Consider the following 541,406-nt stretch of genomic DNA (forward strand, 5'->3'; position numbering starts at 1 on the left):
CACAAAAGGGTTTTCCTCTCTAAGGTGAGGTTTAATGCAATCTTGCAACACAGAAATAAAATATATTCTTGATACTCTATGCTTTTGGAAAATATGCTGTAGATTGTCAAGACAAAAGTGAAAACTACTGAAATATATATTACATCTGGGATAAAACGGATAAAATATATTAGTACAAAAATCCCAACAGCTAAACACAGAGGTGGTAGTCTGATGGTTTACTGTTCCACCGTATTTGAAATGCCTTAAAATTGAATTGAGTTTCTTTTATTTCCTTAAAAGAATTTTTAATCTTTTCCTTGCTGCTAGATATAGGTAACTTTGTTTCTCATATGTTATTCAATTGCCATATTTTAATTGTATGTCATGCTGGTTAGTTGGATGTTCTGGGTCATTTAAGTGCAACAACAATGCAAGAGAAGAAGCATGTGCTAATTTTTTCACCACTTTGTACATATAAGCAAGAAGACAAAATATTTGATCTCATAAAATCTTGTTAATGTCATCACAAATTGTGCAATGCCAGACATTAAAAAGGGGAATTATTAACCGCTCACGATCATTTGGTGCTGTCCCGTCACATGAGATGTGGTGCTTCTCTAGGAAACAACTTTCATGTCAGACTTGCACAAGAGTGATCAATGAGCGAAAAGGTTTCCACAGCAGAGGCTTGAATTCTTTGGGTTTATATAGTGAGAAAGAACAAAGTGTCCATTTACCAAGTGTTTTATCTGCAGGACCATAGAGGATAATTATGGTCTCTACAGGGAACCTGTAGAGTTCCCTGTAGAGAAGGGAACTCTACAAGATGGAAACCAAAAGAGAAAAAAACAAAAAAAACAATGGAAAGCAGAAATTCCAGATCACTTCTCTGATCTGGGTTGATTATTGGAAAGATAACGACCTTTTTATTAGATATTGTAGGATTAGTGGATGGGTAAATAGTCCAGTTAGGAAGAAGAGATCCAGAATGCGCAAGGCAGCAATCAACGTCTTTGTACAAGCGCACAGCAAAAAGCAGAGTAACTCACAGAACAGCTAGGGAACTGGCAGTAGTCAGGAGACAGAAAACAGGCCAGGTGCACATCAGGAATTCACACATGGATCATGCAAAGGCTTCGTCAAAGAGGAAGATAGATAATCTGCATAGCAGGACTTTGTATAGACCGCAGCACAGGTAAGAGCCATTAGCAATAAACAGTGAGCAGGAGTAGCAAAAGAAATGAGCTAATCAGCAGGGACAAGAGGAGCAGCATGACTCATGACAGGAAACATGGGAAACAGAAAAATCCTGACAGGGTGCACAGGAATCATGGAAGCAAGGGCCAAAACTGAATGGATCATTTACCTTTTTGATCCCCAGAGGCTCAAGCCCCTGTGAAATTGTTGTAGAGCTCTTACAGAAAGAGCTGAGGTTGTTGAAGCATTCTGCATCTCTGGAAGTTCTCCTTACACCCTTCCAGCTCCAGCATTAAGCACAATCACTCACAGATAGAGTGAACTTTAGCTAGGCTGCAGATCTAACAGCACTCTGGCTTCCCTGGAGAGGGGAATTAAAAAGCCTCAAGACATTCTGGACATCATTACTGAAAAGTCAAGTTCATTGGGTCGGATGGCGCTGGCAGGTGAAACGTTTTCCACTGAGTTGAATCCAGCTAGCTGAGTTTTGTCACTGAAGTGATTTTAACGGTCGACCAGTTAATAAACAGAGAACAAAGAGGCCATGTGGCAGTCAGAAACCACAAAAAGGAAAAAAAAGAAAAACTTCAGGGGAAACAAGTTACACTCTGTCTTCATCTTTCCATTAGAGCATTTCACATTATTGCCCTTTTTGCCTTCAAGTGATATTAACAGGAGCTGAAAACATTTTGTTTCTCTCACAGTGGAAACTGTGCTGCACAGGTTTACTTAGTAGAACTGGACTCTGTGTAACAGAACATCATGAAGGCTTCTGCGCAGCCTAACAAACAAGCTCTTTATGGTGATGTTTGCACTTTTCCTCAGTGTCATATAATACCAGCTGCTGGGTTACTGGTTTCATTAGTCAACTGAATGAGTATTAAGAGACTCCACATGAGAAAATGTATCAAAGAAAATAAGATATTCTGCCAAATCTAAAGATTTACAGATAGACGGAAAGTTCCAAATATATTCCATGCTGCTTGAAGATGATGTCAAGTCACCTCTAATTCCTTTTTGATCTGATGTTTACTGAGTCACACCATAGGAGAAGGTAAAATCATTGGATCCTTAAGAAATATACCATCAGAAATCAATAGAATGATTTTATTTTGAATTTATAAACCCAAACCCTTTGGAGCAGCTTTTTGCTTTGCATTTTGCAGATCCTTTCTACATTCCCTCAGATAAATGTTTTCTTTTTAAAGAATCTCACTCTTCAGGCTCATTCGGAAAGCTCTCTCACACGTAGACGTGTGAGAGAGCCACAGTTTTATTTCTATTTTTAGGTTTTGGAATGAAGACAAACAATTAATCGTACAAAAACAGAATAAATGTATTTTCTTGTATTTTATTTTCACGGAGAACAAATTTTAAAAGTTAGATACATTGTAACGTAGTAGAAAAAGAATTTGGGGAATAAAAATCATTTTAAGCAAGTCACTAGTTTAATTCTATTGTGGGAAATATATGCAGAAAAACTAATCAAGACTTTTAAGTTTTATATTAAAACACTCCTCAGCTGTTTATAATCTCAAGCCAAAGAGCTACAGGTTGTAAACCCCTGAGCCAGACTAGCAAACAATATTTGCCAAAGTCACTGAGATACTTGCCTTTACACATGAGCTGTAATAACATCCCATTCCTCACACAAGGGCTATGAAAGGATGTTGTACATTGATGTTCAACAGGATGCTGGTCCAAAGAGTCCTCTCGAATCAATCCCAAAGGTTTTTTCTTCTGGTTGACCCATGCCTTCAAATACTTTGGATTTTCACTGGTGTAGTCATGTTGAAACAGGAACAGATCATCAAGAAACTGTTCCCTCAATATTGGAAGCATGAAATTGTCCAAAATGGCTTTGTATCCTTTCCTTTACTGAAACTAAGGAGCCACACCCAACCTTGGATATTCATAAAGCTGTCTTTGCTCCGTTCTTGAGCTAACCTGACAGCCACAGGAAGTCTGGGCGTCTACAGCTGTTGACTCCACTGAAAGATGCCCCCAAGCTTCCTCTGAACCCACTCTGACTTTATGTGACCCACTGCATAAAATGTTCCCAGACTCCTTCCTCTGACAGCTGACTGTGGAATAAGTAGGAGGAAAGAGAGTTTACAACCTGAGTCATTGCACAGGTGGCATCCTATCGCAGCTGGAGTTTACTGAGGTGACCCTATACTTTGGAAAGGTGGTGTATCTGTAACAGTCATTCACCAGTACAAAAATACCTCTGAAAAGCAATCCTTTATAAATGAAATAGAAACATATTTAGCTAATATCAGCAGTCAGGTACTGATAATTTTCAGTTGTAAGAGGTCAGGGTAAGCAAGCTCCATACATTGTTTACACGATCTGCAAAAATGCCACTCAATTACTAACAGTTTAAGTCATAATGGCCAATGTATCTATTGAATAGAAATGAATAGAATAGAAATCTACACCAACATTTGCAACGCAACAGAATAAATATTTAGCCACACAAAGGCACCAAACTAAACTGAGTCTTTTAGAACCCTTTTGCAGCCTCCAAAATCACTGCACATTTAATCAGAAACAGCTCACTGGTCTCCTTCTTCTGTCTTTTGCCAAATCAATGAGCTGGAAACTCAGTAGATGGTCAGCAAAGAGTGTCATGCTCACTGAAAACAGAGGTGAAGCAGTCATTTTGTCATACACTCACTCTAAAAAAGATTTTTTTAAAATTCTGGGCTGCTCCTCAGTCCAGTGGGAACCTTTACTGTACTCAATCAAGACACCACTAAGTGGAAGCTTGTCAACAAATACAAAAGTCAACTCTTATTTTCAAATAGAAGTCCCTGAAGGCTCTCGCAGATAAACCTTATTGGAGCACTTTCATTACAGACGTCTCTGAACAGCGATGTACACAAAAACCACGGTGACCTTTAGTTGGACTGAGCCTGGTGGTGAGCAGTACTGTCACAATAGCTGCAGAGGGAAAAAGCTGACTGATGTTGCTTCAGAAACAAAAGCTCGTGGCACGCAGTGGCTCCTCTTTGAGCCATTCAGCTGCACGAATAACGAAGCTACCAGAGAGTTTTCCCAGGTCAGATGCACCGATAGCTGCAGGTTTTTGGCCAGCTGCTGTGCATGACAAATGGAAGGCTCTGATATTTGTGTGTGCATGTTTGATTGTTGTGAGGTGGAAGGAAAAGCCGATGGAGAGACAGCAAAAAGGCTGAGCTGTTGCTTTTCAGTGGCTGAGCTTGGCAGCAAATTTCTTTCACGGGATTGCATTTTTCATTTCAGTGGCCTGACATTGTTCATTTTTATCAAACTGGTGGACATCAAATATGTACTGCACTTACACACTCAACAGAGACTCTGCTGTGATGGAGAATGTGACAAAAATGACCGATCCTATCAGCTTTGCTTATTGTGGAACTAAAAGACAACCTGAAATCTATGGTGGTGGCATCTTCTTATTTCTTGAGGCAGAAATAGGTTCTTGATGCATTTTAATGGCCATAAATGCGCTTGTGTAAAAACTCTTAAAATAAAACCTATTCTTCATTGCTGAAGTATAATCTGACTCTGAAAATTCAATAAAATCCACCTCAAAGTATTTTGGGGGGATTTTATGTGACTCACCGACACAAAATAGTGCAAAAGTAGATGGGAAAAAAATTGATAGTTTTATAAGTATTCTAGTTGTTACAGCTTTAGTCACTTGATGTGCACAGATGGTGAAAGCATACATCAAAAGACTTGCATCTGTAGTTGAAACAAACCATTGCCAACATTTTCATAAAACGGGATGGATAGATGGACGGACGGACGGACGGACAGACGGTATCCTTCCCTTACTCTTCACAGTTATGTATTTTTTTTGCTTCAGTTCAAAATATTTTCTCGTTGTCATCACAAGAAAAAAATGAAGTCTGTACAGACGTTGGAGGATCCGTGATACTGTAAATAGGGCATTTACTTTAAATGTTAAATATATAAACACTAAACATAACATTTATTTTAGATCAAGAGGGCAGCCAAATAATGCTTTAACCTGAGACTTCTGTAGGAATGACTTAAACTTCTTACAAAAGTTCCATTATATTTTTTAGTCTGGTGACATTATTTTATTTTTGGGTTGTTTTAATGTTATACTTGATCAAAAAATACATTTACAATGACATAAAGAGCTAACATTTCAAAGATTATCTTCACAATTTTCCCAAAAGTTCATATCTATACAACATGCATACGTTTTTTCTCGCTATTATTCAGATTACCGATGTGTTTTAACATCATGGAAACATGCCAAAAACCCATCCATCAAGTTTTATCGATTTTATTCTTCTGCGCTTCTGTTGCCAGCACCATTAGTGTCACGGGGGTAATTGTACATTGGGTTGGAAAAGGACAGCTTGGCATCTTTCCAGTTTGAACCCTGCTGCAGATAAATGCACAAGAAGAGACGAGGATCACATTACAGACATGTATACACACAATCAGAGGTCAAAAGCCGAGGCGGAGACATCTCACCTCCACCTCTCTTCTCCAGGGGTAGACGCTGATAGGAAGCCCAAGACCATCACTTGTTTTGGGGTTAATGGATGGACCGCTGTCTGGACTTTTGTCCTCTGATAGATTCTGAGAACAACAAAAAAGATTAGATGAGCCCTAATGTGCGAGAGCACTTGGACAAGGGAAGTCACCGGACTGACCTGTTATGCAGCCGGGCGTTTATAATTACATCCCTAACCTCAATGAAACATTTCATCATCTACTATCTTCCAGTGCTCTGCAAAACAAGTGCTGAAGTGGCAGAGATATGAGTTCAGACTCACACTCTCTAATAATAGCTGCATCCTCAGTAGTAGGATGGCAGCAGAGGGACGATGTCAGTATTAATGTACAAAACAGAACTGCTTTATAATGTATTTGTGTCTGTGCTGAATCAAATTGCTGAACAATGAGCTGTACATTTGTTATTAAGCAACACATTTTTATATATATTTTCATGTATATGTGTATTTTTGACATATTTCTCCAAATGTATTTTAAAATGCTACAAAAAAACTGAAAGATGGATGGATAGACAGAGCAACCCTCTCTACACTGGAGAGTTATTAGTTCTTTTATGGATGTTTGTTTTACGTAAAAGGTTTTATGAGACACATCAGGAAAAAGACGCAGCACAGTTTATTCTATAATAACCATATTAAATTTAATTACAGTTGAGGCGCTCCAAATCCCTTCTACTGTTCTTATTTGACTTGGTAACCAGATAAAAATTACTTTCTACGTGTTTGAACACATAATACACTCATTTTCTTCTCCTGATCCGCTCATATGAATCCCCAAAGTCACACATCAGCCATTACAGCGACGGAGCAGCTGTGATTGTATCGTCTCCTGTGTGTGTGGTGCTTCTCATGATAGCAGGAATGACTATTGAGATTTAAACTGCAGGGAACAAGGCGTGCAGTCGGAGAACAATAGTAGTAACATCTGTGTGAGAATAAAACCTTTTTTGTTCGAGCAAACACTGCTACCCAAAAGGCTTTGTATCTTTTGGTTTGGCAGCTGATCACACTGGCTGTTTATGGTTCTACATGTGTTACAGAGTGTGTATTGAGCAGCCCTAAACACTGCAGAGGCACTCATAAGAGGCTAAATCAATAATCCTAAATCAAAAACCTAATCAGGCAAAAAGGCTTGGGGATCACCTTCTGACCTCCTCTCATGTTGGCTCCTCTTATTGAATAAGTGTGGGACCAAATGGTGGAAAAATGAATTTTGTGCAGCTAAGAAACCCAAAATGACTTCACCGCTGATTGATTGGACATTTCTGTGCACTGACCTCTGCTCTCCACTCAAAGCTTGGATTATCCATCATGCCATATTTCATTGGGTCAGCTTTTCTGTGGATCCAGTAAAACGTGCTCATGACTTTATTTAACAGAACTGAGATCTTGTACATAGAAACATAAAAACTAGGACTCACATAAAGCCACATTTCTTCTTGCACAGGGCAAGAAAGCACACGGCGAATCCAGCTAAGAGCAGCCCCAAGCCTATACCGATGCCAGCGTAGACAGAATCTAGACAAGAGGCACACGTTCAATTCTGTCGTTAACTGTGGAGTTATTAACTGCAAGGATGCAGATGTAGATGAGACGGTTTAATGCAGGAGGTTTTGAGAGTTGTGCTTCTTTATTACCGAGCTGCGTGGCTTCAACAGTTGGTGATGAGGTGGTTAGGGATGGTTTCTCCTTCACATGGCAGCGATTGCCCGACCATCCCGGCTCACACCTGCAGTCAAACACAAAGGGGTGACCATATGTGTGTTTAAAGGGATGCTGGATTCACATGCTTTATTTTGGCATGCAAAAAAAACCAATAAACTAGAATGTTCCAATAAAGTAAAGGTACATAAATACAAAATATTTTGTACCAGTTGAAGAGAAAAATGTTTCCTTTGAAATTAAAAACACAAAAGAACAAAACTTTTTTTCAATTTGTTTCTTTTACACAAATCCTTCTATTATTGTTCAGATAAATTTGTTGAATTTCGCATAGATTTTGTCTTAATGTCTTAAAGCATGGGGAAAATTTCATCCACTACTTTTGGAAAAATACTGGCACCAGTGACCACCAGAGCTTTGCTGTAAAACTGAATTGGCATCTGTAAATTTTACAGCAGTTTGCTGTAATCTGTTTGTATGGTAATACAACTACAAACAAGCGATATCCAAATAAAACCCCAAATGTTAAAGGTCCAGATCGAGGAATTAAAAAAATCTCATTTTTAATGGTTAGAAAAGGTTCACCCTGTGCCTCAGAAACACGGAAATAAGGGCTAAGAAAGATAGAAAAGATTGCAATAGGATTGCTTGTTTATGTAATATTCTAATACAGTACAGTACATGAAGCATCTGACTGCATATTGTCTGTCGAGCCATTTCCATTTCTAAAAGTGGTGTGAGAAATATCTGTTGGACATCCAGCTCGGAAACTCTGGAAATATTTGGCTGGCCTGGCAATGTGCATGTCTGAGAAACCGAGTGAGCTCTTCCTCTCCCAAACAGAGACTCAACTCCAAGTCAGCATCTGTTCAGTATCATCTTGATATTTGACCCTGTAATGGGAAACACACAGCTTCCAGTGAAGACAGACAGTAGCATTATCATTCAGAGGGAGTCAGCATTCAGATTGTGTGACAGTGGGCTGTTCCTGGCCCGGTTCCCTGGAGAAACCTGATGCCAACAGTGAGCCTGAGGTGTCCTCCCAGTGCTGGGCTTGGGATCTACTGCACTGCCGTCTTGCACGCGGGAACAGCTCCATGGGCTCCACACCACACTGAGCAATGAATGACGGCAGTAACTTCCTCTTACAAATTCATGGAAGGCAGTGGGAAATGTGGGACAGAAAAAAAAGATGAAACAGAAACCTTTAATAAGAAAGAAGCTTTGGTGATCAACACTTGAGAAGTTCTTTTTCTTAACACGTAGTGGGGAGTTGGTTGGAAAGCAAAATGGCTGCAGACCAAAATTCAGGGTGGTCTGAACAAGACAATCCACAGTTAATTCAGTTTAAAATGTAAGCTCCTCTATCTTTGAGGTATAAAACACCTTATTATAAAGGCCTTTTTTATTGCCATAGATTAATTTAACACTTTAAACTGGAGAAAAAAAATTATGGAATAATGGCCCCACATTAGGAAATAATTATGTGTGGGAATTGTCAGGGTTACCTATAACCTGGCAATTCATATAAAAGAAACATATCTTTTGTAGTACATAAAAGGGGTTTTTTATTATTAATTTGTAAGTGTCGTGGAAAAAATACTATTTCCAAGCACTGATCAGGTGAAATCACTCAATCAGGGTCTCATCCAGACCTGCTTCATTACTGATTGTCCTACAAGCTCTCTGTATTGTGCACAATACATGAATAAACCTGATGGAGTGATTTCACCTGAACGGTGCTTGGAAATAGTATTTTTTCTATGACATAAACCTGCAATTTGAATAAAAATTTGTTGTTGCTGGGTGATTCAGGGTAATAATCTAAAACAAATCAGATCAAAACAGAAATAGTTCAGACTCAAAATAAATCTGTTCTTAAGAGTAAATTATATTTTCTCACTGTTTGATTATGATGCTAAAATTAAATACTTTTTACATATCTTTACCAGGAAACCCATAGGTATGCCAATATGGGTCCAATGTAGCGAAAAAACAAAGATGAAAATGTGTGAACTATACAGAAAATAAATGAAGAACATACAAACAAAATTTCTCCTATTAAACAGAAAAGCAGAAAATTTCTGACAAAAATTATTTTTTAAATTTTGTCCATTGATTTCTATAAGTAAAAGCAAGAAATAATCTTTCAAGAAACGCTGTCAAGTTTGCTGGTTCAGGTCCATTTCTGTGCATTTTTTAGGACCTGCTACAGAACTCATCTTTTGTTTTTGCAGAAATGACATAAAAAATGAGAAATGTGAACATCTCAGAGAGAATTCGCTTATGCATAATGTTGTTAGCAGATTCTGCAGAGAGTCCCATAACAGCATTCCTACCTTTATAGTGAAATCGCTCAGCACTGACATTCTGAGCTGCTGATGCAGAGAAACTCCATTCATGAGCTTAATTATAATGAAAAAAAGGAAACTTCAACAAAGAGAATGGCGCATCATTCAAGCAAAGGTGCTTTTTGGAAGGTAAAAGCTGAAATGGAAGGATATTATTCTAATGCACAGCTTTTTTTGTGGTTTGTATTACTAGTAGAAGTGATTCCCAGGAAACTTTATGGAGAAGCTCTATGTTTAATCTAGAGGGATAAGCCTATTCCCACATGCTTCACAGAGCATGTCTTTTTTTTAAAGAAAAGCTTGATAGGATTTTCATTTTTGAAACAAAAAAGATAAAGGGTTGTGGAGACAGGGAAAAGAACAAAAACATTGTATGTCTGTAGACTTTTAAATGTTTTTGTGCATTAGAATGCATCTTACAAGCACAGAGGTCCGTATTCCTCAAGATGGCATGAACCGCGATCCTGGCAGTATGTTGGAGGGCACTCTGCAAAACAAAACAAATTTACATTTGCAAGTATAAACAAGCAAAATATCTTGCGATTGTTGAATCTGTCCTGAGTAACTTTTTTTTTTTTTAACCCCTCCAGGGGGTCTTTTTGTGAGCTCTAGAGTCCCTTTTTCATGAAGTAGGCTGACAGGAAAGGGAAGACATGCGGCAAACGTCGGCAGGTCCGGGAGTCGAACCCGCGACAGCCGCATGAAGGACTTGAGGCCTCCAAATGTGGCTCTCGCTAACCCCTACGCCACCACGGCACGCCCTGTCCTGGGTAACTTTACTAGTTATTCATATATATATATATATATATATATATATATATATATATATATATATATATATATATATATATATATATATATATATATATATATGGAAATGAATGGTTGTAATGTGACAAATTGCAGCTGATAAAAAAAGGTCCAAGTAGCATAAATATTTTTTCGTTCAGATGTTATAACAGTCTGTTGTTGAGGAACATGTGCTGACAAAAACTGGTTTATCACTTAAATTTTGCTTTTATTGATTACTGATTTATTTGCCAGTGTTATGAGGCTTAACCAGCACTCTGAAATAACTCAGGTACAGCACTGCAAACACAAAGCTAAATAAAAACTCTTCATAAGTCTGTAGGAGCATAATGTAGGTCCATTTTAAAAGACTAAATTCAACTCTAGCAACTTAAAATAAGAAATATAAAGGAATAAGGGATGACCCTGGACATTTGCCAAGTACTGCACGCTTTAAGAGTGCATGTTTCTTCTTGGTATATTTGTCTCAGACGGTTGAAAGTGGTTAGTTTTCAGTCGAAAATGTCCACATGTAATATCTCTTTGATATGTGATCAAAGAGCTACTGTAGCTAGACTTTAGATTAGATTAGATTAGATTAGACTAGTCTAGATTAATACATTTAGATTGCTAACATTACAAGTTTTGGTGAATTCTCAAATAAACTGTGACATTGAGTGCATGCTACACATTAAAGTCTTTGCAAAGCTGCAGGTTTGAAGTAAGCAGGCATGAATAAAGTTTTAGCAGCATTTAAATTGAAAGTGATGGATGCCCCATGAGTGTATGGGCACAAACAGAACATAGGTGTGTGATCTGCCTCAACTAAGATGATGAAATGTTTTAAGAAAATGTGTAAAGACTGACATCAAAGCCCGAAAAGAAGTTAATGAAAAAAAAAAAAAAAATTAAAACCACTTATATAATTGCAGACTTCAGAAACGATTGCCAAGAAATGCATGTCTAATGCAGTCATCTCCACCTTGAGTGTGTACAGGCAGAAGTGAGGTCATTATAATTTCACAGTCGATGCAACCTGTGACATGGCAGGACATCGTAGAGGCAATTAACAGCTAAAAGAAAGCACGTTACCATGGCAGCTGGACTCATCTGAGTGGAACGGCTGACAGTCGGAGGAGCGGTCGCAGCGCATGTGAAGCGGGACGCAACCAGGCCAACTCTCACACACAAGCTCTCCCGGCTCACACTCCAGCAACGCTAGTGAAAAGATGATGACACATGAGAAGAACGAACTGAACAGAAAGAAAGAAACTAGGGCAGTAAAAGTTAATGTTTCTAATCACTGGATCCAATCTGCTGGCTGTTCTTTGTTTACTTCTGTATTTTGTTCTGCAGTTGAGACTGATAGCATTGTGAAAAGCCTTCAGAAGACCAAAAACGCTGCAGTGACAGTTTTTATAAAAATCTAAAGGAGAGTTCATATTTCTCCACTTCTAACTTCTCTCCCTGCTGACTTCTGAGTGGAATTTTGAATTCTTCTTTTTACATTTAGCGGTCTGAATCACCGAGCTCCACCTTGCGCAGGAGATTTATGGACTCACTTTTTGTTTCTCCCAGACTGCGGGTTTGGTGGTCCTAGAGTTTTTAAAAGCAGAGAGGGAGTCACACCATTCACTTCTTAGGTTTCTCCAGATTGGGCTGAAAGCTTTATTTCTTTTTCAGATAGAATAGCTTAAACTAAGCTGCTGGGGAACATACTGGCCATTTTTCCTGACCCTGCAGTTTCCTCCTGCTACTCTCCAATATGCATTATTTACAATTATTGATGTCATAACTTTTTGTTCTATAGAGTTTGTGTTTCTTTCCATGACAAAGTAATAAAGTAGGTCAAACTAATCATAATCGTCTAATAACTGTTCTTCATTCATCCATACACAGTTTAACATAGTGGGATCTGATGCAGCATATGGATGTATCTCAGTTTTTCTGAGTTTTCTTTCATCTCTTATCATGCATAGTGGGTATACAATTATTATTCTGAAAACATATAAACATTTCATTTTTTTAATATAAAAAGGGAATTATTTATAGTTACAGCCAAAGGTTTGGTCTGTGCAATGGTTTTTATTTCATGTTTTCATTTGTGCAAAATAAATAATTGGACAGTTTTATGTTTCCCAGAAAGCCTTTTTTCAGAGGCAGAACTCTATAGCAGGTATTAAATTCTCACAGTATAACCTGGAACAAAAATACCACAGATTCATAGTACTTACAGAAATTGTAAATACAGATGTTGAACATAGACTAATAACTTCTGATCAAAAAAAAAAATTAAACAATAACGGACTTTAATTCTGATGCATAAACTGAAGCTGAAACATGAAATTAACATTTGCGGAATTTAATATTAGTTTTCATAAAGGTCCAAAAAGTGTGGCACTCTTCATTCAGCCAGCTGACCAGCAGTCCACAGCAGCAGTTTGAAAGAGAAATCACCAGCTTACTCTATCATGTGAACAGACTGGTTACTCTGGCACTTTCTCAGTAATCTCATTAAAAGGATTTTTAACCAAAACAACAACAAGGCAAATAATTTCAGCACATTTACAACCGTTGCTGTTCAAAATCCTGAAATAGGTAAACCGCCCATGTCTACTAGATATTGGAATACAGTTTGACATGAATGCTTCCAGTGTAATGTAGATTAAGAAGAAGTTTTAAATATGCAACTCTTATTGTGAAAAACTGACAATGACTTTTCATGAAAATATTGAATTTGTTAGAACTACCCCTTTGTAGAAAAGAATTTCAAGAGATCATTGAATCATTTGCAAATAAACGGATCTCTTTTCATATTTATTCCCCCATGTAAACATTAATTATTACAAAATGTCTTAAAGAACTGCAATAGATGTTTCCAAATAACAACGTGACCATAAACTTACGGCAGCCGTGTTCGTCCTCTCCATTGGGGCAGTCGTAAACCCCGTCACAGCGCAGTAAGGCAGGGAGACACTGAAGGTCTGAACACTGGAAACTCTCGTCAGGACAGTCGCCCTGAGGAGGAACGGTTCCAGGCAGGGCAGTTGGGCAGCGCTCTTCATCAGATTGATCCGCGCAGTCCGGAGAGCCATCACACCACCAGCTCTTTGAGATACACTGGAACGAGTGCGTACACTGGAACTGTTCAGTGTCACAGGTCAAAGGCTGAGGAGTTACTGGTCCTGGGTTGGAGATATAGGTAAATGTAAAACTTAATCTTCTTTATAGATTTATAGATTGTTTTTGTTTATGCAAATTAAACATCCTTCCCTGGGAAAACTCTGATGGCCGCTTGAAATAAAACAGTCTAAAGTCTTTGAGGTTTTTTTTGGAAACCTAAAAGACTTTAGGTTTTCAAAGTCAGTTGTGAGAGGTGAAGAGTGAGCAGAGAGGTGAGGCTGAGGAAACAACACAATATAAGTGTAATTGCTTTTCCTCCAGTTGTGCCAGCTCTCAGCATTGACCTGATCACCAGAGTGAATTTATACGGAACTACGGGGCAACGGGCTGCATTAACTCTCTCCCCATCTCCCTGAGGGTTCGCCTTGTTTATGAGGAAACCCAGAAATGGAGGGTCAGAGCACAAAGGAAAAGGGAGAATCTGGAGAAGGTGAAAACTGGAGGAAATGAAAAAGGAGGGTAGTAGCAGAAGCGGAAGAAACCAAGAGAGAGGCAAAATGAGAGAGCAAAAAGGCCAAATAAGACTTTAATATCTTTTACCTCCGACCACACACTCTGCTGTGTACGAGATGTCGTCCAGGGCGATGTCCGTCCACATATCTCCACCGACCTTTGCCTGAAAGGTCACTCTGAAATCTTTTGTGTTAGACAGGATGACGTTGGCATATGTCCATTGGTTTCCATGGTTTCCAGTAGTGGCCCACATAAGCAAAGGTGTCCCATTAGGTCCAACAGTATATACCTAACATATTGGGGGACATGAAGTTAAAAATGTATTGTACTACTTTGGTAATACATTTTATCAAACAAAACCCAATATGATGAAGAACCTAAGATTAGTTGGTGGAGGAATCTTGCTGCTTTTAATAATATAAAGCAATAATAATATAACAAATCAGACTTTGTGTTTGTTGTGTCTTAGGATTTTAATGCTATTAGTCTCCAAAATGTTTCTGATTCAACACCTATCTACAGATATAGCAGTTACTCTTTATATCTCTAACATCCTTTTACTTTTCAAATCGTCACACCTTATGTCATGACAGATTCTTTCTTTCAAAATTTTCTTGGCTTTCAAAAGGTCTAATAAGACATGTTTTTCAGCTATTTGTTTTTTGAAGATAATCTGATAAACAAATGTGTCCAGAAAAAGCCAAATATGACAAATTAAGTTTGTAAGTTGAGCTGCTTGGAGCCTTTATTTGTCTTTTTTTTTTTTTTGGTGAGTATGCACTATTTGGCTTGGGTCAACAAAAACATACATTTTTGATAAATTAAAGATTTTTTTTAGTAATTTCTGGTGACAGGATCACCTTCAGAGTTCCCATTCTGGTAGAGCCGTACATGAAGAACCAAAAGCGCAGGTGACATAGACCGATGCTGGCAGGAAATGGGTTCATCGTCGTCACCTTGGCAACGTCCCCCTCCCTTTGAGTGCCTGAATGTATGTACAGAAAGTTCCCACCACCATCTATGGAGATAGATGCAATAGATGTAACATTCAGTAAGATAGGACTTAAAGATTTCACAAAAGCCATCCAGTTTCAGCTCAACTGACAACAAAACACAGTATGTTTGGACAGGAGAGGATTGCTGTGAAATGGTGATGCCTGCAGCCAAATACTGCAGAAAGCTTCTTCAGCTCGACTACACTCAGAGATGACACAGCCTCTGTGCAAAGCCAGAACAAAGTGGGAGTTTTCCACATGAGTTAGGAGGAATTTAAAGTCATCACAACCCACAGCGGACAGCAAACCCTTCTCCCGCCCACAACACTTGATCCTCCTGTGGCTCAAAAACAAAACAAAAAAAAAAACACCCAAAGACTGTTGTCACAGATCAACTCTGCACACGTGTTGATCCAGCTTACAATGTGACTACAGGAAGACCACACAATCGCTGTCCTTGTTTTCAACTTTACTGATGTGCCACAATGAAGGGAGCAAGCAATGAATGAACACATTCATCTTTACAATCAATAAAAACAGCTGGCCTGCAGAAGGGTGATTAAAGTGTTAGAGTTGCAACTGGAAACAGATTTAGCCCCAGGTTTGTTGTCCAGGAGGTAAAACAAGCAGGATGTGATATAATGAGTAAACAGTATCTGTGCAATCAAGAATGATTTTACCTTTCTGTACAAGAACCACAATAAAGAAGCCTCACATTTCCCTCTAAATCATGAGAAGCGTAGCATGCAAGCCAAGGAGCTTCCTCCCACGCCTGGTGGTGGCTGATGGAAGTGGAGTAAACAACTTTCTAGAAACAACAGCAAAGAGTACTGTATTCTTTCATCACCAGAGGTGCCTGCAGATGTCAGCTAAAGTACTGAGATGAGAAAAAAGCAAATGATGTGGCAGATAATGAATCTCTGTTTGTTGAGTACAAGTTAGCGTTAGCACTAAGAAACTTAACAGCAGCTTCTTACACAAACAGCAGCAAAGAACAATTCAAAAGCATTAAAGAATGAAGACAGAAATAAACAAATGATCAGAAACCAAGTTTATATGTTTACATGTAAGCCTGCATCAGTGCTATGGTATAGCTAGTCTCAATAGGAAGTTGCACGATTTCTCTTCCTCATGAGCTTCAAAGTTGAAGCATTATTTCTGAGTCATTATTGACATTTGCCATGTGGCAACCATTTAATTAGATTATTGCTGTTTTAGTATTGTTCCTATTTGTTTTAATTAGGATAGTATGCTGAATAATTGTCTGCTGACGAAGATCCTTAGTCCCAAATTCACTGAAACCATGGTGAGTTTTTTTCTATGTATGTTTGAAAAAAATATTTCTTAATATACCATGTAATTTACCATGAGAAGAAAAGAACTCCCCTAAATGTGCTCATTCTTTTTTGATATAAATAATTTTTTTATGCTGCTTATTTTACCATCATCTCTGCAGAAGATAAACAAGGAACAAACTAGAAAATACTGAAACTCAGAGGAAAAAACATCTGAGTACAGTTACATTTTCTTTTATAGACCAAACTAATTTGACCTTTTTATTAGAACAAAAATATGTAGAAAGCATATACAAGGCCGGGTTCTGTTTAACTCTGACTGGTTTTCTTCTGGATGTTTCTGTTAAAAACTTCAGAGGAGCCTGTGAAGGCAGGGTTGTTTCCCAGCTGCCAAGTTGCAAGTACAAAGACACTGCAGAGCGCTGCCAGAAAGCTGCAAACATTGAGGGTGTCAGGAAAAACAGATGTTGTTTTTGTCATTTTGACAGCATTAATAATATTTCAGAACAAAGCAAAAACAATAATGTCTGGTCTGGTACTGGAACAATGTCTGAGTAGATGTTTGAAAAATTAGAGAGCAGATTTTGGTGCAGCCCAAATCTGAGTGAGGTTTCATTACATTCAGGTAGAGTAATGAAACAAATCTATTACCACAAATCTTCTTTCAGTGGTACAAAAAGGTATTTACAACCCTACAGACATGTTCTGCATTTACCATGGTTTGAAGGAGAATGAGGCTTTGACCTAAGAATTTAGCTTAAAATGTTATTGACTAATGATACAACGTCAAACATTGCAGAGTCTAGAAAGTCATTCTCAGCCTTTTTGGATGGCTCTAATATCCAGAAAAGTAGAAGCAAAACTCCAACCAAGCAGATAAACAACAACCTAGCAACATTATTCAGAGCTTTAACTACTAAGCTACTGCTAGATGGTTTTGATCCATTTTTTACATTAAAAAAAAAAAAAGAAAACGTGACTAATAAAACATGCATTTCAGTACATATGCAGACCTGGACTGTGGTCAGACTGAGGTCCAACTCCTGTCTCTGTCTTGTGACCAATCATCCAGTCAAAGTCATCATCAGGGTCCTGAGAGAGCTGGCAGATCTGCTCCCACCTGCCATCCTCCATGTTGAAGTTACAAGCACCCGGTAAGCCAAATATATAGTCTAGAAGTAAAGAAAGATAACAGAAAAGTGGGAAACAAGTAATGAAAACAGTCATTTTTGTTTGCTCTGATGAACTCATTCTCACCACCAAATAAAATAATTTTCTCTTTTCACTTACCACAGTCCTTCTCATCTGATTCATCAGCACAGTCGGCCTTGTTATCACACACCAGGTGGGACTCTATGCAATGGCCGCTCTCACACACAAAGTCTGTGACTGCAGGACAACTACCTGGCTCCATAGCACCTGAAACATGAATATTAATCAATGAAGGAAGAAAGAAACGAAGGGAGAAAGGAAAGACAGAAAGAAAAAAATGAAAGAAATGAACAAAGGAAGGAAGGAAGGAAAAGAACAATGGAAGAAAAGAACAAGATTTCCACACTATTTTGTTTTTTCCCTGATATCCAGACTCGCAAAACACTGGAATGACATTTTGTACTTTTCAAAACTGCATGCGGACATTTGGTGAAGGAAAAAAGTCAAATCTGCACTATACTCATCAGTCTGAAGGTTTGTGAGCTGTTCAACTTCAAACATAGACCATTTAATGAAAACCATGATGGGGGGGGGGAAGTTAAACTTCCTGAAGGTCAGCAGGGATAAACCCATCACAGAGTAAACTGAAAAACCATTTCGGCTTCCATTTGAAGTTGATGGAGACTTGTGTGTTTGAGTAATTTGGTTTTGGACAGACAGATTGTCTGCTTGTCAGTCTTTGCATACACTCCCCTCTGCGTGTTTTGATGTATGTCTCAACTGAACCAGAGGTCAGTATTTATTCCTCCCCCCTAAGTGTGTTTGTGCCTGTGCACTTCAGAGAGAAACGGCCTTGATAGAGCAGGATATTGTCCAGCCTCATGTCAGGTCCAGTTTAATGTGGAGCATCTGTCTCCACACAAACATATACACATCTACTGTAGCCTGACAGCAAACGTCAGCACTGAAAAATGCTTCCCTTCAATACTCACCAGCTCTCCAGTTACCCCAGAATACACTTCATTCCAAAAACTGTCAGCAGGAACAGTCATTAAATATCTTCACTTACAAACATTAGGAAATGTACTTTTAAATTAAAAGGGAGAGAAAATTATATAACTCATTCTTAATATATTTTTTTTATTTTAAAATTTCTACGTCATTTGTCCTACTTTTTCAGGCAGTTCGGCCTTTTCTCATTCCTTACTGATAGAAAACTCAGTTCACTGTGGATAATATTGCAGTTTATAATGGCAGATGCTAAAGTTCTGTGGTTCTTGGGTTTTTCCTTAACATTCTCAGAAATTTAATTTAATCTTATGTGGGCAGTTTGGATCTTCTTTCAGACATATGCGTATTTGTTTGAAATGATGAGCTTGAAATCTGCCATTCCAAAAATATTTGCCAACATGGCCGGTTCAATTGTTCATTTTCTCAATCCAATGAGAGAGAAACTACCAGCTACAGTCAAATCGCGTTTAATGATGGGAAATTAAAGGGGCTTCACCTTGAAATAAAAGATGATGTAGAACCACTTTCTGAAATTGTTGGTATATGCGTAAACAATTGAAACCTGACACTTAAAAGGTTTAAACAAAAAGACAGCCAGTTCTTTCTTACTGTCTGACATTAAAGTGGACTTAATGTTTTAGGTTGTGGACGTTGGCTAAATTCCAGATGATGAAAGAGAAAACTTCTTAAAATTACGTACTTCAAATTTGATATACACTCAGATTACTATGACCTGTAGCAATTTTGGTAAGTGTGGAGAACCAAAATAAGAAGAAATCTGTGGACCTCCACCAGTAGTTCTTATGTGCAATTTCCAAGTGGATAAAAACAAACAATTACACAGAAACAGTATCACATAACACTCACTGTAATCTCCAGCCTTTAACGGGCAAAGTTTGTCTGATTTAATACGGGATAAAAGATAATGAGTCTTTTTTTCCATGTACATATATGGTTTCAACTGTATTTGAGTTTATATATCTAATTTCCACCCTGTGTGAATTAGATGAAATCCACCACTAGTCTAAACTTGTTCACCCATATGTTGTTCTTAAAATGTTCATTGCTCTCAGATAAATGATTAAAAGCCGCAAATTATGATGCAGTTTATATTTCAGATGAGTGTATGGACTTTTCTGACTTTTCACTGTGTGTAAGAAATAACAATGAATCAAACTTTTCCACACATTCAAAAGTTAAGTACTTCCCCATGTGTTAAAATCATCTCGAAGTTATGCTTTTAGCAGACATAACCACATTTCTTGAGGTGCTGAAAAATAGTCTCCCTGATCACTTTGTCAGGTGCCCACAAAAAAATCTCTTGTCCATTTTCCAGTTCAAATGGCAAAAGTTAAAACATTTTCTATATGTTACGCTCACTACCAGAAAGCTTAAAAAACACCATTGTTTTTTAAACTTTCTATTGTTATCTTTACATAATTTATCTTTGAAAAACTGGATAAAAAAGGTCATCATCCTAGAAGATCTCAGCAGATGCAATATTTGGGGTTGTCTGAGATATTTTACAAACAGTTGGCGTTCATCACTTACTCGGAGCACAGTCGATGTACTCCAGGTCATCCAGGGCAGCTCCTCCGCTCACATCACTGGATCGAATCCCCTCAAAAATCACTTCAAAGTTCCTGAGGTTCCTCAGGGGCACCACTGCTTGGTTCCACTGGTTTCCCTGATGTCCCGTTTTATTCCACATCTCAATTAAGCTGTTCTCCGTCTGCAGAGGAGAAATGACAAAGGATACACCATGTGGTAGCGTTTCACATTCTGCTCTGGTTTTAACATGAGGTTTCAAAGCTGCTTCTGTCAGTGATTACTGACAGAACTTCATCCTTCAAAACTCAGAGTTACAGGTCCATAGGGGACATTACTGAGGAAAAATGAGCTAAAATACGTTCTGGACTGACGGCTGCTGGGAAACAGTGAACTTCATCCAAGAGGAGTTATTAAAGTCTCATTAACATAACATGGCTGTAATAAGTTCAATGCCTCAAGAGCAACTTTTGGGACTAAAAAAATGCTCCAAGTTATGTTGATGAATTTGCTTCATACCACATATGGAACATATTAAATATAAATTAGAGTTTATTCTTCTGAAAGTCCACTCAGATTTTTCCCATGATGCTACAGGTCAGGCACTAAATCATAGTTAATGCAGCTTTGAAACTGCTAATGTGACTTTGAAACAGGTTATATGAATGCAGTTCTCTATAAGGATAAACAGTATCAGTAACACTTACGAACACGTGTTTTATTATAGACTGTTCTGACCAATGGACTTACTAAACTGAGAGTCAATAAAGAGGCAATAAAAGGCTTTTATGCTATATTAAATTTGTATATAACATTGTGAGTTATAGAGCTTAATTAGTTTGCAAATAGTCATTTTTATTGGCTTCTTAATGCACATGAAAATAAAACTGATTAGCGTAATCAGTCTGTATACAGGCCAAAAGACACTTGTTGCTGATCCTTTTATTGTTTGCCATTACTTACTAATTTCTAGGAAGTGCCCAGAAAATTTACATTTTTTAAATTATTTATATATGGCTTTAGTTGTGCCACTAGGCTTCATTTTTTCTACTTGGGAAATGATTGTATATAAGGTAAGAACTTTAGGTTGCCTCTGAATGGCAAAACCAGACATCCCATTCCACACGATCAATAAGTATTGGATAATAAAATCTATTAAAAGTCAATGACAGTTAACAGAGCTAAAATAAAAATAGAATCACAATCCAAATAAAAAAGAACATCATCAGTAACATTGATGGGGTAGAGTATAAATCTCTGTACTGTGGGGTTTTTTTTATATCACTGATAACTACAGAAACATTTTTTAAACATGCTTTAGAATAGAGAATCAGTTTCAGCAGTGCAAAATATTTAACTACTGCAGACAGAAACACTCTAAGATTTTACAAAAATAAAACATGACTTTACACTTACAAGCTGCAAGAGATGACCAGAGGCTCAACTGCAGTGAGATGAGTTCTGATAAAAAAAACAACAACGAAAACCCCACAGAGGACAAGCAAAGTCACACTCTACTCTGCAGCTTGAAAGCATATTAAAATGCACCCTTGGGTGAGGCTTGTCCCCTCTGCTCTGAAGCCCTGACTTGAAATAATCTTGTTACGGCGAGAGTAGAGCACAGATTAATAGGTAGAGTTACAGCAGAACTTATTGAGATTTATGTCAGGGAGTAACAGCTCAATCTATAAAAATAGCCCTAGAATATACCATGATAGCTCTCACTTAATGCGTGTTTGGCATATCAGTCGAGGCATTCATTTGATTGCCTTGAATCTTTACCTCCTGAGCTTTCAGTTAGGGCAGTGCAATCACAAATTTGGTTTAGAGTCTAAATATGTTGCAATATGTGAACTTATTCTGATGGATGAACCAGAAACAGAACAAAGACACAAAGTTGCCATTCTATAAAAATGCTTCTTTCATTGAAATTTAAATGTGGTAACCATTGAGCTAAAATCCAATTTATATTCATGGCCTCTTTCATTTTTCTGAATGAATATTTTGCTTCTTGACCAAATGAAACAATAACAAAACAAGGAGGAGATGCTACCTTGCTTTTTTCCTCTTAGGGTAAGGATAGGGTTTTGTTTCAGGTCAGAACATGTTTAATTGATCAGTGTTGTCTTGTAACATACATGGTGGGGAGAGAATACTCTCTTGGCATTGACTAATAGATGTTTGGCTCTTTGTAATGTCAGCCCACAAAAACCATCTAAAACGATGTAAATATGCAAACGAAATATACCATTGCTGTACAACATTTCATTGAATTGTAAATTCTTTGAAGATTAAAATTAGATTTTCAGATGAAGGACAAGATATGAGATTGTAAGTTGATACAGTGCCTAGTTAAACTATTCATACTCAATAATGTTTTGTACTTTGTCACATTAGAACCACAACATACTGTAAAGACAAGCAAAAAGCTGAACTCATTTTTTTTCTGGCCATCATGTAGGTAAGCAGCAAAAAAACAGCAGAGGTATTATCTTCATTTTGCTTAATTGGAGATTTTGTTAGCTGACGTATTTAAACCATGCTAAAATAATTTTCACACCAGTTCATGTTAAGGGTGAGTTGGCACAACACTGTCCGATCACATGGTCTTCAACATATTGCATCAACAACAGGTTACTCTTTTTGCATACTTCTTTTTTTAGTTTATTTATTTATCCCCGAGTGAATGCCAAAAGTATGAATTTAATTGTTTGTATCTCATTACTTTTGTGTAACAGAACAAAATATAAAAGACAGTGCAAAAATAAAAGGCACAAAGTGCTAAAAAAAATCTAAATGCTGAAAGGCAGAATCTGAATTATAGCACCATTAAATAAAGTAATTTCCCAGTGATCGGAATTTACAAAAAACAATAGTCTTTTATCTGCAGACTCTCCCTCCCTTTTTCTTTATATCCAGCCGATATTTCCATTTCACTCTATGACATCGGCTTTGGTACTTAATGACGAATGACTATTAAGAGCAAACCAGAGGTCTGGTGTAACAAACTGAGCTCTTAGCAAATTTCACAGGGGACCCACCTGCAATACTTACATGTAGGCTTTATTGCTATAAAAAGTGGGTGTGTGTAAGTTTGTATTCATGCTGCAGTTACAAGCCAGTGAATTATAAATGCTATAAATGTGCAGTAATGTTATACATGAAAGCACAATGCAATATTCTGGAAGTGTTAATGGCTTTGAACCTGCAAGGTCACACATTCACCTAATGCCAACTATAAGAGCTTAAAGTTACACTGAAAATCTGATCCCCCCCACCTACACACACAACAGCTTGACTAATTAATGCTGATTTCCTTCACCCACACGATTTACTGGCTCGTTTTAATAGCCACAGGAAAAGGCTAAATCTACCTTTTTCCATCCATATGCAAGAAAGGATCAGATGTAAAATGGTTCACAGACCTTCATCATCTCCTGCTTCTCATGGAGTCACATAATCAATAATGAGAGCCACAAGACCTGATGCAATAAGCATTAAATCCCATCATTTAAATTTCTAATATCCTACCACATTATGCTTTAAGGAAAAATCAATCGCATAAAGTGTTTAAAACAGCTGCATTTTAAAAGAAAACGCATAAATAAATATAATGACTGTATAAAATAGATATAGCTTTTAAAAAACAGGAATCATTTTTTTAAACTTATGGTTTTCAGTCAAACTCAGACTTATATTTTTACGAATTTCATTAGCCAAAGTTGAAAAATATGTAAAAAACAAAAAATGAATAAAATCATGAAAGAAAAAAAGAAAGCCAGTCAGTAACCAAAAGTTGGCACTGACTGATAACATGATAAAAATCGAAATATCAATGTTCAAAACAATAGCCACCCAAGAAGAAATTAGAACAAAGTCAGTAGTAGTTTGGAGATCTAACAAACTGTAACCCTGCAATTCAAAACAATATATATTTCTGATAGCATCCAGGCAGACATTACAGATGTAGATCCAGTTCAGACCACCACTCCCACAATTGACAACACCCCCATTTCAACAACATCAACAATTTCATCATAAATGAGCATTAAATAGTAAAAAAATAAATAAATAGCAAGAGTGAATAGAAGCATCTGAAAGTATTTTTAATAAACCTTCATTGTCTGTTTTACTCATGAGGGTTTAACTACACTGCCCTGCTGTAGCGCCCAAAATATTATTTTTGATGTCTACTTTAACTGCCTATCATGGTAGTTTAGTTCTAAAACCTTTTCTACATTCAGTTTTCTTGCACATCAAGTCGTTTAGATCTGGAAACTCCATTAAGGATAATGCTATGCATGGTCTGGATAGGAGGGAAGGAAGTCCAAATACACCAGATACCAGATAGGTATTTTCATTCAAGCTGGCTGCTGCAGCTAATAATGTTAGGAAAACATTTAGGATAACAATTTCAAAGGAGAGGTTATTGATTTTTTATGCTGACAGAGAAGATACAAAAATAACTTTAAAAAACAGAGTAAAACAATAGACTTTCTTGCCAGAGAAACCTTTTGCTCAAAAACAATGCTAGTAGTAAAACAGCAGAGTCTACTGTATGTTATTACACTTTGACATGAATCAACAAGCTTTAAACCTTGAGAATGAGCAGAAATTAACTTTTTTCAAATGTTGGGTTTGGGTTTGTTATGGGCATAGGAGAGGATCTTCAACTTCATGCATTCCTCTCCAACATCCATTGATCAAACACTGGTGAAAAGATGATGCACCATCCTCCCAGCACTTTACCAATTTACTTTGAACACAGGGTGAATATTTAAATGATTAAAAATAGACTTCACTGGCTGAGTGTAACCATGGTAATCATGACTGGCAGTGGGTGAAATTAATTAATTTCTTCCTTCTTGTCTCAATCAAAACTCGCTGTACCTTGATCAGCAGCCGAATGGTCCCTGTGGCCTTATGGGAAAGGTAGTACCAGAAGGACAGCTTGCAGACAGCGCTTGACTCTTTCCAAATAGAACTCCTTATATGGGCTTTGTCACCTTTCAGTCCCAATGGGGTGGCCTCCAGATAGACAAAATGGCCTGGAAGGTAAGAGAAGACAAGACAAGATGAAGGAGAAAAGTAACAAGATGAGATTTTTTAGAATCTATTACAGCCACTGCAAAACTGTAGCAAGGTCAAGGAGACTGAAAGGGTGGGGGGATTGAGGGCTAAGGGTCACTGTGCAATCATGAACACATCTTTTAATGTGCCACTGGCTTTTGAAAAAGGGTAGCTCAAGGTTATTTTGTTAAGGGAAATCCATAGAGAGAGAAGAACCGTTTTAACACAGCTGAATTCAAATGAAAAGAAAGCATCTGGGAGTAACATCTTTTTGTCTGAAGAAACATCTGTGCACTGCTTCAAATTACACAGTTTCATCTGTGCCTTGAATGATTTAAAGGGCATTTTTCTGCTTTATTGCTTTACAAGAGCAAAAGTGATCGTCACTTTCTTTTATTTGATTGTGCTAATCTTTCACTTTCAGACATTTACAATTACACCCAGGACTACGTTAACAATGATTTCACAAATTACCTAGCTGTCAGTAGCTTCAAGTCTGAATTTTTCTTCTCCAAAACACAACCACTTTCCTTTTCTAAAGAGACAGGAATTAACAGATGCTGCTGTAACAACTGTCATACTTTTCTGGGATTCTCCACTTCTGGGATAAAGGATAATTTTATAAAGCAGGTGTTATAAAATTGCAGATGGGATGAATCTCAATTGAGGTTTACAAATTGCAAACTGAGATTCACTCCAGTTTGAATCAACTGATTGGTTTTGCAGAAAACAGAAAGCAAATGCAGGTTCTGCTGGGAGAGCATGCAAAATCTAGCAGAAAATCATTTTTAAAATTACGTTTTGAGATTAGACAAGACTAATTTGGAAAAAATACAAGAAATGCAAGCATCTGCTGTATGCTACTTTTGAACTACAAAGAGCCAGATAGTAAGCTTTACTGTTCATTTGGGTTATTACAACGCACCTTTTTAATAAGATTTCAGCTCTAAATCAATAATCCAAGTTTCCATTTTCAGAAAATTCACATACTGTGAAAAAGCTCATTGACTGACTTTGTGATTTGAATCAAACTGTAAAGATACATCACCAGAGGTCAGCAGATTTATTCTTGTAAATCTAAAACAATATTCTAGCTCTAACAAATGGAACTACGTACCGTTTTCATCCATCAGCGTGTGATCATACGGCGGCCGTATCCTTTGAACAGATCCAGTACCGAGAGCCCAGTCAAAGTTATCAGCCAGCGAACTCTTCCAGCCACAGCGACCGTTCTCAAACAAGCAGGAGGTGCCACAGTCCTTCTCGTCCGTACCGTCGCTGCAATCGTAGGTGAAGTCACACATCTGCTCTGGAGTGTAACAGCTGCCTTTTCCACAAACGGAAGCCCCTGGAGGACAGAACCCTGGAAAAGAAGACAAGACAATTCAACAGTCTCATGTGTTCATATTTTTGCAACCAAAATTAGTTTTCTGTGAAGGTCATTCTCTGGTCTAACTAAAGACATTTTGTTTCAGTATTAGATGTGAGGAGCAAGATACTCTATTTCTGCCTGTATGCAAGATATTTAAGTTACTATCAGCTCAAAACATCAGAAAATACTAGCAATATCCAAGATGCAGCCATGCATGATGAGAGATACTATTAATAAAGTTTGTTTTCAAGTGCAGAGTGGTGAAAAATGTAGCAAAATCCACATAGCGGTCGGTGAATGAAACTCACCCAGCTGAAGTTTATATTCAGTACAATAATGAGTTTCACATCAACAACCTTGAGAACAACAAAACTGAATATATTTTATGTGATTTAATGTCACCCCTGACTTCAAAGGTCATAAAATAATGTAACACAAGAGAAGCTCTTTCCTTTTATCTATTTGTCATTTCGAAACGGTCTTGCAACAGACAGCAATTTCTGTAACTGTAGTTAAAATCTCCATTGCTTAAACTGTCAAACTTCACATCTAAGAGTTTGGAAAATAAATAGAGAAATCTGGACTCTAAAGAACCAACTTTGTGCATTTCACAAAATTAAACAGCATCCCAGCAGTGCAGTAAACCCTTAAGGGCACCCCTCTGCACACAGAGCTGTAGTTTCCTTAAGAAGCTTAGAAAGGACACAGGAGCATGGGGCTTTAAGCTCAAATCACTGTATCATTGATGGCGATACTTGGAAGGGGATGGTGGTGGGGGATCTGCTTCTTTTGGAGCCAAACATTCCAGCAGGGTCAGCGCTTAGCCTTAGGGTGGGGGAAGTGTTAGAAAGGAAGAAGGGTGGTCTCTGTAATTAAAGGAGAAAAAGGGGTATAAGTCCTTCCTAATCCTTTGTTCGTCTTGAGGTGCACAGAACCAGAAGCAATGTGACCCAACAAAAGAAACACAGGAAGCCAGGAAGAGACAGCTCCTGACTCCTGACTGTCCCCTGCATACAGAGGAATTAAATTAGAGAAAAATCATATTTGTCCAGGGAGTTCGCTCAGACATCTTCTACATCAGTCACCACTACCCTATATTTGGTGCTCTTTTAATGTAACCCATGCAAAAAAATGGTATTGGAACCATATTTCTATATGAATAACTTCAGGGTCATGATTACATCAGACATCCTGGGTGACAATCTCTCCCCTGGTGAATGGATTTTAATTGAGCTCTACATTTTAAACAAAAAAAGTAACCGAATCATAGAAAATAAGCTGATTACCCAAAGGATTTTCAAGTATGCCAGAGAAAAAAAGACAGTAGGAGAGACAGTTTTGTTGGCACACACCACCGCACCTTCTCCTGATGGTCTTCTTCTAATTATCAGCAAATATTATAAAATTCTACCAGCAGTTTCATCAGACAGAGACCACTGCAGTTTGTTTTAGCGAGCTGGTAACGGCTTAAAGAAAGAATTTATAAAACATTTGGTGCTATATTGCTTGCTTCAGATTTTCTCTTACAGTGTCACATTAACAATATGCACACTGACATCCTCCAGTGTATGCATACATGACTACATTTAAAGGAAAACAAATTTGCATGTTAATCATGAAAGTCATATAACATTTTTATCATCCATAAAGTGCCTATATTATTATGAGCACAAACACAGAAACAGTGGGGTGCAGTCGACCTCAGCACTGAATCATGTGATGGTATATAAATTGAAGCTGTGGCAGAAAAAGCCCCTGAGGAGTGATAGTCTGTAATTACAGTTCCTGCTGCCTCTTGTCTCATCAGTATTACTGTACATCCTGCCAACACACAGACAGAAAGAGCTGGATTCAGCCACAACTCTACTCCCTGCTGGCTACTCAATTACTGAGAGGACCATGGATTCTAGCTCCAGTTCAGTCTTTAAGTGATGTTTTCTTTATTACTCTCTTTGTATTTCTTTTCCTTATCTAGTATATCCTCTAATTTTATTGAAAAAAAATGTATAAAAAGTGATCAAATACTGTAGATTCACTTTTCATCTTAGCATAACCTCATTGTACAAAGTCAAGAAAAATCCAGACATGTTTATTACATGTAAAAAAAAACAACTGTTTTGTATTGTCACAAATGAGAGTGATTGGCGATGCTATGATCTTCCTTCTGGCTCTGATTGGTTGTTTTTGACTGGGAGTGAAACATTTCTGCAGATGGCAGTATGACCACAGGGAGAAGTTGGAGGAGCACAGATTTTTTGCCTCATAATTGTTTTTAGTGATAAAATATTGTGATATTATACTGTCACAATATAGTGACAATTCTAACAAATATGTAAAAAAAAAACATTTTTGTTATATATAAGAGTTACCTAATGCTCCATTAACTCTTTATGTAGCCAGTGATGTTGTGGCCATTCTGAAGACAGAGAAAACCCCATTGCTAAAGACATCCAGCTGATTAGAGAGTGAGGCAATAAACATTGGGTCTGACACTTTTGTAACTAACCAAATTAACATAAAGTTGTCAATACTGTTCTAGGTATAAATGAGAGCACTACTGAAAAACAAGAAAATGACCAAAAAACACTGACAGCATTAACGTTTCAATCTTTACTATTTATAAACCCTCCTAATTATTTTCACTCATATTGAAAAAGCTGGGAAACATTTAATAATCCCTTTGTAACTAACAGAGGCAATAAATCTGCTGGTGTTGTTGTAAACGTTCCTTCATAAAACATGCGAGTAATGTTGGAGAACTTACATAGGACTGAGACACAGAGTGTGAAAAGATTAATTTACACTGCTTGGAAGATATTTCCCTACAAAACTTAACAAATTGCTTCATAACGATTGCATAAACCAGATTGTTACTGTGGGAATTTCCCAGCAGTTATAATTCTCCGACTGCCAAAATTTCCCTGGCAAAGCTGATTAAAATCGCTCACATCTACAGAGAATTGAGACCATTCCTAAAACCAGAAAAAAAGTTTTAATTTGGCTCTTGTGGTATCTTTATCACGTTAGCAGTAATTTTTACAATGTGTGATTAGATTGAATATCTGTCCTTAAGGAAACTAAATGTGCAGCTATTAAATGAAAATGTGAACAGTACCAAAGTCAAGGCATGCAAACAGCTAAGAAGTTCAGAAGAAGACAGAGCAACAATAGTAAATGTTTTATTGTAATGCTTTTAGGGGACGGATGGTGCACTGTTGACTCAATCTATCAAAACTAACGTGCCACCTGTAAGAACTGCACTTTTCCGTTGTTAAGAAGCGGTCAAAGGTCACAGCTGTTGCCTGGAGACATCACACACACCCAGTGTCTCACCGGATTTTATAGAGCTTAATAAAACTCCCCTTACAGCAGAAGTTTTTACTTGACACTTATCAGAGAGCACATGCAGCATTAGGGTTTCAGTGAGTGTTCCCACAGTAACTCTTCTATATATCAAGTAATTTCTCTAAGGGCAGCCAGCAACCTCAAAAAATATTTCTGACTATTTTAACAAGTATAAGGTTGATTAAAGCATGTCTGCCATATCACTCAGTGTGTAGCACAACATTGTCTAACAACTAAACCTTTTTAGTCTCCATGTATTTAACAGAGTTAAACACATGGGTCATGCTATCCCTACCATAACCTTTAGTAGTGGCAGAGTCATGATTCTGCCACAACATTGTTTTTAGTTCAAACAATCAGAGTTGATTGTTTGAGCTACATAGGGGGCTATCCGATAAAAAAAGTCTGTTAAAAGCTTCAAAAAACTTGAGACTGAGACAGAGGATCAGCTCTGGAAAGACCTGACGTTTTGTGTTAACAGATGCCCTCCAAGATAGTGAAAATATTCAGAATATCAATGTGCAAAACCCAAATACTTGAAGGTTGTTCTACAAACTTTTATTTTATATAAAGAGATATATCTAAACCATGTATTTTCTTTTTAATCATGCATTACTTTGTGCTGATCATTTACATTAAATCGCCCAAAATGTATTCATATCTGTGGTTTCAATGAATAATAAAAAGTTGCAAAGTTTTATGCATAAGAATACTTTTGCAATCCACTGCATGTTGCCACGGTTTAAACGAGCTGCTGCACTCTGGACAGTTTGCGATGCCGAAATGACTGATTTAGACTGACACTCCTAGCAATTGTGTAGTTGAGACAGCGTCACCCTGGCAACTCAAAAATGGGAAAAGATAATCTGCTGATCCAATTCAAAAGAACTGTCAGGAATCATACCTGAGAGAAACTCTGAAGACCGAAATCATTAATTTCACTGATCATGAGATAAGATTTCCCAATCTAAATCCCCATCTGTGTCGTTTTTTAAAATGTAGTTTCAAAAAGGAAAAGGCTGCATGTTCATTTTAATGTATTCTAAAGTGAACTTTACCTGTTGGAGGAGCAGGAGGAGGAGTGCTGTCTATTACCAACACTGACGGGGAGAGGAGGCATCCTGGAGAGAAGGTGATATCGTCCAGACAGATGTCTCCCTTTTCGCTGCGCCCCACCTTCCCTTCAAACACAACCTGGTAGTCTGCAGAGGAGCTCAGCTGGAGTTCCTTCATTTGCCAGTAGTTGCCCTGATCTCCAGTCAGGTTCAGCAGGAGGTGAAGACTTGCCTCAGTTTTAGTGAAAACACTGAGGGTTCCAATACCGTCTCCAGACATGTGATAGTAGAAACGCATCTACCCAGAAAAACAGTAAATCTGTCAAGAACTGAATGCATCCTTATCATATTTATGTAATTTAAACAGGTTTTATGTTGCTGTCCATTTGTGTCTATTATGCCGACACTTAGTTTTAGATTTCATCACAAATATTTAGATTTTCTTAACATTTTTTACTGCATCTGACTCATAAATGATTTTTATTAAACAATTTAAATAAAACGTGACTTTCCTTCCACTGACAGCAACAAATACAGATCTGTCTATATATGTATTTATAGCTAATATATACAATTTCTTTCTTCATACGACATTTTTCTGTATTTCAAAAAAGGAAAGGGGTAAATCTAAATGTCCATTCTTTGTCATTATTTCTCAATCAAATTTAATTATAAAAGAAATGGCAAATAAGAAGAAAAACAGAACTGTGTATACTTGTCATTTATTTCAGATTTTATTAAGAAATATTTTATAGTTATTTCTGCGTTTACAATGCTGCTTTTGAATTTTAGTGTCTTAGATTTTTTATTTTTTTCTCTTTCTTAACTGCATGACAGCATTTTTTCATAATTCTTTATGTTTGGTTTCAATTAATTTCTTGTAAAGTAATGTTTTAGTCTAACTAATCTGGCTAATTTCTTTAAAAATGCATATATTTTAACTAATTACTCATTTAATTTAAGTCTTTCAGGGTTAGCAAAGGTAACGGATTGTTTTTATATCGACTCAGTCAATTTAAAGTCTAGTTGCTCTTTTTCCAGCTTACTTCTTTAATGACACAAAAAATAATGTATTTCTCCAAGATTCAGATTTGAAACACTGATGCTTTATGGGCATTCACTGAAAATGGAGGCATTTTCAACTGGTCTTTCTGCTGTCTACTTCATAGGAAAACAAGCCTCTTTCTCTCCTCTGGTCTTCACTTCCCTGCTCCATCTTTCCTTCATTTTCATTCCTGCCTTCTCGCTGAGTTTATGATGGATTGACAGGTCAGGAGGGTGATAAGGTGCACTCGACACAGAGCCAGCAGGGCAGTCAATCAAGAAATCAGTCCTGATGGAGGCCGACATATGCTGGCACAGAGTTTTGAATAAGTGCATCAGCAAATTTTTTATTGTCATTTTTATGCTATTTTATCCCAAAAATCTCACATGAGATTGTAGGTGCTTTATAACTACACATCAATCTATGATTTAACATTTTTGAGCAAAGTTTGGGAGAATGTGTTTTCAAAATTTTATCAATCCAAGTCAAAGCTATAGAAGAAGCTTTGACTTGGAAACAGTAGAGAAACAGCTCTACTACAGATTATCAATGGCAAAGTATACTGATATTATTGGATCTAAGTATTAAGTAATACGTAGTAGTAGAACATTTACTACAGACAAATATATATGTTATATTTACCACCAATGACAAAAAAATATTTTCACTTTTCTGCAAAATTTATCAACTGCACACTTTTTGTTAAGTAGTAAGTGTAAGAAGTAGTATTTCAGAAGAGCAGAAGAAATCTTATGTTTTTTTGAACAATAACAATATTTATTGTTAATCTGTTGCTTAAAGATGAGCGTGTTTTTGGGTAACCAAGTGCCACGAAGTAAACATCTGATTTTTACTTTTGCAAAAATAAAAATCAGTGGGCAACGCATTAACATTACCACAAATATTCACAGTGCACTGCCTGCATTAGGAGTAGCTACTGTCACATTAGCAGTAGCCTTTTCCCTAAAATAAGCTTTTAACTATTTTGTTTATTTGTTAGCCATGTTTAGTAGACTGAATGGACAAATGCTAGTTATACCCCACATGCCACCATCAGCATTTAGGCTAACATTAGTGTCTTGGCTTATTTTAGCTTATACACTAATTTTGACATACTGAATAGAGTACATCCATGTTACTCAACATGCTTGTGACTCTCCACATGCTATTGAGTACATTGTAGCTTACTTTAGCATTGATGTTAATTTTTAGCTTCAGAACCCTGGCTTCCAACCGACGGGCACACTTTGACAAGCACCGTTTAAATTTCCTCAGATATTTTCTATATCTGAGGATATAGAAACCGCTGCCACTCGAAATTTATGCAGATGACATCCAGCTTTTCTTAATTGATGTCAGGAGACATCAATTGGTCCCCAAGCCAATTGATGTTCCTTTCAAATTTGTTTTAGATTAAGTCATGGTTGGCAGCTCAAACAGGACAAAACTGGAGTTTAAAAAATTTGTAATGGCTCATTAAAACACAGAACAAAAATCAAACCCTTTAGATCAATAACAAATCTTGTCATCAGGCTTGATTTTAGTTTAGTTCCTTATCTCTTCTCTCCATTTCTTATCACTTTTGGTCCAATGTAGACACTTAATAAATCATTTTATAATTGGCAGTGTTGGAGCCTATTAAGAATTGGATTAATTTAAGGTTACAGATCTACATTTATATAAATAATATATCTATTGTAACTTGTTTATTTATTTGTTTTGTTTAGACCCTCCTCCTTATCAGGTGGCCTCCTGCTGTGATTAGGCAGCGGAAGCAGCTGCTACAGGGCATCTGATTGTTTGGTTAAGGAGCGAGGGGTGAAATAGTTTTTCCACCGCACCAAATAAAGTTTAATTTTACATTTTTTGGAAAGTCAACTCGGAGAGTGTTTCTGTTATTTTTGTACATTGAGAAAGTCACCGTTTGCCACCAGAAAACTTTCCGCGAGTGCTTTGTTTTGGATGAGTCGGAAAACCCTCCTCCTAGAAACTACTCTGGCACCTTTTGATTTTTGATTTTTGTTAAAATCCAAGAGTAGCCGTAACAGGCAGAATAGATTTTTGCACTGCTCTGATCTACTAGTACTTTCTTAAACAGAAAAGATCACCCTCTAAAATATGGAGAGCTCATATTACACAAATTTTACTCTATGAATGAGTTTTCTTTCCATGTTAGCAATGGTTTAAAGCTGCTTTTTGTGACTTTTCTTTAAAAAACATGTTTGTATAGTTAGGTTATGACCATCTGATTTCAAAATTAATTTGAGAATCTGTACTACAAATGTGGACTCACCTTGCACTGTGAACTCCTTCTGCTCAGTAAGGGTCCAATCACACGAGCGGCGTCACCCACCGCCTGAGGGAATGAGCTCTCCAGGTAGAGGTAGTGTCCAGCAGGATTTCTCAAGGTGTGGTCACTGGACGGGCCCGTTCCAACAGTTGGGGTGCTGCCTGCTTTGACCAGCCAATCAAAGTCGTCTTCTTGGCATTGGCGCCAAGAGCAGAGGTCAAACTCAAAATTGCAGCGTCCACTAAAGCCCTCTGAAACACAAGAAGAAAAGAGATATCAACATAGGTTTTCAAATGATTTGGGAATGAATCTTTCCTCACAGATAACAAACGTAAGGTCTCACTGCAGATGAAAGGGTCCTCATCTGAATTATCCCTGCAGTGGTTGATGAAGTCACACAAATTGTCCTGGGGGATGCAGTGGCTGTTTGCGCAGGCAAACTGCTCTGAAGTGCACGGCTGGCCGGATGGAAGAATGGGGGAGCAATCCTGGAAGCTGACATCATCTATCACTATATCCCCCATGTAGCTGATCCCTCGTTTCGCCCTGAACACCACCTGATGGGGAATAATTCAAGGTTATGTCATTTTCAGGAATGTTGAATAAAGAGACACGGGGTAGTAGAGACCTGTTACTCCTAATTTCTAGTGGGTTCCTTGAGAAATAATTTATTCATTAATAATCTTATTGCTAAATATTAACTGTCTTTAGATAATATTTCCTAATAGAAATACCAGCTCCTATGGTGCATGACACGATTATCTGTTTAGAAGATGACAACTGGCAGAAATCCGTTTTGGGGACATTTTTAACACCAGTGTAAAAAAAATGACTGATAACTTAACATTCAAGATGAATCATGATCTGTTCAGATGTTTTCAATGTAGAAGAAGATAATTGAGCATTTCAAAATATATCAGAATTCTTTGTAGTTGTCAGTAAGTAATGCTTACTTATCATGCAACTGTTGACTTGCAGGACATATATGTACTTGCTTAGAATTTGAGTATGTCACACATTACAAGATCTTGGGCGCAAAACTAATCAGCAGACCTGAAAGTCATTTAATAAACCCAAAAACACTTCAGCTCGTTTCCATCTGTTGCCTTGGTTACCAGTCTGAGACCAAACCACATGGGTGACGTTTTTGTGTCTGAGCAGCACCTGTAGAAGAGATAAAAATCTCTAACATGGTTCTGATGGGACATTCATTTCAACTCAAAGTTTCACTGGGGTATTTACTTGCAGGGTTCCCATGGTGAATCCACTCATGTGGTACCAGAATATGAGGGTACACTGAGGAGCAGTGGAGGAGATGACTGGTGTTTGGAGGTCAGAGAACTGACCATAGCCGCCATTTGAGCTGTCTGCATACATATACCAACCCTTAGGGCTGTTACTACAGAAGGAACAACACAGAATAGCAATAATTATGTTATTGAAAATCAATTGAATTAACATTTACAGAGCTTTTGCCATTTATTCCCCAAAATTGCTTTGCACATTTCTAAATTCTTTTGCAACAATCTGTAAAACAACCACTCCTTTTGACAATTTTCTATAATTAATCATTTGTTACAAATATTCCTAGTAACATCAATCAGTGGCTGCAAAGTGGGGCAGTTGGAAGCAACTGTTGACTTGCAGCAAAAATGCCATGATTTTTACATGGGGTCTTTCTGCCAAAAAATCAAAAATTGTTGTTAATCATAGTTCATTTATGATTTAAAAAGAAAAGCATCACTACATTCTTACAACGGCAGTGACACACCTTCTTGTTTGACAAATTTGTTTTCTCAATCAACTAATGTGTTTTAAACAGATAGGAATATTTATCTCTGGCTCTCACAGAGTGTGGTCATTAGTTGGACGGTGGTTCTGCTCTCCGTCATGACTGCTTTCCCCCTGGTCGGCTGCCCAGCGAAACACATGGTTCACACTGGAAGAAGGACTAACAACAGTCCAGCCACAAGAAACACCACCTTCGAAATCGCATCTTTCCTTCACTGAAAGAGAGAAAGGCATGCAACTAGGAAAAAAGCAGGTCAGGGAAGAATAATAGGTAGTAAGAACTACAACCATTTACCGCAGTTTGTTTCATCTGATCCATCAGAGCAGTCCTGCTTGAAGTCGCACACTTGGCTCAGTAAAACACACTCCCCATGTGTTCCACACACAAACTGCCCCTTGGAGCAATTGTTGGGTATGACCGTAGGGGCCGGCGTGGTCAGTGGTGGGGTGATCAGAGAAGGTAGCTCTCCTGCAATATAAGATGGGGTGGGGAGTGTGGTAAATAAAACATTGAAGAGCTGCTGCCCTGGGTTTATCTGATGTGTTGAAGATTTACCATGAAACAGCTGACAGTCCAGGAAGGAAAGGTCATCGATTGCAATGTCTCCTTCAAAATCATCTCCAACTGTGCCTTCAATTAAAATCTAAAAACGGGAAAAATTACTGAAACATAATAGGCAATAATATCAATTATTATTAGTTCTTGCTAATTGTTTGTTTTATGGATAGATCATAAAAATGCATCTCAACTGTTATTAAAATCCCTGCAGTTATTATACAACTATTCTTCAAAAATATCACAACATTGTTACAGGTTACACAATTATGAGCTATTGTTTCTTTTTTTTGTCATCATAATGACTTTGAATACTCATGAATATATTTCCAATCTAGGAGCTCAAGTTTAGCTTCTGTTTTTGTCCTTAAATGTTGTTCTCTTCTTTTCACTGTGCATACAGGCAGATCCCTCTCAGCCAGAATTAAATTAATCAGTGTCAATATTTTAAACGTTTCCCTGTCTGCACTCAATTAAATTAACAAATGGAGCTCCTGTTCCAGTGACACGGCCCAGGAAAAGTCTTTAACTGCCTGTCAAGTTGAAATCACTCATGAGTGATGACAACAGAACATCCATCTCCAGTGATCGATGCTGAGCACTAAAGCAATTAAATGGATCTTCATCATGCAGTGCTGGAATGCATTTGTAAATATGGACTCTTTGTTTCACTAGAGATTTGCTGCTATGTGCTACGGATCTGTGTTTACCCTGAACTCAGGTTTGTCTGGGCCTGCAAGGTGACTCCAAATGATTCACAGTCAGATGTGACTGAAGTTGTTAAGCGAGACAGTGAACAAAATGTCTCAAGAACTTTAAATGTATTTTTGTCTATTGTACTTTTAGACATCTACAGTGGTGAACTGTAATTTTACAACATATAATTCACTTCTCACCTTTAAGTAGGACATATTTATTCTTACATGACTTTTGCAACCCTTTTGTTCAAGACTCTACTTCTAAAATAGGTGTTCAATATGCATTCTTGTATATGTATTTGGTTAGTCGTAATCTTTGACAAGGTGAATGGCTTAAAACATTTAAGTCCACAAACGTTTAGAGGCAATGTGCATACTGTAACTGGTGGCAATAAATAAAAAAAATGTCAAGGTGTAGCCCCTGCTGCCCAGAAGCTGCAGTAAAACAGTTTGTTTTGGTATATAATGAAAAGCAGTGAACTGTAATTTTTAAATTACAGTTGAGGTACATTTGTTCAATTACAGACATACAGACATGTCCAGTCTTAGCAGGACATGGTGGAGATAAGTACTTGTGGAACTGTTTCGTCGCCCTATAGTCAGATGAAGTTTAACTTGGCTTTAGCTGGTTTATGCACTCAAAGGGAGACTGCATAACATATTCAAAGTATAGTAACGTTAGTGTTGCAGTGCCATGAAGTACCTATAGTTTATATCTAAGCTGCCAACAGAATTCCCACAATGCATCATGGGGTTGGGGCTGGAGTTGGTAGCACTGTTGCTTTTCAACAAGAAGGTCCTAGGTTTGAATCTCTTGGTGGACTAACCAGCTAGAAAACCAAAGAGAAACTTAAAAAGTCCAAAATATTGATCACTTACCTGGAAAGGTTGCATATTGTTTAGGTACATGGTCTTCCTGTGCCATAGGTTTCCTTGGTTTCCATATTTTGCCCAGAGGAGCATGCCACGGTCTGTCGTGGTTGTCCTCATGTACACCGCGAGGCTGAACACGTGCGATCCAAACATGCAATAATGGAAGCGAAAAGCACAGCGGCGGTGGGGGGACCAAGCAGGGTCCTTGCCAGGCTGGTCGGTAGGTTCAAATACTGGGCTCAGCAGCACAGCTGTGTCCTTGAACTCCTGGGGGAGGGAAGACTCAATGTAGAGGTAATGACCGGAGGTGTTCCCCAGAGTGTGGTCCTTCCAGGGGCCTGTGTTTTGGGTTGGAGTTGGGCCCTGGATGCGTGTCCAGTTAAACACATCTCCTCCACTCGTTTCCTGCTTCCAGTTGCACAGTCCATCTTCAAAGTCACACTGAATTTCTGGAGCTGTGAAAACCAATAAGACTGAGAAGATCTGAAATTGCAAACTTTAACAATTTAAATATGCCCTATGTTCCCTGACGAGTTAAGGAAAGCATTCGATTTTTGATAGTTTGCTTATGATACTACATTCAAACTTTCGAGACATTGCTGAAAATGTAATCAAAAGGGAAAAAATTCTAATGCAATCCATTGCTGTGAAATGTTTCAAATCATTAAACTCAGACAAAGATGATTTCAGCACATAGAACTATTTTGGTCATACACTTTTGGACTTTGGTCTTGTGTTTTGCTTTATTTTTGTCAGTCTTTTCACATTCAGTTCATTCCTTAGGTTTAAGATTCCTAGTTGACTGTTGCGGTAGTTGATATGCATTGTGAGCTGCAGTCCTTTTTACTTAATCTTAGATCCTGATTTCTTGATTCTTTATTAGCTCTTGTGTCTTTGCTATTTACTTATGTTAGTGTCTTAGTTTCCAGAACCACACCACATGTGACAGAATGCATTTGTCCTAAAAATGTCCACTTTTGTATCATTAAACGCAGTATTTTCCAAAAACATACTAGAGGTCATCAGAATGTTTTAAGGAAATGCACAGTGGTCTTTGTTTTCTTTTTGGTTATTTAAGCAAATACCTTCTCATGTATATGGTCAGATTGGTTGGGATGGCTTTTTCCATTTCTAAATGAAAATGTGATTTTAAAATTGCATTTTGTATTTGCTCAGGCATTTGTGTCTGATATTAAGATTTGTTTGTTGATCTGAAACATTTAAGATTGACAAAATAAGCAAAGTCACAAGGTATCATATTCTCGTGCACTTACAGACCCAATTGTTCTTATTTCAAGAAGTTGAGACACTCACAACATCCTTCTTCATCCGATCCATCCCCACAGTCATCCACAAGGTCACAGAGCTGCAGGTGCTCCACACATGCTTTGGTGTGCAAGCAGTGGAAATGCGTGTGCTTGGGGCACACAGCCACTGCCGGCGGCATCGAACAGTTCTTGAAGGAGACATCATCAAACGCGGAGACTCCATCGAACACGCCAAGGCTAATTTTAGCCAGAGCAATTTGGAAGGGCTGAGTGATGCGCCCCAGCTGAATGGTGACCCGGTTCCACAGTCTCCCTTGATCGTACAGGGTCGTCCATATGACAGTTTTGTTTTGAACTCCTTTGAATCGGAGGTATATGTCAGCAGCCCCCACAGATATACCTGAGTTATAATGCCTGAGGGGATAAGAAGTAGACTGAATCTGAAACTCAGCTGATAAATTTATCCTGACATGCTAAGGAGCACATTGTAAGATAATATATCTATAAAATTATATACTTGTATGAGATACTCTAAATTACAAATTCATCCTATGATAATGCACCCTCCATGATCCCCAGTCATGATACGTGACTAGTGAACAAACGTGAGCTGTGCAGGTTTTCATTTTCCAGAATTCCTATGACCATTAGGCAGAAAAACATAATCAGTCACTTAATATGAGCTTTTGGGACCATAAAAATGCCTGAACATGATTTATTAACATTCATATCTTATCCCGGCCTTGGTCAGTAAGGTGAAAGAAACATTAAACGGAGAGAGGAGGTTATTTTGAAACAGGCTTTACCTGGGAGAGTAGCTATCTGATTCAAAAGTAAGAGTGCAAAAAGCAGAAACGGTTCAGTGAATTCAATAAACAATATCCCCCACCAAAATAGGTAGTTATTATAAATTATTCAAGAGTTTTTATTAGTAATATTAATTGTTATGGCTTCACTGTTGCCTTGAAGCAAAAAGATCCAGGGTCCAAATCTCAGTCTGATGTCTTTCTGCATCGAGTTTGCATGGGTTCTCCGTGAGTACTCCAGAGTCAGAAAAACATGACTGTGGTCTAACTAAATTTTTATGAATTGCAGTTTGTGATACAGACACAGCTGAAGTCTATGCTTAGCAGTACAACACAATGAAAAAGTGTGACTACTAAAATGACTGTTTTTGATTTTTTAAAAAAGTTCACATTGCAAAGACAAATGATCCTTTTAGTTCCATCATCTCAGAGTTTCACATACATGCCAGTGCATCAACTTTAGTCCCTGCTTCGTCCTCTTTGAAGATATACCGAGTGAGTAAACATTTTGAACACATCTATGTTCTACTATGTTAGTAAGATGTGATTTGGAATTAGTCAAACAATGACCAGTCTAAGTTCAGAAAATTATCTCTCCTACTCTGCAGGTCAGACATTAAGTACTCTTAATGTTTCCACAGTACCCTGCCTTTAAAAAAATCTGAGCTACAGCTAAAAGACAGCAGCACTTTGAAAAGAGAAACAAAGGTGGAGGAATGGTGTAAACCTGAAAACACTGACTCCTGGATACAGTAAGACCTATGAGTGTGAATGATCTCTGCTTGTATGGTGATGTTGTACAATGTTGAACGTTGTAAAATTACAAGAAAGAAAACCAGTCCATAGAGGGGAAAAGATGTGACATGTTTCTCACCAAAAGGTCATGGTGCATCCTGAGGCTGATTGCTGGAACCAGGGTCCAATGAGAACAGCATTTGGATGCAGACTACTGCTGTTTTTCAGTATAAACATGAAATGACCTGCAGTCATAAAAAAATCTTGGTCAACATCCTTCTAAATCCTGTATTTTCTTGAAAGTGATATGTTTGACAGCACAGTCACATTTCACCTACGTAGTTTGTTTACAGATAAGTTTGTCTACACTTTAAATATTCCCACTTGGCCACTTCAGCCAGACAAATCAATTTTATCTACTTCTCCCTTCGGCGTCATGTAGAAGTTGCCATGGTAACCTGCATCATTGAAAACCTTAGTTTCTTCATAGAAAATCTTTGTTTAACTCCACTTTCCCTATTTTTAATTAGAAAGAACAAAGCAGATGTTAGGATGTAGTGCCATCAGCTGGTGATGGTGTAGGAATCACTGCACACGACTGTCAACAACAACATCCTTGAATCAGAACAGCACTATGATTTTGTGTTGATGATGCATATTTTGCCTCCAAAGATATCATAAATGCATGACAGTCATCTCGAGAGAAATTTTATCATGTTAGCAATTAATGGTTATTGGTTAATACTAAAGCATCCTTCTCGGCAGTGGCAATATTGAATGCTGTTAAACACTATATAGGAGCTATAGCCTTTCTACAGAACAATTAGTACTAATTGGTTGTCAAAACATAACAGAATTTAGCAGCATATTCTAAAAAGGTTTCAAATTATATATATATTTCAATGTTCAATACTGTGTTCTGTAAGGTGTTTCTGCAGGCTCCAATTCTAAACCTAATAGATGTCTTTTTCAGACCATTTCACTCGATAATCATAACAAAAACAACAGATGGTGCTTGTTTGGAGTCAGCCAGCAACAAAGTTACAGCTGCGACTTGAACAATTCTGTTCAGGAAAGAAAATGGAAGATGTAATGAGGCATGATAAACAGTAACATATTGTGGTAAATGAGCAAAATACTGTAGGTTCTCATGTTAACTGTTATTCAGATGGCTGAGAAGGTACATCTCCACATTTGGAGCATATTGAACTACAATTTTTTTCAACAAAATATTAGTTTGAGATGTAGATGATCTTCCAGTATTTATCCAGTATTTTTGGAAGGGCTCAGTACAGTTCTTTTCAACTTTAACACGTCACTCTTCTTTGTTTTTCATATTTGTTTCCTCTACCTTTAGTGCTGTTGGTAGTGTGGTCCGGTAGGGGTGGGTGATCATAGTAGTCCGGCGGTACCTTGTCAGATGAGCCCCTGATCCAGTCAAACCCATCTCCAGGAGTGAGCTCATACCAGCCGCATGAACCGTCCTCAAAGTCACACTCAGAAGCTAAAACAGAAAAAGGAAACACTGTAGGGATGCTGCCCTCCTGGGTAATCAGTCCAGCAAGGCAACTGTATGTGATTAGGCTTAATTGAACCAATTTACAAACTCTGTAAATACTTTAGTTGTTTATTGATGCACTATAATTTAAATCAGCTGCACCTAATTGCTTAAGGATCGATATTTTATGTGCTGATGGTTTAGTACTACAGTGTTCAAAACATGTTATGATCAAAAGCTTTAAGTGGACCTGTAAACAGATGAATTTAGCAGCTATGCAACTAATAAAGTAGTGGTTGTCAGGAAGCGGTGTGGTGAAGGGTGGTGAGGCAGATGCAGCGGACCCAGGTATGATGAATAATGATGATTTAATTATGAAAACCAGTCAAAACAACGAACAGCAGGCACAAGGAACCACTGACAACGAACTGACTAGACATAGACGAGGACCAGACGACGAACAAAGAACACAGGTGGAGTTAAATACATGGGAGGGTAATCATAGAAACGAGACACACCTGGGAACAATCAAGGGGAGGACAGGACAACGAAGAGACTTAAGGACACAGAAAACTCTAAATAAACACAGAAAAACACAGATCATGACAGTACCCCCCCCCCGCAAGGGCGGCTACCAGACGCCCAAGAAAAAAAAAAAAAAAAAAAAAAAAAAACCCAACAAGAGTGGGTGGAGGGGTGCCGGACGGCGGGCCAGAGTCCAAACTAACAAAAAACAACCCACCATCGTGGGCGGAAAAACAAGGGCCAAGAGTCCATAAACAACAAAAAACAACCCACAGGGTGGGCGGAGGCAAAGGAGGCGGGAACCACGGAGGTGGTCTGGCGGTCGTCCGCGGCGGCGGGAACCACGGAAGTGGTCCGGCGGTCGTCCGCGGCGCTGGAGGTGGGAACCGCAGAGGCGGTCCGGCGGCCGTCGTGGCGCTGGAGGCGGGAACCGCAGAGGCGGTCCGGCGGCCGTCCGCGGCGCTGGAGGCGGGAACCAGGGAGGCGGTCCGGCGGCCGTCCGCGGCCCTGGAGGTGGCGATGATGAGCCCCGGGAGTCGCCCACAGACGGCGACGACGAGCCCCCCGAGGCAGGGTCTCTGGTGGAGAAGATGGGGTCTCGGTCGGAGCACAGGGGGTCTCGGTCTCGGGTGGAACGCAGAGGGTCAGGGTAGGAACGCAGGGAGTCTGAGTCGGAACGCAGGGAGTCTCGGTAGGAACGCAGGGAGTCTCGGTCGGAACACTGGGGGTCTCGGGAGTCGGGGTCTCGGAGGGAACGTAGAGGGTCTCGGGAGTCGGGGTCTCGGGAGGAATGCAGGGAGTCTCTGGAGGAACACAGGGAGTCGGGGTCTCAGGAGTCGGGGTCTCAGGAGGAACGCAGAGGGTCAGGGTCTCAGGAGGAACGCAGAGGGTCTCGGGAGTCAGGGTCTCGGGAGGAACGCAGAGGGTCTCGGGCGTCGGGGTCTCGGAGGGAACGTAGAGGGTCTCGGGCGTCGGGGTCTCGAACGGAACGTAGCGAGTCGGGGTCTCGGAAGGAACGTAGAGGTTCTCGGGAGTCGGGGTCTCGGAAGGTGCGCAGGGGGTCAAGGTCTCGGTAGGAACGCAGGGAGTCTGGGTAGGAACACGGGGAGTCTCTGGAGGAACACAGGGGCGGAGCCTCGGGGCCGGCTGAGGGGGCGGGCCGGAGCGAAGCCTGGGAACCGGCTGCGGAGGTGAGCCGGGACGAAGCCTGGGAACCGGCTGCGGGGGTGGGCCGGAGCGAAGCCTGGGAACCGGCTGCGGAGGTGAGCCGGAGCGAAGCCTGGGAACCGGCTGCGGAGGTGAGCCGGAGCGAAGCCTGGGAACCGGCTGCGGCGGTGAACCGGGACGAAGCCTGGGAACCGGCTGCGGAGGCGAGCCGGGACGAAGCCTGGGAACCGGCCGCGGCGGCGCGCCGGAGCGAAGCCTGGGAACCGGCCGCGGGCTGGAGCGAAGCCTGGGAACCGGCCGCGGGCCGGAGCGAAGCCTGGGAACCGGCTGCGGGGGCGAGCCGCAGCGAAGCCTGGGAACCGGCTGCGGGGGCGAGCCGCAGCGAAGCCTTGGAACCGGCTGCGGGGGCGAGCCGCAGCGAAGCCTTGGAACCGGCTGCGGGGGCGAGCCGCAGCGAAGCCTTGGAACCGGCTGCGGGGGCGAGCCGCAGCGAAGCCTTGGAACTGGCTGCGGGGGCGAGCCGCAGCGAAGCCTGGGAACCGGCTGCGGGGGCGAGCCGCAGCGAAGCCTGGGAACCGGCTGCGGAGGTGAGCCGGAGCGAAGCCTGGGAACCGGCTGCGGCTCCGGAAGGCGACGAGGGGCCGGGTGCACCGGCGGCTCACGTCGCTGTCTCCACGCTGACAGCGGAGGTGGCGGCTCCGGAAAGCGACGAGGGGCCGGATCTGCCGGCGGCTCACGTCGCCGTCTGTGAGCTGGTCGCGGAGGTGGCGGTTCAGGAAAGCGACGAGGGGCCGGATCTGCCGGCGGCTCACGTCGCCGTCTGTGAGCTGGTCGCGGAGGTGGCGGTTCAGGAAAGCGACGAGGGGCCGGATCTGCTGGCGGCTCACGTCGCTGACCTCCCGGACGGAGAAATCGACGGGGGCCGTATCCGGGGGGTGCCAACACCAGTCTCGTCCCCCGGAAAAGCTCCTGCTGCAAGTCGGCGAGAGCCTCCGCCAGCTCCCTGTCCTCCCTGCCGGACCTCCGCCACGGGCCGCTCTGCCCTTTAGGCGGTAACCTCACTCCAGCTGGGTCCATCATAGCAGCCTCACCTTTCGGTCTGGTCGGGTCCTTCTGTCAGGAAGCGGTGTGGTGAAGGGTGGTGAGGCAGATGCAGCGGACCCAGGTATGATGAATAATGATGATTTAATTATGAAAACCAGTCAAAACAACGAACAGCAGGCACAAGGAACCACTGACAACGAACTGACTAGACATAGACGAGGACCCGACGACGAACAAAGAACACAGGTGGAGTTAAATACATGGGAGGGTAATCATAGAAACGAGACACACCTGGGAACAATCAAGGGGAGGACAGGACAACGAAGAGACTTAAGGACACAGAAAACTCTAAATAAACACAGAAAAACACAGATCATGACAGTGGTACAGTCTTTTTGAATTTGACTGGCACACACAAGACAAGATAAGATAAGATAAGATAAGATAAGATAAGATAAGGTACAAACATCACTTAGCACTTCTCAGGAGAATAAAATGTTTGTTTTTGTTTGTAATTTTGTTCTTTTAATCACTGTAAGAGTCTAAATATTAACTTTGTATACCTGCAGCAGGTAACAGACTGATGAACCATTACTGTCCAATGCAAACACATATCAAAACAACAGAGCTACAATGCATTTTAACAGTCTGATGGCAACAGAGGGTGTCAGATAAATCCTGAAAACATCTGTCAGGGGGACTGAAATGTGATTATTTCAAAGTGTTGCTTAGTAAAGGGGTTCTTACGGCATCTGGCTTCATCTTCTCCGTTGGGACAATATGGTGTGAAGTCACACACTTTGCTCTCCTCAATACACCTCCCTCTAGCGCAGGTGAACCATGAAGGAGGGCAGTGAAGTGAAGTGAGGACTCTGCCCTCTGCCAAGTACAAAATAAAAATAAGAATTTAGTACAATTAATGGAGCCCCATTATCTGCACATTATCAAATTTGTTTGAGTCACTGTTATAATTAAAATATTTTATTGAGAGAACGTGCTCAATTAGCATAAATGAGCTTGGTGGCTCCCAAAATGAAATAAATGCATTTGATTAAATTGCAGTAATGGTTCAGATTTTGATCAATAGTACAGCAAAGACTCCATTGCGTAAATTAACTCAATGGCACTATATGAGGAGCACGGGAAATATATCAAAACCATAGCCCAGTTTTTTTTATCACTATTAGCTGGCCTCAGAAATTAATCTTTAAATGTTGCCATTTTCAGAATATATTCTCAATGACCTTTAAAATGACTCATTTTAAACTCTAAGATGGCAACTGCATTACAAGGACAAAAAGAGATTAAAACGGTAAAATGGCAACTGCATTAAAAAGCATATAATATCTAATAATTTAATGAATTTAATGATCCTTTTTAAAAAGGATTTAATAGGTACAGCTTGGGTTTGTTCAACCTGTCTTGCCTATTCTTTGCAAACCAAAAATTCCAAATGTCAGATGCAAGCGTGTGTGGCTCAAAGGAAGCAAAATGCCACTCTGATTATCTTTTCTTGTTAATGTTCCAATGATGACAATCTCTATTCTTTACAGTCAAAAGTCATTCAAGAGCATGAACCAATTTAGATAGTACAAACACATCAGTTAGCTGGTCCTTCTCTAGACAATGGTATAACAACAGTACAACATCAATAAACGTCCAGAAGGTGACTATGAGAGATGACCGCCATTACACAAAGAGAGACTAAACTTGACTTCTAAATATTTGCAATAAGGGTCTTGGGGAGATTTTCTGGAGTGCTTAAACCGGACAGCGTGCTCACCACACATGTAATGGAGCCTGCATGAAGAGTGGTAGCTCATTATAATTATGCAAGCATGCGCCCTGTGTGCACCCTGCATTGTTTGGTCATTAGGTAATTTTAGCTGTGGCCAAACAGGCCTTGTGTTAAAACTGCAACAGGATCACACCAGCATAATGCTGTCAACATTCCAAGAAGACTCATTTAGTGTAATGTTTGGCTCTGCTCCTGCAAAGAGAATAGGGTCTTTTTATTGTTCTGGAAGAAACAAAAAGAATCTTCTCAAGTACCAAAAATGCACCATGCAAAGTGTGATTAGTGTTGGTTTCTCTTTGCTTATTAAAGCCTAGAGTATTGAGACAATTCAATTTGGTCTGGTGATAGTCTAAAAGACTTTCACATAGATTTTTCACAGTCTGCAGTTTGTCTTTTACATTAAGTGTGATAATTCTGGTTCTTATGGTCCTTTGAAACACATGGCTTAGATTTTTTTCATGCCTGGCAGCTTCTGATTAGCTTCAATTGAATGCTGATGAAGTAATTAACGCAGATGTGCTGATGCAGGTCCGCATCTAAAACATAAAGCAGTGGGTCCGGGGGAACCGAGCCTGGAAATGACTGGTTTAGTAAATACCTTTTCTGCACTTGAAAAAAAATGAGTCAAAGGTCAGAATTTACAACTGAAAACCAGGGGTGTAAGAAAGGGGATGGATGTATGATCTGTTTTCTTTTTCGTTACTTTTTCAGATTACATTGAACTCTGCATATTAGATGAAAATGCTACAGAATGATCTTCCAGTTGTACATCAGTAGAGAACGCTGTTAAAAATTGTGTCTGAAATGTCACATAAAGCACGAATTATGGAATCAACTCCTCCACTATTGTATAACATCTATGCTCTCTTCCAGAAAAAAGTACAGCAAGCACAATTTTAATGACTCAGTTATCCTGGTATAAATCCAGTCATGGGTGTCTTAATGTCCTCCCTCTCATTCATCAGTATTCAAAACAAGCTTCTAGTGCTCTGTTTATGTGTGAGGATATTTCAAAATGTCAAGTTTCATGCGGTGTGTGTGTTCTAAGGTGTTAGAAGTGTTAGAAAGGTATAGCTAATACCAGGCAGAATGACACATCCAGGACTGAAAGACAAATCATCAATGGCTAAGATCTCCGATGCTTCACTGCTGGCTGAAAGTTCCCCTCGAATTACCACCTGGAAGATAAAACAGTGAAACAATGTCACACACATCAGGGACAGTTTTTATTATTATTATTATTATTAGTTTATTATAATTTAATTAAGTTGAAACTACAGATGAATATTGGTTAAAAAAATCAGTACAGAGTATTGAGTTGGTTGATGCTCAGAAAATGTTAGGTTCAAATGGAAAAATTAAAGAAATGCATAAAAAGCAGCAGGGTTCACAATATGAAGAAATAGAAAAATAACAGCAGTTAGATAAAATTAAAACAAATCAAGACAAATAGACAAGGAAAGTTAACTACACCTGCCATGCAAATGTATCTATCTTAATTATCTAAACTGGTGGTCATTTCAGTCAAATGTAGGTTACATATTTTTAAATATTTTCCAATGAAAGCGGAGAAAGAGCTTATAAATGTAGTGTAGTCAGTACCAATAATATTAATGGTATGAATACTGTATGGTAATATGCAGTTCACTGCAAAAGTAAACAAACCTTATGAAGTTTTTACATGTTGCCATGTTACAGCCACAAACTTTAATGCATAGTATTCACATTTAGTGATACACCAATACAAAGAAGGGTGTAATATAAGAGTGTGATACTTTAAAGCAGAAGTGTCAGAGATCCACAGCTCAGGAGAGAGTCAGCCAAAAGGGCTATTAGTTATCCATCAAAGCGATTAATGAAAGAAATCTATAAGAAGTCTTTCTTAAAGATTTCCACAAGCCATTTAGGGGAAAATGTTTACAAGTGATACTCTAGTTTGGTGAGACCAAGATTAACCTTATCAGTCTACCTTTAAAATTTAAAAAGGTTTACAAGATATAGATACATTTACAAGATATTGTAGAATTTCATGGCATTTCATTTGCTCAACCTTCAAATATTTTTAATGACAAAATTCCTGAGTGAATGATTCCAATTTCCATTTTCAAATTTAGGCAAATATGTAGATTTCCCATCCTAAAAACACCATAAATAATAATAATAATAAAGACCAATCCTCCATCAGCAACTCTTTAGGCCTCACAGTGAAATCAAGCTCCTAAACATGCTGACCAATACCACTGAAACAGGAAGTGAATTAATGGAGCAGAAGGTGAATGTCAGCAGATGTGACCTCTCTTTATTACCTGCAGACATCCAGATGGTAAAGAGGCAGAGAAGAGGACTGGGTGACACTGACATACTCTGAAGATATTGAAAGGACACTAACAGCAAACTCACATCCAGATGGTCTCTGAGGAGTCCAAATGGGTCAGTATACTTCCCCGGTACACTTTGCTATCGCTCGGGTCATTTGAGCTGCGATTTCAATTTTAATGTCAAACAACTATATGAACTCACTGTGTAATTATGACAGACCTGAAAGCGCTGATTGCTGGAGAAGTGAACCACTGCCCGCAGCCATGTTCCCTTCTCTAGTTGAATGGAGTGTTTCCAGAGTTCAGAGCTCTGAGCCACCAAATGAGGCTGAAGTAGGATCTGAAGCTCTCCATGTCCTGTCCCAGCATAGTGGTAGAAACGTATCTGATGAAAACAAAGAACATGTTGGCCCTACTTATTTTGAATCTACAAAATCCCTCGTTTCCAAGTGTTGTGTGTTTTGAGACTTTTCAAGACTCGAATTCTTAAATATCCTAATGGATTTTTATTAGGACATCTTTGACATGCAAGTCCAAAGATTTATTGTGACCTAGTTTATTTTTCAGTGTTTAAAGTTTAGCATCAGCATCTTCCCTGCCAGGTGACAGACTGGAATTGCTGAGGTTAGGTAACGACGCAGTGATGGTAGAATAGGACTTAACAATCGGGAGGTTTTTGAAACAGCTCATTTTTCAGACTACAGCTGGGTGTTTCTTTTTATTTTTATAGGACCACTTTAAGAGCTCCAAAATTGCGCACACAACCACTTTAAAAATCCAACATGTCGTCCTAAGAAATATATTTTTATGACATTAACTACACAAGTTGTGTATCTTGTTACTTCAAGATAACGGGGTACACATCCTAGCTCTGCAGGTTGGAGTTAACATAATGTTATATTAAGAAAAAATAGCACTACTTATTTAGTAGTGATAATTGTTAACATTATATGAATTTATTATTAGAGCATCAGGTTTTAGTGTACTGGAAAATGGAACATGGGGAGGAGTTGTCAAATGAATCCATCCATTCATGGATGAACTTTGCAAGGGGTCGCAAAGTTGCACCCGTTTTGACTTTGTGGAGTCGCAAGGGGTGCAGGTGCCTATCTCCAGCGGTCAACAGGCAAGAGGCAGGGCATACCCTGGACAGATTGCCAGTCCATTGCAGTAAAGTAAATCCTACTATGGTATTATTTTTCTATAAATATTTTTCCAGTCTTGAAAAATGCTCAAACTATTTCCTAAACTTTTAAAGACACTGCTTGTCTTCTGCGACATAGTTACCTGGCAGCCATGAGTAGGCAGGAAGACAGGACTCCTCAGTTCAGCAGTGATCTTTTTTCCTCCAATGGGTGAAAGCGACAGAAAATGTGCTGAGGGTCAAAAACAAAATGCAGACAGTTAAAGACAAAGATGTGTGATTAATACAATGCTATTGTAGGAATATCAGCTTCCCCAACCTGAGGTATTTCTGTGGTCCTGTTTTAGCCCTGGGGCCTCAGCTGTTCTGGTCCATCTGTAGAGGGACTCCGAGTTTTGGATCAAATCACAGAAACTCTCCTCGAAATCACATCTTGTATACGTGGAACCTGTAATATCAAATGTTCACTTAAGCTAAATATTTTCTTTCAAAAAAAAAATTTGCGGTTTTCTCTAGAACGTATTAAACAATACCCCTCTCTACCGAAATGATAGTTATAATTTAAAATCAAGACTTCAAAGCTGAAGTGACTGAGACAAGAGATATCTGAAGACACATTTTTCAAAGATTTTATGGATGAAATGAGAGAGCCTCTTGACAGACCAGATGGATGGGCCTGTGGGTGGATCAGTAACGGGCATGAAGCTTCACGTCAAGTCAGACACCAACAAGGTGGAGGTGGGGTACTGTTATGGGTTGGTATTATTAAAGATGAGCTGGTTGGACATTTTCAAGTTGAAGATGGGCTCAAAATCAACTCCTAAACCTACAGACAATAATTTCTTCAAGCAGTAATGAAGGAAGAAGTCTGCATCGTTCAAAAACTCAGTGGTTATTATGCAGTACAGCTCTCCATCACGAGCATCCAAGCACTTCTCTGCATGGTTAGCCAGCAAAGACGTTAAAGATGAAAAACTAATGACATGGCTACCCTTCCTCGCCTGACCTGAACTGAATTGAAAACTTGTGGGCAGTTCGTCAGATAAGATAATATCAATCTTTTACTTTGTGGTCAACATACATGGTGGTGGCAGCATTACATTGTGTGGACGTCTTCATTCAGCAGATGCAGAAAAGCTGATCGGAGCTGTTGGATGGACCTAATGAGATCCTGCAAGCAAACTGGCCAGTTTTGAAGATTTGGGCTTGTTTGGAAGCCACAAGAAATGGGTGATCCAGCCATAACTTTCTGTTTGTACCCAATTGTTGTTGAAGCCTGGAGTTTGGCTGAAAATGGTGGATTAATTAGACAATGATCACAAATCCAACTCTACAAAAGACAATTTAATTAAGGTGTTGCAATGGCCCAAAGTCCATACCTCAACCCAACTGATTTCCTGAGGAGGTAGTGCAAGGTATACACTACCTCCTCAGGCTTTTGGAGACTTTTGCTTAAACAAAAGTCTCCAAAGGGCAATGAACTGAAGCAGCAACAGGTCTATAGGTTATGTATTGACTACTACCAGTTATTGCTGCTAAATTTAGTTCTACAAGCCAATAAACCATGAGGCGCATTTAGTTTTTCTCGCTTCTAGATTGATAGTCATCACTTCAGGTCCGGCTCTTTTAAATTGTGGTCTGGTACAAGATAGTAAACTTACAGTTTTCTTCATCGCTGCCATCTCCACAGTCGTCGGTGAAGTCACACACGGAGTCCAATGCCACACAAAATCCCTGACGGCAGGTAAACTCCTGATGTGAACAAGCACTGACAAACACCGAGCTAATTAGCAAATTAAGGGCCAAAAGCAGCCACACTGTGCCAAGAAGTAACGCCATCCGCTGGTTATCCAAGTTATTTTATCCAAAACACATTATTAACGATTCCAATTTTAGCATTTTGCTTCAATGACTTAAGGAAGATGTGTAGTTGCGTTTCCCTTTCTGTGCGCAGTTCTGAGAGATATGGCTGACCCTGTTTGCCTGTCTGTGGGTTGTTAGCATGTTGTAAAGGGCAATAAATGTTTTTTTTTTTTTTTTATTTTTTTTATGGCTGTTACTCTAAAAGGTTACTTTGTGAGTTTATCTGTTACAGCAGAATAGAAGAATATAGAGTAGAACAGAATAGAATAGAACATTTCTAAAGCAGCTCAGACTTTACATTAGATTAAAAATGCAGAAAAAAGAGCAAAAACAAGTTTGAGGTTTTTTTAATATTCCATCAAATATATTAATAACTTTAAATATGAAACCATTCGCTTGTGTGTGGTGAATATTGGATTTTCATTCACCGATACTGATTTTGTTCTAGCTGAGATGTCTTGGGTGTAATTTGAAGTGGACTGTACACGAAGACAGACATTATCTTTTAGCGCCATCTGGTGATAATATTCTTTCAATAACATTCCACCCGTTTGCTTACGTTCTTCAAGTCCAGTCCTTTTTGATTTTGAGAAAAATTGTGTATATTTTATACTTTTCTAGAATCTTCCACTTTTTTATATTTGACCAAGTATGCTTTTCAGATGACCTACACTGATTCTTCTGTGCACGGCCAGTTTTATCTACCCTGAGTCCTTTCCTGAAACCCTAGACAGAGTCTGTCCTTTCTATTACAGTACAGTAGCATACGTGCACTCCATTAGGTTGGCAAGGCAACATATTATTTACAAGGAGTACAATGGCTCAAATGAGACAACAGAGGTATTATTTACTGGTATGACATAGATCCACTGCTTGATGAAAAATAAATGCCATTGAGGTCAGAGGGCAGCCTGGCAGCTTATCTGTGACCCTTCATTAGTGCAAGGCTCGTTTTCCACAGGCACAGATGTGTCAAAACAAGATGAGAGCCATTTGAACCTTCAATTATTATTTTATAAGCCTTCTTTTGAAGATATTGTATGCAGATATTGAGAGAGCTGTTAAAACAAATCCTTCTTGGTGCTTAAAATTATGAAAATATTATCTCCATGAGACTCTGGAGCCACAGGTTGCAGAAGACCACTGATCTACTCTCTTCTTTCTGCGCCCAACTCTCAGGATATCACAAAGACATTTTAGGTGTTCTAAACCTCCAACCATCAGACGGAAATCACATTATTATTGGGAACTAGAATACAGTGCTTTGTAAAACTGTTCATAGTCCTGTACACATTTCATGTTTTGTGGCGTTAATTTTGGTAAATATTGCAAAGGTGAAATCAGTTGTGATCTTAGCCTATTTTCATGTTTTCTATCCATCTCATTTCTGCTTCCTACTCTCTGATCTTAAGCATTTTGGGCAAAATCATTGGCATCCTGTCTGAGCATTTGCTCATTTGCAAACTTCATTTGCTAATGTGAGACTAGACATTACATTGGCACGTAAAACTTAATTCAACACTTGGAATATATTAGCCAATAACTACTGCATTCCAAACACACTTTGCAACATAAACATTACACACAATGATATGGTATATTTCAGTCATGCAGCATCATTTAGCTTATAACTGAAAACGAAAATTTCATAAATATTTACAAATAAAATGTAACAGAGGTCACATATTCAGATTTTAATTTGTTAAACATTTATAAGCAATGTATAATCTTCCTTTCACTTCACCAATATGCTACTTAGTGCTGATCCATTGCATTAAATCCCAATAAAATACAGTTAGGGTTATGGTTGTAATGTGGCAAAACGTTTAAGGGATGTAAATACTTTCAGTTGCACTATAACTGATCTAAACTGGTTAAATTAACCTTAAATATTCCATTTTATGTTGTTTTGGCAGCACCAGGCAGAGTGGAACGGATCAACAGTGGATCCCATCCGCGTTGTCATGGTTCCGTGTGCTTCGTTTGAGTAAAATCTGCCACGCCCTGACTATGAAAATAATTTGTGACTTTCAGTATACAAATCAGTTCTAGAAAAATAAAACTGGCTTCATTTCAGTCTTCAAGACAGAATAAAAATGGAAGCAAAAGAGAACGTATTATCAAATTTATTAAGACAAACTAGTAATAAAAGTTTTGTTTTCAAACACAAGAAACTTAATGTCATATTACATGCTGCTAGATTCTCATATGAACAGCAATTTAAGACTGATTTGTTGTAAATTGATCCTGAGATTTAAGAAAAATATATTGGTAGATGAATGTCAAAGCATAAAATTGTGCATTTTATATGCTACAGATAGACTTTAACTGTGTAGTCAAATCCTGAAAGCGTCACATACCATTTGTATGGATTTAGTTCTTGCTACACACATTTTGTTTTTCAACTCAGAAGAAAATAAAATGCGGTTAACCAGGATTGTCTTATGAAACAGACTCAGAAAGGGAAAATACGTATGAAAAATTACAACGTGCTTTTTCACGAGGTTTAACGTGACTGTCAGGTTTTCTTTCGCTGGTTTGATAAAATAATTAAAACCTCCTTGCCCCTTCTCTAGTCCACCATGTCTTTATCAAAATTAAGCAGGTCACAGGTCAAGAGAAGGTCAGAGCGTCCGCTGTCCATCAACACCTTGCTGAGCTTGTTGCTGGTTGTGTTATTGTCTATGGATTCATCCAGAGGCCACTCCAACAGCTGGGTGCTAGAAGGCAGCTCGGGCAGCCCTGGCTGGTAATCCTCCAGAGGGTTTGGATAGAGCAACAGTCGCAGGCAGGGCATTCTTGCTGCTGTCTGCATCAAATCACAGAGACCCGCTCTGGACAAGGGGTTCAGGGCTAAAGCCAGGCTCTTTAGGGCCCAGCAGCCGCCCAGTGAGGACAGCAGCATGCCCAGCAGGCCATTGGTCAGACCACAGCCGCTCAGAGAGAGGTGCTGCAGGCTGCTGGAGGCCTGGCAGAGGAGGCGGCGGATTGAGGGCACCGTGGTTTCATCCAGACAGTTCTCACTGAGATCCAGCTGCAGCAGAGAGGAAACATGATGACTGCAGGACAGATAGGCGAGGTCGGCTGGACTCAGGCTTAAATAGGGAAGCTCCAGGACCTCCAAGGGCTGAGGCAACGAGCTGTGGGAGAAGAAAAAGTTAAAATCTTTAATATTATGTTCTGTTTCTGCTTCTCATTTTAAAGATAGTCTATATTTTACGGCATTTTAGTGCTACAAAATGCTGTTTCACGCAGAAAAGATTTTTTTTAACAAAATGAATCTGAAAAGTGTGGTGTGCATGTGTATTCAACCCAACAGAGACTATTTTGCAGAATGACTTTTCACTGCAATGACACCTGCAAGTTTCTACCAGCTTGGTGGATGTAGTTAATGAGATTTTGCTTTTTTTTCCTTTGCCAACTACTCAGCTTAAAAGTCTTTCCACAGTTTCTCATCCAAAATAAAATCGAGAATTTGCTTTGCTCATTTTAACACACAATTACATGTTTTTCATGCAAACCAACCATAAAAAAGCAACAAAAAAACACATATGAGGAGATCAAAATACCTGAGCAACACCCGCAGCTGTCCTGGCAGCCGCAGGGCAGTGAGGCTGAGCTGTCGCAGTTCTTGTAGGTTTGAAAGCCCCCGTGAAAGGTCCCTCAGGACCCCCTCCTGACCGAGGTTGTCTCTACGAATGTCCAGGTTGCAGTAATGCAGCCGCAGAGAGTTCAGCTGGGGGAAGGCGGAGAGAAGAGGCAACAGTTCAGCTAACCCGGCCACACCGAGGCTGCTGTAACGAATGTCGATGCCTAAGAGCGCCCTGCGAGGCAGAAGGTTTAGCAGAGTCCTGATGCTCGTTACTGAAATCTCTTCCACTCGCAGGTATCTGCACTGCAGCTTCAAGGGTCCTGACGTGCTCAGAGCCAAGCGAACACGCTCCCAAGAACGGGCGTTCACAAAAATATCCCCCCTAACCTGTACCAACACGCCCCAGTCTGCCTCTTTTTCTTCTGTTTCAATTTTACTGCCTTCTGAGCCCGTCACTACAACCCCTCTTTTTCTTTCCATCTCCATCCTCCTTCTGATCCCTTTTATAAGCTCTTCATCACTGACAGGACTCTTGGATCTTGTCTTCTCTCTGCAAGTCTCACCGTCCTTTAACTCCTTCACTCCCATCCTCTGCCCTCTTTCTCTTTTTAAATCCCTTTCCCTCTCGAGAGCTGAGAATCGTTTCCTCTCTCGGTCTCCTTCTTTCCTCTGAGTCCTGTGTGCTCCAGCTTTGGCCTGTACGACCATGGTGCAAAGGGCCACAGTAAGCGACCAGCCTCCCATTGGGTCCCCCAATCCTCCCTCGTCTCCCTGCAGACCACAGACGTCCAGTACCTGCAGGGCTGACCTGGAGAAATACAGTACACAGATCGAGATCTTAGTTCCAGTGCTTCACGGACATATTCATGCAACTTCAAGCATTTTCAATGCCACAACCATAAATGTCACTGCATTTTACAAGAATTTTGTGTAATAAGGCAACACAAAAAAGTGAATAATTGCAGATTGAGATTATCAGATTGGGTGAGGTTTGTGAAGTTTGTGGTTATAATGTGACAAAAGGTAAAAAAAAGTTCAAGGGATAGGGTTTTAGAGATTAGGGGTGGGCAATGTGGACTTAGAATTTTATTGCAATATTTTGTGAACAATAATGCTGACAATACAAAAAACTATAATGTTTTTTGTATTGTCATACAGTGGCATATAGTTGGGCAACTGTATGCCACAGCATTCATAGCGTCACAAACACAAATATTTGTATCTTGGTAACACAATTAATCACATAAAAGTTTAAGAAAACTGCATTTTTGAAACTGACATAATGCGTCAGGGAAACTTTTTCCTGACAATGCCAAACTTTAAGAAATACAAAAAAAAATAAATAAATGAATAAATAAGAAAAGAAAAACAGTCAATTCTCACCTTTGGTCCGCCAGTCCTCTGACCACAGCCAGTAATAGAGACTGGATGCAGAGCCGACTGGGCGCAGTCTGCCCAGTTTTCCTCCGTCCTCCGACGCGCAGAGTCCGCTCAGGCCACCGCTGCACCAGCTCGCCCACCGCCAGCGGTCTGCAGCAGGCGAAGGCGGCCTCCAGCAGCGCCCCGTAAAGCTCCCTGGGAACCCAGCGAAGCCAGGTGGGTGACGAACTGTGGTCACTGACCACCTCCCTGGCACAAAGTCTCACCAACGAATGCACCATGTTAAACAAAAGCAGGAACAATGATCTGTGACACGGTCTGTTAATACATCTGCCAGGAAGCTAGCTGAGCTAATATAGCTCGAACAAGGCTAAGTTCATGGCAGCAACTAGATACGGTCTAGTGAAAAAAAGATTTCATGACTTCATCTGACAGCTATAGTAATAGAGAGCAAAAATAACTTATACAGGCTTAGTTAAACATTCCTCACGGTGGAAAGCGGACAGATCATGTTTGCTAACTCTGAGGCCCACCGGCTGCTACTGGAGAAGGTGTTTACATTACTCAGACGTCAGACAGTGACGTAACACGCACAGGCTTTCCCAATGTGAAAAATAAATAAGTAAAATAAAATAAAATAAAATAGTAATGACTTTACTTGCGCTCCTGTTTACAAATTAAAAATAGAAATAAACTATGACCAAAATATGATTGGAAAAAAAACCTGCTTATTCAAAAGGCAAAGGTTAAAAATTGCAATTCGAGATTATTTCTAACGCAGCCTCGTTTAAACAGCGTTCAGGAAAGAGCTTAAAGAATAATACAATTAGTCAAGCAAAAGTTTAAGATCTCTACAAATATCTGTTGTTTCCAATTTGATAATTTGATTAAATTGTCTGGACTGTTTTGTATTACTATGTCCAGTATATTAATGAAAACGCCTAATTACTGCTAAAGAATGTTTATATATAAGCAAATCACGTTCATTAATCCATTTCAGGTGGTGGGAGACAGAAAAAATCTGGCTAAAATAATATCACTGTTGGACAATATTTTATTATTTTTTTATTAACCTTTATTTAATCAAGTAAAAAGTGAAGTCCATTAATCAGGTCAGCAAAATGCTGCAGGAGAGTAAACACTCCCAACCTTGAAAGATGACTTCATACTTTCATTCTAAAAGTATAAAATTACTTGAACTTATAGCAACTATTACTTTGTATTAATTGTTGAATAAGTTCAGATTTAGGTCAGGAGTTGGTGGTGGAGCAGCGGGGTGGTGGGATGGTGCTGGTGAGGTTATTACAGCCCTGTTTTTGAATTTTCGCCTGTAGTACTCCGCTGTAGACTGCTGAGGGATGAAGTAGGTTCGGGTAGGGAGCCTCACCAAGCGCTCATACGAGTTTGTGTGAAACGGACGCAGGCTGACACGAGACAGAGGCAGATGGATCCAATTGGGAAAGTTAGGCTCAAAAACACCTGCAATTACACAAGTCAAATTTGAAGTTGACTTTCTTTTTAAGGTATTAAATAATAAGTGTTTGCTGACAGTGCTGACAGTGTCTTGTCTTTTTCCATTTTCTGGCCATGGTGTATGTCTCTCCCAGGCGTAAAATTGGTTTGAAAGTCCTGCAAAAATACAAAACGTAACAGTAATCAGGATACTATTGAACTATTCAGTGCTCTATTTACTTCAGCTTAAAATCAAAAACTGACCACAGCAATACAGTTGAATAGTGAAGTATGAAGTATTTCCAGTGTAGAAATTCATAAAGTGCATTTTTAAATGTAATATTTATCTAACTTATCCACCCGACTATATTCCACAACAACAACAGTTCATATTTATGTCTAAATGTTTCATTGCACTTTAGAAACACCTTAGAATTAGAAATTAGATTAAAATGATGCAACAAAATAAAACTACTTTAAACTCTAGATGGAAAAATGTATCTGGAGTTAGTTCGACTGAATCTTATGAAAAAATGTCTGCAATCTACAGAGGAAAACAACTATTTTAAATGTACATTCACATACCACTTCTGCTGAGGCACGAGCACTTTGTATTTTTGGGCAGCAGGAATAAAGCAGGCCCTTCTGATCTCTTCTTTTTTAATCAAACAGAAAAATTTCAGGACATCCAATCCGTTGAAGGTGGACTGTTTCCACTGCGATGAAGTTTCAATGTTCAGAAAGCGGTTGTAATCCTGTGTTGCATAGAATGGAAGCAAACGATGCAAATAATCATTCATGGTATGTTTTCTGTAGTTTTGTTCCCCTTGTATATTGTATATTTATCTATTTGCATGCAAATGTGTGGTTCACCCATCCATTCAACAGTATGAACTTAACATAAAGCCCCCATTTCCACATCCATTCCAGAAATTTATTTATGCAAATAATGTTCTTTTTTTGTTTTGTTTTTCATTAAATGCAAATATTCTCACTTTATACAATTACAATACTTATATTTTAACTTCCCTGCACAAAGATTCATACCAGCAGGGTGAAAAATGACCTGTCCTTTCTTTACCTTTCACTCAAAGTTAATTTAATGAATGTTAATATTGAACAAAATATACATTTTGACATTGTTGGAGGAACAAAATAAGAACAAAATGGAAAGAGGAACTAACTTTGAATTTTGCGGTCCAATGCTCCATCCAGCAGTCTGCTTTTTCGTTAATTATCTTCATCTTGTTAGGGTTGCCCTCCAGTCCCTGACTCCAGTTTTGAAATTCGCGTTCCAGGAAATGCTGTGCCTGACGCACACCCAAACCCTCAAGGAGGCGTAATATTGGTCTCCTATTGACAAAGAAACAGGATTTTCTTCCATCTCTTAATAAAACAAACAAACCAAAAACACCACTTATCTTCCAAATTAATACTGTTAGAAACTCACTGGAGATTCAGTTCCTTATTTGCCAGAAGAGTTATAAGGTTTTTTGTAACATCGACAGTGATTTCCGATTTCAAATCCACCAGCAAATTTAACATCTCAACAACCACATCGCGTGCTTGATTTGACTGAAACATGCAAAAAAGCAAAACAATAATATATTAGCAAAGCTGTCAGTTGTAACTCAATCTGTAGCTTCAATACTGGTTTCACCTTACCATTGATGGCTGTATGAATTTTTCCCAAGTGTCGGTGAGGTTTGCGTATTGTTTATCTGTGACATCAAAGACGTTCTGGCTTTGCAGAGTTTGCGCTGCACGAACTGCTCCAAGGACCTTGGAGTTTACTTTGCCGTCAGAGTTTTGCACGTATCTTAGTAGCTGCTGGAAGACGTCCTCAGGAGAAATGCCGCTTGTGATACTCTGCAAACATTCAAACATCTAAACCTGAGCTGCATTCATCATCAAGGATGAATGTATTTTCATATTTCTTTTTATTACCTTTTTGTCAGGATACAGATCAGAAAACCATTCCATACTTGAAAACTGACTGAGGAATGATGGAGTATGCTGGGAGAGTTTCTGGAGGTGAGCTGGTATTGGGATAGGAAGAAGAGATTGGGATCTCGGTTGACTCCACCAGTCCAACTGGGCTGACTCCACTGAACCGGAGAGCTTTCTACCCTGCAAGAAAACATCTGATAAAGTGCCACTGCCTGCTCCAGTCCCAAAATGTCTGAATATGTCTTGGTTTTACCTTTTCCATTTTGACTTGTTTTGAAAGTAGAGCTTTCAACACTGGAGCCTTTTTGGTCACCTTTGTCTTCACAATCTGGATATTTTTTGGTTTTATGTTATACAGTGCTTAAGAAAAGTTATTAAACAAATTTGATGACAAATAGGGCGGAAAATCTACCCAAAACAGCATTGCTAAATGTGAAAATTAACTACCCCCTAAACCTAATAATTAAGAGTGGTTATTATTATTATTATTATTCTTTTTATTATTCCTTTATTTAATCAGGTAAACCCCGTTGAGATCTAGATCTCATTTTCAAGAGGGACCTGAGCAAAAATTTGCAATACATAGCAACCTGGTTACAAGATAAAAACAATTAATATTGTTGTCCCCCTCTTGGTAGGAACAACTGCTATGAAGCACTTATAACTGGCAATAACTCTTTAACATCACTGTGGAGGAATACTCTTTAGATTATTGCTGCATAACCCAATTGTGCTTGATGTCAAGATCACAAACTGGTGGATTTCTCCTTCATAATTTCTACTGGAGAGGAAAATTTATGGTAATTTATGTGAGTTTTCTTTTGTGTGCATTACATAAACAAAGTAAGTGAGACCTTCACAATACAACTCCCACGACTGTAGACATCATGTTCTTTTTCTTAAAAGATGTTAAAGCTATTGATGTTGTTGAGCAAATGTACAATGAGCCTTAATGTTCTTTGTCATCAGCACCATGGAAGTCATTTGTCCAAATGCTCCTGGAAGATTCACTACTGTTCCAAAGTTTCTGCATTTCCTGTTATCGGCCACCTTTTCCAGACTGTTACTGTAGCTAGGCAACCTTTTTATCTACTCTTGAATTTCTTTAGCTTGGAGCACAATGTTTTGGTTTTTGGCACCTTTAAGCCCGCTTCATGTTTTTAGACAAGTTCTCAAGTTATTTGTTGGTCCTACAGATCTGGCAATAATCAAACCTGTATCTAGCTTGTGAAATTGAACTCGGCTTTCCTACAGTAAAATGCAATCAATTACAGATAACGTATCTTTTAACAAGGGCCGCATATTTTCACATAGAGCAACATTGGTCAATAAAGCCTTTCCCATCTAATAAATGTAAAACATCAGTTCAAAATTGCTGTTTGCATTTACTATTTGTTCTATTTCTCTGATATTGACACTGGTTCAATGATCTGAAACATTAAAGAAGCAAAGCTAAAACAAACTTAAAAATGAGGAAACTGCTGTGACTACAAACGGAAAAAAGAGAATGATACAAGTGTCATAGATTTTCTCCTAAAGCTGTCACTTTGCTGTCTATTACAGGAAAATTAAATCAGCATTAATAGATAAAAAAATATTGACGTTGTGAAGGTTTATACCTGTTTTTCTGCAGGCACTTCAGTGGCCACAGGACTGAGAGATTGTTTTGGCTTTGGAACGTAAATGGTTCGCATTATACGTGCTTTGGACTTCATTATAATATCATCAAAATCTTCTTCTTCTACACCAATCTGAAAAGCAGAGTGTTTAACAGCCAATAACACAAATTAGTATGATTTTTGCAAATGTGCTCAACATAAAAAATAAAGTAGCAAAAAAAAGAAAGAAAAAAATCTTTTGCATGTAAATAACAAACAGGATGTCCAGTGTGTAAACAACCCTGGTGTACAATTATACACGTGGGGGTGGGTGGGTAATTGTTTATTTTTGTGGATTTATATTTATTGATCTGTACAGCACTTTGAGCTGCTTTTAGTATGAAAGGTGCTTTATAAATAAAATTGATTAATTAATTGATTGATAAATGATTTCTCTAAATTTTCCACCTTAAATTTGACATGCACTCTGTTGCCAATAAACCTTGCCTTTTTTTACATGTTATGATGCAAATCAGAAAATGTCAGAAAAAAAAACTATTGAGAGAGTACATCTTAATTTCAGGTTGATCTCATTATGGAAAGTTTACTGTAAACAAATCAAATCTACTTCAACAATAGGGAATTTAAGGGCTTGCCCACTTCTTCCTTCTATGCAGGGTGTTTCATCTCTAAAAAATAAATGTATATTTCACTCCTAAAGGATCTGTCATATATGTCACATTCATCCGGTCTTATGACATTACAAAACCTGGCCATTTTACCGGGATGTGCATTAATGTATTTATTTGACCTTTGTTTAAACAGTCTGTCTCAATGAGATGCAAGATTTACTTTTCAAGAGAGACCTGCTTGCATACTTTTGAGAATCACTGAAAACTAGTTCAGTATATTAGAGATTTATATACTGGACTGTTTGACAGTTTCATTTATTTTCAAGTACTTGAGAAAATCAGGTGAAAAAAGTTTTTGCTGAAATATACCTGCTCACAAGGTGACAATCCATATAACTCATGCATGTAATGGTCAAAGGCCTCTTTCTTGGTTTGTTTAGTACTGTGAGTTTTCTTTTGTGTGCAAATTACGTCTCCCTTTATTAGAGCCTTCAGGTCCATGTCTATGATCACTGAAGCCCTCTGACACAGATGGGAAAAAATGTATTTATGAGCCAGGTATTTTAATTATTACTGTGTTCAGCAGATCTTAAAATGTACCTTTTTATATACTCACCTTTTCCTGCTGCAGGTATATGTTCATTACCTCATTGCTGCTGATAGCTTCCTTTAATCTTTCTGCCTCACTAATTGACATGCTAGAATACAAAAGTGCTCAGAACTTATTCAGATAATTGCATTATTATTGTAACCTGAAAGTGGAACCTGTCTTACTCTGCTTTGTCGCGTGTTTTTTCAACCTCAGAAGTAGGCAGCTCAGAAAGGACATTTTCAAAATAGTAGCAGCGAAGCTGGAAAAAAAAAATCAGGCACAGTGATAATGAAACTTTCCTGTGTGCAATTTTTAAATTCAGGTAAATAATAAGCAGCCAATAGTTGCACCATTCGTTGGTATTTCTTTGGTAGAAACTGTGCAAACTCTAGCCTGTACAGGTCCCCATTCATGCCCAGAAATAGCTCCCCGTTTCCACTGTATTCCATACACTGAGGTGCTGCCACAAGCTGTTGCACCCTGAAAACAAAATATATGGTGTTTGAATATTTATTCTAAAATATGCAATGTCTTGCAAAAGTGTTTATGTCCCTTGAACTTGTTCCTATTTTGTTGTACACCAACACAAAGAAGGTTAGGGGGATGCAATGTGAACTTTACCTCTTTAAACAACATTTTGCATAATGATTAAATATTTTACTTTTGGACTCTTTTGGTATAAATTTAGCATCTTTCCCTTCACAGAGTTGAACATTGAAGTCTATGATTGCAATGTGACAAAATTGGAAAAAGTTCAAGTAGTGTGGATAATTTTATAACCCTAACCCAAAACACATAAACATTCTGGTAAATAAAATAAAGCAGGGTTAAAAAGAAGATATGAAGTAAGTCCAACCAGATGAGCTTATTCTTCTCATTCCAGATGCGAACTGTCTTATCCAGACTGCAGGAAGCAAATGCCTTTATTTCAGGAATTGCACACACTCCTGCAAAACAAAAACAAACCATAAAAATGAGTTACTCGGGTAAAAATCCCCTTTGCAGTTTCCCATGTAGAGGTTATACCAAGCCGTGACCTGTGAGGGAATCTATATGTGCATTTTTTTGCTGACATTCTGCTCGTTTCAGGTTTTCCACATGGTAGAGTTGTAGGCTGTAGGACTTGCTGTTAGGCTCTTGAAACGCCAGGGCCACCTGCAGCTCCAGGGCCGCCAGGTAGACCTGAGGCTCATAACATATCACCGTCTGCCAATGGCTGAGACACGTTGCAGCATCGGGGTGAATTCTCCACACCACCACCGTGAAGTCCTCACCTTGATGATTAGATTTAAAGTAATCAAAACTTCTTTGAAAAAGACGTGTGAGGATATATAAATGTTTGATTTAAATTTACCCGAGGAGAGGAGGTAGTTGTTCTTCGAGTAGGCCTTCACTGCTGTGACATCCTTGCCCTTGTGTGCGGGGGTTCTGTACAGGAGCGTCCCATCATCCATTGCGAGGACACTCACACAGCCACCACTTTGGCCAATGATAACCCAAAATCTGATTCAAACACAAAATGTATAAAGAATTACACACAATAGAACAACTTCTAGTAGTTCAAATGCACTACCGTATAATACCATAGGTATTCACTCATCTGCCTTCACACACATTCCTGAGTGACATCCCATTTTTAATCTGTGGGGTTTAATATAATGTCTGCTTCTCCTCCATTAGCACGGCTTCCTCTGCCATTAGCACATTGAGCAGCACGAACACAAGCATGACTGACAGTTTTTTCACAGAATATCACAACTCTATTAAATATGTAAACAACATACTATTTACAAAACTTGCATGCTGCACCTTTAATACCACTAAGAGCTGACTGTAAAATATTCAGCAGGGAGGACATTTAACGACTGGACTTGTGCACGAGGCATCCTATTATGACACTACATTGAAATTTCACTGAGTTCCTGAGGGCAATTCATTTGAAGATGCAATTTGCATGCTGAAGTGCTGGATTTTATACACCTGTGGCCATGGAAGCAACTGAGACACCTGGATTTAATGATCTGGATCTGTGAGCAAATACATCTGGCAATATACTACTTTTATGTAAAGAGAAGCTGCTTACTTATTCTTGAAATGATCAATATGTTTGCTGTCCCTCTGACTGCTGCCTCTTCCATTTTTTAAACTTTTCCACTTCTCTAAAGCCTTCTTAGGGTCTCCCAAGTAGCTGTAAGTCACCATGCAACAGGCAGGGCCAGGCTCCGGCAGATTTTGGACATCCTTTTTACTTAGAGTGTCTGATATTGGCCAGGGACCCCGGCCTCTGCCTTCCCATTCTTGTATCAAAGTGGCTGGATTAGCGAGTGAGTTGACTTGCAATAAGGTACCACCCTGAGTCAAGACAAACAAAAGCTCTTTTTGAAGGCAGTAGGCAGCACATAATACCGTCTTTCCTGCCTTAAAGGAAGTCAGCATTTCTTCTGTTCCAGCAGAAACCAGATAGATATGATCATCTTCACTGACACAAGTCACTCGGGTTGGGTAGCAAGGAGGCAAATGTGAGACTACGATTTGTTTCAATGTGATGTCTTCATCCCCTTTGATCTTTGTGTGGAGGGTGTACCAAGCTGTTACAAACCAAAGATCCACACCTTTGTCAGAAAAAGAGAAAAATGGGTGTTCGTTCTTTTTGCCAACCAAACACAGTGGAGGGTTGTTCTGGTCTGTGTGGAAACAATCGATTGCCAAGTTCTTTTTTACATCCCAGCTACGGATGGTGCAGTCTGCAGAGCATGAGACTAGCAGGTTTGTTTTGGAGCAATAGTACAGCGAATTCACCACACCTAAGTAGAACAAACAAATAGAAGTTAGACAAAATGAAGTCAATTGGTTATATAAATAAATATTGAACCTGAAGCAGTTTAATCTTAAAGTTACCATCGTGTCCAAAAAAAGTCACACGTGGAACCCAGTCAAGACCCCAGACTGTGATGGCATAATCTTGGAAACCGGTGATCAAACAGTCAAGTTGGGTGCAGAACAACATTGCGGTGATTTCACTGTGAGAGAAAAAGTCTTTTAAAACAGTTCTCAGCAAAACACTTCTATATCTTTTTTAAATAACTTACCAGCTTATTATATAAGGATCCATTTTTCAAATTAATACATATAAAACAATGATGGCTGGTTATATATAAAAAAATAAATAAATAAAAGAAAAAAACTAAGTCATGCCATAAATCATACAGATAGGATTTCCATAAAAAATACGTTAAGTACTGCTGATTACACCAACATTTATGTCAGAAATAGATTATTAACATCAAGTGTCATGCAAAATTTATTTAAAGTCCTTTAATTTTTCACACTTTGTCATACTAAAATCACAATGCTAGACAAACACAAAATAGCACATAATTGAACGGGGAGGACGAGGTTCATCACTAAACATACAACCCAATAAAATGATTCATGAAAAAATCATATTGTCCTGGAATGTTCCAGTCGAAGTCCAACTGAGAAATTTCAGCCTAGATGTGTAAAGCCAGTAGCCATACAGGCTCCAATCAAAGTAAAAGGTGGCTTAACAACAGCAAGGTCGAACTCAGTTCGAGACAGTGGCAGCAGCCAGAAGCTGCCACAGCTTAGTAGTGGCAACTTTCAGCAGCTGACACAAGGATACCAGGGCTTCCACCACTGCTGCCGCTATTTTGGTGAATGCTGACAACAATTTTCTCAAAATGTGCTAGTGATATTGTGTTTGTAAATAATTATTTTTGAAATGATAATGTTATTGGTTATTAAATCATGTAAGATCTATTTTGACTACTATTTTGACTGCACTTACTTGATGTAAAGTGGCAGTTCTGGTGTCAGCTGCCATTGCTTGTCACTACTTCGATTCGGTAGCAGTGGAACTTAGTGGGATAAATAATATTCTTGTTTTGTTTTATTTATTTATTTGAAACAAATATATTCATATTTATGTTCAATCAGTGCCAGCTGCCACAGTTTCCGTGGCACCTACAGGCAGCTGACACTGGAACTGCCATTACCACCAATTGAGCTTGCTGTTTCTCTTTAACAAAGCATTGACTCTGGTGGGCAAAATACAACTGCAGTTATTTGTAAAACATTGTTGAAATGCACTATTTTGTAGGACACGTAAAACGTATATGATGTGGTTGTAATTTAAGACAATGAAAAAAGTAAAGCAAGTACATTTACATTTTACAGCTCTTCATACTGAGGAAAATTTAGTCATTTATATGCTTTCATGCTCCAGCTACTAAGGTGGTGCATGAGATTGTAAACCAAAGAATGAGCTCAACAAAGGTAAAACTGCATAGATACCACAAAACCAATAATTGTGCATAACATCATCATGATCCTGCAGACCTTGGACAGAGTTCCTCCTGGTGATCCAGAACCACCCCATCATCGAGGTTGATCACAGTAACCTCCATTCCACATGCAACAAAGGCACGGTGAGGCCTCTTCTTCTGTGGAGGAGCCAATGCCATGTGAGTGAAAGCTCTCTGCTGCAGCCCTTCCTGTATCTTCACTCTGCACCTCATGAGCAACACCGACCACACACACACGTTCCCAAAGCCTACAGTAACCAGCTCCCAGGAATGCTCTGCCGCCTCACACAGTCGAATATCAAGAGCGTTGTCCGCAGTATCCAAATGCCGCAATTCATTGTCCAGGAGAGTGAAGATGGGCCCGGGGCCCCAGCCTATTATCCATCCCAGGACCTTTGTAGGAGTCAGGCCCAAAAAGGGCATTCTTCTCCAGATGGTCTCCCTATAGCATTTAGGTCTGAAAAGGCTTACTTTGTTGTCTGCGTGGAGGCTGATAAAGGCATGAATTGCAGGGGAGTGTATCATGAAACGTACTGGGCTGTCACAGGGGAAATGCTTGAAGTGATAGAACCCATGAACAAGGAAGTGCTCATCCTCTTCATAGGCAAAAACCTGCAGACACAAATAGAATGCTTTACTGATAGTTACAGCAATAACTTCCTGGTAACCACCTTCAAGCTGATCTACCTTGTTTCCAGTCTGCCTTTTATCGTAAATGTGAAATTTCTGAGATTGATGTCTTGTTGGTTCTGTCATCTTAGAGAGCTAAGATAACACCCTCTATGCTGAACCTTGGATGATTTGCTCTCCTGTCCTGGAGTCACTACCTCAAAATGACTCGGTCTTCAGGGGGTGGTGTTCTTCAAGTCTGAGATGTGATTCTGCTCTAAATCTTTCTGCTTGTAAAGCTCTGCAGAAATCTGAGAATAAATAAGTGTACTCATCCTGAGGAAAATGTAAGAAAACGTTTCCCATGCCTGCATTACAAAGAAGCTAATGCAAGGCACTCTGGGAAGTGAAAACAATCTAGTCAATTGAATTATAAATGAATCCACATTGTAAACTTTAAAAGTGTCATGTAAGTGTATTGAAATTTTTCATATCAAAGTTAAAATCATTTCTCAATAATCTCAAACCCTTCATACTTCATTTGTGCAACTGATACTACTACTACTACTACTAATAATAATAATAATAATAGTGCAATACAATACCAAGTTATGCATAGGCATCCAACATCCAATGGGTGTAAATCTCTGATGTTGTAATCTTTTGTTGGTAATTTGTAAAATATTAAAGAAAGTACTGTTTGAGTCTATGAAAAATAAACAATAAAATCCAAAAAGTTTAACCTCTTTGAGCTGCAAGAATGCAAATCACTACTCTCATTTTGTATTTCTTTAAATTGTTTCCCTTGTTCTTCACTTGTTTCTAGGCAACCATAGTTACTTGGCTGCAAAAACTCTTGCTTTATTTCAAAAATATTTTAAAGATAATTCAATTCCATTCCAAAATAGTTTATTAGTCCCAAATGGAAGATAAATGTTGTTGTAACTCATATCCCCCAAGGTTCTTCAAAGGGTTGATGCTAATAGCTGTTTATAAGGTCTTCTGTAGCAGTCTGTATTACAGCAAATCTAAGTCTCCACCTGAAGACACTCTGTTGTTGTCCAGTGCTATGTATTTAAGTTTTTCTGTTACCTTTTATGATTTTGTTTGATGTACTGAAGTACTGTTTGTAATTTTCCCTGAATCCTGCAAAGTGTGAGTTTTTAGAAAAGTACTATATAAATAACATGTATTATTATTATTATTATTATTATTATACTCCTCAACCATCTCCACTTCTTCTCCCATGATGCAGTTAGTGTCTAACCTAATTCTGTTTCTGTGGGGTTAAAAGTCAAATTGAGTAATTTTACACATGACATTACTTTATGGTGTGATATGTATATGAAAGGAAAAATAAAACCCAACATTGTATATACAGATTTACTACATTTATTTAAAATAACTCACACTTTGTAATAAAAATATTTTATAGCCAGAAAGTATAAATATTTTCATATATCCACAAACGTGTACAATATTCTTTTTAAAGTAAGGACAATCGACGAATTAACAACATTCCCCTCATGGCCATGTTCACCCCATGTTTGTTCAATTTCGCATTAAACTACAAAATAAAGAAACAGCAAAGTATATAGGATGATGTCTATAGAAGTTGTATTAGTTGAACTTGCTCCTTCTGTGTTTTCAAATGAATTGAACCTTTAAAGTAACACTAAAGTGAGTCGGTATCAGTATAAAGTCAAGATGGAGGGTTTCAAAAGGCTTCAGTCATTAAGCTCTCCAACTTTCCCTCCTCTGCAGGGTTGGGCAACGTCAAAGGTTGAGTGAAATATTGCAGCTCTATGTTTCCTGACTCGTGTGCCAGCGCAATTCCTGAGTATGTGTTTTGTTGTCCTGAGTCTCCAAACACAGCCATAGCTGTTACCCTAAAAACACAAAGCACACACCTGATATAAACACAGAATGGCATAAAAGTTTTGTTATATATGTCACTCATTTAGTTGGTGTTACCTATCAGCACAAAATGTCTCTGTCTTAACAGGCTGTCCATCATCTTTCAACATGTCCCATATGTGAAGGTTAGACGCTGCGTCGAGGACACAAAACACAGCAGGCCTGGTCTGGGTCCACTGCAGCGAGATCACCGCTTCTCCACTGGTGCTGTTCATCCATTCTGCCACAGGCTGATCGTGGCTGACTGCATGCACCCTGATGCTGCCATCTGCACAGCCCACCTACAAAAAGGGAAGAAAAAACTCACAGTAAGGTACTAAAGTACACCCTTGCACCAAAATATGAATCAAGTACCTGGAATTCATCATTTCAGAGTAACATGAGAAGAATCTTCTTTGGAGGAGGGAACAGAATAAGGGAAATATTATTTGTGTAACTTGGTCTGCTTATTAATTTTAAGCTATTTAATTATTGTCTTGACTTAGAGAAATCTTTCCCAAGCTAAGAATCTTGAAGGGTACCAATGTTTTCAGGAGTAAGAATTTTGTTAAAAACAGTTATTTCACAATATGCAATTTGCTTTCAATCTGAACAATTGTCCCTAAATAAAAGTAAACATTTTCTAAAATTTTTCAGTGTGAAAGTATGATACTGTAATCAAAGATTAACATAAGAGTTTCATATATCAACAAGCAGCATTAGTATGTGTGCAGAAGGCTGTATGTCTTAAAACTGATTCAGTTTGAAAAGGAACACTTCCTACCAGGAAGAGATTTGGTCTGAAAGGAGAAAAGTGGATTGAGTTGATGTCAACAGTTCTTTCTTCCACCTCCTGGGACTTGTAAAACTGTGGAGGAGCCTTCAAACCGTGACTTGTTCCATGTCTGACTAGACCCTGGAAAGAAACAGGAAGTCAAAACATTTCCCAAAAGGAACTAGGGATCACTAGTTTGAATTCGGATACATTTTGCTCACCAGGTTGGTGCCAATAAAGAAATGATTGGAGTCTGTTGGATGGTATTTTAAAAGCAGCGTCTGAAATGGCCTTGTTTTTGCTGCCTCTTTTAGTGACGGCCTTGGAGATGAAGAGAGCACAACATTAGATCTCACAAACTCTCCCGTCACATCATGTCCCCACAGCCTGTACAGTACATGACCTTCAGAGACATGTCGAGGGGACAAACACTGGCTCATGTGACCACTGTAGAACAGCTGCGTCCCACTGGGTCAAGCCACTGTGAGGTATTTTTAAGGCCAGCGAGCGGCTGACAAGTGCTCGTCATGAGCTATTTATCAATCTAACCTCGGAACAGTGAGGAGGGAGGAACTGTGAAGCAGCTTCACTCTTCCCCCAGGACGGAGACCTGCAGGGTGGGAAACACAAGACAGAATTAAGGCCAAAACATGTGTGGGAGAAATATGAGTATGTTTACTGGATAGAACAGGGCGGTCTATAAAATGTGACTCAATTACCTAAATCTGTTGGCGAGCCTGCCTCGTTGCCTTTAGGGAGCTCCACCACCACCTATAGGATGCAAAGAGAAAAACACATAAAAGTGTCAGTATCTGGGGGGAAAAGTAGCCTGATGAATAATAATGATGCCACACAAAACTACACTTTGGTGGATTTATACGTTCACATATACATTTCCAAACAAATTTTTAGATGTTCCACTCAATATTCAGGGAATCTTTTTTATATTTTATGCAGATCTGTACATAGGCACAACAGCTAACCAGGAGTGAATGGGGTGACAGTGGCTCAGGAGGCAGGAGTTCATCCCATGACCTCCAGAGACATGTCTCAAAAGGTGGTAGAGAACATTAATAAACAAACACGATCAGAAACAAAGCAGACAAGTCAGGGAGAAAGTTTATTTCCCTTATATGTCATAATTACACACTACTTTGTGATGCTCTTTCACATAAAATCCTGATAAAATATGAAGAAAATTCTAAACTGTTGCAAAGAATTTCAGATTTAAGCAAATTCCTTATCTGCTTGAATCAGATAAGGAATCAACTAATGCATGTTTACTGCCTTTTCGTGTTTTGTCTTTACTTTATACAAAGTTTTTCTCTTTTGGGATGGGTAAGTTGAGGATTTTATTTGTATACTATATTCCAGAAATTTGTGTTGAAGTTTTTAAGAGAAAACTAATTTGAGGATAACAAATTAATAAAATAACCAAACGCTACGATGTTGCACCTCTCTGGATCATTTCATCAAACTTATTTCTCTTTGTTGCCTAACCTACCCAGAAATTTAAAATCCCGCTTTCATCCAAGGAGGCAAGTTGGAACGACAATCCTGATGATTCTGAGCGATAAAAATATAATTTCAGTTGATTGACTTTGATTGGGTTGATAAAACAAAGTAATGACACACTAATATTCAGTCACTGTGCAAAGAAAGTCACACCTTCCTCAGAGGCTAAAAGTGGGACCTCTGGTCTCGGTCCTCCAGCAACAAAGGAGGGAACGACCTCTATGGAGGTGATAGGCGAAACATGGCCTGAGCCGGACATCACTGCGTCTGTGTTGACAGAACAACAAAAGACAAGATGTCAGAACTCACCGTGTTTGTTCTGTTTATGTAGATAAACAGCTTCTGCACTGGAGGGATGCTGTAAGGGATAATCAACAAAATCAACAAAAATAAAACCCTGGATTTAATCCAGACAGTTTATGAGTTTTATGTTTTGAAATACTGAAACAAATGTGGTTATCTAATTTCTTAAAGCGCCCCTGCATTTGGCACAAGTTTGCAAGAACAAAAACATTTCTAAAATATTTAACATGAAAATGAATATTAAGGAAAAAGTTTAAGTGAATGAAACTTTTCCTCACATACCGGTGGAAAAGGTGGGATGTCTGAAGGTCCACTCATAATCACCCATCTTTAATCTGTAATGGTTGCTGGCATACTCCCTCAGGTCCCACAGCACCACAGAGCCAACCAGTGTTCCTGCAAACACCAGAGTGGACTTTCCTGGGCTGAAGCAGCAACACTGGACCTGCAAGGAGCAAAAACGTTACAAGCGTTCACTGTTATTGGTGTTAAAAGTGGCTTTTCTGGGATTTTTTGTTAGTCTTATTAGCTTGGTTGTTCTCGTCTCAATTATTTTAGCCAAACTTCGATCAACTGCCGCAGAACAATGTCTCTGTAAGGCAAGTATTATTCTAAAGTCAAGCAGGCTTTGCTGAAGCTGAAATTAGATTGTGTAAATGTGAACCTCTGATTCATAGATGAGTATCTTCTGAGGTCTGGATGGCTCCCAGATGTTCCACACACAGATGACGGTGCAGCTGTCGAGGCCGACAGTGCTGGCTTTGGATGTGGGCATGTGGACAGACAACATGATGTGCTTCTGAACCTCAGAGAACTGCACCAAACTAATCTGTCGACCTGTGATTGAAAAGTTAATCCCAGCTTTGTTATTTTCTGAATGATGTACAGCATTCTGATAATATTAGGAATTTGTATTAAAAAACAAAATACCGCAAGTAGAACAAGGGAATAAAAACAATGTTAAACCAATGTGTGATCACCTTGACTGCATTACTAAAGATTGTCTTTTGAATACGTTTGCATGGTACTGTACCTAAAAGAAAAGGGAACTTAGTGTTGAGTTGCAAACTTCCATCGCTGAAAGAAAGCGAATCTGTTTGAGTCTTCAGCTTTCTCAGGGATTTCTTCTCTGCCTGATCTTCCTCTAGTAGCACCACCATGACCTGCGTTTGGTCAAAAAGAACAACAAGTCACTGCTTACAACTCAAAGAAAAAGCTTGAAATAACACTTTTTAAAACTTTACAAACAATGACACATTGAAGAAATAATAATAATAAAAACAGTTATAAAATATGTAAAACCTGTGAGGCTGAGCTCAGAAACGACATCAGACATTGTGAATCGAGAAGGATGTCAATCCTGCTTTTGTCTTGTGCGTCCTGAGAGAAGTTTGGATCTGCAAAATAAAAAGGTGCAACATCACTGCCTATAATCAATCCACTTCTTCACTTTTTGTCCTATGTGTCAAAGTGATTCATCGGGATTTTATGTGATAAACCAACACAATGTTGCAAATTATTAAGTGGAAAGGAAATGATTCATGGTTTTCAAACAGTTTCACAAATAAAAAAAAAACAAAAAAAAAAACGACACATGCATTTTTATTCACTTCCTTGGCCTAACAACTCTTAAAAAAAATCCAACTTTCCGTGAAGGTCTCACAAGAGACAGCATCATGGAGCCCAAGAAGCTCAGCAAAAAAAGATGAAGGGAAAAGTTTTAGAAAGGTTTAAAACAGGGTTATGTGATAAAACAATCTCTCAATCCCTGAGAATCTCCCTTAGCAGTGTCCAATCCATCATTTTCAAATGGAAAGCGTATGGCACGCTACAAACCGATCGGGACTTAAACATTCCCCCTAATCTAAATGGCTGAACAAGAGCAGCCAGAGTTACAATTGAATTGCTGCAGAGATCCATAACACAATAACACAGACAAAGCATTAGTCATGCACTCCACATATTGGACTTTTATTGGAAAACAGCAAAAAAAACAAAGAAGAAGACAAAGGGGATCCCATGTTTGGCCTAACACTGCACTTCACCTTCCAGCAGGATAGTAATCCTAAACACTCAGGCAGAACTACATTGGAATAGTTAAAATCATAGGATGTTTGTGTTTGTGTAACTGCAGCTAAACTTGAAAACTTCTGCAGTCAGTAAGACTTACTGTTGTTGGGTGGAAACTGACAAAATGTGAAAAACCTTAAGACTCTTTCTTACCTCCACAAGCTCCATTGTATTCAGGGGGATGCTGAGTCCACTTTTCACATATTTCTACTTCCTCTGTCTGGACGTATCGGTCTGTGTTATCCTCATTACACTGAACGTAAGCCTGGGAGGAAGACAGTCCCACTTCTCACTCAAATGTGCTGTTTCCTTTTTATACTTGTATCTCAGGTGTTTCGTCACAGACTCAAAAAACAGAAAATGAACCTGACCTGCTTGGTGTTGGCATTTCCAAAGCTCTTTATATACATTTCATATTCACTGACAGGAGGGATGTCCAGGAGGGAGAACGTCATGGAAAAGTCCAGATCGATTAAACGAAGCAGCTCTGTACTTCGCTTCCTGTTGTCAGAGAACATTTACCGGCTCATAAAACATTATGTCAAACAGCTTGAGGAATAATATTTTAGTTTTAAATTAACGTACTTCTGCTTTGTGGCAACTTTCTTGCTGATTTCACGTTGCTTTGCAGCCACAAAGTTGATAAATTTGCCATGCCGAGAAGTTTTACTCTCATTCCTTTCAGAGCCTTTAAACAATTGATTATGATTAATTACATTGACCACAATGTCGCATAAAACTTTGTTGAATTATATAAGTTGTGTGTATGGTATTGAACATAAAGAGAGCACCTTTGGACCATTTGGGTCTGTTCTGCTCCTCCTCTCTGGCCGTACTACTCCTGGACTGAGCCGTTCCGACTCTCTCGTTCTCCTCAGCCATGGCTCTCCGGATCGCCTCGATCTCTTTACTTTGTTCTGTAGTCTGCTCCGCTTCTCCATCATCATCCTCACCTTCATCAGCACTCTCATCCACGTCTTCAAAATCCTCTTCATAATCCTTTGAGGAAATAAAGCATTGTTTACACAAGCAACACAGTGTAGCAAATAAAACATCCAGCGCTGATTTCTTACCAGTCTCTTAGAACGTAAATCGATAAAAGCGTGCAAAAGTAAACAATTAAATGTTAAAAAATGAGGATGTTGACAAAATAAAAGATGGACGAGAACAGAATTAAATATTTCTGCTCCTCCTTTACCTCAAAATCCTCTTCATATGCTTGCTCTGCCAAGTCTGCATTTTCTATCTGCAGATGAAAATAAATAAACCATAGGGAGAAAGGCAGAACAAAAGAACCGTGTGCAGTGATACATGCTGCATAGAAAGCACAAGATGTGAATAAATGACCCATTGAAGGAAAAACAAACACAGCTAGATCTATGAAGGGACATTTTTGATACATAGGTTCAGGAATTGTGTCAAATCAGTAAACCTTTTGGTCATGTTGAATCTCTGTGATCTCATATATTTTTTTTTCCTAGTTTCTTTCCTTTACAATCACCAGGCCACTTTTCTGCAACACTTTACGTCCTCCTCAGTTTTGTGGTCAAACTTACATGGTCCTCTCCTTGTTGTCCGTCTGCTGTCTGCTGCCGCTCTTTCTCATCCTAGTTATTTGGAAGTAACACGAAGAAGGAAAATGGCACGATATCATCAGAAAATAATTTTAAAATGAACAAAAACAGGTTTTAAAGAGAATTTAGGGAACAACTAACCTTTTTCTCTTCCTTCCTTTTGTCCGATGAGGATTTCTTGGAACTGTTTTTTTCTACGTCCTCTTCCTCTGCCTCCCTGTGTCGTCTGTCTTTATGCCTTCCATCTGCACTGTCCTTCTCTTTTTTATGTCTTTCTTTGTGCTTGTCCCGTAACATTTTATCCCTGTCACCATGGGAGCTCCACATATCACTGTCAGATTTTTTCAAGTTTTGACGTTCCTTGGATTCACTTTTGTGTTTCCGTTTCTCCTCCTGTATAGCATCAGAGCGACAATATAGCCACATTACTGAAGCGAATGTGACCAAAAAATCAAAAACAGAAGAAAGGAGGAAATTATTATCCTTGTCCTACATGATGTCTTCTCTCCTTGTGTCTTCTTTCTCCTTCCTCTTTGCGTCGTCTGTGGTCTTCTTTACGCGCTAAGGTAAAAAAGCTTTTCAAGCAAATGGACAACCCAAACATAGGAAAATCGAGTTTAAGGAAGCCTACCTCCATCTTCTGTCCGCTCTGAACGCCTTCTTTCTTCTTGAACATCTTTGTCTCTCCGTTTGTCTTCATATTCGCCTCTGTCCCTCAGCTCTCTGTGCAGTTTTTCTGTCTGATCTCTACCTACTTCACCCCTTTCATCATGCCGCCTTCTCTCTCTCCTGTGCTCCCTTTCCAGTTCTTCTCTTCTTCTTTCCTTTCCTCTTTCTTCTCTCCTTTTGTCCCTGACCTCCTCCCTTACTTTTAGTTCCTCTTTCTCCTTATGTTTGTGTCTGTCCCTGATATCTCTACCATCAACTACCTGTTTTCTCCTGTTGTCGTCATCTCGTCTCTCCCTGTCTTTGTCACCTCTCCTGTCACGAGATCCGTCCTTCCTTCGCTCGGCATGTCTGTCTCTACTGTCTCCACGTCGTCTCTCTCTTTCCTTGAGCTCGTCTCTATCTCGTCTGGACTCCTCTGGATCTCTGTGCTGTCTCTCTACGGACTCTGCACCACGATGCTTTCTCTCATTGTCTTCTCTCCGTCTTGAATAGCCGTCACCATAGTCTTTTTCCTTACAAACACATAAATGAAAGGCTATTGATTTTGATCCCTTTTGTAAAAAAAATAGGCCAGAAGTTTAAATCTGCTCATCACGGGCAGGAATGTAATTTCAAGTTTTGGTTTTCAACAATTCTTTTGATACACAAGTTACAACTTATTGTGCATTTTATTTGATCTACACAGAGTATAAATGATCAGGCTCAACTATACACATATATTCCAATATTTCCACATTTAATATTTCCATAAATGTTCTTTGGCAAGTTGCACCACGGAAGGTCAAGCCAAAAGTTTAATAATTTTACTTTAACCATCCTAAAATCAGCTGTGATGTCTCTTTATCTCTCTTATTCACCTACTTGTTTGGCAATCAACTAATATTGTTTAGCAGTTTGTGTTGATTGGTTTGATTAGTTATTTTTAACCTCTAGTATGCGCTTTCTTGCATTTGATTGCATGAAAAGTGTTCTATAAATAAAAACTGATTCAAAGGGCAGTTTTTATTGTACTCCTCTTTGATATTGATATCGAAGAGAAAAATTGTACTTCTCTTCTTGATATCAAAGAGGAGTACAATTTAGCAAAGACATAAATTGACTGGATGTGTTCTCTAAAAGATAATCTAATCAGGGGCATAGAGAAACAATGGACTTTACTTAATGATGATCCCTAAGGAGGAGTTAATAAGCCCTAATCTTGTCAAATTAAAATACACTTAACATCACATGCTACAAAGTTTGGGTGAATGTATGAAAAAAGCTAAATAAATTTTTGTGTGGACACAATGTACACAAACATGAGCACCAAACGTTCGTTTTTTAAAAATTATTTCAGCTTAATGTTGTATGTGACGTTGTGTGATTATTCTATATTGGATAAATATAAATAACTAATGAAATGATCACTACAACCTCCCAAATAATCTGATTATTTAAGAACCTTTGACTTACCCTGAGGTGTCTTCTCAGCTCAGCATGTCTCCATGTGTCTTCCTTAGTTAATTTCTAGGAAAATATATTATCTGTGTTTACTTTGTAATAACACTGAGATTCACTTAGACCGGCATAAACATAGTTCAAATAAGAAAACGTCAAATTTACTCAACAAGACTACGTCCAGAGTCTGAGACAAGGCATATAACAAATCTCTGGCTTTTATTTGCCATCAGTAATGATAAACGTCAACCACTTACCTTATCACTGTGCATGTTTTCCTCGTTGTTTGGAGATTTCAAGCTCTTAATACTCTAAAAACAACATTACACGTTTGTATACGCGACGCCATAGCGATAACTGTCTAGACCGCATGCGCAGTGAGTTGAAACCATGGTGAACGCGTCACTTCGGCTTGACAACAGACCTCACTAATCAGTGTAGGAGCAATCGATGCTCCAAAGTCAGTTTCCATGGCAGCGGTCCAGGCGTTATAGTCAAACTTGATTTCTTTTTTATATATAAAACAATTGACGTTTTTGCTAGTGCTGAACAAATGACAATGATGTCTTTTTGTTAGTTTCCTCAACATCTTAGTCGCTTTTTTCTTGACTGTGGGACTTTTTAAGCTTTTGCTTATTTTGTCTGGAGTGTTACCACTCTGTCGTTTGTAGCTGTTGTGTTATTTTCGTTTCTAATATGTCTCAGTTTGGTTTCTATTTTATCCTAAATAGGTAATGCCATCTAGACAGACATAAATAAATTAACTGCGACTACCCACAAATTTAAAAGTCACGTCCAGGTCAGATTACTGCCAGATCTACAGAATTAAACTTAAATGGGACCTGTCTAACTAAATGTAGTCTAAGATCTCAAACAGTGTCACATCATGCCCTGACAATGGCATGATGTAAGAAAACAAATCAGTCTTCAGTCTGGAATGGGTGACAATTCAATTTTCAGTCTTTGGAACAAACTCCAGTGAGATTAAAAAAAAGAAGAAAAGATGTAAGGGGAGTGAACTTTTAAAATGACTCTAAGGGCGTATCAATGGCTCCTTCAGTAGGCATCCAAACCAAAGACGAGGAGAAAACATCTAAAGCACTGCAGGCCTCACTTGCCTCAGATAAAATAGTTTGATGGAAATATTCTATGAAATGACAGGAGAAAATTTTGACTTTTGGGACATGGGGTGCTTTCTTTAAATCTATAATTTTATTATTTAAATTGAGTGACAAAACATAATTTTCTAAGACGCTGAGACTTTATATATATATAGTTTTTCTCATATGGATATGGAGAGCCATTCCAGACAGAAATAGTAAATCTGGGAATAAATAAATGTATAAATGAATAAATAAAAATTGAAATAAAGATGTCAATTATTCATTTATTTATTTTACCCATTTATTTGATTTTGGCTCAAGTTTGGCTCCACAGTCTTGACCTACTTTCAAGAAAAATAAAATAAAATTGCGTCAGTTGTCAGCATTGAACACCAGATGGCGGTGTTTCTTGGTTTTAAGTTTTCAGAATCCTTGCGCGTTCTTGGAAATGTTTATTCCAACCTCCCAGTGCCACCCCTGTGTAGGCAGGGTGAGCAGAACAGTGGACAGTACAGACATGCATCTGGCTCTCATTGAAAACTAATAAAGCAGATGTCAGCGCAGCCTCGCAGGACCATGGGAGGTTGCGCAGGTGAGCCGACGTGAAACGCAACGCTTCGCACATGGAACTGTATTGTTCGATCTAACCCGCACTGTGACAGTTTGAGGACAAGAGACATGTCAGGAGACACAATGACAGCAGTCCGCGGAGCCCACTCAAACAATGCGAGCCCTGCGACTCCAAAGGAGAACGGACACAGCGTCCAGCATGCATCCAACTTTCCCCATACCTCTCCGGGGAGCGCACTAGACGACACCCCGGTGTATTCCAGCAGCGAGCTCACCTACACATGGGTCCACTTCGTAAAGACTTTTGTCATAATTTTCCCAATTTACGCCCTGGGGTATTTTGAATTCAGTTTCAGCTGGCTGCTGATTGGACTTTTTATCTTTTTCTGCTGGAGGAGAAACGCAGGAGGGAAGCTCAGCCGGCTGAGCCGAGCTCTTGCTTTCTTTGACCAAGAGGAGCGATGTGCCAAACATAGCCTAACCAGCTCTGATTTACCACCATGGGTAAGATATGTTGCTTGTACATTACCGAGCCGCCTTTCTCAGAAGCATTTGTGCGGTTCTTGTGAACAATATGTTTTGAGCTTCCAGGAAAATAAACCATCACCTGACCAGATCAGGCGTTACAGGTTTGAGCTGTAAAGCCGCGATGAAACAGCTGTTCACCCCCCTAGACTGTGACATGAGACCCCAGCCCCATTCTAAATACAGAATGGTACAATGGTACACCAGACACCACGCTGGGAGGGAAACATGCCCACTAAGTCTCTGTTATTTTAGGATCCATGCAGATTTACTATATCTCTTTCAGAAATTCATCCTATTTCTGCCCTATCTGTGTTAGAAGGGCTTGAATTAATAATCAATGGAAACCCATTAGTGTTTTAAAAATAACTAGAACTCTATTGATAAAATATAGAATAATAAAAATCTGGTATATAACATGATAATAGGTTATGAATGTTTTTGTTTACTGGTATCAAAATGTACTAAGATTTTTAAGGATTTCAAAATCAGGTTGAAGTATTTCTGTTGCAAAGCTGAACATTAAATATTCTTCAGTTACTATTGAATGTGGAGTTCCACAGGGATCTGTTCATGGATCTATTGTATTTGTGCTCAGTTGGCTCCCTTTTGTAATAATTTAATAAGAGCATTCTGGGACATCCCCTTATTTTGTGGAAGATTAGTACAAATCCTTGGTCAATATCAATTGAGTCGTACTACAAAATAACTATTTGTACAACACATATAAACATCATACATAATAGCACAGAGGCAAAGTCATTGCACGTTTTAAAAGTTAAACTTTCAAAATTGTTTTTAAAAAATTTTGATATAATATTCAACTTCAGATAATTGCCAGTTATGCTTATACATGAAGTTCCACAAGTTCCTGTTCATGACCCTATTTTGTTGGTCTTCTTATTTTCTTCCTTATGCTTTGTCTTAAGATCTTTCAGTGATATCTCCTGTTGACCACAGGTCAATTTGTCCCTTCGTCAATTTGTACCCTTACCTCTTATCTAAGCAATGCATTACCTTTTCTACGTTCTTCCATTTTGTAGCCACGAGTAAATCAACTAAGACCTAAAGTTTGATCAATTTGCATATAAACATTTTTATGTTATGGAGATGAATTGCCATCCTATTCACATTCATTTGGGTTGTTATTCCTGTTTCAGCCAGTTAACTCTTCCTGCTTCCTGCTGGTATATATATATTAGTAATTAGAGTCATCTTACCACATTTTCATACTGTGCACTAGGAAAATATGAAAACTGTTTTTAAAGGTCAGTTGTCAACACTGGTGGGAAGTATCCCCCTTTCAAGTATGAAGTGATGCATCACTTTCAGTTTTAAAGAAATTAAATTAGATCAACTTACACATTTTTGTCATAAATATCTATGTAATTATGAAAAAAAAGGTTTTATTGTTCAATTCCTTTAATGAAATGAAGAGAGTCTCTCCTTGCCCGTCAAAAATGTAAATTCTGCATGACATTTCATAGAACTGGTAACGAACCATTTAGTAGAAGACTTTTAATTTTGCTTTTCATATTCTGAAAATACAAGTGCAAAACAGGCCATTTATTAATTATTACCTTTTTAAGAACATCATAAAGCGGGCGTTCAACATTTTTGCATGGTTTGGATTTAATCAAATAAAATCAGCATCTTGTCATTTAATTGTTCACATGAGTCAGTATAATATTGTCATAGTTTGATAACCTTTACTATAAACACCACTCCTTTACTATAAATACCACTGTTAAATTGTCTCAAAGCCATTAACAAAACTTGCAGTGAAAATGTAGATCATTATCTAATTCCTTTTATTCAAAAAAGAGAACAATTATTTACAGTGTCACTAAGATTATAAAATCTAATGTTCTCTACCTTGTGTATTTCGATTTTCATAGATGTAAGCAAAGTAAAGAACAAATATCTGTTAACTTTAGTAACTTATAAGTGCTTATCGTGGGGAATAATATAGACTTTTGGCTTTTTATACAAGTATGAATGTATAAAATGTTCAATGTTTTGATAATAAATGTGATCAACACACTTTCCCAACTCTATTCTTTCTCAGCAGCTTTCATCACTCTCTGTGACCTTTAGCATGTTATGTACTGTCATCTGTGTCAGGAATGATCCACTAAAATTATCCTTGAGTGTTACTGACACACAATGTATAGATTTACACTATCAGGAGTAAAATTAGCTGCAATTTCAGGAATATCCAACAGCTCTTTGTGAACAAACAAATCATTTGGCCTATGGAGCTGCCAGGTAGTAGGGAAAGACAAGGATGAGAAAACCAAGAATCAGTACAGGACAATTTGCAGAGGATTGTTGTGACTGAGGACGAATTTAGGGGGAGGGTAAGAGGGAGGCAGATAACCTGAAAAAGAATTGTTGTAGTACGTAGATCTATTTGACATTTTTAAAGTCATTTCAGTGGCTCACCATTCAGGGTGCCATTCCCTTAGGGGGCGACATGAATGTTTAAACAAGGGAGAAGTTATGTCATTTACACCCACAGCAAGTTTTCCATTGCTTCTTGGCTAAAACTCATCTGAATAGAGGTTATCATTCTTGACGCAGGTATGTTAAAGGTATGTTAAAGTTATGTTAAAGCCTCTCTGACACTGAAGATGGTATCTTAGTTTAGATTCCTATTAGCTGCTACGCTAAAAAGCCATTTCACAACAGAAATTTTTGACTCAATATGATTTTCTTCAGAGTAAAGCCTAGAATTATTAGACTGTTTAAACCCGAACCTCATATTTTTAGATTGAACATAGAATTTTTATAAACATAGCTTAAGAATCATAAACCCGTCATCTTGTGCGTGTGTGTATTAAAAAGATGGTAATAATGTTATTTTTTTTGATAAATTTTACACTTTTAGAGTAGTTTTGTAGTGTGCCATACTCTTTCCATTTGAAGATAAAGGCCCTAGCAGCGCCCGCTCCTCTGCAATCACTTCCAGGTGTCATTTAGAGATTACAGCATAAAAAAGGGCTGAAAATAATTTCACCAGCCACACTCATTAGTGTTTGATTTGTAAAAAAGTTTAAAATTTTGATTCCATTTCAAAAGCACCACTTGGAGTGATCTATTTATTAAAATCCCATCCACAATCATGGTTTTAAACAGGCGTCTCTCAGTCTTCTCTGTTATCATGCTTTCTATAATCTGGGTATAACCTCATTTTCTGTGAACTTTGTCTTTGTGTTTTGAATATAAAAGTAGAATTATGTCAGAAAAATGTCAAATCCTTTTAGCTGTAACTCTTTGTCTCCAACAGAAGGCTGCAGAAGAAATGAAACCAGTGTGTTAAACATAGTTTAAAGATCTCAAAGTCTTTTAAGTTTAGCACCACCTCCACATTGATGTCATGGACTGAATAATCAATATTCTCACGCCTGTGCGGCTCTACTTGACAACTTTATTAAACTATAAACCTGATTTTTAAATATTAGCTGAAACTTTATGCTCCCCATAGCCCTGCTCTTGTCACTTTCCTGTCCACATTTTGACAGGAATGCTGAGTCTTGAGAAATAGTGCTGTCTCTTGAAGCTGTTGCATCACATGTCAAATCTTATCTGAAAGCCACTCACATCAGTTCAACCGTTTTATGATAGGTTTAAAACCCCCAAAATCTCAAACACATCTATCAGAATTATATAGTTCTTTTCAGGACATTCAAAGATCCTTTACAGTGAAATAAGTTAGTCCCATTCATGCCCATCATCATGTTAGCAAGCTACTGGATTGTAGCACCAGCTGACAGTTCAGGCACCTATTTCGTGCCATCAGTCCTTCTGACCACCACCAGCAGGCAAGGTGGGTGAAGTGTTTTACCCAAGGGCATTACACGGACGCTCAAATCAGCGACCCACTGATTGCAGGATGAACTCCTACCTCTGTTGCCTCCATAACTTAAATTATTTTAACAGAAAACCACTGACTCTCAGTCCACAATGCTCCACAAAATGCCGTTATTATTAGTTGTGCTTTCTTTTTATTAGCTTCCTTCATCTTGTTATGAGTTTGTGACAATACTGTCGGCTCCCATTGCTGAGTAAACTTCAAAATTGATCCATAAACAGTTCCATCCATTACTTGTTTCTGTAAACAGTGGGCTGCTGTGCGACGACAATGTTCTTCTGTGCATGCGGGTTTCTTTGGGGTTATAAATCATTGACACTGAAGTCGTGATTGTGGTTGCATATAACTAATAGTATGAATGACCTTGCAAAAACAAGTAAAAAATCAAACTTCAGCAAAACATCGGAATTGACCTGCTGTGTGAACTTAGCCTTATTCTCTTAAAAAAAGAAAACATGAGCAAAAACATACAGATGCACTAACAGATGGAGCAAGAATGTACTTACCTGCCAACAAGCAGAGCTGCAAAACTTATGATTCTGTAAATGAGAATTTTATGTATTCTTTAAATGAACATGTCCTCTGTTCTTCACTGCAGGTCCATTTCCCAGATGTAGAGCGGGTGGAGTGGTTAAACAAGGTAAATAAATTGAACATCTGCCTCTTTTGCTTTGTTTACTTCAGTGAATCTTTATTTTCCCTTTTTTTTATTGATGTTTCCTAGACTGAAAGTCTATTACCCTGCTACCCTTTCCTCTTCACACTCTGTCTGTCAAACTGCAGCAAATTTAACTTAAATATGCAGCCTTGTGTCTGCACCAGTGTGAGAAGCATGCTGTGCCTGCTGTGAATCCCCATGGCAACAACCAGGATGTGCATTATAAGTCACGCACGAGCATATATTAAAATAGTTGTGGCATTCTGAGTAGGGGGGGTGAATAAAAATTGCATGCTCTGACGTCCCAGTTGATGGGAACAATTCTGACCCCGCTTTCCTAAAATAGAAGTACATTTTCAATATTTTAAACCAATATGTCATTCACAGAGTGACACTAGCAGCAACACATCTGAAAGATTTTACTTAAGTCGTCCTTAAAAAGTGACATATGCCTTTATTTTCCTGCAGACTGTCATGCAGATGTGGCCGTACATCTGTCAGTTTGTGGAAAAACTGTTCCGCGAGATGATCGAGCCGGCGGTGAAGGAGTGCCACGTCCATCTCAGCACCTTCTGCTTCAGTAAGATCGACATAGGAAACAAAGTGAGTGTTGCAGAAAATGCCGATGTGTTGCTCTAGTAGTTACAAAACAGGCCGCTGTCAGCAGGTGCTGTCTGGCAGCTGGGGGAGGTTCTAGCTCAACCATGAAAATACACGACAGAGAGGTCAGTGTCACAAATACTTTCCATGGATGGGTGGGTGGGGAGTTGGAAAACAGGTCGACCTTGTGCCAAGCATGTGAGAGTTGAGGGGGTGTTGTTATAGTGTTAATCAGCTGGAGTGGTGTTGTTGCCATAATGGTTACTTTTGTTATTTTCTAGCCGCTCAGGATCAATGGAGTCAAGGTTTATACAGAAAATGTGGATCGGAGGCAGATCATCATGGACCTGCAGATCAGGTGAGTCAATAATATTTGCCATTTTGATTCTTTAAGATATTACTCCTGGCCAGAATAATTCCACATTTAGCGCTGACAGCAAACTCTCAGTGAACCTTGTTTCAGAAAGTCAAATTTTGCTAAGACCAGACTTCTCCATCATCTATTTAATTGCTTCTTGCTTTTCACATCTCCTCCAACTTTTGTGACCCTTAACTTGGCAGTTACAGAGAAATTGAGAAATAATCAAAAGCATCCATGTTGGCACTGATTTTTGGCTTGCAAACTGCCCAGAAAGATCTCTGAGGGAATATAAAATCACTAAAGTATGTATTATTTATAAAATGCCTATAGTTCCCTCCATAGTAATTGGCAGTAATTGTAAAAATGCTGAAGTATTTTTTGCTGTGGCATTCTCTCACACTAGAAAAATTAGAAAAAATCATATTTTTGTTTTTTGTACATCTATTCAGTGAGGAAATAAATCCAATGTTAATAAATAAAGCTTGTAGAAGGAGGATTTTTTCTTGTTATATAATGTAAAGTAATGTAACGTAAAAGCTCCAATGGCCTTTGATTGGAAACGCAAAGTCATTGGCCCACAGCATCACAAAATTTTCACCATACTTAAAATTGGGCATGGGAGACTTTTCTATTTATTCATCTCCTGTTTAACACAAGAGCAACCTGCACTGCCTATTGCTGTAAAGCTGAATCTTAGGATCATCTGATCAAAACACACATTTTGATCAGGTGATCATGTATTTTTGAATACATGATCACCTGATCATGTATTTTTGATGAAAATGTATTTTTGATGGTTTTACAGAAAATATATTTTTTGTGTCAGACTTATCAAACAAAGAGTTTGATAAGCCTCCAAAATAACCAGAAAATGTTATTTTGGAGACTTGGTGACCCCCAAGGTGCAACTCTGTGCTGCAGTTCTTATCTATAGATGCTGACTTTACTTTAAGGCTTTTTATACATCTACTGAGGAGAGAATAAGCTTGGAGGATGTATAAGCATGGAAGCTAACTTTGAAATCTATTTAAATATAATCATTCAAAAATAACAGAGTTTGTTTTTTAAGTAATTTGAATTTAGAAAAGTCTGTTTTCTCATTAGCAGTCATGCAAAATGTGCCATTTTTTTTGCCTGGAATCAAGAGAGTTACACAGAAAATGTTTTGTCAAGAAACATCCCTCACTGAGCACTCTACTACTATAATACAGTATTGAATTGTGTAGTCTACACTATAAACTATTGACTCATAAGTAGGTGTCATGGCAATGACTCTAAATAATAAAATTGAGTGTAACAACAGTTTTATTTTTCTTAAACTAACATAAAAATAACAGGATAATCAGCTTTTGTTCCTGTGAAAATCACTCAAAAGTTATTAGCAGCAGTTTCACCTGTTCTCAGTTTCCATGTATATTTTTTAAGAGCATTTGATTTTTTTGAGCATTGTAACATGAAATCCTAAAGGAAATAAATCAAGAGCTGAAAATTGTTATAAAAAGTGATGGAAACCTGATAAGATTTTGTCCCTGCCTCCCAGCTTCGTTGGGAACACTGAGATTGATGTGGACATCAAACGCTACTACTGCAAAGCTGGGATTAAGAGCATTCAGGTGAGGAAAATCCCTTTGGTTTGATTCATTTCTCTCTTTTTGCTGAGGTACTTCCTCTTTCTCTTGAGTTTTGGTCTCAGCAAAAACCATCAAACAAAAGTCATACAGCAGCAGATAGAGAGGGATACAGAGATGGGAGGCAGAGGTCTGTCCTGCCGTTTCTTATTTACAAGACTATTCTGTAAAGCATATAAAGAAAGAGTTATTTTAGGGAAACATATAGAGTCATAACAACATGATCAAGGCACTAAGGGAGTAGATTTATTCTTACAAACATTTTTACTTGGCACATAAATTATTATTAGATCATGTGTTCCAGTGCGTTGTATATGGCTTCCTTGTCGATTATCATTAAGTGTAAAGACAATTGTAATATTGCTTAACTGTAAAAATTGTTGTCAATATGTTCCCATATTGATGTCTAAACCTATCATTACTTATTTCTATCTCCCCGGCTCTGTCTGTGTTGCTGTTGACGATCATTAGGCGGTAGGAGAAATCTGCATTATTCCTCAGAGTGCTTTTATATCGTCTCCTGAGGAAACATTTGTTGCACCCTGCTCCCGTTGTGCAACTCATGGAGACCTGCAAAGAGCATCTCTTTTACAGTCATTATGAACAGCAGTAATACAAGTTGTTTTTTGCTTCAGGAGCACTTGGATTAAATCCTATTGGTCATTGATCATACAGTATATAATTAGCTTTTTGTGGGGTCAGACGTCAGTTTATCTTCTTATAAACCAGAAGCTGTATTGAGTTTAAGTCATTTTTAAATTTCTTTTGTTCCCTGCTGGTGTTCTCAGCAGCATTTTGTTTACCACACAGCACAACTAAACCTTTTCAGATTCTATAATCCCAGCAATTTCCATAAAACAGTATGGAAAAGGTGGAGGATGAAGCTGGCAGGTGCAAAGCCTGACAGCGATCGAGTTTCCAGCCTATCATGTGTGTGTGTGCCAGCCCCGGCCGCTCCACCGCTCAGGAATGTCGAGCTCCAACTCTCTTAAGCTTCCTTCTCTCATGTCCACATGCATTACTCTTGTTATCTCCTGTGTTTCCATAGATCCACGGTGTAATGAGAGTGGTGATGGAACCCTTGCTGGGGGACGTGCCTCTAGTTGGAGGACTGTCCCTGTTTTTCCTCAAGAAGCCAGTAAGTGCAAATCAAACTAGGCTTGGGAATTATCCAATTTAACATGCTAAACAGAGAGCAATTATCAGAACAGATAACTTAAATGTGGAAATACAGGACCAGATATCTTCTGGATCTATTCCAGAACCTGTGTTGTAAAAATCATTCAGTATTATATTTGCATTTGTAATGCATGCATTAAAGGAGATAAAAGCTGCCACCGCCATTCGGTTTGCCCAGCTTGTTGACCTAATTACTTACACCAATTCTACCATGAAAGGTATTTTATATAGTATTTCCAGAAAGTGGAAGAATTTTACATATGAGAATCTGAAAGTGCCTAAATAAAGTCCAGTGGTAACAGTTGTCTTAGATACATGCAATTTATCTAAGATAAAGACCTCAGAGAATGTTCTTAAGCAAACAGCATCATGAAAACCAAGGAATACAGCAAACAGCACAGGGATAAATTTGCGGAGAAGTTTAAAGTTATGCTATAAAACAAGGAATACAGCAAACAGCACAGGGATAAATTTGCGGAGAAGTTTAAAGTTATGCTATAAAACAATGTGTGAGCTTTATAGGAAAGCAGTAAAATGTCTGCCTTCACTTTACTGCCTTGAGAGCCTTAGTTTACAGAGGCATCTCCTCTAAACTAAGTGGTTGGGATGAGAGAGCAGTATAGAAATGTCAACAAGAAAAAATTCTGAGTTTCTCAGTTCAAGTTGGAAAATCTATTGATGGTCCAACTATTTGCCATGCATTACGGAAACATGTACTGTAGGTCTCCATACAATCTGATGGAGCTTGAGCTAATTTTACAAGAAGAATTAACAAAATATACTCCATAACCTGAAAGAGCTGCAGTTGTATTTTCAGAAAGAAATTGTTTTGGCCCAAGGTGGTTGAATACAAACATAAGGCACAATTTCAGATTGTAGTTGTAAAAAAGATTTTAGAACAATATATCATTTTGTATCTATGTCACAAAAACACATTAAAGTACTACTTTGTGTTTGTCCATCATCCGAAGTCATGCACAGTGAAGTGTGTGATTGAATTTCAGTAAAAGGAGGGAAAAGTACTTTTGCCATGGACTGTATGTTACATCTTATAAGCCAGTTGTTGCTTTTCTTCTAACTATTCGTAAAAAATCCCCCCTTAATCACTTCATAAGGTGCCTGGATTATATTTTACTGCTTCAATTTCCTGATAGATGTTAGTTATTTTTTCCCTTTGCTTGAAATGCAATCAAGCACTGTCTGATAAAGTCATCTGGCATGATTTGCCTCCACATTGTTGGTATTTTCCAGTACACGCGCTCTATCGATCTCACAATTCAACACCTCTGTTGAGCCGCTGCTGCAATGCTTAAAATTGTTTGACCGATTTATAGCAAATGCTTGGACTCAGTGGAGCTTTACTGGCGCTTTAAATAGCTGCAGATCAAGCCAGACCTACTTTGGCAGATTTCTTTACCCCAGGCACCGAGCTAAAGTTGAGCTATTACTCCTCTACAGGAGGCAGATGGAAGAAGCTGCTTCAGGCCATAAATTATGATGTAATCCCACATGTAAACAAATGGCAGTATAACAGCATTAGTTTAGAGTAGTAAAGAAGAAATGACATGCTAAATCAGCAAACCTATGATAGAAAAAAAATAAAGTCACAAGAATTTGTGTGGACCAGACTTTAAATAATATATTCTCCTCTCCTACGAGGCTGGTCGCTGAATAATAAATGAGACATTTCCAGATCCTGTGAGGTCTTAGCCATGTCTGGACTGTGTGTGATCACAATAGATGTGACTCTGTGCGGTGTAAATAGAAGATGCAACACATTCTGCAGTGAGATTTTATTGCTGCAGCTCTGATGAACAAACACTTTGTTTAATGACTGCTGACGCCGAGGACTGCAGTCGAGAATCTGTGGAGGATGCTTGTCCTGCAAACATGATTATTTCATTGTTAGTTTCAGTGTGCGTTTTTGGATTGAATTAATTAATCACACATTGAAGAGCTTTCACACAGTTGTGTTCACACAGTTTGTTCACTGAAGATGTTGCTCAGCATTATGGGAAATTGCTGGCATTTCCTCATTAAAAAAATGTTTTAAGCTAACTTCCTGATTCTCTTAAGTTGTAATAGAATAAACATCATCATTTAAGCTAAACATCATTTAGCTTTAATCGTCAGTTAGAGGACACTCTCAATCCTCAAAAAAGTGTGAGCCATAAAATATAAGATTTAAGTTTATTGTGAAATGCCTTTAATTGTTGGTAAGGCTGCTTAGGTCATTTGAGTGTCTCTAATTATAATGATTTTGGAGCCACCAGGTTAGACCAGTCTTCTGTATTTTGGCTCTTGGCTTTTAACATTTTAAACTTTGTAACTAAACATTGCAGAGAATCTATGTCATGAAAATACATTTGATTAAGATTGGACTATATTAAATTTGATTAATGTGAAACATTATTTTGATCATAAACAATTGTTCTACCTACAGTGGAGAATTAGGACCCTTGTAAATCAAAGAAAAAAATTACCAATGGAAAAGTAAATTTCCACCAAACACCTAGATTAATTTGACATATTTACAAGACAAAAAACTTGGATAATCTATGATTAAGAAAGGTATTAGTATTCCTAGATCAGCTGTTAAGTGCTGAGTGTATGCTAAGTGTAAAAGTGATTGGAAACAGCCGCAACTCAGCCACAAAGTGGTAGGCCACTATAAAATCAGAGTGGGATCTGCAGAGGCTGGGATGCATAATGTGCAGAGGTCACCAAATGCCTGAAGAGTCAGCAACTAAGTAGCTCTAAACTTCATGTGGTCCTCAGATTATGTCAGTATCAGTACATAGAGAGCTTTCTGGTATGGATCACCATGGCTTAATAGCTGCATACAAGCCTTTGTTTCCAATTGCATTGCAAAGCATCAGATGCAGTAGTGTAAAGCAGCAGAGACGTGTTCTCTGAAGGGGCAAATTATGCTTCTTTGTCTGGCAATCCAATGAATAGGTCTGGGTTTGACAGTTGCCAGGCGAACAATACTTTTCTGATTGCACTGTGTCAAGTGTAAAGTTTGGTGAAAGGACCTTTTGCACCAAATCTTCACGGGTCACTGACAGATACTTGCAGTTAGATGAAGAATATGTCAATTAAACACAGACTGCAGCATCTCTGATTCAGAGTTATTGTTTTAAATGAAATGAGTGAAAATGTGTATAATCCTCATCACCAAAATTATCCTATTTAGAGACTAGGAATATGGCACACATCCCTCATAAATTGTATCACCCACCAGAAACTTGGAATACAATCACCAGAAATACAATCCTGGTTGTATTTATTATTTCTTCAAATATCTGCTCCCACATAGCTAGCTATAATATGAAGAGTGTATTCAAGTCTTTCAGCAAAAAAAGACTATCTGGTTTGGTGTACAGTATCTCTTTGACCAAATGTAGGCAAAACAGGACCCAGTGTACAGTAGATATTGACTCTGCTCTCTGGTATTCAGATATTGGTATTCTACACTGGAAGCTCAAAAATATTGACTGTGGTCCCCAGAGATGTTCTCCTTAAAATATACCCGATGGGCTGCAGATTGAGTGCTCACAGAGTGTTATTGATTAAAATCTCTGCAAGGCAGCAGTGCAAACATGTCTGTGTGGAGGTCAAGGTGTTTCTTAAATTTGCTCTTATTAAAAAAAAATGTGTTTAAGAACAAAAAAAGTAGCAGTTGTGTGCAGGAGAGGAAGTCAATGATTAACCTTCAAAATTGCAATGTTCCCTGTTTTATCCATCACATCAGCCAAGCCATCTCCAAAAGCTTCATTGTAAAATATTTTCTCAGCACACTTGTTTTGTCAATGAGCTGGAGTCTTGTATCTACATCACAAATCCCCCTGAGAATCCCCACCCGATCATTCACAGTCCCGCAGTCCTCCCCCTCCACCTTGCAGCGTTTGGTGTTGTATGCTGTAGTCTGCTGCAGAAGAAGCAGGGGAGCCTGAGAACAAGAGTGAGAAAGGCTCATTAAGAAAACACTGCTTTTAGAGCTGTGAGGCAGAAGCAGATCAAAGCCCTTTGAGAGGCTGATTCTGCTTGCATCCCTGCACTGACTTCTTTCTGTTCAATCATCTCTTTGATTTGTTTTTATCACAAACCTTCCCCCATCTTTTCCTTATTGGAACTGGTAGGTTTTATGTGATCACAAATAACATTGATAGTAGCTTTTCCATGCAGCAAGAGTACAATGTTCCTCACCTCATTATTCTGAAAACTAATGAGACCCCAGACGGCCTCCGTGGCTTTTGTGAATATATTATTAAGCAGGTGTTTTGTGTTCATTTCTGTTCAGGGATATGTGCTTTTAATGCTGTTTCTTAAAACTGTAAACTGTGTCTAATGTTGCATGCAGCGTTTGTTTTAATCCTTAAGAACATATTCTTTCCTGTAGTTACTGTAAATGTCCAACACTTTCATTTAGCTCTTTTTCTGCAGTTCTATACAGAGAAATATCCAAGCTTACTCTAACTCTGTTTATATTGATATCCATGGTGATCAGGGTATGCTTTTGGTGTCAGTTTTGTAACACAAGGTTACAAATTGTTGTTCTATTGGGACTTTCACACATGTCATCTTAAAACTTTGCAAACAAAGTTTCCTAGCAGGTAGCATATCCAGAGGCCAAAGGATAACAGGTAGACTGGTTTAATTAACATGAGTGGAAGGCAAAAATAGCTCAATAGCAAAAATAGCTTGTTAAATACAAGGTGCATTGAATACTGTAGTATATTTTAAAATGCAACATTTCACCACTTCAATGAGATGGGCTGTAGCAGTAGGATACCATGCAGGGGTGCAGCTACCATCAGTTACTGTACGAAGAAAAAATGTGGCTGCATGTCACATTTTGACAATAGGAGATTTTATGACCATACTGTACTAATCTCCTAACAACTACTTTAAGCAGGGTAGTGTACCATGATGGAGAATTTGTCTTCCAACCACCCAATTAGCAATCTAACCAGACCATCTTTGAAATGTAGTGAAACAAGAAATTCACATAATGGATGTACAGCACACAGATCTACAGAAACCACTTGATGTAATCATGTCTTTACAGAACAAAAGCTTTAACGAATATTTGTGATCCTTTTTGAATTTCTACGACTGATTAAGGCAGTTTTGAAGAGAAAATATTGTTCAAATATATACTACCAAGCTGAACCTAGTAAAGGCAAGTGTGGTTTAAAAAAAAAGTGTTTGTCTGGTGAAAATTGTGAAGTGGTATCTTCTTTTAGATACCACTTCACAATGGTAGCTAGCTAGTATGTCACTTGATGCCCAAGCAACAGAAGGACTTGCCTGCTGTCTGTGGACTGTCTGTCCACCAGCTTTTCTAACATTTTATTCCCTCGATATGTTTGTTGCATTGAGTATTTTACATACAGTAGTGTTTCACAGACATTATGGAGCCAAGTATCCTCTGGTTGGCCCTCAAGGTAGAAAAGACATTAAACTAACAAATGCTGTTTTGTTAGAATGAGATAAAAATGCAGAATGTTTTTTTTTATTCTGAGCTGGTTGATAATAGTCACCAGGACCCTACAGATGCTTTTTTTTTTTTGCTACAGTTATATCATCAAATGGAGAGAAGAGTTTCTACATTCCACTTTAGGAATGTAGAGTTCTTATTAGATAGTCATCTGACACCAGCTAGACTAACTGAAAGGGGTAACTGGTGGACTACCCCTAAAAACAGGTCTTTTGAATTCTTCCATTTTGACAAATTAGCTCTGGAATATTTTCCACTTACATAACCAGGTCTGGCTGCAGCATTTCATGACTTTTATGGGTTGTGGATTTGGTTGACAAATATTTGAAGTTTCCACACAGCATTTTCTAGTGATGACGATGAGTGTCCTGTTGTTAAGCTGTCTCCTCCAAAAAAATTCCTTGTTTCTTCTCTCATTTCATTGTCTAATGGAGGGTAGTCCCACATTTTCATAAAATATTCTAGTTTTTAGCTTGGTTTTCAATTTGTGATCTCTAAAACAGAGATTAATACTGAAATGTTTGCTTTGCTACATATGAATTTATGTTCTTTAAAAACTTATTTCTAAAAAAAATATTTAAGACGTTTCTTACAAATTCTCATATTATGTAGGGGTCATTGCATATATTACAGCATGGAAAGGATAGGTGATGGTTTTAAAACTTCTGCACAAAACTGAAGATATTTATCAACATTGTCATAAATTTAAAATTCTATTAATTTAAATTAAAGTATGAAGATTAAATTCTTAGTTGATGAAAAGTTTGATATTACATAGTAATCAGTCAGGCCTGACTCCAAAATAGTTTTCTTTCTCACTGTGTGCCGTTTACTATTTAAACCTGTGAGAAAAAGAAGTTAATCCATTTTAAGATGAGTCAGAAAACTCTGAGGTCAAGGGAATTAAAGAGGTTGACAATGTTTTATAGGGGCTGCTGGGTGATCTGGGTGAGGCTAAGATAATAAATATGACAGAATTATGAGGTAAGAAAAGTTTGTTGGAATAAAACAAGAGCAACTTTTCCAAGAAAACTTTTGATATATAAGTTTGCTTGAGATAAGTTTTCTGTGTGTGCTGTAATCAGTCAGCCAGTTTATTGGCCAGAAAACATGAAGCCAAGCGGTAAATGGAGGTTGGTGGCAGAAAACAATAACGTTAAGTGTTTGAATCCAGTTGAAGTCATTCATACTCTTTGTTCCTGCAGTCTTACCCATGGGTATATGTGTATGTTCTCATTGTTTTTTTGTTTATTTGTTTTTTTCCCTATGGTTTAGCTTCTAGACATAAACTGGACTGGCCTCTCAAATATCCTGGACATTCCTGGGCTCAAGTAAGTCAGTGCAAACTTGATTTTCTTGTTTTTCCACAAAAAAGCAGCTACTTTAAGACATGATTGAAGTTTTCAGTGCTACATCTTAGGGACCTTAGATGCATTTTTGTTTTGCTTTTTTATAGACGTGTACCTTCATTATTTAAGTCATTATAGACAAAGACAATCAGTCACATATTACTAGGTAACACCTTGATATCCATGCGTATATTTAAAGCAAATTATCTAACTGAGCACAAGAAGGCTAGAATTTTTTTTATTTTGTAAACTCTTTCCTCGTTATTGCTCTTTATTCTTTAACTTTTCCCCCATGGTTATTAACTAGGCTGGATAGAGAGCAAATGGGAGCTAATTAAGAGCCATTCAGACACAATTATTCGCTTCCATCTTGAGTGGTTTCCTATATTATTTAAACTGCTGTGAAAGTGACAGAGTCATTAATACTGCATGTAATTTTCTGGGATTTCAACTGCTTGTCACGTACAGTGGTGGGGAAGAAAGACTTGACAGAAGCAGAGCCCAGTGGACCCTATCTTTCATCCCTTTGTTTCTTTGCTCTGCGGGGGTGAAATGAATCTGTTCACCTTGGGGTTTGTTGGTTGATGCGGTAGTGGGGAGCACTTGCAGTAAAGGAGGAAGAAGCTTCTGTTGTACAGGCAGATAGTAAAAGCAAAATGTCTTATTAGATGCATAAGGTTTACTGTGCAGTAAATGTTTATTACATTCTGTAGATTCTAATTGCATAGAAATGTTTTAAAAACTGAGCAAGTGTTTGTGATTATAATTGTAAACATTCTCATGTGATCATAAGGGTGACTGTTGTCGTTTTGCAGAATAACAATTAACAGACAAGTGGAAAATTATAATTATACACTTATTAATATTGTACTTAAATCTACTGTTTATTGTTGCTAACTTTGGTTAATTTGAATTCACAATCCATTTTGGTGCCTGTGCTTGTTTTGCCGTTATTCATTGTCCTCGGTGCAGGAGCTCAGAGGCTCCCCCAGCCCACATCGGGCTGAAAGATACAGCAGTGTAACTGGAGAACAACTTTCCCATCAGAATACACAGTATCAGCTTGGATCATTGTATATTTTAAAAGGCTAATATGTTGTCAAAATGTATCTGTTGCATTTTTCTAAAGGAAAATGGTTTTGGCTTCATTTGTGCATTGGATTCACAAGAGTTGTACTCTTCTGCCACAAACACATCAGATTTAGATGCTATCTATTATTTTAATCAATAGATGTGCCCTGGTACTGCCCTGCTATTTAGATATTATATGAATATGAAAGTGTACAGACAAAGTCTTACAAGGTTGATGTTAAAAATCCCTAAGGATAACCTAAAAAGAGAGCTGGATTCAACTGCATGTAACTATCTAACAGATTATATTTCTTCCTTTAAAAAAAAAAATCTAATTTCTTAGTCCTTTCTTGGCATCCATTCAGGATGAACCAAGATTTGATCTTGGTTATAAAACAACACAATGAGGATAAACACTAAAACTACATCTTTATGTAGGCACAGGTTAGTTTGCATACATTTTAACTCACTGTAAATGAAATTATCATAATAAAACTGCCTTTTGGAAATACTGAAATTATCTTTGTCTGATATTGAAGTTTGTTTGAAAATCTTAGACATGCAAATTTCACAAAAACAGAATTAACCTACAAAGGAGCCAGTACTTGATCACAATGCTGCACATTTAAACCTCTGCCATTGGAGAATGCATTAAAAGATTTCTTGGGAGAGTTGTGAATATCTGTTACACCCTAATGTAGGTGCCAATGAGTTCTGCTGATGAGGGAACATTTTACTGTGTAACTGAAAACATTTATATCTTCACTGTGCAAGAGGGCACATTCAGGGACTATTAATGCCAACAGCATTTATCGTCTGTGGACGATGAATGTTTGTTCTATAACATATAGATTTTATGGCAGGCTGGTAGCTGCTACAGCAAAAATGATAAAGTGACTGGCACAGCAATTAGTACAAATCATACACAAGCACAGCGAAGGCATTGAAATTTGTATGACTCAATGGTATGTAAAAACCATAACCATCATGTTGTAAATTGCCAGTAAAGTGCATATACAGTATGTATGCAGTCCGTAGAAGTATACTAACATAAATAACTCACACACACAGATATGTGGGTGTTCTGGTGTTTATGCCAGGAGAGCAGAAAAATGCCACTACAAGCACTAATGCAGCAGGAATCCCTTTAACTCTTTTTTCCAGTAATGTTTCAGCTTTGTCATCATATAACCGTTTCCCTCAATGATAAACTGATGATGGATAAATTGAGAATTTCCTCTTGGTAACAGACCAACAGAAAGTCTCCATTGAGAAGTAAATTTGCCTTATGTTTCACTTTCTGATTTTTTTAATGAACCAGATAATGTTTCTGAAAAAAACTACTGTGGTATTGTATTGTCTCACTTATTTGTAAGTATTTATTATGGCTATGCATTATTAATCAGTTGTTGTTTATTTGTAATGAAGGGTTATATTTTACCTGTTTAATTAGTTGGGGTTGACCTTGTTGGTCTTATAATGTTACAATGCATAAAACTGAAAAAAAATAGGGAGGGGCCCTTAGTTCTTAGCAAATATGAAAGAAGTGGAGAAAGTTTATGATAAAGTTAATTATCACAAACTTTAAAAACAACTGCAAATCTGTATTAGTTTTTAAGCATTTGAATGAAAGTTACTGTTAATTTATCAGTTTAAAAAATGTGTTATTCTGTCATGTTAAAAACAGTAAGTGTTTTAATAATTGCAACTAAAATCGCTCAGAGGATCCTGTTTGTAAAATTTGGAAGTAATTCTTACTATTCTTACCTTTAAGTCGTGCCAAATAAAACATATTTACTTGACTTTTATTACACCAAAAATAAAAATAATGAAACAATAAGGGCAGCGCAATGTAAAAGGATCCACAACCCTGGAACCTTTTCATATTTTTGCAGTTTTACTAGATTACCTCAAGCTCAGTCTGATTAGACAGAGAACATATTTGAAAAGCAATTTTTGCACATTGCCACAGATTTTTAATTAGAAGTGACTTTGACTGGGCCATTCTAGCCAGAACGTTGATCTCAACCCTTTCATAGCTCTGGGTATAATGTGGTCTGCTGAAATCTGAAGCTAAGCCACAGCCTCAAGTCTTTTGCAGCCTCAAACAGGTTTTCTTCCAGGATAACACGATATTAACCTCAATCAATTCTTAAAGTGTTGCCTTGATTCTTTCTTTTATGTCTGAGGAATCCTTTAATCTCCCATAGCAACCATTCAGCTGTCCACAAAGCCTGGCTGGACCTAGCACCGCCGTCAAGTTTTGTTTGAAACATGTAAAAACGTCACAGTTATACAGTAAATTCTATTGGTGAAACACTCTTAAAATTTGAAAGAATACAAAGAGCAGGAATACTTTTGCAAGCCACTGTAAATCAAATGAAACTAAATGTCAGTTCCCATACAACTAGTACATTTGTATTTTATTTTAATTTACATTTTGAAATGAATGTGAAACTCTTTGCTGACATTAGATTTATGTTGATGATTGAGTATTTACTAGACCTGCAGGTTTTCTAAACTAGCATGACTCTAAAAATAGTTGCAATGCAAATAGGTAAAAGGTTTTTCCTCTCACAATGCAAACTAGCAGTGTCAACTAACCAATATATAATGTTATATTATTTTCTAAATTGATGTAAAAATAAAATTCAGAGAGATCATTTAGTTGATAGAAAGCATGTTGCATTGTGCTCACTGTCTAGAGACATAAATCATGCTAAAGGCTGCAGAATTAAAAGCATCAGGATGACGCTGCTCTTCTGTAACCCAATCTGTCAGCACTCAAGCGTTTGTGTTGCACAGTATTTTATCTTGTTGTTTTGTCATAGTAGTCTTGGATTGCCTAAAGCTAACTAATCTCTAAGCTGAGCATGGAAGTCCTCTGTTCATTTCTTAATGCAGACATAAAATTAACTCGATACTTCTTATCCTACCAAATAACTTGTGAACTCTGGATATGGAACAGAAAACTAGATCTCATTCTCTTTATTCTGTTAAACCTCCATAAACAGGTCTTTCAATTAAATCCATCGGAGGTTTATTAATTAATTATTTTTATGATTACACTTGGATTTTTGGTATTTAGTCTATCAGCTTGTGGGTGTGATTCAAAAGTGCAAGGAATGAAACAGTGTATCCCAGGTCCTGAAGTTGTTGGTTCATGATGCAATGATTTCATGTTCTGTAAAGATCTTGTGAATGCCCACCAAGTGTTTGATTGGGCTTTGCTTCATGATTTTCTTAATACTTTTTCCTTCCACTTAATTTTCCATTATTATTCACATATAAACAGCCAGCTTCTTTAGCAATGATCTTTGGATTCACATATAAACAGCCAACTTCTTTAGCAATGATCTTTGGTGGCTAAGCCTTCTTCCACAGAGTTTCAGGTGCAGCCATTTTGGATTAAAAATCCTTCTTATTGGTCTAGTGTAATATTATTTTTTTAAGGAAATGAAGTTTTGGTTTTTATTAACTGTAAGCCCAAATCTCCATAATTTACAGAAATACTTGGAATCATAGAAAAGTTACACACCAGTTTTCTGCTGTATTTATATTGTTCCTTGGGCAAAACTCTTGCAATGAATTTTCTCTTTGCCTGCATCTATTAAATTTGTTATTAATTTGTTTTGTTTTATTATTTGATCAGACTAGCTTTGAAGCTGTTTGTATGAACACTGTTTGTATGTACAGTATATATTTCCAATAAGATCAGTCGCCTATGAAGCAGAGTCACCAGTGTTTTAAGTGATTTTTTGTGGTTTAGACATAAAGAATTCAACAAGACAGAATAGATATGGCTTTCTCCAAATTTTGGACACAAATTACATGCAGACTGAAACCAAGCTGCGGTACATTTTTATATGACTGAATGAGTCGGAGTCACTGGGAATTAACTCATTAAGTTCTGTGTGACAAGATGTTATTTGTTTTTGCAGCCTGATCATGTTTCCTGCAGCCAATGATGCATTTTCCCTCTTTGGCTGATTAATGCTGAGAAATCACTCCCAAGACCTTTTCAGGATTGCATCTAATTCGTATCTGAAGCAATAATTTTCATCAGAATAGACACGTCATGTTACTTGGGCACTTCCTTGGTAATAACAACCATCTATCTTAGAGGAGAATCCTGACCAGTTGATGAAAATTCATTCTAATTACAGTTCTCAGTGATTATAATTATCCAGTTTTGCCTCTGAAGTTAGCTTAATAAAAGAGTACCACTGTGCAATTTTGTTTTGCCACTTCACCATTGTTGTCATGCATCTCTGAAATATTAGAATCATCTAGAAGAAGCATAAACCAGCTCAAGCAATGTTCCTATATACCACAAAAGAATTAGACAGTAAGAGGATATTTATAGCCACAGAGTATTCTTCCTGTCTTTGTTGTAAAACTAAATACTTCAGCCTGTTTATCTTCCTTTTCCTCCATCTCTGTCCTTCCTGTCCCTACAGCGGCTTCTCTAACAATCTGATTCAAGACATAATCTACAGTTATTTGGTTTTACCCAACCGAATCACTATCCCTCTGGTTGGTGTGGAGGACCTGGCCAAGCTACGATTTCCAATGCCTAAGGTACTGAAGCAAGTCATACTTCTAAAATCTGTGCTCGACCTTGCACTGCCCTAGCTGTCTTTAGTGCCACATTTAATTCAATGAAATATACTTACTTTTGTCAGAAAATGAAAGAGCTCTAGGCTATTCAGAAGATATATAGTGTTTTTCTGAGAAAAGTCAAAGCTTTTCCACTCAAACTTTTATCAATGGCAGCAAGTTTGGAAATTTGCAGGTTTTATCTGATAGTTTCTGGTGCAAATAACACACATTTGCATTTTTGTAAGAGCTATTACAGATAAGATTTTGATGTGAGATCAGTAATACATTTTATTATAAATAAAAGATTAGGTTAATCTTTTATTTGTACAAACAAAACGATATCCTATGATCTCTTATGAAATAAGATAAGATGATTTGAAAGTGTAATAAAGAAAGTGTAATTCTTTACCCCTAATCCTAATTACAAAAACAACATATGAAATTGAACAAAAGAGACATGAAATGTTATGTATACCAGTAGGATTCTGTTCTTTTATACATTTTATGTAAAGATGTTTTAAAACATTTGAGAAAGTAGCACCATGATCAATGTTTTGCATTATTAATGTGTGAACAGGCTTAAGTCTTGGCTGGGTCTGATTAAAGACCCGTGCCTGTCAGGACCTCATAAAGACCAACAATTGTTTAATAGAAAGTTAAACAATTGTATATTTATTAAAATAATGTGTTGGACTAGTAAGGAGCACACATATTGTGTGTGGACAATTTAAATGAACTTTTTTCTGTTACCAGTTATGATGAATTTTTATCTTAGCTACACTGTTTCTTTCAAACTTTTCCCAAAGTTAGTCTCTCCAGGTGAGACATTCAAAAGCTAATAACAACAAGTAACTCCTGGAACTTCACTTAACAGTAAAACAATGTATCCCTCTGCTCTGCATTTCTCCACAGGGAGTGCTAAGAATTCACTTCCTCGAGGCTCAAGATCTGGAAGGCAAGGATCAATTTCTCGGAGGACTCATCAAGGGAAAGTCGGACCCTTATGGCATCCTGCATGTCAGCAACCAAATGTTTCAGAGCAAGACGATTAAGGAGAGCCTCCATCCCAAGTGGAATGAGGTTTATGAGGTGATGAAGTTGCAATGCTTCTCCAGACAAAGGGCTTTTCTTAATCTTATAATCTCAGGAAGAACACTGATTGATTTTGTTCCCCTTGTTAGTTTCCTCTTATGGAAGTGAACTAAGCTCTGTTTTAATTTCCAAATATTAGGATTGTCTTCTCCCAGTTTGCTTTAATTCAAAATCTATCTGCTGATTAGTAGTTTAAGCAAGCCTCCCTCTGCATGTTTATGTGTCTATCAGGCTCTTGTGTACGAACCTTCTGGTCAGCATCTGGAGATTGAGCTGTTTGATGAAGATCCGGACAAAGATGATTTCCTTGGAAGGTTTGCTGCCCTTGTTTCCTACCCTGCTGTGTTTTTATCACACATCTTATAAAATGAAACGGGATTTGTTGCACCTCATCTGTTCAGCTGATGGATAAACAAAACTCCTTGTAATGCAGCTATTTATTAACATTCTTTTCATGTAGAGCTTATTCGTAATGAGCCGGTGATTATCCCACAGTTATTGTCCCACCAGTAAATTGTATAGATTAATTTGTGGTAAAGCTATAACTCTGCACTCAGTGCTATAACACTGAGCAGCAAATCAATATCTGCCTGCCTCTAATGGAATTAATTGGCCTCATTTTATGCTTACTGTTTTCTGCCTTGAATTTTCACTGATTATTAGTCATTATTTGCAGCCTCCTGATTGACTTGACCAAGGTGTACAATGAACAGAAGGTTGATGAGGTAAGATTGTTTTATAATGTTTATTTTTAACATGTGGCCTGTAAAAAACACATTTCAAAATATTATGGTGTTCTTGCAGGGGAAAGAAAAAATAAATAAATTTAGTCCTGCTTGGGATATAGCTTCGGACCAAACTGAAAACAAGAGAAATCAGCTACCCTTAATCTGTCAGAAATGATTCATTTCAACCACTGATGAACACATTTGGCCTATGTCCACAGCTGGTTTTTCTCTGTTAGGTCAAATAGAAAGCAGTGCTAAAAGCATTAGTTTACACTTTTTACTCCAAGAACCCACTTCTTTCTCTTAGTGTGACCTCTCTCTTACTGCCCAACTAAAAATAAATAGTAAGACAGGATTTACTGATCTTTTGAATGACAAAGTAGGAAAACTAAAATTCACTCTGGCTGTATTTTGCTACTCATCAATTATTTTAAGAGAGGAATCGCCTACTGTCTTTGTGTTCTTGTATCTGTTTTTGTATGCAACTTCAAACAGTTAACCGGACCTATTCAGTTTATATAGTCTTGTGGAGGTAAAATATATAAATAATAATAAAAAAATATATATTTTTATTGTGTTCATATTTAAATTCTGTGATTTTTTTTCAGTGTCATTCATTTGTGCTAGCTGGTCAGGCTAACTATTGTTAGCTTCTAAGCTCCCTTGTGTTAGCCTGTCTTCTCAGACTTGTAGCTATGGTGTGTTCTGTTAGCACTTGAAAGTTAATATTAATAAACTCCAGAATGAAAAAAAAATGACTAATGCTTTCTGAGCTTGGCATTAAAGTGTAAAGTAAATAAATAAGTCTTACCTAAGGTGAAACACTGAGTCAATCAATAACAAATCAAAATGCATTTTTATTATTATTTTATTAAGAAATTAAGCAAAGAATATGGACAATGATTCCCCTGGCTAGTCCAGGGAAGTGAAGAAAAGATGAAAGTACATTGCGCTTATTATCCACCAGCCCTTTTACAAGGAGGGGAGGAAAAGGGAGTATCTCACCAGTTTCAGTTTACTTCACAACTCTGGTATTTGCACCTGCAGACTGTGACCCTGGACGGTTCAAACCCAGTTCAGAAATACCCTTTATTTCGTGTTTCCAGCAAGCTGCCTTCAACATGCCGGGTGCTTTATAGATAAAACTGATTGATTGCTTGATTGAAATAAAACAAAGTTTTGTCATAACAAAAGCCAATCTTAAAATCAGGTATGGCAGCCATGTGAAAAACAGAAAACACAGTGATACATACCATAATAAACTGCATAGTTTCACTTTTGGAGTTTTGTATCCTTTTAGCTTAATCAATCACATAACAGGATACTGTACAATATCTACATTTAGACATGTCCCTTTGATGTTTGAATGCACATGTGCTGAGAAATATGTTTTTTTTTTTTACTTGTAATCCTTACAGTAGGTAGAGTAACCTCTGGGCATAATGACAAAAGAATACTCCTGGTTTTTCTACAACTGCAAAATTATGATTCCCTGGTCTATTTTCTCCTATGAACACACCATTTACTATGTCATTAAAGTGCAGATATATGTGTAGCTAATTTTAACGAAAGTAGACATAAACATTTGTTCAAACTATGTGTTTGTTTAGCTACAAACAAAAAACCTGTGAGTTTTCGGTTTTGTTTCATTTACTGAAAAGGAAAATAAAAGCAGCTCAGAAAATATTTAACCTGTTATTCTGGGAAGAGGGCCAGACATAATAAAATTAACGTTTTGCTTTGTGTGTCACAAAAAAAGACCAAAATATTCATTCTAATTATTCTTTTTGGTTATTGTTTAGTGGTTTGAACTGGAAGAAACACCTACAGGGAAACTACACTTAAAATTGGAATGGCTGTCTCTATTCTCCACCCCAGAGAAGCTGGACCAGGTAACACTAAGTATTGTTATTTTTTTACTGAATGTAATTATGGCATGTTGATGCATATTCCTGTATCCACAGGTTTTAAGATGTGTGCGCGCAGATAGAAGCCCAGCAAAAGATGGACTCTCGTCAGCACTGTTAGTGGTCTTTCTGGACTCGGCGAAGAATTTGCCAGTAAGTCACTAAAATCTCCTTATTTATATGCTGGTGAATAAACAGCTCTAGATGAATAGTTTGGGCTATTGCTTTCCTGTTTAGCAGGCTTCATATTTTCCATCTGAAGCATATACGCTTCATTTACCGACACTGAATCAAAATTTGCATAAATGCGGTGTAACGCTTGTTAAAATATGAATTACTGATTTGTTTGCTAATGTTACACAATGACACCCTTGTTTTGTCAAAATACTTATTTACTGTGACTTCATCTGTTTGTTTGTTGAGTTATTAAAAATTAGATTCACACTCTGACATTTGCACATTCTGATTTAGGGGTGAAACTTAAGAACCTAATCACAGTTTTTACACCAATCATGGATTATAGGTTAAGTAAAGCTTGAAATGTAAGGTTACCATAATTTCTCAACATTAGATTGTGTTATTGCATAGAACTTCATTATTTTACCCATCAGCTTTTATACAACAAAGTAGATCTAAGTCATGTCAGAGCCCATGACAAGTTCACCTACTAGTCTATAACTGTGCTTTTAGATGAAATAACGTCAGACCTACAAATAACTATTATCATTGTGTCGGTTTAAATCTGAAAAAAACATAAGGTGCAAATATACTGTTAATCTGAATGCAGCAGAAATGCAGGTTATTTTTAATTACCATTTCTATGTTTTGACAGTGACCGATTTTTATTGTAGTTTGCTGTCAAAGACGTTTTGATACAGTAAAATCTGTGCTGTAGATACTCCAGGCATTTCTATGTACAGTTTTCTTGCAATAGTATTCACCCTTTGTGAATGTTTTCACATTTGATTATATTACATCCTCAAATTAAATGTTGTCATTTGGATTCTATGCATAGGATCAACTGAAATGTCACAATATAAGCGTGATGTAGAGGGAAATTATGGTTTTCAAAATTCTGCTACTTTACTAATGAATTTTTGAATTTGTAGTGCATGGGGCCCAAAAGCAATGCACTGTACTGCACACCTTTCAGATTTGTATTTGTGAAAAATGTGAAACCATGAAGTATTTTCCTTACTGACAATAATGTCACTTTTTATTCACTTATCTTATACAATTTAATTAAAAATAAGTTAAAGTTTGAGACTGACAAAATGTGAAAAGACATTCAAGAAGTGTGAATAGTTTTGCAAGGCATTGCAAACACAATTTGGGTGTAGAAATGTCTGTATTTAGTGCTTGCCGCTCAAGGACTCGATCTAATAAAAACATTTGCGGTCGCTATTGTTAAAGGAGAGCCTTGGATGAATAAACTTTTAGTTTTCAAAATCTCTCTTGAGATTTTCTTCAGCAAATGAACAGCACACCCCACAATTAGTCCTTCATTTTCTTAGCCAAATGATTTTACATAAATGTGTATACAGAAATACAGAATCGATTTGAACTATCTTTCTGTTTCCTCTTTATTCTCCTGCGTCTCCACCCAAGGGTGTCTTCACAGGCAGCTTAGGCTGTGGAAACTTGAGTGAGAGGAGAGCTTCTGGCTTAATCTTTTGTGAGAGCGATACTTCTGAGTGTAGTGCAAATTTTGTGAGTCCACCGATGCTTCTGCATCTTTGTAATCTTAGCATTAGCACCGTGTGATGACATGGATTGAACCATAACGAGCTCGTTCGAGGTTTTCTGTTAGAGCATGTGTTAGCTGCATGCTTTTTTGTGTAAAAAAATCCAATAACCATTAACATGAAAAAGACTTTTTGAAACCACAGGAGTGAGCCATCCATACAGCCCCTAGTTGCTTCTTTGTTACAATATGGTATTATTGTGCCACATAGTGTTCAGTTCAAGGCTGGAGTGAGGTAACTTCAGCACTAACACTGCTGCCAGAGTTTCTAATTATCTGTCAGTGCTCATGTGGAGATTCATGCTCAGGTACAGAAAACCTGCAGCGTGTGATGTAGTCATACAGGGTCTTAAATTAGTTCCACCTGGTCTTTTCTGTGGGTAATGCTTTTATTACGATGTTATTGTCAGATTGTCAGCAATGTCATAAAGACCAGCCCCATACATCCTGGTCTCTATTGCTAAACTGTATTATGCATGCATATCACGTGCAATTTTAACACAAAGATGCATCTCAATTAATCTGTATTTTCAAAAAGTACATTTTCATTTATTCAGTTCAGTGAGAAAAACTTGTATTTTACATACATTGAGTGCACACAATTGAGTGGGATATTTTCTAAAGTGCTTTTTTCTGTTAATTTGAATGATTATGGCTTACATCTAATGGAAATTATTTCTCACATACTTAGAGCAGTAGATAGGAATAATGAAAATGATTTCTAATGCAACTGAAAAGTATACTCATGTACTGTGTAGGTGTAGTTCTGGTTATGTTCATGCGGTGGATTTCAAAGCACTGAAGAGAGTCGGCTGCTTTATATCTGAGCCAAACTCAGATGAAGAGTATAGATGACGGTCATCTGGACAATCTGTCTTCCCCAGTAGTCAGGCTTTGTAATTATCCCCCAAACTCATGAGTGGTCTTTGCTTCACAGTCCTTTGAAGACATTTTCCTTCCATTCAACTTTCCATTAATATGCTTGGAAACAACACTCTATAAAAAGCCAAGCTTTTTTAGCATTGATCTGTTGTGGTTTATATCAATGTCTGTGAATTACATTCTCCAAACTCCACCAAACTATTGTTTTACAGTTGTTTCAAGGCTGGAGTTTTTTCTTCCACTAAGCTTCCATCCATCCGTCCATCTTTTAACACCTTTGTCCCAAGTGAGGTCGGGACGGGTGCTGGTGCCTATCTCCAGTGAAGATTCCACTAAACTTTCCATGGAAAATTGAGTGGAAGGAACAAGTGCTTGGATGCAACTTTGTCAATAGCTAGGGTGTTGAGTACTGCTCTTTTGTCGCATATCCGTCGTGGATGATGACAATTATTTGTGTTTGTAAAATCCTTTTCTTATTGATCTAATGTATTTTTTTTTTTAATTTTCAAAACTTTCATTAGTTGTAAACCATAATCATCAAAATAAGACATAGATACACTTGAAATATATAATTCTGTTTGTAAAACATTTATGCAATGCATTGATATTCTAATTTATTCAGATCCACCTGTAATTTTTGGGGGTCTTTTTGTTCCCCATGACCATGCTGACTCATTCCAACTAACCACGAGTGTGATTTTTCTCCCTCAAATCTCCTTGTGGCTTAAAGAGCAACCTGTCAGATATCACCCATGACGGGTTGAAGCAAGTCTCGGTCTTTAAGGCCCTGAAGGTAATGTGGGAGGAATGGTCTGCATGTCAAGATCACACCCCTACACTGCAATGCTGGGCCACAGCTGTGTCACCCTCTGTTGAGTGATTGTGATGGTTATCGAGGTGTCAAAGTGAAACTGTGCATGACAATGACATGAATGTTGAATAAGGGTTTTCATTTCCTAACCCCCAGCTTGCATGCAGATGGTTTATATGACACAAAAACTCACTAATGTGATTATTAATTCTCTGCTTGTCTGAGTATCTCTCTTGCTTTGCCGTTGACTTGAACTATGACTTTCATTTTACAAAAAAAACAAACCCTGCAGAACCAGCCAGCTTCAGAGCAACATACGGGCATTATTTGCTAATCAGGAACATGATAATGTTGGAATTTGTGGTTCAGGATCCAGGACAAGGTTGTCATGCCTGTTGGATGGCTTTTTGTAGTTTTCCAATGTAGTGATTCCAACTTCCTTTGAAATGTGTACCATCTAAATTCTGACAGGGCAGGTAAAAAGAAAAAAGGTTTGACAGCTGTAGTTGGATTTAGTTGTAGTTGGATTGTTGACCTGCTCACACAGCTATGATTGTCATGCTCTGCGCTTCCAGAAGCAACTAGACTGTAACAAAACGTTATGCATTTCCCTTACTTAGAAGTCAACTGTCGCACATTTCCAGTTAGTGTTTCACTGTTTCTTCTTAGAAATTTCATACAGCATGCAATTGTTCCTCATACAGTGGCACTCCCTTGACCTTTCTTTCTTTGGTAGTTCAGTAGGTAAAAAAAACCTTGCACCCATATTCTGGCTTGACATTAACATTTCTCCAGAGTTTGTCAGCTTTAAGAATGAGTGTTCAGATCTTCCAATAAAACTATGGCTGACTACTTTGTGTAACAAATACCCTGAAACTCATTTTGAAATTAAGAAAAAACAAGAAAACATATAACATATGGAATCCTGACCCTGGGTCAAATATGGACTAATACTGTTCTATGTTCATGAGGGGAATAAGAGTTAATTTTTCAGCTCTAAAACTGGGTAAAAGTACCTAATTCGGGGTGTTTAACATGCAGCCTGGGGGCCATTTGAATGATTTTGTGCATCTCTTGATCTAAGAATAGCAGAAACCTGGTGCAAATACATAAAAACCCTGTTGGGGTGAAATGTTCACTGCTTTGAAGCCTTCCAAAATAGATACAGACAAATAAAACATACTTAAAATGAACAATGTAAATATACTATTAATCATTTGTTTGCATTTTCTTGCATTATAATTTGTACGTTTTGTTTTACAGCCCTACATCCTGCAAACACAATGATTCAAATAAATCAGTGCATGCTCACTGTTCAAATGAAGTTTTTGCCCTTGATAAAGCCTCTGACTGGAGCTGTGCACACTGTGCCTTCCATAATTATTGGCTTCCCAGCTACAAAATGTGCAAAAAGCCTATAAATAAAGAGATACCAGTCTTCAAAGATGTCTGTGTTTGTACACAGACATCTATACATAACTGCAGCCCCACTTTAGGTTGTTATATTATTTGTTTTTTTATATATTAATAAACAAAATCTTAACTAATTTAGGCAGGAAAATAAGTCACACTTTAATGGTGGGAAAAACCTGAGATATTTAATCTTTTGTCTTTTAGAGAAAGTACAGTAACAGATCTTGCATTAGGTCTGCTGTTTTTCTTTTGTATATTTTGTATAACCCTGCGTAGTAAATGGTTGTGTTAATGAGCATGCAACAAGAGGCCTAATCATATGCTGGTGAGAATTGGAAGACCTTTTCTCTCTTTTCAAATCATCTGGGTCTTTAATAATAGGGGCACAATCCTTCCTTGAGGAATACTGATTAATTCCCAGTTATTTAAACTCATCATGCTAAATTTAACCTGTAGACAAGACAAAGCCCTGCAGCCTCTCGGCATCCTGTCTGCCTGCAGCCTTACCAGTCTAATAATCTTTTCTCCTCTCCATGGTGTGTGGTGTGCTGATCGTGTCCTCTAACATGTAGTGTGATTGTGCTGTCTGTCACTGAATTGTGCTTCACACTGTTGGTGGTTACCTAACACCTCTCTCTTTCTCTGATTGTCCAATAGTCGGCCAAGAAGAACAGCAGTGAACCCAGCCCTTATGTCCACTTCACAGTTGGGCACAAAACCCTTGAGAGTAAGGTGGGTATGAGAAATACTTGCTTGAATTTCTCCATCTTTTATTTTTTTCCTTTCAGTTCTTTGTTTACTTTCAGTCTCACATCTTCATTTGAACTGATGACTGATTTATTGGCAACTCACTCTGGCAAATGTTACTTGTTTGGCTTAGAGGAAGAAGATCATTTGTCACCCTTCCTGCTCTGTGCTATATTTCTGTGTTATACATCATTTATTCAATATAAATGTCAGCCAGAAGAATTCAAGAGCTGAAACACTCACAGCTCCTCAATAATTGAATTAAAGCCTTTCCCAAATTAAAGTTCATTAGCTACCTGAGCAAGAATAATGAAGGCATTAAACACTTAAAGGGCTGGTTGAATAAGAGAAAAAGCTTCATATTATGACACAGTTAAAGGTGTTACAGTAATGACATTAATACTTTTGTGATGTTTGGTATTTCAATGAAACCTCCAGATTACATAATATGTTGCTTGCAGTTTTCAATGTGTTTGGAGTATTGTCAAAATGTTAATTCATTTCAGCAGCTCTATTAATGAAATATAGCTCATGAACTAAGAAAAAGACTCAGTACAGTTATATATTCAATTTTCCTACAAAATGTATTACATCAGACCAGATATCAGTGCTGCTGACGCACAATTTTTGCCACAGGTTTTCCTTTCACTCAACTTTCTGCTAATATGCTTGGTTAGATTATTCTGTTAATCCCAAAAGATTGCAAATTGGACTTACAGATGGGGAAGAGTGCTGAGTTGATTATTTTTAAAGAGCCACTGCCACAAATAGGCATTGCAAAGGAAACCTGCTCACAGAGTGCTATTTGACAACATATAAAGATAAAGTTGAATGGAAGGAAAAAAAGGTGCACACAGAACAGAGTTCACTGGTATAATGTTTCAATGTCCTTTATGTCCAGGTTTTTTTTTCAGGAGGGGCCTAACCACAGGAATGAGTCTATGTTGGCTCTCAAGATTGTTGTTGGTCTTTTGTGATTTTCTAATTTTCTAAGAAGATACATTTTGGGTTTGCATGAAGTTGCATGTCATAATCTTCAGTATAAATAGAAGTCAACTATTTAAATAAATCAGTGTGTATACTGAATCTATGAGTTTCATTTTTAGAAGTCAGTTACTAAAAAAAATAACTTTTTGATATTCCAGTTCATTGACATGCACCTTATGTTTTTCCATCAAGGTCCGTTACAAGACCAGGGAGCCTCTGTGGGAGGATTCCTTCTCTTTCCTTGTTCACAATCCGACAAGGCAGGAGCTTGAAGTGGAGGTAAAACCACACCAAAAAAAAAAAAAATAGAGAAAATATACTCCATGAAAAGAAGGTTATAAGTTTTTTTTTAATTGCAGATAAAGGATGATAAGCATAAATGCACACTGGGTATCTTACGGGTGCCTTTGAGTGACCTGCTGTCGGAGGAAGACATGACGCTGGCTCAGTGCTTTCCTCTGAAGAACTCTGGACCCAGCTCCACCATTAAACTAAAGATGGCTTTAAGGGTAAGAACAGACTTTACTCGGGTTATGTCTGTGTGTCTGAGTCATTTAAAGTTGATGTCACCCACAACGGATGTTTAGAAAAGCCAATCAGCAAACAAATTATGTGAGATTATTTGTATTGATGATGCAAAATGTTTTATCTAAATAACTTTCTGCTCTCAGCTAGTTTGTTTCTAACCTTTCACCTTCTTCTTCTTTGTTTCATCAAACTTTTTCAGACACCGGAATAATACACAACTATTTTAAGACTTGTCATGAATGATCTGTTTTGCCTTTGTAAAAATCAATGCAGCTGTTTGTAGTGACATTTACTTATATTTATATTTGTGTGAGTGTTCTAGTAGACCTTGACTCATTATTGTGATAAATGCAGGTCTGGTGATGTACCACACTCTTAACTTCCATGCAGTGTTTAACATGTGGTAGAAAAACATTCATCACCCTTTACTGATTTTGATTATACATAAATGTTAAAGGCCATCACACATTTTAACTAGCTGGCAAGGACTAGCTGAGTAGAAAGTGTTTTTTAATTATTTCCTTCATTAAGCTTTCTTAATCAGTTCCTTTGTGCCAAAGCAATTCCTTCCTGACATAAAGTTATAAATCTTTCTCAATATGTTAGACTTTGAGTTTAGTTGAATTTTTTCCATTATATTGTTCCCTCTGATGTTTCATTTTATTTCTGTGTTCCTGATTACTAGTGTTACTTTTAGCTCAGTTCTTCAGTGTCCTGCTCTTTTGCACCTATTTTCTATCTGCTCATTTACTTACTTCTGTTGCATCCAATAATGAAGACCTCAGTATATATACTCCTCAAGCTGATTTTATGTCTGTTCAGTTTATTAAAAATAACGCTTTTATCCTGTCTATCCTCTGCATTTGGGTTCTCCATAGCTTATTACACGACAGAATTATTTGTAGTAACAATTTTTTAAGTAGAACTTGTCTGACACTAGGAAGTAGACTAAGAGATCTCAAAAGACTACACAACATGCCCCGGTCCAAAGAATTTCAAGAACATTTGCCAGTGTATCAATGATTCATACAGGAGGTCACAAAAATACCCATAAGGCACTGCAGCCTCTCTTACTTCGGTTAATGTCAGTGCTCATGACTCAACAATAAGGAAGAAACTGGGCAAAAATGGCATCCAAAGGAGCGTTTCAAAGAATTCAAATGTCCTCCTTTGCCAAAAATATATTTGGGATTCTCAAGACTTTTGACAATAGTGGAACATTTTTATAGTGTGTGTTCTTCTCTACCAAAAAAATCCTGATTGAGAATGTCTTTCTCTATGTTTCAGACCATAACCTTGGATTAATACGTTAGTGCAGATAGCTCAAATGAAAAAACAAAATACAAGGAAGGTGTGAATGTCTTCTAGGTGCTGTGGTATGATCTAAAGCATGCAATTAGTGATTGAAAAGTGTCCTTTGGTAAATTAAAACTTTTATGCAAATAAAAGTGGATAAAAATGCCTTCACAGTGAAGTAAAAGACCCATTGTTGTTACCCCAACATCGCTTAATTGTAAGATAAGTTGTTTAAGATAAGATAATGCTTTGACATTTTCCAACTAAATAAAATCCTAACTCAAAAGCTGAATTTTCAATTCACTCAGGTTATCTTTGACTGATATTAGAATCTTGTTTGACAGTCTAAACATTTAAAGAGTGATAACAAAAAGCAAAAACAGAAGAAAATCTCTCTGGAAGTAAACAGTTATTCACATCCATTACTGATCCAAGTATTTCAGTTAGTAATCAGTTACTGCCTTGGATCACTGGGCATTAAATTGAATTGTCCTTCCTTTGATTGAAACTTAAGTTCATTAACTTGTTCTGAGCCACCACTAATCAGATTAAAAAGAAAAAGGCATCCACATTAACGGATGTACTTTAAATTAGACTTTTTCAATCGAAGCCCAAGTAGTGTAGAAGAAATCAAGAATAAAGTTGTTATTGTAAGTACAGATTTTAGTTTTAAACTACCTCATTTTAGACTGAAACACAATACTTTTCTCTGATCCTGGTTTCCTCAAACTTTCACTTACTCTATTGAAATTGCACTAAATCTTTTACGGTACTTTAAGCCTGCTATTGATTTTCTGTCTCCTCAGATACTTTCACTGGAGAAGCAGTTCTCTTCAGACCTGCCCTCTGCGGTCCAGGTCAGGAAGTCCAGTGTTCCCCACACAGCCCCGGCCCCCTCATTGAGTCAGTCCGCTTCAGAGTCCCAGCTGCTTTCTGCCACACCTTCAAAGCCAGTACGCGCCTCCACTCTCACCCTCCAGGATCCCGACGGCGAGCCGTACTCCGCCAGCCCTCGCCGCAGCACACCCAACCTGAGCACCAGTATGTCTAGTTCCCAGAAGTACCTGCCTCACAAGGAGTCCACCCCCAGCCTGGCGTCGGACATCTCTCTGCCCATCGCCACCCTGGAGCTTCAGCAAAGACTTCATCAGCTGCAGAAGTAAGACACAAGGACCAATGGATTTTCCTAACTCTACGTGTTCTGTGACCCTTCTGTCCTTATTTTATGGACACATTCTATGTCTGAACGTGATCCTGACTGACTATGGTGTGTTTATAGTGGCTCGGCCTCCAGTCAGTACCCGCTGGGTAAGATCCAGCTCACTGTTCGGCACAGCTCCCAGAGGAACAAACTTGTTGTGGTGGTGCACTCTTGCCAGTGAGTTTTAAACCTGTTCTTGTAGCCAAGCATGGCTTAAGTTATTATTTAGCATACTTAATAGCTTATTATTTAGATTACTTTATGAATAAATGAAGCCCCAAAGCCAAGCAGCATGAGCATGACATAGTTTTGTTCAATGTTTCCGCAGAAACCTGATAGCCTTCACCAAAGATGGCTCAGATCCCTTCATAAGGCTGTACTTGCTGCCTGACAAGAGCCGGTCGGGAAGGCGGAAGACGAGCACGATGAAGAAGTCTCTTAACCCGGTTTATGATCAAACGTAGGTTTAGCACTCTCCTGTCAACTTTTCTGCCACACAGCTATTAAATCTAATTAAAACAATGACCCACCTATATTTTCCACACCCAGACCTTTAGTTTATTTTCTTTATATAAATCATTTTCGTAACTCTGGTCCAGATACAGCTTTGTGTCTGAAGTGATGCACCACAAGAGAAACCATGAGGCAAACAGATACAGGAGAATGAGATCTTACAGGTGAAAACTTAGTGGCAATAATATGTTTTTGCAGGAAATCCATGTGTCTCCACAGAAAATTGATGCCCTTAGTGCAATATTGATACATTTGAAGTTGTTTTAGAAGTTAAAGTTTCAGATGAAGTAAATCGGATATAATCACTTCTTCCTCATTGCTTGTAGCATTCATATTCATAGAAAAATATGGACTTTTAGTTTACGACCTTCTTCAAACAATCTCAAATGTAATGTAAATTTAGTGTACAGTAATCTACCAGTTTAGATTACAGGTTCGCTTTTCAGGTGGACTTCAGATGTTGCTAAATGATCTACAGATTTTGATTTGAGTCTTTATAATGTTGATATTAAATGTATGAACTTGTGTCTGTAGGTTTGAGTTCAATGTTTCCACGGTGGAGCTGCACAGGAGAACTCTGGATGTAGCGGTAAAGAATGGAAGGAGCATCCTGTCCAAACACAAAGGCCTTTTGGGAAAGGTAACAGTAACACTGACAGGTGTTTTTAAGTACAGTACAGTATGTCTATGTCTGTGAAGGTTGTCTAAGCATCACATATGTTGGATTATAGAAATACACAAAACGAAGACAAAACACAATTGTTATTGGTTGCTTTTTTAGGCTCTTTTAAGTGTCAGAATAATTTTAAATTAAAATTATTTTAAGATTTAAGACAGATTAAATTACTTTGAAGTCTTTCTTTTTGTCCAAACTTAACAAAAACAAAACTAAGATTGTAACAGCATAACCCAGGATAAATTTGGGACACTACTAGTCCATAAATGACGAAAGAACTTTAACATCGGGAAATATTAAAATAATACTTTTGAGAAACTGAGTAAATTACAAAAGAAAGTCAATTTAGTCATGCAAGGCATTCAAAGAACTCATTTATTTGTGCAATTTGTTTGTATATGAAATTTTGCAATTGTTGTCCTTGGTTCCTTTTCTATGAACCAGTTGTTTTTATTACATTTGTGATAATATTAATAAATAAAGACGTTTTCAGATTAAGAAAAACATACATTTCTTTATTTTTTTTCTTTTGTGCCCAAATGTAGTGAACAATGCAAACAATGCAAAAAACTGGGACTACAACAACAAAAACAAACACCAAATCGACCAGTATCAGAAGAACATCGAAATAAAAAACACATGATTTAATCTCTCAATATATTTAAAAAAAAATCTGAAATAAGAACAAGATCTACATTTAAAAACATTACTAGACAGCTGAGAAAACATTTTTAAGGCAAGTTATTTCTGTAAAAGACGAAATGACATAAGAAGTATAGAAATATGATGGAAAGACATTATCTCAAAAGACAGATCAAATGTTATTAATTAATTCATATATTGATTTACTTACTCATTCAATGTTTATTTCTATACCTACATGTTTTTTGTTATATTATGAATACAATAAATTTCTTGTCCAAATTTGCAGGTGCTGGTAGATTTAAGTGGAGACGATATATCAAAAGGATTCACTCAGTGGTAATCAAACCTTTTAATCTGAATTCTTATGCTTTACTTTTATTCACTGATTTAAAGAAAATCTTATCATTTTAGCCCTTCAATATTTTGTTCTGCAGGTATAATTTAACGGAAGATGGTTCATCATCTCAAGAATTGAGAAGAAGTCAGGAATCCCTCATCACACAGTGAAACCTTTCTGTACTCTAAAACAGTTATTTTGTTTTTCAGACTATTTATTATGTTTTTCATGAAATTTAAAAGAATTTGGGCATTTAAGAGATTTTCTTTTTTGAGAAAAACGGCTAAAGACATACTATAAAGTAGTAAAAAATGCAAACTGTCTTGTTTTTGTTTGCCGAGTTTTATGTAAATATCAAGATTGTGCATATTTATATAATAAAAATAATAATTTGCAGACTTTTTCATGGAATTATGTTTCCTTAATGGACGTTTTGTCGAAATATGTCCAAATTCCTAGAAATTTATGTGACATTTATGCAAAAATGAGACAAAATCTGTTTTGCTGTTTGTGAAAATGAACCAAAGGAACAGAAACAATCCCACGCATTGGCCTCATAAGTAGCACTCCTTTTTTGTTATTTATTTTAGTTTTGTTTTCATTTTTTGTCATGCAGTGTTATTGATTGTTTATGTCCTATTGTTCTTTATGCCTGTTAAAAAAATACATGTGATGCATGTATGCAAATTGTATTTATTTTTGGAGATTTGTACAATATTTGTCATTTTGAATTTTATCTGAGATGCTGAAGAAAGTGGCATTTAGGGCTATGAACAAGTGCTGCAAACTACATAGATATATAAAAGAGGAAACTTGAATAAGGGTTTGAAGAGTTTCAAACCAAATGTGAGTAATGTAAACAAAGGAAGATAACTTTTTCTGATCAGGTTGCTGCAACATGTTGAGATGATGCATCTTTGGCTATGTGCTTGTAAATGTTTTGCCTTGCAATTTTAACTGTTTGTTGCAACTTTTCAACACATTTCTTCTGATCTATCTTGTGCCTTAAAAACCTGCGATGTGAGTCTTTTTCTTCTAAAATATTAACATTTTCAAATTACCTGATGCCTAGTGGCTTTGAATAAATAAATATGTTCTTTTGGAAAAGTCTGTTTACTTTTTTATCATTGTAATAAATACTATATTACTTGTATTAACACAACAGCAATGTTTTTGTTTGATTGGGTTTGCACAACCTCTTTAGATCAGTTTAACAGGTTTTATGCTCTTTTTTCTTCAGCTCACCTTGCAGGTTTTATATAGGATTGCAGTCTGAGTGAGCTGTGAAAGAAGGTTCATTTTGCCCCCAGTGAACCATTTTTGTGTTGATTTTGCCTTGTTTTAAATGACTGTCCTGCTGAAAACCTTTCTAACAACAGTCCAATAAAAATGTTTAAAAACATGAGTCACAGATCTAAATGTTTTGAAACTTTGAAGACAAGATTTAGATTTTTCAAGATCTTAAACATTTTACCCAATTCTGCCAAATTGCCATAATGTATTGTGATGGATAAACCTTATAAGTGTTTCTGTGTTATGAGGAAAATTCATTTTTACAACTCCATTATTAAATTCAACTTCTGGGATTTGGTCTTTCTGAACACAATTAGGTTCTTCTGTCTATATGTTACAGTCAGACCTCCTTATTGGTTTTACGGACGTTAATATTTTTATTTTATTTTAAAGCATCTGTGTAGAAAAGTATCTCAAAGTTGAGTTGCTGTGGAGAAAATATTTATGTGGTAGTTTGTCGCCCTCAAGTGGTTGAGAAATGTAACAACTCCTACGTCAAAAACAAACGCTTGACGTCAGGACGTAAACAGTCTATCCAAATTTGCGCGGGTTAAGTGCAATTATTGTCGGCTGTCATTTTCTTCCCGGTTCCAGATTACAATAACATAAACAAAAAGGTAACAAACTACTGAGCTAACTTTACCTCAGATTAATTATTCATTAGCTAGCTCGGAACTATCTGGTAACCAGAGAGGAGTTAAATTTAACCAACGTAGTGTTAAATGTGGTCGACTAACAGTCGGCCATAGTTGTTTTGGTTTGGCAATTACTCTGCCTACTTATGAAGAAGTCAGTGTTCTCACTTCTTTCAAATATTCAGGTAACTTCGTATCGCTTGGATAACCCGGAATAATGTCCAAGCGAGAGGTGTTTTTAGAGGCTACCTCTAAGGAAAAGGTGGAGGACTTTCTTCGCTTTATTCAGCTTCATGTAAGTGGCAAACTCTGTTTTCTGTATTTTATTCCGGCGAACTATAGACGTAGACATCAGTATCTTAATTTTCGGGTTATGCATTGTCTTAACACACGCCGTATATCAAAACCCTCAAGGGATTTGATATACGGGTTTCAACATGTTTTTATTTACTCTAGATGCTATAGACGTGTCCCTTCTCCAGTAGGATTGATCCAAATGCTTGAATTATTTCCCCAAAATGTTACCATCATTTTATTTAGGTGTGTCAAAACTGTGAAAGATCTGAAACATGTAGATAACATCACAAGTCTTTAGTAATAAATTTTGAATGAGATGAGCATAAGTTGACAACATGAATAAAAGGGTTTCTTTTAGAGAAAAATGTAGGGACCTGAGTATGTCAGCAATGCTTTTCGAATGTGGGAGTCTTTGAAAACATGAAAGTATTGCATAAAAACATTATTTGAGTCATCATGAAAATAATAATGTTGCTAATAATGCTTGGGTGCAAAAGTAACTGCTGCTGTTTTAAATATAAGTAGTTATGTTAAACAATGTCACTATCATTCCACAGGCCTGTAAAAAGGCATAACCCAGTCCAGTTAAGGACTTTTTACATTACATAGGTATAGTTAATTTTTAATTATTGAATGAAAATAACAAAGGCTAATGCTTACCCTTCAGGTTTTGATATATTTACCTCTGATTTCATTCAGTTTCAGTGCCAGAGATGCAAACAAATCTTTAACAAAATTGCAGCAAAAGTTAATGACATGCAAATGATAAAAACATGGTGACCCAGCCTGCATCCTGGGTTTGTTTCAGGAAATGTAAAACCCTGAATCTTCTTTATTTATTTTTTTCTGAGTAGAAGGACAAAACTGAGCCCTTCGATGTTGAAGAGGTGGTGCAGGAGATGCCCAGAGAGCAGAGGGAGGCTCTCTGGAGTCAGCTGGACTCCCTCCTCCAGGAGATTCTGATGGATTTACCTCCAGATTGCTGGGAGGAGGACGCGATGCAGCAGGAGTCGGCTCCGGATCCTGTGAGTTTATCAGTCACTTCCTGTTCAGCTGGACGACATTAATCAAGTGCTACTCAAAGTACCTTCAATGTCTTGTTTTCTGATGGTTTTGAAATCTATATTGCATGATTTCTTCTCTTGATGATCCTATAAAAACCTCTCTTTTTCAGAAGCATATCATGGCGGTGGTGGACGGTGTGACCCTGGTGGCTGCTGTGTCTCTAAAGGTTTTACAGGATGGAGACACGTACAGTGCACTTTTAGATATCGCCCACAGACTTCATGGTGAGAATTATGTTGTTCTGTGATTTGACAGATTTAATGGTAATTGTACTGGGCTCCACAGTGCCGCAGTTGGTAGAGCTGTTGCCTTGCAGCAAGAAGGTCCTGGGTTTGATTCCAGGCCCAGGGTCTTTCTGTATGGAGTTTGCATGTTCTCCTGTACATGCGTGGGTTCTCTCCAGGTACTCCGGCTTCCTCCCACAGTCCAAAAACATGACTGTTAGGTTAATTGGTCTCTCTAAATTCTCCCTAGGTGTGAGTGTGCGTGTGCATGGTTGTTTGTCCTCTCTGTCTCTGTGTTGTCCTGCAACAGACTGGCGACTTGTCCAGGGTGTGCTCTCTCTGTGATTGTAGCTGTTTTTTTTTTTTCTTTTCTCCATCAGATGTTTTGGTGTCCCTCCCCGTGTCCGAGGTGCAGCTGCAGCTCCACATACAGACGCTGTTTGAAACCTGGTGGAAGAAGGAACTACTGGAGAGGGAAAAGTTTGGGCGCACCGCTTTCCTCATCTCCCTCCAGAAGAGCTTCATCTTAAAGAAACCGGTCAGTGTATTCTCCCAGGATGTCCAGTATTTTTAGAAACAGGAGAGACGTTTTTTGGCTGAGAGTAAGATCATTCTGACAGGCAGGAGGAGAGAGAGCCGCAAGCACAACCTCTGAAAAATTCAGGACTGAAGACCTAATATTCTCATCTCTGATCTCTTTGTCAGGCTGCTGAGATCCAAAGAGTGTGGAGTCTTCACAACGTTCTTAAGAGTCTGGAGTACACATCAGAAAACAACAAGCAGATAATCGACTTGCTGCTTCAGTGCTTTCACCATCCTACTCACATTAGAAACGATGATGTGAGTGGAGGCAGTCGTTATCGCAGTTGTGACTTTGTCCTTGAGCTGTCAGCCTGACGGTGTGTTTACTGTCGCAGGGAAAGCGATTCCTGGTGTTCCTTTTCAGCTGGAACGTTGATTTTATCTGGCTTATCCACGGCACCATTAAAAACCAGCTGGAGTTTTATCACAAGTAAGAAGTGCTCTTTATACTCAGTGACTCCAGTCAGAATATATAAGAGAGTTTAATTAATAGTTTTGCTTTATTCTCAGGAACCTAGCTACTCATATCGCGGAGATCTACTTCAGAGCCTGGAAGAAGGCTAGCGGCGACTTCCTGGAGACGATTGAGAGTACATGCATTCAGGATTTCATGCAGAATGCCATTTTGCTTCAAAGAACAGCACCGGTTCACAGCAAAGTTAGACAGGTCTGCCTCATTACAGCTTGTTCACATTTTGCATTATCACAACAGTAGAGTTAGGATTTACAAATAAGTACAAAAAATCAGAAAAATTACGAGGATTTCTGCTTAGACCCCTTTAATATGATACTAAAATCCCTTGGCTTACAGAAGACAAATAATTAGTGAGGCCTTTTTGCAAAAACACTGCTTGTAATGGAAAACTACACTCTAAACATAACATACCCATTGTGAAACATGTGGGGGGAGGGACATCTTGCTGTGGGGATGCTTTTCAAATTATGCTTTAATTATCTTTTACCTCCTACTTCCCAATCATGTCCTATTTTTAAAGGTTTACAACCTTTAAAGTGAAGTAACCTTCCAAGTGAAATGTGAAAAGTTTGAAGTTTTCTTGTGGTAAAATGAAGAGTAGTGTCCTGTTTTGTTTTCAGCGTGTGCTGACAGTTCCTTTTTCCTTATTTAATGTAGATCGTGAGCTATATTCACTCGAGGAAAGGATGCCCCAGTGTGGACAAGATGCTATACAACCTCTACAAGCCGATTCTCTGGAAGTCTCTCAGTGTAGGCAACACACACACACTTAGTTTCTGGGATCATTCACACTGTGCTTACATGCTGTTCTAGAGTTAATGTTTGCTTGACGCCTTCAGGTTCCTAACTTCGAGGTGCGAGCAAACGCCACTTTGCTTTTCACCGAGGCCTTCCCAGTCCATGACCCGGATCTAAGCAACGAAAATGTGGACATGAACATTCAAAAGCAGCTGGACTCGGCAATGGTGGGGATTATTTTAAGAAATCAGGATGGAGTTCAGTTTTTATGCCCTAATCAGTTCTTTCATCCTTCATTTTTTTTGCATTACTTTTTATGATTTTTACAAATCTCATATATGAAGCCTGACAAATGCAGAAATATTTTCTTGAGGAAAACAACAAAACTCTTTATTCTTTTAAGGATGATTTAAAATGCCAGAGAACTGTGAACACTGGTGTTGAGAGAAGAAAAGTATGACATCCACATATGAAGAACGAGGGAACGCTGAGATTTCCAGCCTTGTTTTATTGCTTCAGCGGAAAACGATCACTCCAGGGGGCGAGCAAATTTTCACACAAATCTAAATATATGTCTTCCTCAGGTGCTCCTACATGACCCTCACCCCACTGTGCGCTCCAGTGCCACGCTGGGGGTATGTAAGATCCTGGCAAAATGCTGGGAGCTCCTTCCTCCAACGATCATCACAGATTTCCTGAAGAAGCTGGTAATGGAGCTGGCCACTGACAGCAGCTCTCCTGATGTCCGCTGCTCAGTCTTTAAGGTAGAAGGCATGGCCTTAGTTCATCTTAAGTCAATCTACAGTATAACAGAAAAATCCTGGAAATTACATTTTGAGGACTCTTTTTTTTCCAAATACATACAGGTATTCATGGCGTTCAGGGTCTCACAAGCCTAAATTAGAAAATCAATGTCTTTGCTTATGTGACTGATATTTTATTTGTTAACTAGATTTTCTTTTACTTTAATCTTTTTTTGTTTGTTTTATTAAAATAATCTACAACCTCAATTTCATTTGACGTATCCCAAAATATCCCATATCAGTGAAAAACCTTTATTTACCAACATTTTAGATATTAGACAAAAAGCACAAAAACCCAATTTGTATCAGTATTTCAGAAAAAATGGGGGATTTATTTGTAATTCATATTTTTAACTTATAAAAACAAATAGAAAAGTGAAAAATATTTTTTTCACCTCTTTACAATTGGTCAAAGTGACATCTTACCCACAGTCAGCTAGGCACAGGTCAACAACCACAATCTTTAATGAATGTAATGAAAAGTAATTTTTGTTTATGATGCTTATGGATTTTTGTGTTTCCTTTTTTTCCCGCAGTGCCTGAATATTGTCCTGGATAACCCACAGAGCCATCCACTGATGGAAAAGCTGCTGCCCACTGTCAAGTACAGTCTCCACGACAACTCTGAGAAAGTTCGCACGTCGTTTCTCGACCTGCTCATCAAGGTTAAAGCAGTTCGTGCAGCCAAGGTGCGGTTTGTTTGGAGAAAAAAATATAGTTGCATCTTCATTCTGGTATTCAGGTCTGGAAGACTCGACAAAAAGTGCTCAAAAGTTGCAGTGATGTGAGGCTGAATCTAATAATTAGTCAGCAATGATTTGATTCAGTGTTTCTTGTGGTCAAAAGTGGTATTACAAAAACAAACAGTGAAGAATAAAACTGATTTAAAAAAAGCAAACATGAATTAACACTAACCTTCAGGCTGGCTAAAAAAAATACTTAAAAATATTTTAAAAACTTCAGATTTCTTTTGTGTTATTGGCTTCTTATGGTAGACCCCCAAAAGCTGCTTACATAAATAAAAAAATATTTTTATATTTTAAAATAAATATTGATAAATCCCAAAGTTATGACTTTTTTTTTAATGCAGATTTAGAAACTGATTCCCTTCAGGGCTTTTGTAGGAAAGAAAGTAATGGTAGTCAATCCATTACTATTATTTCTGAAATACATCTTCTATCACAAAGTCATTTCTAATTTAATCAAGCTCCACTGATTAAGCAAGTGGAGGCTTTTCTCCTCACCCTCTCCTCTTTCTGTCTCCTTCCAGTTCTGGGATGTCTGCAGCATGGACCACCTGCTGGCCCGCCTCGCCATCGACTCGCTTTCTGTCTCCAAGCGAATCGTGGACCTGCTCTTCAAGTCCTTCTTCCCCGTCAACGAGCCGGAGAAGGAGTGGTGCTGCAGGTGCATCACCCTCATCCAGATGAATCCCATGGCTGCCAGGAAGTTCTACCAGTTTGCTCACAAACACACAGCTGCCACTAACATCAGTGAGGAACAAAAGTTTGTTTTCATGAGATCACATGACGGGCTGTAGTACTGAATAATTTAGTTGCTGTTTTTTTTTTGTTTGTTTGTTTTTTAATATTCCAGTAAAACTGATTCTGGTTATTCGTCGCACTCTGAACAACTGCATCGAGGTCGACTTTGACTTGACGGAGATTAACGACAACAACAAGGAGAACAGTACAGTAAGACTGAAACATTTATAGACTCTATTGAACTAATAAGAAGTGCATACGTGAGAAGAACATGTTACATAGCATTCATCCCCATTCATTCTGATATCCTTGAATTAAATTTGGTGTAATAACCTGTCTACAGCTCAGGAGGGAGAATCCATAGACTGTGTAATTATGAGTATTGGACTAAAATGCATTGAAGTTTGTGGCTGTAATGGGATAAAATGTGAAAAAGTGGTTATGAAGACTCTTGCAGTCGATGCAGAACCAATTTAAACTTGATGTCCTGTTGCCAGCAAGATCTAAAGTAACACTGAACTCTGTGTCAATAAACGTGTGTTTGTTGCTCTCAGCAGGGCGGACCGCTGGTGTTGGGACAGGATTTGTCCGTTGTGTCCAGTTTGCTGGAAGTCGTGGTCATCCTGTGGAGAAGTGTTGAGAAAGCGCTGAAGCAAAACGAAGAGGCGCACAAGTACACAGTTGCCAAGTTTGGAAATGTCATGGCCAAGTATTTCCAGGCTTTTAAGGTAAAATAGCTGCAGTCTGTTATTATTTTAACATTTCTCTAAACAACAGCGTAAATGGGTTTTTATTACTGTTTTTTTTAGGATGAGAGCTGCACTGTACCTCTAATCCAGCTGGCCTCTTTTATGCCTCCAGCTGCAGCTCCAACGTTTAGGTGGGCTATAATGCTGATTGCACTTGATTTTATCTTGATGTAAAACAGTTTAACTTGACTGTCTTGTATTGAAATGTCCCAGCTGTGGCGTGCTGTCCAGACTGAAGAGGATGGAGTCAGGATCTGCTCCAGCTCAGTTTAGCCAGCTGCTGGACTGCATCTGCCGATGGGGTCAGGTGGCCGACGTCCTTGAACTGGTCTCTGATTGGCTGGGCGAGGCCGTTCCCAAGCAAGGGGTCAGTGGTCAAGGCTGCATTCTCTATGCCGTCTGAAAAAGTGTAGACAAAAAGTTTGAAGACTGCCTTAAAAGTACTGAATTTTGCCAGAAGAAATGTGTAAAATGTTGCCTGCTCCCAACTCTAGGACAAGGTCACTAAAAGCAGAAAGGTGCGAATCCAGGAGACAGTGGAGACCAAACCAGACCTGGCTCTGGCGTTTCTGGAATACCTTTTCAGCCACACTTCCACACGGGAGAAAGTCCTAGCTCTGGGTGAGGGGCCCCTGAAGGAGCTGCACATGCTTTTAGGGAACTGGAAGGTATTTTATTAAACAGAAAGGTTGAAACACATAACAGTGAATCCATTACAGCCTTCCTCTAACAAGTAACATGTTTCTCTGTATTGTCTTGGCAGTCGGTTCTCTACACTCACCTCAGATCCTCCACAGAAGACCCAAAAAGACCCCAAGTGGAGACGGCGCTGAAAGCCTTCATTTATCACGGTCGCCTCGGAGCTCATCTCCAACATCACGCAAGTCTCTCTCTTGATTAGCATCTGTTGTCCGCCTGCTCATATGTTTTGTTGACATGAATGCTCCTTTTTATAGCTAGTTGTAGTTTGCTGAAGCAAAGTGGAGGAAACTTTTCTCTGTTTCATGGATTTCATGAATGCATAAAAATAAACCTGTAAATGTTAAAATTTGTTCTTCTGGAAAAGAAACAGCAGTTTATGTGTACATACATCTCCACAGCATGATGCTGCCACCAACATGCTTGACATTGATTACATTGTTTTTCTTCTTTGTTTTGGAAGCTTCACTCTGACAAATGCAAACATGCTTCTTCGTTATTGTTTTCAGTCTGCTAAATGGCCAATCATTTTCCTCCTGGGGGAATTTGGCCTCTTTAGTTTTCCAACAGTTTCCAGTTGAAAGCAGGCTCAATGTTTGATTCTTCCCGGGTTGTACCTCAACATCCCTAACAGTTTCCTATCATCTGATTGTGGCTGTTTGTGTCTTCCAGGCCTCAGCAAAGTGATGACACATCTGAGTAAATCACATTTATGTGCATTTGTTTGAAACAATGATTTCTGGAGTCATGGTTATGTAGAAATTGCCCCAGAATACTTCTTCACACCTGCATTTCTTCTTAGATTTATTTTTTCTTCCTTAAGAAGTATTTTGTTTTCAGCTCCCTGAAAATATTCATAATATTCTAAATGAAGATGAAAGTCGTGCTCGTTATGTCTTTAAACATCAACACCGTAGATAATTTCCTCTCCTGAGCTATTACCCTGAACAGCTTCCAGACATCTCTCCAGATGACAGATTTTTATTTATTTATTTATTTTAAGCCAATTTATTGCTGGCGATGAGCCTGCTCCTTCTGTCTTCAGCTTGACGAGAAGCTAAAATAAAAACAGGAAGTGTTTTTGTCTGCCAGTCGACAGCAGGTCGGGACTACCTGGTCTCCATGGAGCGTGTGGCGGCGTGGGTCGCGGAGAGGGTCCTGCCCTTCCTCACCAGGAGCGAGGACGGCGAGGTCTCGGAGAAGTCGCGGAAGCTCGCCACACAGATAACCGAGGTGAACTTCACTGTTATCTCTTCTTGAAACACACAGCTCCAGAACTTCAGCTTATTTGCTGTGTGAGATTTGGTTTCATTAGGACTCTGTAGTTATTAAACCTCAGCTGACCTTAATAATTATAGAATGGAGAATGATTCTCATTAGGCACATATTAAAATTAACCCAAGAAGTAATGCAATCTTCTTCCATTTTCATTTTAAAACTGAATTTGTATTTGCATGATTGATGACTAAATAATCTTGTATTCTCAGACAGACGGAGCTGTTATCTTTAAAGTAATGCCTTTTCGTTCCTGGTATTTGACATTTTGAAGAACTCTGATGTTTATTTCCCCCTACATCGAACATGATACAGATTTTCTATTTTCTCTTGGAGGAGCTAAATGCGACGTGAATGTGCGTCAAGCTGGAATCTGGAGTCTATTTATATGATCACTAAAGCATTTTAGAAGTCAAATCTGACATTATGCGGGGTTTAATATGCAGTATGAAAAAGAATGAGAGGGAAAATAGTGTGGAACAAAATGTGTTTTGAGATTTATTCATGTATGTATGGGTGCAAAACCCATATGGCGATCGGTTTGATCATTAATTGGTTTGTCCATCCGTTTCAAAGTCTATCAGTTTCTCCTTCGATTTGTGTCAATTTGTTTGTTTTTCTTTAATTCATTCATTCATCCTGTTCTCCATCCAAACGTTGATCCATCCATCTTTTCTACTTTTAAACTGGGTCAAAAATAGGCTGAGAAGTCTGGAAAAGACTAGAAATTGGACATAAAAATGAGTTGAATTCCCTGACTTCAGCTCCTCCTTCCAAATTTATTTCGCTTATATCCACTCCGGCTCATAACCCGGATCAAAAGGAAGCCTGCTGTTACTTTGTTATCCTGGATGTTTGGTTCCGTTTAGCTTGTGTTCCTCCTCCATCTGGGACTCGGAGCGCTGCTCAGTAAATTTAGAATCCTCATTGATTTTTCTGCTCCAGTCCACACACACTGTTGTATGCATCCTTCCTTCTGCTCTCACTACTGAAACGGGTTGTTTTCCCATTTCTCCTATCAATCCCACTGTTTCGTCAGATCTTTAAAGTAACAGCAGATGTTTTTTGATCAGAGTTTCCTGAAGGTGTGCCGTGACATTTTCCTCGTCGGTTTGGGGGACAAGATGTTCAAAGGCCAAATCCTCCACCTGTGCTCACTCATCCTCCTCTCAGGTGAGAATATCATGATATGTGAAGGAGATGTTGCAATTTGCTAAAACAGACAAGAAGGAGGATGTTTCCCTGAGGTTTAGCTCATTTACTCTTGAACATCTTACAGGGAAGTAACGGCAGCGTTTATGTTTTCAGAGGCAGGCTACACGTGTATCCCAGCAGTGCTGCCGATTCTAAAGGAGGTGGCAAACAGCGTTGTACCTGATGATAACAACCAGGATCAGGAGTCCAACTTGGTCATTTTGGGTGTGGTGGCCAACATTTTCCAAAAGATCATAGAGTTGTTGGCACGTTGCTTGAGGAAAGAACCGGAAGAGGGACAACTTGTAAGGAATGTTTTTTTTGTTGTTTTTTTTAAAATTGTCATTCAAATAATTCTGTTTTCTGTTTCAGTGGATTGCAAAAGTATTTACACAAAATATGAAGTAGTGCAAAAATGTATCCGTTTCAAATAGAAATCTGATAAGTTTGGGTTGGTTTTTACCAATGGTCTCCATTTAGAGACTGAATTTTATCCTGCTACACTCCCTCCCAGTGTTTTCAGGGCTATATAAAGTGTTTGTTTTTTGCAACACGCTGTATTATGGATGTAGGTTAATAATAAAAAATTGTTGATCTCATCTGACCAAAGCTGTGTTCCCAACAAACTCTAAACTGTGCTTCTAATTGGTTTGTTTCTACATTGATGTTCTTCTTGTTACTTTCCACAAAGCCCTGATTTGTGGAGTGCACAACAGTTTTCCTGTCAACAATTTTTCCATCTTAGCAGAAGATCTCTGTAGCTCCCTCAGAGTCACCTTTAGCCTCTTGCCTGCTTCTCTGATGAATCCTCAGTTTACCTGGACTGTCAGTTCATTTTAGATAACTGATTAAACCGTGGTTTGAGATGTCGAAAGCTTTGGCTATCGTTTCATAACCTAACTCTGCATTAAATTTCCTCCCAGACTATTCTGATGATCTTCATGATCCTGTTTGTTCGCTGATGTTCTCCAACAAACCTGTGAGGTCTTCATAGAACAGCAAGATTTATACTGAAGTTAAATTACACACACTTAGACTCTTTTTCTAGCTAAAGGACTTAATACAATTAGTTTCCCTGGATTTCATTTAGAGGCTTCAAAGTACAGAGGTCTGACTATATATTTGATATATTTGAATGTTAATATGTGTAAAAAAAAACAAACCTTGTGACATATTGTCACATAAGAGCCATTTAAGTTGGGCATTATAACGTTATAAAATGGATCACCAGGTATAAATACCTTTACATTAAGTAGCAGGACAAGCAATCTGCAATACGTTCCTGACCGCGGTTCTGGTTTTTAACATCATGAAACTCTCTGGTCCATTTCAGCTGTGTCAGTCAGCCGTTCCTGGCCTGACGGACTTCCTCCAGGTGGCACAGACGTGGGACGCGGCGCTTCTTAGCGGGGTGCAGTCCACCGTGTTTGCGGCCATCATTGTGGAGAAGAAGCATTTGCTTCAGAAGGTAAAAAATGGCACAGAACAGAGCCAGTCAAAAGGATGGAAGTTACCTGCTTTCATCAACTTTAGTTGATGGAACCCTAACCTTAGTGAAAGACGTATTAATTGGTTTGTGTTTGTTTATTTGAAGCTTACCCATCCTGAAGAGGTTGTCATCCCACAGTCTGTTGATGAAATGCCTCCTTTGTCCAGCTTACTGCTATCTGTCATCCTCAAATCCCCCTCTATCACAAGGTATACACACTGAATGCTGCTGATTTAGTCAAATTTGAAAGATTTTTTATAGATTTTTTTTTTCTTTATAAATCCCTTCTTTAGGTCATTTTTGGCAGAGGTCTCATCATCTTTGGAGTCGGACGCCCTTGACAGTCTCTCTGAGCTGGCAGCAGTGCTGCACGTCTTGGCGGTCATTAAAGACAGTAAGTTTTCAGGCCTCAAACGTTCATATTAGCATTTGATGTTACTGTTTATTGAAAATTAATCTGCTTTGTTGCTCATTAGCGGGGCACTCCAAAGGCGGCATAAAGAGAGCTGCTGTGTCGGTCCAGCAGCATCTTCATAAACATGCAGGCTGTTCTGTAGACAGCAGAGAAACCCAGAGGTGAGGGTTTTTTTTCTATTTAATCAGGGTTTCTGTGAAGGACTAGAAAAATGGTTTAAAAGTAATTGTTAATATTTGACTTTTTATGGAGCCTAACAGTTTTTCTTTTTTTTCCCCAAAGGGTTATGTATGACTCTTCAGTGAAGACCTTGAACGCTCTTCTGCATTTCTAATCTTCCACAAATTAAAAATGATGAAATTGTGTGGCGTGTTTTCTTACATCTTGTCATGTTCTTCAGATTTTAACTGCATCAACACGTGAAGAATTTATATGAAAAACTCTCCGGTTTTTACATTTATAATATTCAGCCTAACAGTTTAGAGATTTCTTGTTTTCTTATACACTTTTCAAAGCTCTCGTTCGTGTCTTCATATTTAAAACATATTTTTGATGTGTCTGTATTTGTCTTTATATCTGTTGGGTTGTCAGCCCAATTTTTCATCTGAAATAAACAGCTTGATGAACTTATACAAGGTGATTATTATTTATGCACTTTGCATGATGTTCATACCTACTAATCTTACTATATCTGCAAGCCAAATTTTTTGGATAATGAACAATAGAATATATTTTCTTTTATGTTAAATTATGATCTTCCATATTAATCTAAAGATTGTGAAGATGTTTTTGTCAGTTTTCCTTTTTTTCACAGTTTAATATATTGTACTTCAATGACTTTTTGTTCTGCAACTACACTTTGTCAGAAATGAAACTAATTTAAAGCAGAAAAAATGCAAAAAAAGTTTGCGTTTTTAATTATTTATTATACTTTGAGTTCAGGCCACCTTAACATTTATATTTTTATACATCCTTTAATTTCTTTATTATATTCAGAGGGTAAGAATATTGGTGTTATTTATTTATTTTTTTTACTAAATAACATACTTCAGCCATAAGAAATATGTAACTTACAATATCCTTCAGATTTTCTTAATGATAAAATCTAAAATACTCACAAAAATTAGATTTAAAAACAAATATGATTAAGGGCATTAAAATAAAATCAACAAACAAAAATATATTTAACTTTTTAATGGGATGTACTCAAACATAAATGTATAAACAATAAGAAAATTGGTAAATTTGTAACCCTTTGGGGTTCCCTTATGTTGTGCTCCACCTTTTGAAAACTGACATTTAAATATCAGCACAGTCTTCATACTACCATTGTTAATTTCCTTTCTTGCAATTCACAACGCTTACTGTTTATTTTTGTTGCTTATGCGTTTTGAAAGAACAAAAATAAAGGCTGATTAATTTTCTTTCCTCTGCGTGTAACATCTAGTTTCTTAAAGGTAGTAATAAATGATAGTGAGAAAGTCAGCAATTCTCTGCCACATTCATCTAAAGACGAAATTTTGTTTTTTTCTGCATAGTTCTTATAAATCCGAAAGTTTTTTTTTTTATTCCTTATATGCAAATTGGTATATTTGCAGTGCATCAGAAAATATCTTCATCTAATGGAATTCAGTAAAACTTTTGAATTAATGTTCAAATCAAATTAAACCCCCCAAGAAGGGTTGTATATTTTCTTTGTATGTTAGTAAATAGCATCTAAACATACTAGATTACCACAGGTATTAGGTCATCTCTCCAAATCAGTAAATTTAGATCCAGTCATGAAATATTCTCTCCACTAAATATGTCACAGTCAACTGGTGTTGATTCATGGGGTCATGTATGAGTTTGGTCCTAATATAACACATTATTTGAGGCTTTACAGAAGTGAATGCAAGTTGACCTTTTCTCTTCCAACATCAGTGTCTGACCTTAGAAATGCACTTCTGGAATAATGGTCAAAACTCCCTCCAAAGCCTTTTGTGATGACACAATAATGTGTGTGAAGGCAGGCGAGTGAATATTGTTTACTTATATATGGTTCACAAATCAACGTGTTTTGAGTACTTTGCAACAGAATCAGATGTATATGCCTTCACGCCGTTTCAGTGTTTCTTTTATAGTTCCTCCTGCCATCAGTCTCCTCTCCCCTCCATGTGTGCTGCTTGACGTCAGGACCCTAGGAGGGGCTCCTCCGTCAAGCTGGTCGCTGTTCGTGGTGCTGAAACAACGCCTGGCTTCGGTTGTGCCTGAGCGAATCGTTCCGCCTCTCCCTGCTGTTCCGTCTCCCATCACTTTTAATCTCCTGTCCTGTGCAGCCGACGTCCCCCTGACGCCGAGGCTGGAAACATGCAGTTTTAGCGAAGGTGTGCGGAATGGATTAGTGCTGAAGGCAGGAGCGGTATGGATTCCCCGCGGTGTCCCGTCCTCGTCGCTGCGCTGGTCGTCTGCCTCTGGTCCTCACCAGCCGTCTCTGACAGGAAATTCGGTAAGAATCCGCTTTTTATTTATTTCGGAACGGTCGTTCCCAAATTATACTTTTACCCGAGTGGGATCGTCTCTGCTTTGTTCCGTCGTCAGACTGTGGAGCTAAATCTCCAGATGCATAAACAAAAAAAATAACAAAAGCAAAAAAAAAAACATTTAGTCTCTCTTTGCAAAACTTCAGGGGAAATCTCGGCGTGCAAACGCAATTCTCTCGCAGAGTTTGCACATTGATGGAGGAGGTTGGATGAAGTCCGAAGATCCATCATTAGGAAAAGTTACGTAATCTCGCAGGCCTAATGGACGAGATGTTTCCTGTGGGACTTCTCTACTTTCTACCCTATGTGTTTTCTGTCTGAACTGCACATCTGTGGCCCTCATTGTATATCTAAAAGTATTCCAAAGTGATTTATTTACATGATTTATTTAAAATGTGCTTAACATGATGGGAAATGTGTCAAATAGAGTGAAGTTTGGTTTGATGGACGTTTTTGGTGATGAGACAATGATAGTCATACAAGTGCTTCACGGTTGATTTATTTCAGTAACTTAATTCAATAATCAACATCTATTTCATTATGTGCAGATTGATTGCACGGTACAGAAACAACGAAAAAGAAAGATCACAGAGTGATGCATTACAGGCACCAAGCGGTTTCTAAAAGTAAATTTTGCCAGTTTTGGCCACTGAAGTCACTTGCTGTATCCCCGTGGGTAACTGGAAAATATGAAAAATTTGATGGAAGGAAAAAAGTTGGTGAAAATAGATATATAACTGCTATGCTGAGTGATAGAAACTTCTGACATAAATTCACTGGTCCAAATCTATCAAGTGAGGTAAACGGGCTGTATGCTTTCAGAACAAGGTGAAGTTTGCTATTAAAGAATGATCTCCTTCATGCCACATTAATGCAGCTATTTAAATCGAATAGAATAGAATAGAATAATAAAGGAGCAATGGCAACATATTGTGTGCATACTTGGGCATCTCCCTGTATTAATAATGCATCTATGTCGGTCTTAAACATTGGGTTTAATCAGCTGTACATCATAATCATTACACTTGACAAATAAATGTTTCATTTTTTGAATTGAAATACTGAAATGAATGATCTGTTAGGCGTTGTTCTGATTTGTTTAGATGCACTCGTAGCAACTGCTGAAAATGTGCTAAAATTAATGTCATGAATAATATAAGAAATATGCAAAAGATAATTAAAAACAATACAAATAGTCAAACAACTGGTAAACATCCACTATCATCTGTAACACAAAATTAGTAAGTAATTTTGTTATTTATAAATAAATATTATTTAAAAACTATCTGAAGCTAAATTAAAAATGTGATAAAACTACAGTTACAGTTGGATTGAAAATCAAGTTAAATGAAATATAAATTATTAGCAAAAGAGTGAAAAGTCTTACATTTGTTTTTAAAAACATGGATGGTCTCTGCTGGCCTCAGGTTTTCACAGGAAGGCTTTTCCAGAGGCCAGAGCTGAAATTCATGCCTCACACTGTGTTTTTTTCTCTCACTTGAGGAATAATGAGGGGAGATCTTCTTATAAGCTCCGGAGATCTGTATAGCATACATGATCAGTGCAAATCTTATTTTAAAAAACTCAAAAATTCTAAACCATACAGAAAACATTTGCGAAAACCTTTACATAATTTTTATGCAAGCTTTGTTTCTGGTCCTCACAAACATTTTTGCTGGTGATTTTTCAGTCTGAGGGCAGTGGGAATACAAAACCAAACAGAGCTTCATTAAATGCAACACCAGGAAGCACATACAAGATCCATGAGCAGTCTGGAAAAGTTTGGAATTTGATTTTAGGGGTCTTCAGCAAAGGAACTGAAAATTGGACCAAGGAAAATATTCATATTTTCTTTTTACCTTCTTCCTGTAAGTAATTTATTCTTTGTGCTATTTGTGTCTTTTTTTCTTTCCTTCTTTCTACCCCATGTCCTTCCTCCCTCTCTCACATCATTCCATCTTTCCTATCTTACTTCTGGGCTTGTTTTTCATCTCTTTTTTTCTTGCCTTCTTCAATCTTGCCATCTTTGTGTCCAAACTCCATTCAATTTCTTAAGTTGCTTCTCTTCTGTGAATTTCTCTCCTTTTCTGTGTCCATCTTTCCTTCCTTTCTTCCATTTCTTTCATCTTACCTCTTTTATTTTAGCTTCATTCCTTCCTGTCCCTCAGTTCATCCTGCCACTCCTTCTTGTGTTGTTCATTTGGTATATCCTTCATATGTTCCTTTCTTCCTTCTCTCCTTTCTTCCTTATGTTCTTCCTTTCTTCCTAAAAAAATAAGGTTGAATATTTTGTGTAATTATTATCCTTATGTGTTCTTCACAGAAGGCCTCAGACATAAGTAAACAGCTTGATGAGATATATATATAGTTCATATATATATTCTACAGCGTATAGTAGAAAATCTGTTGTGATAACTGAATTTCCCCAGTTTTTCCCACTTCTTATCACACCTACTGCTTCATTCTTTGCTGCCAGAACACATGACACATGATGAGCACAAACTGGATCATGAACAGGAGGCAAATATAGGTTTCCGGTCGGCATCTGAGATCTGCGATGATTCATACAGACACCGAACGAACTGCATCATAGTCAGTATATTTAGAGCAGGGGTGTGTCATTTTCCCCTTTTATTTAAATCAGCATTCGAGCCTCTTCTTCTGTCTTCCGTCTAATCTCATACTGTTTTCATGTTTTATTTTTTCCATGATGTGTGTGAGGTTATGGATAAGGATATTTGGTAATGATCCCGTGCTTATTCCCCATGTGAGTTATTTAAAAAGAATTTTCACGCTGCAGTTCTGAAACACTAAGCTCTTGATTGCAAGTGTCGCGGAAAGCTGGAGATCCTCTCTTTCTTTTTTTTTCATTAAATAAGGCCCCTTGCGATTTACAGCATGTAGAGCTCTGATTCAAAGTAAGCTGGTGTGATTAGTATGTGACGGTATAAATAGTTCTACGGATACATATTTATGCAGTCTGTGTGGGAGAGAGACAAAAAGGGTGTGTGGTGCGTGGGAGTCCGGAATGTCTGAGAGCAAATGAAAGCCACATTAGGAGTTTTAGTCTGCAGCTTAATGTTTCAATAATGCAAATATTCAAATACCCTTCATATATCTAATTTATACACAGAGTATGCCTGTGTTTAAGTTAATCTCAACACAAACCCAGCTGTTCTGTGGACACTTCAGATGAAGACCAAGAAAGCAGGCAGATTAGGGAGAGACTTGAAAACAAGAGTAAAACCTATCATCTGACAATGGAAAGAGGGATGAAACCTGAAATCTATCAAGTTATGGTTGTTCACTGGGCAAAGGGAAAATTAATCAGCCAAGCAGCCAAGAGATTAATGGTAACTCCAGAGTAGGGGAGTTACTCAAGAACTACTGCCCTGCAACTTTCAGCAGGTCATTCAGTTCTGCATAGACCTGGTAATGAGATGTTAATTCAGGTGTGTTGAAGCAGGAATGGATCTAAAGGCTGCAGCATGGTACTCTGGCCCTGCTCTACCTGGACGACCTGCAGAGACGTTCAGATACTGTTGGGAAATCTGTTATCAGTTGTCTTCTCAGCATACAGGCTTTTATCTGAAGACCCGTACACCTGGAGGGCACAAGAATTTGTTCTTATATTTGAGGTGGCTAAAACGATAATCTTTTTAGCGTTTTATTAATTTTTTCTGGCCAGAAAATGTCTTAAACTCAAGTACAGAACTTTTGGAAAGTCCCAATAGCTCCCTTCCACTATAGGATTTTAAGAGCGGCACAATTAGAAAAAGGAATATGGAAACATATGGAGGAAGGTGCTCAGGTTAGATGAGAATAATACTGAAACTTTAAGCCTGTATTCAATATGCTATGTGTGGCTCAAAACTAACACTTAGTAATGTTAAATGCTAATTGCACTTACTCTGGTTACTGAGTAAAACAATTAGCAAATCCCACTGTTTTTCTGATTTGATACCAGAACACGGTCAACTATGGTGTGATGTTATGTTCAGATCGAAGTTGCAACCTCTGAGGAAATGGAGCTCAGCTGAACCACATCATCCCCATGAAACATGATGGTGGCAGCATCATGCTGTGGGGATACTTTTCTTAAGCAGATACAGGGAAACTTGAGGTCAGAGTTGAAGATTCACTTTCCAGCAGTATGGTGACCCTAAACTTATAGTCACATCTTAAATGAAATGGCCTACATTAAAGCATACTTGTGGGATAGAACGGTCTAGTCAAAGTCCAGATCTAAGTCCAGTAGAAAATCCCTGGCAAGGCTTTAAAATTGCTGTTCACAATTTCTGTCCATCCTGACTGACTAAGTTTGAGCTGTTTTGCAAAAATAAATAAATAAATTAATTAATTAATTAATTAATTAAATTATGAGCAACAAACGTCTAAATTTGACCAAACTGATAGAGACATTCTCCCCAAACCTTGCAACTCACTCAATAAAGTATTGATGAGGGCCAAACCTAACTGCACTGAATAAGCTTTCTATTTTTGTTTGCAAACGTAAAACAAAACAACCCCCCCACCCCCCAAATGTGTTGTCTTCATTGCATGTCACATTTCCACATTTATGTTATTCTGTCACATAAAATCCAGATAAAACAAGTTTGTTCAGGGGGTGTCAATACTTTTGCAAGGGTCAATTTTACCAGGCAGTTGATAAATTTGCAATTTGCTGCATCTATAAACCGTTAACATGTATAATATTCACATTGGAGAGCGGTGGTTTGAAATACCTGAGATAATGCACTGTTTGTTCACCTTGAGCCAAATGATGTCAGAGCTGCTTCTTTTCGGCGTTCACTCAATGAAACGAGACCATAAAAGGGTTAAAGTGTTAACTTCCTGCCCAGATGACTCACCAGCCATTCTCCAGTCTGACGCCTGCAAGTGCCATTCAAAACCAGGCTTGTGAATTAATCGAAAACTAAGGTATTTTCTAATTACAGCACTATTACTCATACGAAACATAATTATTTAGATCACAGCATGCTGTTATAAAAGAAAAAGGAATAATGCTTGACAATGACTGATACAACCTACGTTTGAGGGGTGATAGAAACGTATTCAGAGAAAGTTATTAAAAAGCCTCCTTTCAATAATGACTGTGTTGTCACCTGAGCAGTCTTTACCCAATGGAAAATGTGCAGAAATTGATTTTGGTGTGCAGCAACACTCCACTGCTTTGCCTTTCAGATTTGCTATCAGGAATGTCGTTAAGATTCCATGCGGCATCTCCATTCTGTTTGCAAGGGGTACGGCAGTGCTCAGAATCCCAATAACAGCTATGGAAAATCCCAACAGATTTCTTCTCAAAAAGACAGTCGTTCTCCAGCTGCGAGGTCACGCTTTGAGTCATTAGGCCGTGGAACATGAAAGTACAGATCCATTAAGACGTGTCATGGGTTTGGCAAAATGAAACATGTCAGTGTAAGTCTTATGGAAGTAGCTCCTTGTACACAAATGGCGAACAGAGCATTTATTGCCAAGACTGAGACTTTCACTGCTGTGTGTTGATTAAGGTGATAACTACAGGCTTTTAAGGATTTCAAAACTCTGTTTACAGAAACAGCTCTCTTATACTCTCAATTTAAGATGCAGTACAAGTGTTATCTCAAGTACATACATAAGTATGTAGTATTCTAAGCTTCTGCTGCAGCAGCTTTTTATTGCGCGTGGCTATCAGCAACCATCTTCAAATGCACACAGACAAGTTAGAGTTGATTCATCGGCTATCTGTTTTGCCACAGGCCTCCTTCAGGTGATAGATCTCAGAACTGAGTGGTGGCATCAAATTCTTATAAAGGTGCTAAATCATCACAGGGGGATGAAATATGCTGTGATGTAAAGGTTCATACTTCACTACAGGCTTGGTCAAGTGGGCCTCGCTTTACTGGATTTCCACCATTGTGTTCCATCATGCAAAGTAATAGCAGGAGAATTCACATCAAAAACAGGTGTAACTTCAACTGCAGTGTTTGTGAGGGAAAACAATCAAAATGGAGATGTGTAGCAGGATCTACAAAGCCAGATACACCAAACTTAATTATAGTCTCAATGTTTATTGGTGTCCTTGCTAAGATGTGCAAAATCTTTGATTTAATCAGATGATACTACAATTATACTCCAGGTGGGTTTGGAACAGAATAAAGGATTGATATTTGGAACAGCACTTATGGCCACGTTTAAACTTTAGAGTTGCACCTCTCATGGTGGCAGTATTTTGGAGTTTCTCTGTTACATTTTTTCTGATTTGCTCTTTTTCTAAACTTTTGTTTATATTTTTTTGGTTGAGGTGTTGCATGTTTGGACAATTGTTTCTTCTGGTTTTGTATGTTGTGCATCTGGAAGGATTTCTGCTCTTACTTTCTTACTTTCGTACAGTTGCTGTGATGCATAACTATGGCAACAATTTATTGTTTTTACCACCGGGAGCAGCTGATTAGCATTTCAAAAGCTCAAATAATACCTGAACTACAACTCCAAAACCCAGAAGACTTAAAATGGAGGCTTCATGGATGCAGAACAAGTCCAAAGAGCAGAGAGAGAAAGAGGAAGTTCAAACAATTTCCTTCATCCATCATGATAGACAAGAATCATATCCCCAACTCCAACATCTCTGCTCAACTTTTTAACTGTACAGCCAGACAGAGATTTAAAGAGGAGCAGCAAAAGCAAATAAGGTGGATTTGCAGTGCTTCCCAACCACTGATGATGTAATCCAGTATAATGTTGCTGTGAAATATCAGCTCTGTCAAAGTTGAGCTGTTTGCATGTCATGACAGCCATGAGAATGTCACACAGGTCTTTTCTGCCCAAACCATCACCATCCACAACTCATTGAAGATACTTGGATGATATGAGTTGTGCCATAACTCAACTTTTGACACATTAAAACCACAAACTTAAACTGAATTCAATATGATTGGAGAGAAAGGAAAATGCTACACGATTTTAACAATATATATATATAAATAAAAAAGTAAGAACCAGAATGTGTAGTATTATTATGTAAGTTATTGAAAATTCTCCACATTACTTTTTGCAAAATACCTCAATGTCAATCTGATTGGTTGGAGGTAATCTTTAAACAACAATTTTCAACTTATTTGACAAGTTTTGAATTAGATTTAGGTCTAGTCTTTGAGCCATTCTAACACACGCAAATGCATTGATCCGATCTAATAATAATAATAATCTTTATTGACAGTATAAAAAACATGCATTAAAATACAAGGGTTTTTTAATTTGGTGCCTCAGGTATAATGCTAGCTGGCATTTAATGACTAATTAAATGAAGGCTACTGGGTATAAATGGTTCTTCAGTCTATTTGTTCTCACTTTGATACTCCTATCTGCTGTGTCCAAGGTGTGAGGAGTCTTCTGAAATGTTCCTGGCTTTCTTAAGTCAGCGGGACCTGTGGACTTCCACGAGAGAAGCAGAGAGCAGTCGATAGACTTCAGGGTAGATTTTATGATTCTCTGGAGAGTCTTCCTGTGTGCTGCAGTGCAGCTGGAGAACCACACACAGAGGGGATAGCAGATGATGCTTTCAACAGAGCATCAATTGAAGGACATCAATAGTTTTTGAGAGAGGCTCTTCCTGAAGATTCTCAGAAAATAAAGTCCCTGTTGTGTTTACATCCCAGGCCAGGTTATGCAGGTTATTCTTAGGTGTTGCCAAGAAATGGAAGATTGACAGTCTCTCCACCCTGTATCCACGGATTTATAGTGGTTGAACGTTTACCTTATTTCTAAAATCCATACTTCTAAAATGTCATTTTGTGGTGCTGATGTCTTCACAAACTGGCAAACTGCAGTTTTGAGCTTCTATGACTTATTTCCACATTGACAACTGTTCCTCTTGTGTAAAGACCAGTTTTGTGGTATTTATGACTAATGTCCCATTTTAGCTGCAGTTCCTCCAGTTACCATTGGCCTCTCAGTGGATTCTTTACTTCAGTGTTTCCCAACCCTGGTCCTCAAGGCACACTGCCCTGCATGTTTTAGATGTTTCCTTGCTTGATCCCTTCCTGATTTGGCTGATTCAGTTCCCTGTTTGCTCATGTTTTTGCCAGTTAATGATATTGGAATGTTTAGACTTGATGATTGTAATCATAGTTAATAATCTGGTTAAACAAAACAACTTTTTGAGGTTCCTATGGTTTTCTGACCAAGGTTTTCAGGCTGTACCATGTATGAAGCTATTATCTTTTTTAAATTACTTTAGTTAATAAATAACTGAATGTAGTAATTTTTCTCATGTAGTTTTTGGATCATTTTTTGTAAGACACTTTGTGATTTCATGTTTCAAAAGGTGCCATGTAGGTTTTACTTACTCCTTTTACTCACGTTTCCATGTAATGAAACCTAATTTTTCACAGCTCTGATGGAAGTGAAAACATAGATCCAAAGAGAGGAGCTAATAGTACTGCAAAACTAATATAACCCCTCTCTCATGCTCTCAATAAAGGTTGTGGGGCAATTTTTGCCTGCCTTGGGATTTCTTAGTCATCTGTCAGACCTGTTAGAGGATCACAGTGAAGCACAGTGTGTTCAGTTGAGACTTTATTGACACTTTGAAAGCGAAACCTCTCTGGAATTCTCTAACAGAGTTAGCTCAATAATAACCTTTTGGTTGGAGCTTTATTTTACATCTCTTTGTGTGCAGGATGGTTAAATGAGCATCCCGCGTGTTATTTGCAAAACCCATTTGCCAAAATAAATGAGCTCCACAGCTGCTGCAGTCAGTGTGAAAGCCATTGATCAACATTAGGATTTTCTGGTATCATCTGCTGTTGGGCATTATATATGCCTAGTCTTAATAGTAAACAGCTTACAGCGTACAAAAGAAAAAAAAAGAAAGAAAGAACATTTACTTAGATAAAAACTTTCATTTTTAGGCAAATTGTCTTTTGGATAGTACCAATCATGCACTTGGTGATTAATTCAGCTAAGTTATTAAAAACAAAAGAAGAGAGGTAAAGAATTAGAATAAGGTTTAAGCATCACAGAGATGAACTGCTAAAATAAGTGGAATTCTGGTCTCAAACTTTGTGTTTTGGAGAACAAAAGTTCTAATTTCAACATTAAGCTATGAAATGCTAACATATTGACTCATTAATATTATGTACACACTGACTTAGTGACTGTAATAGATCGTGATCATGTTGTTCCACAGAAATACACCTTGTTCCAAATGATTATGCAAGTGATATTTTCTCAGATTTTCTTAAATGGTCAATGCAAATGATGGTCAGTATAATTTTCAAGTCATGAACTATTACAGTATAAATCACGTTTTACTGAACAAAGCTCCTCATGAGAACAGTATTTTTCCCCAAAATGAAAAACTCAAAATGCACTGTTCCAAATTATTATGCACAGCAGGTTTTCTCAACATTTGAATGATAAAGAACTGCAAACAGTCATTCTTTGAATGTGCAGCATTAAATGGTCACATGTGCTAAAATCAAAAGCTATTTCAATCAAAAACATCTTAACAGACTGAGTTACATGTTAACATAGGACCCCTTCTTTGATATCACCTGCACAATTCTTGCATCCATTGAATTTGAGAATTTGTAGATCAATTCTGCTTGAATTTCTTTACAGAATATCAGAATACCTTCCCAGAGCTGCTGTTTCGATATGAACTGCATTCCACCCTCAGATCTTCTGCTTGAGGAAACTCCAAATGTTCTCAATAGGGTTGAGGTCAGAGGAGGATGGTGACCACACCATGAGTTTCTTCCCTTTTATGCCCATAGCAGCCAGTGACACAGTGGTATTCCTTGCAGCATGAGATGGTGCATTGTCACGCATGAAGATGAGCTCAGCTGTAGAGGACAGTGACGCTTTTGTGAAGATTCAGAAAGATCTTCATGCTTAGCGTAAAGTAATCAATACTGTTTCAGCTGTGATTAAAGCAGTAATCAGGCCTGTTTTGTCCCCTGCAGATGTTGATAATTACTTTACACAATTTAGCAGTGCAGAGAAGAGGTACTTTTCTCTTAGCGACTAATTTATTTTCCTGCTCTCTGTTTCTTGTTTTATATTAGTTGTGTTCCTCCTATATTCCGCTAAGATCCATTCCAATTTGCAGCACTTTACAAAAGTATTACTACCCTGAAAAAACTGGGTCTGAAGACTGGATGGAGTTCTGTTTTCATCAGGTGCTTTTTTGCTAGATTTGACTAAAGTTCATTGACATGCATTTAATTTGTTCCATTGACCAAGTGCTTTGTCCTGCTTTGGGTTGGGACATCAGGATGAAAATACTAGCAGCACTAGCTGTGATGCTAATTCAGAAACTCTAAAGGAACATGTAATGATAATCTACATTAATACAGCTGAAATGGGAACTGAAGATTCTTTTGCAAAGAAAGATGTTTTCCCTTGGTGGCATTTGGTGTTATTAAGTCACCAGCTCCATGTTGAACCAGAACCTTGACATTTTTCATTTCCCCTGCATTTGCATGTTGGTTGGTTTCACATGTGCAGAAAATTGGATCCCAGGATCACTGCAACGCTGAAATGACCTGCAGTTTATTTTAGGTTCAGGTGGCAGTAAACCTTTCCCCTCATCTGGAGAATTTGATATTTCCCTCCTGGCCTGGTTGATTCACTCGGAGCTCCTTGGAGCATGACAGGGAGGATGCTTAAGTGTTTGACTTGCTCCGGTTCTGCACTTCAACACTCAATCACGTCTCAGATGAGGGGAAGAAAATCAAACGTCTGAATCACTCAGAGCAGGTCGGGGAAAAGGTCAAGCTAGCCTATTTCTGGGTCCTCGGTTGCCATGGTGATGCCATCTTTAATTCATGGCGGTCGTCGGGAACTGTCGCCTCAAGCTGGCAACTGAATGACTGAGAGTGACCTGCTTGAGTGGGAATTCGGACAGAATTGTTTTTGGTTACGCTCCTCCAGATGTCAGGTGGTCTCAGGTGGTGTCAGGTCCTCTCTGTAGTCAAAGCGACCTCAATTTCTGAGCCTCAAGCATTGGCTAATTACTCTCTGAGGCTTTTCATCTGTATTTTTGTGCTGCAGCAGAAGTTCTGCTCTCTGGAAACAAATTTGTGACTTGTGTCAAAACTTTAAACAAAATTAATTTCAATAACCAGTTAAGTTAAACAGAGCAAACTATTTAACCAGTTTTCCTTTGTATTTGCTCTGATTGAGAATTATTTGTATTTCTTTTGAACTTGACTACAGAATGGAATCATGTTTTTGTCCAGAACATGATCTCCCAGACATTGCTTTCTGCACATGTTACGGACATGGACTCATGATGCTGTGGGCTTGTCAACCTCACTCATATAATTTACTTTCTTCATTTTACTAACACATCTACTTCCAGGACAAAATGTTACCCTGCTTTCCACTTTATTCCACTCACCAATTGATCCTACTACACAGATTTTATTTTGAATTTTTACTTAGCTGTTATTTTTTTATTTGGAGCTAATAAAATAATTATATTCCCGCTTCACCCTTATTAAATTATATTCCCTATATACACCTTTAATCCGCTGTAGCTGTCATGTCAAACCACTATGTGGCGCTGTGATTTTAGAAAGTCGTCGAAACGCGCATGCGCTTTTGACACTTAGCGCCTCATTTAGAAAACTGCAACCCGTCTCTGACGAAGAAACTGCGCATGTAACACTTTTATTGTCATATCAGAAGTTGCGTTAACCTGAACAGGTAAAGTAGCACAACACAGCATAATGCTATCCGCCATTGTTTTTGTTGTTTGTGTTGTTATTTGTTATTTGTTGTGCATTCGTAGAAGAAACCCTGCAGCTACGTGTTCTGCGCTTTCGCCGCTTTTACACCTGATTAGTAGGGCGCACCTCAGTGGGGGCTGTTCCCGAAAAGTTCGGAGATGAGACTTTGTTTCAGAAAGACTCTTGAAACAAAGATCAGTTTCCATCGCGGCTGGATCGCAACAAAAATGTCAGGGTTTCACTAAAGAGCGGCTTTGTATAAATGGGGTAATTGACTGAGCATCCATGATTTCCAAAACATTTTTCTCAAAGAATGAAAAATGTTTTCCTCAAAAAAATGCAAAATGTCTTTTGGTTGCATATGCAGACAGAACAAAATTACTTATCTTACTGTTTTTTTTTTTTTTAGTTAAGATGCCTCTGACAGAGGCTCAAATCCAATTTCTGGTTTTCTTCTAAGTCTAACCTTCTGCTTTTGATTCTGGCACACTCTGGCTCATTTTTATAATAAAAGTACTCTTCCTAAAACAAAACATCATCAGAGCATAATTTCTCTTTTAAGCAAGATGACTTGATTTGACTTACGTAATGCCGAGCCTACTGGAGCTACATTAATTTTAGAAAGGGAAAGCCATGATGACTCAAGCTGTTTCGATGTAGACATGGTGTCAAGCGTGTGGTGATTTGCTTGCAGGTGATGTTCTCTACTGTCCCTGCTGCAGCCGTGCTCTCCCTACTCTGCTCCCTTGTGCTTTTATTGCAGTTGTCACCCACTGCGGCGTTCCAAAATGGCTTTTTTGGCAGGCAGCACATGCGAGTGTGTGCGTTTGATTAGGAATGAGTCAGGTGTCCTTGCTGGTAGCTTATATTTATTGTAAAGGATCCCAGAGAGTGGATGAAATATGTCTCTTAGCTGCAGCAGGCTCTAGGAGTGGCTGTCCTCGCTGCCAGGCTCCCAGCATCCTTCCTTGCCCCCCTCTGATATCGCAGATGGTAGCCCAGCACTGGCCAACCACCTGTGAGGGGAACTATCACAGACTTCTTATTCAGGATTTGATTTTGCCTCTTGGGAACATTTTTAATGTTCCAGGCAAGGTCAGCCAATCACAGCCAGATTAGTCAAATCTACAGTTTAACTGATGGATTAATAGGTTTGAAATATGTACTTTTACTGTTTTCATTGCGAGATTTTTTCTTAAGGTGACATTCAGAATGCTTTTCCCTCCTCTTTGTTTTCACGAATCTTAGGTTGGACACCCACGCTCTTTGTCCCTGACACACAGGGAGATTTCAGCTAAAGATTAATAGTTTCTGAGAGAGTCTCTACTCAGACGTATGTGTCGCCCTCGGGTATAAAACCAAGATACAGGTCATAGGGTCCAAGCTGTACATTAATCTTGGAAAGTTTTTAATTTTAAACAGCACAAAGTAAACAGTTTTATTAAAATATATAGTGCTGTCATTTTGTTTTTATTGTACCAAATTTTAGCAACCTTCTGCTAAAAAAAAAACTGCATCACTAACTCACTTCAACTGCTGACCTGATCCTCGCGGATTCTCCCTGCATGCTGTGTTTGTAAATCAGGTCACATAGCGTCTATTTCTGGAGGGGGAAGCTTCTGCACATTTAGAACACCTGCCGCTAGCTCACAACAAGAGCTGCCACTTGAGTAAAACAAAAATCCAAAAAAAAAACCACAACAACCTAAGTTGCTTGTTTCCATGACCAAATATCAAATTGTCATTTTACAGTGTTGAATGAATTGACATTGTTGAATTGTGGTTGCAGAACAGTACTGCTTTAAATATGTGATGTTTTACTGAGGTTGTGTTAAAAACCATGGCACTAAAAGAAAAGGCTGTCACAGATGGAAAACGTTAAAAACACTGATATGAGAGTTATCTTTTTGTGGTCACTGTGCACTGACTACTTCCACTCAAGTCCCTTCATTCATCTTAATTTATTGATGAGCTGTTTAATTATCATAATGGTAACCAGATAAAAAAATATATTGTTTTTCAAAAGAAACATCATATTTGTTAAATTACCTTGTAAACTTGTTGTAGAATTAAATTAGATGATCCAGCTTGGCTTTGCCAGGATGTCTCATTAAGATTTACATTCTCGTTTTTTCTCCCAACAAACATTTTTTCCCAGCCTCAGGTAATCGGCAGCATCCACTGATTGCATTTTAATTAAAAAGCACATTTTAATCATCCCTGCACTGACATGTCGCGGAGGGTGGATGTCCCATTTTCAATGCTGTGTCCCTGCCTTTCACAGAAACACACACACACACACATTATATCTGAATGACTGTGCCTGGCTGGGTGCGTCATTAGTTTAAAGTCGTAATTAATATTGAGAGCTGACAACGCCTCCCTGAGAAGCCGTTGAATTATGCAGGGAAGTGATGAGGAGGTAAAGTTGAACTGACTGACACTAATTGCAGAACACAGAGATGCACGGTCAAGAGGGACAGTGTGAGTCCTTCAGCACTAAATGAGGTTTTCACACAACTTGGGTCTTGTGTTTGTGGTCTCACCACAGAGTTGTGTGACTTTTATTTTGAAACGGGGCATACAGAGCTTATGTCCAAGCACATTTCCAATTTGCGTGGAATGGGGAAACCTTGAAGAAACACCAGACTCGTCTCCTGATGCCCTGATTTCAATATGCTCAAGTAAATATGCAATTTTCTCTTTTAAACATGCCAAATTTGGTCAAAGGCTTTGTCATTGACATCAGCTGCCCTTTCGGTGACAACGTTGAAATTTACATGGACACATGAACCATTCTGGGTTTAAATTCAAACATTAAGCATAAAGGTGGTTTTTTAAACTGTTTTGAACTGCAGAGAGGTTTATGTGGACAGAATTCACAAAGGGGTAAAGCTGGTCCTTTATTTTATTCTAATAGCGTTTACTTGACTAAGTTCCTTGTTTTTCATTTAGCAATTCTAACCTTCATCACACTTGTTCTGGTCTTCTGATTGCAAAGTACTGCTTTTTGTCTGTCCATTAGTATGACGAATACACGGTGTATGGAACAAAATCATATTCAGTAGCTTCTTCTGAGTTCAGGACATTCTGCTTCTTGTTACCGAGAGCTTAGTGACCCTGCAGCACAGCGATGATGCCTCCCTCTGCATCATTAAAGAGCCATTTTGCTGACATATCAAGGCCATTACCTCTGAAAGGAACAATTTCATGAAAAGCACCCTCTGCTCCTAAGTAAAATAGCTTCTCAGCATCTGTATAATTATATTCCCACACATGTGTGGCCAGAAAAAATTAAACGGAACAGATTAATGATGTTGATGCCAAATCCATAAGTGGGGAAACTTGAACAAACTTTGGTAACTTTCTTTCTCGTCCACACCTGTCCTCATTATCTGTCCTTTCTGTGTCAATCGATTAACGGGCCTGCTGCACCGGTCTCTTCTCATTATTAAAGAAGTCTGACAGAGACGTTTCCTCCTTCTCAGCCTGTTCTCCGCTCACGGTCATGGGCTTCTCATTGCCGTCCATCGAGGCCATCGGGCTAAGAGTGTGCATCCAATTCTGTCACTCAGCCTGATGAGCACAGGAGGGAAATAACAAAGATAAAAGACTAGCTGAGAGGCAGCCGAGGCTTGGCTCAGTTGTTTGTATTTCTCATCTTTGTTGCCAAACTGCAAACTCCACGAACTCTGATGTGTGTCTGTCCTTTTCTCAGTTTTTGTGAGAGGTTTAGAAACTCATTTAGAATTGGGTTTTCTCTAGGATTCAGGACTAGACTTTGACTGGACCTAGTCTAAAGACTTGCTTCTACTACATGCACCGTTTCCAGGAATTAAGGTAGATTTCTGATGCATTTAACAGGATTAAAAAACAAGTTAGCAGGGTAGAAAGTGTCCGCCTAAGAAAGGATGTTAGCTGGGGGTTAAACCTCCACCCCAATCCTGGCATGAGTCACCAATATTGCCAATAATTAGGTTACTATTGAAAGCAATTAGCTGGACTGTTTTTTTTTTTTGTTTGTTTGTTTTTTAACTAATGGGTACGAAAGTGAAACACACTTGTGGGTCTATGGTTCAATCCATTGAAGCGTGTGGTTGTAACATGATATTGTGCAAAATTCTTAAAGACCTTCAATCACATGACGGCTAAACTGAAATACAGTACAGACCAAAAGTTTGGACACAACTTTCTAATTCAATGGGTTTTCTTTATTTTCATGACTATTTATAAGGCAAGAAATCCCACTTATTAACCTGACAGGGCACACCTATGAAGTGAAAACCATTTCAGGTGACTACCTCTTGAAGCTCATCAAGAAAATGCAGAGTGTGTGCAAAGCAGTAATCACAGCAAAAGGTTGCTACTTTGAAGAAACTAGAATGTAAGGGGTATTTTCAGTTGTTTTACACTTTTTTGTTTAGTGCATATTTCCACATGTGTTGTTCATAGTTTTGATGCCTTCAGTGTGAATCTACAATGTCAATAGTCATGAAAATAAAGGAAACTCATTGAATTAAAAGGTGTGTCCAAACCTTTGGTCTGTACTGTACATATCCACATTCAGCAGGTCCCGTTTGGTTCTTAAAAAATGTAAAATGTGCAAGATCACCTTTGCTGATCAGCAAGCAGAACAATGAACCCTCTTTTATTTGCTGCCTATCCCCAGAGAGAGATGTGAATGCAGACAAGAGCTTCTCATAATGCTGCCGCCATCTGTTCTTTTATTAGTCTGGAACATCGGTTCTCCATCTGAGCGTTAAAGTTCATTAATATTCATACGACATTCATATAGTGAAACGTTGCCAATGGAGTTCTGGTATTAGTTTCAGAGTCAGGATAGGACAAGTCACACTAATTGATGACTGAACCATTGGCATCGAGGCTCTCTGTCCAAGTCAGTGTACCACTTTAACTAATTTTATGGCTTCTTCTGAACAAACAATTTGACATTCTTGAGACATTTTGAAATGTGTTTTAATTATTGGCTCTTCTCTCTGTTTCACTGCCCTTAAGGTTGCCTGTTTGAAGATGAGCTCTGTGCACCGTATGAGTTCTGCGTCAACGGTAAGTACAATTGTAATGTACATTACTTCTCCGTGTCCTGGTTCCCTCTACTTTTTAATGGTGTGAAAACAAATAGAATACACCTTTTTCAGTTTTACATTTTTGTAGTAGCATCAACCATTACAGTTACACACAGTTGCCCAAAGCATAGGTATGATTTTTTCTGTAAAGCTGGTAGATAAAGGTTGCATACTGTAAACTGTGACTAAAGGGCTAGATCTTGACACACACACTCTGTTTTTGCTCAGTTCAGATGGAGTCAGATGGGAAAAACTCTAAAATAGGAACACATCTACATCAGCAAAGCATCACAGTAACTGCAGCATTGATTGATATTGTAACTGGTTTCCCTTCACATGATGAGGTTTTCCCTGCACACCGCGAATCTCTTATACAAACCATTTTGTTCTGGAAGATGGATGTGTCTGTCCCTGTGGTTGCCATGACAATGTGTCGCCTGATGAATGCATGAATGAAGGGGCTAAATGTCAGGTCTCCCAGATGAATCACACAGCACAGATTGTAATTTTGAAGGGAATTGATAGAAGGTGGATATTGAAGATTGTCTTCATGTCAGAACCAAGGGGACTGCAAATGTATTCCCCTATGCTGGAAGATTTTTATGTATGGAATAATCTTTTTATGCTGCTTCTTCCCCTGCAAACATTTTCACCAAATGTCTTGTCGCTGAGGTGGTTTTGTAGTTCGCTTCATTTACTGTCTGCAAAGTCTAGCCTAACTGCACCTCTTACACATCAAGACGAAGCAAGCCAGGGCACGACTTGTACTTGATAGAGAATAGGCCTGCTGGAGAACATAATGCTAAAAAAGATAGGACAGGTATAATTTGTTAATTTAAAATAAAAGTAAGATTTTTCTAATATAACAATTTACATTTATTGTATTATTTTGATGCAGGTTGTGTTTGTATGCCATGCTAATCTAATAATAATACATTATTACAGAATGCTATGGATAAAAAATGGTTTGATTGGGTTTCAGAGCAGCTTTTTTGATGCATATTTAGATTCAGTTAAGCTTCCTGAATTATCCATAACTCATAAAACCTTAAATACTAATAAGTAAGATAGCTTAATTTCAAAGGAAATTACTCTTTTTGTCAAAGACAACTCCAGTGATAAAACAAAGTTGCGCAAGTTCACTGTTCAAAATGAAATGATTCCAGATTACTTCAAGAAGATTAAAATTCAAATATTTATTGTTTTAATTCCTCATCTATGCATTCTGAGCTATGTTCATCACCTTGAACATGAACTGGTTCAAATTAATTTCAAAATTCTGTCAAAATAAATAAATACATTGAGCTTACTCCTTGTTTTCTTGGTGTTCTGTAGAGGTATTTTTCATGTCTAGAATGAGTTGCATTTGCTAATGTTCATTTATCTCTTTTCTGATATAAAATCATAAAAACTGATCACTATTATGATATATGGTTTTAGTTCTGTATTTTTAAAATTATTTACTCCCGTTATATAATTTCATTAGAATAATCTATAATTTATTATCATGTAGTTCAATGCTGAGTGTTCACTATGTCCAACGACCACTGAAGACCCTTTATAGACAAGGAGGCATAACAATGGATGGATAGATCGAAGAAACATAAAGCAACACAGTGTATCAAAGCTCCATTAATTTTACCTTTATGTCACCAGATTGTCAAGATCTAAACTCTTGTCAAGCTTGACAGGTATTTAAATCCATCCTGAAGAAAATATGAAATGTTATGATTTCTGTTTTTATTTATTTATTCTTTAACTACAGTTTCCTGATATGATACAAAAATAATACTGTTTATATTGGATGTTTAGCATGAAAAAAAAAAGCTAGGGGGCTTATAAAATACCTGAACCATACTCAGTTGATCTATTGTGTTTGGATGTGCGCTGTATTGGAACAGCAAATGTGGAGCCCTGCTCACTTATTTCCATATTAACCCAGTTTCAGGGGAACTGGGTAGGGAGGCAGGGCCGAGGAGAAGCCACTTTAATTACAGATCCTGCATTTGTTCAGAGGGGAGACTAATCGAGGGAAACTGCTGACAGCTTAATAACAAAATATCTACTGGCAGAAAGAAGGTTCTTCCTTAGTGTAGGTGCATTAGCATATAATTCATGTTAATGATGTGTATTCACACCACTGTCTCTCTATCCGACTTAAATGGAATGTCAGCAATAAGCTGCGGATTTGTGCTGTAAAAGCACCATAAAGTGAAAGACTTAAAGAGTGCGTGTGTTTTCTACACAGTATGTAAATTAGCAGATATTAATGAGTTGTGTCACAACCCTCTGTGGCTGCAGTGTGTCTGGCCTCTTTCACTCGCCACTGGACTCTCAGTGAGCGGCAGCCACAGCACAGACAGATGATGAGTGGGAGTAACTAGGTCTGCCACTTTCACTCTCTCAAAGTCCCTGATGGAGTAACCTGGTTTATTCTGGGCTGGGCCAAACGCTTTCTTCTTCACCCGAGCTGTTGCCATGCAGGGTGGTTAAGAGGGGGGTGGGGGGGTATTGAAAAAGAGGTTCATTATGACCAGATATTCTAGCGGTTATGAGCTAAAGTGTAAATATCTTGCAGGTAATTAGGTCCCTTGGAACTTTTTCACATTTTATACTGCTACAACCATTAATTTTAGTGTGTTTTATTTGGATTTTATTTCCTAATACAAAATAGTGCAAAATGAAACAACAGCATCTCTGTGTGTAAGCAGAGAAAGGTCTAACACTGGCAGGACCCTTGAGGATTAGAGCTGGACACACCTGTCTTACATGCTGTAGAAAGCACTGAGTCATCTCAGTTTAGAGAATCAGGAAGTAGATGTCATTAAAACATGAGATAATTCATTTTTGGATATCTTAGATATTTTTTACAGTGGGCCTCTGACTATTTGTGTATTGTATTATATTTGTTGATTTTTTTGTGGAACATGACTCCAAATTATTCACGGAAATTTTTCCTGTACAGCATATGTAAATATTTGAAAGAAAATTCAGCTCGGGAATCTAAAATCCCTCAGCACATGCTTCTTGGCACATCATTGGTTGGCATTTACAAAGCTGCCAGTCCAGGAACGCCATTCATTTCCCTTGGCTCTGATTGGCTGAGGCCCCAAAAGTGGAGATAAGGAACACTTAGTTTCTGCAGTAGTGCTAAGACTGTGTGTGCTAATACCTATTAAAATATATTTTTTGTTTGAGCTATAATAGCAGTGTTTTTAGAGCAGGGTCTCAAGTATTAATGGAGCATGTAAAATCATGACTGCTGATAACTGCTCAGTATAACCCTGATAAGCATAATAGTCCTTATCAGGACTAATAGTTAAAAGTAAATTTAGAAGAAGTGTCGTTAGTATTTAACAAAATTACTATCATTGATTTAATAAATAATTACTATTCATCATTAAATCTCCAACTGTCAACTCACTCTCTTCAAAATCTTCAGAATAGTGCTGCTCTATATGTTTTTCTTAAAAGATAAGTGATCACCTGGAAAGGCATTTTAATTTGCTACTCTCCAGAGTGTTTGACTTACTAGTTGAATAGGCTCAAACCAGAGTGCAGTGGATAAGTGCTGGATGTTTCCCTCGGGGCGTCGGTTGGCTCCTATTAAACACTCAAACCAACAGTGCTGCATCGATCTGCGGTTATCCCGCCTCCTCTCGGGCCAATACTGTCTGAAACGTCTGCTCTGTATTTTAAACTTAAGTGATTTAGGTGATGCTTCTATTGATCAACGAGTTGAACTGCAGAGTAAACATAAAAGATGCAAATATCAAAGTCTGTACGAACTGAACAGAGGAGGTTGAAGTTCTGTATTTAAAGATGAAGAGACTGTTAGAAGAATAGAAATGCAATAATTAAGCTTATTTATGCAGCAAAACAGAATCCAGTTGGCAGGATGTTTTTGTTTCAGCATGGAGAGTGTCAAGAAAATCCGAGCTCATCCCACTTCCCCATGCTGGAGATTTTAGTTTAACAGTAATAATAAATAAAGTTATCTTTAAAATGAATCACTCAAGTGACATCAAGGCCCAACATTAGACTTAAGTGTCAATAAAATAAATCTAGTTGTGTGTGTTGTTTTTGTCTCATGCAAACTTTGCTTTAATTCTACTTTTTTCTATCTAATCATAAGAAATCATAGTCAGTCAGAGAGATTCATGAAACAGGAAAAGCAGGTTTCCTGGAAAAAGAGGAAGTTTCCAGCCTGCAGATTTATAAAAATAGCTGAGACTATTTCTTAGTTTAAAGCATGAAAGTTTTAAAGAATGAAATCTAAACATTATTAGTAATTGGATAAGATTCAAAGTAAAATACTTATATTAATATTGGTTTAATTGTAATAATACTTACACTTACATTTGTGAGAACACTTACAAGAAAAACAAGTAACTGTAACTTTAGTAGTAAATAATTAGAATCATGTATTATTCTTGGTTTCTTTTCAGAAAAACATCTGTAATAACTCACATTAAGAATATAATTAATAAGTTATAGTTATAAAATTATAAATGAATGCTAAATCAGAGAAGCTAAAGAAAATAAATGTGATATAAATGTGATTTTGACATTGAACTTGAAATGGTGTAAAAGGTTGTAAAACTGCAATTAAACATCACTGATATGTTGGAGGTAGAGAGTAGGTGAAAGGTTGTGCAGGCAAGGGACACAGGAGGTTGAGCAACCCTGAGACATTAGCACAGACATCAGGAAATGTCTGTAAGACAGTGATGGATATGAGATCATCTGTCTAAGCAGACAGCAGGCGCACCAGGGGGGTGGATAAACCCTATAAAAGGTGGGTGCAAAAGAGGAACCTTTTGTTGGATCCTCCGGGCAGCTTCGAGCCAAGATCGAGATGGACAAAGAACTCTGCAGCTGAAGAAGAGCCGGGGCCACGGAGCCGGAGACTGTCCTGCACATGGGGACCAACCCGTCTGGCCCACAATCTGTGGCTTCGAATCGCACTTCTCTCATCGGCTGGGTTCTGACCCCAAAGACAAAGATGAAGACAAAGACAAGGAAGAAGAACTGGTGCCTTTTTTCCTGCCAGCACCAAGTCCTGTGTGACCTCAGCATCCATGCGGAGAGGAAGCTCATCAGACCTGCGGAGATCCTGGCCTTCGCCGATCAACATCTTCCTCCTGCTGCCACACCTTCTTCATCATCAAGCCAGGTCTGGGGTTCGAAACGCCAAACTCCGTCCGTCTCTCTCAAAGGTTCCCTTTTTTAGTTCTCAGTATCAGCAGTAGGGAAAGATAGACTAGATGATTGATTTTACTTATTTGATTATTTCTGCTACTGAATTAAGCTGTACTGACCCTTGCAAAAATGCCTTACTAATAAAATATTTAGCATAAAGAAAATCTAAAAGATGTTGTGGACATTCAGTTAATGAGTCACCTTAAAGTTCTTTGATGGTTGTAAAATAGCTGTGATGTTTGATTCTGGAGAGGAAGAAGTGGAAAATGTTTTTAGGTTGCTGGTAGCCCATATTTAAAACCTCATCCTTGGGACTCGACCGAGTCACTAAAACCTACCTGGTTCAATAACAAATGCAAGTTGCAAAATAGAGAACGAGCGACCGTTAACAGGTGAGCTCTGTGAAACTAGTTGGCTGTAGGCTGCTCAGTCTGGCTAATTCACAGGGGGAAGAAGGGTGGGACACCTGGATGTAGGCCGTCAGATAACCAGGCGAATCGTTTCTCGAAACCAGCTTAAACAGAGTTTACTTCGGTTCTGGACAGGGTAAATCCCAGCAGATTTAGGAAACTCAACGGACCCGTTAGACGGAGAGCTGGTAGCACATCTCCCCTCTCAGAAGAGGAAGTACGAGAGTGAGAGAGTAGAGACAGAAAGGAGGGGGGGGGTGTTGCGCAACAACAAGAGTGTTTATTTATTCCTCCATTTAAATGTGCATAAATACAATTATCATTTCAAAGCTACAACTGTCATAGCTAAAAGGCCAAAATAGCCCATAAATACTCCATTAATCATAGCCTGATCACTTTAGCTTTTGTTCCTGAACCTTTTCTTCATTAGCCGACCGCATCTGGTCCAGTCTCGGGGCATTGATTTAAGCCCATTCATTTTCATGACAAGAGCTACGCAGCTAATACACCTGTTCCACTACGTCTTAATTTGTCTCCCGGGTCCGTTCGACTCTCCACCTGACGTACAGTCTTTTAAAGACGCTGTGCTGACTGTCAGCTTTAGTACCAGCTCCTGTTATCCTCCAGCATTAGCTTTCACAGTTTAAATAGCTTTAGAGTCAGAATGGTGTCGCTGTCTGTCACAATGCGAAGAGAGACAGCGTCTGGATATAAAGCTCCTTTTTTTTTCTAGCAGGAAATCTTCTTTATTCTTGTCAACACACTGCTTATTTACATGAAGATGCTCTACTGTGAAAGGGCTGCTATTGGATAGTGTTCTATACATATAAAGGGTTTCGTTGATCAAGGTGTTTTTTTTTATATTGCTCATTCCATTATAAAAAGGCATACTGTAAAAATATTTTTTGTCAAATTTTAATATCAGACAACAACTAAATTAGGGGAATAGACTATCCAAAAGAACTTGGACCTAAGAAAAAAAAAAGCAAATGCCTCACATGTTAATTTAGTTGTTAGGTATTAATCTAATAAACCTTTTGTATATATTCTTTCAAGCTACACCCTGATTTGATAACTACCCCAACTGTAGAATCAAGAAATCACATTAGTTGGACCTCTCTTGACATCTTGACACAGACTAAGATATCTCAAACAGCAATGATGTCCTGATCTAAAGAAATTCAGCAGATGAGAAACAAAGTCAATAAAATTTATGAGTCTTTAAAAGGTTACTACAGGCAATTTCTAAGACTTTGGGATTAAACAACCCACAGCAGAGTCACTACCTACAAAAAGTTAAAAAGTGGTGAACCTTTCCTGGAGAGGTTGATCTCCCAAAATTACTCAAGAGTACAATAATGACCCCTCCAGGAGATCACAAAACCCCAGAGCAACTCTGTGCTGCAGGCCTCAGCTTCCTCAGTCTAGGTCACTGTTCATGATTTCTTTTTAAAAGAGAGACCAGGAAAAAGTTGCTTACCGATAATAACTCAAAGGACACCTCAGAGTTGCTAAAAAACATGATTATCCACAAGACTTTTGGAGAAGTACTATGCGTGCTGATGAAATAAAAGTGAACATTTGTGGATGGTTAGCATCTCTTTATACCTGGTGCAAAACTAAAACAGCATTTCTGAAAAAGAACATCATTGTTGCATCATTGCTTCAGAATCTTAACAACAGGCCAAATTTCCAACCATTGGTTTAGCCCAAGGATAAGTGGGTTATGTAGGAGGACAATGATCCGAAGTCCAACAGCAAGTACTCCTGGGAATGAGAACCAAAAAAAGGTAAATGTGACTCTAGAAGCATCTAAGTGACCATTTGTGAATGAAAACCCTCCGAGGTGACTGAACAAAAACAATTGCTAAAATCCTCATTGAAAAACCGTTTTGTATTTGTCTTTGATATTAAAGTTGGTTATGTGATCTCATACCAATTTAAGTGTAACAAAAAATAGAGGAGAAAGATGTCAGGGTGCAAATACTTTTTATGCACTACTGCATATATTGGATTTTTATATATAGTGTATGTTGTTGATCAAGGCCTTTAATTATTACTCAAAGACAAGCCAAAAAAATTCATCCTCACGCTAAATATTTCCACACAAATGTTGACACATTTTAAAAAGAACTCCCTGCTATTTGATTTGCCCAGCCTCTCTGTGCGTTATTTTCAGCTTCTGACAAGCCTCTATGGATGCAACACATGCTGCGCTCCTCCAGGCCTGAAATTAAAATGTTGCTTTTCGCTGTCAAAAATAGCGTGGGGGAAAAACGGGTTTGTTTTTCGTTGTTTTTTTTCTCCGAGCTGTCAACTGCAATGAGCCTTGTTCTGATCCCTCTGGTGTCAGGAAAGCGAGCAGAAAAGTGACAGAACAAATCTCTGTGTTTGGCGCCACCTCGATAATTCAATCACTTGTTAACGTTCGCCAAACAAGGATTTCTTTGTTGCAAAGCACCTTGAGCCTCTATATTTAAGGCTCCGAATCCCTGAACATCTCTTTGCTAACAAGAATATCCCTGAAAATGGACATGCGACATCTGCCATCAGCAAGAAAACTGGAGGCTTTAGGACATCAGACGTTGAGCGATTATCACTTTCAGAATGTTTTTCTATTTGTGACAGGACAAATTGGGGATTCATTTTGTGAGTTATGTCATCAGGGATGGTTAGAATAGATTTCTGGCAAACAAAGTGAGCGAACAAAAGGCAGTTGGTGTGCTTTGATGCACAAAATTCTGTGGGTGGAAAGTTTTCCTCTGCTCAAAATATCCGCTGAATATTATACTCTCTTGAGTGATGTTTCTCTGGCTCCTCCAAGCTTTGTCTGTTCAGAGTTGCCATTTGAGAAGGAGACATCTAGAAAACACCCACTCCTCCTCTAGGATATGATTACTATTGCCAACTGTCAGATTTCATAATTTATGTAATAATTTCTCGCTGAATTTTACTCTAAGCACAAAGCAAAGGAAATATATGACACTTTCAAATGGAAATCTCTTTGGAATTACCTGATTTATGGGAGAAATTATTTTTTGGAAAGCTAAACTTAACTGGGCTGCTCTTTGTTTTTCTGAGGATCTTGAACTTATGTATTTTTGTGGTGACTCAAAATTACACTTTATCCCACAGTCGGCCAAATTTAATCTTCTTTTTAGACAGTCGTGGTCAGGTTGGTGTGTGCACATATCTTTTGCACATGTGTCTTTCCTCTGACATTTCTGACTTGTTTGTGAAACTTTGGCTGAAATGGTTACATTCGAGTCCAAATATCTGACATTTTTCTGATTTCTGTCACCTGTAGCAATAGAAAAAAAGAAAAGGGGGGAAATGGAAATAGGTTGGCAAGAATCAGATTCCAGATGTTATCGATCATGCTTCTTATTTGAGATCGAATGACATGGAAAAAAACCCCAGATGTCTCTCTCCCCAAACAGCATGCTCCAACTCAATTGTGGCTCAAGAGAATAATCCAAGCTAGAAGATCTATCATATAATCCCTTTCAGATACAGATGCATCTAAAAAATTTGAATGTCAGGAAAAAGTGACATGATTTTTGTTCCTTATTTCAGAAAATTAAACTCATAATTTATAGATTCACTACACAGAGTGAAATACTTCAAGACTTTATTTCTAGTAATTTTGTTAATTACGACTTGGAGATAATAAAAACAAAGAATCCGTGTCTAAAAAGTTAATATATATGATCATTCTTTGTGGATACGTATTAGATTGCAAGAGCAAAAGCACTGCATTTCAGTTTCAATTCATCTTACTTCATTGTAAGGCACATGGTGGCATGTACGCTCGCCACCTCCTGTGTGAAAGCTGCTAGAAATTAAATGAAGATCTGTGTAGGAGTCAGGTGACGAGGTCATGTGATCGAGGTATTTCCTTTTGAGGTCTGTCAGGGACAGACTCCAGGGGACACACACACCAGGCTGGAGAGACCACGCGTCCCCTCTTGTTCGGAAACGCTTTGGCATCCATCAGAGGTAGCTGTATAGTGTCGCTGGACCTGTTAGACCTGCAATCCAATGCCAGATAATCAGAAGTCAATGAATTGATAAAAATCTTTGAGCTTTGAAATCATATGTTATCCTGCTAAAGTGTACAAACTGAATTAGAAGTGAAAAGAAAAAACCACAGCATGTAATGAGCATTAACTCTTGTTTGTTTTGTGGTTCCCGGCATGTAGCCGAGCATCCGTCTTATTGATGTCTGCTGTCACTCCTCAATGTCTGGAGGCTAATTAATGAGAGGCTGTGGTGTATGACCAAGTGCTGAAGCACATCATTAGTCCCCATCTAATCATGGCACCATACTTTACACAGGCTCAGACGACTGCATTGCTGACGGCTCTCCTATGTGCACACAGAGGAGACGGCTCTGACTTGATCTCCTGAGGCCGCCTCTCCGCTGAACTTCGCATTCTGCAAGCTTTCGCCAAGGAGGTGCAGGAATTCATCCTCCTGTCGGAGAAAACATGGCGACTCAGTTCATTTAAATTCCAGGCCTTGTGTACTCTCACTGCTGCCTGACCCCCACATGCCTCCCTAAGCCTCTGCATCCTTCAGCGGTCCAGACCAGCCATTGAATTATGTGTTGATAGTCCGTCTGTGGCGTTGGTTGCCTGGCAACCCAAGCGGGAGGCCTGCTGATAGGAAGATTACCAAGGACTCAGATAAAGTCCCTTCTGCCACAAATGTCTGCTTATCGTGGTGCTGTCTGAGGAAGAAATGTCAGCTATTACCCCCCCCTTCACAAAAAAAAAAAAACAACACAGGAAATCAGATGTACAAAACACTGCAGGAGCCTCACAGCGAAAGCTTTTCATCTGAGCCAGCAGATGTTTTTTGGCATCAACAGAACAGCAGAAAGAGTGCTGAAAAAACGTGTACCGTGTTCTTCTCACTTTGAGGTGCAACACAACACCTCATGAACCTGTTTTCACCGTTTCCCCTCTGTCTCCTTCCGTTGTAGATGGAGTGTTTGGAAGGTGCCAGGAGTTGGCCGGGGCAGACCTGTACACGTACGATATCTCATCCTCCGCTCTCCAGCGCCTCAGGATCCTCCTACAGAAGCTGGCTCACAGAGGTACAAACTTTGTCTGAGAGTCTATCTTTGCATTCGTCATCTATCGGTGGGTCACACAGAGAATGGCTTTTTGCGTGAGGCAAGCCAAGTCAGCCAAGCTGTCTCTTTGGCAGGCACAACACACTGCCACAGAGCTAGAACGGGTCATTTGACTCATATCGGCCCATTGTTTGGCCGTCCACGCTTAACACCAATAGCCAGTCTTGTTGGCTCTCGTACTAGTTGGACATTTAGAGCTAATTTTGTGGATGAGTAACTGTGAGGTGTGCAGGATAATCACATCAGTCTCTCCCACCCAGTCAGTGGCTGATGATGAGCTTTAAAGCAGCTCACAGCTTCAGGCAGTTTATAGGCATCTATCTGATGAACATGCAGTGCCTTGCAAACCCCATGAATCTTTCAATATGTTGTTGCGTAGCACTCAACAAACTTAAGTGTGTTTTATGAGTGAGATCAATATAAATGAGTGCAAAATTGCAAGGTGTTAATTTTTTAAAATGTTTTTGAGATCTGAACAGTATGACATGAAGCTGTATTCACTGCTCCAGGTCAGTATTTCTTTTCAGAGCTGCAACTCTTGGGTTTGTCATTTTACCATCTTTGTCCATTTTTCTTCAACAGCTTAGTCAGATTGGATGGAGAAAGTCAGGAAACACCAATCTTGAGGTCTTTCTACAGATTCTCAGTTTGGATTTTGATATTTACACATAAATAAAGTAGGGATGATGTGTTAGACATGATGTGCAGTATTAGTTGTTTTTACTTCCCATTTAGCTCAAAAGTTGAATTTTGTTCTCATCTGATCAGAGCACCTTCTGGAATTTATAATTTGCAGAAGAAAATTATAAATTCAGGTATTTTTTTTCTTTCACTTCACGAATAATCTCTGCTTTCTTTCAGAAAGAAATTTCTGATTAAATACATCACATTTGTGATTGTTTCATCATAAAATAGGAAACTATCATTAGCCTATTATTATCTAATGTCTATATAACAAATGCAATTCTATATTTACATAAAGAGAAAAGTTGGAGGGATTTTTTTTCCTTAACTCAGTTAAAGTGAGCTTAACTAAGTTAAGAACAATGTATTTTTGCTCTCATGTTTGAAGAGTGACATCAGTTCTGCAATTTAAATTATGCCTAATTTGATATTCATTCATTGTGGTGGAGCTCTAATTTTCTTTCTGACAGTGGAAATGACTGAATCCTCCTGGGAGTCCACAACACAAATCCAGAAAAAAAAAATCAAATAAACTGAAATCTGGTGAAAGTAAATGTATGAAAATGTGAGAGATGTCATTTAATTGAGTTTTTATTTATTGATCATTTCAAAATATGCTGCCTTGAGTAAAACATATTTAATGACAAACAGTGTTCAAGCTATGTAATTATACGTAATTAATTACTTGACTGTGCACTGGTTATCATGTCAGCTGCAAAAAAATAGAACCAACAAAAATCTTGACTGCATGTAGATTATATGGAGATATGTACTGTGACTAAAAGTTTAAAAAAGCGATACATATAGTATCTCTTATGGCTTCATGCTCCTGCACCAACAGTTATGCCCCACCAGGGAGCAGTAGAAACCTTTAACAAGACCATAACCACAGATGTCCTCCATCCAAATTGTCTTTGCAGGTCACTCTGAACCTGATTCTCTTAAGCAGGCGTGGACAAATGTTGAAATTTATTAGAAGTGTGGGTAAAGTGGGAAGAAAAGAAGCATGAAATAAAGGATAATTATTCAAAACAAGCCTGCATATTTGTAATAATTCATAATTGGAAATAAATGCATGAAAATGAGGAGGATGAAGCCAGATATGTAGTTTTTTTTTAGATCCAATTTTTTACATGATTTTCCCTTTTATTCTTTGACCTTGTGCTTTAAGACAGCCTTTTACAGACATGACATCATCACTTTGAAACATTTCTCCCCTTCACCGTCTGTAAGACTCCCGTCCACAGATGGGCGTTATCTGGCGTTGAGTCCACAATGCGCAGTTAATTCTCTGTGGCATGTTATTCTTATCAGCTCAGCAGCTATTGAAGTGTCATCTTTGAGGTGTGTAGGTTTGGGGGTGGGGTCCTTTTTGAGCTTAGACAGGTTTGTAGAGACCATTGTACTGTTAGCTAAATTGAAGAGATGAAGGAGAGGGAAAAAAAAAACAGGACGAGCATCAATGGAATCGATTTACAATCCTCTTTATCTTGCATCAGAGCAGGTAGAAATCACACAATCTCTGCTCACTGCACAACACGAATGTCAGTCAGATCAATAGAAACTGACCCTTGAACAAAGGGGCTCAGGTTGTCTGGATGCGTCCCCATTGGCACGGCACGTTGTCTAGTATTAAATTTTCATCACAATACCTGCGAATGCAAGGCACACTCATCCATCCGCAAATTACTTTCATATTTTACAGGCAGCACCCAAAGCAAAGCAACTTTAATATTCACTGTGTGCATTCACAGTCTGTCCACACGGTTTATTGGCACGCACGCCGCTGTCATACTGCTTAGGACTCATTAAAGCTCCACTAAATATTTGTGTTTGCCTAGCCTCGTACAGAGAATAACTTTGGTTGCTGCGGTTAATTGAATTTGATATACAGTCTTTTAAAATTAAATATTTGCTTTGCATCTTCCTAAACGTCTAGCCTGAACAGACATTGTTCAGTTAACAACAATCACTGAGCAAGCAGTCTGCCGGCGCTCTCCTGGCTGAGGCAATAATCTGGAGGTTGGAATAAGAAAAGCATTTTGTTTCTCACACTTTCCAAGACTAACAAACATGTGCTCATAGTCATTTCTTCAGTTTTGTTTTTTTATTTGTTTATTTTTTTTATCACACTTAAATGTTTTGTATTATTAGCATAATTTCATTATAAGAGAAAGATCATTTAAGATACAAAATAGCAAATGATAATTTATTAAGGGGAGGAAAAAAGCAATCCTGTATTTCCATTGACAATAACCAGGCAACATAGAGACAACAACTATGCAACTCACACCTCATGACAACTGAGAGAGCCCAACCAAACAAACAGTCATGTTTTTGGACTGTAGGAGGAAGCTGGAGTACCTGGAGAGAACCCACACATGAACAATGAGATCCTCAGCTTGGATTCAAACAGAGGATCTTCTTGCTTCAAAGCGACAGTCCTACCAACTGTGCCTTTGTGCATCCTGTTATGAGTAGCAAAACTATCCAAACAAACTTATTTATTGCCCCTGAAAATTCATCTTTTGCATCTCAGTAAGGGAATTTTGGCCCACTCGTGCAGAATTGTTTTAATTCAGCAACACTGGAGCTATTTTGTGCACCAAACTAATAATCATGCTAGAACTTCCCAGTCAGATTTAAACTATGCCTTGCTGATGTTGAAATTGGACTTCAGAGGGATTTTTAAAAGTAGGCGCTTCTCTAATATGGAGGGGTAGGTTACTCCATAGTTGAGGAGCATCAACAGAGAAGGGCCTGGTCTCTCCGAGCTTCCCCTAGACCTTGTTCTGTACAGGGACCAAGAAGGTAAGTAGAGATGAAGAGGCTCAGAGAGGTTTGATGAGAAAAGATCTTAAGACATTTACAAGAAGAAAATAAGGAGTTCAAACTTAACTCTGAATAGCACAGGCAACTAATGGAGTGAGGGCAAACAGGGGTGATGTGTTGTGTTCTTTGAGTATCAGTTAAAAGACATGCAGCAGTGTTTTGGAACAGAGGGCAAGGACTGACATAAAGTCCGTTTCAGTAATCTAAGTGGGATTAAATAAAAGCATGGATCACACTTTCAAAGAGTTTCCTGGACAGAAAAGATTAGACTATTGCCATCTGCCTTAAATGATTAAAGCAGGACTTTACAGCTGCTCTGCCAATGTCAAATCACTTTAATATAATGTGTTGCAATGTTTACCTGAAAACCCTAATCTTTATTTCGGAAAATAAAAGGATGAAAACTCGGCTTTCTGCTTCAGCTAACACACAGTTGTTATGGACAGAGTTTAATAGCAGCAAAAACTACAGAGCAGACAGGACTCAGCAGAATGCACTACAGCATGAGTCCTTTCAGAAAGTAATTGTGATTTAGTTGATGGACCATGTTAAACTACAGTGGCCTGCAGTCGATTGTCCTCTCGACCTGCGTGGTACTCATTGCAGAGACAAGTAAAGATGATGCGTTGTGACATTTGTATTAGCTTTATTGACAGGAACTGTCTATCAAGGAGAGTCATTGACCATAAACAGAAACTGTCCTATTTTAACTTTATTGCAATAATAAAAAAACAAGATTTCCGAAGAGCAAGAAATCAACTGTTCCTTCTCAACCTTGCTAGACAGAGTAGAAGATTTTAAACAGTGATTAGCACGAATGGTAGAAACTCCTGCAACTAAGAAAAAGAAGGTATGGGACTGCAGGAGCAAAGCTGCTTCTTCCCTTTCTTACAGAAAGGCACAAACCCAGAAGGAATTGGCAAATGACAAGATTTTTACTAAGTTAAATAAAGTTGGATAGAAATTGTAATCTAACTACACAATTTAATTCTATTCAGGTATTATACAATATGGTCATATTCAGTAGATCATGATCTAGAATGTTATCTTAGTATCAATGCAGCTTCCCTTCCTGAGCAATCCTGGGGCAGCAGTGGAGAGGAAAGACAGGAGAAAAAACCAATCAGAAACAGGCTAAAATTGAGCTATCACCACTGGCTGATTGATGGGATAAGAAAGATGGACAAAGATTAAGCACTGATGCACTTGGCCATGACCAGACATTAATTAGTGGCAGAAAACATGACAAATAATGAATAAATGGTAATGTCAGCCAGTAGCGTCATGACTATAGAGTTTAGGGAACCCCGGCCCCTGTAACTTTTAGCTTTGTCGAAATTTCGAACCTCAGTGAAGTCAGTGTCTGGTTCTCAAAGAAGACTGGGAGCTTGTTTCACAGAAGAGCCTGATGACTAAAAGATCTGCCCCCCACTCTTCCTGTAGACCATCTAGGAACCCGTAGAACCTCTGCACAACCTGCCAGATTTCAGGTAAATATGAAGTCTGACTCTACAAGGTGGAGGATGAAGGTTTATTTATGAGATAATAGTTTTAGATTCCTTTGTGGATTTAAATCTGAGCCAATGAAAAAACTCGACATGAAGAATTAAGACCTGCTTATATGTCTTGTATTTATTGTTGCAGCATTTGTTTTGTTTCGTTCAGCCCAGAAGTAACAAATGCACAGACTAGTTTTTCTGCATCACTCATAAAAAGATGTTCCTAACGTTGGCGATATAGTGCAGGGGAAAGTAAGGGTGATTACAACATGCTTTTTGTAGAATTTTTGGACAAAAATACCACAGCTGTAGTCTTGATTTATTATCCACTCAAGGCAGAGTAAAAAAAAACAACAAAAAAAACATTGATGCATTTTTATTTATCATTAATATTATATATATATTTTTAAAAGTAAGCTGAGCACCATATTTAACTATTTCTTGATCCTTTTCATTTATTTATTTTAGTAACACATCGCCAAACCACATTATGCATGCACTGAATCTCCATTTAGTAAAGCGTCCGGCTGATAAATTGACCAAGCAGAAGCAAGCTCAACATGGTAATAGTATCATTTTCAAAACTACAGCGATCGATCTCTTTAGTTTCTAAATGCTTACAGACAGCTTTTAAGAAATGATGCAACATGGTGGTAAATATCAAAATGTCAGAAAATGTGTGTTGCATGCATTCAAAGTGAAGTACGGTATTAGACAGAGATGTGTTTAACTATTGTGACTATTTTACATTCCATATTTACTGTAATTCATGAAAAATTTTTAACTTTTGTTTTACTGATGACTTAGAGCTTCTTAAAATTTTGTTATTATTAATTCAAAGTTCAAATTTATGTAATAAAAGTAAAATATATATTTTTTTATAAAATATAATTGTGAAATGGTTTATAAAATAAAATGGTCTTCTATATTCAAAACACCAAAATATGACGTGAAAGTGTTGTATTTTGCTGCTTGACTTCTCAATGTGGTGTTTGTTTCATTCGTGTGTCCAACTCGGAGTAACACATTTCATTTTGCCTAATTAGACCCAACTTGCTGCTAAATTATTCACAGTCTTTTCAATTAATGCCGTTAAAATCAGTCGGTGGACAGAAGTAAAGGAAAGGGGAAAATCTGCATTTCAAAAACACCAGATGAAGCAAGAAGACTTGTAGACAGGATATCATCTAATAGGCTTTGAATATGTAGGATACCCCCCTCTCTGCCTCTCTGTCTCACAGAAAACAGACAGGAGGCCAACTGAAATATCATGCTTGTTTGAAAGCTGTTGTGCTAATGGCAAAGCGTTAATTAACGGAGGTGTTTGCCTGAGCTGGGATGCTATCGTTAACAGGCAGAAAGTGGCAGCACTTGACGACGAAGTCTGCTCTGACTCCGGAGTTATCGAGTATATTGCATGACATTTGACTCTTCACTTCCAGATTAATCCACCTACAGATCCATTGAGAGAAATCCAACCGTAAAAGCCACATCAGCACTCTCGTTGGCTTTATTTCTGTACAAAATAGCTCGTTTTGGCTCTGTAATTTGTGTCGACATACCTTTTCCCCTCAAGTGTGCCCATCAGAGGCTCAGAAAGGCTGGTTCGTATGGAAATGAGTGCATCCCCCAGGAGATTGAGGGGATAGAGGTGACACAGCCAATGAAGCTAGTTTCACCCCGTTTACGGTGCAATAACACATTTACTCTGGAAGCGTTTAACCAGCTGCAGTAAACTGCAGGTAGCATATGGAACGCCAGCCCCGAGTTCCCCACTGACGCTGATAATAGCGTAAACGATCATCACTGTGGCAACGTATAGTCAGCAGGCCCCACATTGGGTAAGCCATGGGTAGTTAACTGTCATTGTTGTGCGGATGGATGGCAAGGCTGCGTTCCAGAACAGTGACAACATACGCTGCTTTGTGCTCCGTTCAGCGCTGCCAAGATTGACTGGAGGCATCGGCAGCTCCTCTGCATCGCTCAGATCCTCATCTGTGCTCATGGATGCCTTTGAAAATATCTTGTGTGGGTGGGAAGCCAGGCTAATGAAGGCATTCTGCAGCGTTAATACCTTCATGTTTCATATCTCTACAGTGACTTGTTAGTTCATTGATGTTAAGCATGTCCATGTCATTAAAGGCGGCATTATTCTTTTATGAGTCCTGTAAATAAATCTTAATCTCTACTGCTGTGGATTTAGTTGTTCCTCATTAAAAAATGCTTATGTGCTGCAACCGAAGTGCCATCAGTGGGTATCTTGGCTCCGATGGAACGTAGACCATCTAAGGTATGTCGATCTGCTTTGCTGATGGAATTCTGCGCCTCTCGGCATGTTGGGAAAAGAGCCATACTTTGGGTGTCTGCTTTGCTTGGGTAGCTCCATCTGGTCCTGGCACCGCTGTGCTTCGCCCCTGCCCAGGAGTTCTGCATCATAGCTATGTGTTGGCAATTAGCAGAGATGTTGGCAAGGCATCAGGCCACTGAGCGGCATTCTCCCCGGGTCTGTTGAATGACTGTTCTATGCATCTTTTCTTTCTTTACTGTCATTCTACAGCTTTATGTAAAGCTCTGTGTATGTTAAGAACCAGTCAAAGCAAACTCCAAACTTAAGCTAATAGACTTTAGGAGCTGATGGGAAGGCAAGTTCCAAAAACATAAAGACATAAAGAGAATGAACATAACCAATGAAACCGAGTAGAATACATAATAAAGGAAGTAATGACTGAAATTTCTGGTGCAGGTAATGTGCATTTTTTGCAATTTAACGTTCTAGTGACATGAACACCTAAAATCCAAAGATTGAACAGTTTTCATGTTGACCCTTTTCCAGGTTTGACGTGGCGGGACGACATTACTCAGCAGGTTATCTCCAGAGAGCTCTCCAAACTGAGGAACATCCCTGTACACCAGCAGAGCCCCTCTCCGAGCCAGCTGACGGCGTACAGCAGCTCCAGAAACAGGAAGCTGAGGCCGACTCAGGCAGAGCTGAGCAGAAACCTTCAGCAGTATTTGACAGGGTTGGGCTTTATGGCAGATCCTGACACAAAGCAACAAGAAAATCAACCAGTCATTCAGGTGAGATTCCAGTGCTGTAAAAGAAATTAATACCAGTGACAAACAAGAAAAATTAAAAAGCTAGTTAAGAATGAGGACAAGAGATTTGGTATGAAAATTTGACAGGTGTGCCATCAGGTCTTTACATCAATGTATTTTTGATCAATTTATTGAAAACTCAATGTTTTCAATGAACATTGAGTTCTCAATGTTTATTGTATATGTCAAAACTTTTGAAATGTTTTGACATGTAAAGTAAATTGAGTTTTCAATTCAGTTCAAAAATATTTTATTAATCCCAGAGAAAAATTAACTAGGCATAATTTCCTTCTGTTTTACAAATAAATGCCAGTGCTTTTCTATCCCAAAAACTACCTATAAAATGGATTAATTTTTAACTGTAACGCGATGAAATGTGGTTCTTTATTAAATGTGACATATAAAGACTTTTGCAAAAGACTTTACATCTCCATTCTCAAAGCAACATGTAAATAAATATCATTTGGTGGTATAGTGAGAAAGAATATCTTCCTATCATATCCCTGGCGCAGAAGAGTCATTTATTGTCTTTTGCATTTGTCCTCTTGTCCCTGCTTTGCTTTTGTTTCTCTCTCTCCCACTGAGCGGGGACCATTTTTACACAAAGGTCCTCCATCACCTCTTTACATTATTCAAGTATAATATTTAGGGTGGACGTCCCGCTTTGTGCAAGATATGACTGGAATCTCTTATATGTGGACTGCTTCCTGCTGCTGTGTCACTGCATCCATAATGCAAAGTTGAAGAGTTCACGACCTTTCTTAGAGATGGAACGGCGTCCTTTGTGGTGTGGCGTGATGGAAAGAGGCAAACATGGTTAGCATGAATGGCAGAGCACCTCCGTCTTGCTGTGCTAATGCCATTATGGGTCTCTCTGTATGCTGACAGTGGAAAGACTGACATTTTCTCTGTATACATTTGAAAGACAGAAAATGGCACCAGGGGAGAGAGCTAGTATTAGTGTTGCGGTGACATGGATAATAATGCTTTTCAGTGCATCAGATGTACTGTGTGCTGTGTGCGTGGGCTCGTCTGACTCAGATGGAAAGAATGATTCGCCATTCTCACAGGACAGAATCAAAAAAAGAAAAAAAGGACAAAATCACTCTCTTTGGTGCCAGTATCAACTCCATCTTCATTGCCAAATGGTTAAAAAAACCTCTAAATGTCTGTATACGTAGCAGCGCATTGTAATGCAAATACATGTTTCATCATGTGTGAAATATAAACTCATAGGGGTAACTTTGAAATCATTTTTTTCCCCATTTAGATAAGGGATTACCGCTACTTCTCAGACTGGGAGGATATGCTTTTAAAGTTTGTGGTGTGTTGTGGAAATGCATGAAATTACTCTTTGAGTGACACTATCTCATCTGGGATTTCCATAATGCAATTTCCAAGGGCAGTTGTCTTTGATCTAGAATCCCTATTCATATCCTGTCCTGTCTGGTGGCGTGCAGGTTGCTTCTCTTCTTATTCTGAAGCTTGTCACATCAGCTCTGACCCCTGCTGCAGCTCATTTGATGTTCTTGTTGAGCCAAATAGTCATTGAAGAACCCAGGCCAGGTTGAAAATGCATCCTGTGAATTTTCCCACAGAATCCCTTCTATAAAAATGCAAAAGAAAGCGATAGGTTTGCAGTCTTTGTTGATAACATACAGATGTTTTCAAAGTTAACATTTTAGCTAAGGTGGTATCTATACTGTTTTACGCATTAGTTATAATAAAAATCTTACTTCATTGTTGTGACATGCTATCTCTATCATTTCACACATTTTGTTTCTTAGCTTAATGTTGTAATATGCTGTCTACAATATTCCACAAATCAGAATGTGATGCTTTCAGCGTTGTAACATGCTAGCGTATTATTTTATCCACTGCTGTTTGATGCTACACTTCAAAATCTTGTCTTATTATGACAAGTATGTACATTACTTAAACATTTAACATCTGATGCTAAAAGACACAACCTTATGCACAGTGAATTATGATGATACAATGATATTGTGTTGCAGAATGAAGATATCACACCCGAGGCTCTGAGAAAGCCCAGCCAGCCAAAACCAAAGCAGACCTGGAAGGAGACCACCATCTACAGCCTCCAGAAAGGAGCTGGCCAACCTCCAGTTACCAAAGTCATTACCAAGAGTGGCGATGGCAGACACCCCAAACTCAGTACAACCTACTCGAGCCATGAACCTGACAGGAGCAAGCTCCTTTCCAACCACCTGCAGCAGCTTCTTCCTGGGGCATCAAGCACTCAGCAGGGCATTACTGGTGGAGAGCCCATATGGCCAAAGGGGAAACTCCACTACCTCAGCTACCTGCAGCCTACTCAGAGCAATCATGCAGACCCACAGATTGCTTTTGGCTCCAATACGGCAAAGCCTAATCTTGACAGACTGCTCTTCAAAGCTGGCCCAAGTCGGCTTCCTTCAAAAGACCCTCATAGCCTCATGGATGGTAGGTGCAGTTGTTTTGTAGCTTTTGTTTACAGATTTTACACTCCAATATTTAGAACTTGGTGACAGGAAACCCAGTATTTGAAATACTGCCAGGAGCTTTTTAATGAGGTGGTTGAGACGCAGCATGCTAAGAGACATTTAACTGAATATCACGGAGGACGTATGTATACATTTGAGCCTGTATGTCTTAATTTTGACCATTTGTCAATGAGAAAAAAAATCTTAAGAAAATTCATTTGAGTTTCTTGTAGTATATGAAACGCAACTGCAAAGTAAAATTGTGAATAATCTGTTCTCTGTTCCTCTTTTTCCAGATCATCTCATCCTTAATGCGGTGAATCAGCTGGGGAGGCACAGCCTTAACATGGAGGCTTTGATGGGCAAAGATCTGGACCATCTTGCTGAGGTCATCACAGGAGCTCTGCAGGAGGCGGATGAGGAGCGGCTTACTGATGGGGTCGAGCGAGTACCCGGCGCTGGTGACCCCAGGGGGGAGATTAGGGTTAACCAGGAGAAGCCGGCAGGAATTCTTCTGAATCAAGACCAGAATCTGAAATCAGATGAAGGACTGAAACCAAAACCAAAGGAAACTCTGACATTAAAACAAGGTTAGTGTTTATGTATGATATTATGTATAATCATGTACAAGTACAAGGCATTGTTGGCTTTGTGAAATACTCATACAAAATGCTGCTAAATGCATTTCTCTCTCTTTCAGATTTCTGTCATAATTTGTTTTTCTCTGCTAAACAAAGGAGGGACCTTGTTTCTGTACAATGTACTCACATACATTGTGTTTGTTTCCAGGCCAACGAATAGACGTTGCAGAAAAAGAGTCCACTGACAAGGTGAATTATAAATTACTCTGCTACAAAACAAATAGTGTTTTTTTTCTTTGAATGAGACGTGACCCAGACACTTTTATTTACTTGTTCCTGTTGCTTTAAAAGAGGATTTGAATAGGTGTATAGTTTGAATTTGAAAGACAACAAAACCCTAAACAATCTCAGATTTGTCTTCAGCATTTTCATCAACAAACAAGAGAAACTAATTAACGTGACCTTTATTATTTGTAAGGAAAAAGATATTCTTCCTTGAATCCAAACTCTCAGAAACTGAAAGATGTATCATAAATGTATCCTTTTTAATAACTAGTTCTGTTCGATTTATTCATAAAAAAAAATGTCCTCTTGTTGTCTAAAGTAAAATTGTTCTTACTCAAATAGCATGGGGCCATATTTTCCAAGCTTCTTGACTACCTCAACAAGGAGCCCTTCGGTGGTACGCCGGGGGTCAAGAGCAGGCCGCCAGCTCCTCTCCAGAAAATGGTTGGACTGGAGAGAGTCCACAGCATAACGAAGCAGGGTCAAGTTCCTGCCCCCTACCGCTCAGAGGAGAAGATCGTGACCATCCCCGCGAAGGAAGGGTCCACCCTGCGGCTGAGTGGTGGAGCAGAGGGGCCTGATGGGAGGGTGGACTCTCAGATCCAGAGGTGGATGCAGGCGGACCAGGCCCCCGAGGGGGCTGCGCAGCCAGAGGAGGCGCAGAAGAAGGACGTGAAGATTAAAACCGAGCTGGTCCACGTGGGAGTGAAGGAGTTTTCCAGCAGAGGGAAGGACAGACACTTTGGCTACATCATCACCAACTCAGAGTGAGTTTTTGATGATACAATTCAGAATGTTGCTTTTAGGCTATGCATCCTACTATTTTAAGATTACTAATTTATTAAATTTGTACTGAACTGGATTATAACTGAGTAGTTTTGTTTGCACTGATGGGTACATTCAAAAATGTGAAGTCGTCACTAATTTCTTTGCTTCCAACAAGTCAGATTTTCTTGCATTGTTGTAAAATGAGGTCTTGATCTGTAGTTTTGCATGCTTCCTAGAGGTCATTTACAGATTTTTTTGGCTTGATTTGTTTTCACTCATTTTCTGTCTGTTCTTGTACCTGACCATGACGTCTTGTTATGCAGTATGGCTTATAAAATAAAGCAAAGAGCTTACTCAAGGTTTTGGTGATGCATCATCCTTCATCTGATTCATCTGATTAATTAGATTCATCTGCAGTATGTTTTTCAGTGTTTTAGTTAACCATTGATGCCAAACTTCTGGTACATAAGGATCGTCTTTAAAATTTATTCTTTGTTAGATTGAATTACTGACACATCCGTGGTTCATCTCCTGTATTCAGGAGCTTTTTTATATCTAAATGGTTCATAGGTTTGAATAAAGAGACTTGCCTAAGAAAATTCATCATAAAAGGGCAAGGTAACATGAAAAAGCAGCTAAAATAATAATAATAATAAACTTTAAAAACTCTTAGAATGTTAGTATACAATCAAGACAACTTAAATGATTACAAGAAAGTCTGATGCAGGTTGACTTGACTTTAGCACATCACTTCATTGCAGATCCATAATTTTGCATTTATCACATCATGATATGCTTATACTAGCAAAGAACCTCTGCTAATTAAGAGTTGCTAATGAAGAGTTTACCAAGAGGAACTGGTTGAAACAGGTTGTCACTTTGACCTCCATTTACACTTGATTGAGACCACCATGCAGTCTCCAAGATATTTGCAACCATTTAAGTATGCCTGGATCATAGAAAAGGTGAAAAGTCATATTTCTGCATAAAGAAAATAATGATGCTACAATTTTATTAGTCCAGTCTATTTGTGTTTGGAAGTAAGGGGTTTTAGTCCATCTGCAATATAGTCAATATTCAACACTATCACCTACTTAGAAGAGTTTTTTGCTATTCTCATCTCTAAACTTCTCAAAACTTAAACTTTTCTCCAGCCTTATTCCAGTGGGGGCATCAGTACTGATTTCTAGCGGAAAAGATCTCAGTGTTGTGGAATGTTCATTGGTATGTGGAGCATAGACTGATCAGTGCAACCGCATGATAAGATTTTCTTTAGCTAGGAGTCATAGTAGTGATGGTTCACGTTGTGCATTGCAGGTGAGAGTGTTAAAATACCTTACTTCGAGGACTGACAGTCCTTGTGGACTTGATGAGTTTGAAGCCTTGACACGAAGACACAATGGCCTGTCCACCTTTAAATCCTACCTGCAGCTCTTGATAAGCTGCCACCCTGGTCTCTCTGTGAAAATGTTGTGCATTTTTAAACTGAGAAGAACTTCTACACTACAAAATGAGCTCACTGCCGTTTGATGCACCCAGAGGATCTCTCTCTAACCCTGGAAAAGCTTTCAATATTCTGTTTCATTTGTAACATTGTAGTGCTGTACAAATCTGGGGTAAAGTTGTCTTTATCCTTTTAAACATTTTAGAAACCTTACTGTTTTGGCCAATTATGTACACGTTGCTTCTGCATTTGGATATAGTTCTGGTAAATTTACCAATATTGTGAAGTAACATCATGCTTGTCTAATGCTTTATTTACTAAAAATGCCAAATTTGGATTGATGAAAGCATAGATTTAAAGAAACAATCACTCTTTACCTAGTGTTAACTGTAACACTTTGCAGTTAGTGCTACAGTTAATTTTGGATGTGAAAATGTTATAATAAACATGGACGTTTTTCACAAAAATGACAGCTGTCCTTGAGATGGCAGAATAACTTGGGCATTGGTTTGTGACCACATTTGCTGCACATTTTGTCTTGATGTATTTCATACACATTAAATCAGATTTTGTACAAAAGCATATAGGCAGCACCATTAGATGTAAATGTCCTTTTACTTTTAATGCTACCCGACTTGACACCGTAGTCCAAGACTTCTTTGTAAGGTAGTGTTTTGCTTCTGACATACTAATGGATTTGTTTCAAGTACACTCATTTTTGCACCAAGCATATGTCTGCTTTTTTCGCTTACTGACGCAGCCTTTAAAAGCTCAGTTTCTGTCAAAGCCACCTACATATTCCCATCTTCATGGAAAAGGGACTCTGTGGTTTAGACTCTTTTGTGTGTGCTGTACCTGATTACAATAGCGGAGATGATAAATCCCTCAGTGTGAGAGCATTACTGTGCAGCATTACAGCCTTAATGATGATACTTTGTGGGGAAGAAGAGCCAAGTTTCTGCCTCCCTTTCTCTCTTACCTCTGGCTCAGCTCCGTCTCAACAGAGATAAGTTTCTATCGACTCTGTCTTTGCCCCTGGCACTCTCTCAAATCTCTTTATGGTGTTATCAAGTCTGGTGTCAGGGGGTCGTCCTTCACCTGATCAACAAACGCAGCCTCGTAAAGGTCCAATATGGGTCCGGTCGTTGTTGCCGTGCAAATAGAAGTAGCAGATTACATACGGTATATATTAGGAAAGAAACGGGTCACCTTCCTTCTTTCTTTGCTGTCCACTCAGCGGACACCCACAGTAGACCTATGAAGGTGTCTCTGCATTTGCTCCAGATGTCATGGCTGCACAGTTGTTATCCCCTTCTTCACATGCCGTGAGGCCACACAGAGCTGCTTATCCAACAGCATCTGACATTGCTCTGGTTGTAGAGAAGTGGTTAGGGGTGAGATGTAGGAGAAGGAGGAGGAGGTGGCGGCTTTGGGGTGGTATGTGTGGATGCTTTGGGGAGGTGAGATGGGGGTGGGAAAGGTATGGATTCAGGAGAATGAGAAAGAAAACCCCAAGGGGGAAAAGTGCTAGCATCAACAACCAAGTCACTCCTGAAGCTCTCCAGTTGTTCGAATTACCGCAGAGGAATGGGGACGTGTTTGGAATTGCTTTGGTGGAGCTTTAACTTCTAAAACTCCACAAAAATTGCAGAAGAAAGAACTTTGCACGAACTTAAGTGCACAGAAAACCAGCCACTTAGGCACAGCACACTCTTACATCTGTTAGAAAATGTGGCTGAGGTGCAAATGCAGACCAAGCACAAATGTATGAGAATAATCTGACTTAGATAAAGATGTACCACACACAATTCTTTGTAAAAGTATTCAGACACCTGAACCATTTTCATATTTGTTTCCTATTAAATCAATATCTTTTTATATTTTATATGTTAAACCAAGACAAAGTAGCACATAACTGTGAAGTGGGAGACATTTTTTTGCTAATAAATCATCCTGAATATATCATCCTGACACATGGTGATGACAATATCATAGACTTTTCTCGATCAGGAACAGAAAAGCTAGTGGGAGTTAACGGGAAGGTGGATGGCCCTAACTTCAGGGGAATTCTGAAACAGAACTTCACAGAGGCTGCAAAGGACTTGAGTGTAGGTTGAAGGTTCACCTTGCAGCATGATGATAAAACATACAGCCAGAGCTCCAATTGAATGGTTAGGAACAAGGCAAATGTATGTGTAGGTATGGTCCAGTCAAAGCGGGTTCGATTCCCGGACCCGGCGATATTTGTCGCATGTCTTCCCCCCTCTCCTTCCCCTTTTCCTGTCAGCCTACTTTCATATAAGGGACACTAGAGCCCACAAAAGACATCCTGGAGGAAAAAAAACCCCCAGACTGATTAAAGAGCTGCAGCAAGACTTGTGCTCTCTGTCCAGTCTGACTGAGTTTCAGCCATTAAGCAAAAATAAAAAAATATTATACAAACCTTCTGGCTCCAGCTGGTAAGAAAATACCCTAAAAGTTGTGCTGCTATAACTGGAGCAAACATTGATGCTAAAAAGTATTGATACAGGGAGCTAAACACAAAATGCATACCATGCTACTTTATGTTGATCTTTCTTCTGAAATCCCAATAAAATACTTTGAGGTTTGTGGTTGTGGTGTGAAAAAGTTCAATGGTCTGTACAGATTTTTGAAAGGAACTGTATGCAGTAAATGATCTTGCACTCAATGCCCAGGCCTCCATGAAATTGTTTCCCTGCTTATTTCACATTTCTCCATTATATGGAATGGAGACAAAATTTAAAGATTGTCTCATCGCGATCCATGACCTCTTTCTGCATGTCACCTTGCAGACACCTGGCAGCAATTCCAAGTGATTCCTGGTTAAGCCATCAGGAAAAAAAGTAGCTTTTCTGGTAGCGCTTGTGAGGATGCACCTCTCATCTCCCGCATACGAAGCTCAGAGTCCGGCAGATTGCCTTTGTTTGGTCTATTTCCTCCCTGAGTGAAAAAGCAGCCATGGACTGAGCTGAGATGAGGCATGGCTTTATCAGACCACCATTACACTTCACCTCAATTTCATTTGCACCTTATTATTCTCATCTCAACGTGAAGGCGCGTGCGTGGCCCCAGTGTGTTTGCGCTGTGTGTTTTATTTTTCGAGCGCACGGCACATGCAGGATTGGCGAAAATGTCAATGCAGAAGGAAGGAGAAAGATGAGAGAAGGAAAAGAGAGAGAAAGGAGTGTCTGTATGATGCAGCCATTACACCTCATGCAGGTTCCATTTGCACCTTATTGTTTGTTTCATTGCTGGAAAAAAGCAGGTGATTTAGCAAGCCCGGAGAGGCAGCTGATCCCTTTTCCCTCGACACAGTGCTTTGTGTGTGTTTTTATTTGTGATTGTCTGCAATGTTCTCTCTCTTTTTTTGCACTACATCCACTCAGACAAGCATGCATTTTACTTGTGTTCAATGACCCGTTGGCGGGAATGAAATGTGAAAGCATTTTCTTGGAAAACCAGCATTTTAACACCTTAATATTTGGGTGTCTCTTCCAGCTCCCTGACCAATGACCTGGCCTCGGACCTGATGGATCGGCTGACCCAGAGGCTGAACCTCCACACCGCAGATCTCACGCAGCTCTCGTATGTACAAACGCTGGTTTATTATGCAGTAGAATTATAAATTATATTTAAAGCATTTGAAACATTTCGCATAGGAGTTTTTGAGTTTAGGTGAACAGAACAATCCATTCCCTGAAAGGATTGTTTATGCAAAAACAGAAAAGTGCAGGAGTCTGTTGACGTTTGCTGTTTTTCTGACCTTTTGGGGTGTTTGACTTCATGCAGCGAGAGAAATCAGGCCTAATTACCTCTAGGCCCACACTGATGTCTCTGCTGTATTCAAAACAGCTCTGTGACACTGCCACAGCACCTCTTGTCAAAAAATAGCAGTGCAGCCGTCAAACAATTTTTTTTAGTTAAAGGCAAAAGGAGAAAACGGGAAGTAGCAGTGGATACAGAGAAAAGGACTCCATGAGGAGGCGGTTAATGTATTAATGAGCGTGCAAACTGTCCTTGAACCTGGACTGATTTGTGTTTTTAACATGGTTTTTCTGCCCGCTCGGTGTCAGATTGCGTAGGAGGCAGAGGAGACATGTTCGTCTGAGATCTGACGAGCCTTTTGAAACACTCCGGCAGGGAGAAGTGAAGTCTGCGTGGCTCAATAACACCTGCAGCATGAGAACAACAAAGCCAGACGACTGCAGTGTTCATGCCAAACACTCCAACACAAGATGAAGCTTGCATAACGCTTCCTAAATAAAAACACAGTGACCTTAGCATCAACGCCAGCTGCAGAGGCATTCAGATTTTCAATTCAACCTCCACATTTGGTGCTGCTGAGCCAAAACACTGGGACGTGTAATATTGCTGGCAGCGATTTTGTTAATTTTTGTTAATACACCTGTCATTTCACATCACATGGAATCAACTCTTGACGCACGACATGATTAATGCCTTCTTTCTTGATGCTAATGAAAGGTCTGAGGCATTATTGAACCGAACTCTTATTCAGAGAGCGCAGTGGTGAACTTCTCACATGTAAATGAGAGAAAACCACTTAATCAAAGATACAGTTCCTGCATTAAAAGTAATTTATGCCAAAGTTCTGTTAAACGTCTGAAAACTAACAGCTATTTTTCTTACTGTTAAGGCATTACTTCTAGAGACTGTAAAAAGACAACTGTCCGACATTAAATCAGGCAAGCACAATGCCAAGACAACACAACAACCATTTACACAAACACTTACACAAGAAGACAGTTTATTATCTTTAGCTGCTGAAAGATACTGGAGAAGCTGAGGAAAAAAGCCATAAATCTGCAGGAGAACATGCAAATTTAACAGAAAAGGTCCCCCGGCTATTTTAACATGTAAAAAAAAAAACATACCTTGTAAAGAACATGTGGAATAAGATAGATAAAATTGACATACTAATCCATTTTCTTTTAAAGATTGGAGAGACGACCCGAACTCTGATCATGTACTTTATTATGGTGTCAAATTCCTGACCAAAACCTGAGGACTGCATTAAGCAATCACCATAGCACATTTACTAACTGAGAGAATGGATAGCTCTGAATGATTTATACTGAATTATTTATAGTAGTCACTCAATACTTTGGCAGTATAGAGTGTCAAAATAAGTCCTAATCAGAATGAATATTGTAGCGTTTCATATGGAAATGGTTCCTTAATAACAGAACAGTCATTCTAGTTATAAAATAACCAAATGAATAATGTTACATCCCGTACATCCACTATTGAAAGGAATATGTTACTTTTTAGTACAGAATTTCTAAAGGAACTTTTGCTGCATTATGTTGCTGTTTTGCAGTTAAATCGGTGTAAAAGCCGGCCTCAAATAAAGATTCTGCTGTGTCTTTGCACCTCAAATTTACTCTTTTCTGTTCCAAAGGCAAATAGAGAAAATGTTCCCTTTTGTTTGGCTTGTTTACCGCCCTTCTTTTTCATTTTTACGAATCAATGAAAGCACATTCATTTAGAAATAGCCAAGGCGAAGGACATGACGCGAGCTTTTTTGTGCACTTTGTGGAGTGCGTGCGACAGGTGAGTGTTTGAAAGCTTATGCCTGAATATGTGCCGGCTGGGAGAAAGAGAGCCTGGTCAGAGCACGGTGCTCTGCTTTGTTTGGAGGGTGGAAGTTCTCACTTTCAGAAGCTCTGATAAGTCCTGACAAATGAAAAGAAACACTCAAATATGACCAAAGGGACAGGATTTTTAGAGCAGAGAGTTGAAATGTGTGAGGTTTTCTTTTAGATTTTAAATTTCGGGCACTCTTAAGTTCACAGTTCCTGCATGTTTTTCATGTAAAAAACTTGACACTTTTCCAGATTTAAATTTCCAGGGTAAGAACATTTGTCCTTTATTGCAATCTTAGAATCCTAAACGAATTAAATAAGGATCCTGCCAATACCACAGACTGGAAAGAACAACACAAGGATTGAAGGGAGAGGAGGGACTAAAGAGAGAAAGAAAAGAAAGAAAATAGAAAGGAGGGAAGAAAAGATGAAGCGAGGAAGGGTCAACTTTTAGGCAAGGAAGGGAGTAAATAAAGTTTGAAATATTCCACTTCCATACTTTTCCAAATTGTGTTAGATCACCGTATAGAGGTGAGAATCACCACAGTTATCAGTATGAAACATTTCCTCTAAACTCAAGTTCTTGATGTTGATGGATCTTTTTCAGATGACGTAAGTGTTTTACTACTCAACAACACTAGGGGGAGTTGGACACACACTCACAAATCTGTGCTCACACAGTCTGTGACAGACAACCCCCCCACCCCCGACAAGACAAACCGTCATGCACACAGACACTCATCATGTCCCACCAGTAGAGCTAAAATGAAGTCCAGGCTCACACTTTCAATAACAAAAGGGGCAGGGTAAATTCCTCCAGATAAGTTATCTATCTCAGCTTCATCTCCCAACTATAGCAGTGTTTTCCCCCTTGGTATATTCAAATAATATTGGTGTGGTGTGCCTTGAGAGAAATAAAAAAATGTCAATTCAATTTGAGATGCATTGCGATCTCAGTCAGGGCACCCTTGGCCAGGAGAATTGAGGCAGGGGTAAAGATTGTGGAAACATTGACATTTACAAGAGCAAACTGAAGCCCAGGTGAAGGTGCTGTTGGGGGAAGGGCATATTTATTTTCAGAGCAGTGTGTTTTCCCTTCTGCCTGTGCCCGAGCATGTGTATAATCATGTTCATAAATGCATTGTTGCATGGTCGGGTCCATCTGTTGAGACGTATTGGCTCATATATCGCTCCTGGCTGGACCAGTGGAGCTGCGTCTCTAGCAGGCTGACTGATGGCGAGTGGGTCTGGGTCACAGCTCTCTGGCAGTCTGATGAATCTCCATTTATGCCGCACAGGTTGACAGTGAAGTATACTAAAAACGTATGAGCACTTTTCAGGACATTACATAGCTGATACGACGGCATACTGAAGGACTGAGGCGGGTAGAAAAATGAAACACACATCGATCGGTCACAACTTCTTTACAACCAAAGGGCAACAATGCTGTCAGTTAAATATAGTTTTATATGTGCAGCATTATCTGGTTTGAATAGTGAGCGATGCATTGGTAGGCCTTCAATAAACTTTATGAAAGTAGACATCTGTGTCCTGTTTGAGTCAGTCTAGATTAGTACATTTAATATTTATCTTTTTTATAAGTTGTTATGGTCAAGTTTGAGCGGGGTACTGCAGAGCTGCTATCAGAAGGCAGTATGTTAACTGCCTTCTAGCAGGGGTAGGTCTACCTTGGGAAGATTTATGATGTCTGAGCAGGAAGAGTTTCCAGATTTATTTTACATTTCATTTATATTCAAATGAATTTAGTGAGAATTGTTGCTTTAAAATGAGTCATTCAACTACTACAACCACAGAGCACTGTTAAACACTAACTTATTTCTCCTTTGTTCTTATCTTTAGATAAACTCTTATCAGGTAACTATAGGGCAAACAGAGACTATTAATAATTAGACGTATCAAAGAAAAATGTTAATCAGTTGGCAGATATCGTAAATTAATATCTTGCTTATCTTTTCCATCAACAAGTATCAATGCAAAGCAAATCTAAAACATTATGAGGAGAGAGTGGAATAAAACATGGCAGAAAAAGAAGATGATGGTTAGGATCGATGGGAACTGTCAGAAAACTGCTTCTAACTCTGGCCTCTCTTTCTGCAGAACTGTTTGAGTTGGCAGTTAATAGACTAAATGATGTAAGAGGTTACACTCCACTAAATGTGGTTTACATGAACAACCAGTCTTTAGAAAAATATGGATTTTTCCATATAAAGAACATCCAAACTTCACTAATTTACTAAGGAGTACTATTAAAATTGACTCACTCTAAATTTTAATGCTAAAAAGATCTGACAAAAAAACTGGCTCAGAGGGAGTGTTTCACAGTGCAGTTAATAAAAATGCCTAAAATGCCGTGATGAACACTGAGGTTTCATGACAGGTGAGGCACTGACTGAGTCTGATGTGCAAACATTTGAAACCCAAAATTTAAGCTTATATTTCAAATTTGCTAATAATTGTTGCATTTGTTTGTCTTTAAAATTTTTATTTATGCTTTAACCCTTTAACTGTCACGATGACACCAGTATGGTATGAAACAGATAGTCTGTGAACAAAAAAAGTCAAGCTTCTCTGCTATCTTGTATTGCTCCCAGTGATGACTGCAGAATTACACCACTTGGTCAGAAGCAACCAATCAGAGCCAAAAGGACAGTATTAGCGCTGTCAATCATTCCTGTGCATGTGCCGCTCAGGTCCTCCCCGTGCTTTTTGCTGTGCTGCAGTTTCTTTCCAATAGCAAAGTCTGCCACAAATGATCAGGCTAGTTAGCATAGCCACCTTTGACAGCGGATAAATAGTTTTCCTGTTGCTGTAAGTTGTATATCCACCATCAACACATTGGGCAGAGCATACATGAGGGTGACTGACAGCACTAAGACACTTCTCTTGGCCTTGATTAGTTTTTTTGACTGGGAGCAATTCATTTCTGTAGATGACATTAAAAACATGAACATAAAAAAAAAGACAAAACATTTTTTATACATGTTACATACATACTGCAGTGTTAATATGAAGCCAAATTAGATTACTTTTATTAATTTTTTTCTTTTGGCTGATCTCACTTTTGTTAAAATTGAAAATAGTGTTTGATCTGTTATTTCTAGCCCATGTGCCTCTATTCTTGTTCTTGTTTGCCTTCAATTGTAAAAGCCTTAGTGCTGGAGTTGATCATCAAGGGAAAGAGTCATCTTACAATGGTTCAATTACAACTGTATTTTTAGGGTTTTTTTCCAATATTTTCAGTGTTTTCAATGGATAGAAGAAGAACACCTGTTGCCCATTATACCTATGGAGCTCAGCACTTCCACAATACTTTTTGCCTCACCGTCTCCATCCATATGGCTAATTATGCCACACACACATCTATGTATTTGAATATGTAATTGTATATACTTTTCTCTAACAAATGCCAACTGTGTCCCAGTTGGAAGTTTATGTATTGCGCTTTGTTTTTTATTGTTTTTGGCTTGTATTTGAAACAAGTGGGGTTGTTGTCTTATATTACCATTTGGGTTTTTAAGATACTCAAAGCACTTGTTAACAAGCTGAATCATCAGCTCTTGCAATATAAAAATTTGCCTCACTATTAAGGGGCAATGCATTTGGCTTGTACAGCAATATTTTTTGCACATGCATTGTTTGGTCCTTAGTGTCTCAAGTTAGAGCCAATTATCTCAGTGTTTCATTGTGAAAAAACTTTATTTGTTGTTGATATTTCCTTTGAGTTTTCATCATTTATGGGGAATAAAATGTTTCATTAGTTTGCTGATCGTTGTTATGAAGCAGAGACACAATAAAGGTTTCTTTAGCAAAAAATAGTCTGTTTTAGTTTATGCTTTTTGATTTATAAAACATATTTTCGTTTGTGATATAAGAAGGTCATGAGTGGGGTATTTCTTTACACATTGCTAGGCTGTTATTTTTCTCCCTTGTGACTATCTCCAGGGATCGTACCAGAGTGTGTAGAAGTTGTTAGATTTTATTCCATGACCAACCTCGGGGACCTTCAGCAATTATTTTGCTCCAGGGAGAGAAGTCTGTAGCTGACTCAAGGCCAGACAGAAGAGAATGGGTGCAAAGAGTACAAGTTTCAGTGTTATAGTAAAGGGGTGCAGGGGTGCTCACCCAATGACTGTAATTTGCTCTTTGGACATACTCAAACTGAAATGGAGCACAAAACCTATAGTGACTCACATCATCTTCAGAAAAATTCAGGTACTAAATTCACATATTGAGACTTTATTTTTGCTCCAGTTGGTATGGTATACATAAAAATTGGGGTCTGAAAATTTTAATGTATGGTCCTTTACAAAGCTCTCTTTGAATCACTAGATAGAATTTGCTACTGCCTTGTACTCTCAGCTACTTCAGAATAACTATTAGGACACTGCAGCAGTCATCCATGTTCATGCTGAAAGTGGGTTAAATCCACATTGAAGATTCACATTGGCATTAATTTGACCAATATATGCAGCAAATGATATTAATAGGTGGAAACAGGTCCTTTTATATTCATTTGATTTTTTTTTTCTTCTTTCCTTGTCGTCTGCAGAGTTCTGGGTCCTGCAATGACATTCAGGGTCGGCCCAAATCCTAAAAACGTGACCACTGCAGACCTGGTTCAAGCTGCAGGTAAGACCAACGTACATGTTTCCATTTATCACCCTCTCAGAATGATCCCATTGATGACATTCATTCCAATTCACCTCACCTTCACAAGGCAGTTCACTTTGTCACAGTCTTTGCTTCAGAATACAGTTCAGGTCTGTGGGTTTTCATCATCTCCAGTCCTTAAGAGGATTGTCAACACTGAGCATCAGCAACAGAAATGATGATCCCACCATCCTTCTTCTGCCATGCTTGCACACAATGCGCAAGACAGTTTGTTTGGTTTGTTAGGTCCAGCAGACTGACAGCTTGGAAACAGGTTTGTGTTGGCCAGTCTGAGTTTGTATGTGTGCAGTGTGCACTGGATTGATGTAGACTGATGGGGATCTGTCACCCAGCGACAGGTCGCTGTCAGTACGCTCCTCTGCTTATTGTCAGTGCTCCGGTCAGTCAGCCGAGTGTGTTTGTTCAAAGTGTGTCCTTATTTCAGCCGGAAATGACTTCGAGCAGAACAGCGAGGTTTCAGTATGATCCAATATTCCCCTCGTGGAATCAAAATGGCGTTATTGGCAGAGTTGTGTTGCTGCTCCTAGTCTCTCTTTTTTGTGTTGTTTGAAGCAACAAACATTTGTTGACACTTTCCTGTTGGAGAAAGTCTGGACAATGGGTGATGGGTTTAGATTGGCAGGTTCTAGGTTGTTCATCTTTTTTTATTTTTTTATTTTCTTGTCCTCTTTTGCTTCTCCTACCACATGTGACTGATTGTGATGAGGTTTCGTGTGGTGAGAGCTAATGACAGCCATGAGCTAGGCTGAAATGTCAGACCAAATGTTATGTCAACATGATCATGAGCCTGGTCCACAGTGATGAATTATGAGCACAGCCAGCTTGAATAGTAATTTGTTAAAGTGGAGGGAAGGGCTTTTCATAATTAAAAAAAAAATCACTTTCATCCCAAATAAACATTAGATGTGGTTCTGAAATGCATTAAAATGGCACCAACAGATCATACAGGGGATAGATTAAGAGTCCTGGCACAAGCTTTATTCCCTGTACTCCCAAAACAGTGTGAAGTGGACAGGAGTTCCCACCCTCCTCCCGATGTTCAAAGCAATCTGAAATAAAAGCGTTCATCTTCACTTTCCAGCGACACAAAGCAATCACTGACATTGACTTCAACACGATGTGGCAAAGGCACAATGATTTTCAAGCCATTCCTGGGTTGCAGAGGAGCCGCATGGTTTGGGCGCGATCTGAAAATCAAAGTGACGCCCACATACAGTGGCCACCTGGGTAATCCTGGCTGACCTTTGCCTTATGTGTGACTGTGCATAAGTGACGCGGCCTCCTAATGAACTCATCAAAAAACCCCGCTGCGTCCAGAACCCAGTCTGCTGTGAGAAGCTTTGTATTAGTTAAGCAATAAATAAATAAAAAATCCAGAAAATTCAGCAATTTTTATGGAGACATTTTTTTAAAACCAGCTGCAAATGAAGATGTTTTGTCTTGTTTTGTTTTTCTTTCTCATTCATTACCTCTGAAAGAAGACGTGTTTTGCATTACATAAAAACAAAATGCTTCATTTGTTTTTTGGGTTTTTTGCTTGCAGTCTATCTGTTAGCCCATTGATGGTTATTTTCAATAAAAAAGATAAAATGTTTGTCCTAACATTTGGCAAACACTTTTTGTCCCGATTTCCCCATTCCGACATCTTGAAGATGTCCATATTATTTTAGATGGCGCTAAATCTTAAGAGATATTCCTGCTATGTGGTGTGTTGAGAGTTACCTCGTATGCCCAGAAGGACGTTGGGACCGCTCTGATCTAAAATTGGGGAAAAACGTTGAGTTGCATTGCTTTCTCTGTATTAAATATAATCCACAAACTACCCCATTGCTTCTTCCCAGTCAGCCATGTTTGTTTACGCTGAACTCATGAGAGGTTTTGTGAGATTTCCCGTCTGACATCTGAATGTTGGTGAGTGAAATCGATTTGTGTGTGGTGTGTTGCTCCTGTCCTGTTATTTCTAAGATATTTTTTATCATCCTATGTGGTCTCCCAGGGTCTATCTCTACTTAGTCATTGTTTATTAAGAATTTAACTAGAAAAAACTGCAGATTGTCACAAGCATTTTAAGTGTTTATTGTTTTTGAAACAATAAACACAACTTCTTATCAGGAGTTACTGTGTATCCTACATTTACTATTTAAACTCCAGCTATTGACTATTTTAAAAATCAATTATGTTTCTTACAATGTTTTTTGTCTTTAAAGGTCAGAAAATTGGAGGAGTGTCTGTTTCAGTTACTTAGTCTATATTATAGCATAAATTAAACCTCCATGGTTGATAAAGTTCACTGTACCCTGTGGTATCTAAACAAGATTAATATGGCTCTGCTACATTCTGCTGTCCATCTATCTGCCCATCAGTTCCATTCGATGCGTTCAATGCCCCATTGAAATGAAAAGACAAAAAGACTTGGCTGAAAGGCACGGACAGTATAGAGGAGATTTGATAACTCGTTGAAAAGCATCTTTTTTCTGCAGCAGGTTCTTAGCGGCTGTGCGGTGAAAGGCCTGCTGGGAGGTCTGACTGTATTAGTAGAGGTAGAGTTCTCTTGTGTGCTGCTCAACTGGAAAACTGCAGGACAAAGCCCGGCACTGCCTAATCCCTGCTCGGCTACGAAACAAAAGAGAAAGCTGCTGCTTTATCAAAACTACAAGGCATTCTGTGTGTCCGTGTTTGTTCGTGCATGTGTGTGGATGTGTGCAACTCTATTTTTTTTTATTTTTTTTGCAGCTGTGTTCATACTGCGCCAAGAAAACGATTTATTCAATATTTGATGAAGTGGCAGCCAAGCTGCTAAAAAGCGACACTGGAATGAGTTGTTTAGAACTCCACTTTTTCTTGCTTCCTCGCAGTGATTTCTAAACATGTAAATCACCTTCGGTGGAGGGATAATAGATCTGCCAGAGCTGCTTTTGCTCACCGCGGAGTGACGTTTTATCGCCGATGATGGATTTGATCCACTTACACGTTTGTGCTCTTCGCAAGTATGTAGGCGGTTTTATATGTAGGATGAGTGCTTTGGCTTCATAAAGTGTTATTGTACAATTATATCCTGGCGGGATTGTTTCTTTTGATTTGTGATATATGCCGCTTTTATAGCTGTGATTATAAGTACTCCTAATGAATTTGAGTGTTTTGCATAGAAAAATTGAAGCATGATGACTCAGATGGGATCAGGATGTCCAGACCAAACACCAGTATTTGTGATGGGATATGTATGTGTTAACCATGGCTGATAGGTGGAGGGTGGGGAGCTGGGTGAGGACACTCCTATTGTCTTGGCTGTCATGGCTGGGCGACCCCGGAGCCCCATAGAGGCCTCAAAGGCCCCAGAGGCCAAGCCATAGCAATGAGCCGGCAGGCCCCCAGGCCGTGAGAACCCCGGCCTTGGTCAATGAACGCTGGGATCATAAGGACCCTGGGAGCAACTTGCTGGGCCATCTGGAAAAGAGAGCAGGGACCTGACACATGGCTGTCACCCTGAGGGAGACACACAGAGATGTGGACGCAGACAATGTCGGCCCCCGTGTTTCCTGCCTCAGCTTCTGTCTTTTTTGTCTTCCACACACACAGAGTCACACGTAAGTGAAAACCAAGGAGGTGATGAGTGAGACGGAAAACTTTCAAAGTAAATCAAGTGGAAAAAGAGCTGAATTCAGGACTTATTTATATCATTAAACACTGCATTAAAAGCTACCGCTACATTAAAAGCTGCAGCAAACATATTGAATAAGATCTTGTTGTTGCATGTTTCTGAAACCGTTGAAACGAAGAGTGGAAAACCACAATCAGAAGGTCAAAATGCACCAGAGAAGCCACTGCAGCAGATCATCAATTGGGGAAGGGTTACAAGGGTAAGAGATGGTGCAATGTCCAGAGAAATTGCAACAAATATTAACAGATACTGCCATGTACTCTCCAAAGACAATTGGAGAGTACAAGTGTGGAAGTGTGGCATGGCTTTGCAACATTGCATCTGAATAAACAACAAACTTCAAAAAGAGAAAAGAAAAGAGAAGTATAGATGTTTAGTCATAATGTACAGCTTCATGTCTGGTTAAAATCAAACACAGCATATCAATGAAACATCTAGTGGCAGTTATAAATCAAGGAGGTGGTATGGTGGTGGTTTGGGTTTGTCTCCTACAGTCAAATGCGATGCCATTTATTATTGATAAAGATGCTCTGCAGGAATGTATCTAGTTTTAGCTTTCAGATTTTTTTCTTCCTTCTTTAATAAATAGTGACATATAGAAACCAGCAGTGTGCCTTTATGCCCTCTAGGTTAGATTTATATCATTTAATAACTTGGAAAAGACATTTTAGGAATGACCTTGATACATAGAACTATAGAAACTGCCAAAAGGGTGTACTTTTTTTTTTAGCATACCTTAGACATTCAGTACATAATGCATCTTTTAAATCCTTACTGGGGTCATTTTTGGAAATAAAACATTTTCAGTCACATCAGTATAGACCACCACCATGTGTGGTGAGGATATCTGCCCTGATAATTAAAAAAGACTGATACCTGTCCAGACCAATCGATTCCGTTTCACCTTTTCTATTTTCCTTTTTTATGGTTTGTGTACAAATAATTCTGGAAAAAAGCTGTAGAATAAATAGGAAATAATTTAAATGACACAAAAGCATAAACTAGAGGTGCGGAGTGTTAAATATGACTGGTTGCTTTGTACTAAAGACATGTGACAGGCAGCCTATGTATGACTTGAATCCTTTTACCTGTCACTCCAGTTGTCTGTCTGTGTGCCCGGTTCTGGCTGTCTTTTCTGTCTCCTCTTTGGAGGCCATGTAAGATGTGCTCAGAGGCCCACGCACTTGCGCTCGCCCTCTTTCAAACGCACACAAGAACCCTTGCAGACAACTCTAAAATGGAAACACTGTGACTGCGTGATGGAGCCAGCTACCATTTGAGTGGTGAGTGGTAGTCTTTTCCAGCTGAGCAGATTAGCATAGATCTCCCACGCAGACAGAGTTGACCTTCACTCTGGCAAACACTTGTCAAAATGCCAGCGATAATTACCTGTTCTCTTCGCAAACAGCACCATGGTTTATCCACCTGCATCTCAGGAGAGGAGGATGAATCTGTAGCTCCATTGGCTCCCCATCTTACAATGAATACTGCTGTTATTTTCATGTGCCTTTAATTTTTCCTCATTTTGTCAAACTGCAATCTCAAATCCTTACGAATGTTAAGGGACATGTGTGAAGTGGTATGAAAACAATTTACCAGTCAACAAAAATATTTACCAAATATTTGTATTAAGCCTTTTTTACTCTGACACCCCTAAATAAAATCCAGTTCAACATATTACCTTTAAAAGTCACATGATTAGTAAATAGTACTCTCCTGTGTGTATTTGAGCCATTGCATTAATACAATGGACCCCCACCTATTTGCAGTTTGGTATTTAAAGATTCACCTATTTGCCGATTTTTCTGTGGAAAATAATCCAAATTATTTGTGCAAAATCTATTTGCAGATTCTTTTGTAGAGCTTATCTAAAATATTCAAAAGAATTGCATCTTGGGAAGCTGACATTTTTAGACGCAATTCTATTTGACGTGCTATTGCCTGGCGTTTGCAAAGCAGCCAATAGAGGAGTGCCATGTATTTTTCTTTGCATGGATTGTCTCTAAACCTAAGAGCATAAATGAGGAAATCAAGAAGTATTGCCTTGTGAGTTTGTGCCATACTGTTGAAATATGTCAGTTGTAAGTGTTTCTAGAGGAATCCTGAAGCAGGTCTCAGCTATTCAGTGACAGTTGTGGTCTCTAATTTCCATGAATGTCAGAGTCCACTGCTTTGTAAAAGTCTTGGAGGTCATTAGAGGTCCAACGGCTTCCTTCTTTCTAATAACCTGAAAGGTTAGTAACTTGTTCTAAAAATTAATCATAAGAAGACCCATAATCACAGTACTAAAATTTCAGTATTTCAATGCAATACTGAGAAAAATATAGAGAACATATCCATTTGAAACAGTTTTAGTATTGAATATATGTTCAAATAGCAAGAACATGGCCATTTGAAACAGTTTTAGTATTGAATATATGTTCAAATAGAAATTATTTTGACAACATTAGCCGCGACTCCAATAGGGGACACAACAGTTACTAGGAAAAAGGTGCCCTGGTCCCAGTCAAAGTTCAGATCTATTTTCAAGGAAGTAGCTGTGGCAAGAGTCAAAACTTGCTGTTCAGAGAAGCTCTCCATCTACAATGACTGAGCTTGAGAAGAAAAGGAATGGGCTAATTACACATATATACAACACTTTTCATACATTTGTTTGCAAAGATATGAAGATTTCCATGTCACAATTACTTACTGCTTTATGTTGGTCTATCACACACGCCTAATTTTGTGCATCTAGGTGTGAATACTTTTGGATGGCACTATGATCTGTAGGGATTCCTGTGTGACACACCTGTGTCTCTGCTTGGTGTTGCAGTGTATTAACCCTTCAGAAGTCAGCAAGCCACCAGCAACTGAAGAAATAAGTGTGAAACAAATCTTGGGAATGCTACTGCTTCTATTCGGGGCGCTCATGTCCAGGCACATAGGGGCTGAAATGAAATTACTTTTGTCATCCAGGGTTTGGCTCCATCACAAATCATGTCAGGAAAAACATTGCTGGTTTTTGAGCATGGCTGGATTCGTGCTGGATGCCTGATCACCTGTACTTGTTCATACCTTAACATCTGTATCAATGAGTGCAGAGGTCAGAAAACAACAGAATTCCTTTCTCCTCATCTCCCCCCTCTCCCTCCTCTTTTCTTCCTCCCTGGGCACTCTCCTCCTCATCACTGGCTGCACTCTCTGGTTGAGTGCTTGAATGTGCTCAGTTCGGTGATCAAAGTCTTCCTCAGTCTCTTCTCCTCCATTGCCCCCGGCACTGTGAGTGAGTGAGTGAGTGAGTGTGTGGAAAAAAACCTGTGTGTATGTGTCATTCGGCTACAAGCATACTTCTCAGTCGTCACTCCTGCTATGTTCTCTCAGTCTCTCTGGTACTTTTTTGGCTTCTGTGCACCATCCACCCGCCTGCTAGAGGGCAAACCCACCTGTGTATACATATATACAGTATCTACATGCACACATGAATATATAAACCTGAAGTGATGCTTATCCGATATGACACATCCTACTTTCCTGTCTTATGCATTGTTGATCACAGAAATCTTTACTCACTGTTACCGTAGGTAATTTATGCACTGCACACACACATATGCATCTGTATGTGTGTGTGTATGTATGCATGCTGCAGGGCGCCTGATAACCAGAGCTGCATGACTCACAGTAAACTGTTAAATATTGTGTGTTTGTTTCAGCAGAAACACAGCGTTAAACATCTTTTTAATTCCAAGGTCACATTCATTTTTTATTTGTTTCATCCTCATGCGCCTCCAGGAACAGAAAATACTTGAAATTGTCAAAGACGAGTGTTTTTAAAAAAAACAACATTCCAGTAACTGTAAATCAGTCTTAAACGTCTTGTTTTTGTGCTCACATCTAACCCCGGAGAGCGAGGATTCGTCACCACTGACTCTTTTCGTTCGTCACAGTGAAAGGAGGTGTCATGTGCAGGAAATTTCCGATCTGAGACTGTTCCAGAAGATGAATCTGGGCCTTGTCTCACACTTTCCCTTCATCCTGTTTATCCTTGTCACTCATCTTCTTCCAGTTCTTGCTCTGTTCCTCTCTGTTTTGCCTCAGTATTATTCCTGCACCTTTAGTTTGGGGTCAAAGAGGCAGCTCTTTAAACGTGTTTACTGTGTCTACGCTGCTGTTGCGAGTCAGCCAAAGACAGTAACAGGTGCCTGTCAACAGCCGGCCTGATCTCCAGTGCATTAAAAGGATCTGTGCAATAGACGAGGATTAGTGTCGCCTGGCATTGTTTATTTGCTAATTCCGTCTCCAAGGTATTTGTGGAAAATGGGCGTGAATAATTGAAAGCAATTTCTAGTGGACACAACGAAGCTATCAGCGAACTGTGGGAGATTAATGAGTAGGGGGTGAAACACGGTGCTCCAAACCTTTCCCAAACACCCACCGAGACCACGAGCTCGTAAACAAAAACTGAATATGCATTGTTCAGAGGTGGATAAAAGCTTTGAAACGGAAAGCGGGCATGGATCAGGAAGGAAACAGAGCAGTCAGCTTAAACACAGAATGTGTCATAACATGATGCTAAAGCATTAAGGTGCCTTTTACTTATCAGCAATTAGCATTTCTAAATTGAACCAGTACATTCCAAATTCTTAAACTGTGCTTGTGTCTAAACTCTTGATTTGAGAGCAGAAGGAATACCTTGCAAATTTAAATTCATTGTTCTTGAAGAAAAAGCTTTAATTGATTAACTTTAGGTCTAAAAAAAAATTTCACAGATTTATTTTAATATCAGTCTGCATAGTGGCACTGTCTTAAGCTGAGCTATTTTGCAACAAGAATGTTTTGATTTTAAATTGTGATTGAGGTCTTATAGTTTCCATGTACTCCCTGTGCATACATGAGTTTTCTCTGCAAACTCTGGTCTCCTCCCACAGTCCATAAACATGACTGTTGGGTTAATTGCTGATTCAAATATTGCCCTTAGCTGTGAGTAGGTGGTTTCATGGTTGTTTTGTCCTTTTTGTCTTTCTTTTTCCCTCTGATGGACACTTTACTGTGAAATTCATTACTTTGTATCTCTTATGCCACATGACGATGGTGTTGCGCTGTCCCACATCAAGCGAAGTACAAGTGGAGCACAGTGAGAAACTCAGTAACCATTGTTGAACACTTATCATGGAACACTGCAGTGAATAGTTGCGAAGCGAATAGACACAAGATTTCTCTCAAACTGCGCCAGAAATTAGTCGGTCAATGGCAAAAAAAAAACAACACTTTTTTTGCAACTCTACATTGCTCTTTGGATGATACTTTATCTTCTATTGCAATCATGAAGGTGTAGACTATCCAACATGATTGAAAGAATTTTTTCTGTCCCCCACAAGTTCCTTGGCCATGTTGTCTTTGTTCCAAACCTGTACTTGTGACAATTAGAGCCTCTGTGGCATCTTTCAGATCAGCTTTTTACAGCCACTGATGGGAGTTCTCAGTATCTCAGCCACTTTTTGAGTCTGCCAATGGCTCATGCTGTGCAGGGACTTACTCTTTCAAGGAGTTTGCTTGTCTTTCTCTTTTTCCACCATGAGTTTCTGCTGCCTGAGGCATTTGGTTTGCAGTTTGTTGCTGGGGGCCATTTTCCTGATCTAGTCCTGGATCTTTGAGCTTTTGTTCTGCATAGTGGCGTTGAGATTCTCTACCCACTGCCTCAATCCATGTGCTTTGTCTCTGCCTGTGGCATGTCATCAGCAAGGTAACATATAAGAAGTCTCCAGACTAACTGCTTGGACTGATACTTTTTTTCTGATTTCTGACATTTAGGTGAGACTAACCTGGTATAAAAGCACATCCTAACAACATCCCACTGGTACGAATAATTCTGATATTCTGGTAGCAAGGTAAAAAGACAACTCTGTGGAATGCATACATCCAGCCAGAACTTAGTTGAGATATTACTAGCCACAAGAAGAGATGAGAGGTGGAGTTGGAGGACTTAACTTACTGTTCTGCTTTCTGCATTTTCTACACACACAAAATGTGTGTGGAAACATTTGTAAATTTGCACAAGAAAATGTTTCTCCTACTTGATTTCTCATCCCTCTAATCTTCAAATGGTAGCACAATAAAATTTTCAATGTAAAAATAATTATTGTTTGCATTGAACCAGGAGTCTTGTAGTAAAAAAGGTCCTAACTTTTCTTGAGAGGAAGTCCAGCACATCCGAGCCCTATATAAGGCAGATACTTTAAAAGGTTGGTCTCACAGCAATACTGCTGGTATTTTATCTGTTGGTCAGATGAGACTAAGAATAAGTGTGTTTAACAACTGACATGTCAGGTGAATGCAAAACCAGGGATGATATGTGGAGCAATACCTCAGCCTACAGGAGTTTCTGTGTTGTGGGCCTGTTTCTCCTTCAAAAACCCAGGAACCTTGTTACCATTAACAGAATTATGGGTTCTTAAAGATAAATTGACATTTTAACAAAAAAAAGAGCAAAAAGAGTGGCCTCTGCCAGAAAACTGATAAGTATTTTACATTAAACATATGCCAAAATCAATACAGAAATAAGTCACAGGACACAAAATGTATTTTTTATGGCCATTTCACCTCAGACAAAAATCAATCAATGAGAATACACATATTTTCAACGGTACAGCCTTTTATGTTGATCCTATTTCCAAATACATCTCTTCACATAGAGCTGATAAACACGTTGTTGGCACTCGGGTAAAAAGAACTCCAGTTAGCAGAGACTTGTTATTATGCGACACCAAATTTTATAATGAATTCCAGCTGGGTTTGAGCCAAAGAGTGGATGATGCCATTTTTATCTGACCGAGGAATTTGCCATAATTTAATTTTCCAGCTAAGCCCTGCGCTGGCACTAGAACATTTCTCACACATGGTGGCAAAGTTAATGACAAAACGGCTCACTAGCTTCATGTTCTGTGAACTGACAAAACAACACGTTTTCCCTCAAAGCTGTAATGATGATTAACTGAATATGATCTGCAGAACTGACCTGATATCTTTTGCATTGGGAAAAGGCTACATAAGCTTCTCTAAAATCAGCAGTGAAAAGGTTTTGTTCTCTGCAGTTCATAGGGATGAAGGCATACAACTCTCTGTGTCTGTTTGCAGAATATCCACCCTCCACTTCAGTCCTGTCGACAGTGATGATCTCTCACTCTCTCTTTGCTTCATCTTGACCCGTTCAACCCCCATCCCTCTATATATTCCCCTGTCCCTTCATCTCCCATGCCCATGCCCTTAGTGATAGCTACTCAGATTGAGAGACCATGTGCCGATGGTCCTTATGTCAAGAACAGCGGGTACTCATAGCATGTTTCCTCTGTGCGCAGTGGTTTGTGTACTCAAATGGATGCTACTTTATGAAACAGCCGATACAAACAGCTATGCAAATGAAATTCTTCTCACTCCTGATACAAGTCATATTTAACAACAGCAAATCTGAGAATATTAATCATCATGCTGTGTTATACTGAGCATTTCTAAGGGAAAAGCAGACTTCGCTAAGTCCCCTGTTTTCATTCCAAATGCCAGAATAAGCACTGATGTTTTATTGATTTAAAGCTTTTCACACTGTACCATTCTCAGCTAGGGTGAAGATAGGCACGCTTTGGTTACACAGGGGTGAAAATTATTTGCTTCTGTACTCAGGTAGACCAGTACACCCTGTTACTGTGTCTCCAAGGTTTGACTTCTGCAGCGATACCTTCCTCTATTCTCTGATTGCAATAAGTAGTTATGTAAGTTACTATTACATTTATTTGTCCCTAAATCAGCCTGGCCATTGTTCTCTAAGAAGACACTCACTGGATGCTACCGTCTAATTTGGGCAATCAGTCCTTATTAGGATGGTTGAAAATCCAAGAGATCAGCTGAAAAACTCCCGACCAGCTGGTGGGCACAAATGACCGAGCCACATTTAAAGTCACTTGGATCACATTTACTCCCTGCACTGAAGCCTGCTCTCAGCTCCACTGCATTTTCTTGATCATGTCTGAAGGCCTAATTGCACTGAATTACCGCCAAGTGACTGGCTGATTAGATGTTTGCTTTAAAGAGGATCAGAAATGTTGCAGTCAGGGAAGTTCCCATTAACTATTAGTGAAGCCAAACTTGCACATAGTACTTTTTGTATGGAATGCAAATGCCATAATTCTGCCTCATGATGGCAGAAAATACAAAGAGATTCCAAAATTTATTATTTCACAAAAAATAATGTTGCACTGTTACTTATGTTATCTAAAATAACGTTTTACATAAGTCTAAATGAAAGGTGTGAGTTGGGATGAAAACTGGGGAAGAATTTATAATTTATTGCTAGAGAAGACAGAGTAAGTTACTTTGATAGTTGTTGATATAGGCTATACGGACATTTACTCAGTGCACCATTAGAATTAGGGGATGCACACAAACCTATAAAAACATACATGATCAGTGATTAATACCTTAATATTTTATTGGCCCAGAAAAGAGGTGATTTTCTGCATTTTGATTGGTTGGGTAGAGACAGAAGTAGAAAGGCAAGGGCACAGAGCAAACAAGAACCTTTACTGTTTGTACATAAAACCACCAAGACTTTAAACAAAATGAATCTCATCTATGTTCTTTCACATTCTGGATTCCTATGTATTCAGATTATGTTGACAACAAATAAAGTCAGATAGAATTATACAATGAATGTAGTAGTCAAAGTAATTATTTTATCTCGACCAGTGTAATAGCTGTTGTTTTTCGGGTTTAAGTAAAGGTAATTAGATCATGTTAATCACTTTGTTTCTTGGTTTTACACTTGTGTTTTTAATTGAGTGAGAATCTTATTGCATGCCTATGCACAATGTATGTTGTGCTTTTAAGTTGTGCTGCTCAAACAAATGAATTTTTGGACTGAATGTGTAGCAGACTGGGTTGGCTGATTTTTCATTCTTTTTTGTTTTTGTCTAATGTGTTTTTTATATTAATCTTACTGAATGATCACAAATAAATGGTCAATAAAAACACTGCTTCATCTCGAAGATTAGAATATATCCTGAGGATAAACAAACTTTTTTGGAAGATGTTCCCGTTAATGGACCAACAGACCTATATCAGTCTATTAAGGAGGCATCAGATGACACTTCAGTTGCTGAAAACACAAAGGCTTGGAACAAATCAAAGGGAGACAGCCGTACATCTGCTCAATGAACCCAGGTGTGTGTGTACGTCTTCATCTGTCCTTGTATTTCTGCAGTAGATTACTGTCTAAGCTTGTGTGTTTGGGTGAGTGTTGTGCATTTTTTGTTCTTCTTAATGGTACATCCATGCTAAATTGGCCCCTCAATGCAGTGCTCTGTGTCTGTGGTTTTGTGAGCTACAAGTGTAGAGAAACAAAGCGAGCCAGGGAGCTTCAAAGCAGTTGGGTGACATTTTGGGCTTTCAATCTTCAAAGCTCTATTTGCTTTTGTAGTTCCTCTTTGACTATAATTATATATTTTTTTCTCTAAAGGTTTACAGCTGTCTGAAAACGTGGAGTAGAAGTTGAGGGCCATTTCATAAGAACATCATTCAAGGTTTAACAATGAGCTGTCTTTGTTTTTTAATATATTAACACCTGCAATATGGGTAGTTCTGAATGCATTTCAACCTTAAAGCAACATATAGAAAGCAATATCACAGTGATACTCTTTATTGGTATTATTGGTACTATTGACTTCGAATTGATCATGACCCCCCCACCCTTTTCCTCACCTGTGAGGGGTATATATGGGGTATATGTGGAACCTATCCCATCCCCTTATTTCCATTCACCTCTCCTCTTCTTCTCTTCCTTCCAAGTGCCTCTCTATAATTCATGTCCAGGTGCAGCAGCAGCTTTCTTTGGCAGGGGGGCTTGAAAAGGAAAAAGGGGACAGATGTTCAATTTTCACTTCCTTTGTGCCGCTCTCCATACGTGTCCATATGTGGGCGCACCTCTTGTTGCCCACGATGCAGATTGCCGTGTCTCCGTACTTCACATTAAGCAGTAATTAAATCGAGTCACGGCCATGACTAACTGCTGGACAATGCTTCATGTGGATCCATGGATGTGACCTGGTTTGCATGTTGTAAAAGTATAAATAATGAACCAGGATTATTGTTTTTTGTTTTCTAAGAATGTTGGTTGCAACTGATTTTTCGATCCTGCAGTCATCATGAGAGGCTTTATGCAAAGACATGCACATGGTGCAGCTGTATTTACATGTAGCTTTTGTGGAGCTTGCACCCCCCTACTGATTGTTTGACTGACTGAACACTGCTTCTGGGTACTTCTACCGCAAACTAACAAGTACTGTTCAGTTCAGAGTGGAGTGTGCAATTTAAGGCATTTACTTATAGTTGCAGTTGTAAAAGCTGAATGTGTTTTTCCTCTCACTACTGAATTTAGTGCACCTGAAATGTCTTTTAGAACAGCGATCTTTACTCATACAGAGAGACTGTGAAGGTTTATAGAAGAAAAGTGACTAGCTTTTACAGCCTGACGAACCCACCCACAGAAATTGTCCGATTAAGGCATTATTGTTGTGTTTAGAACTCATGAAGTTTAAAATTAACATTAAAAATGATTATAAAATGATTATGGAAAATGAATGTATTTAGGAGTTGCTCTTGGTCTGTAATGTCTGTCCACCACATTGTTTAAGAATCTCCCTAATACTGGGTAGTCTCTTTGGATTTTTAACTCATATGTCCACCAAAGCATCAGGATATAGTTTTCCCAGCAGCTCCAACACATTGTTTTCTGGGCAGAAGACACTTTGAGACAACCTTTGATAGTGTCCACTTGAACTCAGAAATGTTGAAACCGAGTTAGTCAAAAACAAAAACACAGCAATTTCTTACGTTTTATCCTTGTTAACCAGGAATTGAACATCAGAAAAAAAAGTTGTTTTATGCAGGTCAGCTCTAACCTGTGCTTGACTAACAGCTCTGCTGCCCTGCCTTTACACACTGAAAACAGTTTGTCCTCACTCGGTCATAGGGGAAAACTGCCTGCTTTCTCTGCAGTTATTCAAGCTGTCTTTTATTGTTCATACATCATTGAATGGTTTTGTAAGCACCAACAAAACTCTTGCATGGTAGCACATGGAGCCAAAAAAAACAACCAAAAAATACTTTTCCTCGGACAAGAGTGGCTGCTGCAAGCATCCTCATGGAGTACCTCTCACAAAACAGAAAATAGAAAAATTCCTGCACTGATTGGAGACATTAAAATACAGAATTCTTTATTTTCCGTTTTTGTCCCAGAATAATTAGAAATTGAGGTTAAATTTATTTCAAAAATATTAGACATTCCTTCAAACTTATATATTATATGACTGATTATGTAACTTCACACATATAACTATGATTTTACCTATGTTCAGTGACAAGAGACAGTTTTTGTTCTCAACAGATGAATACACCATAGTGCATGGAATATTCTTGCTAATTAATTAAATGGTTATGTTTTGTTCCTTTTGTTCCTCCATGATTTTTTAAAGGCCTTTAAAGCTCGTTTTAAAGATGATGTTGGTAGTAAATTTACAAAACTGATATTAAGCATCTGTAGAGTGTTTCTATCTGTTGTATTTGTTTTTAAATAAATCTCTGATTGTGCTATTTTGCATTAAAGTCAGTCAGAATAATAAAAGACTTCATAAATGCATATGTGAATGGGAATGGAAAAGTGGCAAATTCCCTTGACATGCCTTTTCAAGTCTAGTTTCATTTATACAAGCACAATGCTGTGCTTTTTTTCATCGGCATGTCCGTGTTTTTATCTCCTACATTATGAGCATTAAAAGTAGCAATTATGGACTAACCTTGTTGTGTGAAACACAATAGTAATTTCACCATAGTAACATCATAATGTCTCTTTCTGGAACTTATATCTATTTTTCCTTTATAGCTAATTTGGCTGTACAATCCTGGATGTGTCTGTCGCTGTGTGAGCGAGGCATTTTAAAATAGGTTGGCACTAGTCCCCTTTAAAATGTCATATAGCTTTCTGAAAGCGAAAGGAAATGTAGGAGGAAGTATAAAGGAAAAGGAAATGAATTATGGATGAGTTTTAAAAAGGATGTTACTCCCTGCCCTTCTCATTGTTTTCCCATTCTTCCTTCTTTCTCTTCATCCCCTGATACTCTCCTTTTTCTATGTCCTGTGTGTCCTCTGCCTCGTCCTAAATCGATATGGGCTGGCTGTCATGGGTCAGTGGCCTGTATGTTTTGGAATGGACTGCTACAGGGGGTTATTGTGGCTCCCAGGGTCCTTTCAGGGGGTGGCTACTTGTTTCTCAAATGCAAACCTGTTCCCAGTTTAACTACTATGCCCGCTTTAGGCTTATGTTGGTGATTTATATTCTCAGCCACATAGATAGGCATGTTTATTCTAAAGGCAAATTCAATATAAATATTCTACACCACAACTTTTTGCTTAAAATGCTTGTCATGTGTTTTTTAATAACATATTGTTACTATCTTGGGTCTTTGCAGTCTTGCTATCCAGTCATTCCTCCAGGATTGCCTTCATTACTTATCTATGACAAGTTGTACTTATAAGACATTCTTGACATCAATCATCATTTTAGTCCATACGATCAGCTTTATGCAGCATTAGTAAAACAACGCCTCTTACTAGTAATACATTTTGCAAACTAGTCACTCTTTTATCTTACCACATTCACCATCGGTTAGATCATGAACAGTCTCACAACCTTTGAAGCAATGGGTGAAGCTTTAAACTGCTACGTTTCTAAACGTTTGTATCCGCTAGCTGTGCTACAGCTAACACTATTTTGGTCAGCTCAAACCATCTTTGCCTTTGTTTGTTTGGTTTAGATAGGATTTTAAAGAAGCTACATCTTAATTTGTTCTTGGTCTGCGCTTCTTCATATCTTAACATCTTTTATGTAAACATCTTAGAAATCAATGTTTAATATGACTCAATAAAACTGCCCACCGTAAGCAAAACCCAAGGAATGACTATGTGTTTATTATGAGCACGTTTAAAATAAGACTGCTTTGTATGTCTTTTGCAATGCTAGCGAGTATTTAGCCACAGGCATCCTCACACTCCAAGTCCAATTACCTGTGTTAAGGCCACATCTCAGACAGGGGGATTACAACATATTATTCTTGCACAAACAACAGTCTTTCTGCCCACCAGCCTGCAGGCAGCCACTGACAAGCAACCAGGGAAGGTGTGAGAGGTGTTACATTAGCACCTGGATGTGCGAACAGCAGCCTGCTGACCTTTTATCTGTGGCTGATACACTAGCTAGAAAGTTGTTCAACCCCCTGTAGATTTTATATATTGCCCTCAATTTTTCAGTCTCTTCTCCCCATGCCTCTTACTTTGTTTGTCCTTTCTTGTCTCTATCTTTATTTTCTTTTTTTTTTGCTGTGATTTTGTTCCTTTATTTTCTGACAATTGGCATTTTTACTGGTAAATGTTTGTCAAAGTGTCTCATCTTTCATTCTTGACTGGTTGTCACCACTTTGAATTACCTTTTAATATGTTTGTGGTGCAAAACAATCTATTTAGTTGCTATTCAAGTTGCTTCCTGTCCCCTCACAAAGACTCAGCTGTCACAAGGATTCTTAATCCACAAGTTTTTACTTTTACTGTTTTGTCATTTTCCTTGGCTATGTAGCCTGTACAAATTGCAGTGCCTGAATATCCTCGAGGCACACAACTTCCTTCAAGTCACCTGCCAGGGGCTCTAATTAGACTGATAAGCAGTGCAACTGGAATCAGCTCTTCCTGGTAATCAGCCCCACGGAGCCTCGACAGAAGGCTAAATGAGGAGGAGATGAGCCATGCAGCCCAACAGGTGTCCTTAAAAAGACAGACAACTATTCCTATAGAGTCTTGTCTTTTTCCTTTCCCTCCAAACTACTTGATAGTTCTGTTCAGTAGGGTTTGAAACATGGAGAGATTTTGTGGATATTTAGGAAATTAATTCTGGAAAACAAAAAACAGTATGGTGCCCTTCTGTGGTGTATAGATTTAATCATCATGCTGTGACTTTGAATCGCTCTCTCGCCTCACTTTTAAAAGGAATTGTTTTAGAAACTCTGCTGTAAAATGATTGATTAGGTGTGGAGCGAATTTTAACAAACACACTCGTCAAAGTGTGTAGTTTGATTTCTGAATCGCTTCCCGTCCTGAATACATGTTTTCTTGCTCCTTTTCTCTTTGCAGTCGCAGCTGCTCTGCTTTAGACATATAATAATGATTATCACATTTTGTCCTAAAGCAAAGTAGTAATGCCAGGCGGGCTGAATACAAAATGATTTGTGAACTAATAAAGTCTCAGAAAGGAAATGTCATATTTCACGTTTTGACACCTGCATGAGGCTGTTGTGTGACACTTTCATTTTGCGCCCACCACTCCCAGCTGTACAAAGAAAGGCAACGTGGTGGGATTAACGCGGGAGCTGCCAGGACGCCTCATGGAGACTGAGATAGGCGAGCTCATAGGACGCAGCTCTCAGATGCTTTATCCACTCTGTGAGAAGACGTGCACTAACATCTGTAGACAGTCACCAAAAGGCCGTGTGTCCAATAGCCTCTACCAGATGGGGAAACATATTGGCCTCTTCTGAAAAATTGCCAAAGTTGAACAAAAACTGCTTTAACTCCAAACTAGTTTTTAAAAATTATTTGTAAAGAGCCAAAGCACAAAGTTTCATATTCTTGAACAATTTCTGGAACCTGTTTTCTTCTTTTATGAATGCAGGTCACGCCATGAGGTTGTAAAGTGTTCACACAGGAGTCTGATTATTGCCGAGTTTAATTAGTAGTATGAGTGACAGCACAAAAAAATAAAGAAAAAAATGCAATTGGGAATCAAGATCTGCTGTGTGAACTTACCGTAAAACATCTGTAAGCTCTCTGCTTAAAAAAAGTACAGCATAGTACTTTACAATTAATAATACTTGTATGAATGTTACTTGCAAAATCCTATATGTGGCAGAATAGTAAGCCAGCATATAACTCTCAAAACATCAACATGTTGCTGGCAGCTTTTAATCACCAAGGAAATGGTAGCTGGCCAGATTTAATGAAAAAATGGACGGAACTCAATTTAATTTCATTTATTTTTATTTGCCAAAGAAAGAAACTGTTTATTGATGGAGATTTTGATTAGCATAAATGTAAATGTAACCAAGTTTACCCAAGACAGATTTTTGCCACTATTGTCAGATTCACACCTATACCTTATTTTGTGTTGGTGTTTAATAACATCGATAAAACCTATAAAATCTGTTATGTGATAAAATGTGTTACATTTCACAGCGCACCAATTATTTGCCAAAGTTTTCTTCATCAGAAGAGTGCAACGATCTCCAAACTAAACAACCAGATCTGATTTCTGAATTTATCTTGCCGTGTATCAAATTAGTCATAGATGTGATTTTAGTTGGGTATTATTGCTGACACAAATATTGTTTTGGCTTTAAACTATAAGCTACAGCATGTGTTGCAGTCATGGATGGTTGACGATACGTCTTATTCTTCAGATCAAACGTGCTTGATTACAATTAGAGCCCAGCAGCACCCTTCTGCTCACCCCTGCATACTCCACTTCATCCTCTCCCTCGTTCTCGTGACTTGAGTGATGGCGTTTGTGATTCCTAATGACAGTCGGAACAAATCTACGGTAATGAGGTCACGTTGGCATCTTTTCTCTGAAATCACCCTTCACACTTCTGTACAGTCAACCTGTCTCTGAAAGCCAGACGTGGCTCTGCCTTTGAGCTCCAGTGAACCAACGTGAATCTGCTCAGCTGTTTCCTCCAGGAAACTTCTCTTGCAGTCAAAATGGATACGCTGTCCTACCTGTGATTTTTTTTTTCTCTCTGTGCTCAGAATTGCACGTTGAGTCACTGAGGCTCATATCCTACCATTTAATTAGTGCTTCTTCTCATTTACAGGCCTGCCGTGTGATGTCTTTTACATTTATTCAGGCTCTCCCGTGTGGGTGTTTAAAGATGACAAGTTTTTTTTTAAAATAAATTTACCTGCATGAAGACAGAAGAAGAATGTGTACATGCTTGCACAAGCACCCACCTTCCACTTATTACTGTGTGTTTTCTCCTGCCGCGAGCAGGATGTCTGCACCAACACACTGCTGCGATTCGCTCGAGCCATTAGCTTGTGGAGAGGGAATTGTGGATGAAAAGCACAGCCGTGTGTAACTGTGAATATGCACAATATGTGTACATCTGGGTGTGGCCTTTTGTGTACCATCTTGTATGCTCAATGTAAGTGTGTGAGTGTGTGTCTTTTGCCCAGTGATGTGTTTAGTAATGTGGAGACCTGCAGGAGACGGTCCGTGGAGAGAGCCTGCAGGATAATTGCTACCACAGTGACAGGTAGGGCTGCCTCTGTCAGAGTTCTCTCAGTGGGGAAGCAGAGGAAGTGTGTCTGGGTGTGTGTGTTCAGCTTAATTTTACTGTCCCTTCCTCTGATAAGCTTTTCCCCTAAAAGGATCTCTTTAAATAGGGGCAAGCCTGCAGATGTACTAATATCCGTCATCTTTAAATTATTATTCCGAAAATTGTACTCATGTAAGAATGTTTTTTTTTTTTAAAAACCTGGCTTTCAAAAATCTTGGTGTCACAGTGCAGAAACTCATAAAAACAGTTTGTTTATTTATTTATTTCTCATTTTGTTACACTGTAAACAACATCTTCTGCGCATTTGATTGGGTTTTTATGGAATAGAGCAGCAGAAAGTAGCTTATAATTGAGAGGTGAAAAAGAAGGATACATTGCTTTAATTTCTAAGATACCTTTCTAATAAATTTATATAAATAAATGGTTGTTTTTCAAAATGAATATTAAGAACAAATTAGAATTTGTGGAAAATATCAGAGGCTTCTCACCAACCATGACTTCTCCATCTAATATGGCTGCCTTGTGGGTAAAATTTTGCAATATCTGCTTTAAAAATATTTATTTTTGCATTTCTTTTGTTGCATTTTTTAAATTATGGCCCTGCCATAATTAAATCTTGGGAGAGATTTTGTATCCTTAAGGAGTGGGCCTTAAGGATACAAAAGACTCCAGTCCTTCAAAAAAGTAGAAAAGTAGAACGCATTTGTTGGCCACATTTGGAGGAGTTTTCGAATTTGGACAGCCTTCTGTGGACCACTGTGATGTAATTGCCTTTCAAATGCGGCCCCTGAATTTGGCACTGTATTTAGCGAATATAATTTACAAGGCTGAGGTCTGAAGTTGCAATAAATTTTCTACATACAGTCATATAGTTTAAGTGTTTGCTTTGTAACATGCTGGACTTCTGACCGCCAAGATTGCTGCAGATGCGAATTATTTACCTCGTTTCTCACTGTAAACCACAAACCTTTCCGCTCGATTGTCAGATGCGGTTTGTGTGTGGCGCGTGTCACACATCTGCCAACTGTCATCTCCAAGATGCAGCGTAAACGATCTGAGCGCGCCCCGGTGAGAATGCAGAGTGACATCTGCGCAGGGAGGGTGGGGGTGGCTGGGTTTCTCCCACATCTGGAGTCATGTGCCGTCCAAGTCATTTGCCAGTGCTTCTCCTCTCCCCTGGTCTCCTGCAGTCCGTGAAGAATTGGTGTCAGCACCTATCAGAGGCAAAATGCCTATTCTACACAGAGTGTCAGAGCAGCCACAATCTATTAATCAACACGGCAGCAAAGAAAAAGATATTATGTAGGCGGTGGTTGGTGTTCTGTGTTGGTGTGTCTGCTAGCTCAAGAGCAGCAGGCAAAGCCTCATCTAGGTGTAATACTCAGGCATCGTTGAGAGGGTTCTCTAATGAGGCAGGATGCAATTATAAATGTCATATGTGCTCTGTTTGAGAAAGGAAGAGGCTTGAAAATGGTTTGATAGTGTCTGCAGTGGACTCAAAGTGCATGCTGATTGCAGGACTTCAGTCATCACAGACCCAAACAGAGCCTATTTAATTCTCTTCTTTATAACGCATCAACTCGACAATCAATTTTTGTTCATTTATTTGCAGTATTTTACTTCCAAGTTCATCATCATTGCATTTATTTAGACAGCAAAGGGGCCTCGTGTGTTGATTTAGGCTGAATAACAGCAGTTGGTTTGTTTGGGGGGCACTGTTGGCCTTATCCGCAGGAAACGATCGATTGGGGTGAATAAACAGCGAGCCAGCCAGGACCCCTGCTGTTAACAGCATGTCTGAACCATGTGACAGGCATGGGGCTTTTTGATTGGCACTTCTTATTGGATATTTGAGCCTAATGATGTCATGATGTTTGGTTTACTGGGAGAGACTTGTTTTATTTGCGACAGAGATATTTGGCTCAGTGTAACTCCATATGGCCTACAAGGGGATTCAAGTGACTGTTACTGTTTATTAAACTATTTTTGATCTTATTAGACTTGCAAATGATACTTTTTATAAGCTAGTATTTAAGAAGAGAGAGTAATTAAAGGGGCAGACACTTCTCCAACTGATATGAATTAACATTAGTTGACTGACAAAAAAATGTATCAACCTTTAACACTTTCTAAATGGTTAATACTTGAAAAGTCCTCCATTAATTTAAGGAAGTAGGCATTTGCTCCTTTGAGTTTCTGAAATGTCAATAGGTTCATTTTCTGTTGTTTATTAAACATGTAACCTACAAGATGTTTTTGACCACTCAATACAATTCTGACGCTTTTTAAACAGAGGCATTCAAAATAGATGTAAGTTGTCATTTGTTGCAACTTTAGCTATGTTGTGCTTAAGGTTCTAGAAGTCATGCTATCAGCTGTATCACTAACTCCAAAAGAAAGTCTTCTTACCTGCCAAAACACCAATGCACATAATACGGTGCGCTTCAGCACCAAGACCGGGAAATGAAGGCACTAGCAAGGAAGCATGCAATTTTACTGAGGCCACTCTCACTCTTTGCACTTCAACAAAGTTGTATGTGTTCCCAATAGACACCAGATTAAACCTTCAATAGATTACAGAAGAGTATGTCTTTTTATAAGACAGTAGCAGAAAGCTGGTCAGGTGATCACTGTCCCACTGCTTAACTAAGGGGTCATGTACTGACAACTAAACCTTAGGATTTTCTCATGGAGAGCAAAATTCAAGGTTCTATCAATGGCGAGAAGTTATCCATGATTGACTGTAGATATAATGTTCTTTTTTTGCTAAGGTTAGTGTTTCATTTTAAGCACTAATCTTAACTGAGGCAAGTGAGACTTGCAATGCTTTGTTTTGGGATATTGTGTGGCTTTCTGATGGAGTTGTCAACGCACTCCTTAAATAATTTTGGTAGGCTGGAACTCCTGGAAGTGTTACAGACTTTTTCACACTTTCCCCATTTGTTGATAATGGTTCTCATGGGAGTTTGCTGACAATGCAAAGATTTATAAATGCCTTTACAACACTTTTCATACTGATAGATCCAAATAACTACTTTCTTTTGCATCTAATTTAATTTCTTTAAATTAGAGAATGATCTGTTTCCTTTTTTGATTCTTTTGGCATGTTGTCAGACAGATCTTCTTTAACAGTTATCTTGATTTTAAATGGCTAAAGTTGAACAAATAAATTGGCAACCAGAGTTGAGTCATGATTTGCATTATGTTTGTAATTGTTTGCACTTTTTTATTTCATTTTATTTGTTTTAAACTTAATTAAAGAAGTTATTCTAAAACTGCTTTTTGTATCAACTGTCTTTGTCCAATAATACATTTATGTCAGATTCATTGAAAGATTAAAGTGTGATATAAAGTAACTTCTAAAATTATTGATAGTGGTTAAGAGTGCAAAACTTAGGGAATTAACAAATATTCATATTCTTAAGAAGGTGAAACTTCCATAGGTAAGGAGTTAAAATTATATGACTTAATTTCTGAAGCTTTTTAACTTCAAATTAACCAAAATCTGACCAAGTTTAATCAGGTTATTATTCATTCATGAAATGTTAATTCAAATCAAGGGTTGCATGACTCTAGATAGAACAACCTAAAACTGATAAACCCACTACCCAGTCCTTTTTAAGTAGCTAAATGTAAAGGATCTTTTACATTATTGATGAAGACTAGGATGTCAAAAGGGAGGATTTAAAAAAAATCATCTCTTTACCATAAGTCTTAAAGTATGGCAAAAACAGCTTTCTCTATTTTGCATTCAAATGTTATAATCTTGTAGTTGGCAACAGCTCAGTGACATGAAAATGCTGAAGTTTATTTTTTGGCCTTTACCTTGTTTTATAAATCATGTCTGGTTTTCTTTCTTTGCTTTTCAGTATAAGATAGTAAGCAAGCAACAATGCATTAGATTTATATTCATTAAAAGGTAATGTCAAGTGTATGAAAAGTTTGGAAGGATAAAAGTAATGAGTTTGAATCTGTCTGATGTGCAACTATTTTTTAATTGTGATTTGAGAAGTAGGTAGAAATTTTTAAGATTATACATCTGCCTTTGCATGTTTTCCCATGTATTCATCTTGGATTTGAGGGTCTGTTGCTTTCATATATCTATTTTTACAACTTTGTGTCTTGGTTTTATTTGTCGTCTAATTCTTTAATAAATAGATTTCTTTATATTTTTATCACAAAAACCTAAATTTTTCAATGAACCCTTAAAGTGATCTTAGGTGAAGATTATCTTTTGACTTTGGCTTTCATCTGGCACGTTTTTTTAGGACTCTTGTTTTGTTCAGTTTGTTGGATTGTTTGGTTGCTAAAATCTGGACCACAAATTACTTAAGCATACATTTCAAACACAAGGAGTGAACAAGTGCTGTGTCTACTCATTAAAACGTGACTCTAAGAAACTAGTTATAAAACAGATTGTTAGAAATCAACACCCTTTCACAGTGACACAAATTGCTGTGTTGCTGAATGTATGAAAAACACCAAAGATAAACTTATTTACTAAAAATTCCTACAAAAACTTCAAGTGTGCAGTAAAAGATCTAAAAATTGTGTGAATATTTTTTAGATTTTTCTCAGTTTATATAGACATGACTTTCAGATGTTGTGCATGTGTAACTGATGTTTGTTCTAGGCTATTTTATGAGTAGTTTCCTTCAAATAACAGCTAACAATGCCTTATATTTTAGTCAGCCACTTTTTTCAGATGTTGGACCAAACACGCAGTAAGGATTTTGGTTGTTTGGTACATTCCTTAAACAATAAACCTATTATCAAAGTGGTATTCAAGTTCTATTAAGACAGGGATTATTTTTACCCGGAATTAATCCTTTTTCATTTTCCTCGTACTCTTTTTTTATTTAGTTGTGTAAAAACAGTCTTTGTTCTGAAAAGTTTTGATTGCCATTTTTGCAGTCTTACTACAATAAACTAGAGGATTAATCAAGGCTTTGATTAAATAATAAAAGCTTTAAGATGAGTTTATAACATTCATCTCTAGCTACAACAATTTTCCTCTTTTTTTCCTCATTTGCATGATGTGCCAGATACGTCCTTTGATTTAATTAAGGTTTAGCATATTTAATTAGCTATAGCTCGATCAGTCTACAGATTATAGAAACAACTTTAGGTTTCTCATCAGGTATTAATGATGCCCCTGAAACTTCTGTTTGTTTATAAGATTCATTTAAAGTTCTTTTGTTGTGCATTTAGATACTGGGTAATGTTTCTTTTATATTTAATTTATCTCAATCTTCAAATTCACTCCACCTCTATCAAGAGTCCTTCAGCAGCTCTTCGCTTTAAAATTATCTGTACTTCTCAGCTTTCCTTGGTCAGTGAACAGCTAATGATGTGTAAATTATGTTACCTAGGTTTATGGTCACCGTTTCTGACAAGAAAATCTACATCTAAGGTGGTGCCTTAGTTGGTTGTTGTATAGTGCGTGGAAACTAATGGGAACACCTCTAGTTAATTCTTATGTTTAGTATGCATGGGGCTGCATGGATCCCAGCATTTTTCAAGGCTTTTGTGGCAGTTTCTGGTTTAAAATGCTCACCATTGGCATTGGCAACTTATTTTATACATAATATGAAAGGTAGCATCTGAGAATAACATGCGAACACGTGTATCAAGATCGAAAATTTTGACTTTTATTGAAGTCTTTTGCCACTCTTATCTCGTATACTTAGCTATATTGGGCCAAAGAAAAAGCGTAATAGAAGCAGCAACGATGCTTGTGCAGCTTTTTACATTTTGATAAGCATCTGAGTGCTGATGTCGGGTGTAGAGGAGTCACGTATGTTTTCTGCCATGCATGTAATGAATGTGCGTCTGCTCTGAAGTCGGCGCTGTGGTTCTCTGTATTGTTGCGTTTTTGTGTTTCTCTCCCAGGATTTTGACTGGAAAAAATGGGCCGTCATGCATCTTATCAGTCGTGGTGGGGTGCAGGGGGAGGGGAGGGATCAGGTGCATCTTCTCCTTTCCTCCACTTCCTCCTCACCTCAGTCTCTACCTCTGATAGGTAGAGACACCCATCATATGCAGGGGTGAGGGGGGGGTGGAATGGCAACTTTAATATTGGAGCGATTTCCTGCTGATAAGGCTAACGGCTGTGGAGAGGCGTGAGCGTCAGCCCTCCTCCGCAATAAACACTTTCATTTTGTTTGGTTGGAGTGATGGATAGAGTGATGGAAGTGGTGAATATGGACGTCCTAAGGAACACGACAGAGAAGGCCTGGATGGATGGAACGGATGGGGATGTTATTCAATATTAACAGATCAATCAGAGCATGGTAAAATATGCATTTTGTCAACTATATACCCCTATTTGGCCAAAGAAGCAACATAAAACTCATGTGACTTTACTATTTGCTGTGCCATGTTGAAATGCTAAATATTTACAGCCCACAGAGGGTGATTTGTCTCCTCATGCTGAATTTATATTGCCTCTAACAATAACAACGCTGTCATATATCAGGAAAAATGAATATATATATTCATGGTTTTAAGCTCTGATGGCTTCATGATAATCATTCGTGATTTGCAGTTAGAATCCATAATGAAGAGTGCTTCAGTTTTCAGCATATGGCAGAGAAAAGCAGCAATTTAATCAAATTATATCTCACCGCTTGATGCATTTTGGTAAGTGCATATCCTGCGGAGATGTTTAAAGGTCACAGAAAAATCCAGCTTTAATTTTTGCTTGCTTGTTTTATCCACATTTCTTTAATCAGTGTCAAAAAAGGCAGCAGCATGTTTGATCACCCTTTAGATAGTTGATTGAAATGATCTTTTTCCTCTTTAGAATAAGTCTACATGCACATCTCTGTTCTTCATCGTATAGTTGTGTTGATGATTAAAGCTGATTCAGTGTGCATCACACATATATTATAAGTAATTATCAGTAGAAGTGACTAAAAAACTGCAAGTGAAATAATTCAGAAGTTAGTTGTCTTTGTTGATGTAGCAAATGTGGTTATGAGAATTAATTTAAGCAGGTCACTGGTGGCAGCCATTATAGGCAACATATTCAGAACTTTTAAAAGCTGAAGAATAAACTAATGTTTTTTTTATCCCCCAAAGATCTGATCACAGCCTTTAATCAGAAGAATTTATAAAATTTCTATTATTCTCATTAGGCTTTGTTATTAGCCATCCCAGAGTTAATTTTATGTTTATACTTTATGGTTGTTAAGGATTTTTAGTATAAATCCCAGAGACAAAAGTTTATTACAATGTTCAACTCTCATGCATAATTTAAACTATTATTTTCAGATAATTCTATACTGTAATGGATATAAAGAGTATTCAAACCCCTGTTTAAAGTGCTAGTTATTTGAGATACAAACCTTTTCCACCTTGAAATGCCCATACACCACAAAACAAAATCTGATTTACTGATCAAACCATCCATCATCTTGCTCATATCTATTGTCGGTTTGCAGGAAAATAAATGGAAAGGAGAGCCACACTGTCCCTCTCATAAGTGACACTCTCCGGCTCAGTCTGAGTCTTCCCAGGATCTCCTCCCAGTGGGACTTGCCTGGTAAACTTCCAAAGGGATTTGTACAGGAAGCACCCTGGTTGGAGCAACCTTAGTTGTTTCCTTTTGAAGCAGATGAAGAACACCTGTTCTCCCATAACTCCTCATCCTACCTCTGAGGCAGATTCTGGTGACACCATGGGAAAAGCTCAGTTGAGCGATACTCTTCTTTATTATGAAATCTTGAAAATTAATGGACTGATCAAGAAATTTCAGCTTAGCTCCTTTATGACCGCAACAGGTCAGATCGCTATATCCAAACATTCAAATGCTTCTGGTTTAATGTTATGGGTTTTCAAAAAAAGATGTATCATAAAATGGGTCAAGAAAATTTTGAATGGAGATGAATTTTCTTTCTAAGTTAGCAAAAAAAAAAAAAAAACTGCTGAAAAATGTGTCTTCTCTCTGCATGATTCAAGTTTTGGATGGATACCTGCAGCTAAAATCTGTTGCCTTTGTGTTTGATTTTTGCTAAAGCTTATGCAAATAGTAAGCAAAAGACAGGGAAAAAATCCGGTCTTTAAATTTCTTTAAATTTAGTCTCTTTCTTTGCCTGCAGAACATCAGATGATTTGGCTCAGTTTGATTCAGAAAATTATCAAACGAGCAGCAGTGATCAGATCTTCACTTTAGAAATCAGCCTCGATAGAGTCAGACAATTCCTATTAAAAAGGCTGAAGGAGTCTCTTTGAAATGAGACCTGACATCTCTTTTCCACAGCCTGTCAGGGGTATTTGGTCGCTAATTTGAAACCTGCAAAATCTGTGCCCGCATGTGCGAAAAGAGAAAGTGAGTGAGCGCCAGAGGGAGGTTAATAGAAGAGGTGACCAAAAAGAGACGCCCAAGGCTGTTATCTGTCCAGCCGGTGAGAAGACAAGCATTCGTCTGGCTGGATTGTAAGACTCGCCCAGATCAACTGAGTCACCAGCTAATGAGCTTGGAACTACATTGTATTTACATTTAAAATGGCTGTTTTGGGACAGTACTTTCACTCAGGTTGATTGGAGACTTTTTAGCTTTGATTCTTTGCTAACCTTAAGGCCTTCAGGCTTTTTTTAGTCTCACAATAAGACGGTTAATGTCAGCTTGTCTGTCAAGCCTGAGCCACCATGCCGGCTGCCGCTTCAACGCGTATATCTGTTGATTCCTGGCTAATCTTTTCTAGTTTGACTCATGATGTGTTGGGACTCTAGAGGGGTCCTCATTAGGACCAAAACTATGTTTGACCTTTAAGCATCTTGGCCTTCCTCCACCACCTGCACCCTCACCCAGCTGGGCCCAATTACCTCGCTCATTACCCCCTCCTAAACAGGTACTGGAGGTACCTACAGAGAGTCAATATGGCTACAGGAGTGGAAACTGAGTGAGTTTAATTCTCTCAAAATGGCAAAAAACACCCCATCTTTTTCTTTTATTCACCTCTACGCATCAAATGTAAGCTCACTGGCCATTTTATTAGATACACCTTGTTGACATCAAGTTTGCCTTAATTCTTTGTGGCATGGATTCCGCAAGCTGTCAGCAACATTCCTCTGGGAAATCTCGGTCCACACTGACAAGATTGGATCAGATTTGTTGACTGCACATCCATGATGCAAATTTCTTCCTCCACATGCCCATGGTGTCCTATTGCCCCTCTAAGAGGGGGCACTAACGAGCTCAGGGAGGGATTTCATGCTGAAGATACTGTTATTAATGTTTTGCACACAGTTAAAATCTAACTTTAATTACATCAAAAGTGTTTTTTACATATCCTGTAAAGATCTAAGTTATTCATAACTGGCCAATTTAGAAGTTGTGTCTGACAGATAATTAAAGGTTAACAAAAGACCTGGTAATTATTATTTAAACTATATTTAAATAAAAAAAATGGCACCTCAAAACTTATGCCCTCTTTAATAAACTAAGGTAAAGATTTTAGTGCCGTTACAGCATCAAACCCTTCATATAATTGCTGCAGCTTTTTTTCATGTTTCATATTTTTGCAATCTCTACCCATCTACATGTCATGGTTTGAGAAATTAAGTCTCGCTTCACCGGTTTGACTTGTTGGTCTTGGTCCAAAGGCAAAAATGGTGCCAGCTTAGAGCTTCTTGTTTAGTTTACTTTGTCTTCAGGAATTGTTGGCATTTTAACAGCTTTCTCCATTTGCATTTAATGGCATGTGTACTTTCACATTAAAACTTGTCTTAAATTATATGTGTTGAGCTGTTCTCAACATTCTTCCATTCAAAAACACTCAAATTCCCTTTCTTCTTCATTCTGTTGCTCTGTTGTTAGCTGATAAAATAACCTGGGATATCTGTCAAGGTGATAAAGAAGACTGGTTCTGTTCTGGGGACTGCTGTAGATCATTGGTCAAATAAGGATTCTTCATAAATTCAAGAACATCATGGACATCCCTGACTATCCTTTTCGTCAGACTCTGTTTTCAGTCAGAGGTGTCTTCAGTAATGAAATATTTTTGATTTAAATTCATTCGGATGTACGTTTAACCTTTCCAGCCCCTTAAGTAAGATCTCTTTTTGTCCACTTTTGCCATCCCTCCAGAAACCCTTGGAAGACACCTAAAATAGAAGATGTCTCCTCGCCTGCCATGTTGATGGGATGATAGGATGATCAATATTTGCAGGATCCTTAATAAGCAGAAAGAAAAAAGGTGATGGAGGAAGGGAGAAAGAGATGGATGATTACCCTAAAAGTAGCATCCTTAATTAGATAGAATTCTGCATACATTGTGGACTGAGTGCAATCATTGGGATAGATTAAAATACTAATTAAACAGACCCATTGCTGAATTTGGAGTGTGAGGTTGGGTTCAGCTCTTCAGGGTCATTTGCATAGCCTTCATCTGGGGAGATGGGATTTAAAGGACCTGCTCTCTTTCTCCGTTTTTTCCTTTTCCAAATTAGCAGCCACATTCACATGCTAACAAACTCAATTAAATGATGCTGCATTTTCCGCTTTGCCTCTATAATTTGGCTTAATCTATTAGGGCCTCCTTTGATTTTTGTTTTCTAATATAAATGTTTCCATCAAAGTGAACAGGGGATGTTGAGGACAGCGTGGAAGGAAAAAGTCGGCAAAACTGTGTGATCTTGAGTGATGGATATTTAACATCGCCTCACTTCAGTTTGATTTGCATGAAAATGTCCTTTGTGAACAAAGCATTGAAAATAGCATGCCATATTTGATTAGATCACAAGATCGGAGGATCAAACTCGGGTGATGTATTAATTACTGCAAGAACAAAGGCAGGAGCTCAAGTTATTGTGTGTTGTGAATGTACAAGTACTTCTTCTGCTTTCTGGTAATCTTCAGAAAGAATGGATACTTGTGCATAATAAAAGGTGCATTTTGATGTGCACTTTTTAACTTGCAAGCCAGAGTGGTGCTTATAGGACACAGTGCATGTACAACGTCAGGGTAGGAGTAGATAAAATAAATAGTTTCCATAATTATCCACAACCTGGGGTGTATAAATTGAGATAACTTCTCTTAAATTGTTGTCAAGAAAGGCTGAACTTTCTCCACACCTATTAACCTGGTGCTTTTTGTTAGTCCACTTTCTGGAGGCAGGGGTAAAACAAATCTCGCCTTGTTTCTGAAAATGTACAAGCTATTTTTAAAACTGCTGCACAGCTAGCTGTTACGTGTCCTGTGATAAGACCCACTTATTGATTTAACAAACTAATTATGAAAATTGAAATCCGTGCACATACGGGTGCCAGGTTGTCAAGTGGGGGGAGGGTGGCTCTCAACATGGTAGCATAGGGATGTGAGAGGTTCTGAGTTTGAACGTGAAGTAATGCAAGCAAGATATGCTAAATATTAAGCCAATTTAAAGAGCTTAAAGCTAAATTTAGTTAAACAATGTCAAGGGTGCAATGTTTCTATAATGGGGTGCCAGTGGATGCAGGTTTGGTACAGTCTGCTGCCTGTACCTGCATCGCCATAAAGGGTTTTTGATATTATATTGTCAGATTTCTTTGGTAATTAGAAGTTAATTGTTCAAGCATTTAATAGCTGATTCATTTTACTCTTAACTTTCACCAGTTTGACATCTGACCCAGACTGATCCATCCATCGCATCATTCTCAGTTTCACTGATTCCTTGTTCTGCCTCGGGAACTGAAAAAATCTGCGACTTTGTCACATCAAATCTCCTCTGCTTTTGTCTCCCCTTGCAGTCCAAGAAAAGCAGCAGCTGGAGAAGGAGACAGGCCTGAAGATAGTGGAGGCCGGAGTGAGTGATGTAAGTGCAACTTATTGAAACGGCTGCTAAAAAAGTGGATGCCATGTTTGCGGTTTCAACTTCTCACACCTGCAGTGGTCTATTTCACACACACATTTGTTTAAAGGAGCCTCCGTGACTGCTGTCCCCCTAATTGATTTCCTTTAAGTTTCTTGGAGCTGTTATCCCCGGAGTAAATATAAACAACAAGGCAGAAGCCTGATGCAGTTTGTAAAACCTAAAGAGAGTGTTGATCTCTTGCAACAATGACCGGATTATCTTGAGTACTATCACTTGTCATGATCCCCGATGCTTCGCTGACATATTCATTGGAAAAAAAATTAAGAGGAGGTGGAGGAGTACTCTCTGGATGATCCAGATGAAAGGAGAGCAAATGTTATTCAGCCATGATAAATATTCATATGTATCAAAGGTAAAGATCTAATCAAGCCCCCATTGATGCGTCATAGCCCTCCATGCTTGCCTGGTAAATGAGTTTCTTTATGTAAATGAGCCAGACAGCCTTAGACCCCTGAGCTATCCTGATCCTGAAGCACGCTGGGAGCTAAGTGGATGTGGCCCGTGCACTGCAGGACAGTTGCCAATGGCAACAACCGTCACACACTGCAAAGACAAGATCATTTCCCCATGTTAGTCCTCTCTCTGTGCTGCTTTTCGTCGCCCATCTGCCTCCCTCTTATATCTTTTTTTGGTCCCTCAATTTCTCTCATCTCATACCACATTGTGTCTCTGTCATGTTCCTCATAATTATCTCAGATTTTGCCTCTTTTTTTAAAAAATATTTCTTTTAATGTATGACTTTTTGTTCTGGTCTTTGTCTGTCCCCATGTCTTTTATTTTATCACAGAATGATTCCTGCGCTTTTAGCCAGCACTAGCTTGGTTCTGTGTTTGTCATATTGGGCCTATTTGTAGATAATTAGCTGCAATAATAGCCTCTCTGCAGGAGACAGTCTGAGGGAGGGATGAATAGAAGAGAGGGAGGGGAAGAAAGGAAGAGTTTGTCTTCCACCTCATGAGAAAATCTGCTCCCAGCTGGATTTTGTGAGATTCGTATTTAAAGAAGCGCTGTGTTTATTGCTCTTCAAAAAGTGAGTTAGCAAAGTAGAAATCCTGAAAGGCCACTTAGAGGATGTTTTATGAGCTCTAATGTGCATGTGTTGACCTCACCAGTTTGCATCCAAGAAGTGGAGAGTTAAGGCTAAGTTGGGAGAAAATGGTAGCTTTTGACAGGAGAGCATGTGGAGTGCGCTCTCCAAATACATTAGTTTAAAAGGTGTTAAACCAAAAGCCCGCTTTCAATAAATTTCCTCTAAATTGACTGCAGTTATGAGTGAATTCATGCCATGGTTTGTAGAGAGGTTCTTCTTTATTCTGCTTATTAATGGCATGGATGGAAATATGCTGGGTAAAATTGCTCTATGAATCCATTACAGGTACCGAGCAGGAAATTAAGCCATACTGTGAATTCTTTCTTCTGAGTTTGTGTGAAACCATCACAGTGGTTTGTGTCATTAAGCCTTATCACTGTCAGCTCCCACACCTCCTTGGTTTTTATTTAAGAGGTGACAAATGACAGAACAGCTTAGGAAGATGTCCAGATAGAGCAAACGTCAATACTGGGAGATGCTCACGAGGATAAGCAAATGTCAGAGTGGGGAGGAGGGGACATCAGTCAATAAGCTAAGCAATATCTACTCCATTATAGATTACATGGAAGTTGGCTCACAGTTTGATAGAAAGGCATTGCGTTTCCTGCAGGATACATGTGCAAGTAGGACATATGGTGTCTTTAGAAAGAAATCAGGCACATTTTCTCATATTTTTCACAAGTTCAGTCAGAAGTATAGCTGAAAGAAACTGTGAAAATCAATTTTCCTTTGTGGAAAGAGATTCTCACAGATACTCAGTTGGATTTAAGTCTGAAGAGCCAAATACAGTATACTCTCTGTCCTACTATATACACGTTGGCTAAAGCTACAACAGCAACAGTAACCTTAAAAATATTATAGTGCTGTTAATTTTTACGACTACCAAGACTATTTTCATTTTTTGGTTTTAGAAAAAAAATACTTAATGCAATTTTTCAAATTTAAATTTATGGGAGATGAAGTGGCAAAAGGATGTATAACTATTTCCAAACCTTTTGAAATGGTAAATGATTTAAACTTGTATTCAGTCATTCATCCATTCATACCCTGATGGTCGGATTACTTTTGCAAGATAATTGTGGCAACACTGGTTCCTAAAGATCTTCTGACAACTGGAAGAAATACAGAAAGAAAGACATGAGGAATGAAGTCATGGTTGATGTGGTCCTGCACTAACAGGCTGATCTGTATAGATTCAAACCACCCTGAAACCATATGTAGAGGGCATGTTTTCAGACTCTCACGACTCTCAGTTTGGGATATAAAGTCCGGCATGTTGTAGCACATGCTGACACCTCAAACATAATTGTTCCTAAACAGCTGCTGCCCTTCCTGCCTCCTTCAGCATCTGGAGGCAGCAGCAATGATGCTGATAGCCTCTGATGGCGCACGGCTAGAACTTGCTTAGTAGTCTGTTTGGTTTAGAACCTACAACCAAAATAGTAGATATTTTTAAAACAATATTCCTCAGTTTTCATATGATATTCAATTATTACTACTTTTGTTTTTAAATAAGGAGGGAATGACCTTTAAATCTTATTTAATGTTTGTGTGGTTGATATTTACTCCACAAAATACTCCCTGAGATTCCAAATTTGAGTCGTAATGACCACAAACTTACTCTGTGATTAAAAATCAAGTAATGATTTACCCTAATGTGCAAGGGCTTTCCTCTAGATTAAAAATGCAATATTAAGAAAATGGTAATTATTTAATTGCTCTGCCAGTTTGATATGGAAACTGAAAACTAAATAATTTTCTTTGCAACAATATTTTTCTAATTCTCACATTTAGACATGCAGACAGCCTGCATGAGATGGTCCCCATGTGGTTGAGATGGTGGATAAATTGAGATTCATAGACATTTTGACAGCAGTCTTGTGTTCGGAATAACTCCGGCAAACTGCTTATGTGAAGAGGCATTCATTAAGCTCAGAATTCCCACAGCTGAATGTTGACTGATTATTCCACCACTAAATTGAAATCATGTATGGCAGATGAAAAGCTTCAGTGCTGTGCATGTTAATGCATTTTCTCTCCAAAATAACATCAGTATCAGTATTTGTGTGGTTGTAATATAACAATTTATATGTTTCTAGTATGCTTTCCCCCAGTTTCCACCATGCCCTTTACAGACAGTGGGTTGATTTTCTCCTTTCCCAAACTCATATATAAATATATCCATCTGTTGGTTTTGGGAAACTGCAATTTCCACAAAAGTGATATATAAATATATTGGAAAGCAATCTCTAAATTCTGAACAATAGCATGTTAGAAGACACTTAATCCTATAGACTAAAAAATATCTTCTACATTCTAGAAAGTAATATTTAAGAGCCATGAAAGTAACGTTGTAGTTATGATGACAGTAACCTCAGGTTTTGGACACTAAACATTATTTTCCTGGAGAATAAGTGGTAACATCTCGATTTAAAAATACTACCAAGTCCTCATGAGTCCTCATGTAAGTTACAGCAAAGTGATCTCTGAAAAATAACCTCTAACATGTGGAAAATAAAGTTTACATTCTAGAAAGAACCAAGTTAGAAGTTAAACTCTAAAGCAGACAGGATCCCAAAACTTACCTCCGAGTTTAGTAAGTATGCCCTCTACGTTCCATAAAATAAACTGTAAACTCTTAAAAGTGACTGGAAGGTTTTGTGAAATGTATCAGGTATTAGAAAGTAGTCTCTAAATTTCAGAAAGTAACCAGTTTGTTCTGGGCAAATAACATTCAGTTTGAGGACTATATGGGGTAGATTATTTTTAAAATATGTAATAACTGAAATTCTCAGTAGCCTATAAAAACCCCAGGTTTCATTGACAAAAGCATCAATAGATATTTGGTTATGAAAGTTTCGACATAGTTGGGATTTCAACTTCAAGTTGCAAAGGCAAGTCATCATTAACACTTTTTAATGTGGCTACTTGTTTTCTTGTTTTACAGCGTTTGATTTTACTGTAATAATGCAGCCAAGCATACAAATATCATTTAGTAAATTTTCCAAACACTTTGCCATGTTCTATTGGTGCAGAGTACGGGACATCAGCGATAAAAACATTTTTACTTTTTATATAAATGTATGTTACATTAATTGCCATATGAAATTATTGGGTTTTGGGTTTTCAGTGATCAGAAAACTGCTCCACCAGACTTGAATGCAAATATAATAGATTTATGTTAGATAACTTGAGAAGTCAAATTTAGCCTAACTATTAATAAAAATATCAAAGAAAAGCATGAGAAACAATGTAATTCATCCAGTATAGCACTCTTTACATTTAAGCAGAATAAAAACCAATAACCTCATAGATTTTAACACATCCACAGAAAACAAGGTATGAATTGTGCTGTTTCAATCTAAACTTGGTTTGCTGATGCCACAGATTTTCTGAAAAAAAAAAATAAAACTCCCTTAGAGATACTAATCAAGTTAACTTGCTATTTTTATAATTGTTTGTGTATTTTGGTCTTTAAATTATGTATTACATTCCCTGAGCTTTGATTTTAAGTTAAAGTTTGGTAAAAATGAGCCAATTTTTTTTTTTTTAAATCACCATTAATTCACTCATTGGGTTTTGATATCTTCTGGTGGAAATATGATCATCCAGATTAGCATTTTGTTTTGATGGAAGATTTGTTTACCACAAATATTTATTTCTGTGTTGTTGTTTTATTAACAGGGAATAGCACATGTTGCTTTCTTTTTATCTTACAAAGCTTGCATATTGTAAAAAAAAAAAAAAAAAAATCACTTCAGCAAGTAACAGGCACTGCAATTTCCCCAAGCAAATGGAACAAATTATCTCAGCAGCGGCTTCAAAGCAAAACTACACAAACCGTTTCCTAACAGAGAGACTCAAGTAAGTAACCATGACGAGCTTTACATGGATACATGTTGTACTGCTTTTTTTTTCAAAATCAAAGAATCGCAAGTTAGGATAAATATAGTTTATGTAAATTTGAGATCTTTTGTTCTCATTCAAGTTTGCATTTCCGCAGAGATGATAAAAGTGGTTTATTAACATGACAAAATGTAGGCTCTTCTTCCTGTGTTGTATCATGTGGAGTTTAAGTATTTGTATCAGCCAGTCATTCCTACATTGGCCCCAATTGCCTTTTTCACAAAGACAATTTTCTTTCGACACTGTAATAAGCCCAAACAATACAGGAATGTTCTGTCTATAAAAATTTTAACAGTGCAGGAAGGCCAATCTGGCCCTTTTAAAAGTGGCTAAAATGCCATTACTGTGGCAGATCTGGATGTGAAATGTCATATCGGAGCAGCCCCACTGTGCCTTCAGCCCCAAGTAATGCTGCCTCTTTGGAGACTCCAGCTGCCTCCCACTGATGAAAGCCCGTCCAGCAACTCTGTTTCTCAGCAACCTTTTACCATCACCTGACCTTTGGACTGCAGAAATGCCTTTGATTCCAAGCCATGCAGCTTGGTATTTGCCTCTATACAGCATGACGTGTGCTCTCTCGCGGGAAAGGCTGGACTTGTCTGTTTTTAATGAGTACCAGAATGTAAAGTGTTTACTCTCCCATCTTCTCCTTGCCTCTTTTTTTCTTTTGCTGTCTTTTTTAAAAGAACCTATAGTTTCTGAGTGTAGCCAACATGATATCCTCATTGAACTTGTTAAAAGGCAGTTCTTCGCAGTTTTGCAAAGAAAAATTGTTGGATGTTTATATTTCCTCCTGAAAGACGAGTTTAAGGTAAAGTTGCCCTTGAAGGAGGTTTAGAACTTTAGATTAAACTAAATAAAAAATGCAATCATGAAAGATTTTACACTATTATGAATACTTTCTACAAATATTCTGTATTTTGTATATTGTCAAAGTCCTTACCTCCTACTTTTATTTTTTCAGGTTACTATTTCAGATAACATTCTGTGGTTAACTGGATGCTTTGTCCTCGAGACATAAAATTTTATACAAACAGCTATCCCCAAACTCTTAATATACAGAAGAAGAGCGCATAAACTAGCTAGATAGCTGCATTGTCACAACGTATAGTGGTAGAGCAGGTGCCCCATAGACAGAGGTGATAGTCCTGGACTCAGGCATCCTGTGTTTGACTCACCTCATTGAGACCCTTGCTGCACGTCTACCACCTTTTTTCTCACTAGTGCCAAAACAGTCATAAAAAAGTGTGTTGAGATTAAAAATGCTGTCCAGCTAAATCTATAGAGGTTTAGAATATTAGCAAAACTTCAAGCACGTTTTCTGGAACCTGTGGGTTATGGGATTCCATAATTTACAGTTACGTTCTTGAACTTACAGGGTACTTTATCTGAACATCATTTGTTCACTTACATGTAAGATCTGAAAGTAATCATTCAGTTCCAGAAAGTACTTGAGGGAACAGTCTTTTGATCATTTGTAATAAACAAGTTTCAGAAAGTAACTTCTAAGCAGCACTTTGAAAAGTAAAAATCTTTTCTTCCTATGTGTGCTAATTTCTTCTTGAGAGAAGAGTTTCAACTAAACACCTATTGTTTTGTCTATCCTATATTTCATTTTCATTGCAGTTGACATTTCTAGGTTAATTTTCCCTTGGCACACAATTGATAGGTCTTTCTGAACTGTGCCAAGTCAGAACAGGTTAGTGGATATGTTTGTCAGAAGTGTCAGGGCTTTTGAGTAGAACAGCATCGTTGGGCGGCCATGCCTTGGAGACAGCCGGTTATACTTAAACATATATTTGTTGCTCTTGAATGTTTACCGTTGGATGATTTTTACTTTTTTACTGTTGTCTTTAGTTGTCTTCCGGAGTCCACATCTTGGCCATTGGGCTCAGTGTCCATTGATATATTGTGTTTAGTCCCACCATTGTTGATCCATCCAGAAAGTCATAATCAAACGCTTCATTCTTTGCCAAGGAAGGGTTTTTATTTGTTTTAGCCGAAGAGTCCTACTTGGTTGATTTCCATTAATTCATTTTTATATGGTGTCTGTCGTGAGATGTAGGTACCAAAATAGCTTAGATCCATCAGGATAGGCCAGATGGTCATCCTTTGCATGTTTTCTTGGACTCTTGCACAGCCATTCTTGCTAGCTAGGCACCATATTCCCTTCTGAAACCAGATAGTATTTGCTCTATACAGATATTTTTTTTTTTATGTGAGCTACCACCGTGCACAGAGTTTACTACTTGTCTTACTTTCACAGTCTTCTTTACAGTTTTCTGCCCCTAAAATAAATAAATGTACCTGTCAACAAGTTCTAAGGCATTTTTTAAAACCTATCAAGCTTCTTTAGCTGCATCTAAAATGCAATGGAGACATTTTTTTTTTTTAAATATCTTTTTTATAATCATGCAAACGTAGAAAATAACCAATAATTTGCAAAATAATGTTTAAGGAACATTAGTTTAAAATAATTATTTAAATAAAGTTTCACTTGATAAGGAGGGATAGATCTTTTATCAAACATTTAAACCATCATTAAATCACAATTTATTTTTATTTCTTAAATATTGAGAAGATCTCCTTTTTTAGCAATGGCAACATTTTTCCAACACAATACTCAAGGAAACCCTATATACTTATCATGGATATTTTGCGTTGGATAACAAAGCCCTAAACAATATCAGACTCCAATGACACTCTTAGTTTTCTCAAAGAAATTAACATTTTACAACAGTTGCGAAGTGCATGTTTGAAATAGTACACAAATATATGGTGGACATTATCATTAAACAATTTCAGACTTGATTAAACAAGTAAATGTTTGTTGACTGTCATCTGGCAGTAGCAGCAGTGGGGTTGAGGGGTGCCTGGGAGAGGTTGGGGGTACGGTGCCAGGGGGGGCCCGCGATGTGCACAGCTGGATAGCATGGCACAGGTTCTAAATGTCAGCGTTGAAGGGGGACACTGCTGCCATTTGGCCCGGCGTACTGCATGCCAAGGGACTGGCAGCGGGATGCTGGGGCAAGGTGCTCCTGCTTGCAGCCATGGAGCTCTCACCTTCTGCCATTTATCATGCAGTTCCTTGCCTAGCGCATCTGGCACCTCGGCACTGACAGCCCGAGGAAAAGCCCTTGCTGCAGGCCAACCGCTGGCCTGTGGTAATCTTTCTAACATCACAACAAAATATTAGGGCACAGCAGTATTTATTTTACAAATTTTTTTATCTCTTTCTTTGACTATTGGAAAACAAAGGATAGGCCTTTCATTTCAAGTAAAATTGAAATGGAAGATCAGTTGTTATATTGAAAGAGTGGGAAACCTATCAAAAGTCCGAATACAATCCAAATTTTTGTCTTCATATAGCTATCATTTTTTTAAACCAAACTCCATCTGAATTCATGGTAGCTCTGAAGCTGCGCATTAATTATTGCTCAGTGAGCGCACAATTCGGAAACCACTTTGCTCCCAGTAAATTAAACGTAATCAACTGTCATATCATCTTTTATTGACTTTAATTGACTATAATTGCGAATCCTGCTGTAACTGCTAGTTACTTTCTGCATGGCAAGGTCAACTAAATTGCCTGATGAGCTGTTATGGTCTTTAATAAGATGACCTTGACTGGGAAGCTGGTGTATGAGGTCCTTGTGTCTGTGTGGAGAAAGCATGAAATGATGGTCCGCTGTGCTGCTTCACTTAGTCGTTTTACAAGTTCTACTTATAGGCTTTGATTGCTGAGAGATGGTATGTTGTAAAGGCTTAGTCATATTTAAGCATGACCTGGATAATGAAACAATACTCATATGAAGGTGTTTAAAGTCACTTGGAACAGTGAATGCCTTCAGATTTTTCCACATTTTGTCACCCTTCAACCACAAACTTCAATGTGTCTTATAGAGGGTGTTATGTGACAGACCAATGTACAGTAGTGCATAATCATCAAGTGAAAGATTGCAAATTCAAGGTTTTCAGTTGTTTTGACACATAAGAGTGTGGCATGCATTTATTTTCAGTTTGAGTCAATATTTTGAGAAACCACATTTTGCATTAATTACACCTGCAAATCTACATCTCAAGGAATTGAAATGTTTGCCTATTTTTCTTTACAAAGTTGTTCAAGCCTTGTCAGATTAGATGGGGAGTATCTGTGAACAGCAAGTTGTAAGATTTGCTACAGATTCCTGACTGCATTTAGTCTGAACTTTGACTGGGCCGTCCTGCCATGTGAACCAGCTCTGTATGGTTAGAGCAGGAAGATGAACCACTGCCTCGGCCTCATTTATTTTAACAGGATTCCCCTGCATTTGACTCCATCCATGTTTCTATTAACTGTCAATGTCCCTGGAGCAACATGATGCCATAGTGTGTCATTGTGAGAACAGTGTTTTCAGAATAATATGCAGTGTTAGTTTTCCACCACAAGTGGCATTTTGCATGTAGGAAAAAAAGTTACTTTTGGTCAAATCTGACCAGAGCACCTTCTTCCACGTTTGGCTTTAAGAAAATTCACGTTGCTTTCTTTCATATTTTCTTGTGTCTTTTATGTGGTACATGCATAACTAATATACTATTCCTCCTGATCTCAGAAGTTCCCCCAGATTTACCATGGGACTCTTGGCTGCTTCTTTGTTATGGTGAAAAGCTAAGTCTAGTTGCACTGGATTTTATTTAGGGGTAACAGAGCAAGCATTTAGAATTAAAAATAAATCTATCATTTGACTTCTACTTCACAGAGATGTACTAGTGTTCAAATAAACTCAAACCCTTATAGAAAATATAGAAATTTATTGTTCTAATGTGACAAAATGTGAAACAGTTTAGTGCTGATAATAACTTTAGTTTTAGTGTTCAATTTCAGCACTATTTTAATACATTAAACTTTGTGCATATATTACATCAATATAGGTGATTTACAGACTTTTATTTCAACACCAACTCCATTTATTGAGTCATATATGGGCTAAAACCTTGGACAGTTGCTTTAATGCATGTTGGCTTTCATCTTACTTCTTGACACAATCACAGCAGATTCAACTTGTGAGGAAAAGAAAAGCACTGATCAAGATCAGATGTAACACCTTTCTGTGTCCTGCTGTGAGGAGAGCTTTGCTTCCCATTTCTTAGTCATGTTCATGTATGGATGCCTGCCAATAGGCCTATTTGCATTCACATGCGTTCCCGTCATGTCAGGTGTTTGTTGCAAATGCACAGATGTAGTGAACACCCGGCGTGGTTACAGGTGGTGCATCGGTGTAAAAAAGAGGGCTTTTGATCAGTAGCTGCAACACAAGCAATCTGAGCATCAGCAGGCATAAAACTAAGCTGAAAATAATTATAATCAAGCACTTGTGAGATGCATTAAACTTGATTTTTCTTATAGAATTTGTGTACTGGAGCAAAGAAGAGTAAAACAAAGAAACTGATTTCCTTCTACTTTGAGGCTGATCTACAGCAATTTTACTGTTATCTTTAAACGTTAATAGGTGAATGTCAGTCAATTAGAATCTTCAAAAGGTTGATTTATTTTAATAATTTCAATCAAAGAATGAAACTCACATAGATTTAAAACATAGTGATATATTTCAACTTCCTCATGGTTGTGTAGTCCATTGCACCAACATTTCTGTATTTGCGTGATTTGGGATTTTCAATCATTTTCAGAAACACAAGACTCTGTGTGAATCTCAATAATATGAGTTGATTTTTTTCCTTCCACTCAACTTTCCATTATTGTGCTTTGATACAGAAGTCAGCTTCTTTTGGGGAGGGTGTGAGTGCAGTCTGCTGGGAAACTGCCAAGTCAGGATTCCTTCGCATGATTATCTAAAAGATTTATATTTAAAATATATTTGTCCAATGCAATATTCAAATTTTCTCAATAATTTTCAGAAACTTTGAATTTTGGATTGTAATTAGCTGTAGGCTATAACCATAAAAACTAATAGAAAATGTAGACTATATCAGTTTGTGTATAATGAATGTATATTACATACATTCATTATGTATGCACATTCATTGAGCTATACTAATTTAATTTAATTACTGAAATAAATGAATTTTTTTCAATGATATTCCAATTTTAAGAAGCACCGTGACGCAGTCACATCTGTTGCTATTCATTACATACGTATAAAAAAAAGGGAAATGCATTTCCAAAGCTTCACTGAAAGCTATAGAGTGTGATTATGTTTGTGGTGTAAAAAATATGGTGGACTGATTGCACAGCGCACATTTACAATAATGAGCCACTGACGTATTGTTAAATCATAATTAATTTCTGCCTTTAGAATTTCTGATCAGCCACACTTGGTGTTGTCGTTGCGAGCGGCTGTGGTTTGAAGCGGTGGGAGATGTGAGCTGATGCCGTACTATAGACCTTGCAGCAGCAGCTTCATTAGGGATTCACAGAGAGGCCTCTCCACGAGCCGCGGCACTCGCTTTGGCTCGAGGGCAGACTGGTCGTACAAAGCTGCTGAAGCTGAGACAGACAGACAGACAGTGAGACATGCTTTGTGGCTGCAAGCTCTGGCCCCAGCAGCGGCAGTTCTGTTCATGCGTAGAGTTGCTTTAGCGGTGCGCAACCCCTGACTCCTCCCAGCTGATTGGTGTAGCTTCATTAGCATGGACTTGGGCTCCTCCGATTAGCAGTAATTAAAGGGAGAAATCAGAGCTCCTGCCTGCAGTCCAGACACAGCCAGAGTCTGACACTCAGGCGGACGGCTGGAGTCTGTGCCAAGTCACCCCACCCCCGAAATAACCCCCAGGGTTACACAGGCACACACGCCTCTCACCCCCGGAGGGTGCACGCTGGGCCAGCGTTGCCATAGCAACAACAGAGCAGGGTGGGGGGAGAGAACCGTTTAATGAAGACGCTGATGAGAATTTATGAGGCTGCAGCGGCGTGCGTTTTACAGGGATACGACCCTTAGCCTATTACACACCGTCTCCTGTGGTTCTACATCTATATTTTCACTTACACAAGCCAGAGCTGATCATTGGGGCGTGTGCTCGGGCAGGTGGCCCCAATATGCTGCACGTCCTCCCGAACCAAGGTGGCAGCTGGAGACATGTGGCACTGGCTGTCCAATAAACCTGATCCAAAATGTTTATTGTTTTCACTTAATTTAAACTGGGAGCATGATAATCTGCTAATGTCCTCTGAGGCACTTCCATAGAGACATTTTGAACAAAAATTGTTATCAAGGCTGGAGCAAAAAAACAACAAAAAAAACAAATGCACAAATGAAAAACAATTTTGCTGCTTTTAAATACACATTAAGTGACCATTTAAAAAATAATAATTGCTTTTAAAGTTCATCTGCTGGGTGGGCCAATCATGACCAAGATTGTTTTGGCTGTGAACTTGTTTTGAACGGTGTCAGACTTAATTCACATGGCATCCGATAACCTCTGAGTACATGCATAATGGCAGCTGAAGAAGGAGTATTTATATGTTGAAAAATATTTCCTGAAGCAAAATTGTACTTGTTGTTTAGATGTTAAAACATAAGACAGTGATTGGAGGGAAGAAGCGCCTGTCACATCTCTTGACATCCAAAGATCAGAAAGTGACTCTTTGGTTAGCATATAAAGTCCCTCGCCACTACATGTATCCATGGCAACCATATGCTCCATTGAATGATGGGTGGAAGTCCCCACCACTTCCATTAACTCTTCAACTTTCAGCACACAACCAGGACAAGAGACCACCTGCTGCTTCGTCCTTATCGATTCAGAGAGATTGCTATTCATAAACAAAACCATGTTAGTCTCTTTAATCTGGGTTTACATGCTGCATGTGTTTGGAGTTGTAAATAATGAACATACAAACTTTGAAGGAAAAATCAGTCGTGCTGTTGTTTATGAATGAATTGGCTGCAAATATATTTTCTGCCATAACATGCTTTAGGAATTTTGTCCCAGTTTGCCTCTAGTTTTTTTTCTATGGGCTTCTGAAAAAAAAACAGAACTTAATTAATAGTACAAAGATTTAATTTTCTACCACCTTCAATATAAATTTTAGAATCACAGCCACATGTTGGTGAATCTTTTCTCTCTATAAGCATTTTCTTCAGTTCAGCACTTACAATTGGACTAGAGCTCTAGGTCTTTTAGCATGCCTTAATGGGATTCAGTATTTTTAGTCAAATAAATGATATAGGAGAGCACCTCCAGCCAAGGTTTCCACAATCATGGCTAATTTTTAAAATTAAGTCCTGTAATTTTGTCTATCTATGTTTTGCTGTCTATAGCTCCTTCTTCCAAAAGGTATTCCATCCATCCATTTTCTGTTCACCCTTGTCCCTAATGGGGTCGGGAGGGTTGCTGGTGCCCATCTCCAGCTACGTTCCGGGCGAGAGGCGGGGTACACCCTGGACAGGTCGCCAGTCTGTCGCAGGGCAACACAGAGACATACAGGACAAACAACCATGCACACACACACTCACACCTAGGGAGAATTTAGATAGACCAATTGACCTGACAGTCATGTTTTTGGACTATGGGAGGAAGCCGGAGTACCCGGAGAGAACCCACGCATGCACAGGGAGAACATGCAAACTCCATGCAGAAAGACCCCGGCCGGGAATCGAACCCAGGACCTTCTTGCTGCAAGGCAACAGTGCTACCAACTGCGCCACTGTGCAGCCCCAAAAGGTATTGTTTTTGGTAAACCTGGAGTTTTGATGTGGTTTAAAACAAAGATCTTCCTCTCCCATGTTAATGATTCAATCATTTGAAATCTACTTTATGTGCAGATGAAATTGTTTAATGCATTGGTACAGTTTCTTATTTAAAAATGGAAGGTTTATGATTGATTTGCAGACTCTTTTCACTTTCTTCAGCAGCTGAGGGCAGACCAAATCCTTAATATGAGAAGTTTAGAAATGAAAAAAAAAATCACCTGTCAATCCAGAAGAAGCCTCTTATCATTGACACCTCATCAAGAACCCATTTTCCAATTCTCTGGATTTTAAAGTATGTGACTGAGTGCATTTTCTTCTTCAATAACTAAAAGCATAGATCTACTCTACAGTTGGAGTTTTATTTGAAAATGATCTAAGTACATCTGAAGGTGCAGTGTCTGAAAGAGCCTTAACCATGATTACAGTATTGTTGTTCTTTTAGTGCCAATTTAAGGCTTTTTCCTATGTTTAAAGAAATGCTATAGTAAATTGCAATGTATCCCCTTAGACATAAGACATTGTAAATCTATAAAAAATATATCTAATATCTAAACTTTCTTTTTGTCATGACTGTTTGGCCCTTTCTGTACGCCTCTTAGAATGACTAGTTGAGCTTTTTTTAAATGTAGATAAACCAAAGCAAAATGTTTATACAAAGTCCTAACAGAAAAAAAAATAGAATTTTGTCTCTCTTCACAGACATACTTATATCCATCGTGTAAGCTTACCCGTGTGGCAGAATTTTGTTTTTCAAATGCTTTCAGATGGATTTGTGTGGAAAGAAAATGTCCTGTAGAACCTGCGAATTCTCAGATTGCTCCACTCTAAACACGTCTCTTTGTCCTGTCTCTGTCAGTCTCAGTGTCAGAGTCTAACAGCACACAAAATCTCTTGTGAAGAGTTTCAATTATGAACGCTACCTTTGACTACCTTTGTTATTCCGCGGCAGACCACATATCCCTGCCTGCCTCCACTCATGTGTGACTTGATGTATTGTCTCAGTATTTCCCCCCGCCTCTCAAAATTAATTGCAGTTTTATCTTTCTGCTAGATAAAAAAAAAATGCCTAGCCTGCTTTCTGGGAGGACTTTAGTTAAAAAGTAGTGTGAATTCCAGTCGAATAAAACAATTAAAGATTTAGTTTCCCTGTTGTCTTGGACTCTGGTTGAGATTCATGTTGGTCTTTTATGTTTTCACTTAAAACAAAGCATTACCATCAATTTCTTTTCACCAATTAGGTTCTGCTTTTAAAAACTCGGATCATGATGTGGCCATTTTATTTAGCTTCTTCTCACCCACACATCACATTATTACTCCTTTTAAAAACGGCTCAAATGTTTTAGATAACACCTCTCTGATTAATGCAAACTCATTCCCTCTAAGACAGTGAAAACATTTTCTCTGATAGTAGGTGGATTTTAATTATTACTGTGGTTACGAGCAACATTTTCTTGACTTTGTTTAATTAATTTTAGATGGCCTTTTAGCAAATGTGTCAGGCATATTGGGACTGTCAACTGCTGCTAGTAGAAAGCATCTCTCCTGTTAGCTGGAAGCAGTTGGGAACTAATCCCAACAAAATACTGGAAATCACAGCCAAAAGTTTAGATAAATTGGTTGAGCCTTATCTATATATCTTTGTTTAGGACTTGGATTAATGAGTCGGCTGCTAAAAGAGATCAATATTGGATTTTTAGAGCTGCACTTTATCACAGCTTGGAGACTTTAACTAAACATGGCTCTTATAGCGTTTCCCCACAGGTGAGTTAAGAACAAGTTTTAAAGGAGGCATTTGCAAAATCATAATTCAGAAGGTTTACGTAAGGACTGCCCAGTGTTTGCCTTTTATTCCCACTTCAGTAGGCACTGCATGGTATCCGAGTTCACTGTCTTCTTTATGTTTCTGCGCTCCAGTCACATGAGACCAGTTTTGGCTTGTATGCACAACAATATATCTGGATACTCCACTTCATTGCCCAATTAAAACGACTTATGCTAGTTCTAACCCTAAATTTTCTTCTACACCCAAAAGACCGAAAAAAACAATACAGTATGTTGCTTGTCCTGAATTTACCCTTCAAGGTGACAATGAGTCTAAACATGTAAATAAGTATAAAAGTTATCCCAAACAGCAAAAAGAGCAAAGAGCCTGATTTTAGCCTACAGAGTCCTTGTTTCAACAACCATTTCATCAGATCTCATGGTGCGAACAAACCCAACCCTCACATTACTCAGAACAAACTACCTGCCTTTAAAAACATTTTTGAAGATCTTTTTTTTTTAACACTGTTGTGTCTGTGCAACTGTGAGTCTCTTTCTGCTTAAGATATAATTGAGGTGACAAGTAAAGTGTTCACATTGATGTTTACTGCTTTGAACTACACAACTGGCAAAGCCTGAGTGGAGAATGAGGCCTATTTGAACAGGTTCATCTGGGAGGAAATCCAGAATGAGATGACTGACACACACAAGGGTTTTAAATGGCTTTAAACCTCTGAACAAGTGATGAGCATGAGACAACAATCCAAATGTTTCAAGTGCAATCCAAGGATGAGACTTTTTCTTGTGTCTCTGAGCTTCATCCGTCTGGAAATGTAGGATTTCATACAAAAATGTCCAAGGGAGACAAGAGAATCAAGTGTCATTTTTTAAAATGTCTTATCTCAGCCTAAATGCTGTTTTATTTCTGCTGAGAAAAAATTACACTGCAGCAAATAGCAGTATGTTAAAGTCACAATCCAGTATCTGGACAGACAAGATATTCAAACCAACCCCATCTCATCTTCAACTCAAATGAGAGCGCTTTGTTCCATTATAAATGCTATCAGCATATAAATCAAAAACATTTTAAAAATAAATGAGTTAAACCCCAGATGAGGGTGGATGTTTCACTACCGTGCACGCATTTTGTAAAATCACTTCACCAACAACAAAAACAGCTGGAGGATCTGAAAAATGAAAAGAAAAAAAATGTTTTTTTTGTTTTGCATACATTTCTCACCACTCAACAATTCAATGCTCAACCTCCAACGCTTTCCTATATTGAGCCTCAGCAACGGCCTGGCTCACATATTATTATGAATAATTTATTGCAGCCTATTTCAAGGAGGCGAGCAGAACAACTATTTTTGGTGCATCCCATATTTGTTAAGTTTGCAGGTACGCAACACAGCTGTCGGTTTTCTTGTAAAAGGACTGCAAATAACGTTATCTTCTGCACAGATGCAATTTTGTTGTGATTGCTCACAACCCACTTTTATATATGTTCCAGTTCCTGGCAAGCAAAGTTTCTCTTCTATTTGATAAACTGTAGATAAAACAGATTGTATCACCAGGTGAGAGGTCTCCACAGAGGTATGGATTCTCAGATGCACTGTGGATAAGTTGCTATTTTTTGTGATGCAGTTAAGAAATGACAGATGAAAGGATCACTGATGATCAAATCGAGCTTTGAAGCCCGAAGAAAACATTCGGAGAAAACTGCTCGAAGGAAATTAGTCCGTCAACTTTTCACAGGAGTGGAGGGGTTGTTTCTGAAACTTGGGTTTTGTTTCCTTGTAACCAAACAGAAAACAAGTGATTTTACTCCCTCTCCAGTAGTCTTCTTTATCTCTGATGTAAAGAAGGTCTAAAAAACACATCTTAAAAGAGCACATCTTCATCAGTAGAGAACAAGGTAATTTTTTCTGTGCTACCAGGATGTAATTTGGTAATTTGAAGGACTGTTTTCTTTTACATAACCAGCCTGTTATTGTGGCCCCAAAGACTTTAGACTTGGATTTGCCCCTCCAAGATTTGAGATGTTACCTGGTCTTAACTCTTAAAGACTTGAGGGTTGATTTAGACTTGCCCCTCTAAGACTTGACTTAGAATCTACCCTTAATTACTTAAACCTTGTCTTGAATTTCCCACTTAAAATACTTGAGGCTTGAGGGATTCTTACATAGCAGGAACACACTTTCCGATTTAATTTCTTAAAATAGAACCACCAATCAATTCCTCAGATATTGTCTGAGGCCTTCATGTGATATTAATAAGTGGACAAAATGAAGACAAGCTAGCTGAGGTTTATAATATCTGATCAGACTTTCTGGAGGTCAAGATAAGACTGAGATGTCAGTTCCCATCTCTGCCCTTGCCAAGGCAGTCACTCCTATACTTTGCCTTTTGTTTTTCTGGTTGTCTTATGTTAAAGTGTCAAACTGTGCATAAAACCTCCTTATGAATGCTCTCCAAAGCTTTGAGGAAATGTCATTAAACAAAAATACCTTTATTTTATGCTCTCTACTCAGATTGAACACACACGGGAACAAGGATTTATCCCTTTCCTTTTCCTAACTTACACAGGCATCAGTGGAAATCTTTGCACTGCCATGTCAGGTGGAGTACTTGACCCTGGGATTTGTTCAGCTTTCTTTGCCACTATGGTATGCACCACTCATTCCTGGCACTGCTTCGACAAAGACATCACTTTTCTGTCCTTTAATCTTAAAATAAAAAAATATGTTATGCAGTAAAAAAAAATATAGAGAGAGAGATAGAGAGAGGAACAGGTAAGCCTGGCAGTAAGAGCAGAGATTGTTCTACCTCATGTTACCCTGAGGAGATACTTACAAGAGAAACAGCAGCAATCACTGGAGACCATGGCAGTGACTTGGATGGTTTCCTGAGTACATTTGGATTTTGGTCTTTGTGGGAGCCAATCAATGCATGTCAGACCTTCCTGTTGTGACAGCCATTAGCACTGGTCTCCCCGTGTGATGCGACATGAGTTGTGACATTGTGGTATGCTGTCATTTGCAGATGAGATGTGAAAGCTTCATGCACAGTGAGAAAATGTCTGGAAAAGTATGGAAATTTGATGTGTTGTGTAGGTCAAGATAAGTATGGAAAAATATAAAGCAGGAATGTATTTTCATTTCTGGGTTTTATTACATAAGTTTATACATAAATCCATCTGTAGCCATATAATCTCTGATTTTGACAGATTGTAGGGAGACATAAAAAAAAGTAGCTGTAATCTTTGTATTTATACTATTTTAAATGTGTTACATTTTGACCGAGAACTCTCATCATGAAAAAGAAAGGAGAACCGTGGACACGTAAACATGTTCAGTGTCCTCATAATTGATATATTGAGGGTTGCCACAAAAGAACAGGTGCAATAATAGTTTCTCTCTGGCTCTCCATCCTTGTTGGTACCAAGGGGACATTTTTATTTGTGCATCCATGGATTTAAGACGAACCTGACAGGAGATTGACCCAGCTGTCTAATATGGGCCATAGTGAAGCAGGATCTCCTCCAGATGGTTGACGTCAAGAGAGGACTGACTTTAATGAGCATTAACTTCTGCAGCTGCTATTTATTTCTCACTTGTAATAGAAGTCACTCACCAGAAATCACGCAGTGAGTACCATGCATCAATTCTGCATCCATCCTCCACTGCAGAATGGTTTTTTCCCCCCCTCAAACTAAAGGAAAATATTGGAGATAAAAAATGTGCTTCTCTAGCCTGACAGTCTGCCCGTGCCCTCTGGGAGACAGACGGAAAACAAAATCTGAATTCAGAATAATTTCTGTTCTATGGAGATAGGAATGCAAACAGCATGATGTGATGGTTGTCACTCACAGGGTCTTCAAGGAAAAGAGGGAACAGAAGCGTTTGAGGAAGCATCTTTTTTTTCTAGCTTTAATTTGATGTTGAAAGCATGTGCTACAAATGTTCTGATTGTAGGGTCAGTTAGAGGTTTTACACCCCTGGTTATAGTTTATATATTTATTTATTTAGTTTTATAGTTTATAAAGGGGTGGCATCCGATTGGGTTGTGGACCTGAGGTCTTTTTTTTTTTTGTTCTCGCTTTCGCATTGCCAACTCCAGCTGTCACACTGAGGGACAATGGACAAGAGGAGGGGGGGTGTGCTCGCTGAATGGAAAAAATAAACTGGAGAGCACTCCCTCCTCCCCATGACTCGTCATCTGCATTTGACAGGACCCCCGTTCTCCTCTCATCACCGCCCCTTTTCTTTTGCTTTCTCCTTTTCTGTCCCTGAGCACTCCATAATTCCCCTTTCTCTCTCTTTCTCTCTCTCTCTCTCCCGGTTAAGTGCAGCTGTTGCTCTGCTTTGGGGGGCTCTCTATCCCCCCCACCACCTTTTTCTCCTGCCTGATTGCTAATTAGGATAACAGTTTAGTGAGTTTTATCTCCCAAACTTGTTAAAGTTGCAATTTTCCACCCCTTCTTTTTCTTGAGACACACAGATCTGAAGGGGACAACAGAGGAAATTTCTAATTTTCCCCCTGTGTGTAGAATAAATCTGCCAACAACACTACATGACAACCATGCAACTTTTACCAAATTTTGGGTCTAGATTTGTGCCCATAGTTTATGTTACTGTTTTTAATTGAACCATTATAGATGTCAAGGGACCAGCAGGGAAAATAGCTCATTCTTAATTTCCCTTTGGGACAAGCAAAGTATATCTACGTTTTCAGGTTGAAATTTGACACTGCAGTGCAGGGCCACTGCACTGTTTGCCTAAACCACCAGGGCAAAACATAAACAATAGGAATAGCGTTTAAGGAGGTTGATCACCTCGTTTTTTCTCCACGTTGATCTGAAGGAAGCAACAGGGAAAATATCAGATTTCCCCTTCAAACCAGCATTTTACTGTAACCAGTTGTAACATACAAAATGACTAAACTGTGAGAAAATTACAAACAAATACACAAAAAAATGTTAAAAGGACTTTTTCCATCCAAATTTGTAACTTGCCATTTTCCACCCTTTTTTTGTTGTCCATCCGTCCTTCCCCTGCATTTCTGAAACCAACAGCTCCAGTGACGTCCCTCTCCCCAGCAACTCTTAACATTTATTCTGAGGAATCCCGAGGCATACCCACGATACAACGGGATATGCATTTCCTCCAGCAAATTCAGGGTCTGCCCTGAGGAGACTTCCCAGAGGGATGTGCCTGGGTAACCTGCAAAGAGCCTCCAAGAGATGAGCTGCCCCAAACTGACTCCTCTATATATGTCGAGGAGGAGTAACTCTATTTCTAACACATGGCACATATCTCATGGCCGTAGGTGGAGGTTGGACCATGGAGGAGCCGGTGGATCAGAGTTTGCAGGGCTTTTGCGATTGGCATTGTATGGCAGCCCGACCCACCATAGACTTTGCCTAAGCTGCCAGGACAAAGCAAAGCAAACAAACAAAAAGGGGACAGCATTTTTAGGGAGTTTTATCTCCAAAGCTTGTTAAACTTGCAATTTTCGACCCTTTCTTCTTCTTAAGCCTCACAGATCTGAAGCGAGAGCACAGAAAAGACTTAGCCAATTACGCATGATTTACATTATGGACCAGGCAATTTCCTTTTTTTTTTTTTTTCTCAGAAAGCAACTAATCTCCAGTGTAGCATTCATATATGTACTGTGTGGCAGGCTCTTATTATGGCGCTCACTTCAGCTTTGAATGCAAAAAAAAAAAAAAAAAAATCCCACTTTGAAGTAAAAGAGAACTGCCTTATTCTGAATCCCTGGGAGAGAGGTAGAGAGAGGGGAGAGAGAGGTAGAACAGGGGGGAAAGGAGAGCCTGAGAAAACAGCAATTCACACAGCAAACACAGAGACCCCTGGTAGCTCAACAAATGAGCGACTAGCCCCTGCATCCATTCATATCGGCCCTTTCGGCCCGCAAGCCTATTAGCCAGGCATCGCTCCTTGAACACTCACTGTCGACAACATGTGGAGGCATCGCTATAGCAACCGGTGGATATGACATGTGCAATGGACGGGGGACTCCTGAGCTGCTGAATCTAAGGAGGGGCTCAGCCTTAACTAAATGATGGCAGAAAAAACCCTCTAACCCCGCCACCTCCCCGTCTCTTTTCATTGGCACGGAGGAGCTGAAAGGACTCACTAGTGGGGCTTCTGCACATTCTTGCAAAGCTCGGAAAATCAGGCGGGCATATCCAACATTCTTCTCCCCTTTTTCTTATTTTCTCTGTGTTTTTTTTTTTTTTCTTTTCTTTTCTTTCTTTCCTCCTTTTTTCTTCAACTATACGTGTTGAAGTGAAGCCGCGCTCTTTTGAGAGGGGGGGGGGGGGGGGGGGGTGGGGGGGGGGGCGCAGGGATTGATGGGACGCTCTCGCAGGGGGAAGGTTTTGGTGAAATGGACCGAGCTGGGACGCGCACAGACGCTTGTCGGAGCTGCGGCGAGTGTCAGCGGTTCCCGGCGCTCGCTGGAAATACGGAGGCGCGGCGTCAAGTCGCTCACTGCGTGACGCGGCGGCATGGATCTACTAGGTAACAATCTGTCCGAACACACCGCCTGATCGCTCCTGTTTTTGACAGTCTTAATTCATGAAACGCGATGTTAGATGACTTTGGTTTTGCGATTACCTTGTTTAGTTTATTTATTTTTATTTTATATTTTATTTTTTGCGAGATTTATACCATTTTAGGAGTCTTTCTCGTGCGGCTTCATTTCATTTTATATTTAATCTTCCTCTAAAAGCTTATATTTCAGGAGAAAGGAAGAGTTTTGAGAGTGTTGATGTTGTTCTGGAGGCAAAGTTTCTGCAGGTCCAGCCTCATTAGCGCCCAGCAGCATGTTCAGAAAGTTTGCAAATGAGAGAAACTTCACATAGAAAATGTGATTTTTAAAATGTATCTTGTGTGCACAACAGAAATAATATTTTATGCTTCAATTTGGCATATATTTCCTGTTTAAAGCTAATCTTTATTTCATTTGAAATATCTACTGCTATCGTTATCTTTTTCAAATTAGGTCCTAAACACCTCGACATTTTCTAAATTTTTTCTGTAAAAATTTGTGCGACTTTATGGAACATTAAAACTATGAGACTAAGTAGTAGCATAAAATAAATTTTATTAAACTCTGCTGTAAGCACATAAAGTCCCCATTTTAACCATGTGGAATAATTAATCAGTAATAGCAGCTGCGGTTGGGAAATCTTGATTTTAAGGGTAATTGTGACTCGTCTCTGCCCGACCTTTTTCTTTATCATTTGAATAATCCAGAGCACCGAAATCCATCTGCCCCCTTGTCTCTTTCCCAGATTGGCTCATTCTCCACAGGGGCAACTTCAATAGAGGGAAGAGGGAGAGGGTAGTTATTGAAATGGGGAGCCGTTTTTTGGATGTAACACACATCACACATAAAGAGTATGTTTAAATCCGTTAGATTAAATATTTTGATGCTCTAATATTCTGAAGAAAACCTTAAAATTATATTTTACAAAAGAATTAGCCTGTTATAATGATCATGAAATAATTAGAAAAAAGTACCAGGCTAGATTTTTAAAATAATATAGTTAGTTTAAAAAACGTATCGGATATTTTAGGGCTTTTTTTCCTGTGGAAAGTTTTTCTTTAAATTTAAAAAGAAAATGTAAATTGTATTTAAAAATATGAGTAAGCCAAAAAGCTTTAAGGGGTAAGGCAAAACAGGCCCATAATTTTAAATTCTATCCTCATCTTTTCTCCTCCTTTTTACAAGCTATTTGTCCTCTTTTTTTCTCCCCTTTCTGTCTCTCCCTCGTTTCTTCCAGCACGATTACCGCCTTCAAACAGTCTTTTATGCTTCCGTTGAATTTCAAGGCTTTTTGCTCCCACAGTGGAGGTGCTTTTCAGTCGTTTCAAGGTGAATATTTTTCAAGAATAGCCAAAGATAAGAGATCAAAGGGAAAGATTTTCATAAAAGAAAAGAAAAAATGAATGTAAGAAACAATTTAACTTCCAGAGATTTGGAACTTGGGTTCTTAAGCACCCTAATGATATTTGATGGGACATAAGATAAAATTGAGTTTTACATGATACGATTTTGACTTCTGTCAGAATTTGCAGTGAGACAGGAAACAGTTTGTGTTCATCTGCTCACTGAGACAGACAATCCTTTGGATGGAGGCCATTTCTCTCCCCTGCAATCGGGCCTTTTCGAACCCCGCGCTCTGTTGTTTTCCAGCCTCTTAATCCCTGATTGAAACTACATGCTGGAACCTCAGCTTTTGCAATCAACAGCGAACGCTGTCAGGCCCAACACAGCACACTGAACAGAGCCGTCTTGCTAAACCCCACTTGCAGTTATCAGCCACAAGGTCAAACCGGATTGTTGCTGGTCTGAGGTAGAAGTGTCTCATTTCTGGAAATGATAACAAGTTGTAGCAATCCTTCAGCATTGCTATTAGACCCCCTTCAGGCTAAATGTCAAAGCTCCTCCATTTTCTTTTTTTTTTTTTCAGATTTTTTTTTAGCACATCAATCTCTCAGTATTACATGAAGACAATTAGGAGCCTGCTGATGTATGTGTTCGTTGTTTATTGATATTGCCCTTTTTGCAGATGCATAGCTTCTGCAGCCGGGAACATTAGATCAAAATTGTGTGCATAGCTGGCTTTTTCAGAAACCTCCTCTTTTCACGTCAATCGCAGAGACAGTAAGAGTGATTTATGGGGAGGAAATTGTTTTGGGCAAATTGCATCTTTCCTATTTTGAAATCTGGCTCGACAGGACGCTTTGCAATCAGTGAAGAAAATCTTACTTATTCAGCCTCGATTTTTGAGCTTTTGATGTGGAATGGAAGATCGCATGGTGCATTGATTGATTTTTGGGTTTCTGTTAGGTTTGACTAGTTGATTCTAAATACAAACAATCCTGACATGTTTATTTTAAGGATGATAACTCATGACATGTTCTGTTGGTTCTTTTATACAAATGTTTTGTTGGAGAAAATTCAAAACAATATTGTACTTTTGAATCATACAGAGAATTAAGAATTATCCCAATATATTCTTATCCCAATATATTCATCTGAACAACTTTATCTGATTTTTATTTTACTCAAAAATAGTGCGTTAAAACATGTGTTATTGGTTGATTTGTTTACATATCCCAAACTGGTGGAAATTCTTTTTTTATATATTTAATGAGCAGGGGGTTGAGAAAAATCCTATTTTTGACCTGCTGACCACCAGTCAGAACCAATTAAGGATTCTGACCTCTGCCTGATAGATTGGTGCATCTCTAATGTGGCCTTTAGCAGAATATAATCTAGGATCCCACTTTGAGTTAAGCCCATCACCCACCAGGCACCACAGCAGCAAAAATACTGTTTACATCCTGTGCATGTAACAGCTCTTACTAGTAAGCCCACAATTAAATTGACGTTATCACACAATCTGTTTTGCTTGACCCTCAAATTGCTCACCCCACAATATTTATTAAATAACTTGCGTGAATAAATTGTGAAGATAAGACTGTTTCTTAGTCCTACGTGAAAATGCAAGGAAGTCTGAAGTGAGCAAGCAGCTTAATTGGTTGTGCTAACAAGCAAACTCACACACAAGGATAAGAAAAATATTAATGAATAATATGCTACTGCATCACATGATGACTCTTGTCATAATGTTAAAACTAAATTTAAATTTTTGGTAGTTTTTTTACATTTTTAATTATAAATATTTAAAGCCATTTTAATTTGATTCCGATCTATTTAGTTAATTTAAATAGCACCAAATTAGAGCAAATGTCACCTGAAAGTGACAAACAAACAGTTTGCCTGAATGTGAAGTCATTTAAATTGTGGTCCAAATTCAACTCATATCCATGTGTTTCCTTTCAGTTCAATTTAGTAACTCTCATATGCTATTTAAAATACATAATTAATTTAAAATGTCATTAAAGATTGAAAAAATATGATCTGTTATAAAATTTCAAATCAAAATCTGAAAGTAGGTTCATTATTTGCAAATGTTACAACACAGTATTTTAACATCCTTACTCTACAGTAGAAGTCTTCAGTGCCCCCTAATGGTCTGGGGGTTGACAAGTAGCAGCTTAGATTTACTCTGCTTTCTTTTGGCCCTGCTCTAATTAACCACTTCTTAATATTGCTTCAAGAAATTACTGCTGGCCAATAATGTTCTTGTCAATTGAGACTAAAAACTTTATTTTTTTCCCTGTTGTTCAAATACATCAAACTAAGAATTCACACCATTTTTCATCTGTTACTTCATAAACCAACACCTTGTACGTTCATGACTGATTTACACGTCAAATAAAGATTTCATGAAGGTTAAGGTTATGCTGGAAAGTGCAAATGAGGATAATCTTCTAATTCACAAATTTTCTGTGTAATATGAACCTACTATCGCTATCAAAAAATAATAATAAACTTTTGTTACATGTCTCAGTCCTTTTTAAATTCTGTAAAGAACTAAGAATGTAAGGAATTTTAGTTCAGTTCAGTTCATTTTACCAGCCCTAAATTACAGGAACAGTTACCAAAAGGTTAGAATCAAATACAGCCATACAAAATCTGATTCAGGTCAAATTCAGTCCAAATAAAACCAGTTTATTCTGATACAATTCATGGTTACAGTCACATTCAGATCCAGATACATATATTGCAATTCAAATCTATATTAAAGCTACCCCATTAAATCAAAGTCAGCTGGTCATATGAAGTCAAAGTAAAGTAAAAAAAAAAAAAAGAGCAGCTTAGTTTGCTTATATCTTGGGCCAACTCCTCCTTAAATGGACAATTTCCACTATTGGATGAAGTTAGGTCTGTTTTGTGATATATTTCTCTTTTTTTATTATTAATTTTGCTTTTTTGACTTTGTTTTTCTTCCAACATGTAAGCTGTTACATGTTCAAAATAAACTAAAATGGAATTAAACTGAATTGAAATTGCTGCTAACAGCTGCTGTTGGCTATCAAGCCCCTCAAGGGAGTTTATGATGACAATTAGAAAGGCACCAATCAATCGGCCAAAGATCTGACTTTTTGATTTTTTATTATTTTGCTGTGATCCCTGATAAGCAGGCCAATTGAACAGAAATGTGTGATCTTTTCCCCAATGCATTCAAACTAAAAAAAAAAAATGTTTTTCAGAAAATAGAGGGGGAATAACCTTGCGAAACCATCATTATTTGTTGGAGTCTAATATGACTACCTCTATCACAGAAGCTGAAACACATATTTTTGTTTGATCGAGTCTTTCTGACCCTGTTCTAGCCCCTGGCAGACCTCAGTAAACAACAACTTGGTATCTGTCAGGAAAAGCCTGATCTCGCTATTACAAAGTATGGCCTTTATGTTTAAAGTGCCATAGTTCCCACAAATATATCTTTCTGGCTGTATTGGCGTTCAGATTTTATTTGAAAGCTTCTTCATTCTTCTGCTGGTGGATGCACTTTAGCCTACCTGTGTGTCCCCTCAGCCCTGCTTTGCTCAGAGCCTAATCCAGCCAACTCTGGACCAGAAGAGCTAATTAAGCACAAGCTTTTCGTATCCCAGCATCCTGCAGCTGCACAGTGCCAGGGTGGCTCATGCCAGCACTAAATGGGGTTGTAAATATCTGTAGTGGGACTCAGACAAGAGACAGCACTGGGCAGAGGTTGGTAATGGGGGCTGACTGAGCCTGAATGCAAATAATGAGGTGGCTATCAGGGATGTCTAATGAGTGGAACCAGATATTCTGTATTTGAAAGTCAAAACAAGCTTCCAGGTGAAAATAAAAAATTCTCTCCTGACATGGAGGGACTGCATCCATGTAAAGAAAGTCAGAGAAGCATAGTTTGCTGTTCTGACAGCATGTTCTCTCTGTGTCTGTTCTCCAGAGGGGCAGCCTGACCCAGATCCCCGTGGTGAAAGAGACCAGGGTGGAGTCTGGCCAGTTCCTGCTGCTCTCCGTCCTCTGCATGCTCTTCATCCTGGTGGCGCTGGCCGTGTCCACCACCTTCTTCTGCATCCGCCAGCGCTCACACCTCCACATGAAGGAGAAGCTGGCAAGCCTCGGGACTGACACCAGCCATGACGCCACCGCAGCCTATCAGGTTAGCCCCAGCCCCCTCTCTGTGCTGCCAGCCAATCAGACGCCAGAATAACCATTCTGCTCTCTGCCATTGGTGGAAAACGCACTGTGTTCATGTAGAATGAATTATTCTATGAAAGTGTGTTTGGAGACCTCCATCTGTATTTGAGATCATCCGAATTGATCTCCATCCAATGTTTTCTGCCTACCTTTTTGAGGAGAATTGTGTGTGTGAACCTGAACGCATGCGATCGGAAACGTGCCTCCACCCTGACCTATTCCCACTGTTCCTCCAAAGCAGCAGGCGGTCTGCTCTGTATTGATTTTTGCAGGGTTGGGACTCAGCTGTGCCCAGCATGCCACTCCGAACACATTTATCCACATGTCGAGTTAACATTTTCAATGTTTAATCAGGCTTCTGCAGGGCTGCTCTGAGAACGTGTTAACACTTACGACCCCAGATAACTTTTACTGGAAAGAAGAGAAATTAGCATGAATGGGAAATCACACTTTGCCTCACCTATATTAAATTTGAGCTCTGTTAGTGTGTATTTCCTGCTGGCTCTGAGATTGGTGCTCAGGCTTTATACAGGGTGGTTTCTTCTTCACAATATATTTTAAAAAAGGATATTCAATTAAATTTCACTATAGTTAGGTAGGTAATATTAACATTGCAACCGACTTTCTCTGATTTATTGCAAATGGGATTATTTAATGTTTATGTAATGTTTAACTACAATGTTAAAACTGCAAGGATTCTAATATAACACAGTCCAGCAGAAGAAATATAAAATTTTTTGAATGATTCCTGTGTCGAGTAAGCAGGGGGAAAACAGAGCCGGAAGATTGCACACAGTTTTATGATGCTGTGCTACAGGGAGCTAATGTAGGCACCGAGGCATGATGGGAGAAGAGCTGAGTCATTAGGAGAGGTGTGGGGCTTTTAGCGGGAAACATTCAGATATTAATCAGAATAAAGCATTAGATGACTTTTGTTTTAATTATTTATTTGGTTTTCTGCAATGATGGGACCAAAGAAAGGCAAGGGGCAAGACAGAACAGACTTTGCAATATGCCTAAAATGAGCATCACGTCATATTTATCACATTTAGGTGTGTCCCACCCAAACCTCTAAATATAACCACAACCTTATAAAACTCCAGAATTGTTGCTGTAATTTTTAGTTTAGTGCTTCACCCTATAGTTAGAAGTGCCTCTCCTTTGGCCACACTTGTGAATTTGCTGACACTCCCCTGACACAACAGCATGGCATCCTTCATTTTCTTAAAGCATGAATCAAAGAGCAGGGAAAAAGCTGTAATTTGTTTGTTTGTTTTTTATTATTATTTTATTTGCAAATCTCACATATTTTTTGCATTTTCATATCCAGATTTTACATTTCAACTGTGTGTGTGTGTGTGTGTGTGTGTATATATATATACCTAACTGTAGAACTAAGCATGAAGGTTCAATTGTAGTAATTCATTTAGAGAAATAAGTTGAATAGTTTGATTAAAAAAAGACTTGTGTGGATGACATCCCACACATAATATTTATTTATTTATTTATTCATGACAACCACAAATAAATGTCCTAAATAAACTAGTTTATAAAATATAAGCTTTTTTGGGGGTGGGGTGCCACTACAAGTTGATCAGTGGGCACCGTCTGGCCATCCAGTTGAAAAGCTTTCTGGAGGCAGCACTGCTTTGCTGTGAGATATTTATATTTTGTACAATCTGACTGATGGTTGAATTCTGCCTATGTATTTCTATGTTTGGAGGAAAAGGGCCACTCCCATAGATTTTCTTGCCCCTTCAGTGAGTTAGTTGATACAAATTGATTTTCCCCAGTATCTATCTATTCTGGCCAAATAGGAGTCTAGATGCTCCTATTTGCAGAAATAATACAGTCTCTGTAGATGGAAATGTGTGATGTAAATGCAATTTTGGGCCCATTCTTGAAAAACGGGAGAAAGAGAGAGAGCGAGAAAGTCATTGTGTGGTATTAAGGTGCAGCATTTATACTTGAAAAGGCGCAAGCTTCCTCAGCTTGTGTATTTTTGACATAATTAGTATAATCTTTATAATCCACAGGGATAAGCCATTAATCTACAGACAAGTGAGCAGAGATACAGGATTTTACGAGGTGCATTTATAGAAGTCGGCTCCTCACAGCATAAGGATAAGCATGTAAAATACACCAGCAATTGTTACGTGTATGACAGGGATATGAAATACATGACAGCTTCCAAGGGAAAAAAAAAATTCCTGATTACTCAGTCTTTCCACGTCATGCTCTGTAATCCCTCCCCCTACAGGAACTGTGCCGCCAGCGCATGGCGATCAGGACGTCGGAGCGTGTGGAGCGGCCAGAGACCCTGCGTCACTCTCGCCTCAACAGCGTGTCGTCCCAGTTCAGCGACGGCCCCGTGGCCAGCCCATCGACGCGCAGCAGCACCTCCTCCTGGTGTGAGGAGCCGGTGCCGTCCAACATGGATATCTCCACAGGTCACATGATTTTGGTAAGGCTGACAACATCTCAGTGAGGATTTATGGGACAAAAACAGTGTCGAGGAAGGAGACTCGAGTCTGAGGCGGAAATCCCTGAAAATGATATTCTTGGGTGTGAGATGTGGTCAACTTTAACCCAAAGTCAAACTTTCAGTTCAGTTTATTTTTACATAATCTTAAAGCCCTTTACAAGGCATGCAGGTCCAGTTCAAATAAAGATGAAAGACAAATATAATTAAATGAATCAAATTTGTTCAAGTATAATTTAATCATACTGAGATTCCGTCTCATACAGTCCAATTTACAATACAATACTGTCCAGCTGAGTCGATCATGTAATGGCATTTGGTAAAATGTTATCTACCCTTGGAAAACCCGCTAATAGCATCAAGCCACCGAGCATAAATCTGACATGCAGAGCAAGGATGTGATGACACAGGTTGGTGAGAAATCGATTTCAGAATTGGCAAAATCCTTACTATAAGTACAGGACATGAGTGAAAACTGAAAGGAGCAGTGAAAATTAAATGACAAAGCTGGTTTCCTCCTTTAACACTGATAAAGCACTGCTCAGTAGCCATGGGAAAAAAGAGAAGGAGAGTCCATGCACAGGGAAAGTCTGCATGAGAGGATATAAAAGTGGTGGCTAAATAGGATGTGGTTCAGGTTTCACAACTCTGCTGCCATCATTCTGTTTCTACTTTTCAACTCCCTGTCAATGAGATGCCAGAGACAGTGAATGAAGTTTTCTCTACTTATTTGGAGCATAGAGTTATGCAGTTCTTCCTTGCCCCACATGTTGCTGCACACTGCCCATCAGCTGACTGAAAGAAGTGTTTCCTAATTTTCTGGTTCTTATCAAAAGTTCTATTAAAAAAATGTTTATTTTGAAATATTCAAGTCAAGACAATCACGATGTGGAAACTAAATTAGCTCCACACTTTGCTCATAGATTCATAATATTTTAGAAGCGACTGACTACAGGTTGACTAATTGAGCAGATAGCCTGACTAATTAAGCACCAAATATCAGCTTGCTGTGTTACTCTCTAAATGTTTTTGCTTAAGTCTATGTATCAGAGTTAACGTATTAATACATTTTAAAATACAATATTTTGATATTAATTATCTTATGTTGTTATTGTAGAACTAGAAATAATATTTGCTTTTCTAAATAAAAGCAAATAGATTCGTTCTATGGTTTTGCTGTAAAATGTTTAAAAGTATTATTTTTATTTGAGGTAATTAAGTTATAAGAATCTCATTCTAATAATGATAGATTATTTTTTTAAAAGTCCAAATCAGATGGAAATAATGTCCTGATTTTCTTTAGTGTTAAATATATTTGAGGGACCATGTTGAGATCCCTCAAGATTAGATTGATTTTTCTCACGTTAAGTTCTCATGAATGCATCTCTACTTTATTTCTACAGTCGAGATCTAGTCTCACCTTGTTATTTGAAGAATCTTGTTTTCGTTGTTTATTCTTTCATTTCTCTTCCTGCTGTTTTTATTTTGCCTCTTGTTTTTATCTTGGCAATGTTGCCTCCTTCCACCAACTTTCTTCATCTTTCTCTCAAGTTATCACTCCATCCAGCTCTATTGCTCCTTGTAATTTTCACCTTCCGCTCATCGTGTTTCCACCTGTGCCGCTGCAGCTCAGTCCAGGCGTCGTCTCCTGAGATGAGAGCGACAGAAAATTAAATCTCGACACCTATCTGATTTTCCTGATGTTTTTTAAAAAATAACGTGTTCATTTGTGCACATTTTATTCCTGTTTTTCTCCTAAATGAGAAAGCTCTCACAAACACACAGAGGACAGTTTTAATTTTGTTCAACTTTCATTCAGGGGAAAAAAGAAAAAAAAACAGCTTGATAGAGGAGATGGATAGATGCCTCGCAGTGTTTCCATTAATGGAGAAAGCATTCATCACACTGCATGTCTGGCTTTTATACCGGGAGGCTGTAATGAATGAGAGGGAATCTGAGTAATGCCTCGTATTTGGTGGTAATAGATGGGTTTTGTTGCACTTGTCAAGGCTTGTTTGTGAAGCCCCCTTTGAAAACACTGACAATAGAAAAGCATTTAGCTGTGCAAATAACAAAAGGAGCCGCAGTGAATAATTTCTAGGAGCTGTTGTTATTATTAAGCCTTGTTTCTTCACTGCAGCAGTGCAAGGATTAGACTATAGAGAAAGTAATAATAATAATAATAATAATAATAATAATAATAATAATAATAATAATAAAAAGACACACTGGGACCTTTGCTTCTCTCTCCATTCTGTGATTGACATGGAGGTGTCCTATAGAGGGGGCTCTTCTTTGAAATTCTCCCGTCATCTTAACATGAAACCATGTGTGAGATTGCCTTGTTATCGCTGATCTCAGACCTATATTTCCCCTCCTCATCTCTGCTCTCCTCTCCTCTCACATCGTGCAAAGCTAGATGATGAATACTGAACTCTCCAAAGCTTACTGGGGTGTTTTTCTCTCTCCTATTTTTTGTTTTGTTTCTTTAGACTCGATCACCTCATTCTCACACACACGCATACACCCGCACTCAAATTCTTTCAGAATAAATGTTGCACCCCACAGCGCAGCCCAACTTGAGACTTGCATAACGACTTCAAACTTCTGAATTGAAATTGGATGTGCTGACTCATCTGCTGGGTGTGTCTTTTTTTTCCGTTTTTTCTTTTGACACTTCGGCACGCCTCTAGTGTCTGACGATTTGTATCTTCTTTCCTTTTTCCTGTTTCAGCTGCTCTGTGGTGCTGTAACTGGCACTTTTTATCTTCTGAGTGGTTAAAAATATCGGAAAATGATAATAGAAAAGCAGCGTGTGGCTATATTTCTGCAGCATTAGGCTGTTTCAGCACCACGGACAGCGCAGTAGACTCACCAAGTTTGTCGACAAACAGGCTTGAGTTGCTTTTTCTTGCTCTTATTACAGTTTACATAATCTTAAAGCCCTTTACAAGGCATGCAGGTCCAGTTCAAATAAAGATGAAAGACAAATATAATTAAATGAATCAAATTTGTTCAAGTATAATTGAACAAATTTGAATTTTTTCACACTTTCATTATTTTGTCATTCTTTGACATGTAACTACAGCAAACCTGTTTGCATATTATTAGGATTTTGTGTAAAAGAAACAACACCAAGTAGTGCATCATTGTGAAATGGAAGGAAAACATTTTTACAAATACAAATGTGAAAACTGTGGTCTGCAGACATATTCATCCTAGTCTGACACCAGTGATACTGCACAGCAACTTAAAAACACCATTCCTGTGGTGATGCGTGGGAGTGACAGCAGCATGCTGTGGGGATACTTTCTTTCAGCAGGGACTGGAAAGCTAGTCTGGGCTAAAATGGCTGAGACCTAAATCCCACTCAGAATCTGATCCAAAAGGTAAAAAAAAAAAAAAAAAAAGAAACTCTCTAAACTATCCGACTGAACTTGAACTATTTTGCAAAGAACGTTCAAAGCTTAATTTTTAAAATGAGCAAATGTGGTAGAGACAAACCCTAAAAGATTTGCAGCTGTGATAGGTGGTTCTACAAAGTATTGACTCAGAGAAGCTGAATACAAATGTACACCACTGTTTTTTTAGATTTAATTTCAGCTTTAATTATAAAAACCATCCATTGTTTATGTTCCACTTCACAATTAAGGATTATTTTCTGTTAGTTCGCCACATAAAATACCAAAGAAATACATGGACATTTGCAGTGTGAGGTTATAACATGAAAAAATTAGAATATGTTCATTCTTCCAGTGGACTTTACCCATCTTGAGAAATAGATAATTTGCTGCAGGCTCTTTGCTGTTTACCAGTTTTCCCCTTTTTTTCATTTTTTTTTCAGAATGATAAATTATTTGCCTAGCAGGAAAAACAAAATGCTGCGCTCTCCCTGTTTTAAATTTAGTTCCTGAGCAAAAACACAATTTGCTCTCCCATTTAAGACCTCTTTTGTTCAGCTATTATTTGTTGCACAAAAATCACTCTGCACATTAATACCCCCTTTTTTCCACACGCCTCACAGCTGCTTATCATACCATAAAGCCCCCGGCCCAAACTGCTTGCAGCATTTTAATTCGACAGGGACGTGTTACCTGTTGTGTCTGGTCGTGCCTTCATCCCAATTTCATCCCTCTGCTGCAGAGGAGACCGCTGCTTAGGAAGGATTAGACATTGTTTCCCTGACACGCACAGGCCTCCCATCCCCAGCCCTCTGATTGGCAGACATAATCCCCCCCCTCAAACCCCACTATTCACCAAGCCTTCGTTACCCTGTCTCTGGAATACACCACGGTCCACTGCCTCCCTCCTAAAAAAAAAAAAAAAAAGGGAGGGCTGAATACAGGGGCTCTGCTGGCTGCATCGCATTAAGCTTGCAAAAAAAAGATATATATGAATTTGGAATGCAATCGATTTGGCGGCTATCAGTTGAATAGATGCAATTCAGACTGGATGCATGGCGTACATGTATATATAATGCTGGTTGGGAGAGGGGGAAGTGGGCTGCAGAGAGTACTTGTGTGGGGCGACAAGACTGCAGTGAAAAGTGATTCTACTTTGCGTGGAAGGCACCCAACTCAGCATATGCAAGCTTGCATGCGTTATTCACTGTTAAAACTGATGGATTTGTTCACATACAGCAAAATAATTCAATTTTTATTATTATTCAACTGCAATAATCTCTGGGAGTGTGACTTTTTCAAAGACTTTAGAACCTGGGAGTCATTTTTGTAATCTTTTGTACAGTTTCTCAAAGAAAGGTTCTTGAAAACTTATGTTTTCCAGGTTTGGATAAAAAAGAAGCAAAGCAAAAAGGGGATGAAAAATATTTGAGTTTACATGTAATTGTTTTGTTATATAGAGAGTCTGTCGATAAATTAACATATTTATAAAATGAAGTAATTTTATATGAATATAAACAAGTCAAGCAAGTTTCTGTCAAACTCTTTTTTACAACTCTCTTGGTCTCAAGCCCTGCTTAGTTCAGTTCCTTAAACTGATTTTGATACCATACACAGCATTTTAAAAATTATTTTTAACCCTTTTAAAGAAAATATAGAAAAATAGTTCAGAAAATGAGTTTGAAGTTGGTTCAAATGCTGAAAAAATAAAATGCCACAATGCTGAATGACAAGCCAGCTTACGCATGGCGTTGTATCATGGTTTGTAGAGGATATGGTTTATAACAAATGAAGAGATCAGCTTTAGTTGTGTACATAAACAAAAAAATGACTTCCACTTTGTTCTTTGTGAAGACATTTTGAATATAAATATATAAAAGATTTTGGTAATTGGGTAAATGTTTTGTATTGAAATGTCACCAGAAGTGTAAACAAAAACAAAATTTGTGGAGGGTAAATGTTTCAGCTTCAGTCAAACACATGACTAAAGAATAGACATCTGTTTTTCAGATGAGAGAAAAATTAAAATTTCTATCGAAAATTACCTTTTAAATTTATTCATATTGAACCGACATGCTTTATCTTTTATTCAGCACAGTACAACTTGATTTGTTTGTCCAACTAATTGATTCTTTTTTTAAATTTCTTTTATTGTTGTATTAGTTACTAAAATAAAACTTTGTCTTCCACAATTTTTAAGAAAAGAAAATCTAAGTTTTCGAATAAGCTTGCACTAATAAGAAATTTTGACTGGAATCTGATCACCAATTTGGTAAAGATTTGACCTACCGATACAAATTTTAGCTTATTCTAATGTCATTGTAGAACTATGAATAACAGCAAAATACTTTACACCAACATTTTGAATTAAAGTGGTTTGGCAAACGTTTTATAGTAAAGTAAAACAAAGACTTTAAAAAAAATAGTTTTAGAGCTGTGTCTCTCTGCTTCACAGATTGTGGGACATAAATACCCATAAAAATAACACCACTAGATAGAAGTTTATTTCATTCACTCCTTTTACGAAATAGACTGCAAAATAGACAATAAATGATCAAACATGAGTCTACAAAAGATTGAAATATAGTAGTTTACAAGCAGAGAACCACCTCTGTGAATTTATATTCATATTTTTTCCTGAACTCTCTTTGTCAGTTTCTGAACAAACAGTAGCTAGAAAATAGAAAGTTAACTTTTCTTCTCAAAATCTTCTTACAGCTTTTCTGCCTCCTTTGCCTCCATTTTTAAACTCCTCAGTGATCCTGAATGTAGCTAACCGAGTCTTGTTCCCAAAGTAAAATCATCCAAACCACAGATCTTGTCAGCTCCCCTTTTAGTGCTTATGTGTGGGACATTCACTGATCAGTGAAAAGATCTGCTGTTCTAGCTTCCAATCAGCTAATCTCTGACTGAAAGATTGGTTGATTCTGGTTGGTGTTGTCTATTAAAATGTTGTGAAATGCCCCTTTACCACATGTCTGAATGATATTGTAGCCTAATTTGTGGAACATACATGTAATATAACAAGTACAGTAAACCTTTTGGTTGTATGTCAAGAATGTTATAATAACAGAATTTTTAGAGGAAAATGTATTTAAAAAAGTCACCTCAATTTACACTTCTGATGTCTCACAGGTTAATAGCCTATTATTCTGCTGGACAAGCTTATTTGTGATTATCTTTTTGGAAGTAATTGTGACTATCCTTTTTCAAAGATTTCCTTGTGGTTGACAGGCAGGATCAATGAATGAATCAGATATAGTGAAAGCGGAGCATCACCTCTTTGCCCGGCCTACCTATAGACCGCTCTTAATACGGGATAAAAACATGGCACATCTGGGTATCATTGTCATTGTATTAGCCAGCTGATCCCTGACATCAGTTTATGAGTCTGTAATCTTCTCTCTCGCACAATAGGCGGACTGAGCCATCTAACCCCCGTCGGGAAGAGAGCCATGATACAGGAATAACGTTCCACCCTAAAAAAAAAAAAAAAAGGAAGAATAAGAATCTCCTTGCCAGCACAAACTCTAAGCTCCATAAGACTTGCCCTGGTTTAGCAGAATGCACAAACACACACACACGCACACGCACAGACAGGCTGCTACTTGCCCCTCCCCCTTTTTTCTTTCTCCATCTTTGTCTCTAGAGCGAATTCAATTTTGTCTTCTCCAACCGACGGCTTAAATGCAGACAATCTTATCAGCGGCTGTGCAAGCAGTGAGGGACGTGATTGAAACACCCCTGAAGTATTTCCAAAGCAGACAAACCTTTCAGGAGTCCTAATTGTGTCTGTGTGTATGCGTGTGGGTGCAAGTGTATGTCTATGTGTGTTTCTCCTTGGTCAAACACACATGCAGAGATATGCCAACATTATTACACCCTTCCCTACTTTGATCCTTGGTATCTTCCTTCTCTTTCCAGAGTTGCTCAGGAATCATAATTTGCTATTTTTATTGTTTAATTACTATTTTTAGAATTTTGATTGATATACAATAAGCAATCACTTGAAACTGCTGGTAGGAAATGATTATTTTTCCTTTTTGCTCTGGCTTCTTGTTTAAAATGGTCTCTCCGTTCTCCCTGCAGTCGTACATGGAGGACCACTTGAAGAACAAGAACCGTCTGGAGCGCGAGTGGGAGGCGCTGTGTTCCTACCAGGCCGAGCCCAGCGCCTGCAGCATTGGCCAAGGCGAACAGAACTCCAAGAGGAACCGAGCTGATGCCGTGGTCGTTTGTAAGTTTGCTCAGATCTGTTAGTTTCGTTTTTTGTTCTGTTTGGCTTGTGAAAGTGTCTCTTATCATGTCCAAGACGGGAAGAATGAAGGGTCAGCAATGTGTTTGCATCACTTTCTTTAAACAGATGGAATATAAAAGCAGACTGATAAACAGGCCAGAACAATACTTTGGAAAATATGCGAAGCAAACAATCATTGGCAGCTGTCTTGCCAAAAAGCATATGGCAGTGAGGGTGACAAAGTCATGACTACACGTTGGCTGAACAGTGCATCTGTTCATCCTTTAGCCATTGAAACCTTCCCTTTAGGTTTGTTTAAATAAAAATGTGGCATCAGGGACCTGTTTTGTTTGGGGGGTTTTTTGGATACTGTAGAAAGCAGTTGCAGTGACAGTTGGTCACAGCTATAAGTCTGGCAAGCAAAAGCAGCACTGGCTTATTTAAAACAAAAATATAATAATCCTAACAACTAGTCATTCATTTAGAGAAATGCAAAATGCAAGAAAAAAAGACGACTCTTCATTTATACTTTCAGAGACATTCCAGTCCAACTAATCACAAGTTGCCCAAATGGATTAAGATTTGTTTCTGTTCTATTTTCTTCCATTTTACTTAGTTTTGTTCTCAGTTGGGTTTTTTCCTTGTGTGTTCCCGGTACTGTCTCTATTTTGTTTCTTATTGCTGTGTTTTCTAAGATACTAAATCTCTGCTTTGTAATATTCAGTTTAGCAGGTTTTTAAAAGTTCATCTTACCATTTGAAATGCTTCAGGTTCCTATTTAAATCGAGGACCTCTTTAAAGAGTTAAGCTAAAGGTGATGAACTTAGCAAAAGAAAAATCAGGACTTTTAACGAAAGATGGCTAAAAGTGTTGACGTGAAAAAGTAAATCCACATCCTCTAATGGCCAGTGGGGGCAACTCCTGTAATTATTTAGCACCTTTGAAATAATGTGTAATATATGTATGACATGGTTCTGTTTTTGATGGTGATTTTCTTCATATTGTTAATTATATATCAGTAAACAAATCCGTGTAAAGCAAAAATAACATGACAAACTTCATGATTTTGAGAGAATCTTTAGCCCAGCAGTACTTCAGTCTATGTCCAGGATGTTCTTCCTCTGAGTTTTGATGTCCTTGTTAACATTATTGCCACCTACTGGCATGGCATAAGTATCTCAGTCTATTAATTGGTATTTCAGAGTCCATCTGGACTGAGATTTTTCTCCAACTGTGGAAAAGAAATATCCAAATTAGTGCAGATAGCTATCTGCATGCATCACTTTCTTTAAACAGAAAATGTAGAAAAATAGTTAAAATAGTCCTACTTATAAAAACATTTATTAAACATCAATGTAGGCTATTCTCTAGGGTGGAGCCAAATGAATGTTGACTAAGTTTTAATCATGCCAATTTGTAAGTATCTTTTAAATTCAACACTGTGTCTCACAAGAATACAAAACAGGTTTTTATGTTTGTTCAATGGAGATTAAGTAGCAAAAGTGAATTTGTCTTCATTGGAAATAAATCTTGAGGTTTTTTCAAGTTGGCATTGTTTAGAAATTTCAGTTTGACAGTTTAAAACCTAACCTTGTTAGGGTTAAAAAAATGTTTTATTTAGGATGAAGGGAGAAGTTTAGAGACACCATGTGTGTTTTTTGTGTCTGATGAAAGTCTGGTGAAACTGAAGGTCCTTCAGCTTTCTTGTTCTGGTGCTGCTGTTCAAAATCCTGCAGTTGCTGTAGAGGAAGCAAAGGATGTTGAAACTTGTACAAATGAATTATCCATCTTCATTACAGATGATCATTCCCGGATCACCTTGAAATCGGAGAATAACCACAGCAACTCGGATTACATCAATGCCAGTCCCATAGTAAGTATTGCTTATTTTAGTTGCAATACACACCTATGCTCACACCCGTTTCACATTTTGTCATGGAACAAACACAATCCTAACAGATTTAATGCGATAGATCAACACAAAGCAGCACATAATTGTGAAGACATTCAGTCAGATTGAATGAAAGCATTATAGGGACAATAATTTCCAACCTCAGATTTAGATCTGGACTTTGATTGGATCCTTCTAACACACGAGGAATCCTTTTCAGAATGGCTCATTATGGCCATGGTATGCATCTCAACTTATTTGCATTCTATAACAGATTTACATCTAAGATGGTCCTCTGTCGACTAAGGCTGAAGAAAAGCATCCGGACAGCATTATGTTGCCACAGTGTTGTCTGTTTTGAGCAACTAACACATTTTGTTTTCCAAAGAGTTACATTTCTTTGCAATGGATTGTATTAAGGGGTGACAGTCTGAAGCTAATTCAGACAAAACACTCTTCAGAGTGTGATATGTTAAAACATATGAAAATCATTTTTTGTCAGTTATTTATGACTTTATATTAGTTTATGACATTAAATTTGAATAGATTACTGAGAAGTTTGTGATTATAATGTGAGAAAATGTGTAGAAGGCTAATGTTTTTTTAAAGGACTGTAAATTATTTTGCTGCTGTAACTTGTTGTCTGAATTAAATTTTTGTTGATCCATTTTCTTTTGTATTCCATACAGCAAGCATCAGTAAATTTGGTCTTGTCAGATCACTTTTACAACCAATACCTTGCTTTCCACTCTCACTCATGAAAAATTCCACATTTTCTGACTGAGTAAACACATCCCATGCAAATACAGAAAGAACTCCATATTGGAGAGCACTACGACCTATTTTTTTGTCTGTATGTTTTATTTTCCCCAAAAAACATTGTCAGCCATGATTTCCCCTGAGGCCACCAAGAAGGGATTCCATCAAAGAGAACAGGAAACTATGCATTTCAAATACAGTGCCAAAATTTTCTGAGCCGACAGATGAGGATGGCACACACACAGCTGCTCTAAAAGCCTATTACTCTTCAGAAACAAACAATGGAGACCTATTTATACCGCTTGATTATGTACCAGCATATTCATAGAGCTATATTTATCTTAAACAGTGTCAGGGTGCAACATTTAATTTCATAGTTGGCAAAATTGTCACTGAGTTTATCAGTCAGGAATAAAAGTTTGTAAAGATTCACATTAGAACAGAGATTTTTTACATTTTTAAACAATTCAAATAGATTTTTGCCGACCACCATTCTGAGCCAATCGAAGGGAAATGGGCTTTCAGTAAATAATCTGGCACTTTGTTCTGGGAATCAAAGGTCATGCGGGGGAGGGGAGCATATATGTGCTCCCTGCTGAGCACAGGGTGACATCTAGTATTAGAAAAAAAGCCACAAAAAAAGCAAAGGCTCGACCACGAATGACGTGAGAGCTCCTGGATGTACAGCATCATTAGGGAGAGGAATAGTTCAAAGGAAAGTGCACACACAACCCTCATCTTGGCATTGTTTTGCAAAATTTCAGCAGAGTTTCCACCCAATGTTTTTGTCTGGGACTCTGGGTTGAGCTTAGCAGCCATTTACTGCCCAACCCCTCTATCTTACAGAAAAGCAGGATCAAGGCACGGTGTCTGAAAGCTAAGATGTTTCTCCTGGAGCAGATGTTTCGTTTGAGCCGTTTTCTGTCCAAGCAATTTCACTCGAAGCCAAAGGAGCACTTCTTTGCATTTCTCTTTTGTTGCAGTCTATCTTCATTCCACAACGGCACAGGGAGCCACAACTGAAATGCAGGGCTGCTCTTTCCTCTTTCATGTTTCTGCTTTAGTATTCATGTTAGGATGCAGGCGCAATAGCTACAGCAGGCCTGCATCCTTGAGATTGGCTGAAACGAGTGACTAGCATTTGGCATCACCGTTTTATTTCTGTGGACTTTTCTTTCTTTCTTTTTTTGTGTCTAATGTATTTGAGGAATTTTAACCAGGAAGGATGAAGGGGAAACTAAGCAACATAGTTATGGCTTGTATGTAATTTAAGACCTATTTTTTGTTGTGGTTTTGCAGAGCATTTCACGTTTTTTATTGCCTTTACCTTCCATAAACAACAAGCTGATATTAGTAGCTTTACTTGTCAGGCTGTGGTAGCTAGTTTGCAGTCCCCCACTTAGCAGATTTGCTGTTTGCAATTTACTAAATAAATTTTAAAGACAGTCGAGTTTATATACAAGACACCATGACTATCTCATATTTTTAAAAATAGGAATATTTAAAAACGGTCAACATTGTTTTTCCAGTAAATTTTAGTAACTTTCTTTCTGCCAGCTGAGCAGCAGTGCAGAGTCACAGGTGAGAGAGGGGCAACCTTGTGCCAGAGAAAACTGAGGTTACTTCAGTAATATTCCATTTTAGGGATCCTTAAATTGCACATTTTAAAATCCTTAATATATCAAGGTATTGATATGTGCCATGTAATTGGCCTATATATACTGAAAAATATTTTGAAAAACGTAAATAACATTTTTAGAACTGAAGCTGCAACTTTCCAAATAGTAACAGACTCATGCTTATAGTAAATATAATATATAGCTATGCATTGAAGCCGGGAAAAAATACACCTAAATTATTTTGCTTTTGATGGTGAGAGCCAAGGCCAAAGTAGGCAGAAAGCAAAAATGATGTAGTGGATTTTAATTTAACAGTTCCCTGATTGCACTTCAAGTTAATACAGTTTTTTAAATGCCATAACTCAGTAACTGTTTAGTCTCAGTTTGGTTGAAAAGTCAACCTTTGAAAAAAATAAAAGAAGAATTCTCTTTTAGATGTCACACAAACTTTTTGTCAAACTTCATTCAGAAAGTTAAACGTGAATTAATAAGACCTCCTTGTTATTCTACAAATATTTACAGATTTATTGTTCTGCTAATAATTATTTTTCTTAAATAGGTACAGAGAAACCTTTCTTGATGCTTGGATACAGTATGTTAAAAATACATATATTTTAATATGCAGGTAGGGAATGAGGCTTCACTACATTCTCACAGTAATTCCCACTCTTTAATTTTCACCATTAGTCTCCCTCATCTCAGCCACTTCTTGGCTTTGAAGCCATTCTACAAAGTGTTGGAGAGAGGGTGTGCATGTGAAAATACTAATAAGCAAAATCTCATTGAAAATCAGGTGTATAAAGTCAGATTAGTCACCAGATTTGCGGCCTTTTTCCAATCATAAACTTCAAAAAGATCTGTTGCATCATAAGCTTTGGAAGTGCTCAGAGGCAAAGTTCAGTGTCTATATGTTGCCCTCTTCTACGTTTACAACGTTGGGGGTTATAAGTTATAAGAATGATTGGAAAAGTGGATTTCTTTCAGTGGATATTTTTGTGTTTCTGCATCCATATTGAAGCTTTGATGAAATCAGACTGAATTTTGTCTCACACCCTTTGTTCTTCCTCTCCCAGATGGATCACGACCCTCGCAATCCTACATACATTGCCGCCCAGGGGCCACTTGCTTCCACTGTGGCAGACTTTTGGCAGGTAAGGCTTGCCCACTTACCCACCGTGCAACTTTTATTTTTATTTTTCACATTTACTTTTCTGCAGTAAAAAGAGCTGTGGGTTTTTTGTGGGTTTTTTGATTCTCAGTATCTGCAGATAAGGGAGGATCAATGAAGTAACATAGCAGAAGAAATATTGAGTTGAGCTCACAGACGTCTTTGCATTTGGTGTGACTTAAAGTGGACAAGAGTTCTTATTTTCCCTGCCGGTTGCATCACTTTTTAATATTGCCAGCATCATCAAGGTTTATTGACCGTTTCTGCTACACTTCACTCAGGGATACACAGCAAATAAGGCATATGACTAAGTTTTACTGTGACATTGGGAGGTAGCATTTTTGAAGGGGTTTAGGTTTACAGCTGCTCTGGTACAGTAGATTTTCTTCTGTTACTGTTACTTTGCAATTTGAACCCTTTTTATGGGGCAGCATCTAAATCCTTCCTGAAAGAGCTTTTTTATCATGTTGGCTATAGGGAAAGGACTCTGACATCACAGTTTTATGCTCTTGGTGTGAAGTAGAAAGGCTTGTACACAGCCAGCAAGTCAATGTGGGATCTCATGTTTTACCCTGAGTTGCTTTGTTTTAAACGTAAACAGAAAATAATCCCTGATAATGTTTTGTCAAAATTCAGCTCTGACATTCCTATGTGAATTTGGATCTTAAGCTTTCTAGTTGACTCTTGAAGGCTTTGGACTGAAATAGATGTTTGGATTCTACCTAAAGAAAGTTAATCACAGAACATGAAGTTGCTACATTTCACTGTGCATGGTGTTGTGATTATGCTCAGTGCAGGTTTTTGGAATAGTGGCTAAAAGATAAAGTTTTATTTCATCAGCCGATAACCTATTCTCCAAAAAGGTTTGGGGATTTTTAAATTTTTTTCCAGGCCCAGAAGTTTTCTTGGAAGTAAAGACTTTTGTCCCACATTTTTACTGGTTAGCCTAGACATGTTGACCATACAGTGGAATGCTGTCACATGTTAAATACAAGTAGTATTTTTGGAAACTCCTGCACGTCCTTCAGGGTTGCCATTCGCCTCCCTGACCAGTATATATAGTCTTTTCAGTAAATCTGTACAAATTTACAGTTTTCGTAATATCACTGTTGTGCATGTTATATAAATTCATTCTGTGTAATTATTTGTACCCTTCTCCTGATAGATACATTTGTACAATATTGCATAGGGGATTATATGAGGAAAAGTCAGAAAAGTTTAACTAGGACAGCTGACTTTTATTTCAGGTTAATCAGGTTCAAAATAATTGATGGTAGATATGAAACGGAATACTTCAACAAGTACTAGTTTAAGAGTGTCTATACCCAGGTTACTAAAGCTGCTTGTTTTTACATGTTTACATCACAGATTCGTTTTTGTATGTTTCTTCAGGTGAACTGTAATATGTCGTATACATGTGCGTCATGTATCCAATTACATGATTTCATTTGATTATCATCATAACAAAAACAAGAATTTAAAATGAGTGTATTGACTTTTGATAGTCACTGGATATCTTGAAAACAAACAGGATAATTAAATTATGATAAAAGCAAAACTATTGCATCTATGAGCTAAATGGTGCTAGTTTTAGCTCATATTTGCATTATATCTGAAAGCCATTTCTCACCTTGTCTCTCAATGTAAATAAAACCTCCCATCAATTACTGCATATGGAGGCTGTCATAAAACATGTCAGGTTGGGTTGAAGTGCGCCTTAAATGATGCACGGTTGCCAAATAGCATTCTTCTGTGTTAATAGGACAGCACTGTAGTAATTAGTGGGTCCATCACCTCCATATGGTGAAGTGACTCCAGATAGACGTGACCGGGCTGTGGAAGTGAGAGGCATAAATCCTGGTGGACCAGCTGGTCCTGCACTCTGCATCAGAGGCTGAACTCATTTTGGAAATCACGATGATGCTGAGTTTTAGTTTGAAAGGAGGTGTTTGGGGCTTGAAGAGAGCAGCAAATTTAGAGTGGTCTTGTCCTAAGCACTAGAAAAATAGTATCCAGAAGAAACTTGTAATAGTGTAACTTCTATTGGAGGTGAGTAAGCAGGAAAACAGAAACTTTCAACTGAAGGAAATAGATGCCAAGACAAGGACTTGTAGAACAAAATTATTTCTACATACATTGACTTATCTGGACACCAGAAGCTAAAGAACTTACTTACTTTGAGTCAAAGCAGTGGAAGTGTCATAGTTTTGGGGATAGTTTGTTTCAGCACTTGGCCACCCTACCATCATAGAATCCACCATGAACTCTGGGGGTGCTTGATGAAAATGTTATGTTCTCTGTAAAATAGATGAGATGAAATAGAACCGGGCTCTGTAACATGACAGTGGCTCAAGACATTCCAACCAAACCACCAAGGACTGGCTGAAGACTAAGAAATGGAAAAGTACGAACTGACAAGTCAAAGCCCTGATGTTGTTTTTGATATATACCTACAAGAAATCCCTTAAACATCTCACAACTAAAGGTGGGGAATGAAAGAAACGTTCCTTAGAGATTGATAGATCTGGAGAACTGAGTATACTATTAAGTATATATATATATATATTTCTTAGACAATGAACTCAACTCGTAATCTTTCCCAACTAAGCACAAAATAACAAAGCAATGCATACAGTTTGATTGACATGCAGAATGTACAGTACATTTGTTTATTATTCAGTATGGTGAACATTGGTTTGTTGCAGGACTGAAAAGAAACACACTTTCACCCATTAAAAGCGAACAAAAACAAAAAAACACTGGCACACTCATGCAAATGGACCATGCAGAAGGCGAATCTTTTTGCTCTCTCCTATCTAATCCACGCCGGGCCCCAGGCGGTGCTCTGAAAGGCTGCTTGGCTCTAATCCTCTGCTCCTCATTCCTCCATCCCTTCATCCTTTACTTTACTCCTTCATCCATCTCCCCTCTATTACCTTAGTACTGCTGGGCCTTCATGCCTGCTTCCCCTCAGAATGAGAAGCCAATCTGCATGAGTTCACCGAGTAAAAGTCAGTGGATTGATGTATGCTCTGTGGAGTTTAGAAACTCTTAAACACATTAAAAAAAAAAGGAAGCTTGTGGGGGGGGGTTTAGGTAGAGATAGGACATATAGGGCTCCACTTTTACCTCAAATGGGCTAAATTGCACAAGACTAAATTAATAAATTTTCCCTCACATTATCACCTTGCCAAATCTCATCACATCTTGGCACAGTTGGCACAGTTGGCGTGTAATGTGTCCACTGGGCTGGATCGCAGAAGCTTGTGATTAGTGTATAGTCAAGGCCATTGTGTTTTTATAGCAATCATAAAACCTGCATTTCCTCCTCATTTTCCTAATGGCTGCCAGTGGGCCTCTATGTCTTCCCAAGGACGCATTAGATCGCGATAAGATGAAATGGAGCGGCAGTGGAAAAGATGTTGTGATCTCGATCCGACGCTGGAGAGAGTGACAACAGGCACTCCACACCCCCACTCATCCGCCCAACATTCACCATTTCTCACATGCAGAGAGGTGACATTTATTCATACCTCTTGCACAAAGATAAAGAAAACAACTTCACCCTAATACAAGGATGCAGCGCAATGTGCTGCTCTTAATGGCCCAGTTCAGGTGCACATTAGTTCTTACTAAATCTGAATATGCGAATCCCGATTGTCCTCTGATGTGTGGATGTGTTTCTTTTCTCCTAATGTTCAGATGGTGTGGGAGAGCGGCTGTGTCGTCATTGTAATGCTGACCCCTCTATCGGAAAATGGAGTAAAGCAGTGTCACCACTACTGGCCTGATGAGGGATCAGACATCTACCACATATATGAGGTATGCAATAACAGGCATAAAGTCTGTGTGAGTGGAAAAACTAAACTTAGGATTTTGGAAGCTAAGTTTCCAAAATCTCCCTTTTAGTCTCCCTTGACTCTTTACTAAAACAATAAACATAGCTTGTTGCAAAACAGCAGCAACATGTTAGTACTATATTTTCAAGCCTCACAGTGTTTCTGGTTGTTTTCTGTCAAAACTTCCATGCTATTTTGAAAGCCCACCCAGATGTCCAAAAGCTGGATCCAAGTGATGAAATCAAACGTTTGTCAAATGTTGATATTTGGTTATTTTAGCACTGTTGAATTTTGCAAGCAAAAACATTTATATTGAGTGTTTGATATTGTTTTAAATCAGAACTAAGTGCAGAACTTGTTATATTTTTCTCAAAATGTTCCAAATGATTAAAAATCTATTCTGAGCCAGAAGATACATTTTTCTCTGGTTTGCCAAATAATCAGAGCATCACACAAAGATGTGTGATACCGGTGACAAGTGGGCACCTGTCATCAGTTTTTACTACAAGTGAAAATGTCCAAAAGTTACTGGCTCCTTTCTCTGATTTAGAATATCATCTATTGTTTTATTAGACACAAAGTTATATAGCTCAAGATTATTCCTCACAATTTACCATAGTCAAATTTACCCAGAGTTCTAGATGAAAGACTTGTCATAATAAACTAGAAGACCAAGTGCTTCCTGATGCTAGAGCTACATGGTATTTGTAAATTATAAATAAAAGGATTTCAGGGGAGAGGGGAGTAGCCATCCAACTTTTTTACACAGTCTAAGCATTTATATAAGACATGTAGACTTCATCAGGCTTAATATAGATTTATAACAGAATGTTATCTGTATAGCAGGTATACAAGATATCTTTAAAAGTGCTCAAAATATGCAGAAGACAGAATATGTAAACCAGAAATACTAAAGGGCCAAGATCTGGTGCTCTTCCACTCAACTTTCCATTAAAATGCTTGGATGCATCCAGCTCCTTTAGCAGCGATTTTATTTTGTGACTTATACTCCTGGAAGGTTGTCATGATTGTATAGACCAAAACATGGTCATTGCATATTATTTCTGCACTTGAAATAATTTTAATGAAACATTTTTAATATTTTGATTTATATGATTATAGAATAGTTATTTGTAAGTCAAGAATTTAAAATTAATAGAACAAAGTTCCTGAAATACATCACTCTTTGGTTTTTGTAGCACAGCTTCACTTTTGTAATTAGAGTTACTGAAATAATCGAACTTTTTGATCACATTCAAAATCATTGAGATGCATGTGTACATTTGTAAAAAAAAAAAAAACCTACATACCTACAAACCAAGGATATTCCATCAACATTAAGAGCTAAGATGCAAAAGTAGAACTAAAATGTTGTGAGTAGGACGATTCATCCCAATGTTATATTTTGTCTGTCAAAAATCGCAAGGTAAAACATAAACTCGTTAAGGAAAATGGGTGTAAAATGTTCAAAATCAGCAAATTACGAAGCACCGCAATTCTGCAGAGGTGTTGCTCCTTCAAATTATATGTCTGACTTCAGAATTTCTAGTTCCAACAACAAACAAAGATAACCTAAAGTTTATTTGTCTTCTCAGTTCAACACTGAAGCATGTGCATATTCATAATGAGCTAATTACTCTCACATTCTTTGTTTTCTGACTTAGTTACGTCTCATTTTGTCACAAAATGACTTTAATTTAGGAGAAGGAGGAACACGAAGTGTTCAGCAGTACATGAAGAGTACAGCAGGTTGTCCCTAATTATGCATAATTTCTTCAAAAGTTTCTTGGCCAAAAAAAAAAAAAAAAAATCTCTTGGAATGTAGCAAGAGCCAACTTGTTTAATTTGATTGTGTTAGCTAATATTTGAGCAGATGTGTATTAGAGTTATTCTTACTGTGCAGATTAAATTCATTTCTGCCTTTGTTTTGGCAATATTTAGGTCAATTTGGTGTCTGAACACATCTGGTGTGAAGATTTCCTGGTCCGGAGTTTCTACCTGAAAAACCTGCAGACCAACGAGACACGCACAGTGACCCAGTTCCACTTCCTGTCCTGGATGGACCGCGGGATCCCCAGCTCAGCCCGGACACTGTTGGACTTCCGCAGGTAGAGAGAAGAACCCAAGAGTCTTGCCTAGCTAAATTTCAGACAGATTTTAATATTTACAACTGACCTTTTACTCCTCGCTTGTTTTTTAATCACCTTCCCTTATCCTGCCTCGCCGGTTCTTCTTTTTGCTCCCTCTGCCTTTTTTTGTGTCCTGTAGAGAACGGTTGTTCTTAATAAGGACCCAGTTTCTGTCCCATCCCTTTCATCCCAGGCCGATCTCCCTCACCTCCCTCCAGCACATGTGATGCAGCAAATTAACGGCTCCACACTGCCTGGCTTGGCTTGGGACAAAAAGAAAGAAAGAATAATAAAACACCTAATTCAAACGCCCAATTAAGTGAGAGCTGTCTCACCAAAACACAGGAGACGGGGGCGGAAAGCTAGTGACTGAATAACCTCACTTTTTTCTCCATATAATGTGTTCTGGCAGAAGAGCGAGAGTATTCCTCTGGGAAAACCCGGGAGGGATAGGCAAAACCCTCCAAATGAGAATAGATGCATCTGATTTGTGGATGGAATTCTGCCCCTCTCGTTTGTAATGAGAACTTTGAAAGATTGTGTGATGTTCACACACTTACCTAAGCCGGTTTGTGCTATTTCTTCCAAATTAATTTCAGTCGTGTATTTATTAATTGGTGTGTAGGTTTGAGTTGTTTAATTTACCTGCACATTGTTTGCTCTGCTGAGATTCAGTTAGCTTTGACTGAGCTTCGTAAATGCCACTGTAGGTTATTTAAAGCTCTCCGATCCACACAAGGCACTCCAACACACTCAGTGTTTGTGGTTTTTGGCCGTGTTGGTATTTTTGCGGTGGCCAGTGTCATTTTTGTGATGTTGCAGCTAGTAATATGAGCCCAGTTGCATAGTCACAAAAGTGATCATTGGAAACTGTGTCTCCTCAGCCAGGCCTGTGCACACACTGTCTTTCTTTCACTCCTGACTCTGTTCCCCTTCCCCTCCTCTCACTTGCTCCGCCCTATGGCTTGCATGGGAACTTCAACTATCTTAGTAGGTTGTGTTTAATTTTCATGTTCATTTGTACAACAAAGTATCCGAAAGACGTACTCTGGACATAATAAAATTTTAATAAAAACAAAAGAATGCATGCCACAGATTTATTTAACTAGACAGCTAATTTTGTGAACGGAAGTTGTAACTTTGTACAATGTTAGCCCAATTAAATTCTAGCTTAGAAAAATCAACTGCCTGTAATCATTAATGGGGATAAAACATCAAATTAAGCAAAAGCTTGCACATTTTTTAACATTCCAATGCTTATTTGCTTAATGTAGGTTTGCTATTGGGAATACCATTGCTAGTAGCAAGCCTGCAATTGGCATTTTTTTATCAACAGACATGCTAACTCTTGAGGATGTAAACACCTGCAAGAATTAGCATGTATATTTGTAAGATACCAGCAATCTGCAGGCTTACTATTGCAGATAAAAATGCAATTTATCTAATTCAAATATCTTTAAGCTTGTCAGACTTTCGTACAGCCTTGTTTGTCTCCGTATTGAGCCTACAGTACATTCTGACAAGCTTACTCTTGAAAGGGTTAGAACGAATTAGCATGTCTGTAAAATAAACAACCAACTACAGGTTGACTACTAGCAAAATTAAGGTTAATTTACTAGGTAATGTTAAAATGTATTAGTTGTTATCCCGTTGTAAACCAGGAACAAGCTGTTTGTCTTGCATGTAGAAATGCTAATTGTTGTTTGTAGAGTCTCAAGAGTTAGCATGTCTGTGAAATAAACAGTCTACATAATGTAGCTTCCACCCTTTGAGCCATACAAAGCAGACTTACATCTCACAGCAACAAGTTAGGGAGGAGGTTTTGCTGCACCAGAAAGAAAATAGATTTTCTGTTATAGCACAAAAACAGTGATGGTAAATTTTGTAGTTTTGAAACCAAGATTTTATAAAATTGTAAAATACTTTCAAATGGTTTTCAGTTTACTCATTACATTAAATTCTTTTCAATGTTTATTGTAAAAAAAATATTTGTGCAAATCTATGTTGACTTTTTATTGTAGACATTTCATAATTCCATATATGTTTATTTCATATTCCAAATATCACATATTGAAACACTATAAAAACAAGAATGTTGCCAGTAAATTGAGATATTTCACTATTGGAGAAATGAAAGGAAGCGAAGAGGCGCTGGTGGAAGGTCTTGGTGTAGTCTGTTGCCATGGCAGCAACGGGGTGTGAAAAGGCTTGTTGGCCTTCACCGTTGCTCGTGGTGTATAACATTCATAATTGGCCGAGGTTAATGCGTTGGCGTACCGCAATCACAACATCACACCGCCACGTCCATCACCCACACGTCAGAGAGAGCGATTCACTGTTACAAACCTGATGATGGATTTATTTACGGGTTTCTTTTTGACTGATTGACAGGAGGAGGAGGATGCATCTCAGATTTGTGTTTGTTGCTTTGATTATTGTAAATTTTTATTCAGATCCAAGTGCACAAGTCCCTCTTGAGTCATATTTGTTGTGATTATCGCCACTTTTGTTCAACCAAGAAGAAACTGTTCCAGCCCCATACATCTGAGGTTTTTTCATCAAGCTCGCAGCAACATCATCTTTTCTCTTTTGCTTTATTCCAGAAAGGTTAACAAGTGCTACCGTGGCCGATCTTGCCCGATAATTGTTCACTGCAGGCAAGTATACCTACTTGGGGTGTGTGTGTGTGTTACAACTTTATATTTTAAAATCCACTCTAGGTCCACTGCTGTTTATTCCTCTCTGTTTCTTATGTAAATAATGCGGCACAAGCTTATTGAATGGTAGACCATTCCATTTCCCATCTGGTTGAGTTAGTTAACCAGCTTTGATTGGCTTGCATTAAACACCAAGTATCTGTCAGACCACTTTTGATAGTCACGTCCTGTTTAGTCATGCATGGGGCTAGTAAGCCTGCTCTTTCCCTCTCTAAGGAGCCGAGCATCTAGCACTGGATTAATGAAGCCGTGGCGCTCAGGCAGCTCTCCTTTTTTATTGGCCGTGCCTTTATTAGAGAGATGTCCACGCCTTGTTTGCAATTAACATGCAGAGCTGCTGAATGGCCGGCGGGCACAAAAGGAGGCTTTTCATGGGGCTATCTCTGGAGTAATGGAAAAGCAAGGCTCTCCAAAAGCTGTTCTCGAACCGCCCCTGGCCTCTCAACCTCTCCTCTGCTCCTGAGGTGCATGAATTTAAAAGCTTTTGTCCCCAGTGTGCCTTAGAAAAGCATTCTCTCTCACTCTCTCTTTCTTTCTTGCGCTCTCTGTCTCACTCTCTCTCTCCAACAGTCACTCTCAAGGCCACACATGCGCTCATGTGCAAAGGTTTAGCGTAATTACATTTATTGGAAATATTCAGATCGGTTTGAGTATTTCTCCCAAGAATCCTAAGGACTTAGATCATTTTCTTTCTCCTACTTTACATCTAGCATCGTGTTTTATACAAATAAAGAAGTGTGCTTCTGTATGCATGGACTAATTTGTGTTTAAATATACTCAAAAGTCTCACAGCAGATGCCGATGTAAATGAGCAATTTGTTTCCTCATAAGAAGAACACTCTGAGATTAAAGCGTTTTCTGCCGCCACCTTAATGATCTCTGCATCTCTCCTGTCCCTGCAGTGACGGAGCCGGCAGGAGTGGGACCTACATCCTGATTGACATGGTCCTCAATAGGATGGCTAAAGGTAACGATCAATGGCTCCCCTTTTCTCTCTCCTGCTGTTGGTTTGAAACCCTGGCAACGCAAAAGCCTCTCATTCTCCTCGGAGGGTCTTGGGGATGCATTAGAGGGTGACTTCTCTGAGGCCTGGAGAGGCAGCGGAGACGAGGGGGTAGCTGCTGGGAGTGGGGAGATCAGAACAAAGAGGGAAGACAGGGAAGGGAAATGAAAAAGAAACCTCCGCCCACATTCGTAATTATCTATTTAAGCAACCTTCACACTGTATTGACCTGCACCGGCAGCTGCAACATGAATTTAGATAGCACATGCATGGAAATGAAATGTTTAAAGTAGAAAAATTTATTTTAAAAATAGCTGTTTGCTCTGCTGGTTCCAATCAATATTTAATATTTAATGGAACATTGTTGATTTTGTTATTGATTTATTCTTAAAAGAACGGTGTTGACAATTTCTTTTTGCAATTTATGCAATTATGCTGCTAACTGTGAACATAGTTAGCACTGATGGAAATCTTCAAGGTGCTTTATTAGTTTTGCTTTGTGCAGCTTTGAATTGGATTATCTCTGTATAGTGCTCCGGTGGCACAAACCTGCAGTGCTTTGCAGAGGTATTCAGAAATTTGGAACAATCACAGACTTCAGTGGGATTTTATGTGCCAAATCAACACAAAGTCAAGTCATTATCAAGTAGATGGAAAATTACACTTTTTTAAAAAAATTCTGCAAATAAAAATATTTGCATTTGTATTAAGCCTTTCTGAATCATTACCCATTTGGGATGTGTCTCTCTGCATATCTTTACCATTGTCAATTATTTTTGCAAACTAACTCTAGCTCAGTTTGGATAGAGAGAATCTGTCAACAGCAGTTTTCATGTATTGCATCAAATTTCCTATTGGATTAGGTCTTGACTTTGACTAGGGCATTCTAATACATGACTATGCTTTAACCTAAACCATTCTACTTTACCGCTTGTGGTATGTGTATGACTTTCTGGAAGATTTTTCTCCAGGATTATCCTTCCATTCATCTTCCTATCAATTGTGACAAACTTATAAGAACAGTGGCATTTACCATAGTTGATTAGTTTCTGGTTTTATTTTTAGTCTTTATAGTTTAATTTATGTTTATTTTTATTGGGTGTTTTTTTGTTGAATTTTATTATTATTCACTCCTTGATTTCATCTGCTTTGGTCCTGTACAACACTTTGGTTCAGCAGTTTTTTTATGTGGTTTATTAAATACAATTTATTTGGATTTTCTCTTTTCAGGTGATAGAATGAACTTCATGAGTTGTTCAAAACTTGAAATATTGTTTTTTACAACATAACCCTTTAACACATCAGCAACTTTCATCCTGACCTGCCTACTGCGTTCCTGAGTCTTGATGATGCTGCTTGTTCTCTAATGTTCTCAGACAAACCTCTGATAATTGTCCTTCCATTTCACAACCATCCCTGTAAAACATGTTGCAGTCTGCGGTTGTTACACAGCAAAATGTAAAAATCCTCAAGGGGCAAGAATACTTTTTGGAAGGGGTTGTAAATAAACATATTTTCTGAAACCAGCAGCTAAAACAGAAGTGGAATAGTTTTAGTCATCTTATTCTGCATGAATAAACAGTTTAATTTGTCTTCTGAGTTCTTTTGAGAAATCCAGGTTATAAGCATCTATTGTTGCCTCAGACTTTGTCCCTCCATGGCTTAGGCAGCTCTTTGGCCCCTGATCTTTGCCCTTTACCCCTTTAGCGAGCCAGCCCAGTCAGAAGAGGTTAAAAGGACGCCTCGCTGCACTGTCTGTTAAACAGTAATAAGACTGACCCTTCCTGGTGCAATTCAAGTACCTCTGTGACAAATGTGCCGTTGCCTGTGGTGATGAAAACTGACTCACCGTCCGCTTTCAACCTTTTGTTTTCTGCATCTGGAATCAAAATGCATGAAATGAACGTTTGCTCGCACTCCAACAAGCTTTCTTTTTCCCTTTCGGCCAGAGAGCTTTCTCTTCAGTGTAACTTTGGATTCCAGCTAATCTAAGACATGAAAGTCCTGTCGGAACGCTGGAGTACCTTTGAGTGCTTCAAGTCCCACTTTTTCCCCTTTTTCTCTCCCACATATAGGCATAAATCTATTCTTCGCTATGTTGTTTGCTTCCCTTAGATGCATTTTCTAGATCCCTCTTATTCTCAAATGAGCTCCAGCTTGCTTTCACCCCATACATTTGGAGTGGTGTGAGATTTTCCTGAGTAACATCAAAGACTGAAAGGAAGCTGATTACAGGTGAAGCAACTGTTGCACAGGTTAATCATTGAAATCACTGCTGCAGAGCAAACCGTTATAATAAGCGAGTCGGACGTCATCTTTTGAATGTGATTCCTGTAGTGAATGCAAGGTGTGCTGTATATTTTATGTCCCCAAAAAATCTATGCATATTTTATCAAGAAGCAGTCCATGGCTTCCATCCAAGTTTTCTTTTCCAAGGATGAATGTAATAATTTTCAATCGCTGTGCTGTTCCAAAGGGAGCGCAGCACGGCATAAAGAGAGATTGACAGATGTGAGCAGGATTACTGCGTCGCTTTGAACTCAGTCCAATTCTCGCTCTGTTGCAGGTGCTAAAGAGATTGATATTGCCGCTACCCTGGAGCACTTGAGAGACCAGAGAGCTGGCATGGTCCAGACAAAGGTAAGTTTCCCTGGCTTTGAGTCTGAGGATTGGGGGAGGGGTGAGGCGGGAACACAGGGAGGGCAACGGGGTTTTAGGCGTTTTAGAGTAATGATTGTCTACTTCATCCACACAGGATCAGAGGAAATGATGATGATGCTCTACTTGATAACTGCTTTCAGGATTAGAGAAATATTGCTTGGGGGACAATAACTTCACATTTATCGTAGGGCCCAAAGAAAATTACCCAAAATTTGAAAGAAATATGTTTGCACAGTTATATGATTTGAATAAATTAGATGGATAAAGTATTGCTGAAATGTGTGATTACTTCTCCAGGGTGTAAATATTTTTTTTCAAGTTATGAATGATTGTCAAATCTACATAAAAATATTCATCAGAATATCATTTAGAGCCCAAAATGATTTACAGTAGTTCCCAACAAAAATATCCACAGGGATTTTTGCATTCTGGAAAAGTCTGGAATATGTTTAAACTCTTTTGTAACTTAACATCCGTCCAACCATCCTTCTATTGGTTTTAAACTCGAAAAATGCTGAATTTTAATACAAAAATGTGTATGAAACTTGAATCGGCAATAAAATGAAACACTAAAAAAAAATCTAGGCACATGAATTTAAAACCCTGTTTCATTACTTATATCTTGCATAGTTGTAGTAGATTTGCTTTAAAGGAATCATTTGCCACAACGTGTTGGATATTGTCCCAGTCTCACCTTACAGGCATCACAGACATTTCCCTGTACAGTTCACATTACAACAGCCATCCTTCTTCATCCTCAACTCAAACACAAAGACTTTCCCATTTTTGTTTTACTCCCTCAGTTTGTGAGGATGATGATAATAAAAGTGACACTGCAGTGGGTGATAGTGGGAGCTGCTTGCTTACACACTGCACTGTTTCTGAACGGTCTATTAAAGCTGCCTTTCGAGCTCCGTTCTCTTCTCTGCAGAGGAAAGCCTTTTCAAAGACTCTCTTTTTCGGTTTGACAGGAATTACAGCAGTATATGGTTGATTCCTCTTTGCACACTCGTTCAGGCTCCTCAAAGAAATTAGATCGTAATGAGGTATGAAATGTAGAGTTAGCTTCATTTTTTCTTATGTTTAATGATTTTTCCACTGTTTTTGGTGGTCAGATTTATTTGTCTTGGTAAAGATCTCAAATGAGATGTAACAACTGCAGTGAAATTTACAACAATTTCTAAGGAAACGTGTTACAATTAATATAAAGCTAATATTGGTCATATCAAATGGCTAACGAGCTCTGACAGTTTCACATCCGAATGTGGTATTTGAACGTATAAACACACATTCGGTAATGAAATGCAAAGCACGGCGTTATTGACGGTATTTTAGATACTAGCCACTGCATTCAGAAATAATCCAACATAAACCCCAGTGTTTACTCGTGGAGAGAAAAACAAGATGTATTTCTAAAAAGTAAACCTCGTGTAAGTTTCAATCTGGGTTTTAGATGAGAAATTCAACTGATAAAGATTCCTGTTTATCATTTAAATCCTTAAATGCATGATTTTATTAATTTTACTTCTAATTAAATTGAGTAAAATTGAATTTCCTAATAAGACAGATGAACTTGAATTACTGGCAGAGGAGCACTTGTGTTCAAAATAATAGTGGCACGTTTAAAAAAGTGACTAAGCCTCAAAATAAATGGTTGAAGGTCAGGCAAACAAGTTCTTATTTCATTAATCTGGCCTGTCTACTTTGATTTAGTCCAGTCTTGATTTAATGAAATCAATCATCCAATTAGGATACCATCTAGACACATCCTCTGTGTAACAAAACAGCCGTGGTGCATGTAGGCTACCAGTTTCTCTACATGGTGCTAAAAAACCGAGATTGGATGCCCTTTCTTTACAAACTCAAACATTTATTGTTCAAACTAAAAAAATGCCCAACATGCATTAGCTGTATGACCACCGTTTGTGGGAGCTATCTGTGTTAACTGCTGTTATCATTGGGCTATGTTCCACAGTTTCTCTGCTTTTCTTGGTTTTGTCTCAGAAACGGCATGTTTGATGACTTTCCACAAGTTTTCCATTAAATTAAGATCTGAGGATTGTGCTGGCCAGTCCATAACTTTGATTTTGTTGGTCTGGAACCACAATGATGTTTGCTTAATGATGTGTTTAGTCATTGTCTTTTCTTCAGCATAGTGCAACATGATTACTTCAAAAGTCTTGATGATTCTCGGTTTGTGATAAATACCACACGCATAAATAAAACATCCCCAATCCCCCAATTGAAGCCACCATGCTTTAATTAGTTGGCTTGAATTTGTTTTTTGAGGGTCATTTGACAAATTGTAATGACCAAAAAAAAGAACAATCTAACTTTCATCAGTCCATAAAGTGTTACCGCATTTGGTAATCTCTTCACCTCTTTGTATTTTCAACAGTGAGTGTTTGTAGAGGCTTCTTGTTGACAGCTTGGCTATCGACCTATTGTTTTAGATCAATGTGGAGCTGATCATTTGCTCCAATTTCCTCCATGTCTTTCTGATTTGTTTTGATTTGCATCTTGAAGCATTTCAGATCATTTTATTTGAGCAGCCTATGTATAGAGAGAGAGAGAAAGAGAGACATGACTGTCTGGTACGACCCATTTTACTGCGATTTTCAGCGAGGAATGCTAGAGAAACAGCATTTGTTGCGTTTGTCCTTGAATAAGAGAAAACTGTCCTGTTTTTTTATAAGAATGAACAACTGCATTGATCCAATGTCACACTGTTATTATTTTGAACACCAAGCCTCCAATTAATGATTTAGTTAACCATAATCAGCTGCGTTAATGTTATAACTGTTTCCACCAAATCCAGTGGTGTATCTGGTTATGGAGGTTTCTCTTTGTTTATGTTGAACGCAACAATTGAATCATCTGCATAAAATTTTATTTTACTATTTAGTAAACTATGTAAACTATCGCTTATATGGAGAGTAAAAACCGGGGGCCTCACTATGGATTTGTATTCTGTTGTACTCCGGGGCGAGAAACATGGCAAAGGACTCGGATAGTGAACACATTGTGTTTGAGAATCATTTTACAGCAGACAAGCCAATATGATAAAGTCTTTGGAGCAAAAAACAACAGCAGTATTTGTACTGTTTTCTGAATTATGACTCATGCTTTGAACTATTAGTAGTTCACCCTTAAGTTTTTTGAAAACTTGAAGCTAAAATTGCTTAAAGAAAAATATTAAATCGTTTTTGGTGGTGGCTGCTTTTGACAGATGTCTGTACGTGGCAACTATGATACATATGAGCACATTTCATCCTCTCTAACATCAATTTCTGATCTGTGCAGCAGAGATTGATCTCCCCCCAGTGGTTTAAATGGGAACCAGGCAAAAGGAGGATTTAAAATCTATTTTAAAATTTTGAACTCAAACTACGAGTTTAACTGAGTTGGAGACAAATGTGGATGTACTTATACATTTTTCTGGACCATCACAACTTCAGAGGACACGCGAAAATAGACACTCCACATAATCGCGGCCACTGGTGGCTTCGCAGTATTGATTCAGCCTATCCTCGGGCCACACCATGGCAGGCTGTGTGTTGACACATCTGAGGACTGTTCCCTCCAAACCTCCTACGTACCCTTTTCTCTGCGAGAAGACCCCATGGCCTGCAGCCTGGGGAGAGGAGAGGAATATAAAAGCGGCAGGTCCACAGGGCAGACATCAATCAGTTCCTCTGGGATAACCATGCGCTGTTTCACAATAAAACACACTGAGTAAAAAAAAAAAGAAGCTGAGAGACAGTTTGACTCACAAAGCTGCATTTTAAGACACACCTGGCTGGATCAATGTTGGTGCCGGGCTGTGCGTGCGCTTCAGGTTGAAAGCTCACGGAGCGTTTCGGCTCGAGATGGTGGCCAGTTCCCAGCCGGGGTCAGGAGATATGGAGGGGAAGGAGGAGGAAGAGGCGCCAGCTGTCAGTCATTTCTAAATGGCATTCAAGGCATGCTACAAACCTGGACACACTCTAACACGTTATCCTCTTCTTTCTTCTCTGCAGGAGCAGTTTGAGTTTGCTCTGACGGCCGTGGCAGAGGAGGTGAACGCCATCCTGAAAGCGCTCCCTCAGTAAAGACCTTCTCTTCTTCCATCTCGGAACGCCGGTCTTCTCTGCCCACTCAGTGCAGACATCGCTCCCCTCTAGTCTCCTCTTCTGTTGCAACCTCCTCTGCACCTTCATACAATGCTGTATACTGAATATCGTGCCGGATCCGTCCGTATTCATGAATTCCAGAGTTGGAACGTTGATTTGATGGATGTTGTGGTGATTGAGGATAATGGAGGCAGATCTGTGTTCCTACTGTGCAATTTCTGAATATGAGCCCACGGTTCTCTATGCTGTGGTGTTGTTCCTGAACATACTGTTGCAGTGCCACTGATGAGGTGTGTATGTAAAGTCGCGTGAAGATTACTAATTGAGCTGTCACCTGTTAAAAACTACTCTATGGCTGCAGCTATTGTTTGTTTTTTCTCTTTTTGTATCGGTTACATTTTTTGTGTGAAATCCTAAAAGAAAAATTGTGGTAGAGTCTGTGTTCATTTATTTATTCATTTTTTTGTGTGTGTGGCTGACATTACTAAATATTCTAATGTTACAAAATGTACTGCTTCGACAAAAAAAATGTTCAAAGGCCTTTCAAAATCCTAGCCCAAAATTCAATGCATTTTATTGGGATTTCATGTGAGATACCAACACAAAATGGTGCAAAACTGTAAAAAAAAGAAAATGAAAATTGTTAGAAATGTGTGGTGTGTATTTGTATGCTACCACTACCTCAGCATTTTGCATGTATGCCAAAAAGCTCAATTACAGTCTCAGTCATTGCAACTTCTTCCTATATTATAAAAGCCAGATAATAGTTGTGCTGTCAACAGGCCTTTTCACCTGAGACAATATGACTGTAGCTCATCCAGAGTCACTATGGGAGTCCTGGTGACTGCTCTGATTAATGCTCTCTGATCTGTGCATTTAGATTGTCGGCTATGATAGGTTTTTGATTTGGCAATTTCCAGATCATCAATCAAAGAATGAGCTGTGAGACTTTTAAAACTTGGGTTATTGTTTTATAATCTGGCTTATTGTCTGTGTTTCTTGGTCTCTGTCATGCTGTTTGTTCTCTAATGTTGCAACAGACCTCAGTCTCCTTCATAGAACAGCTGGATTTATGGATTTAGTTGGACTCTGTTGGTTGCACTCTATTTTCAGGGGTATAAAGGTGTGACAAAACAAATGCACACCACACCTCTTTGAATTTTTATTTGTTCAAATTCTTGGAAACAAATTTCCCTTCTCCTCCCACTTTCAAATTAATGTGCTACTTTGTGTTGGTCTATCAAATAGATACATGAAATAAATGAAAGTTTTTGGTTTGTGAAAATATTAAATATTTTGCAAGGCACTATTTGCAACATAAAAACTAAGAATAGTCCTGACAAGCGGGAACCAGATGTTATGTTTGTGTTTTTGCTTTAAGACATGAAGTCACTTAAACGCTGCAGCTCTTAACTGTAACACTTTCAGACCACGAAAAACATGAAATTCTTGGTGTGAAACTCATCCTTCTGTACAGATTCTGTCCTCCAGATGAAGTCTTGTTGCTGGATTTATAAACTCCGTACATTTCGCCCCCTCTGTGAACAGAAGACACTAGTCTAGTATATATATATATATTCATCGGCATCACATGGTCAGATGTTGATGTGCATGTGTGTTCTTGTGACTATGGATCTCGGACTACGACAAAAAAAAGCCTCACAGATTGTAATAATTGCAACGTACCACATATTTCACATTTTTTCTTCAGTCCGTGAACATCTCTGTGAATATTAAATGTGAAATATACCAAACTGAGATAGTTATAGCCTCTATTTAGAAACCATGTCCTCCTGTATCAATAGTAATAAGATTATATATTTAGGAAAAGAATATATGGGGATTTTGGTAAATTTGTCCCTCTATTGCTTGTATATTGTGACATATTGTGCAGAATATTTGCTCTATAGACACTGAATGACTTAAAGAATCCTCATATTGTGCTATCTGAAACACACCGAGGGCCTCTGTGAGAACTATATATTTTGTGTGAGAAGTAAAAGATTACTTTATTCAGATTGATAATAAATCTACCGTACTTTAAAACAACACTGCTCTGCTGTCCACTGCTTGACTTCATTCTGATGCAGTTTCGAACAAACTGTCTGACCGGCTACTGAACAGGGTTTGATTGAATGCTGGAAGATGATGCGGAGTGATCCCTGAGGGCGGCTGGTGTCTGGGGAAACACTGGCTTGTACAGATGAAATGGTTGCTTCTGCAGCACAGAAGGAAACCGGGATGTGAAATGAAGTCGGTTGTTTTTTGCGCTCTGAGGAAGTCGGGCCATATTAAAGCAAGTTGAGGTCTTAATAGTCTAGTTATCTTTTTAAAAGCTCTGGAATATGTAATCTTAAAACAATGATAGCATTGCCTGATTTTGTGAAAGTTAATCTGTTACAGCATTGTCATGGCTTTTTAAAAAGTGTTTTAATACCAATAATTTGGAGTTCTGCTACATGGTGAAGTTTTTAATCTGGAAAAATGTTCCAGTTAAGTTCATCTTACTCTAAAGTTGACAGTGAGATAAAAAATAAAAAAAACAGGGTTCCTGCACTTTGGCAAAACCTGAAATATGACTTAAGTAATTTCCAGGTCAGTATAAGTGTGAAAAAAGATTGTGGAATATTTGGTTTTTGACTTTGTATAATCCAACCATTCCTTGGATTATACATCCCTTGTATAATGTATAATCCAATGGATTATACATCAGAGGGATGGATGGCAACATTGGTGTGGCTGTCCATCTATCCAAAGTACAATAATAATATATCAATACCACAAACTGATATTGAAGTTTTGTTTTAATATCTTGAAAATCAACTGTAAAATGCTAACCTGAAGGACAGACAACATTCCAAGTTGTTTTTTAGTAGCATTATAATAGATCCGCCCTGTGATGGTTTGGCACGGTCGGACTGATAGGCGGGTGGAACACTAAAAGACGCTAATTACACAAAGTTTTTAGCTGTTCTTAGTCAAATGCAACGCCAGAGTAATTTGGTATATAGACTGCCAAATTATGAACTGAATTGTTTTACGAAACAAAGTATTTGCAAACAAAAATATAAAGCTGCCAAAAGCATCCTGCTAGAGTTTTTCATTCACTGTTGCAAATCATTAATTGTTTTTGGTTGATTTGTTATGATTTTATCATGACATCACACAAGGAAGCAATGTGTTTGAGGGGTTGGCTTTAAACACATCCACAAGTGTCCCTTCACTTAACTGAAACGTTGTGAATTGCCCTAATGGACGCATCCTAATTAGTTATTTTGAAATGTTGAAAATTTTCTGATTTAATGCCAGACAGTGAAGAGGAAAACTTTTTTTTCTCCTTATGTATAGAGCTTGTAAACATCTGGTTCAACTGCAAACCCAGGAAAGACAAGGTCAGAAAGGGAAAACAAAATTAAAGAACTATGTAGCATTAAATGTGAATACAAAGACAGCTCATCGTGGTGTGGGATACCCTAAAAAGTGGAAAACTGGGACATAGAGGATAATACTGATTATATCACAAGTAGAAAAGTGATGAGAAGCATGTATAGAGAATATATAATTTCCTACCGCTCAACAATGAGTGCGTGGGGTTCTCATTCAGATGCATATTCATGTATGTGCTACCCGCTGACATGTCCCTCCCTCCCCTGACAGTTCTAATAGGTGGGAATGAAGCTTCATGCACTTCCTGAGGCCTCATTTGCATATGATTCACTGATGAGCTGCCACCACTAACCAGCAACTCCAAACCAAAAAGCTCTATTAATATTCACCCCATTCAGCTTGTAAAGCACACAAACCTAATCAGCTTAGAAATTACTGTATGGAAACCATAATTACGCATGTTTAATTGCTTATCATCTGATGGGAACAAGTTTATTAGAAAACGTATTCATCGTAATTGCTTCCTGAGGTATGTGGTTAGCTACAATAGCCTGCGATATCCTGTCAGCTTCCATTTGGGAGGATTAATGTAAAAGTCCCAAAATTAGAAATTATGCGTTGCACTCTTTTGGATGGTTGGTTTAACTCAAAGTGATTTTTAATTTAGGGTTTTTCTAAATTAAAGCCTAAGCTCGGATAAGTCTACAAAGTGAGAAATGTTAAATTCAGCGTCTTACTCTGGCTAAGGAGCGCTGCAGCATCACAGGGACCAGAACTTGGAGTAAATGCCCCAAGACAATGCCTGGTTATAAAAAGCATTGCCACCGAAGAAGAAACCCATAGAAAGCAGAAGAAAAAATTAACAGGATCGATGTTAGGAAACAGCTCTCTAAACAGGGAGGTTTAAAGGGAATCGATGAACGATTTGACCTTGGAAGAAGCAGATTAAAACTCAGAGAGGCCAAGAATACTTCCAAGAATCAAGTGGGCCGTTTCAGCCTCAGGCCTCAGTGACTCTTACAGCTCCTTCCCATTTGTTGATCACTGCGGTTTATTGTAATCACTGTTGACTCTGTCCTTGTATATTTGTATGTTTTTTTTAAAAGCCCAAGCAGATTTCTTTTTATCAAATAATTTTAGATTACACAAATCATTCCCGACCTGAAATTGTTGGATATTTATTTAAAGTTTTTATGAGCAATCAATACATGCGACTCACAAAATCAATCCTGTACTGTAGTAACGTTATTTCACAATGAACAATGTAGAAAAATGCAAACATTCATTTGAGTATTCAGAAGGGAAAAAAAGGTTACAAAATGTTTAGTAACATATTATATATATAAAGTGAATTGTTTTCATCTGCCTGCATTAAAAATAAGTAAATATGCTTTTATTCTCATCAGTTTTCTCTCAAGAAATAAACCGAAATACTGCAACGATTTTCTATACAACGTTGTTTTTCTCACATTATCAAACAACAAAATTCTAGTACAATTTGGTTTGTGCTGTCTGGCTTTTATACTTTGAGGTTTTTATGGATTTGTAGCTGATTACGTGAGATTTAAATGAGCCTATTAGAGCAAACCTACTTGGTTTAAATGTAGACATATTGTCTAAATATGGATTATGTATAGACTTGATTAATCTTAGGCCAATGCTGAAATCAGGTCAACTGCTTGGTGAGATAGACTGGGGTGAAAATATGTCAGTTTTCAAATGTGAAAGACAAGATATTACTGCAGTGGACTGAATTCAAATGCATGAAATTCGTTTTCTTTTTTTTTGTAAAAAAGAAATAAGGCTGTCTGTTTTAACCTCCACTTTATGATTTCAATTAGGCATTCTTATGAAACCCCAATAAAATACATAGAAGACTGTGGTTGTAATATGATCAAATGTGGAAAAGTTCAAGGAGAATTGATGCTTTCACCGGGTTTCTGTAGAAGGGAAGTCTATCTGGAACCGAGTCTTCGCCTCAATCAGAAAAAGAAGCAGAGCTGCTTAACATTTCGTGTCACGTTCAGATTTTGGCTCCAGGTCTGAGAGGCGCTTTAGCTTATCAAACATAAAAGGAAAGAAAATAAAAGACGAACATGTCATTTTCATGAGGAGTACTGTTGGAAAGTCCCTGAGTGTTTGCTTAATGGGATCTAGTCCAGGTTTCTCTACAAAGTAAAGCTTGTTTTTTTCTTCTTTGCTTACGTTGTTAGGAGTGAATGAAGAGCAGAATGCAGAAGCTGCTCCTCTCATGTCTGTCCAAGGCCTCCATACCTTTGATCTTATTAAGGAACGAACAAGCTTTTAAACTTACACTCCCTGAAAGGCTCTCTCCTCCCCTTCTCCTCATTGCTGTCCATCAAGATGCTGCAAAATCCTCAGAACATTGATACTGCATGAATAATATTTCATATATAAAACTAATTTGTAGTTTAAAGTGTGAACTCCCACCATCCCCATGCAGAAAATTAGCTTGATGCCCAAAGAAATCTTGATATTCCAAGCAAAACAGATACAATGTTTGACTTTTCTGCAGTATAAGAAAGGCTAATATTAAACACTTAAATATATTAAATCATTATACAACTCATTATACAGGATGATACAATCCCTTTTTTACATTGCAACATTTTGACATGTTAAAAACACAAACTTCAAAGTATGTTATGGGGATTTTATGTACAATGTAGTCCATAATTATGAAGGCATAGGGACAAAGCTTCACAGAAGACTTTCAGATTTTGTTCTGCGTTTTTGACGCATTAGGAAGAAAGTTTGCAGTAGGTAATATCAGACACTTGATAAATAAACAAAAAAATCGGCAATCCTTACACATCTTTGTAAAAAATAATTTAAAAAAAACCTTTACACCTCAGATCTTACAGCGTAAGTTGATTGGTCTTCAGTCAACTTACGTTGAAATGACAAAATACATTTAGTGATTTTTTAATAAAAACAGGATTATTGCAGAATGACAGAGTTTAAAAGTAAGCTCACCATACGATCTAGTAGCTCAAAGAACCAAAATTGTGGCAATAACATTAACTTATCTTCTGCTATGACTCATCACAATGAGTAGCATTATGGGATACAATTGGCAGTCATGCATGTTTTGCAAGCTTTCCTTGCACCTTGGACCATTTAAAAAATTCTATATATTAAGATGTGATGCTTTTTCAAATTTAGTGAAATATTCATAAAGTGCACAACTCAGTCCAGGTGTACAAGGGTCACATTGGTGCTTCATGGGATTAATGGTCCAGCCGTGATATTTAAAGAGATTCAGTGAAAGGTTATGAGACAAAGGTGAGGAGTCATACTCAACATCTGTCTGAGCAGGAAACCCAAAGACGATCAGTGGGAAAATCTTCTCTCATTACCCTTCTTGCTTCCTCCTCTAAGGTTATTAATGGCTGCACAACAGCCCCAATGACATTTTACACAGTTTCATCCCTGTACCATCATGCATCTTGGGGATTCGCTGGCATTTGGCTGCAGAGATTTTAATCAGTGTCTGCGGCAGGACTGACCAGCGCGACTTCAATCCCGCTCCCTGTCACTCATCATAAGTGAGTTTATCAACACACATCTAATCGCCACACTCCACAGGGACCTTAACCATTTGCATACTAAGATTGCTTTCTTTTGCTCGGGTGAGAACTCGCCTCTTTTGCATAATTATTAATGATAAAGACGGCGTGAACAAACGTGTCAGGAGGTATTAGCATCGGGTACACAACTGGCTGCTGAAGGATCCATTCGGTGACATGCCAGGAGGAAATGCTGGGGGCAGAGGGTAACAAAAGTAAAGAGCGGAACTGTCAAGGGAAGCACTTTTGCATGACGACGTTGGGTTAATTAAAAGGCCAATAATGGAAAATATAGATAAAGTGAGACTGGATGTGAAAGAGACACCCCACAGAGATTAAGTTTTGGTGTCAAACGAAAATAGTCAACCATGTTGCATTCAGATACAATCCCTTTTATACATTGTAACATTTTGTCATGTTAAAAACACAAACTTCAAAATATGTTATGGGGATTTCATGTACAATGTAGTGCATAATTATGAAGTAAAGGGAAATGAAACATGGATTAAAATGTAAAGTAACTGGTAAATTGAGAACTTCCCTGTTGCACGAGGGTTGTGGTAAGGGTTAGGCTAATGGACTAGGGTAAAGGTTGGATGGAGGGTTGGAAGAAGGGTTACAACTCCAGCACTCCTTTAAACTTTCTTCCCAACCCTAACTTTAACCCTAATTCCAAAACTCCTAACTCTAATTCCAATCCTCCTTCCAATCCTAGATCCAACCCTTCTTTAAACCCTCCTCCCAACCCTAATTTAACCCTAACTACAACCCCCTTACAACCATAATTCCAATCCTCCTTCCATATCAAATGTATACCTGAACAATAATATTGAAAGGTCCCCCTTAAATCATGGTGGTGGTAACCTTATAATCCAGGGATGCATTTCTTTAGTGGGTTCAGGAAGGCTTTTCATATTTCATAAGATTTTAACGGTACCTGGATATAAACGCACATCACTCTTTTTGGATTTACATTTGTAATAAAGCTGAATCCCACCTTTTTACCACTTCACATTGATTATTTAGTGTTTTAGCGCTCTCACAAAAAATAATCAAATACATTGAAACTTTTGGTTGTAATTTCACAAAGTGTAAACAAAATTCAACAGCTAGAAACACTTTTGCAAACCACTGTGGCGGAAAAAGCAGAGAAAGTGAAAGATATACCCAAAGGATTTCCGTTTAACATGAAAGCAGAAGGATGCAGCAAGATGTGCCAACTCTGATATATAGCATATAATTACATCAAAGGAAATATCACCCCAGTAGAAGAAAAACCCACAGCGTCAAACAGCACAAGATGTTTACATACAGCAGAGTCACTGTAGCTGCTCGTTTCTGTATTTCTGCCGTGTAGCATTAAAGCAGCAGGCCCATATTGTCTGTCATCTGTTGGAGGTAATTACCACTTTTTACACTGTCCTACCCTCAGTGGGTAATGTTCACTGTCTATACGAGAAATGTTTCATCTGAACGGTTTAACTGTTTCCTGCTTTATATAAAACAGCTGCTCTGTTGTTTTTATTTTTTTATTTTTGTTTTTACTTTTTACAGGACATGAATAAATAAGTCATGCATGCTGTGGTTCAGTTGGAGGGCTGTAGCATCCTCCCCAATGTTGTGAGCTAAACACAGTCCTGTGTGCCCTCTGAGCAGAGTAACAGTGTGATATTAAAAATGCCCGAGGCGGTTGTTAAGTCACAGTAGCGCATTTGTGCTGCAATTGATGACCTTTTGTAAACACTAATGAGGCTCTTTCATGAGTTGGTAAAACAAGAACATTGAGTTTTCTGTGTTTAACTTCCCTTTTCTTACCTTCTGCTTGGAAGAAATTTATCTTGTTTTTGCACGCATCCTCCCTTTCAGGGATTTTTCAAGATTTGCAAGTCATAGGGTAATCTCAGGGGTCACCACTGGTCTTTGCCCCTTCAATAAACAACTGATAATAACCTTTAACCTCTCTGTTTTGCATTAGAATTGACATTATTATTCCTCTTCCCCCACCTTCTTTGGAAACCACGGCACCATTTGAAATGCCAGCCCTTGAAATCTGAACTTGATCTTTTTTTCCCTTTAATGAACCCATCCAGAGGTAGAGGGTGTGTGTGCGGGCAGGGGCGTGCTCGTGTGCGTGTGTGTGTGTGTGTGTGTTTGAAGCAGAAGGGTAGGCTTTGGGCTCATCTGCATCACAGATTAGGGTGCTTAGAGAAAAATCAACCATCCATGATTCATTACATGTATCCTGCTGAGCTTTCCGAGCTGGCAGCCATCCTAGCAACAGCAACAACCCTCCGCCGTCGTGGCAACCTATCAGGAACTTTGATGTCTGATCAAAATGTAGCCAATGAAAAAGGTGGAGCGGGCAGGCAGCGTGATGATGCATTATCTTGAGCTGTTCTTCAGACAGGGACGTGCTGAGGGCTGCACACTCAATTGATAAAACAAATAAGTGTTTACACTAACTACCTACGTGGAAATCTGTTCATTTGTGCAGTTACACCTTTTAGATGAGCTTAAATGTGGAATGATTGTAGAAACTCAAACCAAACAGTGGCTACTGCAAGGCTGAAATGTAGAAAAAAAATATTGTTTTACACATTATCTGCCTGAAAGTGAGCATATTAGACCAACAGATGACTCCTTCAAACCTTCTTTTGAAGTTCACTCTTTTGACGTTGACTTTATGCATTTTGGACAAACATAAACAATGAGGCACGCTCTACACAAACTATTACTGCAGAATATAGTCCAGAAAATAAAGCATTATGTTTTTGTGCTTATACACATTTACATTTCTGACAATGGAAACGTTTGTTTCCTTCTATTGAAAAGGAAACAAATGTTTCCTTTTCCACTATATAGTGGGATGAAAATTTTGCATACCCGTGAAAAATTTCACATCTTTCCTCACATAACCATAAGCTTTAATGGGATTTTGTGTGATAGATCAATACAAAGTAGTGAAGAATTGGGCGGTGGAAGGAAAATGTTACATGACCATCGCATTTATAAATATTAACCTTAAAAGTGCAGCGTGCATTTGTATTTTACCCCTCCTGACAGGTGAAATCACCTTGTGCTAAGATTGCAAATCTTCCAATCACATCAGACCAGCTTTGCCTCCAGATCCCCTCAGCACTGTGCGGCCACCACCATATTTCAAAATGTAATAGGTGTGTTCATGTTGATGTGCAGTGTTCACTTTTAAATATGTGGAATATTTCACATTTGAAAAAATGACAATTTGGTCCTATCTAACCAGAACACTGTATTTTACTCATCTGCTGTTGCTTTAGGGAATTTTTAAATTAAACTTATCATGACTTTCTTTCAAAGGCTGTCTATTTGACACCCTTTCAAAAGTCCAATTTGTGAAATGACCTAATAATATTTGTCCTTCCACTTCACAATTATGTCATGTAAAAATCACAATGGATTACATGGAAGCTTGTGGTTGTAATGTGACAAAGTCTGAAAATACTCAATAAGTATGAACACTTTTGCAAGACTTTAATTTAAAAAAAAACTGACTGAATTTCTTTTTAAATAAACAAATTATTTGCTCACTGTATTGCTCTATTTATCTCTTTTCATCTAAACTGTTCATATGCGTACTTTCCTGAAAATGTTTCCTTTAGGTGCATGCATACAGCATAACTGCATTACTGATTTCCCACTTAACCTTCCCACATGCAGACAATCCAGCACTGTTTCATGTTTGATCACTGGCTTTTCTGAAATTATCCATCAATATTAAAGAAGCACTTTGACCATCATTTAATCTCAGATAGGTCTGATTTTTGCTTCAAAGGAACATGCTCTTTGCTGCTTTCAAAAGGTCTGTGATGATGTCTTTCTCTCCACTGTGGAGTGTTGTTGCTCTCTCTGCAGAGGCACAGTCGCTTTCTCCTTTCACAGTCAAGAGAATGAACAGACAAAATGTTCTAAACCACCCATTTAGCACTGAAATTTTGGGTCCCGGCAGACTTGAAAATATTAACTTCAAGATGAATGCCACAGAAAAATAACTTCTTAAACAGTTTTCGTGGTTCTTTAAAGTACAACACAGATACTGAATGTAAATAACTCTATTATGGCAGCGTTTGTTGGTGCACTCAGTGAAAGTACATGTTCTTGATAACAACCAGTCTAATCTACAAGACGCCTTATATATTTGTGTTCTACTGCGAGAGCGGAAAAAATAAATACTTTCTGGGGAAAAAAAGTTCAAATAGCACAATATTTGTGTCAACAGCCTCCATATATGGGGAGTAAATGCTTCTTTCAGAGGCAGCTCGCAGAGTGATTTACATATTGTTTCGTATAGTCGCTGCTTGTATGTTTTTGTGCTGATTGCACGCAGCAGGAGAGCGGTGTTTTTGTCATTTAAATGGGGCTGTAGATTGTCCCTTTTATATTTCTGTCTCACAGTTTGATTTTTTTTTTTTTTTACATTTTTCTGAATTCAGAGTTTGCTTCTAATCAGCGCTCCGCTTTTATGTGGAAACTGTCTCCCCCTGAAACACATTTCATATCATTTTAGTCACAAAGTAACATCTCAGCGATGAGGTGGAAACTACATCCAGTTTTTGTTGGAAGACGAAGCTTTCCAGGTGAAGTTTTCATTGCACTTGAAATTACTGTCCTCAAACCTGTAGCAGCAGCATTTTATGTTCAGATGCTGGACTTCTCCTGACATTGAGGAAAATGATTTTGAGAACCTTTTAATACAAGTATTTGAGAGATGATTAAGAGACTGAGAGGTTGTGTGAGGGTTATTCACAAGAAAGAGACAGATGTGTGAAAACGAATGGAATCCTTGAACTGGAGAGAAAAGGAAAAGTTGATTAAAAACAATTTGAAGTAAAAATGCAAAAAACAAGATCTATTGATTTTAAAGGACATAATTTCTTAAATTCTTTGTCTACCAAGCCCTATCCACGTCTCCTATCCCTGGTGACAAACAGCATCATCACGGCATGACGAAGCCACCACCTTGTTTCACCATAAAGGAATTATGTAGTGATGAAGTGTAGTTGTATAGCAACGGTGAAAACCGTTTAATTCCCAGCAGTGGTTTGGACAGCTTTTCCTCCAAACAATGTCACTTTACTTTTTAAGAGAGCATCTCAACACTTTTCTTTCTATATCTCCTGCAAGCTGGAACCAAAAATAAGTACATTTTGCACCTCCAGTTCCTTGCTGAGCTTCACTCTCCTCTATCTGGGGATTAAGTGGCACCCAGACTGTCCAGAGAAGTTTCTGTGTCTGTCAGAAAAAAAATAGCAACTCTGTCAGACAAAAACTTTATTTACTCTCATACATCCTTCTGACAATAGTCTGGTGTACTGCCGTAGTCTGAAATTGCTACGGATTCATGCACCCAATCCAACTTGTAAACAAGCACAAAATTCAAGGCTGCTGTTTTGGCTTGTATAAATAATTCCTCAATTCTGAAGACAAGCCCAAGTAATAGTTATTTTCTGGTAAACAGGAGCACAATCAAAACATCACTAAGAACAAAGAAACAGCCACTCACTCAAATGTGAAAATGTGTTTAATTTTGCTTAGTGTGAAGAAAACGTCGCCTTTTAAAACCTCCCCCCAAAAAACAAAGCAAAGAAAAAAAAATAACAGGTTTATGTAAAATTATGTTTCAGGATTGATTGATTTTGTATTGAGAAACAAGTCATTTACATAAATGTGTTCCAAGTAATTGTTGGAGGTGGAGGTATGAATGCTTTCTCCAGCTATGAAACACCCCCTCGCCTTACCTCTAATCTGCTGAGTGCACCACTGGAAAAAATATTCTCACTCCAATTTAGTAGCTCCTAAATCTCTGTCTGACAGCTGATCCACAATATGAGGATTTTCAAACTTCCATGTCTTTTTTCTTTAATGGTTAGCAGCCCTGAAGAACTCTATCATTTTGGACCCTTTGCAATGAGCAGAGAACTCCTGCACAGTGTTGACTGTTGAAAACTTGTTTGAGATGCTAGGGATCGGTGAAGGATACAGCAACAAACCAATTAGATCATTCTGAAGAAGAAATAAGCTTATTTTGTTTTATGTACTTTTAATTTAATCAGGCATGCATCTAAACGCAGCTACAGTCACTGTATTTCACAGCAGACTGCAACAAACGCAGCCTACAATAATCTAACTTGGGAGCAAGAAACTAGGGTGTTAACTAGCCTGATAACAATCTAACTACCAAGGAAGACAGTGGAAGAGAATATAAAGAAGCCTACTAGCAAGTTGTTTAACACACTAAGTAGCTAGAAAGTTCTTTCAGCACTGTGAGAATCATGTTCTTTAATTTCTCCAGAGAATTGAACACAATTCAACCTGATTTTATTTGCCAGAAACTCCTGATGGCAGGTAGAGGCTTCAACAATCACCTGGATCAATGCCTACCTGACAAACAAACCACATTTTGTAAGACTGAAGGGATGTGTGTCTAACCAGGTGGAAAACAGTACAGAAACACACCACAGGGGACTGTACTCTCACCATTTATTTTCATTCTGTACAACTCTGACTTCCAATACAAAACAGACTCTTGTCATCTACAGAAATGACTGCAGTCATCTGAAAGACCATCGCTATCAGAGATGGTGAAGAAGTTGCACACAGAGAGCTGCTGGGGAAACAATAATCATATATTGAATGTGAACAAAACAAACATTGTAGATTTCAGGAGAAACAGACACCTATTTCAATGATTCGAGAAGAAACTGAGGAATATAAATACTGCATTGCTCACCTGGGCAACAGACTGGACCAGAATTGCAACAGTAAAGCTGTCTGGAAGAATGGACATAGCAAACTGTGCTTCTTGGGGAAGCTTAGGTCCTTCATGTTTTGCAGCAGGGTACTGCATATATTTTGTAAGTCTGCTGTGCGGAGTGTAATCTCTTCTGCAGTCATCCTTTGGGGTGTCAGGATGACAACCAGGCTGTCTGTTCTTTGGACCACTTTGGAACATCTGGATATTATTGTGCAAAAAAGTATTTTTCAGAAATATTTGGGAAACCTCTGAGAATCATTTTCATGAGACTGTTATATGACAGCAGTGTATTCTGTCATGTCAGAGGCTTGTTCAGATCACTGTATTACAGACTGCTACAGGAGTTCCGGCATGCCAACAGTCACCAGTATCTGCAACAACCTTTTGAAAAAAAAACTATATGATGTACAGCATTTTATTTCCCTGTAGGATTATTGAAATGTTTTTACATTTGAATTATAAACTCCAGTTCTAGCAAGCTAACCAAAGAATTGGTGAACTCACTAGTTTAACTGTGCAACTAGCAAACCTGATGCCATGCTGGCTTATTTTTAGCCTTCTAGCATGTTAAGTACATAAAATAGCTTGATAGCTTGTTCTATAACAAGTTAGAGAGCATCCCAGCTTGCTTCCTTACCATCGAGTTTTTACTTACCCTGCTGACAAGTTAACAAGTGGGTTGTCTACCTGCTGTTAAAATTGTCTGATTTCACACTTTACAAAAGTGCTATAAAACCTGGTCATTTTGTCAGAAATTACCTTTTCTATTCTTGTATTTACAAAAGGCACATCTTTAAGGAAATTACAACTAAAAACTACAGTTTTGTTCTCTTAGTGTGAAGATAAAGTTAAAATGAGAATTCATAAATTCAATGAAATCAAAACTTACATTTAAAAAAATACCTTGTATTTATATGAAGAATTAAAATGTTAGGTTACATTTGTAACAAAGTTCTCCATGTGCACATAAATTCAATAAATTAGAATATTACTATTAGAATAGTTTATTTCACTAAATTCACTAAGTGATATATTAATCACAGACTTACTGATGTTTTTAAAGCCTTTATTTTGTTAATTATGAGGATTTTCTACTTACAGTTAAAAAAACATGTAACTGTACACCTGACCAAAATAAGTATTTAAATACAGATATGTGAACCTAATAAAAATTATATTAAATACCTGCTTAAAGGTTATTATTTTCAAACAGTACTTTTAACCTGACAATGAGCCTTATTTGAATGATATTCTAAGTTACTGACAATGACTGTATTATGAGGTCTAGCGTTGGACTCCCATAAACTTAGAAGGGGAAATTAGGGCTAAATTCAAAAAGGAACACTGCCATCAAATATGTTTTGAAAACTATTTTACCCTTTTACTGTGTCTTCCACTTATGCTCTGATATTTTAAAAGAAGGATTTTTGGTTTTAGCAGCTGGTTTTTAAATCAGTCTGATTCAGGTCGATGCTCTCTTTTTATTCTCATTTGCCTTACAGTGTATAACACTTACTTGTGACCTAATTTCTCTTTGTGTTGTAATGGGTGTCAACAGGCGCTCCACTTCACTCAGGTGCTGTTTTCTCTCAAGCAGCCACCGGTTGACACAGAAGAGCTTGACATTGTGCTGCTGCCTCGCCTCTTTGCTCTTCAGGATGTCGACGTCCTCTGAGTGGAAGTCAGCGGGAGGAACGCTTGCGAGATTTTAAGGCAATGGCAAGAGATGGGCCTCTGCTTCGACACAGTTTAATTAAACCCTCAGAGACTGCTGGCTGCATGGGAATAAGGGCAAAATGAGTTGCTGGGTCATGTGCAAGAGTTCTGCCGGATGAATAATACTAACTACTGCAGGCAGACTCATTCAAAATAATGTGGGAATGCTGCACATGTGACAGGGAAATTCAGGGTGTTTTGTTCACCATTCAGTTACTGTTCCCTAGAGAGCAACTGGTAAACATCCACGCATACAATAAGAGCAGATGACTCTGAAATAATAAACTGTTTGACAGCATAGAGAAACGCATGCATCTGAATACAAATGTTTTTAAGTTTAACAATGTAAAAAGATGCAAATAACCATATAAATTCCTTGCGGAAGTACTAAAACCCCTTGAACTTTTACACATTTGTGACAACTTAATGTATTTTATTGAGTTTTTTTCTGATACACCATCACATTGAAATGCATAATTGTGGAAGGTTAAGCTGCTCCCACTTCATCCTGCTGCCACCACCATGTTCCACCATGGCAATGATTTGTTCGACATGCAGTCTTAGTTTTTTACCACAGATGTTCATTTGGGTTTCATTTCCTTTCTATCTTCTTGCCAATCTTTGATTAAGAACAAATTTGTGAAATTCGCAGATTTCCTAATGGCACTCTTTTCAATTTCTTTTGGAAGGAACTGTAATCAAAACCTTGATAGTGCCCTATACACAGAATTTTAATGTTCTATACTGTTAAATGGCATGTGCAATGTTTGCATAAATTATTTTTTTATTTAAGATTTATTGGTGCAATGGATTTGTTTTACCAAAGTATCATTATGACAGGTGAGTGATGAAAATGTTGACCAATTTGGCTCAGCCCTGAGGATCAGCTCTTCCTCTTCAGTAAGTTCATCAGCAGTTGTTTTTCAACACAAAACAGTGTTTCTTGATGCGTTTGACGAGTGACCATTAGTGTGGAGTAAAATCAAGCATCAATTTGTAGAAAAGCACCTCATCTCCTCTGTTGAGTGTGGTGGAGGCCCAGTGATGCTGTGGGCCTGTTTAACTTAAAAAGAAAAGCTTGTCATGATGCACTAGGACACCGTATATAAAAATATGTCAACATTTGCCAGAAACAATAACAATGAGTCATTTAAAGTCTTTCAGTTACCACAATTATCCAAAACATATTGTCAACATAATAATTTTAAAAAAAACTCAGGTTATGTTTTCTTTCTTTAAGCATTTAATCATGAGAGTCCATAAAAAATGAACATTTCTCTTGGATTTGTCAGGAGTCATCAAATGAGGAAAACATTTCTTGAGAAAACTATTACAAATACAATGAGTTCACAAACAATTAATTCTCTAAAGTAGTATTTAAGAGGGCTGCACAGTGGCGCAGTGGGTAGCGCTGTTGCCTTGCAGCAAGAAGGTCCTGGGTTCAATTCCCAGCCTGGGTTTTTCTGCATGGAGTTTGCATGTTCTCCCTGTGCATGCATGGGTTCTCTCTGGATAGTATTTAAGAGCGGTAATCGTGTCCTTTCATGCTGTGGAAAAATGTGATTCAACTGAGCTGAACAAGTTAATCATTTCCTAATACTCTCCAAAGCTTTAAGCCTTTTTACCACTCATATCTCATATTTTTCAGTTTTCCCTCTTCCTCTTTGTCTCCTATTAAAGATGGATCCACTAAATGGTTTGACCTTCACTGACTCACATGCTGTGCAGTGTCAGAAACTTTCTGCTAATTTCAAACAGAGCTGCTCCTGTGATTCTCCTTCCACCTGTATCTTTTCAAATACGCACAAAGCAACCGATAAAGCTCAATCAGAAAAAAATTATTTAGATTTTTTTTGTGTGTGTGTTAGCTGCAAATCTTCAAGGCCAAACCCATGAATGTTTTTTTTTATATAAAGCTTTTGATGTGGGCCATTTGGCCAGTTGCCTAGGGTTGAGTTGGAAAGGGGAGCACACAAGCATCAGGTAAAAAACATAAAATTAATTTAAAACCTGAAAACCTCACAGTTGCACCTTGAACAAGTTTTCTATTGCTTTTATTCATGTACATTCAATTCAGAGCTGGCGTCTCCTGCTTCCTGCTGGAGAATGGGAGACTTTTACATGCTTTATGTGGAAGTCCATTGCAATTTATTCTACCTCAGAATATAGATGATTTCCTACATTTTAATTGGTTGGGTCTCAGCTAAGGCTCCGTTCATGCAAGAACCACCACTGCCAACTAGTAAACTACAATGAATACTGTACAAATCTAAATATTTAGCGGAGAACTCAGAGAGAATGGTTTTGGTTAATACAAGCAGGAGAGACATAATTCTCTTTGCTGCAGTTAATAGAAAAAAGGGAACTATGATGCAGAAGCAGAGTAGCACCTCTGAATTTTAGCCAAAGCAAATTAATGCCACATACAGCTGAAGGCGCATCTGCCAAATATAACTGAAAACTGTTCAAAAATAGGTACCAAATCCACTGAAACGAGGGAAATGCCGAGGAGCTCGCTTCTTTTTGGATTCTGCCTCCTTCAGCCACAGCTTCTTCCTCTTGGTGTCCACATGTCCTACAAAACAGCAAAGAAGAAAATAGTATCAGTAAATGAGGGCATTGTTTAACCCATGGATTCTTTTGGTGTCAACAACTCTTAAACTACCCCATTACAAATAGCGTACAACAAAATTATTTACACCTACCAAAAGTTTCCAAATCATTGCTACATCCACAAACTTTAACTGATTTTATTGTAATTTTATGTGCTAGAGTAACACAAAACAGACAATAATTGTGAAGTTAAGAAAAATTATACTGAGTCTTCAAGATGTTTCTTTTTCTTACAAGTAAAAGATTGAAAGATGTGGTTAATTTATATTCAGCCTCCTTGAGTATTTTGTAGAAAACCTTTTCCTGCATTTACAGCAGCGACCCCTTTAGTGAATGTCTCTACCTGCTTTTCAGAAAATCAAACTTTTGCCCATTCTGTTTTTCAAAATAGACTGAAAATGAGAAAATCTGTGAGGATCCATTTTCAAGTTTTAACAGATGTTCTTCTCTGCTGTTTTTCCGGAGTTGCAACAGCCTTTCTTTCCCCAATCAGCTGAGCTTGACAGCCATAAATTGTTAGATTTGGAAGATTGTTTCACATAGATGTCTTTTTCTCAGCAACTTTATCCATGACCTGTTTGTTGTGGCTCTTGGTCTTCATGATGCTGTTTGTTCATCAATGTTCTCTATGAGATCCAAATATAACAAATGTATTTATATTGAGGTTAATCATGTTACTTTTGCATGCAGTTTGTTACGCTACATTTTATTTCGGCATATTGGAGGAAAAGTAGCTGAATACAAAGGTATGCCATATTTTTCAGATTTTTTTAAACCATTTATCATATATTTAAATTTTTTTAATCTTGCACACTGACATTTGTTAAAGTAGGATAAATATGTTTGCAAGCATTTTGCTGGCAATTAATAAAAAATGATTAATTGTGGAAGCAGGAATGTAGATGTCGTAACTGAAGGAAGCATTTTCTTGCATTATGAGGGTCTTTCTTTAGTGCTAAAATTGAGAACATTTAGTCATTAATTGGAATTATTCTCATTACCCAAAAAACTGAACTGCATCGGTGATCCAGATGGAGCTCTTTTTCCAGAAGGTCCACATCTTGCAGAACACATAAGACTCATCAAAGCAACCATAGGTCATCCATAATATTTTGCAGCATGTTGACATGGTTTTGTGAATGATTAATGAACTGTTAGTAAACTACACCACATTTGGCTTGTTAAATTTGTAATTTTGCTTCTTTTTTTTTTTTTGGACTTGTCAGACCTCGCTGTTGATTTTGCCCTCATTTTCTCTGGGTTTCAGACAGGAATGCTAGTTAAAATCTCCCTAAGACAGAGAGAGTGACTGAAAATCAGGCTCTTTGTATCTCAGCAGGAACTATGCACGTTGAAATTAAAGGTTCCCTCCTCAGCTAACGAAGCCGCCGTGTGTAAAACGCTCGGTGGCTGTGTGTAATTGCTCAGCTTTTGTGCCTGACTTCCTGACCCCGTGAAGGAAAACAGGGGGCCGACTCTGACCTCTGGTTGTTACGGCGACGTAAAACAGAGCTGGCTAATGAACATCTCTGTCCTCGGTGTTTACATCTGCCAATCAGACGTCGTCACTGTGCTTTGTGAGGCCATCAGGCACAAAAGCAGACAATTAGCTGTGCTCATTAGGAGTCTTTAAGGCAGAGCTCTGTGTGTTGGTAATTAATCAGGCCTGCAGTGGCAGCAGGGCGGACCTCTCGTTAGTCCCAGGCTCTGTGGGCCGTGCTCCTCCTCTTCCTCGGAGGGGTTCTGGGGGGAGTTCCTCAGGTAGCGCTGGTGGAGGCCCAAACCGGGGAGCATGTTTTGTCTGCGGCTGCGAAACTCCTCCTCAAATGGGTCTTGGGGGGCAATATCTGTGGGTGTGAGCAGAGAGGGAATGAATCACACCTAAGCTTATCGCTGTCTGGTTGGATTGCCCGAGGTGTTCAACATAAAGTCGTTTTTTTTCCCCTGTCCCTTTTGACATGAGATGTGTTTGTTGCAAAAGAGAAAAACATATTGCCTTCTGATGCCCTTGGCTGTTTGAATACAATCAGACACAGGAATAGAGATACAAACTTATATTACTGCAAGTTAGGCGTGAGTCCGAAAAGGTATATTGATGTAAGCAAGAAGAAAAAAACAGAGATGATATAAACCAGGTACCCTTAAGGTAAACAGACCCCCCCTCCTTCAATCAAACTCCAGGCATATATTTCATTCATTTTTCATCTGCCTGACTTTGATTGTGATTAGTCATGTAAATAAAATGAGATTTGGTTATTCTTCTCTCTAGGTAATTTACATTTATATTGAATTAGTGGCAGGCAGGGAATGGTGTGAGGTGGCTGTGGTTGGGGGTGGGAGTGGAGGGGTTATTATGCTAGAAGATTACAGGCAGATCGGATCGCCATTGTGTTGTGTAATTAAGGCAGCGCTGAGGAGAAGAAAGAAAGCCAGATGCTCGCCTTCCTGGAACCGCTCCCATTAAAGGAGGGTCTGCACCAACTTGTAAAAAAAATATAACTAACATGAACACATAAGCAGTGGGACTTTTTTTTTCTATATAAAACACAGCAGAGCCCAGAGCATGATAAAACCTCCGCTGTGTAAATGGAGTGGTGTGAATAGTGTTTGCCCTCTTTTCTACATGTTTGTTACACTTTCATATATCAAAACATCAAACAACACAAGTAAACAGAAAATGCAGTTTTTTAAATGGTTTTTACCATAAAGAGAGAGAGAAAAAAGCAAAACCTAACCCACATGGCTTTGTGTGGAAAAAGTGATTGCCCAGTAAACCTAACAACTGGTTGGGCAGCAACAACTGCAATCAAGCATGGAGGTCTCTTTGAGAAGAATTAATCTTTATGTTCAATAAACCAGCTTGAGATGATCAAAATATTGTGGCAGTGCATTGTTCTGTTGAAAGTAATAATTGTTGTGGCTGGATGGACATTGGCAGGAACAATACTCAGATTATAGTGTGTAAATAATGCTCATCTGGTAGTAAAAGGTCCAAAGTATGCCAAGAAAATATCTAGCACACCGTTATACTTCCACCACCAGCCTGAAATGTTGATACAAGCTATGTTTAATTCATGTTTGTTAGCATTAATTCATGTAATTGATGTTAAGTTGTTTTGTCCACACAGTGATTATTTGACCACTGTCTGTCTGACCTGTGGTTGAACATAAAAAGTGGATCATCAGTTCCTGAAAAAAAAAAACAACACAGGATGGCTGGAACTGGCAGCAATGCCACATTCAGTCACCAAAGTCTTCTTTTTTTAATTTGATCTTCAACATGTTGTCTTCACCTCACCAAGATGTCTAAAATCGTCAGCTTTCTACCAAGCCATTTGTGAACAAGCAACTTGAGGAAACATACAAAGTAAGCTGGCTTGTGAATGTATAAAATGTCTTTCAAATGGTTTTTGAGTGCTTCAGGTAAAACCTTTTTCAGTTCCAGCAAAAGAATGTCATGATACCCAGGTTTTAACCAACACATTTCACCCAAGGTCATTCATCATGACCTTGTGATTTGTGATTTATTCCTCACAAAAGGACTTTATTTTTTCTTACTTATTCTGAAACAATCCACAGAAAACGTGTTTATCTTCTCACTGAAAAAGCTCACACTTTAAGGTTATTTATGCTATTTTAGCCTCAAACTAGAGTGCCTTTTGTTTTCAGAGTTTACAAACCAGCTTATTAAACTGGACAACCAAGAGTCGACCCTACAAGGAGACAGCAGCTCTCAGTGGACCACCAGAGAGCAGGAAAATTGGTGGCTTTTTCTCTCAATTCTAACCCATATTTGTTTCACGATCCCATCAGGTGATGCTAGATAGCTGGATTAAGCCAAAACATTTGTGACTTCAAGGCCGCCTGCTTCATTCCAGCCTCCGCTACTCCAGAGGATCAATATTTGCATCTATTAGGCATCCTGCTACCTCTGTAATAGGGCTTCTTCTGCTACCAAGTCGCATAATCCAGCAGCATTTAATTAAATAAAACAAAGACAATATCAAAGAGCTATAGTGATAATGAGGTTTTAGTTAATGTTCAAATAAGTGGTCTATTATTTTCTGGATCAAAGACTTAATTTAAAAAGTGAACACCCTTCAGCAGTAAGATGTTTCAGTTGCAGCTATTGTGCTGAGAGCACCTGTCATTTGTCTCCAGGTTAAATTATGTGGCTAGTTGTAATGCAGGCATGAACACAACCACCAAGTTACACCTTAACACTAAATCTATATGAGAGAGACATTTACAGCGTTACACGCAGCAGACTGGAGGTTGAATCATGGACTTAGAGAGTCTGAAATAAATCACAGCTCCAAAGGAGGGCTAACTCTAGATGACAACTTCAGCCAGATTATATTCAACAGTCCACCATCGCTGGGTTCAGGATGTCTGGTGTCGTGCTGATGGGGACCCCACTGCTGAGCACTGACAGATAAAATCCTTGTTCAGACACGGCCGAGGAGAAGCAGGCGGCTTATCTTTTCCCATCGTTCATAAAATAGCCAGTGGCTAGAGGCTCTGGTGTCGTGCTAAGCTGTCAAGCAGACTGTGTTTCTGTGTGTTTGTGGGAGGAAAGGCTGTGGGGGTATAAGGTGAGGCGAGGTGAGGTGAGGATGGGGGCGGTGTAACAAATCAGACGTGTGTGTCATACTGGAGCAGATGGATGACGAGGGAATAGCAAAAGCAGCAAGAGTTTTCTTGGTTACTGTTTTTCCATGCAGAGGAGGAAAAAAAACTTTTTCTTTTGCTGAAGAGAAGAATAGCAATTTTTGTACCTAATTAACTGACATTGGTTTACATTTTTAAGGCACTTTTTAAAAAATATCTTGTTTCTTCAGACTTGCTTTCGGTAGTAAATTGAGTTCAACTGAACTCGGGGTTTTGTGATTCTTTCTCTAAATGGTAGTTTTGCCTATTTGGGATTATTTTCTGTTTGCATACAAATGATGACATCTAGTGGTCACAAGAGATACACTTTTAAACCACCTAATGTTTTCCGTTAAGCAAATAAATGTATTATGATTGTACATTTAAGTTGTATTGTTTATTTTTTTTCCCCAATATCAGTAATATTTGTTGTAATAAATATATTATCAACTATTATGTCTTCTTTCATGAATATTTGCGGATGTTTGTGTTCTGTTTACCAAGAACAATAATCTCTATCAAACATCAGATTTCTAAATTACATTTTCTGCCTATGAGTCTAGAGAAAATAGCCTCATTGACCAGACATTTTGTCTGTTGTAAAACTCACAGCATTTGTTGCTAGTTTTCTCATCTGCAGGATCTTCTTTCATCAATAAGTTTAACTTGAGGTCAAGTAATATTTTACTGGTCCGAGATCTAAACTAGAAAGATTTGAGAACTTTTGCACTTCAGTAGGATTTCTTTGCTTTCTCATTTATTACAGGAACATCTCAGAATATGCGTTACGATGACGATGTATAGAACTGCGCAAAAAATACTTCTAGTAACATATGCTTACAGCATGCCCTTTTCACTTCAACAACAAAACTTAAACAAAAGAAGTCTGACTTTAACAAACTGTTTAGGCTTCTATGTTGTGCATTTTTGTTTGCTAGAGGTTCGTATTTTATTCAGTGAAATAACTAGAGGTGGCTAAAGTAACCACAAATTGTACTGAAGTCAGAATAGCATCGCTTTAAGTTTTGAAGTGATGCTATTCTGTTGTTTTGAACTTATTTTGAAGTTCAAAATAATGTTAATAGTGCAGTGAAAACACACATCCTTCAGTATCTCGACATTTTCTATTTATTTCTAATCCTATTAACATGCTAAACGCACCAAAAATGGTAATACTGTTCAAACTGTTAACAGTAAGGTTAAGAGAAACTCCAGTATGACCGGAAGATGGCGCTATTGCTCAACAAATCCGACACCTACACCCTGAAGAGTTCTTCAATCTCTTAAATGATTGATTCTGGGGCTCTAAAATACAGGGTTAAAAAAAAACAAAAAACATTGATCTTACACGTCACATTTAAATAAAATTATACTGACGGAAAAGAGGTGACAGAGCCAACCTGAAGGGTTATAAATGAAATCTTTTAGTCTAGCATTTAATCTATTGCTACTCATAAGAGAAATCTAAAGAGGTCAAACTGAAATAGATTCTGTGTTAATCTAAACACCAGCTCTGCCAGACACATTTGGAATCAGATATGTAAAAAGTTAGAAATCCAAGTGGAAGCTCTACAGCTTCAGTTTGACTCATTGCAGGCCTCACCCCGATTTTATTGCTTCCTTTGCTTGACATGTCTCAAAAGCTGAAGTGGGCCCTGTTCAAATAAACTAGCCATGAGCACATTCTTTTAGGAACACTCATGTTTTTCTGTGTTCCACTGAGCAAGCTGTAAAACAAATGCAATCTCCATGACTCCAGCTTTATGGTTTAAGACAGGAAATCCCATGAGCAAAAGTGTCTTATCTCGTGTACATCTTCATTTTACACTTCATAAGACATTAAAGAGATTAAGCAGCAAATCAGCAACATTGGGGGTTTAGTCTAGTCTAGAAACAAATGAATTTTCATGGCCAGGTGCATCATTTTGAAAGGATTTTATACTAAAGCATTATGGGACAGATTGTACCATTAATTTAAATTAAATGTATGTAGCAGTCCTATTTGGATATGATTTTTCTTTTGCAATCATGTAGAGGAAAATGTAAAAATGAAGTAGATAAACTGAATTATGATTTGCAGTGTTGTAATCCGAGTTCCAGCTCATTCTTGTCTGGAACCTAGAAAAAACAGAAAGGACAGAGACAGGACACAAGGGGATGGATGGACATATGCTGGACAAAAAGGAGGGATGGATGGTTTGATGGATAATTGACAATTACAGTGGACAGGTAATGTGAGAATAAAGGATTGGATAGGTGAAATGTTGGATGAATAATGGATAAAAAATTGGTAGATGGATGAACAATAGTTGGAAGGATGAATGGGTGAGATAATGGAAACAAGTTAAAGGCTGAATAAAGAAATGAATAATAGACAAAAAAGGATGGATAGGTAGACAGATAAATGATGGATGGAGGAATAGATAGGTAACTGGACAAAGCAATGGACAGTAGACAAAAGAATAAATAGATGCATGAATAATGCAGTGACAGACGGACATTGATGGATAAAGAGAGGAATAAAGAGACTGACAAAGAGATATGAGAAAACATTTGAAAATCTTCCCACACTCATCAACATACAGATCTCAAAAATGTTTAAACCTTTAATAAAACTTGAGATTCTGGTCGATATTTAGGGAAATTTAATTTCCTCTTTTAATGAGATCCTGGGATATTGAACAAACATTCAAAGGCTTCAGCTTTTATCTTCAGCAGCAATTACCACAAAAACTTAAATGTTTCTGCATTTAATGGGTTCTATTGGTGAGTAAATGCTGTAGCCAACAGAACTTTTATAACCTTGTGGACGTGTGTGAATAAGGGGACATTTTAAAAATTAGCTGACTTGTTCAATGGAAATATACCCATCAGGGAACAGAAAAAAAAAAGCTCAAAGATTGAAGATGGATGAAATTCCAGTGAAGACACATCTAACAATGACAAGGGTTACTTGAGTGAGGACAGACAGGCACCAAACCCTAATGTGAGTCACTAAGGCATTAGTAAGTTATATAATACACACGGTGAGCTGTGTGATGGGTGGTCAGTGAGTGTACAACAGGAAGCAGCCGGTGTAGTTCCTTTTTAGTGCGGTTGCGATCGGGCGTATAAGCAGGTAAACTCACACATCCATGAGGAGAGATGATTCAAAGCCACTCAAGCCACAAGAAACACACAGACACCAGATGAGGGCACTGGGGTTTCCATGACGTTTCACAAACCAAGCTTTATTTATTGAATCTGAGCTGCATGACGGGGAAAAAAAAAGTCCTCAGTGAGTCCCCTTTAGCTGGTGCTGCTGTTTAAATTCACAGTCTGAGCTGGCGAAGCAGTTAATGTGAAATCATAAAGGTAGCCTTCTTCTATCATGCAGAAAGAAACCAAACACTCTTCCAAACAGAGAAAATGAGCAAAATATGCATGTTGTTATAATTAATTTATTAATGAACACAAATCTTATTACACTCGCATGAACAATAGCCAACAGGTTAGCAAGGTGGAGTTTATGTTAAAGACATTAATGTGAGGTGGTTAAGCTTCTCATTCACTTGTTAAACTAATCAAATAAAAGGGAGCAAAAATGACATGCGCAAGTTAAACATACAGCATCTTTTTTCTGCCACAACACCGAAGACGATATACACCCTGAATGAAGGAAAAAGAAAATATACAGCACACAGCCAACTTAGCGTTTATGGCAGAAAAGTACAATTCAATAAATTCAGAAAATAAAAACAACAAATCCCAGCAAGCTGGTCCCCCTAAATAATGGAATAAATACAAATATACAAATACTGAAAACATGTCCCTCTCCTCCCTGGCAACTAAGCTAACATGAGAAAATTCTTCTTTGGGAATGAGAGGAACAGAGAGAGATGAGACTTTTTTTTTTTTTTTTCCAGATGAGACAATTGCATGTTGGTCAAATTTTGTGGCGAGATATTTACTTGTTATCCAGTCTTAGTAGCTGCTCCTTACCATTAACTGTAAGGGATTTTAACTGACCATCTTCCACCACTTCCACTCGCTCCTGGCCGTTCTCCACAATCCTGTTCACACACACACACAGAAAGACAGCAGCTTCTTCAGGAACCCGGGAGCAACAATTATTGAAAATAAAACATCTTCTAAAAATAGTCACACTTAATGATCCCTTTCAGATTTAGATTTTGTATGAGTTTCATATAGCATGACAAAATCTGAAAGTGTGGTGTGCATTTATATTTAACCTCCCTGAGTCAAGACTTTGTAGCACCACCTTTCACAGCAGATACAACTGCTTTTTGCATTTTTATACATTTAGTGACCGACTATACTACTACATGGAACAGCTGTATTTGTAGTGAGATTAAATTAAAGTCAGACTGACTGCATTTACTAATTAGGTTATTTCTGCAGGCAAGTTATGGCACTGGATTTTATTTAGGGGTATCAGAGTAAAGGAACCTTCATTTGTTAATGAAAAATACTTTCCTTTTGAAATGATGGATCACTTCATTTGGGTCAATGAAATAAGACTCAAACTAAATGCTTACATTTCTTCTTTGCACATTATATCCTATCAAATTTGAACATACCGTATTTTCCGCACTATAAGGCGCACCACATTATAAGGCGCACCTTCAATAAATGGCCTATTTTAAAACTTTTTTCATATATAAGGCGCACCGCATTATAAGGCGCATAGAATAGACGCTAGCGTAGAGGCTGGGGTTACGTTATGCATCCATTAGATGGAACTGTGCTAAAGGGAATGTCAACAAAATAGTCAAATAGGTCAGTCAAACTTTATTAATAGATTACAAACCAGCGTTCTGAAAACTCCGTTCATTCCCAAAATGAATAAATAGCTGTTTTATTATTTTCCCCGAGGTAAAGTGGCGTGGTATTTTCGTGACACAGTTTATCTTTTAACAACAGCAAGGTATAACATACTATAGTGGAGGGGAACTTTTCCTCGATTCAATAAACGCGTAAAAAACAGTCTGATACCGTTACGGTAAATCAAACTTTAGTGCAATCACAATATATATCCACTTCCACACCATTGATTCGTTCATGTTAAATTCTCTCGCTGCTGCTCTATTCCCGTGTTCTACTGCGTGACTGATCGGCTTGAGCTTAAACTCTGCGTCGTAAGCGTGTCTCTTAATAGGAGCCATTTTGGGGTCTTTACACAAAATCCAACGTGCACCGCGCACTTCTTCTTCTACGGGGGAAAATTAAGTCGGCGGCTGCTTACCGTAGTCGTGAGACCTGTTGCGGCTCAATATTGGTCCATATATAAGGCGCACCGGATTATAAGGTGCACTCTCGGCTTTTGAGAAAATTGAAGGTTTTTAGGTGCGCCTTATAGTGCGGAAAATACGGTACATCTAATCTTGTCTGATGGGATTATCTTCATATCAGCAAATGTACCATATATGCAAGTTTATATTCTGCATAGTTTACATTTCTGTACAGTTTATTTATAATTATATATTTCATGGTTCATTTAATATTTTTTATACCTAAATTTTAAATTTCTGGCATCAAACTAAGAATGTCATTTCACAGGAAAACGTGTCCTTACTGTTTATCTGTTTTGAATCTTAAAAATATAAAAGTATCTTTTTGTATCGTTACAAGATTTAGAAAAGCTCAAAATATGAATGTATTCCAAGGCACTGTACCACGAGTTCAACACTCATACCGCTTTGTGGTGATTTTCCTGCCATTGACAATCTTGGTAGAGGTTGACACAGATCTGAAGTTGCCCATCCCTCCTCCGTTGCCTCCGAATGAAGAGGAAGAAAAGGAAGTAAATCCTCCGCCACCCATATCGCCAAAGGAGCTAAAACCTAATAATCGGTAACAAATTTTTTTTATTAATTTCAGTTAACAGACAATGTAATTCTTTTTAATGCCATTATTTCAATAAGATATGAAGTAATCACAAAAATGTAAAGTATGTGCAGACCTGAGTCAAACCCTGAGTAGCCAGGCCCAAATGCTGGAAAGCCGCCGAAACCAAAGAGCGACCCACCCATCCGGCTCCTGTGCGCACCTCTTTGACGACTGCGGCCTCCGAAGAAATCATCAAAGGGATCATCAGCTGCAAAAGCAAACACAGTTTGCCACGGTGATATATTTATTTCAAAATTCTTGCAATGTTTCACCATCAGATTTCCTTTTTGGTTCTTCAACTACTGAAGGTCTCACTTTCAATATGACCTTTTATAGTCGTTTAAATTTCTGTAGATTCTTATAATTTTATAACACATTTTATAAGTATTTTTCCAGTGATCAAATGGACATAAAGATGGATGGACAACAGGTTGAGTGGTGGATGGATAAATTGAGGAACTGATTGATAAACAGCTGGTTAGATAATGAACAAATGGAGGGAAACTTTGATTAATGGGGTAGATGTGGTTTTATGGATTGATAGATGGCTGGATGATGAATGGATGGATTTATACATTTAAAAAAACTTGACAGATGACAAGATGGCTGGAGTAATATTCAGGGATAGATGGGTGGCCGATAAATTGATGACAGTATGAACGGAACGATTGTTGAGCAAATGTACGAATGGAGAGATTAATGAATTTATAGATTAATAGATAAAAGTAGTGGATGAATAGATTGATGGAGGGCTAGTATTTAATCAATACTTGGCCAAATAATTTAGCATTTTTCCAAATCGAGTATCAATGTTGAAATATTTTGAGTATTTTATTTGAGGAAAATGGTCCCAGCTTGAAAAAAAAAAAAAAAGCTCAAGAAACTGATTAGATAAAGGCTCTCATTGGTGACAGAGCGTTTATTAGTCCTTTCTGGAACAACGTTATCCGTTAAAAACTGTTCAAGTGCCGCAAACTCATTTTCATCCGAAAGCCCCCCGAGGAGCTTCCGCTAATTGTGTGCTGCCGATCTAGGTCACCCTGGCAGGATAAGGCTGGAATCACTGGCACTGAAAGAAGACTCCTCCTTCAACCTTGAACATACCAAGGGTGCATTTAAAAAAGAAAGAATGATTTGCTTGTTCCCTCTGAGAGAAAAGCTTAAAATAAAAGTCTCCCGTGTTTCTGTTTACCAAGAAATGGACCTCTGAGCGCACACGAGTGAGCTTTAGCAGAGAAGTTACGCATCAGTGGAAAATAAAGAGGAATGTAAGCTGTAAGGAATGTTGTTTAACACTTGAACTGTGATTCAGCTTTTGGAAATCTGAGTGAAGAGTGAGGCTGTACTTAAAAAAAATAAAATAAAAAAAAATAAAGATTAAGGGCATCAACGCAGATGTGGACTCATACTGTAAATTACATACTGAATAATGGTCTTAAAAAAATGCTGCAGCATTACTCAAACTAAAATTTGTGTAAGTTGAAATGCAGCAAAATCCAACAGAGCTGCTGTCAAATTTCTGATCTGAAACCAGCAAGGAGCCCAGGGAAGAGTCAGCTGATCTCTCTCTCCTCCAGCCTGATTCATCCCATGTTCATTTCAGGATAACGGTGTCTGCTGTTCCTGGCAGACATCTTGGCCGGATCGCAGTGCAAGTCTGTGTCTCAGGGGAACACTGCAGCCACTGCACTCCCTCTCTGCAAGCTGCTAGTCCCTCTGAGTGACAGATCTACAGGACCAGCTGCTGCTCGACAAGACAGACTGCTGGACCATCAGGAGCGGAGAGCTGGATGGGACTTAGAAACAAATCAGACACATTCTCTGACTGAGCTCATTCTAAACATGCCAACTGAATTTCACGTATTGTAAAAATTGGCATGGAAAACAATACATCCACTTTTTTAAAGACTTAAAGTTGCAGTATGTAACTTATAAAAAAATATCAATGCACTATTTGTTGAAACCGTCACTATGTTGTGACAGAATAAGAGATAATCTGAATAAAAGGATAAAAATTGAGCTCCTCTGCCTTCTTACTGTGATCCTATTGCCATCCGCATAAATACACCGCTTGGTCAGAAACAACCAATCACTGCGACGCTACAGCTAGTTTCCCACAGCGGAGCCTGCCATAAATGCTCAAGCTAGTTAGCAAAGCCACTGATGACGGAGGATAAACAGATTTCCTGGAATGGTAAGTTGTTTCTCTGCCATTGGTACATTGAGCTGAGAAGCTTTAAGCTTTACTCTATGGAGTTTCATTAAGACAAACTCACTTGACACTTAAAAGCATTCCCACAGCATGACACTTCCCCTACCACATTAGCTCATGAGGATGGTGTGGTCAGGCTTTTATGCAGCAGTTGTTGCAGCACAGAACGTTTTGACTTTAATGTAAAATGCTCTGTCACTATGCATTAACAGCACCTTTTCTTGCAATTAAAATCACTGACTTTGTGCTGATATTTTAACAAGAAATGTTTTTAATTGTTCTTCATTAAACCTGTTCCAAGAGTATCTTATTGCAAGGTGTGCAAAATAATCCCCCCATCCCCCACTTTGCAATAAAGTCACCACTATGTTTGCAATAAAGTCACAACTATGCACTGGTGTGAAAAAAGAAAGATTTGTTGATTTTGCATGAATTTTCACCATCACTAAAAACTGGCGCAACTGGATAAGCGCTTCAATAATCCAACGCCACACCCTCTCCCCTTTGACATCAGTGATTTGATTGGCTATTGAAGTAAATCCTGTGTACTTAGCATAATACTGCGAATAGATATTGTTTGGATAAATGTTTTAAAATATCACTTTTAGATGAGATATTAACATGGGTTCTTTGCAGTTTTCTTTAAGTTCTTTTTTCCCCCCTGTTTTTAGGTCAAACCGGGAGTTTAGGCATTGTACGTATGTTTTTTACAGATAAGAAAGTTTTTACTTTCACACAAAAGGGAGCGTTTTTGTTTAGTTTGGCCTTCGAGACCTTGAAGTTTATCGCTTCCCTTTTTGTTTAGCTGTGTGAAATCCTTAACTTGAGCAATAAAAGACACTTTTATGCTTGTTGTTGGTTGCTAGATTTATTTTCTATATTCCGTGTTACATCCTGTGCCTCCTGGACTTCCATTTTAAGGGTAGTAATTCATCATTTGGTTTAATCTGACCAGAGCATCTCCACTCTGTATCCTGTAAACAGATGTTCTTATTGCTTTCTTTCAACAAAGGTCAGAATTAAGTATCGCCCAAGCTGAGAAAACACCCATAGGTGGATTGTACAAACTAGTTAGAAGACTTTAAGGCAATTGCTTGTACTCCATTTAAAAAAAAACAAAAAGTAATTGGATTACAGTACATAGTACACATATTTTTGTGAAGTTTGTTAAAGAAGTTCAAGAGGTATGAATACTTTTGGAAGGTAATGTATCACTCTGTTTACCAGTCAGACAAATGTGATAAAGGCTATTTAAAGTCAAAACAGAAACTAAATCTCACTCTTCCACTCGGCCATCTTGTTTTATGATCACGGTTTACAAGTAAACAGAAACAGCTGAGCTCCGCCGTGCCACCCTTTCCATATCAACACAACTGTAACATCACGAAATAGAGGAAAAATCTTGAATCAGTATATTCCATGTCCGTTCAGACAGGAGGCAAAAACACGCTTGCCGTTATTACATCTGCTTTTGTTTTAACACGGACGCTATTTTTGAATGCATTCCAGTTGAGTGATGTAGATGGTCCAATCCATCCTCTGCCTGCGTCTGAACTCCTTATTTAGAGTTACACGAGGTGAAGTACAACATGCTTTTCAATCAGTCTTCTGCTCAACCCAGACGCCCCCGAACAAGCGCTACATGTGCTATAAAAACGATGAAACTTCTGATACTTTGCCTTCTTACTATTATCAGGAGACATATTTTAACAAACAAGACAGAAACCAACCAGAACCATTATTTACAGTCCCTTTGAGGTTACATAAGATCTGATACAGCTGTCAACATGATGGAAATGCACTCCCATGCAAAGGAAATATTTGAACAGAGAGGAATCAACAAGCAAACTTACAGTTCCTGTCGTAAAGAGCCTTCGCCATCTCCAATGAGAAAAGGTCAATTACTTTTTAATACAAGTTAAAGATTATGTTACAGGGAAGGTCAAAACAATTGCTAAATGGAGGAGGTTATGTAATGAAAGTAAAGTCAGCAGTGACTCTACATGAGACTTCATTGGCAGAGGAAGAATGTTGAGTGGACAGCAGAGGGATCAACACCGGGACTTTTCTTCTACGTTTAAAGCTGCACTAAACACCACAGGAAAAGCATGGCTGAGAGGGCAAAAATATTTGGTAATAGAACATATTGCTCTTCATACAAAGACAGAACTTTTTGGAGGGTTGATTTTTTTTACCAAACACATTTTACAAGGTAATCATAGCTCTTAGATGCAAGTAGACAGCTTCTTTTCCAACTTCCGAAACATGTTAGCGTTTCACGATGTGTGTGTGCAGAGCAGAGTAGCGTGGCCTTACCAAACAAATCTGCAAACGGATCTCTCCCGCCAAAGAATTCCCTGAAGACGTCCTCTGGGTTACGGAATGTGAAGCCACTATGGCTAAAGTTATCGTAATGGTTTCCTGTAAAACATTATAGAGAAAAGAGAAAAAAAAGATTTAACTACATGACAATCTACACACATCACTGCAAATATAACGTGTCAGTACGTCAACAAGGGACTAAGATGAAAGAGATACGCCTAATAATCATCTTATTTCGTCATGACGGGTTAAATCTCATCAGTCAAGTCTAGGACACTGAAAGATCCTCAGCCTGTTTGAGCGTTGTCTTACCTCCTCCATTGAGGCCATCTTTTCCATATCGGTCATAATGACTCCTTTTGTTTTCTGGGAGAGAAAGAAAATTTATGTGAGAAAAGATAAACTGAAAATTTAAATATATGACCTGCAAGATTTAATTTTGTATCAACATCCCCCCCCCAATTGTGAATAACTGCTTTTTCTTTGTTAAAAAGGTTAATGTCATGTCAAACTACACAACAAGAAAAATATGAATGGCTTTTATAGCAGTGCAAAAAAAAAGACAAAACGATCTCTCCTTTTGAGGTTAAATCATGATTATATTTTACATTTTCCTACTTAAAATCATCTTCCATAAAGAACATACCCTCAGGTTCAATGAGAATATAGGAACTGTTTCATCTGTTTGCTCAAATATTTTTAGCTTATATCAAATACTATTTAAATTAAATAAACAATGGTTAGGGATGTTCAATTTGTTCATTTCCCATTTGTTTGTGTAAATGTGAACCCCACGATAGCACCAGGGTGTTGATGCCTTTTGGAAGAAGTGGTTAAATGATTCAAACAAACTCCACAGTGGATCATTTGTGGCGTCAATGGGAGCCGACGTCAATCAGAGACCGAGTCAAATGCCTTCTCAAAGCCAGGTTTGCATTGCACTGTGGGTCGAGGCGGTGTAAACAAACAAACAAAGGCAGTGTCAAGCTAAAAAGATAAGACACCATGTTAACTAAGACATCTAGTCTGAAATCATACACAAAGAAATACTAATATTCTAATTAAATTCTCTGTTTTTGCTGTAGGTTGAAATACAGAACCCCCTTCCTGGATTTACATTTGGCTCTAACACACCGGTCACACCTGTCAGACTGCCTGTGTCAAACTAAAAGTAAAAATCATAATAGACTTTCTTGAGAAACACAAACAAACAAAAAAAACAAAACAGATGCATTCCAGAAGTCTGACACGGTGCAATGAAAAAAAAAAAAAAAAAAAAAAAAAAAAATCACAGGAACTGCTGCTGCAGGCATCTTCTTTCACCACTGTGACATTGATAACCTTAATTCCCTCTGTTCTTCACAACCAACCAGTATACCTCTTGAAAGTGCAACCCGTAATTTAAGGAACAATTTGACTGCCGGTTACATTTTTCAAGAGAGGTGCTACTATGCTTTTGAAAAGTTAGCAGCCTCATAACAATTGTAGAGTTGCAACATGTTGCCTTGAAAGGGATTTATGAGTCTTTTGTTTCCCTTTTTTACCCTGCAGGGTGTTCATTTAGTCCTTGAGCTCTTCACTCCCTTTTCATTTTGAAGAACATACTTATTTTTTTGAAAGTCAAATAACTAAAGACTTAACTGTATTTCCTACAAAACTGAAGAGAGGCTTTCAATAAAAACTTGTTAAAAAAAGACTGGTAGTTCGTTACTAAGCAACTTTAAAACAGATTTGAAAAAAAAACACACCAAATCAATATTTTACGAACTGTTGTCTCTCAAACAAAACCACTTAACTTGAATAATAAAAAGTAGAAAAAACACAGAGGGTAGAGTCAACATATCAGGGATAAAAACAGAACATTTGAAGTTAAAATAGACCCATCTTACCATCTGACAGGACTTCATAAGCCTCTGACAGCTCTTTGAACCGTCTCTCTGCCTCTTCCTTGTTGTCTGGGTTCTTATCAGGATGCCACTTCAATGCCAATTTTCTATAGCTGTGAAAGGGAAAAGAAACACATGGTTAAAACAACCAACATAGCATATAATACACAAATATGCCAAAAAAAACCCACCAGTAATACAGAGGTGGGACAATCAGCTGAATATGAGATGTACAAATCAATCAGCCAGAGATGAGAATTGGCTACTTTTACATCACTCAGTTTATCCACTGAATGCATCACAACCAAGAATTCCCACCTTGCTTGGTCTACAAACACATCAGCCACCAGCATTTACTTTACACACTTTTTTGCATCATTTAATAATAATAATAATAAAAAAGATACACATGTTACCCTCACTTTGATACATAGCGTAATTTAATAGAGTTTAAAACCGATACTTGTATCATAAAACTTGAAACCAAAACTCTTTTTCTTACACATTGTCTTCAAAAAACAAATGAGGTCAGACATTACAGAAAAAGCAAAAGTCATAAGATTTTACTTCAAAGCAAATAACACACATTTTTATGAGGTAATTAGTTTTTAGACAACTTTGTAAAAGTATTGTATGATAACATCTATATCAAAAATCACAGCATTGACAAATTTTAAAGAAAATTGGACAAGATGGTAGAACTAGTAAATTTTAAACAAGAATTCCTACTGCTGTTAAAATAACAGATTATTACAGTTATATTATGTGTAAGATTATTGCCAGATTAGTTTATATCAACATTTATCTAAAAACGATTGCTTGTTTGACAAGCAGTTTTTTACTCTTTTATCCCTCATTTCAACACATTTTTTTTTATAGAAATCTGCCTTTCCAAACAATCCCAAATTTAGTTTTGAGACAAGTTGGAATCTCTTGCTCTTTAATGAAAAAGGCTATTCACGAGTAAGAAAACATCTAGGATATTTGCCAGTGTTTCCAGAAGTGGATGTACAAGCAGGTTCACTCAGAGGTCAGACAGAACAATGCTCCAATTAAGTACACACTTAATACTCAGAACCCCCCAAAAAACAAATGCAGCTTAACCTGTACATGCCTCTACCAGGGAGCTAAAAGTCCATGACAGTACAGTTGGATGAAGACTAAATATGTATAACTTGTTCAGTCTTGTAGGGATTGTCAGGGAAAACTTTCTTCTCCAAAGAATACATTACAGCACAGACACACGACGTCTAGATTAAAGTGTACAAGGTTGTCTTGATGTGCAGTTTTGGCTTTCATCCTAGTCGATGCTTTACTTTATGGTGGTACATCTGGTATTGAATGCAACTCCGTTCCAGGACGGTTCAAAAAGAAAAAACAAGCTTTAACCACTAAAATAAACTTCTATGTGTTCTGACCTCAATGAGCTACAGGAATGTTGGAAACATAAGGAGGCCAAAATTCCTCCACAACACTGCTAAGATCACACAAAGCACAAAACCTTTCAAATTATGACCTATACAGAGTTCATACAGTCCTTCCGTCTTACTTACTGCTGCTCATTTCAGACTGTACTTAAATAATTATACAACCCGTTAAGAACCATATGATTTCGTTTGCCACATGTGTAAAATAAATCCCTTTGTGGAGAAATACATGTTCACGTCGGGGGCTTGTTTTGAGGCAGTGACCATGACGACGCCAAACCCAAATGGAAAAAGGCAGCTCCCTTCCCCCCCTCCCGAGCTTATTTAACAAAGACAGACTGCCCACTCTGCATTGACCAGCAGAGTGGGCCTTGCAGAGCGGCTTACGCTGCATCAGCCGTTTGTTTCTAAGCAGAAACACAGAAGCCGCCAATAAGACAAGGGACTTAAAAAAACGAACGGGGGTCTGTTGGTGGGGGGGTTCATACTATTCAGGGGATTCACTCCCTTTGGTGAACAGGTTTTGTTGCTCACATCTGTGTTGTAAGCCGTCTTATTATCTTGCTGTCAAAAGCCTGTATGAGTGGTCAGAGGCCAGACCAGGTCATACAAAGCAGACTGCTTAATAATTGTGCAACATCCAAATCAGTCAGTTCACCAGGGGGAAAAAAGCAGAATGTGAAACTTTATCAGTGCAATCTACATTCCACTGAGGTCAATTGCTCTTAAATACATCATGTAGCAAGGATGAAACAGTTGTTAATTAAAAAAAAAAAAGTTTAATCAAAATTTTGTTAGAAATGCCGTTTCAAAATGAAGACTTAATTTCCCTGGCATTCCAATAAGTTAGTTTTTTGTTTTTTAACTGACCCCCAAACACGTCATTTCAGCTGAGTGACCAAATCCTGAACGTCAACAAGAGTGGTGGAGTCATTCTGATGTGGATTCCTTATTCTTAAACAATATTCAAACAATGTCACAATTTTATGTTTTCAAAATATCATGCAAGCTGTGGGCTCTGATTCAATCAGCTCTTCTTCAATAAACACCAAGATGAGTCCAAGATAGTCTGTGGTATAGACTGGACCTGAATTTGTGAGGTATATAAACTATAAAAACTGATGTTCGATATGGTAAAGACACTAAATAAACCAGTACCCAGGCAAGTCTCGTTTTCTCTCTCTCAATATACAGCAGACATTGCTCCATAGTAGACAGGAGCAGCTTTTGTTTTCTCTAACTTTGCACAGAAACATTCAAATACTACTAACGGGGCTTTCTTCCCTCAATAACAGCTTCCACACCAAAGAGAGTGGTCAGAAGCAGTACCCAATAAAACACAGATAAAGCATGTGCAATTATCAAGAAAAAGTCCCATTGCGATAACTTCTCTGTGCACCTCAAGTTCAGCAAATAAACAGTTCTTCCAGAATGTTAATAAAATATCAGTGGCAAATCAGAGATTTTGCGTCATAGAGCAGTATAAAATGTATCGACTCCAGAGATAACTATACCAGTTTTAAGTGGTAAAGCTTTCTGCAAATTAGTGCTGGCTGATCACATCAGTGACTGATCAATTTTCACCAGACAACATATTCCACAGCCAAAAGTTTTACTTTCACAGATTAATTTTTTGCTTTAGAAAAAAATACTCTTGTTTTGTCATTTCCAGCTATGGTGAGATAATCGCTGTGATAAGGTTAATAGTGATTATTAAAAAAAGCATTTACAACTTCTTTTAGGTCTTTTTTTTAAGGCAACTGTCTGGTTGTGACTGCTGTTACAACCCCACAAACAAACAACAAAAAAAAGACCTACACTTTGTCAAATTTTTCACAATAAAGATAAATTTCCATCCTTATTTCTAGCAGATGACTAGGTTTTATTTCTTTCTTTAACATTATTATGATTCCTCAACTCTACAGACGTTTTTTCCTTATCGGAGCATCTGTTCACATAAAATCTGGGAGGAAAAACAGTTAGTTTGAACTGTACTGGTCACTAAATGACTCAAAACTCCTCATCGTTCCTTTGTGCCAGCTTATCCAAGTACAGGCTGCATTATTTCCTTATTACACACCATAAAAAGATGACAAATTGTAACATCAGCAGAAAGCAAAAAATAAATAATACAAAGCAGCAAACACTCAAGCACTCACGCTTTTTTGATGTCCTCTTGCGATGCATTCCTTTGGACTCCCAATATCTGGTAGTACTCCACCATGGCTCTGTCTGTTTTATTCTGATTTACTTCAGGCTCTTCTGACTGGCCTCTGTGGGAAGAAATATGCTTTGTTAGGAACCAAGAGATTAAATCAAGCTCAACAAAAAGCAAAGAGTGAAGGAATCTGGAGTGTAGGAATCCAGTCAAGTGTGACCTGCAGGATTCCTACACTCCAGATCAGAGAGAAGAAACATATTTTAAAGGATGGAAAAACCCAACGCTGTTGCTCTGTTCTGAACCAACAATGCTGGAAAGATGACAGCTTAGCTACTAATGCAAGCCAAGCAAAATGACACCACTGAAAACATCCTTCAAGCCTGAGGCTGTAAGAGACTATGAAAAATGTTTCCCTTTAATTTTTGAAGTTCGCTGTACAGCCATAAATCAAGGAGTTATGAAACTCCTGAAAAAACAAGCCAAAACAAGTCTGATACAAATCAAGAGACTATTAGATTGAGAGTTTTTTACTCAGCGTGAACCAGCATATAAATCTGCTTCCCTTTACAAATCTACATTTAAGCTTCCAACTACAAAACTAGAACAGATTTAACTTTATGCAGCTGCTACAGTTTACATGACAAAGTACTTTCAAGTTCAGTAAAACCTTAACCTAGAAAAAAAAACCTAAGTGTGTTTTCCACAGATGTGAGAACCACACACTTAATAGGCAAACCCCAAAACTCGCTTTTGATTATGAAAGATGTCCTCTGAGAAATCTTCAAAAGATAAACAACCCAGAGAGTCGGACATGAGCGCACGGTGTTCTGTTTGTTTGCTATATATAACCTGTGGCCTTTGCCGTTAGATTGTGTTTGGGTTATTTGTGGGGAGCTGGGGGCCGTTTGGCACGTGTTGGTGCCAAACACCGACTCCAGCTTGGAAAACAGTCCAAGCACTGACCTCTGCGTTCTGACTGCTGCAGCGGGGTGCACATTCTGACTGAGCTCTTGCCTTTTGTCAGATAAACTTACCATCTACTGATAAAACATTAATCAGTCAACACTGATCACTTTCACGTCCTAATATAGACCATCTAAATTTAGAGACATGACCCAGAAAGTGATTCTTTTCCTGTAAGACAGACTTGTCCCTTTAAATGTATCTTTTCCCCAGAGAATGTAGCCATTACGGATCCATTAAACCACCATATGCTGAAGTATAATGGAAAACAGTGACTCCAAGCTAGCCTATTGTTCTGCACATTGCATATGTTTGCACACTTGGTGATATAAGCCTTGGGTAGCATTACACTCAGATGAACTCTAGCCAAAGTCCTTCAAATTATTCAGATTGCAGAAGTTTTCAACTATAAATATATATTTTTTATATTTCATTTAATAAATACTAGGCATTGCAGACCAAGGAAATTAGATTACTCATGTTAATTTGTTTAGTTATGCTTTGCAAGAATTAACTAAACAGATTTGATCATGACGAGAGTAAGCCTAATAATATAGAAAGAAGCATTTTATCCAGACTGATTCCTTTCAGTCAAATACAAAGCAGATCCATCAACAATGACATTTTCTTTCAGAATTTTTTTTTGTTTCTTCAGAGTCCCAACAATGTCTACTTAGTTTTCTAATCAAGGCCTATACTTGTGAGCAAGGCTAGGAAAACTGGAGTAGAATCCATGAATACTAGATTGATCTAATCTGGAAATTCCTAAACCAACCAAGTATTTTTCATTGTGAAGAGTTATGCCTGCTAACGCTTTTGTTGCTTAGTGTGCTGACTGAGCTTTCACTTTTTCAGGAAAAAATGAAAAGGAAAAAAGCATTAAAAAAAAAACAGGAATGGTGGCACAGGGGTTGATGCAGGAACATAAGAGCTAAACACAGAAACACTAACGATCAGGTACTTGAATGCTGTGACAGATGGAAGAAATAAAATGAACAAGTTCCTGTCATTATGGAAGTACGCAAGGATTTAATTTTTGCGAGTTTTTTTTTAATGTGGAAAAAAAAGATTCTTTGTTTTGTACATAATGTTTCACATCTGAAACACTTGGTAAAAGCATTTAATGTTAACATTCTGCTGAAGCACAGCCCTTAGTTGTATTGAACAACTGTAAATGTGAACCACTAGCTATTGATTTGTTCAACTGTTTTCATTCACTCCATAATTACAAACTTTCTGGGTAAATAAATATGGTTAGAATGGGAAAAAAAAGGGGGAATTCAGATTAATAAAAATTTAAAAATGGCAATTTGGGGGAAAAAAGAAAAACACGAGTCCTCCAGATTTTCTTACAGATAAATCTGACACTGCATAAACACATGGGTTTTATGTGTTTTGTTGTGGAAATTTCTGTTATCAAAGAATGAGAGACTGTTTCAATAGCTAGAGAAAGATTAATCTTTGATTTTATTTTTATTCGAAGGCAAAAGCATTCAAAGACCCATCCCACTGAACACAGTCAGTGTAAGAGCCCCAAACACCACAGATCACATGATTATATAGTCACAGCAAAAAAAGATCACACCCCAAGTTTGAACTTATTTCCATTACCAGGTGGATAACAGCCACATCTTTATCCACCGTCATGGAACTGCCCCTCACCTCACTGGAGGAAACAATTTTTAGGTAAGACTTTTTGTTGGAGACCCTACATGTATGGCAGGAAATGAGAGCTGACAAGGATTCCAACTGAAACGTCTAGTTAATTTTTAGCAGTAACTCATAGTTGAAGGCTCAAACAGGAACTTCTAGATTTTCTTTATCAGTAGCAGAATAAAAACTTTCATATATATAATATTATCAACCCAAACTTAGATAGTTAAAATGAAATAAAGCAGTAAAGTTAAGTAAATTAAGAAATTAGACGTTTTTTGAAAATGAGTTAACAATATTACTTTTATAAGTCACTTAAAAGCAACAACTTCACATGTTCATGAGATCTGCACCGTGGGACAAAAGTTCACACAAGGAACTCAACAGCATGGTCTGATCTTAATGTTCTTCATTTTATGCACCAAAATGTGAATCAAACACTTCCAGGCTTGTTGAGCAGCAAGAGATTAAAACAACATCTGCTTTGTTCAGCTGAGTTACGATGGTGTGCCACATGAGTTTCCCCTTTCAGGGGTGACATTATGTAACAAGTTACATTAAAACTCTTAAAATAAGATTTGAGTCAGTATTTCAACTTTGCCTTTAAATGAAAACAATGCAAACACCAAAGAATTATTAAAATTACTTTGTAACATTCTGATTTGTTAGTTCACTGTTATTTTGTTTCAATCGGTGTGTTTCTAAACTCTAAAAGCACAAATGTTAAATAATCAAGATTTTGTTACAAACTCAAATATCTGGAAACACTGAATGTGTCAAGTTAGTTACATAAGTTGTTATTCCTCCCATTTAAGCCATTTCCATGCAACTCTTTATATGTTTTTTTTTTTTTTTTTTTTTTAAGTAATCTGGTTAGTCCTGAAATGCAACATGTGACTGGGAGATATCCAAGTCTATATTACAACCGCTTGTCACTTATTTCCCAATATAAGACTTAATTCCTTATATTGGGAATTAAGTCTTTCCCAATATATATTTATTTTATAGATTCTCAAAAACTAAGTGTATTTTATCCATAACATTGTTTTCTTGGTAGAAATGACTGTTCAGGTCTATAAAACATCAATAAAAATGTACATCATTGATCATAGATGAGACTCAACCCTTTGTGTCTACTTTGTGTCCCTATCAGCCATTTACAGACCAACATTATCATCAAAACATCTACATAAAGACCCAAGTTAATTATCTGCAGGTGACTTTCAGGTTTTATCAAGAGACTAAGATATCTGATAAGAGTTGAGCATTTTACCCTCACCCCCCCAAGACATGAAAGTTTTTAATTTAATAATAAGTTTCCAGGATTTCAACCCGAACTCCTAATATTTTTCCGACAACGTGACTGACCTCATAAACAACTAGAAGAGGTTTGTCTGTGCTTGAAAATATCCAGAACACCACAGTAAATGTGACATTAACTAGGCAAGAGCTCCGCACAAAACGACAGGGAACAGGGAAGGTCCAACACAAACCACCGCTGACAGAGAAGAAAACCAGGTGACTGCGAAGAACACCACAATAAAACCCACGCCCTTCACCTGAAATGATCCAGGCAAAGAGAGCTTGAGAAGCAGTAAAGAGAAACTCCTTTGGGCTGGATTTTGCCGTCAACTTTCACTGTTGCGTCAGGGTATCATCCATGTAGATGAAATTGTTAATATCATCAAGACACTTAATTTGACAAAAAACCATGAGGCACAAAATAAGAATGTTTCGGGCCTTGAGGAGTCATGCAACAACACGTAATACTCAGTAGAGTTTTACCGTCTGTGATAACAAGGAAATGACACACTAAGATACTATCAAAGTCATTAAAGTGGGACTCGTGAACACTGCATTTCAACTGTAGACTTCATAAGCAGTTTTCTATCCAAATAAAAATAGATCTGAAGAAAAACATAAGTGAGCAGCTATACAATAATTTATTTTTTTTTAAGGTAAAAGTTTTCAACATATTTGTGCATTTAAAGTTTTCTGTGATCTATTAATGAAACAATAACTTGCTAAAAACACAAGAAAACAAATTTGCCATAATGTCTTACAAGAACCCTGGTTCAAAATTATTTTAAAACATTTTAAAATAATTGCTGTGAATGCCATAACATTCCCACCTTCCTCGCCTTTTCTCGGCAGGTTAACATAAATAATACACTTATTTGGATCGGCATTGATACAAGAAAAAACATTGCAAGAAATGGTTCAAAATTAATTCCCCAAATATTAAGGATTGGTATGAAATATTTTTATTATGGAAGGAACAGGAAAACCAGAATAATATTGAAAATACTAGATTAATAAAAATAAATTGACAGATTAAATGCTAAATTCAGAGTTGATGAATCACTATCATTTGTTGAAACCTAATCATTCCCCCAGGGACTCTGTCCCCAGTAGCAACTATCCTTGTTAACATATAGTAATTTTAATCACTAAATGTCAAATGGAAAACTACTAAATATGTTCAGGTTTTCTTAGAATTAGCACAAACAGGCCAATCACACGCCTAAACTAGCGTGTTAGCACTTAAAATGCGGTCGATCAGATACAGAAACTTCTAGAAAGTCTCTCAGCTTGAAACGCACTTTGCAGTAGAAACTATTAGCGACACACCAATTAAAAATAAACAACTTTACGCAAAACAAAAATAAACGACCTCAAAAGGTAAAGTCATGGTAATTTTAACATTAGACTGTGGACCTTGTCTTGCTAACAATAGCTTTACCCCAAGATTTTAGGACATTATGAGCCAAAACATGAACTTGAGGTTCTCGTAACCTGCGCAACAAACACTACTTATAAACACAGTTTAAACAGTTGCTGATAGTTACTAGCTAACTGTAGAACAGCTAATGCTATTTAGTTAACAGTCGTGGCTAGTAATAGCAATTAGCTTGATTTGCTAAACCGTAGAAGACCCTCCCCCCCCCTACGATTTCAAAAACCGCCTGTATGGGTGCAGGCGTAAAGTGAAATCGGACATAAAAAGGAGTTAATAACTTAAGTATATTATCAACGACAGCACAGAGGACAACACAGCATCACATTATGACTCTATGCGGCACGGCAGGTTTTAACCGAATTCAGAGGCCGATCCCAGCCTTAAGGCGTTTAATGTTCCGTAAAAAAAATTAAACAACGTAAATATTACAATACATACCTCTGAAACAAAGATTTCCACCTTTATGCCACCTCTCTGTTATTGCTGTTCAGACTATATTTTTCCTGAGAACAGAAACTGTAGCTGCAGTCGGCGGCAGCTGGTTAATAATGATGGTGGAGGTTTTTTGGCCTTGCCCACTAGCTGCGACTGCTGCTTTCAGGTGCTGTCGGAAATCCAACAATCAGCCTTTTTATGGGTATCCTTTAAAAGCTGTACTTTTGCAGCCGTAAAAATATTCATAATATATCTCGAATCACAAATCTAGAAACAGATACAATTTGCAATAAACCCCAATATAAATAACTGACATGAAAGAAGAAATTATACGACTATTCGAATACAATTTTGATTATGTTGCATTTAATTTCCAATGTTGAGTTCGATTATTGTCTTACCATCGATGAGAATTCATTAAGTTTGTACAACGACAAAAATACAAAGCATAATTTTATTCTGCAATCTATATTTACGAGGAATATCTAAAGGTAGCACGTCTTTCAGCGGCCACACAAACGCTGCGTCTCCGGTATCACTGACCTGCTATTCACTGTGGAAATTCATTAGACATCTTGCAGTGGAGGTACATTGGGGGTTTAAACCGAATATTTTTAAACGGAGTTACCGACTTAAAACGATATATCGTTAATAAAATTTAGTTTATAGGAAGGAACAGACGCTATCCGGCATGGACGAAGATGGTGTAAATGGTGCGCCACCTATCGACAGATTAAGGAAACAATACTTATGTTATGTATACTGTAATAATGTGAAAGACTCTGGCAGCAGCATTGCTTCGTCTCATGTCTCCAGTCAGGAGTGGACACAAAATCCGCTCGGCAAAATTTGATCAGAACTTTCTTTTCTACTGCATCTTGGTCATGGACTAATTTGCAAAACTAATTAAAATTAATAACTATTTAAAATTGGTTTAACTGAAGAGCATTTTCCTATTCTTAAACACCTTTTTAATTATTTTAACGATGTCTTAATCTTATGCTCCATCCTGGTTTTTATTTATTTTGTATTTACGGCTGTTTTAGGGGGCTGTTCTCCCCCCCAAAAAAGAGATTTTATTTCAAGGGACTTCTAGTAAACTAAAGGTTTAAAAAGGTTAGGGTGTATTTCACAAGCCATAGATTACTAACAATATAAAACATACAATAATGAAAAACAATTAACTAACATAATTTGTGTATCGCTTTTAAACATTTCAATTAAATTTCAATTAAAATTAAAATTCCTGTTTCTCATTAAAAATAAATTTAATCTCCTCTCACCTTCTCTGACTATTGTCACTAGAGGACACTAGCATTAAAAAAATTGTCAATGACATTCACATTCACAGGATCTATGTTTTTTTTTTCCACATGGGAAACATTGACTTAAATTTGAGCCACACTGAGTCTAAAGATCAAATCTCTTAAATTGATTTTCAAAAAGAAATTAAAGTCTGTTTTGCAGTTCAATCCAGCGGCAGAACTTGCAAGCTACAGAGAACACAATGAAAATTACACACATCTATTGATTAGACAGTGCATTCTGGACAGTCAGAATGTAGATAAAGTACAAAAGAAATGACAGCAATAGACACTATGTACAGGTTAATATGCTTTATGCTCGCAGTAGCTGTGTCTAAATGATGTAATAAAGATCTTTATGTATTTATCGGACTGCTATCACTGTAGATACATTTCACAAGGAGACAAAAATGGCTTGTAACTGTAAACTTTAAAACAAATTAAATGTAGGATTAACTACTGCTAACAAGGATTATTTTAAAATGAAGACAAGGTTGGTCAACTCCCAGATCATGTCTAGACAGGCAAAATGTCACACGCTGTTAAAACTTGTGAGTTTTGAAATGATGACGTTTACTCAATCTCATCTTTGGAGATGAGAGGGCTTGGAGAAGAAATCGTCTGACACATGGTCTTTTTCTTCTTGTAGCTAAAAAAAAAACAACCTTGAAATGCTTAAAATGTTTTCAAGTACCAAATCAGCCACCAGATGGCAGTATGTCATAAGCAAAAACAGAATAGCCCAAATACACATTTAGTTTCAGCTAGTAGTTACTTGTAGATATCTACGCTTACAGTTTTCAGGACAAAATGCCCATCTGTACAAATAGCATTTTCAAATCTTGATGGTCTAAATATATTTTCAGAGTTGATAATCAGGTAATTGTGTAACTTCTTCACGTCAGACCTCTTCAATCTGTTTTGGACTAAAACTTAAACAATGGTGCTTTTCATTTCTAACATGTATTGGCTTTTTATTAGCTTAAATATAGCCATTTTAACCTACTATTTTTATTAGGGCTCATAGTTTTATTCTTTTATGACACACCTTTCTGTTTTGTTTGTTTTGATTTGGTTATTGTGTAAAGTACTTTACATTACCTTGTGTATCAATGGTGCTTGCCTCATATATATTGAAAAAAACAAACAGATGTTTTCTCTCAAATCAGATCAACAAACATCAGACATCCCTTTAAAAAAAGCATATACTGGAGAAGATTCATAACATCCTGCATTAACATTGTCAGTTGCAATCCATCACAAGGTAATAGACCTAAATAAATCTCACAGTAATTGAGATAAATCCCTCATTTCAACGACAAGTCCAGTTTTTAAGACCCAATTACCACTATGAGTTCTCTGGCCCAGTTGAAGAGTAGAGGATCCGGCGTCGACACGAGAGGAGACGCTGGTCATTTCAGCTGAGCGGGGAGTGAGAAAGAGAAGGATAGGACGGAGAGATGGACTCGGTCCAAAAAGGAATGGATGTCTTCCCGGGCCATGCTGCATCGGGGGGCAGAGAGATTTATGATAAACGCACACAATCTTAATTTGTGCTCAACCCGATAATGCATCTCAAGGCCAGAACAGTTCTGCTCAGTGTTTCTTAACTGGATGTTTCTTTAATTATATGTCAGAGGCCGTAAAACTCGGAGCGGAAATTTCCCCACAAAGCACCGTTTTATGTCTCGGTCATTACTGTAAATTACAAGTAACAAGAAAAACTGGACGGCTAATGGACGGAAAATGCAAAAAGAAAAGCGGATTTATTCATATCCATATTCACTCTCTCCACCCTGTTGGTACACAGGTCATCAGTAGGACACAAGCCTTCATGTGCTGATCAGGCGAAAAAAAACTGTTCACCTAAGCGGGTACATGGGGGAACGGAAACAAACCTGTACAAATAACAAATACATGACTCATACAAGAGCGGTTTAAAACATATACATATTAACAAAGCCGCAATCATATAATGCTTTCCTCTAATTTATCCCAGCAAGTCTAGTCTTCTCGAGATTTCAGACACTGTGTGGAGAATGGTTTTTAGACATAAAACTTAACACAAGTTACAGTGCCTTGCAAACGTTTTCATAGCCCTTAATCTTTTCCATATTTTACCATGTTACAACCATAAACTTGTATGTCATTCATTGGGTTTTCTGTGACAGAGCAGCACATGCATGAATTTGTTTTCAACTCTTTTCATCCCCGTACCCTTTAATAAAGCCCAGCGAAATCCTCCAAATGCTTCGGAGGTTTGTTGGATGACAGGGATAAAAGAGCCTCATAAAGACTAATTGATTAATAGAAAAAGGATGAAGCTAGAGAATGAAAGGCCACAAAAAATCTGAGTAGTAGTAATGGAGCACTGGTAACTCTGGGGGAGCTGCAGAGATATAATAGAGCAACTATTAGGTATATCATCTGTACACTGAGCCTTTATGGAAGAAAAAAAAAAGCCACAAGAAGTCCCGTTTGCATTTTCCCAAAGGCCTTTAAGGGCTTGTGGGAATGTAGGGCATGTAGGCAAACAGGTGAAAGAAGTTGCTCAAATCAGATGAGCCACACACTGAACCTTTACAGAAAAATTAACTATGCATCATCCTGAACACTATCTCCCCACAGCAAAACATGATGGGAGCAGCATTATGCTATGAGCTGTTTTACTAGACAGGAGAGCTGATCAAAGTTTATGCAATGATTAATTGGGCTAGAAGTCCTGGAGGAAAAACAGAAGATGAAAGAAGACTCGGGTAATCTACCAGCAGAACAAAAACCTTATTGTAGTCAGAGATACAGCAGAAAGCCAGAACAAATCATATTCCTGGTTTAGAGTGGCCTAGTCAAAGTCCAGACCTAAGGATAATTGAGAATATGTGGAAAAACTGGAAAATTGATGTTCACAGATACTCAATATAACCAGATGGAACTTGAGCCGTTTTGTAAAAAAAAAAAGAAAAAACAAACAAACAATTGGTTGACTGAACTAGAAGAACTGAATACAAATGCATTCATAATTTTCTTTTAGATCTAAAATCTTCTTACATTCTTATCCTTCCACTTAATTATTCCTTACTTAGTGATTGCATAAAATTCATAACAGTTCGTTTTAATAAAATGGAAAAAATTGTGGGGTATAAATACTATTGCAAGGCACAGTTACTTAGAAATGACAAAAACTGGAATTTCAGTGACCTCTACATGAAAACACTTTGTTAGCTCTAGGCAAAGACGGTCCCTCTCAGCAGCCTTTGGTGTACCACAAGCTGCCATATTGCCTTTTTAATACAACACTACTTTGTATTTGGTGGAAAAACAATAGTTCACGTCATTAAATGACACAGTGAGTTGCCGTTGCTCTTGTTTACCATCATCTGCATTTAAATGTCAGATGCAACACTGATCTTCTGTATGGTTCTCAAAAATGATTTAAAAATGTCCTAAAAACAAGGGTTTAAAAGAAAACATCCCACTAAGTCTCTCCCTTTTTTTTCTTTTACTTGGCACTCACACACGCTGACAGAAACACAATAATCAATCAGTGCATTTTTTTTGCCTTCTCTCTTCTATTTAGAGTCTTTTACTCTAAAGCCACCTGTCGCGTCGGGTCCGCCGGCACTGAAACGGACAAACGTTTTGTCCCGGCTCAGCTGAGCTCGAACCCGGCGCTCGACTCGATGGCATATAGCAGCTTGCTCCTCATCAGGTGTTGGTCGCAGAACTCTGGGAGCTTGAGCAGGTTCATGCAGGTGCTGGCTGTAGGCAGGCGCTCCAGGTCACTTCCACCGTTGTGAATGCAGAAGGCTGGATAAAGCTCCTGTAGGCAAAAAATAAAGAAAATCACTGATTACATATATCTGAGGGCAGCTGAAATATCTCTGGATGTTTCTAATCCGATTTTACAATAATAATAATGTTTTTTTTTTAGTTGAATTTGCCTGCTTATCATAGCTGCATTTTGTTATAGTGTGTTCACTGATTTTTAAATTTTCATCTGGCTAGTCACCTGTTGGGGCTTATCTAGATGGAATTTTGCCAGTTCCACTCATCAGCCAGTTTCTTGGTGCTTCTAAGTAAAATGCAATTCTTGCCAACATCCTGAAGTTAGTGGGTAAACAGTCCACAACTAATAAAAACTATAAAGCCTATTTAGGGCTTTATAAATAGCCCTAAATAATCAAATACCTATTTGATTAAATAGGTATTTAATCAAACCTATTTAGGTTTGATTAAATATTTATTGCACATGTTGTGATTTTGTATATCTTCCTAAACGTTTTTTCGATCCCAGTGACGTCTGGAGTTAATTAGCTAAGCGAGGTGGATGAACGTCTTCAGAGCCAGACGGAGAATGAATCAACACGTGTCGGTAATGATCCCAATTTCCAAACCCATCCCGATTAAGCAATAAATGTCAAATTTCACAAGGGATTAAATGTGTAAAGAGCCAAACGAATAAAGCCAAAGTATAAATTTAGGAAATCAGCTTAGTGCTTTGAAAGATATTGAAGGGGGAGATGGGCTCAGAGGTTGACCCTTGGCTGAGACGCCAAAAGGATAGTCGTTTCATGTTGTCCATCTGGCTTTTTTTTTTTTTTTAAATCAAACCTCGCAGCTGATGAGGCCACTTCATCTGTAAACTGTGACACTGACGGTTTCCATCACGTACAAACTACTCCGCCCTAATTCCATCACGATATTTAACGTTAGACTATATGTCCCACCGGCTATACTTACCCAATTAAATGGCCCTTCAGGGGCTTTGCTGTAATGACCCCATTTTTCTGACAATTACCGTATTAAACTATCATTGCCTATTGAAAAAGTATCATTACCACAACTATCATTTTGAGGAGAGAGAAAAAAAAAAGACAGCTTCCATCATCTTTTTTAAATGGCTTCTCTTGACAGAGCTATTTCTCCTCTAATGAATCCTGGGCAGTTTTCACGACAGCTAATTAAGGCTTTGCTGGCTTGAGCCGAGGACTAGGTCAGGGGTCACCCCCCCACAAATTACCACCCTTTAAGTCTCAAGTGAGGCATCTGTGTAGGAGGGGCGGTGTATCTGAATGCTGGCCAAAGTCAAACTTAGTAAATGAGAAGGGAGGGGATCATTTAAAGCTTGAAGGATTTAAAGTTTAGTGTCGTCACTTCCAAGTTTAAAGCAAGACAAATATTTTCTTGACTAATGGCAGTGAGAACAAAACTTAATCACAGTCATATTTAATAAATTTAAAAAAGCATTTCAATGAGGCTAATTTGTCAGATTAGAAGTAGTTTTTAAAAATAAAATTAAAGCAGGTACTAAACATACTTTTTATAAAACCCATATTTCTGCCTTGAAAATGCTGTTTATTGGTCTAATATAGAACTGTAACTTTAAATAATGCGTTTTTATTAAATATGTACAGAAAATCACCATAATTAACAGAAATGAAGGCTTGAAAACAGTGTGCAATTAATCTGTGTTTCACTTAGTGAATTGAGTTACTGTAATGAATGAACTTTCAATGATATTCTAATTTATTAAATAGAAGTACATTATAGTGCTTTGCAGAAGTATTCACACCACTAAATTACATTTTTTAAGCTTTTTGACAAACACAAGCTATGTTTCCATCCAACTGTCATGTGAATTTTGAGCAAACCTTTAAAAATGTCACAAAAAAGAAAATGCAAATTAGGCATGTTTCCAACTACTGGTTGGGAACAAATTAACCAGGCTATACAAAGCACAACTTCATTAGATGTTGACGTTACACATGGATGTAATAAACAAGATGCACAGGTTGCAAACTTGCACAGATCACACATATCAGAAAAATATACAGTTCTCCCCTGTGAGATGGAGTTTTGGACTTTAGAGTTTTAGAGTTTCATGTCTATGTTAAGACATAGACCCACCAGTGGATAGGAGTGTTTGCCACATCAGATCTTATTCTGCAAGTCTGTTTCCATCTCCCCTTTAGGAGATTGACTTGTTTTCGCAAAAGTCAAAAATTACCCCAAGAGAGCGTGAAAACGTTTTTTTGCTAAACTGACAAAGTTATTTCAAATTTAGCCATTTCCATCAACCCGTTCTAAAGTGTTACTTTACAATGCACATAAAAACATTTTTTATAGAAAATAACATTTATAAAATTATGTATTACTTTCCTTCCTCGCAATTATGCAGTACTTTGTGTTGGTCTATCATATCCATTCCTAATTACACACATTAAACGTGGTTGTAATGAAAGAAAAGTGAAAAAAATTCAAGATGTATGAATACTTATGCAAGGCACTATAGACTTGCAGCTCCTGGTGGGACAAAGTGTGGCATAAAAACTCTTTAATAGCCCTGACCAACACTTTCTAGCATTTCACTGTATCTTTCTAAGTGTCCCATAAATCAGGTCAATGAAAAACCTGAATGGCTTCCAATTAGGACATCGTTTTAGATATAATTTGCTGTAATGATTCAAGACTTTTAAAATGATATTCAGAAGGAGACAGACGTAGTTTCAAGGCAATTTATCTCTGCAGCTATTGCTGCTTTCTGCCACATGACCCATTCGGAAAAAAGGTGAAGAGTTTAACCATCTACCAACTTCAGAATGACAGTATTTGTCCAGCCAAGGTCTCCAGACACACACAGAGCTGCAGACAGACTTCTTCCACAGAGGAAGGTCACGAACTATAACACAATAGCGAACGTGGTGATAAGAGTTCACCAAAGAGACCTTTTCTAAGCACAACTAATAGGAAAATTATCATTATTAGGGTTCTTATCAGTCTGGGTATTTTTATAAAGGCACATTAACTGAACTTCTGTCTGGTTTGGAAACCTGCTTCAAATAGGAGTAAACGTTGGGATGAAAACATACAGGAAGTAAAAGAGGACGTCTAAGTCTGGAAGACTGCTCACCTTAAAGCCTAGCAGCGGAGGTCTGGAGCAGCTGGTGACAAACTTTAACAGTTTGCGTTTTTCTTCATCTGTAAATCCTTCGACCACTTCCCAGAAGATCTGAATAACGGGGTGGTTAGCAGAGTATCCACCTAAAAGAGATTATTGAACAGAAACCATATTACTACCTCATGTTGTGCATGATCAAAGCCTAATTAAACAAAATAAGTGAGCATAGATTCATGAAAACTATACAAATGCAACACATGAGATGTACATCAGCTTTGGGCCTTAAAGTCCATTAGGAGTCCAAAATCTAATTTTACAAAAATAAAGACATGTAAAGACAAAATTTATATTTTGAAAGATATCTGAGCATTAGCTAAGAGGTTACAATAGCATTGTGGAGCTTATTTTTGCAATTAGATCATTTTTTGTGCTCATTCCTTCAGTTTTACACTAATCTAATAATACTACAAAATAAAACAGAGGGGTTCAATTTAGACCTCTTTGTTAGCTCAGCTGCCAAAGAGATTTTAAATGTGTATTTTCATAAAAATAAATAAATAAATAAACATTTAAGCTTCAAACAAGGATTTAACAAAGCTTTAAAAATTAGCTAACAATTGAGCTCTTCCTATGTAATACCTATGAGATTGCTTACATAGTTCAACTTCCATCATTTTGGCAACATTTACCTACATTACTGCATTCTGCAAGTTTTCCTAATATTGTGCAGCGATAATAAGAACCTACCTGAATAGTTTGTGAAGTTTTTCAGATCATCGAGACAAATTGGAACATGAGCCCCAGATATCAGCACCTGTCAGGATGAGGCAAGAGACATGCTTTATAGATGTATGCTACAAAAAAAAAAAATCTAATCTTTGTTTGGTTCAGCAATTCAGCACCTGGATTTCCTGCTGATCAAACATACGCAGCCACTCAAGGTTGACCACATTGGCCAGACCCTGTCTGAAGGCCAGGCAGTGAGGCCTGATCTGTTTGTTGAGCCTATAGTCAGCCACTAAATGGATGTAAGCTATCCGGTTGGCTGTTGTCACCGGGATATCTTTTCCTCCTGGCTTCAGTTCCACCACCTGGAACAGACACAAACGAGGCATTTACGGAGCTGTAGTCATTACCGGGGTTTCTGCACATTTATGTTGAACTTCCAGGCATAGTTTTTCAGAGTTCTCAGTTCTTTTTAGTACATTTGTAAAGTAAAAATACAACAATTCTACAACAGATATTTCTACAGTGCTCAGAATGTAAATACTGAACCTGAAGAAAGGAAAATGAAAGGACAAAAAGAAAAAAGGAAACAGGAAAGGAAAAAGAAAAGAAAAAAGCTGACATAATGATGGATGGTAAACAAACTAACATCCAGAGTTGTAGATAAATCTCCATGAATTCAAACCTAGCATATCTGTTGTTGAGCTCGGGTTGAAAAATGCTTTAAAAGATATTTGTTCATCAAACCTACAAAAAGCACTAATAAGGACCCCCATCATGCATTCTCAACAAAAAACACTAAGCTTCAGTGCAGCAATGCTGAGAATACACTGGCATTTAATATAATGGGGTCCATGTAATCTGTTCATTCCCATAGTGCTGCAAACTCCACCTTTCAGGAATCCATTTTCTGCCTTTTCTCCCTCCCACCAGATTCTGATTATGTGCTAATGTAAAAGAATTACTGCTGTTATCTTGCTTGCTTTGGCTATCTCACAAGGGCAAATGCAGGGCAGACTGCTCCCGGGTGTGCCTAATCTTCCACAAATTGTTTTCCTCTGTTGCGCTCTATTTGGTGACCAGAAAGGGCCACATTGTAACTCTGCTGTTTCAGGTGTTGTTTGAGAAGAGCTAATAAGACACGTTAAGGTCCTGAGCAAACAGGGGCTCCATGTAGAGATCAGGTCTGAGCACAGCTTTGGAGAGAGAAGGAGACATGCTTAAGAGCTGTTGGCTGCTTCTGTCATGCATGGTGTGAGATAATTTGTGGAGCAAAAGGCAGGCCGGAACGGTCAACAGAGCTGCTGCGTCCTCTGCACTGCAGCAGGGCTTGGAGCGACAGCAGTGACGTGCTTTATCTCTGTCAGGGCTGAGAAGTGGTGCATCAGGCGGGAAATGAATTATTAACGCCACAAAGAGAAACCAAACAGGAGAAAGAAACAGAGCTGAAAAATAAACACACAAGAGCCATTTGTCATATTCGGTCGGTCGAGTTACCTGAGCTTCTCCCAGGTCGTTGTTGACCACAGTGAAGTTGAGGCCCAGCTCTTCCACATCGCCCTCGTAGCTCTTGAGGAACAGAAGGTTGCGATACATCTCAGGGTCTAAAGAGGCAAGGTGGTGGATGTCCACGTCTGCACTGGTTCCCAGAAGTTTGGACAGGAAGAAGCTGGCAAAGGGCAATTCTACCAGCATGTTCTCGTAGAGTGCCTGAGGAGAAACACCGACATTAGTAACGAGGCCCTCAAAGTTATTTTTTATTTTGTCATGTTAAATCCTCAAAATGTAATGTTTTTGAGTGAATGAGCCAACACAAAGCAGTGCAAGACTGTACATGGTTTTCACATTTCTTAAAATAATAGTCTGGAAAGTGTGGTGTGTAAATTAACTCAACATCTCTGAGTTCTGTAGAAACACTTTTATAGTGCAATTCTCCAAACTCTGATTACTTTTCACTTTTACTCCTAAAGGCAATTGGTTGCACCGGATTTCATTGAGGTGAATCAAAATAAACAGAATTGATAACAATCAATCATTTTTCTACTCCACAATAGTGCATTATTTTGAGTTGATCCTTTGCATAAAACACCCTGAAGTCTGAGGTTAAGTGACAGAACATAAAAATGCCTAAATGGTAGAAATATTTTTGCATCAGTTGTACTATACGGACAATGGTTTGCGTCAAGCACCGTCCCATAAGTAAATATTCAAACATGTAACTTCCTGTTGAACACAAAAGGTTTTCAGCAGTCAGGCTAAACTGATCACAGCGTTTGAGATCAAAACAGAGTCCAATCAATCTTGAACATGCATATTCGGCTTCTTCTTCCCTTGATTCAAACTTTATAAATGTCGATTCTCACCTTGACCCTAAATGCAATTAAGAAGTGCAACCGGGCAGGTGACTCATAAAACCCCTAAGCTAATGTACTGGAATAGTAGAAAACGAACCTATTGGAGACATTAAAATATACAGGTCCTTATAAATGATAGCGCTAAAAACCCTGACCGCATCAGCTAAATGGATTATAAATCTAGAGGATTTCCATAATGCATGCATCTTAAACACACACAAATGCATAAATCACAGCTATTTTCTAAACACAGGTTAACTGCGCAACTTCAAACATTGTCTATTTTTTATGCAAAATAATCCACTTAGTGTTACTCTCATGGCCGGCACTAATTTCAGACCATATGCGCTGCGTGGCCCCTTGAAACCTATCAATAACACTTGTGCCGGGAAAAGGCAGCAATAAGTATATGGAGAAAACTTGTAGCCTTATTTTTTCTATGCCACCAGCCTTATTTATGAGTGTTTATTGCCAGAAATTGTGCCAAAATGACTTGGGTTGGAAAGAATTAATTATTATGGCCCGGAGCCTTTTAATATAAGTGAGTGCAGTGGCAACGCAATTAAAGCAGATCGCGGCACCATCAGGTGGAATAAATGCCAGCGGCATTGCAGGTGCGTTCTGTTAGCTGCCAAATAAATTCCTTAATTTACAACATTATGAATCAATAAAATTATAATGCCTTTCACACGCATCTTTATCAATCAGAGCAGCAACGCTTTCACACGTCTGCAGAGAGGATGCCGAGCTCAGGGAGGATCAGAGCGATTACGAAGTGAGAAGAAGTGCTGCTGATGAGGGCGGAGGTTTGGCGGTAATGAGTCGGGGAGAATCTCTCACGGCTCGTACCAGTGGCATGTGAAAAAGAGAAAGCAGCGCTCTAATCTTTAGGCCAAATCCAGAAATGCAAAGCAACCCTCTGTGCATGTTTTCAATATGTGTAGCTTAAATCTTTCAGCTTGTCAACGGGGTGGACAAGTGAGGAAGAGGGATGATGGCCGGCCTCTATTCTGATGCTCAATCCCATTTCAGTGAGTACCCCCAGACAAGCCACTCCCGCCTGTAATACATCACCTCCACAACAATGGCACGCCTCGGACATTAATTAAGAATATTAATCTCCTGTGTCCTTTGAGCTGCAATGTGCACCACACGCGCTGCGGCAGCGGTGACGCAATTTCAATCCATATAAACTGCTCGCCTTTTATCCAGGCAATAACGGGCACTAAACAAATATCAATACGCCTCTCAAATGGCCACTCAAACGTCCATTTTTATGGAGAAAGAGGAACTTAAAGGTAGGGTTAATTGAAAGTCAAATTCAAATTAATTTCCCTCAGACTAATTGCCTCGACCATTAGCTACAGAGAGCACAGCGCGATAGATGCAGGAACTGTAGGAGCAGATTGATTGCTTCTCACTTGAACAGAACATAGAGAAGAAAAGGAAACAAGAGGAGGAGCAGGAGTTATGACGCTCCGGTAAGTGGACCACAACATCCGAGACTGTTTAAGAGAGAAGAGCCCTGGATGTTCCTGACTGTAAAACAGATCAAAATGCTATTACCACATGCTTTGAACGCTTATTTATGTCCTGTCTTTGTGAGGCTGTTGATTTAATGCTAGCCAAATGCAGTCACTACACAAACAAGAGGTAGGAATCATCCACTAATGGAAGCCCTAATTGAGAGGCGACCGCTTGTCATGAGGTAATTCCTCTTGGTGTTGAGATGATAGCTCCCTCATGAGGAAGGCATCTTGATAAACAATCGTCACCACTTGCATTAGAGATGATTTAAAAACATTAGGCTCTAATAAACAGCTGCATCAGAGGAGTAAAGGAGCAGGCAAACGTTGTCTTACAGCATAGTTAAATTCCAGCTGTTACCACTAACCCTAATTGTATTAAAAAATTTAAGAAATGTAAGCTTTTGGAACAAATAAGGTCTAGTTTTCTACAAAAATATTGTATGATCTTTACACTGTCACATCTAATGAAGAGATCCACTGATCATAATTCTGTCAAGTCTATCTGTACAGCACATTTCAGCTACCAGGGAATTCAAAAACGTTGTAAATATTTCCAAATCCATGTTAGAGCTCATAGGATAAAACAGAGCAACTTTGCTTTTTTTAGCTTTAGTATGATAAAGTCTTGCTCTCTTTTGCACGTTTTCCTTTTAAATAGTTTCTTACATCACTGTGCTTCTTCTAACTTAACTATACATTTTCTCACTTACACCAAAACAGCCAACTTTGATCCTTCTTTCCTGAGTAATAACATCCACACTGAAAAGTGTTGTAGTTAGCGTTTCCTGATAGTGGCCAACTGTATTCACTGGTCAGATTTTTGAGTTTCTATCCGACCACCTTTAATTTGACACACTCACCTTTCCGAGGATCCTGCCCAGGAAATAGTAGTGTCTTGTGAAGGAGTCGCCCACCAGCATCTCTGCAGCAGGATTCGGATACAACAAACCCTCGTTGGTGGTTTTGAAAAAGCCCTGGTTGGGATTGAAGCCCGATTTGAGAAGCTCGTTGAGGAACTCGCGAAAGATGCCGCCTCCGTCAATGCCTGCCTCATCCAGACCATGAGCGTTGAGAAGGTGGACTCGAATCCTCTTCTTAAGGTCTGGTTCTGATTAAGTAACAAGTCAGTAGAATTCAAATAAAAGGAAATATTTACAAAAATATATTTTAACAACTAATTTATGACCAGCAGTCTTGAGTCTTTTAAAACATATTTTGTACTTCATTTATTCTTTCATATGTTTAAAAGCTATTTCTAGCAGGGTCATTAGCAATCTGGCTATTTACCTTTCTAGCTTATCGTGGTTATAGTTATTTTTCTTCTAAATAGAACTCAGGAACAGGAAAACGCAACTGATTTTAAAGCAGCTGTTTGTGTAGTTGTAATGTATTAATTTAAATAACTTTTCAAAAGCACAGAATTTAAATTATTAAATGTTATTTTTTGTCATTTAAATTGTTTTTATTCCTAGAATGTTTCCATTCCTCTTACAAACCTTAATACGTTTTAGTGCAATTTTAATGAAGAGACCCAAACACAACAGGGAGCATAAACTGTGAGGTAAAAGAAAATTATACTTTGTTCACAAAATTTTCACCCAAATAAAAACCTCAAAACCTTTTGGATAATATGCAAAACAATGTGAGTGACCGCGCATCTCGTGATCTCCACATCAACCGGTAACGTTATCCTTTTGGTTGAAGGATAAAGTTTAAGACTTTTCCAAGGCACGGTGAATATTTTGAAAACATCACAACAAAAGAAGAAAAGGCTTTTTCTTTAACAAACATTATTTACAAAACTTGCTCATCTTGACCTACAGAATATTCAGATCAATTCTATACGAGGTTGTCTTCCAGAATAATAAATGTAGAGTGATAAATCAAAGCAGCTTTAACTTATAGACACACAAATGATATAGATCATGTCTTCAACCCAGGTCGCCTACTACTCTTTTTAATCAGAGTGCCCCCATCATCCGAGTACCCTTTCAAACTCAAACACAAAAGAGGTGACTTAAAATAATTGATTCAGCTTTTATGTGATCCATTATAATAATCAGAATCACAATTATGCTTTACTGAAATTCAATATGCTGCCCGAGGATGGAGGTAACCTTCATCTTCTATGCAAACTCTAACCCTTGTCCTTATTATCGGGGTTTTATATAGTTTAACAAGAGTTTCAGTGGCAGCGTGGGCATCTAGTAAACTATCTCAGTCTTATGGCGTTCGTCATCACAGTATAAATGAAAAAAAATTATGGACAGGTTACAGAATAGCTTTTCAGACGTGTGCATGGACTTTTTAAGTCCAACGCAACTTATAACACACACAATCATATGGCAGTGCTTTTACTGAAATGACAGCGACGCTCGTCTCACCATTTTCTGGGGAGAGTTTATCGTAGGCGTCTTCGTAGATGTAGTTGCGTCTGATGGTGACATTGATGCCGTCGGGGAAAGGCCCATCCCCCTGCACGTCACGTTTGTCCACAGAGATCAACCTCTGGAAGATCTGGAGGGAGGATGTACATCCAGCGATGGAGTTTGTAACAAGTACTTTCTTCTGAGATTAATGCAAGCTAATTACAGTTTTATCTATAATTATATATTGATAAGTGAAGAGGTTTATATTATCAACAATTTTTTTTTAACTGTAACCCATTTATACATCACAAAATAATAGAAAAAAAGGATGCTTGAGAGGTTTATTTAACTTCACACCTAGATATTTAACTTTGACACAATATATAGCTAGTTGGCACCACAGCCAGTTTAAGAAATAACTACTAGAAATCACTACTTTGGAGTGATTTTAACACACTTCTACTTTAGTAACATAGCAGGGATGTTAGAATAAGCGCCTAAACATGGTATCAGTTTGGAGTGGAGAACTTATTCTGGGCTTTTTAAGACATTCCAGAAACCATTGAAAGAGGTAAATTCATAACACTGAAACCAAAAACAATAAATTTGAATGTTTGATTATGATTCAACTCTTAGGCTTTTGTTCTAGTTTCATGTAGCGGTGGGATACCTTGACTCGCTCCTCAAATGGAACAACAAAAGGCAACTCTGTGAGGATGGCCAGGTGTCTCTCTTCAGACACAGAGAGCTGCGGAGGCTCAAAACCAACTGCAGAAATAAACACATGTACATCTTGTTTATCAAGACTCCATGTAGAAAATATATTTTCAGTCTTTTTTTTAATAAATATGTCAAGACACATACAGGTAAACTTAAAAGTAATCATAACACATAAACCTTTAGGTCTAGAAAGTCGGTCAATAATCCAACTAAATTTCTTGTTTTATGTATTTTCTGTAACTGTGTGCATGAGCTAAATGAGGATTGCACTTTTCTGTCTCTTTTGATTTTGTAAACTCATCTAAGTTAATGTTTTCTTAAATTCAAAGGAGGGGGAAAACCGCCCCAATTGCTAAACTGCTCTTTACCCTGGTCGTTCAAATGCAGCTCAATTATTCTGCCCAATTAGTCAACCTGATCTGCATTCTCCCATCAGGTTTCCATCTTTGAGGAGAAATATGGCCTCCGAGTGGTCAATACGTACCTCATTTATCAGCGCTGGGCCTGTCCATTTAAGGAAATGAGAAAAGGCCAGACAAACACATGCACCAGATGTGGCTGAGTTCATCAGGTACTTTCACGCTAATTGAATTTATCTCATACAGGCTTTGAGTGGCATTAGGGAGATCATACACACATTGTTATCAGCCTGTTTTCACACTATATGTCAGAGAAAAGCGCTGTAGTTAAAAGTGAGCCTAATGAGTCCTGTGTGCATCCGTGTTTTAACCTGAATGTGGCTAAATGAGAGGGCCAGCTTGATTTGTGTTGGCAAACAGATGCAGTGATTTTAGGAAGAAATCACTGATTGTGTGGGCAGGCGAGATGACCCTAACATCACATAATTATAAGTATGCTTAAATGAAATACTTCATGATTCTAATGAGTTTAAAAACAGTTGACAACGCAATTGTAATACATAAGTTTTGAGCAAGTAGGGACACAAAGTACAAACTCTACTTAGAAAGAACATCTACAGACAGTTTTTTTTGTGGAAAATAATCCATCTTGTACATTTATATCAAATTAAAAAGCTTGACTGTAGCCTATATTACCATCAAGCGTAGACTGAAGAGGTCCAATGCGCCCCATCCTTCTTGTTCTCCACACGTGTCTTGCTGATGGGACATAAAGCTGAGTGACCTACACAGAAATAAAGATGAAGATCACCTTGTCTTTAAGATGAAGAACCATAGTTGCTTTAAGGTTTCAAAGTTTTTTCAACATTTTCAGTTTCAAAACTTCCCTAGAGTGAAATTTTTGTTTCTTTTTTCTTTTATTTGAAGAAAAAAAATTCTTTTCTCAAAATTTGAGTGACATTACAATAGACAGAACAGTGTGGTAAACTATTTATCCACATTCTGTTCAGTTTCTCTCAGGTAGACTGTGTGGACAACTCACCTATGACAGAAGATACTTGTAAAAGCACCCAAATCATATTGCCAATTTTAACAAAATATATTTTTAGTACTTAACCTGCAAATTTTTAAATACACTCTATCCCTTTTTTATTTGTTAATCTAAAAGATATTTGAGACGGAAATCTGAGCTAAAGTTAAAGTGTTATGATGCAGGTGAAGCACCTTATCGGCCCGAATGTTGACCTCCTCAGACAGCCAGTGACCCACCGGACAGAAAGGTCGTCTGATGTCGCGAGCTTTCAGCATCTTCACCAAGTTAGTGATGACCTGTGTTGTAGATCAAAAAAAAAAAAAAAAGAAGTCACATTAGCATCTTTCACTAAAACAAAAATATTCATAATAGTTGAAAACAAAGTGTCCAGTGAAGCCTTTTTTTAAAAATGTCTCTTGAACAGGATGAAGTGCTTCTTCTTAGAGGGGAAAAAAAGCAATTTGAGAATTCAGCCATTAGTGCACCATTTATGGGGAGTATAAAAGAAAAACGACCTGTGCCGTCCCTCAATGTCCAGCCTTGTTAATTACCAGCGAGGTCTGCTGACATCAGCCATCGGACAGAGAACGCCAAGGCTTTACAGCTCAATGTGCTTTGAGTACAAGAGTGGCCGTCTAACGGGACGTTAAAAAGAAGTTAGCTCGCTTTGATGTAATGTTGATGGTTGGTATCAGGAGTTTCTATAAATTATATTGCCACTTTAAAAAAAATCTGAAAAAGGTTTTTATACCGTTATATAATGGACACAAGCAAAGATCAAGTTCTTAGAGCTATAACAAAAAAACAAGGCTTTCTCATTCAATTATAAAAGGACTCCTTGTTGCTATTGAGAAAAACACATTCAGACACATTTGAATAATGTCACGTGTGTCATTGATGCAATAACACTCAAAGCCAGTCCATTTCCAATTAATACCCCAGCTGGATTAACTCAATCGAAACCCTCCTCTCTGAGACGTGTCATTTTCATAGACCGACAATCAATCCCGGCCAATCACCATGAGGCAACCAGAGTCCGCAATAATGGCGAGTGCAAAATGCTGTAAAAGGTGCGTGGAGATGGGCTCAGAGCAGACCCACCCCCTGACTCTGGGAATGAATAAGCATTCCTTAATTAGCCCATTGGGTTAAGTGCAAACCTTAATGGGTCTTTCCCAAACTCCTTCGTGACATCGCTCTCCAAACATGGCCAAGAAGAAAGTTCCATTAGCAATATTAATACAAGCTTAGTTGATCATTTTCATTCAATTAACTTCTTTCAATTAAATAGATAGCTCGACAATGGGGGTGATAAAAGATGGAGAGGGACGGCTGATGACACGAACCAAACATTAACGTGTTAGGGGTCAGCGGCGTTAAACCAACTGTAAATCCCACTGTTCAATTTGGAAAATGCATTTTCCCTGCTCCTCACTTCTTTAATGGGTCGTTTTAGCTGACAAGAGGCCTTTGAACTGATCTTTTATGAAAACTCCCTCGACGTGCTTTTGGATTATTTGCCACCTCCTTCTAAATGCTTGTGTTCACTTCTAACAGCCCAGAACAAAAGTGACCTAAGAGCCGTTTCCTTGAATAAACAAAAGAAAGAGAAATGACAGAAGGCCTTGAATGAGAGGATTGAAGTCGATCCTGTTTTCAGCCTCATTTCCCCACAGTAAACAACCAGTGCTCGTTGTCTTTGCCCACTCAGGCATATTTTGCCAACTTCCACTAACAGATAATCATTACAGCATTGATGCACATAGAAACTATACAACAATTTAATGACAACAACACACAGATTATGCAACACACTGTGGAAATAGTGTGTTTAATTTACTAGCAGGATAATACACATTTTATTTCATCTGAATTGTAGCCATGGCCTTTGGGAACTTTTATTCGCCTTAAAACTTAAGGGAAACAACAAAAATATTCAATTTTATTTTTCATTTTGAATCTCTGTATGTTGTTCAGGAATAACCCACAAACCAGGAAGGCTGTATTTTGTCATTAACTGGAAACTGATGGAACATCTCTGATGCTTTTCACAATAGAACAAATTTTATATTCACCATGGGTTGACAGGCTGATGACCAAAAGTCTGAACTATTTAGCTCGACAGAATTATTCTGTGGAAAAACCAAATCTGGTCAGGCGATCTGGTCAGACGATGACCTAAATATTCTATCCGTATCAGTCAGGATGAAACATTTGGACTTCACAACAATGTATTAGGTCATGATCATAGCAGGCTGTATTAGCAGCCTCATGCTGTGGCGCTGTTATGCTTTCATATTAAGGCATTTATAGTGGCCAACTGTGGCTCAGTGGGTAAAGTAGTGGTCTTGAAATTAGCAAGTTCTGTTTCAGCTTCATACTGTCCCATTTCCATGTCCCCCTTCTCAAGACACTAAACACTAAGTTGCCTACCAATCTGCATACTGCTGTATATATGTGTGTATGAATGGGTGAATGTGGCTGTAGTGCAAAGAACTGAAAGTCGTTGGTGTGACTGGAAAAGCATTATATAAGTTCAGACCATTTACCATTTTTACCATTAAAAAGGGAGACTACTAAGTGACTGCAGCATGGAATTCTTGTTCCAGTAGGAAAATAATCCCAAACACACATTGAAGTTAATTTAGAAATGGATAAAGTGGCCTAATATTAAAGCGGTAGTATGTAACTATTACAAAAATATGCTTTTTACACATTTCTTAAAACTGTCTCCATGTTTTGACAGTATGAGATAGATGTCCTGTGAAGTCATCAAGCTTTACCACCTCTTATCTAATCTACTATTGCCATCTGAAGATGGCACTCCTGGTCAAAAGCAGCCAATCAGAGCCAGGAGGAAGGTTTTAGCGCCGTCAATCATTCTGTGTACACGCTGTCTTGTTTATCCATCATTATCAGTGGCCATGCTAACTAGCCTGAGCATTCATGATGGGGTTCGTTACGGTGGACCAGCTGTAGCATAACAAAGAGAAAGGTGGAGGATAGAGCGGCACATACATTAGTGTTAAGACCCTATTCCTGGCTCTGATTGGTTGTTTGTGACTGAGTGGTATATTTGTGTAGATGACAGCAGGATTGTGGGGAGAAGGCTGAGGAGCTCAATTTTTCAGTTTTAACAAATGTAAAAATAAATTATAAAAGTTACTAACTGCTGGCTTAAAATTGGACTTTTCAAATGACGAGTTAACTATATTATTTACCTTGAAGAGCTGCACCCAGCGCTTCTGCTCAGCCTGGATGCGCCGCTGGACCTCGGTGTTCGTCTTGACTCCCACGCTGCGGAAGGCGGCCATGTACTCCTCCCTGTGCTCTGCTTTAGTCTCAGGGTAGGCCAGCTTGATGATTCCCAGGCATGCATCTCTCAGGCAGCGGGACAAAGTCACCAGCTCAGTCAGAGTGAAGGGCATCATGGAGGACTGCATCTGACCTGCTCAGAAGGAGAACGTTCTCAAAGTCTTCTAACAAACGTTGATCTCTACAAGCTGTTCAAGCTGCTGTAGGCAATTGTGAAAACATATTTAGTGAATAAGCAATTACTAGAAAAAAAAGTAATTTAGTAATAGAGTAACTTTTAACTTTAGTATACAAACTCAAGAACAGGTCATTTACTGAAAGAACAAAACTCTCAGAGCAGTAATGAAGGCAAAACTGTAAAAAAATATACCTTGCAATTAAGATGACTAACTTAACTTTTCACATGTTGGTATTAGAAGTGCGGTTTTAGCTACAAATGCATCCATTATAACAAATAATCAAGTGTTCACTAAAGAAATGCCATGATACTGCATTTGAGACAATACTATGATTTTTTTTTCTTTCTTAGGCAAGAAAATTGAATTTCTTCTTTTGAAATGTATTTATTTTCATTTTTCTCTCTTATTGAATAATATATGCTTAAGAGGTTTGATGAAAAAATCTGCAGAATGAACCTTTTTTTTAATCTGAAGAGTCATCAGAATAAACAAATACTAAAATAATCATTAGTTGCAGCCCTAATGTATGGGTATCAGAGTAAAGAGGACAGAAAGCATTCACACACCAGACTTCACTATTTTAGTATTTCCATGATGTGCTACTTTGGTCTATCACATCAAATTTAATAAAATATGTTCTAGGTTTCTAGAGGTATAAATACTTTTGCAACCCTTTATATGACTTTGTTTGCCATATAAAGGAGAACTCCTAAAATAATTATTTGGAAACTAACATGAAGTTGATATTATTATATTTTCTACAATACCTAACTTAACAGACTTATATGCCCAGTACCTTCCATTTCATGTCCAAAGAACTCGCTGTCATGCACCGAGATTAGAGAGTGACTGAAGAGAGAGCTGAAGAGGTAAAAGAGGGGAATGATCCGGTTTGAATCTTCAAATGACATGGGGGAACCCCGAGAGATCAGTTGGAGCAGTGGCACCATTGAGCTAAGAAGGAAGACACAGAAAAAGCAGAAGCATGATCACACCGCCGACATTAAATGCTCAGCAAAGAGTAGAAACAGTCATAGTATCTTACCCGGTAATCATTTTAGTTGTCATGGAGGTTATCAGGTGCCACAGATGCCTCAGGAAACGTGCATTGAAAGCTAAACTGTACAGGAGTCTGCAGACAAACAACAAATTAATAATAAGCAAGATTTAAGACAGAAATGCATTAAAAGGCAGTTCAAATGACACAATCAGGGCAATAAACAATAAAATTACTCTCAGCCTAACAGTCTGCAGTGCTAAGACTGTTAACTTTGCCTCGCTTAACAGCGGACACAGAAAAAAAGCAAAAAAGATTGTGACCAAACATTTCAGTTATAGAATCTTCTTGGCCTTTCCCTCCTTTTATGCGCTGCGAGGGGCCAAAAGGAGATTAAATGAGCCATTAAGCTTTATTTAGGCGAGGCACCTTCCATTAGTAAACTAGTTGCTGGCGAGGGTGCCCAGCTCAGGTCATAAACAGCCCCACTGGCTTCCTGCTGGAGCCCTCCCCCCCATTTAACTTAATGGCCAGGGAACCAGGACAATGGAGGATGGAGAAAAAGGAGGAGGGGCACCCTGGTCCTTGCTGTGACCCCTGATGACTAGCATGCTTCCACACTCAGGTTGAATTAGTTGAGAAACACAGAAGGAGCTACATACCTCCCTCCTGTTGGACTCAGCAGGCTGAGGCAAGAAGGTGTGAAGAGGTTCTTTGTTCCAGAGTATTTGTTTGCGTATACGCTGGAATTGCTCGGTTTTTCACACCGAGGGCAAGTAAAGGCGACAATAGAGTGGTACGTAAGCTAACAGGCAAAATAAAGTGTCCCTAAATATAATAGGCCCTTGTCTAGGTGGGACAGCTGTAAAGACACTAGCCTTTAACACAACGAGGAAGAGAAAGCACCCAAATCCTCAATATAAGCCTTTAATTTCCAACCCTTCCAATATATCCGTTTCAATATATCAGAGCTCATTCAGAAATCCTAAATTAGAAATGAACATTAGGGGGCAGACTGTCAGGCAAACCCTCAATAAGGCATGAAAAATGGTTGGTGTCGAGCACAGACCATCTGTCAGTGCAACAAGGTTCAGAAGAGAAGCACTGAGCAGCGCTGGGGGCTCATAACAAGTCCGGCTGGTGTTTGATTGAAATGAGAAACAAAGCACTAAATGCCAGCTGACCTGCTGATTTACAGCCGCGGGGAAACCGAACCCCTCCCCAATTTCAATCACGGAATGAAGCACTAATAAACAAAGTCAAGGCATCAAAAGGGGGTTGCATGTACGTGCTTGCGACGAATGTCTTGACAAATAATGTCTGGATCGTTTCATTTTGCTGTGATGAAAACAAAAACCGTGTCCGATGGTAGGCTGGGGTCAGATCTGAGACCAGGAAACCGGAGTGAGTTTCTGCCTCAATGCAAATTAAATCTTCATCATCAACGTCATTATTTCACAACAACACAAAAATCACAGTAACCATCTAAAAGTAAATGTGGACTCCTTCCTTCAAAGGGAACCAGTTAGCAGATTGGTGTTATGCTGGGAAATTACGCCAAATATCTAACTTTACCAATTAAAGAGAAATTACAACACACTCAACAGGACAAACAAAATATCAACTTATTGAGCGAGTCAAAAAGCAGTTCTCCAATTAAAACCAGCAAAGAAAGAGAAATTTAATGAGACATTTTCTATATTTATTACAAAGGAAGTGTGCCGGGCCCACTGCATGCAGCCAGTCTCTCCTTTTTTTTGCTGTAAGAGCAGTAAATCAAGACGGGGATGCAATTTGCTCCCCTTAGCCTCTTGTAAAGCTATCCCGTCCACTCCTGCAGCGATTAATCTTCCTCCGTGAGCTAATTATTTTGTTACAGATATCCAATAATGATGGAAGACGAAGGACAGGATTTATGATAAAAGTGGAGAAGAGAGGGAAGATGTAAAAGAGGACAGGGACTGAAAGAGAAATCCTCAAGAAGTCTACAAAAAAAACTAAGTTGAGTGTCCTAAAAGAAGTCTTTTTTGCATTAATATTTGTGAAACAGATAATACTGAGTCAGATTGTATGGAGAGCCCATGTGAACATTGACTTGGAAGTCTTCCGACATATTCTTAATCTGTGCTTTAACTGGACCACTCTAACTTCAGAACATTCTTTGAGCTGGATTTGATCAGGATTTTTTCCATGATTGCCCCGTTTTCAGCTTCATCCATATTTCTATCAACTGGTTTCAGAATCAAGATTTAGATTTGACTTCTGATGTAAATTAAAATGCAGGTGGGTTCTCAATACAAATTAAGTGGCTACTGAAAGCAACTGGTTCCACTGGGTTTAATTTAGAGGTATAAAACTAAAGAGCACTGAAGCTCTTTCATCAACTTGGTAATGTGTGATAGAAAATCCCAATAAAATACGGATGTTTGTGGTTACCATTTTCTAGAGGCATGGATATTGTGTAAAGTACAGTACAGTAGGGCTCAGATTTTAAGACATTAATTTCAATTAATTAATTACATAGCTTTTAAGACGTTAAAAATTTTAATGCAATTAATCACAAAGTTCCGGCCAAAACCTTTGTAATGGGTTTCTGGAACGCCCGTAAATCTGACACACAAGTGGCATCCATAAGCAACAGCAATGGACGACAAAGTCACTTGTCTTGGTCCACGGGAGGTTAACTTTTGCTTTGAAAAATGATCTGATGAAAAAGACTATTATTGTGTTCAAATTGTGCTGAAAGGAGTTGGTCTATCACAAAAGCTATTTAAGTCCAAAATACCATCTTCATGCTAATTATGTTGCAGACGTTCCCAAAACGAATGTCAGCGTCCACAGTTCATATTTCTAAGTACATTTTCAAAGAAGTTACATGAATGATTAGGGATTCCTAAAACACTTAAAAGCTTAATGGGTTTAATACTAATCTGCACCAATCTGATGGTTGAATAACCTAAATAATAGATTAAAAACAATACATATCTTTATTTACATAATTTAGCAGCAAAAAACGTCTTTGAATTGACAGTGTTGCTTATTTTCTCAATATATGGCTTTCGATTAAAACGTGATTAATTAATTAGTCACTGCAATTAACTCGACTAAATCTTTTCATTAAGCCCCACTATTACTCTTTAGTTGAATATACAGTAAACTAAAATTACCACTGCAATATTTATCTATTCATCACCAACTCTCCCCATCAGATACAATTCAACTAACAGGTAATGACTCCACTAATGATTAACTCCACTGGGTTTACTGTCCATGAAGGTGGGTCTAGCTGACTTCCTGTTAGCCAATGCCTTCCATCCAAAGCCGTCGCTGACATCCATCCCAACCCTAATGTAATTAATGAGGAAAAGAGCTAATTTCCCTTGTCCAGAACAGAGGGCTTCCTTGACATCTCTGCCGGTTGTAAATGCCAGTGGGTGCGGACCAATGATAGCTGCTTGTCTAAAATCCCCATTAGCTACATTGCTGAATGCGGAACAGCAACACATAAAACTGTTTTCCTCTCAGTCAGGTGGAATCCACGGCTGATTGGGGAAATTATTATAATAAGGTTAATGCATGCTTCACATTATTTAAAAGCGATTAAAAAACATAAATTAAGTGTGTGTTTACATTATGAAAGTCCACTTAGTACTTTGTGAATTTACAGTGGAGGGGACACACAGATATGTCCGCCAGCAGTGAAGGACAATACCCTGGCTGCTTTTTAAAATCAAAGGCATGTGGGTTAATTGACCAAAAACTCTCAAGTGTTTTACGATCACAGTCGAGTAAAGAGCCATCAGAACAACAAAAGAGGAGAAATACAGTAATAAACACCAGACAGGGTGCTACATCATCCTTTTTGTGTATTTCTACCTGACTTTTGGCACCATGAGTCGATGCTGCACCATGAGCGTGTGACAAATGGATGCCATCATGGTGAAGACCTCCTCACTGGCCGAGTCCCTCCAAACCAGGTTCAGCAGGGCATTAGTCTGCTGTTTTGTGTCCAGCTTGTGGATGCATTCCTCCGTTATCAACTGCACAGAAATGCGGCTGTTGTCCTAACAGCGATGGGCAAAAAAAAAGAGAGACTTATTACCATAACCCATCTTTAACTACAAATAATGTCCGAAAAAAATATATATTCAATTATAACTACAAACATTAATGCATTTCATTCATTGTGGGATTTTATGTGAGAGACACTCAAAAACATGGAAATGCAGTGGTCTGGTCAGAGGACAAACTTTAGTTTCTTGACCTTCATAATAGCTTCATTCAAGTGTTTGTATTGTCATAAGTTACATATAAATGCTTAAAAGTTTAAAGACATCACAGAAAATAAATCAACAGGATTTATTTTGTAGGAGTCTCATCTCACCTTACAAAACCCAAAGCACAAATTTGTTTTATTCCCTGAATGCTGTGTGTCCTTATGCGTCGGTTGTACCTGCATGGGTGTAGGGTGCATGTCACCATCATCATCATCCTCTGAATCACTGTTCACTTCCGGCCGGCTGGTGCTTTCCGACACCGGAAGCAGCGGCAGCAGGGCCTGCAGAGCCCGAAGGTAGAGCAGGTGTCCCTCCTCTGATAGTGAGCCTTCAAACATACACCTACCATTACTACGTTGTTTATTTTTTAAGTTTGTGTACTTCGATAACATAAGGAATTGAATATGCACAGGAAAAACGGTAAACTTAATTGTGTCACCTACCTAAGCAGTTCTCTCCTGCAGAGAGGACAAAGTAGAAGAGCCACGGTGCCTGGCTTTGTGCTGTTGAGAAAGAGTCGATGGTGACCTGCAGGGAGCTCAGGAAGGCCTCGAACGGGAACGAGAGACGACGGTCCGACAGAGCCGGGATAAAAAAGTGAAAGATCTGCTCGGTGAACGGCGCAGAGATGAACTCCTCTGTAAACGCCGCAAATACAAACTGCCTGCAAGACAACAGCCAAAAACCCCTTTGAATACAGTGTAGAAAAATAGCAGATCAAACTGGTTTTAGTTATTGGGGTTGTTTCAACACAATTCTGCTTCATTGGCGTTCTAACCAAACAATATTGTCTCTCCAAATAGGAGTGCTTTGTCTAACTCGGTCAATAACATCTGGTGGGGTGAAGAAGAGATAATTAACTATTGGAATCACTGTGTACACAAGTTTGTCTCCATCCTGCTGTGCCTTTCTTCATAAAAGAAAAGAAATTCTCCTGTCGTTATTAGAAAAGTCTTAAACTGAGTGTCAACAGTCTGATATTCAGCTCAAGAATCCAGGGGGACTTTTATGACTTATTGTCAGTGGGTCTCTTATGTAATTAATGCTTTCAGACTGATGGAAGAGCACACACACACACAACTTTTATTTGATAGGAAGAAGCAATAAGCCTCCAACATGAACTTAAACGCTTATTTCTCCTGTTGTTTTCTGTAGATACTGTGGGGGCTGCATACATGGATACCTTTTGAAATACGTTCAATATCTCAACAAAGATATTGTTGAGATGTCTTTGTTCATAATCATCTGCTTTCCAACTGAGGTAGTTGGTTAACTGTTACAATCTCAAGTCTAAGTTGTTTTAACTTTATCCAAACAACTTTCAACATGGGTTTCTTTTCCAGCAATGCCCAGTTTTTGAGTTCAGCACATTAACTAATCCCTGCCTGGTAACTCCCAACTGCCTTTAGAGTTATGTCTTTTACACTTTTTACATATTTTTCCACCAGACATGTAAACAAATATGAGCAAAAAGCACAAACACAACTAAAACGGTTGTAAAAATGTTAAAAAAAAATTATGTGTACCTTGCGCCTGTTGTGCAGGAGGAGTAAGTAAAGTGCAAAGGTTTGAGGATGTGCTCCAACAGTGTGCTTGCCAGAGGAATAGAGGGAGCATCGCTGTACTCCAGACTGGAGGGCAGTCTGTGATTTACAAGACTATACAGCGACTTGTAGTATCCTTAAAACAAAAAAAAGAAATAGAAGAAATTAGGTTGCATGAAAACTACACTAACTAAAAATTAACACAAACTAGATGTTTAGGAAAAGTTTATTGTGCTGCAGTAAATTATGTAATTTTTCTAAACATCTCACAAAAAAACTCAAACTGAAGTCTCAATAATTTGAATGGCCTCAGTCCATGTAAAAAGAGTAGTATCAAGGTCGATTTAACAACATTTTAAAAGTTTTAAATGTAAAAATGTATTTTATTTCAATGCACCGCTAGCTCACCTTTTTGTACCATATAGTGCAAAATCTGCTCAAGTAATGAAGCTACATTGTTAGCATCTGGAATAACAATAAGATAAGTTCTCTCTGAAGAAAAGATTTCTAACATCCGCATGGGAACAGCAACATTTAAACTGTCATCTGGGCAGTTTTGCAGGAGTCTGGGAAAAAAAAAAAGTATGTAAGTCCATAGAAAGTTTCAGCTTCTTCATGGCAATCAATCAGCATCCTGTGTTTGTGTGCCCAGAACCTTACCTGCAGCAGAATCCCAGGATTCTTTTGATCTGAAATACACATGTCTGCTTCTGGGGACTGTTCAACAGCTTCACAAACTGACTGTTGTGTTTCACCAGGTTCTGGCATAACCATATCTTTAGAAACACATAAACAGGCAGATGTTCAACATAACATGGTAATTAAAGCACTATCAAAAAAAGAAACAAAAGCACTGGTAATACTGCATTCTTACCAATCTATGTGCATCCACACTCTGTCTGTAGAAAAATATAAGTCGTCTCGATAGGAGGCATAGAGTAGTGGCAGCCAAGACGTGCTGCGTTCCCTCTGCCTGTGACTGACTGACAGACTCATCAAACTTAGCCCTCTGAATGGCATACTGAAGGGAAGAAATACAGTAATTGAATGAAAACACTTGTTCGGTAAACCTAAACATAAAGAAATAAATTGTTCATAATTTTCATTATAAAAACCTAAAAAGTAAATGTTAAAAATCAAAGTTTGAGGAACTTGAGAAATCATAAATTTTATCCTACAAAAACTTAAGAGCAGATCTACAGACTTTTCCACCTTTCCTTCTTCCAACTAAGGCATTCCAAAATCAACCAGGTGATACTTAATACCAGGTGTTCAGATTCTGTCCTTCGTCTTCTTCTAATGGAAATATATCCTAAAAAGTCTCCCAAAAGCAACGTACATATGTCATCTCGGTCAGAGGTTCCTTTTAATGGAGAACACAGAAAATCAGAGCTCCTTTAAGGGCAGTTGACAATCAGCTGAATACGGACAAGGCCCTTTGGTCTCAAAAGATCAATTAGTATGATGTGTGAGGAAAAAGTTATTTGTGGGCACGACTTTACTGTACAACAATAATTTGAAATGGATTGCAGATAAATGGCTTATTCAGCTCAGTTTTCAAGTCAGTAAAAAAAGACCAACTGAACAATTGTATCACAATACATGGTGAGAAATCAACCTCTTATAAACTCATGTTTTGCTTTTATTACCATTCATGAATCAGACTGTAATGCTTGAGGCAGCAACTCACCCCCAGTTCAAAATGGACAAGACCTGCTAACACTAAGAAACATTCATATTTGCAACTATTTCTCCAGCAAAAAGCAATCTGAATCAACATAAATGTAATATGTTCCTAAATTAAGTAAAGAAAATCTGTTGATGTGGAGGAGGCAGACATACCTGTTGTTTTAGGTCTTGGTAGCCACGTATGTAGGACTGAATGATGATTGCGTTTTTCAGCCTTTTTCTTTCTTCCTAAAGCAGAAAAGAAGCAAAGCTTAAAAATAACACAACCATAATTCAACATATGAAACATTAGTATTATAATACTTATTTAAACAAATATAAAGTGACAGAACAGACAAATATGAGAATCCATTATTAGCCAAGAAGTTAGGAATTAACGAGTTGCCAACATGAACTGTTTAAATGAGTCAAAAAAGTATTCAGAAGAAATGTAAAGTTAAAATGTACCTTGAAGTGTCACAAAAAATGTCAAGTGTGACAGCCAATATAACACTTTCTGGACCAATTACACATTAAATTTGTTAGAAATTTTCTGGAAAAATTCAACAGAGTGATCGCTGTTTTTAAAAGTCTAAACCAAACAATACAAGCATTAATGTAAGGAGTTACTTTCCATTTATTGTTTAACGTTTCTGCCGTAGCAACAAACTACACTGTTTGGTGACACATATTTGAATGAGGATTTTATAATGTCAGGCTTACACGTTTTGAGATCTGCTTTTAAACCATAAATTGTGAGCTGGACCTAAAAATTGTGCATTGTTAATTAAATAAATCTCTATTTTTTTCCAAATAAGTATCAGTGTTGGAATATTGCCACACATTTATTTTTCTAACACACTACATCCTGATTTAAAAAGGTCTTAATGTTTGGTTCTCTCATATACGCCATAGAAGATTACCTCTCTTTTCCGTCTTTCCTCTTGTGTACGATGCAACAAGGAGGCTTTTTCTTCCTGAGACAAGATAAGTTACACAATAGAAAGATAGTGTTTTATTACTGGTCTATTTTTCTGCAAAAAGCACAATAGAGTGTCTGTTGTTTTTGAGCAACTGTCTCCACGTTGAATTGATCCTTACCTTTTTACTCGCTCCTCCCAATGACACCTTGGGTCGTGTTTTGAAATCTCCCTCAAAGCTGAACATTGTTAGGTTTTTCCCAATGACTGATTCAGACTTGTTGATGAAGTTCTAAAAGATAAAACGAAACCAGGTTCAATTGAAATGCATCAAAACTTCTCTGGTGACCCTGGACTAGGGCTCTAATTTCGAAACAACCTTGTTTAATAGCACGAAAAGCCTTCACACAGCTACAGTTTTAATTCATGTGCTCAGTCAAGAACTTTAGTTATCAAAGAAATAGTTAGCACTCTGACTTCACCTAGTTTCTCCAAGTGACAGTCTCAATTTGGCAGCAACAATAGTTAGCTAACTTAGCTACCGTAGCTCATGACTCAGCAGCTGTCAAGGTTTTTTAAGGGGGTGTATGACCTACGATACAAAGTGTAAACCGAAACAATGCCAATATACAACAAATAATGATTAAAAACAACAATATAGAATAATATCCGTGTATTTAGCCTGATTTTGTTCGCGTTAGCGCTGAAGCTAACTAGCCACCGGCTAAGAAGTCAGAGAGGCTAACTTTACGTGGGGATTCTTTCTACCCGCATGTTCTGTTTGACATCATTCAAATTTCAAATTAGACACCAAAAAACACCATATCTACAGTCAATAACCTTCTTACCTTTAACTTGTAAACTACGAAGTGCAACAGAAACACTGACACTGAGAAATCCAATTATCAAGTCTTCTTTTCCTCCACTCTGGAAATCATCACAACACAGAAACAGTTAACTTCTTCCGGTTCCTGCAAATCCCAAGCAGGTGATTGGACAAAATCCACGTCAATTAAGCGTTAGCTCCACCTTTCTAGTAGATAGATTGAGAAGCTTCTATGAGCAAATGTGTGAACACTAGAATTGTATAGTTTGTGGGGACGAGAAAGATCAATTTCTTGTTATTCATAATAAAATTGTACGTGTTGAGAGGTCTTGGGTTGGATTTTGGTTACATTTGTGGACAAACTCAAAAGTGATAGATGCTCAGCCATGTCCTGCCAACTTCAAAATGGTATCTTCATAAAATAAACATACAATAAATCAGAGGGGGCCAGCAACTAGTTACATTTATAAGAATCACTTTTGGGGGAATGGGAAATACTTGTATCTTTTACTTTTAATTAAGTATTATGAAGTACCATTTAATTTGTGTCAAATTTCTAAACACTCTACTCATTGCAAATAGCTTCATTAATAAAAAAACAACAACAAATTTAAACCAAAAATGCACCAGATGCAGACATAACCCTGCAGTTTACGTTAAAGCATAAACTCTTGCTCGTACACAAGTGTCATTGTTCTAATATTCTGTCTGCTGTGCCATTTAGAGGTCAAGTGACTATAAGATCAACACCATACATTGTCAATAGATGTATTTTAGCCTATTCATAGGCTATTCATGTTGTCTCAGTTTTATATAGAAAATATTTGTTTAGAAAATTGTTTCTCATGCTTAAAATGTGCTCTTTTTTCATTTTAGTCTTTAGAATTCCAATATTTGCACATAACTTTATTTTTGTGTGTCTGATTGCATCATTAGACAATATCAAATCAGACTTTATGAGCATACGCAGTACTTAAGTGGCCTGTTTTTTACCAAATACTTGTTTACTCTTAGTTGAATAATTTCTTGGACTTCTTCCTTTTACTTGAGCTAAATTATGTTGAAGTAGTGCTAATCTTACTTGAGTGCGACTTTGGGGTACTCTGCCCACCTCTCGAGATTTATACAATACTGCTCAAGTTATTGTGTCATTTCTAAATTATAACTCCTGAAAATGTTAGAACTACATCTAAATTCCTCCACTTCGCATCAAATCAACAGATAAAAGTTTGGTTGTGAGATACAGAAGTCTTTATTTGAACTCATGTTGCATAGAACTAATAAACAATAAATTCAAGTTGCGAAACAAATTCTTCTTTTTAAAAGTCAATTCCATTTATTTGTTGTGTAACCAGTCTATGTTGATTTAGCCCAAATGAGTCACAAAAGGTCAAAATTAATATGACGTCTTTTGTATGAGACCCATAAGAAGTCCCTTATTTCTTTGCTTTAAAGGACCACATGTTTCAAAGATTCAGACCAATCTCGAGCATAAGTCCTCATCGGATTTGTGTTTCTGTGTTGTTGTTCAACCCATCACTGAAAATTGATACAAAACTACCTGTTGTCTTTCTTATGCTTGTGTTTGTGGTTTTGTGTATATTCCTGTGGATTTAGTTATAACCCTTTGTGCAATCTGTGTTCCACTTGTCCTTGCTTTGGTATTGCATTTTAGTTTCCATTTTGTCTAGTTATGTGCTTTGTTTACCTGGGAAACATCTCATTTATTTTTTTCATTAGACGCTCTTCAGTTGTTTTTTTTAACACTCTTCTCTCCATCAGCTGTTATCTATCAAGTAAATAGCCTCACTGGCGTCCATTCCTGTGATCAACCTCACCAACATTAAAGCCTCTCAGTTTGATCTTTCCCAGATCCTGCTGCTGTGCTTCCTTTTATTACCTCTACTGCATGGATGTTCAAACTTGCATGAGCCACGAGACTTGCAGTTATAGTTTTAGCAAAAAAAAATAAATAAAAAATAAAAAAATAAATAAATTAATTAATTAATTAATTTAAAAAAAGTTTTGACTAAGGAGGGATGCATTCAAATCCACACTTGAATCCACACATGGAAGATTTCCACATTTTAAAACCCTGTGTTGTTGTTCTTCGCCTTCAAATTAGGCGTTGCTTTGCAGAGCAGGGGTCTGCAGTCTTTACGGTCCAAAGAGCCATCTTTGCCATTTATCCCCCTAAATAAAACTTTTTCAGAGCTTCAAATGTTACATGATCTTTTGAAAAAAGAAATCCCTACTGTAAGAAATATGTTGTCATTTTTGATGGGTTTTAAAAATAACAAAAACATATCAAAAAGAGGTTGGGCACATTGTGGTCAATGGGATGTTGTTAATTGCGAAGATATGATGGTTAAATAGTATTATAGTGACATTCTGTTGTGGAAATTCAATTCGAAATAAAATGTTCTGCATATCTATTTTTAAAAATCTTTGTTGCTTTCTAATCACGTCTAGTCAAGATTTGGGGAGCTATTGTGAAAGGTCCTACAAGCCACTTGCCACAAAATCTAATCAAATGTAATGCTCCATGAATAAAAAGTAATAAATAAATAAATAAATAAACACAATTTTAATGCAAGAAAATGTGAACAGTAGAATTATGTGAATATTTTGTTTCCTTAATTTTAGGACGTAGCATTGTTGTTGCCTTCAGCAATCTTTGGATCATATTTTAGTTAGTTAGTTAGTTAGTTAGTTAGTTAGTTAGTTAGTTAGTTAGTTAGTTCATCACATTGGATTATTGGTTACAGTTGAACTGAGAAAAGGCCTTTAGTTTTTCTCCTGAAACCAGAAAATATCAGCCAAAGAGATGTGCTAAAAGAGAGAGAGAGAGAGAGAGAGAGAGAGAGAGAGAGAGAGAGAGATTAAATGAGAATGATTAGCAGTTAATGTTTCCAAAGCCATTTTCCGACATTTCATAAATGTATCCATTTTGGGGCCAGTTGGAGCGAACATATTTATTGCATTAAAAGAGACAGAGCAGCTCCCACTTAATTCAGCACAGGTAATTAATATATAAACTCCTCCGATTTGTCACGTTGATTTGTATTTTAGTTAATTGTGGACGTAATTACGGGGCAAATTAACAGCTTTCAGGAAAGAAAAAGGCTTCTGCAGGTCCGGCTCCATCTTGGGCCGCCTTATTAATTTCTCTCTCGTTTAAAGATGTGATGAAAAGGGGCGATAAATCTGGGTGATCGGTCGGGGCCAATAGTAAATGGCCCCATATTTCACCGCTGCCTTAATAGAAATATTCATGTGGGGGCCCTTAATGAAATTAAACCCGTATGCCGAAGAAAACTCGCGCTGGTAAATGAGGCTGATACATTACGTTTAACTTAATTTTCTGTTTCGTTTCTTAATGAAAACATCCAGAGCTGCAAATTTAACCATAGAACTCCCAGTTCGTTTTAATTCTTCCAAAGTGCCCAAAACCTGTTTGAGAACAAAGAAAACTAAATCTGAATGCAACAGTTAAAAATACAATATTAGTCATTTTTCACATAAGTTAAATTGTTAAATTTATACACCTGCATGCAAGATACTGCGAATTTCAGGTTCTGCCCTCCCCGCCACCACCTTCCAGCATTTTGTTTTCCAGCTTTCCTTGCAGGCCCACGTGATGACGTCCCAGCACCCGCATCAATCTCCCAGTTATCATTCTGTAATTGGTCATGATCATCAGGGTCCGCAATTAAACGGCGATTCTTTACTAGAAAACTCCTGGCTGACTTGTTGATTTCCCCCGAGCAAATAAACGTCCCGGGGAGGGCGCGTCACTGATGAATCGACAAAAACCAATCAGCTTTATTGGGAGACAGGTTAAGGGCAACGGGGTGTCGATAATTCTCGTTTTCGACCTCCTCTTCCATTAGGTTTAAGTGGCTTATTCAGACCGAATCCGTCCGTCTGCTCGTCATGATTTGGACTCTTGTCTTCATTTTATTTATACATTTAATTGGCATAAACAACTTATAGGATATTAAAAAAATACCCTCTGTCTGTCTGTCTGTCTGTCTGTCTGTCTATCTATCTATCTATCTATCTATCTATCTATCTATCTATCTATCTATCTATCTATCTATCTATCTATCTATCTATCTATCTATCTATCTATCTATCTATCTATCTATAGTCATTTTTTCTGTGTGTCAGCAAAAATCTGTTTCATTCTAATTTTATTGCCTGTCATGTTGTTCATAATATTTACAAATGCACAATTAACAGTTTGCTGATAATATTTGGATTTATTGCACATGCTGTACATCTGCCAGCTTCTGACTGTGGAAGTGACAGAAGGAGGGCTTTTACTTAAATTTCCCCGTTGGCCTCTCGTGCAGACACAATGTTTTCATTCCTCTCGTGTGTTGGCGTCCGTCACATTACAGAAATGAAAGAAGTTTGGACAGACAACCTTAAGCATGAACATTTATAGGTGTCATTAACAAAGAGTCTAATTTGATCAATTTTAATGGAAAAAGAAGACTTATGATAAAATGACTTTTAATAAAAGTAAAAAAAAATTAAACAAAATACAGACGAACAACAAACAAACAAACAAAAACAGCACAATCCTCTCCGCCCCCGGCTCCACACATACAAGTTGTGGAAAATATACTTTTTTTTAATCACACACTGCTCGCTGCTCCCTTTAAAGGCGATGTGCTGGATGTGTTCCCATGAACCTGCTCTGCAGGAAGGTAGATGACCAAGTAGAGACAAAGCAAATCAAATCACAAGGCGGGGGCAGCAGGCAAAGACCTGAACAATCAGCCTGGGAGGACCGCAAATTATGATTTGAACAAAAATTGTTTCTAGACTGTGGAAAAGACAGGATGTTTAAAAGCCATTGAATATCTGCCTCCCATATCAATAACGTGTCACCTCTAGCGCTTCCGTTTTTTACTGTCTAATTTAACAGTAATCTATTCAAATTTGAGCTCAACTAAAAAATATCAGATCAATATTTTCCAATTTATAATTGATCTAAACCGAAATTAAAGGCAGCACTTGCTTACTTGAACTTCACCCGAGAAAACTAAGATGAAGAACAACCGACCAATAACGAGTAAAGAGCTACAATATTGAAAGGCCTTTTGAACCCTTCACCACCAACCTTTAAGGATTTCATTTTCAAAAGAAAAATAATACTGAGTCAAAGTCAATGCTTTATAAATCTTTCTTTTTAAATTGTCCAACTTGTCTTATTTTATTTTTTGTATTAATATAAAAAGGCTGCGTTAAACATTTAGCAGCACTGAAGGCCGTGAAAAGTGTTACTTTTTGTTTTAAAGCAGAATTTCTGATTGATTGCGTTGTTTTATTTAACCATTTCATCAGAAGAGGAGTTCTCTGAACTCTGAACTCCGTTGGCCACAGGTATATCTCTTCAAATTGAACTAAAATGACATCAAATCAACATGTGATTTATTATTAATTATTTACCCAAATTGAGCATATTTAAAGTTGCTGTTTATTTGAATTCTATCTGACGTAATAAAATGGCTATTTGGTTATTTGCAAGACTAGTAAAAATAAAAATAATAATAATAATAAAGATAATATTTAATTATATAAAAAAAACGCACACACACAAATTCACTATTGGAAGAAGTCATGACTGAGTTTATTTGAAATCATCATTTTTCGCTGCCATTAAACCAATCGTGGCGTAAATATTGTCGCCATCATCTTGGTGCGCGGTCATTAGGGCAGGAGGCGGTGTTGAGTCCGCTGAGTGCATCCGGTGGGACAGCCCCCTGACTCACGCTGCACCAATCGCCTCCATCTGACCGGGATTAAGTGTCAAACGGCGCTCTTCTCTCACACTTCGGAGCACATCATCAACTTCTGAAAGGTGAGGAAAACAGGGTTGATTTCTTCTCCAGTTCATCGGCCGCAGAGGCTCCCAGGACGGCCGACCCAATGGAGAAATCCAAAAACTTTCGCATCGACGCGCTTCTGGCAGTCGATACACCAAAGGCGCAGACTTCGCCGCTGGCACTTGTGACTTCCCTGTCCTCTTCCTCCGCATCTTCCTCTTCCATCCCGTCGTCTGGGAGCGGAGCTGCCCCGGACCTCACAGCGGCCGCCGAATCGTTACGCGCCGAGACGCCGCCGTCTCCGCCGAGGATTTCCACCTGCGGGCTGATTCCCAAACCGGGGTTTCTGAACAGCGCGCACGGCATGGTGGGACTACACCCGCAGAGCAGCGCGGGGATCCCGGCTCAGGCTCTCTACGGCCATCCCATGTACACATACTCCGCCGCTGCGCTCACGGGCCAACACCCCGCACTGTCCTACTCCTATCCGCACGGCTCGCATCATCACCACACCAGCGACCCCATTAAACTGACAGCCAGCACCTTCCAGCTGGATCACTGGCTGCGAGTGTCCACAGCTGGGATGATGCTGCCAAAGATATCCGATTTTAATGGTGAGTTGCAGAATTTTCTCACCCTTCCTCTCCGATTAGGATTAAGAGAAAAGTTCTTTATTTATATGTAAAGTTTAAAACTATAATACAGAAAAAAAGAAGAAAAAAAAACAATGAAAGAAAAAAAAACTTAATAATAATGTTAAAGCAAAATGCCAAAAATAAGGTTCAGAGGAATGTGCAAATTGCTGTGCCAAATAAAAATAGAACTTTTAGTGGAAATAAGCAGATTTAAGTAGTAGAAATTATAAATGCTGAATTCGTTTCATTCTATTTACTGAAATATAATGAAGAAAAAATGTGGCGTAATAAGATGCGTTAAAACAGCAGCCACATCTTTTTTTAAAAAAATTATACAAGTTTATTTTTGAAATATCAACGCTCCCACATTTCCCACCAGATTGTACCGCCTCGATGCGGAGGCTGTCATGCAAGGTTGGTTTTTCTGCAGAGGAACTAAAATGGACAGATAATGGAGAATGGGGAAAGTGGCAGTGGAGTGTGAAAGCCACAGCCGACATGCGATCTGCTCAGCAGATACTGGCTTTTTTGTTTCTGCTCACTTTAGCGGATTTGGTCAAAATTAAGAGGGCAGGAAGTTTATCTGCCTTCATATGTGGAACTATAATTTTTGACCGCATAGAATCTTATTTTAAGAACTAGACTCAATATCAACGGCGTAAACACCTGTCAAGATCGTATATTTCTACAATGAGACCAATTTAATTATTCTAAAGGATTTTTTTTTTTTTACCCAGAAAACAGCACATCTTTGTTCATTGTTTTGTCTTGCAGCTCAGACGCAGTCAAACCTGCTCGGAAAGTGCAGAAGGCCCAGGACGGCGTTCACCAGTCAGCAGCTGCTGGAGCTGGAGCATCAGTTCAAACTGAACAAGTATCTGTCGCGACCGAAGCGCTTCGAGGTGGCCACGTCGCTCATGCTCACCGAAACTCAGGTATACCTCAGTCCTGCACATCTTATTTAGCGATTGCTCGATACATGATAATGGCAAACAAGTAGGGAATGAGGACCTGCCTTGCTCTCAGAAATAAAACATTACGCGTCACAACACTTGAAAATATACACGCCACCGGTTTTTTTTTTTTTTTTAAGTTTGGGCATTCAATTTATTCAGTTTATTGAATGCACACTGAAAGCAGAACTATTTCTTTCTGCCCATACACTTCTAAAACAGTTGATCAAATAGTAACAATTCACTTTGTTCAATTCCAGTTTACAACAGAGTTTAGCCAAATTTGTTGTATTAAAAATGTCAATGGAATTAAATCAAACTAAATTAATTTAACTCATTTTTGATCTCTCAAATAAATTAATTAGGTTTTAATTATTTGGTTTCAAATTAGCCTGGAATTTAGATACAACAGACAATATTTTTTTATTTATTTATGTCATTAATCAAAAGGGGAAATCCCATTCACACAACTGACCACCCATAGAACCAGGATAAATGCATTTATGTCACATTTCTCAATTCAGAACTGTCTTCATTAAGATAAAAAGCTGCACATTCAGACTGATTAATACCAAATGCATTGCATTAGACACCAAATATACACGTTCACAGCTGGAGTCATTGGAGCACATGACGTTTTTAATACCCCTCACTGTTTCTTTCACTAAATTAATTAATAATAAAACCCTAACCCTAAATGATGCTTGTTTTCCGTGTTTAAAAAGAAACAAGAAAAGTACTTGGTTTCTGATTAAGGCATAAAAAGCTACTAAATTTGCAATGAACATATTGCATGAACATTTTCCCTGGCAACCGGAGCTAAGAAGACTTGCCAAGGAGTCTTCTAGCTGGTGTTATTTCTGGGCAGGTTCAAGCCAACCTGCAAGGTGTAGCTTGCTGGCAAGTTTAACTTAAGCATTGATGCCAAAATAGTTCAAGATGAACACAGACCTTTAAAATCTATTTTAAACTATGCAGCATTGTGTTAAACGTTTCCCCTGAAAACTACAGCTGGATATGCCATTAGGCAACGACTGCTACAAGGTTACAAAGTTCAGCTTGCCTGTACAGCATTAAGCTGAAAGCAAAATTCTCAATCCCTTTAATGCTCTACATGACATTGCTGAGGCCGTAAGCAGCTCCTTCAGTAGCAAACTGACAGACCCACTTAAAGGAAGGAAAGATACAGCAGGTCATTCATACAAACTGCAGTCAGACAACTTGTTGATAAATTTGTTCTTCTTGTTACCACTAATGTCTCTGTTATCTCTCATCTATGCAGTTATTATTGCATTGGCATTATACCATATTTCATAAGTAATTTTGTATACATCATTATAATAGGTGCAACATTACAGCTTTAAAAAAAATTATACATTCTGCAAAGTGTTTAATTTCTTTTAGATTGCTTAGATTGTTTTTCAGTGTGATTTGTTTATTATTTGTAACTTTGTTATTGTGATGTGAATTTTCCCAGTGTGGGATTGATAAAGTGTATGTATTTATTGCTTAGCGCTGTTGCTATAAAGCGGATGTAAACCTTTAAATTCTCCTTTATCAGAACTAAACTTCTCCTTTGAACTACAACTAAAAAGCGCTGTTCATATACAATGACCTCCTCAAGTAAATGGATTTCACTGGAAATTTGGCTTTAGCACTAGCGCAGTTGCTATGCTAGCTAAGGCTGGATAAAAATTTAAATTCTTGCTCCAATGCAAAATCACCTCAACTAATCTTGTGACAGTTGTTAGCCTTCATTTCAGTTAATCAATTCAATTATAATTCGATTCAAATAAACAAATTAGCAAATGACAATTACAGTTAATTAAACTAAATTAACTAAATCAACACCTGCAGTTAATTTATAATGAAAAGGTTTGAAACGAGTTTGTTACCAAAGCAGAAGCTTATGTTTAAATGGGACAAATGTTGAACATTTTATTTACACACCAATGTACTCAATTTGAATTTAGGTACATAATTTCAATAGCTAATATTTATGACTCTTTAAAATTCTTTTAGCGCAGTTCCACAATTAAAGCTTAGTTTTTAGGTCTAGTTTGTCCATTTGATCAAACAAAGCCTTTTGACCAACAGATATGGTAGATGGCTTTATACCAACATCTTTTCAACTTTCAACCACATTTACAATTGGTTTATAAGGTAATTGAATCTTTTCAACAAATTGAAAGATGACATTATGCATTTTATAGCAACTATACTAAGAAAATCCCAGTTTATAATGGCTTTACTCAGTGACTATTATATCATCATTTTTAAACCCACAAAAACAGAGTAAATTACACTTTGGCATTGTTTTAGTTGTCTAAAAACTAAGTGTTTTAATCTAATTAATGAAAAACCATTTGACTAGACATCATGTGAGATTCAACTGATGATTCATCCACTGCCAAACATAATTAATTATATTTATTTTAAGCTAAATAACTAAGATAATTTTACTCATATGTTACCAAAAACAATAAATACACATCTGTTCGTTGCTATGGCATAAAACATTAATGAAGTTAAGAAGTCTAACTTTCCTTCAAGTTTGATGTTAGCATTAGCACTTTTGGCAGCTGAAGCGGGATACAGAAATTATTTTTTGCTAAAAGCACATCCTATCAAAACCAGAGATTTTAACAATACTTAACCTATTACTATTATTATACTGTCAAATCATATTAACTTATTAGCCTTACTGTCCATTAATAAACACAGCACATGAAAAACAAGAATAACTATTCACTGCGCTGATCAAATTGTTAAGGTAATATTGTGTCCCAAAAAACCCCAAACAAAACAAACAAACAAAAAATGAACAAGCCTTAATGCTGTTAGAATTTAGCATCATTACATTACAAAGTCAAATGTTCAATTGAGAGTTAAATAATTTTGATGACTTATACACCTTAAGAGTAGAGCAGATAAGAATATAGCCTGAACAAATGTTTTTTTCACCTTTAACTTCCCAATTTCACTTCTTTGGATGGATGGATGGATGGATGCATTGTCTTCTCTATGTCTATTGTATGAGATTTTGCTCAGATACAAGAAATTCTCCAAGTTTCTGTTTTGTCAGATACAGCAGCATTACTAAAAAAGCCCCCCAGGATTAGCCCATTCTTAGCATTGCTGTGTTTAATGCAGACAGGGTGCCTCTAGAAAGCTTTTAAAAGGACGGCTAAGTGGGGACCATTTTTTTTAACTTTGGAATGACACACCAAAACCAATAACCATGAAGAAATGTAAGAAATTTTAATATGCCATAGTCATAAATCCAGATGAGTCAGTTTGAGTTTTAAAAATATGTTTCCATTGTTTATTTTGGCGCATCTTAATTACTTTATACTATTTGGGTTTAGAAAAGTGCCCACCAGCACCCCCGTGGTGGAATCTCAGATAACTGGATGGTCCTTAAACCCCAGATTAAATATAAGAACCAAAAGAGGCCAGTTGAATCAGCTCATTGTGATTTTGATTTATTGATTAATATAATACTAAGTAAATTTAAAAAATACAATGATTCAGATTTTGAAAGTTTTTGTGACAATCCCCCGGACACTAAGCTCAGCAAGGGCTGTGTTAGGTGGATTGGTGACTTTTACTCACAGTTATTAAGTGTTTATACTGTTTTGAGCAGTAAAGGATAAAAAGGAGTGACACGGCCAGATGGGTAATTATACATTTTTTAAAGAACAAAGTTTGGAAGAAAGAGAGAATTTAGTTATAACTAAATTCTCTCTTTCTTCCAAACTATCGTTTTATATTTAAAATGATTAACCCTTTACCCTGCAAACGATACATTGCTATTATGGTTAGCCAACCCTTGCTTTAACCTAGAAAAAAATAACTTAGAGATTTGACATTTTGGTTTGAATTTTAAGCAAAAGTCATTCTTGGTAGTCTTATATGATGAACTCTAATCACATTTGAACTATTTTAGGCATCTAAAGCTGTCTTTACAGCCTTGTGTTTTTTTAAAATTATTTTACAGCAGCTACTAAACAGTTCAGCTGGATAAACTTGACATAAAAAAGGGATACTTTTTGAATGTTAAGTAATTTTGTTGATTTTATTAAAAAATCCATTAAATGTTAGTGGGTTTTTTTTTTCTTTCAACCTGAAAAATGTAACTGCTTAGCGGAAAGATGATTTTACCCACCTTTGTTTACTACTTTTGGAATCCTTTTTTGATATCAGCACATCAGCACAAAGGAGTGACATTTAAACATAAGACCTGTTTTTATATAGATTATTTTCATTTTTTATAATTATTATAAGATGCACTGTTTTTACGTACAATCTCGCTACTTGGATGTGGAAACGATGGTGACGAGTGCTATTTTTTTTTTCTCAATTTCAATTAGTGGAGAAATAAGATATTTCTTCTTAGCGTTGAAAATGACTAAAACACTACTAGAAAGAGAAGTGACGTGAAATAAGAAGCAAATGGAAAACTATAAAAGAGGTTATTGAACAATGATGTCCAATAACCTTATTGACGCTTCTGTTAGATGAATTATCGGCTCCTCTTCTCCTCAGGTGAAAATCTGGTTCCAGAACAGACGCATGAAATGGAAGAGGAGCAAAAAGGCCAAAGAGCAGGCCGCCCAGGAGGCCGAGAAGCAGAAAGGCACCAACAAGAGCGGCCAGGAGAAATCAGACGGACTTGAACAGTCAGATTATCACAGCAAGACGGACTCAAAAAACGGCAGAATAAGAGACTTCAGAGACAGCGACGACGACGAAGGCGACAGTTTCTTGTACAACTCGTCGGACTGCTCTTCGGACGAGGAGCGCAATCACAACAGCGACGCCAGTCCGCAGCCTTAACTGAGCTGACTTTCAGCTGACTGACTCTGGGACGTTTCATTGTAAAAAAGAAAAATAATGCAGCTGCATGTAATCCAAGAATTTTCCTGTACGAAATTCGCAAAAAAAAAAAAAAAAAATGACGCTGATGTTGAAAAAAGAAGCAATAAATCAGAAGACCTGCATTTTATTTAGGCTATGCTCATTGCGCACCCATAGATACTGCATGAAGCCTAGAATGGGTCAGAATTGGCGAAATTCTGCAGTTTGCTTTGGTTTATCCGGGTAAAGAGACCATAAAACAAAATTATTCACAGCAATATGACAAATTAAACGGAAAATTATTTTTCTATAATGTATTTATACAATAAATTGCTCATAGAAAAAAAATGCATGCTAAAAATAATTGTTTGACCTTTATCTTCCTGCAAATAATGTAAAATAGAATGTTCTTTTTAACTTAAAATTAACATCAGGTAATGTTTCGGCGTACTCCTTTCCCCCCCTTCTTTTCGGAAACACAGAGGCTCATTCATGATTTACAGGGAGTGTTTGAGTCCTGTGTTCCCTCTCTTTGCTCTGACAGCTCGGGTCATGGGAATCACTGTTAATAGCGTTGTCGGATCTGTGCAAACGGGCAGTGAGAGCAAACAGCGAGCAGGCAGTCAGACAGGAAACATTTCACACCACACCGACAATAGGCTCGTATTAATACACCCTTTAAAAAGCAGGAAAACATGCTGCTGGATAGTTTCATGCAGACTGAGATTTTAAGGTAAGATCTGTAGCTATAATCTGTGATATCGGCTTAAAACTTAGTTTGTAAATGTAAGAAATTAAAAAACAACCCCCCCCCCCCCCCAAAAAAAAAACAACACATATGCGTTTCCAATTTAAAGATATTATCCAGTGGCCTCACATTGTAGTTGACATTAATAAGCATTTCTTAAAAAGTGCACAGAAGATAGAAAGAGATATTTTTGCTTGTGTGCATTTGGGTCGATGACATCACAAGTGGCATAAGAATCGCTGATCAGGCAATATTAAGAATATTTATGGCACAGGAGTTACAATTATTAAGTAGTAAAGGGTTTAACTTTACATGTTAGTGCTAGAGTTTGACTCTTGTGACAACAAAGTAATGGTGGAGAACACCCTGAGCAGAAAAGCTGACGCTACTGTTGGGTACAGGAAAAAAGTAAACACGTCTGAATCTGGAATTTCAGCATGAATGTGATTATAATAGCAGAAAAAGACAGAAAAGCACCAGAGGAATCAATGACACTTGTGGTCAGTTACCCTTTGTGATGTCACCAGAGGTAAAGACTGTTTTTGGAAGTGTGCATTTTAGCTTCATTTAATGGTGATTTACAACTAAACAAAATAAATGAACTGACCATGATGTTGCTTCATAGATAATAAATTATCCCTAAAGATTGTTTGGTTGATTTCACAAAAAAAAAAAAAATCTAGCAGGTAGGTTCAAAATATGAGTCTTTTACTTTAGTAATGTTATTGTCTGAAAGCGTTCGTTTTAGACTTTTGTCAACTTTTAATACGACTTTACAGTGAACTCCTGATATGTTGGTGCAATGCAGCAGACTGAAAAGATTTTGTGTTCCTGCAGTGATCACTGTTAATCGACAGCACCGGAGAGATCTTTGCACCATTTATACCAGGTTTACCGAGTAATCTGTTGAGCTGTTTGCTTTAGCAGGCTAACTTAAAGTTCAGCTTAGGGTCAGCAGGCAAAAATCAAGCTGTAGTGGACTTACAGATCTGTTTATAATAGTGCGGCTCTAAAACACTGTTTTCCTCAAAAAATAATTGCACTAAAAATTGATGCATACACTACTATATTCATTCCCCCTAAACTTGAATTTTGTCACAGTACAACTTTGATGTATTTTATTCGTTGACATAAAGTTGAGGATGACTGTGAAGAAGAAGGATAAAACATTTTTAAATTATATAAATATGTTTGTGCTTCAAGTTTTCTGCAGGATTTCTTGCAGGATTTAACTGTATTTTCCATTAACATGGACCAGCTTTGACTTCAATGCTGAAAAACACCCATCCCCACAACATGATGGTGCCACCACTGTGCTTCACAGTAGGAAAGGTGTGTCCAGGGTTACTTAGCGACAGTTCTTTGCAAGAGACATAACTTACTGATTTTGTGACTTCTTAAGTCAACTATTGTATGTTTGTTTAAATTAGGGGTACCAAAATAAATCTGCTCTGAAAACTATAAATTCTTCTTTATTTGTGAAGAACTTTCAAAATAATTGTTTTCATGTCCTTTAACCACATCACAATAAAAAAATTGAAAAGGTGTTAACACTTTACCTTCTAATATTTTTCTTTTAATATTGTGTACATCACTGAATGTTTGGCTTTAAATGGAAAAAGTTCGACCTTCCATCAGCAGCAGCCTACATCATGTACTGACAAACACTTGATCTGGTTGACCCGGCCTGTTCCTGACCCCCAGGGCTGCCCGCTCTACGCCTTTAGAATAATACAGGCATCGACAGAGCTAATTTATAGGAGCAAGTATCAAATGTAACAGAATGACTCTGCTATGCAAACCATGTGGGAAATATACTGGTGTCAGCAGGCGAACAGGACAGGCCATATTCAGCGTCCCCAAGTCAATTTATCAGGGCATGTAAACGCTGAAGAGCAATGCCACAACCTCTTAGTGTTCAGGTCAAAACACACGGGAAAGCGGAAAATGTCCACAATGCAGACAGTTAAAGTTCAGTTGAGTTTTACATGTAAAAACAAATATTTTGCTAGGAATAAAAATAATACACACAATAAAGTCAAACTCTGATCGTACAGTACCTCCAAGAGGGCAGCCATGCTGAAATATGATTTTCACTAAAAGCTAATTGGAGATGGAGACTGACCGACAGTGACATCTCCCGCACTCCTCCAGGGTGTCTCGCTAAGTTTGCGGGAGGGCTAAACAAATTTACAAAGATAAACTCTGATTGTGTATGTTGCAGATGGAAACAAAACATTTTCGTTCTTACACACACAAATCAGAGAATGGAAAATGTTTTAGTTGGTGGTGGTAGATCACCAAAGGTGGATCTCAGCCCTACATTTCAACATTGAGTGTTTTTAGATCTTTCTTTGTGGATTTATGTGAGGCTAACAAGCTTTTAATGCCACAAACTTTGGGTCTGTTTTACAGTTTGAGCTTGGTGTCTTTAGTTTCCATAGCCTTGGTGGCGACCTGAGCACGCTCCCGCAGGAACGCGGCATGCTCAGCCGGTCCCTGAGACTGGGAGTTTTTCAGGAGGAAGTGACTGATGAACAGCTTCAAGCCCTCTCGCAGCAATCCCAGCTTAACGATTCCTGAAATCCTGGTGAGATGGAGAAACAAGAGATATGTATTATCAAATTTTACAAAAATGCCAAAGTGTAACTAACAGTTATTTGACATGATCTTTCATATCACTATAAAGAACATTTGCAACATTTTCTTTTTCATTTTACAAACTAAACATTCAATACACCTTATTGGAATTTATGTGATACACCAACACAAAACAAAGCATAGTTTCAAAAAGTAAGGAAAATGAAATAAAGTCAAATAAATAAATGAATAAAAATTGTGGTATACGCTAATTCTGTGTCTTTAACCTGTAACAACTTAAACATTTACTGCTTATTTGATACAAGTCTGGAAAAGAAAGAAGCTCACCTCCCAAATATGCAGGCTATCTCCTCTGGCTCAGTTTCTTTCAGTAGCTTCGTCAGGACCTGACGTAAGAAACGCACCTTGGACTTATCCAACTCCCCAAACTCTATCACCTACACAAAGAAAGGGGAATAAGCACAAAAGATATGTCTGACTCGATTTATGACAGGACATAGTGGCACAAAATGAATGACTCACTTTGAGGATGGAGAGTGAGAGGCATTTCTTCTGAAGAAAGTGAGTCACCAGCTGGACTAGATTGGTAAATGCACAGCTGGGAAGGTTGGACAACTCTTTGAACTTGTCCCACAAGCAGAACTGGAACGTCATCTAGGAAAGTAACAGTTCTTGTTTAGTACAAGGACAATCCAGTAAAGTGGAGGGGGGGAATCGGCACATAAAGTCATCCCTTTATTACTTTACAATTTGCTTCTTAAGAGCCAGACTTTCTTAATTTTTTAAATTAACATACTGGATACTTTTTCATTACTGCCCTGAAGTTTTCCAGACAAATATGCTTTGCTAGGAAATTAACAAAGCAGTTTGAGGTATAAGTAAATGTTGCAATTGCTTTGGGTCTCTTGCAAGACATTTGGGCTCCAAAAAGAGATTTAAACTCCCTAAGGACATTATGACAAAAGCATAAACTGTACACATAAAGAGGTGAGGGTCCAGAAAGAAAGGAAACATGTAGACAACATTTTGAAAATTGCAAGAAAATGAAAAAGAACTACTACAATGTTTTCTGTTTTTCCTTGACATTTTCTCCAATGTTCATTTCTCTTTTAATGAAATGTCTTCAGAAATGTTACTTAAAAAACACAAAGTTTAATTTCTTATGTATATATGGAAGTTCATCCTGATTTATGTCCCTGGTGGCACCCCATACAAAGGCTTCATCTTGTATCCAAGAATATATCTTCCATGATTTATGCTGAATTTATTTTTGAGGTGCCAATCTTCAAACAACTTCCCTCAGTTTATTTGCATGTCATTTGAGGCAAAAGGTTCACTCTCACAAGCAGTAAGTGACTGCATCTCTATCCAGCTTACATGTGAAGAGCAAACAGTCCCAGCAGCTCTAGTTAAAGCTCTTTGATCAGGACAATGGTCACTGGTCTCTGATATGAGCTGCTGGCTACCATGGCAGTAGTGCAGGTGATCTCGCAGCCCCAATGTTTGCACTCAAATCAGGAGCGAGAGGTGTGAGGGTCTCCCACACTGCCGAGGTGAACCGAAGGCCGCAATCAAATCACAAACACACACTGGGTGGTCTTCTAAATGTGTAACTAATTATTTATAAATCATTTTTCATACATTCAAATGTACCCACAAAGTAACTAGTGTAAATAAGTCATTTTAATTAGAAAATAAAATCATTTATTGAGAATATTATTTTTACAATTTTAATGCAGCATCCCTAATTTTATACAGTTAATTAATGTCTAACCACCATTTTTTTTTCAATGTGTACACTACTTCATCTGACACAGATTACAGTTTAAACTGTAAAAATAGTGTCACTAACTGTTTTATAATGCATAACTGCATCTAACACAGATTACAGGCTTTGCACTATTCGTACCTGGAAGCGTCGATCTTGGGAGCAGAATTTCTCTCCGAGGACGGCGTAAAATGCGTTAAAGGTTTTCTCCTGCAGGCAGCAGTCCATCAGAACATGGACAATCTCTCTCTCCTGCTTGTCCTTCAGACCCATTCTTCAACAAGAAAAAAACACAAAAAGAGCTTCACAAAAAAAAATAAATAATCTAGGGTGAAGTCAGCCAAACTACTGAGGAAATGATAAGTTATGATTCTTTTGGAGAATTGAACCCAATGAAAGGACAATTATGTGAGCCAAAACAAACCTCAACAACTTCTCAAAAGCATCCAGATAGTCCTCGCTGGTCATAAGGACACAGAAGATGTTTCTCCTGACCTCAGTGTTCATCCTCTGCTTCCTTGCCAGCTCCAACACTTTCTGGCTGAACTGAAGGAGATGGAAAACAGTAAAAGGAAAAAAAAATAGTATTGTATGTTCAGATTTGTTTATGTGTTTGGCTTCAGCACAGTATTGTAACATGACATCAAGCTCAACAATGTTTGGTACCTTTCTCAAATGCAAACGCAACGTTTTATTATATTGTACTGTAATGAATAAACTGTTACAAGTGGTACATAACTGTATAAAGAGGAAAGAGTAGGATGCATTATTTAATTTTTAAATAAATAAAAATCAGAGTGTACTTTGTAGCTTGAGTGATTTATTCTGTAAATAGTACAATACTGTTCTGTAACGGCCTCAGAAGTTTGTTAAAACATCATGACTGAAAGTGTGGCAGAAAGAACACAATAGTTAAGTAAGGTAAAGGCAGCATCACGCTGATGGGTGGAGCAAAATACAGACTAGTCCTGGCAGAGAACTTGATACAGGCAGTATAATACATGTAAAGTCATGTATCATTTTGTTCTGACTTTACAATTATACACCAATTTGAGTTGATCTATCAGACAAAAATCTCAATGTGTGTTTCAATAAAACACACAGAAGTTTGTGTACCAGTACATAAGTCCAAAGGGTTTAAACTCTTCAAGGAACATGATGAATAACTTGTAAAAGGCAAGCTGGCCTTGGCTGAATGATTAAAATGAAAACGGCTACAACAAATCTGGGACAAGACGGTGCAGAGGAAGTAAGCGGTTGGTACCAGAAACCATATGAAAACATTAGAATAGATTTGGGTTAAGTTATTCCTGTCATTCACATAATATTTCATGGTTCTATTAATCTACCTGTCCCTCAGCAGCACTCTGCTTTGAGGTTGTGTCATCGTGCTTGTTGATCATGGGCGCTCCGCTCCATGACGAGCCAACGATCCACCAGCGGCCCACCTGCTCTGCTTTCAGGACGTTTTCCAGAGACACTCTCAGTTTCAGGTCACTGCCTCCAGCACTGCTGCGGATCTGGGGATCAAGCATTCACCAGCAAGTAACATTAAATTCATCTTAAAGGATTAAAATAAAAAGATCCCACAAAACATGTAAGAGTTTTAATCGTCTCCAAAAAGTCACGTTGATTGTAACATCAGCACTGATGACCAAGAATATGAAAGTGGGACTCTGGTGCCACCTGTTGGTAACATAAAATACCGCAAGTGATACAATTAAAAAGATGGATCCTCTTGCACTTAGGAAAACTGAGGAATTAGATGGAAATATTTTACAGACCTAGATAAGTATGGAAAAACAGACTACAGGAACATGCTTAGATTTCCAAACTTTGTTCTCTATGGCATTCTCTGAAAGCTGTATTCATCTATCCATCCATCTCATACCAACAGTCTGTGTTTATGAATATTAACCTTTTGTTTATATTTTTAAAAAATGTCAAAAATGAAATCTGAAGACAACCCTGCCAACCTGGCAGGAGATTTACCGACGTCAGCCCGGTCTCATCACCACCTACCAGAGTCCTCTGCAGCTTCCTCAGTCTCTCCACAGGCTCCGGATCGTACCCTGGGATCTTCCTCATGTCGTTGTTCTTTAAAGCCAGCATGGTTTCCAGCATGAATCGCACCTGGAGATAAATTAATGAGTCTTTTAGCAACCTCCTAGGTTTATAACAAAAACCCAAATAAATGTAAAAATGCAATGATCAACTTAAGCTAAACTGATGTTATGAAAGTGAGTTTTGTGTGAAGGTAAATAATTTTGCACGGCCTACCCTGGTTTGATCTTTGAACCTTGTTCCAATGTCACTGGCCTTGCGCTGAGCATCAGAGATGAGCTCCTTGAGAGCGAGCGCGTCGTCCTTCCTCAGGGCAAAGCCGACATTCCTCAGCACAAACAGAACTAACTCGATGTCCTTCTCTGAGAAAGTTCCCACCAGTAGCTTCAGGATGTCAAAAATGAGGACAGAATGCACCAACTGAAAATTGTAGAGATGAGCGATGATGGCGATGAGGTTGTCACACTCTTTGTCCTCACTGGAGTTCTTGTAGACCTCGTCAAACTGCCGCACGACTGTCTCGAGAAAATGGGCTCCGACCTGTGATGGGATACAAGACAGTGCAAATGTCTGTAGTTGTCTAAGAGAATATACACATTTTCCAGGTATAAAAATACCATACAGTTAGAATTCAGTCCTCTTTGGAGATGGACAAACAGATGAATGGACTGACAGATGGAAAGGATGGAGGGAGGGATGAAAGGGAGGAAGATGGACAAATGCATGTGTGGATGGATGCTTATTTTATTTTAAAACACCAGAAAATACAGACTGGAATTTTAAAAAAATGAAATAAAATAAGAAATATTTACCATACTGACATTAAAACGGGAATACAATATAAAAATATGAATTTATTTTCAAATGCCATATTTACCCAAATCTGGAAAACGCTTTAATAAATTTCAACCTGTTACAGGAGGACTGCAGTTGGAGGAACCTTGTGGGATAATACCGAAGGGAAATTAAATGATGATTTAAAAATCTTACCCTAGTGATTGATGAAAAAATACAAAATTAAAATCAACAAGTATGAATATATTACATAATTGGAAGAAATAGTCACTGCTTTTGAGTTACTTCAAAAAGCTTTAACTCAGAAGTTGAAACATGTAGAGAAAGTAGATATTTTTGAAAACTGAACCAAACCAATAACAAAATATCCAAAGTTAATATGAAGAAAAGAAGCATCTGGTTCTCACAAACTGCAGCAAAGGCATAAATATAAACGCAATACCACAAAGAGAAATTAAACTCGCCAGTCTGTATGACGTCAATGTTCCTACCGCTCATTTCAAATCTAAAATATTCAAGGCAAAGAACCGAAGGGCCTCACCTCCAGCCCCACAGCATAATGAAGGATGCTGACAAGCAGCACATGCTCCATCAGCAGTCTATCGGGCATCAGGGTGGGAGTGACGCAGGCTGCCAGCAGAACGTCAGTCAGCGTGTCGTTCATGTCCTTCCTGCTGCAGCTCATGTACAGCTCCTCCAGCTGACCACAGATAGAGGCCATGTTGGCCTCGCTCAGCCTGAAAATGGTACATTGATGAGAATAAAATACATCCCTGACAATGACGATTCTAGTTTAAGAAAATGAGAGGAGGACAGGGTGCAAGTTTATCATCAGTTGTTGCCATTAGGATTTTGTCAGGTAAATCATGAAGGAAGTGGTTAAATTCAGAAAATTCATGAATATTTGAAGGGTGGTATGGACTGCAGTTAATGATTGGATGAATAAAACATAACTGTAGAAAAAATGAAGACATGTTAATATTTAAGAGATCATTTGTTTTCATTTATGGGATCCAGGCTGAGTAAGTTATCTACTACTTATATAAATAAAATGTACGGTAAATCAGAACTAATGTTTCAAAATTCTGACTTTCCTAGAACTGGATAATAAGTCAATTTATGAATATGCAATGGAGAATATATACTTTTTTTGTTTTTTCAAAAGAAATTAAGGGTTTAAAAATTCAGAACTTAATCGGCTATGGTATGTTAGGGATGCAGTTGATATTGTTCTTGAACGATACACAGAAAAAAATAATACACGGCATCCTTCAAATGATGGCCCAAGAATTTACAATTCACACATATAGGATATGGGGAAAAACACATCTTGAAATTTTCTTAACCTGACACTTGAACGATTAGAGATTCAGACAAATCATTACTATTTGTCAGGTATGTTGATGGCATTAATTAAAACAAATTAAAAGGATGTGACATAATAGTTCAAGTGTAACCTTTAACAGAGCATTTTTGTGTTCAAGTGAAAATGTGGTGCTTAAAATGAGAGGAACCTGAGAGGATAAATATTCAAAACTACATTTTCCATGTATTACTGTCTGAATTATTTGTGCTGCTGCAGGAGAGTGTTACCTGTTCAGCAGGCCTTTCACTTTCCTTTTCAGCTTTTCAAGCTCAGCTTTGCGTTTGTCATCTGCGATATTTCGCAGCTGAGGTGGGACATACTTGCCAGTCAATGAGGTGCCCTTTAAAAAAAAAACACATTTCAGCAAAAATGCAGTTCACAGTACCTTAAATGACAAAAACATAACACAATAACTAATTATGAAACAAGCAACAAAATTATGTGAGTTAAAATCTAAACTCACAATTTCTGATCTTTGGTCAGGATGGGAAGCTTCTTCCTCACTTTCAGCTCCTGAAGCAGCATCAGCTCCACTTTCATTCGTATCATTCTCGTCACCCATCTCCTCCTCTTCATCTTCCTCACTCCCCATCTCTTCCTCTTCAGCATCATCACTTTCCTCACTCGCCATGTCATCCTCAGCTTCCTCATCTTCATCTGACAGAGGAGAGTCATCCTGATCCAGCTTTTCAAAGTTCTCTCTAGCAGTGTCCATATCCTCATCTTCATCAAACTCATCGTCGTATATTCCTGCTCCAGATGAGCCGGAGTCAAGGACTCCAAGGATGTAGTCCAGTCCATCCGTCACAAAGGACTGAGGGAGACTTTTCTTGTTTTTCCTTTTGTTTAATCCAAGACATCGCTCCAGCTTTTTTATCTCTCTGTCCTCTTGTTCATTTGCCTCCAGCAGAGCCATTTTTCTGGATTCTTGGAGCTTGTTAATTTTCTTGCCTTTCTTGGAGGAGGATTTAGATCCAGATGACTCCGTTTTCTCTTTAGGAACCTCAGCGTGCTTATTTGAAAGAGTTTTTGTCACTTCCCTTTTTATTTGATCAGTTTTCTTCTTCTGAGTCTGGTGCTTAATTTCTGATCTGACTTCCAACTTTTCCCCAACATCTGAGGCAAAACTGACGCTCCTTTTCCCTTCATAGTGACTTTTCATTTTGGCTTTTTTCAGTCTTCTCTTTTCTTTTCGTAACTCCTTTCTGCTTTTGGTTTTCACGGATCGCAGCCTCTGATCCCTGTCTGCTTCTTCATGATCACTAATATTTTTAACAAACTCGTCCACCGCACACATGTACTTCTGTAAGACCGCATTTCCCTTCTTCTTGCTGTTCTGTTTCATTTTCCCACCTTTCATTTCTAAAAACAGTCTGGGAATGAACAAGGTTAGCTTAACAAAGTTAATTCAAACCGGCGACACGAAAACTTAAAGCACGAATAGTTGCAGTCAACATAAGTAGCTAAGCAATATGTTTCCTATTTTTGATCAAATAAAAACCTGAAACTGCACATGCGTTTCCATGAGTGAAGGTTTGTTGACATGACACGTGACTATTTACTTCCAGGTTGCACCGTAGGCGTAAAAAGAAAAAAATGGCGTACGTCAAAACGTCTGCCATATTGGGAGGGGAGACGCTGGCCAGTAGCATTACCAACATTTCCACAAATTCAGCATCTATCGCAAGGTTGTGGTTTCCTAAGAAAAATAATTAATCACTGTATTTATTTATTTGTTTATATCTAGTCATTTAGAACTTATCACTCTTATATATATATATATATATATATATTACAAACGTTGTATTTATTATCTAAATTGGAGTAGCTTTCAACAAATAAGCAATTTCCCCTTGGGGATCAATAAAGTATATTCTATTCTATTCTATTCTATTCTATTCTATTCTATTCTATTCGTTTAACTAGTTAAACCAATACTTCCACTTTGACTACATTTGCTTAAATCTACCATTTTTGTGAAATAAAATAATTAAATACTAAAGTTTTTCCCATAAAATACATTTCAAGGCCCTAAAACAGCTTCAACCTACACTTAACCAACACTATTTAGATTTGTATCTAAATTAAAGTACTACATTTTGTGAAAATTCTGCCCTGTAAAAGTCAGGAAGTTTACACAGAAATTACTAAAATCAAAAGAAAAAAAGAGAGAAAAGAAAAACAAAAATTAAAAAATAACAAATTTGCTAGTTTTTCATGCATCAGTTTCCAACTACCATTGTTTGATTGATTTCAGTGGCAATGCAGCTTTGAAAAACAAAACAAAACAAAATAAAAGACTAAATAAAATGTGGGACATTTCCCTACATGCTTTGAAGAGGAGAAAATGTAGCATCATCTGATGGACAAATAAATATTAATACTTGATGGCTATCCAAATGAAATTTTGATAGAAGAATGTATTAATTAAACTTTATATCAACACAGTGTACATGGCTTGAAAATTAAATAAAACAAAGAGACAGAAACAACAGTGGCCCAAATTGTCTTTTCAGGGTTGAGTCACTGAACACAGTAGAAATATCTTTGAAAAAAGGATCAGGACATATTTTTCCTGATTGACTATCACTATTTTAAGTGTATTTTCTTCTCATCAAACATCATTGTTATTTATCAAACCATTTTGGATTTCTGCCCAGGGTAGTACGCCACAAGAAATCCCACACTGATTGCTAAATGTTACCAGTTTCACACTGAATAAGTTTTTTTATGCTTCTTGCATTTCCAGTTTGTGTCAATTTGTGATGTTTTTATGATGTCAATTATGTACTATATGATGTCAGTTGATGATGCTGAAATTTGTAACTAACCAGAAACTCCTTAAACACAAAAAAGTGTTGACAGATCACATGCATTTGAGGCCACATGATTGTTGTGCATAATCCAATGGAGTACTAAAGATTCAACCTACCAGAAAAAAATGGATAACAATATGTCTGGCTCCATATTCAAATATTGATTTTTATATGTTTAATAAATACCGAAAATTCCCTCCACATGTTTTTAGATATATTAATAATTACTAACTGGCTACTATTACACAACTCTTTAAATCCCTTTGAGGATAAAATAAATTATTAAGTACTTCATTCATTTATCACAGTACATTCATTGCTGTTTATTTGAAACTGCAAAGTTCAAGTCAACTTGAAAGCCATAAGGAATTTAAGTCATTTTAACACTCTAAAAAACGGGCACTTCCCGCATGGTTCAGGGTTTTTTTTAATCTTATTGCTATTTTCTTATTAATTTTCATTCAGTTTGTTTCATTATGTTATATACTAAATTGTATTTTATGTATTTTATAAAAAAAAACTTTTCCTCTCCAATATGGCGGCGGTGATGACGTTCCAACAATGCTTGCAGTTTTAAAAGCTTGACGCTTTGAGATGACGATCATTATTTTGGGGAGTGTTTTTTTTTTCCTACTTACCACGGAGAAGCCCGACTTAAACTGCCAAAGCACTTTGCGCCCAGTGGAGAGCGATCCTCAGTTGTTGCCAGTGAGGCAAGCTAGAATGTGGAGAACCTGTAGCCTATTTGTACTTGCAATATGAAGAATGGAAGAAGACGATGTTACCATCAGAGAGCAGAATTTTCACAGTCAAGTTCGAGAGTACATCGTAAGTAATGGAGCTAGCTGGCTAATGCCCTCTGTCAGCACATCACTGGAGGCTAGCATTAGCTTTATCAGTGGGTCAGATGGATTTTTTTGGGGGGGGAAATTATAAAACTTGATACTCCGGTCTTCATTGTTGTGGATTTGAATATTAGCACTTGCTAAATTAGTTTGAATTTAAACCGCAAAGTGAAGATCGGAAGGTCTCTCCAGGGCAGCTGACGTTAGCCACAGCTAGCTAGTTAGCGCATCAAAACAGGTTACCTCGTAGGATTACTTTCAGCACTTTTAATATTTATAATCATGCCTTTGGTTAGATAGAAACCAATTCACAACAAATCTAAAAGGAAATGAATGGAGTGTGCTAGTGAAAACACCACACATGGCTTATAAATCTCACCAGCTAACTTGCACTTATAAATCGAAAAAGACATATGAATTATTGCACAATTTATTATTTTATGTATTTCTTAGTGCGTGGTTTTCTATACGTTCATGCTGCATAGCTGTCAAGCTACCTTCATGTTGAAGTCAAATTGTTGTAGATTGTGTCAATTTGACCATCAGTTTTGAACCTATTCTTGGAGAAATACTGATGACTTGAATGTTTTACAGGTTTTGTGTAGTTTTGGACAAGGAGTGGAAAAGTAAAGTTGTTGCTGTATTATAATGAAAAAACTACAAGTTATATTATTGTACATAACCGTATTGGAGTGGGATGAAGATGGATGAAAATGCTTATTTTTTTCTTTATAATGTCTCTTACTAGAGCTGCACTTTATGTTTAATAACACTTGGAATCACACTTTTAATTTGTACAATATTACGATTACAAGGAACTGCTGAGATGCAATCGTCCGTGTACTGGAAGTGTCATGCATTTAATATTCTGCATGCCAGTAATGTATAAGGTCACTGTCAAGAGCTTTGCACTTTAGAGAAAGTAGTAATGCCATAGTGATACATGTAATAAAAATGTAACTGTGTGGAAAATGTTGATTAATATACAACAATCAGTAGCTGGATAATGATTATCAGCAACATTATTACATGTTTCCCTATTGTCATGCTGATCTGCCGCCTAGAATTGAATTGTTTCTATGCTCTTTAGAGCTAGAAACAACAACATCAGTAGAGCAAACTAGGAGAACTCTGGGAAATTTCATGTATGAGCAAGTTCATAATCCCATAATTTTAAAGAAATATTTTTTAACATATCAAATGTCTCAGAAGCGAGCCGGCTCAACAGTTCAGCGTTGGCTTGTACATGTTGTCCTAAGCGTCTCTACTTCTTAATATCCCATATCAACATGCCTAACCTGACACCAAGATGTGAAGTGTATCGGTTAGCAGTAGTGTTTCTGTGACTCAGTATGTGGATGACACAGGCATATTTGAGGTTGTCTGTGCTAATTTGGGTTAGGGTTAAAGTAGGTTGACATGGCTCTGTGACAAGAAAATATGCATCTAATTAATGTGTAGTCGGTGAATTTTTGTTGCACGACCAGTTAAATAATTCTTTAAAAATAAAAGTCAAACCATTCCTTGCCAAGAGCACATAAGTCGAACTTCTTTGAGAAATCAAGTTATGACAGCAATCTCTGTGTATGCATAGGCCTGTCACAATAACAAAGTTTGCTGGACAATAAATTGTCCCAGAAGTTCTTGCGATAATATTGTTATTTTGAATTCATTTTCAAGTAATATAATGGTAATGGGATAATAATGCAAAAACATATTCTCAAAATCAATCAACTTTAAATTGTAACAAGCATTTAACACTGCAACTGGAAGACATTTTCAATAGCGAAAATAAATAAACAAAACAACAGAGACGACAAATAAAATAAATCCTAAAGTCTCTGTAAACAAATTTGTCCTTCAAAAAAAGGGCTAGTTGAGAGACTGAAGTCTTGTCATTCAGTTTTTGGTAGAAAGAGAGAGAAAAGACGACTATAAAACATGCAAATGGAAATGATTGAGTTTGTTTTAATTTATTATGGATTAATTGATCTATTGCTTATTGCGACATTTTATTTTAACTCACAATGCTGCTCTTTTAAAAAAAACAACAAAAAACGTTCTGTTCCATATTATATGAATAAGTTTATTATCTAGCATAGCTGTACAAACATTTGATGATACCAGCTGCATAATATTGTACATTGTGTATTAATGTATGACATATCAACATTAGCCAATGTCTATCAATTTTTAACTTATCATTATTGGTCCCATAAGTACAACTGGGCTGATCTTAATAAACATTATTTATTTCCATCTTGTTGCTGTTTTTGTGTGTTTTGCGAGGGGTTAACTGTGTTGTATTTGTTTGGGCATGTGACAGTGATCATGAAGCAGCACAAATTTAAATGTCAGCTGTCAATATGGGTTTAATGTTCATTTTTGTGCATCCCTTAAATTGTGGAAGACTGCGATGTCAACTTTGACCCTGAACATCTTAGCAATTACAATTGATGTCTGGTGTGGGCATCAAGCATGGGAACATACTATGCTCAAAATGACTTGATTTTACACCGAGTCTTCAGTGAATGTTTGATGTGTGACTTAACATTTTCTATAATTCCTTTCCAGTTTTCTTTCTGTACTATAAAGGCAGAAAAAATACTATCAATGAAAAGGGTTAGAAATTTTTGTACTGTGCTTGGCACAAAGAAGATACTGCATGCCATTTTCTTTGACTTGGTGTGCAATTCTCTAAGGAGTAAACAGGATGTAACCAAGATTTAAGTGTTGGCAGATATGCTTAGAACAAGCTGTTTGTTATTTTTCAGTTTGTCTTTCTGTTTCTGTTGTAAACTGGCTTGTCAGAACTCGGCACCTGGTTCTGGATTATTCTGGATTGTTCTGGGATTGCAGTGGACTTCTCTTGACTTTGGCCAGTGTTTCAAAATTGTGTGTAGCTTTAAATGCATAAGTATTTTCTCCATTTACAAGATAACAGCATGAGACGGGGAAGTTGTTTTTCTGAAGCTTGTATATAACACGTTTGAAATGTATACAATTTTGTTGAGTAATGTCTGAAAACAGAATGATTTGTGTAGTGTTGACAGCATGCAAAGTGCTGAAGTGAGAGCTTCTAATATTAGTTACATCCTGATTAGTGTCCCAGTTGGAAAAAGGAATGAGGGGTATGATCTTTCTGTAAAACTATCCAGTTAGTTTTGAGCCTGAAGTTATATCATTTGAGGTGTTACACCATGAAAAAACAACGTCGTATGAAATGACTTACAATAAATATCCTATAAATGGATAATATTGAGTAATTTCTATCAGCAATTTTATTTGTGATTATTTGAAACTTACTCCTTTCTCTAAAACTCAATGAGGTAATGATCTGTAATTCTGTTATGTATTTTAAAGCAAGTAGTCATCTCTTGACTAAGCGCAGTGATGTTATTAAATTAGTATACATTATCACATCTAGCAATAAACAGCTGTTTCATGCTGCAGTGCACCAGGCCACACAAACAGTATTACGTGTTTTTAGAGTACTTTTTTTTTACAGTACATTTTGGGGCAGAGGTTTGCGCGGTTGCCTTACAGAAAAAAGGTTCTTGGTTCAGATCCTAGGTTGAACCAAGCTAGGATGCTCTCTCTGTGCATTCTTGTGTTCTCTTTGAGTGCTCTGGTTTCCTTCCGTGCTCTGGTTTCCTTCCATGGTCCAGAAAGACATATGTGAATACATAGTTATTTGTCCTGTGTGTCCTTGTGATGGACCCTGGACTGATTACAAGTCCAGGGTTTATCCCACATCTCCCGCAGTGACCGCAGGAGGTAGACATCAGCTCTGTGTGACCCTACAAATAGACCCAGAGCAGCAGTGCGATCCATAAAGTTGATCAGAGTTGTCAAAAGGTTGCATCTATTCTTTTTTTGAGACCAAAAATGATTAATTCTACATCAATCTTTGTAATCTGCAAAGCTTTTCTTTATCTCTACATTGTTTAAAAAATATGTGGATCATTTGCTGCATCATTAAATCTTTTTTTTTTCTCATTTTTAAGATTTGCTTCCTCCTGTTTGCCGTCCTCTACATCGTCTCCTACTGCATTATAACCAGATACAAAAGGAAAAGTGGTACGTCTGTTTAAAGTACGGTGTCTGTAACAACACATCAGACTGTTCCTCAGAAAAATGTCACTGTGCATTAACTACAGGAACACTGAGGACCATTAAGAACGAACTTGTTAGTTCACACACACAACCCTTCATTGTGTTCAGATTAAAACCAGGTCATTAATATAAAAACTCCAGGAGTATGTAGAACAGACCAAACCCATTTCTATTGAGCCATTTATCACCTTTAGCTTTGTGTGAGCATGAACTGTATCCACCCTTAATTGTTTAGGACTTTAGCTGCTTGCAATGTAAAGACATTTGTTCACAATAAAATACCTTCATAATGCTGACAAATCCTTCTCTGCAATCATCAGTGGCTACTGAGGAACAGTCTGAGGATATGGCTAACAAAAGGTGGAGAAAATTAGAGAAATTTAGTTATTCAAAAATGAGAAAATTAAAAGTCAGAAACTAGTCAGACATGAAACTTACAGGAACTTTCTTCGAATCCTAATTGTGTTGTATGTGACAATACTACTGCATTCTTAGAATGTTACTTCACATGTGCCTGTTCCTCGAAACACATCAAAGCGCATCCCAAAATATTCTTGGGGACTTTATTCTGCTCTGATGAAACCAAGCATTTGTGTTTCAACCTGCGTAATCCTTTGTTTTAAAACTCAGTCATTTATTCTGGTGTTCAAAATAAATCAATCTATTTTTGAAAATGTGTGATGTCCAACACTGTTAGCATTCTGGTCTACAATGTCTGGCTCTGTGACCAAAGTGTTTTTGTTTACTTTCCAGATGATCACGAGGATGAAGATGCTGTCGTCAACAGGATATCGTAAGCGTTTCTGTTTTTATCTCGCTCGTCTTTGAGAAATGATGCGATTTTAAGTTTTTCATCTATAACTTTTAGAATTCCTTTAATTTACAGACCAACAACTTGTCAGACAAGATGTTTATTTATTTTTCAACTGCAAGAAAAATAATAATATATAATATAATAAATAAATATTTGGTTGCTGATGTAGGAATGTGGTTTTAAAAATTAATATGTTATTTCAACAAAGAAGTAAAAGCTAATTGCTTTCAAGCTTCAACTTTTGCTCTGAGGAATTAAGATTCTTTTAGAAAATATATACTTTATGCAATTTTAAAGATAGCACAAGGCTGAAAGTAAAGTTGTAGTATTATTAAAAATGTGAAAATGCAGATAAATTCTGTATACATTCTAGAGTGATACATCGCACAGGTGGAACAAATTAATCTCCCCTCACAACAACGGTCATAGCACAAAGCTTTAAATCATAGCCTTATCTAATTTGTAAAGGTGTAAAAGATTTTTGCTTGGATTGGGGATGTTTTTAATGTGTGCGTGTGTGTGTCTGTGTGTGTCTTGGTTTCATTTACAGATTATATTTGTGCACCTTCACGCTGGCTGTGTCCGGCGGTGCCGTCTTCCTTCTGCCTTTCTCGATTATTAGCAGCGAGATCCTCCTCTCCTTCCCCAGAAACTACTACATTCAGTGGCTCAATGGTTCCCTCATTCATGGTCAGTACTTTACGCTGTTCATGGATCTGACAAGAATAATTATTACTTGTTGCTATTTAAATTATCACATGATTGTGTCAAATAAAAATACTCTTCAGACAAATTTGTGTCATGTTTGAATATAGTAAGTCTTTGCCATACCTACCCTGTGGTGTATTTGTGAAGGAAATAAGTGAATTTTGAATTGCAAATTGTCATTGTGAGTTGCAGTTTATATGATTGGGGAGGGGAAATGATTAACATGGTTAATATCAAAAACAAAAACTGTTAGGTAGTTCCAGTGTTCCTAGGTTAAAAATGAAAATTTTCCAGACTTCAGTGTTGTTAAAAAAACAACAAAAAAACTGCTAGGTTACTTGAAATCCACTAGGTGGCACCGGAGTCCATAATTTAAAAGCTGATGCTGTTTGATAAAACCCGTTTTATGGCAAACTACTTTAGCAGGATAGAGGGGAAACCAGCAAAAGTGGGTCACGTGGTATCTTTAAGAGTTAAAGTAGTAAACTGGGAATTGCTCCTCTGTATGTGCTGCTAATGGCTTGTTGGGTTTCTGCAGGTCTGTGGAACCTGGTGTCGCTGTTCTCCAACCTTTGCCTCTTTGTCCTGATGCCATTTGCCTATTTCTTTCTGGAGTCTGAGGGATTTGCTGGATCGAAAAAGGTACAAGAAATCTCAAATTCTCCATTCTAGATTTGCTTTACTCATAGCTTGTTCTGGAAGACAGAAGCCACACAATATCTTTGGGAACTTTTCTGAACTTTATCATCTAAATCAAATTTGAACATCCTTGATTATTCTTAGACAATCAGAATTCTATACATTTTTACTTCGTAGAAACTCGATTATATTTCTAAGGTATTTCTCCATGGGTTTTCTGTGCATTGATTGATATTGAGTTACATGAGCATGGTGCAGGAAATTTTCTGTGAACAGCCAGTGGCAGCAGGTGCGTAGCCTGTGCCCTCTGCTTGACTCAGACAGGCCACTGTAACTGCCACAGCAAAAAAAAGCTCATTAAGCATGAAAGTCTGAATCTGGTCTTCGCTCAGTGCCACATCCTGACAAACCCTTTCAATAAGGCCATAGGCTGCAAACGCTTCAACACTGCTGCATCGGCCCCACTGATTTAAAGCCTGATTCCTTGTCACCCCTTCCCCAGCCCCCCGAAAATAAAACTTCAAAAGCACAGGCTAATAATCGAGTTGTAAGGCTCAGCGAACTTCCTCGTTTAATTGATTACCCGAACCCCCCTTCTTCCCTCAAACCGTACCCCAAGGAGAAAAAAAAAAGGCTGGGTGCTCGTGTCCCAGAAGTCCATAAAGTGGCAGCAACATGACAGGACAATAGAGCCTTGCAGAAAGGAAAGGGAAAGATTTACCTTTAATATGCCTCTATCCTGTGTCACAGTTTGAAACCTCTCTGGTTTATGTCCCTCCTGGCCAAAGCACATAAAAATCAGTCCATACTGTAGTGGATAGGCAGGCCACTAATTGTTTCAGTTGGATTTCTTATGTAGACAGCTGGTCCTGGTGTGTAGGAAGGACAACAATTCTCCTGTTTGTTCTTTTTAATTTGAACAAGTTTCTGTTTTTTTTAGTGTTTTGAGAGAGGGACAAATTGAAACATGTTGTATTAACTTGTATATTGGGGGGAACAATTGGAACCCGACACATAGCGATGAAGGGGACCAATTCTGTCTTTAGAATCTTAGTTATAAAGAAATTACTCCAAAACCTGTCAGTTCAAAATATACAGCAGTGGTCCAACATAGTAGTATAGTCCTTTTAAAAGTCACAATACCACTTTGGTTACATAACAACCATACCTTCTATGTATTTTGTTATTTTTTGTTAGGTATTGTGATATCAATACAAAGTAGTGCATAGAAGTGCATACAGAAGATGATGGAAAACTGTTTTGCAAATGAGTCAGAGCAATCTTTAATCAACTGATTTAATAAAATCCAGTCGACATCAGTGAACAAACAGCATCATGATGCTTTCAAGACACACACACTGCAGGTCAGGGATAAAGCTGTGGAGATGTTCATGGCAGAGTTATAAAGCAAAAGTCAGAGTTTCAAGCATCTTGCAAGACATTTCTCTACTGATTTTCTGAAACTGGGAAGAACATGGCACAATTGCAAACCGACTAAAACAGTTTCCCCAAACTGATGGGCAGAGCAGGACGAACGTTAGTTAGAGTAGCAACCAAGAGGCATCTTTGGAGGAGCTGCAGAGATCCATAGCTCCAGTAAGGGGAGCCTTGGGGGCAGAGTGGAAGAAAGGACTCTGCCCAGATAAGACCAAAACATGCAAAACGCTATGTGGGGTGGAAAACTAATTCCCTGAATAGGAGTGGATGAGATGGAATTTAAAGCTTTATCAAGATATTTTGTGATTAAAACTATTTTTTTCTTGTTTATGGCTACAACTGTGGCACAGCAATTATAGGCCCTCAAATACAAATACTGCCCTATAAAAACATTCTTGTTGGTAATCGTATAAAGAATCATGATTTGTAGCATTAAACTGTACATGGCAATTGCATTTAATCAGATTTTCAAATGTATTGATTTATTGGTGCTTTCAATGAACAACCATTGGAGATAATAGTAAAAACATCAATTCCGGTAATACAGACCTTTTTTTGTTAAATGTCATTAATTAGAATTTATTGTGACAACAATAAATCAAAATTCTTATGATAAGAAATTTATCACGGTAAATGATATACTATGTGATAAATGCTCACCCTTAACCCAGCACACAACATCTGCATGAAACAAAAAATATATCCTAGTACAATGTATTGAAAATTGTGGTTTAGAAAAAGTTTAAGGTACTGTATAGATTTTTTTTAACAAATAAGACTTGAACAAAATTTATTCCTGCAGCTTAGCTTCCATAAATCTGTTCAGAGGAAGCACTGTTCAGTGTTGAGCTTCACTTTTAGATATATATTGTGTTTGGAGAGGGAGGGGGTGGGCTGACACTCAAGTACCCCCACCAAGCCCCCCCCCCCCAAAAAAAAAAAAACGTAGCCGCCTGTAAAGGAAATAGTGTCTCCGACAGCAAGAAGAACGTAAAACACAGATCTCCATTTTTATAATGTGATATTATCCTTTCATCCAATAATAGCATTAGACCAAGATGTAATAAGGTTTTATGTGGCATTTTAACCTCCTGGGCTTATGTTGTAGCCCCGCAAGGTCTCTTTGCCTGCGGAAATGAAGTGAATGATGAATTTCACCGCTAACACTATAAGTCAGCCTTTTCATGTGGCTGTGTTTACTTTTGACGATGCACTAAAAGACGCCAACGGAATAAGGATGGAAATGTGGATGTTTTTTCTTTTTTAATGCGTGTGTTTTTTTTAATGCGACACTCTTTAGGGCCTCTGTCACCCTGAATGATTAACAGTTTAACAAATTGTCCAAATTGTGGATGAATCAGGGCGACTAAGGGTTGTGATGTCAGAAGTTATGATCTAGCTTTAGTTGCTGCTGTAAAATGTCTCCCACTTTATGGCCGTGTTCTCAGATTTTTGCTTAAGACCTGTATTACTTTGGGTGCCCAGGGTTGTTGTGGTGTTAGTTGTTAGTGTAACTTATTAGAGTTAATGGAGCTCAACTTACAGATTTTGTTTAATAGTGAACCTCATTAAATTGGAACAATAATAACCTACTGAATTAATTTGCATTTCCTTCCAAAGACTATAAAAGTGTACTCTCCAGCCATCTAAGTGGCTTCAATCAACTAAACTAAATCTGAGGTAGTTTGAAGTTATTTTTGTTAAAACACATTTTGATAAAGACAACCTTAATCTATTTTTAGTATAGAAGCATAAAGGGTTTCTATTTTTTCCCATCTGTTTCAGCTGCTAATTATTATTTTAAGCTGCCAACGCGCTATGTGTTGAATAGTCTTTTAGTCCCAACCAGTATTGAAATCTTTTTGATCCTGGAACGAGTTGGAACGAGTTTGACCCTGCGACTGACCCAGCGAAGGGCCAACAGGTTTCATCTGGTAGTTAAAGAAACTCCTCATCAATCTCATCCTAAGCCCTAACCCGCCGATGATGAGAAGTGTGTTTATTGTGGAGGAAGGGGAGGTGGAGAGGGTGAAAACGTCTCGCCGAGCAAACCCTGTTTGGTGTTACTAAGATACTCCTCTTTGTTGGCGCTCCACAATGGGAGCCTGGATATTTATTTCAAATCTCCTGCACATGCAGACATTTTTCCCAGGCCTTCTTTCTAGGCAGGCCCAGCCGGAGAATATAGTGGTGTTTACATACCTTCCTTTAGGGTCATAGTGTCTCCCTAAAGCTGCCCGTTACAATGTTGGTTACCACAGCAACATATTAGCTCGAGCGGGGGAATTTTAAAAAGGACAAACAAGATTTTCCTGTCCTTTCATGACTCAGTTTTTCTAAACTGAAGTGAAACGTTGCGAATGAAACTTAACTGATTCTTGACCAAAGTCTAAGCTGTTTTTGCTCAGAGAAAGATATCAATCATTTGGGCAGTGTTGGAAAAGTATGACTTGTGTTGCTGGGTGTAAGAATAAATAAATAAATAACTGAGGAAACATTTCTTCATTTCTGAGAAGCACACTTTATGAATAAAAAGAATGGATGCTTCTTCTTTTTTGAAGTGACTGTGTACTAAAGTTGAATGAAATAAATCTGCGTTTTGCTGCAGTGGTGACCATTTTCCAGTCTCAGATGTCATCGTTGCTTTGTTAAGAAGTATAAACGGTATTTAGAAGTGTACTGAGGAGGTTTACAGGGGAATGTCCTTCTTTTCTGCTTTCTGTCTTTGACACGGTCATTGTGCTGCTGCCGACTGCTTGAAGGATACACTAACAAGGTCCCAGAGCATCTGGCACGTCTTTACCAAAGAGAACAGTGTTTTTGTAGAGATGTGAAATGGACCCTGCCCCCTCCTTTACTTTTTACACTCTTGGCCCTTGTTGCACGCTTACCTGACAGTCAGCAGAGAGATGGTGCGCAGAACGGTCTCTGCCACCACCTACTGACCTTCTCAAAATTGATGGCAGCAGCAAGAAAGCTCCTGTTGGAGCCTCTTCCATTTTCTCACTTTTCTCTCTTATTTATTCTTTATTAGTGTGGCCGTAGGAGCTTTACAAATAGCTTGTCTCTATTTCGCTTTTAGAGGTATTCGCTATAGGCATCAAGTCTCTTGCTGAGGCTAAATTTAAACCTAGCAGTTTCCAGTTCAATTGATTCTTTAAATTGGGAAAATGATTCACATCTATTTAGGTCTTGGAGTATTTCACTGGACATAGTACTTCATTAAGTACAGTACCTTCCAGATTGCGTACCTCTTTAATCTTTTCATGTTTTGTTACATTGAAACCTATTGGGTTTTATTCAATACAGAAAGTCAAAGTCGTTCATAATTTTAAAGGAGGGAAATGAAACATGCATAGTTTTGAAATTTTGTTGCAAGCATAACATTATAAAGTGGCATACATAAGCATTCAGCCACCTTTTGAAGATTTTATAGATGCAAGTCTTTTTGGGATGTGTCTCAATCAGTGTTGCCTATTTTTCATTGCAAAACTACTCGGTTTCAGTCAGATTGGCATTTTCTACCAAAATTGATTTTGAACTTTTGGCACAACTTCGCTGTGGGATTTAAACCTGGCCTTGTACTCTGGTAGAACTTGTTTAGGGTTATTGTCCAAGTGTTAAGTTTTCCCTCACACACAGTATTTTGCATGTTGGCCAATAGAGCTACTTGGCCTTCATTTTGAAGTGGTCTCCACTGCTAACAGTTGTGTAGTCCACATGAGCCATGGACCTCCTTGTTTCCTCTCTGATTATGACTCTTATTAGCTAACTTGACAGTTTAGTTGGGTCGCCATGCCTTGGTAGGATTGTAGCATACTCTTCACTTTTTGATCCTGATTCTTAGAGGTGGATTAAAAAAGCATGGCACATTTTTCAGTTTTACTTATTTATTCTTTTGGTTTTGCATAAAATTTTTCAAAAACATGGGTAGTTTTTCCTACATTTGATTTTACAATTAACTGCTAACTTCCAATAAAATAAATTCATTAGGTTTGTGGTTGTAATGTGACAAAGTGTAGAAAAGTTTAAGTGTTATGAATACTTTTGTTTGGCATTATTTGATGAATAAATGTCACATGTCTCTTATGATGCTTTTCACTTTTCTTGGAAATCTCTCCAGTATTGTATAAGCAGATTTGAAGCAGGCAACCAGCCCCTTGCTGGATGTCGGTGTGAGGATCAGGGGATGCTGAATATTTTAGATCTGCTATATTTAGAGGTAGTTACACATTTAGAATAGCAAGAATAGAAACTTTCAACGGGCACTCTGGATGCCAAGGCACAGGTTTTTTTTTTTGTAGTTTTTTTCCATAGCCTTCACCGTTTGACTATTAAAACTTTGATCATTAATGATGACTCTTTTGGACGGCTTCTATTTATGAACCATACTTTCATCCTTGTGACTTTTATCATAGTGGCTTTGTTTTGTGATTCAAAACAAAGCCACTATTCTTCTCCAATAATGTGTTGAGTGAAATTATGCCTGAAACAGTAGATTGTAGATGACAGTGAAGGAGGTGATGAGCTCTGCTTTTGCCCTAAATGACGTGAATGTGGAATGATTTGAGCCTTATAAATGATTGAGAGACATATCTAAAGGGAATATACCTTCAGTGTGGCATGGACAGCTTGTTAAGGTGGACTGGTGTGCTTGACTGGACACATGTCCTGCCTATGGTTTCTGCGTGTTTTGATGCATCCTTAAGAGTGCACATGTGGGACGTGGTTGAAGTCCCTGAAAGCATTCCTCTCTCACCTCTCTTAACTCTGGGGATTGAGATTTGCTCAGACGCTGACTCCAGTCTCCCTATGTTGTTCCCTCTCATTATTTTTTCCTCTTTATTCTTGTTGGTCTTTTTTCTTCTCCTCTTCTTGTGTTGAGTGTATTTGTATGCAAGATTAACATGTCCGCCTAATGTACAAAGGATGCAAGAGTTTAATGAACAAGACAGTGAGTAAAATTATTAGTCAAATATGTAGATGCATAGAGTCACCAATTTCAGAATATTTTTGCACAAAAAAATGTGCAAACATTGTTGATGTTTTTAAATGGTTCTTCTGTGTCCCTGTCCAGTCACCTGTAAAGTAGCTGTAGTGTTTGTGTTAGCCACACTGGGGCACTCTGGTCTCTGCCCATTATCTTCTTTGTTGTGCTAGAAAATTCTACCCTCACTGAGGGTTTTCCTGAAATAAGAGGTGATTGGCATGTAATTGCTCAATAATAGCAAAGGGATGCTGTAGGGGATTTACACCAATGATGTAAATAAGTCTGCAGTCCTATTTTTCTATAATGGTTGGTAATACAGACTCAATAGATGTGTGGTTATGTATGGATGTTTTATCAGAAACGGTGATTTGCAAACTTATGCAGATCCCTTGAACTTTTTCAAGCTTCAGATATTTGGGATTTTAAGTAATAGACCAACACAAAATAGAGGGAAGTTGAAGGGAAGTAATACATTGGTTTTAACTTTTTTTATTTTTATAAATTAAAAATACTAGAACATGTAGTTTTGATTTGTATTTCACTCAATAGACCCTGATATCCTTAAATGTAATCTAGTGTGAGCCTTTAAAAGTCACCTAATATGTAATCAGAGTCCAAATGTGTGTAATTTAATCTCAGTATAAATCCAGCTGTTCTGTGAAGGCCTCAGAGGTTTGTTAGGGAACATTAGTGAACAAACGGCAAAACAGGTCGGGGATAAAGTTGTGGAGGGCTTTAAGGAGAAATTATGTGATAAAGGAATATTCTAAGCTTTCAATATTTCAAAAGACATTGTTCTATCAACCATTTGAAAACAGATTATGACACAACTTGTAAAGATATGGCCAATGATTTGATTCATACCCTCCATATCAGGACAGCATGAATCAAAGAAGCAATTAACAGGCCCTCGGTAACTGGAGGAGCTGCAGAGATACAAACCAGTGGTTGCATTTCTCAACAAGACCACTAGTAATAATTGACTCTCCAAATGTGTCCTTTCTTATGGGGTGTCAAGAAAAAAAATAACAGTTGAAAAAAAGACATGAGAAGTCCTTGTAGTTTAAAAGTTATCCCAGGGACACATAAAGGTGTGAAGGAAGGTGCGCTACTAAGTTAATATGACAGCAGCAGCATGACGTGATGTTTTTTTTCAGCAGGGAATAGCAAAGCTGCTCAGAGTTGATAAGAAGGCTAATTGTAGCTGAAAGGAAGTCATTTAATGTCTGCTAAAGACTGAAGCCTGCGGCGGACAGAGGTTTATGTTCAAACAGGACCTCAACTATACAATCACAGGTCTAATAGAATGGTTTAAGTCAAGGGATATTCATCCGACCCAATCAAACCCCAGACCTAAATTCAATTTAAAATTCCAGTTTGACGCTTTCTGACCAGTTTGATTGATCAACGGCAGCATGACCGTTTTGAAAAGAAAAACGGACAAAGAGTTTGCTTTGTAAATCTGCAAAGCTACCCTGATTTATTCCAAAAGAACTGCATCTGTAAATACAGCTTAAGGTGATTCTACAAAGTGTTGGCTAAGGACAAAAGTTTCAGTTCATTTACTTTTCAGTTGAAAATAATGATTTTATTACATAAAATCTCAATAGAACACAGTTTGTGGTTGCGGTGTGACAAAATTAAAACTGTTTTGGCAACCCAGTGTTTGTGTTGTACGTGTATACATAAAACAATGTCGCAATTTTAAAGTAAGTTACCAATACATTTTATTATGGGAAGAAAAAAGCTTTTATACAGTGGTGGAACTGTATAATAAAGCAGACCCCTAAGGACAGGTGTACTTGGAAGGGTGCTGAGGAATGAAGAACATTGTATGATTTACTTCCTCAAACCGCAGCCGGGTCCACTCTATAAAGTGGCCTCATGATTAAGAGGCGAAGCATTCGAAGAGGGTTCTCCTTAATGTACTTGTTGGCAAATACTGAACAGCAACCACACAGCCATTATGTTAGTTGGTAACAAATTGCTCACATGTCCTTAATTTAAATGGCACTCCCCAAAAAGGCAGGGAACGCTTGTTATCCCATGTCTGGTTGTGTACCTTACATGTGTTTGGGAGCACCTATCCATCTTTCTGCCCTAGACAGCTCATGTCTCCACCAGAGGAGGGAGGTTTTAGAAACTGTGAGAACAGATAGGAAGGGGCTTTATTAACCACTCAGCAGTTTGTGACCCGGAAAACCCAAATTACCCCAAAACTCTCTCGTCTACACAACATGGGACTTGGCCGCGGTACTCAGGGAGTTGCTAATCGGCCCCATATGGGAGGTCTGCTCTTGATCGCAGACAGTAGCTGCGCCCCTCGGAACACCCCTGCTCCCCTCCTCTTTTTAATTTCGCCTCTGCCACTGTCAGCCTCTGTTGGGCCTATTTTATAGACTACAATAAGCGTGTATAAAAGAGCTGTTTTACACACAGATCCATGGGAGCCTTTATGTGATGTTTGTGTAGGGTTAGTGGAAGTCATGCTGTTATTAGGTGAGGCAGTTTAAAAAGGAGTGATTTGGTGTTGGGGGAATTTTGCTTCCTGTTGAAAATGTCAGATGTTGGAAGTGGCATCCAGTAAGTATTTTTATGTAAGGATAGCTTAAAGGTAAATAAATGGTGAACACGAATGTCACTTTGGTAAATATAAGTTGAGCAAGTCTTTCTGTATGGGTACAAATGTTCACCCTTTGTCTACTTTTTTTTTCTTCTTCTCCAGGTATTCTGGGGGTTTTTAGAGTGGGGTCTGCAATCTGCGGCTCCGGAGCCTCAAGTGACTCTTTCGATCGTTCACATTGGATCCTAATAACTAGATAAAATTGATAAAGAACTGAAAAATGTTTTTTAAATATAGAAATAATAAGAAATCAAGATTTGAGCTGTTTTTCAATTAAATTTCGACAAGAGAATGATGCAAAAGGTTTTTTATACATCATTTTCCATAATTAGGAACATCCCATACAAGAAAATGTAACCATCCTCTTCTTGCAAAAGTTTTGTTATTATTACTTTAAATCCTAAAGTAGAAACAAATAAACCTGTCAGATAAAAATAAGTACACAGTACTGTGAAATTGTAGAAGTATTTTGAATTTGCTTAATGGGCAATATGGAGACATTGCCCATTATTAATTATTAACCATTATGTTGAAATGAGTGGACGTTTGGAAATATTTTTTGTCTCTATTTGTGCAAAAATAAATTGTTATTGTACAGAAGAATCGGGTCAATTCACTGTATTCCTGAGCAGCACTCTCCATGTTCCGTGTTTCTGGTCATTTTACATCACATTTCCTTTGGTGTCGAGTTAGCTGTCCAGGTGTTCTAGCTGGTTTCTGGTCAACTTTTGTCAACGCCAGTCTTGGGTTTTAGAAGAAGAAAAAAAGAATCGTAAATCTATTTTATAATTCACAAAATTATGAATTGATTGAATTAACAGTGTTTGTAAATGTTAAAATGTGTTTCATGCACGTAGGTCATTGAATTACCCAATGAAAGATATGCCTGAATGGTATCCTTGAAAATTCAAATTGACACGCAAGAAGTGTCCATGTCCCAGGAACCGAATTCATTTTAAAGCCTGAGTATTTGACCATTTTGTATGAAAATAGGGAACATATCTTTGACAGTTCATTGTTAATTTAAAGCCATTCTAATTGACTTCTGCTGCTCCAATTGTATTATTTTGACTGCATGAGTTACAGAAAACAAAAAACAAAATATTACTGTGATGAAATATTATGTCTTTTGTGATGATTTCTACTGTGATATTTATGTTCAACATTAACCCATAATTTGTCCTCTGTCAGGGCATAAAGGCTCGCATTCTGGAGACGTTTGTGATGCTCTTCCTGCTGGCTTTGCTCATTCTTGGCATTGTGTGGGTGGCATCAGCCCTGATTGACAATGATGCAGCTAGTATGGAATCACTCTATGGTAAGTGGCTTAATATCTTTTTCTTCAATTAAACTATTAATGTTATGCATTTTCAAATTTAACTAATTTTGTTTTAAGTTACATGGAGATTCTTTTGACATAAGACACAGAAACATCTAAACATATCCGTTAGTGTCCAAATAATGTTGGTGCAATATTATGTAAGGGTTAAACTTGACCTTCATCATTTTTGTTCAGGCTACATTTGGACTAAAAAAGTGACTTTTATAATTCATATTCTTCTGGACTAAATAATGATCATGACTGGATAACCTCAAACCGGCATCAAAATATGTTCATGACCAGCTGGTGTTTCATTGTGCTTTGAAGTTTAGAAAATATTCTGCAAGGGTGAACCATTCACTTTTTGTAAAGCTCTTCACCTTGTCCCTATTGTAGCTATAAAATGTAACCTGTAAAAGGGTCAGACAGGGGCACAGTTCCACTGTGACTGAGAAATATCCTTATTAAAAAGCGAGAGCTCTTAAATATCTACTTTATGACCCAGTATCGATCACTCCATAAAAGTTAAAGTAGAAAAATTATTTTGCACATAATGGTTCACAGGATGAGTGTCATGATCTGTGTCTTTCTGTGTTTATTTAGAGTTTTCTGTCCCCTTAAGTCTCTTCGTTGTCCTGTCCTCCCCTTGATTGTTCCCAGGTGTGTCTCGTTTCTATGATTACCCCCAGTGTATTTAGTGTCACCTGTGTGTCTGTTCTTTGTCGGGTCCTTGTCGTTACTTGCCGCCCTTGGCGTTTGTCGTGCCGTTCCTGTGTGCCCTGTCTACCTTTCGTCCCTCGTTAACCGTTTGCTACCGGCGTCGAGCCCTGGCTTTAGCTCGGCCGTGCTGCCCGGCTTTGGGACTGTTTTTGGACTGTGTGTTGCCTTATTAAATTCCTTATTCATCATACCTGGGTCTACAGCGTCTGCCTCACCACCATCCACACCACTTTCATGACAATGAGATTAAGAGGAAACCAACCTCATTTTGAAAACCTTTACAAACTATTGAATTTTATCATTTGAGTTGTAAATGTTTGGAAAAAAGAAAACAGAGTTTAGAAAAAAAGAACCTTGAGATTTCTGATATGTTTTGTTTTATTATATTATCTAGAAAAATTCAGAATAATACATATATTTTTTTTAGTTAACACATTTTTTCTTTGACTTATCCAAATATAAATTAAATAATTTTTATTACCTCATTTTTCAAATGTACTTAAATTCCATTCGACCTCTTTATTTTAAACAGTCTGCCCATGTTCAAATTGTTCTGTTTTTAATTAATGTGACAAATAAGTTTAGAAGTTACAATAGAGCTGATCTAAACTAGTCCAGATTCCAGCTCTAAATAGAAATTCAAATGCAGAATGTTGAAATTTAACTCTGACCTAAAAAGTGCTTAGAAAACATGCATTACACACTGCAAATAAAAAAAATGAATCTGTTAAATCAACTAAAAAAACTATGAAATAATTTCTTCTAGATCTTTGGGAATTCTACCTGCCATACCTCTATTCCTGTATATCCCTGATGGGAGGACTGCTTTTGCTAAGTAAGTTGTTTGATTCAATTTTATGCACAGCACATAAACGTCCCTAATTTTATTTTCCCTTTTGCACTTAAACAGAAGTGATAATCATAGTTGTTGTCTGTTTTCTATTAAGTGTGCACTCCTGTGGGGATGTCCAGGATGTTTACTGTCATGGGCCAGTTATTAGTGAAACCGACGGTAGGTAACAATTCAAATTAAATATTTATGTGGTTAAGTTAGAAATGCTTTATTGTATTTTTTTTTAACAGAATCCGTGTCAGATCTATTACATTGTGCTCTTCTGTTCCTAAAGCTCCAACATTCAGCCATTAAAAGCATGACAGGACTACAAATAAATCACCTACTCATCCTCCCATCTGCCATCGCTCCAGTCCCACTTTGGACCTAATTATAACCCATTTCATCTTTCCCTTCTCTGCTCCCCTCCCCTTTAGATCCTGGAGGACCTGGATGAGCAGATTTACTGCATCCATTTGCAGGAGGAAGCCCTTCAGAGGAGATTAAACGGTATGTCTGTGGGAGACGTGTTGGCACGTTATAGGCAGGGGTAGAGGTTGACTGCACTATTGGGTGTGATAAAGGCTGGCCTCACTGGAATCAATTAGCATCGAGAATTCAGCGGGGCAAAAGAAATTCACACACACTTTGACATAGGTTTTTCCACACACGGCTCCGCTCTTCTAACTTTCTGCCAAAGGTCAAAGTAGCCACCTTAACCGTGGACGATATTTTATGGTTGGGAAGTTTTTCTGCAGAGCCTCTGTCACCACTGGTGAAGTGATTGCCTCATTTAATGTCGGGACTAGAATGGTATCCTGGTTAATAGGGAGGAAATTAAAGCTATTGAGGAATTTGCGGCTTGCTGCTGTGGACATTAAAGACCTGCTTTTTTATTGATGTCTGAAAAAGCGACCAAAGTCCTTTGCTTTTCTTAGGAATTGCACACAAAGGGAAAGTTTAGAGTTCAAAGATGATAAAAATGTTTTTTTTTTTAGCCTGCATTTCCCTCCTATGTCCAGCCCCTCTGTGTTCCATAAAATCCTTGTTTGACATGGAATTATCTCTAAAAGCAGGAAGTTAAGTTCCAAAACCTACTTTAGCATGAACTCAAGCACGCAACCAAGTGTACAGATGTGAGTAAATGAAGAGGACAAGCGTCCTTTCAAACCAGGAAGGTAAAAGAAAGATCTCTTTCTGATAGCGTGTGTGTTTTTGAATGCACCGCCTGCCTCCTCCATAGACTGCCACCAATGCGTACGGTCTCTTCGGGGCTCATTCCACACTGCCCAGCTTTGAACTATCTGATAGAATAATTGTAATCTGTTCTTTATCATCTCCTTAACTGTTTGATCTTTTGAAGTCCCTGTGAGGGGAAAAAAATAACTGTGGCCAACACATGTCTGACAGTGGACTGAGGCCAAACTGCAGTTCATTCTGCTTGTTAAAGAGGTGGGAGTTAGAAGTGAGGGAGGATTTTCTGCCTTATCAGACAAGTGTTTTTTTTATCCACATGCAAATACTTGTTTTTCATGTTTCTATGTTGGTGAAACCGAAGGCTCGGGTGGCATTTCTTTGATCTGAGAGAATTGAAAAGAAATCGGTTCAGGAACAGTTCACAGGACACACTCCAGAGACGTCAGTGTGTTCTTGCTTCACCTGTGTCCGCTCTCTGATAGATTATCCCCTTCGCCGGTTTGTGTTTTCTAGAAGCAAACTGTTGAGCCTCATCAGTCGATGCATTCATGTTTGTTTACGTGTGGGGCTCTTTGTTGTGGTCCCTCGATGTGTAATTGCCCATTTTAAAGGGACATCTCTGTGGTTTAAATTGTGTGGATCAGTACATCTTGAGGATCAGTAGTCATGTGTCTACTTTCTTTGAAGTGGAAAAACAAGAGAGTTCACATAACATGAACATACTATGTAATGATAAACTGTTTGTTGCAGCCCATTTACACTTACTTTGTGGTTTTAACATGTAATTACAGAAACACCAGTCAAAATTGCTTATTTTTTTATACAAGCAGTAAAGAAAATGCCAATAAATCGATAGATAGATGAATGGTTGTAAGTAGAAACTAAGAAATTGTTCCAAATATTGCAGCTCTATGACATGAAACGGATTATAAGTTGCTAAAATTTAAAAGTGTAGTTGGGTTTTTTGCAAGTGTTGGTAAATATTTAATAACTATTTAACTCATTTGATGACTTCAGCAAGTTGACTATGACTTGGATTGTTTTTTGGGGGTTTTTTTGTATGTGACTCAAGTACTTTTTAAATCTGAGTTATCAAACTCTAATGCCTACAGTAGGCTGTGAACATAGGACATATACAGTATATTTGTTACAATATGACACCGGTACAGATGAGACAAATAAATTCTACCAGTGCATAAAAAGTGCATGAAAAAATGATAGAATTATAGAAAGAGCAATGAATAAACAAATCGTAAAAAGTTTAAGACTCAGGTAAATATAATTTAAGACCAAGCATTAAATCTGGGCACATCTAACACTTTTTAAAGCCTTAAATTTAGATGATTAAACTTAAGGCTTTTTATGACTTGCAGAACTCACAGAAACTCTGCTAAAGTCAAACACTCTGTGACTCGAACACATAAATATATTGTAAGGCAGATTTAAACATTTAGTACTGTATCCACTCAGGTTTATCTTTCAGGTGTGGCCACGTTTTCTTTGGATCTGTGCAAACCTCAGTCCCCTTCAGCATCTCAACAAACAGCAAATGCTTGTAAAAACTGATGATTCCATTTTCAGCTTTATGAAAGAAGCTGAAAACTGGCTGACAGGCCCTGGATTTATGAACATCTGGCTTACAAATTTATAAATATGCTTACAAATTCAGAATTTAATTTGCAAGCACAGGTGTGGTGTACCACTGGATGTCTCTAGTAGTTTATATTAAAGTTGTAGGGACAAGAAAAAAAATCTCTCTTTTTTTTTTTATGCATGTGTTATGTAGATTTTGGGGTATATAACTAATTTATTGCAAAGTGATGTTTTTACATCCTGGTATTCTGAAAACAAAGCAACATGGTGCTTGTCCAGATGCTATGCGGCACAATGACCTTGCCACTGCCTCTTTTCTCAGCATGGTGTTTAGCATATTTGGGGATGACGTAATTTTTTGAGCACCGGAGAAGGTTGAAGAGGATATGTTGAATTAACTCTGAGCCCTCCTGGCTGCCAGAACCCTCACTCAGCATCTCTGCCTCGCTGTAACTCAGTCTGTTACTTGACGGTGCCAGCAGAGGGAGAGGAAGGATATATGTAACTTCAGTATGGAATGATGTCATTGAAGATACTGCAGCTCAGTTCCTCATCACTTCCCCTTTTTGCTTCAACAACTGAAAAATTCTTTGTTTTTAAATGCAATCTATTCGTTTTTCAGCTATGAAGAAGTCATTTATATCTACTTTTTACATCTAAAATCCTGTTCGTATGAAAAACTGATAAAGCAGTGAAGTTGACTGAGTAGATTTGAGTTCCCAGATGATCACTTTAGTTTGTGATTGAAGGGGAAAATAGTCTAACGAAACTCTCAACATTTCCTGTGGTGCTACGCTTTTCTCTTTGATTTTGCTCTCAGGGTTCAAACTTTCCCCTTTTCAGATCCCAGGACAGATAGTGTTATCTCTAAAGGCTTAGACATAGACTTCTACCTTGCTCTCTTCCTATCTCACCTTTGTAACCTACTTAAACTCATCCAGACAGGGCGTGTCATAATGACAGTGGAAAGGAAGAGGTTTGATCAAAGTGATCAGTCCCTCACTCCTGTAACAAAGATGAAAGATGGTATTTTTATTGCATGGTAGTAACAGTGTAACACTGAGCTAATTGGTCTCGATCTGCCAGTCACCCCGAGGGATGCAAATGGATACTTTTCTACTTTGGCTTCACCGGCCTTCAATGCTAGTATGTCAAGCTGGAAGGAAAACAGAGTAAAACAGATAAATTAGCCCTAAATGAGCTGGCCTTGTGGTTTTCCTGGAGAATCCCTTGCTGGCTTACTGAGCCCACTCAACTAGTTGTGGCATGTGTGAGACAGCTCCTGAGTAGTTTTAGTGTGAAATCACGTTGAAATTTAAAAACATTGCCATGTGCTATAAGCAGGATTACATGCTTGGGTGAAATTTTCTTACGAAGAAAAGTTAAATGGCATAAATAAAAAAGTCTGAAAATTACGTTAAAAAAATATTACAAGCTAAATCAAACTGTAGAAGTAGTTTGTGAAATCTAATGGTTACCATGTGATAAAATAACTTTTATCCATAAATTAACTGTCTTTTATAACATTTCTAGAGGGTTTAACCCTTCTGCTGTATATTTCCTTGTGTGCTTAAGATTATTGCACTGTTGCTGTGTACTTTCAGAATTACTTCCCCAACTGCTGACATGTTTAATTTATCAGGAGACTGTTGAGAAGTTGTCAGTCGTGTTTTTTAGAGGTTTTCACGCTTGCTGACAATCACTTATTCAGCTGCATTTGCTTAGAAAGCCCTAGATGCTTCTTAATCTTTTAATTCTTAAGGAAACTGTAAGGATACATGTTGTTTTTCTTATATTGTGCTTCTCTGTGTTGGTTTTGCTAAAGAAGTAATGACACAATGTGATGTGGCAAGAGTTGTTGTTTATTCAGAGTCCTATTCATTCAATTTTAAGATGAGAGGCAGAGGATTTTTTTTTTCTACTGTCTTTTGGTAAATTAAAAATTGGAGTTGGAAGAGCAGTCCTCTTTTACCTTGACTTTTTAAGATAATTTTCTTCAAATTCTTCTAATTAACTGATGTACCTGAACAGGTATAATATTAATTTTAGATAGCATATGTATAAACAATTTATATCAATTGATAAACAGTTTCAGTTGATAATCTTGATATTTATCGCAATAATAAAAACCTCTCTGCACAGTATTTTGTGAAGCCCGATGCACTGTATGATGGTAAAAGTTTAATTTGTTTGTTCTTCCACAGGATCATCTTCACACACCTACATCCGAGGGAGCTTTACTTTTCAACTCACCAAAGAACTGGACAATATTAGAAATCAGAAGAATAAACTGGGTAAGCGTTTGCATCCTCTGATAAGACTGATGTATTTTGTTTTAAGACCTTGAATTACTAGAGTAATGTATGGCAAAGACATTAGCTTTTTACATATTGCTGACAGGCAGCTGCTCCCTCTTCATCTGCCTTAATTTCTTAATTTGGACTTGGATCAGAACTGCCTGATAATTTTCCATCCATTTTAGGATATTATAAATGAAGCCAGAGCCTTTTGGGGAGCCGTGTTTCAGGGAAAGGAGAGCACAAAGGCACTTAGGATATTGGACAAGATGCAAACTTTATATTGTAGCAAGCCTTTTAGTGATGTCATTAATTTAGAAGGATGGTGCATATAAAATTCACTTGGCAAACTTCTCGGGCAAGCAGACTGAATACACTTTGAGAATACAGAGGACTGACTGTTGGTTGGGAATAGACAAAGACAATCAATATGTCAGAGATATAAGGACGGTCACATACACAATGTAGGAGAACAGTGTTACAGCGACAGAGTGCATGAGGTTTACAAGCTGTCAGTCGCAACTACAAACATGACTGATCAGCTGCTGAAATACGACGTAGGTATAAAATTGAAATGTTTCATCTGGCTTGGAAGAAAGTCACGTTGGTTTGCCCACCACACTCTTAGATGTTGAAACCAAAATATAAATCACAAAATTAATTTTGCTGCGTTTCATTTTATCTTGAGATTTATTACTGTTTCCGTTAATTAAGGCAATGATGAGTGTGGCTGATTAAAGAGGAAGAGCATCGTTGTTGATGGTTATGAGATTTGTATTACCTGGAGGTGCTGTGGTTTCGTTCGCAGGTGAGATGTGTTTGGTGCACATAACCTACAATATAATTCACTAAAATAAACAATATGAATCTTCTCAATACAGTTAGAAGTCGTGTGGTTTCAGATGAACATATTAAAGTGGTGAAGTTACACTCTTCACTGCTTATATTTGGGCACAAAAATGAGTCCAAATTCAAGCTTCCCCAATCTCCCACTGAAATATCTTGTTGTCCAAAAAAAAATCTGTTCTGGATGCCAAATTTTCCCTCCTCAACTGCAGGTCTAGGGTTATGTTATGACATTTGAATGCAATATTGATTATAGTGTAGCATCTGATATGCTATGCTAAACTATATTCAATTTGTCTTATCACACAATTAACCATAAATCAGTTCTGATTAAGGATTTCAGAGCAAGCAAACTTTCTCATATATTTAAAGAAGCAAAAGAGATTCAATATTTTTCTTAGACTAAGGATTTATTTACCATCAATCAGATTTATTTCCATTAATGAGTAAACCTCTAGCATCCAATAAAAGGTTGTTTGATGTGTGTGAAAGGTCAGATTTGAGGTGATGTGTTCACTCTTTATAAAGGCAAATCTGTTTGATCCTCCTGTGTGCAATTACATAATTATCAGCCACAGATTTGTAATTTGAAAAAAATCTCTGTGCAGCTGATCAGCCATCAATAACGTTGTCCCAGATTCATACACTAACTTTGCAGAACATTTGACATGTTTCTGTGGTCCGTCTCTCTAAATTGCAAAGTACTCCAATGAATTTTCATCAAATATAACTCCCAGTGTCACTTGAAATCACTGGGAAAAAACATGTTTCATTAGCACGGATGACATAGCTTATTTTCTTCTGGTCCACACAGATATAAACTATTGTGTGTTAACTGCCATGGGATTGTCCCTTTATGTTTTTTCAAACAAGTGAAATGTCAGAAAAAAATCTGATTAAAAAAAAAAATATATATATATATATCATCATAATTAAACATAAACAACTCTCAGTCAAGTCCAGAGTAATGCATCTCAAAGTGAATGTGAAAATGACTATACTTATTTTTGCATCTTACACGTTTCATAAACGAGGCCCAGTGTCTTTAAGATTAACATTGCACTTTGCTGTTTGTTAGAGAGAAGAAAGAAGGCATCAGGATGGGAGAAGAACTTGTTGTATCCCATAGTGATGCTGATCCTGCTCGCAGGAACGGTAAGTGTTGAGGCTGACCTGTCATTAAGCTCTGTTTGCTCTCGGCGTCTGCAGCCTGGCTGGTGGCCACTGGGACTAACACAGTCACCTCCAAACTCAACTTTTCCCACAGAGTCTGGGTGGGGAAACTACTTTTATCTAATAGTTGTTTTAAACAGTGCTGATTAGCCACTTGCAATAACTGGGATTTTGTATAAATTACAGTGTGAAAGATACTGTTTATGCCATCTAATACCACTAGAAAAGGAGAAGGGTGAAGCATGGCACGTGCGTCACAGTCCTGCCTACTTCTCATTGTTTAGCTTTTTTTTAAAGCTTTATGTTGGAGCGGTTTACAATGACAAAATAGTTATTATACCTCACCATTCCTGCAAATCAGCAAGTTAAGTATATCACAATGGCAAATTCTGAAAGAAATGGAACAATTACCTTACATTTATGCTGTATGTAAACAAATCTATATCTTCCTTTGTGTTTGCAGGCAATCTCTGTCATTATGGTGGCGCTGAACATCCTCTACCTTCTAGTGGATGAGACGGCCATGCCCAAAGGATCCACGGTAAGCCCTCTAACTGCAGTACATTTTCAGCTCTTTCTCTCACACATACACTATCACACACCCAGAATGTAAACTGCAGAGGAGCACGCCTGTCGGACCTGCCATGCTCTCAGCAGAGACATAAATCAAATTCCGGATATGCTCAGGTGCACCTCGGAAGAAAGAGCTCAACAAGATGGTAATCTGGCCCCAACCATGTGTTGCCGGTTTTGTTTTGGAAGTTCATTCAGAGTCATTTCACAGCAGCCTGCAGACTCAATGAGCTTGTTACGTGTCTCATGTCCACGGTGATTGAATAAAGCTGCTTTTCCTCCTTGCTGCAAAGACAAACAGAGCCAAGTAGAGGACTCTCAGTGTGAGGCTGAGAGAGTGGAATGACTCTTGGAGATTTTCATCTTCACCTAACAAGAAAGCTGTTTAAAGATTTCTGTATCTCATCTCATCGGCACTCAGAGGTGCATACACGCGTGCACTTATGCGCATGTGCGTGCGTTTGTGGTTGCATTCTTGTCTGGAAAAGGGGGCAACATTATGTATCCTATTTCTCCCACATTATGTTTTTGCGTCTGGCGGGCAACTGACAGGGCTGCCCTCCACATTCCAATTATTTTATTGAGATGTTGTTTGCTTTGACTTGACACATCTGCGAAAATCCCCCCCCAAAATTACGCGCGTCATGTAGCTCGAACCTGTCCTCCCTGATAGTTTGGCCCAATTAAAACGAGTTATGCGTCTGTTCAACTGGATGAATGCCACACCTTTGATCTAATCTCACAGGACCAGAAGAAGGGGGTGTCACGTCCTCTTAAACAATCAATACTGATATGAAATCCATCTGTTTACCTATGTAACCTACACATTAATTCACGCTCCCCCTCTGGCACAAAAATTCCCTCTGCCCAAAGTTTGATTGGATAGTGTAAAGAAAGTTGGAAAAACATCTGGTTTGACATCTGGACGCGCCACGACCCGAGCAAAGCCTCAGACTGTGGGAAAGTCAAATGAACCCCTGATATGCTAATTGTTATATGGAGCGCACACAATGAAAGTGCCCTGTCAACGTTTGTCTTCCTTTCTAACTGAGCGTCCTGCTGCAGTCTTCAGCATACTGAGCAGTGTCCCACTCGGCTTTACAGAACAGGAGAGTAAAGAGAGAATATGTAAAGCTGCTGCTACTTCCATTAAAGAGAGCAGCATTTAATGGCTTTATGAACAAACTCTGAGAGGGACTAGTAAAGATGTTACTGCAGGTCCTTTCCGTTGCTAGCTGTCGCAAAAATGTTGTATTCTAGTAAAATGGACACCTAACCTTCAGGTTTATGGTAATTTCCGTACAAGTAGAATTAAAAATCTATAAATTTTTAAATAGATGTGGTTTAAAACAAACAAAAAAAAAAAACAAACTAGCTGCTCAATTCATTTCCCATGCTGTAATTATTGTGACACAATCTAAAATCCAAACAATCTGCCCACTTTGCTATAAAACCTGGCTTTTTGCAGCACACCTTTTGGATATTAGTGTATAAATTCATTAATAAATAAATGTTCAGCTCCCAAGCAAAAACGTCTTGTGGTGGGTTACAGCCTGCACACAGCATGTGGATTATAATACAGGCCATAAAGATGCTGTTATGGACCTACTGTGTGTGTTGTGTTGTTTTTACATTTAGAGCCAGGATTCAGACTGAATTGTATATCAGTTAAGTTGGGTTAAACTAGGAATGACATCACAATACAAACTAATAAAAGTATTCACCCCCTCGGTTGCTGATCTGACATTTGACTGTGTAATAATAGTTATGTTTTTAATATATGGTATGATTATTGTGATCCTAATTGAGAAATCCCAGGTTAATTATACCTGTCCAGTTGTGATTGTGTCAACATGTGTGCCATTGTAAAGTAGTTTTTGCAGCATTATTGTTTGAGACCTGTTTAGAAACTAGTCTGAGATACTATGACTAAACAGATGATTTATTTCACCTGTTAATGATTTTATTGTTGTGGGCATATCTTCTTCTTTAAATTATTTTGTAAGCGTTAGTCAAAGATATACATCACTCCTCCTACAAACAGGCTTAGTTGTACTAAGACCTGACAATTCTTATCTAAAGCTAGCTTCTGTGAGTTTTTATATTCATGCATATTGAGAGCATACATAACCAAATGCATGCTCGCCATTCCTGCAATAATAAATTACATCAGCTCTACTAAATTATCCGTGTAATAGAGTAAGAACTCTGCAGCATGGCTTTGCAGTAAGCTCCCAAAGATGACGGTTGCATTAAGAGGCATGAAACAACATGCCAGACTGGGTTTTTTTTCTCTCTTTCTTCAGTAACATTTTTCAGTAAAATCCCATATAACCAGAATAAATGGATATGAAATGTTTTATGTTTTTCTGGATTAGCAAAGACGACTACGTTTGCTTTTTTCTTTTTATTGTAGGTGCCTTAATTTCATATAATTCACTTTGAAAGGTCAGTTCTTGTGCCAAGACCAACAAAAGCAAATATTAATCATATAACAAAACAGCTGCTTGGAATGTTCAGAGTATGTAGATGTTTGTCTTGCTCTGATTTCCAAAGATCTTTGAGGTGGAGAGAAGGTTGGGGGTTGAGAGGGAGGGACATGTAGTCTATTTGCTTAAGTATTGATAATGTTTTGTTGTTTTTATGTTTTTGGCATGCTTTCAGCCTGTCTACGCTTCTTACCATAAGCAATATAGTGTTTTTTGTTTGAACACCTGTTCATATATTGTAGGAGCCTCTTTCATCTTCTTCTATTCATTATTTAGCAGGTTTTATTCTGATTCTGTAGGAAAATGTGTTGGGCAACATGTACCGACTTTGCAAGATTTCGGCAATTCAGTATTTTACTCCCAATAACTAGAGTTATCATAAACCTTTTGTTTAATTTAGGATGTGTTTAAAGGGGTGCTCTATGCGACAAGAGCTAACTGTGCATTTTTTCTTTGTTGTCCAGGAGCGAGGCATTGGGAATACGTCTTTGTCCACATTTGGCGTGATTCAGGCGGTGGTGGAGATCATCCTCATGTTGTATCCTTCAAGTGACCTCCTCTTTGTTTGTCGTATGCTCCATGACCAAGAGCAACAGCGCCAAGGCTGCCTTGTTTGCTTAGGGCATAGCTCAGCCAAACACCTTCCGGGAACAAGTTGTGTTGTTTCATCACCTTTTATGATAGTTGAAAAGGAGCAATCCAGGCACACATATAAAAGACTCAATAAAGCTTCTTTGCAGCAAAGTGTTTTCAGTTCCTTGATTGATTTGCTGAACAGCTACTTGATGGTGTCTTCCGTCGTTGGATTCTACAGCCTGCGTGTCTTTGAGGGATTCACTCCCAGGAAGGATGACACAACCATGACAACGGTAAAGATGGGCTCAAGTGGAGGGCAAAGGTGTTGAAATTACTCCAGAGGTGCTGATGTGTTTGGGGACTCCTGGAGTTTCATCTGTTCCTTTTTTTTTGTCCTCTACCTCCTTTTTCTCTGAATTCCTACCCTTCAAAGCTTCACAACAGCTTTCGTCGATCTGTCCAATATTTGTTTGTGGGTTGCGTAAACACTGACAAAGTGCAAGCTCCTTTCTTATACATCAGAGGGAGACTGGGGTTGTTAGGGGGTTGAGGATGTGTGTTCTGTTCAGCCTATAGGGGCACCTTTTCACTTGATAATGAGTTTGGGAGTGGTGCAGCTTGTTAACTAGCCATGACGCTTCAGTGAAAGGGCTTGAAAGGACAATAGAGGGAACCTGGTAATGAGCAACTTCAGAGGTACTAATTGTGTAATATGTGGAACCAATTTAACATTAAGTGGTGTGTATGTGTGTGGACATATCAGCACTGGAACTATCAGGTGCTTTCCTTCCTCCACATATAAAGTGCACATTGTGTGCTTGAGTGACCTGGAAACTAAAATGGGACCATTTTATCATATTTTTAGATCATCGGCTGCTGTGTGTCCATCTTGGTCCTGAGCTCAGCTCTACCAGTGATGTCCAGAACTCTTGGTAAGTTTATTGCCTGCTTGAATTAGAATCATTTTGTATATCAGCAGTTTCTTTGGATTTTCAACCAGAAATTAGACAAAACAGCCTGACAAGATTGACTACACATATTTAAACTTGTTTGGTTTATCTTTCGTAGGCATGATTTAACCTAAATAAATGAACCACATACATAAACCTTCTATCTTTTCCCGTGAAGAAGTTAAATAAATAATTTTACAGCTGCTGATGTGTAGATTTGAGTTTTAAAGATAAATTTAAGTTTTTAGATGGTTCCTAATGATCTAACTTCAAACAATGAAATGCATCATAAAGTGGTTCATCTTCCTCAATCTTTTTCAATTGTCATACTCCAATCACAAACTGAAATGTATTTTATTGGGATTTAATGTGTTAAAGCAGGGATGTCCAAAGTGTGGCCGGCAGACCATTTGTGGTACCTGGACTGTTTTTGTGCAACCACCAATTTGAATTTGAATGGTAGAAATTTGATCCACCAGCACAAGAAAACAAAATAGAAAACAGTTAATGTCCAAAATATCCATTTATTGGAGATGTTTTGATGTACAATAATTTGCACGCCCATTTCCTACAAATCTCTGCCTGCTTTATCCTTTTAATTACTATAGTGCACACTAAGTTTATTTATGAGCATTATTGGGCATTATTACAGATTATCAGTTGAATTTAGTTCTGGACATCAACTGGAACAGTCTAAAACAATAATATACTTTGAACCAAATCATTCCATCATACAGTACCTCTGCCTGTTGGTTTTGTCTCATTGTCCCCCTGCAAGATAGACCTCTAACTATGTCCTCTCACAAGTTTTCTAATAGGACTGCCCTTTGTTTTAACTCTGTCCACTTTACTATGTCCATTCTATATAGCTTTTCTGTACCTGCTAAAGCAAAGCATCCTCACAGCATGATGTGGCCATATTTTTTCCTTTCTCTCCCCAATAAAATACATTAAAGTTTGAGGCAAAGCAAAATATGAAAAGGTTCAAGTGTTATGACTGCTTCTTCAAGACACTGTTAATATGGCACCCATATAAACACTTGCAGATTAACTATCAACATGAGGTCATTTAGGCTGAATTTACTGAAACTTTCTATAGTGACAGTAGAACAGAGTGCTGTTAGAAGGGCTAGAAATGCGAGGAGTGGCACCATCATAATGGCAGTAATACACATGCAGAGCCCAGCTGTTTAAATAGTCCTATTCTGTGTGTGTGTGTGTTGTGTGACCGGCTGCAGAATGGGATGGAGCAAGCATACAGTGAGTCACTGGGAGCTTTACAAAATATCAACAGGTTCTGCTTTGTGACGCTGAATAAATGAAAGGAATAGATGCATGAGACTGAGCTGAAAAGGAAAAAGGCCTCCCACTGAAAGATAAAAAAAACTCATTGAGAGTTGAGTGTGACGAAGTGAGATGTTAGGAGAGAAGAAAAAAAAAGTTTTGTGTGTTTATCAGTTTTTTTTGTATACTTTCCAGTGGGGGGAAACAAGTGTATCACAGTACAAAGCTTTGCAGAATATATGTCATCTTTACAGAGGAGTGACAGATGAGTTACATCAAATGCATATTATAACCAGTTCCCAGGATGCAGAGTGGTTGGGTTATGAACCTACTGAACTTTAATAAGGTTGACTCAGAGACTTGCTGCGTCTTATTGTCTGTAGTCAGGGTTGTTACGGAGATTTGAGAAGCACTAAAACAAGGTCGATCGATATACACATTTTCTAATATGGTTTCAGATAACACGGTAACCTACCACCCTGAATCTAGAGTTTAAATCTTATACCAAAATTACCAATATATATGTTTCAAAATCTCTCCAGCTATCTGCCAAATTGTTCCTACAGTTTAAACCCCTTTCAATGAGAAGCCATAAAAGTGCTTGAGTGAGTTTTTTCTGAGCTTTTCACTGCTTCATGAGGCTGTTTTATAAGCCAAACTGCTTTAAAGATAGACTTTTCCACGATGAAGGTTGTAGTAGATAAAATAAAATGAATGTTTACATTTTTTAAAAATAAATGTGCAATAAGTAAGGTTTTGGTGTTGCAGGTTCACCAGGAAGGATAAAATCCAACAGGCTGTATGTTTTGCTATTTTGCTGCATGGGGCTTGTAGTTTTTGTGGAAGAACGTCCACATGTGTTTACCAGAACTGCTAGTTACAGAGCATTTGAGTGTTTCTGGCTCATTTCTGAAGAAACAAACAAATGAAGGAAGCATAAAGTGGATAAAAAATTTAAGATGAACCTAAACATGATTTAAGACTTGGTATGGAAAATGTGGTGTGTTAAGACATTTTAAGACATAAAGTTGAATGTTGTTTTAACAACCAAAACAATTGCTGTTTTTCTTTCCAAGGTTAATTATGTTATGCATTGAATTTAAATTTTTTTGTTTAAAAACTGCAACATGGTGCTTCTTTTATTTAAAACTGACCATAGAATAAAAATTTCTTACTAGCCTGTGATTTCATAGTCAGTGAGGACCAGAGCTAAGTCTAAGATCCTTCCTAAGATGAATAAATGTGTAAGAAAAAGAAAATGGGGATATTTTCTGGCAAGGGTTTCATATTTGTTAACATGTACAAGCAACTGATTAGTCCTGAAGTGTTTCAGTAAAGACTTTAGCAATCTAAAGATGACCCCGATCAAACAGATGAATGCCTTTTGGATGTGTAACCAGCAGCATGCAGATAGATGTCTGCAACTCTCCACTACAGATATGCTCTGGGCATTTTAAAAATCAATTTTTTTAAAGTTTTAATTAGATTGTATCAAATTACCAAACCAGGATCAGAACCTTTGCTATTAGAAACAAATTTGGCCAGACCACAGTGCCTAGCTGCATCGACTGAGGTCTCCGTCATTTTTCTCCCTGCCTCTTCATGGGCAATTTTGTTAAAGGTCTGCGATGTCTGCCAAACTGCTTACTGCGGCTGCAAATACATCTCTGCAGACACTGAATCGATAGCTCAATCTAATTGACGACAAAGATTGTGAAGATGTTACAGGAGAAGTAGTGCCCAGAGACTGGGGCTTCTTCAGTCTGACACATCAGAATATGATTCGTGCATACAAATTATAGACGAGATCAGATATGAAAGTGTTATGAAACACAGACTTGAATTGGTGGTTTGCTTGATCAATTTAGCATATTAAATAAAACAGTATTTTATCATCCAATTGACAGCATAAGTATCTTTTAAAATACATTGTAAATCATAACTGACAAGATTTTGTTGTTCAACTATACAAAACGAGAGTCGGCAACATAAAGATAAACAGGCTGGGAAGAAAAGCAACAATGATGGCTGCAGTAGAAATTTGACATGATCAACTCAACCAGAAGAATTAACATGCATGTTAAATCTTCTGGACCTAAAAGGTCTTGCAGGACCTGAAAGGGACTTGCAAGACTAACTGTACATTTATTTATTACTAGATTACAGTTTAAGCTGAAAACCACCTTTAATTAATTGCAGAGTAATTTCTACCTCCCGAAGCGCCAAGATGTAAAGCCTTTAACTAATCTATTTTTGACCGTTGCCAAACATGCATATCCAGGCTAAACATGGGAGCATGAAAACAAAACAATTAAAACAATAGGTTCACCACCATGTGACTTTATTTACGCAACATTTAAAAAAATGACCGAACAGTTGGAACACTCATTACAACTGCTGCTAAAATAAGTTTCCAATTTATTTTGATTCTACTGCATGGACTTAAATAAATACTTACTAAATTTGATCATAGTTTTCAAGTGCATATATTATTCAGTTTTGCAATTTACACTTAAGCTGCAAAACAGTATATAGGGAGAAAACAGTGGGCACTTTGCACCGGTAAACTAATATTGTGTTGCCTTATGGCAAAACAAAGCTGCTCCGGATGATGCACTGAAGTTAAAACAATTCTAAAAATGATTACAATTATAGCAGTCCTTACTGTATTCATATGTGCAAAAACACAAACTTAAGAGGATTACTTGGAGATAATATTTGGTGGCCTATCTCTTTTGAAATGGTATCGAGTAATATGCAGAAAGACTTTACTGCCCACAATTATCTCGTGGAGCTTCAGCTTAATAGCAAGTGATTTGTAACATTTCTTTTTTGTTTCCTTTTATTTTTGTGACCAATAGTATTTGCAAACAGATATTATGTCATGTCAGTGAGGAACTAGTAGTGTGTTTTCAGTACTCTGATACTTTTTCCTGGCATCTCATCAAACAAACTTTAAACAGTTGGAACGCTACGGGGAAAAACTGTAGCACTTCTAAAACTAACTTTTGATAACCACAATTTACTTTGATATGATTAAAAAGCCCATGACTTTCAAAATGTATTTTGTATCCTGAATGTATTTGAATTTTGTTTACATATCTTGAAGGTTGTAATAAAAAAATGAAGATATTAAAGTTTTATATTTTTTAATGTGTAAGCAGATGACTAAAAATGATTTTTAAAACCTTTTAAAATGTTTTAAAAAGGGGAAAAAAGAAATGTTACAAATCACTTACCATATACAAGATTGTAGAGACAAAAAATAGTATTTGATTTGATTCTGTCTTTCAGAATGAGTGTTTTCACTTGTTGAAAGAGATAAGCTCCTGCAGAAAGATCCGTCGAACTGCAGGGAGAAAAGATATGGCTGCATTTTCCAGAAGCCTCAGTGCTTTTCACCAAGAAGGATAAAATCCTGCTTATGAACACAGAACCTCACTTTTCAAAACTGGCATTGACAAAATAAGTTGTATGCGTTCCCTTTGTGGATTTTGTCTTTTGAACACTATGGGGGAGAAAAACAATTTGACAGTTCTGTTTGTCCTTCACAGGTATCACCAGGTTTGATCTCTTGGGGGACTTTGGGAGATTTAATTGGCTGGGAAACTTCTACATTGTCCTCTCATACAACTTGCTTTTTGCTGTTGTGACAACTCTTTGTCTTGTGAGAAAATTCACCTCTGCAGTGCGAGAAGAACTCCTGAAGGCCCTAGGTAAATGTCTCTTAAGCCTAATCTTATTTTGTTCTGGAACATTGACAATCCACAGGTGCATTATAGTAGATAATAAATGAAAAGTTGATTTATTTTAGTAATTCAATTAAAAAATGTTAAACTCGTTTTTAATGTAGATTCCTCACAGAAGAATACATTTCAGGGGTTTATTTCTGTAAATTTTTTATAATTATGGCTTGCAGTTTATCCAAACCCAACATTCAATTTCTCATAATATTACATAATATATGAGAAATGAGTATTGAGTATATCTTATGAGTATTTTAAAATGAATTTTTAAAATACAAAATGATCTACATAATTACGGGAAGGACTGCTGACTTCTCAGTTGTCCAGCTAATTTACAATTTGTTTGTGACGCCCTCCACAAACGAGATAAGACACCAATAGTCACTGCTAAATAAGCTGGCTTTCGGAGTCGTGTGTCCAAGCATTTTCACGGAACATTAAGTGGAAGGAAGAATGTGTGGTAGAAAAAGGTGCACAATCAGTGAATATAGCCGCAGTTGCATTGAAACCTTAAGAAGTGCAGGAGATTAGCCATTGAGGACCTACTGCATTGATGCAGCAATTAATGCAAAAGGAGCCACAACCGACTATGGAATGTATATATTCTGCAGTACATAGACATACATGACATTTCTGTAATAAAAATGTTTTTGCTGGCTTTATTTAATTTTTAATTTTCTGAGAATCTGAATTGAGTATTAGCAATAAGCTAAAAGTTTTAGTTCTTGACTAAAGTTGCTGAAATATATAAACTTTTAGGTGATTTTTCCAATTTACTGAGATGCACTTGTGATTTTATTTATTTTTCAGATTGAATGACCTAGAAAGAAACCAAATAAAAAAAATAGCAGTGAGCTGCATTTTAAGACTTGATGTGACTATTCCTGAATGTTTGATACACAAGACGGAATGGGGTTAGAAAATGTCAGATAGAGGCACTGAGGAGAGAAAAGAACATCAATACCTCTGCCTAAATGAAAATCTGAGGCTTTTTAATGAGATTTCTCTGCCTTATCTCCCACCGCCCAGGTCTGGATAAATTGCAACTGTCAAACAGCCCCGCAGACCCCGAATCTGGGAAGCTCTCGGCCAATGGGCATCAGAAAACTCTGTGAAAGGGACGATGGATCAGCACGCACGCACGCACACACACATGCTAGCAGAGCCACAGGGAGATTTCAACAGTACTGTCTGAGTGCTGAAAGGTGAAAAGGATAGGAAGGAACTTAATAAACCCAGGCAGTGTCTGACTGTTGCTGCAAATGGAGGCTGAGAGCAATTTAGCTTCGTGACATTCCATCCTCTGCGTCTTTGATGGAAGCTGGGACAGAGCCAGGACGGAGACAGAGGAGTGAAAAAGACTGGCATCAATGGACCGACCTTGATGCTAACCTCAACTGTGACTTTAAACTACCCATCTCTTGCACTCTTGCACCTGTCGTCGTCACCTTATTCCTTTTGCAACTCTTACCTTTGCACTAGATAAAAGCAGTTTCTGCTTGGTTCCGTTTCTGTATAAAAGTCTTAAATCAGTTGCTGAAGTAGAACTCAACCATTCAATTACAAAGGTATTTAAATTCATTTTTTTCTAATTAATGTTGGTGAGAAACTCAGAATAAATTAATTTTTAATTTCTTTTTTGTGGTTGGTTGGTTGTTTTTTTCTTAGTGATGCAAGCATGAGGGGATCTCAATTTGTCTTTTTCTTCTTTGAACTCAAAATAAGAAAAAAACTGACAGAAAATGCTTTTTGAAACATTGTAACTTGTGTTTTATTCCCACTGAACAGAGCCAGAGCAGAATGCTGCACCGCATTGTGGGTTGCATTTTATGCATTGCACCCGTCAGGTCTGAAAGTCTTATCTTGTTGTGATTTTGCTGTCGTATGTGTTTTTATCTGACTTTATGCAAGTGGGCTTTAACTTTTTGATGTCAGTTTGTATGAAGGAGGACACTTTTTTTTAAGGTTCTCCTGATTTGATTTAAGCCAATCAGAAATTGGCCGTTTTAAACAAGCCAAATCTCACTGATTGGAAAACTTTAGTTAATCTGAAGGGAATCTGTAGTTTTGTCTTACTTTTAATTTTTGCACATCTTGCATAATTATTTTTGCTCTTTCAAAAAAAAAAAACAGGCACGCACAGGAGACTGTTTTGTAAATGTTGTACTTACATGTATATAATAATTTGTTTCAGATTTTATTCCAATGTTTGGATGTAAATAATCAGTTTTCACTGAGCCCACTGAAGGTTTTACAGAAAGCATCTTTGATATTATTTTAATCATATGTGTTCTGAAATTCAGACATGGTAGGCTTGGAATATTGCTGCACAGATGTATCTGTTTGCATTGACCTCACACTTTGCAGAGCTAAGGATAGTAGATATTCAACAAACACAGATGGATTTGCATTTGGCTCCCTTAGAAGATTGTGGAAGTGAACAATTTGATTTACCAGTAATTTAGAGGGGCTGTCTACAATTTGTTTGTAGTGAAATATAATTTAAAGACAATAAAGAAGTGCAAGTGAAAGAAGGTTTTGCTACAGGACCAACATCGACTTCATCTGTAAATCACACACAATTTGTTCTATGAATTTGTGGAGCACCACAAGCCAGCCAGCTTTGTAGCCAAGAGCAAGACTTGGTAACTCAGGCGTCCCTCTACGTTTTGTTGCATTGCTGCGTAATCTTGTAAACTGTGATTTTCTTTGTCTTCACAATCACCTCGAATGCCTTATGACAAAACATCTTGTAGGCGTAATGTAATGGTAATTGGTCTCTTTGCACAGCCACACTGTGATCCTATCTGCCACTGAGTTTCTGCTTCAAAGCCAGCTATATGTTACTTTTTTTTTTCACTATTTAGTGTTTAGGAAGGAGCTTCATTTTTGAGCACTTTCTTGCATTGGTTGGAATGATTCTACTTGGATGAAGAGTGGCATTGTTTTTCTTTGTCATGACAAATAGAAATCTGAAGTTATATATGCATTTAAGACTTGAACAAAAAAAAATGTACAGCGCAATTTTTTTAAATATACACTTGCAATGTCATGCAGTACACAAAAATATGACAAAGGGCATCCAGTAATATTTCATAATAATGAAAAACAAATAACTTTCTGTTCTGCCAGATATATTTTGTTTTTGTTTGTATTTTATTGGTTTTTGGATGATGTGAAGATGTGAATTCTGAAGATAAAAAGTGATATTGTAAATTAATTAAGATTTAAACAGTTTTCCATGTAAGAGAGGCAGATGAATTAGTCAAAGTAAAGATTTTCTCCTTTCATATGCGCAAGCTGTAATTTAGTGAAGGGTTGAAATAAAATAACAGTTCCATTGGCTTAAAAAAAGTGGACTTTTTGGTAATTCTTGGGAAAAATAAAACTTCACATATAAATATTGGACCACTTCTCATTTGAAATGATTTTACTGGTTTTCCAGTCCATACCGTGTTTGAATGAAGGTGTCAAGTCGTTCCGTGCTGCAGGTGTAACTTTTATTTCTATCCATCTGTCTGTTAATCTCTGCATGTAAATTTTGGTACATGTTTTTGTGAATGTATTTTTTACGATTTCTCAGTTTGATCAATGGTATTTTTGTTGTTTGTGTGTTTGCAAATAAAAGTAAAATGTTTACCTGCTTTTATTTTGTCTGGGTGTTTGAGTTCTGTGTGACCTTGGGTGGACATCACGTTTTTACATTATTTATCTCTTTTGGATGTTAAATCCTGACATTTTTTTATTCACATGTAGTGTACATAATTGTTGCAAATAGATTTAGTTCACTTGGTAAAATATTTTTATGAATTATGGAGATAATCAAAAATGCTCAAATTAGATGTTTAATTTGAATAAATATCACTCTCTGAATACTTTGTATTACTCCGTTTCAATTAATTGTGGCTCTTGTCCCTGTTTAAGCCAGTCAACTCTTGTAAAATACGTAAAATTAGGACTGCCGATCAAACCTCAAAAATCTGAGCTATATGGATGTTGATGGTTTGCGTCTGATTGATGTGAACTCTTAGTTGTTTTTTTTGGGGGTGGACAAACACGGTGTTTTCCATGTAGGTAGTATGTACCTCATACTACATTGTGACAAACTTTGTGCAAAATGTTCTCTAAAAAGCCTTTGTGGTACACTTGCATTAAATTTCACTCAATGAGTGACTTTTGAAAGCCGTCATTTACATTGGATTTATACAAGGGTAACAGAGGGGCTAAGTACAAGCGCATGTTATATCTTTTTTTTTTATTTCCTTCCACCTCAAAATCATACTCTACTTTGTGTTAACCTATCACAAAAATCCCAAGTAAACACATAGTAGTTTGTGTCTGTAACATGGCAAAATCTATAAAGGTTTTGGGGGACAAACACTTTTGCAAGCTGAGTTGCGCTTATAAACAAGCACAGCTTCACCAATGATTAACCAGTGTCAGCTTCCTGTATTTAGAGGCCAATATGTCTTGCTGTTAAATGTTTCATAGCCAGCTGCACTCCACTTTATAGAGTTTGCACCCATGCAAAAGGGTGCAAGGTAAGTGTTGAAAGCCCATTCACCATTTGAGGCTTCGTGTCAAGGTTGAGCCACTCCTGCCTCGTGCTCAACCTTTTCACACCAGATAAAGAGAAATAAAGACATCTATTTTCTTTTTTTGAACACGCCCAGGTCTCCTGAATGGAAAAACAGCACTGTTGGTAAAGAAAGCACACAATGAAGCCTTAAGGAGCAGCAAATCTTAATGTCTTTTCAGCTCCCCGGTGGCAGTCCAGGCTATGAATAAAAAGTCTGCTGTGCATTATCAGACTTGCTTCTGTTTTGAGTAAACAAAAGACTACTACTCCCACATATCTACATTCATATTGTAAAGTGAATGATCACGTCTGTGGAGATCTGTGCTCTTTATGCAGCAGCTTTGAAGCTCTTGTCTCTTTGCAAGCTTTAACATGTTAGGAGGAAGGCAAGGTTGGAAACAGAATTCAGGATTTTATGACAAAATGTGTCTTGTTTCCGACCTGGCTCTTCAGTCGCTCCCACTCGTTCTCCCGAGGTTCTGAGATGCCTTTTCTCTCCAGCTGTTCGAGGACTCGTCTGCTTGATGACAGCGAACGGTCGATATCACTCAGAAAAGCCTCCATGTCGGTGTGACAGTATCGGACAAAGCTGTCATTCAGTTCCTGCAACTAATTAGAAAAATCATTTTAGTGGCACAAAGGATGAGAATGTTTCATTCAGATACACAATGGAGCTGTGTTTTCAGCGATGGTTGATTGTGAGTTTATTGTAATGGCTGAGGCATGCTGACAGGTTGTAGTTGTTAAATAGCCAGATCAATACTGTCATGTCTCCAACTAACATGGAGAATTAATGAAAAACAAACAAAAAAAACATATAGTGCTGCTAAATATTTAAATAGACTACACTGAGGAGTTTTGCCTGTTCAATCAAAAATGTTTTTTTTTTCTTTTAGCATTCTGCAGAACTAACTGCTCTGATATCACATGCATCCAGCACTATAAGTTTTCAACATTTTGTCACATTATGAACACAAAAGTGATAGATTAAGGTAGAACATAATTGTGATACAGAGGTAAAACAGTGCATGGTTCTCAAAAATGTTTTATAAATTAAAATCTGAATTTGAATTCATCTTCCCTTAATTGGACTAAATAAAATTCTGTGCAACAAGTCATTTTCAGATTCACTTGATGACTAAACACAATCACCTGGAGTGTAATTTAAACTCAGTATGAATACAGATGTTTTCTGAAGGTCTGGTTGGTAGGGAGCATTGATGAATGAACAAATGTTTGCCCAAGTCATGTATAAGAAACACGTGGAAGAAGGTGGTCTGGTCAGATGCGACCAAAACTACACATATTTAGCCTTCATGCAAAAAAAAGTGTTTCACCCTGAACACTCGATCTTCACAGTGAAATATGGGAGCAGCACCATAACGCTGTGGACACACTTGCAGGGGGACAGAAATGCCTGGTCAGAGTCAATGGGAAGGTTGATGTCCTTAGATACAGGAGCCTGCACATGACTCATCATCATATATAGCGATATAGAATATAATAAGATTAATTTTCCAACTACTATTCTTACAAATAAAGATTTTAACCATAGTTTTTGAATTATTTCATTTTGTGGGGTGGTTTGACATAGCATCTCTTTATAAAGGTGTGCTTACTCCTAATACCTTCTCTTATTTACAGTAACTGTTATCAGACAATATCAAAAACGCTGAATGTGTTCATGTATTGAATGCACACATAAATATTTAACAAGTATTGGAATAATAGTTGTAACTTTCAATTGCAATTGCACAACTCAAAAAGAGTAGGCTTGCAAAAACCGAACTTCCTTTCCTGTGACACACACACACACATAGCCAAATGCTCTCTCTTAAGCCTTAAGTCAAAGACACATCAGAATTGCATTACAGATAGGCTTTTATCACTGATTAAACAAATTTTAGCCATTCAAATGGAGGGTTTTATGTCTCTGGCTGACTTTTCGACAGTCAGGGCAAACAGCACAGCCTGAGGTGAACTTTGCCTTGTTCCACTTTAGAAGTGGATGAGAGAGGGCACAGAAATGGGGAAGCGGAGGTGGGCCCAGAGGTGTTATCTCGCTGCAATCCATCTATGTCAGTACTGTCTTGCTTAATGTGTTGACTCAGGGTCGGACCTCTGTAGCTGAGCAAAAATTGAAAGCTGTGCATTGGAATAAGCTGATAAGAATACTGAAGCTGGCCTTATATGAAGGTGTTTTTCCCCTCTTCTCCCAGGGAACACCTGTGGCTTTATGATACAAAGATGCTTTATTGCCCTCTGCTATCACAAGGAAAACTAAAAGAATAGGTTTCCCATCTCACACAGGTCCCAGCTTAGCACTGACGTGCCTGTTTGCATTACAGTCAGCTAAGCAAAGAAGTCTTTCCCCTGAAAAATCACGTCAATCACACCTGTCGGCGCCATGCTGCGCTGCTCTTGAAGATCATCCTCCTTTGTGACAAAAGATACGAGACGATCTACTGACCACCCACTACTTGGCAACCTTTGAGTCACACAAATAAAATGTGGTTAAAAGCCAACTTTTTAGTTTTTACTTTTCAACTAGAAGTTGAAAAGTGAACCTAGTATCCCCAAAAATGTGTGATTATCTGACATTTCAAACTGTTTATTATTCTGATTGTATGACAACCATCTGCAAAAACACAAAGAACATTAACCATCTGACAATCACTTTTCTGATGATTAATTATTGGTCTTAGAACAATCAATAATTAATCATCACATGGTTCAATACTGAGCATTCATTTAGTCAAAATAATTAATGTTTAAATGAACAGAAGAGTATAGAAATACCCTTTACTGTATTTGTTAAGTTGAAGATGTATTTCAGAAACATATTGGATGTGCAAAACAATGCTTAGCAGTCAGTTTGGTTTAATTAAGATAAATTATTATGAGTAATAATCTCATATTTGTGAACTCATAGAAGAAGAGCTCTTGCCTCATTGGCTGCATGACATCACATAACTCTCTTTTTACATAAAAATGTGCTCCTGATGCCCCCTCTACAGCCCACAGGTGAATTTTACATGTGTTGTATTTTGTCAAGAACACCTAAACTGAGACAGAGTCAAGACTAAGACTCTGAAGGACATATAAAATTCTAAGACTAAGAGCTAACCAGTGAGAGATTATTTTTAAAAGCACTCCTATATATACAGTCCTGATCACAATTGTAAGACCAGTTGAAAAATGGCAAGAATTTTGCACTGTTGGACATTAAGGAGGTTCTAAGTAGAGCTTCAAAATGCAAAAATGGCAGTGAGACCAAAAATGAATTTCAAGTGGTTGATCTCTACTTGACTATTAAGAAGCTGACAACAGTGAATGATTCTTTCTCCTTCCTGAGCATATCAACCTGTACACAGCCGTATGTGTTGGGTTTCAGCATTAGGTCCGAGCTAATTGGCTCAGTAAATGCTGCATCTTTGTTTATGAGACACATGAGGGAACGGTTTATGGGTGAGACGTTGGAAACTGACAAGGGAGAGAGGGTAGGACACTCTGACCCTTGCAACATATTGCAAGTCTGGACCTCATGCATATGTCGATTTCCTTAATCAGCCTCTTTGAAGCAAAGCACTCTGTGTGATTGCAACACTCCACACAGAATGAACTACCACCTGCTCTTCACTTGACATTGAACATCCATCTGTTGGAGCTTCATCTGTCATAAAGAGGTGTGAGTGAGTGGATTTTCAGAAGAAATTATCCCCCCTCTGTAGAGAGCTGATAAATGGTTGAGAGCAATCTTGACCATTGTAGTCGCTGTTTATTGAAGATCTCAGCTTGGACAGGTTCACTAGGTGGCAATGTTCCCTTTTCTTATGGGGTACCATGAAGCATGAGAGTGAAATTATTTAAACCAACGGTCAGAGATTTGTCAGTATTACTCCATCATGTCCATCCTCTCCAGTATGAGAAATTTAAATGCATAAAGTATCCAAAAATTTGACTCTTTCTTCACCTCTTCAATGTCTTTCATTTTCAGAATATGGGCAGTCCTCCTGACATGCGCCAATGAATGAAGATAAAAATCAACCCAAACATGCACAGCAGAAAGGATCCTGATGTCTTAACTGGAAGATCCAGATTGTTGCAACTAAAACACAAAACGCTGTCATTGGTGAACAAAGTATGTCATTTACAAATTATTAAAAAGTGCTTCAAAAGTGAGAGCAGATGAGTGAAGGTGCATTCAGAGGCTAGCAAGTTCCTAAAACCCACTCCTCCACTTTGGGGATACAAAATGTGCAATGGGTATGGATGTTGCATAAATGTTAGTCATTTATGCATTTTAATATTTATTTTCAGATTGGATTGATCATACAATGAAGAACTTCAATTGGGTGCACACTTTAGATTTTATTGTGCAATTTCTGTGGTTAAAATTTCAGATATGGACAAGAACATAAATAAAATGTCCCAACATGTTGGTAAGAAACACATTTCTGGTTACTATCAACAGGTTTCTGGAATGTTTCTGGCTGGACATTTCAGAATTTGTCCCCTTATCATTCAAACCTTGTTCTAGAAGCTGCTAACAGACATAATGTTTTTCTGTATTCGTACGGGGGTACCTTTCTTACTCCTCTTATTCCTCAGGCAACTACCAATGTGATCTAAAAACACCCACTGCTTCTTCTCATTGAAGCCAAATTTCTCAATCTTTATCTTCTTGGACAAAACAAAGTACCTAGAAGTAACTTGGCTTGTCCATGAGGGCAGCTGCAACTTTTAAATGGGTTTACATGTATTGATTTTGGAGCAACTGCATCTTCCAAGAGCTCTGTCCTTCAATGTTGATTTTTTTAAACTATACCTTTACACAGGCGCGATTCTGTTGCAGCAGTGTATTTTTAAGAGAGAACTGAACATTATTCACTCTCAAGTTGTTAGGTGATTGTTTGATTTAGATGGTTAAAAATTTAACTGAATTTGGTTTTCCAAAATGACAAACACATATCAAAATTAGACTTGAAAGAGACAAATTAGGCATTTAGAATGGTCGAACGCTAGCAATGCCTTTCAAGAAGAGTGGCTGAACAACTAAAAGTGTCTGTAAACTTTACTAGGACTGTATGATTTGAAATTATGCTTCCTGCAGCTCAGTACCGAACTTACACTCAGTCATCTTTTTGTCTTTGGGGAACTTGATTTTCTGGACATTTTTGTACTTTTTACAAGCAACATAGCCTCGCCAGTATGCTTGAATACAAAAAAAATGAAATATAAAAAGAATATAAGAACATCAATAGTTAACATGTTTAAAAATATATGCTTACTGTTCCCCCTACAAATGTTAGGTTACGTGTGCATCTCCATAAATTAGAATATCACTGAAAGGTTTATTTATTTCCATACTCAACTAACAAAGTGAAACACACATCAATTATTTCTGAAAAAATATCAAATTTTCCTTAAACGTCACAACCATGTGCTACTTTACAATTTGTAAATTATAGAAGTTTCTAATAAAATACAATTGTAATGAGAAAGAATTGAACTAATTCAACAGGTATGAGTATGTGGAGTCTCGTTCCTATGGTCACTGAAATTGTGTCATTATTAATTATACTGTTATATACCATGGTTTACCTGGTAGAACAGTGACATCTGTCAAGTCAAGCAGCGTCATGAATTACACGTTTCATAATGCTCCCTTCTGCACATTGGGCAGCACTTCCTACCAGAATACCACTCAAAAGCCTGCATACAGTTTCTGTGGAAAACATGAGAGCAAGACAGAAACCCCTAAAAAAGGAAAGAAAAGACATGTGCTGTAAAAAAAAACCAAATAGTGAAACTGCTTCTGAATTTAAGTTTATTTCACTGACAAGGGAAGCCTCAATTAATATTCAGAACAACACAGACACACACTTAAACACTTTCACCTATATAAAGATATCTGTCTGTAGCTTTCAGTGCTATTGTCCAATAAGACTGAAGGAATCAGCATGACCCCCTGTAGGCTATATAGGACCTGCCCTATTGCCTTCTCATACCTTTGAGAGAGAGCCTTTTATCGTCTGAAAGGAGAAAACCAAAGCTATGAAGCTTGGTACACAAACCAGTTTACTCAGACCTCTTGAGTGCAAGGAGGAGGCATATTGATTTCCCATTGTTTTTGGCCTGACCAACACACTCCATCATCAGTGAAAGGGCTCCCCATAGTGCACAATCTCCAAGACAGCCTATTAAATTACAGAGAAACGTTGAGTCTTTCTTGCTATAAAAAGGATATAAAATAAATAATTGCAAAAATACCCTGTTGATCTAATATTCTTATTACAAAAGCAGTTTTTTTGTAATAAATCCTTTTTTATTAAGGTTTAAAATAAACTCAGTTATCAACTCAGTTGATAAATGAGTGAATATCCCAGTCAGTGCCAGTGACTCATAACAACTGCTGTTGTAAGCAGTTTTAACAATCACATCAATGAAGTACAAGACTATACCACAATTGCATTGTCATAGTTTGAAAGTTTGCAGGAAAATGCCAACTCAACAAAGACTCTCGTCACTTTCTCTTGTTAGCAGGCTCTAATTAACTTTCTTTTGCCCCGAGTTAAACTAATATTTACATGTGCATCTATGGCAACTGTCCTTTGTGAGGCTGGTTATTCTAGTTCCACATTCTTGAGGAGATTGGCTTCTTAAAAGGGGATCAGAAAGGTGCAAAAGACAGAATTACCCTCACAGTAACACACTGATTGCTACATCATCGCCTCACAGTTGAGTTCCAAGGCAGTATGGGTAAATTTGTACAGTTGTCTACACAGATTAGAACATACAAGAACAGTGGGGGAAAGAGGGTGACTAAGGAAAATTCTTTGTGTGTGTTGCTATCTGTGTGTGCAAAGAAACACAGCTTTCCCTAAAAACAGACACAGAAAACGAAGGGGTAAAAAAATATTTACAAGCAGCTACTGTGTTGGGGAATACCTGAGCCTGAAGGCAAAACTCCTCCCTGCGTATAGCACACAGCTTAGCTGATTCTTCTTGCAGTATAGACCTTGTCGTTACCTGGATCCATTCATCTTCTGTCAATCTCTCAGTAGGGGAGGCCACCAAATCCAACTTCTGAGCTACAAACAATAAAAAAAAAAGTCCAAATATAAATGTATTAGTCACATAAAAATGAGACATTATATTTTTGCAGTTGTAGCTTCTCTTGATTGGCACCCTATTAAGTACAAAAAAATATAAATCTTCAGTACATTCAGTGCCATGAAAAAATAATTCCCACCTCTTAAATTTTCCCACATTTTGTCAAATGCCACAGAGATACATTGTGGTGTAAAGACTTTAAACTTTAAACTTTAAAGGGATGGGAATGTCATTGACATGAATTGCATAGAGTTTTATTATCTAGCTAATAGCTTAAAGTTTTTGAGGGCCAACATGGCAGTATTAGCTTTACAACTACATGAAACCATCAAAGCTTAAACCAAAACCTTTTGGCTACAAATGCAGTCCAAATAAACATTAAAATGGCATCCAATCCTGTGTTGGTGATCAAGTGTGGTTAGTATTTTATAGACAAGATAGATGGCTTCTCAGCATCTTAAGTTTGGATCATTTCATTCAAAACTGTATGACAGAGCACAGATCTAATCAGTTTGCTCACTGATGCATAAGCTTTTGCCACCATATTCTAAAGTTTGACGCTATGATGGTACTTTAAAGACTTAGGGATTTCTAGGTGGCACTTGCTATAAAAGGGTTGGAAGCTGCTGAGCTGAAGTCGGTGTTAAAAGGTCATAATTTCTCTCCCCCATGCTTGGTAAGGATGAGGGGCCACATCAAAGCTAATAATCAGCTCGATAAGGCCATAGTATATAACTGCATATAAACTGTTTCCCGATTACCATGTCGTTGATTCTTGACTTCAGTTTCTGTAAAGTCTGTTTACTAGTGTAATATGACAGTAATATTCAAGACTTACTTTAATTATAACTCGAGCAAAGATACAATTCTGAACTTTTGAACTGGACTGAAAAAGATGTTTGTCAATGTTTGTCACATAATTATCTTATGCGATCAGGTAATTATCACATAAAGAAAATAGGAAGAAATTCCTCTACCTGTGACAGAAAATCCAGAAAGCATAAGTTGGTCAAAGACATGCCGTTCTGAAAGATCTAAACTCAGATGAAGTAGACTAACACGTAGATACTTTCGATACTTTTTCACGTAGCACTGTGAAGAGTTAACAGGTGTTTTCTATTTAACTAATTAAGCGCAATGAAAACATCACAGTCCGCAGTTGTCCGACAAAAAACTCAAATTACTAACAGTTATTTAGAACAAACTTTTATGGAAAGGTAATTAAAAACATAAGATAAAAGCAGCCCCAAACCTTCTGCGTCGCTATATTATCAACAGTGCTTGAGTAGTAATTTACCTGTTGCGCCCCGTATCTTGGTGGCATTTGGTGTTTTCCTTAAAAAGCTAAGCCCTGCATCGTAATTTCATTTGATCATTTACTTGCTTGGTATCTTAAGAGCTTAAACTATATCAAAAAGCATTTTTAAATTATATTTTTCACAGTATATGTTTACTCTGTGTTTTCTATTTAACTAACGAGAGTTGGGATCTGTGGTTACCAGTTTACCTATAGCGTCACCGTCACCAAGTTTGACATTATGGCATCTGATTGGCTGACCTGAAAGGTCAGAGAAAGCAAATTTCATAGAGATAATGAACTATTTCTGAACAAATTAATGAACAAATCTAACTGTTTCTGTCTTTTAACAAACAACAAGATAATGATAACTTTTGATATATTGTTATTAATTCTATTTTATTAATTCTATCAGTTCTTCACCATGGTTGATTAGATTGTTACACTTAAATAAGAACATGCATTTCATTTTTGCTGCTTCATAATAAAATGGCTGTGTAACAAATTCATGCTCTAGGGCAATTAAGTGAATAAGTTTGTCAGAGAATGAAAATAATTATGCAATATTCTGGAATTTTGCAGTACATTGTAGTTTTATTTATTGTTTAAGTTAAATGCTATATTCTGTGCACATATTGATCTTTTTAAACAGAATTCTGTTCTTTGAAACGAAAAGGGTCTCATTTTCACTAATGATTATTTTATTGTGAGGGAGTTGTCAGTGATCGGCTGGAACCTGTCTAAAAGGGGGTTAGTTTGTGTGTCCAGGTGACTCACTGAGCTGTCGTCAGAGTATGAGCTGAACAAAGCGAAGTTGCTCATACCTGTGCAGTGAGCTAAGAGATCCCTCCCAGGTTGCCCTTCGATGGAAAACCTTACAGATAAGCACACAATACAAAATATTTTGTCCCTGATGAAAAGTTAACTTTATTTCTCACATTAAGTTTGGGTGTATGTGTGACTTTAAAAATGCTATGCAGCCTTGACTGACTTTGATGGGATCAGTCCGAATCAGCACAAACAGATAGCTAAGGAGAGCAAGGGCTGTCAATCCCAGAAGTTCTCTAAGAAAACAAAGGGAAGACCTAGCTCTGTCAGAGTAGGAAACTCCTGAGCTTCTCAAGAGGCTGCTGCATTCTTGAGATTAGGGCTAGAAAAACGGAGACCACTGCTGTTAATGCCCCAAACAAAAGGCTGGAGCAATTTATTAGCTAAGAATTGAAGCTCAGGGCTCAATCAAAGGCCTGTGATCCACATTGCCAGACCTGGAGCTTTGGTTTGTTGTTTTAAAGTAAATAATCACGCTTAAAAGATACGGCAAAGATGGGGCTCCAGTCCACCAGAAAGCCCGCATTCTTCCAACTGTCATCAGAATGGATTTTAGGGACGTTGTTTGTCTTTTTGTCTGGGAGTAATGTTTTAAAGAGCTTTTTATTTAACTTCCCCCCCCTCCTCCCACACCTCTTTCTGTTTTCAGTGTTGAAGACAACTAACTTCAACTAACATGCAAAAACTGATTAATGGAGCAAGAATGTAAAGCTAAATGTGAAAGACGAAGCTACCTGGCAAATTTGCACAGGGTCTGCCTTGAAAAAGTATTCACACTCTTTGAATTTTTTAACATGTAAACATGCACCTCAAATTTCACAATATATTGCAGGGATTTTTTCTACAGCATAACTTAAGTGGGATGAAAAGTATACATATTATTTATATTTTAAAAATCTTAACCTTCTTGGAAGAAGCCACTGTTGAATGAAACTCATAAAAATTCCTGTTTACATTTTGCAATAAGCCATCTGATGGACAAAACAAACATGAAAGAAAGTGTTGTGGTCAGATGAGACAAAAATGTAACTTTTTGGTCCTGTATTTAGCTTTGTCCATCATGCAATCCACTCTGACCAGATTTTCTCTAACTTCTTCCCCACAGCATGGTGCTGCCACCTCCATGTTTCACAGTAGGGATGAGATCAGTGTTTTTCTTTTTGTCACATCAAGATGTTTGCATGCTGAGATCAAAGTTTATTGGCCGATTTATTTGACTATTTTGAGCTATTTTGCAAACAAAATGGTCAAATACTTGATGCTCTAGTTATGCACAGCTTGATAGAAAGAAACCACAAATGACAAAAGGTGGTCCTACAAAGTGCTGAAAGTGTGGTATGCAAATGCATACCACACTTTTCAGATTTTAGTTGTATTTATTTTTATTTTTTAATTAAAAAAAAAAAAGCCTATATCTAACTTTTGTTCAACTTCAAAATAGGTAATTCTGAATTCCCAGTACTGAAGTTTGTGATTGCAACATAAAAAAAGTGAAATAGTTCAAGGGATGAGAGTAAGGTATGCTTTTGCAAGGAACATGCAAGGTTGATAACTTGTCATGGAAACATCAAAACAAACTCTTAAATGACTCATGCTAATTATCACAAATTTACAGCTACACTGCAGAAAACTGCTCTGTGTCCCGACACTATGCATTTTCTGTACATTGCATTGTTGTCAAATGAATGATTGCGGTGCGATATAGATGAGAAAGGGCAGCCCATAATGGTTAATTAACAATTATGTCAGCCAGTGAGATGACCAGGAGACCAATCACTTTGATAGAAGACAGTGGAGGGGGAACAGAAATCAAATTATTTTATGACTTGACCGATAATGCTTCCCTAACATGACTTTAATCACTCCATGGTGCACAGGAGTCCCCCATGGCCATCTGGGAGCGGATCAGTTAGGGAAGGACAGCAAGGCTTTACTATCCTGCTGTCATGTCCTGCATCATTGCTGAGTAAGTAAGCTATAAAAGAACACAGCCATCATTACACTCGTTTGGTTGCTTCTTGGAGAGATAGAGCTTCTAATGATTAGACATGTCCTTTGTAAATGAAATACAAATCACTGCAGGCTTTTGGTTTTACTTCATTTACTAAGTGCTACATTACCTCATACTTTGGACCTAACAATGGATTTCCTATAAATCTGCGGGTGGTTGAAATGATAAAGGGGCTCACATATCACTGGATGTGCCAGTGCTTATTAGCACTTGAGAAGTTATTGATCGAAGATTTTGATTAATGTCTGCTTGTGGCATTCAGAGGCCCATTGAAGCTCCCCCTGTTTAGCTGGCTGCTCAATTACCTGCAGTTTGTGCTGACTGCCAGCCTGAGCTCTGGCAATGCTACAGTCACTGCAGTGCCCTGATGCCCGGAATAACAGCAACTCTTCCTGCTTCCAGACTCTTCTGGATTATTTAGGCATAAATATCTCCAAGCAGAATAGAAAAAAACGGAAATGAGCATGATGTTTGCGGGGTAGCTCAAGACCAAACTGTGCAAATATGTTGCTCATTTCTATGTTCATAAATTTTGAAATGTTCTTCATGTAGTACAACCAATCACAAAAATATGGAATCATTACATTTTATTTAGTAGATAAACAATCTCGTTCCATCTTACTATAGCAACTTGTAGAGTTAAATTAGCTCTGGAAAGCTGGCACAGCTGTTTCCCCTGAGATAATTAGGGGAGAAAGTTGATTTTGTATGTAGTGATGTACAACGTCTGCATTGATTTGTCCTAAATATCGACCCATTTTCAGTTTAGTGGTAGAGAAGACTTGGTGAAAAGCGGGGCCTAAATGAAGGGAGGAGGTAAGCAACAAGCAAGTGAAAATTAAAAGTTTTGCTTGCAAAAAAAAAAAAAAAAAATGTACAAAATAAGATCCAGGGGGAACTCCAAAATAATACACAAGAGGAACACAAGAAGATTGGCAGGTGGCAGTGACGGAGTCACTCTGAGTGAGAAAACCACTTCATTACTAGAATGCTAGATAGGCAAGTGGATGTGTAGACGTGAGACAGCTTGGGAGACACTGAAGGAAACTACTGGACAGATCTGGGAACGCAGACACTAGATAGCAGCGATACAAACCTGGGAGTACACAGAAACTCAAATATTACAGAATGTAACCTGAAAAGGTTCCCAAGACCTTTGAATGAGAAACGGGCCCACAGTATCACAGATCCGCCACAAGCATGATGAAAATACTTGTGGTCTATTTTAGTCACTTACTAGACCAACATGAAATGATTGTTGCTGAATAGCTAAATCTCATCTCATGTAACTACAACATTCCAGCCTAAATCCTTGTAGTGTTTAGAAAACTCCAATTGCTAATATTTGTGATGGTGGACAGAAAAGGCTTTTTTCTGGGATGCTGCACAAACATCCAGCTTCTATGTAAACAGCATCTAATGGTTGTTATAGAGATTTATTTATTGCAGTTTTAGAAGAGTAGCTATATTCTAGCAAACATATATGTCTCTTTAAACATAAGCACAGATTTAATTTATGTGAAAAACATATTCATTTGTCTTTCCTATTTGAACATTCATGGCTAAGAAAACAGGTAAATCTGTATCAGGTCAAGTTTATTAGTCACTGTGGACAAAGTCAGAGAAGAAGTCATGGTTCCATCAGGTAGATCAGATTGTTAAAGTTGTGATACAGTAAAGCAGCTCCCAACCACTACACTATCACTACCCTTCAAAATATTATTTTTCTGAAATGCGGTGCCAGCTTTAATGGGGACACATTAAAAGTTCAAACTTTCCCCCAAAGTTTTGGAGATCACCTTGAAGTCTTTTAGACAAATTTGAGATGCCTTCTTTTTGGAAGGCAATGCTTTTAAACATGGATGCTATTTTTTGTAAGTTAGGCCTGCAGTCATTTAGATGTTTTGGTTTTTTTTACTTCTTGGGTGAGTTGTTAATGAATCCCTGGAGTAATTTTGTTTGTCTCACTATGGGCAATAGAAGATGTCTATCACTATGAGTAATAAGAGTCCAAAGGCCTTAGAAATGGCTTTGTAACCCTTTCCAGACTGATAGATGTCAGTAACTTTGTTTTTGTTATACAATTGTTTTAGATTATGTCAGGATGTGTTACTTTTTCAAATATTTTAGCCTAATTCTTGTAGTGACACTGGTTCAGTTTGAGTTATTTCTTGATTCTTTTGATCTGGCTGCAATCAAGCCTGAGTTTATTAATTCAAACAGTTAGTAGCTGTTTGATAAACAAAATAATTTTAAAGCAGCTTTTTTATGTTTTAAGGTTATCTCTGTCATAAATACTTTTTTACAGCACTGCATTTGTGGCAAGCTATACTTTTTTACATTTTCTGCAGGGAAGTGCCTTATTTTGATAATACTATAAAATCCGAACATTAAACAGACATAATAGACAAACATTTTTAAAAAAAAATGCATCGAGAGGTAGCAGTGTCACTGTAATTACAAGGAATTAAAGGCAAAGAAAGAGTTGAGAATCACTTTCTTAATCAGCCTGAAAACAAAAGAACATAACTTTGCTTCAGTTTTGGCTTAGCTCAACAAGCAGAGATGATTTTAATGTAATGTGCTGCTACAGGAATCAGTAATTTCTGGCATGGCTGCGCAGCCATCTTTCTCCATAATGGACAATAATTGAGCAGAATCCATCACTATAGCTGGAAATAGACCACCATAATGGCCATAAATTGTGGCCTGCGAGGGCACTGAAAATCCAATCACCCCCGTTGTGCCTGAGAGGCATTACAACATGTGTGCATTCCCTTTTTGTCCTTACATTTTGACACCATGCTGATTACATACAATGCACACACAGTTGAGCCAAATCATACCCTTTAAGCTCACAGGGCAATCAGCTGACCTTTATGGAGCGTTAAAGGTGCAACGTATGCCTGCAATTCTGGAGGAAAAAAAGGTTGTTAGTGAAAATCTTGGCATTTGTCTGATGTAATGTCATTGTTCATTTATGGTTCTAGATAATATTCCTAACATCTAGACATTAAAGTGTGCACTCCTTGAACTGGAAACACAGAGCAGTGTTCTCAGCAGCTCCCAGCTGTGGAAAATTTAAGACCCATTCATCAACCTTTTTGTCAAAGAGTAGCAACTGTAAACATAATTAACTTATTTCATTTTTTTCTCTTTTTTTAAAGAGCACCTGAATTAAATAAGCAGGGCTGCTGGAGACTTTTATTTATTTATTTTTTTCAAAAACTCCACCATAAATCACAAGCAGTAGCTATTTCATCTGATTGAGCTGGTGCACAGAGCTTGAAGTTTGCCTGCGCTGCTGCGGGGAATGTGTTTGTGGTGAGTCTCGTAAATGCCAAGTTCTTCTGGGCAATAAGACTAAATATCACAACCTCTCTCTAGATTTACCACATAATTGGGGACTTTCCCTGCTGTCTCCTCCCTGCTACCTTACATGCACCAAAATGGATTCATATCAGGATGAAAAAGGGTAGAGACAACTTGATTTAGCTGATTTTTTTCTTTATATGTTTCTTTTTTCCTTTTTTTTTTCTAAGAAGATTGGTCTTTTGTTTGTGAAGCCACTTTACTTTGACCTATACTTCAATCACACATACAAGGCTCCTAAAGTGAATGTAATTTGTGGCACTATTGTTCAAACCGTTTCAGACAAGAAATGGGCAGAGAGAAAAGGAGAGAAGATATCCAGCAAAAGTCCTGAGGTTGGGAATCAGACCTTGAATTGGCCTCTACATATAACCGTTATTTTATGTATTTTTCCCAAAGTGCTCTAATCTGATACTGCAGCATTCAAAATGTCCTAGATTCTGTCAGACTGCCCACAGCCATCACAATCTATTATGACTATTTAACTAAATGAGCTACAACAACATTTAATTGTTCTTTGGGTTTAATAAAGTCCACTTGAATTTGACTTTGAACATATACAGTATATGCTCTTAACCAGCCATACAGCACAGAATGAAAACAGTACACTGTTTCTTAGATAGTTGCTTCAAGGAGAGAACAAATAGTACATAAAGAAAACATGAAATTATTGGCAGCAGTAGTAGATGCCCCCCATGTTGGTGTCATAACTATAAACCAACATAAAGCAGCACGTTATAAATCCTGCTATATATTTATTGTTTGTGTTCAGAACGAAGGAGAACGCTTGCTACATTCTCAAGATGGTTTCTTCCAGGATTGCCCTGCATTTAGCTCCAGTTATTTCCCATCAACTCTGACGAATTTTCTGGTCCACCTGAAGAAAATAATTCCCACATCATGATTCTGCCACCATCTTTTTTTAACCAAGGGTTTCATCTTTTAAGAGCTTACAACTTTTTTCATGGATGGTGCTTGATATGGCGCAAAAGTTACATTTTGGTATCATTCAGTCAGAACACATTTTTTTTTCGATGTTAGTGGCCTTTATTTTCAATAGTATTCTTACAGGAAGGGGGCAAAGAGAAAGCAACATGTGGCAACGGTACCAAGGATGGGAGGCAAACTTGGGACGGCTGCATTGAGGTCCGTAGCCTCTGTAAACACTGTGCCACGCAACCCACTGTACCACACAATACTCCAAAACATCATCTTACTCGTTTGTCATGTGAAAACAATAAAAGGACGTTCATGCTTTTGCAAGTCAGAGTGTTGTTACCCTATTTCATATTGATTCTTAAACAGTGTCGAAGCAAGCCAGTAATTTTGAATCAGCTGGGGGACAGCAGCGTCATTAGGTTTCTTCCACCTGCACCACCCCCTGCGTCTCAGTTCATCTCTGTCACTGCCTTTGTTGCTGGCTAAGAGTAGCATCACTGTGATCAATCTCTATTTTTCTTCTTTATATATGAAACTAAAACACCATAATAAACTAAAATGCACTACATAATAAAGTAGTGAGAAACAATTTTTTTTAAACAGAGACAATTTTGCATTAAAATATGCAAAATTGCGGATAAAATATATAAATAGAATACTTACTAATATTCTATTTAGACTAATAATTACCAATGATGTAAACAATATTTCCATTATTAGTAATAACAATTACTAATAATTATACTAATAATTATTATTAAACATTATTTTTCTTATTAGCAATAATAATAATTACTAATAATGGAAATATTTTCACTTCAAGATGTTTTGAAACCATCAGTAGAGGTGAATTATTGCCTGTTTTTTTTTGTTTTTTTTTATATCGGAAATTGTCTTATATGTTATCTCAACAGAAATATTGATATTTAAGTTCTAATTTCCATAGCAATATTTACTATTAACTCTCACTGGCTTCAATAAAATAACATCAGATGGATTGAATGTTGAAAGCATCCTGGACTGTTAAAAAAAACAAAGATTCGGCAGACATATTCCTTTGCCACTCATTCACTTCTGTATCACTCACAAACCTGTGATGTGATGATTTGTGTTCCATAAGTTTGCCACTTTTTCGCCCTCAACAAAGCTTGTTCTGTGTCTGCCAAACAAGAGTGTTAATCTGAGTGCCTGATGAAAGCTGAAGTAGGAACACATGATTTGCATGTTATTCAGTGTGCCAAAAGTAGGTGCAGCCGCAGATGTTTTTGTTTCTACTATCTGTTTGATCATGTATATCTCTCTGATAATCTGATGAGCGTTTATTTGTGGACACTCTGCTTTATTGGCTCAATTTGAAAGTATCAAATGTCTCAGTACTGACAACTAAAACCTGTTATCACAAGGAACCTCTGTTTCTAGCTTGTCATTTACTTATTATCATGATTCTATCTGATGATTAGAAGTTCCTGTGTCAGCCTTGCAACTGGTGATATAAATGTGATGCTTGATGGCCTCTATTTAGCTACAATTACACAAATTGTGTGCAAGCAGGGCCGGCCCAAAGCACAGCATGCTGAGCAGCCGCTTAGTGATTCACACACTAGCAAGAGTTCCTTACCAAAAATGCTAAACTGTTTCAGAAGTCAGTTTAATAAATATTACCAAAAAAAAAAAATCAGCATGGCTCACACGAGACAAGTATTTTTAGGTCAGAGTTAACTTTTATGCCCAAGAAGCCACAACATAATTTATTTAAAAACAGCAACTACAGACTGGCTGTTATTATTAGTATGTACTTTTAGGTAACACATATTTAGTTAAATGGTTAACAAATGTATATTTTTCACATCATATGCATAATGTCTGCTATAAAGAACATAGTAACTGAATTATTGTGAGTGATGGTTGAAAGTTCCTTAGAGTAATTCTCTGTACAGTGTCTTGTAAAAGTATTCATACCCCTTGTTTTCAGATTTTGAAATAATCAATCACAATCACAACTTTTTGAAGTTAAAAATCTGGTGACCCTCTTCATGCATCACATTGTTATAACCATGAAGTTTCACCTCACGTCTGCTAAATACAATTGTGATTATTATGGGGGATTAGTAACATCGCTTATGATGCACCAGGCATCACTTCTATGTAAAATGCATAGATTTTTCTTCCATGAGAAGACTGAAAAGGGAAATATTGACTGTTGGCCTCCTCAAGACGTGTTGCCAAACAAAACAAGAGAGTGCCTCATCTTTTCTCACCTAGTTCGACTCCTGAGAGAGCAGAATCAAGACGAAGCACATCAGACTCTAGAGACAATGGTCTGGCCTTCTTGTAGGTAGCAGAGGTGTTTTGATAGCACCTATTGCCTCAAAGATGTTATTTCAGTTATCTTATTTTACTTGGAACAGAAAAGAGAATATACCAGACTAGACTGTGTATACTTTTTTCTTTAAAGGTAAAATAAGTAAGAATATACCTTGCTGAAAGACAGTCAGAAGATCAAGGCTACTGAGGAGCAGTGCTGACTTGTTTACATTCCTACATGATGTCCCGCTCAAAATATCTCATTTGACACCACAAGTAAATTTCAGGACTTATGAAGTGGTATAGAAAGAACATTTCTCTGATGTATATTTCGTTTCGCTTAACCTTTTGGTTCTGCTCAACAGCACTTCGCCAATCACAACAAGACGGCTCTTTGTTTTGTTTTCACCACCGACACCTGTCGCATACTTTCGGTAAGGGGACGAGGGGTGAGGGGGGGGAAGGGGCCTCCACAGCTGCCTGCTGGGAACCCAAGATGTCCCACAAAGCAGCACAATACCTGGCCATCAAAAACTGCCAACCTTTGAACTGTCAGTGCTCGAAATGACAGCATCCACAGAGGCTAAACAAGACGTGTCAGGCTAAATGAGCTGGCGTGTAAGCAGACGTTTCAGGTCATGCAACTTGGGAACCACAGACAGATTCCTTGTAGAGCGGCCCCCCTGACCATACAGAGATTTACTCACCTACTGTACACCCACACCCTGCAGTGTACACTCACATGCAGCGACTTCAAAAGGAACAAGGAGATAAAATGAATTGCAGACACATCAAGCCTCCCCCATGCCCTTTAAAGCTTAATTATACCTGTTGGGGTGATGAGAGACACATCACAGAACCTAGTGATTAATAAACAAACGGTGCATCCCATAAAGAGGCTGACAAGTCCCTGCTTATCACCCTTTTACACTCTCAGACTGCAGTGCTCATATCAAAGTATATCAAACAGGAAAGATGTTAGCCTTGGCCTTGGCTTAACCTCCCCCCACCGACCTGTCTTCCCTGTCCAAAACTCCCTGTTGTCTTTCCGTCCTTTTCTTCCACCTGTCTGTCTGAGCGTCACCCAGAGCTCCAGTCTTGGTGTGAGCTTTCATCTTTCACTGCCAGGTCCAGATCACTTGACTGGGGCTTTGTACCCACCGATGTGCTAAGTGTCACATTTGTTGTGGTTTTGTAAACAGCGCGCACCTTTTGAGAAAAATGATAAAAATAAGCTGAAGTTACATTCTCCTGTGGTTCTGTGAGCGTTGCAGTGGGAAAGAGGTGGAGGACGTCCACTTGAGGAGGGATATGTGTCGATTGAGTCTCAAAGATGGTCCATACAGGGTTTTGTCAAAACTTTTAATGACGTAAGGCAAGCAGGGTTTTACTTGCTAATTCAACACAAAAGGAAACCACCTCTTTCATCTTTTGTTACGTTACAACCTTATGCTTCAGAATTGTACTGGAATATATCTGCAGATCAATCAAAATTATGCATTAAAAAGAATGCATGGTTTTCAAAACACTTTTGAAAAATAAAAATTGAAAAAGTGTGGCGTACATTTGTGTTTGCGTCCTATATGTCAATATTTTTTAGAACCACATTTTACTGCAGTCACAGCAGGAAGTCTTCATGGTACTGCATGCCTATACCCTTTGGGTATCAGATTCAAGAATTCCAGAGTTGATGTTGTTGTGAAACTTTAAGATTAATTTCTTCTTGCGCACACCCAAATGAAATAATTTGTTCATCCACAGGACTCTGTAGAACGTAACTGCATGTTGAGGAGGTAATAAAGGCATTTGATACAGTTACATTTATTGAGGACTGCATCTGACAGATGCAGGACTTGAGTCTGAGCTCCCTACTTTACCCCCTCTTCACATCTGCAGAGCAATTTGTCTGCCCATGGCTTAGCTTTTGTAAGATAGGATATGGTAAAACTGAGATTCATGTAGGGGTATCAGAGAAAAGGGGGCCTAAAAGTAATGCTTTTGGACTGTAGGAGGAAGCCAAGGTACCCAGGGAGTAAGCATAGAGAGAACATGCAAATTCCATACATGAAGACTCCAGATTGGGATTTGAACCAAGGATCCAAGACAGTTTCAAAAAGCAACAGTGCTGCCAACTGCTCCACCGCCTTTACTAATGTAAAATTGACTGTTTTTAGTAACCTTGAAAGGCAATATATATGTATTTGACCCAACTCTTTGGCATTTGTAAGACTTTCTCCTATTTCTAAATCTCCTTTCCAGTCTCTGTTATGACGCAACTTGCATAACATTCTTTGTGCTTTAAGCTCCTTTAATCAACCAAATGAGATTAAACTTAAGCATTTCACTCAAACAAGTTGGCATTGTTTGGTTTCAAGTGGGTGTTTCTTTCTTTTACTGGCAGTTTGTGCTAAAAGAAAATGTCACCCCTAAAATAGGAAATAGCCCAGTGAAGTTCAACTTGCTTCAAGGCGTCATCTTGAATTTAATGTTTAGCCCAAGCACAGCAAGACTGGAATTTTGGACAACTTTATGGGAACAATTTAAAGTGCCACCAAACAATATTTGTGTGATAACAATGGCTTAACTGACTTATGTAATGTGAAAGTTATAAGAAGGGGGACCAAGACAACCACAAATGGCAATTATCCTGAGAATCTGGCTTTCCTAAAGCACTTTGGCCACATTTGGGTCATCATTCACCTTTTACGACAAATGATATTACTGTTTGTTTTGTGATAAAACTTTCAGAAATCCCATTTGGAATCACAAAAGGTCTTAATTTTCCATAAAGAAATATAAGCTACATCCACTTTCATAGTACTATAACATCTTGGCACTTAGGAAGCAAAATCTCAGCCAAAACCAACGAATGTTAACAACTGAATGTTAAACTTTGCCTTTAAAACTGTTCAAGGTCCAAGTTGTCATCCTTATCTCATTCGTCCATTGTAGGGAGAGTATCTAGCTGAAGAATGAATATTAATAAAAATAAATAAAAAGGTTGGAAGTTTGCTAATTTTAAGTCAGAATAAACAGATGCAACTGCATTTGGCGCAATAAGTTTGAAAAACAAAACAAATTGAAAAGTTTCAGTTTTGTCCTGTTTAGAATAGAATAGAATAGAATTTAACTTTATTGTCATTGCACTGTCACAAGTACAAGCAACGAGATGTAGTTAGCATCTATCCAGAAGTGCTCTACGAGATATAAATATGTATTTACGGATGTACAAGACTATGTATGTATGGACTAGACCTTGTCTCTGTTTTGCCCTGCGATGGACCGGTGATCTGTCCAGGGTGTACCCCATCTGTCGTCCGTTGTCGACTGGAGATAGACACCAGCACCCATCCCGACCCCAATGGGATGAAGCTGTAAGAAAATGAATGGATGGATGGATGGATGGATGGATGGATGGAAGTTTCAGTTTTGAATTCTGCCACATTAAGTGACTGTTACGACTTTGGACATTTCTCTGTTATATAAGTTTACATTTAAACTTCATGTAGGTATAATCATAAATTGTATCAAACAGAGTTGAAGACACTGGCACTGCAAACTCCTCTGGTCTTGATGATGAAACCCAAGTGTGGGGTGTTGAAATGATTTTCATAAGTAAATTAAGCAAAAAATAATTTGTAAGAGTTTTCCTTTCCATATTTGTAACTAAAGATAAAATCAGCAGTCTTTGTTGTTCTACTATTCAGGCCTTCTTTAACTTCAACCAGCAAAAGTTCAGGGTCAACACATTATGCCATTGTTAATTTGTGCAACAAAAACATATTCATATTGGGGAATTTGCACAAAGTCATACCCGAAATAAACAAAAAGAGATTATAGTGATTTTCTTTTTGGTATTTGGCATTTTCACTCCATTAAAAGAGCAAGTAACGCCTGTGGGGTCCTGTTCTGTAAGATGCTGTCAAATCCTTGAAACCTTCTTTAATTTTGTTGACTCCGGTCTATTCTGCAAGCTTAACACAAGTACAGGATTAATTGTGTAACAATCTGCACACTTCTAATGCTGAAGCATTTCCAAACAAATCTGAAGCATTAACAACTAAAATGTTTGCAAAATTAATGATTTCCAACAAACCCTAAGAGGTATGTTGTTCTCTAAATGCTGCAAGGTGTCACATTACAGGTTCTCAGGTCATAACTACTGCCTATTAGGAGAGCCTGTGTGTTGCAGTGCAGGTGACTGGTGATAGACTTGGACCAAATGAAAGGGTTGACAGAAACTCTAGAAGTGCGGTGTACTATAAATGATCATGCCTTACTATTGATTTAACTAATGATGAGTGCTCTCAGTGCAACAATAGTAATTTTGTCATAAAGCTGTCAGCAGTTAATCAATCTGCAGAGGGTTTTCCTCCTTCAATGTAAGATTTATTAAATGTTCATCAAGGCTTGTTTAGACCTGCACGTGCCTGTCCACACAAAGCAAGTCTAAATCTTTCTCAAGGACTTTGATGCTCCTATTTGTCACAAGCCATTATTATTTCATGCTTACTGAACAGCATAAAATAAAAGTGAACTATTTGTGCTTATTTTCCCTGCATGTCATCCTCATGAGACAATTCCTGGTCAATCTCTCATCTAGACTACGTGATGACTTATTTTGTATACTTGGTCTGAATATTTTGGCTGAGCTCCTCAGGCTGTGTCTCGTAAAGCCGGGACTTGTAGAACAGATGCCTGAAGGAGTTTCAAGGCCTCATGGTGCATCTGCCAACAATAGGAATTTCCCCAGTTTACACAACTCCAGCACAGAGAGAAATTATCACAGAAGATTTATGCTCATTTGTTTCCTTTTCTTTGGAAGGTTCATGCACCTTAAATGTTTGATTACCTCAAAATCTTTCATCTGAGCCGACTTAATCTTTATCAATTAATGTAATTATGATTGCTGAAAGGGCTCTCTTGTAATTATATAATTTCTTCAAATTAAAAAGTCATATTGTAATCTTGTCTTGTGGTTTTATTAACATTTCAGAAAATTAAAAAAAAGGAAAATATGCAATTTTTTTTTCTAAATAATGTTAAAACTAGGATAAATACCTTCTCCCTAGTAACATGTTTTATACACTTAACCTCAGACGTGTTACACTTTTAAACTAATTGTTGCTTTGTGATGTACTGGCATTATTCACAGGAATAAAAGCAAAAAAGCAGAGTGAGGATCTGCTCAGAAAGCATGTGTTCTTTGGGTATTATAAACTGAATTAGTGAATATTAAAACATAAAATTAGTGGATGAGCTTTGTACTGGACAGAACGTTTTGCAAAAGTCAGTTAGTAAGGTAGAAAAAATTGTTTTACTGTGTAAATAATGAGTACGACAGACTGACATATTCAATTCAGACACCAATTCACAACACATAGTTTCAAGGCACTTTGCAAAAAAAGTCAATTCAATCCAATGATTCAGACAAATTAAAAGTCTCCTACAAACATTCTAAATTGATCTACTTATTGAGTAATTCAATACATATTATGTAAGTACTACATTGCAAACGTTTATTTATTTTCTAATATTTAACAGTGTTGAGACATTCACCTAATGCATTCTTCTTCCAGTGTTCTTCCATATCAGGTCAGTGTGTAAAAATCGCTCCTAAAATAGGTTTAAATCCTAACTAATATTTATAATTATGACTGAAATTATTGTTTTTGCTCCTGGTGCTTTTACCCTTCCGCTTTGAAGTCAGATATTAAAGTAGTGTTTAATGTGGTCATGGGCTTCATATATTGCCTTCCAACTCCAGTCAGCTCCTCTTAAACACATAGCCAAGGCTGTAATTTTTACAAGTTAAGGCAAAATGCAGTCTAAATACAGTATCATGGTTTCACCTGAGTGAGGAAACCATCTAATTTTGCATACATCAACATTTGATATTCCCTGAGCCATCCTTTTCTCTCATCGAGTGGAGTGGTGTTATTAAAACACATAATCATAGATTTTGTGAATGAAACGATTCAGTGAAGTGGCAGGTATGAAACTTTTAGTTAGAGTATTTTACTGCTGGCAGTCCTCCAGATGGAAGTGTGTCATTTTGAAGGAATGAATTCATACAAGCTTAGATTTACTTTGATCTAAAGTATAGAGAATACACAGAAACATGGTTAGCTAGTTTACTCGTCTCTAAATTAAATATTAAATCAGTTATTTCTACATAAGAAACATTTTCGTCTTGGGATAGTTTTTTACGTTTATAGATGGCCAATCATTATGCCCTTTTCGTTCTTGTGATTTTGTAAAGCAACTTGATTTGGTTGAGGATTGAATTTCATGCACAAATTTTAATGAGACATCTTCAGAATAACTTTTAATTGGGTACATTTTTCATGCTTCAATCTACAGTGATCAAGGTATGACAAAGATTAAAAATGACATACTTTCAAACCTTGTCTTCTATTATATGTGTTGCTACTCTCCAATATATTGCTGTATGCTTCTTGTCAGCTGGCTGACAGCAAGGCTACTACTTGCTGACAGTAAAGGCAGAGCTGTCTGTTTGGAAATGCTTTGCAAATAATGATTACTGTCATGTTGTGCAAACCTAAGGAGATCCAAACCTAACTTGCATTAATGCACAGTGAAGCCCAACAGTTTTCAAATCACTGGTGGATGTGATTTTAAGGTAATTTGTTAATCTTTTAACTGGATTTCAACAAGCAATATTTACAAATGTGAGCTCTTTTTGTGTTTAATCATCACTTGAGGCATTTATTTGAGAGAAAAAAGTTCTTGGTTTTATGAAAAAATATTTTGAATCAAAATTTGCCAGCTGTAGGAATTATTTGGGGCCTATCTGGAATTGTTTAAAACTTCATCTGGTAAGCTATGAACTGCTGGCCAGACAAACAGGCAACTGGAGGCTCTTCCTGGGCAGATTACCCAACTTAGTAATGAGCAAATATCAAGTACAGCTTACACTTTTGTTTAACATTTTTGTGAAAATACAGAAATAGCATAAAATCGACGTATTTTAACCAAGGTTATCATACCGTGAGAATCTCAGACTGCAGCATACAGCATCAAGCTTAAAAGCAGCTTGAGTCTATTGGTTATTATTAGTCAAGCAGATGATGAATAGGAGGAGGAATGCTGCTCTTCATCGTGCACAGACCACCACAAGCTTCCCTCTGTGGATTCTTCAGCTACATGAAGCACTGTGGTGTTATGAGAACAGGATAGCTCTTGAGACGCCTGTCTTTCACTCCTGAGATGGTGCGTAAACAGAGCAGGGGCCGACAGATGGGTCTCAGCAAACTGGTCCCGTTGACCTTTCAACCCCACTGTCCAGCCCTCCTCTCATCCATATAAGAAAATTCAGAGGAATTCCAAGGAGATTATCATCCTTTAAGTTCCTTGGTTTGCCATCCACTGCAGGTGGTGGATATGCAGAATACACAACGAAATGCAAATCGCATTCCCAGGATCCTGCAGGAAAGGCGACACTATGCTCTGCTAAGACAGCCCCAATAAATAGAAGTCACAAGAATTAACATGGAACTCTGAAAAATAAATTTCCCTTTTGCAACTCTAGTTTGAAAAAGTACAACTTATTTTTGCTGCTGCTTCCTACCGATTCACAAACATTTCATAATAAAGAAATCAAAATCAAAAAGAGCAAAAGTTTTTTTTTGTTTCAAAGAAATTTCAGCTGACCTCAGTACAACTACTGTTTAACCTGTTCACGTGATGTGCATGAAGAAGGCAATAATGAGAGAGTTGGCTGTCTAAATGAGATCTGAGCTTCCATGGTGAGACAGAGGAAAGAAGAGACTTGCAATTTTGAAAATTATCTCCTGAGATTGCCCAAAGCTATACTTTGTTTAGTTTTGATTTAATTGTTTTACTTAATTTAAAGAATAAGCTGAATCTGCTCAAGGTTTGAAAGCATTAGTAATTGCTTTTGACACAGTTTCCCATGAATCTTTTGATTTATGCATAAAGCTGATACAAGGGCGCCTTTTTAGCCATGTAGGTTAGTGTAGTAAAAGACAAATATAAACATGAGAAAATTAGACACATATTGTGAAGTAAAACTCTGTCATGTCAATGAACGTAATGTGTTACTTTTTAAAGTGTTCTCATTTATTGGGATAAAAACATTGCCTTATTTTATTTATTTTCTATGTTAAAAGCTCAATTGACCATCTGGTGATTACTCAATACTCAATACATTTTAGCTGAATAAATCAGAAAGTAGGTGGGTGATGAACAGTTGGAGCCTCTCCAAGTGTGGATCATGCTGAGGTGAGTCACTAGCAATTGAATATTGTTACTTTTGGGAGGGAGGGAGTGATTTCTCATCACTAAAATACAATGTATACAGTGGTATTTTCTCTATGTGTGATGAGCATTAAAGTTATTTACATTGAAGACATACATATTTCAAGATACTTGGAAAGAAATCTTCCCCTGAAAAGATCATCTTACTTCTTTTGCACAAATGACCAAACATTGCCTGCATTTGCATCCGTTCTTGGTGCAATTGTCAACAAATATTTGGAAATGGCATCCCTGTAAGAAGCCAATTCAGGTGTTGATGCACCCTCTAATTGTTTGTGTGAATAAATCAAGTAAAGTCTTATTCATCTGGCAACAAAAAGATTTCAAAATAGAGTTTTGGAGCAATTTATATGATTTATGAAAATGTATTGACCAGTCAATGTGCTTTTCTTATTCATTCAGGTTTTGGAGCCTTAAACTCGATAAGAATCCAAAACTGGAGGAAAATTAAGTTCAAATGTATGATTTTGCACAGAAGATAAATATAAATACTGATTTTATTGTAAACAACTGTGTTTTACCTCCAGAAACATTACATTCTGCCAATTTTGAATTTTCCGAAAACAGTTCTATAATACTATTCACAATGATCACCAGCTCAGTTTAAAACCTTAGAATGCAGTTAAGTCCAAAACTATTCAAACCCCTGCTGAATAAACCCTAGGCAACTTTCTGGTCTACCAGGCAGTGTGTGTACAAGTATGTACACACACACACTCACACCAGAGGACAATCTGCAGCATCAAATCAGCCTAACATGCATACCTTTTAACTGAGGGAGAAAACTGGAGTACATGGAGAGAATCCACACATGAGCAGGGAGAACATGCAAGCGCCATGCCAAAAGATCCCGATGAGAAATGTAACATGGGGCCTTCTTACTGGGAGACTGCGCAGCCCAATTAACAATTATGTAGTTTTTCTGTCAATTGAAACCCCAGCAACTCTGCTCTATTAGAAATTTAAAGACATTTATTTGCCAAAATATGTAGAATACCTATTTTCTCTATTCTAGTTCTGGTGCTCTATACTGCTAAAATAGTACTGGGAATTTCATTTTATGATGTCACTTTAAAAGGAACCATAAATATTCTTGTGAGTTTTTGTGTTGTGAAACAAAGATTTGTGCGGTCCAGTTTAAACTGTCCCTGATCCGTGTGCAGAGGCATTTTTTGCATTCCTTATTGAGTTTTAATCTTCTTTGCTTTTCTTTTCAAACAAGCAAAGAGGGAAATAATTCGGCGTAAGCTGGTCAGGTCAGCATTGTGGTTTGTTTTCTGTGACAACTGCATTTGACCGCCATGAAAAATAACCAGTTAATTGTTTTCCACCGTCTATGCTGTGTTTTTGTTTGCAACACAACGCTTGAACAAAACAGCAGAATGATGAGCCTGGCATACAGATGTTTTACCTGTGAGTTATGTTGCATCCCAAATGTTAGGTTTGTAAATGTTAATTTATCAATTAGCATTTGATAAAATTGAGCTATTCATCAATAATTTTTGACGAAAAGCTCAGAATGAGCATTCATGCAGTTTTGAAGGAAAGCACACTTACTTGATACAACAATGCTGATTAACAGAACATTTCCCTTTTGTACACAATCACAAAGAGCAACTCTTAGCGCCTCTGTGGCTGAGTCACCACACAGCCTGGGCCCCATTCATGTTTTTCCCATGTTGCAATTTACTCACTGAATTAGGTTTTGACCAGAAAAAAAGTGTTTCAGCCCCAATTATCATTTGGCAAGAAGGAGAGGCGAGGCGGTCTGACGGGGGTTGAGGTGTGGGGGTGAGATACTTAAGCCTTTTCACCAGTGCTGCCTTGTTTCCCCTGTTCCTCCCCTTGAGAGAGTAATGTGTTTCCTCGCACAAAAGGAGGATCTTCAGAGATATGCCAAGAGTCTGGAGAGTGTGTTTGCTGGACCTGTGAAGAGACCTCTTTGGGAGGCTTTGAGGACAATGGAGCATGGGCACCGGCACTGGTTTACTTTGTCCACGGCAAGCATTTCACACGCACCCGGGGCAACAGCCGGTCTGAGCAAAGGCACAACATTAGTCCGGGTTATTGAAAGGCCTTTTTTCATCTTTGTCACCCAATCAGTGCAGTGATTGCTCTGAGAGAGTTAGGTTTGACCAGCAGTTAGGTGTGGGTCTCTTCACTTTCTTAGCCAACACACTATTCCTGGAAATATAAGTTTAATGTAATGTTTTAATCTTTTATAGACTCAAAATCAGGATGTCAACAATATGATTTTATAATGGTTTACCTGCAAAAGATGAGTTGTCTCTGTCATACATCAGACGCAGAACAAAAATCAATAATTGTGAGCAATAAAATTTTGATTCTTAGCTACATGAAGTAATTTTGTAATTGTTCGTATATGTACATCTTTTCCTAGAGAAAAAAGAAGCAAAAATTATATTTTTAGTTCTTTTTAATTATTTTGACTGTCTATTTAACCTAAATCTAAATGATTAAATTTAATACATTTAATATTTATGATTATAACAAAATTAAACTTTTATATACACTATTTGAACACCACAAGAGGTGTAGTTTCAAGAATTTACAGCTAAAGCAGCCATCCAGTATTTTGTGCTTTGAAAAAGTATTCATAGGATTAATTCATAATATTTTAGTGGGATTTTATGTGACTCAATCAAACATTTGGATGAAGGTGTAAGGGCAATTCAAATGATCCAAAAATCTTAAAAGTGAGATATTCTCTTTACTAGGATACCGCTAAATAAAATAGAATAGAAGTAATTACGTTGATAGTGAATCTGGTTGTATGTGATCAGACGATGGGTATTATTGGGTAAAAGCTTGGAAGAGGCAACAAATTACTGGAAACTGGCAGGAAGGTTCACATTTATACAATATCTCTGAACATACAGCCAGAGCTACAGTGGAACAGTATAGATCGAAGACTATTAGAATGGCACTATCGAATTCCAGACCTACTTCCCAGAGGTAATGTGTGGGCAAACTTGAAGACTGTTGGTAACAGATACAGAGTCTGAGTTTGAATTGAGTTTGCCAATGCTAACTGCAAATGCACCTTGCTAATGCATTTTGAACTTTTGTATTTTATCTTGCATTAATGTATGCTTCAGGACACTGTTGCCTAGCAATGCAGGCATCTGATGAGGACCCAGATTCCACAGTAAATTGAACTGTATTGATTATTATTTTTTCTGTCTCTACAGCAAGATGTGTTAATAAAACAGATACTCTGTTACCATTTGGGTGGGTTGAAATGGGTTAGTGGTCCAGGATATAGCTAATGTTGTCATAACATGTCAACAGTTAATCTGCCACAAAATTCTAACTGATCCAATAATTTGTAGTTCTTCATTTAGGCTGTAGAAGCAAATTAATCTAAAAGTAATTTGCACATTAAGGTGAAGACCCCACAATAATGTGGAAATAATTCACCTCTGAGCACTAAAACCACTTGTGGAGAAGTCATTTGAGAAGAGGCGTAAACATTTTGTTATATAGGAGAGCCTGATAACAGTGACAGGTGGGTTCTTATGACAACACGACCATTTAAACCACAGACTCAAAGCAGCAGTTTTAACACAATGTTGTTAAATATTAATCTCACGCACTCTGAGAGCAGCATTCCTGAGACTTGTGGAATGCAACATTAAGCTACTTCCTGGCTACAAACAGAGGCACGCCGGGGACGGCCTGCAGATTCTTTTTACCGCCCGTCTCTCAACAGGTGGCTCTCCCATTCTGATCCCTAAATTACCGCTCTTCTATGAGACCCTCCAAGAGGGATGGGTTTGACAAATATGATTGCCCTTGTTGTATTCTAACCTTGGTTTAAGTCAACAAAACCACCATGACAGCTTGCACTGACATTTGGACTTTGGCTTTTGTAGACCATTAAGTTCATGACGCGAAGGTGTGACTGTATCCCATACTCAAACTAATAATAGCCTAATGGATCACATGGTATGGGTTTTCAGAAAGCATGTTCAGGCAGATTTGCCGTAGTCCTTGAGAAATTTCTTGATATAAGCCTCACTTGCCAGGCCACATAATTAGCTTTTGACCTACATTTCTCACCACCCTTCTGTGCGCGTAAGCTACAGGTCAGTTTCAGTGGAAGTGGGATTTAGTTACTTATTGAAATCATTAGTTTTGCTGGTTTGCCGAACCAAAATGTAAATTTATTTTTGCAGGCAACAGCTGTTTATGATGCTGCTGCTTTGAAGCGAGCTGAAACTGTTTTTGTAGGGGTGTGTGTGTGTGCGTGTGTGTGTATGACTCACTCTATTGTACATGCTAAAAGATAACTTCCTAAGTCTGAAAATCCTCCTTTGATGATTTGATGATGTGGGTGGACAGGTCCTTGAATGATGTCCTTCTGAATTTAGATTAGCTTCTGCTGGAGTATCTATATAAATATCTTTCTTCTAATACTGTGCAAACCAAATCTATCTTGAAATAAAAAATACCTTCCTATTTATTATTTTCTACTATGTTATTAGAACATAAACGTTGTACTCATGTGATAATGTGGCATCTTGACTACTATGAATCTTGACAACATACATAAAGGTATGGCTAGATTGGATTCTGAACATGAAATGTTTTATGTTAAACTACCAGATAACAGATCATAACCTTGTTGTGATGTTAGAATGATTTATGCTGTTCAAAAGTGAAAAGTAAATTGTAATATGACAGGACAAACATGAAAATAACTTGTGTGTACAAAACGTTACACACTTTATTAAGTGATATAGTTTTTAATTTGGTGGGGAGACAGCAGTACACTGCCAGACAGTACAGAAACACCTTTTTAACAAATTTTTTTGTGGGTTTTAATGTTTTGTAATCCTTGATTTTTCATCCATCCATCCATCCATCCATTTTCTGTTCACCCTTGTCCCTAATGGGGTCGGGAGGGTTGCTGGTGCCCATCTCCAGCTACGTTCCAGGCGAGAGGCGGGGTACACCCTGGACAGGTCGCCAGTCTGTCGCAGGGCAACAAATTTTTCATCACGTTATAAAATATAACAGCCAAGCCCTTTGCTCTCAGACTGCAGGGCTGCTCATGGCTCCTAGAAAAAGTCGAATGGGAGGCAGATCTTTTATTTATCAGGCTCCTCTACTGTGAGACCGTCTCCCAGTTTTAGTCCATGAGCCAGACTTAAAGTAGACCCATATGCTTTTAAGAATAGGCTTAAACCTTTTCCCTTTGATAAAGGTTTTAGTTAGACTTATTATAAAACCTATTAAGTTATGTCTTCTCGTTGTAGTCATATTAGGAGGGCCAGTCAAGGTAGACAAAGTGAGAGAGCAATGGATAACAATTAATTTTGGAAGTCGAGAACTGCAGTATTTTATATGACACCACTCCTTTTTTCCACCGACTTTGATGGGTGATCTTTCATTTTATGCACGCTTACTGGATCACCTCTAGGCTTTGCAGTGAAGCTGACCCCAAAGTAGTGTAAATCAAGGGTGTCACGAATGGTGATGAAGTGCGCGGTGGAGAGACGCCATCTGTACCGGTAGTGTTAATCCGGATAAAGGCAACGGAAGGATGTGACAAGGAGGTAAAGAAGCTTACCAACTTTTAACTGCTGGGGAGGCGATTAAATGACATGAGAAACAGGAGAGGTTAATCAGTGAAAGGCTAAGGGAAAATAACAAATTAGTAAACAAAAACATCTAACTAAATCTAAAGCTAAAAACTAAATCATAAACAGGACACAAGAAACTCAAACCATGTACAATCTGTAAACCGCATGTGGCACACCCAAAAATAACAGCAACCTTAAATGGTGCACGTATAAAATCAAAGTGATAACCACACCACTAAGAACCATGGATCATGACAATGCAGCAAGGTTTAAAAGTGGTTGTTCAAATCACAGCTGGATCATTGTTTGTGTAGTTGACAAGTGCTTTTGGTGCATGAGGTGTTCTCTTTCTTAAGTGTCTCCCCACAGCTCCAGAACCTGCAGGTTGGGTTTACAGGTGACAGGAATTAGGCCTTGGGGGCAAGTATAAATTTAGATAGCTGTTCATCTCTGTGTTAGCTCAGTGATGTTGTGCAGACCAGAACATATCCCACGTCTTATGTAATGACTTTCAGAATACGAGTCCTCTCTGTATGGCATTTTCCTGTATATTTCTGTGTTTCCCTGTGATGGACTGCTGACTCAACTCAATTGTATATTTAAGTCACAATATTATATGAAGTAAATAAAGTATATGTTACATAGAATCCAATATGACTCAGGCAATACAGTGGTAAAAATCTGCCAAAATGTATATGCTATAAAATGACTAAATGTGTTTTTATCACAATTTTATAGAAGATAAGAAACATTTTATAGTACTATATAAATGCTAAGATTGAAAAATAATTTTATGTACAAATTTATGTTATGTAAAAATCTTTGCATACAATTGTTTTTCTGCATTGTAGATAGATCAAGGGTACACATAATTAGACAAAAGATTAGTCAAATGGGAAAAAACAATGTCTAGAAATCCCAAGATGCATTTAATTATCTGATCTAATATTAGCAGGTTTACATACAATGTTCTCTAAATCTGCAATAATATAGGAACTTACTTTGAGCTTAATTATGTGTATATATATATATATATATATATATATATATATATATATATATAATAGCAAAAGCCAGATTTTATAATCTTTTATTAAATCTTAGGTAGTAACAAAACTGCTATCAAATTAATTATTTTGTCAATTCTGACTCATACTTATTAATCTGAAATATTTAAAATGCACATCCTACATGTTTTCAATTTCTTTTGCTTTCAGATTTAGGTGAAATTCCAATTGACTCAGAACCAGGACGACAGGAAGTGAAACAAAAACACTATTTGTTGCACTTGGATGATAATTAAGAAGTTGATGCGGATCCTTAGCAATTCACCATGGCAAAGACTCTTTTTCTGTGCCCAACAGCTCCGTTTTACAGGCGAACATGGATAGATGGTGTAATCCCAGTCAGGCTCTTCTGGTGAAAGACGATGCAGGCCTTGCAGCAGATTAATGCCAGGATGATGCGTTCCGCTGCCGCTGAGAGCCAGGCCAAACACTTCCTATAAGAAAGCTGGAAAATGTTGGGATTCCCTGCGCATTAGTGGTGTGAGGTCACACGATGACATCCGTTGCAGAAGTTACACATTTTCTTACGCTTCCAATTTTAACGATAGGACAAAGAAAAGACAAAACAATTCAGGCTTTTTTGTGCAAAATCCTCCGAACCACAGCTCCTCAGTCTGTGATTTCATTATCAGTCCAACTAATCCTCTCTAAGAGCGATTAGTTGTTAGATGTCTATACATGGGTATCAACAGTATAATTGTGCATGTTTTCCGAAGAGAGTATATGTGCGCTGGTGTGTGTGCACAAGCGGGGGAATGTGGGATGTATGAGGTTCCTCAATAGTGCGCTCCAGACTGTTTTGATTTCCCACTTCATGCAGGACGTGAGAGTAATCCCCTCAGGATTCCCCCTCTAGACGTCTTTAGCTGCCATAAGCCACCATTCAACAGGCAAAAACCCAGTGCAGCCCGCTGGTATTACCGCATGATTGGGGAGGGGGAGACGGCTTAATCTGCCCTTGTGGCTAACCTGTTGCTGAAAAGAAACCCGTGGGGAAGCAAGCCAGGAGACGGAGTTTAGGGACAAAGTATATTGTTCGTCCTCTGGCTACACTGAAGAAAACTTGGAAAGGATTTGTAAACTTAGGAAGGAATGATAAGTAACTCAGTTTGAGTCTTATCAATCCCCACTAATAGTCTTTGAGCTCCTAATAAAGTGAATAATATTTATAAAAAATAAAAGAAGGCAGTTATGCTGATAAGTATTAGAATGCATCTACTAGCAAGTTTACTGTTACAGCTAAAACGTTAGTGCCCTTAGACTTGTTTGCACTAAAAACATTTTGTATTTCTTACATTTGTAATGCTAATATAAGGTGTGTAGGCCAATATTTTGTCATACTGTGACATTTCTTCCATACTGTGGTAGTAATAGGATTTACAGTGCCTTTCAAAACTTTTTGCATACTATCACATTACAACCACTTCAAAGATGTGTACTGAAGATTTTAGGTGACATTAATATTGCTATATCAATGTATTGTCTCATAATTTTGTAAAAAAGAACACAACAGTAATAGAAAAAATTCTTCATTCTAAACCTCAAAGAATTTATATTTATTTTTTCTTCAGTTGTTATTTCTCACCCTTTTGTAAATAATGCAATGTTAGATTTAACTGTGATTACTAAAGAGTAAACATAAATAGAGAATATTGATGATGAAGATTAATGGGGTCAGCAACAGCTCTCTGATAAAGTTATTTATGGCACAGCTGAAGACTATGGGCCTATCTAGCTGCTAAAGTAGAAACAGCCAACAGGCCTACTGTAACGCAGGAGAAGCTACAGACACTCACAGCTCAGAACTCAGGTGCAGTTTGCCATAAGATGCTTATTTAGATGAACACCTTGATCAAATGGATGCTTTTAAATATTTTTCTCTCCATTTGCGCACAGCTGGTAGAAACATACTTGCACACTCGCAGGGTTACTTGTAGGAAAAAGGTGATTCTGAAAAGTACTATTTCAGAACAACTGAGCACCAAAGCACGACACTTTCCAGATTTTCACCTGTAAAAAAGAAAAACAAAGAAAACCAAAGTTGCATTCTTAGCTGAAGACATGAGTTTTTTTCACATTAAATATTAGTTTAAAGAACTAAAGATGAGATACTCATAAAGTTTAAGTAGCATGCCTCATTATATGATGCTAAGAAGAAAGAGAGAAAAAAAATAACATTCCTGTCACACTGCCTCACCTCGGTCCGTCTTACTCTCAAGGTCCTTCCTGTCTGAAAGGCTTTGTGTGACAGCTGTAGCTACTGAGTGCTGATTGCAGTCAAGCCACATGGTGTTTCCATGGAAATGGCACTCAGGTTACTCCTTTGGTGCAATGCTTTGTAGTAGTCTATAGGATTCTCATCTGCAGTAAACATATTCCTTCAGGGCTGCAGGTCTGACTCAAAATGCAGCTCATGTTGGCAGTGTATACTGTGAAGAGGCCATTTATCCACATACTGAAGAGCATATAATCTCAGTCACTCCATAGGCTTTTATTGACTAGCACTATTAATTCTGAGACCATTTCATTCATACGAAACCTTTTCTGTGTAAAGACTATGGGTATATATACTGTATATACTGTATATATATATGTGTGTGTGTGTGTGTGTGTGTGTGTGTGTGTGTGTGTGTATCATATAAACCAATAATAAATAATAAATCACAACCAATTTAGTTTTATTATTGTTTCATATTGTTTCAAAATTTGTAGCCTTTCTGGCTCCAAAAGCAGGATTTTTGGTCTTTAATAATGGTTCTTCTCCCCATTAAATTAATCTACAATTACTACTTTAAGATATGTAAAAATTTTAATGTTTACATTTTTTATGTTTAATATAAATATTAAAAAATTTTAATGTTTACATTAAGATTTTTTACATATTAATGTAAACATATATTTTCAATAAGGATTCATTCATCTTAAGTTTTTCACAAATCTTTTCCAAGGGTGCTAGTAAATAATGTCTTTAAAAGGAAAACGCTGAATATTTGCATTCCTATTTGAATTTTCACTTATGGTAGGTGTAAAATCAAGTTGAAAACCACTAGGAATACCACAAATGTGTCATCACTGAACATCATAGTGGTCATCACCACAGCTCTCAACGTGATCGTGTATCGGTAATGCTCCATTTGAAGTTGCCTGTGGGAGGACGAGGGCTGAGGGGGCAATTATCGTGTATGTCCTCAAGAGGTCTGGCATTGTGGAGGAAAAGGCTGAGTAAAAAAGATCAGAGAAGGAAGGTACACACAGAAGTACATCTGAAGGCTTCCTAGATCCCAGGTATTACCAACTGTCTGAATTAACAGGATACACATACTTCATGAGACAGTCAACATGTCATGTCTTAACAGCGTTTGGCTTCATCTAAGAGCCAAAATTCTTACATGAGCTCCATGAGCTCTGTGCTGTTTCGCAAGCTTAGATGAGGTCTTAAGCCTCCACAGAAGATGAATGCAGAGTGCTAAATTAATTTGAGGCATTTTCTTTTGTGCGTTGACAAAAGGGACCAGGTTGAAGCTGGTTTCCATAGCTGATGACAGATCATCGGGCTGCAGTGTTTGCCCAGGTGTCGGGCCTCCCCGCTGCAGACAGCGGAGGGCTTGTCCAGGTCTCCGAATTTCACATTACTGAAGCTGCTGTGTCTTGATTGCATGGCCTCATTCAGAACAGAAATGAAAGAAACACTAAAAAATAATTGTGACCAGAAAAAAAACAAAAAACAAAACAAAAAAAAACCTGTTGTTGGAACATGCCCTGCATTCAATACTAGAAAAGATGTTTAGAAAATGCTTTTCAAAGTCTTGTTGATAAACGTGTGATCGCCAAACAGTTGAACTTAATAGTCGCACGAATTTACATGTGCTCAATATCCAGCTTTGTGTTTTTTACATGCCGTTCTGCACGCTCTCTTTTCCCAAACAAAATGAATGCATTGTAGTTACTCTTTATGTGAGACTACTGAAATACAATTTGTAACTGCTCTATACTCACTCCCTGTTTTGTGGTCAGAATGTATTGAAGGTATAAATATATCGGCATGAACACTGCTTTGTCTGTACGTCACTGAAATCTGCAGTGTTTGGTTAAGGTTCAGCTTTTGGAGGCCATTCCATAACTGTCAGTCCAATCACTCAGAGACGTCTGTGTGTGTGTTGCACTGGGCGGAGTGATGTCGGCACAACAGGCAGGTAAAATGTCTCTGGAGTAAGAAATTATTTTCTCCCACAGTGTACAGCATTGGTCACCTTTGGCAAACTCATCCCTAACATAGATCCGTGCATGATATATTTTATTGGGAGTTTGTTTAGTAGGACAACACAAAGTAGATAATAATTAGAATAAGTAGAATTAATGCATGGTCCTCAAAAGGTGTGCATTTGCATTCAGTTCCCTGAGTGTTATAGAACAATGTTTTACTGCAGTGCTGTGGAGTATGTTGTTACTAGCTCTACACATGAAGCAATCAAATCATTCTTATTAGCTCTTTATTTCATCTGATTTTCATCTGATATCCATCTTCTCATCAACTCTGAAGACAAGCATCCCCTCATCATAATTGTTGTAGAAGGAAGGTATGCATTAAGAGCAATCACATGCACGTTATTTATTTAGGGGTATCAGAATGAAATGGGGCACACAACCCTTTCCAGATCTGTAAAGATTTTCAAAAAATCTTCCTTAGTAGGATTTTGCCAGGACATATTTTCACCATCAGGATGTTGTATTTATAGTATAAAATTCCATTTCTGCTTCACAGCTTTTATGTGACTGCAAGGTAACACAGTCTGTATCTATGTTTCCTTGCAGCAAGAAGATCCTGGATTCAAACCCCTTTTTGGTGTCTTTCAGCATGTTCCTCCTGAATGCCAGATTTGCTTACTAGCAATAATTATCACAGTTCAGGAAGATTTTTCAACTTGAGCTGTGAGTCTCTGCAGCTCCTCTAGAATCACCACAGGCCTCTTGACCTATTCTCTGCTTGCCCTATCAGTTTTGGTAGACTAACAGATCTCAGTATAGGTTTGTGATTGTGCTTCACTCTTTGCATTTTCAGTTTGGCCACAGACAGAAATCCTGAATTATTAGCACTGTTTGCGTTTTGATGTAGTGAAATTGCAGGTGCTCAGAATTAATCTGCCCATTTTGAAGGGATTGCGATCAGCACTCCTTCAGTTCGTTTTTTTCTAAGATGTGATCATCCTTTTGAAAAACACTACCTGTGAACCACATCGTGTGCTCACATGCTCCTCTTGCATGTTTATATTCGTCTCTCTTTTCACTTTTAGGAGTTGATATAAGAGGATGAAGAAGATGTAGAAAATGTCAGAATTACATGACTGAGCTGAAAAGGGCCACAAGTTTCTCTACATTTCTAAGGCTTATTGGACAAAAGAGCAAGGGGATTCGTTTTTCCACGGGGTGAGCAGAGAAGAATTGGAAGACTCTGCCACTTAATTTGGCGGCTGAGACTTACCCTGCAAAGTTTTGTTTTTCTAAGCCTCCAACATAACAGAGTGTGCCTTGCCATCAGCACCTTAAGCAAGTAAAAGCGCTCCCTTTATGAGCTAAACCCCCCAGATATTTGCTTTGTGAATCCCAGCGAAAAGAAAAGAGGAGGGTTTGCTGTGAACAACTTTTAAAACACTGCGTATGAAACGAAAAAAGCTGCAGAAGACATGAAAGAGCAGAAAGAGCAGAAGTGAATTGAATGTTGTTTCCCCCCCCCCCTAAGTCTATGAAAAAAAAAAAAAACGGCGATGGGATCTAAATGCTTCTTTTCCAAAAGCCTTCGCCAGGTGATTCATCACAGCACTCTGTCAAAAGAGCTTTCCACAACATGAGGTGAACAATGACACTGTGATTGCAAGGACAGTGGAGCTCTTGATTGAAAGATATCAGCTATATGTTCAGCAGAAAGCAGGGGGCCAAATGGAAGAGCCGTGTGGAGGAAGAAGGCGGGGAGGGCTGCAGCACAGCTCACTGATGAAAATAAAAAAAAATCTGATCCCTTCGACATGGGTGTCAGGAGAGCTTCACAGGGAGCCGCGGCGCAACGAGAACCTTCAGATTGAAATTTACCAAAACAATTTAACAGATGCTTTACTGTGAAGAGAGGAGCTGCCAGGCAGATTGACTGGAAATGAAAGGAGAGTAAGTTTCAAGATCCGCTGCTGTAGAGCAAGCCGCTGATCATGGATCACCGTCAGATCATTAGATTACACATCAAGCTGAACAGTATTTCCACCGCTGAGTTCAAAACATCTTGTTGAAAAAAAAAAAAAAAAAATCAAGACTTAAGTTGCCTATAAAGTTTCATTTAAATTTTATAGGCTTCATCTGTCTTCTCTACAACTAAAGACATAGAAAGCAATCTGAACAGGAACTGTATCAACAGCACCTTCAAATAAATTTCATTTGGGAAAATTAAATGAAGCATGAATACAAATCATGTATTAAGAAAGCGATTGTAAAGATATTGTTTCCTAGCTCATTGTTTGTACAGATTTATATATTTTTTCATCTGATAATCTGACAAATTGGGTTTATTTTTTAATCTCCATCTTTACCATACCCAAGAATGTATAAATATTGTGGAGGCCCAAAGTTGTCTTCCTGATTTCATGGTTGCAGTGTGTTTCAGGTCTTTTCATTACATCGATATCTGTAACTCCAATTCACTTGAATTATATGACTTTGTCTAGGAGCTTAAACATTATCACATCATTTGGGCTTCATTAAATTGTTTAGAAGACGGTAATAACTATTTATTTCATTCACAGACATTGCTGCAAAATTAGCACGATCACATGGCATAGAACCAGCAGCTTTCCTGATCTTCTCTATAGTATATAAAGTCACTTTGACACTGTCAACCTAATCTGATTTGTATTTTGCAAATGTTTAAGTCACTATACAGTAAATTCTGTAGAAATATGTTTTTCTAAAGTTTTTTTAGGCATGGATTGCAGGAATGCTAGTTAATAGCCAAATTCATTTTGCAGAGCAATGTCAAATGCTTTCTAAAGTAAACAAGATGATTCCAGAGAAAGGTGTTGCCTGCATGACAGCATTGTTGTTTTAGGACATAAAAGTCCTTATATTTATTGTCTTGATATAAAATGTTCCACTTCTAACAGCAAAACTGTGGTATATGCAAAGACATGTACGTTCTCAATCTAGTAAATAAAAATCTGTGAGATTAATTTTGTTACGCTGAAACAAATATTGAGGTTTGGAGTTTTTCTCTTTTCATACAAGATTTGCAACATCCTTTGGTTAATGCACTGTAACAGCAATGACTGTCATCACTGTAAAAGCGATGTGGCAACAAACATTAAGTTTGCGAAGTTGCATCAGAAGGAACAAAGAGATTTCTGAAACATATTTTGGATAGATGAAAAAAAATGAAGATGTTTGGCCACTAAGCGCTCCATCAAACATTGCCAATCAGTTTCATGCAAGTTGTTAAGCATGGTGGTGGAGGAGTTATGATTTGGGCTTGTTATGTTGCCCCATAAACAAGACACCTTGTAGTGGCTGAGTCAACCATGAAGTGCCCAAAATTATTATCAAATCTAATCCAAAGTCCAAAAGGTAAAGGGCAAAGCTCGGCTGACACTGGGTTGTGAACAGAAGTATGATTCCGCAAATGTCATCAAATCACCTATAGAGTGGCTAAGAAAAATTCATATGAAGGTGCTGCAATGATCTAGTCAAAGTCCAGACGTGAGCCTCATTTAAATGTTTGAATGTTGTGCACAACACAGCTGTGCAGAAAGGGGTGCCCTTTAAAGGTCAATGAACTAAAGCAATACTGTAACAAAGAGATGGTCAAACTTCCTTCTCAGCGATTATACACGAGAGGTTGATAAGGAGACGGATAACAAATACAGGTTATGGCTGCTTAAGGTGGTTTTACAAGCTGTTTGGTCATCAGGTGCTCTTTATTTTTCCCATGATTTTGTTGAATCTCAAAGAAGCTTTTGTTCCCTGTGACTGTCGATAATACATATAGAAATATTTCACAACCAAGACCTCGTTAAACATGGAATTTTGCTTTTTATGTTGTATATCTGTTATATCTTTTTCATGTTTACAGTTTAGACGTTTGAAGGAACCTTTCAAATCCTGTAGCTCAAACAGGGGTGGAGATGAGCATCCTAAAACACTTGGGTATGTTCAGTTTGGATGTCATCTTAAACAGCCCTAATTTCGCTGCTTCTTAGGATGTCTAGCAGTTGTCAAGTGGGGGCCACAAGTGCAACAACATCTAAGGTGAACAATTTGTGAGAGTTTTTAGTTTGTAACATCATTAATTGTTTTTAAAAAATGGCAATCACCTGCAGTTGAACGCATTAGTGTAACTTGGGAAATAAAAATTAAAATGAAGCATATTGTTTACCTGTTTACCTGTTTTGAAATTAAAATCAAACTGGGAAGGAAAAAGGCAAATGTCAAAAAAGACACAAAAATAACAAAGTCAAAATGCCAAGAACAAATCTTGAAATGACGAGAAAAATACATTTTGGTGTTGATTTAAAAAAATGGAAGCAAACCATAAAAAGAAAAAAAAACTAATATGTTGAGAAAGTATCAAAATAGGTTTTGGACAAAAGTAGTCAAAATTCCAAGTATTATGTTGAGAAAAACTCAGTGTCAATGACATGTTGAGATTGAAGTTGAAACAAAAAAGTAAAAAGAACAAGTTGAAATTACAAGAAACAAGTTTAACTGTAGAGAAAAACAAGTCAAGATCACAGAAAAAAGTATAAGGTTGAAATCCATCCATCCATCCATTTTCTAACCCCCTTGTCCCTAGTGGGGTCAGGAGGGGTGCTGGTGCCTTTCTCCAGCGAATGTCCCAGGCGAGAGGCAGGGTACATCCTGGACAGGTCACCAGTCTGTTGCAGGGCAACACAGAGACAGACAGGACAATCAACCATGCACACACACACTCACACCTATAGGGAGAATTTAGAGAGACCAATTAACCTGACAGTCATGTTTTTGGACTGTGGGAGGGAGCCGGAGAACCCAGAGAGAACCCACACATGCACAGGGAGAACATGCAAACTCCATGTATAAAAACTGGGTTGGGTATCGAACCCAGGACCTTCTTGCATCCAATCATACACAGAAAAGAGGAAGACTTTAAAAAATGTGTAAATATATCCCATCAAAATAAGATGAGACAGTTAATCCTTACATAAAAAAAACATTGATAGAGCATAGTAATTCCAGCCCATTTAATGACATTATTCATACTTTATTCTCATCATCTTAGTTTTAATTATGTAACTCTGTCAGAGGTTCTCTTCGAATTTTGACCTCTGTCACAGTATTTGCTTTTTTAAATAAATCTTTGTCTTTAACATCAACTTACTCTATTTGTGACATTTTCACTTTGCTCTCAAATAAGAAGCTTTAAAAAATTTCCTCTATTTTTTCCCTTTAATTGATTCTAATAGTTTCTATTAATGCACATCTTCACTGACAAAAAAAAAAAAAAGATCATCAAAATAACCATATTATGTTTGCTTTGATTATTTGGTTAGGCACCAACTGCTATTGGATCTGAATGAGAAATCTGCAAGAAATACAGCAGTAGAAGCAGTACAGCTTCTAAAATGCATTGTTACATATAAACGTTTCTCTGATTAACAATCAACAATCCATAGTAAAGATTTCAATGCGTAATGTTCAAATTGCAACAAACCTTGTGCTTTCTTATCCAAAGTATAGCCTTTCATGTAAGGTCTCTCACGGTTTTTCTCCTTGTATTTCCCCCATGTGATAAAAGTGTAATCACCTTAGACACTATTTACACTCAGGGCTGAGCTCTACTATTACCCTTCCATCAATATCAGCACTTAAAGTTCATAAATCTGTGAGCCAGAACTCCAGCCTGTAATTTTCACAGTCCCTAATTTACAGAGAGAAGGAATAATATTACAGGGTATTCTGCTAAATAGTGATGATACTCACACATAATTGTGAGAGACATCGGGAACTCTCACTGCTTACAAAAGCCTCAATACATCAAGCCATTTGTTACATATGGAAGTGCATGCGTCATAACAACACAATTATGAAATGTGGGCAATGAAAATCTTTCTATAGTGACTCTGCTTCATCAGAAACATCTTCCTGTTTATACAAAGGGCTCGATTTTGCAGACATCGAGTCAGCATTTCGCTTCTTTTCTGCAGGAATAAGCATGTGATTTAGGCAACTTTTGACAAGATATTGTTGATTCCAGGCGCGTCGGCTTCAACAGCCGTCTGATTTTTAAGTGCCGGTGGCTTGAAATGGTCAATTTCAACGCAATAAACATTACACCAGACACAGCAAAAGAGCAATGTTGCAAAGATGTGCTGAATTTAGCTAAACTGCTTTGGTCTCAGCAAAGGTAGATTGCAGGAGAAAGGAAGAAGATACAGGAACCATTCAGCGGATTTACAAAGATTCTGGAAGACAAGAATATGATTAAGATAAGTAGTGGCCAGTCAATCTGGCAAAGAACAGAGGTACGCGCTGACCTTTCTATACTCAGCACACAAGATATGCGTCAGGTGAGTTGTTAACTTTGCAGGGCACTGGCTAACAATGTCTGAGGTGTTTAAAATGGTGTGAGGAAATTTTTGTAGACTTAGAGATGGGACTGTTGTCTTGAAGCATGGAGTTTGCATGTTCTCCCCATGCATGGGCTCTTTACGGGAACCCCGGCTTCCCCCCACAGTCCAAAAACATGACTGTCAGGTTAATTAGTCTCTATGAATTGCCCTTGGGTAAGAACATGCGTGTGCATGGTCAGTTGCACCCTCCTCCCCAATCGACCTTGCAGGAATCAGCAATGGGATTGACTTAATGAAGGGATAAAACCCTCAAACATTTATAATGATGGGGAAATATTTCTTCAAGTGGTCAAAAACATTTATTGATTTATGCAGCAATTCAGCAGTATTTGTTCTAATGTTTATGTTGTAATCACATGATAATAATAACATTACAAATAATTAAAATCAAATTCAACTGCAGATCTGAAGAATACTGAGAAAACAAAGGGAACGCGTTCATAATGGTGTCATGAGATACCGTCAAGATCATTTTCTTGGAAGTTATAGAGAGTAATTGTACTTTGGCAGGTATTTTATCTTGGAGAGGTAAATATTTGCTGTCCTGGACACTGCTATCTGGAGATCCGTCCTTATCACTTGTGTAACTAAACTACATATGGCCATGCCGAGGCGCCTCGTTTCCAGAAAAGATAAGGACGCAAGAATAAGAGACCTGGATTACACAAAGAAAAGCAACAGATATAATATCTACATGATTTGAGAACTAAAGTAGAGATCAAATATAGGATCAAAAACCTGCATTTTTTGTTTGTCTAGTTTAACTAATAGTGTCATGAATTTTGTCTTAACTTTTGTTTATCTACTTAACCTCATTCTCAATGAGCAAGCAATCTAAGAAATCTTAATCAATAATTTACCTATCTTGTTTTGATTATCAGGATTGCGTGATCCTTGCAAACATAAAATTCTATGATAAAGGAGTGATCATTATTAATTCTATTCTGTGATATCTAAAATAGATTTCATTTGAGTCTAAATAATTAAGAAACTAATGCCCTCTCCAGCCCTCCTTTCCTTTTCCCCAGACAGATGTCAATATGCCGGATAGACAAAATAGATGTTGCACTATAAAACTGTCAAACAACTCTTCAGGGGATGTAATTAGTTCTTCCTGCACTCTGGTCTTGTTATTCCCACCATGAGTGGAGACACATTGAAAGCTTCCTTAACCCCCCTCCTCCCAAAATCCACCAATTTACCAAACTCCCCTGAACTATCCTGAAATCCTCGTTTTCCTCCCACAGCATCACACGAGATTGAAAAGCATCTGCTAAATGATAAAAAGCACCATCGTTGCCAAATTAGCACCACATTCAAAGGCTCTGAAAGGCTGCAACAATGAAGCCTGAGCAGCAAAAAGCTTAATTATCCAAAATGTGTGTGCGTGTGTGTGAAAGAGAGAGAGATAGAGAGAGGGAGAAAGAGAGAGAGTGTGTATATAGATCATACATGTCTGCGCTCTCTTCCCAGGTTTAGTGCCGATGATGTAAGATCATATTTCTGTATTTGTCACTGGAAGAACATTACGTCACTGATATTGCTTGGTGGCAATTAGACTGAAGATACTTGGGCAACATCGTCAGCACCAGAGGCATTAGTTTTTGCAGTGCAGAGCAAGATTTGATGTCTGTCAAACAACACAAATTATATATATTATGAATACGACTATGTACTTTCTACACATGACAGAAGCAATACCATTTCTCTGAACAATGCTGGAGAAAACTTCTGTTTTCTCTGTGTCTTTCCAGGTAACATTGTCAAAATTTGTTTCTATTAAAAGCTTGTGCTTGGTAATAAATTAAAAACATTTGCATTATGTACCACATACTTGGGTTCATGTTTCTTACCTTTAAACTGAAAAATACCTGAACGCACATCTAATGCAAAACATTGTCAACTATATTTATCTTCCTAATAATAAGATTAACAAACAGGAAAACTTCTTTCTACATTCATTACTTGTAGGTGGTCGTGGTTGTATTTTGGTAGATTCTTTTAAGGTTTAACACTAGATTTTGTCAGAAAAATGTTTCTTGATGGCTTTCCAATAGTTTGGGTCACCGGGATGTTCATTTATCTTGAATATCCTGGTACTGTCAGTGTGATAGACTACGATGTTTACAAGTGTCAGTGTAACTCATTTTGTTACAAACATAATGGCTAATGCTTTTCTTGCCTGCTTTATAGCTCACACAGCCGGGGGTATAATGAATTGACACTTACTGTCATGCTGTTTACTTTATTCTCCTTCACATTTATTACTTTTAATCAAAGTGTCTCAGTGAAGAGCTCAGCCTCTCTTTAACACAGATGGAAAGACAATGACTGGGCCAAAACAAAGCCAAAATTGATATTCAGATACTCCCACAAATTTGAACAAATGCAAGACAGCAAGTTAGATGTGTATTTAAAAAAAAAAAAAAAAAAACCTGCTTTGCTAACCAAGAACTGAATATGCATTCTGTAATTTTAAATATTTAAGTATGAATTTAATTATTCTATTTAAAACAGGCAGGGAAATTTTCATTAATAAAATATATTTTCCTCAAGCAGGACATCAACTGAGACCCGTGTACTTATGGAGAACATTTACAGTTTTCTTGGATTGACATTAACTATGCTGCACTTGCAAAACAATGTATATTGGGCTGGGAGTGTGTTTCTTCAATATTGTTTATTGTTTGACTTCACTTTTGTTTCGTGTTTGGCTCTCTTTGTCCCTTATTTGCCATTCAGTGACTCCCAGTGTGCTGCCAAGTTGCTGAGTAGCAGCTCAGATGTGAGAGCATCCAGATTGTGTACTTCTAAAGCGAATATGTCCAACTGACACCAAATAATCTGTGTATGAATCTAGTTTTAAACTTTAGCTTAAGGACATCTCAATAAAACATTAGGGATACATAAATGTAATGTATTTTCTTATTTTATGTGAAGCACAAATTATTTGAAAAGATCTAGAGAACATTAAGATAATACTCAGCAGAGATCAAACTGGGCAAACAGTGCTTTCCAATTTAACATTTAGTCAAAAGATGCACATTTAACACACTTCACTGAGTGCAGTCCTTAAGGGATCTGTGTTGGCGCATTTAGAGATGAAACAAATGAATCTTCTTTGGTTAAACTCTTCTGCTTCACATGTCTAACAGAGAAATAAAAGACAAATTCAACCTTAGTGCAATAAGTTGCCATCAGAAACATTACAACAACAAAACCAACAACAACAAAAAAAACATATCCCTGCTGCTCTGTAGTGAGCAAATGATAAGCAAAGTAAGTACAAAATGGAGCTTCAAATATTGTTTTTATTTATTAAAGGGACATATCTATCAAACACAACCTGGATCTGTGTAAAAAAACAAAGTCATAGTCCCCTAGACCTCATAACTTATTTCAACCCTGACCACTTGGACTTAAAGAGGGGGTATTATGTATTTTTTCAGGAACATAATAGCTTTTTGTAACTCAATCCAATAATTATATTTTCTTTAGTTGTTACAAAAATGCCATATATGCGAACAACAGCCTAGAAGAAATTTAACTTTGCAATTTGAAATCAGCCTCTGTCTCTTTAAGAAGTTCCTGCTCTTTCTCCGCCTTCAGCACATCGTCACAACAATGCCTTCTAATTGTGTCGCTAACAGCTCTTCTTAGGAGTGTTGAACTAGTTGCTCTGATAAACTCAGCAGCCTCGTTCCACCAGATGTTTGCTAATTGTTGCTGCCGCTAATCTGGTGGAACTGAGTGGGGAAGGGTTTGTGTTTATATACCCCCAAATTTTTGCCATGTGAGATTCAAGTATTCCTTAAAGATGCATGAAAGAATCAAAGCAACACTCCATGAAGGAATAACATTGTAATTATAAAGGAATTATACAAATTATATGAAAAAATTTTTTTGATTTGGCACTGTAACTCTCTCCCCCTTTTAAGAAACAACTGACCAAATGGCAGTAGAAATGATGTTATACAAACCCCTGCCTCTGTTGTTTCTTACGGTCAGAAAAGTGTTGGGGTTTTTTTAATAGTTAATTGCTTTGAAAACATGAAAAATGCACAGATTTAATTCTTTTAGTTCAATGAAAAACTTGAGTTTTTCTGGCACCAAATAATGAAATATAGATAGATAGATAGATAGATAGCATTTATTGTCATTGAACAGAATTCAACGGTCTTTATGTGTCAAGAGGAAGTGGCACCAATATAATATTAAATACATTATCCTGTTTGGAAACGAAGAGCAAGCGTGGATTTCTAGAAACCCATTTAAGGTAATGACTATTATGGGGTGTTAAGAACTTGGCTTGGATCAAGCTTAATTAAATGATCTTATTACACAATTTAAATAATGCCAATTCCACACATTTAAACATTTAGAATAATGCAATAATGCAATCTAAAACTACACTTGGTTGATATTTCAGTTTTATTGTTTCATTGTGTGCAGTTCCCTTCAAATCTTTTGACAGGGTGTGGATGAAACTGACCATAGCCAGAATAAATTGCATGTATCCTGTGTTCAAAGGTTTGGAGTGAAGAACATAAAAAAAATAACTCCTGATCATTTATGTAAAACTTTACTGTGGGCCTTCATCTTTAACAACACCCAGTTTTACTTAGTGAACCATAAGAAAGTGCTGCTGACACTCTGCAGAAGCCCGTCTGTAATTCCTACTGATACCTGTGCCTAAAATCTGTTTCTGCCCTGTGGGAGACTTCTTTAAGAGCAGAATAAATCCAAAACTAGAAACACAATCAGTCTAGTTTTCACACCCCTTGAACTTTTCAACATTTTTGTCAACTGATCTGCACAACCTGATCAGATGTTTAAATTCCTTGTAAATAAGGAATTTAAATTGGTTTTCAAGCCCTCACAGCATACAAACATATAGTATAAATTCTTATTTTATTTTCCCTTAGTGCTTAATATTATTAAGTGTTACCAAGGAAAAATATGTGAATTTTAAGCTAATTTAATATTTTTTTTATGAAGATTTATTCAGTACTAGATGGAGGGAAAGTCAGCCCTGATGATCCTTTCTGCTGACCTAATTGTTTATTGAAGTCTGGCAGCAAAGATAGTAAAACCATCTTTGCTGCTTTTGATATATTTTTGGGATTACTGTTCTTCTGGAAGGTGAGCCATTTAATAACGGTAAAAATCGTATAAAATAATAATAAAGTCCCTATGTTTCACCATAAGGATGATGTGTTCACCTAACAGAACATGTAGTATTTTGCATTTGGGTTAAAAAGCCAAGTTATAGATTAATTTGACCAGAGCTTCTGCACGTTTGCGGCACCCACAACATATCTTATGGCAATCTGCAGATTTTATAGCTTTCTTTTAATTTTTCTAACAAGTCTCTAGATTTTTTTTCACACACCATTCCAGTGCGGTTTGTAACGTAGTTTTTTTTAATATTGTTGGTGTGTTAGAGTAAAGGGGAAAAATGCATGTAACACTTTTGGGTGATTCTATTGGAAAAGAAAAAGATAGTGCACTTTTATTTTTTGACAGTCAGTTAAAAATACATAGAAATTTCTGTTCGCAAAGAGAACAAGAGCAAAAAACGTTCAAAGGGTTTGAGTACATTTGCAAGACATGTAAAATTACCACTGAAAATGTTTCCCGCTCAGTTGTGCAGGTTGCATGAATGCAGCACTGTTGACGACCACGTTATATCAAATGACCCTGTTATTAAAATGTAAATAAGTGCCAACCAATATAGGCTACAGAAATAAGATGATTCACAGAGTTTGTCTTCTGTGCCAGTCTTTGAATCCGTCAGATCACAAAGAAGAAGCGGGAATGGTGCTCAGAAAAACCCAACACCTTTGTGTGGCTGGGTAAATTGCTCACAGTCGGAAAAGCTTGTGTCATCCCCGACTTGGAGCCACAGAGAGCTTTATTGTTGTATTGTGAATATATGAATGCAAATGCATGGCTTTCTCCAGAGTTCGCCTCAGACCCTGGATGCATCAGCGCCGACCAGAAACGTGCCCGGTCTAGCATCTGAGCCCAAATGTACGAGAATCACCGAGGGTCAAATTCAAAATGAGGTGCCACGCCAATACCCTGAGACACCATTTAACCGCACAGGCATAATTAATGCTTTATTCCTTCTCAGCTGCCTTCACAAGCTGCAGATGCAGGGAAGATGACCTGAGACAGGGAAACCACATGTGAAGAGGCAGCATGGAAGTGAGGTATCATGTTTACTTTCATAAATATGGCAATCCCCCTCTATCCCCCCTCTGCCCTTCTTATAGCTGTTTTTTACCTAGCAATTAAATCTAGTTAGAGATAACTCTCAGCTGCATCTCTGTCTTCATAGGAGTCTCAGCCTCCAGCTCGGACTGATAATAACTATGGTCGGGCTCTGTTTCAGCCATTCATTTGATAAAGTGCTTTTCACCTTGCAGCTTTCATTATCCACACACCAGACAGCGCCTGCGTGTGGATGAGTAAGTTTATTTGCTTGGCTCCGAGTGGGCTGATTAAACAAGTGTCATGTCATTATTCTTTAATCAATTTTTCAATTATGATTAAGGAGCTTTAATGCTGTAATGGAAGGTGAACTCTATAACAGAGCGGCAAAGTGATTAGACACCACTGGAACTGGTCCAGCGACAGGAGGGGGAAGAAGAAGAAAGAAAAAAAAAAAAAGCAGACAGCCTATTTTTTTCTTGAGTGAGATTGATCTTGTTGACGGAAATGGCCTTGGTTCATAACGGACCATGTCTGCTAGCAACAGCTTATCTGGTCCAGTGGAGTGTCTGTCTGCACATCTTTTGGGAGGTTCTTTAAAGAAGGTGAGTAAAGAAGTCACTGTTAGAAAAGAGGCAGAAAAAAAAGATATATATTGTGATGAACTGCCTTGACATTGCAAGGCAGCTTTCATGGCACCTAAACATGCTACTCCAAGGGTAGATTTTCAGACAGTTTCCATGCACACACATCAAGGAATTCATTTTATTTCCTTTACGTTGAAAACGCATATTGCATTCTGCAATTACCAATTATGTAATACAAGCATTTTTATTTTGCAAAGTATCTTTTCAAATAAGTAAACTTTCTCAACTAAAAGAAGAAAAAAACTAAGTAGGGATGATGCACCAATCGTCATTTTTTTGGCCCCAATGCCAATCTGAGGCCTTAAAGAACAGCTATTTCTCCAATACCAACTCCAGGGTCAATACCTTATCATAATTAGAGACATATTTTAGTGTGTAATTGTGCCATCTCTATCCAATAACACGTTGGATCTGACAGTAGCATCAAACCCTTTTTCTCTGGTTTGTAACAGATATTTTATCCCAACCAGAAATTCTGCCAAAAGACTCAATATAGTGATTGAGCTCCAAGTTAACTCTGTTAAGAAAATGTGAGTTACCTCAAATACACAGACTGTACCATCACCATTTCATCTAAATCTGACTCTATACATAAAGCTACAGTCTTCAATAAACCCATATTCTGCAAAAGAAAGTCCTCTGGAGCAGTTTCCTGAAATGTTAGGTTAACGTCAACATGTCTCCTCTGTGTTTCAACAATTTCGCCTGTGATATATCTTTCTGTTGGTCCAGTTTATGGTTTGCTGTAAAAATCTACAGAAAAAGTCCTTCCTCATCTTTGAACAATGTTAAATTTAATAACTAGAATTCTAGCTGCAGCGCTGCAGCTGCCAATACAGTCTCTATTCTGCTACGCACGTCATCGTATTTTGTGACAAACATTTTGACTGAACATGTTCAGAGAATATACAAACGCTACACAAGAGGCTTGCAAATCCAAGATTGCAAATTGATAATTTTTTTGTGCATTTTGCCAAGATTGGAGTAAAAACTAAAAAATAAAATGGCTCATGAAAGAATTTAAATTCTAAATAATTTCAGTGCTGCTACTGATTATTAATTTAACAAGCACTTAAAACATGTGTTTTTAAGATGATACAAGTACCAAATTAATGTTAAGTATTCATAATTACTTAAATAAACATATTTAATCACAAAGTAAATTGCTTAGTTAGTTTTTATGACAGATAATAAACAGCAATAGGCAGATATCTGCTCAGTGGAATACCTTGTTGCACATTATTTGAAACACTATTATCCTCCCACACACACACACACACACACACACACACACACACACACACACACATACACACACACCCCTATACACACACACACACACACATGCATATATTCACCTCAAATGTACTTTAACCTGCTCCTCTAGAGAATTATTGCTCACTTTGCTGGCATGAGTTAGCAAATAACTGCTAGTGAGGGGAGGAGGTAGCTTATAATATGCATTGGGAATTTTAATCTTGACTTTTAATAAGCCTTTGACCTTCTTGCGTCTGTAGCCTATAATTAGAAATTCTGTCTGGGCTAGATTTTCAGAATACTGTGTTTTAGGGCGGGTAAAACCTTGTGCGACTGCGGTCAGAGGGGCTTCTAAATCACGCAGCGGCATGAGAAATGTTTAATCTAACAAATTGGTTTCTGTTTCCCCTCTTTTTTTTCATTCTTTCATGCAGTTGCTATTCTGAATATGGGGGTGATGTCATCATCTCATCCTTTTAAGAGTGACTGTGAACCATATATTGTGAGGGAGAGGCAGAGAATCAGGACCTAATGGTCTCTCCTCCTGCAGCCAAATCTAATTCTGTCCTTATCTTTTCCAAGTTTAGCTATCCCATCCAGCTTTGTGGACTTTAACTGTTGACTTTCCTCAGTCAGTGTTTTTGCATATGTGAAATCATACATCAAACTGAGCTGCAGCTGCACATCTGCTTGCTATTATTAACCCTATGCAGGTGACCCAGTTTGAACTGATGAAAACATTAGGATTTCCAATATTCTATGTAAATTAAAAATGATGAAGCACCTCTTCTTCTTTTGCCTTTGTCAGGCTGCACCAAATTTAGCGTTTATTTACTTTATGTCCTTGCTGGCGTGTCCTTGCTAAATGAAGTCAAACAGGACTGCTACCATCCAGAGGACAGCACTGCCCACCTCCTCAGGATTAAATGAATAACATGGAGACGTTTGTGCATCAACTGGAGAAAATGATCAAATCTAGTGACATACACAAACAATACTTTGCAAATATTGTTATGTTTGTTGAAAAGTTCATATTTTGTCATATAACTGAAAACATCCATGCACATAAAGTTATTTTGTTTACTGGTCCAATTCAGAGTTTGTGCTTACTTGCGAAAGGGAAAGAACATATGTGAATTTATACATATAGCTGTAATTAAGTTCAAGCCTGAGCTTTAACTAGGCCTTTTCAACACATTAATTTCACTTGATGTACTGTAAACCTTTCCACTGTAGCTCTGCCTGTACGTTTAGTGTTGCCCTTCTGCTGGAGGATGAATCTCTCACCAGCCCCAACTACTTTGCCACCTCTAACAGGTTTTCTTCTGTTTTTGCCCTGTACTTATGCTGCATTTGATTTCCACAAACATTTGAACTCAGAACTGGGAATTACCTCCCACCTAAATTGATTGCTTTCTTGTTGCAAGTTAGAATGTCTTGGTGCTAACGACTGTTAGCGGTAGAAGCTGTTAGCAAACCTTTTCTTCACATTTGTTTGTTTAAATGCTGAAGGCCCATGCTTCCAAGCAGATTTTGCAGAACATTAAGTGTGCAATTAGTTTAATGAGATACATAATGGTCAAAAGTGCTAAACTTCTCTACAACTTTATTCTTAGGTTGCAAAGAACAATATTCTTTGTGAAGCTGTTTGTTCGTTAGTGTTCTCTAACAAACCTCTGGGGCCTTAGCAGCATACCTGGATTTATACTGAGATTAGGTTATACGTAAATTATACATTAATTTATTGGTTGCACTGGATTTTATTTAAGGGTATCAGAATAAAAGGTGTACATCGCACAAATTTTGATTTGTAGGCAGTTTTGCGTCATTTTCATTCCACTTCACTTCATGTTCCTGGCTGTAATGTGACAAAGTTCAGGGGGTATAGACAATTTTGCAGGTCACTGTAATGAGCAGTAATCTACTCTGATCTTTGTTGTATAGGAATCTGGGCGCACAAACGGGCCTGCTTGCATCCAGTGATACAGGTATTTTAGTTTGCAGGTATTTGGGCCTCTATATGGCATAGTGGTATTTGCACCTTTGCTGTTTTAGTGTGTCAGTGTTGATCGCTGCACAGTCCTATGGATCAGTGCCTCTGTATGAGTCCCTTGGAGCAGCCTCTTGTTCCTTTAACATTCCAGGTACATCCACACCAGCTCCTTCCTGTCGCTCCCCTTGTGTGGCGCTGATTGACAAGCGTCCGCTTCTCTCAGGCGCATAATCAATCTGCTAATTGGTGTCGGAGGGTCGGCTGCTGTTGAAGCGTTCCCTGCTCTTTCTCTGGCTAATTTATCTTTGTCACCATCAGCCTCACAAGGTACGTTAGTTGAGAAAGTTCAGCCTCTGCAGAGCCTTGTCTCCCTCTCGCTCTTGCACACAGTACGCTTCTGTGCTTTGTTCTTTCTTTTTTTTTTTAAACTGCAATGCATCACACAAAAGAGTAAATGTTAGTCTCACACCGTTTCCATTGGTAACCACGGCTCAGTAGGTAGAGAGGGGGAGCAGGTCATTCTCTCCGTGGAGAATAATTGGTGAAAACAATGTGCTTTATCATAATTCTCCATAGCAAATAACTCACAGAAGCAGAGAGACTTAGAGAATAATTAGAGCGAAAGCCTCTTAAAGTTGTTGATTATGTTGAATGCAATCCGATTTTAAGCAGATATTCTTAGAAAAGGTTTAAACCGGGCATATATGTGGAAAAACGCACCGCATTAAATGCATGGGAATATTTACAGAGAGCCCAACAGGAGTGTGTATGCCTGCAGAGAGCTGGCTGAGCCCTTGAAAATGCACTTCACATTTGATTGATTCACAGGTCGTTTCTACCCAGGGTGCCAATCAAGTCCTGATTAGACATCACTGACTCACTGATGACGGTTCAGATGGGAGCAGTCGTGTCCGCAGGCTCGTTGAACACACAAGATTGATTGCTTCTTCAAAGCACATTAATATCTTGAAATGTGATAAGAGAAATTAATTGTCCATCTGATTCAGTTGGCTGCTACAAAGTCGATGCAGGGAGGTATTAGCAGAAGCGAAAGCAAATTCTCTTCCATGTTCCCTTGAATTGAGGATTAGGCCCCCAGTGCCCCCTGTTGGCCCCCACATCATCTGTTGATCCTCTCACACACTGATCCTCCACATTCATGAGGAAAAAGGCATGAAAAATCATAATGTCTAAACTCAGGCCTTCCTATAAAATGTTCAATAAGATTACCTGACAAAATGAAAGGCTGTCATAGGTTATTTTTGTCCATGTTTTTTGGTTTTTATCCAGATTACTGGCTGATTCTTTTTCTTTTTCCAATCAGAAATGATGATGATGGAATCAGATGGAGGGGGATAGACAGCAATGAGTAGATGCATTTAAGTTTCCATCCTGCAAATCTTATTTAAGCAGTTCCTTACAAAAATACTGATATCTTTAGAACTTTTCCTCATGTTCATTTTATTTTACTTTTCCAGTTTTTCCATGTATTTAACTCGGTCCATCACTGCTGCTCAACTTTCTGATGTTTTTGTGTCTCCTTGTTTGTGCCACTTGAATTTTGAAGATAACAAAGATATGTATAATGAATGAGAAACAAGTAATAAATCCCTGTAGGAAACTAGGGGGCATAAAAAAGAAACATACGGTTGTACAAATTAAAGCTTAGCAGCACAAGCCAGCAATACCCTAGCAAAAAATATGGATTTGCTCGTGTTTTTGCTATCGGCCAAAAAATATAATTTTCAGGAAATGTTCATAACTTATGGTTAACTTTAGAATTTCAGGAATGTTTTCATTCTTGACACTTTTACATAAAGGTCAGATGGAAAGAGTGCATGACTGATAGTTGACCTGTCAACAGATTCTCGCACGTATGCTGTGAAACTCTGCAGCTCCTCCAGAATTACACAAAACAGATGATTAAAGTACATGAACATAGACTCTGTCTAGCTATTATGTGACCTTTGAATGCATTTGGTGGCACCGGATTTTATTTATGGGTATCATAATGAAGGTGGGCAAATACATGCCACACTTCTTAGATTTTATTATGAAAGACATTGATCCTTTCACTTCATGATTATGTGCTACTGTATGCCACATAAAAATCCCAATAAAACAAATCAAAGTTTGTGGCTTCAATGTGACAGACTCTTTGCATGTGAACACACTTCAGTGCTATAAATACTGCGCAGTAAAAGCAGTAGCAGAGCACAAATCCAACTCTCTTTGAGGTAGTTCACGGATTGTCACTCTTTTATTTTTTTATAGCTTTTTCAAAGCTTTAAGTGCTGCAGCCAAGACCTCTGTAAACATCTAAAAACCACAACTTTAACAATGGTGAGATAAACAGGAGACTCTTTATTAATCTTTCAACATCCATTACCTCAGCTTTGAAATTTACTTGCCCCTTTAGTGTTAGAGATATTGCTTCTTACGGGACACATTTTATGTGTGTTTGGGGAACCTTTATTATCTAGCATCCATTTTTATGTGCTATGTGATTTCATTTTTATTATTTCCTGCTGTTGTTATGGTCAGATGGGAGGTTGTAGAAGCATCATTTTTGAATGATACTACACAAAGTTGAAGAAGCATCATCTAAACATATTTGTGAACAAAATATGTCTAGGTGTGTGTTGTGTGAAAACTAATTCCACAAAAATGTGATTATTTCTGTGAAATTTAAAGATTGATGCTTTAAAAATGAATGGATATGTGTTTTTACCCAACAGGACACTACATTTAGTGTAAATAATTAAACCTATTTTTTTTTTCTTTATATGTTAGCTTAGAAACCGCCTCCATTTGTGTCTGGTTGTCCAGTGGTTACTGAAACTCTGATGAAATCATCACACATACACTTGGAAGTGAACTTTGACCTATAGGAGTGTCTTTTTGCAGGTTACCTGAAATGGAGGTAGGAAAGAAAAAAAAAAGACTCAAAACAATTGGTTTTGAGGTACCAACTGTACTACAAAACAAAATGTCAGTCTAGTTTTAATCTTTTGTTATTTCGCAGTAGTTTGCGACTTCACTGGGTAAAGATTTACCCTCACAACAAACATCTGCAAGTTGAAAGACTGATAATGAGTCCAGTTGGACTGGTTACCCCCATCATAGCTGCACATAAAACATGATCTAAGGTACATTCTTAGTATAATATAAATGATTATATCTAGTAATGCAGTTCGTAATTTAGTTACGTACGTAACAAAACAAGGTTTTCTCTGTTGTTGCACTTTTCAGTGTTTTTAATATTCTGCCAATATCATCGTAATATTACTTGATTAAGCTGATAGCAGTTGCAGAAACTGGTGTATATTACTGGGGAACGTGGGGGTGGAAATATCAAATGGAAAAACTTAAAACAGCTATTTAAATAGATTTGTAACAGTCGCAGTTCTAAAATTAATCCTAATCATTCTCATGATTCTCACAGTTTGCTTTATTTTTAGCCTCATTCATTATGACAAAATCATACTTTAACTCAGATATTTAGGGCTGAAATTTCTGAGTGTTCCTGCTGTGTGAGTTGTGTTCTTGAAGGGGAAAAAATGCATCACAGTCTATTTCTGAATCTGTTTGCTCATTATTGATGAATTTAAACTTGCATGTAATGTATACCTGTTGCTGTAAAGGCATCTGACCACCTGCCGGTACTATATCGAGGGGACTCTGTCCTATGTTAGACCAGGTGAACTTCAACAGTGCATTTAAGGACAACTCGCGTACTGGATTGTCTGTGTATGGATATAAATCCAGACTGTGCTTTTAAAAAATTAGTAAACACTAAATTAATTATGATAAAAAGTGAAAACCAAAGTGACTGATAAAACTCAATCTTTTAGTATGAGAACTACTCTTTCATTAAAAATTTAAAATATTTTTGTATTTGTGTGTATTGATTTGATAACATGTTAAATGTAACTCACTAATTCTCAGACAATAAGTTCTATCAAACATCACCTGAGAATTGAAAATAAAACTAATAAAACTTCCTAAATTATTTGCTGATCTTTCTGTGCATGTGAGTAATTTTTCTGTTTCCTCACCACAATCCTAAAAACATGCTTGTGAGCCAAAATGGCAGCTACATATTTAGATTTGATGGTGTGTGTGCATGGCTGTTCATATGTCTCGGTCTTGTTCCTGTCCTGGCGATTTCACACACCTTTGCCATCGACTCTGGCTCATCCATGATCCTGAAGTGAATGGTGATTAAATTAATTAAAATGGTAATGACATGAAAAGGTTCACAGCATATAGAGATAATGATAAATTTGTTATATTTATTCTGAACTATTGCAAAATTTTGCAACAGAAAATCTGTTCTCTTTGTAAAATAATCACAAATAAAAATCAGAACATTTTGGCAGAACTCTTCTTCACTCTTGCACCCTTAAATACAAAGTAGTATTACTGTACATACATTCTAGGAACAGATTTGCTGCCTAATAATTACATTTTCACACGAAATGATATGGAGCACCATAAGCCACCTCCAGCAACCCCTAAAGCACCTTGGATGAGTCCGCCTGCTGCTCTGCTTTCTGCACTGGCCTGCTGTGCGTCACACTGCACACTGTTTCAACTATTTCAACTGTGACCCAGACATGCAGACAGACAAACAGCCTGATAGGGACCAAAGCAGCTGACACTCCTAGTATGAGTCTGTTTTTGCACCTTTTTGTCTAAGATTTAGTCTAAACCTGAGATTTAGACTAAATCTCAGATTTGTCAAGCTTTTGCTGTGATAAAACGTTTAGCACCTCTTTGACTCTCCACGTCTGCCTGTTCAGACAGTAACATCTCACTCAGTGCCTCCGTATTTAAGGAAAATACTTTGAGGATAGTAAATTTGATACATTTTTGAGTGCTGAGCTCCAGTCTGGTTGGCAGCCTGGACAATGTAGCGAGTGGGTGAGTTTTTGCACACCATCTTGCCAGTTTTCAGGGAGCTTCGCAAGTGGAGAATGTTTTCCCACCGTTGCCCTAACCTTCCTTAAAAGGTGCAAAATGTTTGGATGAAACTCATATGCAAAAGTTTGCAACGTGGAATTTTCAAATAAATGTGAGGCGAGGTTACATGAGAAACACAAAAAAAGATCTAAAGTGGGGGAAGCACCTTTCCTGTAATGACATAAACATCAATTTTAAGGCGCCCTAAACAATCATCAATTTACGCTGGTATTAAATAATAAAGGCCCTGAGCAGGATTATCTGCAAGCTGGGCGACAGTACAATATGCTGCCACCATCTCCAGTGGGAGCAGGTCCGTTTCCTGTGCTTTTGATCTGCAGACAGAAACACGTCTTCACAAAGCTGAAACATAACGTACGATTTGAGATTATGTTCAAATATACAGGGCACTAAAACAGTCTTCAGTTCACTGTTCAAACACCTGTGCTGTCTGCTCTGTGATCCCCTCACCTGTGATCTAAGCCTTTTATAAACCTTCAGCAGCACACTGGAAAGAAAGGTGAAACTCCTCCCTCTGAGACTGACGGGGCAGACGTTTTACTGAGGCAGTAAAGATAAAGGATGAGGAGTTTCCCACCTGTCGACAGGAAATGAGTTTGAGTTCGTTTAAAACCAGAGCAGCCAAACATAGGTACTTTTTTAGACCTTGCAGAGATCAATTTGTAATAGGAACTGAATCCTGAAAAGCAACTGATATAGCAACCGAAATATGTTGTTGGGACCTGCTAAGACATGCCCCAGCAGCCCACCTTCTTCTTCATACATCCCACCTAAAGTAATGCTCCAGTTCCTCGTTTGTACTTCTGAAATGTATTTAGGGCTTGGGGTTTTATTTGCGGTGGCAGGACAGGATTAGTTTGGGCTTACCGAGCTGTGCACAGACGGAGCGAGAAGTAGAGGCAGCCTTTAGACTTTGTGAACTTTGGTGGAGAGTGAAAGAATGTGCCTCGCCTCAGCTTGTGAATCAACAACTGTGGTGAAAAACATGTGCATTATCTATCATTTCAAACTTATCATGCTTTGTCAAGAGAGCTTGTAGACTGCAGCTACGTTGCATTGCAAGAGTATTCCCAATTCTTGTAAGTGAACAACCACAAACCTCCATGTGTTTCCCTGTGATTTTAGATCAACACAAAGAGTTTGACTGAAGGGAAATGAAAAGATTTCTAACATATAAATATTTTAGAAAGGTGTGAGAACCAGCTTTCAAGTCTTGCCTCAGATTCTCACTTGGATTTAGGTTTGCACTTTGACTAGACCATTCTAATTCCTGATTATGCTTTAACCTACATCCTTCATGTTCACGGTAAGAGGAAGATGAACATCTGCCAAAGTCTAACAACTTTACTTTCATAACAGTTTCTTATCTAACGCCATCCATCCATCCTATTGTGAGATAAAAATAACCAGAAAAATAAAAGCTGCAGTCTTGAAATTGTGATTTATCTTTTTATTAAGGGAAAAACAACTAACTTAATTATTCATTTTTACCTTGTAAATGTTGGTACTTTCTATGTGTAACTTCAAGATTTTGCAGCGTAAGCAAAACATTGTAAATGAAAATGATTTAAAAAAATGATTTAGAATGTTGCCTGAGAGGAAACCTGTGATATTTCCTTAAAAATAAACTGTCTTTCTGGTTAGACTTGTTTTAGTTTTTAATACATACTTTTGTTTATCTGAATAAATTAATGTCACATCTTGTTTATTTTATCTTTGATAAAATGAATGTCACCACAAATGAACGTTTGGTGGCAGAGTTAAATTAAGCTACATGTCTGTTTGTGGTCTTTGCTTTCCTCTCAGTTAAATCGATCCATCGCTTGCCGTACATCAAAGAGGTTTTAATGCAGGTCACTTCAATATAGCCTCTTTTAAGTGTCACAAACAGAAGCCGCTGCCATTTAAGACAATTAGACCCTGAGCTCACGTGAGCAATCTGGCTAAACAAATCATAAAAATAGCTACAAGAGCCTAGGTCTTTTATGAAGCTGCCGTCAATGGATTTGGTCCGTTTTATGAATCTTTTCTCAGAGAGGTCCTGCTTGTAAAACGAAACAGACTGAAGACATCTCAGGGTGGATCTTGCTATTGAGGACATGAGGGTATAAGCCAAGGTGGAGCTGAGAGCATTTAATATCAGCGTTGATTCTCTCTGGTCACCCGGGAATCTCCCAAGACTCTCATAGTGTCTCTGATGGAGATGCAGAACTTTGCAGCTCGGGTGAGAAAACCTGCCGGAACAAACCAGCACTAGTTGTGCACTCTACAAATCAAGACGAAAGCCGCTGCTGAAAGAAAACACCAAGTCAAATTTGCAGTTTGCAACAAATCTTGTACGAGACACGCAAACATGTGGAAGACGGTGCTCAGGTCATATCAGAACAAGTTGATGCAAAGCACTCTGCTTTGAGGAAAACAAGCACTGCACACCAACTTGATTTACGATCTCCCAATAATGAAACATAGTGGTGGCAGCATCATGAGGTAGAGGTTGTTTCAATAGGGACAGAAACTGTTGTTACAGTGGATAGGAAGAAGCATGATGTTTAATAAAGAACAATACTGGAAGAACACCGGTTCCAGAATTGATCCTGGAGCAGGTTCACCTTTGAGGAGGAGAACTACCTTAAACATTCAGCCAGAGCCTAAATATAGAATGATTTAGATCAAAGCATGTCCCTTTGTTAGAATAATTTCCATACATGCTCTCCATTCAGTCTGACTGAACTAATTTGCAAAGAGGCAAAAATTTCTCTGTCTGCATGAAAAGAGATGACAGAGAAACGCCTCCAAAAGGCTTGCATTATTTACCAAAAAAGTTATGCTACAAAGTAATATCTCAGGTGAAGTGAAAACAAATGCACCCTGCAGAGTTTAGACTTTTATTCATGAAAATGTTTGCAAACCACAAATCACTTCCTCTTGACTTCAGTCTGCTTCCTAAATGTTGATGCTTGCGGTTGTTTTAGTAAAATAAAATCCGATCTGTACAAGTAGTTTGTCAACACTATTAAACTGCCAATATTTCCACTACAGATTGTGATCAGACATCCAGCTGACAAAGATCTGTGTCCATCCAAACCTCTTACAGTAAGATATGAGGCTCAGCCACATCAGCTCTTTTTCCTTGTTCCTTCTAAGCAACAATTTTGATCAGCAGCTGCAGTTTCCTGGATTAGTGGGGTCTGAATGAATGAGCAGAAGCGGGAAGGATATAGGTTGATTGCTATCAGCTTTGATTTAACACTAGCACCAAGTCTATCTATTGCATGTCAGCACTTCCTCCTCTTTTGGTTACAAATTGAGATATCTGCTGCAAATCGACCGGAGATTGGTTGAAATTCTATGGAAAACAAAAACTTATTTTTTACCTTGCACAGGAACAAACAAACGTTTTGTTGTCAGTTTGCTAAGAGACGCGATGTTTTGCATTCATAACTGCAACAAATGAGAAAGAGCTGATTGAGAAGAGGAATGTCTGAGCACCTCGTTATCAAAAATGAAGTGACTCAGGCAGACAGGTGGTTACTGCGGTCGGCACAGGTAGTGTAGTAGCCTGCTAACGGGGCGTGATTGAAGCTTTTTCTGCTGTTTGTTGTGTTCCTATTCCCCTTTTCAGTCAGAGGGGAGTTATTACCATCGCTTTTCGCTGCCCGAGGTGAAATGGCACACACTCGAAGCACTCAGGGCTCATTAGAGAGATAGAATCAGTGTCCTCACTTTAATGAAAGCAAACCCAGAGGAGTTCATGTTGAAGCACATTGCTCATCTCTGAGAAGTATATTTGTACAGCCAGTGCTCTCAGATCACAGTGAATCAGATTGGGGCATTAATCATTTATAATGCTGTTTCACAACTTTATGTCTTCGAGTCATTGGTGGTGTTCTCCAACTGACTCTCTCCTGTAGCCTTGTAGATCAACATGTGTTGGTACAAGCATTATATCTGCCAAAGTTCACATTTAGTGTTAAATATAATACTCTAACTGTACTCTTTATGCCACTTTATAACTCTTGTTTTGAGAAAATCTGAGTATAATCAACATGGTGCAACAACAACAACAACAAAAAAAAAGCAACAGTAATATGGTTCTATACTTTTGTCAAACTTCGGAAAAGCATGCCTGAAATGTTTCATGTTTCATTACATTACAGCCACAAACGTCAAAGAAGTTTGTTGGGATTCTATGTGACAGACCAACACAAAGTAGTTCATAATTGTTAAGCTGAAGGTGTCTTTTGGTGTGTCCCAGCGATGCCGCTGTTTTTCTTGATGACTGTCCACTAATGTTCTCTAACAATCCTCTAAGCTCTTCACAGAACAGCTGCATTTATCCTGATATTAAATTAGTTGCACTGGACCCTAGTTGCTCCAATCAAAATTAGAATGAATATAACTCTTTGCCACTTTTCAAGTGTGGATTTGAACTGTTTTGAAAACCACAGAACATGTTCTATCTTTTCCAGTACTATGGAGTGTGTGTTCATCTATTACACAAAATCCAGTTGACAACATTAAATTCTGTGGTTTTTATATGACAAAATGTGGGAAAGTTCAACAGGAATGACTGCTTTTGCAATGCACTTCAGCAATAGGATATTATTTTTAGTTATGGGTCCCTGCCATTGGAAGTGTTTTGTTGTTGTTAAAGTGAGGGCTTTGATTTAGACAAGAGTGGAACAGACAGCTCATACTAGCAGGAGTTCAAATGAGTCTTTTCTTTTTTAAAAGATTGTGTCATTCTTTGTTTTTAATTGACTACATTCTACTAGTTTTGCTGCTTATTGTCATTGATGATTTGGGTCAGAGTTTGCTCTTCACTCAAGGCTTCAAAATTTATTTTACACAACAAAAGCCTGGATTGTAAATTTCAACACAGAAAATATGAAACAGGCCATGCTAGTTGTTCTAACAATGGATGGCTCTGATTCATAAAGTCACAATTCAGTTTTATTTCTGATTCAATTAAATATTGATTCATTCCAAGCATGCCAAGTCTATTTGGATATAAAGGGGAACAGCAAAAGGCTTTTGTTGCCATGGGAGAAAGCTTCACATATTTGGAGGAAAATTCCTGCTTTGGCTCTTTTATTATGAAGGTTTGTAAGAGAACTTGGGGGAAGATAAGAGGAGGGAGGTGAGGTAACATATTAATCTAGACCCAAGACAAGACAAAAAAGAGAAAAACTGGCTAAAATAGGTTAACCATAACACCAAACACTGCTGTAGATCTAATGACTGTGATGACAGGAAAAAATAAAATAAAATCACCCATTGCCATGTTCAAGTAACCAATGTGTGAAGAACTGAGATTAGTGTCATGATCTGCTGTCCTGCTAGAGTTTGCCAGCAGAAGATGGATGCACTAATGACAAAAAAACTATGGAAATGGTCTGTAGTAATACCCAGATAAGTTCTGGTGTTTAAATTATGCTCAACCGGTACAAAAGGGCCAAAAGTATGCTGAAAAAATTATGCTCCACACCATCACACCACAGCCATCAGCCTGAAACACTGAAAAGAAACAGCATAATCTCTGAATTTAAAGTGTATAAAACCAGGTGGTAATTTTAACATTTCCAAATGAATCTGGATCACGGTTCAACATTTTGGGCATTCAGAGATGGTAGTCTGTATACCTTGCTTCTCTAACATCTTAAACAAGTCCATTCTTCCTTGACCTGAGATCAACAGGCATCATCGTCAACTACTGCTTACCACGTTGATCTCTGTACTTTTATTGAACCATTGCAACATCTTGATTCTTCTCATTTTTTTAGCTATTTTGTTTTCAAATCGCCTTTAAGTTTTGGTAAATTCTCCAGATGGTGATTCAATTTCAGTCAAACTTCATGTCATACCGATATCCTCTTGTTTGACTCCAGAATAGTGTGTGTTACAGAGGAGTCCATTGTCCATGCCATAACTGCACAGTGGTCAGGTCCTGTGACTGCAAAGTGTGCAAAGTGTGTGTCTACCAGTGACACCAGAAGTGTGAGAGTAAAATTTCTTTTTATAATTTCTCTGAACACAGTCTTGTGCATCATGACCAAACCTAAACATACCTTGTTCTCATCTACAGGACTGATATTGTTCCAGAGGCTTTGTGTTTTACTCAGATGTACCTTTGTAAATTAAAATTAGCGTGCCATATTTTTAGTTTTTGTTTAGTCTTTGAGTTTCAAATTTATTTAAGTGTTTCATAGCTAACTTTTGGCACTTTCATGTTTTCCCTTTTCTCAGTGTAGAATGATGTACTTCAGATTGTTTGGAAATTACCTAATAACTCTTGAGAGATTGGTCTGCAGAAACAATGCTTCTCTAAGGTCACTGCTTATGTCTTTCCAACTTGGCATTATGCTAACACACACATGTAAGCTCTAGATCAACAAAACTGCCAAAGGTTCTACTTTTATAGAAGTGCGTACACCTCTATGATTATTATTAGTAAATAATCAAGTGCATTCAGTTCCACTGTCTAACGTTGCAATACAACACATTGATTCTTTTCCTTCTCAGCTTACAGAGTAAGCTGATGGGCTTGGCAATGTTGTTGTACTGAATGATACAATTTTAGTTTAAGCTGTTGGACAGGTGGACTCAAAATTGTTTAAAACATTGGTAGTTAAAAGTGTCTGATTCAATGTCTGTAATGTGACTTTGTCCTGTGAGTACAAAGCAAGTTTTTGTAATCACCACTCCACCACTGTGCTTAAAGAAAAGTTCTAATATTATGGTGGCCTAAGACTTACACTTTGATGATTTTTGTTCAATTGCCATTTTTCCATAAGTCACTGTCATCCATGTAACAACTTAAATATATAGTAATATGTATCACATGCTTGAATGGTTCAGCTGAGCAAACAGTTAATGCAGTTTCCTTTCTAGAAGTGGTCACACCTGCTGTTAGTCACTGGATGTTGTTCATTACATAAAATGTGCCTGGCTGCCTCTTTCATTCTTAATTCTTATAAAAGCAACAAGGGTTGATTTACTTTTGCAGGACTGCTGCATTTTGGCCTAGTTGCTGATTAGCCAGTATCCAATCACCAGAAATGTATTTATTTAATTTTCCATCCTTGATATCAGAGTGGAAACCGTCTTGCACGACCACAGAACCTAACATCCAGAGACCTTCTTAAAACCTCTCTTGGGAGTACATCTAATCAGTACCAAGGAAAATGAATGCTGCTCCTATATTGGCTGCTTTGCACATGCCAGCCCAAAGAGTGTCAAGTGGCATTGTGCCAAGGTGTCTCAGTTTTCCAAGTTGATATTTTAGATATGCTCTCCAAAAGGATGTGCGAATAGGTGAATTTTCCACAAATACCTTAGATGTACATGCTGCAGGGCATATATCACCCATCAATTTTACAACTTTTTTCTGATATGGTTATGTTTGTAGCTATCAGTTATATTATTTTCTGTCTGAAATTGAAAGCTTGAATGAAAGAAAAATAATGAATGCAAGGGATAAGATGAGGAATGGTGACCTTAAATCTGGAATGCCTGTTCATAACCCAATGGCCAACCAAGAGGAAAGCAGTTATAGCTGCTCTATCCAACTCTAGTGTGAGTTCATAAAAACATAGTTGGTGATTTATCCAGTCAGGAGAATTGTTGTGTGAAAGCAGTTGCAGGGAGGCTTAGCAAACCGGCACCCTTTAGAAACCCAGCCTACCTGGTGGACTCACCACAAGGCTGTTTTTGACAATAACCATCATTTAAAGTGTTGTTTAGATCTTGAAAGTCACTCCAACACCAATACAACACATTTAGTGGTTGTAAGGGAAGGAAGTAGAATTAGACATCTACTGTAGACAGATGGTTTCTGCTTTATATCAATCATTTGCTCAGACACTGAAAAGACATGCTTCTATAGCTAATTATTGATGCTCATTTCTCAATTCAATCATGTCCACAAATGACACCTGGGTGATCTGTCTGTTGACTGTTAGGATCATGGTCTGACTGAGGGTATTTATGCAGACGGCAATAGGACTACAAGGAGAAGCTCCAATTCCTTTTCACAGATATATATATATAAACACATTGTTTAAAAACATTGCATCATGCAGCTTTAAAAGATAATTGCATATAGCCTCTAAAGGTATATTACATAATACATTTTTGCGCATAAACACAGAGGCATAAAAGTAACAATATGATTTTGTTTATATTGTCTGGTGTGAAACTTTAAATACAGTCATATTTAAAAATACTGACACATGTGGTCCCTCCCTTCTCCGTCACCATTGCAAAAGACTCTGATGGTGTTGCACTGACTCACCTTGAGCTCAAACACCAGCCCCCTTTGCTCTGTGCTCTCTCAGCGCTCCTTCCCCTCCCTCAGAGTTCACCCTGCCCTGCAGTTCAAAGTGGTTTTGCCTGTCTAGCCTTGGCGTTTAATGTTTAAGTATTGGGAGCGGCTGGAGAGTGCAAATAAAATGCCTTTACAGACTCCGGGAGAGCTGTGATTCCAAATACAGTATTGTGAAATTCCCATTGTAGCTCACGGATTAGCTCCAGGGCACCTGTATCTGTTGGGCTGGATTGTTACTCACTGCTTCCACATAATGCTTTATGCGTGCGACTTAGATAAACCATTGAGAGGACGGCCATTCACACATTATTGCCCGGACAAAAGAGGACACATGTTTGTGGGATTGGTGGCTACCTGCCTGTGTTGTAAACGGTTTGTCAAATGTTCAAAACAGGATAAAGGTCTGAATGTGAACTCCACCTGCGAACGAGAAAAACCCACAATGAATTGCGGTTGAGCCGGCTTTCCGATTGACTGACAAAAAGGAAACCCTATTTGCAGTAAAGGGAAAACAGCACAGCAGCCTGACACTGCTTAAATGTTTTGTGCGTGATTATTCCGCAGTCCTAATCCGTCTAACAATGTTACAAAACATTCAGACAGGAGGAGGCTTTAAGCAGTAATTGGGGGGACTTACTCTGGTTAAACTCCATCAAACACTCCTGGTTGCATCTAGCTTGTGCTTCATGAGGACTGTGGTTCGAGAAATCAAACATAGGCGTGGATTTCGTCTTAGCAACAGCATATCTATTAATTCCTTTCAATGTCAAGATGAAGAGGGAGGATTTTAAATTGAAGGCAGCACAATAGCTGCGAGTACTTCTTAGCGGAGGAAGCAGTGCAGGTGAAGTCTGGAGGGAAGAGAGACACAAAAATGGCAAAAAGTGATTACTCACTGGCTGCTCTGTGCCTGAATGGGAAAGGCATAACAAACTTCTTTATATGAATTGTGTAATTGAAATGACCTCAATCCCATCCAGACTACATCACAAACAGACCTGACTTTTGCAGAAATATCTAACCTTAATGAGAATGTGAATGAAACTGTGATACAATACACAACACTGAAGAAAGGCATCCCTAAAGCACAATCTTCCCACCACTATGTTTCACTATGGAGATCGTATATTTAGAGCCATGTGAAAAGCCCTTTCTTCTACATGTTTACTATACAGGTGGTGCCTCGCGGTAAAGAAAGCTTGTTAATTTGCTATTAATAAACTATTTATTGAATTGAAAGTTTGTTTTATCAATTTGTCCTTCCAACTTCTCCATCGAGGTCAGATTTGTGGAGTCCATTACAAATAGTTATCCAGTACACAGATTTTCCCACTTTGTACAGAGTTGTACAGAGGACCCCCAATTTCTCGGGGAAACCACAGCTGAAACTTGAACAGCTGAAATCCGTGAATATTACAGATCCCTTCTAGAAATGGTTGCAACTAACTATGTTGAAAGTGTAAGTACCAAAAATACCTTAAGATGGATTAATGTGCACAGTGGAAACTGTCTATGCCCTGCGACAGACTGGCGACCTGTCCAGGGTGTACCCCGCCTCTTGCCCGAAATGTTCGCTGGAGATAGGCACCAGCACCCCTCCCAACCCCACTAGGGACAAGGGTGTACAGAAAATGGATGGATGGATGGATGGATGGATGGATGGATGGATGGATGGATGGATGGATGGATGGATGGATGGATGGATGGATGGATGGATGGAGGGAAACTGTCTACACATTGCTAACATTTGCAGTCTTCCTTGCCTCTTGTAGGTACAGCCAATCAGTGCCAAGGAAAAGGAAAAGAAATGGCACTCCTCGATTGGCTCCTTGACAAAAAAAACTTGTCAAGTAGCATTCTGCCAAACTATTTCATCTTCCCAAGCTGCATTTTCTTTAGAATATTTTAGAGATGCTGTATAAAAGAACAGTGAATTTTCTGCAAATAACTTCCACTCAGCACAAAAAAGTTGCCAATATTTCAATGTGAATAAGTAGGGATTGAGTGTATACCTCTGTAGCTCTTCCAGAGTCACCATGACACCTTATCTGCTTCACTCTTTTCATTTCCAAAAGATGGCTTTAACTTTGTCCTGGGAGATGTTATTTTACAACCTAAATCTGTTTTAAACTTTTGTGTGCTGTCTGGTCACAGGGTTTTAATTAGTGTATCAGTGCATTCCTGCTTTTGTAGATTTTTATTTTTAAGTAAAAATTTAAATATCATATCAAGCTACATATCATTTCATCGTCGATGAAATCATGTTGTTTTAAATTGTTCCTTTAGACAGTTAAAGAAAAGAAAATGTCTCCTATTATTCTCATTTACCAGATTTGTGCTGTCTGCCTGCAGAGATTCCCTTGGCTTTTAGCTTCTAACTCCACCCATTTGGTGCTGCCGTAGACCAAAGCTAAACACTAAAGTGTAATGTTTGCAAATATTCTTTGCCCCAGGTCTGCCTGAAAGATTCTTGGTTTCCTCTGCGGGAGAAACTCAAGTTCAGACCCATCAGTGCAGCTCGCTCCTTCGGCTGCATAATTCATTGCGATTTCTCCATAATTCATTTCATTCTGCGTTGCGTTTTGTCACTCGCTTAATTTACAAAGAACCCTCTTTGGCCTGTAGTATTCACCTTATCATGAGTTTTATTTTGCCTGACAGACATTTTTATGATTACTTGTACTGAAGGAAACTTCTGAGGTCCACCAGGCAAAATACTGACTGTGGTGCTCCCATAATTGCTGTGAGCCTTATGTTTGACTAGCTCATCTATAAAACCAACTATGGAGGAGGACATCTTAAGAAAAACACCCAAACCGAAATCCACCACTGGAAGCATTTTAGGATTATACAGCAGTTTGCCAGGTGCACACGCCATCTTTTGGCCAGTAGCTGATGATCACGATCTCATTGAGCAGCAGGTAGTCTTACCCCCTCTGGTTCCCACAAGCCTGGCACAGGCTTGAACAACACCAGACTGGAGGTCAGCCAGAGCCTGCTTTAATGAGACTGAAGCCACACCAAAGCCTGGCATATCTGTCCTCACTTCAGAGCGAACGTGCCACGCAGTTTGTGTGATGAGAGCCAAGCTTGGCCCCGAAACAGTCCTCTGTCTGTAATTACTCTTTGTTATGAGACAAATCTTTTTTTTTAATACCTGAAACTGTTTTGAATATCTGTTTTTGTCTGAACTCATGTGTCTTGAATGCAGTGAGGGGTTAGGACTGACAGAGTGAAGCTATGTCAAACAAGAATTAATTTTTTTGTGTGTTGGGTCAAAGCAGCTTTCCTATATTGCTGACGCATAAAGTCTAGTTGCATACATAAGAAAACAGTACAGGTGCAAACTGGAACATGATTATGTCTGCACTCCACCACCCTTCATCTTTACAAAAACTTCCGAAGATATTTAAACCCCTTGTACTTTCCCACAGTCTGTCACATTATTTGCAACTTTCATTGTATTTTATTTGGATTTGTGAAGTTGGAGAACAATTAGGTGTTTTTTTTAATTTCTTTTTTCTACAAATACAAGCCTAAAATGTGTGATATGCATTTGCTATAATCATCCTTTTCTCTGATACCCCTCTGTCATTTAATCTGGGTATAAGTCCAGCTGTTATGTGGAATTCCCAAAGATGTGTTTGAGAACTTCTGCTAAAAACATCTTCACAAAGACCAGGGAACACAGGTCAGGGAGAAGGTTCTGGACAAATTTAAAGACGGGTCAGATTCCAAGCCTTGAACATCTTACTGAGCACTGTTCTCACTCATCACTCATCTGAAAATGTGCACTGAAAGGCACAACTGCAAACCTACCAGACATGATCAATTAAAGTGACAAGTATTAAGGCAGCATGATAACTACGGGGATATTTTTGCATCACTTGAGACAGAGAAGCTGCTCAGAGTTCATAAAGGAGTAAAATCGTGGACTAAAACTTGTGTGAAAAGATGTGAAATTGAGATAAAGGTTCACCTTCCTGCAGGAAAAAATTCATAGAAAAGCTCAGTTGAAGTTTTGATTAAAATCTAACAATCTATGGCAGGAATTAAAAACTGATTATCATAGATACTCTCCATCCAATGTCACTGAGCTTAAGCTATTTATGCAAAAAAAAAAAAAAAAAAGGACAAACATTTCAATCTCAAGATGTTCTAAGCAGGTAGAGACAAACCTCTGAAGGCTTACAGTTGTAATTGCATGTCAGTTTTTTTTTTATTTTCACTCTTAAAAAATGGACAACATAGATTATTTTTCTTTAACTTCACAGCTATGCCCTGCTTTGAACCGGTCAGCAAAACAGTGGAGGTCATTTGATTAATTCTGAGTGCTTTAATACGTAGAAATCTCATCTGATAATCAAACCCGCTCATTCTAACGGTCTCTGGAGTTGTAGGTGTCCCTGATTAGTTTTTCAATAGGATCTAAGACAAAATATGTTGGGTTTTTTTCTGTTGGTCTGTCTTGTTGCTTGGATGTGTAAAATGGCGCACAGCACGAGCGCACCAAAGACCTGATTTTTTTCACAAACATTTAGACTATTTTCCGTTAAAATCGTAACATCAATTCAAGTAAGTTTACTGGAATCTCATAAGACTTTAGATTATCTAAAAGTGTCACCAGTGGCATTTTTGCGCAACTTTGCGCATAGGTTTTATGTTTTATGGGGTTTTTTGTTTGTTTTTTCTTACAGAGGGAATGCCAGATCAGGTCGTTTCAAGTCCAAGCGAGATCTCCATTTTATTTTATGTCTTTAACGTCTTTATCCTCACTGGACACGGATCACGGCGAAGTCATCCAACACAGGTATGCGCACTGCGCGTCCACGAGTGTCTCCATGCGGAGAGTTGCCCCGGTGCACACACGGAGAACTTAACACTGATTTCAGATCTGTGTCCAGCACTTTGCAAGTTTCTCCCTGTGATGTGAATAGGCTCGAAAACGGGAGGGTTGGAGACGCTTTGCTTCATAATTAATGTTTTCCCATGGAGGAGGAGCCCGCGTCCTCCGAGAAGGGGAGACTAACCGTAAGGTGGGAGAAAATCTTTTTTTTTTTTTTTCCTGATTTTCCCCCCTTTTTTTCAGTGGGATAACATCAGGAGGGTTTGTCTAGGCGAGCCAATTAAGTCCCACCCCTGCTATAGATCGCTGCTATAATACAAAGCAGTAAAAGCGCTCGGCTCACACGAGCGGCTGCAGTTTAAACCAGAGATCCCGTGGCTTATAATTCTCTCACTACTTTTCTTTTTTTTATATCCTCTTTCGATGTGCCCCGTTATTACCATCAGTCTGAGGCGCTCATTTCCGCACCTGCCGCGGTAAGAGACCAAGAGACGCAGGCGGAAAAAAAAAAAAAAGGGAGAAGAGAGGAGACAAGGACATCTGCAGCTGAGATAAGACAGCAGCCGCAGCGGTGACTCTTTTTTTCTTTTTTTTTTTTAGATCTTTTTTTTTCTTCATTATTTTATATTTAACATGCATCAGCGCTGGACCAGAATCGCTTCTGTCGCTCTCATCTGCTTGTCCTTGGTGTCCTCCGCGATGGGATGCGGACCGGGCAGGGGCTACGGCAGGAGGAGACACCCCAAGAAGCTGACACCTCTGGCGTACAAGCAGTTCATCCCCAATGTGGCGGAGAAGACCCTGGGGGCGAGCGGTAGATACGAGGGCAAGATCACACGGAACTCCGAGCGCTTTAAAGAGCTCACTCCCAATTATAACACAGACATCATCTTCAAGGATGAGGAGAACACAGGAGCCGACAGGATGATGACTCAGGTAAGAGCACTGAATAATCTTTTTTTTTTCTGTATATTTTCTTCCTCCACCACCATCACTGCGCACTGCAACAGCCTCCCTGTCAGACTGATTGCGCACGTTAGGTGAAGTCTGAACTCTTCACACTGAGCCTTTTAACTTCACTGTAAATGCAGATGCACGCTGATGCGCCAGCCTGGGACTTTCTCGCACAGAGATTCAGCTGGAGGAGTGATATGCAGGCGGACAGTCAGGACACTCGGCCTTCATTATTGTGACAGTGAATTTGAAATATTAATGCGCCCCCCCACACCCCTACCCACCCTTTTCCTCCTCCTCCTCGTCCTCCTCCTCCTCCATCTCCTCCATCTCCTCATATCTATATTTGTATCTGAACGAGGCTCCATCTGAGAGCTCTGCAGAGCCTCGTTCTTTTTTGTGTGTGTGTGTGTTTCTGGATTAAGGTGATTATTGTGTTCCCTGGTGATGCGCTTTAGACATTTCTTCCCTCTGGATTGTGCGCGCAGCGGTGCAGTGAAAGATGTTGCATTTCTTAAAGGGTGGGGAGCCAGTGGACGTGGACCGGTTGGCCGTTTTCTGCAAGCGCGTTTTGCAGGAAGGACGGCAGATCTTATTGCGCGACTCGATTCATGTCTCCAGGCTTGCAGGACGCCGCGTCTCTCCGTCCTTGCATTCGGCACTAAGAGCTCGGCGAATTAGGAAAACACTGAACAGGCAGCTTTGGGTTCGTATCGGCTCAGTGAGAATAAAAATGCGACGGTGGGAGTGATGGTGGCGATGGTGGCGCGCTGGAGTTTCTGAACTCGCGCCTTGCACCAGACATGGGCTCCGATGAAATATTCGCTGCGTGCGTGAGGTCTCAGACTTCCCCACATATCCCTCCTCTCTCCTTTCTATCCGATACGTTTAAGTTACCAAAAGATGGGGATTAGGAAATTATAGGCCTTGGAGGATGGCTTCTTTCCAGAGTCGAGCCGTGAGGATAAACTTAGAGGTTCTGTGGTTCATTTCCAATAGAAATGGGGGTTTTAAAGGAACTTGGGTGTTATTCCTGGAATAGATCTAAACACGCGTGGAAGGGAGGGTGATAACTTCGTTACTGTAGTCTTGTGTAGCATTGTTTATTTTTCAGCCAATTTGTTAACCTGGACCATGTCTTATTTTTGAAGAGCTTCAAGGCATCCTCAATTTGACTTGAAGCAAAAGTTTAACTTCTTAGAGTCCAAGTAGCAGACCTGATCGCCGTTCTTTTCATTTACATCACATAAAACTATTACAATGAGTTAACATCCAGGCAAAGTGATGGCGACTGAAGGTGACTTAAGCCTTATGTATAAAGATTTACCAGCGTGGTTTGCACTGTGCCTTAGGTTGCGCGCATTGGCGGGCAGAACTTTACGCGCAGTTTTTAACCCAGTCTCTGGCGCTTTAGAAAATAGATATTCGGTGATAGACGCGCAGGCGGTAACTCTGGTAGATGTGAGCTGTGACAAAATGTATAAAACAATTCACCGAAGGAGAAGCGACCCTGCTTCTCAGTGAAGGAAGTCCAATTCATTGCCAGGGAACTTGAGAACTATCCCGTTTAGTCTGGTACAGTTTTGGAGGAGCAGAGCTCCAAAGGTAACGGGGCCGCTTTTACTGCGGCTTCACCGCTCAGCTCCGTGTGTCTCATAATAAACAGGTGGAGATGAGCGTATCCTCTACTTTCTTTATGAAATATCATCTTTTCCTTTTTAACTAGCTGGTCTAAGTCTCTGTCTCTGATTTCTATTTTAACTTAGATGAGTTCGACTTAATGGATTAAATCGCTTTTAAAGTAGGTATTTATGTAATAAGTGAGTGGGGGAAAGAGATGTTTGCACTGACAGGTAGCTGATAAGTGTTTCCTCTAACCAAATCATTTGTGAAAAAAGATTAAGAGGCGGGCTGCTGAGCGCCTCACCCCTCCGGAGCGCAAGAGCGCAGGTTTGCAGGCTCCCTGCTGGGCTTTGCTTCATGCATGGTGGCTGAGCAGAATTTGGCTTGATTTGCGGCACACGACCTGATGAATTAATAAACAGGGTTCAAGCTTTTTACGGCTCTTGACTACGACAATCCCCACTCTGTGAGTTGCTCCCCCCAAAAACACATTTTTTTTTATTCATCACATGCTACAAGTGTGACACACAGATTAAAGGTCTCTGTGAAACCTCAGAAATCTTGAGCTGTCCGTGAGGCTCCTCTGATATTTCACAGGTCTGTCTGTCAGCAAACTAATAACACCTCCACTTAAGGAGGCATGTCACGTTTTCCAGGACTTTGCAGGAGCAGAATAATGAAAGTGCCCCCCCCCCCTGTCCTATGTCTGAAAGGACTCTTTGTGATGTTTTATTTGACATATTGAGAACAGTTGTCCTGGAGAGGGCCAAGTATCTTCACTGAGTGCTCACACACACATTTTAAGGAAAGATAATCTTCATATCACCCCCAGAACCAGTTATTGATTTAAAGCAAACAAAAAACATTAGCTTGAGCGTTTATAATGTGCTTATCTTGTCCCTTCTTTGATAGGGAGAAAAGGGGGGACGTTTCACGCACCTTCCAGAAACCAAAGACCCAGATGATATAGGGCCAGTGAAGCGAATGCAGTGCTTTATCCATATTTCATGAGCAGCTTTCTTACCCGAGCTGTGCCCTCTGACGCTGCTGCTCACACTGAGAAATGCAAGCTCAGGATCAGAGGTGCAGTGTTTCAGCACAGCTGAGAGAATTTATGGATTCATGTGGGGATGGAGAGGCTTCACCGAGTCCAAATGTTCATCTTTCCTTGCTACGGATATATATATATATATATATATATATATATATATATATATATATATAAAAAATCAAGCAGATGTTTAATGGAGATAGTGTGCAAATGAAAGTGTGGCAATAGGATTAAAAAATATACATGTTTTTAGTTCAATTTATTTGAATGATCTGCATTGCTCTCAGCTGATTTACCTGATTTCTGCTTCGCTGCAGAGATGCAAGGACAAGCTGAATTCGCTGGCCATCTCTGTGATGAACCAATGGCCCGGGGTGAAACTCCGGGTCACAGAGGGCTGGGACGAGGACGGGCACCACTTTGACGAGTCCCTGCACTATGAGGGCAGGGCCGTGGACATCACCACCTCAGACAGAGACAAGAGCAAATATGGCACCTTGTCCAGGCTCGCCGTGGAAGCCGGATTCGACTGGGTCTACTATGAGTCAAAGGCCCACATCCACTGCTCTGTGAAAGCAGGTAAGCAGGGGCGTCTCCAGAACATTTTAAAAGACAGAGCATGGGGAGAAGATAGGGACCAAAATCAGAATCAAGTCATCACAGAATTGCAGTTTTTCTAATACCGTATCAATATATAAGGGTGAGAAAATGTCCCTAATGCAACTCTAAAGGTAAATAAGAAAAATTAAAAAAAACACTACTTAATTATATGAACAAATACAGCAACAATGTGACTCATTGTCATGTAACTTGACTATCCATTCTTCCATCCATTTTCTAACCCCCTCGTCCCTAGTGGGGTCAGGAGAGGTACTGGTGCCTATCTCCAGCTAACGTTCCGATCAAAAGGCGTGGTACACCCTGGACAGGTCGCCAGTCTGTCACAGGGCAACACAGAGACAGACAGGACAAACAACCATGCACACACACACACTCACTCACACCTAGGGAGAATTTAGAGAGACCAATTAACCTGACAGTCATGTTTCTGGACTGTGGAGGAAGTCGGAGTTGTAACTTGACTACTCCTCTCAATTTATGTTCATGTACAGTATTACGCATAAGTGTCTAGTTACTGGAGGTGGGTTAGGGGTAATTTATAGGATGGCGATTACCCCCCTTGATCTCCCCTGCTTGCAACGTTGCATTAAGATGGGAGCTATGAGGTGCACACTGCTGTGCAAATGAATCTTCAAAAGCAGGTGCAGCTCAGGATTTTTTTCTGGACTTATCAGATGGCCCTGCAAAGAAAAGTGAGGGGAGCTGATTAAAAATGGCTGCAGATTTGTTTTAAAACATGTCCTACTGGTTAACACTACATTTGTCCTGGTAATGATCCAAGAGGCTTTCCAGGAGGGGGAATGAATAACTTCAGGGTGGGATGTCTATGTTATATTTGTACTTGAATATTGGATGTTCAGTTTTTCCTGACAGAAATGGAACAATAGTATCCCCTAAATTCAGTATCCAACATGGCTGCCACACATAAAAACTGATATGAAGTGTTTTAACCAATTACCTTGTGTTTCAGTATGAGCTCCACTTGTGAACTTTTATACAGAAAAATAGGGGAAAACTTTATTATTTAGCCTTGCTAATTGCTGTTATCAAAACAACAACCAACAATGCTGGATTCCCAATCTCCAACTTGAACTTGGGTGTCTCATCATTTCCAGGGCAGAGGTTTAACCTTTGAGGCAAATCAAATCATATACCATGTAGAGAGGCTAGGGTTGGGGAACAAGCAGTGCCAGGAAGGAGTACCTGTCTCTCTCTTACCACTGGGTTTTCTTTATTATGTCAATTTGGCTCACAGCCCAGGATGTAATTCTATCAGGGGGCAACAATAGTGCTTGGGAAAAAGGGTTTAATGTCAGTTGTCGTTGAATTGGTTTCCTACAACTCACTGAGTTGTCTAGTCAATAGAGGATGGGTATTGTAAGAAAATATAAACGTTCAGAGAGATTAGCCACTTATTTGAATTCAGATTCTTCTTATTGTTGTTCAGGGAGTATTTCACAAATGTTTTTTAATTAATATCGACTATGAAATCGACATTCTGCTTCTGAAAAAAGGGAGATGTTCAATACTTTTTTGGCATCAAGACCAACCTTATATTGTGCAGCATAAAAATCACAATGTGTCAACAGGTCATACCTGGACTAAAGATATTCAGGTCTGATTCTTGAAACCTGTTTTTGAAAACAAAATATACAGAAACAGGTTTACATTTATAAAGGGTTGGTCATCAGTTATATCTCAGAAAAATAAGGCAATTTTCTTTTCTAGATGCTTTTCTGGGAAGCGTAGAAAACAAACCCATGGTGTCTAAAGAACACAGCAGTCAATCAGGTGCAACAGGTTGCAGATTAAAAATAATTATCTTCTGTTTAAAAATGATCTCAAATGAGACTGATTAATCTACGTTATACACCTCCTGGCAGTACCAATGGTGATGAGGAAGGAATTTCACAGGAATATTTCAGGCAGTGATGTATGAGCACTTATCATCCATTTGTGAGCATTTACCATGCAGCTCATTCCTTAAGCTTACATTGCCCCACACCGTCTCCTAGTGGGAACGACACACTGCAGTCTCAACAAGGCTGCTGGCTGTGACCCAGAAAAGCTAAAGCTCCACGAAAAGGATACAACAATATTTTAGATAAATCCCATTTCTTTAAAAAATACATAATATAATGATGTAGTGTGTTTAGATCTCAGTATCACTTGTGAAATGTCTGGCTTCTGTTTTGTCTCATTTTGTCTCATATATATATATATATATATATATATATATATATATATATAAAATCCAGACCTTAACTGCATCACACTTAAATTCCCTTTACCACTGACAGATGAACCATCGCGCTTCTCTCAGTCCACACTTTATTGATAAATCCCTTATTTCTCATTCATGTCACACGTTCTGAGATCACAGTATGCTCTAGGCTGACATGTCATCAGGGGTCATGCGACTTTACAGAAAGGATTTGGCCGAACAATGTTAGCCAAATCTGGTTTGCAGTTGTCACCTCATTTCATGCTCAGGAACCTTAAAAGAAGATTAAAAGCCCCCAAATTCTGAGTAGAAAAACCTCCCTTTTTTCCCCCTTTCTTTTTTTTCCCTGCATGATCCTAGAAACTGGTATGTGAAGAGCTTCCACCAAGGCCAAAATTATCGTCATCAAGACTGACAACAAAGCAAGGAGAGGTGGTAGACAGGGTGGTGGTGGAGGGGGGGTGTATTGATGTTGCACAACAGCAAGCATTTAAGAGTCCGGGGGCACTCATTTAAATTCAAATCTACAACTCGAGAGGCATGGAAAAGTGGCTCCACTGGGTAAATAGTAGTTGTGAGTCGCCTATTTGTGTGAATTGTCACATGGAGGTTTCTGCACCTGAGTAAATATGGGGAGAGAAGCTGGGAAAGGCATGAGTGTTCTTTACCAAGAGTAGCTCCATCCACCAAGCTGATTTAGAATAACAATGCTTGTTCTTTATTGGGGTTTTTTCTAATTAAGGATAGATGAGCCCAGGCTTTTAGGTTTTACAGGCCAAGCTAATACACATCTGACATCAAGGAGCCTGCGAGGCATCAATATGCAAAATGCATACAGGAACGTCAAGACGTCTAAAGGCTAAAAAAAATAAAATAAAAAAAATAAATAAAATCAGGGGGAATTAGTTCTTGAGTGGCTTTTGAATGACAGCTGAGGTTTAAAAAAAAAAGAAAAAAGAAAATCAAGTTTCAGGCTGATACACATATGATATCATGGAGACCCCAAATGTGTGAAACCTGAAGAAATTTGAGAGGCAATGATTCTTTAATTAAGGCAATGACTTTACATTTTCTAACATCATAAAACCTTCAGGTTATAGACTAAGTCAATACACATATATCACATGCATGGGGGAGCACTGAGACCTGTGGAAAATGAATAAGTTCAAGAAAAAGAAGTTCTTAGGTGTTTTTGTAATGATGATTATTATATGAGATTAAGTCTTTTGATTTCACACACACACAAAAAATCAGGCTTAACATCTTGTTTAAAGAAGCCAGTTTGGCATCAGTATAAAAATGCATATAGGGCCAAGAAGACATGTGAACATTGAAAGACCTGTCGAGAAATGCCTTCTTCAGCAGGTTTTGTATGATGGCTATAATATAAATTTAAATTTTGTAATTTTACAGGAACTTTCATGTTTCAGGTCACATTTGATACAAAACAACCGAAAGAGCTTAAATATGCAAAAATCTTTGGGCTCATCAAAATGTGTCAAGACTGAACAAAATGGAAAGAAATGTAGTTCTTTGATAGTGGTTATAACATATCTTAAAGCCTTGTGGTCTCACAGGAACTGTCAGATTTAAGGAAAACATCACTCTCCAACAAGCATGAATCAATGACTAAAGGCTCAGGGGAAAATCAAGAACATTTACATTTTAAGTTTGGTTTTTTTTTTCGTTTTCTTTTTTTTTTTTTGAGTCAGTGTAATGACTTTACATAAACTTTTATTCCAACAGAAAATTCAGTGGCAGCAAAGTCAGGTGGCTGCTTCCCGGGATCCTCCACAGTCACCCTGCAGGACGGCACCAAGAAGCCGGTCAGAGACCTCCAACCCGGGGACAGAGTCCTGGCTGCGGACGGCGTCGGAAACCCGATCTTCACCGACTTCATCATGTTCATAGACCGAGACTCCACCACCAGGAGGACCTTCTACGTGATCGAGACCGAGACGGGCCAGAAGATCACCCTCACCGCCGCGCACCTCATCTTTGTCGCCCGCGAGAACTCCACGCGGTCGGCAACGTTCGCCAGCGACGTGCGACCCGGACAGAAGGTGTTCGTCTACGACGGGGAGCGGAGGCGAGTCGTGGCCGTGAACGTGAAACGGATTTACACGCAAGAGCACGAGGGCTCCTTCGCGCCCGTGACGGCACAGGGGACCGTGGTGGTGGATCAGGTTCTGGCATCCTGTTACGCAGTGATCGAGGACCACCAGCTTGCGCACTGGGCCCTGGCGCCCGTTAGGATCGCCCACTGGGTGTCCTCCTCGCTGTTCATCTCCCGGCCTCGGGTCAGCGCGCACAACGAGGGGGTCCACTGGTACTCCAAACTTCTTTACCAGCTGGGGACGTGGCTCTTGGACGACCACTCGATCCATCCACTGGGAATGTCAGCATACCCAAGCTGAAAATCCCCCCTCCCCCCCCCACAGGAACAAAATCAGACTCAAGTAGGACCCTCGAACTATCCAGTAGAATGACATATTAAATAATAATAATAATCTTAAAATAAAAAAAAGAAAAGAAAAACGAACAAAAAGGCCCCAGCGGAGTTGGGATATTTATTTCAGTGACTTTTCCATGATGCGTCCCCTTTCAATGAATGAATGGAGCCTTAAAAAAAATCCTCTTTGAATAATTTATTCTCATGTGAACTCTGCTGCTGCTGTCACAGAAATGGATTGTGAAACGATGCGAGCAGCAAATTGTGCATAATCTATTTTTGTATATCTCAACTACAAAAAGCAAAAAGATTTGAAAACGGAGAAAAACAACAAAAAAATATATAAAAATGAATAAAAAAAAATAACTGGACAGAGAAGAAGATCACTATACATGTGCAACTGACTGTTATATTTTGGGGGTATAGAACAAACTTTGCGGGGTTCCATAAATTATATTTTTATACACAGAAATGTAAATTAGATTTGCTGCCGAATCACATTTCGTTATTTGAAATAGTGTAAGATATGAGAATATATTTTAATTTAAAAAAAAATACAGTAGCTTGGAAAGTATTGGAATTCTTGTACTGCTATTTGCTATTTTATTTTATTATTTTTGGTGTCATGTCTGCATTTTATGCTTTTCTGTGTGTGTGTGTGTATGTTTCTATTTTCTTTGTTTTCTTCAGAGGAAATGAACGTGTCAAAAATTGCTGATTTTGACAGTTCAGTAACCATTAAAGTAGTACTGAAGCAACTTCGTTAAATAAATTAATAAGTAACTCCTGTAAATGTACTAAAATGTTTTGTTTTTTTTCTTTTCATATTTTGTAATAGGGACATAGTTTTCTATGTATAGAAAATGACCTGCGGCAGATGCACATGTCTGGATAGTCTCTACCATACCAGTTAACTTTCATAACAGGGCGATGTGTCAAGAAATGTCTAGAGTTTATTATTTATATGTTTATTACAAAAATGAGATAAAGAAAATCTTGAAAATTGCAGTTGTCTTTGTCTAAATGAGCTCCACTTAAGAAATCACCATATAAAGAAGACCCACCCTCGAGGCTCGTAAGTTAGCTTTATTTCTTATGTTAATGCAATTTTCTATTTGCAAACTGTGTGGCAATAATGAACAAGAATCTGGCGTTCTGAGTTCCAATTGGATTATTTGAATTAATGGCGGAACACTCAAGAACAAAAAATGAAAACAGAAAGAGAGAGAAACACAGAGAGTGAGGCGAATATTGCGCTTTGAACTGCCTTTTGCATGCTTGTGAAATGTTGAGAGCCTATGTCAAATTTAACGAGCTTTGCCCTCTGCAAATAACTTCCCCAACGTGCAGACAGATTAAACAGGGGCGTGTTTGTTGTGCCACCGGTGTCGGCGGCTTCAGGTCAAACACGGGCTGTAGGAAATATAGTCCCAAAATCACATCACAGCTTCACTTAGTCTGAGCAAATCTCTGTAATCCTCCGCTATTTTCATACAGACTTATAGTACGCGTTTAGCGCTTAATGGAGAGCTTTCGAGGTGCATCTTTGTTAAATTGATTCCAGCGCCAATTTCTTGCACGGTTGCTTGGAGGTTATTAGTCAGTACAATGGTGACACCGTGTGGTAAAATAGAGGTACTGATAATTGGAGAACGTGGAACACACTGGAAACAAAAAGGCACAAATTGATCTGATTTAACGAGAAATGTTTGCATGACAGAAATAATCTGAGTTTAGATTTCTAACATAGTTTATTTTTGTTGGTCAAAGGTTAAATCCACTTTCACAAAATCCACTTCAGGAAAAGACAGCATCCCTCACCCAATGGAAGAAATCCTTTTACAATTGAGAACTAACTTTTAAAAAAGCAAAGAGAACACTTCTCCATAAAATGGAGCTCCAGATTTATTAGTGAGAGTGTCTCGACTCTCGCTTATGATCAGATCACCAGAATAACAAGAACCTGTAAAAGTGGCTGGACTGAGCCTCAGCAATACCATGAGGAACTCTTTATATAGAGCCAGAACTCCTCAGCATGAAAGAGTAAATTGACATGGTTCTGGCATGTGACTAAGATTCCTCCTAGATGGTTTCCTGCAGAGGTTTCTCATTGGGAGGAGATCCTGGGTTAGACCAAGAACACAAACCAGGCACCATATATAAAGTTTCTGACCTAGACATCCCTTAGGGTTGCCTTGAATGGACTGGAGCGTGTCGCAGGGGACAGGGATGTCTGGGTTACTGACCTGGATCTGTTAGCCATGTGACCTAGTCTGGATAACTGGAAGAATGAATGGATGTACTGACTGAAATAAAATACTTTTGAGGAATTTGTTCAAATTACTTTGAGCAGCCTTTCTTTGAGATCATTCAACAGATTGCCTTAAAAATATTATAACACATATACGATCCAAACACAATACCTGCAATAAGACAAAGTGCCTCATTTTAATAGGATGGGGCAGAAAGCAGTGCAGCAGTCTGGTGTTCCTGATAGCAGCAGACAGAAAAAGTTGGTGTAGATGATCTGAAGAGTTTGACAACGCTCAACGTTTTTGTCCTTTCTGAAACAGATCTCACACTGAGGCTAAAGACACTTTAATAGTCCTTTCAGATGGTGGCGTATGGACATCTCATTCGTATATGCAGCCATCACAGGTTTGAGTCCCAGTCTGTTGACCTTTGCCACAAGTCTTCCCCCTCACTCACAACTCATTTTCTTGTTAGCTGACTGTCAAATACAGACCACCAGAGTCAAAAAACCCTAAGAAAATGACTAAAGTGGTGAATTTTGGTCAACAATTTGCACTAAAGTTGAAACAGAAAAACTAGTAACTATTCCCTAAAAGTGAATTAGAACATGGTGGGAATTAGGAAGTTCTAGCCATACAGATTGAAAAACTGACACAAAAAGTCATCCATCATTGAGCTTTCAAAGGTAAAAAGGGGCAGCGAACCTGAGTTTCTGAGCACTGTTGCAACATGAGCAGGAATTCCCTTTTCTTCTCCCACATTGTGTTGTCCTGTTGATATTGTGAGGTGGAAACTTCAGGGAGGAGACAAAGCGGCCCATCTCTGCCGGCGCTGTGACCTTGGGTCCCCATCAGATACAAAAGCGTCCGCGCAGGGCAGCATTCCTCAGAGCAGGTAAACAGAGCCTCCTCTAATCCCTCTGGGGGCCCTCAGTCTGCCAGGGCTCAACAATCGCTTTTACAAATGCTGACATTCGCAAACATGAACAGTCTGGTTTTGCTGGAAAACAAAACTCCCAGTTTCTGCAAATGGTGTTGGCTGGCTTGGTCCATCAAAGTCCTTTTTGCTCTTCTGTGGCGGCAGAGGGAACTGAACAGCATCAACAACCTGATACACTTCAACAATAATTGAGAAGTCTAGTTGTTTTAGTCATTTTGCAGTTCCAAAATGACTAAAACAACTCCAACAAATAAAATATATAAATACTACGACACCAAAATAATACTAAAGGTCTTAACTCTTTCTAAGATAAATTAAAGAATGTTAATTCATCAAAAAAATATGTAATAAAAATGAAAGGTATGACCGCAGCTACTCTGAAAATAGATCCGCACATCATTTTCTGCACCATCTTTTCTCACCATCTGCAGGAACCTCTGGCCTGAGTAGTACTATGTGTGGCTTCTGTTAGGGTAGGCATGAGCCCGTATGAGATCCCAGTGTGAATATCATGAACACCGGAGGCTGAACACTACAGACTCACTGAAATAACACCAAGAGTTAAAACAACAGTTATATCAAGATCTACAGTATTTCCTTTTGTTTAAACTGGTCAACAGAAGTTAGTAAAATGCAACTTTAATAAGAGTGGTTGATGGCATTTTTCTACGATCCAAGATGCATTATTCATGACCAGCAAATGACCAAACCAGACTTTGTATATTGAGAGACTTTGTATATGAGAAAATCTTTGAAGCCTATGGAGCAATAGGAAATCAATCAGAAAGTTAATGGTTCATTTCCCACTTATACCAAATAATGAGCACTTACTTTCAAGTTGCATGCTGATATGCAAATCATATTGCCTTTAGTGTGATATGGTGAATTTGGCAATAGTGCAAGGCTCTTTCAGTGGTCAGCATGATCAGAAAAATGCAACAATTTAATCCATCTTTCATCCAACAGACCAACAGATTCACAGCTTGCACAAAAGCAAGCTGTGAGGCCTCCAAGTAAAATGTCATATTGAAAAATCTAAGCAAACTCATGGTCAAAACCATGAAAAAATATACATGCTAAGTTTAGAAAACCAGTGATTGAAGCAAAAAAAAAAAAAGAAATGAAAAATGTGCAGCATCTTTATAATTTGATTACCGAATCAACAAGTATAAAGGAAATCTCTTTCTTTTTAAATCCTTTATCAAAAACCCATCTCCCCCAATTAGTCAAGAACACATTTGCTGTGTCAAGTAGTTTATTTTCCATCTTTGCTTTCCAATGTAACAAATCAGAACTTTATAGAAACATTTTGCAAGTTCAAATGTACATAATTGTAGAAGATTTTCCACATTCACAGCATCAGAACAAATGGAACAATAATTTCAGACATAATCCTGATCATTTCACATTTGAAATATCACTCAAGGGTGTAAAGACACAACACGATGCTTTGTTAACATTTTCCATCAAGACTCCAACATGTTGGATTTCTTTAGTCACTGTTTGATGCAACATACAGTTTGACATCAGGAGTCCATAGTGGCTTCTTAAAGAGTTTGACCAAACAGTGATAGTCAAGAAGCTTGGAGGACCCTTTGGTGCAGAGAAAGCCATAAAGCGGCTCTCTTTAGAGTAACGTGTCTGCTCTGCGAGCCCAGAAGTCGTCACATAAGTGGAAACCTCCATCCACAGGGCTAACAAACAATGGTAATCCAGGGAGGCCAACCTGCTGCAATTCACTCAACAGAGGTGTGGAAGGAAAGATGAGAAATGGTCAAGTTTGTGTGCCGTAAGTAAGTGGAAGAGCAAAGGAAAGAAGAGGCAGCAACCAAAGATCAGCTGCAGCTGTTCAGGGAAAAAAGGTCAACATAAAACCTTCATTCTGAGCCCAGGAACTGAACAGCTGAAAGAAAACCTGAGTGTTAAGCATATGAAGCAGCATTAATGAGACAGGAGTGTCCTTGGCCCATCAAAGTGCTCAGATCACCATTATTCTGTTGAAGATAAAGTGCATGGATTTAATTCAGACATTACAGACAGTACTAAATGCAAAACTTATTAGCCTGTGTGACTAAAACAGTACAAGAAGTGGATCATACCAAAGACTAGGAATGTCACAGAGAAGACCTGACTACATACAATAAAAAAATAAAACTGAACGGGAAAAAAAAGAAAAAAAAAGTTAATTATGTTAGGTTTACAGGGATCAACAAAGTCTAAAAACCGATTATAAAGTTTGTACAAGACAAGCCTATGTTCAGAGGCATGGAACAGAGACTGACAGAAACCAAAATTAAAGAAACAAACGTATTGCATTCTTTTGATAAAGCAAATCTACTGGTTTAATTCTAAAAAAACAAGGCCTTGAAGAAAAGCAAGGGGGTTTTAGAACACAAGTAAAATTAACACGTACCTCCAGTGAAACAAAACAATTTTTTACTTTATATTGCTATCATGTTTGAAATAAAAAATATCATGTTTGAATTGAATTTGAATAGGTTTTATGAGCTTCAACTTCCTCTTTTGTGCAATTTCCCTTAATACAAAAAAAACAACAGAAACAATCTGATCTTACTCTAATTTTAAGAGTAATATCAGATTTTTAAATATTACACAGACAAAAACAAATCCACAAATAATCCTAACATGTAGTTGTATTGACTAAATAATAGAAATGACCAAAGGAAAATCCGTTTATGATCAGAATAAACAACTGGACATTTTCAGTTAGGCCTGCCTATGCTGCTTGTGATAGCAAGAGTACTCTTCAGTGTTAAAGTTGTTACTGAAAGAAGAAGACAAAGACTAAGCAACTATGTTCAGCATCAGCAAGATGAAGTCAGGAGAAGCAAAGAAACGTTAAGAAGATATTTAAAAGGAAACTATTTTCCACAGCATATTGACAAATGTCTGAGCTACATTGAGGCAGCACAAGAGTGAAAAAGAGCATAACTTTCATCAGATAACACGAAGGCTTGATAGAGTACAGCAAAGATATTCCATTTCACTCATTAGAACTATCAACTTGGGATTGTTAGGGAACATACTGGATTTGAAAATGTTGGTTCTGTTTAGCAAATCATAGTTCAGGTAGGGAACTGAATTATCAAGGGAACACACAAATGCTACAATTTTTACTAACCACGCTAATGGCCAATACAGCATAGCAGTTTAAAAAGTCCACCTTTGTTTAAATAGTAAAATCCTGTGTTACAGAACTGAAACATTGCCACTTTTAAATGATTCATGTTTGCAACTCTATTAAATCATCTACTTTAAATACGAGTATGCTGAACTAGCAAGGAAAAATACATTTAACTACATGCTAGGCCATTTATATGGTCACTCAGGCTTAAACCACAATAAGTGCGTCTTTAATGGATGGGATCGATCTGGGGAAAAAAACATAAAAGAACATTAATATGAAGATTACAGCAGATCTTCATATCATCTGGATCCCGAGGCCTAATACAAAAACAAACAGCAATACATTAGTGGTTCTGAGCATCCAACTACATTACATTTTTGATCAAAGCTGGCATAAACCTTCTGATTATCAATTAATAGATTGATAGAACTTCTTAATAAAAAATAAGAGGAAAAAAATAAACAAAAAAAAAATATGTTACCACATGTGGTCTGATAAGAAACAGTTGCTGCTAGTTAAACAGCTCACTGCAATATTTCGTTAATATGCAAAATTACTGCATAATGTTCAACTATTCACAGTTTGTATGCAAGTAATTCTTCACTGTAAAGTACAAAAGATTCAACGTGAATCTGTGTTTGGAATTATAAAGACATAATGTCTTATAATATTGTCATTATGAGCAGCATTGCTGATACTTCTTCCAAATCCACAGGATTTACTAATACCTTAAGAAAAATCAACAACTTAAAACACAGGAACATGAAACATATAAAGAAAAAATCTCTTAAAATAGCTCAACTTAAATCAAAGAGAATGAAACATGCTGAAGTCAGTTCAGACACAAAGTATAACTTAAATGCAAAACCTCTTGTTTACAAGAGGGAATTAGTAACATATTGCTTCATACCTTCAGTTACTAATATCTTAGTGCAGTAACTTCATGAATGTGCAGCTTCTTTAAATAAATTATTTAAATTAAACCCAAATTATTAAGGAAATATCACTAAAAACGTTTGTGACACATGCAGAATGGTCAGATGTAAACAAGAACTTGTAAACAACAAGATTGCAGCTTAAGACACAAAATTAGGATCTTCATTTGGGGTGTCATCCAGATAAGCAGCCAAGGGAAAGTTTTATCAAACTATCCAACATCCATATTTAATACTCCAATTTTTCCTCTATCCTTATTTCATCTAAATTATACCACAGTAAAATTATGCAGACTTTGTTTTATGAGGCTGCACATCAGGATGTCACCACGGTAAAATCTGAATGTTAAAATGTTTAATATTCCTGATAAAATCAGTGCAAAAATGGACTATGAGGTCGCATGTTTTTAGGCCTACCTCTTAAATATTTAAACCTAAGGAATATTTTTAGAAATGGTTTAATCCTGAGTTGGTGAATACCCACAAACTCACAGCTTCTGTGAAGTACCAAAGATTAAAATATAACACACATTTAAATAGACGTTGTCATAAAGGCACCAGACACACGAACGTCACACATAACCAAGCACACATCGTTGAGCTAAAGTTTGACCGGCTTCACATACCAGCATGTTTACGGTATATTGGCCATGTTTTTATTAGCATTTTTCTGTTGTTGTTTTCCTTTAAACGTTTGTTGTTGTTTTTTCACTCATGAACAGAAATTTCAATTCTCGTTGTGACTCTAAAATAGAAACACACCACTTGTAAAAAGGATTTCTCTCAGGACAAATTAGCTCAGCTTTTACATATAAAAAAACTAACTTGTTACAACTTGACTAACACAAGGAAAGGAAAGAAATAGTCAAAAAGGATAAATTAAGAGCAAAATGTCTTGTTTACTTGTATACAGGACCACTAGAAGTTTAATGGTTGCTCCCTCAACATTTACTACGAATAATATTTAAATGTCACCAACGTCAGTGATATTTTTGTGGAATACATAAAAAATGTAGTGGAGAAAAAAAGGGAGATGAAATGAGTTTAAATGTCAATTGAAATGTCACAGAAACCCCGTTTATCACTGATTTACGTATTACTATATAAAAAGACAGAAAAACTTGGAAAAATATGTATCATAATAAGTAATGGAGAAATCTGGGTAATTTCCCCAATAGCTTTTAACTGAACTACTTCAGCATGTTCAGATGAGTGTTTGTGTGAATTCAATTTATAGTACAAGGTTTTCAGTTAAATTTCTTTGACTGTTCTTCTAACTAATACTAATAGTGTTAAGCAGTGACAATGATTTCAAATCCAAGTAAACCACCCTGCTCAGTTATAAGGCACCAACCAATCAGATGACTTCAAAATCTTAGATCCTTTCTCTGGCTTAAAAAAAGAATAAGGAATGAATGAAAGCAGTTTCTCTCCCAAAGTAATTTTTAAAAAAATATTCTAAATATGGAACTTGCCAACTATAAGAAATCAAGTCACTTTGATAATAATAAACTTTCTATTTTTGGTACAGCTCTGAACTTTTGACAAGTACATAATCTGACAAACAAACAAACTGCATGTCAAAAGAAAACATTTATCTCCAATGCCTTACAGTCAACAGCTAAAAGACTGAATTACATTCAGAACAAAAAAAACAGAAATTCTTTAACCTTTAAATCCAGAGGACTCTGAGGAGAACCAGAAAGGCTAAACAGTATTTACAAACTCTTCAGAGTGCTTGGCATTCTGAAAACTAAATCATCTAAGGATCTCTGACTTCAGCTGCTGCTATAATAAACATCCCATCAGCATCCATGTCCCTTCTGTCCCTGCATGAAACATCCCCACTAGATGGCGCCATTGGCCAAAAAACCAACATGAGGATAAGCTTAGGCTGAAACCAACAATGCAACGAAAGAGATAAAATGCTGCCATCTACAGCGAGGGAGTAAAAATGACACCACAAACTTCTCCCTGCATGAAACCGTAGTATAAAATAAACATACTATGAGGTGTTTAAACTGAATGATAATCAAGTGACTTTTTAAGTTTATTATAGATAACTCAATGAAGAGGGTAGCAACCATTAATTGTCCCATGATAGATTTTACCATGTCCTTTTGAGATAGGGGGAAAAAAAGAAAGTTCAAACATCGAGGGATGATTCACTGTTTAGTGTCTCTACAATGCTATTTTAAAACTACAGCCACTTGGCAGGCAGAATCAAACACATGCATGCACACAGCTACTGTCTTTGTGTTCACATGTCCAAACTGGAGGGAGACGAATGATGAAATCTGTGGCGAGACGATGAGTGCGTTGAAGAAATAATCCTGTATCCACGTGGAGCAGAGCTTTGCACAAGAGACTCCCACCACAGCAGGAGAAAGAGACCCTTTGGTGGATTTGCTGAGCTCCTCAGCCATCAGTCAGCGACACATCAATGTGGGACAAATCAATCATGTGCCTGTGTAGCAATGGTGATAATATTGTTTGTACCACAGATTGCTGAGAGACACCGTACGTGAAATCATCACAGGCTCTATCAGGACTACTAATCATTTAATTATGTAAACAAAGATGAAAGGAAGGTGAGTATTGATTACCTATGGAAGCTCATTTGGAAACTCGCAGCATGCTGGGGGTTGGAAAATTTGGCAATAGCTTTTCTCTGCTGCGGCATCATTTTGAACATCTGCAGGAGACAGAGAAGGAACGAACTGAATAAAGAGAGATACTCATCCAATACACAAGAGAACCTGGGGGTGGTGGGGCCAACTGGGGTAATTTATTCATTAACTTCAAAATCAACCCAACAGAGGGCGCTAAGAGATCACATTTCAACACTGGTGGAGAGATGCATTTCATACTTTTTGAACTCTTTCATATTTTTTCACCAAGCATCAATGTTTTTACTGGTGACAGACCAAACATAGTAGAGCAAAACAGCAAAATTAAAGAGAAATTAAAGGATTAGAAATCTAAAAAGTGTGACATAAATTTGTATTCAATGCATCTGAGAAACTGAACTTTTTTCCCTTCTTTTTCAAAAAGTAACTCAAGCTCAGTCAAATTAGACAAAGTATTTCTGTGAACATCAGTTTCTAATCTTGCTACTCAGGCCCCATTTACACAAAGCTGCTCTTAAGTGAAACTAACATTTCTGTTGCGATAAAGCCGTTGTGTTACACATTCCCAGTGATCGATTCGAGTCTCTGACGCGATCACTTTTTGAAACCAGGTCTCAGAGTGGGAGTTTTTAAGAACAACTCCTGCAGATGTGCGAAACACTGTGAAAGAACACATGCCCAGAACACGGGCGAATAAAAGCAATGGGTGATAGGATTGTACTCTATGGTGCCACGGAACCTGTTCAGCTTAATACAACTTCTGACAAAAAATACATATGAATCACACGAAAACTTGGTTACTGTTTTCTAAATGACGTGAGAGCTAAGACCTATGTTTTGACGACATGCTACAATCACAGAGCCAAATAGTGGCCTGGCATAAAAACTACAGAAGATTCAAGGTTTCTAAATGGAGAATTTGTCCCAAATCAAGATCCATATCTGGTAAATACTAACTGGAAAGGGGAGAGCAACATGGCAAAAATATGTCAACATTTCTTTTTCCAACAGTAAAATTGTGATCTTGAGTTTCATCACAATTTCTCTATGTAAAATAGATGTCCTTATATATAAGCATATAATGAATAAGAGCACTTCAACACAGAAAATGCTCTACAGATCTCTTCTTTGCCAGATCATCAACACAATATAAGGTGCATCCATCTTTCAATCAGCTTTGAACAGCTTCCTTGTTCTTGAAAAAAAAGCAACCCCACAGCATAATGCTGCCACTGCCATTGAAGTGTTTGTTTTACACTAAAATTTTGCTGTACACCACAGGATTCGACATATTGCATTTACTTCAAAAATTGCTTTCTTCTAGCCACTCTTTTATCAGAAGGTCAGTTCCATCAAATAAACCCACATAAATGAGATTGATGTTTGTGGCTAAAACTAAATCAGGAAAAGTTTACAAAAATGTATTTTAAACTTGAACCTTTCTAAAGATGTGGTGTGTCCTACCTCTATAGGGCCGATAGACATGAGGAGGTTCTTAAGCTGAAACTCAGTGGTAGATGTGGAGAGGCCCTCGATGCACACAGTGCTGTGTTCTTTCTCTGCTCCTCTCTGGCTCTGCCTAGTGGGTAGTGGGTGACCCCGTCCCATCGGACCGGTCCCTCTACCTCGACCCCGGCCCGATACGACAACCTAAACCAAGCAGTGAGCAAAAATAAATAAAACAAGACTTGGAAAAAAAAAATTTTTTAACTCTGCTTCTGTTGAAGATACGACGTTTCTTTGCGCAAAGATACGTTTAAAAAACGTCACACATTTTTCCTCTTGTGCCTTTCAGACTTTTAACGTGATTGACTCATCATATTTCTACACAGAACATAAACGTCAGAAGATGATGCCAGGCTGCATGACATATCTTCATATGATCTTGTGTGAGAGAGAGGTATGTTTCCCCTGGTGCAGAAAGAGGAGGTGGTGGAGGAAATATGGTTATGAGTGTGTGTGTGTGTATCTGGGGGTTGAGGAAGCATAAAGGCAGAGCAGCCATGCAGGCGTAGTGGTGGCTGCCTTACACTGTCAGCATCTGCGAGTCTGGAACCAGTGACAAGAGCCTGGTGGTGACATGTGCGCAGAGCGGCCAGGGGAGATAGAGGATCCCTGCTTGTTCTGCTGCTTTCAGCCTGTCAATACTCCTGAACCTGGCACACCGGTCTGTCCTACTGCATGATTGCTACATCTACCCAGCGCCGGCATAATCATTTTTTACAGGAGACGGTTTGGCTGGGAGTTGCCATGAAACACGAGTTTACACTGGTAATAAATACATTACAGGTAAAAAGATTCTTAGTGTCCTAAAACAAAAGAGACAGAGAGAGAGATAGATCTCTTTCATGTCACACCCTGCTTTGCTGTGCGTCTCCCGAGCCCCCACGGCTAGCCTGCGGTGTTCCACCTGGTCCCGCTTGCTGCTGTCCCATCATGGTCACCTTCCTCTGGATGCTCTGGTTGAGTGGAGGTGCTTGCCAGGTGCCTTGCTGCTGCGCTGGGCTGCTGGTTGCCTCGGGCCCCTTTCCACTCTGGATTGGAACAATGGGGAAAAACACTGAGTCACTATCCAAATTCTGCTCGTCTTTGTGTGTTATTTTACACAGCAGCATTTGTCCTCCCATTATCCAAGACCGGGATAATTCTGTGCTCTCTCAAAGAAGAGTAGCATGTAATAATTGTAATGGCAGTTTTATTAACCAATCAAAATGACTGTTAAAACGATTCATCTTATTATTGTGATGAATTGATTACTGAAATAATTGTCAAATTATTTAGTATTGTACTTAGGAAACACTCTGACAGCTTTGAGAAGATAGAAACAGAAATAGAGTTATATAAATACAGTATGTAGAAGATCAATAAAGACAATTTTAACATGTTTTTTTCTTTAGAAATGTTCTGTCAAAAACGTGAACAGTCGAAACGTGTTCTAGTACTCCTTCAGCAACTGTTAAATACATATTTTTTTCAATTAATGGCCGCTACATTGATTACTACAGTGATTAATGTACTTAGAAGTAGGTAGGGGTTCACCAATTGCAATTTTCTGTCCAATCACCAATCTCTAAAAAACCTGACCTGCTGATTCCAATTTTGGCTGAAACTAATGACTTTTTTTACAAAATATAGCAAAAGGTTTCCAGGTTTGCAATAATAGGGAGACTATAATTTTAGTATTTTATTTTTTTTTATCAGGACTATGCAACCAACATCATGTTCCAAAATAAAAAAAGATTTATTTTGGTCTAATCTGACCAGACCATCTTCTCCAAACATTTGCCATGTCCCTAATATTCTAACCTGCATATAAAAAATAAACATATAATTTTCTTTCCATTCCACTATTGCACTATTTGTGTTTGTCTGTCACATAAAATCCCGATTAAATACATTGAAAAACGTTGAAAAGTTCAAGGGGTATTAACACTTCTGCAAGGAACTGTATATAATTGACTAAGGGTTGCGAAAGGAGCTCCACAAAAGAAACTAAATATCTGCAATCACTGGAACTGGATTTCTATCAGCCACTCTGCAGAGAATAAAGATCAACCCAACAAGGTGATGGTCTCATTATCAAATAAAGTCACAGCTCCACTGTTGACATGCGGCGACGAATTGAAGGTCGTTCCTTCTCCGACTCTGCAGAAAGATGTGACAGATCAATACACGGGAAGAAAAGAGCCGCTATCTCTGACCTGTCCCCAGCGGAGAGTAAATGGATTAATCCCTTCTATAGAAATCACAGCTCCTGATTGCACCCATCAAATGCTAAGCTGTATTACACTGAAGCGACAGCAGCTCGATGTGTATCCCATCCTTCCCCCCGCTTCACACACAACCATTTTCCTGAGCTTTTGTGTTTTGCACTGCTTTTGTATTACCTCTGATGAAAATATAATTTGCCTCTTATCTCTGTGCCTAAGCTATACAAATCCAAAATCCTCAAAAGTGGCAACTTTCTTACACAGGTATTATGTTATCCCCCCTTACACCTTCAACCAAGAAAGATTAATTACAAGGGTCTTGGATTGGCATCTATTGTTGCCTCACACCTGAGAGATGGGTTGATATCAAAAGCAACTGAGGGATGACAGAGAGGAAGAGGGAAGGGGAATAAGAGGAGATAACATTGTCAAGCTCTCGTTGATGACAGCAGAACAATGCAGGAGGGAATCTTCTTCGCTCTGCAACTTATGAGGCTTTTCGTTTTCAACCACTTTTCCTCCACTTCAGATCCTCCTACACTTTTTTCCCCTGTAAGGTTCAGGAAATCAGATGGCTCTGCATCTGATTTCTTGATTTAGTATGTCCATTAACACAGTGACACCCTGTGAACTTCATCTGCAGCCAGTCTGCAATTTTACCGCAGCTGCTTCATCCTAAGGAATGAGGGGCTGAAAGCGGCTTATTTCAAATAGTATCACATCCCACTGACATGTCTCTTCAATGATGAGTATTAATGCTCAACATGCATCCCCTTTGTCTTTGTTCAAAATAACAACAAAAAAAAGATTAGTGTGCAATTAGAACAAAGCAGTAACTTAACATAAACCTTCAAGTTTTTTTTGTCATCTTACAACTACACATTTTAATGTATTTTATTGAGATTTTATGCCACAGCTCAATAGAAAATGTGAATAATTGTGAAGCAGGAAGAAAATTCTGTGTTTTAAAGATTTAACAAATAAAAATCAAAAAAGTGTGGCATGCACATACGTTTAACATGCTTTACTTTGACAGGCCTCAATAAAATTCCATCTTTAATTTCTCTCAGTATAAACCCTGCTGTTTTCTGAAGTCCTCAGATGCTTCTTAGAAAGCATTGATGAATGAACTGCAAAATGAAGACTACAGATCATAGCATACAAGTCAGGGATAAGGTTGTTGATAAATCTAGAGCAGCATTAAATCATAAATCAATAACCCAAACTTTGGACAGAGCTCAGTTGAACCCAATGTCCAAGAATGGAAAAGGTACGGCCAAAATGTCCACCAAACTATGTGCAAAAACACATAATCAGGACAACTAATAATAGTGCACTACACTACATAGCCTTTATTTAAAAATAAAAGCTGTGTTAGTTGGTTAGAACAACAAGCCATGGTTGAAAGTTGAAGAAATCCATAAGATTTCCTGTTAACAGTTTGCCACACAGTAAACTAAAATCATGGAAGAAGATTATTCTGTCTGATCAGACCAAAACTTAACCTTTTGTGCCACCAACAGTCTATGAATGGCTGAAAACTGCAACTGCACATCCTGAACTCATCATCTTTATGGTAAAGCAAGGTAGCAGCTGCATCATGCTATGGTGGTCTTTTTTTCTGCGGATACAGAGAAAACTGATTAAAAGCTAGATGGAGATTAATCCTGGTGCGCATGTGAACACAAGAATGGTAAAGTCAAAGCACAGAGCTGGAATCTCAGGGAGAATTTTATAAGTGTGTTCACACCAGCTCTTTTTAGTCCGCTTTCATCAAACTCTGGTTCGATTGTCCAGAAAGTCCAATGTGAATGCGTAATTAAACCCAGGTTCGGTTCCATTGAAGTGAACTATGGTGCGTTTTGATTACAACCTAAAAAACACGAGTGTCTGGAGCTAGCGGGAGAAATGGGTCGTGGTCTTTTGCCAAAGACAAAAGAGAAATCCTACAACCACTAAAATATGACCCAACTCCATTTTTATTTACATTTTGTGAAGAAGGAAGTTGCCTTATATGTCTTCTTTGGAGGGCTTCATGTTGTGGATCTTTGTGCAGCACCACCACAGGTGAGGGGGTGAAAATATTTTCAAAAGGTTTGGTTCTTTTGACAGTGAAATGTAAAAGCAAACTGCACCAACTGAAAATGTAACAAAAGTTGCTATTTTGGTCCCCAATCGAACAAAGTCTACCAGACTACAGTGTCAAAAAACAATGACGTTCTCTATGCAGTATGTTTGAGATATTTTGCAGATAAGAATGAGCTCGAATTTCAGTCTGCAGATGTGCAACACTGTAACGATATGCCTAATAAAATTTGCAGCTGTAATCGACCCAAAAGGGGGTCCTACAAAGTAATTACTCAGATGTGTTGAACACCACTTGACAACACACCATGTGTCAGTTTGCAAATATCGACAATGTTATTCAATCAAAAAAATATTTAAATGAAAAACTCTCAAGCATGGGATTGTAACATAATCAAAATGTTAAAAAAGTTCAAAGGATATCAATAGTTTTGAAATCCAGTGCATCAAGAGAGTATGAAATGGCATTCCTGAATATCTTGTTATTCTTATTTTGCCCATCCGTCTTGAAAAGAGGACTCAACCTTTAAAAGCAGAGCAGAGGAATCTCCAACTCTACAGATAAATGTCAAACTGATCTTTTTTTATTAATGCCACCAGACTTTCTGAGTTCCAAGAACTAAAAAGTGTGTAAAGACATTGAGGCTTAAATACCAGCTCCTAATGCTTAATAGAAGATACTGTTAACAGATCCAATTTTACCAAAATGACACAGACATCACCATGTCCTTCTCATAGGTTAGATATCAACTACATAACAAAATAGACAGTGAGAGGGAATCAATGGCATTTCCTTCCCCAGTTATGCAGTTTCCCTTGTGGGTAAAATCTACAGCAAAGGATCAAATAAATGTCAGACACAAAAGAAGGTGTCAAATAAAAATGAAATCCTGAGCTCACCGGTCCTGAAAGTTTGACGACTCTGACTTTCTGTGGCACCTGCTGGGCTTCCACACCTGAATTTTTCACTCGCTGCATCACAGTTCTTTTCGCCCCAGGTTTAGGTCCTAGAGTCTGAGCTGGGCCTTGCCTCACTGAAAGAGGGGTGTTCTTTTGAGGAACTTGAGCGCCCGGTTTGTTTGCACTCTGCAAAGAGCTGTTTCTTCTTTGTTGCAGCAGAAGTGGCTCCTGCTGCTGCTGCTGTTGTTGCTGCTGCTGCTGGTTCTGTTGGGGTTGCTTCCACTGCTGCTCAGGGCCTGAGCCAGGGGTCTGCTGCTCCTGTGGGCTCCCTTTTACCATCTGTAGGCGTGACTTGACGTTGGGGCGTGGGACAGGGATCAGGGCAGGAATGCTAGGAGGCATGGCACTGTCCTGATTAGGATTAGTTAATGTGTGATTTACTGACTGTTGTGGTCTCTGAGGAACTGGCCTCTGCTGCTGGTGAGCCTGTAGCTGTTGCAGGTTTTGTTCTTGCTGCTGCTGCTGCTGCTGCTGTTGCTGCTGTGGTACAGGGTGTTGCTTTTGTTGATTTGGTAGTGAAGGTTGAGTCTGTGTAGGAGTAGAGTCCTGGTTTTGTGTGCTTGTCTGAGCGTTAAGTCTCTCCAGCAGCTCCTTCTTCCTGACACCAGCCTGCATTTGCCGCCGCAGTTCCTTCCTCTTCAGGATCTCCTCTCTCAGACGCTTCTGCTCCTCGATCTTCAGACGGTACTGCCGCGTCTCCTCATCTTCGTCAGGGTCCTGCAGCATAAAAAGCATGTTGCAAAAGGTGATTTAACAATAAAAAGGGCTGCTCAAAGAATACAAAATCATAATAATTGTAGTCAATATTAAAATCACAATTATATGCCATAGTTATTTAATGGGGTTTGAAGCATCCTATATTTCTCGCACTTGAAAACAAAATTAAAGTTTTTTCCCAACATTATGTTAATTTGTATCTTTTAAGGCATGGCTAATTTATTTTACTCCAAAGAGATTTTACATCATTGGACAACATTGAAGCCCTGTCTATTTGCAGATTTGTCTGTGGAACGCAATTCCAAATTACTCATGAAAAATCTGAAATATTCTAAAAGAAAAGTGCATACTGGGAAACTGAAATATATAGACAATGCTACTTGACATGCTATTGGATGGAGTTTACAAAGCAGCCAATCCAGGAGTACCATTTATTAACACGCATTAACATGCAGTTTATGCATATTGAGTATATTTGGTGTTGAAATGTTAAAATAGAAGCTTTCATAGAGATAGTTTCAAATATTCAAACATTTTAACTATTTGTGGTCCCAAACCCCCACCAATATCAGAAATCCACTGTACAAAACCTTTACCTCGACTTCTGCTACTTAGAAAAAAATAAATGCTCACTTCTGAATCAGCAGAATTTCCCTTTTTTAGGTCAAATGACCAAACTTGGACTAACTCTAGTAGTTTAAAATATGTAACATTTAGACAATGAAGAATGGATTACAGTGGACTGCTGGTATTCACTAGGATTAATAACAGTACAGGCCAGATTGAGCCATATTTCTAAATAAACCTAAAATTTAAGGTACTGAACGACTACTGCAGCAAGGCACAGTATTTCCTGAGTTAATATACAGCGTCCCATTTTAGATCAGCTTAACAGGGGAAACCATTTCTCAACTATCTGGACGGCAATTTTTTTGTTCTTTTTTTCTTGCAATTGGGTCTGATCCTAGATCACTGACCTGTGGTATTGAGCTGTACGGTATGTTTGGAGTTTCCTGTTGTTGAGTCACCACCCTGCCTGCTTCCCCAGCCTGTGGTTCAGTCTTCGCAGCTTGGCCTCTTCCTCTGCCACCGCCATACGTCGGCTGAGTGTTCTGCCCCGGACGCGTTCCCGGCGTTGTCCTGGCAACAGGATTGATGCTGGCAGCGGGGGAGGAACTGTTCATGTTTGTGTTAGCAGGTGCTACAGGGAGCTCCCGTAGGTTACTGTTGCGGTGCTGCATTTGCTTGGAGATGGGCGTGTTCTGAAGACACAAAGAGATTTAATTCAGGTCTTTAATTACTTTTTATCTACTTGCATAATTTTGGTCTCAAATGAAATTGAGGGGTTCCAACTGAAAAAAATAAATACAATGAAAAAATACTAAAGAATAATTTTGCGAAACTATGGCAAAACAGAACACTCTGATTTCACTTTGACCAATAATGACCTTCTCTGTTGATCTCTTACCATTCTCTGCCTGTTTGGCATGTTCCTCTGTGGGGGGTTCTGAGAACGGGGATTCATGTGCCTGGGGCCACCATGCCCCTGCTGCTGATGGAAAGGATTTTGACCATGATGTGTCATGGAGCGAGGCTCATTGAGATTTATCTGTTGGTGCTGTTGATGGGGCATCTCTTGCCTATGGTGGTGGTGCTGCTGCTGCTGCTGATGTATGGGATGGGGAGATAAAGGATCATGATGTGGCAGCTGGGAGACAGGAGGGGAAGGCATCAAGCCCTGAAACGGTAGCAGAATTCACATTCAAACAAATATTTTAAATCATCTTGAATTACTTTTCTATAAAATGTTTACTCTGTAATAGACTGCAAACTTGTGAAATTGTGTTCAACTGATATCATGTCTTTCGCATGGAATACCCCAAGGTTCTATTATGGAGTCTTTTACATTTTTCTGTACATCCTCTGCCTCCCAGGAAACGTGATCAGGGAGCAAAACATGTTTTTGGCCTTTTGATGCCCATGGCACCTACTTGTACCTCTCTCTGAAGTCTTCAGATTCCCTATAACTGCTCCTCTTCTATCTAAGTAAAATAACCTAATGGATGAAAAATTCTGTTTGCAAAGTTGGCAAAACTGAAATTTAGTATTTTTGGTCCACCAACTCAGATACCAACTTTGAGGTTCTTAATTCTCTATTCAGGTTTTATGCTGAGGTCTAACTTATTTGTGTGTGTATACAAGAGAAAAAAATTATAAGATTATCCATATTCATTTTAAAGGACACACTGAAAAATGATTGGAGTACTTAGTTTTTATTGATTTTTCAACTATTGACTAGCTGATTACAAACAGAGCAGATCAAAATTAATGCTATCATCACCAAAGGGACTATTTGATTTGGACCCAGAAAAGCCCAAATATGATTGACATAAATACAAAAACAACAAAATGCATGATAAAAATAGAATACAAACATAGACTATGACACTCTCTATTTTGGCCAGTCAGTTAAAATTATGAATAAGGTTATCCCTAAAAGGGACAAAAGAACATTTTGCAAGTCTAGTCCTGTAGAGATGGGGAAGCTCTACGAGACTTAGCCCTATAGTTTTGCTGCACATATTTACTACGCTGTTTAGTTTGGGCTTCTGCTTTAGAGTGAGAGACTCAAATCACTAAATAAAAGTAAAAGCTTAAGCTGACTGAATCAAAAATGAGTATCATTTTCAGAAATACTCTCAATGTCCAATAAAACTATAAAGCCCTTAGTATAGACTGTTTCTGTTTAGCAGCTGTAAATCATATTACAAAGTTATCTGTAATCTGTAATCTTAACAGCTTTCAAGGATAATAACTGGAGGGCAAAGTGGAGACGTTTTTCTACACTTTTCTTTGGTTTTTGAGAAATTCATCTTCAGAAATGACACCAATAAAATCCTACAGAGTCATGATCAAAATCCTTGTCAGTAAGCTAAGACATCTTTGTAGAGTCATATGGAAACTTTTTGCCTTTAATTAATAACTGGAACATTGATCAATACATTTCATATATCTTTGCTTGATGATTTTGATTATGGCCATTGGCAAAATTTAATATTTATTGCTTGTTTCATAACTGGCTACTCTGTCATGTTTTTATTGTGTAAAGCACTTTGAACTGGATTGTTACTGAAATGTGCTAGACAAATAAACTTGACTTAAAGCTTAAATTTGAGGATATATATGAAGGTCCTCTCAGCAAGACCACACATATATTACTGACCTATTTATTTGTATCCACCATCAAAAACAGACAAACTTGGAAGACGAGGCTAAAATCTTACCTTTGTATATTTCATAGCCTACGTATTATCCCACTTGTCATTTCATTCTGCAAGTGTCTATTTTATATGCTACTTATTGGTGATTGATGTAAACTTAACTTTAATTGTTGCGTATCTTATTTGTTGTTCGATTTCAAATATGATACGATAAGGATTCCCTCACTAGGGGGAGCTCTAGTCTATTTCTCTTGACAAAATGCATTGGCTCTTGCTAAGTGAGACTGTTTGATAATAACTTCAAGTTTATGGGAACATAAAAACTACTCAGAACACTTAACAGAAATTTCAAGCAGAATGAGAGCATAAACAAGATAAAGAAATGTCTACCACTTACTCTTCGTTGTACCTGCATCCCAAACTGAACTGGTGGAGGGGGGAACATGTTGCCCTGCTGGCCGAATGGCTGCCGAGGGCTCATGAAAGGCCGGGGCTGGTTTGGGGGACCACCTTGTTGATTCAGGTTCGCCATCCCCTGGTGGCCTTGGTGGGGAGGGAGATTGGGTCTCGGGGGTTCTCTCTGGAACAGTCCTAACGGGCCCTGGCCTGGCTGGTTGAAGGGCGCTCCAGGAGGGCCGAAGCCCATGTGGGCCTGGCCGGGCAGCTGCTGCTGGTGGTGGTGGAGGTTGCTGCCGCTGTTCATCAAAGAGCCAGGCCCTGGGTGATCAAACATGCACTGACCTGGAAACCGTGATGACTCTCCACACTCTGTGGACACACAGGGTAGACAAAACAACAACAGCTCAGTTTAGTTTGTTTTCTCTCAAAGAAGAAATTTCAGATTTCTTTGCAGCATGAAAAACAACATCAGACAACTCTATCAGGGTGAAGGGGGAAACAAGAATATAGGTTATCAATTTTACATTAACGATGGGTATGAAAAATCATAAATATGTATGTTTAAAGCCATTTCCAAGATTCATTCACATGTATATACATACATGCATTTAACATGAGATCTGCTAATACAGCAGCACCAGAGAGCTGGCAGCATACCCTCTAGGTATAGTGCTAGAGGTGATGAAGAGAGCTCAATATGCTCTGAAAGCTTCCTAACACTCATCAAGGCTAGACGTTGAGACTAACCTCCTATAAAGAGAGGCTCCCTGTCCTGAGGGCCCTGAGGTGGCTGGTTCCTTAAGGGCTCCATGTGATGAGGCAGTCGCTGGGGTGGACCAAAATTACCCGGCATGTGCTGCTGGAAGTCTCCCAGGCCCTAGGAAGAAAACCCCACACAACTCATGAATCATTTCACCAATCTGGAAACTCAATAATCAAAAAACCACTCTAACTAATAAAGGGAATTTGTGGAGAATTAGACTGGGCAGGGAGAGTGAGAGTAATTGAAGTGCTGGGGTCTTTAAACAGATGTAAACATCAATATGCATGCCAATACCAAAAGAACCCTTCAGCATGAATTCCTGAGCAAACCTGCATTAATATTTCTAGGGGCTTTATTGATATAAATGAAGAGCCAGTGTCTAATAAGGAAAGGGTGTTTCGGGGGGGAATAGGTGGCCTCATCTTTGTTTCAACCACTTCGTCTGGTCGACAGCTTTCTACTCTAAACCCAATCAATTTAACCAAGAAAACCAGATAACAACTATTTAATCCCTCCTTGGAATTTGAATCCCCCCTCATAACTGTCTCCTTTATTCTTTAAACATCCATCTCTGTTGAAAAATTAACCTCCTATTCAACACGTGACACTTCCACAAATGGGCTGCTTGCCTCCTCTGAGCCTATTGTAAATTACTTAAGATGCTATCAAGGCCTAATCCATCTTTATTCCACTGCTCTATGGAGGTATTTAGAGAGAAGAGGTGTTAAAAAGCAAGGCCAGAGTCCCCAAAACTTGCTTAACATAAAGTTAATCAAAGGGGCTTATGAAGACAGGGGATCACAATGGGGGCACAATCATACTATTCTAAAAGGTCAGACAGACAGGTCTGCACAATGAGGACTCCGGTGTCCATATAATACCTCTCAAATACCACAGCTCATCCTCTCACTTCTAATCCTTGATAAAACAGTGTCTGGAAAGCTCAATATTTGAGTGAAGCTGGTGAAGCTCCAAGCTAACAAGGTGTAATATAGGCAAATATATTAGAGAAGGCCAAATGTTAAAGCACCCAATTCATAATGAACATCTGATTTTAACAAGATGGTTTTTTTAAGAGAATTTATATGGATTTCTTAGAGTGAACAATAAAGTTAATTGATTTTTTAAATATTTGAATTCCATGGCAATACATATGCATACGTTTTCCCCTTTCTACTTCAATTTTGTACCTGTAAACTACCAGTAGTTCAAAAAAATCAATTTTTCATAGCCACTGACTAACTTTTGATTATTGGTTTGTTTCTTGTTATAGCCAAGAATTTCAATGAATTATGGCTATAAAATGTTAATGCAAAAATGCTCAAATGTCATATGTAATTTAATTGTATGTTATCATCTGAAAGCTTTGTCTTGCATTTAATTTCCATTCATTTTAATTCCGATCCATTTTTGGGCCAATCGTCTGTTAAAAAAAGGAATGATGCAATTCATTGGAGTCATATAATCAAATATTTGCAGCAGAATGTAGCAAATCACTTTAAATTGATACAACAAGTACTGCAATGAACTAACAATTCAGATGAAATAAAAATTGGGGAAAACAAGACAACAGATGGACAGGATGGATGGATCTTCATTTTTTTGTTTTCCCAAACAGAGAAACTGCATATTTACAGTAAATCTGTAAGAACTGTGAACTAATCCTATCCATATATTGAGGTCTGTGCTCATCTCAAGCTTGGGCGATGTCAAAAAGGCTTTGAAATTGACACTTTTTGTGCTCACACAGACAGAATAAAGGTTTCATAAATGTCACACTACAGTTAATCTCTAAGTGAGTCCTAGTACAGGCAGATTTAGATTTAAAATAATTTTCTTTCAACCAGAAAGGTTGTTGATATGAAAACAACAAAAGAGTGTCAGTTAAGAAGAAGAAAAAATGCATTCATTTGCATTTTGGTATGCTAAAAATGTGATATAATTTTTTCAGTAAGCAAAGAAAGAGCCTTTCAGCAATACAGCAATCAAACTATCATTATACTGTAAGTGCTGAGCAGCTTTTTGCACCTTTGGTGATAAACTCCAAAACTCCAAAGGCTTTCAGACTTAGGCACATCTTAAAACTGGGATGGGGGGATGAGATATGTGACTCATGTCACATGCCACCTATAAATGGCAATTATAGGGGGTATGATAGCATTTTTGAAAGCAGGGTTGATTAAGATGGGAGAAATTAAAAGTACAACTGATACCAGTTTGATCCCAATGACTACCTACTATGTGTAGGACACTGGTTCCAAAACTCCACAGAACCTCGCAATAGAAAAAAGTTTCAACTGTCCTTTTAAAATTTCACAAATAGTCTCAACCTAACATTCTACAGTTCACAGTTCTACCATTATTATTAGAAGCAGTGTTGCACAGAAGTCCTGTTAACTTTTGTAGATGCAGACTGTATTTCAAACAGTAACTAATAAGCAGCAGGGTAGCAAGAAGATGAACTGGCTAGCTTTGTTTTCTGGCTCGGCACAGACGCTGTTGTGACATTAATTCTTTTTCACACACCTCATTAGCAACTCCTTAACAGCCATCAGCATCAGTAGATATCACCAAGAGACGACTGTCCATAGATGGAAGTAAGCCAAGCTTCCCTATCCAGCAGATTACAGCAAATAACTATCAAATAAATAGCATCTAATTTTTTTTTTACAAAATGTTCTTTCAAGCATTTATTTTTTTCCTCCATATGTTGATTTTTAAAATAAATTAATAATTTTATTGAATAATTTAAAAAAATCATCATAAGTTGGAGTTTAGAGGCTAAAAGATGTGTAGAAACAAATATTCCTAAGAAGGGCTTTAATTGGAGTTAAGATTAATATTTCAAAACCTGTCTCCACCTCCAAACATTTAATGCATTAATACTGGAGGCTATGACCCCCCATTAGTCCAGCCTTTAAACAATTAAATTTGATGGGATGATAATGTATGATAATCATGCGTAATCACATGTCTACTGATAAATGGAGAGTTGCCTGCTGGTGTGTCACCTGCATTTCAAATTATGTCCTTGGCAACGGTAGCCTAAATGTGATTGACAGCTAGGGAATCCAATATCGTGCTGTTTATCTCTCAACTTGTCTGAATTCTCTTCCCAATACATCTTCTGCTTTCTGATAAGAGCCCAAACTGTTTTTTTTAGCAAGTCTGCTGTCAACATCCAACATGATGTTAGACATATGGGAACAGGAGCAGCATCATTCTGACACAGAAGGTTGAGAAAGAGGTAAATAAAAATACAGCTTTTCATTAAGAGCGTCTCCAGAGAAACAGCCAGGCTCATTTGTACATCCAACATGAAGGCAATTGGATATAGTCATTTTCTGATTGCTAATTTGCATAAATCCATATAAAATGCAATTTCCAGAAATATGTCAGTCAGCAGCAGCACCACCTGATGCCTGGGCATCATTATCTAAAAGGATAGTGCAACTTAGGGCACTTCGGCTCACTTTATGGAAAGCAGGCTTCCTCAATGCAATTATGACTTGAAAGATATTTCTGTCGCCTTTTGGGAGGGCTTCTTTGTGACTCAAATGGGAGACCCTTTCTTCCAGAAAAATCACTAATCTCAGATACATTTGTATGTCAAATGTAAGAATATAAGATGGAGGGTGGGGGGAAGCCTCAGTCCACCACCATGTTTCACTAGCTCAGATATCATTGAGAGAACGTTTCTGCGTCTTTAGGACACAAACTTGCAGAGACTGAATTTTTACCAGGAGTATATCCCATATTCACAATACCCTTATGTGCCAAGCTGGCTTGTCTGAGCTCCACACCATCCATGAAGAGCTGTTAAGTAATTCCCGTCACAGCAGAGCCCTGCCTCCAAAAGTCTTCAGCCTGGAGCTCCTATCATGCGTTTCCAGTCGTACACCCAGGCTCGTATCGCTGTTTACGGATTTGCTTTAACAGTATTTGGTCAGTGCAGACGGTCTAATTGAAGTAATGATATTTCCTCTAACATAAAGGGACATCGACCGTGTGTGGCAAGTGAAAGAAAGTGAAGCAAATGGAAGGTGGAGGAGCAGCTGCTACTCACAGGAAACCTCTGAGGACCCACAGCAGGTCTGGACTGGCTCTGAGCAGGAGGCATCAAGGGCACTGCAATGAGAAGAGAGGGGCAGAAACAGGGAGCAAAAGGTGGGGGAGGGGTGGAAAACAAGGAAAATGAGAGGCAGTAGGCAGAGAGGGGATGATTGCAGAGAGGAGGAGATATCTCTATACTAAGGACTCTTAGGCATAAATGTTACATTTGCACATATTTTTACGTTGATAGGTATGGAGCAGGGAGCTCAAGGCAATATTAATATAAGAACAATTTACAAAAAAGTGGAGAAGGCATTTGCAGTTTCATAACATTTGGCATCAAATAATTCAATACATTCAATTTTGATGCAGCTACGTTTCTAATAACAAAAAAGGATTCAGAGACAGTATATTAACAACTCATTCAGAGCTTTTCCACTTAATTGTGTAAATAAATACTACATATACAAAAATGAATGCTCCACAGTAGCTCTCGCTCAGTGCTCAGGGTCTTTGTCCTGCTAGGAGTTGATTACACTCCAGTCTCAAGTCTTTTGGAACCTCTAACAGGCTTTCTTCCAGGATTGTTCCACATTTTGCTTCAGCCATCTTCCCACTGACTCTGACCAGCTTCCCTATTCCTCATGACGACAGGCGTACCCACAGCATTATTCTGCTATTACCATGTTTCAAGATGGAGATACTGCATTAGGGATTACATGAAATATTGATTTTCTGCCAAACAGAGTGTGGCCAATAGTGGTCCAATAGTTTAATTTCTGTCTCATCTCACTAAAATGCATTTTGTTTACAGTTTTTCCCCAGATAGCTTGTGACAAAATGCAAACATGGCTTACTATGGCTTTATTCTTGATACGCCTAGGAATCGGGATATATGGAGTGCAGGATTACTAAAATAATTCATAATAATGTACCTCCTTGTTTTTTTTTTCCTCTCACCAATAAAAAAAATTACAACTCAAGTAATTAAATATAAGACAACACATGTCAAAATAAAAAGTTATTACTGACAGGATAACCTACTTTGTACAGAGGTCTGTGCAGGTCCTCTGAAGTGGGGGTTAATGTGGATGTTTTTGGGTTGAGTGGGCTGTTGCTGGTGATGCTGAGGGAAACTAGGCGGCAGGGAACTCATCATTCGAGGTGGGGGTTGTTCCAGCTGGGGTCGTAGCGGTGGGGAGCGATGAGCCAGGTGAGAGGGGAGCAGCGGCTGAAGAGCCTGCTGGGGAATGGGGCGTCCGTGCTCCTGGAAGGGAAGTGGTCCTCTTGGACGCGAAGGGTGGTGCTGATGGGACTGCAGATGCTGCTGATGCGGGGAAGGCATTCGAGAGGACGGCTGTTAATTGGAAAACGTAAGAAAACGAGACAAGCTGTCAAAACACAGGTCTTCCCATTAAGAATGACACCATTTCATTTGCAACATGAGGAGTAACTGTTAAACAGAATCTTAATTTAAGGAGTATTTATATACTAGTGGACACTTTCAAAGTGAGCTACAGTGAACATGATTCACAAACATAAACATCTGTACCTGCAAAAAATATACTAACCAACTGATAAATGCTGGGGGGATCAAACGGTAAAGCTCAGTGGTGTTTCAAATTGATCTTTGATAATTGGTCAAACAAACAAATATGCCACTGACCACATTAGTCAAATGGTAAAAACCTGACAATTACAGTATGCCACAAAAAGCACGACCTCATTAACTCCAGACAACAAACTGTTTGTGGTGTTGGCATGTCATCCATGTGCCATTAATTTTTCATTCCCTGTGTTGGTGTTGTGTTTGGAATTTTACAGCTTATTATCATTAATTAATATAACCTAAAAAAATGCAGTGCTGGAGTTTAAATGCAGCCTTGAGAACTAGTTTAACCTTAGGGGTTCTCTTTAGCTCAGTTTGTTTTGTTACCTGTAGCCTTGAGCTAAAGTTTGAAGAACCGCCACAGATCTATACAGCTTTTGTTTAAAAATTTATTTAAAAGATATTCATTTCAGTTTGGTTTATGTGTACTACTTACAGAAGGCATCGTTGCAGCATATTAAGCAGAAAAAGCTTTTTTTTTTTACAAGAAAAAGCCTGATATCAACAGTTCAGATTGTTCTTGTAGTTTCTATAACACCCTGAATATGTACAAGAGAAAAATCAGGTGAGTTATTTATAGAAAATAGAACTCTTGGAGAAGCTATTTTCCGCAAGTAGCCACTAATAAGTGAAACTAAAATTAGAAAAACATCAAACTGGAGATATGCTCTGACGATTAGAAACTGTAGATATATTTGATGTATGTTGTCGTTGGAAAGACAGACTTCAAAACAAGATCTATCAAATAAAAATATTGTAGCATGACGCGTCGAGGACAAAGTCAAATAAAAACATTGTGTGAGGAGTCGTCAAATGAGTTTTTTCATGCTTTTCTGTTGAAGTATAAACATTACTTAGTGTCAAAGTTTGATTTGGTGTTATTGCAACATGGTACAACCATGTCTTTGGTTCTGCCCACATATCATGTTGGTATATATAAAATTTGGTTTATCGGAAAACAAACAAAAAAAATCATGTCTTGTTACATTACCACTAAAGTATCAATGTTATTATTCAAAATAGTGTATACTTTCTCAGTACATCGATACAGATTTACACCCTGATAATTTGGAGGATAGAGTTGTCAAAACAGAAGATATTTGACATTATTTAAATGTATTAAACCTGCATTTGTGCTAAACAGATTTTACAAAAACATTGTCACAAATGTCACAAGTTGATAGCATAAAAAGGAAATAATGCACACTATATCCAGGTAATATAAAATGACCATAAAAGAGGCTTGCACTTGCAGATCAAAGTGCAAAAATGTACTTTCTAAAAAAAACTGACTCAGGAGTATTGAACTGAATAGAATACGCTAAGCTGTTCATTTTGAAAACCATGTATTATTTCCAATCCACTTGAAAACTATACCCTAACTTTGTTTTGGTCTGTCACAATAAATTTGTATATAATATGTAAATTATTGTAAGGGAGAGACACTTTCAAAAAATCCAAATGGACCCAAATGGAATTTGGGCAGATAAGTTCACCAGTTTACCTGTATGCTCATGTTTCCCATCAGGGGCAGCATTTGGTCATGCATTTTTCTTCTTTGTCCTCCTCTAAAATCTGCCATTCCAAAGCCAGAGAAACCTCCTCTTCCTCTGCCTCCTCGCCCCCCTCCTCCCATTCCTGCTCCTCTGCCTCGGCCTCCGTGACGGTTTTGTCTCTTCTGCCGTTCCTGCACCTCAAACTCCATCAAGTCTTTCTTGGCCTTGTCTGAAAGCTCTGGAGACACGTAGAAACATAATATTCATGCCTTCCTCTTTCAGGGAGAAAAGTATAAATTATCCACAAAAATAATCAAGAAAACAGAAAAAGCATACCTAGAGTTTCAGGGATGTGCCTTTTTTTACTGCCAGAATCCGCGAGGCGCACAACAGCGCCATCCTTCCTCTCAGATTTAAACCGTATTCTGCCAGATTCTGCGCCTTCTTCATCCTCTTCATCAGACTCCTCCTGCGTTTCATCCTCAAGAAGAGTCTTATTCCCACCCTGAAGACAGTGCCCAACATTAAAATCACAAGTACCATGGCAGTGTGTGGTGTAGAGGTAAAGCAGCTGCAGCTGTCCAGGATTCGATTCTTGAATCTGAAACTTGTGCTGCATTGTCTTCCCCCCAAATCCCTCTACTGCTGCAAATAAAAGCCACTAATACTAAAAAAAAAAAAAACACACACAAGTAAATCACTTAAAATGTTCCAGCTACAATTACAGTAATCCATGCCAGAGTTACTATTCTTTGAGCCATCCAGGTTTTTAGTGTAAAAAAATGTTATCTTAAAAATTATAACAACTTTTACAGAAGAGAGTTGCATTTGTCAGAAACAGGTCGATTTCATAGCAGAGATCGTTAACTTGAAGCTCTATGGTATCAAGAAGCTGTCTAAGCCTGACAAAGAGTCTACTGAGAAAACATTAGCTAAAAATAATATAAAGACATCCACAGATGAACCAGTCAACTGACTGATAATACAAAGGTCAAATACTAAGAATTGTTTGTTTTTTTCCATGAAATGCATAACTTCCAAGAAACGTACAGCGTTTTTGGTCTATAAAAACATCAACTAGCAGTCTTGAGCACCATCAAAACAAAGAAAGGTTAAGGAAATGTTTTGCTGCAATGATGGGTGCAAAATCTCTTTTGACTTTCCACAACAGAATGACACCAATATTACTGGTAAAACAGAACAAATTTAAAAAAAAAGATTAAGTTGTAGTATCAAAAATTTATACCATTAAGGAACATTATATATAAACAAAATTTAAAAATGTTGATATATTTCTTATTCCTAGGGTCAAGTCAGTTTTATTTTGCAGGAATGTGGGCAAAAAACGTAGATTAGATTAGATAAGTTGCTCATTTCTGACTTAGTACATTTCCCTTTTGATTATTTTCTTTTATCTCTAATAGGTACAATAAAAATGTTATTTTTTTTAATATAAATTTGTTAAAAAGAAATTATGACCAAATTGAGAAAAGTCATACAAATGAGAAGTATGTGTTATGTAGTTTTACATTTAATCACAAATCAAAGTACTCAGTCCAGACCCACCTCCTCTGTCTCATAGACTGGAAGTTCCTCTGTAGCGTCTTCTTCTTGCTGCTCTACTCCTCTCCCCTCTTCAGCATCTTCCTCCTGAGTCGTTTCTGCTTCATTGCCATTGGATCTTTGAAATTCCTCATTCTTAAACGTAAATACACAAAATAAGTGTCAGTTCTCTGATATTTACCAACAATGTACTACTGTATTTTAGAAATTCTTGGTCTAAAAAATCATATCCTATTCCTGTTAGAAAGTAAAATAGCAAGAATAATCTCGACAAACAAATGAATAGAAGCAAAAGAGGTGAGTGAATTAAGAAAAATACAGGTTTGTTGAATTAATGTAGGATTTGCATTTTAGATATATACATTTTTTACATCAACAGAGACAAAAAACAAAAGAGAACAGAGACCAAAATGTTATGGTGAGGATTTGGAAGGCACCAGGGAGCCCCACCCCTTTCCAAAGGCAAATTACCATAACAGTGGGAGCAAAGCTTCATTACTATTCCTGACAGCATTTGAAATTCAATGAGATGTAAATGTTTGACATGATATACAGAAATGCAGGCACAGATAAAAACACTCCTCCCTGCTTCAGTGATGGTGAAAATATCATTGACTGACTCCTCACAAATCACTGTTATTGGCTGAACTGTAAGTTCACGACTGCGTAGCGAAGGAAGCAAAACATTCCAGGATGACAAATCAGTTTTTCTCTCTTTTTATCTTCATAACTGTTTCATTCGGCTTCTGATTCGTTGCGATTTATTATTATGAATTCAAAATAAACAAGTCTGCTGCAGAGGCAAAAATCTACAAGTCATTCACTTACTAACAGAGCTAGTAAAACGATTCAGAGTAACAAGCATTAGCTGGTAAATAAGGTCAGATTGCAAGTCACACAACAGTGTTTCTCTGTTGTACCCCATTAACCTCCCAACTGGAAAGCACATAAATGCAAAACATAAAAACAAACTTGCATAGAAGCAAACAAATGGAGTGACTCTCCCAAGAGAGGAGAACATCTTAATAATTTAAACCAGTCCACATAATCCTCAATGAAACCAGGGTGAGCAAAGAGTCAAGGTCAACCAGGTTAGTGACCCTGTAAACAGCAAATACGCATCTATACTCACACATCCCCCTAGATTCAAAAGAGACAGCCACTTTGGCTAAGAAGGTCGACATCTTATCTTTGTTTTGAAAGGGGAGATGGGCTAATATATCTCTGTCAGGTGCCAAACACAATCACAACACGGTAAATGGAGCATAACAGACATTTGCACATGGATCTGGCCTTATCTTTGATCCTCTTAGTCTGGCTAAAGAGGAAAGGGAAACGAATAAAAGAGAAACTAACATCAATCATTAGAAAACTGTATGGAGTGTCCTTAGGAAGGTCAATAATCTTTTCACCTGTGTGAGACTTTATCAGATCCAGTGTAAAAGCCAGAAAGGGGGGGGGGCTCCCACATTAACCTCTGGCGATTGGCAGCACATCTCCCCAACACAAAGAGGCTTCTCGCTGCTCTAAAGATACACGGGCCCAAGGTCACAATGGCAGTGGGATTTGAAGGCGACAGCGGCCAAACAAGCCGTCAAGTAAACTTTGTCAGCAAGATGGAGAAATTTGCTGGCAGGAGGCGATAATGATTTTAATCGTCCTCTGCCCAAAAAACGCCAACAGATGTCTCCGTCTCCTGAATAGATTTTTTTTCATCCTGACTTCTCCTAAGACGAGACATTATCTCTAGGACACAATAGAGGGGGGGAGAAAATGTGAGTGGGAGAACGTGTGGGTGTGATTGTGTGCGTGCATGTGAACCTTTACACAGCAGCAACAAGCAAATGTGAAAACTCACTTGAAATTCACCGTCTAATGGCTCGTTGATGTCGATGTCTAGCACTTCATACTGGTAGCCATCGTCACCCTCAGCTGGCTCTCCGGCATAATCAATTTGGTTCTCAGACATCTCTGTGTTGTCCTCCTGGTTGTAGGATTCTGCATATGCATCTTCTTCTTGGCGGAACTCCTCTTCCTCTTCGCAGCCCTCTGCACCCAGATTCACGACATCATCTGTGTAGTCTGCTTCCCGCAAGTTGCCCTGCTGGTTATAGGAAGCTCCCATGCTGTATGTAGCATGTTGACCACTGAGAGAGAAAACAACATTAGAGCTGCTGGGACTCATTGTGATAGTTAATCACCTCAACAAAAGCTAAATTATTAAACGTGACAAAATGATTATTGAAATAATCATCAACTAATTTTGTGATAGAGTAATAGTTAGTTGCAGTATACAGGCTCAGTAAAAAGTCATTTGCTGAAAGAACAACTGATGTTAAGACAAGCAGAAAAGGTTGAGATTTTCATATGTTGTTAGAATTATTATTTTTAGCTTGCTTTGACACAGATAGTCAAGCGTACTCCAAAGGATTGCTGTTATTGTATTTCAGGTCATAAAATGTTTATTTTCTTATATAAAAAAGAAATTGAACTATTTGTTTATTTGCCTCTTCTAGTGTATTCCCAGTATTTTTTTTAAAAAGCTTAAGTGTTTAAATGAAAAATCAGCAGAATGTGACCCTTTTTTATCCAAATAATAATCTGAGTAATCAATTAATCATAAGAATAAGTGATTTACATTTCTCTTCTTGAAATTTGCCCTTCACGTCAATGCAGGATGCTAATCAGCTGAACGTTTTGCAAAGTGTGGAAAACATCATCATACTGTAAAGTAACTGCCAAAGCCCTGAATATTATTTTGAACTTTTGCTGTTTTAAGCACCTTTGTCTAGCTAATTTTAAATATAAAATAAAACTTTTTAAAAAAGACATAAACTGGTGAATAAAGTTAATACATTACATGGAAACATAATCCAATATTTAATTTTAGTAAAGGGTTTAAAAAAAACCATATTACTCAGAGCTACAGTCATGACTGAAAAGGTAATAAGGGTGGCATCGTATACATCTTTGAAGAATCTGCTTTTTCTACCTATATTTTGCTCTTTATTGAAGAAGATAAATTGAAGAAATTAACTACATAAAAATGCTTTGAATATCTTGAGGGAAATCAGCTGCTTTAATTAGTTGCTACATTGACAAAAATGTCAATTAGATTAATAAAAGAGGCAGGGCTAAAGTGTCAGAGAAACAGAAGCAAACACTGACGCTAAATCTGAGCTACAAAATTATCTGGAAACATTATTTTATGGAAATGTACCTCATGTTCAGGTCGTCATCGTCACTTTGAAGAAGGTCATCATTTAGCTCTTCATCTGACATTTCTGAAGGATTCTAAAACAAAGTTAAAAAACATCATTCTAATGTGACATTTTCAGTCCATGTTAAAATTGCACTGTCTATGCCTCTTTTAGGAGTGTGTGTGTTTGTTAAAGGCGTGGGGGCAGGTCACCTCCAACCCCTGAGGATGCTTTATTCCCATGTGGTGAAGGCAATCTGGGCAGGTCAACACTGGCCTTTTTTGTCCACTACATTTCCTCCTGTTTCACATCAACAGTTCCCCCTGCAGAGGAGCCACCTGCTACATGTCCAATCCTCACAACTATTCTCAAGGGTTTCAACAGTAATATTGCCTAATGTTTTGGGCGTCATATTCCTGTCGTAAGCACAAAATCCGCTTCAAACTCAATTGTTTTGCTGCTGCAAAATAAAACAACAACCGACTCCCAAACATTTTTGTTTACGCTTACCTTTTTAGCAGACAGCCAGTCTTCCTCCAACAAATCCTCTTCCAAATCACTGGACAATAGAAAATTAGAGCAGTGTCAAATAAACAAATAAATAGATGGATAATGCAGATAGAATTAACCCTGCCTTGTTTTTTTACTACAGATTAAACCAGTGGTTCCCAAAGATTTTCTTCTGGGCCCGCGCAGTGGTTCCCAAAGATTTTCTGGCGCCCCCTATGGATTACAATAAAATCCCCCCCCAAAAAAAAAAAAATCAACTGGGCACACACATCGTTCAACCAGACATAAACCTATACACATATTTTGTTTTGAAACTCCACTGAAGTTTATTTCACACTTCAGGTTGCAACACAACACACTACAAACCATCTTTACAGTGAAACACTTTTGTGTAACTGTTATTTTCTTTTTTTCCATTCATCCATAAAGCTTCCCGCGCCCCCACCTCCCCCCAGGAGGTGCGCCCCAAACTTTGGGAACCACTGCCTTAAACAATTTCTATGTTTGAATTTTCTGTTGTTTCGTACTAAATAGGTAAGTGACTTTTAGATATTTGGAAGGATACATAAACAATGACTTGACAGTTGGCTTAAAGGTGAAAATTTTAAGAGACAGTTTTTACTGTTCCTAAAACCATATTGTCACTCAGGTTGTCAATCTGCAAGATTATATTTTGTTCATAAAAAAATACAATGTTTTACAGGACCTTTTACATGACCCTTACAGGAAATTGAGCCTTTTTACTCTATTGAGCTATTAGCAATGACATAATAGCTTTATTTTTATAAATTAGCATTGGACGACATATCTTTTTAATATTGTTAAGCATTCGCCTCAAAAAATGTATAAATTCGCCATCTGCATAGATCTTTAATGTTTCATAACTATACAGATAACAGGTATGTATATTTTGAGGCGTTCTAACATACTTTTAACATTAACTTCTTAGATTAAAAGCACAATTTTAAGTTTCTGTTTCACTAAACAATAAGAGCAATGCTGTATGTAGCTGTTCCTTGGTAAATGCAGTAAACAAGCTCTAGCGTCACCATAGCAGAAGGATTGTTTACATCTATGAATCGTAATCACTGGAGTCCCTCTACTAAACACAGGGCACTGCTGCAGAAAAATCAGTTGCTATAAAGCAGGAATGGTAGATAAATAACATTTAACAGCAAGTACAGCAACACAAAACAAGTTTTATTGTTTGAAGGCTCATATTGCAGCACATTTCATTGGTAATATTCAAAGTCTCATATAATTTAAGACTGTTTTGGCTCCCAACAAAGTCACAGGTATGAAAGGAAGATCATTTTGATATGAGGTTTTACCTCTCCAGAGCATCTTCACCCCTTCTTCTGCGGGAACGCTCAGCACCAGGTTTGTCATACTCATCAAAGTCAAAGTCTGCAACAGAGAAACAGTTTCTCTTATAAATATACTACCAATTGCCGTTTTGCAGTAAAACATGATCATCTTTAATACCAGTTTAAATATTTACTTGTTTTTGGATAACAACAGTATTTTCTCATTTATTAATTCAAGTGAGCTACTTTAGTATCAAGGAACAATAAGGGACAAGATTTTATGTGAAAGCTTCAATTAATAAATTAACAAATCAGCAACAGCTCATAAAATACATAATCTGCAAACAATCTTGTATAGACATAAAATTACTAGCAATGAATTAAAAAAAATACAGTTACATGATTATTGTCAAGCAGGGCATCTTAAGATATTGTCTATTAATACTCAATATCTAAGAATAGCACAGTTCAGCAACTCCAATCTTTGTCAACACTAACACTGATAATATTATCTTGGCAGCATGTCTGATAAGGAAAACTTCAAGAAACAATCTAACTTTTGATGTTAACTTAAGATTTACAAACATGGCCCTTAAAACTAAACCGCTGGAGACACAAGGCATAACGAAGAGCTACAAAGTTGAGTGCCAGATATTAGAAATCCAAAGTAAGATTGGCCATTTTTTCTTCACAGCAACTGGTCCATGAGGATTTTTGTGCTATGTGATGAAATTTCTACCCTGTGAATAACATTTACAAGTGTAGAAGTGTTCTTTGCTAATGTGTTTTTAGCTACTTAATACCAAACTTTAATTAGCTTACACTTCTGTGTATGAGCACCCTTGAAGCAGCTTTTAATATATGCCCCAAAGACATTTAGAAGAGAGAGGAAAGAGAAATGAGACAGAAAACTTAAAAAAATAGGTTAATGAGATGGGGACAAGTTTTGCCACAGTATTTCAGCACGTATCCTAAATGTACTTTAAGTTTAACTTTTTAGGTTAGTTCAAGACTTTATTTAATTCTGTCTGTCTGAATCATAAAAATTTGCTCACTGATGTTGATGGAGAATACTTTTTAGGTTCAACCATGAAGTTTTTAAAACGGCAACTATGCCAAGCAGTCACATGACTTAGCATTGGTACATCAGCATTACAGACATACCAATGCTATAGCAAACACATATCAATTTACTGAGAACAAAACCTGAAAACATTTTGTTTTTGATTAGGTGTGCAGCACATACATTTTTCAATTTGTAACATAAACATCCAAAGAAAATTAGAAAACAACACAAAAAATAGGTCAGAATACTGCAAGTAGCATAACTTAAAAATGTATTAATACTGTGCATATGGGATCACTTAAAATAATAATAAAAACAAAATGTTCAGGAATGCTGAATTCTTAGACAGTGACCCAGCATATTGAGAACCACATCAAGTAACCCCCAAAATCATATTTTTGAGGTAAATATTATTTCACTAAATATATATAGATCAACTTCAACTATGTATTATTTCAGCAATTTTATTTTAAGTGCATTTTCAGATGCATAGAAATTACTTTAGTGAGTGAATGATTTATTCAAGCTGAAAGTTGTCAGGGTTTATACGTTAAAATACACCCTGCAAAGTTACAAACCTCAACGAATAAGAAGAACACAGACTATGTTATGTCAGACTAGAACCTTATTTAAAAACTCATATCTAAAATGTAGAATGGGAACACCAACAACTGGGTGCACCCTTAATACATGCATAGAGATTTCCAGGTTTATAAATATATTCAGAATCTGAATACATATAAATTTTTTAAAACAGCATCTATATAAGATTCCTTCCCTACATGATTGAGTTCTTGTTCTAGAAGCATAGTGCAATTTGAAAAACGCAAAATAAAATAGAATAAACATGACTTTTTTTAGTCATTCATTCACGATATAGGCAGGACCGACAGAAATATAACCTTTCCAAATTCTGAGACTATTCTCTAGTATTTACTGATGTTTGAGAATGTGTTCTTGCATTATTATGCCATTATCATTATTTTACTTGAAAATGTTCTCAAAACGACAATATTATTATTTATCACAATAACTTCTGAGACAATTTATCATCAAGCAAAAGTTGTTATTGTGACAAGTCTTTTTATTAATGTCTCCAAGATAAGATTTCTATATACATTTCCTCTGCATTTGGTAGGATTGCATTTGAACTGACTTCTCACAATAGTTTGCTGGAGTTGTGGTCTATTCCTCCTGACAGGACTGCTGGAACTGAGTAACATTTGTAGACCAAACCACTTACACACACCTTTTCAAATCTGCCCTCAACTTCTCTATAGGCTATAGATCAGGACTTTGTGATGGCTATGCCAAAGAATTGACTTTGTTGTCATCAAGGCACTTTTTTAGCAATTTGGCTGTATGCTTCAGGTTACTGTCTATTTGGAAGATCAATCTGCAAAAGAGTTTTAACTTTCTGACTGATGTCTTTAGATGTTGCTTCAATACTTCCACATGACATTATTTCCTAATGCAGAGTGCACCAGTTCCTCCTTGAAGCAAAACAACCTCATTCTTTGCAGATGGATTGGTGTTCCTAGGCTTACAAGCATCCGATTTTATCATACAAGTGTAACACGGTCCTTACAACCAAACAGTTCCACTTTAGAATCATCAGGCCACAGGGCATGTCTCCAAAATAAAGTTGTTTGTCCCTGTGTTCACTTGCAAACTGAAATCTGACATTTTATGTTTCTTTCCTAGAAGTTCAAAAAAGAAAGGTGTTAAAATACATCCAGGGGTCGGCCTCCATTTATCTCAGCTGTGTCAATTAACCTGCCAGAATTTTCCAAAACCATGAAATCAGCATCTGGGCTTTTCCTCTTTATTTAAAGAGACATTAATCATTCCGTATATAAACTTATGATCTTGAAGACATTAATAAGACATATTCTCTCTGTCATTATTGTGACATTTACCAAAACGAAAAAATTTTTTTTATTCTTTTACGCTGAACTAAATACTGTATAATCTGTCTGCAATTATTAATGCAACTATACGTGCACAGTAATGTTATTTTGGGTGAGCTCAAAACTACCCTCGTCTTAAGAAGCTTCGAAGCTTCTGATGGCCTCGATAAACTAATACCAAGTAAACACAACACGCCTCGAGTAAAAACACTCCGTAAATAGCAGTAATATAAATGTAAAACCACTAAACATCACGTTACTTTGGGGTTATACCAGCCATTCTAAAGTTGACAGATTTTTCTTGCAAGTTGTGCACCAATTTATAAGCTAGCTTGCGTGCTAGCTTACGTGTAATTGTTTCGTTCTTATAGCGTCAACGTGATTGAAGTAGTTTATTAAATTGATTATTATCACGTTTACAAAATTAGCTGTGCTATGTTGTTATTGGCGCTGTAAACATTTTTGGTGTTTTACATTCCGTCGCTGGTCTACGACACGGCCTACAACCTTGGCTGCAGCCTCCTTAGAAGCTGCCATTAGCATTAGCTAGCCATGTTAGCTTACAGCTAACTTAGCAATTTTAGGTCAAGAAAAAGAAAATACTCACCCTGAGCGTCGGCTGCCATTGTGCAAAGCCCAACCACTTAAGGTTTACGGAAGCAGTGGGTGCATTTAATACTCAGAACGTCAACATTATGATAGTTAAAAAACGGAGTAGTGTGAAATAGCGTCTATACAGTAGCAGTCTCTCCCCACGACGACGGCACAAACATGGCAGAGGGAGGTTTGCGGCGATGATGAAATGGGGGTGGAGAGACAAGCAGGTCTTTCGATCTTTTTTGCTGCATAGACCCATTGCGTGCACTTCTAACGGTAACAAGAGCACATTTCACTATTGCATTAGGACAGCTGCACAATTTATTTTTAATTCACTACTATTAAAGCCTATATGTGTAAACTGCTTAGAACGACCAAGAAACTCAGAGGCGTTCCAATATGAATATATTGGGTGCTCAAACCCCCCTGGTGTTTGTTTATTTATTTAGATGAATATTTTTAATATTTTTCAGAAGAATTCATACTTCTTGAGCTTATAATGCTTACTGGGATATTAACTAATATCCCAAATTCAGTGGTCAAAATTGAAGGGAGATGACACAAGGTTTTCAACATTTTCTGCCAATAGAGGTCTGAAACATGTGGTGTGCATATTTATTCAGCCACCTTTATTAAAGGACTATAAGATTAAAAGTTTTAATCGTATACTCCTAAATGAAATCCAGTACAGCTAATTGCCATTGGCATTACCCTATTTAAACACTATACACATATTCCATTTAAAGAAAAGTGGGATGAAGAAAATCACTGGTGAAACAAAGCCTTAAGAAGTTCTGTTTATAGCTGGGCTTTCAACTTCAGTCTTCATAGCCATGTGACCCGCAGATTTTAAATTAATCCCTGGTTTGGCAGACCTGAATTAAATTCAATAGACTCCTGCAAATGACCTAATTATTTAGAATTATTCAAAATAATTTAAAATCAGGTGTCTTGAAACAAAATCACATCTGTAAGTTGCAGGATACAGTATATCCTTCAGGATAAGATTGAGACTGTTAGTTTAAAGTTTGACAAGCTATGTGGAAGACACCGGAAACAACTCAATTAAGGTGTGTTCATCAAATAAAAATAAAGTCAACTTTTTCATTATGTGCGGTGGAAAACTCAAACTATGCATCATCCTGAGCACATCATCCACACAGTGACACATAGTGGTGGTATGCTGTGGGCTGATCCTGGGCCAGGGACTCTAGTCAAAGTTAAGTTAAGATGTCTGGAGTTAAATATAAGGTAATGTAAGAAAAAAACCGTTGGAGGCGACACAATACTTCAGACTAAAACTAAACCAAGTAATTAATTAATCTATAATGAGACTCAAAACGTTTTGTTGTCAGATGCTTTCCATCTAATCTGACTGAATTTGAGCTGTTTTTCAAGGAAGAATCAGCTATTTCTTTCAGTTTCAAGATGTGCAAAGTCGGCAGGAATATACCTATAAACATATGTCATTCTTTCTTTCATTTCACCACTAGGTTTTACTTTATGTTGCACTATGACAAAAATCAAATTAATACAATACATAATTTGGTTGCAATGTGACAAAATGGATAAAAATTTAAAAGTAACAAATGTTTTCGCAGGAGATTTAGAGAGATGGCTGGGCTGCACAATGGCGCAGTTGGCAGCACTGTTGCCTTGCAGCAAGAAGGTCCTGGGTTTGATTCCCAGCACGGGGTCTTTCTGCACGGAGTTTGCATGTTCTCCTGTGCATGCGTGGGTTCTCTCCGTGTACTCCGGCTTCCTCCGACAGTCCAAAAACATGACTGTTAGGTAAATTGATCTCTCTAAATTCTCCCTAGGTGTGTGTGTGTGTGTGTGTGTGTGTGTGTGTGTGTGTGTGTGTGCATGGTTGTTTGTCCTGTCTGTGTCTGTGTTGCCCTGTGACAGACTGGCGACCTGTCCAGGGTGTACCCCGCCTCTCGCCCGGAACGTTAGCTGGAGATAGGCACCAGCACCCCTCCCGACCTCACTAGGGACAAGGGTGTTAAAAAATTGCCAGTTGCGAATTCATGACTGCAAAATAGGGAGAAGAACCTTCAGAAGACCAAGAACTTCCTGGAGAACTTTATACCCCGGCTGATCAGAACACCTTGGGATCCAACAGAATAAACTGGATGGGATTGCTGTAAATGGAATTCTTGGTTTCCTTTTCGACCTGTTCCCTCTGCAACCCAACTTCAGATAAGTCAAAGAGAATCAAAGAAAACCAGTAATTTAGTTTAAATCAAACAAACTCTATGAGGTAGTATTATCACTTGTATTATTATTTCTATTAAAAACAACACATTTTATTCTTTTCATTTATTCTTACTCGTATAAATTGTTTAATAAGCTGTTCTCAAACTAACATGAAATACACAAATGCAGGTCATAATACTTTCCCATTCACACATATATAATCTGCCTCCTCAGTGAGACCAGATTTGCACTCTCCCTGTCAGTTTAGATGTGGACATTTCTTGGTGCCAAGCTCTTTCCGTTTCCAGGTAATGAACTTAACATTTCAAATGCACACCACATTTTTACAGACTTTTTATTTGTGACTAGCATTTCAAAACCATTTATTATTATTATTCCACCTCAGAAGTGAAACTACTTTTGGTTGGTATGTAACAATTATCAATGTGTCTTTGAAGTTTGCGGCTGTAACAAGATGAAATGTGACACTTTTGCAAGGCACTGTAAAAGGTCTGTATGATAAAAAGTAAAAAAAAAACACCTCAAAGCACTCTACAATCACTATTTATGTTGAGCCAAACCCCTAGCCTAAGTGCCAAAAGCCTTTCCATTTGACCTCTCTAATGCCTCTTGTGTCAAGCACAACAGGAATGATAATTATGGGCCAGAAGCGATAATCAAGCCTCTACACAGTTTATAAGCATTTAGTGACTAAAGATAGGATCGGACAGTAATGGCTAAAGGTCTGTAAACATCTTTTATATATTATATCCTATATATATTATATCCTAATGGACTTCACAAAATAGAAAGGATGATTACAAAATAACATTTTGTGGAAATGTTATTTCCACAAAATAACATTTTGGCAAGACATAAGCCAGGAATGTAAAACTTTGGGTCAAATGGCTCTTCAACAATGACAGCGACCCAAAGACAAATTAGTTGTCTTTAAGTCTTCCGAACCACAATGTCAATATTTGGAACCAGACACCAAAAATCCCAGATCCCTGTCTTGGTGAAAATATGGGAACAAATGAGAAATTGGCTAAAATTCCAGCAAACTACTAGGATGAGCAACACAAAACCCAACACGTTTTTTCCAAGTTTTACTGTTTTAAATGCAGTTTTACCAAGAAATATGGGTAAACTTGAAGCGGAAGAAAGATAAATTAAAAAAAAAAAATCATTCTGGTAGATGAAAAGTAAAAATGATTTTGGTACGCCTAATTGGCTTAAAATTGGAAAAGCTTTCCTTTCACACATTAACAAAAAATATGTTTTTTTATGCATTTTTGTAAAATGATTTGAAATGTGTCTATAATAGTCTCTGAAAAGTAGATGAAAGTGTAAAAATGAAATGTTCTCAGTTTTCAGTCACATTACACCAATTAAATCAGCCAACTTTTTTTACCCCCATGTCTTTTCTTGTCTGACAGGTTAAAACCATTTTTCAATCAGCAAACGTTTTCCCCTTTTGTGTTATTCTGGGAGTCAAAATTGTGGTCTGAGTCTGCCATTGGCTTTTGCAGCCAAATTCCAACCCCCAAATTCCTATGGGCTGACAAATATCAACAAAGACCCTGAGAGAGACCAAGGAGAGGTGAGCAGTGAACTTGAACTGAAGCCTCATTGTATCGGCTCATAGGGTCCTGGGGTGAGGAAGAGGCTATTTTGCTGCGCCACAAGGCCAATATCTAAAAAGGCAGGGCAATGGAGAGGATCAGCCACAAGACTTTTAATTTGAGAAGGTATTAAGGGATTTCCCTGTAAAAAAATAGAAAAATAAATAATAAAAATCAGTCTATGAATAGACTGGTTGGACTGAACAAATTTTTTTCTTTCAAACATTAAGGTACAGTTATTCCACACAGATAGATATTGCAGAATGGAATTGATCAATACAAAAAAATATTATTTCCAATTTCAAACAATAACAAAGGTCAGGAGTTGTTTCATTTTTGTGGCATAAGAAATGTTTTCCACTAGTTAATAGTTTAAATTTTGCAGGTGCAATTCATATTGCACATCCTAAAACATCTGTTTTCAAAGCTGTAAAATATATTTCTATAACCCCTGGTTTTTCTTTCCCAGGAATTTTGATTTTACTTCCAAATAGATTTGAAAAGGCAGAGCTGTCACTCTCTATTATGGTAACCTCAATGATTTCGTGCTCTGTCCAAATCCAGTGGTTTTCCATAACAATGCAAATTAAAGGGCACAAAGCTGAAGGAGACAAGACTTGCTATTTCCCATCCGAAGGGCAGAGGTTTCTTTACAACAAACTTGTCTGTACGCCTTGTGTAGACTTTGACAGAATTTATATGCCAACTTGGAAGTTTTTTTGTGCGACACAAAAGTTTTTGATGTCAATTCTTGAGGATCAGCAGCTGTCCTGAGAAAAAGTGGTACTAGCGCTGAGGAATGGGACCCGAATGTCCCTGCAAGAGATTAATTTTGTGAATGAAACCGTTTGGGGAGCTCCTTATCTAAATGGGTAGAAGTTAAAGGTTACCAGACTTGCACAAATGGAAAATTTGAACTCTGTGAACTCTGCTAGAAAATACTGCTAAACCTACCTATCAATGTCTTATCTTATCTTATCTTATCTGTGACACGGAAGGAAATGTTTACAAATAAAAATCTGAAATATGCGATGTGCACACTACTGCCTTCACAGTCACTCATTAGTTAAAAGTATGAACCATCTATTCTGTGAATCTCTCAGAACTTTGTTTGAGAACATTAGAGATCAAACAGCATCAGGAAGACGACCCCCCCCCCCACCCCCCAAAACAGCATGCATATCAGGGAAAAGGTTGTGGAGAAGTTGACTAGGATTGGGCTGTAAAACTATATCCC

At 38.1% G+C, this 541,406-nt stretch overlaps 15 protein-coding genes and 1 long non-coding RNA gene across 26 annotated transcripts; 7 read left to right on the forward strand and 9 right to left on the reverse strand.

Annotated features, from left to right (window-relative positions):
* Positions 1 to 4,814: 4,814 nt before the first annotated feature.
* malrd1 (MAM and LDL receptor class A domain containing 1) lies at positions 4,815 to 52,561 on the reverse strand. Of its 2 annotated transcripts, none has more exons than XM_028005164.1 (33): positions 52,222 to 52,561; positions 50,880 to 51,008; positions 50,704 to 50,792; positions 49,637 to 49,801; positions 48,180 to 48,276; positions 46,048 to 46,179; positions 42,418 to 42,570; positions 41,206 to 41,311; positions 39,572 to 39,939; positions 38,264 to 38,712; positions 36,687 to 36,774; positions 36,426 to 36,599; positions 36,189 to 36,345; positions 35,582 to 35,738; positions 35,393 to 35,503; positions 34,683 to 34,896; positions 34,343 to 34,590; positions 31,008 to 31,302; positions 26,350 to 26,595; positions 25,053 to 25,210; positions 20,166 to 20,346; positions 17,742 to 17,870; positions 17,465 to 17,623; positions 15,022 to 15,179; positions 14,249 to 14,450; positions 13,432 to 13,710; positions 11,618 to 11,743; positions 10,157 to 10,223; positions 7,361 to 7,452; positions 7,145 to 7,241; positions 7,001 to 7,061; positions 5,680 to 5,787; positions 4,815 to 5,584 (listed from the first exon to the last, which is right to left on the reverse strand). In XM_028005164.1, exons 1-33 carry the CDS (start codon positions 52,397 to 52,399, stop codon positions 5,486 to 5,488), a joined length of 5,472 nt encoding a protein of 1,823 aa, XP_027860965.1. In that variant the 5' UTR covers positions 52,400 to 52,561; the 3' UTR covers positions 4,815 to 5,485. The 2 variants fall into 2 exon arrangements, with proteins under 2 accessions (XP_027860965.1, XP_027860964.1); XM_028005163.1 differs by having other exon boundaries at positions 4,815 to 5,587.
* Positions 52,562 to 54,533: 1,972 nt separating this feature from the next.
* LOC114136841 (leucine-rich repeat-containing protein 14) lies at positions 54,534 to 57,996 on the reverse strand. Its single transcript, XM_028005171.1, has 3 exons — positions 57,399 to 57,996; positions 55,993 to 56,823; positions 54,534 to 55,563 (listed from the first exon to the last, which is right to left on the reverse strand). Exons 1-3 carry the CDS (start codon positions 57,674 to 57,676, stop codon positions 54,996 to 54,998), a joined length of 1,677 nt encoding a protein of 558 aa, XP_027860972.1. The 5' UTR covers positions 57,677 to 57,996; the 3' UTR covers positions 54,534 to 54,995.
* Positions 57,478 to 60,919, forward strand: LOC114136842 (uncharacterized). The gene is made up of 3 exons (XR_003593878.1): positions 57,478 to 57,611; positions 59,520 to 59,648; positions 60,806 to 60,919. It is a non-coding gene; the product is annotated as an uncharacterized LOC114136842 (long non-coding RNA).
* On the reverse strand, positions 58,457 to 69,930 carry wdr97 (WD repeat domain 97). Of its 2 annotated transcripts, none has more exons than XM_028005165.1 (20): positions 69,159 to 69,930; positions 67,979 to 68,864; positions 66,518 to 66,639; positions 65,703 to 66,423; positions 64,974 to 65,122; positions 64,657 to 64,893; positions 64,476 to 64,566; positions 63,970 to 64,099; positions 63,802 to 63,878; positions 63,644 to 63,725; positions 63,397 to 63,549; positions 62,417 to 62,548; positions 61,051 to 61,125; positions 60,795 to 60,977; positions 60,513 to 60,716; positions 60,298 to 60,422; positions 60,032 to 60,200; positions 59,433 to 59,602; positions 58,954 to 59,024; positions 58,457 to 58,874 (listed from the first exon to the last, which is right to left on the reverse strand). In XM_028005165.1, exons 2-20 carry the CDS (start codon positions 68,698 to 68,700, stop codon positions 58,618 to 58,620), a joined length of 3,870 nt encoding a protein of 1,289 aa, XP_027860966.1. In that variant the 5' UTR covers positions 68,701 to 68,864; positions 69,159 to 69,930; the 3' UTR covers positions 58,457 to 58,617. The 2 variants fall into 2 exon arrangements, with proteins under 2 accessions (XP_027860966.1, XP_027860967.1); XM_028005166.1 differs by having other exon boundaries at positions 67,979 to 68,556; positions 68,632 to 69,930.
* Positions 69,931 to 70,148: 218 nt separating this feature from the next.
* dync2i1 (dynein 2 intermediate chain 1) lies at positions 70,149 to 79,278 on the reverse strand. 2 transcript variants are annotated; one of them, XM_028005167.1, is made up of 24 exons: positions 79,050 to 79,278; positions 78,808 to 78,861; positions 77,318 to 77,867; positions 77,180 to 77,247; positions 76,828 to 77,079; positions 76,669 to 76,719; positions 76,311 to 76,358; positions 76,186 to 76,191; positions 75,904 to 76,111; positions 75,698 to 75,800; positions 75,484 to 75,613; positions 75,266 to 75,377; positions 74,345 to 74,439; positions 74,076 to 74,205; positions 73,707 to 73,879; positions 73,325 to 73,487; positions 72,893 to 73,006; positions 72,729 to 72,790; positions 71,944 to 71,995; positions 71,774 to 71,834; positions 71,446 to 71,545; positions 71,234 to 71,365; positions 70,528 to 70,751; positions 70,149 to 70,442 (listed from the first exon to the last, which is right to left on the reverse strand). In XM_028005167.1, exons 1-24 carry the CDS (start codon positions 79,062 to 79,064, stop codon positions 70,271 to 70,273), a joined length of 3,075 nt encoding a protein of 1,024 aa, XP_027860968.1. In that variant the 5' UTR covers positions 79,065 to 79,278; the 3' UTR covers positions 70,149 to 70,270. The 2 variants fall into 2 exon arrangements, with proteins under 2 accessions (XP_027860968.1, XP_027860969.1); XM_028005168.1 differs by lacking the exon at positions 76,186 to 76,191 and having other exon boundaries at positions 79,050 to 79,275.
* Positions 79,279 to 80,360: 1,082 nt separating this feature from the next.
* esyt2b (extended synaptotagmin-like protein 2b) lies at positions 80,361 to 118,727 on the forward strand. 5 transcript variants are annotated; one of them, XM_028005213.1, is made up of 24 exons: positions 80,361 to 80,969; positions 85,463 to 85,504; positions 85,991 to 86,125; positions 86,404 to 86,480; positions 88,024 to 88,096; positions 89,160 to 89,249; positions 96,069 to 96,124; positions 101,674 to 101,794; positions 102,728 to 102,904; positions 103,139 to 103,221; positions 103,584 to 103,632; positions 105,438 to 105,527; positions 105,600 to 105,695; positions 107,151 to 107,252; positions 111,050 to 111,124; positions 112,319 to 112,405; positions 112,486 to 112,635; positions 114,757 to 114,807; positions 114,931 to 115,109; positions 115,230 to 115,328; positions 115,480 to 115,611; positions 116,199 to 116,304; positions 117,272 to 117,321; positions 117,420 to 118,727. In XM_028005213.1, the coding sequence occupies exons 1-24, from the start codon at positions 80,574 to 80,576 to the stop codon at positions 117,490 to 117,492; spliced, it is 2,589 nt and encodes an 862-aa protein (XP_027861014.1). In that variant the 5' UTR covers positions 80,361 to 80,573; the 3' UTR covers positions 117,493 to 118,727. The 5 variants fall into 5 exon arrangements, with proteins under 5 accessions (XP_027861014.1, XP_027861011.1, XP_027861012.1 ...); XM_028005210.1 differs by having other exon boundaries at positions 114,757 to 115,109; XM_028005211.1 differs by lacking the exon at positions 107,151 to 107,252 and adding an exon at positions 108,899 to 108,961 and having other exon boundaries at positions 114,757 to 115,109.
* Positions 118,728 to 119,142: 415 nt separating this feature from the next.
* ncapg2 (non-SMC condensin II complex, subunit G2) lies at positions 119,143 to 131,369 on the forward strand. 3 transcript variants are annotated; one of them, XM_028005208.1, is made up of 27 exons: positions 119,143 to 119,232; positions 119,410 to 119,545; positions 120,402 to 120,572; positions 120,722 to 120,836; positions 121,217 to 121,374; positions 121,542 to 121,676; positions 121,754 to 121,848; positions 121,929 to 122,085; positions 122,551 to 122,643; positions 122,733 to 122,858; positions 123,216 to 123,395; positions 123,971 to 124,123; positions 124,705 to 124,927; positions 125,031 to 125,128; positions 125,473 to 125,646; positions 125,728 to 125,798; positions 125,881 to 126,034; positions 126,162 to 126,335; positions 126,431 to 126,547; positions 127,459 to 127,599; positions 128,715 to 128,814; positions 128,950 to 129,140; positions 130,169 to 130,303; positions 130,430 to 130,533; positions 130,618 to 130,718; positions 130,801 to 130,900; positions 131,022 to 131,369. In XM_028005208.1, the coding sequence occupies exons 2-27, from the start codon at positions 119,468 to 119,470 to the stop codon at positions 131,071 to 131,073; spliced, it is 3,396 nt and encodes a 1,131-aa protein (XP_027861009.1). In that variant the 5' UTR covers positions 119,143 to 119,232; positions 119,410 to 119,467; the 3' UTR covers positions 131,074 to 131,369. The 3 variants fall into 3 exon arrangements, with proteins under 3 accessions (XP_027861009.1, XP_027861008.1, XP_027861010.1); XM_028005207.1 differs by having other exon boundaries at positions 119,436 to 119,545; XM_028005209.1 differs by having other exon boundaries at positions 119,436 to 119,545; positions 125,476 to 125,646.
* Positions 131,370 to 132,899: 1,530 nt separating this feature from the next.
* ptprn2 (protein tyrosine phosphatase receptor type N2) lies at positions 132,900 to 278,397 on the forward strand. The gene is made up of 22 exons (XM_028005135.1): positions 132,900 to 133,227; positions 150,016 to 150,066; positions 160,686 to 160,799; positions 168,687 to 168,931; positions 170,965 to 171,412; positions 171,729 to 172,022; positions 172,222 to 172,262; positions 172,641 to 173,065; positions 178,030 to 178,116; positions 184,705 to 184,784; positions 216,621 to 216,685; positions 244,077 to 244,292; positions 246,591 to 246,794; positions 254,303 to 254,450; positions 256,250 to 256,323; positions 259,793 to 259,870; positions 263,590 to 263,709; positions 265,668 to 265,834; positions 268,459 to 268,512; positions 269,475 to 269,539; positions 272,142 to 272,215; positions 276,256 to 278,397. Exons 1-22 carry the CDS (start codon positions 133,143 to 133,145, stop codon positions 276,325 to 276,327), a joined length of 3,207 nt encoding a protein of 1,068 aa, XP_027860936.1. The 5' UTR covers positions 132,900 to 133,142; the 3' UTR covers positions 276,328 to 278,397.
* Positions 278,398 to 293,051: 14,654 nt separating this feature from the next.
* Positions 293,052 to 320,958, reverse strand: dnajb6b (DnaJ heat shock protein family (Hsp40) member B6b). Of its 2 annotated transcripts, XM_028005605.1 has the most exons (10): positions 320,786 to 320,958; positions 314,990 to 315,103; positions 311,407 to 311,516; positions 309,830 to 309,883; positions 309,512 to 309,616; positions 305,057 to 305,191; positions 304,790 to 304,937; positions 303,076 to 303,146; positions 296,133 to 296,291; positions 293,052 to 294,406 (listed from the first exon to the last, which is right to left on the reverse strand). In XM_028005605.1, the coding sequence occupies exons 2-10, from the start codon at positions 315,052 to 315,054 to the stop codon at positions 294,297 to 294,299; spliced, it is 957 nt and encodes a 318-aa protein (XP_027861406.1). In that variant the 5' UTR covers positions 315,055 to 315,103; positions 320,786 to 320,958; the 3' UTR covers positions 293,052 to 294,296. The 2 variants fall into 2 exon arrangements, with proteins under 2 accessions (XP_027861406.1, XP_027861407.1); XM_028005606.1 differs by lacking the exons at positions 293,052 to 294,406; positions 296,133 to 296,291 and having other exon boundaries at positions 302,515 to 303,146; positions 320,786 to 320,957.
* A 2,866-nt stretch (positions 320,959 to 323,824) lies between these two features.
* ube3c (ubiquitin protein ligase E3C) lies at positions 323,825 to 351,949 on the reverse strand. Its single transcript, XM_028005607.1, has 24 exons — positions 351,823 to 351,949; positions 351,156 to 351,266; positions 350,978 to 351,031; positions 350,229 to 350,303; positions 349,261 to 349,407; positions 349,047 to 349,162; positions 348,795 to 348,952; positions 348,369 to 348,522; positions 347,286 to 347,506; positions 347,019 to 347,170; positions 346,442 to 346,629; positions 342,614 to 342,700; positions 342,365 to 342,522; positions 341,296 to 341,522; positions 338,266 to 338,370; positions 337,738 to 337,825; positions 336,633 to 336,730; positions 335,978 to 336,110; positions 334,454 to 334,701; positions 331,208 to 331,420; positions 329,887 to 330,075; positions 329,732 to 329,798; positions 328,997 to 329,127; positions 323,825 to 325,906 (listed from the first exon to the last, which is right to left on the reverse strand). The coding sequence occupies exons 2-24, from the start codon at positions 351,219 to 351,221 to the stop codon at positions 325,736 to 325,738; spliced, it is 3,246 nt and encodes a 1,081-aa protein (XP_027861408.1). The 5' UTR covers positions 351,222 to 351,266; positions 351,823 to 351,949; the 3' UTR covers positions 323,825 to 325,735.
* A 5,672-nt stretch (positions 351,950 to 357,621) lies between these two features.
* On the forward strand, positions 357,622 to 366,880 carry mnx1 (motor neuron and pancreas homeobox 1). Its single transcript, XM_028005691.1, has 3 exons — positions 357,622 to 358,254; positions 359,050 to 359,210; positions 363,777 to 366,880. Exons 1-3 carry the CDS (start codon positions 357,744 to 357,746, stop codon positions 364,065 to 364,067), a joined length of 963 nt encoding a protein of 320 aa, XP_027861492.1. The 5' UTR covers positions 357,622 to 357,743; the 3' UTR covers positions 364,068 to 366,880.
* nom1 (nucleolar protein with MIF4G domain 1) lies at positions 366,293 to 374,972 on the reverse strand. Its single transcript, XM_028005690.1, has 11 exons — positions 373,894 to 374,972; positions 373,658 to 373,770; positions 372,606 to 372,801; positions 371,486 to 371,809; positions 371,228 to 371,338; positions 370,555 to 370,725; positions 369,630 to 369,751; positions 369,347 to 369,479; positions 367,960 to 368,091; positions 367,765 to 367,874; positions 366,293 to 367,423 (listed from the first exon to the last, which is right to left on the reverse strand). Exons 1-11 carry the CDS (start codon positions 374,788 to 374,790, stop codon positions 367,246 to 367,248), a joined length of 2,487 nt encoding a protein of 828 aa, XP_027861491.1. The 5' UTR covers positions 374,791 to 374,972; the 3' UTR covers positions 366,293 to 367,245.
* A 1,892-nt stretch (positions 374,973 to 376,864) lies between these two features.
* Positions 376,865 to 415,659, forward strand: lmbr1 (limb development membrane protein 1). The gene is made up of 17 exons (XM_028005304.1): positions 376,865 to 377,074; positions 381,099 to 381,171; positions 381,961 to 382,000; positions 382,572 to 382,711; positions 383,268 to 383,371; positions 393,610 to 393,736; positions 395,226 to 395,294; positions 395,407 to 395,471; positions 395,729 to 395,801; positions 400,286 to 400,375; positions 402,303 to 402,379; positions 402,861 to 402,938; positions 405,924 to 405,997; positions 406,238 to 406,328; positions 406,901 to 406,967; positions 411,824 to 411,985; positions 413,045 to 415,659. The coding sequence occupies exons 1-17, from the start codon at positions 377,012 to 377,014 to the stop codon at positions 413,128 to 413,130; spliced, it is 1,479 nt and encodes a 492-aa protein (XP_027861105.1). The 5' UTR covers positions 376,865 to 377,011; the 3' UTR covers positions 413,131 to 415,659.
* A 936-nt stretch (positions 415,660 to 416,595) lies between these two features.
* On the reverse strand, positions 416,596 to 423,868 carry rnf32 (ring finger protein 32). The gene is given in 8 exon segments (XM_028005817.1): positions 416,596 to 416,628; positions 417,036 to 417,203; positions 419,965 to 420,077; positions 421,725 to 421,812; positions 422,231 to 422,249; positions 422,251 to 422,354; positions 423,546 to 423,688; positions 423,850 to 423,868. Coding segments are annotated over 8 exon segments (687 nt in total).
* A 64,531-nt stretch (positions 423,869 to 488,399) lies between these two features.
* On the forward strand, positions 488,400 to 498,282 carry shha (sonic hedgehog signaling molecule a). Its single transcript, XM_028004257.1, has 3 exons — positions 488,400 to 489,285; positions 492,295 to 492,556; positions 496,569 to 498,282. Exons 1-3 carry the CDS (start codon positions 488,983 to 488,985, stop codon positions 497,237 to 497,239), a joined length of 1,236 nt encoding a protein of 411 aa, XP_027860058.1. The 5' UTR covers positions 488,400 to 488,982; the 3' UTR covers positions 497,240 to 498,282.
* A 3,421-nt stretch (positions 498,283 to 501,703) lies between these two features.
* Positions 501,704 to 536,533, reverse strand: rbm33a (RNA binding motif protein 33a). The gene is made up of 19 exons (XM_028005676.1): positions 536,356 to 536,533; positions 532,797 to 532,872; positions 531,466 to 531,514; positions 530,976 to 531,049; positions 529,614 to 529,902; positions 527,759 to 527,890; positions 526,529 to 526,697; positions 526,201 to 526,430; positions 524,132 to 524,444; positions 523,101 to 523,162; positions 519,019 to 519,148; positions 518,270 to 518,640; positions 516,120 to 516,389; positions 515,629 to 515,913; positions 513,875 to 514,651; positions 509,537 to 509,713; positions 508,644 to 508,829; positions 507,156 to 507,244; positions 501,704 to 507,016 (listed from the first exon to the last, which is right to left on the reverse strand). Exons 1-19 carry the CDS (start codon positions 536,372 to 536,374, stop codon positions 506,968 to 506,970), a joined length of 3,747 nt encoding a protein of 1,248 aa, XP_027861477.1. The 5' UTR covers positions 536,375 to 536,533; the 3' UTR covers positions 501,704 to 506,967.
* Positions 536,534 to 541,406: the final 4,873 nt, after the last annotated feature.

Source organism: Xiphophorus couchianus, chromosome 21 (assembly GCF_001444195.1).
Source record: "Xiphophorus couchianus chromosome 21, X_couchianus-1.0, whole genome shotgun sequence".
Classification (NCBI taxonomy): Eukaryota; Metazoa; Chordata; class Actinopteri; order Cyprinodontiformes; family Poeciliidae; genus Xiphophorus; species Xiphophorus couchianus.

Excerpts from the sequence above, each read along its gene's own strand:
- malrd1 (XM_028005163.1), bottom strand. The coding sequence starts at position 52,399 with ATGGCGTTACTTCTTGGCACAGTGTGGCTGCTTTTGGCCCTTAATTTG. Across the intron at positions 41,312-42,417 it reads CACTACCAACAGCACTAAAG|GTCATTTCATGTTTATACTG; the intron begins GTAGAGGAAACA and ends TTATGACTGCAG. Across the intron at positions 7,453-10,156 it reads GAATACGGACCTCTGTGCTT|GTGTGAGCCGGGATGGTCGG; the intron begins GTAAGATGCATT and ends GTTTGACTGCAG.
- LOC114136841 (XM_028005171.1), bottom strand. The coding sequence starts at position 57,676 with ATGGTGCATTCGTTGGTGAGACTTTGTGCCAGGGAGGTGGTCAGTGAC. Across the intron at positions 56,824-57,398 it reads AGAGGACTGGCGGACCAAAG|GTCAGCCCTGCAGGTACTGG; the intron begins GTGAGAATTGAC and ends GTATTTCTCCAG. Across the intron at positions 55,564-55,992 it reads CAGCTGCGGGTGTTGCTCAG|CTCGTTGCCTCAGCCCTTGG; the intron begins GTATTTTGATCT and ends CTTCTCCCACAG.
- wdr97 (XM_028005165.1), bottom strand. The coding sequence starts at position 68,700 with ATGACAGAACCAACAAGACATCAATCTCAGAAATTTCACATTTACGAT. Across the intron at positions 63,879-63,969 it reads CAAAGAAATACCAACGAATG|CTTCGCTGCTACTATTTTGA; the intron begins GTGCAACTATTG and ends TTTTTTTTCCAG. Across the intron at positions 60,717-60,794 it reads ATCTGTATCCTGACAAAAAG|AGTATCACAAGCGGCATTTC; the intron begins GTAATAAAAAGA and ends GAATGTTTGCAG.
- dync2i1 (XM_028005167.1), bottom strand. Across the intron at positions 76,720-76,827 it reads AAAGGAAGGAAGAGAAAAAG|GATGAGAAAGAGCGGCAGCA; the intron begins GTTAGTTGTTCC and ends CCAAATAACTAG. Across the intron at positions 70,443-70,527 it reads GAGACATTTTGTGCTGATAG|GGTAACAGCTATGGCTGTGT; the intron begins GTAACACCAACT and ends TTGTGTTTTTAG.
- esyt2b (XM_028005210.1), top strand. The coding sequence starts at position 80,574 with ATGTCAGGAGACACAATGACAGCAGTCCGCGGAGCCCACTCAAACAAT. Across the intron at positions 105,696-107,150 it reads ACTCGGCGAAGAATTTGCCA|GGTGTCTTCACAGGCAGCTT; the intron begins GTAAGTCACTAA and ends TCTCCACCCAAG. Across the intron at positions 107,253-111,049 it reads CTGAGTGTAGTGCAAATTTT|TCGGCCAAGAAGAACAGCAG; the intron begins GTGAGTCCACCG and ends ATTGTCCAATAG.
- ncapg2 (XM_028005208.1), top strand. The coding sequence starts at position 119,468 with ATGTCCAAGCGAGAGGTGTTTTTAGAGGCTACCTCTAAGGAAAAGGTG. Across the intron at positions 124,928-125,030 it reads CACAGCTGCCACTAACATCA|TAAAACTGATTCTGGTTATT; the intron begins GTGAGGAACAAA and ends TTAATATTCCAG. Across the intron at positions 125,129-125,472 it reads ACAACAAGGAGAACAGTACA|CAGGGCGGACCGCTGGTGTT; the intron begins GTAAGACTGAAA and ends TGTTGCTCTCAG.
- ptprn2 (XM_028005135.1), top strand. The coding sequence starts at position 133,143 with ATGGATTCCCCGCGGTGTCCCGTCCTCGTCGCTGCGCTGGTCGTCTGC. Across the intron at positions 172,023-172,221 it reads AACTCTGACATTAAAACAAG|GCCAACGAATAGACGTTGCA; the intron begins GTTAGTGTTTAT and ends GTTTGTTTCCAG. Across the intron at positions 246,795-254,302 it reads CCACAGGTCACATGATTTTG|TCGTACATGGAGGACCACTT; the intron begins GTAAGGCTGACA and ends TTCTCCCTGCAG.
- dnajb6b (XM_028005605.1), bottom strand. The coding sequence starts at position 315,054 with ATGGTGGAGTACTACCAGATATTGGGAGTCCAAAGGAATGCATCGCAA. Across the intron at positions 303,147-304,789 it reads AGGAAAATCACCACAAAGCG|GATTGTGGAGAACGGCCAGG; the intron begins GTATGAGTGTTG and ends GTGTGTGAACAG. Across the intron at positions 296,292-303,075 it reads AAAATCCCTTACAGTTAATG|ATATTGCCCCCCAAGACCCA; the intron begins GTAAGGAGCAGC and ends TCACACCCACAG.
- ube3c (XM_028005607.1), bottom strand. The coding sequence starts at position 351,221 with ATGTTCAGCTTTGAGGGAGATTTCAAAACACGACCCAAGGTGTCATTG. Across the intron at positions 342,701-346,441 it reads CTCATGGTGCCAAAAGTCAG|ACTCCTGTACAGTTTAGCTT; the intron begins GTAGAAATACAC and ends GTTTGTCTGCAG. Across the intron at positions 330,076-331,207 it reads ACGACCTGGGAGAAGCTCAG|GTGGTGGAACTGAAGCCAGG; the intron begins GTAACTCGACCG and ends TGTCTGTTCCAG.
- mnx1 (XM_028005691.1), top strand. The coding sequence starts at position 357,744 with ATGGAGAAATCCAAAAACTTTCGCATCGACGCGCTTCTGGCAGTCGAT. Across the intron at positions 358,255-359,049 it reads AAAGATATCCGATTTTAATG|CTCAGACGCAGTCAAACCTG; the intron begins GTGAGTTGCAGA and ends TTTGTCTTGCAG. Across the intron at positions 359,211-363,776 it reads TCATGCTCACCGAAACTCAG|GTGAAAATCTGGTTCCAGAA; the intron begins GTATACCTCAGT and ends TCTTCTCCTCAG.
- nom1 (XM_028005690.1), bottom strand. The coding sequence starts at position 374,790 with ATGAAAGGTGGGAAAATGAAACAGAACAGCAAGAAGAAGGGAAATGCG. Across the intron at positions 369,752-370,554 it reads AGAGTGCTGCTGAGGGACAG|TTCAGCCAGAAAGTGTTGGA; the intron begins GTAGATTAATAG and ends CATCTCCTTCAG. Across the intron at positions 367,424-367,764 it reads ATAGCCTGCATATTTGGGAG|GATTTCAGGAATCGTTAAGC; the intron begins GTGAGCTTCTTT and ends CCATCTCACCAG.
- lmbr1 (XM_028005304.1), top strand. The coding sequence starts at position 377,012 with ATGGAAGAAGACGATGTTACCATCAGAGAGCAGAATTTTCACAGTCAA. Across the intron at positions 402,939-405,923 it reads CCATGCCCAAAGGATCCACG|GAGCGAGGCATTGGGAATAC; the intron begins GTAAGCCCTCTA and ends TTTGTTGTCCAG. Across the intron at positions 405,998-406,237 it reads GTGGAGATCATCCTCATGTT|CTACTTGATGGTGTCTTCCG; the intron begins GTATCCTTCAAG and ends TTTGCTGAACAG.
- shha (XM_028004257.1), top strand. The coding sequence starts at position 488,983 with ATGCATCAGCGCTGGACCAGAATCGCTTCTGTCGCTCTCATCTGCTTG. Across the intron at positions 489,286-492,294 it reads CCGACAGGATGATGACTCAG|AGATGCAAGGACAAGCTGAA; the intron begins GTAAGAGCACTG and ends GCTTCGCTGCAG. Across the intron at positions 492,557-496,568 it reads CCACTGCTCTGTGAAAGCAG|AAAATTCAGTGGCAGCAAAG; the intron begins GTAAGCAGGGGC and ends TTATTCCAACAG.
- rbm33a (XM_028005676.1), bottom strand. Across the intron at positions 531,050-531,465 it reads ACTGGCTGTCTGCTAAAAAG|AATCCTTCAGAAATGTCAGA; the intron begins GTAAGCGTAAAC and ends ACTTTGTTTTAG. Across the intron at positions 508,830-509,536 it reads GAGACGCACAGCAAAGCAGG|GTTGTCGTATCGGGCCGGGG; the intron begins GTGTGACATGAA and ends TGCTTGGTTTAG.